Genomic DNA, 576,716 nt, shown 5'->3' on the forward strand with positions numbered 1-576,716 from the left:
GACAATGGCAGATATCTAAATGCTGGCTCTCCTTTGTCCTCATGTTAAGGGATGATGTAAGAAGTATAGAGCTCTTAAGCCACCCAATGCTTAGCAACATGTTCTGCCATAGAGTCAGAGCCTATGGCGTAACTACACAGCAGAACAACATCTGATGGTGTCATCGTCTAGGCCTTGTTCTGAAGACCATGCTCACTTTACATGTAAAAGATGTGTGAAGATTAGTTATAACATTCTCTCCCACTCTTCCTCCCTCCTCTCTCTATTTCTCCATTACTACCACCAGGAAATAAAGTGTGTGAGTAGCCATTAACGAGATAAAAAGCAGGGGAAAGGTCATTTTCAGAGAGTTTATTATAATTTCATATTGTAAAATCTGTTCTGTCAGTCAGCTGTTCTCTACGTCTCTGTCAGCAGCCTGTAACATGACTTATAAACTCCTATCTTCCTGAAGCATCCTGAATTTTATAACTCCACCTCAAAATTTCCTCACACATTGTTTCAGCTGGAGCTATGAATGATTCTACTCCAGTTCCCTAACCTTCATATTTTGGGGTATCCTAAAGACAGTCCTTCAGCCTCTGTCCTTCTCTACAAGCTTTTAACTGTCCCATGTACCAGAAACCATATGCTCACAGAAGACTCCATATCCTATTTCAAGTCTCTGCTTCTCCCACTAGAGGATCCCAGGAAGATTTAGCTTCAAAGAACAACCAACCAATCCTCTACCCACAGCCCCTGGACACAGAAAGTACAACCGTGTGCTTCCAAAACCCTTTGTGACAGCCTTTACTTCTTTCATAACCTGCATCCAATCTCTTAACCAATTGTGTGCATCCTCTTTTCTTGTATACGTCACGTGACAGCTAACGCTGCATCTCAAACTTCCGTTTTCCCATCAGGTCCGTCTTCACCACAAGAGCTCCCATCTTACTGCCTGACTTTACCAATTCTGACAGTGACAAGCCAGAGTTTACAGCGTGAGTCAGGTCCTGTCTTTCTCACCTTGAATAGAGCACAACAAAAGCCCTCCGGGCAGTTTAAAAGTTCTTTCCAATAGAGCCCAAGTCCCTGTAAAATTCCTTTTGTACTACTGTCTGCCCTCTTCTGTCTCCACCAGTTCCAGCTCCTCAGCCCTGTGCTAAATGGTCAGCTACATTCTAGACTCTTTGTGTTCTCTGCACCCTTATGTTTGGCTTAATTCCTCATTTGTTCACATTGGAACTCTTAAGAAGGGAGCTGTGTTGACAAACTCCTCTCCTCTCCAATCTTTCTTCTTCTATACTCTCGGTTCTATTCTTATGCTTGTTAACTACAGTTAAAGCCCACACCTTGTCCATCTTCCAAATAGAAGAGAAGAAGTGGGTCTCGAATGTTTTGTCAGTTCTCTATTCTTGGTGTTTGGAGCAATAAGTAGACACTCAATACATGCATATGTAGAAGGAAAATATGCAGAGGTTAATATAGAAAGTATATCTACAAGCTCTTTCTGGGGGGAGCAAGTACTGTGGGAGGTATCTGTTAGAGGTACGTGTAGGAGGTGTATTGTCAAAAGGGCTGGTTGTGGTGGAAATATGGTATATGGTTGGTATGTCTGTGAACATTCAGTTTTATTTATGTTGAAGTGGTATTTTAAAATTTTGTGAGCAGTGACAACCAGGTATGGATAAAACAACTTTTTATACCTTTGATTATGTAGTCCATATTATGTATTGGTAAGCACCATGACAAAAGAAAAGCAGAACAAGTAAAAACCGATGTCATGTGATGATAAATTTAAGGGGACCATAATGTATTGGCTGCTTTATAATTCTTCCTATGCCCTAAGTAAATCCAACTTTGGGCTATCTCTATACACAGTGAAAAAAAAAAAACCTCAGGTCACAAGTGGGATCAAAGCTGGATATCAGACTACAACTTTATGCAAAACTTTGCTATCTACTCAACCTTACAGTAGATTCTCTATAGTGGTTTTAGAGCACAGGGCAGTTTCCTAAAGACTGGTAGCAATTGCTGTCAGTGTTATTTGTTAACACAACAGACTCTCCACCATGGTTGCCTTTTAATGAATCTAAGTCATAGCCCACTATGCTTACTGCATGCCCTGTGACTGTGTTAATTGTATGGAACCTACAATGCAGTAGTAGTGACTTTTTCTCCAGTGAATTACAGACATAATCAAACGACACAAAGTCCTATTTGAACTGCAAACAGCTTCTTGGATAGACAATCAACATCAGGCATAAAACTTTCTCTTTTTCCTTAGAGTTGCTCATGGTCTATTTCCCATGGGAGTAGAAATCTTTATAGATTTGAAAATCCATAAGAAAACCAAATGAGAATTCTTACATTTTTTCCTCTCTCAAGCTAAGCATTAAAATAAGCCAAGAACACGCATCTGTCAAAGTGACAGCCTAGATACAGACTTCAAATAACACTGTGTCCTCATCTTATTTTTTTCTAACATTGTCCTCCCACATCAAGTTCGGAGGGAACCACAGTCCGGGATGCAAAGTAGCTCATTCATATTTTAATTCAGGCAGAGGGATATGAACTTAATCTCAAACTTTCATACAGTTGTGTTATGAATTTATAACAACAGCTCCATAATTTATAGGTTGATGAGATGGATTTCCTGAAGAGCTTGAGGTGACTGATGACGCGCTTGAGCAGATGAATAGGTAACAGAGCTGCAGCATTTGTTTTGCAAACCACTGAGCTCCTCCTGAGGGGATCGGGGCTCTCTCATTCTTCTACAATACCAAATAAAGGTAAAGGAACACGTGCCATGGGGTTCGACAGTGTTACGGTTGAACATCAGACACCTATGTCTTCTTGCATCGGGAAGAAAAAGATCTAAGAAACCATTTTAGAATTTGCATATTTGCCAAGCATTATCCAGCTTTCTCAAGTCAAATGAAATGATGACAACTCTGGTAGTCATACGGTCTGTTAGCACGTGAGCATAGTCTGTGTGCCAGGCACCATTAAGAGCCACAGCATAAATATACTCAATTCTAGGTAGGCCTTAAGACACTCCTGGCTTTCTCTCCAACTGACTTACCAGTTCCAGTTCCTTTTTTTTACCCATATATACCCTGTTTTAAAACATGTTTTGTTTTGTTTTAGCTTACTCTTAGATCTATGCCTTTTTTCTAATCATACAAAAGTTTCTTGCACAGATATTCCCACCCTGGCCCCAGCCATCTTTTGTCTTGAGCCCTATCAGGGCAGTAAATATATTAGCTTCGAAGATCCACATTTTCTTGATCCTGCAACAGAAAATTCTCAAGCAAACTCCACCACGATGGATAGTAGTTCATCAGTTTAAAAAGAGAAGACCCTTAAAAGCTTTCTGAGTAAAGTCTGATGTCACAGTCCATAAGCTACAAGTTATGTTCTCTGTCCCCAGAGCTACTTTGGGTCCTTGAAAAGACTCATGCAGGAAAGTAGGCACACACAGGAGAGAAGTGACTCTTGGGATTGGTGTGTGACACCCTTTGAATCATATGTAGAAAAGACACTGAGTAGCCTGAATAAGACCTGTCATTTGGCAAGACAGTGCCCCATTTCTACAGAAACATTTGAATGCTTTCTACTGAGAACAGCCCTCCAGCCACATTTCAAGCTCCTTACATTTGTGTTTGGTCAGCATCAGAGGATGCAAGGGAGATAAACACACTCCAGATTTCCCAGGCTTATGCTGTAAATAGCAATACAGCCAGAAAGAGAATAGCCTTTCTCGCAAAGTGTCTCCTCCAATTTATATGCAAAATGTTCATCCCTGAGTTGATCTAAAAACCTTTGCCTAGAACATTAACCTTGATTTGTTACATAAAAGAAGCAACCACTCCGAAAACAGGTTCTTATTAATGATGATTTTGATTCAATTACTTCGTCTGGAATCTCCAAACAGGAACGGTTCAGGAAGCAGGCACAAGCTTTCCATTTTAACAAACCATTTGCTTGAAGTGCAAAAGCAAAAGCAGCAGCGTCCTGAAAACAGAACACTAAGGGAACACAATCTTACCTTTTCCTACCCATGCTACTTCCCTGCATTAGCTAACCAATGAAGCTAAAAGTGATACGGGAAGGGACAGAGAGCAAGACGTAGTTCCATTCCTCACACCCAGCACAAGCTCATACCTGAAAGTGAAACCCAGTTCCAGGGTTGAGCAGGCCTTGCCTCTGCTGCATAGGAACAGAGACTTCACAAGTGCACATCCCTGTACTTGGCAAATCTAAGTAGTTAAACATCACAGTGCATTAAAGCCATCATAAATACAGCAATGAATGTGGAAATTTACAGTGACAGTTTAAGTGTTAGATTTCACCCCCACAAAGATTGATGCTAAAGCAGGGAAAAATGGATGGGGGGTGGGGTGGGGTGAGGAGAGACTGGGAGAAGATGAGGGAGGAGAAGTTGTGATATAAAATAAATAATTAACTTAATTGATTAAAAAAAGCTTGCCAGCCTAAAATGCTACGCCAAATAAAAGTGCCTTTCAGTCTTGAAAAAAGGAAAGGAAGAGAGGGAGAGGGAGAGAGAGACCAGAGATGCAGTGTAGAAGAATAAAACCTTTTAAATCTTAATACCTCTTATGGTTTTTTTTTTAAGAAAAGGCTCACATTTTATTCTGTTCTGGACCTATTCATACATCTAGAAATGTTCACTAAATGTTTACGTAAGAAGGCATGGCTGTTCAGATAAGAGGATAAATGTCCTTCATTTATGAATGTCAAGTGTCCAGAATACTGCTGAATTCTGCTTGCTGGTATCATATTCACGGACCCGTATCTACATTTAGCACATGACTCTCTTCTCCACACAACAACAGCTTTTCTACTTTGTTTTCTGTTGCTGTGATGAGGACCATGACCAAAAACAAGCTGGGGAAGAATGGCTTTATTTGGCTTAAACCTCATAATCTCTTTCTATCATTGAAGGAAGCCAAAGGAAAGACTAGCCGGGCAGGAACTGGAGGCAGGAACAAAAGCAGAAACCACAGAGGAACTGCTTCTAGACTTGATCCCCATGCCTTGCTTAGCTTGCTCTCTACACAACCAGCACCACTTGACCAGGGGTGCCATGCTCCTCAGTGGTTTGTTCTCTCCATTGTCAATCATTAATCAAGAAAATGGTTCACACAGATATGCCTACAGGCCAACCCGATGGAAACACTTTAACTGAGGCGCAAACAACTTTCTCAGATTTCCTGTTATCTCAAGATATCCCAGATATCTTGTTAAGTTAACAAAAAACAAAACAAACAACAATGACAAAGAATGTCTAACCAGGCCAGGATCATAGTGAAAGATTATCTCCTTCATCTTATGTCTTACTTGAACATCAGTAGCCCTAGGAAGAGTGATAAAAATTCTTCAGTGTTCACCAAACAGTGTTTGCCAATTAGACTCTGCGTAAACTTGAGCAAGCTGACCAAGTTTTCTGAGTCTCCTTGTACTTCTGCAAGTTAATGAGGGAATATGGGCCCCCCTTGTTCTCACTGAGATAATTAACATAAATTTTGTCTTCCAGCTATCTGGAAAACCCCAGAAAAGAAAGAAGGAAAAGAAGGAAAGGAAGGAAGGAAGAAAGGAAGGAAAAAAGGAAGGAAAGAAAGAAAGAAAGAAAGAAAGAAAGAGAAAGAAAAGGAGGGCAAAAAAAAAGAAATAAAAAGAAAGAAAGTTGGCATCCTTAAGATGTCTCAGTTCGAAACATAACAAAAGCAGCAACACATTTTTTTCTTGTGGTTGCTTGACTTTTATTCTTGATGATCAGAATCATTTAGCTCTACAACTAAGCATTTTTTTAAATCAAAATTAAAAAAAATACTAGTTCAAGTAGTGATAAGGGAACACATTTTTCAATCTTGAGAGTACAATGACCAAACATGCATTAGTCAGTCAGTGGAGCAAACCAGTCAGCCAACCAAACAAACAAACAAAACCCACAGAGATCAGACTCTGTAAACATTAACCCTGCTGGGCAATGCCATCTGGGAGTGAAAACACCAAGAGAAGTTGAGAAATAATAATAACGACAAGATTCACAGTGGAACCCATCACAGAGACAAGAACAACTACATACTAAACACATTTTATCAAAGGTTCTTATTATGTTAAAGGAGGAAAAAACTTCCTGTTTTTCTTAGAATGGAGACACAAACGTTTAGCTTTTACTTACAATTTGAAGTTCTACATTAGATCTTTAATCACATGCAGAAAGGATTCGATTTTCATTTCTGTGCAGTGAGGTTTTCTCTATTAACCACCCTCCCCCGCCAGAAAATTCTGAGCTATTGTATTTCAAATGAACATGAAAGGCCTATGAGAGAGGGGGGAGGGAGAGGAGGGTGGAGGGGGAGCAGAGGGGGAGGGGGAAGGAAGAAGGAGAGGGAGAACATGGACGTTGCATAACTTCAGGACCTGAGGCACAACACACGACACAGAGATGAGTTCCATGGTCTTAGGAGTATTGGGGTTTCCAGACTGGGAACAGAAAGCTGGACAAACATACACACCCATGAGGTAAGAAGGAACAGCAGCAGCAACAAAGAAAGCCTCATATTTGGGCCCACAGGGAGAGAATGGGGAACCTAGAAAAAAAACCGTAATCTCTTACACAACAGCTACTGTATCCAAGACAAACATGCCCACACCCCAACTTTGGAAACAAAATGTGTCAGAAGAGACCAAGATGGGTGTACGGGTTTGTGCCTCCTCCTGGGTAATGAGAAGAATTCATGGCTTGCTTTTCCACTCTCAACTGACTAGAGAGACAGACACATCTCCTCATTCCTGAGTGACATCAGAGGACCAGAACTTATAGCATTCATGTCATACATACACATTTCTGGTGCTCTCTCTGATGTCCTTGCAAAACACAAAGGCCTCTCACACTGGCGGAACATGGTCTATGGTATTGTCTTTTTGTCTTGGCATCATTGAAGACTGGATCACCATGTTGAGAAGCTGGCTCTGTCTGACGCTGTTGAACTCCTCCTTTTCTCTGCAAGCTCTGGCAGAAATTAATGTCAGAATGGAATGACAAGCACGAACCCCATTTCATATAGCCTTGGTGTTTTTCTCCTTGTAGGGGCCTCACACCAGGATGATGCACAGGGCTGTTCATCCCAGATCTGTAGACAAACAGAGCTGGGTCATCCTGCTTTGGCAGGTCCTTGAAGGTGCAGATGCAGATTAGACCTAAACATGATTGATGGTGTTGCTCCTGTGATTATGGCAGTGACCTCTTGGCCAAGTCACAACTTTTAAATAAGACCCAGAATCCTATGGCATTAAATGATATGTTAAACAAACAAACAAACAAACAAACAAACAAATGACTTTGAATAACTTAGGACACCAGAGATTTCTCATCAGAAACCAAAGGGATCAAGTACACTGGAACAATATTTTTAAAACTATCTTTAGCCAGAGTATTCTTCAGGACTAAAGGGAAAAAGCAAGGTGTACTGAGGAAAATATGACATGATCATCACCAGACTTTAAAAGAATAGTCCAATTGAGCTGTTTTCATTGTTTTAGAATCTCGTTTATGTATATACTGTGTTTTACGCATTCTATCCTCCAGTCTCCCCTCTGCCCCCTAGTTCATGTCTTAACCCCTTCACTACTTTTCCCTCTCAACTTTCTGTGCTTTGTTTTTAAACCACAGAGTCTACCTAGTAATTCCCCATCCCTGAAGAAAATGGACTCTCCCTTCCAAAGCAATCAACTGACAGCTAGAGGGAGTATTTCATGAGCCCATCCATGCTGGGATTTCGGCTGGCATGATCTTCATACATCCCTAGTCACTGGGTTCATATGTGCAATGGTCTAGTCATGTCCGACAAATATTTATTTTTGTAGATATCCATTATCCCTGGCTCTTAAATCTTCCCTCCTCATAATCTATGACTGATCACTTAGGCTTGCTTGGAGGAACTATGATACAGGCTTCCTATTTAAACCCAATTATTCTGTAGTTCCTTATTCTCTGCACATTGACCAGCTGTGTTAATCACTGCAAAAAGAAACTTCTCTGATGAGGCTTAAGGGGTTCACTAAACTATGGGTGAGCAATGAGGAAATTTTAACACTGAGTCTCTTTAGCAGAATAACACTATTAGATTCTCCATTAGAGGCCTATAACCTGGCCACCCATATTTCTTGGGTTTTTTTGACAATTGATGGTACCAGTGAGTTACACCTTGTAGAGTGGACCTGAAGTGAAATTAGAAATTAGTTGCTAACTCTCATGCCACCAAGGCCCTGTTGGGGACATTTTAACAGGAAAATTACTATTATATCTTATCGTATGTCTATAAAATGTAATATCAAGGATTCTTATGTTACTGCATTGACTTATATCTTGAGTACATCAATGTCAAAATCTTGGTTGTGATTTTTGACATATTTTCTAAAAGGTGACACCTTCTGTCTGGGTATGCTGATCTACAGATCTGAAACTAGCACTTGAGAGATTTAGGAGGCTGAAGCATGAAAATCATGAGTGATGCTTACCTGGACTCTTCATGAGGAGGATCTATCTATCTATCTATCTATCTATCTATCTATCTATCTATCTATCTATCATCTATCTATTTATCATCTATCTATCTATCTATCATCTATGTATTATCTATATATCATCTATCTATCTATTATCTATCTATATATCATCTATCTATCTATTATCTATCTATATATCATCTATCTATCTATCATCTATCTATCATCTATGTATCTGTCATCTATCAATCAATCTACCTACCCATCTATCTATCATCTATCTATCTATCTATCTATCATCTGTATATCTATGCATCTAAATGTCTTTCCATCATCTATGTATATCCATCATCTATCTACTATCATCTATCTATCTATCTATCTATCTATCTATCTATCTATCTATCTACTTATCTATCATCTATCTATGTACTTATCTAATATCTATCTAGCAATCATCTATCTATCATCTATTATCTAACTGTTGTCTATTTATCTATCTACCTATCTATCATCTGTATATATATACATCATTGATGTATCTATACCACAAACACACAAAGAGAGAAAGAGAGAGATAGAGAAAGAGAGAGAGAGCAAATGTTGTCATCTAATAACAAATTAAATAGACCAAAGGGACACAGGATCTATCTATACTATTTCTTACCACATGTGGGATTATATAATTTTCTGAACATTAAAAAATGTAATTTGAAAAAAAATAAATTGGAGTATCCTCTTCTCCAATCAAACCTTAGACCTACATGGGGATAAAAATATTTGGAAACTTTCCCAAAATACTTAGTAATATCTGAAGAGAGTGATAGTTTATTCAGATATAATTCTCCAAAGAAGCTGTATTGCTGATGTCAGTTGATCCTCAATTTACAGCTCACCATCAAATTCCCAACAGACCAAAAATATCCCCTTTCACTTCTGATGTTGGTGTTGTACTCCTTGACTCCTGATTTTCCAAGTGATCAACCCTTGTATCACACATAAAGGTTTTGAGTTGGAAGAGGTTCAAATGTCACCAAGATAAATTTTCTCATATAAAAGATAAGAAAAAAGAAGCCCAGAGAGTAAAAATGGGGCAGCCAAGGTCTCATAACTAATTTGTAGCAGGGACAGTTCTGGACCTTCAGTCTTTGGCTCCAAGACCATTGCTCTCACCCTTAACATTTTAAAATGTCTGTCTTCGTAGATGTCCCATCTTAAAGCAATTGTGTGTGTGAAACAGGCTTGCTTATTAGCTTGTATGGTTATAAAAATACATATGAGATTGTATTAATAATGTGTGGAAAAAATGGTAAGATTCTAAGCTTGCCTGAGTTGCTAAGAAAGGATGGACTTATTAGGATGAGAGTGCTGGTATGATCTGGTTGATGGAGACATTAACATCTAAGCTGAGCCCTCTGATATATGTAAATAAACAGTTGAAATAAATGTTGGTTTAAATAGTTGAAAAGTATTGATAGACCTGAGCATGTTGGAAAGCAACATTAAAGACAATGTATTTTTAATACCTTTCAAAAACTGGTTCTCAATTTCCTGTACACCATTAAATTAAGGGTATATATTTGTAGCCCAAATATAACAAGACTCTTTCTATGATCTTTGGAGTCTACACACTGACACAGTTCAAAAATCCAATGCCAAATATGTTTTGGGTGATACCATAGTGAAATCCAGGCATTGGAAAATACAGAGAAAAACATATATTTCGCAGCATGTACAATCTGTAGACGGCTGTCATCATTCTGGAGTTTCTTAATCCTTCCAAGCTGTCAAACAGGTTTCTGTCTCTGGGATTTGGAATCTACTTTCTGCCTTTGATTAGTACCTGAAATTTTTAGTCCTTTTTATCCCTCTCCTCCACCTCTCTCTCTCTCTCTCTCTCTCTCTCTCTCTCTCTCTCTCTCTCTCTCTCTCTCTCTCTGTTTGTGTGTCCCTCCCTCTCTCCCCCTCCCCCACCTTTCTCACGCCCTCTCTTTTCATATTTCCCTTTTTCCACTTTTCTTTCACCTTCTTTTTCTCTTATCAATCCTTCTTTTCCTTTTCACACCATTCCTTCCCTCTTATAATCCTCTCCACCCACCACCTATTCCCTTTCCCATCCAACCTTCTTTAGATGATGACAGTTATTATCATATAACAACCTGTCATCCATTCTGGATTACCCAGATTAAAGTATGTCTTCCCACCTCAAGGTCCACATCAAAAGCCAATGTTTTACTTCCTTAAGATTCAGATTACAGGGGTGTCTTCCTACCTCAAAGGTCTGGACTAGAAGGAGATTCATCCTCATCAAACCAAACAGAAAAATCTTTCAAAGGTGTGCCATCTACTCCCTGATTGTAGTTCATTCCTGGTATAATTAAGTTGACAACCAAGAATAGCCATCGCAGAAACAAAGTATAAAATCTGAAACATTTGAGCAACTTCCCATGAATGGAGCATACAGGTCTGGAAGTTACTTCCTGTGAATCAATGAGGAAGAGATATGCTTGTGAAGAACTCTGAGAATTCACTGGACTGTGAATTACTGAGACTAATAGAGATATATAGACATAGATAGGTAGAGTATTTATTATTTATTTGTTTGTGAGTGTGTATGAGTGAGTGAGTGTGTGTGTTTGTGTGTGTGTGTGTGTGTGTGTGTGTGTGTGTGTGTGTGTAATATAAGTATACTTAACAACATTATGGGGTAGTTTATACCTATTCCACCAGACACATAGGAATGGTACAAAACTTTAACATTACAGTGGACCATGGTATCACTAAGTGGTTATGGTAGTTTGAATGGAAATGCTCCCATAGTTTAATATGCTATATGAATACTTAGTCCCCAGCTGGTGAAAATGTTGAGGAAGAATTAAGAGGTTGGCATTGTTGGGGAGGAGAGTTATGTCACTGGGACTGGGCTTTGAACTTTTAAATGTTGGTGCCACTCACAGAGTTCTCTCTCTCTCTCTCTCTCTCTCTCTCTCTCTCTCTCTCTCTCTCTCTCTCCCTCTCTCTCCTGTTTGTATATTAGTAGCATCATGCCTGCCTGCCTGCTGCGATGGTCATGGACTCTAGCCCTCTGGAACTATAAGCCACTAATTAAATGTTTTCTTTTATCAGTTACTTTGGTCATGGTGTCTCATCACAGCAATAGAAAAATAACAAAGACAGTGATGGAGTGTTTCAGCCACAGTATGGTCTGGCCAAACAGTTGAAAAGGGATCTCTCATTGATGAAATGCTGTTATATGCTACATGACTGTATTTAGTTGTTAAATAATGATCACTGTTGGGATTAGTGGCTTTTTTATAAGGCCATTTTTTCCCTTAGCCACATATTGATTTCACATCTGTGAAGTGTGGTAAACATTTTTCATCAAAGACACACAATCACCAAATGATGGCATTGCTGGTGTTTAAATAAATAGTACAATAAAAATTTAATACTATATCTGCTATATGCTTAAGTGGGCATATACAGACATAACACAATTTTAGTCAAGAAAAGGGTCAGGATTTCAGTACTTCAATTCTGTTCTCAAAGTGCCTTAAAAATGTGAAGAATAATTTACTCATGAGGTATTTCCAAATTTTGAGTTTAGAAGCAGTTACATTTTTACGTTTTTTGATAATATCATTCTTGAAATATAAATATATCCTGGATACTTTGAAAAAAATTGAATGTCCAGATTCTATGCCTTAATAAACTAATGACTAAATTCAAATTTGTTTTTCTAATCCTGCTTTCTTGACACAGATTATCATTGCTTAAATTACTCATGATTTATGTTGTCATATTGTTGTATGTTATAAATACATAAAATATATTTAATATTCTTTTCATTAACACTAATATATGCAAAATAAATAACATATATGCATATATAACAACATTCAGGAATTTAAATGTACATTTAGAGGTGTTAAATACATTTTTGTTGTTGTGTAACCACCATGAACACCCATCTCCATAACTGTCCTTATCTTTTGAAAGGGCCACTTTACCCCATTAAAGTGTAAGCCCAAAGCCTCTGACAAACAGACATTCTATGCTTTAAGTAAGTGAGTTTCTGACTATGTTGAATACGTCATAGAAGTAGATTTATTTAATTCTCGTGTTTTTTGTTATGGCTTTATTTCACTTCACATAATGTCTTCAAGGTCCATCCTTGTAGTTTACTTTGTCAGAAATTCTTTCCTTGTTTGTTCATAAGGCTAGGATCAAAAATGGGGCCCAATGTGTGCTAGAAAACACTCCCCAATGAGCTACACCCTCGGCACAAATTCTTTCCTTCTTAAAATTGAATATATTCTGTTTTATGCACAGAAGATTATGTGTGGATCCCAGATATTGGAACGAGAAGCTGTAGTGTAGAAGTTGCCATAGAGACCCCAAGATATTGGAGATGCCAAATCCTTGAGATATCTGCTGAGGAAAGTTGCTAACAGGGAGTGGAACAAGCCCAAGAGAGAGAAGTTTGTTGCAGTCAACAAAGATGAAAAAGGAGCTGGAGAATTCCAGTTTCCACTTCTGCGGGGAACAGAGCCTAGGCTCTGGATCTGTACCCACACAGCCTACATTCTAGTTGTAGCTAGTTTTCCCAGATATTCAGACACATCCAGGATCACAGGATGACAGGATCATAGGCTCACAGGAAGGAGAAGCTCCAGTCAGAGACAGGGAGACCAGATAACAGCAGAGAAAACCAGATGGTGAGAGGCAAGCATAAGAACAAAAGCAACAGAAGCCAATATGACTTGGCAACATCAGAACCCAGTTCTCTCACCAAAGCAAGTCCTGCATACCCCAACACACTGGAAAAGCAAATTTCAGATCTAACCTCTCTTTTCATGAAGATTATAGAGGACTTTAAGAAGGATGTAAAATTCCCTTAAAGAAATACAGGAGAACACAATAAAACAGGTGAAGGAATTGAGCAAAACCATCCAGGATCTAAAAATAGAAATAGAAACATTAAAGAAAACACGAAGGGAGACAGTCCTGGAAATGGAAAACCTATGAAAGAGAGCAGGAGTCACAGATGCAAGTATTACCAACAGAATACGAAAGATAGAAGAAAGATTCTCAGGGGCAGAAGATACCATAGAAAGCATCAACACAAGAGTCAAGGAAAATAAAAAAGCAAAAAGCTCTTATCTTAAAATATTCAAGAAATCCAAAACAAAATGAAAAGACCAAAAACTGAGAATAATAGGGATAGAAGAGACTGAAGATTCCCAACTCAAAGGGTCATCAAACACCTTCAACAAAATTATAGAAGAAAAGTTCCCTAACCTGAAGAAAGAAATGCCCATGACATACAAGAAGCCTACAGAACACTGAACACATAGAACCAGAAAAGAAATTCCTCTCATTGCATAATAATTAAAGCACCAAGTGCACAGAACAAAGAAACATTACTGAAAGCAGTAAGAGAAAAAGGTCAAGTAGCATACAAAGGCAGACCTATCAGAATTACACCTGACTTCTTAACAGAGACTCTAAAAGGCAGAAGATCCTGGACAAATGCCATACAGACTCTAAGAAAACAAAAAATTCTACCCCAGGCATCTATACCCAGCAAAATGTGCAATTACCATATATAAAGAAACCAAGGCATTCTAAGACAAAACCAAATTTAAACAATATCATTCCACTAGTGCAGCTCTACAAAGGAATATAGAAGGAAAAGTCCAATACAAGGTAGGAAGCTACACAAAAGAAAAAGCAAAAAATTAATCTTTTTATAACAAACCCAAAAGAAGAGAAACACACAAATATAATTCCACCTCTAATAACAAAAATAACAAGAACCAATAATCATCCCTCACTAATATCTCTCAAAATCAATGGACTCAATTCCCCAATAAAAAGGCATAGACTAACAGACTGGATACATAGACAGGATCCAACATTGTGCTGCATACAGGAAATGCACATCAGTGACAAAGAGTAAAAAGCTAGGAAAAATCCAGGCAAATGTTTCCAAGAAACAAGCTGGAGTAGCCATTCTAACATCCAAAAAGAATAGACTTTCAACCACAAATTATAAAAAAAAAAAAAAAGATGGGGAAGGACACTACGTACTCATGAAAGGAAAAATCCACCAAGATCAACTTTCAATTCTGAACATCTATTCTCCAAATGCAAGGGTACCCACATTTGTAAATGAAATGTAACTGAAGCTCAAAGCATACATTGAACCTCATACAATAATAGTAGGATATTTCCACACCCCATTTTCACCAATGGACAGATCATGAAAACAGAAACTAAACAGGGACACAGTGAAGCTAACAGAAGTTATGAACCAAATGGATTTAACAGATATCTGCAAAGCATTTCACCCTAAAACAAAAGAATATAACTTCTTCTCAGCACCTAATGATTCCTTTTTGAAAATCGACCATATACTTGAACATAAAACAAGCCTCAATAGATACAAGAACATTGAATTAATCTCATGTATTCTATCAGAGCACCACAGACTAAGGCCGTGGTCTTCAATAGCAACAAAAACAACAGAAAACTCACATACACACAGAAGCTGAACAACTATCTACTAAATGATAACTTGGTCAGGGAAGAAATAAAAAAAGAAATAAAAGACTTAATTCAATGAAAATGAAGACACGACATACCCAAACTTATGCAGCACAATGAAAACAGTACCAAGAGGAAAACTCATAGCCCTGAGTGCTTCCATAAAGAAATTGGAGAGATCATACACTAGTAGCTTAACAGCTCATCTGAAAGCTCTAGAACATAAAGAAGCAAATACCCAAGAAGAGTGGATGGCAGGAAATAATCAATCTCAGGGCTGAAATCAATCAAATAAAAACAAAGAGAACTATAGAAAGAATCAACAAAACAAGGAACTTGTTCTTTGAGAGGATCAACAAAATAGATAAACCCTTAGCCACACTAACCTTAGGGCAGAGAGACAGTATACATATTAAGATCAGGAACAAAACAAAGACATAACTACAAAACTGAGGAAATTAAAAAAAAATCAGATCCTACTACAAAACTCTATTATTCAAAAAACCTGGATGAAATGGATTATTTTCTAGACAGATACTAGGTACCAAAGTTAAATCAGGATCAAATAAACCATCTAAGCAGACCCAAAACTCCCAAGGAAGTAGAAGCACTCATTAGAAATCTCCCAACCAAAAAAAAGCGCAGAGCCAGATGGTTTTAGAGCAGAATTCTATCAGACATTCAAAAATATCTACTTCAAGTAAGTAGAAACAAAAGGAACACTACCCAATTTTTTCTATATAGCCACAGTTACACTAATACCTAAACCATTAAAAAAGAGAGAACCACAGACCACTTTCCCTTATGAATATCAATGCAAAATACTCAATAAAATTATTGCAAACCAAATCCAAGAACACATCAAATAGGCTTTATCCCAGAAATTTAGGGATGGTACAATGTAGAGAAATCCATGAGTGCAATCTACTATATAAACAAACTCAAAGAAAAAAACCATATGATCATCTCACCAGATACTGAAAAAGCCTTTGACAAAATATAACAATCATTCATGCTAAAAGAATTGGAGAGATCAGGAATTCAAGGTTCATACCTAAACATAGGAAAACCAATATACATCAAACCAGTAGCCAACATCAAACTAAATGGAAAAAAAAAAACTCAAAGCAATCCCAATGAAATAAGGGACAAAACAGAGGTGCCCACTCTCTCCTTACCTATTGAAGATAGTACTGGAAGTTCTAGCCAGAGCAATTAGACAAGAAAAGGAGATCATAGAGATATAAATTGGGAAGGACTAGGTCAAGATATCACTATTTGCAGATGATATGGTAGTATTCATAAGCAACCCCAAAAATTCTACCAGAGAGCTCCTACAGTTGATAAACAACTTCATCAAAATGGCTGGATTTAAAATTAACTCTACCAAATCAGTAACCTCCCTCTACTCAAAGGATAAAAGGGCTGAGAACGAAATTAGGGAAACAATACCCTTTACAATAGTCACAGATAAAATAGATATCTTGGTGTTACTCTAACCAAGCAAGTATAAGATCTGTATGAAAAAAACTTCAAATCCCTGAAGAAAGAAGTAGAAGACCTCAAAGATGGAAAGATCTCCCATGCTCATGGATTGTCAAGATTAATAAAGTAAAAATGGTCATTTTACCAAAAGCAATTTACAAACTCAATGCAATCCCCACCAAAATTCCAACTCAATTCTTCACGGAGTTAGAAAAAGCAACTCTCAAATTCACTTTGAATAACAAAATACCCAGGATATTGAAAATTATTCTCAACAATAAAAGATCTTCTAGGGGAATCGCCATCCCAGTCAGAAAGGAACACACATGGTATATACTCACTGATAAGTGCATACTAGGAAAAAAGCTCAGATACCCATGATACAACTTATATCATGTACCCATGATACAACTTATAGACCATATGAAGGTCAAGAAAAAGGAAGACCAAAGTGTGGTACCTTAGTCCTACTTAGAGTGGAGAGCAAAATAATCATTGGAGGTTGAGGGCAGGAGGGGCTCAGGAGGAAGAAAAGAAGCATAGAGGAAAGGGTGGGCAGGATTAGGTGTGGGAAGAAACAGGCAAGATGTACAGTCAGGAAATTGAACAAAGGTTTGTAGCAGTGGGGGGTGGGAAAATGTTGTGGTAGCCACCAGAAAGTCTCAAAGGCCAGAAAAGCTAGAGGCTCCCAGGACCCAACAGGGATGATATTAGCCTAAGTACCCAACAGAGTGGAGAGGGAATCTGTAGAGACCGTATCCAGCGGTTAGGCACTGCCCTGGTTGAGGGGTGGGGCCACCGAACCTTCACAGACATTTAACCTAGATTTGCTCTTATATAAAAGAAATGCAGGGACAAGGAGTAGAACAGAGACTAAGGGAGGACCTGTCCAAGAACTGCCCCACCTGGGGCTCCATCACATGTGCAGCCACCATCCCAGACTCTTGCTGATGCAGATACTGGGAAGTGCTTGTTGATAGGAACCTGATGTAGATGTCTCCTCAAAGGCTCTGGCAGAGCCTTACCTATACAGATGTAGATGCTTGCAGCCAAACATGAGACTGAACATGAGGACCCCAATGGAGGATTTGGGAGAAGGACTGAAGGAACTGAAGGAGTTTGCAACCCCATGGGAAGGACAACAATTTCAACCAACCAATCCCCAAGCTCCCAGGGTCTAAATACCAACCAAAGAATACACACGGAGGGACCCATGGCTCCAGCTGTATATGTGGTGAAAGATGGCCTTGTCTGCCATCAATGGAAGAGGAAGCCCTGGGTCCTGTGAAGGCTTGATGCCCCAGGGTAGGGAAATGATAGGGTGGTGTGAGGCTGGAATGGTTGGGTAGGTGGGGGAGCACACTCGTGGAGGCAAGGGGAAGGGTTTGGATTGGGGAGTTCAGGGAAGGGAGACTGTTGGGGGAATAACATTTGAAATGTAAATAAACAAAATAACCAATTAAAAAAGGGAGTTGGAGATCTGAAGACTCCTTTAACATCAGACATGAAGATGCAGAGTTTGGAGTTTGCCCAGCTGGTTTCCTGTCTTGCTTTGGAGATTACAGTTAAGCGATTTAATTAATCTCAGAAAAGACTTTGAACTTTTAACATTGTTGAGATTGCTATAGACTATGGGGACTTTTGAAGTTGGACTAAATATATTTTGCATTATACTAGGTTTAGGTAAGACCCCCATAGACTCATGTTTGAAGAATCCAATGGGGGCCAGAGAATGGAATATGGTGGTTTGAATATGCTTGGCCCAGGGAGTGGCACTATTAGGAGGTGTGCCCTTTTTAGAGTCAGTGTGGTCTTGTTTGAGGAAGTTTGTCACTGTGGGCATGGGCTTTAAGACCCTCATCCTAGCTGCCTGGAAGTCAGTCTTCTGATTGCCTTTGAAACAAGATATAGAACTCTCATCTCCTCCTGCATCATGCCTGTCTGGATACTGTCATGCCCCCACCTTGATAATGAATTGGACCTATAAGCCAGCCCCAATTAAATATTGTCCTTATAAGAATTGGCTTACTCATGGTGTCTCTTCACAGCAGTTAAATTCTAAGACACTGTACTCTTACCCAATTTCTCTGGATAAGAACAAGTTAAGACATGTTGTCCCTAACATAGTCCCAAAATAAAAATGTTCAGCCATTGACCACTAAATACAAAAACAACTGAATTTTGGAATATATAGGAATTGTACTTCCTTCCAATCCTAGTTTGCTGAGGGTTTTTAGAATGAAGAAGTGCAAGTTTCCTTTGATATTTTTCTTCATCAATTAAAGTGTTTGTTCCTTCATTTTATTCATGTAAAATATAATACTAAATTTTATATGTGAGAAAATTGTGGTATACCAGTGATAAATTTTACTTGATTATAAAGTTTAACCTTGAGGCTGAAGAGGTTAAGAGCATTGGTTAAGAGCATTTGTTGCCCTCCAAATAACCAGAGTTCAGTTCTTTCCTACAATCTATGCCGAGTGGCTCTCAGTAATATAATGCCTCTGGTGTCCACAGGCTTTAACACTCATTTACACACCACACACACACACACACACACACACACACACACACACACCTCACAACTATAACTAAATCTTTCAAAATGTATACTCTCAAATGTATAATCTCAGCATGCTGTTTAATCATGTAGACTGGATCTTACCTAGAATTTACTTCAGTATTCATCAGGGATATTGATCTTATAAATGTGTAAAACAATGGATAAACTCCTGAAGGAGTTTATATTGTTCATTTGGACATGGCCATGTTAAGGACTAATGTCTCAGATCCATGAGAGTCCAGCCAAACTCCCCTCACCTCAACCCCCACCTCCAGACTAAAAGCAGCGAAGCTGTCCTCTGATGGACGTTTGAGTACTTAGGAATGTTTGACCAATGTGTACCTGTAATGGCTATTCCTGGTTGTCAACCTGACTCTATCTGAATGAACTACAATCCAGAATTGGAGGGCTCACCTGTGATCAAGATCTTGAGGTTGGAAGACACAGGTTTCTGACCTGGATCTTGGCATGGAAATCTTAAAGCATAGTGGCCATGAAAAGCTCTTATACTGTGAGACTGAGGCAAGGATATCCTTGAGTTCAAGGTCAGCCTGGGACAAAACAAGTTCCAGATCCAGGCATGGTGGTACACACTTTTAATCTGGGCCACACCTTCTGCTGGAGAATGACATAAGGACATTGGAAGAAGGAAGATTCTCTCTTCTTCTCCTGCTTGCAGTTACTTGTCAGTACATCTGTTGGAACCTACTTCTGCAGAAGAGCAGCTGAGACAACTAACCTTGTGGGACTGAGCAACTACTAGGTTCTGGGACTTCCCGCTCACAGCTGATTATTGTTGGGTTAGTTGGACTACAGACTGTAAGTCACCACAATAAATTCCCTCAGTATAGAGATAAATTCTATAGTTCTGTGACTCTAGAGAACCCTAAGACAGTACCTAACAGCAACTTTATCTTCTAGGAGTTTCACAGCCTGAGGCTGCATGTAAGTAGACACTTCCTACTGAGTCAAGTCCATTTCTCCCACTTGCTGTACACAATAAATACACCAAGTCTCTGGATAGCTGTGGAGGTCAGTGTCACCCGATGTGACCCAGGCCCCAGCTTTTCTGTAGGTCTGTTGGTATATTTCCTTTCTCCATTCCTCCTCTACCCAAGTAAAATTTCCAGAATCAAGCCCTCCAGGTTTCCGGTGCAGCCTTTCTTTCTTTAAGTCTTTCTCTAGCTTTAGGGTCAGCCCTTTGGGAGGAGGTTGGGTGTGTTGTTTTCTCTTCAACTGGGAGACTTGAAGATTGGTATTTCCTTCTTAAATGTTAAGAGTAGAATTCAACAGGAAAGTCAACAGTTTGGGGGCTTTTGTTCTTGTGATATTTTTTATGACAGACTGACTCTATTTTCCTGTTTAGTCATTATTTTTAATTCATGATTTACTCCTGACCAATGAGGCATTGCTAGGAATTTATCTGCTTGAACCTGTTTGCTGATATACACCTTTATATACTCTTCTGTCATACTTCATTTTATTTGTGTGAAAGTAGCAGCTAGGTGTTCTCTTTCCTAGTGTTTCACGGGTCTTTTAATCCAAAACAGATCTCTTGGTCTCGTTCACCCTTTCTATTGTTTGCTGGTAGTTCATATTTTATCTCTGGCTTGCTTCCCATTTTCTTCTTTGTGCTTTAAGCTTAATTTGGCTCTCATTTTGTATTTCCATTACAAATAAAGTATAATTATTAATCAGAGATGTTTCTCCATTTTATAGAGCAGATTTACCAGGGATTTTTTGGAGTAAGCACTGTATTTTTGAAACTCCCATCTCATAGTGTGTTTCAACTTGTGTTTGCCTGCATGGTTCTGTTTTGAATTTTTTTCTTTGGCTGCTAATGTTAATTGTTAATATGTTGTTAATTTCCACACATTCGCATGCATTTTCTGGCTTTCCTTCTCTACTGGATTTCTAATGTTACTCTATTGTGATCCAAAATAACATCATTTCAATATTTTAAAGCTTACTAGGATTTTCCGTGACCCAAAATACTGTTGACAATGCTCTGTGTGCACTCCATAAAAATGCACATTGTACTTTTATCACCAGGTACCTGCTAAGTCTGATTAGCATTGTCCCAGTCAGCTTCATCATGATTAGTATCTGCTGCACCACCTATTATTTTTTTTTTTGAGCTGGGGACCGAACCCAGGGCCTTGTGCTTGCTAGGCAAGCGCTCTACCACTGAGCTAAATCCCCAGCCCCTGCACCAGCTATTATTAAATATGGGTTCTGGAAGTATCTCACTACTACGGCAGCTATATGTCTCATCCTTCAGTTATGTAAATATTTACACTACACTATCGCCTTATTAAGGGGTGAATATGTATGGGTGAGTTATAATTGTGTTTTAAAATACGTAAAGCAAGGTCAGAAAATGTATTCACATCTCGCTCAAACGTTTCTTCATGGGAAAGACTGACAGACAGCACTACTTGCTACACCTTTGAATCTGCCATTGATTTACAACAGAGAACCTACTAGGCTGTTTCTAACTAAAACTTGGCAAGAGTGCTGGAGACAGGCTATTTCCGTCCAACGATGGGCTTTTGTGGACAGCTTTTATCTAAAGACTCATAGTGGCTCGGCCAATGTTTTTACAGAAATGTGCCACATTCTCTCAGATTTCTACAATTCCTTCCTTCAGTTCTTTTTTTTTTTTATTTCATAGGTTTAAGGCCTACACTGTAGTCTGAAGGATTTCCCTGACTATTTCAGTCATGCCTTTGAAGACTCCTGTCACAGGACTGGAGTGGATGCATTTTACTCACGACTGGGTGAAAGTGACTTTAAAAATAATATATTATCAAGAAACTTTTATCCTTACTTCCCAACATATTATGAGCAAAAAAATTCAAATATTCATTGTGGGCAAAGTTTAAGTCTTACACTGAGTGTCTTAAAACAATATCATCAAAAGAATCCATTTTTCAGGAAGAGAGAATTCCATAGCATCTACCTTTCTCAATATGTTGCTCAGATGTGTGTAAGCTCTTTAACTTGTTCTTGGGCACACTGTTAATGGGCAGAACAAGAAACTGGAATGGCCTGTTACTAGCTCATCTTCCTTCAGCCTGTGACTAAACCAGGAGTGACTGCAGATGACTTAACCCATGCTGCAGCAAGTACCTTCTGCATGAATCCTTTTGTAAATTACAAAACAATATTCCTTCCTTACACACTGTCATTTCTACATTTCAGAAAATTGTTATCTTACACTGATTTCCACAGAAGGAGACATCTTACTGCCACCTGCTGGAAATTTTTGTGGAACTATGTATATGTAAACTACAAAGCCAATTATGTAAGTGGAACCTTACTAGATATGCCAGTATAGCTATATGTGGCAGCCTGGAGAGAAAGGCCACCGCCTTCTAAGGAATGTGCTTTCCACATTCATTACAGTAGCAGTGGGCAAGGATCCTGAGGAATATCATTTATAAGGAGAAAGAATGAAAACTATATTAAAGAGACTTCAAAAGTGGGTCAATGTTGCATGCCTACTTGAGTTATTAGTTATGAGTAATAAAATGGCTTCTTAGCTATTGTGTACATTAAAAAAGTCTTAGTCTAAATAAAAGAAAGACTTACAAACACCTTCCAAGTTACTTAAGTTCCCAAGCTGAAAACATGATACATTTTATTATACAGAATTAGTAAAGGATTACATAGATGGCTAACTTATTGTACTATGTACCCCATTCTCTCTAAAGTTTAAAAGGCAATTTAACACAAGAAGTATAGTGAATGTAATTTAACTCATTGCTTACGCTTTCGAAGCCAACTCAATAATTTATATAGCCTGAAGTTGGTGTGTACCGCATGTAGTATGATGGACTAGAACTATGATAAAATACTATAATTTATATGACCACAATAGACAATTGTTTCCCTCTAAGATGAAGGAAATAAATGATGAAGACTTGGATTTCTTAAAACCAACTTTATTTATGGTTCTCAAATGCTTTGACTTCCCTTCTAACCAGCTAACCAGAGGTAGAGGGAAAAGAAGGTTAATAGGAAAAGGGTGTTGTGGAGTTCTTTAGAAGTAGTTTCTTGGAGCGAGTCCACTATTCCTTGTCAGGATAGCAGCAGTCCAGTTCAATAGCAAACACCAAATACAAATCAGTAGCAAAGGCACAATTCAGCAGAATCAAAAAGGCTTCCCCGAGGAAGCTGCCATTATCTGCTGGAATACCATGAGAAGTTTGTTTCTCTCTACAAATGAAGAAGCAAAACTAACGAAGACCAGCCATCCCCAGTGAGGAAGTGGAGGATTGAAGTGCAGAACAGCTTCTCACTGTTTGTGGGGTCCTATTTAAATTCTTTCAAAATATCGTGCACCATTTCAAGTGTCTGTTTTCAGCAATATATCACATGACCTTTCAAACTGTCTGTTTTCAGCAAAACATCACATGCCCTCTCATAAGACAGCTTCCAGAAAAACATCGTATCACATGACACAACTGAGTTTTTAAAGAAACCAGAAATTTCCATTTCAAAATTGGGAACCTGCTACCCAATGGGCTTGACAATAGTAAAATTGTAGGGTGTGGCCCTAGTCTGATAAAATTGTGGCCACATACATAAAAAAGGCATAGGAGGTTTTCTGCAGAACAACATTGAGAAGGTAGCTGTTCACAGCCAGTTCAGACCTCCAGAATTGTGCATAAATATATTTCTTTGCTTGAGCTCCCACCCTATTTTCTTTTTATGGCCCCCTGAGCAGGCAAGTAAACTTGGTAATTCAATTCTGCATCCATGACATCATATTGCTCAGTACCCATAGCACGACTACCAAAGTTCCAAATTTTATGTGAGACATTTTATGTAAATAAGACTCAGATGTAGATTTTCAGTTTTAAAGTATGATCTAAATTTCCTTAATTGCACTTATCATTAGTGTGTATGTGTGTATACAGTGTGTGTGTAAATGGTGTGTGTGTGTGTATATATGTATGTGGATGTGTGTGAATGTGTGTGTATGTGTGTGTTTTATGTGTGTGTGAATTTGTGCATGTGTGTATGTGAATGTGTGTGTTTGTGTGTGTGAATTGTGTGAATACCTGTGTGTGTCAGAGGACAATTTTCAGGAGACAGTTCTTGGCTCTCTTCTTCTACCTTGTTTTATAAACAATGTTTCTCTCATTTCTGCTATGCTGCCTATTCTGGGCTAGTTAACCTGTCAGCTTCAAGATGGCTGTCCTATCTCTACCTGCCACATGGTAGGAATGTTAGGATTTTAGGTATGTGCTATCATACCCATCCTTTACATAGGATCTGTGTCTCAAACTCAGGTTGTCAGATTTTTCCTGCTAAGCAGCATTTCCCTCTAAGCCATTTCACTGGCTTCCAGAGAATGTCTTAAAATTACATTTGAAACAGTGTAGGCTACATAGGAACATAATGCTCCCTTTTCTTCATTCGTTATCCAGAATGATGTTTGGTCAACCAAAAGAAAAACTGTGATGTGATATCCATGTTGTTATGAGGTTGACTAGATGGCCTCTAGTTTTGTATGGTTTCTCAGGGTGTGCAGGCTGCACTGCCATCAGTGAAGAAGTATCGAGTCATGGCTGGTCTCTGGATGCCCTGTTAGCCTCTAATCCTGATGCCTTCAGCTGAGGACGCACAGATCTTCTTCCAGCTGAGGGAAGACTCCACATGACACTTTCTAACAGACCATCAATTTATTCTAAGGGGATATGGATTTTTCCTCTGCCAACTTTCCAAGACAGACCCCTGGGTATTTCTGGTTCTGCTCTATGGCACTTAGGAACCAAGATGTCTTGTTTCCTTCATGCTGCTGTGAAAAGTCAAAGTCATCATAATAAGAGCATCCTAAGGTGGAAAGATTTGGTTCGTTCAACCCAGAGTTCTAGTCCACTGTGCTAGATAAGAGATATCTAGCCACAGAAGCGGGACATGGAACCATATTGTCCCATCATAAGTGCAGTCAAGAAACAGCAGTAATTTCTAATGTCATGGTTGATTAATACACTAATATAGTCCAGGATTTCCTGCCAAGGGAGGAATCTTACTTAAAGTCAAGATGAGTCTTCTCGTGTCAATTAATGTAATCAAGATAATATACCATAGGTGTGACCAAACACGGATCTCACAGGTAGTTCTGAACTCTGTCGAACAGACAGTGCTAATATCAGAGAACACTTAACACTTACACTATGGCCTCTATCTTTCCAGTCTCTCCAGGATGTCAACTATGATATGACAATGGTCCCAAATCGCATAAAACTATTGACAGAATCATTAACAGAAAGCAAGGAGCACAGAAATCTTCTTTCTACGGGCAGCCAAGCCTGGAAATACTAATGAGGCAGTGCAGTCAGAAGTGGTCCATTCACTCCATCTCCACTTACATTTCTTCTTCTGTTAGTACTTGCCCAGCGTAGAGATGTAAGATGTACATGCTAACTTCTAAGGTGTTGCCCTCCTCTTAACAGTTGGATGGTATTAAAGAAATTTAGCAATCGTCTTCAAAACAAGTTTCATATCTAATCTATTGTTTTATTCTTATTGTTAAGTTTTATAAATGCCAGAAAGTGAATGTTAATTTCAATTGTTGAATTATTACTCTAATTTATCCTAATCTTTCCTCAGACATGAGATACTTAAGGAACCTAGAAAAAAAATTCCTGAGCAACCCTCTCCCCCTGAAATGAGCAACATATTTCTCTCAGCATGCTAACCAAGAAACAATTCAGCCATGAGTGTATGAATAGGTGAAAGAGTGTATGGTTGGCATTAAAACTAGCATTAAAATTATCCTGTAGAGCCCCTTAGTCACATTTTCTTACAGTCATTTTGGCTATATGTATAGATAAAGAACTGGGATAATAATGCCTAAAATGTAATATATCATCTCTGGTTGTTTCTGAGGGACTTCTAAGCTTATACTTAAAATAATTTAACATATATTATCAGAACCCAACTTTATCTACTTGAATAAATTCTTAAAGTAAATGATGCTTTTATTCAAGCAGTCTGTATATTTATCATAGATAGTGCTTTATGCCATGTGGATAAAATTCAAATGGCTTAAAATTTCCACAGTTCAAACCATGGAAAATTTAAAGAACCATGATTCACAATACAATCTAAATATGTAGTGAAAATACTCATTTTAAAATATTATCCATCTGGTCAGTTGTGTTTGATTCTTCCTTTAATCCCAGCACCTGGGAGGCTGACACAGGATACTCTCTGTGGATTAGAGACCAGTCTGTTCTATGTAATGACTTCCAGGACAACTAGGACTATGTAATAAAAGGAACCTCTCTCAATCAAACAATTTAGAAATAAAAGTAAAATATTACCAGTATGAATTGAAAAGGAGAAACTTTTCCATTTCTTTTGCATCCAATAACAATAGCCTCTCAAGCGAGACCAGATGCATTTCTGCTTTATACAGGGTATATTAATATTCAAGTGTATGAAATTAGTTTGGGGGATGTAAGCATTCCTTCATGAAGATAACAGCAAACACTGGAAAATGAAAATCTCATAGCAGTATAAAAGTGATCAATGCAGGGTTGGGGATTTAGCTCAGTGGTAGAGCACTTGCCTAGCAAGCACAAGGCCCTGGGTTCAGTCCTCAGCTCCAAAAAAAAAAAAAAAAGTGATCAATGCTGGATCAATGCCTGGCCAATCCGCTAGGTATGAGTGGAGGGTATACACAATGCAACAGTGTCAACACCATCAGACCATGATGACCTTCTTCTTATCCACCACAGAGACAAGTGCATGGTACATGAAAACCTGCAGCACTTGGGAACTAAGTGGATTCCCCAAGTCTGAGTTTGGTCCCTTTATGCCACCAGCACTCAATGAACTTCTCAAATGACAGTTCTGATTCCATGCCCCTTTCTTCTCAGCATCACAAATGAAATCTCCAGCTTGGAAGCCAGGAGGTTAAGAAGCATGGAATTCTGTTCACTATGGATTGTTACAGGTCTCCCAGGAGTTAATTGCTGAAACCTTGCACACGTAAATAATTTTATACGATTCAGCAGCATCCGTACACACAGTATTTTCATTCAAGTCTAGTGTGACTTGATATAAAATTGAAATTGTTAAGAATCTTAAGAAAGGTCCCAGACCCGGTGAGAGAGAGACCCAACCTCCTGGTCAGGTGGGCACTCCTGAGGCTGCAGAGCGGAAGAGACCACCAACACTGCTCACCCCTGCCCACATCCCTGGCCCAAGAGGAAACTGTATAAGGCCTCTGGGCTCCCGTGGGGTAGGGCCCAGGAGCGGCAGGACCCCTGCCAGAGACAACGCCGGACCCTGAAGGAAACAGACCGGATAAACAGTTCTCTGCACCCAAATCCCGTGGGAGGGAGAGCTAAACCTTCAGAGAGGCAGACAAGCCTGGGAAACCAGAAGAGACTGCTCCCTGCACACACATCTCGGACGCCAGAGGAAAAAGCCAAAGACCATCTGGAACCCTGGTGCACTGAAGCTCCCAGAAGGGGCGGCACAGGTCTTCCTGGTTGCTGCCGCTGCAGAGAGCCCCTGGGCAGCACCCCACGAGCGAACCTGAGCCTCGGGACCACAGGTAAGACCAAATTTTCTGCTGCAAGAAAGCTGCCTGGTGAACTCAAGACACAGGCCCACAGGAACAGCTGAAGACCTGTAGAGAGGAAAAACTATACGCCCGAAAGCAGAACACTCTGTCCCCATAACTGACTGAAAGAGAGGAAAACAGGTCTACAGCACTCCTGACACACAGGCTTATAGGACAGTCTAGCCACTGTCAGAAATAGCAGAACAAAGTAACACTAGAGATAATCTGATGGCGAGAGGCAAGCGCAGGAACCCAAGCAACAGAAACCAAGACTACATGCCATCATCGGAGCCCAATTCTCCCACCAAAACAAACATGGAATATCCAAACACACCAGAAAAGCAAGATCTAGTCTCAAAATCGCATTTGATCATGATGCTGGAGGACTTCAAGAAAGACATGAACACACTTAGGGAAACACAGGAAAACATTAATAAACAAGTAGAAGCCTACAGAGAGGAATCGCAAAAATCCCTGAAAGAATTCCAGGAAAACACAATCAAACAGTTGAAGGAATTAAAAATGGAAATAGAAGCAATCAAGAAAGAACACATGGAAACAACCCTGGATATAGAAAACCAAAAGAAGAGACAAGGAGCTGTAGATACAAGCTTCACCAACAGAATACAAGAGATGGAAGAGAGAATCTCAGGAGCAGAAGATTCCATAGAAATCATTGACTCAACTGTCAAAGATAATGTAAAGCAGAAAAAGCTACTGGTCCAAAACATACAGGAAATCCAGGACTCAATGAGAAGATCAAACCTAAGGATAATAGGTATAGAAGAGAGTGAAGACTCCCAGCTCAAAGGACCAGTAAATATCTTCAACAAAATCATAGAAGAAAACTACCCTAACCTAAAAAAAGAGATACCCATAGACATACAAGAAGCCTACAGAACTCCAAATAGATTGGACCAGAAAAGAAACACCTCCCGTCACATAATTGTCAAAACACCAAACGCACAAAATAAAGAAAGAATATTAAAAGCAGTAAGGGAAAAAGGTCAAGTAACATATAAAGGGAGACCTATCAGAATCACACCAAACTTCTCGCCAGAAACTATGAAGGCCAGAAGATCCTGGACTGATGTTATACAGACCCTAAGAGAACACAAATGCCAGCCCAGGTTACTGTATCCAGAAAAACTCTCAATTAACATTGATGGAGAAACCAAGATATTCCATGACAAAACCAAATTTACACAATATCTCTCTACAAATCCAGCACTACAAAGGATAATAAATGGTAAAGCCCAACATAAGGAGGCAAGCTATACCCTAGAAGAAGCAAGAAACTAATCGTCTTGGCAACAAAACAAAGAGAATGAAAGCACACAAACATAACCTCACATCCAAATATGAATATAACGGGAAGCAATAATCACTATTCCTTAATATCTCTCAATATCAATGGCCTCAACTCCCCAATAAAAAGACATAGATTAACAAACTGGATACGCAACGAGGACCCTGCATTCTGCTGCCTACAGGAAACACACCTCAGAGACAAAGACAGACACTACCTCAGAGTGAAAGGCTGGAAAACAACTTTCCAAAGCAAATGGTCAGAAGAAGCAAGCTGGAGTAGCCATTCTAATATCAAATAAAATCAATTTTCAATTAAAAGTCATCAAAAAAGATAAGGAAGGACACTTCATATTCATCAAAGGAAAAATCCACCAAGATGAACTCTCAATCCTAAATATCTATGCCCCAAATACAAGGGCACCTACATACGTAAAAGAAACCTTACTAAAGCTCAAAACACACATTGCACCTCACACAATAATAGTGGGAGATTTCAACACCCCACTCTCATCAATGGACAGATCATGGAAACAGAAATTAAACAGTGATGTCGACAGACTAAGAGAAGTCATGAGCCAAATGGACTTAACGGATATTTATAGAACATTCTATCCTAAAGCAAAAGGATATACCTTCTTCTCAGCTCCTCATGGTACTTTCTCCAAAATTGACCATATAATTGGTCAAAAAACGGGCCTCAACAGGTACAGAAAGATAGAAATAATCCCATGCGTGCTATCGGACCACCACGGCCTAAAACTGGTCTTCAATAACAATAAGGGAAGAATGCCCACATATACGTGGAAATTGAACAATGCTCTACTCAATGATAACCTGGTCAAGGAAGAAATAAAGAAAGAAATTAAAAACTTTTTAGAATTTAATGAAAATGAAGATACAACATACTCAAACTTATGGGACACAATGAAAGCTGTGCTAAGAGGAAAACTCATAGCGCTGAGTGCCTGCAGAAAGAAACAGGAAAGAGCATATGTCAGCAGCTTGACAGCACACCTAAAAGCTCTAGAACAAAAAGAAGCAAATACACCCAGGAGGAGTAGAAGGCAGGAAATAATCAAACTCAGAGCTGAAATCAACCAAGTAGAAACAAAAAGGACCATAGAAAGAATCAACAGAACCAAAAGTTGGTTCTTTGAGAAAATCAACAAGATAGATAAACCCTTAGCCAGACTAACGAGAGGACACAGAGAGTGTGTCCAAATTAACAAAATCAGAAATGAAAAGGGAGACATAACTACAGATTCGGAGGAAATTCAAAAAATCATCAGATCTTACTATAAAAACCTATATTCAACAAAATTTGAAAATCTTCAGGAAATGGACAATTTCCTAGACAGATACCAGGTATCGAAGTTAAATCAGGAACAGATAAACCAGTTAAACAACCCCATAACTCCTAAGGAAATAGAAGCAGTCATTAAAGGTCTCCCAACCAAAAAGAGCCCAGGTCCAGACGGGTTTAGTGCAGAATTCTATCAAACCTTCATAGAAGACCTCATACCAATATTATCCAAACTATTCCACAAAATTGAAACAGATGGAGCCCTACCGAATTCCTTCTACGAAGCCACAATTACTCTTATACCTAAACCACACAAAGACACAACAAAGAAAGAGAACTTCAGACCAATTTCCCTTATCGACGCAAAAATACTCAATAAAATTCTGGCAAACCGAATCCAAGAGCATATCAAAACAATCATCCACCATGATCAAGTAGGCTTCATCCCAGGCATGCAGGGATGGTTTAATATACGGAAAACCATCAACGTGATCCATTATATGAACAAACTGAAAGAACAGAACCACATGATCATTTCATTAGATGCTGAGAAAGCATTTGACAAAATTCAACACCCCTTCATGATAAAAGTCCTGGAAAGAATAGGAATTCAAGGCCCATACCTAAACATAGTAAAAGCCATATACAGCAAACCAGTTGCTAACATTAAACTAAATGGAGAGAAACTTGAAGCAATCCCACTAAAATCAGGGACTAGACAAGGCTGCCCACTCTCTCCCTACTTATTCAATATAGTTCTTGAAGTTCTAGCCAGAGCAATCAGACAACAAAAGGAGATCAAAGGGATACAGATCGGAAAAGAAGAGGTCAAAATATCACTATTTGCAGATGACATGATAGTATATTTAAGTGATCCCAAAAGTTCCACCAGAGAACTACTAAAGCTGATAAACAACTTCAGCAAAGTGGCTGGGTATAAAATTAACTCAAATAAATCAGTAGCCTTCCTCTATACAAAAGAGAATCAAGCCGAGAAAGAAATTAGGGAAACGACACCCTTCATAATAGACCCAAATAATATAAAGTACCTCGGTGTGACTTTAACCAAGCAAGTAAAAGATCTGTACAATAAGAACTTCAAGACACTGAGGAAAGAAATTGAAGAAGACCTCAGAAGATGGAAAGATCTCCCATGCTCATGGATTGGCAGGATTAATATAGTAAAAATGGCCATTTTACCAAAAGCAATCTACAGATTCAATGCAATCCCCATCAAAATACCAATCCAATTCTTCAAAGAGTTAGACAGAACAATTTGCAAATTCATCTGGAATAACAAAAAACCCAGGATAGCTAAAGCTATCCTCAACAATAAAAGGACTTCAGGGGGAATCACTATCCCTGAACTCAAGCAGTATTACAGAGCAATAGTGATAAAAACTGCATGGTACTGGTACAGAGACAGACAGATAGACCAATGGAATAGAATTGAAGACCCAGAAATGAACCCACACACCTATGGTCACTTGATTTTTGACAAAGGAGCCAAAACCATCCAATGGAAAAAAGATAGCATTTTCAGCAAATGGTGCTGGTTCAACTGGAGGGCAACATGTAGAAGAATGCAGATCGATCCATGCTTATCACCCTGTACAAAGCTTAAGTCCAAGTGGATCAAGGACCTCCACATCAAACCAGACACACTCAAACTAATAGAAGAAAAACTAGGGAAGCATCTGGAACACATGGGCACTGGAAAAAATTTCTTGAACAAAACACCAATGGCTTATGCTCTAAGATCAAGAATCGACAAATGGGATCTCATAAAACTGCAAAGCTTCTGTAAGGCAAAGGACACTGTGGTTAGGACAAAACGGCAACCAACAGATTGGGAAAAGATCTTTACCAATCCTACAACAGATAGAGGCCTTATATCCAAAATATACAAAGAACTCAAGAAGTTAGACCGCAGGGAAACAAATAACCCTATTAAAAAATGGGGTTCAGAGCTAAACAAAGAATTCACAGCTGAGGAATGCCAAATGGCTGAGAAACACCTAAAGAAATGTTCAACATCTTTAGTCATAAGGGAAATGCAAATCAAAACAACCCTGAGATTTCACCTCACACCAGTGCGATTGGCTAAGATCAAAAACTCAGGTGACAGCAGATGCTGGCGAGGATGTGGAGAAAGAGGAACACTCCTCCATTGTTGGTGGGATTGCAGACTGGTAAAACCATTCTGGAAATCAGTCTGGAGGTTCCTCAGAAAATTGGACATTGAACTGCCTGAGGATCCAGCTATACCTCTCTTGGGCATATACCCAAAAGATGCCTCAACATATAAAAGAGACACGTGCTCCACTATGTTCATCGCAGCCTTATTTATAATAGCCAGAAAATGGAAAGAACCCAGATGCCCTTCAACAGAGCAATGGATACAGAAAATGTGGTACATCTACACAATGGAATATTACTCAGCTATCAAAAACAACGAGTTTATGAAATTCGTAGGCAAATGGTTGGAACTGGAAAATATCATCCTGAGTGAGCTAACCCAATCACAGAAAGACATACATGGTATGCACTCATTGATAAGTGGCTATTAGCCCAAATGCTTGAAGTACCCTAGATCCCTAGAACAAACGAAACTCAAGACGGATGATCAAAATGTGAATGCTTCACTCCTTCTTTAAATGAGGAAAAAGAATACCCTTGGCAGGGAAGGGAGAGGCAAAGATTAAAACAGAGACTGAAGGAACACCCATTCAGAGCCTGCCCCACATGTGGCCCATACATATACAGCCATCCAATTAGACAAGATGGATGAAGCAAAGAAGTGCAGGCCGACAGGAGCCGGATGTAGATCGCTCCTGAGAGACACAGCCAGAATACAGCAAATACAGAGGCGAATGCCAGCAGCAAACCACTGATCTGCGAATAGGACCCCCGTTGAAGGAATCAGAGAAAGAACTGGAAGAGCTTGAAGGGGCTCGAGACCCCATATGTACAACAATGCGAAGCAACCAGAGCTTCCAGGGACTAAGCCACTACCTAAAGACTATACATGGACTGACCCTGGACTCTGACCCCATAGGTAGCAATGAATATCCTAGTAAGAGCACCAGTGGAAGGGGAAGCCCTGGGTCCTGCTAAGACTGAACCCCCAGTGAACTAGACTATGGGGGGAGGGCGGCAATGGGGGGAGGGTTGGGAGGGGAACACCCATAAGGAAGGGGAGGGGGGAGGGGGATGTTTGCCCGGAAACCGGGAAAGGGAATAACACTTGAAATGTATATAAGAAATACTCAAGTTAATAAAAAAAAATAGATGGAAAAAAAAAGAATCTTAAGAAAGCTGAGATTTATGGGTCTTTGTTTACACTAACCAATAAAACAACAAATCAACTACCTTGCGGCATTCCAAAAATTTAGCCTGAGGCCCTTTAAGATAAATGATGATGATGATGCCCAGAAATTTTAAAAAAAGAAAGATATTTAATTGGGAGGCTAGTCTCAGATGGCAAGATTATAATAATATATTCCATTTCCAATAATACTATCATTTACAGTATTCCATAGACCCACCACATCTTTATGCTGCTTGCAGAGTTTGTATTATTCATATCCACATTTAACCATACCCAGCTCCTGCCTCCATAACACCGATCCACAGAGTACCAGTTCTCTCCTGATGTACATATGAAGCAGAGCTTGCTCCCCAGAGGCCAATAAAAAACTAATCAAAAGAGACTGTGAAGGGGAGTGGAGTGTATTGCCCTTTCCTGTGAGCTGCCTGCCTGCTCCTCATTAGTTTTCTTGTCTAACGCCCTTGTGGGCCTGTCCTGATTGATTTGAGGTCCGAGGCATGTGTATCTGTACTCTGCCTTTGGATGACAGACTTACACCTGCAGGTGAGGCTCGCCAGAGAGCTCTCCTTTACGTTAAGATGAGAATTTAGCCATCAGATTCTCTGATTTGCAAGTCCCGAGAGCCCAGAAACTCACTTATGATCAAAGACACTGCATGGAGTCCTGGTCTTCAAACTTTAAGAAGGTTGTCTTTTTCGATGGATTGTGAATCACCAGTGAAAGATCCACAAATATTTTACCATTGTCCATGGAACCCACAGCACCAAGGTCAGGCCCCGGCAAAGGACTTATTATAGAGTCCATGCAGGCACACGGCTTCCGTTCCTATGGTAATGATGCTTGTGCCTGGTCATCTGAAGACTGGACTATAGCTGCTCCTTGAGCCAATTGGAGACAGAGTACCCCTTCACTTTTAATTTGGCTGTATTTCCTTCTGTGACAGAAATCTGAAGCATTCACAGACAAATGAAAATGTTTAAGCACACAAAAGGCACAAAAATTTATTTGTTTATTTATTCATTTTAAATTTTATTTAATCTTTTTTTTGCATTCCAGATTTTATCCCCCTCCAGGTCTACCCTCTGACTATTCCCCCATCCCATATCTTCTCCCCAACCCCCTATCTCCATGAGGATGTCTCCACTTCTTCACAACCCACCCCACCAGATCTCTAAACTCTCTGGGGCCTCCTTGTGATAGCCAGAAGCAGGGAAACAAGCCAGAAGTCCCAGGACAGAAGAATGGATTCACAAAATATGGTTCATTTACATAATAAAATACTACTCAGCTATTGAGAACAAGGACATCCTGCGTTTTGTAGGCAAATGGATGGAACTAGAAAATATCATCCTGGGTGAAGAATTTATTTTTTAAAGTAAAATCGCGTAATTTAGGTTTAAAAATTTTATCTACTTTCCGTGTGTGTGTGTGTGTGTGTGCGCGCGCGCGCGCGCGCGCGCGCACGTGTGTATCCATCTATTATGATACACTTACATTCACAAGCTATTAAATAACTTGTCTGAAAAAATAAATAGCACTTACATACATTTTTTTAAAAAAATAAACATTGCTTTAAAACCAATCACACAAAATTTTACAAGCCATTCTTCTTACCCATGGAGGAAAAACTATGGCAATAAAACGATGTAAAATGAAAGGTTCTTGAAATAACTGTTGTGATCCCTCTTCACTTACATGGCAGATGCCTTCACAAGCCGGCTTCCGTCATTATAAGTAAATAAAACTCACTGCTAGGAATAAAACCGTGACTCGGGGACAAATTTTAGACTGTGTTTAGTCCCACCTGCAAAATAAGTCATCACCTCTAATGTCACTCTCAGTAAAAAGAAAATTGTGGTGCTTCCGATATTTGTTTAACGGACATTGACAGGGAGGGGATTTCTCCTAGAAACCTTAAGAATGGGAAAACATAGTAAGTCATCCATTCCTCTTTCTTGCACCGGTAATTTGATGTTTATCTCCTACCTTCACACTCCAGTTCTGCAGAGATGTCTTCATACTAAGCTGATAAGGTAAAGAGACAAAATCGGAGGCTCAGAAAACCAACTTTCAGTGAGGACCAGATACAATCAATCACCTGTGACTACAAGCTGTCACTGAAGTAAGCTGGCATGGTTTAGTGCTGATGGTTTTTCATACAGAGAGACCAAATTTTATGAACTATTTCACCTTTTAAGAAAGAATCCACAGTCTTTGCAGACTTGGCGTGCTTCTTTTAGAAAGCATACTTGAGGGATCCACACATTTTGAAATGTAAATTACGGCTGTGGTTGTGGGTTCCGGTGTCCTTTAGTATGCCGTATGCCGTGCCATTTTGAACATGCAAGAAGAAAACTACCGGCCGTATTTAAAACAAAATTGTTTATATCCACGTTGTTTAAAATACTGCTATTTTAAAGAGAAAAGCTTAAAGCGCAATATCGAAGAGATCCATATTTGAGATTACTGAACACCTTCCCTGTGCGTTACGATATTAGACTGGAGTCTTATAACTATAAAACAGAGCCCACTGAACAGAGCAAACTTATCCCTCTTTATCAAATGCAGAGCCTTCTGCAAATGAGAGTAAAGAACTAAAACAGCTATAACCCTCACCACGGGTGGAAAGAGAAGTCACCTTGAACTGCCAGGAAAATATTGGGAGACGATAATTTAAGGGATAACTGCAGTCGAGAAATGAAAGGAGAGAAAATTCAAGTGTCTAAAGAAAAGGCTACCCCAGGGGCCATCGGTGATGTCTAATCTTAATTGTCAACTTGATGGGAGTTGGAATCACCATGGAAACCAACCTCTGGGAATTTCAGTGAGGGGCTATATTGATAGGTTAATTGTGGTGGGACAACACACTCTAAATGTAGTTTTGTTTTACCATTGCATGGGCTGGAGGGTTGATCTAAATACAATGGAGAAAGCATGGTCATGCTTCCTGACTGCATTCAGTGCTACCAGCAGCCACCATCTGTCTTCTGCCAAGCCTGTTCTGCCCTCATGAACTACATCCCCCGGAGCCATAAGCCAAAATATCAACCCTTCCTTCCTTATGTTGTTTTGGTCAGGAATTTTGTTGCAGCCAGGAGACAAATAACTACCACTCCACCTGAAATGCATAAGGGCAATGGTGCCAGTGCCAGGGACCATAGACGATGAGCAGAGAGGGTCTGTGACAGGTGGATCACCCAGAGGATCACCATTCTTGATGGATAAGTAGGATTTTTGATGGTATCACAAATTAAGACAGTTGACGTGATTGTGGGGTTCAGGATGACAAATATGGAATTTAACAGATAACTACATACCTGATGATAAGATGCCCACAATCTTTCTACTTTCCTAAATACAGCCCCTAAGAGAACAGATTACAGAAATGATTTCTGGATGAATTGAAAAATCATGGAGAAAGAAACACACATACAGGTTGTATGGTGGTCTTGATGTGATTTGTCCCCCCAAGGCTTCTGTGTTAAAGGTCTTTCCGTGTTATTAGACAATATTTAAAAGATGGGGTCTAGTACCAGAAGAACAGACATTGGAGGATTCATGAGGGCCTGTCACCAACAGTATAACAAGAAGTTGCTGAAGGTGGAGACTTTAACCAGCTCAACTCCAGGAAGCCAATATTCTGACTACAGAGCTGTTTCTAAGTTTTATGGAGTTTTTTCAGGGCTACAGATTTCAGGAGTCTTCACCCATGTTGAGGCAGCTTTCCCCCATGCAGCTACATTAGTATTACCACTCCGCAATAAAAGTAAACCAAAACCCATATTCCTGTTAGTAACCCCAATAAGAATACCCTGATTCACCAAGTGGGACACTGAGGAAGTCACTGCGTTGGTCTGCTTTGAGTTTCTTCTCTGGTGTGAATACAGGTATGTGTTGTCTCTGCAGGAAAACCTTGTCATGCACACCACAGTCAATCCATGGTCCATCTCCTTAAAGCAAGGTACTGTTTTGGGATCGTAGAGACCTTGAATGTGATGCAATCTAAATAGTAATATACTGTTCTTTATGTTCATTAAAATGTAAATGCTTATACTCTATACATTTGTAACCATTCTCTCGGCCTGGATACTGGTATTACTGAAAAGGAATTCTCTTAAAGTCCTACAACAACCAGAGAAGCAAAACAGTATTTTAACCTATGTCTTCTGATTTTGATATAATACTCTGCCCACCATTTTCTTTGGTAGCTTGAATTTTCCACCTGTCCTTATTTGTCATAAATTTGCTATTAATTAATTGATAATCTTTTCCATCCTCTGACATTCTTTATCCAGTTCTGTTAAAATATTTACACAATGTGAAATTACAGCTCTCTACCTTTCGGGGCTCTGTGCCAGTTAAAGGGTAAATATGAAAATATCAAGCTGAGATAATCTTTCTTTCACTGTTCTGCAATTAGTGCCAACATGCCTCACACTGACTGTGTACTGTGCAGGAAATCAAATACCAGATGAGCTTCTTCTGACTTGTTGATGATTTGTTTGTGGCTTCGGTGAGCTAGCATCAAGAGGAGCAAACCCAAGAATCTGACAAGGTGTTAAATGGACTGACTAGTTCACAGGGTGGTTTCACTAGTAGAAATGCCTTTTAAACTGTAATTTCAAAAATGGGATAGCTATAAAGTTCACTTCAACCATCCATTCACAAATGTGTATTGCTGTAGCATGCATTCCTGGATCTTTGGTGACTTACTGGTTCATTTCATTCAAACATTCTGCTGAGCTTCAGTTAATACTTTTAATTTCCTTATAGTCCAGTTAACTCCATTTCATCCACACTTGCACACTACAATCATCACAAAATCTGCCTAGCAGCCACCCCTAGAATCAGGGACCATTGCTTTCAAGGAAGTGGTATAATACTATAAATCCGACTTTTCTCCTCTGAAGAAAAATAAATAGCATGTACTGTAGTGGTTGTGTGATTTTTCATCATATTCAAGGGAAAAGATGTTTTAGCCAAATAAGAAATACAATGCCATCATTAAACCACTGAACTGAGAACGGGACCCCCGTTGAAGGAATCAGAGAAAGGACTGAAGGAGCTTGAAGGGGCTTGAGACCCCATATGAACAACAATGCCAAACAACCAGAGCTTCCAGGGACTAAGCCACTACCCAAAGACTATACATGGACTGACCCTGGGCTCCAACCTCATAGGTAGCAATGAATAACCTAGTAAGAGTACTAGTGAAAGGGGAAGCCCTTGGTCCTGCCAAGACTGAACCACCAGTGAACATGACTGTTGGGGGGAGGGTGGTAATGGGGGGAGGATGGGGAGGGGATTACCCATAGAGAAGGGGGGAGGAGTTAGAGTGATGTTGGCCTGGAAACCTGGAAAGGGAATGACAATCAAAATGTAAATAAGAAATACCCAAGTTAATAAAGATTAAAAAAAAAAAGAAATACAATGATACAATGTTTAACCAGCTAGGACTCAAACAGAAAATAAAAAGAACCACTGCTTAATATTTAAGACAAAAAGATTTTGTTCCAGGGATTGGTTAGGAGAGAGAGAGAGAGAGAGAGAGAGAGAGAGAGAGAGAGAGAGAGAGAGAGAGAGAGAATGGTAAAGAAAAAAAGAAGATAACAAGGTTAATTTGCTGAGAAACCAACTAAAGATATTGAGCATCTCAGAGACCAGTGGTCACAAGAAGACAGAGTCATGTGTAAACTGCAAACACAGAGGGACCAGCACCATCAGTGCCTTAGGGTCAATATTATTTGGGAGATGTAGCCATAAAAGATGCATGGAGGAGCACCAGAGTCAAGATATGGTTTTCACAGAACATCCCTCTTACAAAAATGGAGACTGTCACCATTAAAGGGAAACCTTTGCGTTTCTGTGACAATTGATGCTAGTTAAGAAGAGACCAGTATCATTTTGTTTTCTGAGAGTCAACACATAGAAGTTATTTTCCAGAGGTGCCCAAGGTTGTATCTAGCACTTGCAGCTAAGCTTAGTCGTGTAAGAGTTAAGGTGGTGCTCAATGTGCAGTCATGAAGGAGTCATGGAGAACAGCTGAAGTTTGGCGCAGTAAGAGTCAAGAGAGATTGGTAAAGGTGATAGTTTAGTAGTTGAAGCCTCAGGATTGAGGAAGTCATGCAAAGAAGTTGAGGCGTGGCATCATGAAGGGATCTCAGAAGTGGCTATAGGGGAAAGTGAAGTCTAGCTGCAGAAGAAGACCCTAACAATTTGGAGATGCCAGTATCATAGGATGTCCAGGAAAACTAGAATCAGTGATGGAGCAGAGCCTGCCAGATCCTGAAAGCTAAATTATATATGCTGCAGAAGGTGGAGTCAGAAAAGTGACCTCAGACCTCTGGAGGGACCCAGTAGATTGTGAGTGAGTCCCAGAGACTGGACATCCATCTATTTACACTGGTGAAATTTGGTTTCGCTGTATTCAGAATGTGACTGCTCTGGTTCTTCCTACTTGAAGTAAGAACACATTTGACTTAATTTTGACTTTCACAGGAGCCCACAGTTGAGAGTTTAAGCTTTTAAAAGAGATTCTAGATTATTTAAAAAATATTGAATATTTGAATATTTGAAAGAAACTAAACTGTAATGTGTATGAGTTTACAAAAATGTGGGACTCTAAAATTAATTTTTAATATTGTGACATACTAACGTGCTTATTGTGGATAAATGAGAAAGAAAAGATTCTAGTTGAAAAGTTATTTGTGTCTTAAGTTGGCAAAAGGTCACTTGTGCTGGCTAGTTTTATGTCAAATTGGCACAAGCTAGAGACAAGGGGGAGCCTCAATTGAGAAAATGTCTCCTTTAGGTCAAGCTATAAGGAATCTGTATGGCAGATTCTTACTTTTTGATTGATGTGGGAAGGCCCAACCCAGTGTGACTGGGACCATTTCTGGGCTGGTGACGTTGGGTTCTATAAGAAAGCAAGCTGAGAAAGCCATGGTGAACAATCCAGTAAGAAGTACTCCTATGTGGTAGCCTCTGCATCAGTTTCTTCCTCCAGTTTCTTGTCTTTCTTGACTTCCCACCCTTACTGCTTTTGATGACTGTTATATGCAACTAAGACACTCAATAAACATCTGTGAGAGGTTCCTACTAAGACTCAATACCACTTAATAACAATTTAGAATGTAACAACAATAATTCCTTCACTTAGTCAGTTAAACGCTTATTTTTCAGGTTCGTTTTGAAAAGATCCCTTATAGGAAGTTGACTCAGTCTACTGCTCATTAAACAGTTCATTAGCAGATGAATCAACAATGCAAATGTGTTATATATATATATATATATATATATATATATATATATATATACACAATGAAATTGTGCTGAATTGCAAAGAAAAGTGAAATTATGGTATTTTCAGGAAAACGTGTAGAATTGGAAATTGTCATATTAAATAAGATAATCTGGGCTCAGAAAGACAAACACCACATGTTTGCTCTTGTATGCTAGCTTCTAATTTTTGTATGTGTGTATTATGTGGTAGCAGGTGTGTTCAGAAGATAGTCAAATAGAAAGGGGCTCTGTGAGAGAGAAAATAGAAGCTTCAAGGGGGAAGTAAGCAGAACACACATGATATACAAGTGGAATCCTGGGGGGCAGAAGGGTTTAAGCACAGACTAGGGGGGCAGGGACATGAGATAGGGGAGAGAACTGGGAGAAATTTAGACAAGAACTATGTTTGCCAGTACCATAAGGAAACCTGATACTCTGTAAGCTGGTGTGTGTGGAGGGGTATGTGGGTGTGTGTGTGTGTGGGTGTGAGTGTGTGTGTGTGTGTGTGTGGTGTGTATGTGTGTATTATATATTAAATTTCAAGTCTCTTTAGAATTTAAGTTCATATGAGCAATGTTTAATGTTTCTATACTGTCTCTAATTACTATTCAATTTCCAAATGCACAACAGAACATCAGATATTAAAAAGGAATTTATATGGTAATGCAAAAAAAAAAAACTTCAGAGACTAGAGTGATGAGCATGGTTCCTAGCACCTACCCAGAAGTTCACAACTATCTGTAACTTCAGTCTAGAGGATTTGACTTCTGCAGGGAAGAGGAACACAGGTAGTACACACACATACATGCATGGATGCAAAACTCACACACATAAAGCCAAAATAAATTTTAAAAATTAAAAATATTTTAATAAGCATCTAAATCACAAAACGTTTATATACAAGCAGCATTAAATGGTGACTATTTTAACTAACACTTCCAAAGTTTACATGTAGGTATTTTATACAGACCTTTCATCCCATCTGATTAAAGGCTAATTAATATTTATACTGAGCTCTCAATAAAGGATTAGAAAGTTGCTGAGAAAGAGGATCCAGACTCATTGGACATTTTATACAGGTGGCTGTTGAAGACTGTTGGGAGAAGAGTGAGCTGGCTCTTTGGGTATGCCAGTTGCTGCACAGGGACAAAGCTTAACACCGAAACACTGTGGTCACAAAACTCTCAGGTACTGATAGAACAAGGTCAAGGTGAAGAACAGAGACTACAAGGAAAGATTCTGGCCACAGTATTTAATAGCACACGGAAGCAGTGGCATTTTAGCTCTGGAAGAGATCTAGATCACCCAGCCAGTGACATCATCTGAATGGTTGTACAATGAAATACATTAACATAAAGTATGTTACCAGAATATTAAAGGCACAATGTGTAAAGCAAAAATAAGCATGGACTGTGAAAATTAGGTATTTAAAAATAAATCTATTAGAGATACTTTTAATAAAAGATAGATGTTAAGGCTTGGAGTCATTAAATATGTTCAGCAATTTTATTGTTGAGGATTTGAGACATGAGCTCACTGTGTAGGCTGCCATGACACTTGTGAGGCGATGATGTTCTTCCCTAGACCCCTAGAGGGCTAAAATTATATGTACACATAGCCATGCCTGGCTACAACCAACTGAAAATACACATATGATATGCTCATATAAAGTCTACAAATCAATGTGTAGTGAGGAAAATACTCTCAGTAAATGTAAGACTAGTAAATACCCTCAAGGCATAACAATCTCTAGGTCACAAAAGGGGAAACAACAAACTGTAGCTCATAAGACATTAAGTGCTCCAGTCAACTAATTTCTGACTTCTCAGCATGAACACATCAATCAACTCTCAAGGAAAGTTTACAGGGTTAGCTTGAAAAAGTCTCAAATTCCAAGGAATGTGTGTGTTCATGTCTGTGTTCATGTCTGTGCACATGCGAGTGCCAATGTATGTGCAAGGGTGTAAGAAAACAAGAAAATGACAGCAAGTGTCTTTCTTCATCACTATCGACATTGTTTATTTAGACAGAATTTTTCACTAAATCTAAAGCTAACTGATTCAGCTAGACTAGCTGGCCAATGTGGCCTAGGTCTCCATCTACCACATGCTAGGATTATAGAATGTAGCACTATACCCACCTGCTGGAGGTCTGAATGCAGACCCTCCTTACATGGCAGTGCTTAACCAACTGAGCTGGTCTTTTTCTTTCACTGGAAATAGATTCTTTTCTCATATAATATATTCTGTTCATATTTTCTCCTTCTTCTACTCCCCTCAGTTCCTCACCATCTTCCTTCTCCTCCAGATCACTCCTTTTCTGTCCTTTGTTACAGGACAACAGGCTTCTAAGAGATAACATGCAAACATGACAAAGTAAAATATACGATTGAAGCAAAAACTATCACATCCAAGTTGGGTAAGGCAAACCAAGGGGAGGAAAAAAAATACCCAAGAGGAGCCAAGAGAAACAAGGAACCAGTCCTTCTCAAAGTCAAGAGCCCCATAAAAACACTAATCAAAGCATTGTAAAATATACACAAAAGACTTAGGCCCTGGGCTTGCTGCTTTAGGTTCTGTGGGCTCACATGTGCCTTGCTTAGTTGAATACAATATTTGTCTTTCTTAGGGTTTCTATTGCTCTAGAGGCACTATGACCACAGCAGCTCTTATCAAGAAAAGCATGTAATTGGGGCTGGCTTACAATCTAGAAATTTAGTCCATTATCAACACAGTAGGAAGCATGGCAGCAGACAGGCAGATTTAGTGCTAGAGAAATAGCTAAGAGTTCTGTACCCAGATCATCAGAGAGCAGGACAAGAGAGTGACTGACCCTGGCCTGGTTTGAACATCTGAAACCTTAAGACCTTCCTACCCCCGGTGACATAATTCCTCCAACAGGCCACACTCCTAATAGTGCATTCCCTCTGGACCCATGGGGTCCATTTTTATTCAAACCACTGTACTGGGTCTGGGTTACATCGCTCAGGATGATTTTTTTTTTAGTTTCATCCAATCATTTAGTGATTTTATCTTTTAATAGCTGAATAATATTCCATTGTGTAAATATACCATATTTCCCTTATCCATCCTTCTATTGAGGGACGTCTATATTGTTACCAGATTCTTGCTATTAAATATAAGCTGTTATAAACATAGTTGATCAAGTGTCCTTGTGATGTGATAGAACATCTTTAAGGTATATGCTTAAGAGTGGAGTAGTGGGGTTGGGGATTTAGCTCAGTGGTAGAGCACTTGCCTAGCAAGCGCAAGGCCCTGGGTTTGGTCCCCAGCTCCGAAAAAAAAGAAAAAGAAAAAGAAAAAGAGTGGAGTAGCTGGGTCTTCAGGAAGACCAGTTCTCTATGATACCATCATAATGTTTTCTAAAGTGGCTGTACAAGTTTGTACTCCCAAAAGCAATGGAGGAGTGTTCTTGTTCCACATCCTTACCAGCATATATTGTCACTTAAGTTTTTTAACTTACCCATTCTGAAAGGTATAAGATAAAATTTCAAAGCTGTTCTGATTTGTGCTTTCCTGATGGCTAAGGATGTAGAACATGTAAGTTTTTCTCAGCCATTTTCCTCTATTGAAAATTCTCTGTGCAGGTTTATTATACCCCATTTTTAATTGAACTATTAGGTTTTACAATATCTATTTTCTTGAATTCTTTATATACTCTATAAAGAATTATATAATATAGATGTCCCTCAGTTGAAGGATGGATAAGGAAAATATATGTACATTTATACAATGGAATATTACTCAGCTATTAAAAAATAAAATCATTAAATGATTGGATGAAACCAGAAAAAAATTATCCTGAGCGATGTAACCCAGACCCAGTACAGTGGTTTGAATAAAAATGGACTCCATGGGTTCAGAGGGAATGGCACTATTAGGAGTGTGACCTTGTTGGAGGAATTATGTCACTGGTGGTAGGAAGGTCTTAAGGTTTCAGATAATAATTAGATAATATTCTTTGGATATTAGCTCTACGTTAGATGTGTAGTTGATAAAGATGTTTTCCCATTCTGTGAGCTGTCATTTTGTCCTATTGGTGGTGAACTTTGTCTTACATAATCTTTTCAGTTTCATGAGGTTCCATTTATTAGTTGTTGATATTTGGGACTGTGCTAACAGTGTTCCATTCAGAAACTCATCTTGTGTGCCAGTGTGTTCAAGACTATTCCTTACTTGCAGTGTATCTGCTTAATTTCTTTGTTTTCTTGCTTGTTTATATGTTGAGGTATTTGATCCACTTGAACTTGATTTTTATACAGGATAATAAATATGAATCTATTTGCATTCTTCTATAAACAGACATCCAGTTTGACCAGCATCCCTTGATGAAGATACTTTTTCTTTTCCAGTGTTTATTTCTGGATTCTTTATCAAAAATCGTATGTCCATATGTGTTTAGATGTCTAGGTCTTTGATTCTATCCCATTGATCAACATGTCAGTTTTTGTGCCAGTACTGTGATGGTTTAATTATTATAGCTTTATAGTATGGCTTGAAATCAAGAATAGTGATAACTCCATCAATTATTTTATTGTCTAGAATCACTCTAGCTACCCTGAGTATTTGTTTTTCCATATGAAGTAGAGAATTGTCTTTCAAGGTCTGTAAAAAAAATTGTGTTGGAATTTTAATGGAGATTGCACTGAATCTGTAGATCACTTTTGGTAGGATCACTACTTTTGCCTTTAATCCTATAGACCCATGAGCACTGGGGATCACTCCATCTTCTGGTATCTACTTCAATTTCTTCTCAAAGACTTGATGATTTCAGCATACAAGTATTTCACTTGGTTGGTTAGAGATACCCCAAGATATTTCGTATTAGTTAAGGCTATTGTGAAAGGTTCTGTTTCCATGGCTGACTGATTCCTCAATCCATTTGTCATTTGCTATTACAAAAAGGCTACTGATTTTTTTAAGTTAATCTTGTATGATAAACACTTTGTGAAAAGTGTTCCCTCATGGGATATTAAGGTCCATGTATGTATTATTTCTTACAATTGCATTATTACTCTAACTAAATCAAATACTGTATTGAATAGGTATGGAAAAAGTGGACAGCCTTGTCTTGTTCCTGATCTTACTGGAATTTCTTTAACTTCCTCTCCATTTCATTTGATGTTGGCTCTAGGCTTGCTGTAAATTACCCTTATTATCTTGAGGTATTTCCCTTGATTTCCTGTACTCTCCAGTAATTTAATCATGAAGTGGTATTGGATTTAGTCACAGGCATTTTCTACATTTAATGAGTTGATCATGTGACTTTTTTCTTTCAGGTGGTTTATATGATGAATTACATTCACTGATTTTTATATACTAAAATCTCCCCCCATCTCCCAGATGATGCTTACTTGATCATCATGGATGATCTTTTTGATGTGGTCTAAAATTCAGTTTTCAATTATTTGTGCACCTATGTCCATAAGGGGAATTGTTCCAGAAATCTCTCTCTCTCTCTCTCTCTCTCTCTCTCTCTCTCTCTCTCTCTCTCTCTCTCTCTCTCTCTCAATAGGAAACTAGTGCTATGGACTTTCCTCTTTACAGTATTGTCACTATGTCCCCAGTGTTTGGGTATACTGTGTATTCATTTTCATTGAATTCCAGGAAGTCTTTAATTTCTTTATTTCTTCTTGACTCATTTTTCATTCAGGAGTTCCCTCAGTTGCCATGGGTTTGTAAGCCTTCTGTTATCTCTGTTGCTGATACTCAACTTTAATCTCTGGTGGCCTGACAGGATGCAGGGTACTTCAGTTTTCTTGTATCTGTTAAGAGTTTATTTCTGTCCCAAAGTGTAGTCAGTTTTAGAGAAAATTTCATGAGGTGCTGAGAAAAAGGTATATTCTTTGATGTTTGGGTAAAACGTTCTGTAGATATCTGTAAGGTCCATTTGGTTTATAATGGCTCTTAGCTCCAGTATTTCTCTGATTAACTTTTCTCTCGATGACCCATCTGATGGTGAGAGTGGGGTATTGAAGTCTCCAACTATTAGTGTGTGAGGGTCAATATGTGATTTAATCTGTAGTAGTGTTTCTTTTAACAAACATGAGTACCCTTGCATTTGAGGCATAGATGTTAAGAAATGAAAGGTAACCTTGCTGAAATTTTCCTTTGATGAGTACATAGTGTTTTTACCCACCTCATTTTAATAATTTTGGTTGGAAGTCTATTTTGTGAGATATTAAAGTGGCTACACCAGTTTGTTCTTAGGTCCATTGCTAGGAATATTATTTCTCTATCCCATTACCTTTTATTTATCTTTGATGCTGAAGTGTCTTTCCTAAGTGAAGAAGAAGAATAAATTTGGTTTTCACATCCAGTCTCTTAGTCTCTGTCATTTTATTGGGGAATTGAGACCATTGATATTGACCAATGATTGTTGATTCCTCTTATTTTGGTGGTGGTGGTGGTGGTAATGGTGGTGCATGGGGCTAGTTAGAATCTGAGAGATTCACAAGAGATAGGAGTAGGCAGGCATGGAACACTGCCTCTGTAAAGCTGTCAAGGAGGCTTGGAAATGGATCTGGAGGAACAAAAAGAAGGGAGAAGGTTTGTAGGCAGTCAACCTGACTTTCTAGCAGCCATGACCTGGTGTGTGTCTGGTGTCTAGCAGAGTGTGCCTGGTGAATTTGAGATACAGCCCTCAAATTTGGTGGGTGGGGAGATGGAGGTCAGAGGGGGGTGGCCTGTGGGATCCATAGGAGAGATAGACAGTGGGGAAGACGGCTACAGCTGCTCTTCTCTTGCAGTATCAGGGATGAGACTGAAGAATTGGGCCTGGGGAAAGGGAGAGAGAGAGAGTTGTTATTGTTGGAATTAAAATGTGGAGAATAAAACATAAAAATAACACCTTTTCAAGAATACACACACACAGGGTTGGGGATTTAGCTCAGCGGTAGAGCGCTTGCCTAGAGAGGGCAAGCCCCTGGGTTCGGTCCCCAGCTCCGAAAAAAAAAAAAAAAAAAGAAAGAATACACACACACAAGAGTAATGCAACACTTACATACTTCACAGGTTAAGAATGTAAGTCCCTATACTACTTTTATATTAATGTAATAAAAGGATTATGTAATGATAGCAAAAACAAATGAGCCAACACAGGAATGGAGAGACAGCTTAGTGGGCAAAGCACTTGCCATGCAAGCATGAGGATCTGGGTTCAAATCCCCAGAGTCTATACAAAGCCATGTATGATACCTGGAGTCTGTAACCCCAGTACCATAGGGCAAGACATAAGGCAGAGTCAGGAGAACCCCAGGACGTGCATGAGCCAGCTGGCTTGGGAGATACAGCATACAAGGAAGATCCAGTCTTGAACAAGGTGGAAGGCAAGGCCCTATACCCATGGTTGACCAACTGACCCCTACTTCCCCACTCTGCCTTCCTACCCTCACATACACATATGTATTACATACAAAGATACCTTCAATCTCCCCCACATGCAGAAAGAATGAGAGAGAAAGAGATGAAATTGAACTTAAAAGTAAGTCACTAAAGAGGTCTATAATTTGCATTTTCAGTAATTTATCTTTTATTTCCATTGTTGGGTCATTGGTGTGTTTTGTTTGTTCCCTATACAGCCCAAGCTATTTTTGAACTTGCTGCCCTCCTGCCCAGACCTTCAGGTGCAGAGCATCATGTGTGGCTCACCCCGTGTTCCACACATGTCTCTACAAGTTGTTGTTATGTAGTGGAACCGAGATCATTGCTAAAGGAATCGGTAAGGCCTTTATAATAGTTCCAATTTGCTGCACTGCAGGTTCTGAATCAGAATCAGCTGCAAATCTCCTAGAATTACAAGGGAAGAGACCACAGGTCTGTAGGCCACAGTTTTATGTTTCCCACAATTCCTCAGGCTCTGTGGGTGTGTGAGTGCTTCTCCCCTAAGGATAAGGATGAGGATTATGTAAGCTTTGAGAATTACCTTCTGATACTGCCCCAGAAAGTGAAAACTGCTCTAGGCAGGTTTCCCTTACAGCAGGGATCGAGGTTTGAATTCAGTTTCCATCAGGAACAAGTGCTTGCTCGTGGTTCACACAACTGCAGACCAACCCCTGTATCTTGGCGGAAGCCAGCTCCTGGCTCCTGTTGTCAAGAGGAATGGATTGATGCTCTGTAGGGGCAAAACTGGGGCAATGGCAGTTGAGGTACCTGTGCATCTTCCTGTTCCCTGGAGCCTTCTTGACCATGGGAGTAAACCAAAGGGCTAAGTCACATGTGAATGCAGGGTTAGGACTGGTGCCGAAACATCAAACATGAACACCCAGCACAGTCCTCAAATCTTCAGAAAATCAGACAATGTCATTAGCACATAGTTACCTTTATGTTGAGTGGTTTCTGTTCCCTCTATTGAATCCTGATCTGATAGAAAACACAAGGATGTCAAGAAAGTGTTTTCAAGGGCACTGATTTCATTTCTGAGGTACCCTTGTGTAACCATGGCTAATTGCACACTTAGCTTCAACAAATATACTTGTCTAAAATATTCAACTAAAAATAGTTTGCCATGGTGTCTGGCAAAATGTCAAGATATTTAAAACAAGATGGATAATTTTTCTGAAACCTACCTGCTGTCTACTTTGGGAGCTCACTTCTTATTATAGAAAGGGTCCTAAGTCTCACATGATAAAATATTAAAGCTGAAATGGCCTTAGAGATTAGATAGACTCAGCTCTTCCTGTCACCTCTGCCCTTGAGTGGCAGCAAAAGTAATTGAAAATTCAGAAAACTCAAATGACAGCTGGCATGCCAGTCTAGGTTTTTCAAATTTGATTGATACATTTTGATAGCAGAAAATGATTCTGTCATGTATGACTTAATGTCTACCTAAAATTTTTGGTTATTATGTTTCTCATACCTCAGAGCATTCTGGTAGACCACAAAAGCAAAATATGCTGTAGCAAGTTGTAAGAATTAAGAATGTAAATGTGTCATTCTATGTGTTTTGGACTGTGTTATGTATGTATCATCTCACACCTTCTACCCTTCCCACAATCCTACGGAGAGCAGCAAGTGTTCAGTCAGAGCAGGTTTATGTCAACCGACGGAGTATGACCACTTTGTGTTCAAGGCCCCGACTGAATCTCACACCAAAATACTTGTTGAGCTCCATTATATCAACAAAGAATTGCTTTTATACTCGTGTGTGTGTGTGTGTGTGTGTGTGTGTGTGTGTGTGTGTAAATCCCCAAACAAAACAGTTATCTTAGGAGCATCTTCTCAGGAAAAAAATTCAGGAAGTTTAATATTGTCTAAGCCCATTGAATCAGGGTAGTTAGTGTCTATGAGATACCCTTGGGCTCAGACATTATGTCCTCAGGAGACACGAAGGCTCCTAGCCATTGGGGGCTCTGTTCTCCAGGAAACAGTAAAGCTAGTCATCAAAATGAAATAAAGGCGTCCAGTGCAGGTTCCCACACATGAGCTGCTTCCAAGTGGGTGTTTGATGGCTCTGGGCTCATCTTTCTCCCCCAGAAGCCGAGTGTCTGTGACGATTCATGAGGCTGCCGCTGATTTACTGTTGGTACAAGCAGGCATCTAAAGACTACACACAAACAGCACCATTTTTAAAAATAGATTTCAATTTTTTTTTTGTTCCATTAACTTTAAGGATGCATTTTCTCTGGCCACCCTAAATCTCCACGGTTACCCCCACAGCTGAGTGTGATAAATGTATGGATTACTGTGAGAAAACTGAGAGCAGGATTTTACCCTGATCCTTTCTTATCTTACTTTCATCCCTTCCTTAGCCCTGACCTGCCTCAGGTCACTGCCAGACACTGGTGGCACTGACCTCTGCTGCGAATTAAGCCTCCTTCTCTGGCTCTATTATACTCTGAATTATTCATTGGGGATGATTTTTACATATGTTAGGCACAAGGTCATCTAACAAGCAGTTCACCATAAGGTAAAAATGATTAATAGCCCTCGTATATTTCTACAGGAAGTCAGTTATTATCCAATAAGTTTCTGAATTATGAAATTAACTACAGTGGGAGAGGCTAAAGTACACAATTCCTTCCTGATCCAATCAGAAGATCATCGTAACTGGTCTAATTTCTCCTTTACAGAGGTCATCGTGTTGAAAAGATACCAAAAGCAAATATATAAACTGTTTACCAGCTTAAGTAATAGTATCATGAGGTTGTTTGCCATCCACTTGGAGACTAGGTTTAAACCTTGTAAAAGTGATCAGTGACACTTCCAAATCGCTTAAGAAATAGCAACACGTTAGACCACTTCTTTAATCACAAAATCAAAGCAGAGCCCCCACTACCCTTCCTCCAGTTCCCGGAAGCCGAGACAGCACCTCTATGGTTTCTCCTCCGTAGTTTCTGCTGAGCAGACGTGAGAAGCAAGCCCTGGCTTCTGGCATTGCTACGGAAGAGACAGCTTGAGTGTTTACTACATAGACACTTAACATGTTTTCTCTCTCTCAAAAGCAGACATCCTTTCTGGTTTGGTGATGAAGGTGTTCGTGGATCTTTATGTTACACTCTTTGGAAAAGCCACAGGGTAATAATCTTGCAGATGATGTGTGCATGTGCGAAGCATTGTGAAACCTGGACATTGCGAAGCTGCTGGAAATGACAATACTAGATTTTAACATGAGGACATCTAACTCCCTGGCGTTTGAAAGTTTCTGAGTCCTTGCTCGGGCCACAGTGAACCAGGCTGAGGAATTTTGTCTGAGTGAAGCTGTTGATGCTCTTCTCTGGGTCTTGTGAGTCAGAAAGGTCTTATATCCCCCTGCTTCTCAAAGGGATATCCCTGTGCCGCAACTGTCACCATGGAGTTGTGGGTAGACAGGGGAAACTCAAATCACATCACTTTGGGGTCTGAGGGTGTGGTCCTAGCATCGCTCTGGCATTCATCATCCGCTACCGCAACCACATGTACTGTTGTGTTGGCTTCCGGTGCTTTCTTTTGCAGTAAGCCCCTCGTTTCCATCTCAACCTGTGGTTAGAAAATGTAAACGTTCTTATTTGTTATGAACTGCAGCTCAGGGTTTGTTTCCCATCCCTTCTAGCTATGTTCAAGTCCCAATTTTCACAACCTAATGTTTCCTCAGAGCATTTTACAAAAGAAAAAGGGGCCCCCTGAGAAGCATCTGTCTATCCTCTAAGCTGTGTGTGCACTGTTAGAGATTTTTTTTTTAGTCAAACTCTGCATTTTCTGTAATCATGTATGTCTAAGTCCAGATGTAGAGAGAAGCTTGTATTTGTAATGTGACAATTCAGTTTGGTTTAAGTATAAGAAGTTAGCGTAGTAGAGTCAAATAATGCTTAGTGAAACATATTAATCATTCATATACCTAGAGATTTGCTACCTAATTGCTATGGAAGAATGAACTATATATTAAAGATTTCTGTTCTGTTAGGAATATTTATATGGTTAATAGAAATGTTCTCTTATTAATAAAAATGCATTTATTATACCCTAAAATAAATTCAAACTAAAAAATAACTCAAATTATAATTTTGGACCATTCATGACTAAATGTCATAGTTAAACCAACAGAGTCCTCTTTGAGGTGATAGACAAGGACAGATTTAGAAAGAATTCCAAAGCATGTTCTTTCACGTATAATTGATAGGTATTTTTTTCATAGTAACACCCATTATTTCTGCCCCTGTAACAACAACAACAAGAAAAATCTAAAAACCAAAAGCAAAAACAAAAACCAACAACAAAAATAGCAGAAAACCATGCAAGGAAACTCTAAAAGTCCCTATCATGCAAGAAAAATGTTATGTTACAAAAGGGAGAGCATAAGATTTCACAGGAGACATGGGGTCATAGCATTGCTCCCATCCTTCATGGTAACTTACCAATGCAAATAACAAAGAAAAATTATTTTAATTAATGTGCCTAATAAAGGTAGGAAGACCTTGTGCCTTTATGACTGATGTTCTCTGTAAGAATGATTGCTTCATTAGCCTTACAATATCAACTCCACCTCATTGCGAAGGTCAAATAAATGGACATATTATATGTTTCCGAAGAGCAGAAAAATTGTATTCAAAGTATTAAAAGGTCTAGTAACTCACTTGTTAAAGGTAAAACATTAACTAAACAAGCACAGAGATATGATACATGATATAATCTTTTCCTGCCCTTTACATTATTTGTTCATAAAAATGAGCCAACGTGACATGAATGATATAAACTCTTAAATAAGAAATAATCAAAATGGGAAATGTGTCTTCCACTTACGGCTTAAAGTGAATGATGTAATTTCTTAGAGGGAGTTTAGAATAGAAGGTGGAATGTGACCGTTACTATCTATAAAGTCAAGTATAATTTGTGGGATGTGAGCTTGAGGATGCTACTTGAAGTGTGGAGATTCTTATCTGATGGTAAACAACCTTGTTGATATTGTTTTGTTTTGTTTTGTTTTCAAAATTTGACAAGCAGTTGTTCTTTCTCGTAATGCTAACTTTAAAGCAACTCGAGCATGAACAAGAACTGTTTCATGGGACACCCACTCTCTAAGAGTTGCTTGAGAATAAAGAATGCTTGTCTGGTTGATAAAGTTTGTGGTGGGGCAGGGAGACGTGGGTAAGGTGCTGGCTTCATAAACACGAGGACCTGAGCTCAGATGCCAAGAACCCACAGAAAAGGCAACCTTAGCAGTGTACAACCATAATCCCAGTGCTGAAGCTCAAACAAGAGGAGCCTTGGGGCTCAATGAATATCCAGTCTATCTAATCTCTGAGCTCCAGGTTTAAAAGGACAACCTATCTCAATAAAATAAAATTAAATTAAATAAAAAATAAGACAGCAACTGAGACAGTCTCACACACACACATACACACACACACCTCTGTCTCTGTCTCTCTCTCTCTCTTTCTCTCTCTCTCTCACACACACACACCTCTGTCTCTGTCTCTGTCTCTCTGTCTCTATCTCTCTGTCTCTCTGTCTCTCTCTCTCTCTCTCACACACACACACACACACACACACACACACACACACACGGCTTTGGTAGTATCTAGACTTTTCAAAGGTCTTCGCTTTTTGGCTGCTAACATTCTCCAGTCTAACACCCTGTCCTGGCTTAGGACCTTGTAGTAATCAGGGTGACTGGGAAACTGCTCTCCTCAAGGTATCTTATAGTCTGAATAAAAGTAGCCTTCCTGTGGTTGGATGTTATTATATAGATGAAACTTTCCTGTTGGAATTGTTTGTACTACAAGTTGCAAATGTAGTGTGCAGTACACTGTTCTTAGATCTCCCACATGGTTTTCCCGCTGGGCCAACTGGACCTCATGCTAGTAGGTTCCATTTGTTGTGGCCAATGAAGCAACACAGAGACAATTAGTAACCAAAAGCTATACTTCATTCAGATTTTGTTACATTCTTGTTAATATCCACTTCCTGTTATAGTACTCATTTAGACATCACATCTCTAGGATTCTCTGGACCCTGAGAGTTTCTCAACCTTTGTTTTGGATGACTTTGACAGACTTAGGAGGCAGCAGTCCTAACATCTCAGTTATTTTTAGAATGCCCTTCAATTCAGGTAAGCCTGACTTCTAACACCTCGGAATACTGAGGATTTGCATTTGCAAGAAGTTCCCAAACCTAAGTACCACAGTCATCAGGAGCTGCTATGGAGGGCAGTTGCTTATGGGAGTTATTTGTTAGCTCTCTCCAAGGTCCAGGGTCTACAGTTGATCACTTGACAAACACTAGCATATATTGCAAGGAGTTGGTTTCTCTCTAGAGATAAAAATAAGCCCAGCTGTGCATAACAAGACAGGGCTCCCTAATGGGAGCTAAGGGAGTCCTCAGCTTCTTTAACTTTAAAGCTCTTACTAAGCAATCACTCTTATTAACCAAACCTGAGAAAGTGCCCTCTTTGTCCTATGAAGAGAATGATGGATAAACTCTATACAAAATCCTCATACAATAAGCTTGAGGACTCCAGATCATCAGATTTTGGATCAGCCCAAACTGATTTCACTTCTTAATATTAATTTTAAAGATAATTTCTGGAATTCAGTAATATTTTTAGGTTGAAAGACTGAAAGTGTCTAACTTACAAAAGTAGAATTCAAAAACTCCAAAACCATCAATAAGAGAAAATGCAAGTGAGAATTTCACAGGAAAGAACTGTAGCAGAAACTATGAAAAGGTGTTTAGAATTGTTGAATGAAAAGGAGTAAGCCAGCTTCCAGACATGGTGGGAAAATAGGGACTAAATATAACTTCACACATGAAAACTCTGAAAACAAAGAGTGGTGGGGAAATAGCAATAGTTTATAGGCAACAAAGACATCCCTGAGATGAAGAGGACAGATCAGATGGCCAGCTCTAAAACTTGGCAGATGGCTCAGGTGATAGGCCAAGGAGGAGAAGCAGAGTTCAGGCTGATGGGATCCCTGAACCAAGGAGTGAAATGGAAAGTCCCCAAAATGGCTTCACACCAGAGTTCCAGAGTTTCTGAACCTTCCTTAAGGACTCAGTTGAGTATTGCCACAGGCTTGTAAGAAAAACAAACAAACAAACAAAACAACAGAGACCAGGAAAGGAACCCTACTGAGAGACACAAGTGCCTAATAGTCACATGTGGCCTGAGACTGTATACATCTCTAATTCATTAAGTTGAACTTCATGATCAAGAACTTTTGTGTGGAATACACAGAAAGAACTAGACAAATCACTGATCAACAACTAGTCCTGGACTGAGTCATAAGCCTACCTCCTAATGAATCACAAACACAAGCCATTAAACGATCAAATCTGCTTCAGCTAATTTCATTCTAAATCAAAGCTCAGGAATATTCACTACGGGAAGCTGGGAAGATAACTCAGTGGTTAAGAGCACTTGGTGCTATTGCAGAGAGCCAGAAATAGATTCTTAGTACCCATGTGATAGGCAGCTCACAGCCACCTGTACCTTTACCTTGGAACTAACTCTAACTCCCTCTTTGGATCACAAAGGCACTTATACATACAAGTGCATATTCACATACTCATACACAAGAATGAAAATAAAATAAACCTGGAGGGAAAATAACAGGTTTTAGAAAAATCTTTTTTTAACTACCTGTTTTCTTCTCTTATCTATCATACCCCAACTGCGGTTCCCCCCCTACCTCTTCTCCCAGCCCCTTCCTTGCACCCCTCTTTTCCCCCCAGACCCACTACTTCTTTGTTTCACTATAGAAAAGAGGAGGCCTCCCAGGAATATCCTAAACACTTTATAACAAGATACAATAAGACTAGGCAAAAAACCCTTTAATCAAGACTAGATGAGGCAACCCCGTAGAAGGAAAAGACTCCCAAAGTCAGGCAAAAGAGTCAGACAGCCCCTGCTTTTGTTGTTAGGGATCCTACAAGAACACCAAACTATGTAACTATAGCATATCTGCAGAGGACCTCAATCGTACTGTACAGGGTACCTGATCATCATTTTAGTCTCTGTGAGCTCCTATGAGCCCTGCTTAGCTGACTCCTTGGGCTGTTTTCCTGTGGTATTCTTGACCCACCTCTGGCACCTACAATCCTTCCTTCCCTTCTTCCACAGGATTCCTCAAGTTCCATCTCGAGTTTGGCTGTAGGTTTCTGCATCTGCTCCTATCAGTTGCTGGATAAAGCCTCTCTGATGACAATAATGTGAAGGCTCCGGGTCTCTGAGCTATCCAGTCTCTGGTTCCTGGACCTCCAAGCAGTGTCAAGTACCGGCTCCCTCTCATGGCATGGCTCTCAAGTTGGAACCATCATTGCTTGGCCATGCCCACAAGTTCTGTGCCACTTTTTTCCCCAGAAGATATTTCAGGCAGGACAAATTGTAGGTTAAACGTTTTACGCCTGGGTTAGTCTCGCAGTTCCTCCACTGGAAGCTTTGCCAGCTTACAGAAGATGGCTGATTCAGGCTCTATATCTTTCATTACTAAGAAATTTTGCTAGAGTCACCCTTAGATTCCAAGAAGATTCTACTACACTCTTCCTGCATCATGCCCAAGTCCTTCCCAAGTTCAACCTTCTTTCCAAGTTCTCTCCCTTCCGTCCTTGCCTGCTACCTGACCCCTCCTGTTCCCATCCACACCCATAACCAATTCACCCTTGAAATCTGTTCATTCCCCTTCCCTAGCAAGATCCTTGTGTCCTCCCTTGAGTACTGCTTGTTACTTAGCCTCTCTGGGCCCGTGGATAGCATGATTATCCTTTACCTAAAAGCTAATATCCATGCACAAGTGAGCCGTACCATTCTTGTATGTCTTTCTGGTTCTGGGTTCCCCCCTAAGGATATTTTTCTAGTTCCATTCATTTGTCAGCAAACTTCATGATGTTATCTTCTTTAACATCTGAGTGATACTCTGTTATCTAATTAAACCACTTTTTATTTATTTATTCTTTGGTTGAGGAATATTTAGGTTGTCCCCAGTTTCTGGCTAGTGTGAATAAAGCTGTTATGAACATAGTTGCGTAGGTGTCCTTGTGGAAGGATGGAACATCCCTTGGGTATATGCCTGCATGAACGCATATTGTTTTTCAAGGTCTGGAAAGAATTGTATTCGAATTTCAATTGGAATTACACTGAATCTGTAGATTGCTTTAGGTAGGATGGCCATTTTTACTACATTAATACTACTGATCCATGAGCATAGGAGATATTTCCATATTCTGATAACTTTTTCAATGTATTTATTCTAAGACTTGAAGTTATTTTAGTATATGTCTTTCATCTGCTTGGTTAGTACATTATTTATGGTTTCATTATTCTGAAGAGATACCATGACCAAGGCAACTCTTATAAAAGACATTTAATTGGATCTGCCTTTCAGATTCAGAGGTTCAGTCCATTATCATCATGGCGGGAAGCATGGTAGCATACAGGCAGACATGGTGCTAGAGTAGGAGCTGAGAGTTCTACATATTGATCTGAAGGCAGCCAGGAGGGGAATTACTTCCACAGTCAGCCAGGAGGAGGCTCTCTCTAGCATACTGGGCACCACCCCCACAGTGATGCACTTTCTCTAACAAGGCCACATCTCCTAATAATGTCACTTGCCATGGGCCAAGCATATTCAAATCACCACAGTTGGTTACTCTAGGATGTTTTAAAATTATTTGTGGCTATTGTGAATGGCATTGTTTCCCTGATTTCTTTCTCAGCCTGTAACTTTAATTTTTTCAAACACCTATTTGAAATGATGGTTCTTAAATGCTTTAACCTCCCTTTTAGCCCACCACCCTCAAGAGGTAATGGAAAAGAAAGCGAGAGACCAAATCTTTTAAGTTCAGACTCCATTTTAGAGAAACTAACCTAAATTTAAATTCATTATAAACTAACAGGTATCTAGCATCAGTTTCTACGTTACCTCCCCAAAACACTAGAACCTAGCTCCAGTTTCTAGGCTGACCCCAATAAAACCTGCATTACAGGTTAATATCCCCCCAACAAATCCAGCATTTCTAGGTCAATCCCCAACAAACACGTCCCCTGCCTAACAACCAACAATGCAGAGGGAATCAGAAGTTAAGTTTATGGTTTGACTCCCAGCACCAACCAGTTATGTTAAAAGCCATAGTAGCACTCCATTTAAATGTTTGCCAGTCCAGAAACACTCAGTCCCCCAGCCCCCACTTACTGCTTTCTATAAAATTTTACCCTGATAGATGTGTGTTGGTAGTGGTGTGGGGCGTGACGAAGCTAGCTCCTACAAAGGTCCTGGTGTAATTAATCTGATCTCAGCTCTTGTCTAGTCTTTTGGGGTTCACTAAAACTTCTTGGCACTGCAAGAGGATATGGGGGGGGAGTAGACCTCTTTAGCAAGGTTCTTTGGAGCAACTCCCATCCATATTGTCTGGAAATCAGCAGGCAAGTTCACAGGTTAGTAGCAGCAGCTCAATCCATTCACACACACCAATGGTCCAGCTTGCTAGAGTTGGGATAGCCACCACAAATCAGCAGAATCAGCTGTGGTGGCAGACTCCACAGAGACAGCCAGGCCTCAGCCTCAGTATAAGTCAGCAGGAGGAACCAGCAGGGATGGCAGGAGCGGTTCTCTCAGGTGTGCCTCTCTCAGGGAACTGAAGATCAGCGAAGACTCGAGATCTAGAATCAGTGCGAGCCTAGCTCATCCTCCATCATTGTCCTTCAAGTCCTATCCATTCCCTTCAAACATCACGAGTCCATCATGAGTCCCCCATGGGTCTTGCCTCAGCACATACATTTGTCTCAATTGTCATCGCTATGCCAATCTGCCAATTCCGCCAATCAGTTCTTCCGAAAGAGTCCTCAGAAGCGGCAAGAAACCACAGCACATCACCAGAAGACTTTTTGGTGCTTTTCTCTCTACGGAGTCCTGACAAGGGCAGCTCTACTATACAGTGTAAGATGTCGAGCCCACCTCGTCCGGCAAGAAAGACGCAACACCGTTGGATCCTTGTCAACAGCCTTTATTGCAGGACACCTTCATTGCTGATTCGGGGACCTCGAGCAGCAAAAGCGCTCGCCTTATATACACAACAGTATGCTAATAATCCTTCAGGAATTGGCGGGGCATGGGTCACCCCACTATCACCCCACTACTTGTCCTCCAGGGATTGGTGGAGAATGAATCACCTCACTAGCATGGTACCGCCCCTCATTAGCATATTACTGGCCAACTGACACCGGGTGCAAAACCTGCGCATGCGCACTACCATTGTTCACCACTGGAGGGCGCCCTACAGTAAGGTGGCCCGACACATGCATGTTGTTAGCAATGAGTCCTTCATCACCTGTCCTTTCACATGCTTGCTTTAGCAGAGCATCCTTTCACTTGTGTTTGCTTCCGCTAAATAATCCTTTATATGTTTGCTCCAGAAAAACACCATCTAACTGGCTTTCCAAAGAACCCTTAAGTTTCCACTTCATCAGCCCATTTGTATTTTGGATATATGAGGGCTACTGGTTGGGGGCAGGTGTTAATCTTGTATCTAGCCACTTCACTGAAGGACTTAGTTTTTCAAGACAGATTTTCTCTGTATAGCTCTAGCCATATTAGAACTCACTCCATAGACCAGGCTGGCTTTAAACTCAGAAATCTACCTACCTCTGCCTCCTGAGTTCTGATATTAAAGGCATATGTCATCACCACCCAGTTGGTTTAAGAAAATCATGATGAAAAAGGAAATTCATTTTTCACATTAATTTACTTTTCCCATCAAAAGCTCAATTTAAATGCTAGTTGGACTTCATAGGTCCAAATAAATGACAAGTTGTTATTTCCAAAAATAATTCACAGAAACTTCATTCTTTTATCATCTGTACTGGCTGGTTTTATGTGTAAACTTGACACAAGATGGAGTTATTGCAGAGAAAGGAGCCTCCCTTAAGGAAATGCTTCCATGAGATCCAGCTGTAAGATACTTTCTCAATTAGTGCTCAAGTGGGGAAGGCCTGGTCCATTGTGGCTGGGGTCACCCCAGGGCTAGTGGTCTTGGGTTCTATAAGAGAGCAAGTGAGCAAGCCAAGGGAAGCAAGCCAGTAAGCAGCATCCCTCCATGGCCTCTGCATCAGCTCCTGCTTCCTGACCTGTGTGAGTCCCTGACTTCCTTTGGTGATGAAGAGCAACGTGGATGTATAAGCTGAATAAACTCTTTTCTCTCCATCTTGCTTCTTGGTCATCATCTTACATGCTCCTGTGACAGGGTCCGTTTCAGCTCTCTGTATCATTCCCAAATCATATGGTTCTTAAGATTGAACGGTAACTTTGTAGATATGGTGCTAAATGTATTATCATGTATTACTTTACATTTATATATAAATATACACATATAAATATATATGCACACACACACACACACACACACACACACACACACACACACACACCACGGAATAGACTGGTATCTGCAGACGTCAAAAGATGACATCAGGTACCAGAGAACTGGAGTTACAAGCGGTCATAAACCTCCACATGGTTCTGGAAACTGAAACCTTGGCCACTGTTAGAGCAGCAGGTGTTCTTACCACTGGACCACCTCTCTGGTCCTGTACTTTACATTTTTTAGAACATTTCTGTATTACATTGTGTATTACTTTTAAATGGAGAAGAATATGATCTCCCTTCCTCTGTAGCTGCTCCTATACCAATCAAAACAGATAATGTTATTTTTATGTGGCCAGAAAAATGCAACATGGATTAACATGTGAATAAATAAATATGAGGGAATGAATCATGAACAGAAGAAACGGCTGCCTTCTCCCCATGGTAGTAATCATGAAGGCCATGCATGCTTCTTCTGCTCCTCCTCTGTGCATAATTTTATTTTATTGGGGTTGACCCAACATGAGATGATAATATGCAAATATGAAACTAAAACACAGCAATTTTGCTTGTTGCATAACAAATAATAATTAGCACCTTGTCATTTTATTCATTTACAAACGTGTAAAGATCAATAATGAATTATAATAGGAATTACTGCTCTCATTAATTCTAGAAACATTTTTACTCATATCGTCCTAATAAAGATGCTTTGTAAATGCTGAGGGTAATAATAAAGCTTAGGTATTCTGATTTAAAGAAAAAAGGTACCTTTCTTTATAGCTTTCTACCTATGAAAATGATGAGGTGAGACAGATATGGTTATGCACACATTTAATCTCTGCAGTCAGAAGGCGGAGGCAGGTGGGTATCTGGTGAAAGTCAGGATAGTGTATACAGTGAAGTAGCAAGTTCCAGGTCAGCTAGGGCTATACAATGAGATCCTGTCTCAAAAACAAACAAACACACAAACAAACAAATAAATAAATAAATAAATAACTTAGTTGAAATTATAGGTCCTACAATGTGAAATGACCAATAAAGATACTATTTTCCTTTCCCAACCAGCTTGATAAGTAGCCTTCTCTTTTCCACAAACTCCCTGCCATGATCCCATTTCAGACTTTCCTCCAACAAGGGCTTGTTTTTCCACCTCATTGCCAATCCATCCAGGTAACACATCAAGCCTTTGAAACCAGTTCTGCCACTTACAACACACTGCAGCAGCTACAGTCTTCATCCTTAATGTGATCCTCAGGACAATTTCTTGATGTCCCATCTATCCTGTCTTTCTAGCAAATTCCAGAAGGAGTAATCATCTCCCTACATACTTCAGTCATCCAATCATATGAATACTACATCGCGCAACCTGATAGTCACTATCACACACAGCAGCATTAGCAAATCTTAGTGAGGGCAATACTTAACGCATAGTCACATTTATTTCTTATGAAGAATTATATGTTTTTTAGTTTTCAATTATGTGTGTATGTTGGGAGTTGTTGTTCACCGGAGTGTGGTGCATTTACAAGTAAGAAGAGGGTGCTGAATCCCCTGGAACTGGAGTTGCATGTGTTTCTGAGCCACCGGTGGATGCTGGGAACTTAACTTGGATCCTGTGTAAGAGCAGTAATAACAAAAATGCCATCTCTCTAGGTCCTCATATTCAAATTTCCACAACTGACTAAAAACGTCATCATTTTCCACTGACTTTTAATCCATTCAAGGTCTCCCTTACATTGCCCTTTAGATCCCTTGCCAGTGAGTTCCCAAGAAAGAAATAGGATAGCAGTCAGAGTGTAAGGCATTTTGTAAGTCTATGAAAAAAGAGACAGAGAGAGAGAGGGAGAGACAGACAGCAGACAGACACAGACAGATAGAGAGACAGAAAGACAGAGACAGAGACAGATATACAGAGAGAGAGAGAGAGAGAGAGAGAGAGAGAGAGAGAGAGAGAGAGAGAGAGAGAGAGAGAGAAAGAGATTGAGTAGAGGGAGTCACAGCATAATTCTGCTTTTGCAACAAAAATACAACCTTGCTCAGAACTTAGCTAGAATTTAGAGGGCAAGCTAAGGTATGTGGAAGCTGTAAGCAACCTTACTTGCTTCACAGAAGGCTGGATTCAGAGAAATCACCTGTAAGTCAATTTATCTCTACAAAGAAATTTCACAGAAGAAATGAAGCAAATTGTTAACTGTCCCCTCTCCTTGCCATTTCTCTAGGCTGAGTTTTTGCAAAATTGTTTTCTGCAAAGGAGTTGTTGTATTTTCTTTGCTTTTGTTTGCATGGCTCTTAATTTTTCAGTTTTTATGTAGTATTTTGAACTCATGGGATTTGTTTCAATTCATACTGTAAAGTTTATTCACTAAGCAGAGGGTACTTAATATGAATTTCAAACCCTGCCTTATACTACTGCTTTGTCCTTAAGGAAGATAATGTCTCTTGCTCTGAAAACAAATATCCACTAATAAAACTTCCTTACATGATAAAATTTAAATTGATGCTTCTAAGTAATTCCTATTATTTTGTCAACATGAACATTCTTCCTTACTTCATATGTCTGCATGAATATACCTGTAGCATATGTTTAAGTAGTTTTGTACGTACTCATGTGCATGTATATGTGCATGTAGTAGCCAGAAGTTGTCTTACAGTATTTTATCCAGTAGTTCTTGGACACGGGGTTTCTCACTGAACCCCGCTCACCAATAGGCTCTACTAACCAGTGATCTTGAAGGCCCACAACATTTCCTACACTCACACGCACTCACGCATGCGCACACACACATGCAAGCACTCCTCTAGCACCAGAGTTATATATGGGTGTCTCCACACTCAGCTCTTTATATGAGTACCTAGGACAGAACTAAAGTCTTCACGTTTGTCGTGCACTTTACTAACAGAGCCATCTCTTCAGCCCTCCAAACAGACATCCTCTGATCACTAATCAGTCAAACTGCAGTGGTCCCATCTGGTAAGAGATTTCCCCCCTTTTCAAAATCTTAAATTTGACATTCAAACAAACTCTGACTTATAAAACATTGCAAAAAAAAAAAAAAACCAGCACGGGGACTTTCTGAACATCTTTCAACCAGCTTCCTTGGAACAAAGACTCGTGGTTATTTTGTACCACAAGACCCTTTAGAAATGATGTTTCTATCTAAAAGCAGTGAAGCCTGGGTCTGCAATAGGCTGCCATTCTAGCTGGGTGCCACCAGACTAATGTAGGGTGGTATTGATGGAGCTTCCTATGGCATGCGAACTAGTTCCTTCCTCTTTTATGTATTTCCCAATTTAAATTTTATGCGTTCTTGAAAGCCATGTTTGGCTTTTCTAACAATTCTTTGTCGTTTTTCCCTCTTATTCTGTCATTTTTTGTAATATAAAGAAATTGTTTTATTGTATTTTAAAAATATGATAACCAGGGCTTTTCATAGCCCGTCCCCATGACGACTGTTCTCACCACATACTGTAGTCTTCATTTCACTCTCTGCCCCCCCTTTCTGTCTTACACACGTTCCTTCTATTCATGTTTTAAATGTTATAATATAATTACAATATTTATCCTTTCCCTTTCCTTTCCTCTTTCCAAACCCTCCCAGATGATGCCCCACTTGCTCTCTTTTAAACCCCTGGCTTCACCTTTCATTGAATGTTACTGTGTACACATACATGCATGTATATACACATATAGTCCTAAATCTCACCTACTATGTCTGTGTAATGTAGTTTACATGCATGTTTTCAGGGCTGACCTTTCAGTGTTAGCATGCTCTTGGAAAGGAATGACTATGTTCAGAAACAGGTTGTCTGGATTTCCATGCTAGGCATGACGATGACATAGACACGGTTACCTAGAATTACTGACGATAATGACCTTCCTTGTGTGCAGTCCATATTCAAGGTCATCTCTCAGAATGTCTGTCATTTTCCTTGAAACAAGTTATGCCTTATATGGTCTGGGGACTTGGCTCAGTGGTTAAGAACACTGACTGCCCTGTTAGAGGTCCTGAGTTCAAGTCCCATCAAACACATGGTGGCTCAAAACTATCTGTAAGGGGATCCGATGCCCTCTTCTGGTGGGTCTGAAGACAGCAACAGTGTACTCATATATTAACTACATTAAATATTATATAATATTTAATATATAATATATATATATATATTTTATTCAGCACATCCCTATTCAATCAGAATACACTATGCATTCTCTAGATCCTAGTAATATCATTTGACCATTGCCTCACAGTTACAAGGTAAACAGGTTGGGAGTTATAGCAATTTAATGAATGACTAAACACCAGTGAGCTATCAGTCTTGTTTTCTCCTGGCCTCACGTTGGTGAACTACAAGATTAGAATGAGATGATATGGTTTCTAGGCTTAGCTCTATAGTTCTGCCATTTGTCCTATGGTATAGTTACATCTCTATATAACATATACCCATTGCAAGATGGTAAAATATTACATTTTAGTCACCAATAACTTTCAAATCATTTGTCACATCATGTTATACTTGAATGCACTATTCAATGACCTTTCCTGTATCATGGGTTTTATCTATACAATGTGAAGTATCTAATAGAACAGAATCTCTACTAGAACAGAAATCGCCTGATAAATGAACATCCATTCTGAATGGTTGCGAAAGATGAAGGCATGGTATTTTGAGGCTTTCAGCCAAGTTGGTTCTTCTGATCTCCCCCATTTCCTGCAAGATAATTGACACCAACATTATACTACTTACTCTACAGTGTGTTTTTACGCTGATGCTACAACATAATTTTAATGGCGTGAATTATTGGCAGTGGTGCTTGCTTTCTTTTTGCTGTTTCAATTCATAATTCATACACAGCATTTAAAATAAATTACATTTGGTTAATTTGCAAAAGCTGTTTAGCCAACTGTCCAAGGTAAGCCGTAATAATCATTATCCCGTGACAGCGTTCTGACTAATAAAAACATCAGTGGGCTGCTTTCCCTTTAACGAAACATACATATACAATCAGAATATTCTATAACTAAACCTGGATTTACATGTTTACTGGGAGATGAGATAATTACAGTAGAATTGCCATGGTAACTGGAACACTCTAAGGCAATCATTGTTGAATCGTTATGGCTGTTTATGTCACTACCGCCCTATGCTTCAAATTTTCTCTTATAGAAATGTTGGTAGAACGCAAAAATAACTTGAAAAATTATTATAAAGTTACTGCCTTCCATTTGGTTCCCAGATACGCTAAGATTCATGCCTTCAAAGAATAATTCTGAGCACTTGTCTCATTTCCTGTGCAAACTGGTGTAAAGCATCTCTAGTGTTTATAGACAGACGTGTAGAGGACAATAATGGTCCTTACTTGTTGGCTTTACATTTTCTTGTCACCGGGAGCTACATATAGACCAAGATAACCTGACCGAGAAATTAGCTCATTCTCCTTGTCACCATAAGCGCACCATGGAAAAATGGTGAGAAGTTTCCTACCCTCATTCTGTCAAAATAAAAGACCAGGGCTCTGACTCTCAAGAGAGTGAATTTCTGAGTATTCTGAAAGTGACCGAGCCTCCAAAAACAATGGGTGTGTACACTGAATATGGGTTCCCGAACCATTGACACACGCTTTGCTACAATAGCCTTATATCAAAATTAGAGACGCAATGGGTGAATGCTGCTAACAGAGGGAAGTTGCCCTCAAGTTTCGCAGTCTGAGTAGGGAAGGAGTCTATGCCCACTAGCACTGTGGTAGCCATATATATGTGATAAAATTAAATTTTCAGTTCTTCAACCAGGCATTTCCATTTCATGTGAAAAGTTCTTTCAGGGATAAAAAAAAAAGGATGTAAATGGGCTATTACTGTTTTTGCTATTTTTATTGGACATTTTATGTATTTACATTTCAGATGTTAAATAGGCTATTATTAAAAGCCAGATATTTCTTCAAAAGTGTCACACTGTGCTTTCAATTGATGTAACTATTTCTTTTCTAGCAAATATAGATTGAGAGGCTAAGACGACCCTTTGTCTTTAAGAAAAAAAAATCCCACAGAAAAAATGAACAGAAATACAAGTTAGAAGGCCCCAAACACTTATTCATGCAGAAAGGAAAAGTGATGTAAACCAATACACAGGCATTTGGGACTGTTCTGCTTGGGAGGTATTTGCTGATCACTGTAGTGTATCCTGTCAATGCACAAGCAGTTAAATCTACCAGATTCACTAGTACTGGAAAGGTGAGAACTGGAATTTACATAACCCTAGAGCAGATGTTTCTAGCAGACACTAAAAGGTTTCAAGAGACACCTTTGATAAGATGTAATATATCAATAAAAGGGTGTTGTGGTAAAAATTAATGAGGATCATTTGCTATCAGTTCCCTCAAGCCAAATCTGCTTGCTCTGGCTGCTACTCTGCCACGAGGTCCCCAAGCCGCCTTCTTCCGGCTGTCTCCCTTTTAGCCACCCTCTCCATGATGTCCCCTAAGCGGTAGTTACCACGCTTGGCACACACATATACATCTCATTCTGTGGACCCTGCGGGTTCTCACTCTGCCCAGGCAACAGAACCAGATCCGCACGTGCCAACTGCCTCTCAGCCATTTCTTTCACACACTGTCCTCTTTAGCCCGATAGAATTCAAGTCCCAGAAACTTGTAATTTAGCAATTAGATTTACATGTTAAATTCTCAACTCACAATTCATCCACACAATAAATTCATTGCCAGATGAAAAAGATATAAACCGCCCACCTAGACAAGATAAAATCGATCTAGTTCACCTAAATCTGAACCATCCTTCTCTGTAGACTCCATCTGGATCCCCCTTCTTCCTCCTCACAAAAACTTTGTCCCGCCCCGCCCTCTACTGTCCAATCATGTCCTGCCTTGGCATCACCCTACAAAACGGTGCATCATAAAATGGAATTTCTCTGTTGCTACTAGAACAGGAAGCATGAGTCCAAGCTCCAAGGCCCTTCCAAAACATCTAGTCTTACCTTCTGGAAGCCCATGGAGGACCTGTGTTCTCAGTATTTCTGTAAATCTGACCTTAAGTAGGGCTGTGAAAACCATCTAATCGCCAAGCCATCCATTTGACAAACTCAACAACAGTTGAACAGCGTATTAACTGAGAGAGCTTTATGCCTCAGAAGTTCACAAAGAGTTACTTTAAAAATCTAAGAAAAATCACCAGGGCATGGTTGTCCACAGTTTTAATCCCAGCACTCCCTGGCAGAAGCAGGCTAATCTCTAAGAGACCCGTCAGCCTGGTCTACATAGCCAGGCTTTCTCAAAAATAAATTAATAATAATAATAATAATAATAATAATAATAATAATAGAAATGGCATTCCATTGAGAGTCTTGCTAAATTCCAAAGTTTATCTAGGGTCATGGATGGTCACACACATGCATAGGGCTTGTATATTAGCTGATGTAGGAAAAGCCCAAGGAAAAGTACAAAATAATCTTATGACTAAAAACAACAACAACAACAAGAAAAAAAACAAACCAAACAAAACAACAACAAAAAACCATGGAGAAACAGAAGGGACTTTTTGCAACCTATTAAAGGATTATCTATAAAAAGGCCACAACAAAACACTTAATGCCAAAGACTACCTATTGCTCAGTTTCCAGTCAAAACCATACTGAACAATTAGTCAAGAAAATCAAATAAAATATAAATATATTCCGACCGGGAAAGAAGTAACATCTTCAGATGGCCTGATTTTACAGAGAATTTTTTTTATTTTCATATTTTTGGATATTTTATGTACTTACATTTCAAATATTATCCCCTTCTCCCCTTCCCATATCCCGTTCTCCTACCACCTGCTTCTATGAGGACGCTCTCGCTCCCACCCACCCACTCCAACCTCAACACCCTGGCATTCTCCTACATTGGGGAAACAAGCCTTTACAGGACCAAGGGCCTCTCTTCCTACTGATGCCAGGCAATGCCATCCTCTGTTACATATGTGACTGGAGCCATGGGTCACTCCATGTGTATTCTTTGGTTGATGGTTTAGTCCCTGGGAGCTCTGGTGGGATCTGGTTGGTTGATGTTATTGTTCTGCCTATGGGGTTACAAACCCCTTCAGCTCCTTCAGTCTTTTCTCTAACTCCTCCATTGGGTCCCCATGCTCAGTCCGATGGTGGGCTGCAACCATCCTCATCTGTATCAGTAGGGCTCTGGCAGAGCCTCCCAGGAGACACCCATATCTGGTTCCTGGCAGCAAGCACTTCTTGTCATCTTAAGAACACCATGAATAGTAATGTTAGCATCAAAAGGCAATTTTCGTTGAGGTCGTAAAAAAGATCAGCATTCAAGAAGATTCGTTAATCTTTTGAAGTTAAGTGAAGGGAAACATTACGTTGATAGTAACACCAGGAAGAGAAAAGCACTCATAAGTTCGATGATCCACATGCAGAGGTTAGACATCCAATCACTAAGGCACCATCTGAAAAGCTGCAAAAGAACAGAACGAGAACCCATGCTCAGAGACTAGAGGGCAGGCCTCTGCAAATGCGTCGATAGGTCCATACAATCCCTAGCAAATACAAGAGGGCCATGTTTGCAAAACTTTAAAAATGCTCCTAAAGTGTATGTGGAAATACGAGGACTCAGAACTATCAAAAGCAATCTCGAAAGTAAGAATGGTGCTAGAGAATTCTCACTGCCAGGCTCTAAGAAGTAGGAAATCATGGCATATACGCATGCATAAGACTGGGAGCACAGCTCTGCAGGATAGGATTCAGAAACTAGAAAGCAGCTCACATGCTTATAGTGAGTTCATTTCTGACAGAGCTGCCAAAATAATGCAACAGGGGGAAAGGACAGACTTTCAATAAACTAGGCTGTATTAACTGGATATCCATATGCAAAAGGGCAAAGCGCACTTCTACTTAAATCATATACAAAAATAAAGATGAGAAAAAAGAACCACAGCCCACGCGTAAGAGAGAAAAACGGGAAGCCCAGAAGAAAATGAGCGAGTCTTTGTGACCTAGGATTGTGCAGTGACTCGTAAAGACGGCATCAAAACTACGAGACCCAAAACGATAGTTAGGCTTTACCAAAACTATACCTTTCTGTTTTTAACCTCAAAAGATGCTCTCAAAAACGTAAAGGTGGTGCGTCAACTTGGAAAAGGTCTACGATTCACAAGTCTCACTGAACAACCCCATTAAGAATACGCAAAAAAAAAAAAAACTTTCACACCTCAAAAACACCAACACACAAATAATCCAATATAAAAATATAAATTAAATGGGTAAAGACACGAATAGATGTTTCTCCAAGGAAGGTTTGAAACAGCCAATGAACACAGGGAAAATTGTCAGTCGCAAGTCTAACCCAGGAAATGTAAATCAAGTCTGGGGCGGAGGAGGTGTTGAGCGGGAGGGGGACACATATCGCACCTCCAGGAGAGGCAGTAGACTCAATTCAAACACCTGTTAAGTAAGCATTATAAACATACTGTACAATATTATTTGGCCATGAAACGAAATAAAGAACTGGGGCAGGAGAGATGGCTCTGTGGTTAGGAGCACTGGCTGCTCTTCCAGAGGACCCAAATTTGATTATCAAGTACCTACATGGTAACTCACAGCATCTGTAACTCCAATTCCTTCTACCCCTTCTTCTTGCTTCTGCATGCATGTGATATATATATATATATATATATACACATACATACACATATATATATGTATATATATGTAGGCAATACACTTAAGATGATAAAATCTTTTAAAAAGAGCAAAAAACTAGCATGCTAGAAAATTGACAAAAACAGTTTTGCCAAGTAGAAAAGTTTGTCTTTAAAAACTGTATACAGTATTTTATTTATATGAAGTGTTTAAAATATGTGACTGAGTAGTGACATATAGTATGTTAACGATTATTAAGGACTAGAGGAGAGAGGAATGCATATTGACCACTTATGGATGTAAAATGTCTTTGTGCTCTGATGAAAGCATTCTGAGTTAGACAATACTAATGAACTAAAACACACTACAAAGTCCTATGTTTTAAAGGGTTGTATTTTATGGCCTATGGATTATATCTCAATAAAACTTACATTTGAAAGCTCTTGCATGAAGCTGTACCACCCAACTGAGAAAAAGCCGGAGATGTTGATAGATGTTCACAGATTTCAAAGTACACACTGATTACAAGACATTCTGCAGTGTTCTTATGCCCAACATAATTCCAATCCACTGCGAACTCATTCTAGCTTTGTTTATCATGAAATCCCATCCTAGACAAAGTAGGACAAACAAGACAGCCATATTTTACTAGACATGAAAGCCACAGAGCTTTATTAAGGAAGGCCTTTGGGGATTGACACCAAGTTAGAAGGTCTGTGGAAACTACTGCAGCTAGGAGAAGCCAGTCCTCAGTACTGACAAAAAACAAATTAACTTCACAAGTCTAGTTATTCCTCAGAAACACCTAGGACTGCAAGACAACTGAGAGCCAAGAGGCTGGCCATGAAGCAGCATAAACACAAAAAAGGGCTCTGTCTTGACTTGGCCTTAGTCTTTGTATTTGCTGTCCACTGGCTCAGTGATTCTTATATATTCTAGACTCCCATGGCTGCTTCATAGCAGCTATATGTCTCATCTTTCAAGTCCTGCAATCTGATGCAGTTTAGCTCTGTTTTGTGCAGGGGAAGAGGAAGATAGTCTGCTATCCCATAGGGTTATTCGGTAACATAGGCTACATTTGAAAGTGGTGTCCAGAGTCTCCCTTGAGGCTAGCTTCACTGATAAATTATAAAGTAAAACCTGTCCCACGTTTCCTTGCCTAGGAATGGTAGTGGCGAACATTATTCTTGCCGAGTTCCACCAACAAGGACATAGTCGCATGACCACACTTAACTAAAGGAGAGTCTGCGTCCCATTGACCTATGCTTTACCCTACTGTTTTCTTCTGCTTCTAAGGCTTCATGTATCCCAGGCTAGTCTTGATATGTGGCTCATAACGACCTGAATTTCTGATCTTCCTGCCTCCACCTACCGGATGGAATGGTAGGATCACAGGCTTGTACCACTATGTTCAGTTTTTTATTTTATGCAAGGAATCAAATGCAGGCCTTGCGCATGCTGCATGGGAAGAATAAACTCTACCAACTAAGCTACATCTGTAATGGCTGAAGTGATGTTTTAAGTTTTAATTACTGTGCTTAAGAGATCTATTAAGCAAAAATGCCTCTAACTCGTAAGCCTCACTTGCCCAAGGACAGATAGCTTCCTGGAATGTTGGGGTTTGTTCATGTGAGATAACAAGCCACGTGTTTTCATTGCTGTAAGCAAGCTTGGTTGCACCCAACTGCACAGGATGTGTGCTTGATTGTACTTGGACAGGAGGTACATAGTCAAGAAGTACAACAGAATGTATGTTTGCCCCTGATTGGACAAAGGTGGGAAGTACATAGCCTTGTGGGTTCTGCCTTTATAAGATTCAGATTCATGAAAACCAATGCTGTACTCTGGAAATCCCAGGTATGGACCTGACTAGTACTTAATAAAGCTCGTTTCAAATTTAGTTCAAAAATTGTGGTAGTGGACTTATTCTCAACTGGTGGAATTGATACATCCTCAGACCCTTACTTTACACACACACACACACACACACACACACACACACACACACACGGACACACACACACACACGGACACACGGACCCACATGCACACATTAAAATTATATTACAGGGAATTGGATGAATGAACACAAATAAATTATCTGAAAACAAGAGGTAATTGCCTACTATCTTCTGAGATGTGGCTCAGACAGAAAGAAAAAGCATCCTGTTCCAACATGAGTTGGAAGACAGACATTTCCTGTTAGCTGGTAGTAATCAGTTGGGACTTAGGATAGGGGGAAAGGGATAAATTGCTCTGGAAAGCTTGTGGCTTGACCTGGAAGATTCTAGGAGCAATTGAAACCAGTTTTTGGAACAGAAAAACATGCTGGGTTTTCTATTTATTTTCAGAGCGGCTGCGATGCTGACTGACTCATAGTTTTGAAGCTTTGAAGCTCACCGCTGATAAACTATCAGAGAGCCTAAGTCATGTTGAATACTTTAAACGACGTCCTGCTCCTGCTAACCTATGGCTGACTTGGTGGACAATGTCAGATGCTTTTCTTCGCGTTTCCACCCTTAACAGCTTTGAGATCCATGTGAGGTCATTTTAAGGCCAAAGGCAGCCTGAGAGTGTAGGGATAGGATGACACCAGGGCAATCCTTGGTCACCAAATCATGGGATGGGATGTTCATGTTCCTACCTAGCTAGGACTAGTTTGGATCTCTCCCTGTTATTGCTTCTTCTTTCTCTGATTCCGTACCTTCTAGTCCTGTGCTCTGGAATCATGTCACAAATATAATCCATTATCTTTCTTCCTGACAGATTGAAAGTTCTCATTGTACTTATGGAAGCCATCACATACCTGTAAAAGACCCAGCCCCTACAGTGAGTTCTCATCTACTGTCGTTCTCAGGATTTTGTTTCAGTTCTCAGAATGAGTCTTCAGTATTGCTGATCATTCACTGAGTGATTAGTGCCAACACACATACGTGGTAAAATATGTTACTAATATACTCATTGTTGTAACATGGGTTGTAATATCTGAATATCCAATAGTGATCTTAATGGCACATTTCAAACAATGATTTTAGTCTGTTAGGTCAGTGTCATCATTTCTAGATCCACCCATCTCAAAAATTTTAACCCAACGTTGTTCCTGTCTAAAGAAAATACAGGGACTGAGTGGAGCAGAGACTGAAGGAAAGACCAGAGACTGCCCCAGCTAGGGATCCATCCCACACAGAGACACCCAATCAGTCACTATTGCTGATGCCAAAAAATGCTTGCTTATAGGAGCCCTGATGTAGCGTTCCCCTGAGAGGCTCTTTCAGACCCTGACCAATACACAGGCAGATACTCACAGCCAACCATCAGACTGAGCATGGGGACCACAAGGGAAGAGTTACAGGAAGGACTGAAGGAGCTGAAGGGGATTGCATCCCCATAGGAAAAACAGTAATATCAACTAACTAGATTCCTCAGAGCTCCCAGGGACTAAACCACCAACCAAAGAGTACACATGGAGGGACCCATGGCTCCAGCTGCATATGTAGCAGAGGATGGCCTTGTCGAACATCAATGGGAGGAGAGGCCTTTGGTCCTGCGGAGGCTCGATGCCCTAGCATAGGGGGATGCTAGGGCAGTGGGATGGGAGAGGGTGGGTATGTGGGTTGGGGAAGCCTCCTCATAGAGGCAGAGGGGAGGAATGGGATAAGGGGGGTCATGGAAGGGAAACCCTGGAAGGGAGATAACATTTGAAATGTAAACAAATAAATTCACCAATAATAATAATAATAATAATAATAATAATAATAATAATAATACCGATCAAAAGATCCCTAAAAGCTGGAGTGGATTATCTTAGAATTTAATGTGAACAGCTAAAACTGATATTATACGTAGGATCCTTTCTTGCTGCAAATGCTGTGTGCTGTGCTGTCCTGAAATTGCTCAGGCTGAAAGGTACAAGGACATCTGAGTTGGCCACGGATCGCAACTTATTTTAGGTGGCCCACACTACAGTTGGGTCTCTGTCCAACTTTTGTTCTTTCTTCACTTTGCTGTCAATGTATAATTTCTAATTCTTGAACAGGAAACAAGAATTTGGGACAGACCATACAAAGGCCATTGCTAATGTTAAGAGGAGGCCAGCTCCAGAGACAATTCTTCCTGGTAACTCTTTTTTTTTTTTTTTTTTTTTTTGGTTCTTTTTTTTCGGAGCTGGGGACCGAACCCAGGGCCTTTTCCTGGTAACTCTTAAAGCAGGCTTCACACTGCTCATACCAATGGATGTTCTGTAGCTTAGAATGAGTGTATACTTTCTTGTTGATTTTGTGACAAACGATACTATGCAAATTTATATCAAAAGTTAAACTCTGAAAGGAGTATTTCTGACTAAAATATCATGAGTTTTTTTTTAATATTTTGCTCAATACCAACAAATTACCCCAAACATTGTTAGATCAGTTTATATTTTTAACACTGTTCATGGTGATAACTGTTTATAGTTCACTTACCAACATTAGAAAGCAGTAAGTGTTTTTTGGTTTATATTCCATCTTAAGAAAAATAAAATGTTAGCTCCATGATTCAAGAACCATACTGCAACTCTCTTGGTAGAGATGAAGACATTCTAAAGACACTGTCCTCTTCCCTTGGCTACCAGACTATTAAAGACTCTGAGAAACTGGCATTTCCCCCAGGAATTTTAAGCTAAGAGGAAGAGGCTGAAGTCTGGTGGCAGCCAGAAGTGAAATTTCTCTCAAGGAAAAAGGTTTTACATATCTCTGACAACTTGACAGAGCATCCTGCAGGAGGGAGTAGAGCCTAAACGGGATGCACCAGGGATGAGGTCAACCAGTAAGCTAAAATAGGGCCTGATTCCAAGGAAGGGGGAGGGTAGGAAAACAGGACAGCCCGGTCCTCAACCCTACACAAAGAACTCCAGGTAACTAAGGAATGCTGGGTGTTGGGAGTGATGCCCTTGAAGCCCTCCATTGTTGATGTTAGTATTATGGTATGACTGGGTTCATGGAAAATCTCCAGCCAGCTGCAGAAGACTAATACAAATCTGGTGGTCAAAAATGAATAATAATATGGTACGTCAAGATACCCAATGTGATGACCTGTAACCTTTCTGAAAAAACAACATCCTGCTGACTAATAATATGACAAACCTGTGACTTTTCTGACATCCTGTCAACATCAGCCGATTCCCTGACCACACGAATATTGTGTCCTCGGCCTGTGTAAATGTTTCTTACTTCCCCCCTCCCTCTGTTACCCTTGTTATGGTATAAATTCAGCCTTGGGGAAAAATAAAATTGTCTCCTTGATCAGACTCTTGTCTTGGCGTCCTTCTTCGCGTCTCTTGGTCCCCCATTCTCTTCCAGGTACCCCCGGACCCCTTGTTTACAGCTGGGAGCAGGAGAAATAGTCTTCCCCAGGGAAGAGCATACCAATTGCTTATCCAATACCAAATGGGTAGCCCTGAAACATACATACAAGTAACATTATACTGACTTAGGAAGTTGCATTTATGTGTGTGTACACACACACACACACACACACACACACACACACACACACACACACTTACATAATAACAATTAATCAAAAAAGAGAGGCCACAGATTTGAAAGAGAACAAGTTGGAGCATATGAGTGACTTGGAGGGAGGAAGGCAGGGAAGGGGGAAATGGTTTAATTATTTTACAATCAAAAATTAAAAGACATATTTTTAATTGGGTGCTAAGTAAGGTAAGTGTAGGGGGTGAGCAAAATGGGCCAGAGCGTGAAAACACTTGCAGTGAAAACCTCCAGACCTGAGCTCCAAGTCTCATGGAAATAGAAAATGACCCCAGGAGTTGTCCTTTGACCTCTATGTATGTGCGATGGCATTTGTGTATCTGTGCCCACATTCACATGTCTTACGATCACAGTAATAAAATCAAATAAATAACGGAAATGTAAAGTGGATGAAAGAGACGGCGCTGCAGTCTGTCGGGCCAGCACTCGCACAGGGCAGAGCCATCTTTACCACTTCTTGCTTCCCTTTCTGTCCACTTAGGTTGCTGTCTTCTGGAAAGAGTAGACCCTTGGTGCCACTTTGCCTCTTGCCTTGGTCTCTATGTTGTTTATCCCACAAGCAGAGGGTTTTAGAGCCTCTAATCACCCCAATTTTGCCTCTCTTCTCTTTTCCGGACTATCAGACTCTCTCTCTCTCTCTCTCTCTCTCTCTCTCTCTCTCTCTCTCTCTCTCTCTCTGTGTATGCATGTGTGTGTGCATGTGTGTGTGTACATGTGTGTGTGTATGAGTGTGTGGTGTATGTGTGTATATGAGTATGTGTGCATGTGTGTGTGTATATCTGTATGAGTACATAAATATGTGTGTATATATGTATATGAGTATGCGATGTATGTATGTGTATATATGAGTGTGTGTGTGCAGGTGCGTGTGTGTGTGTGTGTGTGTGTGTGTGTGTGTGTGTGTCCCTCTTCCTCCCCTCTCTCTTCTGTCTTCCTCCAGTCTTCCACTTTCTGTCTTTTTCTCACTCCTGCCCATGACATGCACCGGTACTGAGAGTAACCAGCTTGCACAGACTCCATGGTTCTCCCTTAGGCCTAAGTTCTCCTCCCCACTCTTTGCAGAGTTATTCACACTTGAAACTGTACTCTCTTGAAAGGACCTTCGATCCTCTCTTTTATGGTTTGCTTTCTAAAGATTCCTTTATTTTGGAAGCCCCATCTTCCCATCTAATCCACCTCATAAAACGTCTGCTCAGCAACTACCTTTGTTTTATTCTTTGAGTCTGTGCTTGGGTATTGTCTGCTATCTTCCCATCTTAATAAAGAATTTGCCACCTTTCTTGCCTGGGAATATAAGAAGTATGTTACTGCTCTACTTTCATCCATGTAAAATATATTGACTCCTTCTCTATGAAGCTTTAACTATTCTAGAAAGTAGTTATTTTATATTTTGATAATTTTCCCTTGAGTTCTTCCACAAACATAACTCTTAGAATGTCAAGGCAATTCATCCTTTTGTTTTAAACATTCCTATCAATATTTGAGTAAGAAATTGGTGAAAAGCTGCCCGGTCCTTTAGGACTACCACAGAACATGCAGTGAGAGTATTTGGTAGGTGTTTTGGAATCAGAGCGTGTGAATGCCAAAGAACAGTTACAACCCAGGACTGCACTTTAAATCCACAGTACGAATGCCACCGAGCACTGTGAGTACAGATCTGCATAGGGGGAAAGGTGACAGGAGGAAGCAGAGGCAGCGTTCCTGAGCTCTGAGGAGCAGCAGCTCGCTGGCTGTGGAATGCACCCGACAGTAGCCATGTTAGACCAATGCCACCTTGGGAAACACAGAAAAGACAGAGCTACTGAGCTCCGTAGACACCATTAGATGTTCTACTCATCTAGTATTTGAATTCATTTGATTGTTTGCTTATATTAACTAAGTAAAGAGGGAGCAGAAGTGGACTGTAAATATCATTGACAGAAGAAAAAACCTCACATTTCTATACAAGATAGAAAGAGCAAAACTCCTAGTTGGAAACTTGCTTCCACAAAACACATTAAGGCTCAACCCATTCTACAGCCATTGGGGGTGTCCAATTGTTTCTGTTAATTCTTTTCAAAGCTTTTAGTTGACTCTGTGATTGAAGTTGCTTCCTCTCAAAGCTGTCACACTGAATATGATTTCCAGGAATGACATGGTAGAAGGAATGAGCCAACCCCTGAAGCTCACATTGTTCTCTGACCGCTATATGCACTCATATGCACACATGCACACACACACACACACTCAGACACACACACACACACTTACATTTACACAAATAAAAATGCAACAAAAAGTTTCACAATGAAAAGCTGTATATGCTTTACTCATCCATTGATCATATTGACTTCTTTGATAACATTGATTTTAGGGAAAACAGTCGTAGCTGTGGGGATATAAGGTGAACAAGCTACAACACACCAGTTGCTGGTGCAAATTGTAAATTTCTGTAGAGTGATCTGATGCAGGGTGTACATTTGTAGAATTCGGAGGAAATACCATCTTCAGGAGCCCTATGGTTTTAGCTCATAAAGTCAAGCTCATTTTTCTAGAAAAGGGAAAATGCTAACCGCAGAAAGAAAGACAAACACATTATACCGAAGTCTGTTCATCGTGTGTGCCCTGTGCATGTCCTGATGTGGTGGGTGCCAGCTGAGTTGATTTGCATCAGAACCCCCTTTAAAAATTGACTCATATAAAGGCAAAGGTGATACAGTTGAGATTTAAATGATGAAAGACCCTTAACAATGGGAGCTGATTGAATTATTTCATCGGATCCAGTACAAATATGAAATATCTACTAAAACGATCACTATGGAGAAACACAGGACACCACACGGGAGCATGTACTGTGGTAATGGAGTAGTATGGTTCATCTTGACAGAAAGGCTACATAAAGTTTAGTTTTGTATCAGAAGGGTCAGTGGAGGTGTCTTGGTCCCCTTCATATTGTGGGAAATCTCCTAAACAAAATAAAGGGAAAAGTCCATGGGTATGGGCCACCTATTCCTGCCACATTTCTCTCACCCCTTCATCTGTCACAGCTTCCTCAGTCCAGAACGGCCATGCTCTAATCTCCACTTTTTCCTTTGTCACCCAGACACAACGTGTTGCCCACTGTTGGTGGGAGTTGATTTCTGTGCCTTTATCAATGGTCTGTGTTTTCCCTGAGGGCAGAGCCTTGTGGACTACATATTGAATGTCACCTGAAAGATAAAATAAGCATCCAAAAGATAAAGTAACACTGATCACAAAAAAATACAAGCACTTCTGTTACTCTGAAATAGAAAAAAAAAGTCGATAACACCTTTACAACTATCTAACAAGGTAACTTTCAAATTCTGGAAAGTATATCTGGGTAAACATGCTTTAAGGAAGGAATGGAGTGAATGGATTATGTTCCTGTCCCAGCTCAGAACTCATATTTAAGGATCTCTCCATCAAATGATTTATGTAGCATGATAATTCTTCCAGCTCGAGACTGTGATGTGACAGGAGAGACGTATTTCTTGGCTCTGTGAGAGTGAAATAAATCGGGAGTGGATGGGAGGCCAATTCAAAGGTTTCAGGCTTCCTCTTCGCATTTAATTAAGCTGTAGTTAAGGGGTCTCTGGTGGAGAGATATTGAGGAGCGAGAAGTGGTAGAGACCAGCTCGAAGGATGTCGGTTGATCATAACTGAGCAATCACCGCTCATAATGATCTTTCACTTCTGCTCGGGAGTCGTGAACCAGACAGACTTTGCATACAACACTGTCCACCAATGTAATACAAACAGCACATATCCATTTGGTTGGTCTGTTATCTCAAATAGAGGCAGAATGTGTAGCAAACTCACTCGATGATAATGTTTGTGAAAAAAATAAAACTCGTGTTCATCAGTACACGTGCTGGCTAGTCTTATGTTGTCTTGACACACAGACTAGAGATATCTAAAAAAAGAAAAGAAAAAAAAAGAAAAAGAAAGAAAGAACCGTAATTGAGAAAATGCCTCCATAACACCCAACTATAAGGCCTTTTCTCAGTTAGTGATTTATATGGAAAGGCCCAACCCATTGTGAGTGATGTCATCCCTAGGCCGGTGGTCCTGGTTCTATAAGAAAGCAAGCTGAGCAAGCCAGGGGAAGCAAGTCAGTAAGTGGCACCCCTTCATGGCCTCTGCATCAGCTCCTGCCTCTAGATTCCAAGTTTCTTTAAGTTCCTGTCCCTGCCTTCCTTAATGATGAACTATGGTGTGAAAATGTAAGCCAAAGAAACCCTTTTCTTTCCAACTTGTTTTTGGTTATGGTGTTTCATTACAGTAAAAACAAACAAACAAAATCCTAAGAGAATGTACATTTTTATTTTACCTAGTTTTGTATGACGAAGTTATTTATAACAATTTATATTCAATTGTCTTCCTTCTGTTCTAGAAACAAGCAAATAAAAAAAACAAAAAACAAAAAACAAAAACAAAAACAAAAACAAAAAAAAACAAAAAAAAACCCAAAAAAACAAGGTCTCACTGTGCAGCCATGGCTGCCTTGGGACTTGCTATGTAGACCAGGGTGGCCTCAAACTCAGAGATTTTTGTGTCTGAGAATAAAGGTGTGTGCTACCCCCGTTGGCTTTCCATGAGTACATGCAGCTCCCTCTCCCTCTCTCTGTCTCTGGGTCTACATAATTAACAATGATATGTAATTGATTATATCTAATATGTAATCAGAAGACTATAGTTAGGTGAACCTAATTCAAGGGGTGTTAACCTCACAAATGTCCAGGGCTTGACCTCTGAGTTCCTACACCTTGAGTGTGTAATTTAAGAAGTCCGGTAAATGTTTTGTTTGAGGGGTCGTTTATCATTAGGAAATTTAAAGAGAAAAAAAACCTTTGCAGAAAAACAATATGGTGTGGGGTATTGTGGGAAGTTGATGACAGATAATGGTGATCAAAATCCATATTATATAATGAAAGAATTTTTCTTCTTCTTTTTTTTTTTTTTTTTGGAGCTGGGGACCGAACCCAGGTACTTGCGCTTGCTAGGCAAGCACTCTACCACTGAGCTAAATCCCCAACCCTGGAAGAATTTTTCAAAGAATAAATTTTCAAAAATTATAAAAATTTTCATGGAGTTTCCTGACAGTTTCAATAAGACCTATCATTCTATAAATGATATGATCAATGAAACTTGCTTTTCTATTAGTTTGTTTTGGCCTAAGAGCCACTTAATATGTGGCCAATACTGCAAATGACCTGTGATCCAGCCAGAAGATAGCTTACATTCTTCCCAGCTCTGTGGCCTCTCCAAATTTCCTGAACCCCTGATGCCATCGGCTAAAGAATCTCTCTCTATATGTCCACAGTGTGCACTCAGTTTCCAAAGTAGGACTGATGGGTATGAAACCCTACTTCGAAGATTAAATATTTGCAGAGATGGGTAAATAGTAGGAATGATGTCTTGTAATTGCCTTTCTTCCTCTCGTGGGATAGTCTTTTTAAAGGGGGCAAAGGACAGAATTAGAAAGAAGGGAAGACAAATACTCATTTGGCAGGGCGGGTGGGAGCTCTGAGTGAACTCTCGCCCATGCTAAGCCTGTGTGCTCACACTGAGATCTGTGCTCAGTGACTGCACACTGTTCTTAGCAAAGCATGTCATAGGCTTCCAGCTTTTAATAAGTTGAAACTAGTTTACCAGGTTCAAGCTCCTGTGCTGGATTTCAACTCCGATCTGACCAGCTCTGCAGCTGGGGATACTGTCTGTTGTAACCCTGCCTCCCTAGAGATCGGCTCAGCGGCATTTATATTGTGTTGTCTTTTTCTAATTGTCATAGTTTTGGTTTTACTGCTGTGAACAGACACCATGGTCAAGGCAACTCTTGTAAGGACAACATTTAATTGGGGCTGGCTTGCAGGTTCAGAGGTTCAGTCCACTGTCATCAAGGCAGGAACATGGCAGCATCCAGGCAGGCATGGTGCAGGAGGAGGTGAGAGTTCTACATCTTCTTCTGAAGGAAGCTAGGAACTGACTGGGCATCCTCAGGCAGCTAGGAGGAAGATCCCCAAGCCCACCCTGACAGTAACACACTTCCTCCAACAAGCCCACACCTTCTAATAGTGCCACTCCCTGGGACAAGCATCTACAAACCATCACACTAATAATCCTTCAATATGAGCCAAGAGGGGACTAGGTATTATTTTATGAATTTAAACAATGGAATATAATCTAGTCTGCAGCCTACTGGATAAAGCACTGACCTTCAAAACATGCAATATATTGTGTGTCCCAATTACCATACATATTATTGAAATATTTCTGAAAAGGTTTCCTCTCTCTGTTGGTGCTAGTAACTCTGGAGATCCTAATCAAATTCCAAAGGACCTTAGACACTCCCTTCTCTGAGTGAAGGGGACACAGAACCTCTAACTGAAGGCGTTTCTACTTTTAATCATTTCCATTGTGAATTTCAGATCTCACCTGAATCAGCGACACATGTCTGAGATCTCAGCTTGTATGGTTACTGCTCTTCTCCTTGGGATCTTGTGGTAGGAGCCAGGTTAAGTGTTCTAAATGTATAGAGTACAAACAGGGCAGGTGAGAACTTTTTCTTTCAAACTAGATGTCCCTGGTTCTTTGTATTCTGTCCTTGTTAGAAAATGGGTGTGTGCTGGAAAGGAGCATCTTAGGGTCTAACTCGAACCTTTGATAGGAAGACAGAACTTCCCATGTGCCCCGTGAGTCTAGTGTTTCTACATTCCCAGCCTAGACATGGCTCTAAGACTTCAGGCATAAGCCACCTTGCAAAGCAAACCTCTGACATCTGGACTCTTCCCTACCTACATGGTTGTAATTTATCATCCCTGTCTTAAACTTAAAGGTCTCCATTTTCTGCAAACTGAATTTAGACTGACCCAAACTGCACGGGACAGAAAAGTATTTCGTACATCATACCCTAGACATCCATTAACCTGTGTTCTCCTCTTTGTGATGAACTCATTAAAAGAAATAAATAAACCTTAATCTGTGTCTCTAGATTTGAGGACAATAATTGGCATGCTGCATGTGTTTTATAAACAGTGCCATTTTCTGCCCTGGCTTCCTGAACACTCACCAGGTCTATTCTCGTTATCTCAGTGTAAACATTTCTTAACTTTTTTAACTTAAAAGTTTGAACCATCGAGAGGGTTCCACGAAGACAATGTTCAGTGCCATATGTATTTTATTGAACTCTCCTCTCCACACCCCTCCCCTTTCCTCTCTCACTTCCACTCTGTCTCTTACCAATCCTAATTTTCTCTCTTTCCTCCCCTTCTCCTCTCTAAATGCAGGAATAGATGCAAAAACATCTATCCCTCTGAGTTACTTATAGATGATACATATAGACACTATATAAAATTTAACTTTGAACATTAATGTACATCCCCTCTGACAAGAACATTTTCTATGTCATCAGTGAAATTATCAAATGTAAGAAATTTGACACATCCACATTACATATCAGCTGTAGGTAACACAATTATAATTTCCCCAACTGTCTCTAAGGATATTTTATTACAGTGTTTTAGTACTTAGCTTTCAGATTCATTTTTCCAATCCATCCCACACAATGAATTCAGATCAAAAGAATTCTCTCTACTTCTGTTACATGAAAAAAATGATTTCTCAGTCTTTCTTTGTCCTTGATCGTGGTACTCTGGCAAATATTTCATGGCACCCTTTTTGATCTCAAGCAGCCTACATTCGATAATAAATTCTATGTCATCTTCTTTACATAGTTGCAAAACAATATTCACGGACATTTCCATGCTTCTGCTTGCCAGAGTTTTCTGAGCAAATCACGCCAAAATACAGTTTAGTAGATGGACATTTGAGCAGTAATGCAAGAGACTAAGAGACTCTAGACCTACACAAGTATTTGTTTGCTTACGACATTGCCCAAATAAATGGGAACTTCCTCCTCTCTCAAAAAAGAACTTGGAAATTATCCTTTGTTCTTCTCCTAGGAGAAGATGTTATATAAACCAGTATCAAATGCAGCCTTTGCATTTTCTATTCGAAGAGTGATTCCTGGTGCAAACATAGATGGCTTGCTTATAAAGACTAGTGGCCTAGCAATTGATGCAAAATGATCTGAAAAGAAAGTTTCACACCCTGACCTAGAGACCTCATGTTTCTATGCTTCGTGAGAAGAGTAACATGGAAATATCTCAGGGTTCCTGGCTTAATAAACTATCATAAGTATCTAATCTAAAATGCCACGAGGGACTTAACAGCAGAAAAGTCTGCTCCTGACCTCTATAGAAATACATATATATGTGCAATAACAAGTAATGAAAGAAAGAGTTAAAAGAGGGCCTGAAGATGTATTTGGGAGAATTTGGAGAGAGAGAAGGGAAGGGAGGAACATTATAGTTATTTTAAAAATTCAAGAATAATTTTTGAAAAAGCACATGGTGGCATATGACTGCAGTCTAATCTACTCAGCGGTTTGAAGCAGGTTTGTTTTTTTTTTTTTTTTCCGGAGCTGGGGACCGAACCCAGGGCCTTGCTAGGGCCTTGCTCCTGCTAGGCAAGCGCTCTACCACTGAGCTAAATCCCCAACCCCTTGAAGCAGGTTTTATCTGTGTGCCAAAACCCTGTCAAGAAGAAGAATGAGAGCATGGAGGAGGAGAAGGAGGAGGAGGAGGGGAGGAGGAAGATGAGGAGGAGGAGGGGGAGGAGGCTGGTCTCTGGCTTTCTGTCTCATCCTGGGCCTCTCCCTATTCCCACCTCCAGTCACCATGTAATGTTATCCTGGCCAAAGGCCACACAGATGGGCCCACCAGTCCTGGACTTTTAGCCCTCAAAACTGTTAGTTAAATAACTGTTTCCATGAAGTTTAAATATTTTTAAGAGCATAAAATGGACTACCACAAAGCATCAATGTAATGAACTAAAGGAAAGTAGAAGTAAAAGGGGGGGTGTCTGTGGATTGTGTGGGAGAAGAGAAGGGCAGGAGGGAAGGAGCAAGAGATGGGGGCCTCCTTAATCTTCCATTATGTCTCAGAAGGCTCTGTTTTGACATCTAAAATCTCATCAGGACAGAAACACTCAGTTCCAGGTTGGTGTTTGTAGTGTTGTGTACTCCCTCTGGTGTAGTAATGGAGTGATGGAGTGATAGAGTGATAGAGTGAGGCAGTGATGATATAGTGCTATAGTAGTGATGATGTAGTGATAATGGAGTGATGTGGTGATGTTGTAGTGATTATGTAAAAGTGTAGCAATGAAGTGATGATGTGGTGATGATAGAGTGATGATGCAATGATGTAGTGATGATGTAGTGATGTAGTAATAATATAGTGATGTAGTGATGATATAGTGATAACGTAGTGATGTAGTGATGTGGTGATGATGTAATGATATAGTAATATAGTGCTGATATAGAGATGTAGTGATGATGTGGTGATGAGGTGAAGAAGCAATGATGATGTAATGATGATGTAATAACAATGTAGTGACATATTGTTGTAGCAGTATAATGATGATGTGTACTCTTTCTGATATTTTTTTCCAGGAGGCAGTTTTGGTCACATTTTCCACCTATGTATCCAGGGAATCTAATACAGTAGGCTAGTCTTGTCTATTACTGAACTTTTTAACAGGAAATGAACAATTTTATACATTGTAAAGGGTTTATACTCATGAATAGTTGAGTTAATAAGAAAAACTTATGATTTGGGGGGAAACTTTTTTGAATATCATTTATCTCTGGGAACCACTTAATGATTGTTCTAAATGATATACAATAAAATCATTTACAATAATTTATTGTCTCATTTTCTTTTTTGAGAATCTAGTATCCTCAACATATTTGCATATTTGAATCTTTCATTAATATATCTTGTAATTGATCATCTATTGACTTAGCTACTTTTATTTTCTCTGAAGAGTCAACATGACAAGGCAACTTACAGAATGAAAAGGTTACTGAGGCTTTCAGTTCCAGAGGGTGAGTCCATAACCATCATGTTGGGAATTCTGACAGGCATGGCTCTGGAGTGGTAGCCAAGAACTTACATCCTGATCCCAAGCACAAGGCAGAAAAGGATAGGTAACTAGAAAGGTATGGACTTTTCAAGCCTCCAAGCCACACCCCTTTCAACAAGGTTAATTGTTCCCAAACAGTTCCATTAACTGAAGACCCATCATTCAAATACAAGAACCTATAGAACCATTGTCATTCAGACCACATGTGCTAATTACCTCACACACTAATCCTAGCACCACAGAGGCTAAAACATACACACAAAATTAAATGAGAGTATGTGAAAATATGTTTAATCTATAGAAAAGTTATTAAAATAAAATATACCTAATTAGGCAAATCAAGTATCTATTCTAAAGAGTAACATTTCTCATGAGTCTTTTCTTATTTATACTAACTGATCTTTTAGGTTCAGTAACAATTAAACCTCCAATTAATAACATAAATATGTTCTGCTGAAGAGACAGCTCAGTAGATAAGAGTTCACATTACTCTCCCAGGGAAACCAAGTTCAATCCCTATGTCATATAGCCCACAACTACCTGCTAGTGATCTAATGACTATGGCCTCTGCAAGCAGTAATGCACATGCATGCATGCATGCATGTGTGCATGTGCGTGCACACACACACACACACACACACAGGCACACACACATATGCACATGCACACACACAGCATACATGCACACAGATATATAAATATACACATGATTAAGACTAAAATAAATCCAAAAAACAAGCAAAAACAATATTGTTTCAGAGATGTCACTCCACCATGGTAGAGAGGACCTTAGTGACGTAATGAGCATCATAGCACAGTGGTCTGGAAGCAGACGCTGGTACCAAACTTTGTCCAGTTTCCACTCTTATTCCATGCTGCCCCACAACCTACAGGATGCTACTGCCCACATTCAGGGTGGGTCTCCCACTTAATTGTCTCTTGACTCCTTTACAGACCTACTCTTTGCTAATGTGGGTATTTTTTTCAGTCTAAGTTGTCAAGGTTAGGCATCACACAAAACACTTGTAGGCAATTGCCTGTGATTACTACTATTTTAAGTGGGCAAAATGAGACAGGTCTAGTGAATGGATTTATTTTACATAGAATATTAGTGGCAGAAAGAGAATGAGTCCACCTGATGACTTGAGTACTTGTCAATTTATTTCCTAGTACTCCATAGGGCTTATGTTTTTGTGCTACATATCATCTACAACTTGATTACATTAGAAATATATATATAGCAGACTAACCTAATAAAGTCTATGCCTTCTCATATGACTTCAGTCCTTCTAAAAGAAGTATTAGGCATTCCAGCATCCAACTGATCTATGTATAATGAGCTAAATTTTTTTTTCTGTTCTTCAGTGAAATGCTAAGGAGCCACATACAAATAACCAATACGTATAATTAATTACAAGCACTTAAAAATAGTATTGCTGTTGACTATAGAATGATAGACATATTAAACAATTGTCTGGTGATGCCGGATGGTTTGATGAAGTCAAAACACAGTGAAAATGGAACATATGAAGAGTGTAAGATATCAACTAAAAGTAAATTAGCAATCCTTGACTTATTGTCAAATTTCTAAAAGTTCAAAGTTGAAATAATAAGAGACTGATAAATTATTATTTCTATTGATTTTATTACAACTCATCCACAGAAAGAAAATTAATCACTGAATAAAATAAATAATGAGAAACCTCAACATTTTCTTCAACTCATTGTTGAGGTAAGGAAATATTCGTATTTTCTGATTCAAACAGGATGTAGGTAGAATTTTAAGATATGCTATAGAGAACCTCTTTTTTTTTTGTAAAACAGGCACAAATGGAAAATGAATAGAGAGGTGGTCCCTCAGTGAACAGGATACATAAAAAAGAACACACAAAAAAATTCCCACCTTCTTTTACCTCTAAGTCTATTGTTGGCTTCAAAAGTCCCCCACATTATGGACTCGCCATTAAGATCCACTGAGGTGAAAGAGAGCAGGATCCCAGGGCTCTGTCTATCAGATTTTGAGCTGATGCCAGCATCAGCTGCAGGTTCCTCCCTGGAGCATTTGCACAACAATGGTTTGACTTTCAGATTTTCAATGGAAGCAAATGTCAACCTTATCACCAAGGAAGACATATGGTACCCAAGTTCTGGAAGCAGAATTCTACTTCATAATGAGTTCAAATCTCCCACTGTGATCAGGACTTGGAGCTTGGAAAGGCAGAGGTCAGCTCTCAGGTAAGGTTGCCTGAGTACCCCACAGAGTGCCTAGACCTGCCTGAAGATGTCAGTTTTCAGAGTAGTTTCTGCAAGTTACTTTTTTTTAAAAAAAAAGTAAATAGCTAAAATAAAGGTAGAGAGGGGAAGACATTTTAGAAGAAGGTCATGCCATGAAGGGTCATTCAGTTATTATAAAAGTGTCTTTTGTGTGCACGCACACACACACACACACACACACACACACACACTCACACTTTTCTTTTAGATAGATGAGAATTGCCAATAGATGAATCAAATAAACATGATCTCCACTGGATTATATTGATTGGTGCTGGTCGGAGGTGGCACAGTGGAGAGAGAAGCTCACCAAGAGGCTAAACCTTCATTTTCTGAAGGAGCAGAGGGGTTTCAGCCTTCTTGCAAAAGACTGACATCCAGCAAGCTCGCTCCAGTTACTTTCTTCAAACATTATACAAGGTTAATTGGAGCTGGAAAAGATTCCAACTACCGAGGTTATCTTGCCCTTGCTGCTGGAGAGAGCACATGACTACCCACACAAATCCCAGTCCCCTTTGACCTCAGGTAGCCATAATCAAACATAGGAACTCGAGGTTGGCCAGGATTGTCTTAGGACCAAGTCTAGTGCAGCTGCAAGCTCTCACATAGCAACAAGTGGAGATTCTCTTGAGAGACAGTCCTTCAAGATTCAAATCGTCTCAAAGCAATTTCTCAGCCTCTACTGGTCAATCCAAACATAGCAAAGGCTTTGCTGAAATATTTCACTCAGCAATAAACACAAAGGCCTTACTATATATACACAAAGGTTTTCCTCTGCATCTCATTGCAGGGTTTCAACTCTGCTGTGTTGGTTGAGCTTGAGTTCTCTCGTTCTACAGAGGTAGTAATTTAGCCTAAAACTCTCTTTGCTCATAGTTTGCTGATGAACAAATTGTGGAGATTCGCACTTCTGCCCGAGGTCTGCCTAAACTGCATTGTTCCAAAACTGCAAGTTCTACTGCATTGGTTAGCTTGATCTGTCTTCATAAATATCACCAACTGAGTGGTTGAAGCAGCAGAAATGTACTTTTCTCACAGTCTGGAGGAACTAGAAGTAAAGTCAAGCTTCCATCGAGTTTACTCCTGAGAGCTTTCAGGGCAGGCTTGCAGGTGGACATATTCTTATCGTGTCCTCACAGGGCCTCTCCTCTGGAGACCTGTGTGTCCAAAGGTTCTCTTATAAAATTCTAGTAATGTTGGTTTCTACCCCATTCTAACAGCCTGTTTGAAGCGTGATGTAAAGAGGCAAGTGAAACTGATGAAACCCAACAACAAGGGCAAATACAACACAAAGTCCCCCTGATGCTGCATGATGTACATCTGGAGGCAGGAACAAGGCAAATGAAAAAGAAAAACAAAAACGCAAAAGAACAGAATGGTAGCTCAGAGAACATGGTTAGAAGAGACATGTGCAAGAAAAGGTGGGCTGTGTCTTTAATTGGGGATATCACTGTAACTGAGAAAAGATGTGGAAGGCAGCAGTTGGTCCCTGACAAGAGATACCCCATCCTCTTAAGTGAAGTCAGGCCATTTTGACCCCTAGGTCACAGACCTAGACCTTCCATGAATACTGATAGCTACAGATGAGTGGGTATTTGGCGGGCTCATGTTCATTTAGGAAAGAGATTGAGGCATCGAGAGTTAAAGTCACATCGAATGTAACCAGTTTTCCTATCAAACTCCAGATTGCTTAGTGATGCGTTTGCAGCACCTGTGCACCAGGAGCCATGCCCTGAATTTGATTTCCATTTCTGTAAACAAACAAAAATAAAAACCCTTTCAGGTCTCAGCCCTTCTGTAAAATCAACTGTCCTTGAACATCACAATTTACAATAACTACTATTTACTGCTGATTACTATGTCAACCCAACAATATAGCCATCTCTGTTTATAGTTGGGAGAACTAAAGGAAGTTACTTGTCCAAGATTTAGACATAGGGTTTTAAGGGCAAAACAGGCTCATCCTATAATCAACCCATTCTAATTGCTAAGAAACAGGGTTGCTCAAGAAAACTGAGCTATAAAGTATTGGACCCCGAAGCCCACAGGAATGGAGATCATTGCTGATGGTTCATTATCCCTAGAGTTGGGAATGACACCTACATCAATAACATATGTGCTCCAAAAATGCCTGTGAGATAGTAAAACAAAAAGGATAGACCTAAGTGAAAGGCAAGCAGACTCAGAGTACTGCCATCAGAAAAAAGCCAGCTGTTGAGAAGTTTGCACATCATAGCCTTAGACTAGTGATTGTTGTCCTACTTACACCAGTTCTAGAATATGAATGGAAGGACAGAGAGAACTAGAGTTAAGTTAGCACAAAGGTTGCTGTGTTTGCCACACCATTAATTACAGATTCCTACCTAGGATGTGCTTTGCAGTATTGTGGATAAACATCTTTAACTGTGGGGGTGAGCATTGAGGTCATACATGCTCAAGCTATGCCCAGTGTGACACACAGTCTCCTTTTGCTTCCTTCAGATCAAGATGTAGAATTCTCAGCTCCTTCTCTAGCACCATGTCTGCCTGTACACTGCCATGCTTCCTGCCATGATGATAATGGACTGAACCTCTGAAACTGTAAGCCAGCTGCAATTAAAGAGTTTCCCTGGTCATGATGTCTCTTCACATCCAAAAAACCCCAAGACAGAAGTTGGTACCTGAAGTAGGAAGAAAGAAAGAGAGAAAGAGAGAGAGAGAGAGAGAGAGAGAGAGAGAGAGAGAGGAAGGAAAGAAGGAAGGAAGGAAGAAAGGAAGGAAGGAAGGAAGGAAGGAAGGAAGGAAGGAAGGAAGGAAGGAAGGAAGTCAGGCAAGCAGACAGAAAGACAGACAGACAGACAGACAGACAGACAGACAGACATTACATTTGTGCCTGTAATCCTAGAACAGATGAAGTAGAGAAAAGAGGATTCCTGAAACTCTCTGGCCAAAACAAGTATGCTTACCCACTCACTCACATGCCACATGTGTGTATGCACATGCATGTGAACACACACACACACACACACACACACACACACACACACATGCACACTGTGTTCCTTTTCCAATTAATACAGCATATTATCCAATGCTTTTAATCAATTTCAAGGAAATTCAAAATCAATTCCAAAACAAACACATTGTCTTCAGTTTTTGGCATATTTCTGAGCACTTCCAGGGATCCGTTTGATCATACCTGCTTTTAATGTTAAGATGTTTGGGATTTATAGTAGATGCTTCTCCTGGATCTTCAATCCCTAGTATGGAGAAGGTTCCTTAATGAGTTCTATAACTTTTGGTACTGATGACACTGGCCTCATAACCAAACAGCAAGAACAGCAAGAACACATACAAAGTACCCACTATGTGCTGGACCCACTATGTGCTGAATATAGTTGGCTGCATAGATACATTCTGAGAAACCTATGTTGACTCCTCTCTGTAGCATGTTTATCTCTCCTATATAGACAGAAAGGCTTAGAGATTAGTGTCTTATATAATACAATTACCAAAGTTTTACAAGCTATATTAAAATATAGGTTTGTAGGTTTTTCAAAATTATGTATATGGAGCCAGCATGCAACAATTTTTCTGATAATAAAATGACCAGGTATGCATAAGCTATTTGCATAAGCCATAGAGAGACAGACCTCCATTTGAATTTCTTGTCCCTTTCAATTTTCTCTGGATAGCCACTCACTCTCCAATGCTTTCATTCTTTTCAATTCTTTTTAAATTGCATTTTTATTTACGTTGTAAATGTTATTCCATTTCCCAGTTTCCCCTCCAGAAACCCGCTATCCCCCCCCCTTCACTTCTATGAGGATACTCCTTCACCCACCCATCCACTCCCTCCCACCTCCCCGCCCTGACATTCCCGTATACTGGGGTATTGAGGCTTGACAGGAACAAGGTTCTCTCCTCCCATTGATGCTGGACAAGGCCATCCTCTGCTATATATGCTGATGGAGTAATATATCCATCCCTGTATTCTCTTGGGATGGTGATTCAGTCCCTGGGAGCTCTGAGGGGAATCTGTTTGGTTGGTATTGTTGTTCTTATGGGATTGCAAACCCCTTCAGCTCCTTCAATCCTTTCTCTAACTCCTCCAAAGAGGACCCCATTCTCAGTTCAATAGTTGGCTGCGAGCATTCGCTTCTGTATTTGTCATGCTCTAGCAGAGCCTCTCAGCAGAGAGCTATATCAGGCTTCTGTCGGCATGCATTTCTTGGCATCCACAATGTTGTCTGGGTTTGGTGTCTCTGGATGGCCTTTCAGTCTCTGCTCCACACTTTGTCTTCATATTTCCTCCTGTGAGTATTTTTGTTCCCTTCTAAGAAAGTCTGAAACATCCACACTTTGGTCTTCCTTCTTCTTGAGCTTCATGTGGTTAGTTAATTGTATCTTGGGTATTCCAAGCTTTAGGGCTAATATCTGCTTATGAGTGAGGGCATACCATGTGTGCTCTTATGTGATTGGGTTATCTCACTCAGGATGATATTTTCAAGTTCTATCCAGTTGCCTAAGTATTTCATGAAGTCACTGCTTTTAATAGCTGAGTAGTATTCCATTGTGTAGATGTACCACATTTTCTGTATCCATTCAAGGCTGCATTTATGTGCGTGGGTGCTCGGAAACAAGAGTCCTTAGGCAAACTTATTTTGCAGCCTGATTTTTTTTCTGCCCCACCCCCATGCTGCACAGTATTATCGTTCTTCTGCTTGAAGAACATGCTCTATGTAAACCATGTTACAAGGCCTATCATATAGCGAATTTTAGCTTTGACATGTCCTTTACGCAAATGTTATCATATTCATCTCGATACTTTAAGTATCACACCTTGTGGGAACACAATAAAGACCACCAGGAAACTGAAGAGTAAAGATACATATTATTTAGATTCCCTTGCTGTGCCCCTTTCTCTTGCAGTCAGCTAGTAGCAGAATATTTTGAACACCTTAATTTGAGACTTATACCCTGTGGATTAAATTTTAAAGTGGGATGTAATCAATCCATATAAAACATTTTTTAACAACCAGAACGACTTTTATTTTAGATTAGGTGAGCTAGCAAATCCCACAGGATGCAACTAAGATGTCTCTCATTTAGCTTGTGCTTCTAGCTTTGGTTTTCACAATGATGTGGGAGAGAAGCTCTTCTTTTCTTTTGGTCTGTGGGGAAAGTAGGGCTTAGAGATGTGGAAGAGCTTGCCAGGGCTGATCACCAGCTCAGTACCGTGATACTAAGTCTAGGCTTCTCACTCATCAGTGATAGCTTTCTTCACATATCACGCCTATGAAAAATTGGCTAAAATTGGTCATAGGAAAAAATGTCATTTAAGAGTAAAACCTAGATGATACATTAAGAGAAGAAGAAAATTAATCAGTTTCAAACTCACAGGAAGGCTGTGTTATCAGAGAATTCATGGTTCCCTTTCATGTGCTCTTAATCTTGTAAATGAAGAAATTTCAAAATGTACTCAGGAGAAAGCGTAAGAACCATTTATTAGAGTTTGAGGAAAAACAAACAAATGGACAGTAAGTCCTGGCAACTGTCAGGAGAAGGAAGATAGAGAAGAGGAAAGAGAAATCTTCTCTTTTAAGTTGGTCATGTATATTGGCCAACATGTCTGGAAAGCAAGGAAGGAGTCTTCAAAGAAGCCCAGAGTTTCAGAGAAAGCATACTTTAATTTTTGGCTAATACTGAAAATGCAATAAGAAGGAAAAGCAAACTTATAGCAGGGTGCGAATCTGAATGCAGAGGGCACCCCAGATCACACCAGGGACCTGCGGCTAGAAATAGAAATAGAGAAAGTCTATTAGGAAAAGAAAAAGAACTCCCAAGAGTCAGAGCTGGTGAGCCCAGAAATAAGCCCATGACCACAAAGCCAGGCGAGGGAAGAGGGGAGGCGGTGTCTACACCCTGCTCTCTGCCTTAAACCAGGTCTTTAGTGCTCTGTCTTAAGAATTCTGGTCTTTTTCTGCCCTCAGACTGAATACCTCTGGTTTCTGGTAGGAAGCGAGGGTGAAGAAGGGTTCAGCCCTTTCCCTGACAACTGGCATTTTTCTTATGCTAACCTATTTCCCCCTGTTCCTTCTCTCCAGTCACAATAGATTTACAACTAAAATCACTCCTTCTTTTCATTCCTGGGTTTAGGGGATAGTTCCTCTTTTCCCAGATAAGTCTACAGAGGAGAGAGCCATCCTCAGGCACACAGGCTGGGACTACCAGAAGTTACTGGAACTGGGGCCAGGTCAGGAGCCATACATAACTACTTTTCCTATATACAGAGAAAGACAATAACTCTAGCCTCAATTTGTTTAAGAACAAACAAACTCTAAAAAATACACAAAATACTAACCTAATTGTGTATGTTTTTATTTAGTTAAACTTACACTGTGGGACAATAAACAATTTCCCAAAGGAATATCTACTGAGTTACTCTACCTCACAAGTTAATTTAGAGGGAAAACGTTCTGGAGTAAGGTACCTGAGGGCAAATTATTTCTTAATTTATTGAAGAAATAGCTAATGCTGCTGTTCTGACAATGTCATTTGAATATTTGAAACTTTATTATGGAAGGCAATAACTCAGGCAGGCCTCCATAAATTGTTTCTGAACAAATTAACCTCAAAGCCATAATTGGAACAGCTGCAGCACTCAGCCATTTCTTCTGCGCTTCTGATTCGTCAACCCTGAGTGAAGGAATCACAGAAGGAAGCTGAGACTGTTGATGATCAGCTTCATGTGAAGACTAAGCTCGATGTCAACATCCCGGGTAGTGTAGCTAAAAGACGGACAAACGAGCAAACACACAATAAAGCACCGTATACCAGTGTAAGCAAACCCAGGGCCTCCAGAACACCGGGTGCATCCTTGGAGTTCGGAATCGCTGAGCCCTGAGGGGGCCTGCAGGTTCTGCAGTGCTCAGCTCACATCAAGCACTACAAACTAAATAAAATAAAATAAATAAAAAAGACTGCAAACTGCAACGATTCATTCTTTAATAATTCAGATCATAAATTTTTTACAGCAAAATAGCATTCCATTGTGCCAATGTATCTTGTTTTCTATTATCCATTCATCACTTGAAGAACTTTTAGGTTGCTCCCATTTCTTAGCTGTTGTGAATAAACCTGTGGTGTGCTCCACATCGACTGAGGCATCCGCCACACAACTCCTTCACCGAGGGCCCAAGGAGCATCATGGAAGTAGGGGTGGAAACATTAGAAGAGCCTCGTGAGAAAGAACATCTGCTCTGAGATTGTCTTATCTCTATGTGACAGGGAAACTACACCCATGATGTCTCACCAGAATGGTTACTGAAACAAGAACTGAAGAGTAACATATGAGCGAACAACATCCAGTGTGGACCAGAAGATATATCACAAGCCACCCCCAACCCCAACCTAGATAAAGAGCCACAGGCAAGTAATGACTGCTGAGAGAGAGAAAATCAATTTTCACAAGGGTAATTCCCCCTTAACTTGTTATTGTTAGCATTTCCTCTAGACTCTGCCTGTAGTGCCAAGGAAGTGTTAGTGAACCCCCCAAAACAGACAAGAGCTGGTCTGATGCAAATCACAACAGAGCCTTCATTCATAAGCTAGAGCATGGGCTCCTCACCTGCTAGCCCTGACACAGCACCTTTGATGGAGAGGAGCCCAGAACATCTATGGGGTAAGGCTTTATAGTAAGCAGGGGGATGGGGTGAGGGTTGGGAGAATGGGGGGAAGGTGTGTGTGTGTCTCAATGTGTGTGTGAGTGTGTGTGTGTGTGTCAATGTGTTTGTGTCAATGTGTGTATGTGTGTGTGAATGTGTGTGTGAATGTGTGTGTGTGAGTGTGTGTGTTTGTGTAGATGGATGACAATTACAATTAAAAACAAAAGAGCCATAGACAAGAAGGTTATGGGGGGCATGCCAGGGACGGGAGGGAGACAGGTAAGAAATGTTTTTAGCAGAATACACACATGAGTAAAATTTTAAAAATTAAAATAAAAATCTATTTAGCATTTCTTGCTTGCTAAGACCTTCTACCCCTCCTTAAGATTTTGTTGTTGCTGTTGTTGTTACATTTGTCTCCTTTGAACTCCTGCTCTGCTAAGAACCACAGCTAAGCCTACATGGTTAAAGATTAAAGGCCAGTCTACTGTGGCTTTCCAACATCAAAAGTTGTAGATGACTCACATAAATCGCACGGTGCCGGGCTCTTTTTCCTCTCTTCATACTTGAAAGCTATTCATTATCGTTCTGTTGTGAATGTTCTTCTCTACTCTCCTCCTGATGTTAGATACCCATCAAAGGGATAAGCATCCTTTCCCCAGAGAGGATATGTTAGGTTCTAATCTACAGCTCAAGATTAGGTAGGAGGCAAGGATGCAAGGGGAGCTTAGAAGCCAAACTGAGGAGATCAGGGAAGGAAACCTCACCTTGATCCACCGATGCTTTTTAAAACAACAACACATATTTCCTGATAATAATGTGCCCTGTGCAGAACAATTTTGCTCTGAATTCCAGTATCTGATGATAATCATGATCTGAATTTATTGGACGGTCTCCATATTAAAGAAAACCCCTACACAGCTAGAGGCTTTGTTGGAGAGAAGAAGCCAGTGCTAAAAATGAGACTGCTTCAGTCAGATGTAATTTATCAGTTAACTCCAAGAAATGGAATCCAAGTAACAAAAAAACATGTAAAGAAGCCGACACAACCCAGGGAACCCCTAGCTTAACCAGACATTCAGCTTCTCTGCTTCCTAATGAGATCCCGGTTGCTACCAACCTTGAACTTGTATCTCTTCTTAGAAAGAAATGTTAGAATCACTCAGTTTTTGCAGACACAATGTAGCGAGGGGCTATATTGTTCTGCCTGTAATGAATGGTGCATATTGTAGATTTCTTGGTTGAATAAGAAGTTGTTTTTTATGAGTGAAAAACAGATCTAAAGGCAAAATATACTTTTTTCTTGTACAGTTCTGAGTTCTGAGCTTATTATGTAATTAGCACCTACTTGTCAGGATGCCAGTGTGACATTATTGAATTAAACTGTCTACAGAAGCCAATTGGTTGGTTAGTTAGTTCAGTGGTCTGTCCCATGTGTGTGCTAATGCTGGCATCATCATTACCTTTCATCAACTGAGAGTTTAAAAAAAGCCTAATTTCATGTACTTATCCATCCATGCTCCTCCCCACCTACTCTGGATCCATTTCTAAACAGGGGAGGACTAGAAGGGAGGACTGGGATTCGCTCATTGACATTTCCCCTTGCTTTTGCTTTTGCATAGCTTACTTCAGAACACATAGAAGCAACAAAACTCATTTTCCTTTATCCAAACACACATGTCTCATAGACTTAGGCTCTGAACAGTTTTATCACTCTGCTTAGACCCTCAAAGCTGCAACAGGGCACTAATGTTGTCTTAGAGTACAGCTGCTGCCTCAGTTTCCCTCACAAAGAACTCTGAGAGCTAGATGAAGATTTTGCACACAAAATATTTTTGGTTTTTCCATCTGTTCTTTCTGTCTTTCCTTCCTATCCTCCTTCCTTTCTTAATTTAGCCTCTTCCATATACACATACCTAATCAAAGTTGATTTCAAAGAAAAATGGCCTCTTTGTACAGGTGGTACAGCGCCACACTCTTGTGAATTCTTCATGGCCTTGATTCAAGCTTCCCCCAAAGCAATTAAAGTCACCTCATTAGGTATATTCCCAGTCAGCTATCTCTTCTGAGATCTCTACCTCATCCTGCTTTGCCAACCATAACAAGCACCAAGCCCACGGTCTGTCTTTACTGCTGGTGTTCAGAACTGTTATCTCAGCTACATATGCTATAGAAATAATTTTTGTACCAGATTTTTTAAAATTTTATGCTGATTAAACATAAAGGCTAAGTGATGAAGCCTAGAGGTCAGAATGTGTCTTAAACTGTGTTCTATAACTACTGAGGCCCATTAAGAGGGTCAGCTGGTGGAGCTATTATGGGGGAAAGTACTCTATTAAAGTCTGCCTGTTTCCTCCATTCGTCTTTTAAAAAAATTGTTCAATGTATTAGTTCCTACAAGAATTCATTTTTAAGCCTAACGGAGGTTGTTAAGATATCACTTTCAGTACCATTTAAGCGCTGGCTGCTGTATCTGTAGCCTTTGAACATGCCCTGAATTATGGATCTGTCAAAAGCTGCATATGGCTGCCAAAGGGTAGCGGGGGAGGCGTGAGGTTGGCTGCGACACAGCAGGCGTCTGCATTCATCTGTTTGTCTCTCCTTAAGTTGATTTTAATGTCCAGGTTTGCTTACACTTTGGAAACCATGGAGCATATTTCAAGGAGACAGGATCAATTTTCAAGTCAAACAGCAGATAATGGCACGGGGGGGGGGTGCCTGCAACCACCAAGGAAATTACATCAGAGGACAGAGTTTGAGTTAAGCGTTTACACAGGCAGCGAGACAGAAATGAGATTTCAAACGGTCCCCATTCCCTGTAACACCCAGCACTGTATGGTGTCAGGATAGTGTCTGGTCATTAAAATCACACAGTGTCACTATGGTGTCTACGACACATGCTTATGAGTTAAAAGGAAGCAAGTCTCTGGAAACTACTTAGTAAGATACGGACAAAAGATGTAAACAGCCCCTTGCAGCATAGAACCAAAGCTATTCTGCTTATAGACCAGGTAAGTTATTTGTTAAAAACCCAGACTAAGACTGTTTCCATGAAAAGAAAGGAAGCGGTTATGAATTAAGGATGCACGGGCCAAAATTATATCTGTCCAATTTACTGCTAGGTTCTTAGCACCTGGCGTGATGTCAGGACAGTGAATGAGATACAGAAGGAGTAAGTGAATGAATCAAGGACTTAATAAGCAGATTCATTCGGAATGGTAGGTAAAAATCTAAGAAGCTAGGAGACGGTGCTTCCTCACATCTGGCTTTTCCACTCAGCATACTTTGGAGGTTTGCTTCAGTCTTACAAGGGAAGAGAAAAACCTTCCCCTAAGGTAGTGTAGCCAGGAGAAAGAGTACAGTGCTATAGACTGAAAGTCAGACCTGGGAGTTGCTACATAGTATCAAGGGGTTGGCCCTTGGCCGAGCTTCAGGGTTCAGGAGACCGGGTCCCTCAGCTATGCCACACCAAGCAGACCCGGCAGAGTGAGGCCAATGACTTCAGAAAAGGGATGTGCAAAGAACAGAGTGCTTTAAAAACCACCTTGTGATCCAAATGAGGGCCCTTTTGTAAGCCAGGAAAACAGAAAGTTCATCTTAAAGAGGAGTGGATTTGTTGCTACAGTCAGTTCTCGTGGCTGAGCAGAGACAGAGCCTCCTTCTGTATGGTGATGTGCTCAGGACTAGAAACTGGGAATGGAGAAGAAAGATGAAAATGGATGCTGTTTAAAGAGATAACTATAGAACTTGGGGAAAGGAAGACAAGTAGTGTTACCCAAACACCAGCTGGAGTCCATATGTTTGTGGGTGATAGAATTCTTTGAGAAGAAGGGAACAATTTACCTACAAAGCATGCTATTTTAGGAATCTCAATAACTGTCTGAAAGCCATGCTTCAGAGAATGAGGGCAACACACCAGATGAAGCCAAGACATCTCATCTCTAACAGCTACGAACTGGTCAAACGTATTCTTAACCTCATGGCATCTCTGAGGCATTTTGAAAGCATGCATAGTACCAGGCGTCACTTGAAGTGCCAGCCCCAAATGATTTTTTTCTGAGTTTAGTATGTTTGTCAAAACAAAGTCTGGTAACTTCCTAAATATATCTAGGGTACACTATATAAACATATTTAGGTAATAGGAACCTGTGATGGTTTGCATATGCTTGGCCCAGGGAGTGGCACGATTAGAAGGTGTGGCCTTGTTGGAGGAAGTGTGTCACTGTGGGGGTTGGCTTGGAGACCCTCCTCCTAGCTGCCTGAGTATCTCAGTCTGTTCCTGGCTTACTTTGGGTGAAGATGTAGAACTCAGCTCCTCCTGCACCATGACTGCCTGGATGCTCCATGCTCCCACCTTGATGATAACGGACTGAACCTCTGAACCCATAAGCCAGCCCTGATTAAATCTTGTCCTTTGTAAAACTTACATCGGTCATGGTGTCTGTTCACAGCAATAAGACCCTAACTAAAACAGGACCAAATACCTCACAAACAGACTGTGTGATTCTGAATCATTCTGCCCCACGTCTTAGTTGTAAAATCAAAACATCACAACTGCTTGCCATACCTAAATTCACAGTCCACATCAGGCTTCGAAGCACAGTGGCTCTATTTTTGGAATATGTGGTATATGGGTAACTGCCTAACACCCTCCAGGGGAAGATGCTGACTGAAGAGTCCTGGTTACTTCTCAGCCAGTATCTTCTGATGATGCATTTAGCATGGTGACAACCTGGATGTTATTCCAAATATTCAAGTTTGAACCCTGACTATACAACCTTACCAGCCCTTCCCAAAGATGAGAATTTGAGAGGCATACCCATCACCCTAGTCTTTAAGCTATCATAAAAATCTGCCTTGAAATAAGGTAGGGTTTCAGGAAGACCATCCTTGACTGTGCTGTCCTGCGGTATCAGCAATGGCTTGAGTTAGTGTCAATTTAGCCGCCTTATGTATCACTTAAAAAAAAAAACACCGAGTAAATGAGCTCAGAGCGTTTTTAAGTGTGTACAGTAATTACTGCTCTGCTCCCTACCTTACATTAGAGCAGTTTTAGTTACTTACTGGGATTTGACGACAGCCCAAAATTCATTTCACAGTTGGAGGGACAACATTATGTCGAAGACTCAGAAGGTGTAAGACACTGTGAATATTGTCTTCAGTCTAATAACTCCAAACCCTGGAACTGCAGCACACACCCAAAGCATTAAGTCATTTTCTGAAATCCAGCTGCTCCTTGCTGACTCCACAAACATGCACCCAGCCATATTCCCCTGCGCTAGGCACTGTGTGGTTGTAAATGGACACTGATCGAAGCTGCATTAACTCTTTCAACAACACTCCCATGTCTGCCACTGAACAGAAAGCTTAAAAGCCATCATTTACTAAATGACTTGGAATTATTCTCAACACTCTGCTTAGAAAATGGGGGGGTAAACCTTAAAAGGTTCAAAGTTTGTAGGATCAGAGAGGTTTAAGATAACTTATAACATTTAGAATTTCTGCAACCTGTAAGAAAAGATATTGATTCTATGAACATTATGTAGCAAGATGTGCACGGGTAGTATTATAAAAAGAAAGAGTAAAGTTCCTAGTAGAATTTGATGGCTTTAGTTGGATAATTGATTTTTCTCAATGATGTTTTCTTCAAAACCCAAACTCTAAAGTCCTTTAGAAGTTGTAATATAGATGAATTATTAACCATGATGGTCGATCCCAAGTACCCTTGTGGATGAAATCACTGGCAACTGTGTTGAACTTTCAGGATACAAACAAAATCTATAGAAGCTACAGATGGTTAGCAAGTCAGGCTCAGATAACAGTGGACTCAAACATAAAAAGGCAGAAACTGTCCTCACAACTGCCAATCCCTCCCTTCAAATGTTACCACCTGAAACCTCAGAAATAATTATCCCTCATGTTCCTAATTCCCTGCTTCATAAGTTAGCCAATTCTGTGGTGTTTGAAAGACCTTCATTTAGCCTCTCTAAAATTTCCTATCAGTGCTTTTACAATCTCTCTCAAATCATTAAGTATTCCGGGAGACCAGTCATCTGGTCTCACAGTAACTGTTCCTCTACACTCAACATGTCTCAGAACTCTCTATGGACTTTCGACCCTTTATGCATTTGCAATCTTTAGTAATCTTTGAACACAAAGAAACCTAGAAAAGTTCCGTGTGCAGAATCAATTTATCTCCATTTAAAAGAGACTCTCCTAAATTGCCAAATTTTGTGGTTTAATTGATCTTTTCTAACTTCCTACAAACCACATTTATAAGAAATGAGTATTCCATTATGATTAAGCTATATGTTACAGACAGTCTGTTCCCAAAATCAACTCATTAAAATGGCTCACAAATGTGGTGCTTTGTTTTTAGATTTTATTTATCCTAATGTATTATCACATTCTAATTATCTCTATAGTAAGCATGTATTACCATGAAGAACTACTCTGACTTCAAAATCAATATTTCTTGCAAGAAGAGCTAATGAATCATCCCCTTCTCCTAATAGTCAGCAGATAACATTTTTTAGATAATAGACACAAGTTTGAGGGGCACCAGAATCACCCTCACTTCAGATCACCTGTCTATACATTTAGGTATCTTTACAACCGGCCTCCAGTTTTCTAATTCTCTAGAACCACTCAAAGACCATAGGGTGTGCTGTGCTTTCTCCTAGAATTTTAGCTTAATAAAAGAATACAAATTAGACCCAGCTAAGGAGAGATGCACAGAACAGAACTGGAAGGTCCAAAGATGGCATTTTAGGTCATCACTGTGACCTCTTGAGAGTGTCACCATCTCTGGGATAAAGTATTGGATGTGACAACACCTCATACTGCTAATCAGAAAAGTTGACACAAATCCTTGAAGTTCATAACTTTCCACTGGGGTTGACCTCACATTGAGCACATAGCTGACTTTTAGTCACCTCAAATTATTCCCATAAAAATGATATGTGTTTGAGCAACATCAGCTTCTTAGAAGAGGACTGTAGATTACAAGACAGTCTGAACAGGTGTTGAATTTCACTAGTGCCCTAAGGCAGAGCTATTCAAATTGCTTACAAATATCAGCCTTTCTTTTGTAATACCTTTGGATATTACAAAAAAAAACCTTCCTTAATATTTTAAGTAAGTCAATAATTTTCTGTTGGGATGCATTCATAGTTAATCTTGACCATGTATAAACTGCAAGATGTGGGTTGATCACACCTACCTGGAGGGTTCACTGGGAGTTGAAAACTGGCACAGCTTGTTGGTTTGTTCCAACAACTCTATCTTATATCACATTGTTAGATCGTCCAAAGGCAAGGTCCCCATAGTCAACAAAGAAGCTACTTGTGAGAAGCACTTGATGTGAGCTGAAAATCTCATCCAAGCATTTTGTAAAGACATCTTAAATAGGACAGTGAATGTGAGGCAGGGAAAAAATGCTAGAATAAAGGCTTATAAACAAGTCTTCTCCCTTATTCAAGAATGAACTGCATGCTTCTTTACCAGTGGTCCTAAATATGTTTTCTATTCACTGGTCCTGAATTCATGTGAGTGGAAGGATGCAGGACAACTCCTAGGATTCAGGATAAACATTGGCTTAGCGGTCAGAATGATAAGCTTCATTTGAGTAAAAATATTAAACATTGCTATGAATAAGATTGAAAATATGAGGTAGAACTTCCTTACACAACACACACACACACACAACACACACACAACACACACACAACACACACACAACACACACACAACACACACACAACACACACACAACACACACACACAACACACACACACACACACCCTGAGTCTTCCTTCAATAGTATTTGGATAAAAAAGGGGGAAAAAGGACTACCTCTTTTATGAAACTATTTTTATTTTACATTTATGAGTGTTTTGCCTACATGTGTGTTTGTGCATCACCTGTGTGCCTGGCGACCACGGGGGTCAGAAAATAATATCTGATCACCTGGAACTAGAATTTTTTGAAATAGAATGGTGTTTGTAAGCCTTCATATTGGAACTTGGAACTAATCTTGAGTCCTTTGTAAGAGCAGCAAGTATTCTTAACAGATCAACAATACACCAGCTTGGATAGCCTCTTTTCAGACCTCCAACTGCCTCCAGGTTTTTCCAGTCACAACCTCCAGGAGTACCTCCTTGCTGTCTCCACCTCCCAGGAGCAGCCAACACTGTCAGTTTGCAGTTAGTTCTCTACTGCCTATCAACCATGACTGCTCAGATTCACTCGAGTTATCCCATAGAGAAAATTGCCAAGCAGGACCTTGGTAACTATACATAGAGGGTTCTCCTATAACCACTATCCTAAGGCCAGTGTCTCCACAGGGAAGATGTGACTCTAGAGGGAGTGGGCCACTTCTTCCCAGAGTTGGCCCAAGAGAAGTGCAAGAGTGCCTAGCATCTTCTTAAGTTGCAAACTAAGTAGGGTGTACTGACTGTCAAAATGAGTGGTGTAAAGCCTAGGAGGCCATAGGAATGGTCTTGGCTTGGAGAAGAACCCAAGTCAGGCTCTCTTGGGCTTTCATGTTCTGGGTTCTGTCAGCACAAATGCCCATCTCTGTAATTTCCTGAAGAACTACTTCCAAGATGAGGAGTAAAACTTATCATGAAGATGTTTGCCTGTTCAACCACCTAACCTGTGAAAGTTGACAGGCTGCCTCATAGCCTAGTGTGCCCTAGCCATCAAAAGGATGATACAGTTTCCAGTGCCTCAGTGTTAAGTACAGCTGTTAGGCAAGTTGCCTTGCAAGAGGATCATCTGCTTCTATCAGCCAGCCCTGACCACTGCCTCGGGCTCTCTGGCTCCTTGTCAGTTTTCAACATGCCCTGGAGCCTTTCTTATATCTTGGTCGAAATGTAAATAAATCTTTCTCTCTCTCTCTCTCTCTCACACACACACACACACACACACACACACACACACACATCATTTGAAAGCACAAGTATTCCTTGAATCAAGTTCAATTATAGCAAAGATCAAAGTGCAAATGATGAAAAGTAGAAGCAGTATTTCGATGAGTTTTAAAATATGAGTAAAACAAGAATTCCTTGAAATAGCATGAAAAAATAAAACAAAACAATACCGTCAAAATTTTTTCTCTTAACTAAAATATATATTAGTAAGCGATTGTCCAGTCCTGCCCAGAAAGTGCACTCCAGAAGTTTGGTTTTGTTTTCTTTCTTTCACTTTTGTCCTACTTGTGTTGGGTTTGAATCCAGATTATCAAACATGCTGAGCGTGAACTCTACCAATAAACTATACACCATGATGCACGGAGCCATATTGGATTTGGGCCTAGCCGCTTTTTGACTGCATGGTTCAAAGTGACTCTGGGCTGTTTGGCCACAGAGACTCACCCCGAAGATGACTGCCATAAATCTTAAGATTGTTGGATAAAGCCTCTCCCATGAATTTACGGCACAGGAGTATAACATTCAAGGGATGCCTCAGCTCGAGCAGATACCAGTTATCTCCTCAGTCAACACCCAGTGTCTCCACCACCTGACCTCATCGCCTGACTTCTTTGCCTCCAGCTATCACTGCCTATACCCTCATCTCCCCCTCCTTCATATTTCACAAAGGTCACTCCCCCTACCTGAAAGCCTTAAAAGCTGCAATGTTCATCCCAATAAACGAGACCTTGACAACAGAACTTTTGCTTGGCCTCCTTCTTCTCTTCACCCCCATTTTGGCCCACAGGTAGAAAGCCTCTTCGGGACCCTGAATAACTGGGTCCCCGCTGGCGGGGACACCATGGCCCTGCAGCGCATGTGTAATACTCACCAGGCCGAGGGAGAGCATTTCAGGACACCAAGCCAGGAGAGAGCAAATTATCTGACCATTTCAACCAATTGAGTTCTTTTTTTTTTTTTGAATAAAATGACCTTGAGCAGAAAATTCATCTAGAAATTAATATACAGTGGTCCTTATGTGAAAGACCATTTTGATAAAAGATTTAGCACTCTCAAATCAAGGAGAACTTTTTTCAGTAGAGTAGATAAAGCAATGGGTTTTATTTGGTTGGGTTTGAATGTTCTTCAAGTATGAATTTGAGCCCTGTAGCTCTTTGAAGACCTTGAAGCATACAATCTACAAACTTTTAAATTAAAAAACTTTCATATTAGATTCAAAAAAACATCAATTTTTATACAGTATAGCAAATCCTTTTTTAAACAAATTTCCCAATTAAAAATATTAATCAGGTTTTAACTTAAATGATACCTTTTAATTAAATGTTATAAAAGAACATGTATGTTACTCTTGGCTAAGCACAACTATAAAATTAACTAATATATCTCTTGGCTTGATATTTAAACATTATTTTTAAGGAAGTTAAACAACATATAACTTTTGTTAAATATACATGTAATAAAATAATTTCACTCTGGATTTCTTGACATTTTCTCAAACTTATCCAAGACTGTTTTAGTAGCTGGAAAATATGTCATTATCTAGGTAAGGTTGGTCTAAAAATGCCAGCAACTAAATTTATCAAGTGTATTTCCTGGCTTGAAGATGTTTCAGGTGATATCTGTTCCATCTAACCTTATCCTCATGAGAAACGGCATAGCATTTGGGACCTTATCTCTATGTAGCATGAACTCAAAGCTTGAAAGAGAATCTGATTGTCCTTCTGCCTGAGGTGAACTTTCTATCAGTCCTCAATCCAACCTCCTCCCAAAAAGGCATGAATGGGTTTTAGAGGCTCAGGAATGATTGGATGAATGGAAAGATGTACCTCATTCCTAGAAAGGACAGAATTTTCAATCTATAAAGTCTCTGTAAGTTAACAAGTAAATCCCACTAAAATCTATAGCAACTTAACTAATTGTGAGGCTCTTCTAAAGCAACAACAACGTTCTCTACTAAGTTTTACTTAACTCCTAGTGTTTGGATTAGAAGAAAAACACTATGTCAGTATCAGTATATGCATACATCCATATAAACACATATAAGCATAGAGATATGCATATAAAAGCTTGGGAGATAAAAAATGCTAAGGAAAAAGCAGGAGAGTTTAGACTGTACAGATGAGAAGAGAAAATCACAAAATATTTATCAACAGAATTCTATAGTGCCTTTGATTTTAATGCCCATTTTTGTTTACTATTTTAGATGCTTTGCTTTTTGCCAGAGATGGGCATCCCTAAAAATCATTTCATTTTGATGGCTGAACTGCTGGATTGTGTTTCCAGTTTCCACTGCAGTTCTCTTGGCTTAGGTCCCTCACTCAGTATACCAATTGCCCCCATCACTTGCCTACCCAGCATGGCCAGAGTTCAGATTTTTCACTTCTAATCTGATCCCCAGTTATATTTTGCATTTGCCAACTCTAGGTAGACATCCTTCTAAATATGTTAGTGCTTTAGCTCTTCATGTGCATAAAAAGACAAAGCACTTACTCGTGCTTGCCTTTCCTTCAGTAATGTGCATACTCCTTTTTACAGAGTAGAGCACAGTGCAAAAGGAAATGAAGGAACAACCTTGGAAGCATCTTCAGGGTGTGGGAACAGTGCAAGTCAAGTCTTAATTCACTTTATCCCCATCTATTCTTCTCAAAGTGACACAAAATACACGAGATAGATGACTAGATGGTACAGAAATGATAAATGAAAGGAAAGATAAATTATATATAAGTAGAGATATATAGATAGATTGATCAATAGATAGATGATAGATGATGGATGGATAGATAGAGCTGATAGATGATAGATAGATAGATAGATAGATAGATGATAGGTTGATAGATAATAGATAGATAGATAGATAGATAGATAGATAGATAGATAGATAGATAGATAGATAGATACATGATGGATAGATAAATATGTAGATACACAAATATGAAATGGAATTTCTGGTTTCTTTGTTGACTCAGTTATATCAAATGATGTTTTGCTGAGGCAGACAGGTGAAAGGATGTTTCACTGGAGCAGGCACAAGGGAGAGGATGTTTTGGTGAAGCAGACACATTATGTTTAGAAAAAATATAAATATGACCCCACAGACAGTGAGGGAGGGAGGCTCTAACTTTGGTTCACCTTGGTCCACCTCATAGTCTTCACTGACGATGTGCATGTATTGGTTCACCTTATATCATGATGATCTTTGCTTGTCATGACTTCATAAAGAATAACCGGTCGAAGAACTTCTCATGATATTCCAGCAGCTTCTGGCTGCTGATTCGTCTGGGTTTTCTGCTAGAGGACTACACTATTGGCAACGAAGATAGGAATAGACCCAAAGAACTGTTTCTAACAGGTCTAAACCCCCGTTTCCTATTAAACTTCCTTTTCCACTGCCTCTGGTAGATGGTAGGCTAGAAGGGAGGTTGAAGTGCTTAAAACCCTTATTAAAGTAGGCTGTAAAAATAATCATATATACACAGATAGGTAGGTAGGTAGGTAGGTAGATAGATAGATAGATAGATAGATAGATAGATAGATAGATAGATAAATAGATAGATAGACAGATTGATAGGTAGATAGATAAGGACAGATTGATAGGTAGACAGATGATAGGTAGGCAGATAGATATAGATAATAGACATGATAGACATGATTTATAGATGATAGATATATGCAAATATATAGAGATCATTACATGGATAGGTAAACTGGTAACTATTCTAACATGGAAGAAATGTATCAAATATTTTAAACAACCTGCAGAAACCCATTCATCTGTCAGAGGGATTCTCTTAATTTTGAAGACTTTAGTCCTGACCGAGTTGTTGTCACAGTGCTTGTAACATCTGTGGAAAGTTCAGAAGTGACCAGCAAATGTCAGAGAGATAAAATGCTAGGAAAGGAGCTAAGAGGCTGGGTTACACAGCCTGGTTAAAGAATTAATAAAAGCCTTTGCTGGAGAAGGGTTGGAGTGTTGGGAAAGGAAGGGAGAAAAGAGAGGAAAGGAGGATTCAGATCTGTTACCACAACTGAAGCAGCAAGATTTCTGTGGCCACAGCTGCCCTGCTCATGTCCTGCACCTACCCTTTTAGAGAGTAGCAAATCAGAAATCACCCAAGGAACCAGACGGCCTTGGTAGGTACAGAGTGGGAGAGGACTCCGTCTCCAGACACACTGTCTTTCTGAAATTGCAACATTCATAGGGATTAAGCTCTTACCTTGTTCAGCAGTTCTTCAGGAAGTCTAAGTTTAGAAGATTGCATTGGCTTTCCCTGACCAAACAAACATAACTATCAGTAAAATATTTTAACTTTTGGAAAATAGATTCAATGTTTTAACCATTTAAATAGTAATAGTTTTAAATTGAAATAGTTTTAAACAAGTTTTGAGTGTGTGAAAATATTTTAAATCAAAGCTGAATAGGGTATTAGCCCCTCGCAACACATTGCCCTTCAAAAACAAAACAATAAAACAAAACAAACCCTGGAAATGCTAGGTAGGAAAATGAATGGGCGCCTTATAAATTCACAAAAATAGATTTACATGTATAAACATGAAATGTATTATCTTGTTAATTTGATGCTAAAAGCCAATTAGCATTATTTTTTATTTATAGCCTACATGATAGAGCAAATCAAATGCTTATGACAAACACTCATTGCTCTGAACTCCCTGATCTAAAATCAATATTAGATTATGTATTTGCTTGAGATACTTTAAATCACAACAGATGGTTTCAATTTCCAAAACAGAATTATAATAAGCCAAAACAACTGTATTCGTTATCTTTCTTTTGAGACCAAGATTGGTTTCCACCATGTTGCCTGGCCTTCTAAGGATCCCTTGAGTTAAGTGATCCCCTGCCTCAGCTTTTTAAGTAGCAGGAGACAGGTTGGCACCTCTGCAGGCAGCTATACAACAAAAGTTTGATGAGAAGAAATAGATTTCTCCATGATTATTTTCTCTTCCTATGCTATTGCTATGCAAGTTGACCTTGGATACAAAGGGTTTAAAACTTGTTCCAAGCAATTAAAAACATATATCTTAGTCCTCCTCTCAGAAAATAGTAACAAGGGACTATAAATAATGCATATTTTCCTATCTACCACTTTTTAATTGTGCTATAGATTTCACTACCTCCTTTTGTGTCACTTAGATTTTGCTCTTTGATTATAACCTCTAGGTGACACTGTACTGGAAAGAGCTAGGCCAAATGGCATATCGGTGTACGTGTCCGCCACTGCAATATCTGATAAAACACCTTTGTATTCTCTTACCTCATAAGTTTATATTTAAAATTTTCCCCTTTTAACCTTTAAACTAAAGATCACTTTAATGAATCTTTATAAAGACTTATGGACACTTTCTTTTCTATGCTGGTGTGGTGGTCTTTATATCACTTAGAGTTTGATGATCTCCTTAATAACATGTATTACTTTGGGAAAGGTTCTTACTCAGAAAACACTTGGTGTGATTTAAAAATATCAAGTGTTCAAACCTTAAAAGCAGCTCATTCTTCTAAAATAAATATATACATCAACATTTGACTGAAATGATACATCCTAGAAAGTTTGGGTGTACCTCAAGACTATAAGATGAAATTAACCAGTATTTATTACTTTTGAGCTCCAGATTTTTCTGATAAGAGAGTCAAGACCCATAAGACATAAACTTGTTTTACGCAACATCCCTCAATGGTTTTTAAAGTCTTTAAGAAAAGTTGGGAGCCAAGGCAAACCAATTTTGCCATTCCTGGCTAGCAGAGACGTGATGTCCAGAGGGTAGCCATTAATCATCAACAAATTACAAAGAAATCGCCATGCCAAGTCCAAGGCAAAATCAATTACAGTGGCAATTAAAGTTCCAAAGCATCAAGCCTCAAGCCCTTAAGACAACCTGAGACAACTTTAAGGGGATTCAAACATAGGTTTCTCCATAGTGCAAAAATACAAAGCTAGTTTTAATAAAAGGATACCAAGCAATAAATTGTAATGTGAGTTGGGTAAAAAGGCAGCACTGGCAGTAACATCGACAATAATTTGTCTCTTTTCTCCATCGATTACTTACACTGTGGAAGGTACGCACTGATTTTAGTGCTTCTGCTGTACTCATGCAAGACTTTGTAAGGAGAATTCTTTGTGCCCTGACTTGATGTTGGAATCCAGCTCTAAGACCCAACAGATTTACTGTTGTGTGCTATGGGACTAAAGGATGGTCTTATGGCTTCAAGCTGCCAATGGCATTTTTAAGATCTTTGCAGAGTTTTGGATTAAATCACGTGAAAGGGAAAGGCCAGTAAAATGCAAAGCTCTACAGAACGGATCTTGCTCCCTAGAATTCCATTCTCATTCACATGTCCACTAGAGTCAACCAACGTGACTATATTTAAGATCCCCAAATACAGTTACACAGAGCGCTTGCTTCCTCCGTCCCTGGTTGTTCAGGGGCATGCTAGAAAGATTCATCTTCAGTTTACCGTGCCCCATAAACACTGCTGCATCTCCTCCACTTGTTCAGCCTTGCATATCCATTCTGAGAGAAAATATTTGTTCTGTGGCATTTGGAGACAGCATCACATGAGATACACATGTGGTAAGAAAATAAAGAAGGCTGATGAAAGTCCCAGTCTTTTGATTGGTTGACTAATTGAGCTGGGTAAATCATTTAATACACTTCTTGCAATTTTTTCTTATTCTAGAGTGGAGGAGGCTGGGGAGATGGCTTTGCAGTCATTGTGCTTCCTGCTCTCCCAGAGGGCTGAAGTTCATTTCCCAGCACCCATATTGGGTGATTTACAATCTTGTTAACTCTAACTTCAGGAAATCAGATGGTCTTTTCTGAACTCCAGAGGAACCTGCACACACATGGCACATACATACATACATACATACATAGATACATACATACATACGCACACAAATCTAAAATAGAATGGAAAGAATTATTCAAGGAACTAGAAGAAATGCCTTATTGTAGAAACTGATCTTCAGATGACTGGGAACTACTACACAGACCCGGTATGCAGAATAGAAATTTTCCTAAGCATCTCAATGCTGTATTAATATTAAATTCCAAAACTACTGATCTCCATTAGTTACATGTGAGTTCAAAGTTCCTGCTGTCTTTACTTGAAAGAGGTTTTGTTTGCTTGTCACTGATGTTATATATTTCATATTTTAAAAAATCCTTGTGCAGATAAAATTCCCTTTCAGGACAATCCCATTCTTGGACTTGGTTCCCTGTGAACTAACTGAAAACTTTACAGAGACTATGAGATTCTTGGTTCAACACGAACTCACTGGTTCATCCTGTACCCACAAATCCTCATAGTCTCCCGATCTCTTCAGCCTGTTAAGAGAAGCTTCCAGTTTGCTTTTATCAGGGTCTCCTGCATCTCAGGCTAGCCTTGAACTAACTTTGAAACCAAGGCTAGCCTTGAACTCCTTATCTTTCTGTTTCCAACTCCCCAGGGCTGATATTATAGGTCTAGACAACTGCACCCAGTTTATGTGTTAGTGGGTTTTGAATTCAGGGCTTTGTGCATGCCAGGTAAATACTCTAACAACTGGGCTACATCCAAGCTCAATAATTTCCTTATCTATTGATGAGCACACCTCATGCCCAATAGTTTCTATTTCTTTTTCAAGTACGGATCGGTAAGTGTTTGGCAATATCTCAAAGAGCAACAAAAATAAAAACCCATTTTTACCTTTGTCCTTGGAGAAAAGAAGTTCAGGGTAGTGGAGCATGTTCTGATTCAAGTGAACTTGGGATTCCGTTGTTATACAAGACAGGTGAGCCATTTTCATATATATATATATATATATATATATATATATATGTGTGTGTGTGTGTGTGTGTGTGTGTGTGTGTGTTTGTGTGTGTGTTTCCCTCTCTCCCCCTCCCCCTCTCCCCCTTCTCCTCCCCTTCTCCCAACCCCCCCTTTCTCTCTCTCCCTCTCCCCCTCCCCCTTACCCTTCCCCTCCCCTCTCCCTCTCTCCCTCTCGTGGTTGTCTTAAAGATATAAACTCTCGCTCTGCTCCCAGACCCGGTGAGAGAGAGACCCAACCGCCTGGTCAGGTGGGCACTCCTGAGGCTGCAGAGCGGAAGAGACCACCAACACTGCTCACCCCTGCCCACATCCCTGGCCCAAGAGGAAACTGTATAAGGCCTCTGGGCTCCCGTGGGGGAGGGCCCAGGAGCGGCAGGACCCCTGCCAGAGACACCGCCGGACCCTGAAGGAAACAGACCGGATAAACAGTTCTCTGCACCCAAATCCCGTGGGAGGGAGAGCTAAACCTTCAGAGAGGCAGACAAGCCTGGGAAACCAGAAGAGACTGATCTCTGTACATACATCTCGGACGCCAGAGGAAAACACCAAAGGCCATCTGGAACCCTGGTGCACTGAAGCTCCCAGAAGAGGCGGCACAGGTCTTCCTGGTTGCTGCCGCTGCAGAGAGCCCCTGGGCAGCACCCCACAAGTGAACCTGAGCCTCGGGACCACAGGTAAGACCAAATTTTCTGCTGCAAGAAAGCTGCCTGGTGAACTCAAGACACAGGCCCACAGGAACAGCTGAAGACCTGTAGAGAGGAAAAACTACACGCCCGAAAGCAGAACACTCTGTCCCCATAACTGACTGAAAGAGAGGAAAACAGGTCTACAGCACTCCTGACACACAGGCTTATAGGACAGTCTAGCCACTGTCAGAAATAGCAGAACAAAGTAACACTAGAGATAATCTGATGGCGAGAGGCAAGCGCAGGAACCCAAGCAACAGAAACCAAGACTACATGCCATCATCGGAGCCCAATTCTCCCATCAAAACAAACATGGAATATCCAAACACACCAGAAAAGCAAGATCTAGTTTCAAAATCATATTTGATCATGATGCTGGAGGACTTCAAGAAAGACATGAACACACTTAGGGAAACACAGGAAAACATTAATAAACAAGTAGAAGCCTACAGAGAGGAATCGCAAAAATCCCTGAAAGAATTCCAGGAAAACACAATCAAACAGTTGAAGGAATTAAAAATGGAAATAGAAACAATCAAGAAAGAACACATGGAAACAACCCTGGATATAGAAAACCAAAAGAAGAGACAAGGAGCTGTAGATACAAGCTTCACCAACAGAATACAAGAGATGGAAGAGAGAATCTCAGGAGCAGAAGATTCCATAGAAATCATTGACTCAACTGTCAAAGATAATGTAAAGCGGAAAAAGCTACTGGTCCAAAACATACAGGAAATCCAGGACTCAATGAGAAGATCAAACCTAAGGATAATAGGTATAGAAGAGAGTGAAGACTCCCAGCTCAAAGGACCAGTAAATATCTTCAACAAAATCATAGAAGAAAACTTCCCTAACCTAAAAAAAGAGATACCCATAGACATAGAAGAAGCCTACAGAACTCCAAATAGATTGGACCAGAAAAGAAACACCTCCCGTCACATAATTGTCAAAACACGAAACGCACAAAATAAAGAAAGAATATTAAAAGCAGTAAGGGAAAAAGGTCAAGTAACATATAAAGGGAGACATATCAGAATCACACCAGACTTCTCGCCAGAAACTATGAAGGCCAGAAGATCCTGGACTGATGTTATACAGACCCTAAGAGAACACAAATGCCAGCCCAGGTTACTGTATCCAGCAAAACTCTCAATTAACATTGATGGAGAAACCAAGATATTCCATGACAAAACCAAATTTACACAATATCTTTCTACAAATCCAGCACTACAAAGGATAATAAATGGTAAAGCCCAACATAAGGAGGCAAGCTATACCCTAGAAGAAGCAAGAAACTAATCGTCTTGGCAACAAAACAAAGAGAATGAAAGCACACAAACATAACCTCACATCCAAATATGAATATAACGGGAAGCAATAATCACTATTCCTTAATATCTCTCAATATCAATGGCCTCAACTCCCCAATAAAAAGACATAGATTAACAAACTGGATACGCAACGAGGACCCTACATTCTGCTGCCTACAGGAAACACACCTCAGAGACAAAGACAGACACTACCTCAGAGTGAAAGGCTGGAAAACAACTTTCCAAGCAAATGGTCAGAAGAAGCAAGCTGGAGTAGCCATTCTAATATCAAATAAATTCAATTTTCAATTAAAAGTCATCAAAAAAGATAAGGAAGGACACTTCATATTCATCAAAGGAAAAATCAACCAAGATGAACTCTCAATCCTAAATATCTATGCCCCAAATACAAGGGCACCTACATACGTAAAAGAAACCTTACTAAAGCTCAAAACACACATTGCACCTCACACAATAATAGTGGGAGATTTCAACACCCCACTCTCATCAATGGACAGATCATGGAAACAGAAATTAAACAGTGATGTCGACAGACTAAGAGAAGTCATGAGCCAAATGGACTTAACGGATATTTATAGAACATTCTATCCTAAAGCAAAAGGATACACCTTCTTCTCAGCTCCTCATGGTACTTTCTCCAAAACTGACCATATAATTGGTCAAAAAATGGGCCTCAACAGGTACAGAAAGATAGAAATAATCCCATGCGTGCTATCGGACCACCACGGCCTAAAACTGGTCTTCAATAACAATAAGGGAAGAATGCCCACATATACGTGGAAATTGAACAATGCTCTACTCAATGATAACCTGGTCAAGGAAGAAATAAAGAAAGAAATTAAAAACTTTTTAGAATTTAATGAAAATGAAGATACAACATACTCAAACTTATGGGACACAATGAAAGCTGTGCTAAGAGGAAAACTCATAGCGCTGAGTGCCTGCAGAAAGAAACAGGAAAGAGCATATGTCAGCAGCTTGACAGCACACCTAAAAGCTCTAGAACAAAAAGAAGCAAATACACCCAGGAGGAGTAGAAGGCAGGAAATAATCAAACTCAGAGCTGAAATCAACCAAGTAGAAACAAAAAGGACCATAGAAAGAATCAACAGAACCAAAAGTTGGTTCTTTGAGAAAATCAACAAGATAAATAAACCCTTAGCCAGACTAACGAGAGGACACAGAGAGTGTGTCCAAATTAACAAAATCAGAAATGAAAAGGGAGACATAACTACAGATTCGGAGGAAATTCAAAAAATCATCAGATCTTACTATAAAAACCTATATTCAACAAAATTTGAAAATCTTCAGGAAATGGACACTTTCCTAGACAGATACCAGGTACCGAAGTTAAATCAGGAACAGATAAACCAGTTAAACAACCCCATAACTCCTAAGGAAATAGAAGCAGTCATTAAAGGTCTCCCAACCAAAAAGAGCACAGGTCCAGACGGGTTTAGTGCAGAATTCTATCAAACCTTCATAGAAGACCTCATACCAATATTATCCAAACTATTCCCCAAAATTGAAACAGATGGAGCCCTACCAAATTCCTTCTACGAAGCCACAATTACTCTTATACCTAAACCACACAAAGACACAACAAAGAAAGAGAACTTCAGACCAATTTCCCTTATGAATATCGACACAAAAATACTCAATAAAATTCTAGCAAACCGAATTCAAGAGCACATCAAAACAATCATCCACCATGATCAAGTAGGCTTCATCCCAGGCATGCAGGGATGGTTTAATATACGGAAAACCATCAACGTGATCCATTATATAAACAAACTGAAAGAACAGAACCACATGATCATTTCATTAGATGCTGAGAAAGCATTTGACAAAATTCAACACCCCTTCATGATAAAAGTCCTGGAAAGAATAGGAATTCAAGGCCCATACCTAAACATAGTAAAAGCCATATACAGCAAACCAGTTGCTAACATTAAACTAAATGGAGAGAAACTTTAAGCAATCCCACTAAAATCAGGGACTAGACAAGGCTGCCCACTCTCTCCCTACTTATTCAATATAGTTCTTGAAGTTCTAGCCAGAGCAATCAGACAACAAAAGGAGATCAAAGGGATACAGATCGGAAAAGAAGAGGTCAAAATATCACTATTTGCAGATGACATGATAGTATATTTAAGTGATCCCAAAAGTTCTACCAGAGAACTACTAAAGCTGATAAACAACTTCAGCAAAGTGGCTGGGTATAAAATTAACTCAAATAAATCAGTAGCCTTCCTCTATACAAAAGAGAAACAAGCCGAGAAAGAAATTAGGGAAACGACACCCTTCATAATAGACCCAAATAATATAAAGTACCTCGGTGTGACTTTAACCAAGCAAGTAAAAGATCTGTACAATAAGAACTTCAAGACACTGAGGAAAGAAATTGAAGAAGACCTCAGAAGATGGAAAGATCTCCCATGCTCATGGATTGTCAGGATTAATATAGTAAAAATGGCCATTTTACCAAAAGCAATCTACAGATTCAATGCAATCCCCATCAAAATACCAATCCAATTCTTCAAAGAGTTAGACAGAACAATTTGCAAATTCATCTGGAATAACAAAAAACCCAGGATAGCTAAAGCTATCCTCAACAATAAAAGGACTTCAGGGGGAATCACTATCCCTGAACTCAAGCAGTATTACAGAGCAATAGTGATAAAAACTGCATGGTATTGGTACAGAGACAGACAGATAGACCAATGGAATAGAATTGAAGACCCAGAAATGAACCCACACACCTATGGTCACTTGATTTTTGACCAAGGAGCCAAAACCATCTAATGGAAAAAAGATAGCATTTTCAGCAAATGGTGCTGGTTCAACTGGAGGGCAACATGTAGAAGAATGCAGATCGATCCATGCTTATCACCCTGTACAAAGCTTAAGTCCAAGTGGATCAAGGACCTCCACATCAAACCAGACACACTCAAACTAATAGAAGAAAAACTAGGGAAGCATCTGGAACACATGGGCACTGGAAAAAATTTCCTGAACAAAACACCAATGGCTTATGCTCTAAGATCAAGAATCGACAAATGGGATCTCATAAAACTGCAAAGCTTCTGTAAGGCAAAGGACACTGTGGTTAGGACAAAACGGCAACCAACAGATTGGGAAAAGATCTTTACCAATCCTACAACAGATAGAGGCCTTATTTCCAAAATATACAAAGAACTCAAGAAGTTAGACCGCAGGGAAACAAATAACCCTATTAAAAAATGGGGTTCAGAGCTAAACAAAGAATTCACAGCTGAGGAATGCCGAATGGCTGAGAAACACCTAAAGAAATGTTCAACATCTTTAGTCATAAGGGAAATGCAAATCAAAACAACCCTGAGATTTCACCTCACACCAGTGCGATTGGCTAAGATCAAAAACTCAGGTGACAGCAGATGCTGGCGAGGATGTGGAGAAAGAGGAACACTCCTCCATTGTTGGTGGGATTGCAGACTGGTAAAACCATTCTGGAAATCAGTCTGGAGGTTCCTCAGAAAATTGGACATTGAACTGCCTGAGGATCCAGCTATACCTCTCTTGGGCATATACCCAAAAGATGCCTCAACATATAAAAGAGACACGTGCTCCACTATGTTCATCGCAGCCTTATTTATAATAGCCAGAAACTGGAAAGAACCCAGATGCCCTTCAACAGAGGAATGGATACAGAAAATGTGGTACATCTACACAATGGAATATTACTCAGCTATCAAAAACAACGAGTTTATGAAATTCGTAGGCAAATGGTTGGAACTGGAAAATATCATCCTGAGTGAGCTAACCCAATCACAGAAAGACATACATGGTATGCACTCATTGATAAGTGGCTATTAGCCCAAATGCTTGAATTACCCTAGATCCCTAGAACAAACGAAACTCAAGACGGATGATCAAAATGTGAATGCTTCACTCCTTCTTTAAATGAGGAAAAAGAATACCCTTGGCAGGGAAGGTAGAGGCAAAGATTAAAACAGAGACTGAAGGAACACCCATTCAGAGCCTGCCCCACAGGTGGCCCATACATATACAGCCACCCAATTAGACAAGATGGATGAAGCAAAGAAGTGCAGACCGACAGGAGCCGGATGTAGATCGCTCCTGAGAGACACAGCCAGAATACAGCAAATACAGAGGCGAATGCCAGCAGCAAACCACTGAACTGAGAATAGGTCCCCTATTGAAGGAATCAGAGAAAGAACTGGAAGAGCTTGAAGGGGCTCGAGACCCCAAAAGTACAACAATGCCAAGCAACCAGAGCTTCCAGGGACTAAGCCACTACCTAAAGACTATACATGGACTGACCCTGGACTCTGACCCCATAGGTAGCAATGAATATCCTAGTAAGAGCACCAGTGGAAGGGGAAGCCCTGGGTCCTGCTAAGACTGAACCCCCAGTGAACTAGTCTATGGGGGGAGGGCGGCAATGGGGGGAGGGTTGGGAGGGGAACACCCATAAGGAAGGGGAGGGGGGAGGGGGATGTTTGCCCGGAAACCGGGAAAGGGAATAACACTCGAAATGTATATAAGAAATACTCAAGTTAATAAAAAAATAAATAAATAAAAAATAAAAAAAATGAAAAAAAAAGATATAAACTCTCAACTACAGTTTCAGCACCATGCCTGCCTGCCTGCCTACTACTATGTTCTCCTCCACAGAGGTCACAGACTCACACTGTGAAACAATAAGCCCAATAAATTCTCTCTTCTATAAATTGCCTTGGTCATGGTATCTTAGCACAGCAACAGAAAACTATTAAGCCATGGACTGTATCCTCAGACTATGAGCCAAAATAAACCTTTTGTCCTGGAAAGTACTAGGATGGCTTCTTCCAGGGATGTCAATTCTGATTATTCATGACAATGTTCAGACATCATTCTGTGTTTAGGAAAGTATTAAGTATTGCTACACTTCTCCCCTTAAATCTAACTATAAAGGCACTGGGGACAAAATGGCTTCCCTGCATACCCCTGCAAACACCTTTACAATTTAGAACACTGAGCCATTTGTCAAACACAAACTGGCTTCTGGAGCCTAGATACCAGTTTAGGCAGAAGTGTAGGGGCTGGGCTGGTGCTGTTATGTATTCAAATGCTAAATTCTTTGCCACAAGATCTGGTTGCCCCAAGAGGAGTGAATTCCCAGGTACACCAGCCTTTGATGTGCAAACCAAACTTAAAAACCATTTCGTTAAATAAAATTAACTACAACAAATTTCAGGGGAGACTAGAGAGAGGTGGAGCTTGAGTTACTGTGCTGAGGGGTAAAAAGAAGAGAAAAAGAAGAAAGGAGGGAGGGAGGGAATGAGAGAGGGAGAGAGAGAGTGAGAGAGAGAGAGAGAGAGAGAGAGAGAGAGAGAGAGAGAGAGCACAGAGGAAGAGATGGAAGGAGGAGGAAGACGCCATGAGAGACGATGGACCATGAGCTTGTGGCCAGGAGAAAGAGCAAGGAACCTATGGCTGGGATATAAGTTAGATAGCTCAAAACTGGACCAATATAGGCTTGTAGCTGTACATAAAATACCAGGATGTTGTGTCTTTATGCAGGACACCTAGAATATATATTTCACTTATATGAATGGGAAAGATTTGTAAACAAAACCTGGAAAGCTTAAGATGATTGTAATAGTTAAAGTGTTACCATGAAACAAACGTGTTAAGTAAAGCACCCTGAGTGTTAAAAGATGGTAGGGGAACTTCCTCTATTGGAGTCCCTCCCACTCCCAGTTCTTTCTTTCTTTATTCTGTTTGTTATTCAGAAAATAATAATAATAATAATAATAATAATAATAATAATAATAATAATAATAATAATAATAATGGCAGCTGACTGAGACAGGTGCAGATACTCACAGCCAACCACCAGACTGAGATTGGGACCCCTATGAGACCATTTGGGGAAGGATTGAAGGAAGTGCAGGAGATGGCAATCCCATAGGAAAGACCAACAGTATCAACTAACCCTGACCCCTGGGAGCACACAAAGACTAAGCCACCGACCAAAGAGCATATACGGGCTGGCCTCTGGCCCCTAGTACATATGTAGCACATGGCTACCTTGTCTGGTTTCAGTTGGAGAGGATGCACCTAATCTTATAGAGACTTGATTCCCCACAGGGAAGGGTGATATGGACGAGCAGAGTGGGGGGCATGAGGGGGCAGGTATGTGGGTGCATGGGTAAGTACCCTCTCAGAGGCAAGCGGGAGGAGGGTTGGGGTGAAGAACTCTTGGAGGGGGGACTGGAGAGGGGGAAACACTTGGAATGTAGAGAAATAAAACAAGTTTTAAAACTGTAGTGGGTATTCTAGTGTAAAGAAAACTTTGTTGGTAAAGAGGGGCTAGAGGGCTGGAGCACAGTGGTAGTGGCAGCAGGGGGTTAGTTTGGATTATCTGATAGGTCAGCGTGAAGCAGAATATCGAGAACTGAGCTCAGAGAAATTCAGATAACGCTTGTGTCAGAGAATGTGGCTTTTTCTGTGAGCAGAAAGGTGGCACAGTCTGCCCCACTTTTCTGACGATTGCTTTCATTCCTGTAGTAGGCAGACTACAGTCCCCTTCAGTGGAAGGGGAGCAATGGCAGCCTGGAGAGGACAGGTGTCAAAAGAGGCAAGATGCTACTGTCACTTTGGGAGACGAGTGAAGCAATAGAGCCTGGAAAAGGCTTTTGAAGCAACCTCAATAAGATGTCCAACGAATTGTAAACAGAATGTGTGAGGAAGACTGAGGATGGAGCTGGCTTGCTGGGTAGAGAGAACAGTCACCAAAACTGGGATGCCAAGGGGTACGTTCATTCTGGTTCTGGAACGTGGACCGGGAGCCCGGCTCTAGGCTAAGTTTAATACATGAAGGGCAGTGTGTATGTAGGTAAAGAGCTCTACACAACAGCCTGAGCTGGAGTTCGAAAGGCATCATCAAAGTGGTTATCATCAACCTAGGTATCATTTAAGACCACAAGCCTCAGTAAAACATTCATAGGAGCAGGAAAGAGAGCTACGATTCCCTTGCCCTTATATTCATGAGTATACTATTTCCTTCTGTAGAGATTTAAAACCGGGCAGCACTTTATTTTTTCAGGGAATACAATAAAAGATTAGTAATCCAGGCTCTACATGGGATTATTTCCAATTTTCCTTTGGGATAAAAGCCTTCATGGTTCTTGTGTTCAATAATACATCACTGCTCAACCAAAAATATTCACATACACTACAGGATCAATTCCTTACTATCATCCTGAAAGCGCTAGCACAAATGTCTAGCTGCAAAACTCGATTCCTTATAATTGTTATTAGTACCCAATGGAAGTATTTCCAGGAGGCTAGCTTCCCTGCCTGTAAAGTAATATCCCATAATAGGAAATTTAAACATAATAAAATTGGACTTTAAGGAATATCCTTTTATTTCTCTGTAATGGAAAAAGTACAGTGGTGATTTAGACATTTTACCACAAGAGCCTTATTATATGCAAGCTGAGGGGGAAATGAACAGGGAATGCTAATACCTTATTCCTTTCCCTTAATAAATTCTTTTTCTATATTCATGTCTAGTGTCTGGGAGTTTCTAGAACTAGGGATCTTCATTCTAAGCTTCTAGTGCTTGTCTGAAAACTAATTATGCAAGTGTGACATTGAACTGATAGTCAAGGGACTTTAAGACCATCTACAGAGTATAGCAACAAGAACTCCACCTATAAGCCACTTCCCCAGACAGGGCTCACTACAAACCAGTGCGGGGACACTTTTTTTTTCCTTTTGGGATCAGAGATCAGAAGAAGCTAATTATAAAGCCCAGGAACAATAAAAAGTCAAGAAAATTCTGTGGCTTTTGTGGCTGATAATTCACAGGCAGGTTTAAGCTGTAGAGAAAGGAAAATCTGCAGCAAGGTCCTGGAAGTACTACTAGGTCTCCCTTCCTGTGCAACTGCAGTACCTCCTGTGTTTCCTTACTCTATCCCCACCTCAGTGCCCTCAGGTGACTCCTACCTTATTATCCATGGGAGATACTGGAGTGTAGTTCCCCTTCCCTTCAAGCCAGGATTTTGCTAGCACCAACCTGTTTATCTTTTCTAATTGTTATGCATATTTTCTTCTTTAAGTAGCTGTGAGTGTCAGACAGGCTCTCTGAGGAAAACAGATGGCTTGTGCAGACTGGGACATTTGAGCAACGTTTAATTAAGGAGCTGTTGAGAAAGTCAAATGGACGAGACTGAAGAACACGGTTCCTGCTGGGAAGCGGGTATTTACAAAATTCCTGAGGAAGGAAGGAAGGAAGTGAAGAAGGGAGGGTCCACACCAAACCAAGAAAAGTCAGCAGCATAACTGTAAAGAACTCGGGACACAGACTGGCATTTCTGTGAAGTAATTACCGTTTTCACTTTCTTCTCAGTATTTTACCTCTCACTAGGGTCTGTACCGGTTTGGTTAAACCACCCTGAAACCAAGAAGTCTATTGGTACCAAGCAAATGGTTATGTGATGGTTTGATGGAGAATGGCCCCCTCAGGCTCATGTATTTGAATACTCAGTCTGCATTTGGTGGAACTGTTTGGGAAGATTAGGAGATGTGGCCTTGTTAGAGGGGGTACGTCACTGGGGTGGGCTTCAGGTTTCAAAGACTAGTGGGTTTCCGAGTGCTCTCTTTTTGCCTTGTGATTCTAGATCGGCAAATATGACAGTTAACCCCAACCATCACGTCACTACTCAGGGAGATGTGCATCCATACGGTAGCACTTTCATAAAACATGTGAATTCCATTACCTCGGTAAAATTCCAAACTCACTGTTTTTTTTTTGTTTGTTTGTTTTGTTTTGTTTTGTTTTTTCTGAAAAGTTTTTATAGTCATACTTTGGAAGAATCTCCAAAAATGTGGTAGATATACACTCTACAAAAATAAATGAATGTTTTTTCTGATATATTTATTCTCTTTGATTTTAGACTATTGGTTATTCATTATAGGATCATGATAATTTTATGGTAATTTGTTGCTGAAATCTGAATATACTGTCATCCTGTCATCTCTTATTAAGTCTCTCTCTCTCTTTCTCTCTCTCTCTCTCTCTCTCTCTCTCTCTCTCTCTCTCTCTCTCTCTCTCGTGTGTGAAATGCACAAAGATGTCTCCTTAACAGATTCTACTTCTCCCAGCTCAGCTAGTCTCTCTTTGGCTCTTCATAAGGTCTTGCTCTGTAGACGATATATCCCTCTATCCCATGCCCATACATATTCCTAGATGCCATGGAGTCAAGAGAAAAGATCAAGAAGGGGTTCTGAAGCTAGAGAAACTTCAGTTAGAATCTGGCTTGGCAAAATATGGAATTATAACTTTAAAATCCTTGCAATTCACTTTTTCAATTCAGAATTTTAAATTTTGTGTCGAGCCCAAAGCCAACCACACACAAGGTGGTCAATGAACTAGCTCTGTCTTTCATTCCTTCTTTTCTTGGTTCAGTTTTGTATCATAACTATATTTTAAACTCTTAGGGAGAACATTAATTTGTCTTATAGAAGTATTCTTAGTATATTCAGCCAAAATTTTTTGGCATTTGTCTTTAGAATAGTTGTATAGTAAAAATAAAAAATAGAACCTTCTTCATTAGACATGGGGAATGGAATTAGAGATGACAGAATTACATTGAACTAAGCAACTAAGGTCAGAATTTTCTTTTCATCGCCAGATAATATGTGGTACTTGGCACATGCAGAAATACGGCTATAAATTGTGTGATAATGGCATACAATCAATGTTTGAATTAGTCCTTGCTGACAAGCCAGGAGGTCCCACTTAGCTATTTCTCCAGTAGAAATATATGGTGCTGAATGAAGAAGCATAACGCTTTTAGTTTAGTATCGCTGCCATATGGCAGAATGAGTGATGCCATGCTAGGTCAGGTTGACCAGTTAGCTGAAATCAATATAAGGTCATAATTGCTCAGAATTGGTAAGAAGTCAGTTTACATAAGAGAATTAATCTAAAGATCAAAGGGGTTAGCCATTTGAGGCAATACTTAAAACATATTCATATGCTTTTTGAAGCGTGTTGAGTGCTGAACACTAACACGTTTTGGATGATTTGCTTGTGACGATGCTCTCCATGTTTGAACCACGCTACCAGGCTACCACGCTATCAAATATTTGTACGTCTGGGAAATCCTGAATTTAGTGTTTGAATTGTTAATGTGTTATACTCGTAAAAATTAAATTGATTCCATTTATCTTGGTCATAGAGCCCAAAGATGATATTTTATCTCAAAATATAAATAAAGCAAAGGAAAATTTCAAGTTGATATTTTTATATTTTAAATCTATCTTATCCATCTTTGCTAAAATAAAAACATCTTTTCTGGAATTGTTGGGAAGAAAAAACTCTTCAAAGAGAGAATAACATTCTCTCATGTAGTATTCAATTTTTAAAATTGTGAATTACAAGAATTTTATAAAGGTTCTTTTTCCTCTGGCTTCTTCATGGAAGCCTTGCAATAGGCTAAATGTATTACAACAGATTATTTTCACTGTTGGGATACAAGGTCACTGCAAAAAGAATTTGCATTGCCAGCATACGAGAGTTGAAGGTGCTTGCTGTCACCTTGAATAATGTTGCACATTTCTCTTTTTGGGGGGAAAAAAAGGAGACAAAGCAATGACTTTATATTTGTATTGGTCTACAAAAGATTAATACAGCACTATGAATTTCTTGAGAAAGCCTATTTTCTAAAATGGTTTTGCCTTGTTACAGCAAAGGAAAAATAGAAGTCTTTACACTACACAGTGGGTGCAGATGGATACTTGTGGAAAAGCACTTGGCTCGGGCGGCAGATCTGGAGCACTTGCAATGGGAGGTCAAGAAGACAGATGGTTGCTTCAGTTTTCTGTCTGAGAAACACACTGCATTGAGAACCAGGGGTGTCTGGGAGAGGCTTCTCGCCTTTTAAGAACTCCAATTCTCCCCTACTTTCTTATTAAGCTACCCAACTGTTTTCATTTGACTCACTTCTGATCAGAATTTAATGGGGAGGTAATAAATTTGGTTGTTTCCTATTCGACTTCAAATCTTTGTGAATGTTGGGGATGTTGGTCTCCCTTCTGAGTCTAAAAGGTGAAAGTAAGACCTTATTGCTGAAAATACCATGCAGTTCAGACATAAAACTCAAGATGAGTCTAATCCAAGAGCCTCCTTCCTTTCATAGTACTGGAAGGCGATAAGAAAGATGCCAAAGGGGTTGGGGGAGGATTCAATAATTTAATAATTTTTCCCAGCATGATACCTATGAACTACAACAACGAGCAGCATAGCAAGCTGCTCCTTCAGGTACACTAGTGACACTCATATCTTGACAGTCAACAATAAATATTTAATCATGTTTCAGGCTTGCTTAACAGGATGGAAATCATGCTTGGTACTATATACCTATATACTGTAAACCTATATACTGGGGCGGGGGGAAGGGAGGAAGGTAGGGAGCTTTGGATCATTAAGGCGACTCTAGAATCACCACTTTCCTAAACCATATCATTCTAAGGGCATTTTAAGACCTTATCCTTATACCCACAGATAAATATCACCCCTTATCAAAACAAGCTTCCTTTGCAATATGCAGACAGCATCATAGAAAACCATGACTGACCGAAATGCAGAGAACAAGTGAATATGTCTACAATGCAGCTTCCATACCTGAGGCTCAGGGAATGTCTCAAAAGAAGGATGGAGAGACTGTGAGAACCAGAGGAACATGAAGTCTGCTGCAAGACTGGGTCTTCTGGATATCACAGAGAAAGCTACACCTGTGAAATCTCAAAATATGGTTGTGGCCTAAACAATACCTGAACAAATCAAACACCAGTTGGCATTCTCCTACGGATGGGGAAATCTCATAGGACCTACCCCTGCATGAAGCTTTGCAAGCAGTCAAAAAGTTCTCAGGAAGAGAAAATAAGTCTTCCTGAGGAATGAGCCCCCTAAATACCATATAAATATTATCAATGCTAAAGGGTCTCAGCAGATCAGTGTGTGTGTGTGTGTGTGTGTGTGTGTGTGTGTGTGTGTGTGTGTGTGTTGATGTGTGAGTGGAGGAATAGTTGACAGGAGGAAAGAAAGGGAAGAAATAATGCAGTATTTTTAAATAAAATATTGTTTCAAAGTCAAAAATGAAAATGATCCAATTTTTAAAATGAGCTATAAATTTGAACAGAGTTCTCAAGAAAAAGAAAAGAGAAGAAAGAGAGAAAGAAAGAAAGGAGGCTAAGAAAGATCTTCTAAAGTGTTCAACATCCTTAGCAATTAGGGGAATGATAAACGAAACTATTTTCAGATTCCATTGTATACCACTTAGGATGGCTGAAGTTCAAGAAAATAACTAACACTAAGTGCTGGTAAGGATGCAGGCAAGGGAAAACCCCTTCTCCTGGTCTCCTGTCAGGATATTCTCAGATCAGTTTTAAGCTGTTCAAAGTTCTCCATATCCTTCCTGAGGCTTCACACCCTCACACCTGGTTTTTTCACAGTCTCTTCCCTCTGCTTTTAACAATCTCTCCAGATGTTCATCCTTCATCCCTTCTCAAGTCAACCTTTTATTCAAGGCTCTGTTGAGATGGAACCTACCTGGTATCTAAAGCAGGATAAAATGGCATCCACTCTGCAAAAACCTCTTCTAAAGTGCATATTACAATGCATGGGTATCCTCCTTAATTTAAATTGGCATGCAATGCATATTGGTATATACTAGTCAAATCACACACACACACACACACACACACACTTTTTTTATATATTTGCAGTCAAAAAAAGTTGCTTACAAACATTAGTGCACCCCACAAAAACATCAAAAACAAAGAACTGTTATGAACGACCTTAATGAAAGTGTCAAAACTGTCATGCACTGACAACCACAAACTTTGCTGGAAAAAAACAATAAAGACACATAAACATAAAGGCTGCTAAGATAGCAATATCATTCCATGTGATCTATAACTCAGGGCAATTCTTGTTAAAATCACAGAAACATTTTTTTTGAAGAAACATGTCTGCTTCCAAGGTCATAAAAATCTCAAGGAACCAAAAACAATACAGTTTTGAAAAAGAAGAAAGCTCATGTGCCTGTGAATTGCAAAATAAAATTTTCATTCAGAAAACATCAGTTCAATATTTTGAAACCCATACTAATTCAAATCACCAATGACCTCTTCAGAGAAAAAAAGTTATTAAACATTTAGGAGGTTTACATAAATTTTGTAAAATTCTCATTTCCACTTGAAAGCTCATTTATAATTTTGTGAAATTTACTGTCAGGATTGTTCCCCAAACTGGCAGGCTCACTTTGTTCAAAATTGAAAGAATGTCTGCTGAATACCCAAGTTTGAATAGCCACAGCTTGTCATTTTTCAATGTAATAATGCAGTGTTCCTACAATAATGCTGCTGTATTCAAAGCCCAGCCACACACTCCTTTCTTCCAGACAGCCACCTTAGGGAAATTTGCAACACAAACATTCTGTACCCGCTTCCCATGTCATCAGACAGAATACTAGAAAGGTATGGACTCAAAGGTCAGGGCTTCATAAATGAAATGACTTCTCGCGTCTTCCATCATCTTTCCCAAGAGAGATGGGTATTTCATGTGAATAAGCATCTGTTCCAAAAAAAAAAAAAAAAAGCGTCTGTTCATGTGAAGGGCACTGCCTCAGCTGTGTAAATGATCCACGAGTGTTGGACAACAGTGTGGGTCTCAATAAAGGAGAGAGAGAGAGAGAGAGAGAGAGAGAGAGAGAGAGAGAGAGAGATTTTAAAATTAATAAATTAATGTATTTTAACCTCACACACAGACCCTCCAACTGAAAACTCCAGAGATCTGTAGCCTACACTTTGAAAATCGCTGGCTTACAAAGGGTAGAGTTTTAATATGTTTTATGGAGTAATTCCAATCACCACGTTGTGTTTGGTCATGCCATTAAAGAATGAGTAGGTAATGAAGATTGCAAATGTAGTAAGAAAAATGTTATAATTACATGTGCTCGCACACACACACACACACACACACACACACACACACGCACACGTACAAAGGATTTTGACTCTCGATGATTACTAAAACACAAGTGCTGGCAAATTTCACTTCCCATTGTCAGTTCATGTGACAGTAAGTATTCTTTGGACCCCATAAGATCAGAGACCAGAAGGATGAACTGGACTTGAAATGATGCATGGCTCCTCTGGACATTTGCATATTCAGAAAATTTAGAGTTTGAGTTCTAATGTTCCCAACAAGAACAGCAGGCAGCATTTCGCAACCACACATCTTGGAAGGCAGGGCTTTCAGATTCCTCCGCAAAGACAGGATCCTCACAGGCTGCATCCTCACGCCCTCAGTAGGGTCAGCTAGAACCGACATTTCCAGCAGATTTCTGTCATGCAATGATGAAGGGAAAGGGCAAATAAATGAGTTTCAACATGAATTTGGAAAATAATACCTAGCAAGAATTCATAGCTTCCCCCTCTCAAATTAGAATGGAGTCCCCAAATAGGAATTTTTATTTAAACTGAAACAAGAAATAGACACTCAGAGAATCCAGTGGCTCCAAGGCTAATGCACAATAGGAGTCTCGGTGCTGTTCAAGAGTAAGATCTACCCCCAAAGCTACAGAATTTCAATACACAGTGGAGAACACAATGGCAGTGCAAAGCAAAAGAACTAAGTCTTTCCAAGTCCAGATTTCAGCTGTTCAGCTGCTCCTACTGGTGAAGAGAAGTGTGACCACCACGTGGGAAATTTCTCCCAGGTTCATTACATGTTTGAGTGCTGGATTCGCCAGGTAGTGGCACCATTTTGAGGGGTTGTGGAACTTCTCCAGCACGGGACTAGGGCTGGAGGTTTATATATAGAACCCTGGTCTTGTTCAACCCTCTATTTGCAGACCTCCTGATACATTCCTGGTCATCCTACCACCACATGGCCCTCTGGATCAAGCCAGTCCCAGCAGCCATGCAACTGTGAGATTCGATAAACAGGATTTGTTCCAAAGTGCTTCTGTCTGATATCTCATTCCCATGACAAGGTCAGTAACACACACACACACCACACCACACACACACACACACACACACACACACACACACACACACACACATACTTTACTTCATCAACATCTCCACAATGCTTTCTTTGTGTCTGGCCCCATCCCATATCCATCTCTATGGACTTGATTACTGAATCCTACCCAACAATAAAGCAGGTGCTAATAGCTTCTGAATAAGGAAATCAAGGCTTTGAACTTATACAGAATGAACCATGGTGCTGGAGTCTAATTCTACGGAGCACAACCTTGCTTTGTGTAACTCTATCAGCAATCAGCTTATCTGTTTAAAAGGTGGGAAAATGGTGACTGAAACCCCACCTCTGTGGCTGATCCCTTGCCTTACATGCATGAAACCCTGGTTTAAATTCCAAGCACTGAAAATAACAATAACGAAGAGGAGGTAGAAGAGGGGAGAAGGACGCAGGAAGGGAGGGAGAAAAATGGAACGACTAGATTAGACCTGTACCTAAAAATAGAAACTCAGTATCAGACACAACTGAGGAGAGAAGACCAGACTGGAAATGACAGGAAATGGGCCCGCAGCTGAAGAGATAATTGTCCAGGAGCTATCTCATAAAAGGAGAATAGGGAAAGTCAAAGAAAATCTCTACTTGAAGAGATAACAACTGAGATGCTTTCTCCACAGAGAGAAGAAAGAGCACAGTTTCAGAAGGTTCCCCAAATCTCACACTGTATAAATCACACAGAAAGAAACAATGGAAACAAAAGGCTGGTGATTGTTAGGTGAGAGGACTAAGGACCATAGATGTCCTCATGATAATCGCCTTGTATTCTGTATAGGCATGACAAATATTCATAGCTCTATACTGCCTTTGACCCAGATATCACACTCATACACACACGTGCATGCACATCTACACATTCGCACACATTCATGATGCTTACACACATGCACACCCACACACATTCTCACATTCACACACACGCTCATGCACATGCACATACATATGCACACACACATTCACTCATTCTCTCTCTCTCTCACGCGCACACACACACACACACACACACACACACACTCACACTTGAGAACAAGAAATAAAGTGTGTGGGCGGCAGGACAAAAGTCACCAGAGCAAAGAACTCAAAGTGAGTAACAACCAGGCTGAGGGCTGATCTCTCCACAGGAAAATCAAGCTTAAGATGTGTGGTATTATGTCTACAGTTAAAGAACAACGCTATTTTAAACTGACATTTTAAAGCAATTTGTTTATTTGGGGGACAGTGAGATGGGTCTGTGGGTAAAGGCCATTGTCACCAAACACCACAACCTAAGTTTGATCCCTGGAACTCACAGGGTAGAAAGAGAGAACTGACCCCTTCTGAGGCTGTCATCACTTCCACATAAGTACTATGGCTCCTGTGCACCTTAACACACATAGTAACACACACACACACACACACACACACACACACAAATAGACATACACACATAAATACATACACAAACACATGGATACACACATAAACACACGCATACATATACACGTATACACATACAGATGACATATTCATGAACAAACATGCAGACACACACACATATACATGCAAACGCACAAACTCACACATAGACACACACACAGAGAGACACATATATGTACATTTATACACATGCATAAACACATACAGACACAAACACACATACACATAGACACACAGAGACACAACTACACACACACACACAGACACTTATGCACACACAATCACATTTCACACACATAAACTAAACAAAAACAAAAGACAAACCAAACCCTGAGGAAGGACCACTCCTGTTTCTGCCCCCTGCTCCGTGCAGGAGTTTGCCAGTTTCTGCCTCTGCCTCCACCCCTCTACAGAGTGTTGGGACCACAGATGTCTGCTGCTGTATCCAGCTTTCTTTCTTGCCTGAGTTCCAGATGTCCCACTTCCAGGCTGCACGACAAACACTTTGACTGGCTGAACCTTCTTGCCAGCCCCTAAAATGACATTTTTATGCACGTTAATAGAGAAAATAATAATAAACTTTTACTAAGTGTATTTTTAAAAGGTCACGCACTATATTGCAATAGGAAATTAAATGGCACCATTTTTTAAACATACATATAAATGGCTACCTGGTACATGAAATGATTAGAGCAATGTAAACCAAATGAGCATCGTAAAGGCCCCAAGGACAAACACAGGCAAAGGTGCAGAGAGACAGAGACCCTTAGACCCTGTTGTGAACACAGTGGCTGAGTTCAGCACGATGAGGTCTTTACAATGAACAGCGTGGAAATCTGCAAAAAAGAAAAGAGTCTCACCATTTAGTACTGCTTCTCTGTAGAACTGAAGGAATTGCAAATACAAGTTTTGAAGAAATAAAACATAGTACCATACCCAGAATCGATCATAGCAATCACCATAAGGAAATAACTTACGTGTCTATCAAAAGATGAATAAAGAAAATGTGAGTTGAGTTAATGCAGTGGGACTTTCAACCTGTAAGAGAACGAACAGGACATTGTATCCTTTGCAACAGACATGAACACAAGGACCATGTTAAGTGAAATAAGTCAGATCCAGAGTGCTAAACCTAAGTAATGCAGGAGAGGGCAGCTCATAGGTAATCCATTCACTCAAGCAAACAAAAAAGGGAGTGGGGGGGGACTTTGTTGTGAAACATTAAATTCACAGTCTGCTTATTTTTGAAGTGCTCGATGATATTATATATATACACCAAGAGAGTAAAACCTCAGTTGGAAAAATCCAAAACTCTTAGACCTGTTATCCATAATTATCCAAGTATGACTTTAATAGCTGCATTTATATACCCAATGCCCCATGAATGTTGTTTTGTGAAACAGAAAACCAAAGAGCACACAGGGTGCATGTCTCCACGTTTATGTCATTTACCGCCAAGGCGTGTCTAGGGAAAGGCATAGAGGAAACAGAACTGTGTACTTCCAACATTAGCCCCTCTAGACTGTTTACTGCTATTATTTCTGTAAGTGAAATTAACTAAGTGGAGTGAATATAATAATAAATGTCTAGTGCCGAAGAATTGTTAGCTACAGTGTTGCAGGATGCCATCTAACTTCCTCCACGCCATCTCTCAGGGGAAACATTTAACATGCTTTGTTTATTTCTCGCCAGCTTCTCATCAGGCATATTTTAATAGTTTTCATTTTCTCTGCTTTATATATCTGAATTCTATATGTAATCTTCAGGTTGTGCTTTTTCTTAATCTCCTGGTGAGGATTCCCCCTGGGTTTTCTAACTGGGATCTCGAGCTTGACAATTTTATCTTTGCTTGAGTTTGTCTTCTCCTCAACCTCTCTATCCCTTTACTGAATTTCGATTTCAGATCCTGAATTTTCTTTGTCATCTCATTGGGGCATGTAATTGTATTTTCTTGGACATTATTGTTAGAGTTTTAAAGAATGAATCATAATGCGTTGTATCATCGAGGGCTTAAAAAAGCCCAATGTAGACCACCACAGATTATCTCCTTTACTTAAAGGCAACCACATGTGCAGATCATTATTATGGTTAGAGTTAAGGCTCCTGTTTGTTGCTTCTTTAAGTTGTTTGCATTCCTGAGTGAATTGAACTAGAAAATATCATCCTGAGTGAGGTAACCCAATCACAGAAAAACACACATGGTACGCACTCACTGATAAGTAGATATTAGGACAAAAGCTCGAATTACCCAAGATACAATCCACAGCCCACATGAAGCTCAAGAAGAAGGATTGACCAATGTGGATGCTTCAGTCCTTCTTAAAAGGGGGAACAAAAATATTCATAGGAGGGTATATGGAGGCAAAGTTTGGAGCAGAAATTGAAGGAACGGCCATTCAGAGCCTGCCCCACATGTGGCCCATATATATACAGCCACCAAGTCTAGATAAGATGGATGAAGCTAAGAAGTGCATGCTGACAAGAACCAGATATAGATGTCTCCTGAGAGACACAGCCACAGCATGTCAAATACAGAGGCGAATGCTAGCAGCAAACCACTGAACTGAGAACAGGGTCACCGTTGGAAGAATTAGAGAAAGATTGAAAGAGCCAAAGGGGCTTGTGACCCTATAAGAACAACAATGCCAACCAACCAGAGCTCCCAGGGACTAAACCACTACCCAAAAACTACACATGGACTGACCTATGGCTCCAGCTGCATATGTAGCAGAGGATGGCCTTGTTGGGCACCAATGGAAGAAGAAGCCATTGGTCCTGCCAAGGTTGAACCCCCAGTGTAGGGAAATGTCAGGGGGTGGGAAGGGGCCATGGATGTGGAGGGGAACACCTTTATAGAAGAAGGGGAGTGGGAGGGGATAGGGAGCTTATGTCCAGGAAACCGGAAAAGGGAATAACACTTAAAATGTAAATAAAAATCCAATGAAAATTCTATAATTTATAATATTTTAAATTCTGTGCACTGGGATTCATCTAGGTAATTCTTATTAGAGAACATTCTATGGGACTAGTTTGGGTTTGACAGTAGACATGTTGCTTTGACCTTTCTGCTTCTGTTTCTGCTAATTGAACTGGGCATGTGGACTTCTTTCTTTGTGTTTCTAATCTGGAAAACTAGCCTTCTTTAGATTGGGCCAATGCTGGCAATGTATGTCCTGAGCTAAGCCAGGGCAGGCTAGTCTATGATTAATATTGGACCAGGGAAAGATAGGATCAGACTACAAATACAGAGTTAAGTCAGGTGACAGGGCTCACAAACGATATGGTTCACAAGCTGCAGGGCTCCGGCTCGGCTGTCTTTTCAGGGGTTGAGGAAGGGGAAAGAGGCAAAAAGGAAAAAGTGATGCACCCAGAAAAGGTGACCAGCAAACAAGTGAGCACATGGTCCACAGGTCGGGAAGGCAGAATACTAAAACGACTCTATACCTTCAAATGCTCTGTGGAGTCCTTTTAATTCCTTTGTTGGATTTGTATAAGATCTGTGAATATGATTGGAGAGTTAGCTCTCCAATGATTGGGTTATTTCCTCTAAGATTCCATCTTCCTTTATTGGATATTCTCCTGCTATCTACAGATAGCAGATTCCATGTTTGAGAAAGTTACACGGCTATGTCTGAAATTAGTCTCAATGAGTTGAAAGCAGTTCACACTGGCCAACAGGCGGCAGCTGCCAAAAGGGAGCTCACGCCCACTGCCAACAGCCAGCAAAGTTGGATGGAATCCTGGCACCTCCGATGGCACTGCATCCCCATCTAACACTGTGATTTGAGTCCGGCAAGATTATGAAAAAAAAAAGTCATCTGTGCTGGGACTACAGATTTGTGCATTTATTCACAGAGCTAAACATGTGGCACTCTGTTGTGTACGAACAGAAAATACACGCATGTATTCTGTGAATTGCATGAATTTAAAGAGAAAAATAGAACCTTTTGTTTCCATCGTTTTCAACTCTGTGAACTTACAAGCAAAAGCAAGAGCAAAGCAGACAATTATGGCAGGCAGAGGTCATGTGCCACACGGGGAGGTGCAGGTCACAGGGTGCATAGCTAAAGTTATAGAAAACAAGTCTTGGAAGGCACTGCATATCACAGAGCCTTTGACTAAAGATGCTGTATCATATACTTAAAATTTCACTAAAAGACCAGATCGAATCATGTATCAGAAACCTCAATGACCACAAAAGGACAATCGCTAATTTTTGAAGGGCATGGAGAACCCAGGGCATGGACAGTGATGGTGGCTTCCGCCATCTTCAAGAGCCTCCAAGTATATCAAAGGGTGTACATTTCATACCAGTGTGTTCTCGTACCATAACAAAAACAAGCCCTCAAGAGAGATAGGTCAGAACTCATTGAGCTCCACCGAAACTAAAGGCAGCAAAGGGTTTAAGAGTTGTGGTGTGGAGATTGTAGGTCAGCTCTGGGCTGTAAAACTATCAGGAAGTTTCTTTCTTTTTTTCCTTTGGTTTTATTTTATTTTTTTATTGGATATATTTCTTTACCTATGTGTCAAATGTTATTCCCTTTCCCGGTTTCCTGTCCATAGGCCCCCTCCCCCCTTACCACCCCACCCCCCACATTCCCCTGCACTGGGGGTCCAACCTTGGCAGGACCAAGGGCTTCTCCTTGCACTGGTGCCCACCAATGGCTGGAGAGATGGCTCAGCCATTAAAGGTTAGGTTCACAGCTAAAACTACCAGGAAGTTTCTTAAAAGACATCTCAAAGGCACACAAAATGAATGCAAAGTTTTCCACAGTGCTCCCGTTTCTGCTGATGAGATGCAACACTCAGACGAAAGAACTTAGGGAGAAATGGTTTACTTTGGTGCATTGTTCCTGAGAGGATGGAGTCCAGGGTGGGGAGTGGCAACTGGTTTGTAAGGCCTGGCCATCAGGAAGTAGAAGGACCACAATTCATGGGGCACATAGAGAGCAAAAACGGAGTGAGAGAAAAAGGAGGGAGAAAAGGAGACAGAGAAGGGAAAGTGGGTGGGCTGGACTATAAAACCTAAAAGCCCATGCCTAGTGACACTTTTTCCAGCAAGGCCCCTCCAACCCCCTAAAGGGTCCATAACCTCCTCACTAGTTCCATTAACTGGGGACCAAGTGTTCAAATACATGAGTTTATGGAAGACACTTCTCATTCAAAATGCAACGGGTAAGTACTCTCAGCAAATGAGTCAAGCTGGAAAATTCAAAAGAATCCTAATTCAGGACTGTCAAATGGAGAGAAACAGTACGTCCAAATTAGTCAAAGACTGAATAAGCAGCCAAAGACAGGAAAGTTTTGCTCGGAGTGGTAACTGTGGGAATGGCCAGCAGGGGGTGCTGTCTAGAACACTTGGAGGGCGGATCCAGAGGCTCTGCTGAGGCAAGATGGTGGACGGAGCAAACACCAACAATACCAAGTTCATTCTATATTTTCTAAGCATCCTATACACACTATGGCACTGTGTTTCAGTGAGGCAATAAGCATAGACTCAAACAACACTTGCAAGCTTGCAAGGTGCTGGTCAGTGGTTGTCTGTTATGACGACACAACGATCCAGCTCAGAGATATTCCGGGGGTTGCTCCACTGTCTTTCCTGACTAGCCCGGGGGAGATGGTCCAGCTTCTCGTTTATGCCGTTTGAAATAACTGGCTGAATGTAGCAACTTTTGGCACCCTAAAAGTCGCCAAGACCTTGCAGTGCGGCTACCCTTTTTATGATTTCTAATGAAGCCGCAAACTTTCTTCTATGTATTCAGTGGTTCGTCGAAGAGGGAAATCTGTAATTATGTAAATATATACACACCTTTATATTATTGACTACTTTGGTAGCAAAAAACGTATCATCAACAGTGTGGTCTCCTTATTTAACTTACTGTGTCTCTCATTAATTTGTTTGTCTCCCCTCCCCCCCCGGGAGATTCTCTCAAGTCCATCCTACAAGGGAATGATGAACGTAATGTACGTGAGTCTAATTTTCACATTTCTACCTTTTACTATTCCACTGCTGTTGCATTTTATATTCCTTAGACTTTCTTGTCTCATCAATCCACATTATAGGTTATTCCCATTGTTTTCCCAACATGTTTCAAATTTCATAACATCGTCCTTCGCCATTCCGCATAGCTGCTTGCGTTAAGGTTGCTTTCTATTCTGGTTTAAACCTGATCCCGAGATGGACTCTTTGTTTGCATCTTCAAGCTATTACTTCTCTTCTCAGTGCTTTCCGTCACCTTTTCTAGAATCTCTCTTTTGGTTATTTTCTGTTCAGTTCTTACTGAACACTTTGGGTTGTCCAAACCTGTCATCATGGCATAATTTGTCTCCACAATGTACTGTTCAAATATAAATCATGACAAGATACTAATCTCAAGTATTCAGTTCCAAGTATCCATGGGCTTCTTTCCAGTGTGACATGGTTGCCCTGTGACCAGTTTCCTTGTAATCCTGCTATCCTAAATTCTGACATGCTAGGAAGACATGTTCTGGGTTTCCTAATGCACCTGCCTCCCACAATCCCGTAGCACCCATACTTCACAAACTGGAGCTCCTAATGCACCTGTCCCCCATACTGTGCCATACCCCTACTTCATGAAGTGAAGCTTAGTGTTCCATGTCCTTGTCTCTCCTTTTCTATATCCACAGTGGTTTTGAGGTTAACGGTCCCAGAAGATATATGAATATGAATATACTCATTCATATATATAATCAGTGCTAAGGAAGATGCCATCCTCCAGTGTATGCTCTTCAATATACTAACTGGGTTCTGGGAAGGACAGCAGGAGGGATAGGGTGGCTGTTGTGAAGCAATATTCTTAAACCTGGTGCTTACATTGAGAAGCAGTCTAGAAGTGACATAGAGACGATTCATTTTCTGTTGCTTCCCCTTGAGCGCTTCTTGAATACTTCTCATCTACCAGGGCATACCCCAGGCCATGTCTAATTCCTATAGGAAGAGCTTGCTTTTCACCATAGTTGGCTTCTGTCACAGACGTCAGTCAGAAATGAGTATGGAGATACTTTTTAATCTCTTTTTCAAAAAGTACATTTATTTGTGGGCATGTGTGCGTGTGCATGCGTGTGTGTGTGTGTGTGTGTGTGTGTGTGTGTGTGTGTGTGTGTGTGTACAGGGATCAAAGCATAGTTCAACCATTCCAATTTTCTCCTTCTACCCTGGGGCACCCAGGATTCAAAATTAGTTGTGTTTATTTTTATTTTATTTTTCTCCTCTCTAAGCATCACCTTTACCAACTGAGCCATCTTGCAGGTCTTTCTAGTAACCATTTACCATTCACAATCTTAAGCTTCTCAGGAAGAATGCGAAGCAATAAGTTGTTTTTTAAAGGCAGTTTCGGGCTGGAAAGTCGACTCAGTGGATAAAAGTTCCTGATGCCAAACCTGGCAACCTGAGTTTGAGTCTATGGGTAGAAGAACAGACCTGAAGCCTGCCGTTTGTCTGCTGACCTGCATGCATGTGCTGTGGTACATGCAAGCCCACTGATATATACACATCATAAATAAAGATGTAAAACAACATACAAACAAAGCCAGTTTGATGGTACACAGGATGGACAGGAATAGGTAAAGCTATTTAATGCAATTTGTAGAAGTTAGAAACTAGTGCTGATAGAAGGAGAAAGGCATAAATATGAAATGTATTTTAGAATTTCAAATGTTCATTTAATTTTGTGGATGTGAATGTTTTGAATGTCTGTCTGTCTGTATATATGTATGTGTACCTCATGCATGTCTGGTGCCCACAGAGGTGAGTAAAAAGCATACGAACCCTTTGACTAGGGTTATGGGCAATCATGAGCCACTGAGTGAAGTGGGAATTGAACCCAAGCCCTCTGCAAGAACAGGTGCTTTTAATTGGCGACCTCTCTTCATCTCCTGGAATTCATTATAAATGAGAAATAAAATGTCATAATAAGAATAACTACAGACAAAATGGGCCATTGGACAATTATTTAACCAGGTACATAAAAATTAAAATAGAAAGACTTTAAGGACAGATTTATATAAAACGAGAATTCCCTACAGGAAAAAAAATAGATTCAGTGGCAAAAAAAAGTACCTAAGATGTATTGAAGTAGAGACAGTTCTCCACATAAGAATAAATGGCATTCTTGTCACTGAAAACTGATTGATGGCAAAATCCTGCTAGAGAATATGAAGAAGAAAGGCAGGATTAAATCAGATTCATGGAGATGGTGCAGTCACACAGAATGAAGCCTGTGAGATATGATCAAAAGAATTGGTTTGTATGTCACATTTGGGATGACCTATTTTTTAACCTTAGCCAAGTCATTTAATCATTCTGGCTTTTAGCTTTCCCTTTCAGTAAAGTGAGTTTAAGCATACTATGTTATAATATAGGGGCAGGTACTCTGGCAGCCAGGGCTGAAAACTGAGAAAGTGTCAGTTACCCACCTACAACGAGAAAGACACAGTAGAATTCTGAAGGGAGATGGACTTCCTTAAGCAATGAAACTCCAGTCTTTCAAAGTTGACCCAAGTCACAGAATACACCTCAAAAGCATAACTGGTCCATAACCTCATCAGGTACTCACTTGGGGGCAAAATGGTAGAGAGTTTAGAAAAAGACAAATCTTCATGATAAGGGTCAAGGGTATTGGTTAATTTGCCCTTTCTCAATCTGGATAGTTCATCACAAGAATCTCAAAAATATTAAGGCAGTCTTTAGTTTTCTTTGCAGTTCCATAGTCACCATCTGTCAGAGATCAATCATTTGTGTGCCAACGGGAACTATTAGAAGGTGTCACTGTGGAGGTGGGCTTTGAGGTCTCAGATGCTCAAGTTAGGCCTAGTGTGGCATTCACTTCTGCTGTCTGTGAATCAAGATGTAGACCTCTCTGCTTCTCCATGTCTACCCGTGTGCCCCCATGCTTTTTGCTGTGACCTCTGAAATTGTAAGCCATCCCCAATGAAATGTTTCTTTTATAAGAGTTGAATGGTGTCTTTTTACAGCAATAGACACCATAAATAAGACAACCTGTCACTTGACCTTCCTAGGAACCACCCAAGTAAGGGATGAGAACAGCATTTGGAAGTCAACCTTTGAAGAGCCTCTCAATGTATGACCATCGTCTGTGATCCACCAGCATTACAATATGATCTTTGAAGGTATGATCAATATTTTCAATCCAATCTCACAAAAGGCTGTCCACGGGCATCTGGGAGGCTTGGATGAAATGTCTAGACGAGGGGCTGAAGCTATCAAGGCGTGAAACTGCATGTAGATCCTAGACCTCTCTCTGGCTAACTTTGCTCCCCTCTTTCTTCGCCCATGCTCAACCCACAGTGGCAGCTCAACGGACAAGCTCTGGTCACTCCTTCTGCTTCCGTATCTCCTTTCTCTTTATCTCTTCTCATTCTGTTTCCTTTTTTGAGAGAGAGAAAAAGAGGGGGGGGTATTTTTAACAGTTCTTCGTGAATTTCATATTATGTACCCCAATTTCACTCATACCCACCCTCATCCCTTGCAACCTCCCCTCCAACAGAGAAAAAAAAATCTAGCTGTGGCAGTTGTAGTTTGTCACAGTGTGTCCCACAGTACACCCTTTGTAAACACTCCTTTGCTTGTAAATATAAATTATTCATTGCAATGATTTGTTGGTCTGGCATGAGGCCTCTGGCTTCTGCTACTCTATCAATGCTGGAAACTCACTGGGACTCCTCTTAGAGATCTTCTTGCTACCCTGTGTCATGGAGAGTCTGTAGTCTTGGATCTGTAGGATGGGCCCCTTCATGCCCTCCTGGTTTATCTGTGGGGTATATGTTGGCGTGACCCAACTCACAGCCCTCAATCTGGATCTGAGAGATATCTGAGCTGATCAGCCCACCAGGTCTCTTGCTCTCATGCCGTTGGAGACCAGCTAACTGGCAACTCCACACACCTAGGGCCTGCCCTCAAAAGTTCTGCAGTAGGTAAGAGATAGTGGTAATGTTCCACTCTGAGGACTTTGGGACCAGCTCTCCTGCCTGCTGTAGGTGGCAAGGGGTTAGAGGGGGTGCATTTTCCTCTTGACCATGTCACTGCACAGCAGACAAGTGGCAGGGCCAGCTCTCTCTGGGCTGACTGGACCATTGCTCTGACACTAGGGTCAGCTTTACTGTGCAGCCCAGGCAATGTGCAGGAAAAGCTCTCCTGAGTGCTGAAAAAAGCAAGCCAGTTGTCCTATGTTGATGATCCTGGGACCAGACCTCCCACCTGCCACAAGTATGATAGATGAGAAGCAAGAAGGAAATCTCCCTCATCCATGACACCACGTGACAGATGAGAGATGCTCTCCCATGCTGGCTCAACCACAACTGCCAAAACGTGCATGCCAACTCTCCTGAGTAATGAAGCTGGCTAAGGGCAGGGTCAGCTCTCCTGCTGTCCTCAGATTATCCTCAGATATCAACATGTTCCCATGACAGATGCCCAGACCAGGGACATCTACCTAGCCTTTGATAGAAACAGACCCCTGCAGCTGCAGGGTCACAGACCCAGACTTGGCCCACTGTGGCAGCACAGGACAGGAGCCCACCATAGTCGCAAATGGCATCACTGGGTACTCACATCAGGTTATTCCTCACTACCCTTGAGTCTCCAGTTCTGTTTCTCTTCATTGTACCCACATCCTTCTGTTTCTCTTCTCTTCCATTTCTCTACCACTTACTTGCTCCTCATACTGGCTCCTGGGATCTCTGAATATCTGGGGTTATCTCATGAATGGTCTCAATGGTACTAGGACCTGCTCATGCATTATGGCTCCAGGACAGGAGTCATCATAGGCATGGTCTGCCCCACTCCACCCCAAGCCTGTGAAATGCTGGACTTGTGGTTATCTCAGGCTAGCTCCCTGCCCAGGCCTCATGGCACTAGTCTGGTGGTTGCTGTCTCAGGCTTGTTTCTCTCCAGGGCAAGTCCTAGTAGCCCTAAGAGAGGGTCATTTGTTTCAGGTTCACTCTCAACAGAGGCCTGCCTATAGCTGGCTTGTTCCCTATCCTGGAATCACACCTAGGCCTTCAGGTCTCTGGCTTGCTTTTTTCAGGAAACATTAGGCTACTAATGAGATGAAATATATAGTTATACAAATTAATACTGCTCACCCTCCCTACCCATCAGAATTGCAAAGTAAAACAACATTCAAATTCCTTCTTATCCCAGTCAGAAAGGCAGTGATTGAGGGAACAAATTACAAGATGGAAACAAAAGGAAGCCTTGTCAGAATACAGCACACACACACACACACACACACACACACACACACACACACACACACACACAAACCATTATAGAAACCTGTATGGAGTTTCTTCCAAAAACATATGATGTAACATATGATGTCACTATGCCACTCTTGGATACTTACTCTGATCACCCCAACTCAGAGTATCACAGTAACACAGGCTTCTCATCCATCAAAATTGTGACAAGTGGGAGGCCTGGTCCCAGTCTCTTCAACACAGGACAACTGGCTTGCTTTTCTCTAGCTGCAGCACTCAGGAAAGCTTTCCCTGCACCTTGCCTGGGCTGCACAGTAAAGCTGACCCTAGTGTCAGAGCAATGGTCCAGCCAGCCCAGAGTGTATGAGCAAGAGAGAGCTGGCCCTGCCACTTGTCTGCTGTGCAGTGACATGGTCAAGAGGAAAATGCACCCCCTCTAACCCCTTGCCACCAACAGGGCACAGTAACTATCAATGATTATTACAGCACTATTTACACTAAGTAGTCTAGGTGTCCAAGACAGAGGAATGAATAGAGAAATTTTGGTCACAATTGAAACTGCTTTCAGCCATAAAGATGAACTAAGTTACATCATTTGCAGGAAATTGGAGCAACTGGAGATAATCATAGAAACAAATTAGGCCAGTTTCAGAAGAGCAAATATCATGTTTTTGTTTCTCATCTGTGGTTCCTAAATTCAATATATTTACAAATTAAATAAAGAAAGCATATATGATACAAAAGTTAAAGTGAAACTGTTTCAGGCATGAAGAAGAGAAACAAGAGGGAGAGTTGCAAGATTAGTAGGGTAAAGGTTATAGGAGGGATGTATCAAATATACATTATATACTGGCATAAAATATATTCAATGAGAAGTTTAAAGTAGATATTCAACAACTTATATATTTTTGGAGGGGATGGAAAATAATCTAATTGATTGTAGATTTATAGATATTTATAGCTATCAGTATAAAGATTCCTCCAAAAAATTAAAATTGAAGGCCAAGTTATTATAGTCCTGGTTAAATATGGAGAAGTCAAAATCAGCATAATAGAAATATTTTATAATATTTATGGAAAAATTACTCAAAATAGTCAAATTATAGGATTAGCTTAGATCCCTACCAGTAAATGACAAAGAAAGTGAAATACAACACAGGTGTGTGTGTGTGTGTGTGTGTGTGTGTGTGTGTGTGTGTGTGTGTGTGTGTGTACGTGTGGTGTGTCTGTGTGTGTGTATGTGTGTATGTGTTGTGTGTATGTGTCTCTGTGTGTGCACGTACACAGTTTGAGTATTATCCCACAAAGAAATATTCAAATCATTTTCATGAAAGTGAATAAAAATAGAGATAATTGTATTAAGAATATGAGCTGGACTCAGATATCAATGTCATGTTTTCTTTCATATACAGAATCTAGACATTTTCAATGAGCGAGAAATGGGAGGAGACTATTTGCAAAAACAGGATCCTGGAGAAGTGAGGTGGTTGGAAGGGAGGACAACGACAGGGTTATTGTTATCAAAATGCATTTTTATATGTCTGAAAATATCACAAGGAAACCCATTGGTCAATATTACTAATATGTATTCACTTAATTTAAAAAAAAAAGAAGAAAAGTTCTTGCTTACTCTGAGAAAGCTTCACTGCATTACTCAAGCTATATGGGAAAAAGTTAAGTAACCCTCAGGAGGGAGACTGTTAAGGAAAATATGAGCTAGCTCATAGGAATAAGAAAGTCCCTGATATTCTAATAAAGCAGTCAGCATGGCAGGTCCTGATGGTATAGCAGAAGATATCACATTTGGTAAATTATTCTACAAACGCTGAAGAGAAAGCTAGTCAAAATTTATTGATGCAGGCTCACAATTTTTCAAATAATTTACCGGGAAAATTACAAACATCAATATTGTCCAGACCCTTTGGAGAAATAGAGCGTGCTTATATTCTGGAATCCAGAAAGGAAATCATAAAAGGTGCAAAATGGACAACTACAGTGAGGCCATCTAACAAAATAAGAATCACTGAAATAGAAATTCACATATAATATTGCAGACTATGTGTACATAAAAACATAATGGGCAGCATTAATAATCATGAACCTTCATTTGCATGAGCCCTTCCTTAGAGATGGCCAGAAGCTATGAACTTTCAACTTGCAATGCAAAACACATATACTTACATACAGAAACACCGTGGCATCTTATCATCGAGAATGTGCAGCTGCTCACAGGCAATGGGTTGCATTTGCAAGAACTTAGTACATAGTCACACATGTTGTTGAAACCCGAAGATCTCCAACATCAGGTACTGTGAATAGATCATGTGAAAGTTAACTAGGTAACAGGTATGGGAACAACGACTTCTTACAATAAACCATGCAAATGTGAAGGGTGAAGATTAAAGAATCTTTAACCATGACAATCACACACATGGAAAACAGAAAAACTTAAAGAATCTACAAAGCAGCGTCAGAGTACATTAAATATTTTAAAAATCTGAGTATATTAATGCAAATCTATTTATCATAAATAAAATAATAGATAAAAGAAGAAAGGCACACTAAAGCCTCTATGTAAACAGTTTCTCAGAAAAAGAAATGGTATTCGTAACAGAAGGTGTAAACATTTTAAAGATCTGACAAGTTTTAAAATATTGAGTTTAAGGATTAACTGACTATAAAATATTTTCAAATCATTAATAATGGCATGAAAAAACTCGTGTGGTAATGAAGAATCTAGAAAACAGAGCTATAAACACCAATAAAGAGAATTATGATGGAGCTATATAACAATAATATCCAAATCTTGATAATTGCAGGAAATGTTTAAGTCTTAGAATAATAAATTTTCCAATATCTTGGAAGTATTTATATACAAAAAATCTTTATACAAATTACTGTGGGAATGTCATGAGGAAAATTCATCTGCAGCTAAAATTACACTGCCTTCATGTTATGAAGAAGTCAAACAGCCCTCCGTCACTAAGTCACCAGGTCTTATACATAACTATCACGAAAAGTGACAATTAACCAGTTGAAGACTTTTCAGTGATAGAAGTCTCAGCAACACACAGGAAAACAATTTGTCACTAAATTGTTCCTTTAGGCCTGTAATACCCTCAAACCTCTCTTGTTTCTACAACAACAGAGTAGTTCATGCAACTTCAAGACATCACCTTTAATGGCTTGTCTCTTTTAAGATTCTCCAGACTAAATAACCAAGGTCAACTCAACTCCTTCATGCAGACTATAACTGAAACCATGCCCAGAGGAATGTTGTCAAAAGAAAAGCATTCTTGAAATAGACAACATAAAACAATGTATAATCAGGTGTGATTCAGTCAATACCAAAGTTTTCTATATCTGGGTTAATACACGGTGACTCCTGTAAGTCAGTTGTTAAATGACAATCATAATTGACACAATAGTTCACTTTGGAAATCACAGAGAGTAGTAGGAGCTGGGCTCAGGATTTATTTAACAACTGGTAGCAATTTCTCCAGAAGTCAGAGAAGAAACCAAACTAAGGACATGTCTGACACATCCTTGATTGGTTTTTAAGGAGAATTAACTTAAAATTCTTGAGCTGGTTCTCTTCTTATTTCATCTGTTCATGAGATAAGCATCCCTTCCTCAGCTCCCCTCGGTGTCACTCTCCGGGAAGCTTTAGGGTCAAACTCCATGCCCAGGGCAGTGTGGCTCCCATCCTAGCCCCCCTCCACAATGCTGAGATCACATATCCAGATTTTTAAAGACCTGAACCTTCACTCTATGAAACAAGACCAATGCTGTGGTATAAAGAAACGTTTTGTTTTCCTCTCTCTTCCAAACTTCATTCAGGGAGGAAATCTGTGATTTTCCTGCTATTGGCCAATAGTCCAGAGTCTGCTGAAAATGCGAACCCTAATCTCGACTCTAAAATTCAAAGTTCCAAATCCTGTGAGACCTAGTTAGTCTTAATGAAAAGGCAACCCTTGCTCCCCACAAAGAGCCTGGAACAGACTGATGCCTTTTTTTTTTTATTTTGTAGAGAAGAGAATGCTATTTGTTCTACCTTCCTGTCCCTTCTGAAGTTTACATTCTCTTTGGCTTACAGGCTACCCAACAAAAATGGAAAAGGTTGCCAAGATGGCTTAGCCATACAAATACTTAGTGCACAAGCCTGAGGAATTGAGTTCAATACCTGGAACCCACAGTGGAAGGAGAGAATCGACTAACCTCTCAACCCAAGGACCCATGGCATTCATGAACCTGCGCATGCACTAGATACAAACACAAATACACACACACACACACACACACACACACACACACACAGAGAGAGAGAGAGAGAGAGAGAGAGAGAGAGAGAGAGACGCATGCACACACGTATTCACGCAGTTAGCACATACACATACGTGGTATTATTATGTGGGTAGAAGTTGTTCATTCTTTCCCCTGCATTTTCAGTTTCCTCAGACTTCTTTCCAGGAAGCAGAGCTAACCTGCCACTGGCCTCTCTCCATTTCCAGTCATTCTATGCACACACAGCATCTAACCTCTGCTATCCCCCTGCTCCTCCACGCAGAAATTAACAGCAGTTCTCTTTTTGTACTCAATTTAGATTTCGTGTCAGGTGATAGTCTCCCATCCCGTGGCAGAGCAAACAAAGACAGTATAATTAATTTTTTTTCTCAAACCTGAAACACATTTTGTCTTGACTTTTGTTTCCCATTTTGTAAATTAGGCACTTTGATCTATTAACATACAGATCCTATAGTGTTTTGGTGCCCTTAGACACTGCCAGAGGTTTACCTATTATACATGCTCCAGGTTGGTTTTGTTATTCTGTGTGTTCTTTATTGAGGAGTAATTCTTGGACACAGAAGAATGTGTGTGCTTTCTATGAGTGAAGCCCCGCATCCTTTCACCCATGGTCAGATACCCTTACCTGACTACCATATACTCACAGTGTGAACTCGGCCACTCAAGAACAACCCCGTGTGCTCCATTCCTTTCTATACTTCCCCAAACACTAAGGCACTATTTTAATTTATATTCCCAGAGGCTAGTTTTGTCTGTTCTGAACGTCAGAGAAATATACATTCTGATATTTTTTTCTCAGCAACGTGGTTCAAAAGATGTGTACGTGGTTTTACAGGTGTCAGAATTTTCTTCTTCTTTTCCATTGGCTAGTATTCCAGAGTATGAATGTACTAGTTTGTTTCCCACTGGTTTCAGTTTGGGATCTTGCCCTGTAAATCGTACGGCAGATTCACTGAAATCAAGTGGTTAACGGGTCTTCCCAGGCCTTTGCTTCTGTGGCAGCGAATCATTTATCTCTGTTTATGCCCGAACCATCTTGCTTGATTACAGCTTCATAGCCTTGAAATCTGCTGGTGGATGGTCTATAATACTGTTTCTTTTTCTTTAAGGTCATCTGATTATCTAAGCCCTTTGGATTTCCATATTCATTTAGGAGTCATTTTGTCAGTTTCTGCATGACAGATCACTGGTTAGAGACTGCGCTGTGATGTCAGCAGCTGTGCAAACCATGGTGGAATATGAATGACACTGGAGCTGAAATCTTTGAATATGCCCTTCCATTCACATAGCACTTCTGTGGCAATGTGTACAAACTCTCGATATTTCCATATTCTGTTTTTGGTGTCTTATGTTTCTCCCTTGTGACATGATCTCTAAAATACCTTTACAAACTCTATGAAACATTTCAACCAAAGAGATAGAGATTAAGAGGCAGATTGCCTTCTTCTTGAGTCTGGGAGTTGTGGTTTCTGAGAGAAATGATGGTATATGTTTGTCATTAAATGTTAAAAGGCACTTCAGCTTTCTTGGACTTTGAGGATGACTCAGGTAAGAAAGCTCAGCCAGGCCTCATGGGACATCTGAACAGCCTCTGAAGAGGACTTGTAATGGGAACAAATTCCAGCAAGTTATCAGAGGAATATATATGCCTCTGGTCAGCAATTGTAAAACCCCTCTCAGCAGCAGGTGGTCCTACATAAGTGAGGAAGTCTTCTGCAGAATGCTAACTCTGGCCTACAGCTGTAACTCCTGAGAGTCCTCCACCCCAAGGGAACCACAGTGCAAAGGGCCACCTGCACTTCTCACTCAGAGCAACTGTAGGTTAACACTAGCTTGTTCCTTTCGGGAGACAAACGCTGGGAGCAACTTTCATAAGTAACATAAAATAAGTACATCATGTACAAAGGGAAAATATTGATTTAGGACACCCCCAAAATGAAGTTCCCAGCAAAATAGAAGCTTATTTGCCCCAGGGGGACAAAGGGCAGGAATTAAAAGACAAAGACAGGAGGTAGGTGAGAGGGAAGGGGAAGGGCACAAGGGGGGGTGTATTTGTCTTAGAATAGGACAAAGGACAGCCTCTGGATGGAGAGGAGACAGACATGACCCATAGGAAAACGATGGTTAATAAAGGGAAAAGAGAAGCCCTGGGTTACGATGAAGTGTTTGATTTTAATTGGGCATGTTCATTAGGTGAACCAGCGTGCTTTTCATTGCTTCTACTCATTTGATTTCGGTAGTCACTCTCAGGAGTGAGTCCTGCGTAGGAAAATGTCCAAATAAGGGAAGAGGCTTTGATGCCACTATTAGGGATATCAGCTAACTGTTTACAAAGGAATGGGGAAGTGGGAAGGAAGGACAAGGCCTACCAGGACCCTTCAATGTATGTGTGTGGTATGTGGTGGAAATGTTGTGTCTATTTAAATGTTAGCAGGGATTGATTACATCCCTGGGAAAATGGAAACAACATAAATACTATGGATTCCATTCTTTGTATTTCAAACATGTGAGATGGGAAATTTTTAAAGGATACAACGTGCTAAAAGCTCTACAACCATAAATCAAGGAAAGAACCTTTCAGTAAGCATAAGAAACACCCAGCTTTGACACCATGCCCATCACCAAAGCTGGAACGCTAGTCCCAGGTCCATTTAAAGGGGAAACAAACCAGGGGTTAAAGTAGAAATGCCCTTGTCTTTAACAAAGAACCATAATTTTCTTACACCTGGAGGTTTTCTTAATTTAGGGCAAAGGAAGTTTATTATTGGTACAGTTGACCCTAAAGCCATGGATGTGGAATAGTCTTAGGCAGGGTATACTGGAGGCTTTTTAATGTGTGGCAGTGAGAAAATGTATTAAAATCACACACATTCAACAGCTTTGCTACTGGCCTTAGATGTCTTAATTATGTACACATTTATGAAAGACCTGGTTAAGTGTTTCTATCTCACATACAAAGTCAATGAGTAATATGAGTCCACCCAAGTCCCGTATTAGTGGGTACTAGGAAAGACAAGCAAAAGAATGAGATGACTTGATCATGCAAGTCATGGGATCATAAAGCAGAATCTATAAATAGGACAATTGTATAATTTATTATCCGTACCAAGACACGCTTAAGATAGCAAAAGGGTAGGCCATTAGCAAATCAAAGGAGCATATGAACAATGAGACTAAGAAAATCAAAATATAATTTTACAGTACCTGTGAACCTAGGAAAATAGTTACCTAGAAGATGGGAGATTGTTATACCTACCATCTCTCTTAGAACTTTAAATATCTGCGACCTTAGACCATTTCTAAGTGGAGTCTGTTGCATTTAGACTCGTTGGTCGTGATACGCCTTCAGTGAGCTTCATCTTCTTGCTGTAGTTATGCATGAGATAACTGTCATCAAAATTGAGTGCAGCCATCTTTACAAATAAAACTCGTAAGAGCTTTCAGGAGTTTTGAAAGCTAAAACGCTTGCCAGAGAAAGTGCTATTGAAGATCGGTGAGGCACTTGAAAAGCATAATTATAGTTGTTAAATGGCATGAAATCAGAGCAAGGGATGTAAGTTATCCTGTGAATGGAGCTGTGACACGTGACAAAATTCAAGGGAAAAGATAGAGACATAGATGGCACATTTGAAAAACATGAAATACAAAGGGACATGTAATTCTCGCCAATAACCCCACTTGCTTGCTGCTTGGGCAAGAATTATTTAAAATGCCACCCGGTTTGGATAAAGTGCATTTTCACTTCTACTGTCTGAAACACGTTTTCTAGTAGAAAAGATTTGAACTGCTAAATCTAATCTACGATCTGCTTCTTAGAGCAAATTTTATCCAGTTCAATTATATTTAGAAAGTTAAAAAAAAGACCTGAGAAGGACAGCAAGGTGGCTGAATGAAGCTGCCACTGAGCTTGGTGGCCTGCTTAATTAGAACCCATGGGGTGGAAGGAGAAGTCTGACTCCTGCAGGTTGTCCTCAGACCTCTGTAGATGCTGGCGCCATAGTACTTTAGATCTGTCACACACACACACACACACACACACACACACACACAAACACACACACACACTCTTTCTCACACACACATATGCATACACTAGCACACACACACACACTCTCACATACACACTCACACACACTCTCTCACACACACACACACTCACACACACTTTCTCTCTCTCACACACACACTCTCTCACACATATACACTCACACACACACTCCTCTTTAATGATTTATAAACCATGGCCCTTTTATGTATATTAATCAACTATAAACATTTAAATTTATTAGTGCTTCCACTCAGCATTTGCCTTAATGCAGCTCCTGGGCATAGTGCAGTTAGTTAACTCAAGTCTCCCCACGTGCCAGTGAAACTTAAAAATATTATGATGGCTCTCTCATCGATAAAACAACTTGAATCTTCTTCGTGGATAATGAGACTGAAGCGGGTGACACAGCAATTGCTATAGGCTGATTAGGTTGGAGGTTGGATTCAAGAGCGTCACATTGTGTCTCCTTTGATATACAGATTCTTACTAAGACCCAGATGTCTGATCAGTCTCAGGATCTATTTCATATTTCCAGAGATAACCCTCTGTCCTTCAACAAGCTCTCAAAGCAGATAGGGGCTGGGAGGGAGTTTCTCGCTGCTCTCGGTGGAAATTGTGTAGGAAGCAGGAAGATAGCATAGCAGCTTTTGCTGGAGATCGCCTGCCCCATCTATGCTGGATATCGCTCTACCTGATTTTGTCCATGTCCTGTGCAAGTACTCACGACTGTGACAGTCATGACCTGTCCAAGATAGCATTTCACAGATTCTCTCCCTACGCTTAGGCTTTTCCATTCTTCCCTCCACTTCTTCATCTTCCCTGAGCTTTGGTCAGGGTTTGCAGTGATGTGGGTGTCTCATTTATGAATGAGCACACAGGATCAGATCGTCAGAAGTTTGACTAGTTATATATTCCTCTAATGACTGTTGACTATACAAAAAGAAGCTTTTCTGGCCAAAGTTGAAGGCAGCCCAGGTATAAATGTGTAGATGACAATTTGAGAGCATGACCATTTAAGCAAAATCGCAGGAGGGGTTTACCGTAGAGCTTATGGCTTCTGCAGCCATGAAGGTCTATTTGTTTGTGTTTTGTTTTGTTTTGTTTTGTTTACCAGAATTACAGTAGCTGGCTGAAATTCCCTTCTGTGGAGCAAGACCCAAATCCAATCAGGAAAAAAAATTGAGTTACCCTAGAACAGTAAGTAATACCCCCATTGAAACAGCGCCTGACAGGTCAATATTGCAGCATGCAGGATGCAGGACTGAATAATAGCAATGGCATCTCTTTTCCACCAGCAGCCTGTATAGTATGCTTTGACACTGTGAAAGCCAGTAGGTGAGACGTTTCTTCATTAGACTGAGGTTGACTTTTCTACATTCTTAAGATAAAGAGTGTGCTGTCTTCAGCAGTAACATGTTGCCATGCAGTCTTGGTGGGTAGCCAAGGGCAATGGTAATACCCTGTGTCATTTGGGAAACTTCTGGGGTCCTCCCCAGAGAGCACCTCCACAATTTAAAATTGCATTTTGAAGTTAATCTTAACAGTTTCCATAATGTGTTTTCATGTATCCTTAGTCTTTTTTAATTTCTCCTATTTCTGCTCCTACCCTTTAACTCCAAGTAATTCCTTGTCTTCTTTCCTATGTTCCACTATCCCTCCTATTATTATTATTATTATTATTATTATTATTATTATTATTCAATTGGATTCCGAGGTTGTAGACTTCCACACACCCTTTCTTTAGGCTAGCTTTCTTTTCTACCTGTTAGTTTCCCTCATAATCCCACACACATTCCTGCCGAAGCCATTCTTCCTCTAATATTTTACCTCTCTGCCTTCATTTTCTCTATCATCTACACCCCTCTGTGTCTTATTGCCACGTATCTTGAGAATAAATCTATATAAGCTAATGCTCATTCTTGAAAATAAAGCCTTTGATAAATGACATTTAACAGCAGCAGCAGCAGAAACACACACACACACACACACACACACACACACACACACACACACACACATACTGCCTGAAATCAGAAGGTAAGTACTTGGAGGCAGGAAGGAGAGCAGTAGGACCACAACAGGGACAATGGAGGGTAATGGGAGAAATATGGAAATAGACATAAAACACATGCATGAAAATGTCATAAAGAAACCCATTATTTTGTAAACCTACCAGACACTTAATTTAAAAGAAATAAAGAAAATTTCCAGAAAGACGATATATTGAATAAACCAATTTGTTTTTTTTTATATTTCTAGGCAACAACTCCAAATCATGAATTACTCAACTACAATATTGAAAATAGAGAGGCACCACACAGTGATGTTATTCAAAGCACAGAGGGAAGGGAAATGATATAAACATAGTAGACACACGTGAAATTCTACTACTGTTCTGCTAGGTGAACATGGGAATGTAGTCATTTCTAGTGAAATATATATATGTTGTATTATTATCCCCATAGATCCAGGCATGACTCAAACCTCAGCAGAGATTTGTGCAGTAGATGGTAATTAACACAGAGACTCACAAGTAGACAAGGTGCGGAGACAGAGATGTTTGAATGCTCAGTCACGGAGGGGATGTCTTTATCACATGCCTCCCCTCAGCCCACAGGGATCTATGTAGACAAGGAGCAGAAAGAGCCCAAGAGCCCACATTATCTGGACACAACAAAGCAGATACACAAACACAAAGATTGTAATAGGTTGCTCACGAACACAAGTTGTTGCCAACACAAATTGGACTTTGTGTTTTTTAGTGGCCTTTGTATTTTAGGGGTGTTTGTTTGTTGTTGAGATTTTACTTTAATTAAAACATTTTCCCTCCCTTTTTATCCTTTCAAATACTCCCATATAGCCTTCCCTGCACTCCTTCAAATTCATGGTCTCCTATATTACCAGTTGTTAATGCATGCATATGTGTATTCATAGAAGAATATATATTCCAAAATATAACTTGTTGAATCCATATAATGTTATCTGTATGTAAGTTTTCAGGGCTGACGATTGGGCACTGGGCAACTAATTGTTGTGTTCTTTCCCAGGGAAGGCTACCTCTCCTGCTCCCAGCTGTACTCAGTTGCCTGTAGACCTTTGTGTAGAGTTAAGGTCTTTGACATGTTCATTAGTATCCTCCTTGTTCAGCTCATGTTTAGGCATTCATGTTGGTGAGTTCTATGGAAATAGCTTCCGATGTTACTAGGAGACACAGTCTCACCACAAACCCCTTGATGTTAGCATCAGAACCATCCACAAACAGCCAGAAACTATTTACAGCCAGCTTCTAAATCCAGAGATGATATCATCCCTAGGAGACAACACTCTCTTCCACCTGTTACCATGGCAGCCATCGCACACCCCTGTGCATGAGTTACCTGCATTATGTGCATCACCTGAGCATCACCACCTGTGTTTCCTACACCATGGATGAGATAAAAGACACGGCCCCAACCCATAACCCTCTCTCTCTCTCCCTTACTTCTTCTCCTCACCATCCCCCCTTCAGGGGCACCTCTGTCAATAAAGACCACGCATGTGAGAACTGTACTGGCTTGGCTTGGTCTGTGTAGGAATACACCACTTTCATCTAACACTTGATGCTCTGGCATTTAAAATATATCCACCTCCTCCTCCACAATGTTTCCTGAGTCTTAGAGGTGGGAATAGTTTACAGATGTATCCTATGGGACTGGGCTCCACAACTCTATATCTTGGTTGGTTATGTCTTTCCGTAGTGGTCTCTGTTAGGAAAAGTTTCCTTAATGAGGGGTGAAGACTAAACTCGTCACTGGGTATAAACAGGTCTTTATAGATTGTTGTTAGTGATGATGGTGGTTTAGAAAAATTAGCGTCTGTAGGTTCACATCCAATAACCATGTCTTCATTAACACTGAGTCGTTATCTAGGTTTCCAACATGGTAGCCCTCTTGTTGAGAGACGCTTAAATCTAAGCTCAAAGATAATGCTTTCAATTAGCTCTGAAACATTTGGAATACCCAATTCGTTGCTGACACACACTTTATTCAAATGGATTCACCCCAGTATACATTATGCAGCAATTTCAAGATTACTTCTTCATAAATTTCTGGTGTGGAACTTGAAGGTACGGAAAGTTGACTGTAAACATTTTATAATAGTATAGTAAGGAAGCATTTACAGTTAGTTCACACGTCCCCTCTCACAAAAAGTTACATATAAAACACCATGCATGGGGACAGTGAAGCAATCTGTGGTTATACTAATGGTCTTTGACAACATCTAGGGGGGAATAAGCATAATGAAATAATGTCCATTTAATGTAATAGGGAGTTTCTTTATGCAGCTAAAACTTAAGACATCAACATCCTGGGGGAAAGAGTACATTGCAGAACATTATGCCCTGCCTTCCCCCTGGCTATGTGCTACATTTTGTGATGTAAAAGCTGGAGAATAGTCTAAGAAGCATAAAAGCCAGAAACATCTGGGCTTCTGGAGATGAAAACTATAACATTTTGGCTGAAAATGAATGAAGTTCGGGCTTTAAAATCCTAAGGAGGAAAGTAGCATAGTGCAATGAGCCTGATATGCAGTCATTTTCTTGTCAGTTCTTTCTCCAGTCTCTGAATCTGCCTGGGGTGAAAGGCAGAGCTGAGCAGAATGGTCACCAACACACAGCAAGTACTTTGGCTTCCTTGGAGAACTGGAGGACTAATTCTGGAGTTCAGGCCCAAACAGATAAAATAGATAACAGATACTTAAGTTATTTACATATATTGGACAACAAACACTATTTACAAAACTGTGATTAGTAGGTTGAAGAATTTAGGATATAATCTAAATTGAGAATTTAGCTAATTTGGAGAATTCTGCCCATAATTTGAACTGATTAGAAACCTACTTAAAATGATAAAACTGAATATGCAACACATTGAATTTAGAAATCAATAAATTATCTTAATTGCAGGCTAGGCATGGCAGAAAAGAGAGCTGGTGAACCTGAAGTCTTCAGATGAATTTAGTACATTAATTTTAATATATTTGTCTAACCAAGCTCCAAAGAGAAAATGGAAAAGAAGAAATATTTTGAAAATAACTTTAGATGAATCTTTTAACTTTGTCAAAAGTGCTTGAGCGTACATGTCCTACAATTCAGAAAATGCAGATCAAAATGTGCAAAATGCAAGTCATACGCAGAGGCATTATTCTAAAACTAAAAAGAAGAAATATAAAGAAAACATAAGTTTCGGTAGGAAAAAAATATCACTGTTGTTAATGAAATAATAACACAGCTGACTTATCTGCAAAAAAAGGGATTTAAGATATGTATAAAATGAACATAAGGTGAATATTGGGATGGAAAGATTAAAACAGAGAGGAGGAGAGGATGAACCGGAATGAAATGTGTAGGCAAAGGCCATATTGAAAACTGCTAACTTAAAACCAAACTAAAATTATAATGAAAAGTACATACAAAAGAGATAGATACCTTACATGACTGGATGATGATGCTTCTAAAAGCTGTGTTTTAGTAAACGAGCGACAGCAACAACAGAATCCCAGTAGCAGATGTAGGCTGTCTCTGTGTGAACTGTTATTCATGGAAGCCATAGAAACACCCAAACAATTCACACTCAGGCCATTTTCTCCTGGTTGTTTACTGGAACTAGATGATAAAACCATTGCTGAAGACACTGCATACCCTGTCTATAAAACTGAAGGAAATTAAATGAAGTGAGAGCTACCTCCTGCTAAGTAGGCTGCTGTGGAACAAAAGGCATCCACAATACCTCCAGGTTTGAACCCTATGAATACCATGTTTCAATACCATGTTGTGTCCATGTGTGTAAGAGTGGTTATGGTGATTGAGCAACCATAATATGTACATGCAAGACCTAGGTCAGACCCATGCAGGCCCTGAGCCCTGAGTCCCCATAAGCCCTGTTTCTGTGTGCAGTTTTTTTGTCTGTTTTTTGCTTTTCTGTTTTTTTGTTGTTTGTTTGTTTGTTTGTTTAGATGGTTTTTCATTTGTTCAGTTTTGATTTGGTTTGGTTTGGTTTTTTGGTGTATTTAGTTTTATTGTAAGTCTCTGGACTATTCAGCCTCTGATTCCTGGCTCTCCAGGCAGTGTCTGTTGCAGTAAATATTAAAACAAAAAACTTCTTACAGTAGTTTTCTTCCGTGCTAGTGCTGGCATCTGTGGGGCCACATGGCACTGTAGGGCACCTCTATCGCAGTGGCTCCACTCTGCACCCAAGTACTATCTGACCCCGGCAGTCCTTGAGCCATTCCATCGCTGCTTTTGCTCACAGTTCCCTTGGCAGGTTGTTACCACACCAAGCATAAACATCCCAATTCCGTGGCGGGCTTGGTGACACCACACCTCGTCTTGAACTCAATTAAGTCGCCATGCCACGTGAACGAACACACCACACAATAACCTCTGATCCAATTGATAAGATATAATTTGCTCATCTAGACAGCACAAAATCCTGTACACACCCATCTCTTAAAAATATTCATAACAACCTGTATCTATTCGCAGACAAGAATCTGAACATCTGCCGCCACGTTCTCCCAGCTCCTTCTCCACACTCCGGCTCCTTCTCTTTCTACAGCTTTGTTCCTGCCCATCCTTCCTTCTCATCCAATGACAGCCCTCATTCTATCCTGTACCTGCCTTCCTGCATAAAAACATCAACCTACAAGTGTCAGTCATGGGCTCCCTATCATGGCATAGGTCTCAAGTTGGACCAGTCATTGGTTGGCAACTCTCAAAACTCCTGAGCCCCCTTTATCCCAGCACATCATGCAGGCAGTACAGATTGTAGGCCAACCTGTGACCTGCAGTCTGTAGCTTGGTTGGTGTCCTAATACATCCACTGGAAACTTTGCTTAGTCACAGAACATGGTTAGTTCAGGTTCCATATCCCCACTCACTAGGAGTCTTCACTAGGGTCAACTTCATGGTTCCCAGAGAGCTACCATTGCACTATGTTCCTACAAAACCTCCAAAATGCCCCCCCAATTCCAGTAGTCCCTCACAGTACTCTCTCCCTCCACCTTATCTTTCCTGACCCATCCCTACTCACCGACAGTCCACCCACAAAAATCTATTCTATTTCCTATTCCCTGGGAGATACATGTGCCCTCCCTTGAGCCTTCCTTCTTTCTTAGCCTCTCATGTCTTGATTTGCCCCATGACTGTCTTTTACTTTACAACTAATATCCACTTATACATAAGTACATACCATGTTTGATTTTTCTGGATCTGGGTGACCTTACTCAGAATGATTCTGGTTCCACTCATTTGCCTGCAATTTCATGAGGACAATTTTTTTAGCAGCTGAGTAGTATTTCATTGTGTAAATGTACCACATTTTCTTTATCTATTCTTTGATTGGGGGACATTTAGGTTGCTTCCGGTTTCTGACAATTATGAATAAAACTACTATGAACCTAGTTGAGCAAGGGTCCTTGTAGTAGATAGAGACTCTTCTGGGTATATACCAAGGACTGATAGAGCTGGGTCTTGGGGTAGATTGATTCCCAATTTTCTGAGAAACCTGTCATATACCATTATAGATTTCCAAAAGAACTGTACACATTTAAATTCCCAACAGCAATGGAGGAGTGTTCCCCTTGTTCCACATCCTTGCCATCATGAGCTGTCACATGTGTTTTTGATCTTTGCCATTCTGACAGGTGTATAATGAAACCTGAACGTAGTTTTGATTTGTATTTCCTTGATGGATAAGGATGTCAAACATTTCTCTAAGTGCTTCTCAGCCTTTTGAGATTCCTCTGTTGAGAATTCTGTTTGTTCTGTATGCCATTTTTAAATTGGATTACTTAGTTTGTTGATGTCTAGTTTCTTGAATTCTTTATATATTTTGGAAATTAGCCCTATATCATAAGTGGAGTTGGTAAAAAAAAAAAAAGAAGAAGAAGAAGGTCCTTATTATGTAGGTTTCCATTATATCTAGAAGCTTTTGAGTTCATGAGGTGCCGTTTATTAATTGTCAATCTTATTGTGTGCAGTACGATTGATATGTTCAAGAAGTTGTCTCATATGACAATGCACTCAAGGCTATTATCTATTTTCTCTTCTATCAGGTTCATTGTATCTTGTTGTATGTTGAGGTCTTTGATCCACTTGGGCTTGAGTTGAGTTGAGAGTGATGAATATGAATCTGTTCTCATTCTTCTACATGCAGACATCCAGTTAGACCAGCATCATTTATTGAAATGCTTTCTTTTTTCCACTGTATATTTCTGGCTTCTTCATCAGAAAATCAGGTATCTATATGTGTTTGAACTTACACCAAGGGTCTTCAATTCAATTTCACTGATCAGTGTGTCTGTTTTTAATGTCAATACCATGCTACTTTTATTATTATACCTCTGTAGTACAGCTTGAAACCAGGGATGGTGATCCCCCCAGAGTTTTTTTGTTGTACAGAATTGTTTTTAGTTACCCTGGGTTATTTGTTTTTCTATATTAGGTTTGGTATTGTTCTTTCAAGTCTATAAAGAATTGTGCTAAAATTTTGTTGGGGATTGCATTGAGTCTGTAGATTATTTTTGGTAAGGTGGCCATTTTTTTCTTATATGAATCCAACCTATCCATGATCATGGTAGATTTTTCCATCTTGGAGTTATTGTAGTACAAGTCTTTCACTTGGTTTCTTAGAGCTTTCCCAAGATACTTTCTATTATCTGTGGCTATTGTGAAGGACAGCTTTTTTTTTTATTTCCTTACTTTTATTTTTGCATAATAATGAGTGTGCCAATATTTATGTTCCACTTTGTAACCAAATCTTTCTTTTTACATTTTGTAATTACTGAAAAGCAATAGTACTTTGTGACTATAGGTTCCTCAGCAAGAACCAACCCTATATAATACAACTATAAGCATATATACCTTTGCCTAGAGTTATCTTTTTCTCCTTATAGCCTTATTTTCCTATTTTCTGTGGAAATAGTCTTTTTACCAACTTTTAAAGAGATGATCTCCTTTCCTATCCCATACATGCTCCCTATGTGAATCTTCTATGAGTATCTTCTATCTCTGGGATGCTTTCTAGTCTGACAGTCATGCTTTTATGGGACTATATGTCCCCTCTTTTCTGGATTACATTGTCACTTCCCAGATATCTATGATTACTTTTTTTGGAGTATGTCTCCTAAGAAAAAATACTTTGAAAGAATTTAATGAGTACCAATAATGTAAAATACTGTATCAAACCCACAGATTTTCTTGGTTTAGGGAAACACCACTCTAGAAAAAGAATCAATTATCTACTATAAATAAGCAGCAGCCCAGGATACTGCCCACAGGCAGACCTGTAGAAACGGCCTGGCATCCCAGCAAGGAGTCCAAGAAGATCAAATAGTTTTTTTTTCTGTAAGAAAGGTAGCCCTAAAAGCCAACATTTGATTACCAGCTTGTTGCTTCCCTAATGCTCTCCAAGTTCTAGCTCAGTATCAGACAAAGACACATTTATATCACTAACAAATAACAAGTTTGATAAAATCCTTCATACTCCTTCCCTCCACTGTTTACTTGTATGGCAATTTTGATTTCTTTTGTTGAAATCAGGAGTTCTGAAATATGTTAGTAGAAACCAGTATGTGCTTAACCTATCATACCTAAGCCTGTACTACAGTCTTCAACACTAATAAAGGTTAGCAGCTATACATAAGTGCATACTTAACAGCTTTGTATTTGAAATCAGTGCCGAAATTCTAAAATGTATTTTAAACAGTAAACATCAGATAAAAATTGAGAATCAGCACATAAGATATTGCATTGCACATCTTCATAAATATATTGAAACTTTAACTTTCTGTACACATAGTTCTTTATAGAACATACATAAGTTACTTTACCTTGTAATTAGTATGTTTGGGTATTTTGCTTAAATTCTTATTAGTGTGTCATCTATTCTTCCTGATGCACTACTAATAAGTATTATTTTCACTCCATTATTCAGGTGAAAGACGATGGAGTACTGATAAAATCGCTCAAACTCCATGCAACCAAGACTGAAAACTACAAGGTCAACATGGTCTTCTAGAATTCTCCAACTATGTTAGATTCTCAAACCTACATGACCACCCTCTCAAGCTATATAATAACAATAACCAAATTTAAACTATAGTTTTACAAAAATTTTCATGACACTTGACCAAGTGCCTACTTACTCTAAGGCACTGTCTTATCATCTGTCAATTGTAAACCTGAACTCCAGGCATCTTCGTAGATGCTCAAAAGCAATCACGTGTATCATCTAAATTCAGATTCTTTGTGAGTCAGAATTCCAGTCCCTGACCTCTCTATATTACTTGGTCTTTCTATACCTTATTCTCTGGTCTCTAAAATCGATTTAATAGAGAAGATTAAATTAAAGGGTAATTGTAAAGATTAAGTATATGGGTATGTATGATAAGTATATGATATGATGCGTATATGCTACTCATTGCCTGCCACTCTGCTCTGTGGCATTGTGAAGCCTCATCTTGTGCTAATTGCTGCTTCACTATTTTCCACTTTATTCCAATCTCTTCCTTTGCTCAACTGAACTCCTCCTGGCTTCAGAGTATTTAAAGCCACATCTATTTTAATATTTTAACCCACTGCATCATGCAGAATATTTCACACGCAAGTCACTACCCTGATGATACATACTGCCACCTTCAAAAACAATTTAAATGTACAGAAAGGTATCTTTCTTTTAACTTCTACATTATACTGAATCTCAAGCTTGCCTTTTCTAAATGTCTACCACATTTTCCCTCTTCAGTAAGAAGGAAGGAAAAGTGCTAAACATCACAGCAATTGCTTTTAAGAGCTTCCTAACATTTTATCTTAACAACTCGATCTTTAAAAAGAAAATCTTTATTCCCACTATAGGGCTGCTTTTACAAGTGAAACCCTTAATAGAAATTGAGCTATCTAGGGGAAGTTGCATTGGCTTCCAGCCAAAATGGACAAATTTTACCTTCTCGGGATTTCGTCTCAAGTTCTTTACCTGTTAAACCCATCTTAATACTAGTGTATATATTAGCTATCAAATAAGAATATCCTGATCAATACAGATGCAGATACTTAAAGTCACCATTGGACTGATCACAGGAACCCCAGTGGAGGAGTTAGTGGAAGGACTGAAGGGGCCTTATCTGGCATTAATGGGAGGGAAGGCCTTTGGTCCTGTGAAGGCTTGATGCCCCAGGCTAGAGGAATGCTAAGTCAGTGAGGTGGGAGTGAGTAGGTGGGTGGGGGAGCACCCTCATAGAAGCAGGGGAAGGGGGGTTGGATAGGAGGGTTGAGGAGGGGAATCTTGGAAAGGAGATAACATATGAAATGTAAATAAATAAAATAGCCAATTATTTAAAGAAGAATATTCACACTTACTTCTTAGCTAGGTTCTATCTCATCTCCCTTGTATTTAAGGGCCGGTTTACTCGTCACTAGCCACTTCTTGTACATTTAAGCTTCTAATTCCCACTTATCTACATTCTCTTCTCAGTGACTCTATAATTTATTTCTACCTCTATCACAGCCTCTACCACTTCTTACATTGATTTTTTTTAAAAGAATCAAAGGAACAAACAGACAACAACAATAATAAAAACAACAGTCCTATCACTAGACTGAGCCCAGGAGGAAGTGAATATAGAGTGTTTGTCTAGGTCACAGTGTTTTGTAGTCAATAAATAACTATCAAAAGAAAGGCTTTTAAGCAGTTGCATTGGAAGGCCTGGTATGTATGCTCAACCAAATTCCTACTGACCCCTCTGTAATGAAACAACGTTGACTGTGAAGATGGAACTATGATTCAGAATGAACATTGAGATAAGTCAGAATACTCCATGCCATTATCAAACGACATGCCATGCACAGGTACGTTTATCCAGGGGTATCTTTTTGGAGCAATAAAAAAAGACCCTCTCTTTTCTCTTTAGCCACCACATGAAAACATGGAAGTCTACAACTGGCAATAGCCTTTTTTTCTCTGATATCACATAGGGAGTACATATAGAATAATATTAATCCAGAAAAAAATTGAGAGCTAAGTGATGTTCTAAAACTGACTTCTGATGGCATCCCTGAGCCGCAGATAAAGATATCTGAACTCCACTCTTTCTTCGCCTAAGATAGTTTGAATGATATTACTATTACTATCATTTTAGTGTTCCCCTTACAAATCACAGTTTCTCTATAAAATGTCATATATATGTTAAAACTGTGGAGTTACTGACCTCACAGAATCTTGGCATAGCCTTAAATTCAGTAGCATCCTTTTGTAAATGATAACCTAATGTGTCACCAATTGTTTTTATCAGAAAAATAAAAGATTCAAAAATAAAACATTTTTCTACTTCCTTTTGAAATCTTCTGACATGATTTTTCTACTTGTAAGTGTATTTTTATATAAAAATATAAATATATTGTGGTTTTATCTCATTTTAAATTTAATCAATGAAAACAAGATCTGGAAAAAAGCCTGTGGGGATTCTATTGATTTTTATAAAGCATTGAATGCCAGATATCATATAAGAACAGAGCTTATATATTTGATAGCATGAAAATAAAATGTTTACATACAGAACCCTATAATCACGCAAACCTATGACAAGCATTCTTCAACTTAATGTGAATATGGAACATCAGGGGTTTGCTTGGTATTAGGATTCAGGCCAACCCCAAAGTTCTGATTTCTTATGTCTGAGTGAGACCAGGACTAGAAACGTTTGAGCTACAGCATAGGTTAGTTGGAATTAGGCAGTACCTAGACTGTATGTTGAGAAACCCTCCTCTCCAAGGTAAAGAGGTCAAAGTGGGTCAGCATTCTCTAAGTTCTTCTTACAAGATGAGAAATGAAGCTGGCTTCCACAAAAGAAAGAAAAGTAAAAAGAAGTCACTCAGAATTTAGTGCATCATGTATTTTCCTAGATTCTATGAGACCAAGGATTTTGAGGTCTCAATGAATAGAAAATTGCAAAGGCCAGTTCTGTTCCTCTCCTACTTGAGACATAGTCCATTTCCTTATTTTGTTAAATGGGACATGAGAAACTCCTTTAAAATAACATGGCGTAACCGATCTTATATCTAAGGAATAAATTTTGGCATATTCTTAGAAACACACAATGTTAGATTTTAGAAAAATACTTACAGATCATTTAACTCAGCTATTACTAGACTTTGCAATCTTTCCTGCCCTACTCCTTAAAAGTGGCCATTTGGTCTCTACAATGACTCTAAACTCATTAACTTAGAAGTAAGCAATTATTTTGTCTTATGGTAAAATTTTGTATTGGTTAGGTAGTTGGTTTCTATTTGTTGAACGTTCCCTTCCTACAGGGTACAGTCTACCTGTCTATGGAGGCTATTCGGTAACTTTAGGTCTACTTCTTGGTCATACCAGAAACACATAGTTGTCTTATTAAAAGTTATAACGGTCACTAAGTTCTCTCATTTCCGGATTAAATAGTAAATTGTTCACCTATTCTCCTTCTGGTTTATTTCCAGTCTCTTTCTCTACCTAGAAATCTTCTTCCTTTTCTCCAGCTTTACAAGTAGTTTAATTAAAGGGTTTACTGAAAGGAACAGCGTTTGCTCCAGTCCTCTACAAATACTCCACATGGGTTGAAGTTAATCTTTGTGACGACTCAGTATATCATGCTCTCAGCAGACAATACTTCCTTTAACTCAAAACAACAAGGAAAAGGGAAGGCAGAAGTTCTCACCACTCTTCCCCAACCTTCAGGCTTCATCCCGAGTGAAGACTGCAACATTTGGTGGGTACCTCTAGAGTTGATGATGTGTGGGATCTTGGTGACTCTTCTAGACCCATTTCTTTCCTCTTGGGCTCCAAATTCCAGGATCTTAAAAGCAAGACCTTTTTAAAAAAGCTCAAGCTGGTAGAATTGAAAGTTGACATATTTGTTATCCAAGAGTCAATAGTCAAGACCATGTTTCTCTGCACTGTGGCCCTTAACCTTACTGCTGCCTTAAACTCAAGCAGCCAGTTTCTTCTTGCCAAAGCCTGTAGAGAGGGCTCTGGAATTAGAGACTAACTTGACACTGGATTATTAAAGATTTAGAATTTAATATGCCACTAATTTTTACTACAAGTTGTACTATTATTGAGCAAGATATATATATATATATATGTATATATATATATATATAGAGAGAGAGAGATGTGTGCGTACATAGATATTTTTGTCATTATAAAGAATATTTTAATGAAATGTAGTTACAATCTTAAGCCATGTTGGGGGCATTTTTGCTTTCCTAGTCCTTGTATGGAAATAAAATTGATGTTTTTAGACCTCCAGTCATTCTTCTCCTGACATCGCAAGAGTCATAACAAAACCACTGACTCCTTTCTGTTAATATTCACTGGTTAAAGTTGATAATTAATCTCAAATCGGAGTTTTCTAACCTGCCTTTGATCATTCAGTTTCCAGATAAAAGACACCCACCCTTTACAAGTAAAATAAGTCTTTACAGCACTAGAGCTGGGCAGATATCTGCCCCCTGAGCTCTTAGAAATTACTTTCTCATCAATAACCGTGTCTTATAACTTGCCAAGTTCCATCTGGTCTAATGTTAGCTCCAATTGGGCAGACGTCATGGTCAGGGTTTCATAATTCACCTACATCATGGAATCCCTCATCTCTCCACCTTCTTCTTTCTCTTCCTCATGGTCTCCTTCTCTGTCCCCAAGCCGAAGAACCAAGACCTCCTCCTATATCTTTTCTTCCCAGCTATAGGTGGTAGGCATCTTTATTCACCAACCAGGGATAACATGGGGGTTGGGGAGTAGGAGGGTTGAGAGGGGGATTGGGGATATGTGGCTGGTGGGGTTGTTACAGAACCAATCTATGACTCTCTTCCTCAACTGTGATTCTACAGTCATGGATACCACTGCAGAAATAGCTTCCTTGCCCTTTACAGTCAGTGGGAGCACAAATTACGGACATCAGCATGGCTTCAGGAGATGTCATAGATCACCGACATTCACATGGCTTTCTCATGGCCTCCTTTGGCAGCATGGACCTCAGACTTCAATGTGATCTCGGACTGAATCTCAGACAATGAACAGCAAAAGAGCCCTAGGCCACAGCACAAGCCACAGACACCAACATGGTCTCTCTCCCATGGCAGCACAGTCTGTGGATATCAACATGCTTCAGGCAGTCTACAACTATACGTCATACCACCCTGACCATGCCAAATCTCATCTCCTGTTTCTTTTATTCTATTTTAACCTGTTTTTTTTTTGCTTTTTCTTATTTTATTATTGTTCCTTAGATATCTTTTTACTATGGAGAGACTTTGAAAGAGTACACAGCCAATGGGAGAGGAGGAATGACTTGAGAGTTCAGGGGGAAGCTATAAACAGAATATATTATTTGAAAATGATTCATTTTCAATAAAATATAAAAGAAGGAAATGTCTAAGAGTTAAAATTTAAATAAATAAACAGTAAAAGAAATGACTACAAATTCTGAATATTGTTTTTTTAATTTATTGATGCTACAACTAAAACTATTATTAACTATAATAATATTGTAATAAATATCAATTAAGTAAATTCACAATACAAAAAGGATAATTCTTTTTCAATGAAAGATGCAGAAAAGGACCTCTAAGAAATGGATAATGCTGCCACTAATTTGTTTCTACTGAAATAATATGATTTGGGGCTAGATAGGTAAAATAAGGTATGGCATAGATGAAATGCAGAATCACCAAAGGCATACCTACACTGAGAAATCTTAAAAGCACAATTTTATGAGTATGAGTTATGCTAATATTTCTTTTTAAATTAAAAATGAATTTACTGTAAAGAACTTGCATATAAACTTGCTAATATTTTCAATTTTTGTAAAAAAATTTGTAGACTTGGGGAGATAAAATTTATGACTGTTATGACTGTTTACTGAGTTAATATCCAATCTCTGTGTTTGTATAAGCTTGTGTGTGCTAAAGTACATAAAAACATAATAACAATATTGCTTGACTAACTAATAATACCCAATGAAAGGATCCTTAAGTAAACAACCTATGTCTTAAGATTTACTGGCCTAATAACAACAAATTGGCTTGGGTCTAAAGCTCAAAGGTAAAGCACTTGCCTAGCATGCATGAGACTCCAGGACCAATATCCAGTAATACACACATACATACATACGTAAACACACCCACAAACACACACACAGAGAGAGAGAGAGAGAGAGAGAGAGAGAGACAGACAGACAGACAGACAGACAGACACACACACACACACATATACACACATATACACACACCAATGAAAGTATCTTTTACTATAGTATCCTTTGAAAATATGTTACATTAAAATAATAAAATTACCCTACTTACTTCTCTCTCTCTCTCTCTCTCTCTCTCTCTCTCTCTCTCTCTCTCTCTCTCCTTCCTTCCTCCTGGTAACTTCCCTTTGTGCTCTCTCAGGCACAAGTATTCTAGGAATCCGCTACACTGACAGTCCATCAAGAGAAGACAGATATTGACCCAATACCAAACAGCATAAACAAAGTCAAGAAAGCATGAACCTCCAGAGACATAGACTTATCTGAACACGACACATTAATTCATCCTGAATTTTTATTCAAATTGTGAATTCCCAGGACAGAAATAATCACATTTCAAAATAAATTGGAATTATGCAAAATGGCTTATAGCGTTTGTCATAGTCAATAATTTTTTGACAGGGTCTTCCTAAGTAGTCCATGCTGGATTCATAGCCCTTAGCATCTCTAGGACTGTGAGTAGAGAGATCTACCACTGCATGCATATTTTTCTAGGACCAGTTTCTAAATCATGTAAATAATGTGATTGAGAAGTTTTGCCTCCATATAGCAGTTTAAAATTGGTTTTAGACATATCTTGAATTATGTGTTATGTGTTTTGCTGAGGAAGGCACTGTGCATATGAGTGTGGATGTGCAGGGAAACAGAAGCATCAGGGCCTCTAAAGTTAGAATTACAACTGGTTGCAAGCTGGAATTGTAGGTGACTATGAGCTCCCTGACATCCATGCAGGGAACCAAACTCATGGATGCTAGTAGGAACATACTCTGAGATGCCATGAGTACAGTACTCGTGTCACAACGAGAAGACAGGCTTCCATAACAGTCCTCCCCAACTTCCTTGCCTCCTTTTAGTGATTGTCCCTGAGCCTAGTGGTGGTTGGCAGATGGGAAATTGATGTCGATGTCCTATTCAGGGCTTAGTAGTCAAAGGCACTTATTCTCAATACTTTGATCAGTTGAGTCCCCACATTGATCAGGGCAGGTGAATAGGCATAAACATAAACATTTAGACCGTAGTTTGTCAACACGACCAGTCATATGGTGAAAATAACTATACAAGTACAGTCAGAATCATTTAAGTTTTTGACTTATTATTTCCCTCATCACATGGAACTATCTCATTCTCTGAGGTAATGGAGCCATCTCTGGACTCTACAGCTGTGCACTTGCTTCCTATTCTTTCTATTCTATTCCATTTTTTGGTGTTGTTGGCAAATTTGAAAAGTCTATTTCAGCATCTGATGAGCAACATATCAAAATGTAGGCAAATAAATATGGCCGTTGCTAGTGATTGTAACTTCTGCATATTATCGTAGTGTTCGATAGGTTTTAGCATCTGTAATATATGCATATATGTATACATAAAATGTAATATATATGTATATATTATAAAAGCTAAAATCTATTAACACCATGATAGTATGCAGAAGTTATGAGCATATATACATACATATTTGTGTGAACATACATACATAAATATGTGAATATATACACATTTAGAAGAATATTAGTCATTGCATGGTGTAAGAGTATTAATTTTTAGAGAAATTCACAAAGCAATAACAATGTAAAGGAATTGATAATTGTGATAAAAAGAAAAGCAGAGTAGCAAATTAAAGCAAATTTTAAGCAAAATGAACCAAAGCTCGTATTTTTTCTCTATAAATTACTATGCTAGTATTTTATAAGTATCATTTTCCTATGTCTGTATTTCCTTTGTCAATATAATTTAGAATTCAAAATTTTCACCTAAGCAATTTTTCATTTTATATCCAGTTATAAAACAATATCCACGTCATTTCTGAGGTTATTTGTTCTTCTAATTGGTTAATATAGACATCTCTACCTTAAACTATATGCCACTGGCAAGGATACTTTCAAGCTAAGTCAATTAAGCAAAATATATATTCTGTAGCTACTATAAACAGAACTTGATCATGCACAAAACTGGGTCATGCGTAGAACTATATGCATGAAGCAAATAACACAAGAAACTTTAATGATTACTTTTGCATGCTACTGGGTGTTCAACAGTTAAATATTTCAAAAGAACACTTATTGATATATATCCTAAAATATTAATACTCCAATTCAGAAATTTTACAAGTTAAGGTCATATGCATAAACAAGATATCAAGTTTAAATTTACATGTTCCTTTAAGCCATGGTTTGCTACAATCTTCTCTCAGGAGATGTATATGTAAACTGGACATAAATATTTTCTGGAGGTGTGGATCAGTTTAGAGGGTTATTAAAAACAACCTGTAATGAATTGCTGTAGCAAAAGCTTCCATACAGATAAGGGGTGGGTGTCATAAAAGAAAGGAAGAAAATATTTTTCTCATAAGAGAATAAGAAAAAACCCAAACGGTCTCTCAATTTTCTAACAGTAGGTCTGCTACACATTCATAGGACATTGTATCACAGCCATCTGGAGTGTTTGCATCTACACTACAGCTTATGGCTTGCCAAATCACTGAGATACAACAGCTCTGTAGATAACACTACAATCACCAAAGAACAAACAGTAGCTTCCATAAAACTTAGAGAAATTGACTCTTTTGCAAATTCTGATATTTTCATTGTGAGGAACAAATTGGCCTATACCTCTCCTGGGCATATACCAAAAGATGCTTCAACATATAACAAAGACACGTGCTCCACTATGTTCATAGCAGCCTTATTTATAATAGCCAGAAGCTGGAAAGAATCCAGATGCCCTTCAACAGAGGAATGGATACAGAAAATGTGATACATCTACACAATGGAATATTACTCAGCCATCAAAAACAATGAATTCATGAAATTCGTAGGCAAATGGATGGAACTAGAAAATATCATCCTGAGTGAGGTTACTCAATCACAGAAAAACACACATGGTATGAATATTAGCCCAAAAGCTCAAATTACCCAGGATACAATCCATAGACCACATGAAGCTCAAGAAGGATGACCAAAATGAGAATACTTCACTCCTTCTTAAAAGGGTGAACAAAAGTATCCAAAGGAGGGGATATGGAGGCAAAGTTTAGAGCAGAGACTGAAGGAACGGTCATTCAGAGCCTGCCCCACATGTGGCCTACATATATATACAGCCACCAAAACTAGATAAGATTGATGAAGCTAAGAAGTGCAGGCTGACAGGAACCGGATATAGAGTCCTGAGAGATATAGCCAGAACATGTCAAATACAGAGGCGAATGCTAGCAGCAAACCACTGAACTGAGAATGGGACCACCGTTGGAGGAATTAGAGAAAGGACTGAAAGAACTGAAGGGACTTGCAACCCCATAAAAACAACAATGCCAACCAACCAGAGCTTCCAGGAACTAAACCACTACCCAAAGACTATAAATGGACTGACCCAGGGCTCCAACTGCATATGTAGCAGATGGTCTTGTTGGGCACCAATGGAAGGAGAAACCCTTTGTCCTGCAAAGGGTTTAGGAGATTGTCAGGGGGAGGCTGTAAGGACGGGGATGGATGGGGAGCGAAAACATCCTTATAGATGAAGGGGAGGGGATAGGGGGATTATGGGCAGGAAACCGGGAAAGGGAATAACATTTGAAATGTAAATAAAGAAATATCCATAAAAAAAAACAAATTGGTATGTGTGTCTTCCGAGAACCTTTCCTACTAAATATAACATACCTATTCTTTTTTATTGAATATTTTATTTATTTACATTTCAAACGTTATCCCTTTTCCCAGTTTCCCCTCTTCAAATGCCCTATATCTCATCCCTCCTCCCCCTTCTTCTATAAGGGTGCTCTCCCCCACCCTCCCACCCACCCACTCACCCTCTCCCGCCATCCCGCCCTAGCATTCCCCATGCACTGGGGCATCTAGCCTTCACAGGACCAAACGCTACTTATGAGGCTGAAGCCATGGGTCCCTCCATATGTACTCTTTGTCCACGGGGGGTCGGCTGGGGGGGGAGTGGCTGGTTGGTATTGTTGTTCTTATGGGATTGCAAACCCCTTCAGTTCCTACAGTCCTTCCCCTAGTTCCTCCATTAGGGTCCTTGGGCTCAGTCCGATGGTTGGCTGCTAGCATCTGCATCGGTATTTGTGAGGCTCTGGCAGAGCCTCTCAGGAGACAGTTATACCAAGCTCCTGTCAGCATGCACTTCGTGACATCAGCAATAGTGTCTGAGTTTGGTGGCTGCATATGAGATGGATCCCTAGGTGGGGCAATCTCTGGATGGCCTTTTCTTCAGTTTATGCTCCACTCTTTATCCCTATATTTCCTTTAGACCGGAGCAATTCTGGGTTAAAACTTCGGAGATGAGTGGGTGGTCCGATCCCTCAGCTGGGGGCTGTCTGGGCCTAACCTCTGGATATATATGGTCTCAACAAGTACTCCCTCACCTGTGTTGGGTATTTCAGTTAATCTTACCCTGTTGTGTCCTGAGAACCTCTTGCTTTCCTGGCATCTGGGACTTTCTGGTGTCATTTAGGAGAAATTTGCTGAAGAGTCTATCAATGTCCTGGAAGTTCCAGTTGAAACACTTAACATTAAAGGTGACCCACAAAAAGTATGATGAAATAATTTTGAATATTATTTTGAAGTTCAAACTCTTTTTAAAAAACAAGTGTTATTTAGGTGTTATTTAGGTATGGAGGTGGTATCCTTGTCCAACTAGAGCTTAACCAGGGTACAAATGTCAGCTGCTAAGATAAGCCTATTGCCTATTAGTTAACTAATTAAGCATTGCATGCAATTAATTTAAACAAGCTTCTAAAAGACAAAATTAGGAAGCTCTTTCTTTTTTTTCTTTTTCAAAGAAAGAGTAGAGTAAACAAATTGTGTCACAGTCAAGGAAAATGCTGACCTTGCTGGTGCTTCTGGTTTTATTGGTTTTGTACTTTTTTGCTGGAGCAATTTTCTCCCATCTCCTTTATTTTCTCATTGTATCCTATATGGTTAAACAATATTGAAGGAAAAAAGAAACAATATCTGTATAAGAATTATAAATACTCATATCTCCTGGAATGATCTCAATTTAATCTCAATTAAAAAAAACAAAAAGAAAACCCTGCTGCAGTTGAACAAGTTGAGAGCTAAAAGGTTCACCTACTTTGATGTAGGCCTGAGGATTTACAAGGGGAAGCTCCATTCAAACAACTGAAAATACACGCAGGCAAGTGGAGAAGTGGTGGAGACAGAGGAACCCTCGTTTGCTTTTGCTGAGGATGAAGAGGTAGCACTCTGGAAATCAGTGTGATGAAACCCCAGAAGTCTAAACTGTAATCTCCTATATCATGCAGCCATACTGCTCTTTGGCATTTGCCCAAAGGACTCAGCATCCTACTCAACAGATACTGGATTAGCCATGTTCCTACCTACCCTATCCATAGTAGTCAAGAAACAGAAAGAGCACAGATGACTTTCAACATATGAATGGCGAAAAGAATGAGAGAGAGAGAGAGAGAGAGAGAGAGAGAGAGAGAGAGAGATACCAAAACACTAGATTTTAGGTAACAGTCCAGGCTGGCAGGAACTAGAGGGTCTTAGGTAAACTTAGCAGATTGTGTAGAATTACTAACTCTAGAAACCTAATGAGCCTATAGAGCTGATGAAATTGCACTGGATTATGGACTTTGGCTAAGAAGAATTTAACTTGTCAGAGAATAAGGATATAAGATGACAGCTATGTTAATCTCCTCCAGTATAGTAGCAACTTTATTATCTGTGAGAGTCTCATAATACCATGTCATAAACCTCAAGTTGACACAATAAGTCTTATTTCATAACATAAGAAAAACAATATGACAACTTCACCAAGTGATTCATGTTATATATTGAACATATTGCCTCAAATAATTTCCATTAAAAGCTGAGGAGGACCTTTCTCATGAAAAAGCTTAACATCCAACATATCTTTGTACTGTGTGGCCCATAAGACGCAACTTAAGAACAATTGGGAAATTATTATCTTTGCTGGATATTGACTTCCATTAGATGACTCCAGTAGGTGTCATAACAACATTGAAGTGATCTAAAAAAATGTTCACTGTTAGAGATCTGTGAGGGTATGAAATGTCACATGAATACAACTTGAAATTATTCAGTAAGTGAATAGGTGATTTAAAACAACACCACCATTCATGGCGGTGCTGTTTAGCCCTTTCTTCAACTTTGAAATTATCCATAATTCTCCACTTCTCAGTATGTACTGTCAAAGATATTGCTCAAAGAGCAAGGGTGTTGCCACAGTAGAAGAGAAGGGGTAAATGCATATTAGGGAAGATAACAGATTACTCTGAAAGAGCTGCAAAGCCCCCACACCCTAAAACTAGAGGTGCTTGAATTTGTAAACCAGCTTTATAGTACCATAGTTGCTTGACCCATGGTTACCACTTAAAATCGTCAACATTAAGCTTCTGTATATATAAGATGAGAAAAAACATCAGCATCGTATGGTAATGTTATTGCACAATACTCTTGGCCTATAAGCTTATAGTTGATAACCTTCGCACTGTTCTGTAAAATAGTTATGTTGCCTATTTCTTCTTGTATAATAGTTTAGGGGTTGAGTGTATATAGTTAGTTTTTCTGTGTATTTAAACACATAATTCACAGTGTTATCATATATTATATTCCTCAAAAGCATATTAATTATATTTTAATATAACATTTGCTTAATTTGTTTTAAAGGCAATATTTTCCCATTCTTACATTTTACATGGAACTTCAGTTATTCTGAGTTTTTCTCTAGCTATCTTTTATCTTTTTAAAAATACTTCCTTGTTTTTTTTTTACTTTTACTTATTCACTTTACATCCTACATTCTTCCCCAATCCCTCCTCCCCTTCTCCTCTGAGCAGGTGGGAGTCTCTCTAACTATTTCCCCACTCTGTTACATCAAGATTCTGTGGGACTAGGCACATCCTCTCCCACTGAGGTCAACCAAGGCAGCCCAGCCAAAAGAATATATCCATGTACAGGCAATAGTTTTTGGGATACCACTGCTCCACAGTTGTTTGTAACTCACATGAAGACCAAGCTGGACATCTGCTACATATGTGCAGAGAAGCCAAGGGAACTCCACATGAAGACCAACAGATTCAACTAACCTGGATCCTTGGGGCTCTCCGAGACTGAACCACACCCAACGAACATACAGGAGCTGGACCTATCTTTTCTTTGTAGTTATTGAGAAAGAAGAAATGTGAAGAATGTAGGAAATAATGGGAGCTGAGTAAGTTCTGCACACAAATATTTAAACTGAAAATCTCTGAAGCAATAACGACAGCAATTCTCATACTTTGACGTGCCCACATAACATTTTAGAAACCAAGATAAAGATAAAAATCATGAAACTACTACGAAGAAATAGAACTCTCATTTAAATATACTATATCCCATCGGCAAATTGGATCTCAGAAACCAATGGAATAAATGTTTTCAAGTTTCTAAGAAAAAAGAAATCAGGCTTAAATGTCTACATTCTAAGTATATCATGAAATGAAGGATAAAAAAAAAATCAAGTAAGGAAGAATTCTGTCCTTCCATGCAGAACCCATGCTACTGACTCTTAGGAGATTATTTGAAATAGTTTATGTTAGAGGCAGCCTAGTAGGAGACACAGAGACCAGCCTTCACACCAACAAACTGAGGAGCTCCATTCTCCACAGAGACATGTACTCAGGTGAATGTGGGCCCTTGACTTCACTGCAGAAAAGAACTCAGGATGAACCAGAATGAAGCAGAGTGCTTTTATTATATTTATTAAAACAAAATTTACTAAAATTAATATCGTTTACCACAGGTTAACTATTGAGCTTAAACTATAGAGTGATACTCAGAGAAAGGATAAGCTATTAGCATGAGATTCTCTAAGGAGAGTCACATTTAGTTTTCCTTACAGAGCTATAGTTCAATGGGTAAATTCAGCTGATGCTGAGCCTGATGACTTGACTTTGATTCCTGAAACTTCATAATGGGAGAAGAGATTCGATTCCTAATAGTTGCCTTCTGACATCCACAGGTATCCCATTGAACAAGTGCCCACATATTCCCAGTTGTCCTGGCATATGACTTTGGTTGGCTGTGGAGTTACGTTCCAAGTGTTGCTGGGGAAATTTTTCCTGAGGTGTATTGGAGAGTATTACAAACGATAAGGTCCCTAGACCACAGTGATTACATGGGAAGGTAGGATGTTTTTTACTATGAACAACATTCATACCATATGTGTGAGATTCTCAGAAGAGTGAAAGCATATTGTTGGTAAAAGAGAAAGGCCACATTGGAAGCTCATAGGGCTCATTGTTATTTTAGCTTCTTATCTGAAAATATAAGAGGAATGTCATCTCCGTGTAAACAGTCTTCATGGAAAATGTTGATCATATTGAAATTGCAAGCTTCTGGCCCAAAAAAAGGAATCATTTGGACTCCTGAGTGAGAAACCCCATTCCTTTCATATGCTACAGTACTCTCCCTGCTTCTTTGTAGAAATAAATAGAAGAAGTAGGAAGAGGAGGCAGGACCAGGTTTCCTATTCGAATCTTCTCTGTAGTCAGAGAGATAAATTGTTGCAGAGTTTGTAAGGGTAAATGTTTGGTCTCTGACACCTCTGTCTTCAATACACCAATTAGACACAAGCAACAGTGAAAGTCTAAGTCTAACTTATGTACTGACATGAGACTTAGACTGAAATGCAGGACAAAGAAAAGAATACTATGATGGCTGATTTTTTTAAACTTTGAATTAAAAAAAGAGTTATATCATTTCTCTTCCTCTTCACTTCCTCCAACTCCCCCAAAGTGGCTGATCTTGACTGTCAGCTTGACACACACCGATAGATGGAGCCTCACACCAATGAGGAAATGCCTCCGTTTGATTGGTCATGTCTGTGAAGCATCATTCTTGAATAATGATAGATATGGGAGGGTCTAGGCCACTGTGGGTGGTGCTACCCCTGTGTTGGGTTGCATCAGAAAACTCATTAGGCAAGTCATGGAAAGAAAGCTAGCAATCAGTGTCACTTCATGGTCTGTAATTCCTGCTTCCAGATTAGTGCCTTGAGTTCCAGCAACAGAAAGGCAAACTAGAAATAACAGAAATAATACCTGAGAAATTCTGGGCAATGTACGGTCTTAAACATTACTAACAAATCATAGTCTTAGTTCCAGTCTTTCCCGCAAATCAAAACTGCAAGTTGTCACAAAATGTGAAATCTCTTCCTGGGAGATAAACTTATCCTCCAGCTGGCGTCACCTTCAACCCTTTCTTTTAAGAGTCCTGGGGACATTTCTATTCCATGGTGCCCATTGTTTTAGTAGTCTGATAGCCAAAGAGGGGCACAAGTGTCTTAATTAAAAAACATTCACTTCCTTGGTTGCAATATTGGCTACATAAATTGGAATCGAAAGTAAATACAAAAGCAAAGGATTTTAAATTAGGAATTTAAAGATCAACATTTTTCATGGTGGATAATCAATAATCAACATTCTGTAGCTGGTTAGACAAAGCTAGAGATAAAAGCACACACCACCTAGCTAGCCAATACTCTCCCAAGAATATAAAAGCAGTTTTCCATGGTGCCTTCCAGGCAGAGATCTACAAGGTAGGAGACAGGCGAGAGGACACCTCATTAAAGTTCCGTGATATAAATATGGAGATGTCTCATAGAGATAGAAGAGTAGGAACTGAAAAGGCTACAGCAACATTGACGTTAAACAAGCCTGCTTTGCAGAGCAAGACTGGAAGCTCTTTAGAGCATCCATAGAAAGCCAGCAGAATGTGAATAGGAGGAAGACTGTTATGATATGTAGTGAAGATGGATGCTCTGGAGACTAATTGCTCAGCTTACTGGCCCATTTCTATTCTTACAGTCTGCCTTTCTCCTTCTCTTATTCCTTCTCCTCCCACCTTTCCTGCCCTTTCACTCCTCCTCTTCCACCTTCTCCTCCCCTTCTTCCTGCTCCATCTCTTCTCTTCTCTTCTCTTCTCTTCTCTTCTCTTCTCTTCTCTTCTCTTCTCTTCTCTTCTCTTCTCTTCTCCTTCCTACTCCTTTTCTCCTCCTCCCTAAGGTGGTTTGATTATGCTTGGCACACAGAGTGGCACTATTAGGTGGTGTGGTCTTGTTGGAGTGGGTGTGGCCTTGTTGGAGGAAGTGTGTCACTGTGGGGGTGGATTTTGAGACCCTCTTCCTATCTGCCTGAGGATGCTAAGTCTTCTCCTGACTGCCTTTGGATCAAGGAGTAGAACTCTTGGCTCATTCTCTAGTACCATGTACACTGCCATGCTTCCCGAAATGATGAAAATGGACTGAACTTCTGGAACTATAAGCCACCCACCTTTAAATGCTGTCCTTTAAAGAGTTGCCTCAGGCTGCCCACTCTCTCCCTATTTACTCATATAGTACTTGAAGTTCTAGCCAGAGTAATTAGACAACAAAAGAGATCAAAGGGATACAAATTGGAAACAAAGAAGTCAAAATATCACTATTTGCAGATGATATGATAGTATACTTAAGTGACCCCAAAAATTCAAGCAGTGAACTCCTTCAGCTGATAAAAACTTCAGCAAAGTGGCTAGACATAAAATTAGCTCAAACAAATCAGTAACCTTCCTCTACTCAAAGGATAAACAGTCTGGCAAAGAAATTAGGGGAACAACACCCTTCACAATAGTCACAATTAATATAAAATATCTTGGTGTGACTCTAACCAAGCAAGTGAAAGATCTGTATGACAAGAACTTCAAGTCTCTGAAGAAAGAAATTGAAAAAGGCCTCAGGAGATGGAAAGATCTCTCATGCTTATGGATCATAAAGATAGTAAAAATGGCCATGGTGCCAAAAGCAATTTACAGATTCAATGCAATCCCATCAAAATTCCAACACAATTCTTCAGAGACAGAAAGCAATACTCAATTCATTTGGAATAAAACAAAATAAAACCCAGGATAGTGAAAACTATTCTCAAAAATAAAAGAATTTCTGGGGGAAATCACCATCCCTGACCTCAAGCTCTACTACAGAGCAATAGTAATAAAAACCACACGGTATTGGTACAGAGACAAGTAGGTAGATCAATGGAATAGAATTGAAGACCCAGAAATAATCCCACACACCTACCATCACTTGATCTTTGACAAAGAAGTTAAAACCACCCAGTGGAAAAAAGACAACATATTCAACAAATGTTGCTGGCTTAAGTGTTTCCTCTGCATGTAGAAGCATGCAAATTGATTCATATTTATCATTTTGTACAAAGCTCAAGCCCAAGTGAATCAAAGACCTCCACATAAAACTAGATACAACAAATATATTAGAAGAGAAAGTGGAAAAGAGCCTCGAATACATCGAACACACTGGCACAGGGAAAAACTTCCTGAACAGAACACCAATGGCTCAGGCTCTAAGACCAACTATTGAAAAATGGGATATCATAAAATTGAACCTTCTGTAAGGCAAAGAACACTTTCACCAGGACAAAATAGCAATCTACATATTGGAAAAAGATTTTTACCAACCCTACATCCAATAGATGACTAATATCCAATACATACAAAGAACTTAAAAAGTTAGACACCAGAGAACCAAATAAACCTATTAAATGGGATACAGAGCTAAATAAAGATATCAATGGAGGAACCTCAATTGTCTGAGAAGCACCTAAAAAAATGTTCAACATCCTTAGTCATCAGAAAAATGCAAATCAAAGCAACCCTGAGATTCTACCTCACACCAATCAGAATGGCTAATGTCAAAAACTCAGGTGACCAGTGGAAGGGGAAGCCCTGGGTCCTGCTAAGACTGAACCCCCAGTGAACTAGTCTATGGGGGGAGGGCGGCAATGGGGGGAGGGTTGGGAGGGGAACACCCATAAGGAAGGGGAGGGGGGAGAGGGATGTTTGCCCGGAAACCGGGAAAGGGAATAACACTTGAAATGTATATAAGAAATACTCAAGTTAATAAAAAAAAAAAAAAGAAAAGAAAAAACTCAGGTGACAATAGATGCTGGCGAGGATGTACACAAAGAGGAACACTCATCCATTGTTGGTGGGATCGCAAGCTCTTACAACTATTCTGGAAATCAGTCTGGTGGTTCCTCAGAAAATTAGACATAGTACTACCCAAGGACCCAGCTATACCACTCTTGGGTATATACCCAAAAGATGCTCCAACATATTACACAGACTCATGCTCCATTACGTTCATAGTAGAATTATTTATAATAGCCAGAACCTAGAATGAACCTAGATTCCCTTCAACAGAGGAATGGACACAGAAAATGTGGTACATCTACACAATGGAGTACTACTCAGCCATTAAAAAATGATTTCATGAAATTCTTAGCCAATTGGATGGAACTAGAAAATATCATCCAGAGTGAGGTAACATAGTCACAAAAGAAAGCACATGGTATGTGTTCACTGATAAGTGGATATTAGGCAAAAAGCTCAAAATACCCATGATACAACTTACAGACCATATGAAACTCAAGAAGAAAGACCAAAGTTTGGATGCTTCAGTCCTACTTAGAAGGGGGAGCAAAATAATTATAGGAGGCAAAGAGTAGGAGGGACTTGTGAGGAAGAGAGGAGGGGGAGAGAAAAAAGGGGGCAGGATCAGGTGTAGGAGGAAAGGGGATGATATACAGAGGGTCAGGAATTTGAACAGAGGTGTGTAGCAATGAGGGATGAGCAAATATGGGTAGCCACCAGCAAGGTCCAGATGCCTGGAGAACAAGAGGCTCCCAGAACTCAAAGGGATGAGAATGCCCATCAAAGGCATATTCAGAGTTAGGCAAGACCCCCCCTTAAGGGATGGGGGACTACCCATCCTTCTCAAAATTTTAACTCAGAATTGCTTGGGTCTAAAGGAAATACAGGGACAAAGAGTGGATCAGAAACTGAAGGAAAGGCCATCTAGAGACTGCCTCACCTGGGGATCCATCCATATGCAGCCACCAAATGCAATCACTATTACTGATGGCAAGAAGTGTTTGCTAACGGGAGCCTGATATGGATGTCTCTTGAGAGGCTCTGCCAGAGCCTTACCAATACAGATGAGGATGCTTGCAGCCAACCATCGGACTGAGCACAGGGACTCCAATGGAGGAATTAGAGAAAGGACTGAAGGAGCTAAAGGGGTTTGCAACCTCATAGAAAGAACAACAATGCCAACCAACCGGGTCCCCCAGAGCTAAACCACCAACCAAAGAATACACATGGAAGGACCCATGGCTCCAGATGCAAATGTAGCAGAGGATGGTCTTATTTGGCATCAATGGGAGGGGAGGCCCTTGGTCCTGTGAATGAATGATTGTTGCCCCAAAGTAAGGGAATGTTATAGTGGTGATGCAGGAGTGGGTGTGTGGGTGGGGGAAGGGGTGGAAGAGGAGGTGGGATAGGGGACTTTAGGGGGTGAAACCAGGAAAGGGGATAACATTTGAAATGTAAATAAAATAACCAATATAAGATTTAAAAAAATAAAGAGTTGCCTTGGTCATGGTGTCTCATCATAGCAATGGAAACCCTAAGGCATTCCTCCTTCTCTCTTCTCTTCTTCCTCTTCTTTCTCCCCCTCCTTCTCCTCCTCCTCTTCTATTGCTGCTACTATAGCTACTGTTTAGCATTTTTGAGTTTTTGAGGATTTCATACATGAGGACTGTGTTTTCATTATTCTTAAACCCCTCCCCACCAAATCCAATGCCTGCTATGGTCCTACTCCCTCCTTAATTCATGACCTCTTCCATGATTTTTATCAATATGAACTATTTCTTTTTCTTCCCAACTTAAAAGGCTGATTTTCCCTGCACTGCTGGCTACTGAATTTTCCCCAACCTGCATGGTTTTCTCTTAAATTTGAATAAAATTATCTTTGAGTTTCTTTTTGAGTTCATTTATAAATTATTTTATTAAGGCTAAAAGTCCTCAAAGGGAACCTCTGTTTTTTCTATTATTATTATTATTATTATTATTATTATTATTATTATTATTAAATGTTTATTATTTTTTTAAAAATTTATGTGTATGGCCTCTATGTATACATGTGTGGCCCATGCCACTGGAGTCCAGAAGAGAACATCAAAGCCCCTGGAACTGGAATTACAGATGGCTATGAACCACCATGTGGGTGCTGGAGATTAAACATGGGTCCTCTGGAAGAGCAGTCAGTGCTCTTAACTTCTGAACATCTCTAGAGCCCCTCCTTTAATGTAAAAAATAAAAATGGAAAATTGAAAACATGGCTTCATAGATTTATAAAGATTATGACCAACAGCTTTTCTTGATAATTATCAGCTGAGGGTTTTTCCCAGCTTCTATAGGTCACTCTTGTGTATTTACTTGCAGGCCCTTCTAATTTCAAAGCCAACCCTGATAAATTGAACCCCTTCAGGCTTGGAATTCTTTCTTGTATCTCATCTCTTTGACCCATCAAAAATAACTTCTGTCTCTATGGACTAGTGTGAGTAAATTGGGCATACCTAAATAATACAGGATAAACACCTGATCTCCAATTTAATCATCTTATCCCCATATGCCAATCCCCTTTTGTAATAGCCACAAATTCCATGAAGTAGAATTCAGACATCTTGTGGAAAATTAGGGTATTGTCTGCCAAGCACATAAATTAAACCATAATTTTAGGCTAGACTTGCAATGAAATTAACCTATCTAGGACTTCACAAAAGGTCTTACATGTTGCAAATAAACTAAGAGTCCTATTGCACATTACATATTTATAGACTCCACACTATTTTATACTATATGCCCTTTGAGATACATACAATTTAAAAACAGAGTTGTACACATTCTTATGGTCAGCAAATAATTGTGGATTATTTTAAAATGCTATTCTGAAAAGAATGCACAATCTCTTTTTATTTCGAGTATTCTCTGTTTTCTTTTCATTATATCCAGTAAAAGGATTATAGTCCAAACACCCCTGATGTCTAAAACATCCAAAATCTAAAACTTTTAGAGCATTCTGTTCTGCTGCAAAAGAAAAATTCCACATCAGACCTTATGACAGGTTGAAATCAAAATGCATTGAACTAAAGATACTATACAGAGTGACCTTTGGCAATTTATGAGGTGTATGTAAAAGACCATGAACTTCATGTTATATGTGAGTCCTGTGACAAAATATCTCAACCTTCCACGCAGATCTGAACGCTGAAACACTCCAAGTGAAGCATTTGGAGAAGGGATACTCAACCGTGTCCTCTTTCTAAGACGCTTACTCATAACGTTTACGTCACCTGATGCTGTCAAATGTCCTTGACTCCTCTGTAGATTATTTTACAATTAAATTACATTTTCCACCACTTTACATGTTTACATTCTCTGAGCAATATTTTCAATCTCTACTTTCTCTCCCTAATAAAAGGATTTCCTGTCCACTCATTCCTCTGAATTACCCTTCAAAACATAGACTTTATATAATAATGACCAGTTACTCTTAGTAGGTGGAAATGGAGATCAAAGAGTTCAAAATATCACTGCTACACAATTAGATCTGAAATGCAAGTATCATGTTCTCAGCTGTCGCACCTGGCGACATGGCAATTTCACCAGGCAGTGCTAGCCATTATCGTAGCATTTGGGGATTGTCACAGGGATTAGCTGGTGTACAGCTGTTTCTGCCATCTTGGTTCAGTATACTAAAAGCTGGTTTTCAGTCATTTTCCTCTGAGAAATTCCTGCTTTTCTATCTTTTCATATTTCTTAAGTACACACATGAGGGTTGGTTGTAGAGTCTTCAGTCTAACCTATCTAAAGAGACTGACCTATGCATCGTGCTCATTTTCAATGCAGTTTCCATATAATATTGGTATAATTTTCTTCCAAATAGAGAGAAAATGAGTTTTAATGCTTTTGGATAAAAACATTTCTGTTCACTTGCAAGCAGAGCTTTTAAAAAGTAGGTAAGCAAAATCCCAAGTGAATATTTTCCCCTGTTAAAGAATTTATATATGAAATGCATCGCTTGTCTGAGTGACCTTTCTGCTCTGTTGTTACTGTGTGATGTTGAAAAAGTATCATTTTTATTTGATGGTGGGGGTTTTCACTAGGCAAGCAGGATGGTTTGGAAGCCATTATCTAGACTAAGCTAGCCTTGAGCTCACAGAGATCTGCCTGCCTCTGTTTCTGCCTCCCAAGTGCTGGGATTGATGGTGTGCACCACCAATCTGGCAAGTTAGAATTTTTAATAGAGTATATTTTCCTCTCTCTCCATAATTTATTTGGTAGCTATAGATGTTAAGTTACCAATTACCATCAGTGTTTTTTTTTTACAAGTTAAGTCTAAAGTTCTCTAAACAAGCTTGTTCTTTCATCTACAAGTAACTTTGGATAAGAATCAGATTTTATGATCACAGAACTATATTTTAAGATGTTGGCACTGTTTAGATTTCTCTTTTTGCATTTCTACTGATTTCCCAGAAAACAAAACACAAAGCTAATAAAGTGTAAATAAGAAGCTGGATGTAGCACAGATTGTTGGAGAACCAGCTCAGAAGCTAAGCCTTGTAAACACCAGACAAATGCACTTTATCCCATGCTCCCCTCCCTAGTTCAAGAGCACAATCAGGGATGCTCAGTTCTACTTGGAAGCCAACCTTACACCAAAGCCCATTCTCCTACCTATCTACGGTTTGTTAGGTTATAAGGTTTGGAAGCTGGTACCTTTGTCCACTGAGCTATCTCCACTACCCTTTTAGTATTTGATCTTTTTATTAGCTTAAAAGACAATAGGTTTCCTATGACTTTTGTTTTTCCATACATCCCTAGCTTGAGTTAACTCATCTCTCCCTCTTACTGAGGTTGCCATGCATTATGCTACTTAAACTCAATACCCAAAAGTCTAGACCTACAAGTGACACATTATGTTTACAAGCTTTTGTTGCGCAAACCTTGTTCCTTGGTTTAAAACTACTGGTTAAATGAAATTGGCTATAGCCAATTACTGGAGGGATTAGAGGTAGGTAGGCTTGGAGTGACCTGATTGGAGAAAGAGGAAGAATGAAGAGAGGAGGAAACTGCCACGAGGGGAGACAGATGGTGAGCACATGGCCAGGAGAAACAGAAACAGCAAGTATCTGAGCTAAACCTATTGGGAGGTAGCGAGACCATCAGTTAGAAGAGTGTGTTAGGGGTTACCCACCAGTAATTGTCAAAACCAAATAAAATAACCGTAGTCTGAGTCTCATTTATTTTTACGCTAGTCAGGGATAAGCTTAAATTTCTTGTACTACACCCTCACCTCACTTCAAGAGAGAGGCCAAAGATATCTGTAATTTCTCATGCTATTCTGCATTGCACTCTAGAATATATATATATATATATATATATATATATACATATATATATGTGTGTGTGTATATATGTATATATAATAATTATATATTAGCAATATTACATATATTGTATTATATGTTATATTAATATATAGTAAATCATTATATTGATATATAGTACAGTATATGTAACATTAATAATATATATAATAAAATACATAATTCACTACCATGTTTCCTTTTATAATTATAGAAAAGCTGTGTATGAAGAATTTCTCAACATAATCTGTGCTCTAAACTAATGACTTCCATCTAGTCTTTAATACAAATGACAGCTCAATTCTTCTTGAAACAGACGATTATCAGTATTATTACCCAATACTTATTCACTGGGTTGGACTAGCTCTATGTCTCATGCATATTCACATTCAAGATGTAGGACCTGAACTTTCCATTTCTTCAGTTTTATTAATTGAGAATTTGGTTTGATTTAGAAGGTGATTAATTGATTCATTAAGTAGCTGTTCTCAGGGAATAAGACAAAAATATTTCTCTGCAAGTTAGGTGTTACTAAATAAATTAGGTCAAAATTCATCAAACTGTGGTTCAACCACACAAGCAAGAGGTATGACACAGGACGCTAAAGAGCTATGTCAGCCACATTGTTACTTCCCTCAGGCATCCAGTTCTCAAGTATGATCTCTGCACTCTGAACAAGGGAAGAGTAATATTTTTGAGATGTTTGGAAACAGCGGTTAGTAATAAAAGCACCTTGAAGGCAGATCATGATGAAAATAGCACATGAAGGAGGATTCAGATAGCCTGATAAGCAGACAGAGAAAGAGAGGACATGACTAGATAATAGGGATGGCAAACATCCAAGATGGCTTCTTCCTCACCTCCCAAGTTGAGGCAAGGAAATATGGAGACAAAGTGTGGAGCAGAGATTGAATAAAAGGCCATCCAGAGACTGCCCCCCCTGGGGACCCATCCCACACGCAGCCACCAAACCCAGACAGTATTGGGGATGCCAAGAGGTGCATGCTGATAGGAGCCTGATATAGCTGTCTCCTGGGAGGCTCTGCCAGACATATACAGATTCAGATGCTCACAGCCAATCATTGAACTGAGAATGGGGTCCCCAATGGAGGAGTTAGAGAAAAGACTGAAGGAGCTGAAGGGGTTTGTGACCCATAGGAAGAACAACAGTATCAACCAACCAGACCCCCCCAGACCTCCCAGGGATTAAACCACCATCCAAAGAGTACACAGAGATAGACCTATGGCTCCAGTTGCATATGAAGCAGAAGATTGCCTAATAGAGCATCAATGAGAGGAGAGGTCCTTGGTCCTGTGAAGGCTTGATGCCCCTGTGTAGGGGAACGCCTGGGAGGTGAATTGGGAGTGAATGAGTTGGTAGAGGGAGGGGGAAAGAGAAGCAGGGGGAGGAGAGATGGGATAGAAGGTTTTATCCAAGCTTCCATAATCCTTGCTTCCCAAGGGTTTATATTCTAAAACAGTAGTAAAAGACTACAAATGTAAAAGACATCAACCTGATAAATGCAGGTAGGACTGACTTTGTGATAGTGTTTTACTACTCGAGAGTATTTTCAACTCATAACTCGGGGCACTGGTAATGGAGCTCCATTGGTGAGGTGCTTGCTTACCCCCCAGGGAGCCATGAGTTTGATCCCGGAGCACAGTACATGCAGGGTGTGATGGAGCACACTTGTAATCCTGGCACTTGGGGGAAGCAGAGGCAGGGCAGTCAGAAGTTCACAATCACCTTCATCAATCAACAAAGTAAATTTGTGCCTACCCTAGGATCTGTGTGATCCCATCTCAAGCAAACAAAATAACAAAAACCAAACTGTCACACTACTAAGTTACCTCATTGGACAAAGGAATAGAAGATATTAGAACCACTGAGACCAGTAAGTGAAAAGGGGAGAGAACAGAAAAGCAGCTCAGCATGTAGGTTTTTTTCTTAGAGTCAGCCCCTAATGAAATAAATCAGACACATCCATGATAAAAGCCTCAGAGCCAGTTCAAACATCTACCTGGCCCTAATCTGAATGATCGCCTCCCATCAAGATGAATCTACACCCAATACAGAAGATAAGCATGAATCCTTCTAGACATAAGCCAGGAGATACGTCATAGCCCAAGCTAGCCCACAGACCACTTCAGAATCCTGTGGGCCTTCCCGATTTGGACTCCTTCTGAGCCACTTCTGTTCTCTGTAATTTAATCTAGAGTCAGTCAGAGAAAGAAGTAATTTTACTTCGCAGCAGGGATATTCTTATATAGAGCAATTTGAAAAGGAACTAACTACAGTCCTTTATTGATGTCAACAAAGACTGCATGGTAATAAAACGGCCGTAGCCTGAATGTAAATGAGCATATACTAAGAGCTTAACTACTTGCTGTTAAATAGAGCGCCTGTAGGGGGTTAAAGTTTTTAAGTGAACACCTCATCCTAATCGATGCATTCCCATGTAATCAGGCGACAGGAATCAGCTGTGTCCTTAGAGGACAGTGTGGAGGCCATTCCATAAAATTCTCTCATGTACATGAAAAACAGAAAGACATGATATGGAGAAGATCAGCCTGCAAATTTTAAAACACATTAAAAAAACACACACATACAACTGAAAATAAAGTGAAAAGAAAAAGCAGAGACTTTAGCATCAAAGGAAAGCCAAGTTAAGTTTTTGTGACATTTTCCCTCCTATTAAAAAGACTAAGTAAAATAGCAGTGTGCCTCTATGCTTATTGCTGAAGATTAAGTATTACTACAGCAATCTTTTAAAAGCCATGTACAATCATCTGTAGGTGTCTTTCCCCTCCTTCTCCCACACCCAATTTTCCTTATATTCAATAAGCTATATATCCTCCATAGTAAACAGTCTCCAAACAGAAAACACGTATCAGATCTGAGTAACGAAGAGTCTAAACTAATATTTAATAACATATGCTCTGAGTAATAAAAAAATACTCATTAAATCAAAGTAGAAGTTTACCAGAAGCCCCAGTGCACCTTCCAGAGTCCCACACATTTTCTTCTTACAGCTTTCACTTAGTACAAGGTAATAAGCACGCTTCCCTGAAGTGTGTCCTGTAGAACTCCAATTGTTTTAGGTTGAGAGTCAAAGCCATTTGCTCAAGCCGAACAAAACTATTTCATGCAACAAGACTGCAGTTTGTCCAGCCATTTTCAGAAACACATTTAAATGCTCTAATGTCCCTATAGATTTTTTTTTCTCCTCCAGTGAATTAGATCCGAGTTAATGGGACCCATTAAGTCTACTTTAGTTGACTCTCTTAACTGAGTTCCTCCAAGTTGTTTCTTTCTCTGACGCCTTTCGAGATTTTTTTTTATCTGCTCCATCAGAGTCACGTTGAGTTAAAGCTTTTGTTGCTCTACGAAATGCACACAGGACAGAGCAGCAATGCCTGACAATATCTAGAGGTTAAGTGGATATGATCTGCTGCTGACCACGTACAGCACTGGAGGAGAACGCCATCTGATGTGCTGCCTAATCTGCTGTGACATTCAAGTTTTTAAGTGATGCTCAAGGAGACGGAAGGCTTAACTCCGCACGTATCCCAGTGTGCACTGGTCCTCTGTCTGTTAACTTGCTAATGAACCATGATTGAGTAAAGTAATGAAGAGTTTACAGAAAGCCCCAGGAAACCAATTTCCAATTTTGCAACCAGCAGGCTTTAGCTTCACTTCAGCCCTTGCTAATTTTGTCTGAGAGCAGACTTGGATACTAAATGCCATCCATGCTTTGTGCTCAGACAGACTTTTCTAATTCCCATAACTTGTCTATTAATGAGTGTCTCTCTGTCGGGGCCATTCTACTTCTCTTAGTTGTAATAAATAGGCAGAGTAGGCAAAATTGTTATAAGAAAATTTAACCATTTTGAAGATAGGAAACATTGCAAAGAATTATTATGTCTGGCCTATTAAAAACAAGAAACTAAATGCAATTAAGGCATAAAAACGATTTATAATTAACTTTAGAAAACATGTATAAACAGTTTCATGCACACATATTTAGTCACACGTATGCACATACATATGCATATGCATATACACCAGATTAAAATGATATTTTAACATTATTCAGAGAGTGGAAATGTATTCATTATAATTTTGACCTAACAAACCACAATCTAATATTTTAAAATACACATTACATTTTCAAAATAATGTCTGAAAATCATCCCAGAACTTGTGCAAATTGGAGCTAACTTGCGTGTCAGATACTAATTAATGCTCCCAATAAAGTTTCTTATACATTTTGAGTGATGTGACATTTCTCTCTAACTGCACTTGTCCAGGGTCTTCTGCTTATTAGAAAAAGACAAAAAAGTAAATTTCCTTGTGTGTAGAATCTTTAAAAATCGACTGCGCTCTGCCTTAAAGAAGGGCAGGGAATCCTTCTGTCTGTGATGACTTATGTTCCTGAAAATTTAAAACAGGGCAATTCAATACCAACGTGGTGACTCTGGTGCATAATCACCAGGCAGGGGGATCAAACCAGGTTTCTTCCAGACCAGGCTGAGATCTTGTAACTGAAAGTCATTGCAAGGAACTGGAATAATCTTCTTATTCTTATTCTCAAACTTCCACCGTTGGAAATGTGATCCCTCTTTGTCAAGAGACCCTACTGGTTAAATAAATCAAAGAAACAGGAAGCCGTCAATAGCTTTCCGGAATGGGAGCTGTGCAATTCAATTAGATTAACGGCGCGGGGAGGGGCTCTCTCCTTTCTCGGTTGTAAAGGTGAGGAATATAAAAGGTACCATGGCCTGCGAGACTGGCTCTAGCATTCTGACTATAACATTGTTATCTCTGAAATCCTTTCCCACTTGTTCCGGCTCACTGAAGACTGCGGTCTCATGGGGGTAAAAATCTAAAGGCTTCAGTGACACTGAAAGACCCACATGCCCATCAGCATTAGCAAGGCTGGATATTTCTTTTGGCTTTTTCCTCTTTGGGAAAGATGCCAATTTTACCTGACATTCCATGGGAAGGAAAGGTTTGCAAACCTCCAAGCCTACGTGTTGTAAATCAGCTCTTGCAAATTTTAAATCCTTTTCAAGATCTCACCATTCCAGGTTTGTCCAGGGTCCGGTCGAATAAGCGCTGACACTCTGTTCGGCTTAATTAACAATGAACAGGCAGGGTGAAGCACTGAAGCGGGGCTGTGTAGTGCTTTAAACATGATGCTGTCAATCGGGGACCGGCGTCCAGCTGGAATCCAGATTTCAAAGGAGTCCAGGGTAAGATATTCTGGCAAGGTCTCAGCTGGCACGGTATCTTCATTGCAAGTCCTCTCATTTCCTCCACAATAACAGCCTTCATGTTTGATAATAAGTCTAATATCTTAAATTGGGAGGCCTCCCTGGCATTTACAAATACTTTTCATACATCGCTGCGCACAAAGCTAAGCAAAGAGATCCATGTTCTTTGATGTAAGAGAATATAGATGCTCAAGAAAAGAAGTGATTAAACTAAAAGCGTTACTCTGAGTTGTCAGAGGCTAGATTTCACACCAAGCTCATCATTCTTTGCCTTTTATGCGCGCGCACGCGCACACACACACACACACACACACACACACACACACACACCCTGGTTGGCATACTTCAGTTATCGAGAACGGTGAGCAAGAAGTGTAACAACAGAAACCAAAAACCAAGGTTAGTATACTTTGAAGTTTTCCTGGATCCTGGAACTGTGGACTAGGCCTTTGATGGATGACATCTTTGTTCATGTTTTGGGCAGATGTTGGGACCTACATGCTGGGTTCTTAGGTCAGAATGAAGCCTCTAACATGGTATCAATTGTACTAAGGTCTCAGGGCCTACATTCTCCCTTGGTTCTATGGGCACAAGTTACATGTACGCATCCTGGGACAGGGGTCTTATCGTTCCCTCAGGCACTAAACAGGATGTGCATTCGTGCATGCATGTGTGTGTGTGTGTGTGTGTGTGTGTGTGTGTGTGTGTGTATGGGTGTGTGTGTATGTGTCTTTCATTTTATACAGTTAAGTAGGTAGTAGAGATAGCAGGGTCCTATTGTCAGGACTAGGATCAAAGGATTAATGGTCCAGTCTCGGCCATAAGGAGACTAGTTAACGAAAGGGACTAGGAAAAAAAGATCAGTACATGTTATTAAGTTTTTTGATGTCTCTTTCCTCTCTTCTGAAGGTTATTTCTGACCAGGGTTAAACTTTCTCTACTTATCTGACTAGTTGTCATAGAAGCAACAAGTTTCTCCCAGTGCCAAACAGAGACCTGCTTATCTCATAAAGAGGAGATCCAGTCTGCTTCAGTTCTGAAGAACTACTTCAAGTAAGGAGTCTAACTAGGCTTCCAGATGCAGAATTTTCCAAATGGCCCAGGTCGATGTCTACTCAAGGATTGTCTACCCAATTTTTTTTCTTTTTTATCGCACACAACTAGGGCTGAGGTTCTAACTGAAGTGAAACCCACAATACCTACCCCCACCAACACAGAGATGAGAATGGGGAAGGCTCATCAAAAACAGAGAAGTCAAGAATCTAGATTTAGGTGGGCCCTGCCTGTTTGCCGTTATACATGAGCACCTTATGTGAGGATGGAAAGGAGTGAGCTCTTCACCGGTGTAAACAATTTAGAAGATGCAGACATGCTTAAGCTGTTACTGCAAGCAGGCTAGGTGGTCTCTTACTTCGCAGTAACATTCAATCACCATTCCTGGAGTTAAGCTGCTGTGTATGGCGACAGGAATCTGCATAGGGAAAACTAAGGGGTATCTTGGTGACATGAAGCACCTTTCCTTGGAGATCCCTCAGCGTGGCCTTAGGTTGGTCTCATTTACAGTCTTCAGGACTGGAAGTGCATGTTACTGTTTGTATATTGGGGATGTGGGGTCCAGGCATAGCCAGGAGTCTTGCTTTACCTGATTGAGGCATGTGTGATTGAGAATGGTTAAGAAACTGACACATCCCTCCTAGCATTCTGAAAAACAAGGGGTTGGCTTCTAGTGTCTCCTTGACTGTTATCCTCTAGGATACTGATGGAGTTCCTAGGAAAATGGGAGGCTTAGGCTTGCAACTTTAAGGGGTTTGTATCCTGGGGGGTGTCAAGATGGCCCTAGTAGGGTAATAGGCAAGATGACCATATCGGCAGGTCATTTTGGATTTTGTTTGCTAGTAAATTAACTGAGTCAGGACCATGAAAACCCAGGTTCTATCAGTTTTCAAATAATGACCATTCAAACCAACAAGGGACATTCAGACCTCAGATTCTACCAGTTTCCCAATAATGAAACTTGGCTTCCTACAGGCCCTAACCTTTGTGGATATGGAATTATCTTGCCAGTGACCAACAGGTAGGTGAGGACGGTTTTCATCCTAGCACTATGAAGGGTCAATGTTCACCCAGGACTCAGTCTTGCAACCACACTAAGCACAGACATATTCACTCTGCTTCTGGTAACTCAGGGTCCATCAGACAGGCAGGTATAGTGCTGCATAGATTAGAGCCTCTTCACCAGTGTACCCACATCCCCAGAAGTGTGCTCCACTCCAGGAACAAGGGAACAATTACCCAGTAATCTCTAGATGCAATGCTTTATGGAAATCTACCTGGAATGTATGTTAGGTGTCAGTGGGTAGACTGGTTATGAGTTCCTGAAAGCAGAAAGGTAGCAAAGAAGTTCCTAGTCTGTGTGTGGAAACAGGGAGAGGCTTGGCCTCTCCTCTAGCCTCCAGCCCTTCATACTTCTGTTCTTCTCTGCACCCCCAAGGAATTTCCTGCTACCATGCTTTACTCCTGACATCTTTGATCCAACAGCTGTGTAGGGATTGGTCAACATTGTGTTTTGTCACACAAAATACACGTTGATTTGGACTGTAACAATGCACACAGCATGGGAAAAATGAGCCCAGGGGAGATGGTCACTTCCACTTGGGACAACTAAGGCACACAAAGTACAAGGTTTTTAAGTTACATGATGATTCAGTCATGGAAATCAAATAGAATAAGTATTCTTCCTTATTTTGAATAAATGTTTACTCCAGAATGGTAGTTATGCAAATGTAAATGAAAGAAATCATTTCAGTAAGTGTCCTTAAGTATTCAGACATAAAATATGTTTAACACATTGCTAAAATATATACAACATAGAATGAAAATGTACCCAGTGGCAAGAGAAAGTCCAAGGAACTGAGACAGGGGCATTTCTGGGTAAATTCCAAATTTCATAAGAGAATGCAGACGGCAAAGCCAAGATATACAATCATTGGACCAAATGGAATTGAACAAAGGGGCAAATACACACAAGTTTACATCTTTGTGTGTTTATACCCCAGCCTTTTTATGTGACTTTATAAAAAGCACGTTTTGTACACGATACTTTCCTGCTAATGGAGAACGCATTCCAGAGGGGACGCTTCACTGACGCGCTTTATTCGTTTATAGTAACAAACTCAATGACATTTGCAGAAATAGCTCTCCATTATCTACATTGTATTACTTGGTAAATTTAGCAGAAAGAAGGGGATGGGGAAAATATGAAAACAGAAAATGTGAAAATAATGAAACTCTAATGTAGCACAAAAACCATGACAGATGCAAAGCCACAGAGTCATTAAATTCTTCCCAGTCCATCTCTTTTGATCCCTCTCATCCCTTATCCATCAATTATTCCTAATGTCCTCCTTTTTTCCCTGCCTCCCTGGAAGCAATCGCTTCTGCAACTTGCTTACAGTTTCCGAATCTGAACAGAGCTCTGGAGCCAGAAGCACGACTCCAGGTGGTATAGGACTGGATTTTCTAACTGAACATAAAGTAGTGATGCTATTGGATGTGCTTTTAGTAATATAGAAGCTATGGTATTTATTCTTGCATTCATAAAAAAGCCCTCTAATGTATTTTTGCTGTGGTTCGAGTAACTGACTCATCATAAATTCTGTCATTGTTTTTTTAGACTCATAACATATTGCCATAAGGACTATATTGGTCTTTTTAGCGTGGATCAATAAATATGAAAATAACCCTAAGCTGTGCTCATTTGTCACTGCCAACTACAGAGAGCTGCGTAAATACACCTTCAAGAGCACACATGGTGAGATCTCCTGATACAAGCAGCTTTATTTAAAGTTATATGGAGTACTGGGTCTTTGGAGCCTAATTCTAAGCAGTGAAGGCTGGCAGAGGTATTCATTTACTCATACTGTACATAAAGAGGCCAATGCCAGGGGTTAGAAAGTAGGTTTGACTACATTCTATGCTTGCAGAAGGCCCAAGTTTGGTTTCCACTACCTAAGCCAGATACAAGTGCCTTCCTCCTTACAATTCTTACTCCAGGGGAATCTGACATTAGACACACACACACACACACACACACACACACACACACACACACACACTGCATATTAGGTGTTTATTCTCCAGTGAGCCCTAGCCTGGGAAAGAGCAGAGATGGATAAAGGAAGAATGCCTAAAAAACAAAGAAACAATGTACTTCCTTCATTCACATCAACTTGTGTCTCTAGGATACACAGCAATTTCAAACTAAACTCTGTATGATAGAGACTCAAGTCACCTCCTGCTACAAAAACATCCAAACTCTCCTCTCCCTTTCCAACTAGTTGATACAGGGGGCTGCTGGGGGGAAGCCATGAGGTTTGTAAAGAGCAGAAAATATGCCCCCTTATATCATGAGAACAGTTATAGAGGTTGACTTGTCATCCTCATTCTGTGTCCCCAAAAGGTTTTAGGGACCATAGCACTCAAGGGCGTAATTAAGGCACTAGAGTATACATCAGACAAAGGGACATGAAGATTAACTTGCAAGAAAGCTGATTGCCAAAGAAGGACTGGACACAATTCCAATCCAGGGTACAGACAACCAATAGAGCACACTCAGGAAAAACCCAGGATATGCAAATGTGGGAGATGTAGGTGCTGTGTAAATCAACAAGTGGCCATAAGCCTCTGAGCCCACTTACCTCCTTGGGGAAAGACTCTTTCCCTTAATAAACCGTCTCTTTTTCTGTCTCTAACAAAATATTCCTGTTTCAACTCTTTTCCCTGAAACAGACAGACTCAGAAGCCTAAGCAGATGCCCTGAGACTCGGATCCACACCTATAACAGTAGAAGGGTGAGCCTTTGCCAGATAGACTCTAAGCCTTCTTCTTGAATTTCCTAGCCTCCAGATTTGTGAGAAATGCCTTTCTGGTGTTTACAACTCATCCTTAAGATACAACTGCAGTACCCTGAACAGATCCAGACACGACAGCAACAAAACTCTTGTATCATTATGAGCCATTTCAGAATATCGGGAACCAAAGTGATTTTAAATTATCTACATGAGTTCTTGAGAATCTTTCTATGAGGGTTCTCCTCAGATGTATCCCGCTTTTGTGTTTGCTCACATATTTGTTTTCCTAATGACAACATTGGTTGTAAAACCCAAAGTAGTCGATCAGAAATAATAGCTTGCTTCTGAAACAAAAATAGAATAAATCTTTAAACACCACAAATGTATAATAATAAGTTGTCTAATGTGCCTGCAGAAAAATATTTTATTTTTGGTAGTCACAAGAATATAAGGTTGCATTTGTTTGGAATTATGGGAACAGCTTTTTAACCATGCGAATGAGCTGCTGAATGTCTAGAAATTACATTTTCATATAAATTGCACTATTCAAAAAAAAAAGCACTTGATTTATCCCATTTAAATAAATCAAGAAAACACTACGATACTCAATACATGCAAGCATTGGGTTTATTCCCTCCCATCACCAGCTTTTGAGAATTTGCTTAAACAGTTAATATTGTCCCCAGGAAAAACGGTTTCTGAATATTAGAAAGACACCTGCAGCTCACCATTAACCCTTGTCTATCCATTGCCGTGTAAAGTTGGAGACTGCTGTAAATGTTTAACCAAACCAAACAATTGTTTTGAATTGCAGCTTGGAATATCACCTTATTGGTGAATTTCAACGTAGTGTTTTCTCCTAAAACTCTATATCTATTTCAGAGAATTTTTGTTTATTTCATCGAATACTCATTATGCTTATATAACTATCATAACCTATGGTAACTTTTCACTTTATTGTGTTTTTACTTAAGATTCCCAAGACCCCCTAAGAGTAGATTCGGCAACACTCGAGGCTTACCCTGTGTCATATGCAATGCTACAGTCTTCCTTTTTTTTTCTTTTATTAACTTGAGTATTTCTTATATACATTTCGAGTGTTATTCCCTTTCCCGGTATCTGGGCAAACATTCCCCTCCCCCCTCCCCTTCCTTATGGGTGTTCCCCTCCCCACCCTCCCCCCATTGCCGCCCTCCCCCCAACAGTCTAGTTCACTGGGGGTTCAGTCTTAGCAGGACCCAGGGCTTCCCCTTCCACTGGTGCTCTTACTAGGATATTCATTGCTACCTATGAGGTCAGAGTCCAAGGTCAGTCCATGTACAGTCTTTAGATAGTGGCTTAGTCCCTGGAAGCTCTGGTTGCTTGGCATTGTTGTACATATGGGGTCTCGAGCCCCTTCAAGCTCTTCCAGTTCTTTCTCTGATTCCTTCAACGGGGGTCCCGTTCTCAGTTCAGTGGTTTGCTGCTGGCATTCGCCTCTGTATTTGCTGTATTCTGGCTGTGTCTCTCAGGAGCGATCTACAGTCTTCCTTTTTATCCAATCATTTCTTTCTCCCACTGATTATACAAAGTAAATCACAATATTACTCCATTTAAAAGTGAGAAGTATATGAAAACAGAGATTCTGACCAAGGTCATTGCTAACAACTGGTAAAGCCAAGATTTCTTTTTATAATGTAGGACTGGGGGTGGGGGAGGCAGGGAGATTTCTCAGTGGGTAAGGGAACATGCTGCCAAACTTGACCTTTTGAGTTCCATCCCTGGGACCCACATGGTAAAAGGAAAGAAGAGAGAATGAACTCCTGCAATGTGCTCTCCTCTGACCTAGACGTGCACACACACACACACACACACACACACACACACACACACACACACACACACAATGAATAAAAGAAGTAAGTGCTCTAAAATAGAAAATGCTTTGAAGAATAAAGGACTAAAGGCCAGATGCTTATTTTCAACACCTTTATTTAATAGATCCTAGACGTAAGTTTTATTCAGTAAGATGACATTGTTGGGTTAACAGGACCCTAGAGATTCCCCCCTCAGAAGACTTTCCCAGGCTCCCTTCTTTCTCAATAAGGTTAGGATTTTGCTCTGAGACCTACTATTTGCTCCCTCACACTGTTCTTCCTATTTATGAGTATTAAAGCAGATTTTTTTTATAAATAAGACTCCAAATGTCATCATATTTTCCTTTCCCTTCAGATTGTGCTTTGAATCTTTTATTCTAGAACCTTCATTCTACCTCTGCAAGTAAATAAAGTTGTGAGGCTCCAAATCTGATCTTGAAAAATATTAGTTTGGGAGAAACCAGGAGGTCTGACGATACCTCTGATGCCGACTCAAAGAAAAACAAGGACATCCAAGGCCTTCTGACCACAGGCCTGTTTTAATATGGAACACCGTTCACATTAATGGTAAATAATAACTTTTACAATAGAAATAGCCATTTGTATTTTGTGGCTATCAAAGTAATTCTTAGGTAAACACCAAACATTTGCAATTCAAACTATCTTTTGGGGTTATTTTCTAACACCTGGCATACTTAGAATATTTGTTGGTGTATTAGAATGTTTGGAGTCTTAACAAATCAGTTAGGATAACCTGTTCTTAGGCTCAGATGAAGTATTCAGACTTTACTGTCACTGACCTGGTTAGCATTTTCTTATCCTTGAAAGACTAATTTGCTGCCAATTTGGATTAAATTACTATCGAATAATTACCAAGAACCCTGGGAATCTCTGTAACTCTACAGTCTTAATCAGGTCTTGAATTTTGTTTAATCATTTCATGGCCCACAGGATTAAGATGTGGGAAGTCTGCCCTACATCCACACAAACTCTGTAACTTCTTGTATTTCAACATCTCACTCTCTATATTTTAAAGATACAGAGGAACTTTTGAGTGTTTAATTGAATGTAGGTGTAAATGACAAGCCAGACACTGAAGACTTATAAGAGCATCTTATCAGAATTGCCTTCTTATAGGAAGCCACAGTTCCCATAGTCATCCACAAACCTTTTATTGTCCCTTTAACCATAAATTGCTGAAAGCCAGCAAAGTTTGCTGAAGATTATAGAAGAGTAGAGTAAGTCATTTTTCACTTTCAGTTTTACGATGCTCTCCAATCTAGATTTCCTAGATGCACTCTGTCTCCTCTTTACCAAGTAGTGCCTTTGATAAAGATTAATCTGCTGAAGATTAATCCAACCATTCTTTTTCCTCTCCCAAGTAAATGGAGAGTTACTCAACAGGCAAATGGTAGTATCAATAGGTAATCAACAGTTAAGTGAGATGTATAGGCTCTCTACGGAGGTGGGTAGCACCATAGCTCTGGTACACATCCATTACATACTCACAAAAGTCTTAAGATGACAGATCTCATGCTCAGAGAGCCACCATAATAAAATGAGCATTTCAAACTACATAAGTCAGTCGATGAATAAAATTCTGAGCCATGCGAGACCCTGGCTGTGGCAGGAACTGTTGTTAAGACCCCATAGTAGCCTTACCTCAGGAGCACAACCCACAGGACACAGATTGACAAAATGACCACTGCAATAGCGTGAGGGTATAAGATTTTTAATCCACGTACGTGGGGTTGCTCATCCACACAGGGAGAGGCAACCCTGAACCCAAAAAGCACACAACTTTTATTTGTTACAGAGGGCAGACTTCAGCAACAGGGTTAGCTGGCCTATTCTCATTGGTGGTGCACAGGACAAAGGATCTGGTCAGGTATTGGCTGGCCTGCCCAAGGGGCTGTTCTTGGTTCAGTTGGTCACTTTCCTCATCCAGCCCTGCACCTGGCCTTGGAGAATCACTGGGAAAGGGCTAGGTTGGCACGTCCCTTAGAGGGGCTGTGAACTGGGTGGTCGGGCAGGGTCAGGATGACATCTTGAGGTTGTTCTCAGAATTTACCACAGGGAGGGGTAGTGGGTCTTTCCAAGAACAGTTGTTATTGCTTAATTAGCTTAGTCAGAATCTTGATCACTAAAACTTTATCATATCACTGGGTATCCTGATGTCAGATGTATCTCTCAGAAAGGTCACAAGTTTGTCATAGGCATCCTGACCCCCAGATGTATTTCTCAAAACCTTGTTCTTATAACTTCGTTTCTCATATCTATGAAACTTTGAAACTTTATTTCTTCAGAACAGTCAGAGAGAGACATTCTATGTATTAGAACGAGACGCAGAGGTAACTGGGGCTACTCATCTATTAGAAACCTCCACCAAATTCAGGATGTCCTTTAAGCAAAATAATTAACATGCAAATGAAGTGATTAAAATTAAAATAAGACACAGGTCTGACCCCAGTTTTCAACAGTTTGCTCTTGGCACCCTAGCAAGACCAAATCCTTAGAAGGCCTGGATATTCTGGTTTACGCCTATCCCTTGCCATTTTTCCACGCTCCGTAGTACTTTTATAGATTCATGTTTGTCTTACTGCAGTTCGTTCAGCTTGTCGTGATCCATCTCACTATTCTCTTTTCTCCTGTACCCATTATACCCAACACTCTGCCTCCCGCCCCGCTAAATCCCACTCATCCCTCCAATTCCCATTCGGACATTCCCTCTTCAGAGAAAGCTTGCAGAATACGACTCTCCAACCAGTCAGTCTAAATTAGCAATGGCCTGTTCGGTGTACTTTTCAAATAGATATCCCAGTACTCCTAATAGCAATGTGCAGTGCTTATAATTGTTTAAAATATAATTCTTATTAATGAATGTAAGTTCTCAAAAGACACAAAACAAGTCTGGTTTTATTTAAAGTCCACTCCCTTGTAAGCAAGGAGATAGAAGCTTGAGGCACAGCTCCATTTGGTCATCCAGAGTGGTCTGATGGTTTCCATAAGTCCTTTAGGGACCTCAACTCTAGCCAAGTGTGATACAACAAAGAATTCCAGGACTAGCCAGTGTGAAGCAAAGTGGGGATTAGCAAGGATGATTTCACAAAGACTTAAGCCAAAGTAACAAAGAGCAAGAGCGGAGCCTAGGAGAAAGTATGGCGACTCAAAGCTACGGGCATGGGCTCTGCCAAGACAGAGTTGCAGTTCCTTTTCCTTCACAGTAGGATTTTTTTTTGTGGGTTTTGAATTTACTGTCTTCAAAAGGCTGCCAAGGAAGCACCATGCGATGACAAGGAGGAGCCTGACACCATTACAAGTGATCAAATAAGAATCTGGACCAGGGGGCGTTGAGGGATAGCTTTACTGTAAAGAAAGTAAACAGTGTGTGTGTGTGTGTGTGTGTGTGTGTGTCTGTCTGTCTGTCTGTCTGTCTGTCTCAGTCTCTCTGTCTCTGCCTCTGTCTCTCTCTGTGTCTCTGTGTGTCTGTCTGTCTCATTGTCTCTCTTTTTCTCTCTCTGTCTCTGTCTATCTCTCTGTCTCTGCCTCTGCCTCTGAGTTTCTCTCTCTCTCTCTCTCTCTCTCTCTCTCTCTCTCTCTCTCTCTCTCTCTGTGTGTGTGTGTGTGTGTCTGTGTGTGTGTCTGTGTGTGTGTCTGTGTGTGTGTGTGTGCGCGCGCGTGCACATCTGTGAATTTTAGGAGATAACTAAGAAAAGGAATGAAACCCCATCCAAGATCACAAATATTAGGTCTGAAGCCAGATCCACCGTAATTTAAAAACAAAAATATAAAGCTATGAGATAAATATTATCTGTAAGGTGAGATCGTCACAGTGGATGCTAATTGTGCTGGCTTCTTCACTGGTGGGAGACTTCAACCAGACTCTTAGACAAGGGGCTCTTTTTTACTTATGTATTCCAACATTATTCCTGCCTCACCCTCACTGAGGCAAAGTGCTTATAGATAGAAATTTTCTTATTTGTTGAATAAATCAATGAATTTCTGTTAGGCAGTATTATCTAACAAAAAAAGTTAGTGAGATCATTGTCTCTCATACCCAGCTTTTATCGTTGTCAATCACCTAGAAGCATGAGCAATTCGTTTTATGTTTAGCCTTGGAAAAAATAGAATTTTTCAATCTATTATCAGCTGTGTTGTGGTTTCCACACAGTCATTACTAGATCTGTGTTTTAGTTGAGGTAGAGAAGGAAGCATAATCTTATCACAGGATACCTGGGACAGGAAGAGAGGTTGAAGAATCCACATCAGGCACTGCGCAGCATCACCTGCAGGGGGGCATCGAGAAGCACAAAGCCAGGCTTTGGCCTGAGGCATTCTAACAATGATGAGAACAACCTAGAACTACAGAACAAAGCACAACGTGGGCCTCACAGTCAGAGACCATGATGGAAAAATGGTGGAACCAAGAACAGCTAAAACCAGGAAGGAAGTTACGATTCCCTTGGGAACCCAGGGATCACTGCTGTATGTCAGACCTTCATTTGAATTGCCTGATAAAAAGACACTTTGTTTTTCAAAGCTTCTGGAACATCCACCGGTTATTTAATTATTGCATCAGTGGGAAAGAAAATGAGTTTTAAATTCAGCGTTTCATCAATATCTGCAGAACAAGAATACCATGGCATAGGAAAGAGACTTCCTCTCCACTCGTATACATATACAGGGAACACATTCCCCATCCTTCTACCTCCTCTTTCCCTCCCCCTCCTATTAACCCCTTCACTACATTAGACAGTTGCTTCCACTTGGCATATGCACGATTTTATGTATCTATATAAATTTCTAGAGACATAACTAAGAGAAAAAAATTATATTCGCCCTTCTGGATCTAGCTGAACTCAATTCATACAACTATTTCTAGTTGTGTTAATTATTCTGCAAATCAAATAACATAATTCATCTTTTTCTATGGACAAAGAAAGCAATTACGGGGGTTAGAGAGATGGCTCATCAGGTAAGATCTTGGTGCTCTTCCAGAGGACTTAAGTTTGGTTCCCATCACTATGTTGTTCCGGGGGGGATCCGCAGCCCTTGGCCTCCATGTGTACTTCCATTCACATATTATATATATATATATATATACATATATATATATATATGTATATATATATATATATATATATATATATCTGACTGGGGTAAGGTAAACTCAATAAACTCTCCATGAGTTTATCTGCTTTTGAGAAAATATTCAAAGATAAAGGCACACAATGCTGGCAAACATGAATGTAACCCTCACACAATTTTAAATGCACAACTCCATATAAACTTAAGTCTATACAAACTCTGGATGTTTCCTCTCTATTTTGTTTTGCGGTGTTTCTAAACTTGATGTTAAGAGGCTCTATATTCCCAATGAAGAGAGCTGCTGATACTTATAAAGCACTGTTACTAGTAAGGTGTTAAACATCCTGGTAATGCTTGTGTGTAGGCTTAATAGTAAGCTCACAATAGACAATAAACTACAAGCCCTAGAGCATGGGCCATTACCTTATGTAGCAAAACCAAAACAAGACAACTTTAAAACTGTAATTAAAGATTCTGAGATAGGACAATTATCATGGAATTTCTAGTTGAGACCTAAATATAGTCACCTATGCCTTTATAAGGTCATGCAAAGAGGGATTTTACTACACAAAAGAGAAAAAGGTCATTGATTGAAAGCAGAGATTGGACTAATGTCATGATAAGCCAAGGAATGATAGTGGACATGGGGACCCGGAAGAGATAGCCTCTAGACCATGGCTTGCAGGCTCACAGAGTAGAGCCTATATCTTTTCCCTGGAGAACTGATTTCAGACTTCTGGTCTCTAGAGCTGTGAGCACAGAAGCTACAGGTTTGTGGTAATTTATCATGGTTTGTGATCATTTGTTATAACAGGTGCAAGGAGTCACTATAACATACTACACTGTATTGCAGATTCCCATGAGATGGAGAACATCTCAGGTGCAGTTCGGTCACCATATTTTCAACAACAATACAACAAAGAAAGAGAGAGGAGAGAGAGAGAGAGAGAGAGAGAGAGAGAGAGAGAGAGAGAGAGAGGAAGAAGAAGAGGAAGAAGAAGAAGGAGAGGAGGAGGAGGAGGGAAGGAGGGAAGGAAAGAAGGAAGGAAGGAAGGAAGGAAGGAAGGAAGGAAGGAAGGAAGGAAGGAAGGAAGGAATCTTTTCTTGTAGCCAATGAGCTAGCTTCCGGAAAAACCTAAGTCAAGACACCAAAGAAGTATCTTCAGATTTGTTTCCATTTTCTTACTAGTTATGAATTATTGCATGAATTAAACAGAAGGAACATCCCTTCATAGAAGAGTCTGTACCCTGTTATTTAAAGCAAACCATTCTGTTTGCCTAACACCTGACGTAATATAGAACTCTCACAGAACAACTGCAAATACGAGATTTTATGTTTTCCTCGACTATTTCATAAACCAATTCACTTCAGTGTGACAGAATTGAGAGTTACAGAAATACAAGGCACTCCCCAACCCTTGGTAAATGACAGACAAGACCCAAGTGCTGTGCACAGATGGTTGGAACTGGCACTAAGTTACATCAATCATCTGGTGATGACTAAGTCATCCCTATTATCACAGCAGAATGTATGGGCCAGAGAAGTCTCAAGTACTACATTTCCCAGAAGCCAGACCTATTAGAGGAAATGAAATCTGAACTGGAAGGCCTTTCTTGAGCTTAAGTTAACAAGGCATGGGCAAGTGGGTGCAGCCTCTCTCCTGATGATCTTATGTAAATCGCCTAACAAATCTTGGTCAGGTTGATGGGAGTATAATGATGATTAAAGAGTATAGTCATCTAATCCAAACACAAACATGCCGTGTCGCCTGGCTGTCTGAAGCACTGAATCACTTCCTTTTTATTAACTGTACTTTGACATGCTCAAAGTGATGCTTACCATACATTATCTTCTCAAACCACAGCGGATACACTCAGACAAGAAGAGCTGTGATTTATAAGTGTAATACTTACTTTAATTGATAGCAGAACTGGAAAGAAAGTGTCCTTCAGAGTACAGAGACTATAACATCCAGCATGTTTCTTCCTAATACATGATGGTTTCAGAAAAACTACAGTATAATTAAAACAATACATAATAAAAATAAATAGTAAAATATTATATAAATAGTAAAAGAAACAAAAAATAGTAAAAAATAAAACAAAAACAATTCTTGGTCCCTTCCCATTCCTCTTCAAACTCTTGCATCTAGTTATTAGGGTGGGTGACTCCTAGCAACAGTTTCATATTTCCATCCTTCCTGTTTAAGTGTTGTGACTGAGCTCACAGAATAGGAATTACAATGTGAATTATTTGAAAGCTATCAATAGAGAACAACATTATCCAACACAGCTGAAGCCCTTTCCTCACAGCTTATTAGCACCAGACCACAGTTATATCACTAACTGTCTAGTCATCCAAATATTGCATTTAACTAAAAGGCAATAAAAAGAATTCTCGAACTCAAGAATTATTGCCAATAAGAACTATCACAAATAATTTATCTTTTTCTTGTCAAGCCATAAAACTCAAGAAAATGTACCAGCAGGCTTATTTCTAGCATGTATGTGAGTAGTGTCTACGTTCATATTGAATGGCCAAATAGGTTGCTTTAACTTTGACCCCTGTAATCTCTATAACTATAGATCTAAAACAAATAAATCCTTCTTTGAAAACCCCAGTAGGAGAGACTATTCACTAATATGCTTTTGTGCAAATAAGGGTACAATAATGCCAAGTGATCACTTCCAGAGAACACTGAACTGGTATAGAGAGGAAGGTAATACTCAATCCATCAACTATGTTAGTTAAAACAAGCCAAGCAAGCAAACAAACAAAAGACCAGAATCTGATGGTCAGTGGCATTAGAGATGTCAGTTCATTGGTGTCTTAGTATTTGTAAATGTAATGAGCATCATGACTGTGATGGTGGTGGTAACTACAGTCACTATTTAGTCAATGTTTCAAATATGTCAGGGCCTAGTGTAATCAAAGCATAAAAGAGAAGGAAAGCCAGCTACTCACATCAGTCTGTAGGGACTGTGACCAGAGAATAGAGAATGGTGAACATTTTATGATCTGGAAGACTCTCACCACGGAGGATGGAAGGAACTCTGAACTTGGTCAGAGGCTAGGGTAACAAAGAGTTAAAGCACATAGAAGAGGTTCATGTGAGGGAAAAACCCATTTTCAACATCTGTATTTCTGCCAAAGATTACCAGCAGAAGCAGCAGCTGTCAGGTGGTCTGGAAAGCAAGTATCAGGGAGTGCGACACAGTAGAAGTGACAGACAACTGTTTCAGTGCGGATACCTAGAGTGAACAGCAGTGAAAAGTCCTCAGTAAGCAGAAGGGCTAGGTGAATAGAGGCTCTTACCGTTCTGCTGCTGAGATTAACTTCATCCCATCCCCTGCCCACATGAAGATTTGCAGCAAAATAAAAGGCTGGAACAGAGGTTTGAATGCCCCAAAAGGGCAGAAAGATGAAGATAACTTTATCCTTAGAGGAAAATGTCTGTTAAGCTCTACTTTATTCAATATGTCATTTACTTCTCAGGCTCACCCCCATGGGCCATTATGACTCCCATTTTATAAAAGGGAAAATGTAAAAGCTAAGCTCCAAGATGGCTTGTGGGGTGAGTTCAGAACCTAGAGCTTACCCGATTTGTTTGAATGCTCAAAACCAGTGTGCGGCATGTGAGCTCACTCAACTTCACAGCCCTGCTCTATTCAGCATACATCGGTAATAGTGAGGGGCATTCACAAATAAGAAATAGAAATTCTCTCTGGGATAGACTAGCTGAATTCTAATGGAGGCATTCTATCTTAAACTGCTATTTGGGGCTAAATTAACATATTGAGACCCAGGGTTCAGTAGAGACGATGACCCTGGTTCAATACCCAGCACATACGTCAGGTAGCTCACGACTGCCTACATCCCTGGCTCACTGGAATCCTCTGTGGGCATTTGCATTGATGTATGTGTACTCAACCCCACACATGCACATAGACTCACAGAAAATAAATAAATAAATATTTAAAAGTAAATACAAATTAACAGCTAAAATTCTCCTATCGACTTTGGCACGGAAGGTGAAAGGTCTTTTATTACTGAATTTGTTTGCTCTGATTTTCGAGAAATAAACAGCTCGCCCAAGCTAATTCTACACAAAAGATTGCCAGGGTGAGAGGGGACCTGGGTCGGACTGTGACTGACAGATGCTGGGACTCAACGTTAACCAAAGAGTCTCTTTATAAATTTCCTCCCTGCCGTTCTCAGTCCAGCTGAACCTAAGAAAGCGCTAAGCCAACTTTCTCCTTGGTACTGACAGAAGACATAAAAGTACAATTCCTTCCTCAAATCTGTAAAACTCCCAGACGGATGTAACCTGGTTTGGATATTTTTACTATCTTTCGGGTATCACTATGGCTTCTCAGTCGGGTCTATCAAAAGTCAGACGGTTGGACGCTCTTTCATTCTGCCTATGTATTAATCATAGATATGGGAGAGGTTGCTCAAGTTCTGGCCTCTTGTAGAAGCCTTCATCTCCCTCGCTGTGTGTTGAGAGTAGAAGACAGAAGAAAAGAACAGGAGGTCACAGTGAGATACAGCCTCAGAGATGGGATCCCTAGCCATCCATGTGTTCCAAGACCTGCGTTAGCACTGACTGGTCCTTGGTAGCATCTAGGGTTATAGCTGTCAGCCTGGAGTCTAAGATTCTTCATCTTGAAGGTTTGGCTGCTCCCCGGAACTGTCCTGTAAATGAGTGCCTGCAAGCTATCTGACTTCAGAGCCAGATCTCTCAGGCGATCTTTCTTCTACAGGTGTCTTCCCTCTCTCAGAGCCCTCAAACTGTTCAAGCTGTTCCCTTAGTGATCACTGACTTGCGCCACCTAAGGATCTGTTGCGGTAAAGAATAAAGAACTGGTGGAACAGCTCCCGCACATACCCTGGCGGTGGCTCTCTGGCTAGTTCCAGCTCCTGTGGGCCATTGGAACTAGCACTAATTTATCTCTCATCTACTCTCTGACCCATGTGGTCTGCAAACCATTCCAATGCACACCCTGTCCTCACTCACAGCTCCATCCCATCTCACACTGCTGATGGCTACTCTCTGAGCCCAGCAGCAATCTCTCTACCCATCTAGCTCCCAGGGGAGGTTGTTACCACACCAGGCATACACATCCCAATTCCATGGTGGCCCTGTGCATTCCGCCACCATACACTCCCTTGAACTCAATTAAGTCACCACATGAAAGAACACACTGCACAATATCCTCTGATCCAATTGATAAGATATAATTGCCCATCTAGACGACACAAAATCCTGTACACATCCGTCCCTTAAGAATAGTCGTACCAACCTGTAACTATACACAGAGAAGAATCTTAACATCTGCTGCCAAGTTCTCTCAGCTCCTTCCTTTTCACTCTGGCCCCTTTCTCCTCCTCTCCCTCCCTTCTAAAACCTCTGTTTCCACCTCCCTTCCTTCTTGTCCAATGACAGGCCTTGTTTTATTTTGTCTGCCCTCACCTGCATAATGACATCAACCTACAAGGATCCATTCAAGTCTGGGCTACATGGAACAGCTGCAGTCATTCAAGCTCAGACCTGTACTCCCACCCAGGTTGACATCCCGGCCAGCAACCAGAAATAAGCCACATCACCTGACACCTGGTGGACTTAGATCTGTGTGCAATGCTACTGTTGCATAGGCCCAGAGTCTCTGCAGGTGGCCCCTTCTTCAGAAAAAATAAAATGTTGACTGCAGGCACCTTGCTCTGGAGCCAGGTGGTGTTGAACCATATAGGTCACAGGCAGTGTAGGACTTCTTCAGCTAGCTGTCAAGGAGGGCAAGGCTGTGAGCACTACTATGATTAGAGCTGGGTTGAGCCTGGGGATTAAAACCCGCCCACTTGTCAGTGGGCTGGCCCAATGCTGGTATTTCTTCAGAGATCCCACTGTATTTGACGCTATCCTTGGTGCTACTGTTAGCCTTGCTGCCGCTGCCACCAGCCTCTGCTACTTCTCTCTCTCTTTTTTTTCTTACTATTACCACCTTGACTGCATTATTGCAAGCAGGAGAGAAAAACCACCCCAAAATGGTCTTTATTGAACCTTATATTTCAAACCAAGAGAGGAAATGCAAGAGTGTGTTTTCCAGGCAACTCACGGAGTGAGCCTAAACAGGTGCTCGGATAATTTCAACAAAGATGTCTGTACAATTGCAGTCATTTGTTTGGCCAATCACAAATATTCATTTGAACTAATTGCAACAATTAGTGCTGTATTGGGATTTAATTTCAGCCTTTCCACCAATCATAGCAATCCCACACCAGAGCAAGTCTTCCTATCTGATTAAGGTAAAAATGGTCACTGGGGCAGGTAAGTACAAAGAGGTCCTAAAGAAAGGTTTCAAACAGTCCCAGCTGGGGCTCTGCATTCAGAAGTCAGATCATCATTTCCAGTCTTTGCATAGTTGTCTCCAGATATCTAAGGAGTGTTCAAGATAACTGGACCTAGATAAAGATAGTCAGGCTGATGCAATAGGCAGTCCTATCTTTCAAGGTATCTCAGCAGCAAGAGAGGGTTCAATAAGAAACTGAGCATCAGAAAAAGGAATGACACAAACTGAAAGAACTTATCATCAACCAATAATGATTTTAATAACGATTTTTATACTTCTTCTCCTAAGAAGATGGGGTCCCAGCATCCCAGAAAGAAGGGTTATCTAGCTGACATAAAGAAAAGGGTTTTAAAGAGACATGTGTTTTCTTCTTCTTTATTATCAACCTATTTTAACAACAATCTCCAAGGATTGGAGTTTCCCCAGGAATCTCATGCTGAGAACAGGAAAGGGCTGAAGTCTGGTGCCAGTCACTGAGAGCTTCTCCAGGGGAAAGACAGCTTATCTCTATTTTCACAGACAATTTAAGCACCGTGCGAGGACATGTTACATAGTCAGGAAGTGACAGTCAGGATTCTGTCTGATTGTCTCTAGTTACACTACATCTAATGATGGCATGCATAATAATTTTACACACACACACACACACACACACACATATGTATCAATTTTTGATATAGAATGTGATCTCAAATATAGTACTTTTATGCTTCTGTGCCCCAATCACCCCAGATAATGAAAACACTGTTGAATCTGATTTGTTAAGGAACTTTCTCTAGACTGACTGAGTGCACACTGAGAGTATGAGTAGACAACATAACAAAGCCATTAGACTACATATTTCTCTCACCCTGAGATAATTCCCTATTCAAGGAAACAGCATGTGTGCTGACAACTTTGTAGTGCCAGTCTGTAAGGCTTAGCCTTCTGTCTGCTCCTTACACCTGTACTTTATTCTCCTTGGAGTAACCAGAATTCTACATCTTCTTGTCATAATCACTATCTCAAAATCAGATATGGGAGGCTGGAAGGATAGCTCAAAAGAGTATTTCTTGCTCTTGCAGAGGACATGGGGTTGGTAAGCAGCATCAACATGGTAACCCATAACCATCCACAACTCCACTTCTAGGGTACTTTGTGACGTTTTCCCCATGCATGGTGTCCACATACATACACACAGGCAAAACATTCATACAGATGTAAACAAACAAACGAACGAACACATATATACATTCATACATACATACATACATACATACATACAACTTTAAAGAATAGAATGCTGACTCAAAGGATATTAGCCCTTACTGCTCTTTCAGAGGGCAAGAGTTCATCTCCCAATTCAGTTCTCAGCCCCCATGACAGATGGCTCACAACCACCTGCAACTCCTGTTCTTCCTCCTCTTTCCTCTAACAGTACCCACATTCACAGGCATAAATACACAAATAAAAATAAACGTTTCTTTTAAAAATTAGAGCTAGTGAACAGGAACATGCTACTAAATAAAAATCTGTTTTAAAACAAAACAAAATAGAAAAAACAGAGTCAAGTTCTTAACTGAAAAAGGAAGCATCCATGTTACTGGAAGAAAAAGAAAAATGAAGGGACAAGAAAGGACTTAGAGGCCTCTATGATATCCCTGGAATGTAGCTTCATATTTTATGTAGTTGTGCTTAGTTCATTCCAATGGTAAATATATACAAAAAAGACTCAAGAAAATCAGAGACTGAGATGTTTGCACAGACATAGCAGAGGGACATGTAAAAGCCAAGCTGGAGCACTAGCTATACACCTGTGAGGTTATGAGACCAAATCCCTGGAGCCCACACAGAAGCCAGATGTATAGAACAAGCATCTGCAGTCACATCACTGATACTGGAGGGTGAGTGAGGAGGTGGGAGTCTCTCGGAAGCTCATGGTCCAGGCTATTATATACCATGAGAGAAAACAAGGGAGTCCTGCCTCGAACAAGGTGAATGCCAAGGAGAGACCAACATGAAGGATGTTCTCAGACCTTCACTTCAGCATGGCAACTGTGCACCTGCATTCATAATCGTGAATTACACATACACACACACACACACACACACACACACACACACACACAAAGAGAGAGAGAGAGAGAGAGAGAGAGAGAGAGAGAGAGAGAGAATCAACAATTGAAATTCAAATCCAGTAAAGGTCAGGCATATGCCAATTATAGAAACTTTGCATTTAAACAAAAGATCAAATGTATGTGTTGCTTGGGAGAATGAAAAAGAAAAGCTTCCTGGACACATTACTAGTGAGAACATTATTCCATTACTAAATGGCAACGGGACAAAGAGTGGCAAATGGTGTTCACCACTTCTCAAGCAACCCCAGTATACTCAGGTTTGCACCACACAAAGGCTCTAGGCTAATCCATCTGTCAGGGTGAAGCACGTCCCTAACAAGTCTTATTTAAGTTATATTCACAGAGGTTTTGATAGATGGGGGATAGTTTACTATAGGCACATATAAACAGAATTTGCCAGACATTCTAGTCCCTTCCTGAATTCCCAGCATTCAGAAGGCTGCAGCAGAAGAATCACAAAATTCAAACCTACTTAGGCTACATTGCAAGACCCTGCCCCTAAAAATTAATCAAGCAAACAAACTGAAGATGTGATTACTCTGTAATTACTTTCAGAAGGTATGTTTGGGTGTTCATTTGTAGACTTTTACAAAACCGGGGTATATGCTAATATGTAAATATAGATATATGTACTCATATAATTATATAGAAAACGAGTAAGTCCTGAGAGCCTATTAGTATGAGGAATAGCAATAGGGGATATCATGCATTTCAGTCTAGTCAGGTTGATTAATAAGACTATACTAATTTTCAGCACTCCCAATAAATAATCATAAACGCTTAAAACACAATAGCTACACTGATGTGTTTTGCAAAAGAAGTGATAACAATGCAAATCCGAAATTATGAGAAATCCAATCTATCAGACAAGCCCTATTTTTCAAAGTTGTGAGAAGCAGAAGGCAATTGGATAAATGTCCCAGAAACCTGTTACACTTCGGAGAGGCTTCCATGTTAATGACAGGTAGAGGCTGTGGTGTCAGGTGATTGTGAAGAACTGTGGAGCTGTGAGGGGACTTACAAAATGCTACCATAGCTGAAATCAGAAGCCCGTGTGAATTCCAGAGGAAACATACATCTTGACATTAAGTTCCTACACAATCCCCCATGATGCATCTATGATGGCTTTGAACTGCATCATGGGTCCTGCTTTCTGAGGTCTTTCAGATTCGAGGCCTTTAAAATATTTCTTAAATGTCCCCTAAGCTGAAACCAAAGATGTTTTGAGACTGTTAAATTTTGGGTTCCAAGTGTCAACCTCCTTCAAAATTTGGAAAGAAGTTTGCATTGCCATAGCACAAAAGTATTTTTAATTATCAGGGCTTTGGGGCTACACTATATTAGATATATAAATGAGCGTAATAAAAATGGACTTATTTATTATTGTTTCACCAAAAAATCCAGGCTATATCACTCAAAATTTAGGAAACTAGGCAGAAGAGACAGCTCATAGAAAAGATATGCCTTGTGAGTTATAAGATTATTTTTGCCATTCTTTTCTGCAAATAACTGTCTGATTTGTTCAGATTTGTGAAGCTTTCACAGAACTCTGGTTTTATTTTCCCCAACCCACAATCCCCAAAAATAGGTTGGAATTTTCAACGTTTAGGAGACTGAGGGAGAAAAAGGCAAGTTAGAAGCCAGACTGAGCTATATAGTAAATTCCAGGCCAGTCTACCTTACAGAACAAGATCATATCCCAATAACAAAAAAAGGAGAGGTAGAGTACAGTAGGCAGGTGACCAATAATTCTCAATAAAGATAATACTCCTCAAAGGATATTGACATTGGGATAAAATGGGACAACAGGCACCTTGCAACCTTCAGAAAAGCTCTATACTCTAAAGGATATTCCAGTCTACCACAAGTTATAAATGTCACAACAAATATTCTTACAAAGGTGTAAAATATATTCAAGCTTATTTAATGTTCACAGTATATTTATGTTTATCGCAACCTAGAATCTAATTTTGTCTTACTTAATATTACTAGTACTGTATACACTGGTCTATTCCAGTTCCTATAAAACACTTTAGGTAATTTGTAAACAATACATATTCATCTCCAGCAGCTCTAGGGGCTGTGACTTCCAAGATCAACATGCATGTGAATATGGTGCTATGTGAGGGTTTGTTTCTCATGAATGGTAAACTCTATTTTTGTCCCTACAGGGAAGAATGCCTCAGGTTTCCCAGAACAAGACTCTAATTCTAATTTAGGAGTGGGTGTCTCTTGTGATATAATTACCTTACAAAGGTGCCATATCTTAATACTGCCATGTTGGTTGTTAAGTTTTAAAATATGAATGGGGAGTTACAAATATTAGGATCTTAGGAGCGTATGTGACTGTAGGGCTCAGATGTTATCTTCTGTTTCCGTGGTCACATTGTATCACATAGTCGTAGTCTATGTCAATATGATGTGAATCTGTTTCCTTCATCCCTCTTTTTTCCTCAGTTTCATTTGTCATTCAGTCTGATGATTGTTTATTAAATGAAACACAGGTGTAAACACTTGTATGAATTCTAAATGCTGTTATTTGCCTCCAAGGGTTTATTTGAGTGTTTGTCTAGGATTTAAATTAAATACAGAGTTAATTCGAAACTGGACTTCAATCTTTATGAGAGCTTGTCTACCTAGGGCATTTCAATACAAATAAATCTTTCTGGTTCCAACTGAGAATGTGGGCCCCTTCTTTGTGGATAACACTAACCTCCAGCTTCTATCATTCAAGCAACACAAAGTTTGCAAAAATTTAGATTATCTTCTTCCCACATTTTCCAACTGTTTTTGCTCATTTTTTGAGCCTCTCACTCTCTACTTCTTATGAGTTAGCTAATGCTTCAAGGAAGGTAAAACAGTGTGTGTTCCCTTCTCTCCAATGTTCTGCTCTGCAGCTCTACTTCCTCAAGGACATGGAGATATCCCAGACATCCCATTGCTCCAAGATATACACCTGACTGAAGAAAGGAGGTTCAACTGATATAATTGATTTATTCATAGCAGCATCTGAAAGTCTGACCTAACTTAAAAGTACATTTCATAATAATTCAACTAAGAAAATGAAGATCCATGTAAGTTGAAGGTTTTTGAGAACTCTTTTCTTCAGAAGCTTACTAAAATGCCAAGAAATTACATAACTAATGACTACAGTTGACCTAGGGTCCCAATGCCACACATTTACAGTAGAATTTGCTACCATTGCATTCATGACACTGCTGTATGTGCATGTGCTAAGTGCTCTTCCCAAAATGCTAACTAGAACATCTTCCCTATCATAAATCTAAAGTCACTAGTAAAAATTGTTCAAATAGCTAAATGAAGTTTTCCCCTTTGAAGAGTTGCTGTGCCTGAAAAACTACATGTTGAAAAGTAATAAGGTCAAGAATTTGTGTCCCCTTCTTCACCTCCAGCCCCAGATATGAGGCATACTCACTCCAAGAAACCCATGGGTAATCTTGCAGTTTTAGGGTCTGTTAAATATCCCCAGTCCAAAAGCATATTCTGAAATACTCAAAAATCTAGCTTTTTTTTCAGGAATAACTGATTTCCCAAGTGGAAAATTTAGCATCTCACATCATGTGACACTAAACCCAGTGCATTAAAATGTGTAAAATCTACCTTTCAGGTGAAGAAAAGATATGTATAAAACAAAAATGAAACATGGTGAAATTTGTATACTCTCCTCAATATATCTCTCTATGTGTAAAAATCTCAAATTCAAAACATTATGGTTATGAGCATTTCAGACAATGGATATTCAGAACACACTGAGCCTGATTATGGAAGATATACAACCTAACTGGTTAGTGACAGGACTCTCACCTGGAGGAGGTTATGATCTCAAATACTAGAGAAGAATCCGAAATGACACAAGCTACATTTTCAAGTTTCAGACACAAGGACCCAAATTCTGATCTTTCTTCTGGAATAGATAGTATCTGGACTTGAAAAGTTCCCAGCTCAAGAAACTTGCCTTCTAATATATTCATACGAGCAAGACCTGAAGGGATGGATGTCCACTGTGGCTGACAGGAGGATGTGGGATGTGCCTTCCACCTGACAGGGAGCAATGGGGACATAAGTCCTGTGCCACAGAGGAGTATGCAGTACAGAAGGTTCTACAGATTCCAAACCACATCCTTTGAGAGGAAGGACGAGTGTTTGAATATCTGCCAACACCATGTCCTTGATGCTTCTAACTCTACCAACAAACAACAAGACTTGGCTCTTTTGATCCGGTTCTTCCTCCTTGTCTAAGCCTGATGGATCCAGAAGAAACAAAGATGGAGGAAGCAGCAGGCAAATCCAGTTAAGAAACCAGCCATGTAGTCCTCGGCCCTCCAGTCCTGGCTCTGCTAGGGTGAAAGGAAGAGAAGCTGTGGGCCAGATGTTTTTAATCTACATTACATTGGCCTTCTTGATACCTAAAAATAAGAGTACTATATTTCAAAGGGACTTCAAAAGCCAGGAGGTTTGCCAGAGATCTCATTTAGGGTCCCCCAAAGGGAACAGTACATCTAAAAATAATGTGTTGTGGGGTGGCATTTTTCAAATGTGTGCCACTAAGTATATCTCCTTTTATACCAGGTAGAAGAACCTGCCGGACTATTTTGAAAATTGTCAGATATTATCCGGATCATCGTTCCCCTTGATATTGAATGTCAAGGTAGTGCCAATGAGTTGGGAGTTGAAGGGACCATGACTATGTGCTAATTTTAAAAATAACCAATACAGGATAAACACAGTGCTCTCAGAAAGAAGGATTATGCAATTCGTTAAATACTTATTCTATCTCCTGTACACTAAAATATATCCCATGCATTAAAACTCTAAATAGAAACAAACCATCTTTGCAATTCAAAGCAAAGAAGCAATTATTTAGTTGAATACGGAACTTTCCCAACCTCCAGAGGAATCAGAATTATTAATGACAACCTTTTCATGATGAGACACAAAAACTTCCTAAAGAATGTCCTCAGAGACATATGGAAATCATGTTATATCATAAAATAACCTTCTAAATATCAGCCTTTCCACAAATACGTTACAAAAATTCTGATTGTCTGTGGTGATTAATCATCAACTTGACAAAATCTATATTCACTGAAAAAGGGAGACACAGGAGGATTTTTCTAGAACAGGTTGGTCTACAAGCATTTGGGTTGGTTGGGTGGAAACCTCACCCAACTGTAGATGAAACCATTCCCAAGGCAAAAGATCCTAAACTGTGTACTTTGAGAAACTGACCTGAGTGCAAGCATGAATGCATGCATTTCATTGCTCTCTCTCTCTGGATTATGGGTATGGTAGAACCAAATCCCTCAAGCTCCTGATGCTTTGACTTCCCCGCTATGGTAGACTTTAACCTGTAACTGTGAATTAAAATAAAACTTACTCTTCTAAGTTGCTTTAGTAAGAATATTTTATAAAAGTAATGGGAGATGAATCTAAAACCGACATTCTCACTGGAGTTACTTTACTGGGATATTAGTTAATAAAATATATACATTAAAACATTCAATGAGGCTGGAGAGATGGCTCAGCAGTTAAGAGCATTGAGTGCTCTTCCAGAGGTCCTGAGTTCAATTCCCAGCAACCACATGGTGGCTCGCAAACATCTGTAATAGGATCTGATGCCCTCTTCTGGTGTGTCTGAAGACAGCTACAGTGTACTCATATAAAATAAATAAATAAATAAATAAATAAATAAATAAATAAATAATAACTCTTAAAAGTATTCAATGAAATAAAAAGTGAAATACCCATTATAGCACATGAATTTATTATTTAATGGAAGGATGACTCAAAGTAGCATTTGCATCAGAATTCTCATTTGCAACATATCAGGCTACCATCAGGAAGTTTCTTGCCATCCGTCTCAGTTAGAGATTTTATTGCTATGAAGAAACATAACCACAGGAACTCTTACAAAGAAAAGCATTTAACTAGGGCTGACTTATTGTTCAGAGGTTCCGTCCATTACTGTCATGGCTGGAAGCATGGTGGCATGCAGGCAGACTTGGTACTAGAGAAGAAACTGGGAGTTCTACATCTGGATTTGCAGGAAGCCAAAAGAGAGAAAGAGAAAATGGGCTTGGCTTGAAAACCCACCTTGAATGACCTACCTCTTCTAACGAGGCCACAACTTATAATAAGCCATACCTTATAATAGTGCTATTCCCTGGTAATCAGGCATACAAACACATGAATCCATGGGGGCCATTCTTACTCAAACCACCACATCATGTCACAGGTTACTCTACATATTGGAGCACACTTTCCATAGCTTGACGATATAGAGAACTTCACATACACATGCAAGGTTCTATTGGAGAGCCTTCTTAGTCCTGGGCATCTATCTCCACAGGAGAAGAGTAGAGCTCTCACAGCATAGCTAAAGTATGTATTTATAAAGGTAAAGATGCAAAAAAGGGGGAGCACTAGCCTTAAGAATCTTACTTAATTTTCAAGTAAAAGCAAACATACAGGTCCCACCCTTCTTGCCAAATGGCAACTTTAAGTTTTTTCAAAATCTGTCAGGCCATGAAAACCTTGATTTAAGATTCTATTAGCCCTTTACTCAATAAAAAAACATTATATTTCTCTAGTTGAGAAAAAATGTTTTAATTAATACTTTAAAAAATAATAATGTCATGTGTACTTAATATGCTAAGAGCAGTAGGGAGTTAAAAGTAATAGGACTGTGGAGTTGAAGGAATCAAAATAATGATTGTAATAAAAGTCTCACAATGTTAAAGGCACTGCTTTTTTTTTATTCATTTAAAGTAGGCATATGATGACATGGAATGGTTTAACATCATAGTCTTTATAAATCAGAAAGAAACAAAAACCAAGACTTTATAAATATAAACATTTAAAACCAAAATGAGATTTTTTTTCTGGTTTATACAATTAATTGATGACATTAACTTAACTTATTTAATGATCACATATTTTGAGGAACTATCCTAGACAGTGGAGAATCTCCAGACAATAGAGACAGAGGCCAGCCTTACATCTACTTAAGTACAAGGAGTGGAGATGTCGTCTAATGCTTTTGCACCAACTGTCCTCATACATGACAATGCGTGAGTATGCAAAATCCCGAAGACGATTAGAACTATGGAAAGGCAAGAGTCATATTAGGCGGTGTCCATTGGAGAAGTTAGGAACACCAGCAATGGGTAGAGAAAGAGGTTAATTTGGCTAGCTTTGTGGGATTATCAAGTTACATACTGGACAGGGATGTTAGACTGAGTTCGTATTGTGAAGTCTGTGGTTCCATACAAAGAATGAGTGAGAAACTGTGAGTGTTTGCCAGACAGAAAAAAATATAGTCATACAGAATATTGCTTCAAAGAAATAGTGTAGCCACAGACTGTAAGACAGCTAAGCAGTCAAAATGTAGAATGAGAGTAACTGCAAAGGGCCAAGTTAAGAAATTGAGCCCATAGGAACTGAATTCAGGGAAAGTGAGGAAAAGATCAAGCTGACTCCAGCTCCTTGGTGTGGTTGGTTGAAAAGATTATGGGGAGGGGGGAAGTGGGTCCAAAGAGAATTTTAACTAGAATGTACTAAGAGTAGAGTCCAAAGTTCACCTTTCCCAAAAGTTATTTAACTTAACTCCCTAAAAGTTAGCCAACAAGTAATTGGGTTTGGGGGGTTGTTGTTGTTGTTGTTGTTTTGGTTGTCCCAGCTTTCTTTTTTTTTTCTTTTTTATTGTATATTTTATGTATTTACATTTCAAATGTTATCCCGTTTCCTGATTACCTCCTTCCCATCCCTCTCCCCCTGTTTCTATGAAGATGCTCCCACTCCTACCCACCCACTCACACCTCAACACCCTGGCATTCCCTTACATTGGGGAAATGAGCCTTTACAGTACCAAGGGCTTTTCCTCCTATTGATGGTGGACAAGGCCATCCTCTGCTACATATGTGTGTACTCTGGTTGGTGGTTTAGTCCCTGGGAGCTCTGGGGGGTCTGGTTGAATGATATTGTTATTTTTCCTGTGGGGTTGCAAATTGCTTCAGGTCCTTCAGTCCTTTCTCTAACTTCTTCATTGGGGTCCCCATGCTCAGTATGATGGTTATCTCCAAACATCCTCATTTGAATTTTTAAGGTTCTAACAGAGCCTCTCAGGAGACATCCATATCAGGCTCCTGTCAGCAAGCACTTCTTGGCATCAGCAATAGTGACTGGGTTTGGTGACTGCATATGGGATGAATCCCCAGGTGGGGCAGTCCCTGGATGGCCTTTCCTTCAGTCTCTGCACCACTCTGTCACTGTATTTCGTTCAGACAGGAGCAATTCTTATTAATAGATAGCAATTAAAGGTGTGAAACAGCATATCCTTCATGTTTTAAATCTATTTTTATATTTTAAAATTATTATGCAATTACATCATTTCTCATTTTTTATTCCCTCCTAATCATCTCATATAGTCTTCTCTCTCTCTCTCTCTCTCTCTCTCTCTCTCTCTCTCTCTCTCTCTCTCTCTCTCTCAACATACCCCTACTCACCACACCATATCTCCACCCCCATGTTTCTACAGGAAGACAACTGTTCAGATGCTACGCACAGAGCTTTCTCCAGGTGAGCTTTCAGCATTGACCCAGGCTTTTCCTACTGGCTCACTATTAGTAGCTTATGTAGTTTTGGATCATATGTAGACAAGAGGTGGAATAATGACTGAAGGTGTAAGGAAAGATGGTCTTTAGAAAATCTTTTTTCTCAATGTGTTTAGTGGTCACTTTAAAAGAGAATTCCCTACAAATAGTTTTGCTGTAGCATTTGATTTTTGCTCGTTTATTTCTTTTAACCTTCTTGCGCATGTGTCAACAACAGTATCTGATTTTACCATACCAGGCACCACATTGTCTACTTTCACATTCCTTTCTTCTGCCAACATTCCAAAAGAAGTCTCCTTAAAGGTGGTGGCCTCCTGAGTATTTAATTGATTCCATACCAACATTAGACCAAGGGTTGTATATTTGACTTTTATTAGGTTTTGTCATGGCTTACAGAGGAAAGGGGTGGCTACCAAAGAGAAAATAAATTCATTAATAAAGATACATTATTTAACACCTATTGTAAACCATCCTGCCGTGATGACTATGGGTTATTTAATTTTGCATATTGTATGTGTCAGATAGCTCTTTAAATCATCTCTAGAGCTGACTATAATTCCTTAATAGACAAGAGCCTGACATTCAAGGGACAGAATTAATTGCTTCTGTATCTCTCAGATCTTCGTGGTATCACAGGAGATTAAATAGCACATTTGAGGCAAGCCCTCCATAGCAGACCCAACAGTAGCAGCAGTGCTTTGCTTCTGGGTTGTTGTTGTTGCACATTATAAGGTCCCAGCCCTTTGTTAGCTAGTGGTGCATGATTAATGGCGTGAACTACTTGTTAATCTCATGCTTCTAATCTTCCTGGTCTCCTGGAACAGCTTCCTAGATATCTTGCTCTCTTTTCCTTCTGAGACAGTTGTGAGAAATCAAAATGGTAGATTGCATTTGCAAATATTGTAAGATGCTGAAACGCACCCAAGATAGAAGTGTAGGCACTCATAGTGCATAGAGATAAGTGGAATATAATATTGTTCTGGTCCCCATGTCTCACAGCAGATTCACCAAGCACATATCATCTCCAACCCAGGCCCACAAAGCATCATCATTAATAGTCTAAAGCAATTTATCTCCAGTCAATCACCTAGTTACTTCATCCAATCACCTCCCTCTGAGAAGGTGGCTTTAGGATAGATCTGCTGAGCCGCACTTCTTCCCTTGATACAAGCCAGGAGTTGTGCTGCTAGGAGCAAGAAGGAAAGTGATCCTTTTTTTCACATCCAAGCCGTATGAGACTACCAACAAAAACATCACTGGTCAGGCAAAACAGGGACAACGATGCAGGCCTTGGTTAGAGATAAAGCTAGGAAAATGGGCTACCTGGGGAAGAGGGACTATGTTTTCAGCTTGTTAGCTCCAAGCATTCATCAGCTTAGGTTCAGTCATAGAAACAGAAGGTAAGTGTAGATGATTCTCAAGAACCAGTATCACACTTATGAATATCGTATTGAGTCCCCTGCCTTCTATTCTTATTTTCTTAAACTTAGAGTGGTGACTGAGTGTGAGAAATTATAACTGGCATCAATGGGTATGTAAGAAACCAATCCCTTGGTATCAGCCTTCTTAAAGACTGACTTGTGAGGTAGGGCACATTCAGGATGAGAGAGAAAACAGAAATAAAGTCACAAACACAAAAGGAAAAGAGGGGTAGGATCAGCAAACTCAAGAGGGAGAGAAAAAGTGAGATATATGGTAATAGTGTGTTTTAATTACCAACATAAGGATTAAGAAGTGCCCAACACTTCCCACAGACCCTCTTGGTCTTCTCTTCTAACCTATGTTCATTGCTTTGTGATAGACATTGAACCTAACAAACTCTACCATAGACCCCCAGTGGGCACAGTAGGCTGGGACTCAGGTAAACAATTTTCACTATCTTTCCTGCCCTCCACTACAATCTCTTTAGACTTACTTAGCACTGTAGCAGCCTTCTTAGAGAAGCCCCTCCTCCCACCCCACCTCCATTGCCTAGGACCCTATCTCTAGGTGTAGAACCTGGAGTTCTCTCACCCCTGTCTCTCCAGACTTTTCTCCTTCTGTTGCCCATCTTCAGGAGACCCTCTTCCCACTCTACTTCCATTCCCCAGGAACTCTGAATCCTAGAGCAGACTGTGGTTCAACTAGATCTTTTCTGCAGTATGCTCAGCCTTTCAACCTAGCCCTTCTACACCACTCTTGTCATCCACCTATGTATAGAAGCACTCTACAAGAAATCCCACAGCCACTATACTTCATGGGGTCTAAAGAAGGCAACAAAAACTAGAGAATTGAATGCCTACCCCACAGAGACAAGACCAGACTGTAGAGGAATTTTAATCCAGCAACATGGCTGCTAAGGCAAGCAAATCACATCCAAAGACCTTCTAGGTCTGTATGATATGGCTGGAATACAGATATACGTTTAATCCCAGGAGACAGAGGCAAGCTGATCCCTCAGTTTAAGGCCAGTCTAGAATAGAACATGCCTCAGGTAAAGAAAAACTTAGTTAGGTCCAGACCTGGTGGTGCATGCCTTTAATCCTAGCACACAGGAGAAAGAAGCATACAGATTTCTGAATTCTCTGAATTCAGTCAGTCGAAAGTCAGTGAGTTGCGAATCAGTTCAGTGGAGTGGAACTGATGGCAATTCAGTTCATGGAGGTCAGAGGCAGTTTTTACCAGGACAGTTGTACAGAGACAGGTTGCAAAAAGAACAAGCTAGACACCGATGAAGACAGAACAAACAAGAGAATGAGAAGGAACCAGAAGATTAGAACAGATTGCTAGAGTTAGTTGAGGCCAAGCTGAGCATATCAGTCAGAATCCGAGAGAAGCTAGTTTGAATCAGTCAGCTTGAAGAGGAATTTTAGTCAGAACAGCTAAGTTGAACCAGCCAGTTAGAGTTCAGAAAGAACTAGAAAGGGTGAGCTAATTCAGAAGTACTTCATGTTTGTATTGAGATGACAATTACACCATGTAATAATAATAATAGTGATAATAATAGTAATAATAATAATAATAATGGATACTTTTATAGCAGATAGATATTGGTAAGAAACACCTCAAGCAAAATGACTGAACCCCAGCACAAGAGTACAAACATGAACAGCCAAGACAACATGCCTCCTTTAAAAGTTTGTAACACTGTTGCAATAGACTCTGAGAAGTGCAATGTAGTTGAAGCACAAAACAAAATTACATCTATGTTCAAAGAGGATGTAAGTAAATCCCTTAATGAAGTTCCTGAAAACACAAACGAACAGCTAAGTGAGACAATGAAATTTAGGAAGTCAACCAAGAACTTCAGAAGCAAGCCTCACCAACAGATGAATGTGGCATGGAAGAGAGAATCACAGGTGTTGAAAACAAGATAGAAAAAAATGGATATAGCAAGTGCTATAAAGGAAATGTTAGATCTAAAAATATCTAGGCACAAAACATTCAGGAAATCCTGGACAATAGAAAAAGATCAACTCTACAAATAATAGATATATAAGAAGGTAAAGAAAGCCAGATCAAAGGCACAGAAAATACTGGTGCATGTCCATTTTCACTTTTACTTGGATTTCAAGGATCAACACAAGTGGACAGGCTTGGGCAGCAAGCGCCTTTCTCTTCTGATCCATCGTGTTGGCACTTATTTGAAGGAAATGGAGAGCCTACTAACAATTAGCTCCACCACACATTTCTGAGTTTATTATTCTGGTCAATCAGTATGAGTTTTTCTCTAACATATAGCTATGCTGGGAAGTCCTGTGCATGCTGCCAGGGAAGGAACATCAACAGTCTTATCCACCTATGAACCTCTGTGAGACTCAGTAATGACTGGTCTGGCAAGATATGCCTACTGCTGTAAGAATGTTCAGAAATATCCAACACCTTTATGGCTGGATTTAAATATGACTTCATTAGATGGAACTTGTGTCTAGTATAATTAACTGAGCCAAAAACCCATGGCTTGTTAACAATCACCTTATACTATTATTTTACTAAAGGTAATAAACTGTAATAAGTAGCGAACATTAAGTTCTTATCTCTATACCCATAGAGTGTTTACTGTATACTTTTCAACTATCATCAGGGAAGCTGGACCTTTTTACACATCTATCTGAGTTCCATCACTATGTGGAGCCCTATGCTCTATCTTGGAAGCTATTTGGTAACAAATGGAGGCTGGAAACGAAAGAGTTAGTTTTCTTCAAGAATATAGCCCCAGAGAGACCAGTCATGACCCAGTGGATGGTCCCACATTGGTGTACATATAGGTAGAACTAAATGAATCCAAAAGGTATAAAAAGTGTGTGTGTGTGTGTGTGTGTGTGTGTGTGTATAGATAGATAGATAGATAGATAGATAGATAGATAGATAGATAGATAGATAGATAGATAGATAGATAGATAAGGCAGGCACATGATATGGGAAAACACGGTAGGAAATATGGGAGAGACTGGAGGGGATGAACTAGGAATGGGTTTGATAAAAGCACAGTGTGTGTGTGTGTGTGTGTGTGTGTGTGTGTGTGTGTGTCTGTGTGTGTGTGTGTGTGTGTCTGTGTGTGTGTGTGTGTGTGTGTGTGAATTTATGTAGAGAAAAGGAGGTTTTAAATCACTCACACAGGCATTACAATCAGCCGTTGTTAGGCAAACCAGTTTGGAGTTTTTAATTTCATCCAGACACACATACAGTGAGTTGGGTATACTGTGGATTTTAGTACAACACCACTGTTGTTGATGTGTTGGATATCCACATTTCTTAAGAGCTGTCTCAGAAAACCTCACTACTCTTTTGTTCAAAAATAATAGTTTTAAGCATGGGAAATTTAAAGAAATGGTTGAACACAAATGAAGACATTATCCACTGTGGTGATTTGAATGAGAGGAGGAAGACCACGTAGAATATAAACCTATGTCAATGTGGGGATAGGCATTCTGCAAAAAAATAAAAATATTAGTAAACGAAGCTTAGTACCACAAATAAAATCACAGCTGAAATCCTCACCAATAGAATAGATGAAGATAGAATATCAGGGTTTGAAGAAACATTGATAAATTGCTGTATTTGTGTAATAAGGAAGAAAAATAGTACTAAGAACATACCAGACATGGAAAATCAAGAACACAGTTAAGGAGACAGTGAAAGAATAATGCATTTAGAAGGAGCTGGTGTGTGAACTAGACTGTTGTGGGGAGGGCGGCAATGGGGGGAGGGTGGGGAGGGGAACACCCATAAAGAAGGGGAGGGGGGAGGGGGATGTTTGCCCGGAAACCGGGAAAGGGAATAACACTCGAAATGTATATAAGAAATACTCAAGTTAATAAAAAAAAAAAAAGAAGGAGCTGGTGTACAAAATAAGAATACCTTCAGGATATGAATATGTAAACAATAAGACTTGTATTTTGGTTACCACTAAAAATTCCCCAAGGATCAGAAAATATATACATATCCAGCTACAGACGCATTTGGAACCCAAACAGGTGTTCTCTTTTGTAGATTTGCAAGCAAGCAAATATCAAACACTGGGGCATCAACTTTATAAAACATCACAGGAGGAGAGGAAGGGAGGGCATCAATAGTGATTGGCTCCAATACCCCACTCTGGCAATAAAACAATTTTATAGAGCAAAATTAAAAGTGTCAAACACGGGAAATCAGATAAAATAACTGACATATTCAAAACATCTCATTCAAAAGCAACAGAGCACACACACTTTTCAACAGTTTCTAGAACTTTTTTTTCCAAAATAAATTGAATGTATGGTATAAACCTAGTATAAAAACCCAAAGAACAACTTCTTTCCTATCAGATGTTAATGGAATAAAACTAAAAACCAAAGTAAAGAGGAACTATAAAAATTCTGCAAACATATGGATATTGAGCAGTACAGTTCTAAAGGATCAGTGGCTCACTGAAGAAACCTGAAGAAAGACAACGAAGTGTTTCTGAAATCAAATCGTGTGCTGGGTAGTTTTATGTCAACTTGACACAATTAGAGTCCTTTGAGAGGAGGACTCACTGATTGTGAAAATGCCTCTGGAAGGGTGCGCTGTAGTAGACAAGCCCATATCGAATTTTCTTGCTAGTGATTGATGGGAAGGGCCCAGCCCACTGTGGATGTGGGTACCCCTCAGCTAGTGGTCTTGGGTTCTATAAGGAAGCAGGATGAACAAGCCACAGGAAGCAAGTCAGTAGGCAGCACTGCTCCATGGCCTCTGCATCCGCTCCTGCCTCCAGGTTCCTGGCCCATTTGAGTTTCTCCCTGGACTTCACTCAATGGGGTGTGATTCAGGAAATGTGAGCCAACTTCTCTTGGTCATGTTGTTTCATCACACCAATGGAAAACTAAGACAGATAAAAGCTAAAATACAGCACACCAGAATTTGTTCAAGGGAGGGAAGTTGGAAGTATGGCTATGTTCACCAGATCATATTAATCTGTATGAAATGTTACAACGGTGCCCATTAAAACTTACAATGAGGGGTTGGGGATTTAGCTCAGTGGTAGAGCGCTTGCCCAGCAAGCGCAAGGCCCTGGGTTCGGTCCCCAGCTCCGAAAAAAAGAAACAAAAACTTACAATGAATTACAATTATAATAAAGATAATGATTACTTCTATTTAGAGGTAAATTATTAGTTCCCCACCCAACACACACACATGCACATACTCACAAACACACACACACACACACACACACACACACACACACACACACACACACACACACCACGTATAAATAACAGCATGGAATCCATCATTCCAAGTTACTAATGAATGTATAACTCAGATTTACCATACTTTGAAACACAATACTAAGTTTCTAATTGAATTTTAACGTTACCATTCTAGTGTTTATAACCATTAAACTTCCCTTCTGCTATGATAAAGCTGTTGCCACCATACAGGACTTCACATAATATTTTGGAGATACAGAAAGAGAACAGGGCTGGTCTTATAGAAGACTTTTTCACACTCCTTACTGTGAACACATAGACGAAAAAAAATCCATGTGCTCTGGAAACGTGCTTGATTTCTTCTTTTATTTTTGAGACTATAATAAAATTATATCACGCCTACATCACTTTCCTACCTCCATGCCCAACCATATATTTTTAGTTCCTTTAGGTTTATGGCCTCTTTTCATTAAATATTCTTACATGCATATACATATATGCACATAAATACATAGTCCTAAATATACCATGATTAGCCTACGTACTGCTACTCATGTGCATGTTTTTAGTGTTGATTTTTGGTGTTGATTAAGCAATTGATGTGCTCTTCCCTAAGGAAAACTATTTCTCCTGCTCTCTGCATTCCTTAGTTACCTGTAATTCTATATATAGGGTTGAGGCCCGGGATTTCTCTCACCCATGTCTGTTTCTGTGACATTGTTCAGCTCATGTTTAAGAAGTCTGTTGGTGAGATTGTATGTGTATAGCTTTTGACATTACTAGCAGACACAGTCTCACAGAAAACCACTTGATTCTCTGAATCTTACAATTTTTCAGCTTCCCCTCTCAATCTTTATTGTGCCTTAGGTACAGGAGTGATTATAGATGAGTCCATTGACGATGAGCCCTATAACTGACCTTGATTGATTGTGGGTTTTTTTTGTAATAGTGTCCATTTTACAAATTATGCATCTTTCATGAAGAGAGAGGGGCTACATTTATATATGGGTATAAGGAGTAATCTTTAGAGTGTAGTCAGAGATTATGTTGACTTAAATAAGATGTGTTCCTCCATGATCTATGACATTAGTAGCAAAGGGTAGTTGGCAAGATTTCCAGCACCAGGCATGATTTCTCTCTTACTGAATGTGTCTTAAATCCAATTAGTGAGCTGCTGGTTACCACCAAGGTACCTGAACTACTACTGCACCCTTAAGGTTATCGTGGAATGCTGGCCATCATGTTGGCTCCTCGGTGTTTTAGCAATGCAGGACTATTGGTTGGTTTCCCTCCTTGGGAAGTTTATGAGGTATCCTCTGTTTCCCTGAACCAGAGTCTTCAGAGAAGAAGCATTCAGATCAATTCCAGTTGATGGGCCTCTGATACCTGGCTCTGAAGTACACGGTGTCTTTAGCAATAAGCACTTACTTTTCCATGTCTGTGGGACAACCAAAGGCAATAGCAATAGTCTGCAATGTTTGGGGAGAATCTTGAACAATCCTGACCAACAACTCAAAAGAGGGCTTCTCATTCATAGTGTTGGTGTTTTGTTAGGTGGACTTTGACAAATTTGGTCAAGGTAGATAATCTTTTTGATATATGTCTGTAAAGTATTTTATTGAACATACTTGAGTCTGTTTTCACCAGGAATATTGGCCCACCATGTTCTTTTTTGTTGTGTCTTTACCTGATTTTGGTATTAGAATAATACTAGCTTTCTCAAAGGATTTTGGGAGTGTCTATTTCTTTTCTTTTCTTTCTCTATTTCTTTCTTTCTTAAAAAAATTAATTTATACAATGGGAGGGGAAGCCCTAGGTCCTGTGAAGGCTTGATGCCCCAGGGTAGGGTAATGATAGAGAGTGGTGGGGCAGGAGTGGGTGAGTGGGTGGGAGAGTACCCTTGTGGAGGCAGGGGAGGGGGAGTAGAATGGGGGTTTTCAGAGGGGATAACATTTGAGATGTAAATAAACAAAATAACCAATAAAAATTTAAAAGTGAAGTAATTAATAAAGAACTGTCTGTAATACTCTGAAACTCTAATAGAATTCTGTTGTGTATCCATCTGAGTCTAACCAATTTTTAGCTGTAAGGATTGATTGATTGATTGATTTAATTTATTTTTACACTCCAGATTTGATTCCTCTCCCAGTCTACCCTCCAACTATTCCACATCCCGTACCCTACTCCCCACTCCCCGTGTCTCCACGAGGATGTCCCCACCCCACAAGGCTTCTAAACTTCCTGGGACCTCCAGCTCTTGAGGATTAGGTGCATCTTCTCTGACTAAACCCAGACCCGGTAGTCCTCTGCTGTATATTTGTTGAAAGCTTCATATCAGCTGGTGGATGCTGCCTGGTTGATAATCCAGTGTCTGAGAGATCTTGGGGTCCAGGTTAATTGAGACTGCTGGTCCTCCTACAGGGTCACCCTTCTCCTCTGTTTCCTCCTGCTTTTACCTAATTCAGCCAGAGTCTCCTCTTTTGCTATGTATCTGTTTAGTTTGTTCACTTCTTGGTTCAATTTTAGTAGTCTGAGTAAATCTAGAATTTCGTTCTTTTCTTTAAGATTTTCCAGCTTAATGGGTTACAGGTTTCTAAAGTATTTCCTTTTAATAATCTGCTCTTTCTTTTTGGTGATTGATACAATGTTATCCTGTTCATTCTGATTCTGTTCATTTTGGTCTTTCCTTTCTTTCTTTCTTTTGGTTAGTTGGGCTAAGGGTCTGCCAATGTAGTTTATCTTTCAACAAGCCAGCTCTTAAATTCACAGATTATTTGCATTGTTTTCCCGGTTTCTATTTTACTGATTTCTGCTCTGATTTCTATTGTTTCTTCCTATTGACTATTTTGGGATCTGGTTTGCTCTTGTTTGGTAAGTTTCTGAGTTGCATTATTAAGTAATTTAATTGCATTTGTTCTTTTTATTTTTAATGACCTCAGAACTATTAATTTTCTTCATAGTATTAAATTTTTGATGAACCTTTTATGCTTACATTTGAACTTGAAGTGTAGAAACAGAATGAGACAATCAGTTACAGTCAGGATTGAGAAATGTTACAATTGAATGCCCTTGCTGTGCTACATAAATAAAATGATCAGTGCGACCGGGACTTTAATAAAATATTTTTCAAACATTGCTGCTGTGAATATTTTTAGTTGCAAAACTCTGTTCTTACTTGGCCTACATTCCCTTCAATTCAGTTGTTATATAACTCTGTTAATGTTAATTATATAATAATATATACATATATACACATATACATATATATACATAAATTCATAACTCTAGAATAGCACACTTCTCTTTAACAGGTGCTGGAATTTTTTTTAAAGAAATGAAAGAAAACATGCTTTTCCCTATAAAACAAATAATAATAAAAAGAATTGCAAATAAAAAGTTATTAAAAAGGCATAAATAAAAACTGTCATAAATAATTCTAACCAAATCATTCTAACAAATAGTATTGCTTAGACCCAGCTCTACATGTAGCTATATTCTTCATGCAACATTGACTCATATTTGAGTGGATAGATGTCTTTGTAAACTGAGTCAGATGGACTAAAGGCAGTGTTTCTAAGAAAGGCAAAGATAACCCTAATAGTAAACTTCTGTGCTCTTTCCTCTGTGTTCAGTCTCTATTTTCAGTCCCCCACTGAGATAAGCCATCCATTTGACACACTCAGCAATCATATCGATGACATTGAGCCATTCAAGACTGGAATTATGGATTGCTTCAGAATATCTTCCTTCCCGGGGAACATTTTAATATTGATTATCGTTATTGTATTTTATCATGTGCCAGCAAAGAGGACAACCTTTAAAATCAACTTGCTCTCTGTAGTTCTGAGTAATGATTTGTACTTACAGTAATACCCTTCAGATTTCTGGCATGCTCATCCCTTTATTGAAAGGCCAATCTAAAGCTATTATTTTATGACCATAAGTGGTTTCAGTTCCCTGAAGTAGAGTGCCACTTGCTTTAAATGTAGAGCTGAACATGCAAGATACTTAGAAAATTTAATTTAAAAGCCTTAGGTAAGTGGCCTCTAGAATGAGGTATTTGCATTCCAAGCTGTCATTAAAGACAACTTGTCCTAAGTTCATCCAATATTTCATTTTATATCACAAATTCCATTAAATTTTCATAAGCAACTGATAAGCACGGCTAATGCCTTCTCCCTTTCAGCAATACTCCACTCAGGAGTCAAGTTATACTCTTAAATGGTCTTAATCAAAGGAATCAAAGGTAGGTTTTCTGCTAGTGCCTATCATGGAAATGACACGATTTATGAACTGAAATACAAAATTAACTGAAAAACACAATAATCCTTGTACAGTACTATTTATCATTCAGTCAGTGATGGCCTAGTAGGAAGAATGGATATAATGGAATGACAGTGTATATAACTCATATTTGAATGTATGCTTTTAACACAGAAGTTTCATGATTATGTTAAATGAACAGCAGAATATACACAAATATAGTCAACATAATTTATATTGCATTAATTTTATTTAAATGATTTTCAGAATGGAAAGTCAAAATATGTAGTTGAATTTCAAGTCATATTATGATATATGCTTGCTGCTTATAAGTCTTTAAATTATTTCTCACTTTTATATTCAGAAAAATTTAAATAGTTCTTAAGTGTTTGAAAGAAATTAGCAAATTTAAATGATTAGGAAGGACATTGCCTCAATAGGTAAAACAAATTTTAATTCTATTTTCTTTGGAAAAAAATTGAATTTTTAAATATTTCACAAATAATACTCCATGTCATTTATTCCTTCTAGTTTTAAGCAGCACAGTAGCTGTGGTGGTTAGTGTGATTACCAACTGGACAAGAATCTAGACTCACCTGGGAAATGGTCCTCTGCTTACAGGGCTAGATCAGATTATCTGGTGTTGGAAGCTTAACTGGGGGTCAGACTATTCCCTGATAGGAATCGTGGACTATAAAAATTGAATCTAGGAATTGAGTGGCAGTGTGTGTTTATCATTCTCAGTTTTCTAACTGTGGGTACACATGTGACCATCCTCCCCCAAGTCTCTGTTTCCATGACTTCTATGTTACAGACTATACCTTGGAAATGTAAGCCAGAGTAAATGCTCTGCTTTAAAATTGCTTGTGTTAATAGTATTCCATCACAGCTGCAGAAACAAGAACCTGTGCTGCTGTTTATTGCTCCAGTGCCTCTATAAGACAAGACCCCTGATACCAGCAGAGCAAAACTTAAGCAAATAACATATGTAAGTCCTACCAAAATGTTTTTCTCTTTAGTTTCCAAACATTTGTAAGTCTTGGTCAAATGGTGTGTGTGTGTGTGTGTGTGTGTGTGTCTGTGTGTGTGTGTGTGTCTGTGTGTGTGTCTGTGTGTGTGTCTGTGTGTGTGTGTGTCTGTGTGTGTGTCTGTCTGTCTGTGTGTGTGTGTGTCTGTGTGTGTGTGTCTGTCTGTGTGTCTGTAATTGTGTGTCTGTGTGTGTGTGTGTGTGTGTAGTGTATCTATCTGTGTATCTCTGTATGTGTCTATGTGTGTGTTGCTACTTGTAGCACATATATGCAAGAAATACTTCTTGAATGGCTTAAAATTAAGATATTTTCAAAATTACTGGATCACTTTACACATAATATATATATATATTAGTTAAGAAATACAATTTATGTGACGTAGTAGATTCTTAAAGATTAAAATATGAATTAAGATTTTAAATGAAATATCCTGGTATAATAACTGTAACAGTGGAGTGCTGGTTCCTGGGAATGAAAGGTAGAACAAAATAAGAATCCTGGAAACAAATTTTCCAAAAGAAACTATCCCACATATAAATTTTGGAAATCTTTGTTTCTACATATTTTCAAAGACAAGAGATAGATTATATAAACAGACAGACAGACAGACAGACACACACACACACACACACACACAGAGAGAGAGAGAGAGAGAGAGAGAGAGAGAGAGAGAGAGAGAGAGAGAGATGCTAGGTATACAATGTTGTATAGCAGGTCCTCTGATATCAAAACCATTCATATTAGAAGGAGTGAACTACAAAACATTATATTTAAGGTGAGATAAAATGGTAGGATAATTTAAGATGGGATATTAAAAGAGTGATTTTTAAAAAGCATAATTTCTTACAGGGCAGTTCATTAAAACTTTGTTTACAGTGATGATACAAGTGGGTATTATAAGGGGAGGTAAAACATTCCATCCAGTAGGAAGTGAACAACTCAATAGGTTCAGGATGTTCCTGAAACCTAGTTCACTAGCCCCCTCACACTCCCCACCACACACACACACACACTGAGGACTGCTAGGACTCTCAGTCATGCTTAGCTGCCTGGTAAGGACGGACTCAGAACTAGTACTGGACAAGCTGTCTGGAAGAAGTATGGATCAGCTGGACCACTCTAGGAGGCAGAGTTCAGTTAAGCCCTGTAAAGGAAGCAGATACCAACTGACCCATATGGAGGAAAAGATGCTCTGAGCTAACTGGAAGAAGTTCAGATCAGCTGAGCCACCTGGAAAGGGCACTCTTCAACCTCCTTTAGACTTTGGTAATTTGGTACTTTGGGCTATTGTTTGTTTCTTATTTGAATAAGCAGACATGCGGACATTTGTTCAAGTCTCCCCAGGAATAGTATCAAACAACAGATATAGATAGATAGATAGATAGATAGATAGATAGATAGATAGATAGATAGATAGATAGATATAGATATAGATATAGATATGCATACATACATGGGATGATGTCAAGGAGTGAATATTGTTGTGAAATAGTAAAAGCTATTCACAATAATTTACTATTGCCTTTTCTATGTAGGGATGCAATTTATAGAATCTACTTTTGCTTCCTGAATCTGACAGGAGTCTTGTGATTCATTGATCAAAGGATCTTAACATATAAAAAACAGGGAGTACATAAAAAGAAACTAGTATCACCAATGGGTCCATAACAAAAACAAAAAAACAAACAAACAAACAAACAAAAAAACAGAAAGGTTAGCATTGCATCCAATTTAAGAGTAGCAGCTAAAAGATTGAATATATTTTAATATATCTCTCTCTCTCCCCCTCTCTCCCTCTCTTCCTCCCTCCCTCCCTCCCTTCAAAAAGGTGTAGTAACTCATTAAAATTCTGTGCTGAATATATTCCCTATCACAGGAAAACAAGCAAAGATTGTTAATCCCAGAGAAGGCCTATGGGAAGTCCTCTGGCCGTGTTTGTTATTCTTAACCTGACTGCTCCTTTATTCTCTCTACCACAGTTTAATTTTTCAATTTGAGGTACCATTGCTATAAAGCATGCCTCATTACCTTATGGGAGGTAGCTGGTATCCATTAATTCAGTTCTCACTTCATTTGCTTTGCACACAGTCATAATTAGCTTCCAAATAACATAGGTACCTTCAATAGATTTATGACTGCAATTTTACTCTATATTTTCTTTTTATCCTCTTTTTCCCTCTTCTGATATTCTATAGAAGTTAAAATTAAAAGGGCACAGTTGCTTTGGGGAGTGATTTCATATTGAAATTTTCAGCGTTCAGTTGCAGGATTTGGGCATTACAATAATTCTCTTACCTTAGGAACTTTGTTTAAAAGGCAAACTACTGAATTTTTAAACCTGCTGAAAATATTTTAAACTTTACACCATAAACTCAAAGAGGATCTTGCGAGCCTCTTAGTATGTCCAGCATCCTGTACTTAATGCTTCAATCTGCACATAAGGTATGAACATCATCCTGGAAATACTGTTTTCACATGAGAATTATACTACATCTGCAAACACCAAGTCTGTGAATGAATATGGCTAGTGTGGTGGATTTAAAACAAAGTAATTTTTTTCACTTTGTAGTTCTCCCATGCAGAAATAGAACCTATTTCTTTTTCCCTTGAGTTGGGCCATAGCCATGAAATTTCATTGGTCAAGGAACTTTAGTACATATGACCTTGTCTTCACTTGTTACTTTTGGGGCCCTATAGAAAGCAGACTGGATTGACAGAGGTGGAGGTATGGGTATGATCCTATCACTCCATGGGGCCAACTCCTGCCCAGGTGAATAGAGCCATCGATGGCAATCGGATTCCAACCAACCTCTCAGCTGCCTAGAGCCCCTGGAGAGAGCCAAGTGTGATCATCAGGATGGCCAAGGAGAGGGATATTCTAAACTATTGAACAACAGAATCATGGGGGAAAGAAAGTAATCTTTGATAACACAGAAATCCCATGCTTAATAACGGTCATAATTTTAGAGTCAACAATAGAAAACGCTAAAATAGCCATTGCTAGATCATAACCCTACCACTTTAAGACACTGGTCATTCTAAGACATCAGAGAAGCAGCCTGGACAAATCAGACCATGACCTGTGCAGTTTGTCCCCTGAGACAAAGCACTGAAAGGCCCTGCACTTACTACGCAATCTCTGAGGATGGGAAGAAATACATCTAGCCTCCAAATTTTAAAGATTTTCACTTTGAGCCATCTTTCCTAATAAAGCTAATTATGAAGGGTAATTGGTTACAGCTTCCTTCCCTGAGCTTGCAGCTCTGATGCTAATAACCACGGCAAAATATAAAAACAATTCTATGATATAGCTTGAACAGGCCTACACAAAAGGCACTTAACCGATTAAATATCCACTAAATATCCAACACACTACACACAGGGGAAGTGCAGCTGATGTCAATTGTTAATGCATTGGCTTCACAGGTGCTGGTAAGACACAACTCTGGACAGCTGTGGAGGCTTTTCCAGAGGCTGTTAGATTGTGGGAACTCAAGTACAACCAATGATTTAATCCAAGGAAGGTTCAAAAATGTGACTAGAATATTGAGAATGGTAGAAGAGTGAAAGTCGGTGCTCTCTGAAGAAAGTATGCTGTGGGAGCACACCTTTGAGTAGAGTCTCTTGGTCCTGGTCCTTCTTGATATTCTTCTCTCTGTCCCTTGACACCATTATGTAAAAAGCCCCCCCCCCAACCATGATACTCTCTGTCTCTTGGAATGAAGATAAAGATGGTGTAGGTATTGCGGAAATGGCCAACCATTGGTTGTCCCAACTTAAGTCCATCCCATCAGAGAGAGCCCATCCCTGACACTACTAATAATACTCTGCTATATTTGCAGACAGTAACTTAGCATAACTGTCTCTTGAGAGGCTTCATCCACCAGCAAATGGAAACAGATGTTGAGACCCACAGTCAAACATCAGGCAGCTCCGGGACTTTTTCGGAAAAGTTGGGGAAGGATTGAGGGAGACGGAAGGGTCAAGGACACCATAAGAAGGCCTACAGAGTCAACTAACCTGGGTCCATGGGGGCTCACAGGGAATGAACCAACAACCAGAGAGCATGAAGGGGCCCTCCCCTACACATACACACACACACACACACACACACACACACACACACATACACACACACACACACACACACACACACACACATTTGTAGCAGATGCACAGCTTAGTCTTCATGTGGGTCCCCTAACAATTGGAACGCAGCTATCTCTGACTCTGTTGCCTGCCATCGAATCCCCTTCCCCTACCTGGACTACCAGGATAGGCTACAGTAGCAGAAGAGGTGCTTAGTCCTGCTGGGATTAGCTGTCCCAGGGCAGGGCTGTACCCAAGGTGGACCTGACTTCTCTGAGGGATTTTTAAAGGTCGCTGGGAGGAGAGGACAGAGAGAGGGACTGTGATTGGGATATAATGTGAATAAAAAAATTAGAGGAAAAAAAAAAACAGAATGAAGCCACAAGCCAAAACAAATCTTTCTTTTCTTTGTATTAGCGCAGAGGTGCAAAACCTGACTAATTCAGTGAGTAAGTAACCAAAGGTGGACATTCCTTTGAGAAGGTGACAAAAAAAATCTCACTTCTCTTCAGTCTTTCTTAACTTTATCAGTAGACAGATTAAGAATCTCTTTATATTACAAGCTCCACACAATGAACTATTTACTCTCCTCAACAGCTGAGCCACTCAAACACTCATCAGAGTTATTTAGCCTAATTTTATGATTAATTCTAAGAGACTGGGATCTAGATTAAAAGGACAGGGACCTTGATACTAAAACAAAAACAAAACAAAAATCAAAAACAACAGCAAAAAAAATTCTGCAAACAAAATTATTGATACAAACCATCCAGTCAGTCAGCACAGGCAATACTCAAACAAATAATAATAAAAAAAAAAGTCATGTGCTGTGACCTTTGAAGGTTCCCAGTGAATCACAGTTTATTCAGTGTATGATCCCACCCCCTTCTATTATTCAGCTTTCCCCATGTCTGTTGAATCAGGCATGAATACAAGCCACTTCAAAATTCATAGATCATTCAAAATAAAGAAACAAATAAAAAAAAAAACATGATTGCGTATCATGATTCTCAACTTGACAATGCCTAGAGCAACTGAGATATCTGGGCGCACCTGTGATGAATTTTAAGTTATGTATATTTTCTTTCAGCAAAAGTGTCAGAATTCATGAGTTGTTGCCTGTATATGTTTGGGAAAGCTTTGATAGACACGATTACTTCGTGAGTCTTCCAAAAATACTGTTGGAAACACAAGGCGGATGCTCCCTAACTTCATGAGGTCAAAGGACAAGCTTACCAGGGGACAAGAATAATGGACATAAGACATGGAATCTAGAGAAAAGAACCACAGAGGAAACACTCCTCCCAGAAACATGGGCTCTACAGAGAGGAGGAAATGGATGAGATTAATAGCCATCAAACCTCAGAGGGAAATGAGGGCATGATAAAAATCTATAGTTTTCCCATCCTACCATGATCAGGGGAGAGATAATTTTCAAAGAAAATAATCTCAGTAATGTGCAAATTCAAAATAGGAGAGAGGTCTGGCCTGGTGCCTCCTGGTATTGCTCAGTGACCTTTGTGTGAAATGATAAGGACCCAACTACAATCACAGTGGTGAGAAGAAAGGAGATAGAGAGCACAAAAGACACTCCACATGCAAATCATGGAGCCAGAGACTCTGGAACTAGAAATAAATATATTTATCCTCTTGTAGGGAGCCGTATTAGATTTGGGCCTGGCCGCTTTGTGACTGTGTAGCTCAAAGTGGCTACGTGACTCTGGGCTGTATGGCCACAGATACTCAGCCCTAAGATGACTGCCATAAAATCTTGAGATTGTTGGACAGAGCCTCTCCCACGAATTTATGGCACAGGAAGATAACAATCACGGAATGCTTCAGCCCGAGCAGATACCAGATGGCTCCTGAGCAAACACTAGATGTCTCCACCGCCTGACCTCTCTGCTTCCTGCTATCACTGCCTGAATACCCTCGCCCCTCCCTCCTTTGTGTTTCACAAAGGGCACTCCCCCTATCTGAATGCCTTATAAGCTGTAACGCTCACCCCAATAAACAAGACCTTGACAACAGAACCTTGCTTGGTCTCCTTCTTTTCTCCCTCCCCCCACCCCACCCTCAGGTAGCGCCTCTTCGGAACCCTGAATAACTGGACCCGCTGGACGGGTCATCCTCTGTCTTTGACAGGTCGTCTAAATTCGGAGTTAAGACTTGGCGACGGCCTAATGATAAGCCTCAGATATTTGGTGGGGAAAGACCATGCATCCGAATTCATGGCAAAGTCTTTGCTTGTTCAAGGACTGCATCTCAGAAGGGAGTTAGAGAGTACTCAGCCACACCATGCATGGGAACACATGCCAAGTCCCTGCTCAGCACTGGCGTTTCTGTTATTCCTGCTTTAAAGATGACCGCAACCATAAAGAACGTGAGGATCCACTTCAGGATATCTTAGCAAGTGGGAAGCAAGCTGCTGCTTTAGTATTGACTGTATATGTGTGCACATAGACCCCGCACGTTTGTGCCTGGATGGAAATTTTTCTCAGCATATCACATCCCAAATAACTGCAAAATAGAACAGAAGCCTGAACTTCAAACAAGTGACACGCACGATGGTGACATCCCCCAGAGCCTCTTACAGAGGTTCTCCATCCTCAAACATCATTCAAGATTTAAAGCAGAATAGCAAAGCTTATGCTTGGAAATGGGCAATTATTTCACTGGTCTACTACTGATTTCGTGACGGTGTACCAAATAATATATTTAACTCAGTATATATTACAGCACCAATCAAATTAGAATGAAATTGCAATCCCAATTTTATTGACAAAGGGGCTTCTTATAATTCAATAATATAATGATGTCCTGAAACTGAAAATGTTTTTCTTGAGTAAAGATAGATATAATACAGATAGGCTATGTTCTAAGAATACTGACTAATGGCCTTTTAATTATATTGTCTCAGTTGTTCTATAGCTGTTGAGTAAGTTAATATCTAAAGAGACAATATGCATATTTTAAAATGACTTAGATTATGGAAAGGAAATAGTATTCCTGGGTATCAAGTGTTGTTTGTACTTCTTAAGTGTTTGTAAATTAAACTTATCTTAAAAAGGTTTATCAGAGTTATTCTGAACCTCCATAGAAAAAAATAATGAGGATGTGTTCAGATGACAACAGTCTGGAAAAAAGAAGCCCTAAAAGTCCATGTCCAAAATCCATTCTTCAACTCTGCTCATTGGGGAGACTTAAATATCAGGGAGAGACACTTGGCCAGGTGTTTCTGGAAGTCCTAGAAGGGAGAAGCAATCTCCTATGTTATCTGTTTCTATCCATTTCTTCCAGGATTGCCTTTCTGATGGGAAACTGCCAGTCACATTAATAGCGTCCCTAGGCCTCTGTGAAATGCCCAAGCCTAAACCAATGTTCCATTTCTGAATTCGAAATGTAGCCTATCCTAGAGGTGGGGCTATGCCACTCACACTCTGGGGTAGGAAATAAGTCTCCTCACATACTCTTTGCATTAATGTAGTGCTATCCTTGGAGCAGCCTAGCATTTCACCCAAGTAAAACATTCCTCCTGAAAACAGCCCCTGCATTCTTTCCCCTAGTGTTCAAAAGCCCTAATGGGCTACAGCCATATTTTCTTCCTGGCCTTTATATTCCCCAGCTCCTTTCTAGCTGTTTCTGAAATTCAAAACTTCTTTTGCTTCGAGGCTGGTGAGATGGCTTGGTTAGTAAAATGCCTGCTGTCCAAGCATGAGAACCCAACTTTAGATCCCTAAGCCCCTCATCAAAATCTGCTTGTGGCAGTGTGTACCTTTGAATCTACAGAGGAGGAGGCAGGTAGAATACTAGGGCTTAAGGGCCAGTTAATAGTCTGGCCAAATCCATGAGCTTTGGGTTCAGTGAAAGGACCCATCCCAAAAAGGAGAGGGGTGGTTAAGGAAGACACTGACTCTGTTCTGTGTGTATGCATGTATATGTGCATGACCAGACCAACTTCACACAACTGAACACACACACACACACACACACACACACACACACACACACACTTCTTATGCTGATAGTCACATTCATGAGTTACCACCACTCATAGCTCAACAACCAGGCACTTGCTCCCACTTCGACCTCAGCTAGGGTCTAACTAAGCGATCATGGATGGAAGTATAATTTTTATAATTTGAATGTGACAAAATAAATGCACACATAGAAACTTGTTTATAGAGCATGCAGGGAGAAACTAGCAAGAAGGGATTAAGTACTTGCAGGAAATGGTTCTTTCTATCTATTCGCCCATCTCAGGACCTAAGAGAAAAAGAGTACTGTCCAAAATCACTTGCAGGAGGAACACTGGCTATTTCAAAGCCATAAGCTGGAAATTAATTGGGCTGACATGTTTTAATATATCTTTTATTCTCTAAATTGAGAATCCATTCCCTACTTGGTTAGTTGGTCTCATATAAATTTGCTTTTCCTTGATTTATTCTCCGAGTAAATGCTTACAGCATTATGTGGGCCTTCTAAAACTTTCAGATGTGCTTTGGGTATAAAATGAAAAAATAAAGTCATTATATTCTTTATGTCCTTTAAAAGAATTGAAGGTAATTTGTCTAAATATAAACAAGTATTTTACTGTGAAAGAACTTGTGAAATTACTGAAATGAGTTACGACAGTGTTAAATATGCATACTTGCACGTACAGAATGTAAGCAAGCAAAAGCTAATGTCAAATTACCAAAACAGCATGGCGGCATCCTACATGTGGGCACATGCATGCATGTGTGGAGACAGAAAGGACACAATATGGATGCATCTGTATGTATTGATTATACATATGTTAATGTGTGCGCTGATGCAAAGTAAATTTTTTTCCTAACACATTGCCCTTGCTAGGTTTACTTGGACACATTTCCAATACAGGTTTTAGTTCAGGATTTATTTTCCTCCATTTATTTATTTATTCATTCACTTTACATCCTGATTGCTGACCTCTCCTTCTTGTCCCCCCACCCCACTCACCTAGTTCCTCCCTCTTGCCTGCCTTCTCCTTTGAGAGGGTGGCCCCCATCCCGACTCTGCCAACACTAGTATGTCAAGTCTCTGCCGGGCTAAATGCATCTTCACCCACGGAGGCCAGATAAGGAAGCCCAGTTAGAGGAACGGGATCAACAGGCAAGCAACAGATTTAGAGACAGTCCCCTGATTCAGTTTTTAGGAAAACCCCATAAAGACTAAGTTGCACATCTGCTACATAGGCACAGGGGGCATAGATCTAGCTTGTGTATGCTCTTTGGTTTGTGGTTCAGTCTCTGAGAGGCCCAAAGGGGTTAACTCTGTTGGTCTTCCAGTGGAGTTCCTATCTCCTTCGAGGTGTGCAATCCTTCCCCCTATTCTTCCATAAGAGTCCCCAAGCTCCACCCACTCTTTAGCTGTGGGTGTCTGTATCTGGCTGAGTCAGCTGCTGGGTGGAGCCTCTCAGAGGACAGTTATGCTAGGCTCCTGTCTGCAAGCATAGCAGAGTAGCATTAATAGTGTCAGGGATTGGTGTTTGCCCATGGAATGGGTCTCAACTTGGGCCAGTTATTGGTTGACCGTTCCCTCAGTTGGGTGAAAGCTTTGTGGGTGGATTGGTATCCTTATCCCTCTACTGGGGGTCCTGCCTGGCTCTAGGACGTAGCCACCTGAGGTTCCATATCCCCATTGCTAAGAGTCTCAGAGAAAGTCACCCGATAGACTCGTGGGAGCCTCCCCTAGCCCAGGTCTCTGGTGTATCCTAGAAATGTCCCCAGGCCCCGCACCCTTACCAGATTCAGATTAATTTATTTTAAACTTGACAGATTCAGAGAAAATATTTCTGAATGTGTTTCTTAATATAAGATTTACATACAGTTCTGAAAATAAAGATGGTCACTTTTAACATTTGGATTAGTAAACCAATTTCAGTAAGTTTAAATAAGCAATTTTTTATTAAACAGGCTTATTAAAGCATTTGCTACAAAACCTCTACTTTAACTCAAAACAGGAAGACGTCTATGAAAAAATAAACATTCTTCTATGGAAAGTCGTGAAGATCATTCTTTAAAAGTGAGATTCGTGATGAATTTTCTCGCAAGTTATATAAGCAGATAGCCCATACCTATTTCATTTGACCTCCATCTCAAGGAAGTAAATGCAATTATGAGACCCATCAAATCCAAAATTCTAGAGACAAAATTCAGCAGAGCTGGTGACATTGTCTAATCAAAATTGATCAAGATAGTGAAGCATGGCTTCTGCATGCCTGCTGTACCATAGCTGGAGAGTCTGAGGCAAGAGGATCCCATGCCCCAGTCTAGTCTGAAATCTGGATTACAGTAAACTAAAAAGGTCCACTGGGTCATAAACAAAACAAAGCACTACCCTCACAAGCTCAGAGTCACTGCGGTCGCTGACATAAGATCAACCCCATCAATATTCTTGCGTGAAGTACGAAGGGATTCGTGAACCCCATCCCTAGTTGAGGAGCTGTGGACAGTTGATGGCTCCTGCAGAGAAGAGGGAGTCAGTTTTCTGTAAGTGTGTGGCCCCTAGTAGGTTAGCCATTCTCCAGTAGATGTCCCCACATAGAGAAGTACATAGTCAGTGCAAACTGGAGTCAATTGGCTACTGCTTTTATAAAAATAAAGAGGACAGAAGTTACAGGTGTAGTGAGTTAGTGTTGGACCTGGGAGGACTCAAGGGAAGGAAAATGGGGTGGATATGGTCAAAATACATTGTATGATGTCCTCATGGATAAAGTACATAGTTTTAAAAGACATGAACGTGGGAAAGGGATTTGTAGGAAGTAGGGTATTTGATGGGATAAGAAGTGAAATTAATGACAGTGCATTCTATACATGTGTCAAAATGTCAAAAAAAATTAAATAATAAAATATGTGGAGACACTATGTATGAAATCAGGAAGACAGTTGCTGAATGATTATTGGAGAGTTTGTTATTCAAGGTTTGAAGCAGATACTGTTTTGAGGCATAAGAATAGATGCAGTATAGACAATAGACTCTGAGGTGCTCTGGATCTCTCTCTCTTCATCTAATGGAGAAGAAAGGGACTCCCTCTTTTCCAGCCTCCCTGCACCTCCATTTGCAACTTGATGGTCCCCTCAGCCCTTTGCATTTGCCGTCTCTAAGATTAGTCTCTCAAGCTCTTGCTCTCGCTCTCGCTCGTCTCCTACTTGTTATCCAGTAACCATGACCTGGCAGATTCGACAAAATGATGGCGGCCATTGCAGACTGGTTATCTGACTCTGCGGTCCTCCTAGGCCATGCTTTCCTTTGGACTCTGGACTCCTAGTCCTACCTCTGTGTTCTGTAAGGCAAGAGCCACCTCCTCTCCTGGTTGGTCGGCATGAGCTGGGAGTTATTGTTCGCTTGGTAAAGCACCAGCCCAGCATACTTGAAGCCTTGGATTAAATCCCAACTACTGCCCGAGAGTAAGTGTGGCGGTTCAGACCCCTGCCAGCACTCAGGAGGCAGAAGGAGAAGAATCAGGAGCTCCGGGTCATCTACAGAGAGTGCAAAGCAAGACACGAGACCGTCTTAAAACTAAACTAAGGGCATAGTTAGTGCTCTGTCACAGGACCTGAAAAGATACTTTCTAATGCAATGTTTCTTAAACATTTTCCACTAGTGAAGCCTTTTGCCTAAACATATTTTTACAAGTCTCGGATACATAATTGTATAGAGTAGGCATACAAATTAAACACTTACTGATTAAAAGAAATCACTGAAAATTATTTTTAAAACAACTTTTTAGCATACATGCGATTTTACCACTTATTAAAGATGAAAGTAAATTTGCATACTAATGAGGATGTGCTTATTTATTTTTCCATAAAGAATTACGTCTTGGCTGAATGTTAAATATTACAGAATATAGAACCTCTTCAACATTTCTCAGAATTGATCAATATCGTCAATGCCAATGTCAATGTCAAATACCTATTTGTTGCATACATGTTATAAAACCACAGAAATACATTTAGGACTGTTTCAAAAACTGTTTGAAATCCTGTCCAAATCCGAAACCAAAATACATTTAAGAATATGTTTATATAGAATAGAAATCAGTGTCTCTACCACAATTGCTCAAATCAAGCTTCCGAACACCATGCCATCCAAACATTCTAAGTACTTAAATCCTGAGGAATGATAGTAGATAAAAATACTTAAGGTATTTGTTTATTATGGGCATGATGGTTTCTATCACATCAGAAAAGTGTTCACATAGTAAAGAAAAGGAAAAGAACCCACTGCAGTTAGTAGCAAGGGCAGACTTAAATCGATGCCTCGGTTTCTGGGCAGCGTTCACTGCTGTGACACTGATATGAAAGCACACGGAGTGCAAAGTGTGCGTGCTGTGTGTTCAAACCCAAGCCTGCGGTGAAGGCTCCTGATACAAACGAGAAAGCACAGCCAGAAATGCCTCCCACTCACCGAATTTGACTTTGAATTGTCTTTCAGTAGTTGTTCCTTCTGTGATTTTTCACTAATGCTAAAACACTCCGAACACCCTCATTCAGACAGAGAAAGACAAAAACATGGGGTCACGGCCTCAGCCTAGGTGTTCCAGACGAATGTAGTGAAACTCTGGATGCCTGATAACCACCAAGAGCCTGAGAATTTCAACCAAGCCCTTCCAAGTCTCAGTGTTCGGGATCTACTGACACGAATGCTATCTCAGACAGCCTGGGAAAACCATTTCTACTCTAGACAAGAAAGCCACCATAAAGATACATCCCCGCCCTGCTAACCCACAGCTTAGAGGCACCAGGATGGCCCCACTGGCCACATCCTTTGAAGATTCACCATCAAACGCAATGAGAATAAAGGGGGCAGAGGTGCCTTTGCATCTCCTGCTACCCAAGATTCTGTTCTCTGGAGGCCTCTTGTAAGCCTTGAACCACCCGGAAATATGTTTTTATTTCTAAAGAAGAAAATAGTCATAATATCTGCTTAGATAAAATTTAAAAATGTTTAAATTTAAAAACAAATAAACAGGGATTTTAATGAAAATCCTAAGCAAACATAAATTGTTATGGCAAGCCATACACGCCCCACTTGTCTTTTTCCAGGAAAGTGGGGTGATAGTTTATAGAACCAACCAGGACAGAGGTAATACAAGCCCTTGGTGTTTTAGGCTAACGTCTAAAATGGGACACACATAACTATTCCTATCCTAAAAAGCTAATCAAGTTATTTGCAACAAACAAATGTTCTTTGAAAGAATACTGCTGTTTCAAGCTGTTCATTAACTGTAAGCAAGCCTGTCACTGCCCTAGCAACCAATTCAATTGCTCTGGCTTCCTGGCATAGGACTCCCCACTTATACTCTGAACATCTAGGCATCGTGTTCTGAGACATCCACCCTGCCCCACCCCTGTCTACTTCACATCCTCCACTCTAACATCACAACTGTGCTGGTTAGGATTTGTCAATGTCACCAACTCTAATCATCTCAAAAGGGGGAATCTCAGTTGACAAAATACCTCTATCAAACTGGCCTGTGGCCAGGCCTGTGAGGGCATTTTCTTAATGTGAGAGAGCCTAGGCCATTGTGGATGGTAGCATCCCTAGGCAGGTGGTCCTGGGGAGTAAGCCCATAGACAACACCACGCCTCTAAGTCCTCTGCTTCAGTTCCTGCTTCCAAGTTCCTGCTCTGAGTACCTTCAACAATGCTCTGTGTTATGAACTGTAAGCTGAAATAAATCCTTTCCTCCCAAGTCATTTTTGGTCATGGTGTTCTGCGACAGCAGTAGAAAACTAACTCAAACGATAGCCATGACATGCTATTATCCTTCTCAGTCACAGGGATTTCCAATGTTGTACACTCAGAAAAATCTCCCAGGCAAGGCCGGAGGTCTCCTGCCTGTGGCGTTTCCATGCCTATCGGAGATGCAAGGGGGCACAGAAAGGACCCCAGGTTGCAGCTCTTGCTTTAATCACAGTTCTGCACTGGCTTCAATGCCGTGCTCCAAATGGTCCACGATTTCTGTTGCGGGAAACTGTTTAGTGTTCTCTTGCTCTGTTTCCACCGGACTAATGGAATGGTGGTACTCTAGCCTTCTCTTTCCTCTCCTTCACTTCTCTCTACCTCCTTGGAGTGAATGTCCTACTCAGAAGAAATCTAGGCCTTGTAGTTCGGTAACCAAAAATGTCAAGTTGCATGCGAAGTTCAGAATATTTACCCAATTTAGTTGAAGAAAAGGGAAAAGTGAGCAATGACAAATTTTGTAATTTTTTTTTAATTTAAAGGAAGGAGATTTGGGGTGCTAGCCTATGGAATGCTAGTCCCCAGAGCCTTGCAAATTTGTTTTATAACCAGAAATGGATTCTGAGGTTTATCACCACGGCATTGTGCAAACCATTGCAAAAGCCAGTATGTCTCTCCAGTGTAGAGCAGCAGAATCATCCAGAGGATTTACAAACCTAGCCTTGTCCTTGTCAAACGAAAAGGCATGAGATACACTTTAACAAAAGCGCATTCCCTTCAGGATACCATAAGGGGAAGGACTCCTGCAGAATTCAGCGGAGCTACAGGGAGACAAAAGCACGGAAGGTCTTTTAACATTGTTCAAGTTCGTAGATGCAAATAGAGGTCCTTTGCCAGGAGAGTTCAGTATAGAAATGCCCCCGATGCTTTCTAACATCGACAGAAGTTAGGCTGCCACTTGATGTTAGAGCTATTATTTTAAAAATGTCCTCAGCCAAGTGAAGCTGAAAGGGACACGGGTCTGATCATACATTAGCGCGTTTGATTAAGTTGTGAGCTTGACAGGTAACCAAGTTTAGAAACAACACTTTAAAATATTTAGAAATGGTATATATCAAAAAGCCCCCTACCCAAATTAAATACAGTACTAATAAATTAATAAAATTATATCTCATTCGTGACCTAGCTTGCCAGATAGGACAGTAAAACCAGGGTAGTTTTTATGTGGATAAAAACAGACAGAGCTCAAACAATGGACTTCACGAGGAAGCACAGAGTAAGCAAAACTTACCAATTTTCTGAAATTCACATTTTTTGGGCAGTTGCGTTTCTTTGTGAGCTCTGGATAGTCTCAGATGAGCACTATGCTCCTGACAATGTCAGAATTTATAGGGTAGCAATCAATTCATAAGCCGATCTGGTTTTTTGGCTGTGAGTAAAGCCAATTTCCCTTCATGTCTGGAGGATAGCGATCTTAGTTACTGATATTAGCCCTCAAGTCACAAACTAAGCATCTTACAGTTGTGTGTATACATGCATGTGCATGTACGTGTGTTACAGAATGGCTACAAAAGCACAAAAGAGAACAATGAATTCCAAGGGGTTTTCTATGTGCAAAGTGTCACTACATGTGGCTAGATAAGATATTACACTTGTCAGTCAAAGGGTCAAACCAAGCCTCAGAGGACCAGGACCACAGAGGAGACTCACAGGACTTGGACCAGTCAGGTAAGCATACAGATAGACCCCATGATTTTAGTGGGCTTTGGGAATTCTCCTGTGAGTCCCTTGAAACACCCCTAGTGGCAAAATGCCACGTCAGTAGGGTCATCAGCACAATAGTTTTAGGCATTCTTTCACATGGTCCAAGTGAAAGTGTTGTCTCCAGGATTGGTTGGTATGTTTGATATGTGTGTGTGTGTGTGTGTGCACGCGCGCGCGCATGCGCGCGCGCGCGCGGTTATGCCCATATGCTCCTAGCATATTTCAATACCTTCAGAAGTGACTTCTTACTTGTAGGAATAAGCTATCCTTTGCTCTGTCCCTTGTGCTGGGCACTAGCCAGGTAGTAGTGTCCACACCCACAACAGGATGCAGCCATCCTCTCTCTATTATTTGCCCTTACCAAGTTTAGCTCTGAACCCCATTTTTAATGGAGCTATTTGTCTCCCTGCGGTCTAACTTCTTGAGTTCTTTGTATATTTTGGATATAAGCCCTCTATCAGTTGTAGCATTGGTAAAGATCTTTTCCCAATCTGTTGGTTGCCATTTTGGAACAGGAATACCCTTGGGAGGGAATAGGGAGGCAAAGTTTAGAACAGAGGCTGAAGGAACAACCATTCAGAGCCTGCCCCACATGTGGCACATTCATATACAGCCACCAAACTAGAGAAGATGGATGAAGCAAAGAAGTGCAGACTGACAGGAACCGGATGTAGATCTCTCCTGAGAGACACAGCCAGAATACAGCAAATACATAGGCGAATGCCAGCAGCAAACCACTGAACTGAGAACGGGACCCCCATTGAAGGAATCAGAGAAAGGACTGAAAGAGCTTGAAGGGGCTTGAGACCCCATATGAACAACAATGCCAACCAACCAGAGCTTCCAGGGACTAAGCCACTACCCAAAGACTATACATGGACTGACCCTGGGCTCCAACCTCATAGGTAGCAATGAATAGCCTTGTAAGAGCACCAGTGGAAGGGGAAGCCCTTGGTCCTGCCAAGACTGAACACCTAGTGAACGAGATTGTTGGGGGGAGGGCGGTAATGGGGGGAGGATGGGGAGGGGAACACCCAGTATAGAAGGAGAGGGGGAAGGGTTAAGCGGATGTTGGCCTGGAAACCGGGAAAGGGAATAACATTTGAAATGTAAATAAGAAATACCTAAGTTAATGAAGATGGGGGAAAAATGCTGCCAAGTTCTGCTTTCTACAAGACAGTCTCCCAGATCAAGCCTATGGCACTGTTTCACAAAACAGGAAGTAACTCAGAGCAGGGTGAAACCTGACCTCCACACACTCCTGCTGTGATCTGCACAGTTCTGAGGATTAACCTCAAACAAGCTGCAGGGAATTGAGGAAAGAAGATAAGACACAGAAAAGCTGGGATCTGGTGCCTAATGAGCTTTAATGGGGCACACCAGCAGCCTGGAAACTTAGCACCTCTATGGTATACAGAGAAACTGAACAAGGAGGTGGACTTATAAACAGCTGAGCCAGGAAGTATAATCTTGCTGGGGGAGGGGCGGGGGGCATGGTTCTTAGTAGGGGAGCAGTCTCAAGCTGCAGTCATCCTAAAGGAGAAAGCTGTGGTTGGTGATTTCTGTATATACTGTCAATACCGAAACTCAGATGAGAAGGAATCCTTGCCATTTCCAAGGGTCTGAGGAATTATGGTCTTTGACAAGACCATGACATCCTCGTGTCAACAGTACATACTCGGTACTTCATCTGTTCCCTAACAGGTTCCTTAACAGGACACAGGAGATAGCTAAGTAAAAGTCCCAGTGCAAGGCTAGGGTATCATAATGAAGAATTGTTCAGAGGCATCGAGATGGATGGAACTGTCCATCCTGTAAGAGCTGCCTTTCTTAAACATCCCCTGTCACAGTGCAGAAGGCCAACGGTGCAGCCTCATGATGACTCCTGAGGTCAGGTCTTCCCCTCAGCTTTCCTTTGAGGGGAAAGCCCTTTCTTCCTAGGCGGCTATGATTTATGGAAGCCACTTATTCTCCTTTAAATGTTACAAGCTCAGCAGGTCAAAAAATAAACTTTTGTTTAAAGCAAGATCCAAAAAGAAATTATGAACATTCTTCAAAGGACGTTACAAACTGGTGCACACTACACAGCCAGGAGTTCCGGATCCCACCAGGTTTCAGTTTTGTGAATATTTTATCAGCCATTTCAACAATAGGGTTCAAGTGACCTGCTTGGCTTATTTATCAAAGGCATCTGTTGTTATTCTGTAATAACAAAAGTGGGCCTTCCTCACAACTTAACAGCAAAAGCCTTTTCCTCGAGTCTCATGCTTTAAATGTCTGCCAGGTAATTAACTTCCCAGCAGTTCCGTTGGCAAAGTAATAAGACAGGCAGAAGGAAGCTTTCATTAATGACTGACCATGGAAACTGTAGTTAACGACTGTTGAGCTAATGTAATCAGTGGTAGAAGGCTGAGTAGAATGGGCTGAGATGTGACAAAGCAGAAGCCATCCACGAGACCTACTCTGAACAAAAAGCAGAAGACAGAAAGCAAAAGCCACCGGCTATAGGGAGCAGGACTGTAACCCCAGCGCCCAGGGAGTAGAGGCAGCAGATTTCCAGTTCAAGTTCAACTTGGACTACATAACACTATCTTTAAAAAGGGAGAGAGACAAAAACATTGTTCACACTTCAATTTCACATAATGAGAAGATCCTGTTAGGTGTACTGTCAACAAGAGACTATTCTCACCTCAAAGAAACAGAAGAGTGGACTTGACTGGAGCCAAATGCAAATCATCATGGCCTAGGAACATAGATTCAGGTTTCCTAACAACCCGCGTTCCAACGTGCTAACTGTTCCATAAAGTTTTATAGCAGCAGAACAAAGAGAACTTTTTAGATACAAAACAAAGACACTTTTTAGATACTTCAGTGGAAACTTCCCATAGATGGGGTCGAGCAAAGCAGGGAAATCTCTTGCTATCGAGTTCTGACTGCATTCCTAACCTTCGGTTGGTGGCAGCTAGGGGTCCTTTTATATGTTCCAATGAATTCACGTAATGGTCGCAAAGATGTGCAGTCATACACAGAGGAGGACAGCAAACTGCTATCCTTGGCTCATGACTTTCAACCTCAGTCAATCAACCTTTGTAGTCACGACTTTCAGGGAATTCCCACTTACATTTTCAAGTCTCGACTATGTAAAAGAGCACACAATCATAAAAAGTAACCAGATTCCACTTGACAAATGACCTCAGCTTCGGTATCCAGGTTACCCACACAGTATGAGGAGAAAAAAAATACATGAAGAGACAGAGAGAGGAGTCAGATCCTCCTTTCAGAATGAATGCTCAGTTTTTGCACATATGTACTGCGAAGGCAAGAGTGTTTCAAATGCCCCATCTAAGAGTCACTAAATAGCAATGGCTTGCCCCTATGTATAATCATGTTTGAGAGTAGCTACCAATCAAAACTTCTATTTCTCTCTAATGGGAAGACAAATTAAGACCTTACTGTGGAATAACTACATGCCAACTAAGAAACTGAACCTGGGTCATTCCATTTTTGTTACCCTCTTGTAAGGGCCAGACAATGCTATACCCTTAGGAATTATTTTTAGTAACTATTTTGACAAGCATAGAGATGGATGCTCGCAGCCATTCATTGAACTGAGAATGGGGTCCCCAAAGGAGGAGTTAGAGAAAGGATTGAAGGAGCTGAAGAGGCTTGCAACCGGGTAGGAAGAACAACAATATCAACCAACCAGACACCACAGAGCTCCCAGGGACTAAACCACTAACCAGAGAGTACACATGGAGGGACCCATGGCTCCAGGCACATATGTAGCAGAGGATGGCATTGTCAGGCATCAATGAGAGGAGAGGCCCTTTGTCCTGTGAAGGCTTAATGTCCCAGTGTAAGGGAATGCCAGGGCAGGCAGGCAGGCAGGAGTGGGTGGGTGGAGGGGGCACCTTTATAGAAGCAGGAGGAGGGGAGATGGGATAGGGGGTTTCCAGAGGGAAAACTGGGAAAGGGAATAAAATTTGAAGTGTAAATAAAGAAAATATCCAATAAAAAAATGAGAATACTATTATATTGTAGAAATGAGATAAGAAGCAAAAATAGTCACAAAGGAAAATATAAATCAGATTTAGTTGTACCTATGGTAACTTTAGAACACCAGCTGCTTTAATCAGCCCCATAGTTTCTAGTGTAATCCATTAATATTTGCTAATGTACCTTTTAATTTCTATTTATCCACTCTGAGGAATGAGTAGATGACTCGGTGGCAAAGGGCCCTTGTTCTGCAAATGTGAGGAGGACCTGAGCTTGAATCCCCGGCACCCATGTAAAAAACTACACATGGCTAACCAGGCCTGAAACCTCAGCTGTGGGAGGTGGAGATGGGAGGATACTGGGAGCTAACTGGCCAGCTAGCTTAGCCCAAATGGTGAATAACAGGATGGCTCATTAAGAGGCAATAAGGCAGAGGAAGCAACTGAGGAAGACAACTGCTGGCCTCAACTTTCATCCTATAGACCGAGCACTTCCATATATTCAGAAGCATACAACACACACAGTACACATATACATATCACACACACAAATACACACCACAAACCACATGCATACACACAAACATAACACCACACACACACACACACACACACACACACACATACGCACGCATGCACGCGCGCACACACACACACACACACACACACACACACACACACACACACACCACGTACCAGAGAGAGAGAGAGAGACAGAGACAGAGACAGAGACAGAGAGACAGAGAGAGAGGTGCCAATTTGGAAATCTAGGGATATTATTTTTTAAATTGAGTAAGAAATGCCTGATATCTTTCTCTGTGTATTTTCCTTTACAGCAAATAACTCTCTGAATAAGGAACAAGATTTGATTCATTACACAAAGAAACTGGGGGAAAAAATTAAAAAGGAAGAGATGATACTCAGTTTCAGCACTGATCAATTAACACAGAGATATTGTATCTGTCTTTCTGAACCTAGTATTTTAGTTGTCCTTGTTTCTGGAACCTCACAAATAATGTCTAGGTGACCATGGAGGAATGGTTTCTACAGAGTAAAACCCTTTGTGCAGTTAAAAATAATACAATTCTGTTACTTTAAGTTAAGGCATCATCACATTTCTTACTCAAAACATAATTTATTCATGATGGAAGATACCAGCTGAATAGCTTATGCCTAATTCTAGAAATTTATTTCTTACCATGAACCACTGGTAAGTTTTCTTTTAAGAACCCTAAAATATATACTATTTTACATTCTTATTTTCTTAACAAACTTGGAATACATTTCTAAGCAAGTTTAGCTCCTATTACTCTCCTTAATTTAGACAAATTTTAATCCAGAAACATGAGTACACTGGCAAGGGATCACATAAAAGACTTTGTAGGTTTGTGATCTGACTGTAATGCAGACACATGCCTTTAACCCCAGGAGACAAAGGCAAGCAGATCTCTGAGTTCAAGGTCAGCCTGGTATAGAGAAAGTTTCAGGTAAAGAAAATCTTAGGTGCAGGAGTGGTGGCACACACCTTTAATCCAAGCACTCAGAGACAGAGGCGTACAGGTCTCTGAGCTCTAGTCAGTCAGTTGGATTAAGTCTGATGAGTTAAGAGGCAGTGTAGGGGTTTGTGATAATTCAGTTCAATGAATAGAGAGACAGGTTTTTGTTTGCTTGGTTGGTCAGTTTTGTTTTGTTTTGTTTTAAGGGACAGTTTTACAGACAGTTTTCAGAAAGAACAAGCTAGACACAGGTGGAGACAGAACAACCCAGAGAATGAGAATGAGCCAAAAAATTAGAACAGATTGTTAGAGTTAGTTTGAGGCCAAGCAGAACAATTCAGTCAGAAGCTGAGAGAAGCCAGTTTGAATCAGTCAGTTCTGAGAGGAATTTGACCCAGAACAGCTGAGTTGAAGCACTCAGTTAGAATTCAGAAAGAGCTAGAAAGAGCAAGCTTATTCAACAGTAAGCCTCCAAGGCAACAATTACATAAGGTGAATAAAAGTTTCTTTTACACTCATATGGTAAAAGGAATTAAACCAGATCAACTTTTAGACCAAAGTAAGATAAAATATATTATGGAGAAACATACTGAGTAGAGAAAAACCATTTCATTTTCAGCTTTAACCAGACACAAGCCATTTGCTTTTCGAGGCTCAGGGCTGAGACTTCATTAGGTTGACTTGTGGCTAAAAGCCCTAGGAAATGAACTTTTCTTTATCCTGTTTTCAAAACACAGTTACATTTTCAGGAACATAGAAGGCACAATGTAGAAGTGAGCTCTTTTGTAACTGTCAATCTGAGAAGCTTTCTGCCAAAACCATGCACAAGGACGTATAGATACACAAAGCCATGTGGTGCTGATCCTGTTTTTATTACTTGAGTATCTCGGCAACTGTGAGATTTAAATTAAAATGAAGATCCATCAGTTTTCAGAAACAAGTAATTAATATCAGTTAAATGTGACTGCTCACTCAAATTCATAGTTTTTCTGAGGCTGGACTGCCTGACCATTCACAATCATTCAGCATAGATCTACAAAGTCTTAGGTTTGTTTTCAGCTGGGTATTTGCATTTGGTCATAGATATTCTGTGAAGATGGTTATATCACACTATTGCAACACCTAAGAACTCACTTTAGCTTTGAAGTCATTCTCAAGGAGAATGTTTTATTTCTGAATATTTCTTTACATTAGGCCACATAGGTCAGTATTTAACAAAACTAATTTTTAATTATCATATATTTTTATTGGATATTTTTTTAAATTTACATTTGAAATGCTATCTCCTTTCACAGTTTCCTGCCCATAAACACTTATCCAATGCCCCTCCCCACCCATCCAACTACCCCTCCTGCCTCCCTGCCCTGACATTCCCCTCCACTGGGGGCGGGGGCATCCAGCCTTCAAAGGATCAAGGACTTCTCTCATTGGTGTCCAAAAAGGCCAACCTCTGCTACATATGCAGCTGGAACCTCGGATGTGTCCATGTGTACTCTCTGTGTGGTGGTTTAGTCCCTGGGAGCTCTGGTTGGTTGGTATTGTTTTTCCTATGGGGTTGCTAACCCGTCCACCTCCTTCAATCCTTTCTCTAACTCCTCCAGTGCAGACCCCATTCTCAGTTCAATGGTTGGCTGTGAGAGTCTGCCTCTGTGTTTGCCATGCTCTGGCAGATCCTCTCAGGAGACAACTATATCAGGCTCCTGTCAGCATGCACTTCTTGGCACCAGCAATATTGTCTAGGTTTGGTGGCTGTATGTATATGGACTGGAATCCCAGGTGGGGTAGGTTCTGAATGGCAATTCCTTCAGTCTCTGCTCCAAACTTTGCCTCCTTATCCCATCCTATGAGTATTTCTGTTCCCTTTTCTAAGAAGGACTGAAGCATCCGCACTTTGGTCGTCCTTCTTGAGCTTCATGTGGTCTGTGGGTTGTGTCTTGGGAAGTCAGAGCTTTTGGGTTAATATCCACTTATCAATGAGTGCATACCATGTGTGTATGTTTGTGACTGGGTTACCTCACTCAGGATGATATTTTCTACTTCCATCCATTTGCCTCTGAATTTCATGAAGTCATTGTTTTTAATAGCTGAGTAGTACTCCATTGTGTAGATGTACCACATTCCTCTATTGAATGACATCTGGGTTCTTTCCAGCTTCTGACTATTATAAATATGGCTACTATAAACATAGTGGAGCATGTGTCTTTGGTGTATGCTGGAGCATCTTTTGGGTATATGCCCAGGAGAGGAATAGCTGGGTCCTCAGGTAGCGCAATGTCCAAATTTCCGAGGAACTTTCAGACTTATTTCCAGCTTGCAATCACACCAACAATGGAGAAGTGTTCCTCTTTCTCCACCTCCTCGCCAGCATCTATTGTGACCTGAGTTTTGATCTTAGCCATTATGACTGGTGTGAGGTATAATCTCAGGGTTGTTTTGCTTTGCATTTCCCTAATGACTAAGGATGTTGGGCATTTCTTTAGGTACTTCTCAGCCATTTGATATCCCTCAGCTGAGAATTCTTTGTCTAGTTCTGTATTGCATTTTTGAATAGGGTTATTTGATTCTCTGGAGTCTAATTTCTTGAGTTCTTTGTATATATTGGATATTATCTCTCTATCAGATATAGGATTGGTAAAGTTCTTTTCCCAATCTGTTGGTTGCCATTTTTTTTCTAATGACAGTGTCCTTTTCTTTATAGAAGTGTTGCAATTTTATGAAGTCCTATTTGTTGTTTCTTGATCTTACAGCATAAGCCATTAGTACTCTGTTCAGGAAATTTTCCCCAGTGCCCATGTGTTCAAGGCTCTTCCCCACTTTTTCTTGTATTAGTTTCAGTGTATCTGGTTTTATGTGAAGGTCCTTGATACACTCGGACTTGAGTTTTGTTCAAGGCAATAAGAATGGATCAATTTGCATTCTTCTACATGCTGACCTCCAGTTGAACCAGCACCATGTCGAAATGCTTTCTTTTTTCCACTGGATGGTTTCAGCTCCTTTGTCAAAGACCAAATGGTAATAGGTATGTGGGTTCATTTCTGGGTCTTCAATTCTATTTCACTGATCTACCTGTCTGTCTCTGTACCAATACCACACAGTTTTTATCACTATTGCTCTGTAATACTGCTTAAGGTCAGAGATGGTGATTCCCCCAGAAGTTCTTTTATTGTTGAGGATAGCTTTTGCTGTCCTGGGTTTTTTGTTATTCCAAATGAATTTACAAATTGCTCTTTATAAATCTATGAAGAATTGAGTTGGAATTTTGATGGGGATTGCATTGAATCTGTAGATTGCTTTTGGCAAAATGGCCATTTTTAACTATATTAATTTTGCAATCTATGAGCATGGGAAATGTTTCCATCTTCTGACATCTTCAATTTCTTCGGAGACTTGAAGTTCTTGTCATACAGATATATTTCATTTGCTTGGTTATATTATTTGTGACTATTGTAAAAGGTGTTGTTTCCCTAATTTGTTCCTCAGCCTGTTTATCCTTTGAGTTGAGGAAGGCTACTGATTTGTTTGAGTTAAGTTTATATCCAGCCACTTAGCTGAAGTTGTTTATCAGGCTTAATGGAACTTTTGGGTTCACTTAAGTATACTATCACATCATCTGCAAATAGTGATATTTTGACTTTTTCCTTTCCAATTTGTATCCCTTTGACCTCCTTTTGTTGTCTGATTGCTCTAGCTATGATTTTGAGTACTCTATTGAATAAGTAGGGAGAGAGTGAACAGCTTTGTCTAGTCCCTGATTTTAGTGGCATTGCTTCAAATTTTTCAGCCACTGATTTTTAGAGTACAGGCAAATCATTCAAGTCGGTGTCTGCTTAGGAATTTATGACCCCTGTTATGATTCTAAAATTTAGCTTCACTCATAGATGTTAGAACAAACATATCAAATCCAAACACAGTCCCTTTTTTTTCAAGTGGTTGTAACTGAGTTATAAGCTGACTCCAAGTTTCAACAAGTCTGCTTTATAAAGATGATACATTTCCCAAACCTTTGCATGGGATGAAAAACAATGGTCCATTCCATCCAATCAGCATGTAACAGGACCTTCAATTTTCAATAATCCATGATCCCAAATTCAAGTACATGTTCCACAGCACGGTATCCTGTGAAGTAGCTTTCAAGCCTCTTCTGGGTAGAATTTGTTTCAAGAAACAAAAGAGGGGATGAATGTCCACTTTTCGAGGAAGCAAAACTTTTGGGGCTGGGTCAGAACAAACAGATGAAAATAAAAGGCCTCACTCCCGATTCCTCACCCCTCACACAATTTACCTTTATTTGTCTCAGTTGTCAACCCACATTTCCTCTGTAAAGCTGAAACTAAACTTGGACTTGTAAATACCTTGTAAAAGTATTGTGGTCCGATGAGCACAAAGAGTATTTTCTACAGTATTGCACAGTTATTGTTCACATGTCCACTGAGAGGGCATTTCGGGGCCATGCTGTACTCAAGGCTGTTTCTGGACACATCCACCATGTTTGTGATGTGGGAGGTAACTCAAAGGATGTGTGCCAGTTGAAATTAAGCATGTATGAGGAAGTGGGAGAAAAGAAAGGACATGAGAGGGAAGGCCGCCTGTGTTTGTACGTTATAAGAACACATGAATCTTTGAATCATGTGCACAAGAGCTTGTTTGAGAAACACACAAGAAATAAAGCATGTTTCCAAAAAGAGAAAGAAAGAAAGAAAGAAAGAAAGAAAGAAAGAAAGGAAGGAAGGAAGGAAGGAAGGAAGAAAGAAAGAAAGAAAGAAAGAAAGAAAGAAAGAAAGGAGGGAAGGAGGGATGGAAGAAAGAAGGGAGGGAGGGAAGTAGGGAGGAGGAAAAGTAGAAAGAGAAAGAAAGAAAGAAAGAAAGAAAGAAAGAAAGAAAGAAAGAAAGAAAGAAAGAAAGAAAGGAAGGAAGGAAGGAAGGAAGGAAGACAGAAAGAGACAGACAGGCAGAGAGACAGACAGACAGAAAGATTACATGGAAGGCCAAGTTCAGGAAGTGAATGAAGCTTAGCTCACCACACAAGTGCAGGTGGTGGCGCCCTACTCCAGAGAGCTTGTTAATTTACAGCTTCATCATAAAATAGCTTTGGAAGGACTCTGACGTTCAGCCATGAAGCAGAGAAAGCACAATAAAAACACACAAATAAAGTGATATGTATTTTTCTCTTTACATCTCATTAGCTTTTATAAATCATTAATATTTTGGCAACGGCAACATGAATAAAATACTGTAAACCTTCACTGCCAACAGCACTATCCATCAAGATCCACAGCATCACTGGCTTCCCCCAGGAATGTTCACTTTGACAAAATATGTACAACTGCTTGACCCATGAAAGGGTGTATCCAGGTTTTGTTCTTGTAAAGAAATATTTTTTTCCTAATTAAACCATGATTTCTCACATAAAATCTATGCAACCTGGATTTCTAGTAACAGATATGAATACCCAATTCTGTCATCGTGTAAAATTTTATAAGGCTAGGAGGCCCTTCTTTCTATCCCTCCTGATGTCAGAGGTGATGCGGCCCCTCCTACCACACCTCTGCCCATCTTGCCACCCAGAGAATGAGCATATGTTCCACCTTAAAAACAGCATTGCCCGGAGAAAAGATGACTATTGAACAGAAAACAATAAGCAGTTATAAAAAGACTTAAATTCAGGATGGCCAAAGGTTTTCTAAATATATCCATGATTTTTTTAATTTAAAGATGGCTCATTGAGACAAAAGTGAATTTTTCTCCTATCTTTTGAGCCACTTCAGGTCTGAAAAATGACAGTTTTCAAAGTTTTGTTTATTTATTTTATACTTACAGACAGAGATTCATATAGACCAGGCTAGCCTCTAGTTCCACTATGCAGCCTGAGGATGATGTTTAACTTCTGATACTCCTGCGTCAGCCTAACGCCTGGGATAATGGGCATGTACCATGCCTATCTTGAACAAATATTTTAAGGAAATATTCAGGGCATTTATTACTGAATAGATGGCTTGTTGCAGGTAAAATAATATGTCATCGTGATGCTGGTACCAGATTATTTTTCTCTAACTGAAGAAAAGCTCGAGTCACCTTATCAGAATGGCTTCATAAATCTAGAATAGTTCATGCACATATATATCCTGTTAATTTACTAAAGAAAAGGTTCTTTCAGACAACACTGCTACCTTATAAAAGGTAAACAACACCCAAATGAGATCATATATACCACAATGTGGGATGGTGAAAGGGAAGCCTTTGTAATCGACACACACCAATTCATATAGTGTAATTAAAGGGAAAAATGAATCCATAGCTGTCCATAGCCATCTGTACAGAATCTCACAGGTTCTAAGAGCTGCATATGCTCACAAAGGCTATATTATCTTCACAGAGCCTACACACATACTCCTAAATACTTTAAATCAAGTTCAGGTGACTTTTAATGCCAAATACAACTTGGATGCTAGGAAGTCATTACTGCATTGCCTTGGCCAGGGGATAATAACAGCAAAAGTTTAAATCTGTTCGCTCTATTATTTCCTATCCATGGCATTTGGACTCCAAGGATGTACAACCTATCGATATAGAGGACCAAGTGTGCTAAGAAATCTCCTCAGAACATACAAAGTAGATCATACATACAGAAGCATATTCCATGATCATTATATGGCGTGCTGTTGTGGAGTTGACACCAGACACACGAACTTGCAGCAGCAACAGTGATAGTACCTGCATCCCTCACACAGCAGTGGGGTCTATGTTTTCTGAAGCAACAGCCCTTGTGCAACCTGAAAATATTGACTCAACACCAGGATGTACTAAGGTCACTGAAATGCAGACAAACCCCAGATGCCTTATATTCTCTGAGGGTTAGTGCATTTCTCACCATTGGCATGACCTTGACCAACACTGTCCTTTGTCTTGTCCTGAGCAAACATAAATAGTCTACTCACCCAAGATAGGGAACGGGCTACAGACTCCATACATCATTGCACCTAAGTCTGGCTTAGTGAATGTGGTGGTTTGAATAAAGATGGCCTCCATAGGCTCATATAGTTGAATGCTTTGTCATTGTGGAGTAGCACTATTTGAGAATGATTAGGAAGTGTGGCCTTGTGGAGTGTTTTTCCTGCATATTTGTATGTGCACTGTGTGCATTCCTAGTGTCTTCAAAGACCAGGAGATGAAGGTGAATCCCCTGAGCCTAGATTCACAGAGGATTATGAATCACCATGTGAGTGCTGGGAATCAAACCAGAATCCTCTGCAAGACCAACAAGTGCTCTCAACCACTGCGACATATCCAATTGTAATGTAAATAGGAAATACCCAATTTAATAAAGATGGAAAAAATCCAAAGGTTTTACGTTAACCACTCAGCACAGAGTAAAACATCAATAAACTGTAAATATTTTAAACATAAAAAATATAAAAATGAAGTGATTGTTTCCTTCTTGACTGATTTCCTGTAAAAAATCAATACTGCAATAAATATTTACTGAGTACACATTTATTACATAAGGCCTTATATGTTATGTTATAGCCTTTCGATCTTACATAGGATTAGTACAATATTTATGAGTGGTGCTAGGGCCGAACACAATAAACCACTGTTCTCATGTTTCTTACGGCTGTCAGCCAGCTCGCATGCACGCTGGATACTTCCAGATTCACAATAGCTTTCTTGTTCCTGATACCTGGGCATTATCTCTCCCTGATCTTTTAACAGGACCAATCTGTCAAACTTAATGTATCAAAGTCAGTCATGGCACAGGATTTGACCTTTACATATACCAAAGAAGTGAAGTTTTTGCAATAATAATTTTTACAGATACTGGGCAGGCACTAGGAGAGGATGGGGGGGGGGGAGGTGGACTTTCATGTCTTTCATGAACAGAAAGAATCTGGATGCTGCGGTCATTTTTTTCCAGCATATAGGAATTGTTTTCTACAGGTACAAAAGCAATCTATTATCCATGTGTGTTCTCTGGGTTACAACGTCCAAGGCAGAACTCATATAAAAATAATTATGGTGTTACAGAGCCAGGAAGATCTAACATTAAAATTATATGAGAGCAATAATAACAATCATAGCAGTGACCCAAGCAACCACACCAGAGGCAAAGCACAACATAGAACCAGCCACCACCCCCACAGCTTTATCTACAGTTCACGCACGAGACGAATGAAAAGGGAGGAGGAAGGAAAATTATAAGTGGAAACTTAATATCGATCAAAGAACAATCTGGAAATGGATATGTGTGGTTGAAAATAAACAGATAATGTTTTTTTTCAGACCCTAAACATCCCTTATCTTCCCATTCCTGAACTCAAACCGGGACATCAAAACTGATGTAATCTGTACTCCCTTCCAAAGTTGAAGGCTTTTACAGACTATGCTGTCAGCCTGCAGACACAGAAGGGACTGAGGAAATGACAGGCAGGATGAATATGCCTGTCAGTAGAGGAAGAAAAACGCCAGGTTCCCACCCTCTCTTCCGGTTTCTTCATGCCTCTCTGCTTGTGATGTCTTCATTGTACACTTGTCCTCACCTTATAACACGGATGCTGACAGATGCTTCGGCCAGCGTCCAACCTCTGAACTCAGCTGCCTGGCAGAGGCGCACACAGCTTTTATAAATGACAGTCAAAAGGGCAATCTGCCTGTGCTCATCATACCAAACACGGAGAACAATTATATTTATTTAATTGCTATGAATTATGAATGTGTTCATCTCGTGAAAGTGGGGGTTATCAGATTTTTAAAAAGGATGTTTTGAGGTAAATGTAAGTGGTGTAAATTGCCTGGAGACAGTTTCACTTCACTCATGAACAACGTTGTCTTACTAACTACACCTCAGGAGAAATCGTCCTTACCCATGGGTCACCACTATTGTTAGTTGAAATTTTAATATTGCCACGATATAAATTACATTATCCTCTTTAAACTACTGTAAATGGACTATACCTGTGGGGAGGAGAGGTGTTTGGAAGACACTTTGGCAATTACAACCTTAAGATCCTTGAGATTTCAACAATGTATCATTTAAAAGAAAAATACATGCACATTCAATTAAAAACAAAACAGGCATCTCCACTCCCGAATGGTTACTAATGATGGACCTGGAGCTTTTTGTTCTTTCCTCTCACGTTTAAAATGTGGTTTGCTGTCGTCACACTATTTTGTGTCTAGGAACAGCAATAAAGACGACTCAGTTGGACATTGGATAATGCAGGAATTAGGGACTCCGATACCCCATCCAATTATAAATCTCTCCCCCTTTAAAATTACGGTTTTTTTAATTGTAATATGGTTGCATCATTTCCTCCTTCTATTTCCTTCCATACGCCCCTCCTTGAGCTCTTTTAAAGGCTTGGCCTCTATTTTCATTGACTGTTAGTACATACATATGTATGTACATATAAATTCCTAAAACCAACATGCTTTGCTTATTCTGCATAATGTCATGTGTATGTGTGCTTTCACAGCTGACCATTTGGTATTGGATGACCAATTGATGTGCTCTTCCCTGGGAAAGACTATTTCTTCTGCTCTCAGCATTCCATAGTTGCCCATAATTCCTTGTACAGGATTGAAATCTCCTGGCCTTTCCCCAGTCTACTTTAGTATGCCCATTGTTACTGTCCTTGTTCGCCTCATGTCTACATTACCATTTCTTACTTCCACAAAAATAACAACCCAATCTTGATCAACAGGTGAGCAATAGTCCATGTTTATTTTGTTGTGACATTATTTATTTGAAATATATGGGAATAGTCAGGGATTTTTTTCTTTTATTGAATATTTTTAATTTACATTTTAAATGTTATCCCCTTTCCCAGTTTCCCCTCCAGAAACCCACTATCCCTTCCCCTTTACCCCTGCTTCTATGAGGGTACTCCCCTACACATCCACCCACTCCCTCCCACCTCCCTGTCCTAACATTCCCCTACCCTGGGGCATCCAGCTTTGACAGGACCAAGGGCCTCTCTTACCATTGGTGCCTGACAAGGCCATACTCTGCTACATATGGGGATGGAGCCATAGGCCCATCCCTGAGTACTCTTAGGATGGTAGTATAGTCCCTGGGAGCTCTGGGGTGTAGGTGGAGGATGGGTCTGGTTGGTTGCTATTATTCTTCTTATGGCGTTGCAAAACCATTCAGCTACTTCAGTCCACTCTCTAACTCCACCATTGGGGTCCCCAAGCTCAGTCTGATGGCTGAATTCATGCATTCACCTCTATATGTCAGGCTCTGGCAAAGCCTCTCAAGAGACAACTATATGAGGCTCCTGTCAGCAAGTACTTCTTGTCATCGGCAATGACTGAGTTTGATAACTGTATATAGGATGGATCCCCAAGGTAGGGCAGTCTCTAGATGGCCTTTCCTTCAGTCTCTGCTCCATACTTTGTCCCCTTATTTCCTCCTGTGAGTATTTTTGTTCCCCCTGCTAAGAAGGTCTGAAGCATCTACACTTTGGTCTTCCTTCTTCTTGAGCTTCATGAGGTTTGTGAATTGTATCTTCAGTATTCCAAGGAAATATCTGGGCTAATATCTGCTTATCAGTGAATGCATATAATGTGTGTTCTTTTGTGATTTGGTTACCTCAAAGGTATGATATTTTCTAGTTCCATCCATTTGCCTAAGAATTTCATGAAGTCATTTTTCTCTCTTAAAAATGAATTTTTAAGAAGAGGTTTATTCGCTACTCCAATCAAAATGGATAAAGGAGTTTAAAATGTGTTTTGTGTCACAAAATAGCTTAGATATATACAGATATTATTGCAAAATCCATGCAATAAATGATGATATATTAGAATAGGCTACCCGCTTACCTAGTGTATTTTGTTGTTAACCCATTTCCCCACCATAACAAACATTGCAGTAGGGGACATTCTTAGGACATTTTGTATTTAATACAGATTTCTTTAGTTTTTGCTGAAAGTCTTTTATTTGTCGGTATTTCTTCCTCATACAGCATTTAATTTTGTTCATGTTCTTTTGGAACCCTCTGATTTGCCAGTTTCTCTGATTTTCCTCAATTTTTGATGTTTCAGGAAATTCTTATGAGTAGCAGTCATATATTTTATCGAATATCTCTCAGTTCAGGTTTTCATCATGTTTCCCTACAAGGTTAGGGATTTTATGATTGGGGAAGAGAGACTCCTAGAAATGTCTTCTCATCCTCATTATTATATTATATTATATTATATATTACATCACTTATTATAATACATATTTATTTTATTAATAAAATAAGTATTTTAATAACTAGTTTTCAATATAAAAGTTGAAGACTATCCATATCTCTCGGTATAAGGACACATTTTAGTATGTTGTAATTAGGGATTCTGCTGTTTTAATAACGTGTTGGCTGTTGATGCTCTAAGTTTCAGTAGGAACCTTGTAAGTTTCCAAAAGAGAGGAGCAACCATCTCTGCTACTCAGCTATGATACTGTGGCACAGTGACTTTAAGGGTGCAGTAATGGCATATATATGTTGGTGGTAAACATCAGTACTCTAAAAGGGCTTAGAATCTGCTCAACAAAAAGTAAACTAATCATGGAAACCTAGCCAATAGCCCAAGACTAGTAAAACCATGGATCTGGGAGGAGAATCAACAACTACTACTTCACTAAAGCAACAGAATCCCTAACTATAACATTTTGTTGTTGTTGTTCTTAAGCTTTTAGTGAGTTTGTTTTTCCCCATCTTTATTAACTTGGGTATTTCTTATTTACATTTTAATTGTTATTTACATTTCGAATGTTATTCCCTTTCCTGGTTTCCAGGCCAACATCCCCCTAACCCCTCCCTCTCCGCGTCTACATGGGTGTTCCCCTCCCCATCCTCCCCCCATTACAACCTTCACCCCAACAATCCCGTTCACTGGGAGGGTTCAGTCTTGGCAGGACCAAGCGCTTCCCCTTCCACTGGTGCCCTTACTAGGCTATTCATTGTTACCTATGAGGTTGGAGCACAGGGTCAGTCCATGTATAGTCTTTGAGTAGTGGCTTAGTCCCTGGAAGCTCTGGTTGCTTGGCATTGTTGTTCATATGGGGTCTCAAGCCCCTTCAAGCTCTTTCAGTCCTTTCTCTGATTCCTTCAACGGGGGTCCTGTTCTCAGTTCAGTGGTTTGCTGCTGGCATTCGCCTATGTATTTGCATATTCTCTCTCTCTGTCCCTCAGGAGAGATCTACATCTGGTTCCTGTCAGTCTGCACTTCTTTTCTTCATCCATCTTCTCTAGTTTGGTGGCTGTATATGTATGGACCACATGTGGGGCAGGCTCTGAATGGGTGTTCCTTCTGCCTCTGTTCTAAACTTTGCCTCCCTATTCCCTCCCAAGGGTATTCTTCTTCACCTTTTAAAGAAGGAGTGAAGCATTCACAATTTGGTCATCCTTCTTGAGCTTCATGTGTTCTGTGCATCTAGTGTAATTCGAGCATTTGGGTTAATATCAACTTATCAATGAGTACATACCGTGTGTGTTTTTCTTTGATTGTGTTATCTCACTCAGGATGATATTTTCCAGTTCCATCCATTCGCGTATGAATTTCATAAGGTTATTGTTTTTGATAGCTGAGTAATATTCCATTGTGTAGATGTACCACATTTTCTGTATCCATTCCTCTGTTGAAGGGCATCTGGGTTCTTTCCAGCTTCTGGCTATTATAAATAAGACTGCGATGAACATAGTGGAACATGTGTCTTTGTTATATTTTGGGGCATCTTTTGGGTATATGCCCAAGAGAAGTATAGCTAGGTCCTCAGGTAGTGCAATGTTCAATTTTCTAAGGAACCTCCAGGCTGATTTCCAGAATGGTTGTACCAGTCTGCAATCCCACCAACAATGGAGGAGTGTTCCTCTTTCTCCACATCCTCGCCAGCATCTGCTGTCACCTGAGTTTTTGATCTTAGCCATTCTGACTGGTATGAGGTGGAACCTTAGGGTTGTTTTGATTTGCATTTCCCTTATGACTAAAGATGTTGAACATTTCTTTAGGTTCTTCTCAGTCATTTGGCATTCCTCAGCTGTGATTTCTTTGTTTAGCTCTGAACCCCATTTTTAATAGGGTTATTTGTCTCCCTGCGGTCTAACTTCTTGAGTTCTTTGTATATTTTGGATATAAGGCCTCTATCTGTTGTAGGATTGGTAAAGATCTTTTCCCAATCTGTTGGTTGCTGTTTTGTCCTAACCACAGTGTCCTCTGCCTTACAGAAGCTTTGCAGTTTTATGAGATCCCATTTGTTGATTCTTGATCTTAGAGCATAAGCCATTGATGTTTTGTTCAGGAAATTTTCTCCAGTGCCCATGTGTTCCAGATGCTTCCCTAGTTTTTCTTCTATTAGTTTGAGTGTATCAGGTTTGATGTGGAGGTCCTTGATCCACTTGGACTTAAGCTTTGTACAGGGTGATAAGAATGGATCGATCTGCATTCTTCTACATGTTGACCTCCAGTTGAACCAGCACCATTTGCTGAAAATGCTATCTTTTTTTTGCCACTGGATGGTTTTAACACCTTTGTCAAAGATCAAGTGACTATAGGCATGTGGGTTCATTTCCAGTCTATTCCACTGATCCACCTGCCTGTTTCTGTACCAATACCATACAGTTTTTTTATCACTATTGCTCTGTAATACAACTGGAGGTCAAGGATGGTGATTCCCCCAGAAGTTCTTTTATTGTTGAGTATAGTTTTTGCTATCCTGGATATTTTGTTATTCCAAATGAATTTGTAAATTGCTCTTTCTATCTCTATGAAGAATTGGGTTGGAATTTTGATGCGGATTACATTGAATCTGTAGATTGCTTGCAGCAAGATGGCCATTTTTACAATAATAATCCTGCCAATCCATGAGCATAGGAGATCTTTCAATTTTCTGAGATCTACTTCAATTTCTTTCTTGAGAGATTTGTTGTTCTTGCCATACAGCTATTGCTTGGTTAGAGTCACACTGAGGTATTTTATATTATTGTGACTATTGTAAAGGGTCATTTCCCCAATTTCCTTCTTAGCCTGTTTATCCTTTGAGTAGAGGAAGGTTACTGATTTGTTTGAGTTAGTTTTATACCCAGCCACTTAACTGAAGTCGTTTATCAGGTTTAGTAGTTCTCCAGTGGAATTTTTGGGGTCACTTAAATACACTATCATATCATCTGCAAATAGTGATATTTTGGCTTCTTCCTTTCCAATCTGTATCCCTTTGACCTCCTTTTGTTGTCTGATTGCTTTGGGTAGGACATTGATATTGAATAAGTAGGATGAGAGTGGGCATCTTTGTCTAGTCCCTTATTTTAGTGGGATTGCTTCAAGTTTCTCTCCACTTAGTTTGATGTTAGCTACTGATTTCCTGTATATTGTTTTTACTATGTTTAAGTATGGGCCTTGAATTCCTGATCTTTCCAAGACCTTTAACATGAAGGAGTGTTGAATTTTGTCAAATGTTTTCTCAACATCTAATGAGATGATCATGTTTTTTTTTTCCTTTAAGTTTTTTATATAGTGGATTACATTGATGGACTTCCATATATAGAGCCATCCCTACTTCCCTGGGATGAAGCCTACTTGTTCATGATGGATAACTGTTTTGATGCGTGCTTGACTTTGGTTTCTGATAATTTTATTGCGTATTTTTGCATCAATATTCATAAGAGAAATTGGTCTGAAGTTCTCTTTCTTTGTTGGGTCTTTTTTGGTTTAGGTATAAGCATAATTGTGGCCTCATAGAAGGAATTGGATAGTGTTGCTTTTGTTTCCATTTTGTGGAATAGTTTGGACAGTATTATAATGGTCTTCTGAAGGTCTGATAGAATTCTCATTAAGCCGGTCTGGTCCTGAGTTTCTTTTTGGTTGGGAGACTTTTAATGACTGCTTTTACTTCTTTAGGAGTTATGGGACTGTTTAGATTGTTTATTTGTTCCCGGTTTAACTTTGGTACCTGGTTCTGTCTAGAAATTGTCCATTTCGTCCTGATTTTTCTGGTTTTGTTGAGCATAGGCTTTTGTAGTATGATCTGATGTTTTTTTTTTAATTTCCTCAGTTTCTGTTTTTGTGTCTCCCTAAATGAAGAAACTAAAATATTCCATGACAAAACCAAATTTACACAATATTTTCCCATAAATCCAGCCCTACAAAGAATAATACCTGGAAAACTCCAACACAAGGAGGGAAACTACAAGAAAATAATCTAATTTCAACTAACCCAAAAGAATAGAGCCACATAAACAACAAAAATAACAGGAAACACTAATCATTGGTCCCTAATATTTCTCAACATTGATCATCTCAATTCCCCAATAAAAAGACACAGACTAACAGACTAGATACATGAAGAGGACCCAGCATTTTGCTGCATACAGGAAACACACCTCAATGAAAAAGACAGACACTATCTCAGAGTAAAAGGCTGGATACAATTTTCCAAGCAAATGATTCCAAGAAACAAGCTGGGGCATCCATTCTAATGTCAAATAAATCTACTTTCAACCAAAAGTTATCGAAAAAGATAAGGAAAGATACTTCATATTCATCAAAGGAAAAATCCACCAAGATGAACCCTCAATCCTGAATATCTATGCTCCAAATGTAAGGATGAAACCTTACTAAAGCTCCAAGCACACATTGCCCCTCACACAATATTAGTGGGAGACTTCAACACCCCACTTTCATCAATGGAAACAGAAACTAAACGGGGTCACAGATAAACTAACAGAAGTTAGGAAACAATTGGATTTAACAGATATCTATAGAACATTTTATCCTAAAACAAAAGAAGATACCTTTTTCTCAGCACCTCATGATACCTTCTCAAAAACTGACCATATAATTGGTCACAAAACAGGCCTCAATATATAAAAGGAGATTGAAGTAATTCTATGCATCCTATCAGATTGCCACGGACTAACGCTGGTCTTCAATAATAACAAAAACAACAGAAAGCACACATATACATGGAACCTAAACAACACTGTACTCAATCATATCCTGGTCAAGGAAGAAATAAAGTAAGAAATTAAAGACTTTTTATAATTTCATGAAAAAAAAGCACAACATACCCAAACTTATGGGACACAATTTAAGCAGTGCTAAGAGGAAAATTCATAGCTCTGAGTGCCTCCAAAAAGAAACTGGAGAGAGCCTAAACTAGCAGCTTGACAGCACACATAAAAGCATTAGAACAAAAAGAAGCAAATAGACCCAAGAGGAGTACACAGTAGGAAATAATCAAACTCAGGGCTGAAATCAACCAAGAAGAAACAAAAAGAATTATACAAAGAATCAACAAAACCAGGAGCTGGTTCTTTGATAAAATCAACAAGATAGATAAACCCTTAGCCAGACTAACCAGAGGACACAGAGAGTGTATCCAAATTAATAAAATCAGAAATGAAGAGGGTTTTATTTTTAACTGTGTGAAGCAATTTGTCAAAGTTCCTCCAGAGGTGATTAGCATCATATGGCTGTCCTGTGGATCCTAACTAATGCTTAAGGACATCACAGGAACCACAGTAGTGACCATGAAATCATCAATGTAGTACAAGCCTTAAGAATTTGCCTGAGCCTTGTCTCTAAGCCCTAAGACGGCAAGTGAACTCCATCATAACTAAATCTTCACATGATACTGAAGACTCACATGAGGCCAAGACTCAGGTACTCAAGCTTCCACGGCAAGCAATTTGTCAACTGAGCTGTCTCCACAGTTTAAAATTTTAACACTAATTTTATATATTAGTGATAATTAAGTTATGCCAGGATAATACATATATATATATATATTACACATTCATAAAATTCAGTTTTCTTGATTTTTAAATATTTGCATCCAATGTAACTTGCTTCCAAAGTTTTTCAAATTCATCTCAAAAATAAAACCCAGGTATACAAGCATCCACATAGTTCAGACTTCTGCTATACAAGGGTCAGTTTAATTCCTATAAATGCATACAGGTAAAACATTCCTATACATAATAAAATTAAAATAAATATAACTAAAAAAGATACTTGCTGATCTAGTCTGCCTATAATTTTAAATGAGTAAGAAATATAAAACTGGCAGAGACCGCATAACATGGGCTTTTTAAAGCCCTTAATTAATTTACCTCAAAGTGAAGAAGATTAAAAATTGTTTCTGTGGACGACATAGAAACAAAGAGGATAATCACTGGGGAAAATTAGACCTTATTTCAATTGTTTCAAAGTTTCTAGGAGTGCAAACCAAAGAAACGTCACTTTTGATTAAAAGAAAATGATCGGCATTTTAAAATATTTTGGTGTTCTACCCTTTAACAAATATAATTGGCTGTTCTCTCAGAGAACCTCGATTTGATTCCTGGCACCCACCTGGTGGCTCACAACCATCTATAACACTAGTACCAAGGTATCTGGCACCTTCTGATCTCTGCAGTCATTAGCTCACACACTGTGAACATACATGCACACACATGCACACACACATATACATGCACACACATGCACATAGGCAAAAATCTATACATGAAAATTAAAATAAATAAATCTAACTAAAAAACATACTTACTGAGCTAGTCTGCCTATGCTAGGTCACACATACCACATAGCACAACCAGTAGCACACAAAGTCCATGGCACCTCTGCTGGCACAAAGAAGAATGATCAGGAGCCCAGCCTACCTTCCATGGGATCCATTAACCTCTTGGGAACAGCCCACATATGCTTTACTTCTCATAAATAAGTTGGAGAAGTGTTTGGAGTTGGGCCTTTAAAGGTAAATCTGTTTACCACTCTAGAGGCAGTAGAACCTGAGGAAATGAAGCCTGAGGCAATCTAAAGTCTCATGAAATAGGCAACTTTATTCAGAATATCAGACAGTTTATACCCTGAGGGTTAAGACAGGTCACTTGAGTAAAACTCTAATGAGTTAAAGCTGTATACAATCACTTGAACAAGCTGTACATGACAGAAACATGTTTTCCATAAAGGCATGTAAACAAACAACAAAGCCAGCGGCAATGAATAGGCCCAAATACACTTATTCTTAACTGATACACAGCTCAAGAACAATTCAGTGTTTAAAAAAAAACTGTCACAAGACTCTAGCTTGTTTTCTTGGAGTTTTCTCACAAGAACTCAAAATTCCTCTCCTGGGATCCCTTTATTGGACCATGTTCCATCAATACATATAGTCTGTCTCTACAGAAATGGGATACTACTAAAGAGCCTAGTGGGTTGTATCTTAAAATTTTATGGAAAATGTTCTGAGTTTTCTGGGCAGGTCAAAGTGTTGAGATTGTAGGTCTTCTTGAAGTGGAAATCTTTGAGGGTGCTTTCCAAAACCTCTTCTGTTATATAGTGCATTCAATTCTGTCTTCTAACAAGAGAAGGTGGCAGTTATAGTGACTGACTCCATGTAGGTGAACTTCTTGAAGGCTAGGACCTGTGCACAAAAACAGTGGCTGCTCTGAGACCATGGATGGAACCTATTCTGCCTTAGCCTTTAATCATTTTACCCTTTTCTCTTTTTCAGTTTCATCAGCCCAAAGCAACATTGCACCACCAGAGTCACACTTTGCATTTATGTGCTTCAGCTTGAAAACCTCATACAGTTAAAAAGTAGAGATAAACTACAAACCCAAACTGCAGAATAATGGCAATAGTGGCAAAGGAAGTGAGAAAAGAGACCAGCAAATGGGTTTCCAAAAGAAGAAGGAGGGGAAGGTGGAAGAGAGGGAAGGGGTAGGGGAAGGAAAGGGGAAGGAGAAGAAGAAGAAGGGAAGAAAAAACAGAAGAAAGGAGCAGGAAGAAGAAGGAAGGAGGAGGAGAAAGAAGGAAGGAGAGGAGGAAGAGGATGAAGAAATGAAGAGGAAGGAAGAGAAAGAAGGAAGGAGGAGGGAATAAAAAGAAGGAAGGAGGAGAAAGAAGGAAGAATAAGAAGGAAGAAGACAAGGAAGAAGAGAAGGAGGAAGAGGAGGAGGAAGAAGAGGAGGAGGAAGAGGAGAAGGAGGAAGGAGAGGAAGAAGAGGAGGAAGAAGAGAAGGAGGAAGAAGAGGAGAAGGAAGAGGAGGAAGAGGAGGAGGAAGAGGAGAAGGAGGAAGGAGAGGAAGAAGAGGAGGAAGAAGAGAAGGAGGAAGAAGAGGAGAAGGAAGAGGAGGAAGAGGAGGAGGAGGAAGAGGAGAAGGAGGAAGGAGAGGAAGAAGAGGAGGAAGAAGAGAAGGAGGAAGAAGAGGAGAAGGAAGAGGAGGAAGAGGAGGAGGAGGAAGAGGAGAAGGAGGAAGAGGAGGAGGAAGAGGAGGAAGAAGAGGAGGAGGAGGAAGAGGAGGAGGAGGAAGAAGAGGAGGAGGAGCAGCAGCAACAACAACAACAACAAGAACTAGCAGGAAAAAAGACAAAGAAAATTGAGCCACAAATTCATAAACTTCAGGACATAGACAAGACAGCACCCAGAAGCTCTGAGTATACCTTGTTCCCACCCCCATGTTATCTCTCTTCATTAAATGGCCAGTTCAGTAGGTTGTGGCAGGCATTATTTTATTTCTTTTATTTCCACAGTGCACAAAGCAACCACAGTCAGTGATACTCCAGTTAGTATTCATTATCTGTTGAGAGTGCTAAACCCCAAACAAGGAAATGGTCCAAAAGTTCTAAAAGCATAGACTACTTTAAATAACTGTATGGATATGATGTTGAAGAAAAATAGGAAAGTGTCAGATAAGGCCTGTAGGACAAGGTTAGATTAGCCTAAATTATAGCATATTGGATTGGATTTGTTTATATTAGCATAGAGGAGATTAGTGTCTTTAAAAAGACTTGCTAGATCAAGAGGATCAGGTAAAGAGTGTGAGTAGAGGTGCTAAGAGTGCTAGAGCAGAGAGAGAGGAGCAGTTTGTGAAACAGTTGCAGAGGTAAAAGTTGAAGGATGGAGACTTTAGAAAAAATGAACAAAGGTAGAGATGAACCACAATAATACTGAATATAGGCACTCAGATCAAAATCTAGCAAGGATTTCAAAGCTGTGTGAAATGTTTGAACTTCATAAAAGTGCCCAATACCAGGTAAACTATTGCTTTTATTTTACTTAAAATATAAATTTTCAGGCATAGTAGTTTATGTTCATAATTCATGTACTTTGGAGGCTCTGGCAGGACAACTAAACACTATATCCAGGCTGGGTTTTGTGAGCTTCAGACCAACCAGGGCAATAGAGTGAGGTCCTGTCTCATAAAAACAAGAACTGCAGTTGTGAACACTTACTGGTAGAGTGCCTGCACACACTCACAAAACCCTGGGTCCAATCTTATAGCACCCAAGCAAGTACATAGATAAGGAAAAAAGCATTAATTATACATGTTATCTGGAGTCAAGGTGAAGTTTCTCTTTGGACACACAGCAATTACCTTATGGTAAACAGATACAGGAGGTCATGGGAGGAAATAAGCAAATGTTCTCAAGGATAATGGTGGTTTGTATGAGGGACAGACTGTGTCAAAAGCTGGGTGCCATGAAGATAATAACTGTGAAAATAATGAGAAGAGAGTAGTTTTTCCCCTTTGGTTATTTTATTTACTTACATTTCAAATGTTATTCCCTTTCCTGGTTTCCCCTTTACAAACCCCCAACCCTTCCTCCCTCTCCTTTCTTCTATGAGGGTGCTCCTCCACTCACCCACTCTTGCCTCAGTGCCCTAGCATTTCCCTATGGTGGGTCATCAAGCCTCCAAGGACCAAGGTACTCCCCTCCCAACGACCAAGGGCTTTTCCTTCTATTGATGCTGGAAAAGGCCATCCTCTGCTACCTATGCAGCTGGAGCCATAGATCCCTCCATGTGTACTCTTTGGTTGGTGGTTTACTCCCTCGGAGCTCTGGAGTGGAGGGGGTCTGGTTGGTTGATATTGTTGTTCTTCCTATGGGGTTGCAAACCCCTTCAGCTCCTTCAGTCTTTTCTCTAACTCCTCCATTGGGGTCCTCATGCTCACTTAGATGACTGGCTGCCTACAATCACATCTGTAGTGGTCATGCTCTGGCAGAGCCTCTCAGGGAACTTCACTTCTTGGCATCATCAATAGTGTCTAGGTTTGGTGTTTGCAGATGGGATGAACTACTAGGTGGGGCAGTCTCTGGATGGCTTTTCCTTCAGTCTCTGCTCCACTCTTTGCCCCTGCATTTCCTTTAGACAGCAAGAATTCTGAATTAATATTTTTGAGATGGGTGGGGGCCCTGTCCATCCCTCAATGAGGGCCATGCCTATCCACTGGATATGGTCTCTATGGGTTCTATCTCCTCTTTATCGGATATTTCAGCTAATGTCATCCGTGTTGGGTCTTGAGAACCTCTTGGGTCCCTGGCATATGGCACTTTCTAGTGGCTACACACACCTCCATTCAAATTCCTGACCCTCTGTATTTCTCCCCTGTCTTTTCCCCAATCTGATCCTGCCTCCTCTTTCCTTTCCCCCTTCTCTCTCCTTCCAAAATCCATCCCTCTCTCTACTTCTGGAGATTATTTTCTTCCCCCTTCTCACTATGACTGCGGCATCCACACTTTGGTCTCCTTCCTCTTGGATTTCATATGGTCTATGAGTTGTCTCATGGGCATTCTGAGCTTTTTTGGCTAATATCCACTTATCAGTGAGTACATACCATATGTTTTCTTTTGTGACTGGGTTACCTCACCCAGGATGATATTTTCTAGTTCCATCCATTTGCCCATGAATTTCATGAAGTCATTGTTTTTAATAGTTGAGTAATATCCCATTGTGTAAATGTACCACATTTTCGGTATCCATTCCTCTGTTGAAGGACATCTGGGTTCTTTCCAGCTTCTGGCTATTATAAATAAGACTGCTGTGAACATAGTGGAGCATGTGTTCTTGTTCTATATTGGAGCATTTCTTAGGTACATGCCCAGGAGTGGTATAGTTGGGTCTCAGGTATAACTATTTCCAATTTTCTGAGATACTGCCAGACTGATTTCCAGAATGGTTGTACCAGCTTGTAACCCCACCAACAATGGAGGAGTGTTCCTCTTTCTCCACAACCTCACCAGCATCTGCTGTCACATGAGTTTTTGGATCTTAGCCATTCTGACTGGTGTGAGGGGGAATCTCAGGGTCATTTTGATTTGTATTTCCCTAATGAGTAAGGATGTTGAACATTTCTTAAAATATTTCTCAGCCATTCGAGATTCCTCAGCCAGTTGAGAATTCTCTATCTCTGTACCCCATCTTTAATATGGTTGTTTGGAAGAAAGAAAAGAGACGTTTGAAAGGACTGAACTGGAGACTTCAGTCTTGCATATGTCCTATTTTAAGCGCTTGAGAAACATGTGGAAAATCTAAGTGATGTGGAACCGTGAATTAAGCTGGACATATAAATTGGAGTTGAATGCCTAAGAAGGCTATGGCAATCTATGAGAGGCATAATGCTTCCAAAGGAGAATCTGCATCTAAAAAACAGAAAGCTAAAATGTGTAATTCTAACGGCGGGCATGGGGAAAGAGCCAACTCTGACTATCTAACAATCCCCATGGAATCTGTGTCAGCAAGCCAAGGCCAATAGCACCAATAACTAGATAAGAAGATTTGGAACCCTAGTACTAGATGCACTATAAGCCTTTGGGTGTCTCACACTGTCAGCAGGTGACCTTTCCACTCTATAGACATAATAGGCTAATATGTATCGTTCAGGGACCCAGCAATTTCTGATTATTGTAAGTATTGTAAATGTTGTAAATATCAGCATCCTGGTTATTGTAACTCATACAATTTACAGTAATATGGGTACAGATAAGACGTATGCAGAAGAAGTAACTAGTGGAGAGGGATGTAGAGATGGTTCAGCTATTACAACACTTGATGCTATTCCAGAGAACCCAAGTCCAGTTCCTAGCACCCACATCAGGTGTTTCAAAAGTACCTGTTACCATACCAAGTCCAGAGAATCTGACTTCTTCTGGCTTCTGAGAGAAGCCACATGCATATGACATACAGTCATTCAAATATACACACTTGCACAGAGATAAAAATTAGCAAATATTTAAAATAAGTTACTAGGCTTTAGAGAATAGTAAGCAGCAGAAGAAAGGGTTGTTTTGTTTGTTTGTTTGTTTTTTAATATCTAGCGCTTTGGTGCCAAGCAGCCACACCTCAGTAGCAATCAGCAAAGGTTACAGGGGATGTTGTACACCAAATCTTTTTACATCTCCCACTTTACCTAATAACAACATCTCAAGATTCTTCTTCATTACTGAAGTAGAGAAGCCCCAAGAATAGGGTAGCTTTGGCTAAGATGACAGAAGGGTTTTCAGTGAGGGATGATAGGACTGCACCCAAAGCCCATTCAATGTTCAGACAAATTGAATAATATGTAAGTTTATGTGAGTAGTAATGTACGTATGTGTGGCATGTGTGCTTATTAGTGTGGATGCCTACATAGAGATGTGCAGGTGCACATGCAAATGGGTGAGTGTGGATATAGAAGCCAGAGGTTGAAGTTGTCACTGCGTGTCTTTCCTTAGTTGCTTTTTTAAGAAAGATTCTCACCAAGCTTGATGCACACTGTCACCTCCAGCTTTTGACATAACGTTCTGAAGATGCCAACTTATGTCCCCATGCACACAGGAGTCATTGTACTGAGCCATCTCCCCAGCCCTATGTCACTCATATTAAATAATGAACTTAGGCTGCAACCTAAATATATTTGACTTTGTCATCTTCCCCATTCTCATCTTCCACTGTATTTCCCATCCCTGTGGCAAGATGCCATGTAAACACCTGTTACAGTGCCACAAAATGATTTCCCAACAACATAACAAACAGATAAGAGCATTTCCATAACTGTTCTTCAAGGACTGACATGCTGGAGGCCATCAGCATACAGACAAGCTATATGTGATATCCTGAAACAGAACATTGAGGTCGTGCCTTCTGTGGTAACAAATCCCCTTTCTGACCTTCTGATCAGGCCGACCTGAAGATCACTTCATGCCTCAAGACTGCTTTGCTGACTTCATAGTTTGAACCAACAGGAATGTCTCAGAGCTTGTCACCTATTTTCTTCAGCTGCCACCTTGAATCCCTAGAAGATAAAATGACAATAGACAAACAGCAAACAAGCAAACAAAACTCCCATAGACCATTCATATCATTAAACAGAAGAGAAAACTGAAGCTCAATGAAAAAAAGGAGACATACTCCAGGCTCGGGTCTAATGGTCAAGAAAGTAAACTTTATACCACCAGCTCTGTTGGATGGTTATTTGAAAAGTTAGCAAACATAAAGACAGAGACTACCATCAATGTAAGTCTCCTTTGTGGGTTGCAGGATCTCAGTTGCCCAGGCTGCTGTGATCCATCGGTCGCCATGTGCTTTGCATTCTGTAAATCTTAAGAAAACGGATGGACTGGGGGAGGGGAGTCTTATGACACATTTCCTCTATGACTCTTCTCCCTGGCCCAAATAATGGTTCGGTTAATTGTGACAATACAGGATACAGAGGCACCACCACCATACCTCATCCCAGAAGACAGGAGAAGACAGAAAATGGCTACTGTTCTCCTGCAAGACCAGGGGACACAGACAAAAGTAGCATGTAAAAGCATTTGCTTGAGAGTAGCCTTTAACCAGGAAGGTGGCTCGGGGACAACTATTGCACAGCAAAGTTGGTGGGGACCAACTAAAAGCAAGTGGAGCCAGTAGGTTTACTAGTCACTTAGCTCAAGATAAGACTGTAGAACTTCACACAAGGCTAGATGATCATGGACTACAGGACTCCTGACCTCAGTGGCCTCATTGCCTGTCTGAACCAACAGATTGTTCACACTTGTGTAGCAGAAGAGACCAAAGGTTAGGGAAACATTAAGAAATGGGGATATTTACCAAACATACTGTTTGGCTGTTTTCATCCTTCATTTTCCAAGTCAACTCTGAAATAGGGCCTCTTATTTTTCTCTTCAAAGAAATAGTAACTCCTGTATGGATCAATGACCGTCACCATATTTGTCCTCTGTAATCTCATCTCCTGAAACCCCAAACAAAGATGCACCCCAAAATAATTAGTGGTGTTTTTCTTCTCTCCAGGGACAACTGGACAATTGTGAAAAATGTTATTCCCCTTTAACATTTCTACGTGCCAAACGACAAGGGAGAAGGTGGGAGCTCTCTGCTTCTAGCTATAAGGAGGAAGAAAAACGAAATTGGCCTCTATGGACTTGAAGGGCTGGGAGGACTCTCCACATAAGTCACAGTTCTTTGGTTTCTCCCCTCTTCAGTAGGAATGAATATTAGGTTTGATAATAAGTGTGTCAAGGTCATGTTTACCTAATTGTAATGAAGCAATGCATAAATTTCAAATAGTTAACCATCTGCAGGGAATGACTAGATCTTTTTTTTCTCCTCCAGAAGCCTAGTAATTAAAGTGGAAAAATGTGTTCAGTGTTCAAAAAAACTGGAGTGTTACTATATTAGATAAGGGAGCCGTCCATGACCACATAATGTCATTAAAGTGATCGGAAATTATGTGGTCTTTTAAATTGCTTTATTTCCCTCAGCAGAATATTAATTTCAGGTGAGTAATTTAAATTGCATTAACAGCAGACTCCTTAAGATGACACTTCATTTACTTGTGGAAGTTGCTGCTGCTTAAGCGATACCCCCAGTCTGCCGTCTCACACTGTGTCTAGCCTGTGCCAGATTGTAGATTGTTTTCTTTTTTTTTTTTTTCAAAATTCCATGGGGGGTGTCAAATGCCTTATTGAAAACCTGCTGTTTTATGGGGAAATGCGATGTAAATAAAGCAGAAGTACTTCTGCAAGACGCCACGTTCTAGGTAGAGAATTCTTCAATTGGATGCATGAAATCGACTGACAGGTTTATGAACCAAATCATTTTGAGAATATCCTTCACACACACAAGACACCACCACATCTGCAGAGGCCATATGGTGTAAAGTAGATCCACAAGACCTTCAAGGACGGGCAAACTTAGACTCTCCAGTGCCTCTGTCTCGGTCATTAATAAAGTTGCTAATCTGAGGTCAAAGACGTATCAAAGCGGAGTGTTTTAAGGAAACATTATCGTGCACCCTTTCTCACAAAAACTGAATCCAGACCACAAATACTCTACTTTCCTATGGTCCTTCAGTCCCATTGAAGCACCTTCCTCCCATAAGCCTTTCCTATTATTCTCAGACAAACACTGATCATCTTGTTTCTGTAACTGTAGATTTATTGGTACTTTATAGAATTTTATAGGGACAGAGTCACAGAATATATAATATTCTTCTGTCTCCCTGTAATCTCCTAACTGTGGAAGTCTATCTATCCCTAAAGATCTGTCAGCAGTGAATTTGCCTTTTGTACTTCTGAGTACTATGGTAGTATGCACACATAGCGTTGTGTACACATTTCCCTGTTAATGTTCTAGCTTGGGGAAACTGTTAATAAGCTGCTCTCAATAACATGACTGAGACTGTCAGTGGACATATGCTTTTACGACTTCAGTAAAATTACCAAGAAGTGAAATAGCTGAACCACGTAATAGATGTTTAACAAAGAAATTATTTTGCAATTCTATGCCTACAAATTAAGTATTTAAAAATAAATCCCAGTCAAAGATCTTAACAAATAGTTTCCTTTTGAAAAAAACATATGGCATGTGAATACATGAAAAGTGATGTAGTATGTTAATAAAACTGACAGAGCATTGGAGTTAGTAGAGGTATGACATGCTGGAATTAACTGATGATTATCATAACCAATGGTCAGTCTTACCATCAGCTGTCAGTAGATTAGAGAACCAGGCAAGCCAGTGATGGATTCAGTCCAAGTACAATGGGTGAAGCCAGGGAAGTCATGATATTGTATATCTTACATTCTGAGACCATAAGTCAGAAAGCCAGTGTGTATGTGAGTGTGCAAAGTTAGGGAACAGCACCTCATTCTAGCTGAGGAGGCTGGAGAGAAGAAGGGAAAGAGGAAAGGAGAGAGACAAGAGAGGAAGGAAGAAAGAGGAGGAGAGAGGGGGAAATGAAAGACAGAGAGAAGAAACAGAGAGAGAGAGAGAGAGAGAGAGAGAGAGAGAGAGAGAGAGAGTGAGAGAGAGAGAGAGAGAGAGAGTCAGATACCTAGCCATATTGGATTGGTAAGGGCAGAAATTTTAGCTCAGTCTGAAACAACCTCACAGATATTCCAATGAGTGACCTTTTCCAGTAGCCCAAATAAGTGAATGCAAAATTAGCCACCACATCATCCACACTTTACTGTATACAGTTTACCTTATATTTACAAGAATACATGAAACTTCAGTTCTTTATTCTTGGTAATATTTGGTGTGATCTGTCTTTTTAGTGTAGGTGTTATGCTATCTTTTTATTTTAATTTGCATTTCCTTTATATCCAGTCAAGCTAAACCTCTTTTCATGCATTTACTTTCTGTATATATAAATACATATGCATATATTACATATACAGACACATATTCAAATGGAAACTGTTAAGATCTTTCAAGTGGGATTTTTAACACTAAAGTTTTAAGGGTAGAATTGCAATTATATACATGCCTCACATTTTGACTATCCAATCCTACCTTGAAGGAGACACACAATTTGTGAATATCCTCCAGCTGTCTGTCTGGTAGTCCTACAGGCCTGAACTATAGAGAAGCTAACTATCAAAATTCCTAAGAACTGATGAACAGAAACCAGTAGAAAGCTCTCAGTGTCCTCTGTAAAACACCTCTGTAGCAATGACTGGGCCATCCATCCAACTTTCATACGATTCTTTTATCCTTTTCCAAGGATAAAAGACTGTAACCATACTGTATATCTGACTATTTAAAAAATAGTCCCCTTTCTCTTGGGATAGTTGGGCCAGAAAGTCCAAAGAGTTAAACAACAAAGGTATTCATCTTGGTGGAACTGATAATTCATGACAGTCAGAAGTAAAATATGGGCAATCTATCAGTTGAAAAAATCATATCAAAGCTTTACAAACAGGAAGTAGGCCTCAAGCATTGAGCTGATGAAATCAAATCAATTTTCTATTTCTTAATCTTATAACCTTAAGTAGAAGCTTTGTGGAGTAATATAGAATGCTGTTATATCATTCGTCAACGAAACCAGTGACTTAATAATTAGTATAAACTTCAACTATGACTATATACTTAGAAAATTCTAAATGTTAATGTTTGAATATGCAGCCTTCTCTTTTCTATAAAAGCCTATCCTGACTCTCACCAACAATGCACCTCTAATAATTTCCAGCTGTAAGACAGATGATGACAAACAGCATAGGCAGCAGAGGGAATTTTACTGTAAGAAAAACAAAACAATTATCACTCCAAGCTAAAGATAGCCATGGAATCCTACCGAAACCCTCCCCACTCCTGTGTATCATTTAAGGTTCTGTGGTGTTTGTGTATCTGTTTCTCTCTCAGGGCCTGCTTCCTAGCTGAGCAGCCATCTCTGATTCAACATGAAGAAAGCAGATGAGGGCTACCAGACAGCTTTCAGATTTACTTAAGACAAGTGACTGACATGCAAAGTCAAAGTGTCCCTCGATCAAAGTTCTAAATCTATTTTCAAAATGCAATTGCCTCCACTTTGTGCATTCAAAGCAACTATCCCCTAGAGGAGAATCATGGTTTACACACCTTGCTTTTAGAGCCTCTGCATGTGTGAGAGGAGGAGTGATAGGAGAATCATCAGAAAAGTAATCATTGTCCAAGGAAAAGTGATTGCTGAAGCTAAAATTGGATTCGATTAGTACTAATAATTTTTATCTTTTATTTTACTTCTGGCTGCTCAAATGATTGTATATAACAAGTATATGTTGGGTTTTGGTTTTGGTTCCCTTTTTGGACACAGTTGTTAAATATTTGGATATATAAAATGTTATTCTTGTAGCAGAATAGATTGTAAAATATTCACTTTTGAAGTTTTGGAGATTAAGACTATTTTGATAATGTTATCTGTAGAGTTAAAAGATATGATTATCACAAGTATGTTGCTGGGAGAAATTACTACATTAGATAATTTGCTTGGCAGTATTTTTGAATCAGCTAAAAATAAATTCTCACACAGTTGGAGAGAGGCTGAAAAGCCTAAGACATCACATAATGTTCTCTCTCTCTCTCTCTCTCTCTCTCTCTCTCTCTCTCTCTCTCTATCTCTCTCTCTATCTCTATCTCTATCTCTATCTATCTAGCCCTCCCTTCTCTCTCTCTCTCCCTTCCTTCCCCTTCCCTCCTGTGTGTGTGTGTGTGTGTGTGTGTGTGTGTGTGTGTGTGTGTGTGTATAATTGACATACAATTGTGGAATTTGAAGATTTCAGAGATCTGTAACTAACCTAAAATTGAAGACTTTTAGATATTTACATTTGTCAAATATTGGGAAAAATTAAAGCATCTTTCACATCATTCTGTAGTGTTCAAGTTCTAGTTCATACAGAATGGAAACAACACTGACCACAAGGTTAGATTAAATCAGTTGCCTGGCAAAAGCAATGGGAACATTTAAAATACCCTAAATGCATTGGCAAGATGACTTCTGAAAGACTCCAACAGAAACACTTCTAATTGCCATTTTGACATGAAAGCTATTGGAAGCTTTTATTCCTATCCTTACAGTAAGAAAAATAAAGCCAAACTAAGAAATCAATAACCTTAGACCTACCAGAGAACTGGGGCCACAGATCAATTCCTTCCAAGAAAATAAAGTGACAGATGCCTCCAGGGAGAATCAATAACTGAGATCTGGTTACCTGGAACAGATGCCACTAGAATCATGTACTGGTAACAATGCTTAAGTGGTAATTTGGAGAAAGTACTGGCATCTGAGTGGGGACTAGTAGGTAACTGAAGAAACCTAAGGCTTCTACCTTAGAGAAAGCCCTCAAAATTTCATGGGCTTTCCATCCAGAAATATCAACAGCCTCCCAAAGAAGGATCCTCCCATGGTTACTTACCTGATGGCTGAAATTCTTTTCATCTATCCACATGGAAATCAAGAATAAGCAAGAATGGGCTTTTTAGGCATACACAGTTCCACACAGTAGAGTGTCAATGGACTACTGGGTAGACCAGCAGTCTCAAATATTGGTGTCTCTGAGCCCTGAAAACTAAAAGTTATATCTCAGAGCTCCAGACTCTTCCAGCCCTAGAGGTGCTGCAGACAGAGTCTGGTCTGGGATTTGATTGTCATGGGCCTCTTAGTGGTAGCTAGCAGCAGCAGCAGCAGCAGCAGCTTGTTCTAGCCAATGTTATCATTCTCCAGTGCCTTATGTCAAGATGCTAGCCCCTTCTAGTTTTATAGTTCTCAGAATTCAGGTATCAGACCCTCAACTCTTAGGCTTATAAGCTCCCTGGAGTATTTCTAGCAACCAGGACCTACATCTCTAACCTTTGATGTTTTATCAAGAAAATCTATCAGTGCCATTTTTCCAACATCTTTTCTAATGATATTGCTTACAATTATGTGTTTCCATCAAGATACGATGTTTGTGTACATTTTAGAGGCTACATTAGAGTGTCAACATAACTTTAAAGGTACTGGGAAACCAAAATGCCCTTGTGACTCTCCCATGTGCTGTGATAAGCACTTTATTTACTGCAGTAGTCTGAAATGGAGCCTACAATATCTCTTAGACCCATTCACCCTGTTACACTATATCCATAGAGGGAACAATGTTAAACAAGTCTATCTATCTACAATCTAGATACAGTTTTGTCCTATAAAGTTTTGCTCCACAGTTGGTCAAACCATTATTAAGCCCTCACGTGTGCTGTAGGTAGCAGACCTGGAAGTAAAGAGATGTTCACCACCTTTGGAGCCTAGGTGATGCTATTATAAGTCCCAGAGATCAGACTCTGAGCTCCAGGGTTTGTTATCTGCCCTGCTGTGATTCCATCTCGCTTTGGTCTGACCTTTGCTGGCTCTGATCCTGTTCCTCCTTTATGGAATGGAAATATTTATATCCATCTTGTGTCAATTTATACTGAAAGCATAGCATTTGTTCTTTTTGCCCATCTGGGCTGAGAGAGTTTCATAGTAAAGAGACTGATTCAAATAAAAAAATGAAATGCCTAAGAGTGAACCAAATGAGAAAGTGAAAGCACAAAGAAAGTTGATATGGAGAGTTGTCCTCCGAACCCGTCAGCCTTAGTAACTAGGGGAAGGACCCGGTCCACTAACATCCTATTATGGAGATAAGGGTGAGCTCATGAAACCATACCCTCCAAGATTTTAGAGACAGTTGACAGTTGCTAACCAGGAAGACTCAAAAGGTCCTATCCTTCACCAAGACTTAGAAACAGTTAACAGTTGCTAGTAAGAAGGGCTCAAAGGCACCTTCCTCCTGGAGGACTTATGGGCAGATAATGTTTGCTAAGGAAGGGAGACTTATTTCTTAACTTCTTTGGTGGTGGAGTCATAATGCTGTAGGTGACCATGCACCAATACTCCTGTAGATAACCATAATTATACTTATTGTTTCACCAAGGTAGACTTGAGAAGAATCATTTCTTTGATCTATCATTGGCACCTTTTCTGGGGTACCAATTATTGGTGTAATAAGATATTTGCCTTTCTCCTGAAGAAGTTACATAGTACCAGCTCATGTAGAGCATACGATCCAATCTTTCTAGCCTTGGTTGATAGACCATCCACCCATGCTGGGTCTTCAGGAAGGAAGGTAGTCTGCAGTTCACCCACCGCCTTTCTGGATAATTTGCCATCAACAGTCTCAGCTTTATCTACTAGTGTGGTTGCTAGGAAGTTTGACTCCGGGTGTGCATTCTCTCTACCCCCAGATAAGAGTCCTTCAAAGGAGAGAATGAAAAACATGTCAACTAAAGTTCCAGATGTGCTTTGGGTTTGATGGGCAAAACACATCTGGAGATCTGGGAAATCCACAGTGGAGCAGAATGTACTTTCCATGGCCACTACCAGCATTGCTCCTAGAAGCACAGAAGACTTTGTTTTCTATGAGGCAGCATGGGGTCCAGACCCTACCAAGCTTTGTGACTTTAAAAAACAATAAGTAGACTGCCATGCATTCCCTTAGTGAGACATTTTATAATAAGTGGGGCATCCAACAACAGAAGCAGATTCCTGGACATAAAAAGGTTGCTTTGAACTAAAGGTTGACTGAGTATAAAAGGTACAGCCTCTTGTTACAGCCTTCCCAGGGAGCTGGGTTTGGAGTTGTTGTTTGAGGTTCACTCCTGTGCATTCAACCTTCAGTCTGTCTCTCACTATTTTTATGATTTTATAAACCAATATATTAGGACTATTTTCCTATTAAAGTTTGCTCATTTTTCCAATGCTGAATTTTCTTCAAATCAGCTCAGACCAACACATGGAAAAGTTGTGAAGCAATAGTATCCCTCATCCCACTTGGCCCCCTCCTCTCTTATCAGCTCTTCAGAACTTGTTGCAGAGTAGAGCTGTCAGAAGGCTTTCTTGACCAGCTAAAGTTAGTTAACTAAAACTGGCATCAAAATATCTCAGCCAAAATTTGATACAACATGGTGGTGATCATTGGAATCAAGTAAGGATTGACTACAAAAATAATGGCAACCATGATTATAAAAATATCATAAGTAGCAACGGAGGGTCATTTAGGTCAGTAAGATGTAGGCTGTTGTACTTTAACTGGTGGTTGTTGGTTACCTAGAAAAAGCAAAGTGACTTCTCCTTTTAAGAAACAAAATAAACTTTTAAGAAACAAAGTAAATATATTTGTTCATAAAAATGGTAGAAAAATCTTCTTTAAGGGACGCTTTGTTACTTTATGTGTAGGTATGTGAATGTCTGTTCATGTGCGTGGATGCCTGTGGAGGTCATAAGAGTGTGCTCGGTCCAATCCCACTAAAATCAGGGACTAGACAAGGCTGCCCACTCTCTCCCTACTTATTCAATATAGTTCTTGAAGTTCTAGCCAGAGCAATCAGACAACAAAAGGAGATCAAAGGGATACAGATCGGAAAAGAAGAGGTCAAAATATCACTATTTGCAGATGACATGATAGTATATTTAAGTGATCCCAAAAGTTCCACCAGAGAACTACTAAAGCTGATAAACAACTTCAGCAAAGTGGCTGGGTATGAAATTAACTCAAATAAATCAGTTGCCTTCCTCTATACAAAAGAGAAACAAGCCGAGAAAGAAATTAGGGAAACGACACCCTTCATAATAGACCCAAATAATATAAAGTACCTCGGTGTGACTTTAACCAAGCAAGTAAAAGATCTGTACAATAAGAACTTCAAGACACTGAGGAAAGAAATTGAAGAAGACCTCAGAAGATGGAAAGATCTCCCATGCTCATGGATTGGCAGGATTAATATCGTAAAAATGGCCATTTTACCAAAAGCAATCTACAGATTCAATGCAATCCCCATCAAAATACCAATCCAATTCTTCAAAGAGTTAGACAGAACAATTTGCAAATTCATCTGGAATAACAAAAAACCCAGGATAGCTAAAGCTATCCTCAACAATAAAAGGACTTCAGGGGGAATCACTATCCCTGAACTCAAGCAGTATTACAGAGCAATAGTGATAAAAACTGCATGGTACTGGTACACAGACAGACAGATAGACCAATGGAATAGAATTGAAGACCCAGAAATGAACCCACACACCTATGGTCACTTGATTTTTGACAAAGGAGCCAAAACCATCCAATGGAAAAAAGATAGCATTTTCAGCAAATGGTGCTGGTTCAACTGGAGGGCAACATGTAGAAGAATGCAGATCGATCCATCCTTATCACCCTGTACAAAGCTTAAGTCCAAGTGGATCAAGGACCTCCACATCAAACCAGACACACTCAAACTAATAGAAGAAAAACTAGGGAAGCATCTGGAACACATGGGCACTGGAAAAAATTTCCTGAACAAAACACCAATGGCTTATGCTCTAAGATCAAGAATCGACAAATGGGATCTCATAAAACTGCAAAGCTTCTGTAAGGCAAAGGACACTGTGGTTAGGACAAAATGGCAACCAACAGATTGGGAAAAGATCTTTACCAATCCTACAACAGATAGAGGCCTTATTTCCAAAATATACAAAGAACTCAAGAAGTTAGACCGCAGGGAAACAAATAACCCTATTAAAAAATGGGGTTCAGAGCTAAACAAACAATTCACAGCTGAGGAATGCCGAATGGCTGAGAAACACCTAAAGAAATGTTCAACATCTTTAGTCATAAGGGAAATGCAAATCAAAACAACCCTGAGATTTCACCTCACACCAGTGCGATTGGCTAAGATCAAAAACTCAGGTGACAGCAGATGCTGGCGAGGATGTGGAGAAAGAGGAACACTCCTCCATTGTTGGTGGGATTGCAGACTGGTAAAACCATTCTGGAAATCAGTCTGGAGGTTCCTCAGAAAATTGGACATTGAACTGCCTGAGGATCCAGCTATACCTCTCTTGGGCATATACCCAAAAGATGCCTCAACATATAAAAGAGACACGTGCTCCACTATGTTCATCGCAGCCTTATTTATAATAGCCAGAAGCTGGAAGGAACCCAGATGCCCTTCAACAGAGGAATGGATACAGAAAATGTGGTACATCTACACAATGGAATATTACTCAGCTATCAAAAACAACGAGTTTATGAAATTCGTAGGCAAATGGTTGGAACTGGAAAATATCATCCTGAGTGAGCTAACCCAATCACAGAAAGACATACATGGTATGCACTCATTGATAAGTGGCTATTAGCCCAAATGCTTGAATTACCCTAGATCCCTAGAACAAACGAAACTCAAGACGGATGATCAAAATGTGAATGCTTCACTCCTTCTTTAAATGAGGAAAAAGAATACCCTTGGCAGGGAAGGGAGAGGCAAAGATTAAAACAGAGACTGAAGGAACACCCATTCAGAGCCTGCCCCACATGTGGCCCATACATATACAGCCACCCAATTAGACAAGATGGATGAAGCAAAGAAGTGCAGACCGACAGGAGCCGGATGTAGATCGCTCCTGAGAGACACAGCCAGAATACAGCAAATATAGAGGCGAATGCCAGCAGCAAACCACTGAACTGAGAATAGGTCCCCTATTGAAGGAATCAGAGAAAGAACTGGAAGAGCTTGAAGGGGCTCGAGACCCCAAAAGTACAACAATGCCAAGCAACCAGAGCTTCCAGGGACTAAGCCACTACCTAAAGACTATACATGGACTGACCCTGGACTCTGACCCCATAGGTAGCAATGAATATCCTAGTAAGAGCACCAGTGGAAGGGAAGCCCTGGGTCCTGCTAAGACTGAACCCACAGTGAACTAGTCTATGGGGGGAGGGCGGCAATGGGGGGAGGGTTGGGAGGGGAACACCCATAAGGAAGGGGAGGGGGGAGGGTGATGTTTGCCCGGAAACCGGGAAAGGGAATAACACTCGAAATGTATATAAGAAATACTCAAGTTAATAAAAAAAAAAAAAAAAAAAAAAAAGAGTGTGCTCGGTCCCTTGAAGGGAGAGTTACATGTGGTTGCAAGATGTCAGAAGTGAGCACTGGGAATTGGGCACAGGTCTTCTCTAAGATTATGTGATCTTAACAACTAAACCATTTCTCCAGCCCCAGTAAGGGGAGAAAATTCTAATGTCCATCACTCTATGGAACCAGTTCTACAGAAAACAGAAACGAAAACTTTGCAAACATTTTGGAGAAGGACAAATTAGTTTTCTGCTTTATTAGCTATGTCTCATGAGAATGTAGTGTGTTGGGATGTTATATTTTGTGTACAGATGTGTGGACCAGACTCTTTACTGAGTTTGGGAAAGATGCTTTATTGAAACTTGATTTTGTTATTGTCAATAAAGACCCACTGGGACTTAAACAATGTAATGTATCAAATATTTAACCATTGGTATGGGAGCTGGCCTAGAACTCAAAATAAAATAAATAAAAATGAAAGACTTAGGGCTATTTTGGACCAACACTAAAAATAGCATAGAGATCAAGAAGGTGTTGTGTATCTCAATAAAATAATGACTATAAATGTACACAAAAAGCATCTTCAAAAATGAAACAAACTTACAGTATATCTCTGAATCACTGGAGAGCCCTACAGATACACAGAGTAATTAGATTTTTGTTAATTGGGAATCAGTAATAATAAGTATAAGAAAAAGCAAATCACAAATGACAACAGATCCATGAGGAGTGTGAACGGCTCAAATTCCCCATTTAGCAAAATGAAAAAAGGATGTTTACAGTCAGTTAACCACAAAAGCTTAGGGCGCTGTTGGGCTCCAGCTCAGTGGCTTGACCCTTGTCCCTCATGCACGAGACCCTGGGTTCAATCCCCAGAATCTACAGCAAATGCATGGAGCTGGAAGCCACCAAGAACAGCAATGATGTTAAATTTAGGCAAAATCGCATTTAAAATACAAGTTACCAAGTTAAAATGACTACCACTGAACATCTAATATTCAAGCAGAGATGTGTGCTCTATCTTGATGAAAAATATGAAATTAAAATTAAGACGTGCCAGAATAAATTGATAGGCCCATGATTAGTTGGGAAACACATATCTCTCAGTTTAGGCATCCATCTTACTGCTAGCACAGACACAGATATCCTCCTGATGTATGAAAGGACAAAGAGCATTTGCTCCTTAGGATAAAAAAGAACAGGCTTTCCAAAAGTACTTGCCTTTTCTTTTTTCTTTGTTAAAAGAAAGATGGGAATTTGTTAAATTAAAATGTCTATAATCTAAATCTGGAGAGATGGCTCAGTGATTATGGGCATTGACTGTTCTTCCAGAGGACCAGGTTTCAATTCTCAGCACCCACAGGGCAGCTCACAACTGTCTCTAACTTCAGTTCCAGGGGATCCAACACCCTCACACAGACATACATTCAGGCAAAATGTCAATATGCATAAAAAATAAATATAATTTTGAATGTCTACAATTCTATACATTTTAACAATAGTCAGATTGATGTATAAATATTTATATACATAGACAGTAGCAAGAGTTACCACATAAGTACTCACTATGTCCTAGGTACTATGACAAGAGATTGACCTATGCAATAATCACATAGCTAATAAAACTCATTTAAATGGAACAATCATATGATGTAATACGGAGTGGGATCCCACACTGAATGCTATAAAACTATCGGTGTGCCTGTGTATTAGCACATCTGTTACCTGATCAATTTTTATATGAAAAGAGAAAAATGGGTCTGATAAAAACTCAAAGTATTAACAGCAGTTTTCTTTGCACAGGGAGATTACAGATAATTTTTATTTTTTCTTCAGATTTTCCTATTAATTCTTCACTATTATTCATTATCAAGAAAATGTGTTTGAAAATAAGAAACACAAGAAAAATCTTAAACATAAAACCTCGTTTAAAAGCATCAAATTGATTTCATAAATTAAACTTCAACTTGTTGTAGTATGAGACATTTTTTATTTCATTTTAATAAATCGAATAACAACAAACTGTATATCATGTGGATGACATAGATAGTAAATCTGATAGAGCTGCTTTCAGAAAACTTATCACTGAAAATAAAGGAAAAAACAGCAGAAAAATCTAATGAGGCTCAATAGCAAACATTACAAGGATATCCTTGTATGAGCCCTTATATTTTTAGTGGCTAAAATCATTGGAACTCATGTAATATGTCAATTGCTACAACAGAGGTAAAAGGTACTTACATGTATGGAGAAAGTAAAAAAGATTGACAATGTCATACTGGTTGATTAAATATTAAGCTACATATTTTGAAGAATAATAAATCAATAGATTAGGGGATAGGAAGAATTCTGGTCTATGTGGACAATGCAGAATCCACAAAGCTTATGATAAAGTAAGCACATACATTTTGTAAAATCCAAAGTCAAAAATAATAACCATCAAAAAATTAAGACAGCAGGAAGCAGACTTGTGATGAGGTAGAATATTCATCCAGGCTGGTTCTTATCTCCATGATCTCCTCTGCCGGATTTGATGGTTCTTGGCTCAGGCAATAAAAGATATAGGAATATATATATATATATATATATATATATATATATGTATGTATGTATATATATATATATATACGTATATATATATGCACAGTAACATATTCTGGCACACAAATGTATGCACAGTAACAACTCAGACATGCAAATGTATCTACAGTAACAATTCAGACACCCACAAATGTATGCAAGATAACAATTCAGACACTCAAATGTATACACAGTAACAATTCATTCAGGCATACAAATGTGTATAGAGTAACAATTCAGGCCCACAAATGTATGTATAGTTACAATTCAGGTGTGGTTCTGATTTGTTACTTAAGGTGTAAATTCTATATGTCTTTTACAATTTTTAAATAAAATATAGGTCTTTTAAATTTTTAAATTGCATTTATTTAGCATGTGTTAGTCTGAATTTGTGTGTATAACTTGCTGCGCCTTTTATGTGGAGACCAGAGGCCAATTTGCAGGAGACGGTTTTCTCCTTCTATCATTTAGGTCTTGGGAATTAAACTCATGTCTTCAGGCCAATGGCAAACTCTATTATCCGCTGAGCCATTTTGCCAGCAAAGATGGCATTGTTCATCAACTCCACGTTATAGATAGTATCAGTATCTTCCTGTCATAGATGACTCATTGTGCTTAACTATCAAACTCTCTTACACAGTTAGTAATGTTGGAATATGTTCATATTAGAACAACAAATTGGTTATTAACATCAATACTTTCTCAATGTGACTGGCTTTTGCCCAAAACTACAATAATTTCAACTCTGAATTCATCATGTTAAAGGCAAATTTGGAACTAAAAATAGAATACACTTCTAAAACACTCTTCCCTTTATTTTTCTAGGATAGAATTGGCACAAAGAAGTGGAGGTTAAAAAAGAAGAAGAAAAAGAGCCACGAGTCTCTCTGAAGGTCACTGCGGTTGCTCTAGGGACAGACTGACAGAGTGAGGAATGGATTCCTGTGAGTCCTGGCTGGACTCCACTTCATCTCCATATGTCTCAACAGTAGCCTAAGTCACCCAGGATGGGAGTGGATGCATAGAGGCGTATGCCCCAGAGCCCTGGCTCACCATATAACCCTCAAGAACCCAGCATCTGATTTCGGCAGCTGAGTGTCCTTCAAGAGTCACAGTCACTGATAGATGTTTGGTGGTCTTTGCTTCTCTTGACCCTCCAGTCACCCCTTTGAGCCATGACTTACAACTATGGAAGTTGTAATCCTTGCTTTAAGTGTCTTGCCTTATAACTGATGGGGATTCTGCTGCTCTGCCAGAAGCCAGACTCATGCAGCAAATGTGCTTTTCGAAATAGAATACAAGCATACCAAAACATTTTCAACTAAGTATGTTTTCAAAGGCAAAACAAGGACCACAGGGTATAAATCCCAAAATATAATATTTTGGCTAAGACAATGAATGAAAATATAAAGAAAGATAAAAAGGGGTCCTTTGGTCAGATCAATACACAAATAAGAAAAAACTTATTTTCTGGTAGACTCATTTAATTTTTGGAAATCTGGCCCAAATTCATTTAGATATGTATATAGAAGATTCATTTCTTGACTATATGTACCCCTCAAAGCCCTTAGCTATAACAAGTTACAAAACTCATTAGCATACCAGTGACTCCAAGATACTACTACTAGACTGTAAGTGAGCACTGCTGTCGATGTGTGTCTTGACTCTGCAGAAAGCCATGTTTTCAGTCTGTATTAAGCCACTGCCTCTCCCTATACCTCATCCCTCGAAAATGGCCATTACCATCAGCAGGGCCCATTACCATAATTTCTCAAAATAACACATCAAAAGGCTTGGGTTGGGTTTAAGCAATCTCTCCGTTCTGTAATTCTATTGTGGAGCAAAACTTTGTGGTGTCGGGAGACAGAGCAAGTTAAAACAAACCCTTTACCGGCTGCTCCACGTGGGGTGGATCAATAACACTAGCTGACAACTTTCGTCTGGAATTCAAGCAGCTGAAGTTTTTCTTTTCTATTCCCCGAGTATCTGCTCTCCGCTCTTCAAAGGACTGTATGCTTCAGAACAGGGAGAGACAGCTCATACACAGTTCCACAGTTCTTCTGCTTAAATTGTAGCATTCGCCAGTTCTGGGGCTGCCAGGCAGTGATGAAAGGGCACAGGGCTTTGATTATTGATTCCTCAGTAGCAGAGAGGAGCAGTCCCAAGAACGAGGACACAGGCTTAGGAGGCAGCAAGCTGGGTATACTCTCTTACACATGGCTAAGCTCTGCCACTTGTTTGTCTTGTTTGTGTGAGCTTGAACAAGTTTCTCCTCTCCTTGTTTAAAATGATGTAAATCTGATAGCTACCTTTCTCAGTCATCCAGAAGAGTGAGTCGGTTATTCACTTTGAAATAGTCTAGAGCTTGATTTCAGGTAACAGCTAGGATTTCCTATGTCCTATGTGTAAAAAGCTCATGTCTCATTTCTTCATTTACTCAATAGTTACCAAGCACGTGATTGCGTTCTAGACATTGTCCTGGAAATGTCACTAAAGAAGGCTGATTCCTTCCCATATCTTGTATATTTACTGGATAAATCTTAAGGATATAATATGCTAAGCATCATACATAATTATATATAATTATATAATTATACTATATGTGTATTATATGTATTTTATATGCATATATAAATATATGTAAATAATTATTTTATATGTATATTTGCATACATCTTACATATATTTGAATTATATATTATATATTACATGTGTATATATGTATACATACTATATTCATGCATATGCATAAATATGTATACATAATATATAATAGTTGAATATGTGTATAATTATATAAATATGCATATATAATATACACTTACTACATGTATATAAGTATATACATATATAGTATATTATATAATTGTGTATGGGGATATGTATGTGTAATAAAAATTAGACTCATAAAGGCACCAAAAGTTCACCTAATGTCCTTAAGGGCTTATGGTCTCTGCAAACAGGCATGAACCAAACAAGCTTCAGGAAATAACATTGCACTGGAGGGAGGGGGTATTTTCCACCATAATTTCATACTTGAATCTCTTTTATCTGTGTAAATGAAAATTAAATCAAAATGAATTTCTTAATTTTCTTTTTAAAGATTTTTTGGAGAATTTCATAGATGACTACTGGACTACTGCATTTGCATTTTTCTGTCCTGCCATCTTCCCCCTCAAATTCCCCTTGTGACAAGAGAGTGCAATACTATTGAGCAAGCTATGGGGCTAGCCATCAGGGGAATGGAGACCAGGGCTGAGCTGAAAATGTAACTCAGCAGCAGCAGAGCACACGTCCAGCATGTTCAAAGCCCTGAGTGCTTCAAGAAAGCAAGAAAGACAGCAAGACAGCAGTGGGTGAACGTGCCAACACCAAGGCTGCCACCTAAGTTACTTCCCCAGGGCCCACATGGTAGGAGAGAACTGACTCCCACAAGCTGTCCTCTGAACGCCTCACAAGTGCCCCCCCCCCTCTCTCTCTCTCTCTCTCTCTCTCTCTCTCACACACACACACACACACACACACACACACACGTGTTTGTGCACGTGTGCACACACATGCACACACACATGCTCACACACACAAATAAAAGTTTTGAAATGGAAAAAAATAAAATGGGGGCAGGAAAGAAAAAGGAAGGAGGACGAACTAGAAATGTGTCACTTGTTAGGATGGGCATATTCAAAAAGTCAGAAAAAGGGGAGCTTTGGTGAAATTGTGGAGAAATTAGAACACTACCATGCAGATGTTAAGCATGTAATGTAATTGTACAGCCATGTTAAAAAAAATGTGGCCATGGCTTAGGAGGTTAAACAGCTGTCAGAGGATTAGGCTTTCCTTTGAAATATATAACCAAAGAAATGGAAACCCATGTCCACATCAAAACATGCAAAAAAATACAATTACATCAGGATCTCCATAACATCAACCATAGAAATTATCCACATGTCTGGTAACAAAAGAATGAATGAGCAAAATGAGTTCTGTGTATCTTGATGATGAAGAATTACTTGTCAACAGAAGAATGAAGTGTCATGCGTATGACAACATGGGTAAACTTTGAAAACAGTGTGCCAAATGAAAGGGCACAGTCACAAAAGGCCACACATTGTATGAGTTTGCTTACATGAAGGGGTCAGAATGGGCAAACCATAGAGACACAGAGGCAGAACACATTAGCTACCGGAGATGAGAAGGGGCAAAAAGTGATTGTTAATAGATACAGAGTTGAAAAGAACTGATGAAAATGTATTAAAATTAGTGACCATGAGAAAGCAATGGACTTATAGGCTATCACAATAACAGCATCTTAGAAAAAGCATTGGGCACTCTGGGGAAATTTTCTCCACTGAGTATTCCCCTATTGTCAACAGGAATTGTTGACCTCTGTTGTATTTACTTTCTGATACAGGATCATGGACCTGAGGAAGGTCTCTCTACCCCTGAAGCATTCCATGCCCCTGCCCTTGCTCCAGTCTCACCAGCTTGTAGTTACACCCTAATTTCACACCTTCACTATGAATATACAAAAGAAACTATTCAAAGTAACTTTGTAATTTTTCCCAGTGAGCCTTATCAATCTTGTGCTGTCTAGAGTGATCACGTCTGTGGGTCTTTTGCTGACAGTAGGACTCTGATGACAGCAAAGAGAATGAAGATTAAAGTACCAAGAGGGGAAGGCAGGGAGCACCCTTAGGGAAGGAGGACACCAAGAGAAAGGTGTCACTGTCACATTGACCCTGTTGCCATCTGTCTCTACTCCACCTCTAAGATTATCTTTATCCTTTCTTCTATATGGTCTTTGTATCATGCTGGAACCATACATACCAAGAGCTGTGACTTCATGAAACTATCACTTGTTTCTGTTTCCTCTGCTTTTGATCAGTCTTCTTCTATTTTGTTTAAATTTACACTGAAAGTTTCCCCCCAACTGTGCCGAAGCAGGCACTCTCCTTACAGCATAGTGAAGATACTTCATTTGGAGACTCACTCCAACCGATGATCAAGAGCTGTCTGAAAAGGATTCCACCCTACATTCATCATTTCTCAAAGCAATGCGTGGTTTACTAGCTACATCTGGAAGCATAGGAAGGCACAGAGAATCCACACATCGTCCTTAAGTATTGCCACTGATCAGGGAGCCCTTTGATATCTGATATTTCCCCTTGCATTATTATCAGATATTAATTTTACCCATACAGAAAAGGAACCTTCTTAATTGTTATATACCAACAACTGCTGGTTTAGTACAAGACAATTTATTAATAAATTTAATGACTGCTTAATCTATAATAATAAGTAAATCTGAAATTCTTCATCCTCACACATAAATTATGTGGCCTAGATACTCTAACCTCCATAAATAAGAAATATATATGTGTCACAAACATTGTCACAAAATGTGTCACAACATTGTTCCAATGTTCACATTTCTTCATGTGTCCATCTGATTCAAGTTAGGTTAGAGCCACTAGAAAAGGGGCTGAAATTTGTTTGGCTACAGTCAATTCTGACAGCTCCATTCTCTTGTTTGGGAGGAATATGATATACCTCTGCCCAGAGAGGAAGGCCTTGGGGCATGGAGTGTTCCAGGAAGCATCCCTTCTCCACTGTCTTTTAGTTTAGTTGGGGACTGATCTCATGGCTTTGCACTTTCTAAGATAACATGCTTTACTCCAAGCCTTTCCTTGATACTTTCGCAGGCTTGCAGAAAGAGACGTTTTCCTTCGCACTTTGAACGCCGTTGTGTTTCGATACTATACCAGAACTTCTATAGTCTTCATTCCTTCTACATTCAGAGACTAAGATATACCCCACAGATGCTGGGGAAAATAGTGAACAGCAATAGATCCAGAGCCCTAACAACCTACACCTGAAATTTTCCAGCAGCATCCTCACTGGATGTTTTGAGAAGATAGGAATCCCAGGAGTATTCACACACAGTAGAGTAACATTAAATGTCACATGTATTCCTCCAAACTGCAATTATTCCTATATATTTGGCAGCTCAGACACAAATTTGTTGTTAAGGGCATTTCTAGCACAAATGTTGATAAATACCTTCGGCAAAGTGGCAGGATACAAAATTAACACACAAAAGTTAGTAGCCTTGTCATAAACCAATGACATACTGAGAAAGTAAAAAATCAGAGAAAAGAACCCCATTCACAACACACACACACACACACACACACACACACACACACACACACACACCCCACAATCACCTTGAAATAAGTCCAACCAAGGAAATGTAAACTTTCTTAAAACATTGAAGGAAGAAAATGATGAATACACTAAGAGATTCAATGTGGTTCCAGGCTCATGGACTGAAGAATTAACCTTGTGAAGTTGGCCATCTAACTAAAACCCATCTACAAATTCAATTCAATGGTAATAAAAAATCCAAAATGATTCCTAACAGACATAGAAGACACAATTCAAAATTCACATAAAAGCATCAAAAAATTGACGGCCAAAGAAATCCTGAATAAAAGCAATACTGGAGGAGTTATCATCATACCTGGTTTCATTATGCTTAATAATAATATAATAATAATAATAATAATAATAATAATAATAATAATAATAAAGAGTCAGTGTAGTACCTGCCTAATAGTGGACACCTAGGTCAATGAAATAGAATGCAGCATCCAGATATAAGTCTATACAACTACAGTTTCATTAATTCTGTCAATGACATGAAAATATACATTGGAAGAAAAGGAAACTTTAACTTGAAGGCACAGGTAAGGCTTTCTAAACAGGACTCTGGTAGCACAGGAAATAAGTCAGGCAACTGACAAATGGGCTCTCATGAAACTGAAATCTTCTGCACAACGAAGCAAACAGTCAGGTAGGTGAAAATCCAACCCACATAATAGAAAAAGGTCTTTGCCAGATTTTCTTCTAACAGAGAGGGAATATCAGGTAAAATGAGTGCAGAGAGATAAAATACTAGGAGCAGAAATGCTTTAAAATGGAGGAGCCTGGGTGTAGAGGGAGACTTTGTGCAAAGGGCTCCAATAGCACAGTAAGTAACCTCCAGGACTGACAAACGGGATTAAATGAAATTAAAAAGCTTCTGCTCAGCAAATGAAACAATCACCAAAGGGAGAGGCAGACTGCGGAGTGGGAGAGAATCTTCGCCAGCCCATCAGAGAAGGCATTAAATCTAAGATGTATAAAGAACTGGAAAAACCGAACGCCAGAAAGCCTACAAATCACCTGAGTAGACCACCCTTAAAAGAAGAAATGCAAAACGTTCCATAAATGCCTGAGAAGGTGTTCAAGACCCTTAGCAATCGGGCGAATGCAGATTAAAACTGCGTTGAGGTTACATCTCGTCCCTATCAAACTGTCTATCATGAAAATAAAAGAGATAACAAATGCTGGTCAAGAATATGTTGAAAGGGGAAAATTGGTTTGTGGTTGGTGAATCCCTGAGGAGATTACGGGAACGAGTATGGAGGTTCCTCAAAAACCTAAAATTAGTACACAGCCCAGCCACGTCACGCTAGGGTACATACCCAAGGACTCTAGGTCAGTATCCACAGCAATACCTGGACACCCACATCTGATACTGTGCCCTGTTAGCTAAGACATTGAACATGCCTAGATGTCCACCCACAAGGATGGATAAGAAACCAGGGTACATATGCATGGTGTCATTTTATGTGGCATAAAGAAGAGCTGATGATATTTAAAGGAAACAATTTGCAAGTGGAAATTCTTTCGTTAAACAAAATGAGCTAGATTCCAGAAAAACAAATGCCCTGTTTCCTTTCATATGCAGAAACTGTAACAGGAGAGTAGTGTATTGAGCTAGGAAATGGATCCTGGATCACTGGAAACAAAGGAGCATCCTGAAGGGGATAAAAGACAAGGTGTTTGGATGCAAGTGGTAAGAAGGCAGAAAGGCTAACTTGGGGACAGGAACGAGCTGGAAAGAGGAGTGAACCAAACAGAAGGAGGGTAGTGAAGAAGACCAATGACTAAACAAAGTATTACGCATGCATATAAAGATGCCATGAAGAATCCTTATGCTAGCCTAAAATGTAAAAATCCTCCATAACACCCAAAAACTACATGAGACGATGCATTAATGAAACAGCATGCTGAGTGAGGGCTGGTCTAGGTTCAGAGAATCTCACCGCCAGAATCCAACATAAAAACGAGAAAGGATTTGGGGTGGGAGACGGGGAGGGGGCTGTAAACATCTTAAGAATCAGATACAGTAGAATCAAACATTAAGAGCTTAAACTATGAGATTGGGTTTGGGTTGAGAAATTACTATGAAGGCAGAATTTTTTAATTAATAAAATCAAGGACTGGAGATTGGAAATGTATACCATTGGTAAAGCACCTGCCTATTATACGTGAAGTCCTCTATTTAATTCTTAGCACTTCAGGAGAGACACACATACATAGGCAGACAGACAGACAGACAGACAGACAGTCAGAGACAGAAACAAAAAGACACAGAGATCAATATCTAGAACTTTTTCTATTGTGAAAAAAATGGAAGTTTATTCACAAAGCCTAGAAACTGGATGGATACTGTGTGTGGTTATGGATCATGTACACATAACCACACAGAGATGCACACAAATATACATAACTAAAACGAAATAATTCTTTTTTAAAAAAATAATTAGAAAAGACAGGAAAATGCTTATGAGCTCATTCTGAGGCTTATCTTTTCCAGGGGAAATAAGAAAGTGAAATATAAAAATTAAAGGCAAAAAAATTTTTTTTCAAATTCTAATAGGATTTCCTGGTGGTTTTCTGTGCATGAACTGAAGTTCAGTTGAATTTCCTTGTAATTCTCACTTTTCGAATGTTACTCCTGAGAACACTATTACTTTGCTACCTTGATGGACTTCTCATTTATAACATGAGGTTCCTAGTGGCTCTTTCCGTGTGTAGCTGATGTAAAGCTTTTGAGATATCCAGACAATGAGGAATGGATTCCACTTCTTGGTAAAGGGGTAGTAAAACGCCTTTGTAAAAGAATGCCTGGTAGAAGATAAACCTCTCTTTGGAAACACCATCTGCTACAAGAATGAATAAGAAGTGGCTAGAGAGGCTACTGGGGGTCGGGGAGTCGGTCAAGAATGTTTGCTCTTCTCTTACCTCCCACATCAAACTCAAAACTGTTTCTCAATTCCAGCTGCAGGGAATCTAGAGCCCTCTGGTGCCCTCCATGAGTACTGCATGCACAGCAGCACATACAGATAAGTAGACACACATATGTACACAGAAAGCAAAATACGCATACACACACACACACACACACACACACACACACACATACCAAATACTGAGTAAATAAAGATTTCCCTTTGTTCATCAGCTTCATCATCTAAGCTCCACACCACCTTGCCTATAGTCAGGCTTACACATCCCAACACTACAATTGAAATCCAGCACATTCTTGTGTGTTAGTTCATACTCTTGGGAACCATGTCATAGTTCAAACACCAAAACCACAGGCTGTGTTTATCCCAGTGCACTGGGGATACTCACATCATATATCTTAAAATGAAAAGTTAGAAGTCTTTATACTCTTTACAAAATAATATAATATCATGTGATATTTTTAAGGCCACAATGCATCTGCATACTTGAATATACTCCTCTGCAAGCTTATTGCTTCCATACATTTTTTTATTTTTATACAGATAGATGCTTTGCCTGCAAGTATGTCTGTGTACTGTGTGTGTACCTGGTGCCCATGGAGGAAAGAAGAAAACATCAGAATCTCCTGGAGTTAGGTTTACAGACAGTTTAGAGGTGCCGTGGTATGGGTCCTGGAGATCAAAGCTGAATCCTCAAAAGATCAGCCAGTGTTCTGAACTGAGCCATCTCTCCAGCCCCTGCTGCCATGTTATGTGTGCCTGGCATGTTGGTGCCCATCTGGTTTTTGCTTAGACAAATCTTTGAGAAGACACTCTTCTTAGCTTAAAGAGGTCGTAATATGTGGGTTTTGCTTCTGACTCTATAAAGACTGTGACTGTCCTCATCTTTTGCCTCCCAAACCTATAAAAGGAGAAAAAAAAAGGTGTATTAACTCTCAGATTCCTTTCAGAATAATAAAGTGAACCCACTTTCACTTCCTAGATGGTACTAGCTTCTGAAGCTCCTAGAGGAATGGGCAGAGCTTAAGAACCATTTCTGGGGTTTCTTGTTGTCTTACCAGCCCCCAACCCTGCCAACACCCCCTGCAGAACCCACTGTGTGGTTACAGGGTGTGTTTAGAAAGCTGGATCTCTGAGACACTTTTTCTTTTCTTTTGGTGGCATTGGATATTTTCTTTCATTGGTTACTTGATGTGTGAGGGTTTGGGGGAGGGGCTTCTTCTCAATGGGCTTCCCAAGTAAGCCCATGAAGAGATGAGACTGAAGGAGGTGCTGAGACATAAAATCACATTATACAGACTCAAAGGCATACACAAAATGGTTGCTGCTTCCCACCCTTCATCCAAGCCATGATAGCCAGCACTCTTGTAGCAAGAGACAGTTAACAAAAAAGAATAGTAAGGTCCTTTATTTGCTCGTTGAATTTTCATGACACGGGAGCCTTCATAGTGAAGACCCAAAGATCTGGGCTTTGTGTTTAAATTTGCTGAAGCACCCATAGCTTATAGCAATACAACCAGACGGAAAGGACATGTCCTCTAGTGAAAGATCGGGCGAGGAAGCCAGCGAAACTGGTTTTCGCTCATCTTTCCTCCCTCCCACATATAGAACAGGACTCCATCTGGAAGGAGAGTGTTTGATCTATTATCGCTGAACAAAGATTCCCTTTATGGCCAGCTCTTACATGGGGAGGAGAAGATGCTGGGGTAATATTGCTAGATTTTATTTTTATGGCTGGTTTTAAAGAAAAGTTCTAGTTGTTATGACTTCCCTCGGAGAAAAGAGATTCTGGATTCTATGACAAGTGCTGGAGAAAAAGAGGGTGGAGGCGGGGGAGAACAGGTCAGGTGCGGCAGCACATGCCTGAGCCCCACTGAGGGATCGATGCAAGGGGCTCATGCAATTGAAGCCAACCTGGGTTAACAGTAAAACTCTACTGTAATAAATAGTTAAATAATTGATTAATTGATTGATTGATGATAGACAAAATAGTAATGATATAGATGATAGATATAGATAGATGATAGACAATAATGATAGATTAATAAATGATAGATGATAAATATGATAGATGATAGATATGTAGATGGATGCATAGATAGATAGATACGTAGACAAACAGAAAAGAAAAGGTGAAAGTGAGAGAAAACTCTAATGACCATAGGCTTCTCCCATACCAGCCATTCTATGACTCCTATACTCCACATCAAAGCAGCTTTCCTCCTTCAAATATTTCTTGATCCAAAAGCACAGTGGTGTAAAATCCCCAACACCATCCTAAGAATTAGTGAATGATGTAACCCACAGAAATTGTCTGATTGTTCTTCCTCTTCACAAAGCTCTACTGGTTTCCCTCAGAATATACTGCACATGTTTCCCCATTGTGACGTTTTCAGTAACTACACACCTCACTGACGTTCATTCCACTGCCATACCAGTAATTGCCATGCAAATACGATAACTAAGCACATCTCAAACCCTTACACTGACCTAATTGAAGCTGTCCTTTCATATGACTCAGCCTTTGCTTATACGACAATAATGAGTTGTAAATGCCTGCTAGCCTTACCTGGCCGTCAAGGATAGTATCAGTTAAATAGAGTCATGCCAGAAGAGATGGCCTTGTCTAGGGAAAAGTTCAGCATCACTCCTGCACGACCCAGGTCCATATTGCGGTATCACACTGGCTTTCAAAATGGGAGCCTCTGATCTTGCCCACCAGCCTCTGGTTTTCTAGGTCCAGAACATTACTACCTTGTGACTCTAGCTCTCATCAGCCTTCAGCTTCTTCACTTCTCAACCAGGGCACATAAATATTTCCAGATCTTCTTCCCTATTTAAAGTTGCTACGTGAACAAATAAAACAGGATTAAAACACAACCTTAATTCTTAAGTCCTACTTTGATTTTTGTTTGCTTGTTTGTTTCTTAACATACCCTTGCATAGTAGAAATCTCTTTATAAGTAACCCCAATGGGGTACATTTTACTGGTTAACTTAATAATCAAAACGTGGTGTTGCTTCTCTGCTCCCCTTCTGTAAGCCTAGGCTGACCATTTCCAGTGGAAGAGGTGGGTAGCATGACCCTTCTCACACTCTGGGTTCAATTCTATTCCTTTTTCCTCTGCAAGATTTAAAACTCCCAGGACCTACAGAGGAGAAGATCAAGGAAAAGTATATAAACAGTGGCAGGTACCATTGTTTGGTAAATGGTTTTTCAGGAAATGGTCCTTAGTGATGGCTGGCTCTTTCTCACAGAGATTTTGTGGGCTCTTGGACAACTCTTTCACTAGACAGTTGTTTTTGTCCCATTGACAATTCAGACAGCTGTCCTTCTTGGGCCTCTGTCTTTTATAGGCTTCCACATTATGAACCCTTGTGGTTTAAAGATCTCCCATCTGTGCAAGACCTCACATAGCCCAACACAAGAAACCCTTACAATTATCTTGTCAGGGCAGAAAGAATGCTGTCCTTCTAGTTCCCTTCTTGACTACCTTCTCACAGCGCCTACTCACTAAATCTGCCAGGCTTTGTCACCTAGGAATGAAGTTTCATTACTTCAGCTAAAAATATTTCAGTAGGGACAGTGAAGGAAATATTCTCTAGTATATGTTTCAATAATATGATTGCCTGAAATTCTGCCTATAAGTCAGTTTCTTTCTTTCCTTTCTAATAGCTATAGTAACGTAGAGACTTGACCATGTCAACAGTTACATCCAACTCTAATTTATAGAGTTGTGGAATGAATATCAGTGAAGTGTGTAGTTACTGAAAAAGTCACAATGGGGAAACTTGCAGTATATTTTGAGGGAAACCAGTAGAGCTTTGTGAAGAGGAAGAACAATCAGACAATTTCTGTGGGTTATTTCATTCACTAATTCTTAGGACAGTATTGGGGATTTTATACCACTGTGCTTTTGGATCAGAAAAGATCTGAAGGAGGAAAGCTGCTTTGGTTTGGAGTGTAGGAGTCATAGAATAGCTGGTATGGGCTTACAGCTACAGTCATACAGAGAGATTTAAAAAGCAGATTTCTCTCCTGGTCCATCATGACTTTGGCAGGCAGTAATGTTTAGAAGCCACTGGTTTAAGCATGAATAACAAAAAGACCCTGTGAAAACTGTAACCTAAAGTACAGAGGAACATTGGCTAAAGACAAGGAGGCTCTGTATCACTTTTGATTTTAATTTCCTATCTATTTCCTACAGCATCTACAGTGAGGATTCATAGACACCCCTAAGTCTCACTGCCGATCAATATCCACATCGGCCCACTCATTACACCTCATCTCACGAAAGCCAAGCACCTACTCTCATCGCAGGGTGGTTCATTCAGTGCTGTCCTAAGAATAATTTGAATTGATTTTTGGGGATAAAAAAAAGTTTATTTCCTTACCTTCGTCTGGGAAAGGTCATAGAAAGCATTAATAGATTTTGATACATTTTTTTAATGCCAGAGAAACAAAAGCTGAACAGCACTTTGACAAATAAAAATAAAAAAGATGTGATTCTCGCACTGCAAGGGAATTCAAAATCTGCTCGATGTCTGGGGGATATGTAATCCGTGCATAGAATACATCTAACAAACAGCGTCTGAAATGCATAAGCCAAAAAGAAGAAAGTGATTTATCATCAGAATCTGTGGAGGACGACAGTTTTATTGTATCCATTCCCAAACACTCATGCCAACTTCACACAATAACATAAAAAGAGACAGGACAAAAATCTTAACAAACTTCAGTCTTAAGAATGGACACCTCCCAACATTAGCCCCTTCTATAACAACCAAGTTGAAAAGTTGTGACATATCCTAGAAATTTGTAAGTCACAATTGGAAGATGTTTCTTCTGGCAGTTGTTCCTGCAAATACCACTGAGTTCTTCAATTGAGTAACAGCTGAGGAAACCTTGATATCTCTGTGAGAAAAAATCCGTGGTCTTCATCAAGTATTATGCTTTAGGAGAAAAGGAAGAAATACAAAATACCTAGAGAAAAAAAGCTAAACATTTCATATTTGTTGCTGCATTAGAAAAAAAAATCATTGTTACCTTTCCCAGTGTAAAATATATAGAGAAAATGTATTATATGAATTTTTTGATTAAAAAAAAACAGAAAAAAAGGAAAAAACTCTTAAGATGATAATGAAATTCATTATAGGCTCGTAAATATTTAGTCTTTAACTTACAGATGGGAATTTATGTAAGTTTAAAGAAAACAGCGCTAGTCGAGGCACTGTGCTACTCTTGGAAGTACACAAAACAGTTTCCCATGAGGTGAGACAAAGAATGATAATATTCCCGCTCTACCTTACATTCGTAATAAGAATTAAGCTTTGCCCCTATTTTCTAGCCTTTAACATTCAAGCAAACATTCCCAGTTTCACTCACTCTTGATACAGTCACCAGCACATCTAAGAGATCATGTTATCATAAACAGAAAGAGTGGATTCATAATATAATGAGTTAAACTATTTATTTGCCAAAGTTAAGTTGACATTGGACTTGAAGTGTGACTAGCTAACCAGACTGATGAGTTGCTGTTTAATTTCAACTACAAAATGTTTGTAAACAAGTAATCTAAAATGCTCTTGTAACAACTAAATCTGACCCTAACGATGTAAACATGAATGAATCAAAACTGGCAAAAAGAACACTCATTGCTTTAAGACTAAAATGAAGAAAAGAAGGGGGAGATAGTCTTGAAACTATTGGACAGGAAAAGGCTCTCTAAACAGGGCACTGATAGCACTAACTGCACAATTAATAAGTGTAAATTATGAATTAAACAGCTTTTATATGGCAAAAGCTCTTGGACATCCTGCCCATCATTTAGGCAAAACAGCAGGCCACGCACTGGAAAAAGAACTATGCCAATTGCCCATCTGATAGAAAGTCTCTTAAATACATAAAGAACTAAAATTAAAAAACCTGGACATCAAGAAAACAACCTACTTAAAATGTTAATATTTATCCTCTAGGTTATATTTGAATCAAGAATTAAGCTTGGTCCCTATTTCCTAGCCTTTAACATTTCAAGCAGATCTTTCCAGTTCTATCCATGGGTAAAGAACAACTAAGCAAAGAATTCTCAAAAGGATGAAAACACAAATGGCTGAGAAGCACTTTGAAAAATATGCAACATCCTTAGTCATCAGGGAAATGCCAATCAAACCTACTTTGAGATTTCACCCTCACCAGTCAGAATGGCCAAAACACATGACAGCTCCTTCTGGACATGATGTGGGGAAAGGGGAACACTTACTCATTGGTGACAAGAGTGTGACCTTGTATATCCACTGTGGAAATCAGTGTGGCAGTTCCCTAGGGAACTGGGGTAGATCTCTACCCCAGTTTTGCTTTCCACTGCTGTGAAGAGACATCATGATCAAGGCAATTCTTATAAAGGCAAACATTTCATTGGGGCTGCCTTACAGGTTCTGAGGCTCAGTCCATTGTCATCATGGAAGGAAGCATGGCAGCATCTAGGCAGGATCTAGTGCTGGAGAAGGAGCTAAGAGTTCTACATCTTGATCCAAAGGCAATCAGAAGAAGAGTGTCTTCCAGGCAGCTAGTCTGAGGGTCTCAAAGACCACCCCCACAGCGACATGCTTTCTCCAACGAGGCCACACCTACTGCAATGAAGCCATACCTCATAATAGTGCCAGGTGCCAGTCCCTGCGCCAAGCATATTCAAACCACCACAATCTGCCTCAAGATCCAGCCATCTTATTCTAGGTTATATGCCCAAAGTACTTGACAGTCTACTATAGAAATATTTGCTTACTCATATTTATTGCTGCCCTTTTCATAAAAGATAGAAATTATAAATAACACAAATAACCATTAAATGATGAATTAATGATAAAAATTTGGTGCATTCACACAATGAAATATTTATTCAGCTGTTAATAAAATGAAATGAGATTTATAAGTAAATGGATGGAGCTAGAAAAAAATCAACCTAATTGTGTGTTTTCTCTTATGTTTGTATGTTCGCTTCTTAAGTGACAAGGATGCTACAATCCATACAATCATAGAGGTTGGGTATTGAATAAGGGGATGGGGAAGAGGAATATCATTCAAGAAAGAGGAAATAGAATAAATAGTTTCAAAGAGACATGGAAGATTGTAGTGGAAGGGTTAATTGGGAAGGGAAATAGAAAGGAATAGTAAGGAAGGGACTATTCTGAGGGACAACCAACACTAAAGGGCATTTGAGGGACCATATGCAAACCTATGACTATAGAAGCTTCCTAAAATATATACATTTATGAAATAAATCTTACTAGAGTAAATAAATATTAGGGGATACAATGCCACAACTGAACATCTTTTGCCACAAAGTGAAACCCCCTGTCCCAGATATCTAGTTGTGTTCTTGGCTCAAGAGAGTCCATGAAAAGCCTCCAAATATCTCAGGCTGTTGGCTCTTTCCCAAAAAATGATATGCTATTATTTATGAACATAGATTTACATATCTCACTGAACATGAAGACATTGTGTTGGTACCTAAGTAGAAGGCTCACTTCTACTAATTAGTGTTCATGGATATATAGTCTTCACGCTACCAGAGGAGAAAGGTAAATACCAACTCAGGCACAAATCCTATACTCTACAATGGTGACCTCCCTGAAAGCTATCCTGGTGAAATAGAAACACAAACGTTGTGTCAGTAACCAGCCACTGTCTGATTGAATCCAAGGCCCACTCAAAAACATGAAGCCCATGAATCTGCTCAAGTAGTCAGAAGCACAAAACTAGGTAGACCATGGACCTAGGGGTAAGCCAAATACTACTGTTCTGCTAAAGGAACATAGCAATAAAATGACTCCTAACAATATTGTGCTATGCCCGTAGATCAGTGCCTCACCCTGCTGTCATCAGAGGTACATCCTCTTGCAGTAGGTGGGAACTAACACAAATATCCACAACTAGACAATATAAAGGGAATGATAAATTCTGGAACAAATGAGATGTCTTCATCAAACCCCTCCCATCAGGGATTGGGGAGCTGAGTAAATGAGAATGCAGAAAGATTGTAAGGGTCAAAGGTATGAGTGCTTCTAGAAAAACAGTGTCTTCCAGACATAACAGGATCAACCCACAGAGACTAGAGCAGTATGCATAGGACATGATTAAGTTCAAGACAGATGGAATCCCAGCATGGAGATGGGGAAATGGACCAGAGCTCCCATCCCTAACCAAGAGCCAATCACAGTTGCCATGAGGAAACTTGCAGAGGAACAATTAGTTTTCTCCAACAGAGTCTCTCTGGGAGTGGTAGCACATGTAAGGATCAGCCCACACCATTGCTAACACAGAGCAAACTCAATAGTATTTTTATAGACTGTCTCGTACTGTTTTCCCCCTTAGTGGTCTTTTGGTTGCATATTATGGTTTCCTATTTTGAGTTATGAGATTTTTTTCCTCTCTCTCTCTCTCTCTCTCTCTCTCTCTCTCTCTCTCTCTCTCTCTCCCTCCCTCCCTCCCTACCTCCCCTCCCTCCCTCTCTCTTTCTCTCTCTATCTCTTTCTCTGTGTGTGTGTGCGTGTGTCTGTGTGTCTGTGTGTCTCTGTGTGTATTTTTCTTGTATTTCTTGTGCTTCTTTTAACCTGATTTGTTTGGGAAAGAAAGGGTGCAAAGGTTTGGAGTTAGGTGGGTAGGATCTGGGTAGAAGCAGGGAAGAGATGAGAAGGATCTGGAAGAAATTGGGAAAGAAAAAAGGATAATCAGAATATATTGTATGGAATTGTTTTCAAAGATAAGGATTATGATGATAATAACCTGGCTGCCAAAACATAGTTCATCGATGCAATAATTAGGACTAAAAACTTACATTTTCCTTTTTATTTAATTTTGATTTACACATATGTGTATGTGCAAATTGTGAATCCAGGAGCCTATAGAGGCCAGAAGAAGGAAGTGGAACTGGGGTTATAAGTTGCTATGAGCATGCCAGGAGTCAAACCTAGGTTCTCCACAAGAGCAGCAAACCACTGAGACACGACTCTAGCCCCTGAATTTACATTCTCTATGACTAGTAATTACCTTTTTCAAAGCCTTTGAAGTTTTCATTGATGTAAAACATTTAAATTTTAATTATTCACTTTAGGTTACTTTATATGTTTTATATATAACTAATTAGTATATTAAGAAGTGTACTTAACACATAAATAAACAGACGTAAAGGTATTGGGGAATACATGCTAAAAATATTTTGCCAAGAGATGCATGAAAAAAGTAACTTATAGACCACTGACCTAAAAATATTGGCAAAGAGACATTATATTTAAAAAAAATCAAGAAACCCACATAAACCACAAATACATTTTCTTCCTTTTATTTATTCTTCTGAATATGAGTGTGCTGCTTACTCTTAAGACCTGAGTTCAAGGAATGTTAAAAATTTTTAAATGTCTTTATTATCTTTAAAGTCATCATAATTTCTCCATTGTTTCATTCAAACTAATAGGACATACTCTTGAGAGCTATGAGAAATAGTTCTGTAAGTTTCAATACACTGAGGTTCTCCTGCCCATACCTGGTTTAAGGACAGCCAGGACTCTTCAAAGGTGTAAAACTCCATGATAGAATCCTCACCTGATATGTCATGGGTATCCCAACATGGTTTTAAAACTTTAAATTTAAATTTAAAATCCCTTTGGAATTATTGGAAGAAAAACGTTTCTGTGGCAGTTTTGCTAGCTCTATTTGAAATTATGTCCCTGTCCATGGTACAAGTGGTGAGTAAAGCAGATCCCTCCACCACTTCTGTGGGGAAGACTCAGCTGGTGTCTTTGATCAAAAGAAAGAGAGAAAACTCTGCCATGTTTACATTAAGCATGGTGGCACTAAAAGACAGAATGCTATAATTCTAGAAGTAGCAAATTAAATCCAGAAACACAACACTTGCCAACTGATTGACTGTCTCAATCTAGCAGCGTTTAAGAATTCTTACTGAGTTGACCTTAACACTTTATTATGAGTTTTCCTAAGGGTAGACCTTTAGTCAAAATAATTTGATTAAGGGTTCCTATTAAAAGGATAGATAGCAAAAGCCTGCAGGAACTGCCCGCTGCAGGAAAGCAATCCTTTCTTGTCTTCTGTAATTTGAGATGGTAGACTAAAGACGTTCCTGGGAACAGACTTTACGAGCAATGTGTCATCAGACAGTGAATATTTATGCTCAGAGCACTCTTCCAAAATGTGTCATAAAATCAGGTTTATGGTAAATGCTCTTCAGACCATTAGCTACCATAATTCTCAGCTCCTTTCCTAAGCTGTTTTATTAATAGTGTACAACCCTCATTAATACTGTTATTTGTTAAAAAACAGACTGGGCCACCAGAAGCCAGATCCTCCTACTGCCTATTTTACAAGACACCTATAAATAGCGTGGAAACCCATCTGTCTCTGATGCCCAAGGGTCCTCCCTCAAACTCAGTGGCTTTTCTAGCCTCTCCATTACTAGAATTTACTATACTTCAAGAATCAGTCTGAGCAGCAAGAGAGATTGCTCAGCGATTAAAAGCACGTCCTTTTCTTCCAGAGGACTCAAGTTCAATTTCCAGCATCCAAGATAGACAGCTCACAGCTGCCTATAAACCCAGCCCCAGGGTATCTGACATCTTCTGGCCTCCGTGGGTATTCACAGATACACAAGTTAAAACCTGAGAGGCTCCGTCATATCCTGACAAATGCAGAGGCAGATGCTCACAGCCAACCATTGGACAGATCATGGGGTACCCAGTTGAGGAGTTAGAGAAAGGACTGAAGGAGCAGAAGGGGTGGGTGTGCAACCCCATAAGAAGAACAACAATACCAACCAACCTGACCTCCAGACTAAACTCCCAAGGACTAAACCACCAACTAAAGAGTACACAAGGATGGGCCCATGGCTCCAGATGCATATGTAGGAGAGGACAGCCTTGTAGGGCATCAGTGGGAGGAGAGGACCTTGATCCTGGGAAGGCTCGAAGCCCCAGAGGAGGGAAATGCCAGAGCGGGAGGTGGGAGAATGTGGGTGGGATAGCACCCTCATAGAAGTGGGGGGAGGGAGAATGGGACAGGGGGGTTTCCAGAGGGGAAACCGGGAAAGGAGATAACATTTGAAATGTAAATAAATAAAATATCCAATTTAAAAAAGAAGAAGAAAAAGAAGTTCATCTAGAATTATAGTTCATGTGGCTGAAGTTAAAAAAATTCTCTCTCAGTAACATGCTGGAACAGGAGGAATGAACAGGAAATTCACATTCAAAACTTTGGAGAATAGGAAGTGAGAAGAAAGTCAAGTCACAGAAGAGGTTTTTGTTAGAGTCAATGCCACCAGAGTCCACTGAAAAAGGCCAACAGCGGTGGGTATATTTTGTCTTGAAGCTTTGTCCTATGTTACCAGGAGTAAATACTGAGCCTTCCAGAGAGCTCAGGAAACCCCAGAGGAAACTCTTCAGCCTGCTCCCAGAAGCCCAGCCAGGAAGGCCTTCTTCAGCTGAGCTGGATTGCTCGCCTGATGGGGACAGACAGCAGGAGGAGCCTGAAGCCATTCTGCACAGTGGATGGCAGATAATCAAAGGAAAGACAGATAGCAGGGACTCCAAGGACTCGAGGGACACAGCATCTGAGGCAAAGTGACATTGATATCAACATCCAGGAAATGATAGCGGCAGATAAATTGCTGAGGCAAGAAAAAAAAAAAAACAGCAATGGGATGACCCAGTTTTAGCAAAAAGTAATTTGCTAATCACAAAGCAAAGAAATAACACAATAGGCATCTCTCTCCGCTCGCACACAGCAGGTTAGCCATTACCCAGACAGAGCAGGAGATGGGAAGGGAGATCAACTCTAATGTGACTAGTGTTCAAACCACAGAGGGCCGCTTCGGAACAAGAGCTCACGCCAAAGAAAAATTGGCAGCCAGTGCCACCTGCAGAGGAAAGATAGATCTTCTGCAGGCATCAGCTCTCTGGAGCTGACAGGCTGATATATTCCGCTGAATAAATTGAAAAACTTTCAAGTGGTCTAAAAAAAGGTAGGCTGAAGTAGACGGCGCTGCGGGAATCCCATCAAGTTAGGAATGCCGGGAGCTTGTAGCAGCAACCACGCCAAGATGAAGGGGCACAGGCTCTGAGTCAAGTGCAAATGAGAAGATATCATGGTGGAGATTTGGTCTTTTTGTACTGGGCTCTGGGTGTGTGTGTGTGTGTGTGTGTGTGTGTGTGTGTGTGTGTGATCTTTTTTTTTTTTTTTAAGATAACAAAAATCTTTTTTTTTTCCTACATGGAGAAAAACAGAGGAAGAGACTGTTCTCTTTTTTTTTCTGGAGACAGAAAGCAAGAACATTACTTTCTCCTAGGATTTTTCCTTAGGGTTTCTTCTTTACCTTCCCATTCTCCAAGCTGTGCTCAAGCCCCGCCTTGCCCACACATCTCTGCCAGTAAATCTGAGTCCCTCAGCTGTGCCTCCCTCAACTAGCAATTTCTTCTACTAGCCGCTTGAACCACTCGGTGTGGGATTTAATTGCTATGGTACCTAATTGCTTCCTATGGGCAAATCTCACCTCCCAAACCAGGTCCTTGAGAGCAGGATTGTATCTACTGCCCAGATCCTATTCCCGCCACCAGGCTGGATACACACAGAGCATTCTCTCCTGTGCTCATGTGTGCAGAGGGTAAGGAAGTCTTCCTTACTCCAAAACATCTCCTGTCTCCAAATGAACAAGAAAATGTGTTTATTTTCACTAGAAATTGCACCCAGTTATTGTATTATAGTTTCTGGGAAGAGCCTTACATTGAACTAGTGCAGCAGGGTGCAAGGTAACACTTCAGGTTTGTGTTTGACCACCAACCAACTCCACCACTTCCTGATGATGTAACCTTAGCAATTTAAAGCTGGTTCCTGGCATCTATAACTTGAGGAATAACATTCTACTCAAGATTATGCAACTACTAAGATTTAGACCACCTGGCCCAAAGATGGCTCAACAATGGCTCAGCGGCTGCGCAAGCCTGGTGACTTGAGTTCAGTTTGAAGAACACTCACTGGAAGAAGGGAACCAAGACCTGAAAAGTTGTTCTCTGACCTCCACAGGTACATGCTGTGGCACACACACAGACTCACTCACACATACATGTATACGCACACATAGACACTCTCATACATACACTCACACACACGTGCACATACTCACACTCATACACACTCACACACATACACACACTCACATTCTCACACACACACTCACACACACTCACACACACTCACACACACTCTCACACACATACACACACTCACACACACTCTCACACACATACACACACTCACACACACTCTCACACATACACTCACACACACACGCACATTCACATACAGTCTCTCACACAATCTCTCTCACACAGTCTCTCACAGACAGTCTCTCGCACACACATACACACACTCTCTCACACACATACGCACACTCACACTCTCACACATACACACACACACTCACACACACATACACACACTCATACACACACACTCACACACACGTTCACATACAGTCTCTCTCACACAGTCTCTCACACACACACTCACACACACTCTCACACACATACACACATACTCTCACACACATACATAAACACACACACTCACACACACTCATACACACACACGTTCACATACAGTCTCTCTCACACACACACACACACTCACACACACTCTCACACACATACACACATACTCTCACACACATACATACACACACTCACACACACTCATACACACACACATGTTCACATACAGTCTCTCTCACACAGTCTCTCACACACTCTCTCTCTCTCACACACACACTCATACACACACACACACGTTCACATACAGTCTCTCTCACACAGTCTCTCACACACTCTCTCTCTCTCTCACACACACACACACATACACACATTCTCACATTCACACACACACACACACACACATTCACACTCAGTCTCTCTGACATACAAACATGTACTCACGTATATCATATACACCATAATAGTAAGTAAAATAGTCTTAAGTATTCTCCCCAAACTTCAGCCAATAACCCTTAGTAAATATTACCTTTTAAAAGCAACACCAAAAATAGCAATAAATTTTTAAGAGCTAAGTGGTAGTGGGGCAGAGAGTTTTAGACATGAGCTGACTTGGAAGCTAAGAAGTGAGCCTGCCGCTATTTCAAGGATGCTTGGCAGAAAGCTACACTTCCCAAGTTTGTAACAGCGGGCTTTGTTACAGTGTGGCAAATAGCATATGCTTCATGTTTACAAGGTTCAACACATTCTCCACGAGGTTTGTGTCACAGGCAAGGCTCCCTCAGTCTGGAAAGGCTTAGCACGTCTTAAGAAGGACCTGAGCCAACATTGCTGAACACCTGCTCTGGAAGAGGACAGTTTCTTCATCCTACAGCAAAGTAACCAGGCCAGCCCTCTGCCGTACAGAAAGACTGCTGACCTGGTTATGATTTTACAGCTCTGAATACATGCCATGACCACAGCAAGTCTTATAAAGGAAAACCTTACATGGAGGCCGGTGTCAGAGATTTAGTTCATTACCTCCATGGCAGCACACGGGCAGGTATGCTGTTGGAGAGGTAGTTACATCTAGACTCAAAAGCAGCTGGAAGAGAAAGAGACACTTGGCCTGTCTTGAGTATTTGAAACCTCAAAGTCTACAACTGGTGACACACTTCCTCCAATAGAGCCACACCTACTCCAACAAGGTCACGCCTACTCCAACAAGGCCACGCCTACTCCAACAAGGCCACGCCTACTCCAACAAGGCCACTCCCTATGAGCCTACTGGAATATTTTCATTCAAATTACCACCACAACCTTCCAGGGCTATTTGTGTAAACGTGTTTTTTTCCCAAGACAGTTAGGCAAAGACTATCAGCATCTCTGTACTCTTTGCTCTGGAAACAAGCAGTTCACGGAGAATTGCCTCTCAAACATCTCTTGCTAGCAAGGAGAAGACGGAGAAGTAAATTTAGAAATTAAGAGAGCAAATCCTGCTGATGGTACATGCTTGTAGTCTCAGCTACTCCGGAGTCTAAAGCTGGGAGTTTCCTTAAGCCTACCAGGGTGAAGCAAGCCTAAGTAATGCCCATGGCATGATCCTGTTTAGGGAAAAAAAATAAAAACAGAAATAGAAAAATAAAGTATGATTCAAAAAAAATCCTTGAATGTAATGAATAAACAATGCAATGCACATGTGAAATGGGATATTTTTCCTCAGCTGAGCAGTGTCTGGCATAGCTGGCATAAATAGAAAACGTAGTACCTCACTGAATGAGGTCGATGTGTTAGGCCAATGCAGCAGCCATCAAGCATATATCTTTAGGGTCAGAAGGTACAGTAAGTTGCCACAGGCAGAGGTGTCTGGTCTCAGATTTCCATGCAGAGCCTACTCCATTCGGAGCAGGGTTCAGGGCTGTGCCCACATGGCTGCTTGCTGAGAGTGATGGCCTGAAAGCCTCCAGCAACCTCTGCAATGGCTAATGTCCATGGTCACCTTGATGGAATCTGGAACCACCTGGGAGACAATTGCCTAGGCAGGCCTATGAGGGATACCCTAGATTAGGTTTGCCTCCACTCAGCCCTGTGAGGAATTTTCTTGATTTGATTATGTTAGTTGTGGTGGGAATACACACTGTAAGAGAGGATGGGTCTGCTTCCTTGATCTGAATCCTGGTCTATAGAAAGAGATGAAAGCTGAATGATCACTACCACTCACTTCCCTCTGCATGCTGACTGTGAAAGGAAATGCCACCAGATGCTTCGAGCACCTGCTGCCATGACTTGCTGGTCATGAATAGATTTGGCACCCACAGACTCGCGTGTTTAAATGCTTTGTCCATAGGGAGTGGCCTATTATGAAGTGTGCCTTGTTGGAGTAGGTGTGGCCTTTTTGGAAGAAGTCTATCACTGTGAAGGCAGCCTTTGAGGTCTCCTAATGCTCAAACTACATCCTGTGTGGAACTATGGTCTCCTTCTGTCACCTCTGGACCAAGATGTAGAACCCTCAGCTTCTTCTCCAGTGTCACATCTGCCTACATGCTGCCATGCTCCCACCATGACGATAATGGACTAAACCTCTGAACTGTAAGCCAGCCCCAGTTAAGTGTTGTCCTTAATAAGAGTTGCCTTGGTCATGGTGTCTCTTCACAGCAATGAAACCCTAAGACACCTGTCCACTATAATGGACTATACCCTGGAACTCTGAGCCAAAAAAACCCTTCCTTCCCTCCTTCCTTCCTTCCTTCCTTCCTTCCTTTCTTCCTTCCTTCCTTCAGAGGCACTCCTTCTTTTCCCACTGCTGACATCCCCATGCCTATGTCTTTCAAGTGCTTGCCATGAGCTACACACTCAGTCTGTCCTCCAGAACTGTCTCTGTTCAGCCCCTTCCTCACCTCTCTGGATGAGAGCTGTGTCTTTCACCAGTTCTCCCGTCCCTTCTCATTCTCTGTCTAGATTCTAGGTGCTTGAGTGTAAATGCTAATATGACCTCTGTTTTAAAAATCTTCTAATGGTTCACTGATATCCTCAGTGAAAATCCACATTTATCTACAGAACAGGACTATCCTTAAGATCCATCCAGCTTGCTTTTCCAGCCTTGCCCTGGTTGCTGCCCACCATCAGTGCCCTGCCCTGCCAGCCTACCTGAGGAGATTCCTCAGAATGGATTAAGTTCTTCCATCCTCTTTCCATCTTCTGCCTCTACCCAGAGTGTCCTACCACTCCATAATACCCCCCAGGTCTTTCCTCAGTCACCCAAGAAAATCACTCACTTCTTAAGAAGCAGAATAAGTGTCAACCCTTTCATAGCCTCTGAAGGGATCTCACACTTCTTCCCCAGCAGATCATACCTGCCACAAACAACTGATAATAGATACATCACAAATATGGTGACTGTCACTTGGACTTGGCTATTTGTCCATGCCTCTCTTCATTCAAAGGGTAAAAACCTTAAAGGTAAAAAGTTAGCACACCTTGGTCTTTGCATTTTAAATGTTCAACATATAATGGATGCTTTAAATGTTGGTTAAATAATTGACTGGCTGGGTAAACAGATGAGAAATGGTTTCTAGTTACTTTCCTATATTAACACAACTCAAGCTATTAAAAGGAATTCCAGCTTCCTGGTTGCTGCCTCTGCAGAGAGCCTGTGGGCAGCACCCCACGAGCGAACTTGAGCCTCGGGACCACAGGTAAGACCAACTTTTCTGCTGCAAGAAAGCTGCCTGGTGAGCTTGGGACACACGGAAGCAGAATTCCTCTAGGACCGGACACGTTCTGTGTTTACCGGAAGTCCCACACCCGCGGATCCCGGCCCGGAGCAGATCTCTGCTCCCAGACCCCGTGAGAGAGAGACCCAACCGCCTGGTCAGGTGGGCACTCCTGAGGCTGCAGAGCGGAAGAGACCACCAACACTGCTCACCCCTGCCCACATCCCTGGCCCAAGAGAAAACTGTATAAGGCCTCTGGGCTCCCGTGGGGGAGGGCCCAGGAGCGGCAGGACCCCTGCCTGAGACACCACCGGAACCTGAAGGAAACAGACCGGATAAACAGTTCTCTGCACCCAAATCCCGTGGGAGGGAGAGCTAAACCTTCAGAGAGGCAGACAAGCCTGGGAAACCAGAAGAGACTGCTCTCTGCACACACATCTCGGATGCCAGAGGAAAAAGCCAAAGACCATCTGGAACCCTGGTGCACTGAAGCTCCCGGAAGGGGTGGCACAGGTCTTCCTAGTTGCTGCCACTGCAGAGAGCCCGTGGGCAGCACCCTGTGAGCAAACTTGAGCCTCGGGACCACAGGTAAGACCAACTTGTCTACTGCAAGAAAGCTGCCTGGTGAACTCAAGACACAGGCCCACAGGAAGAGCTGAAGACCTGTAGAGAGGAAAAACTACACGCCCGAAAGCAGAACACTCTGTCCCCATAACTGACTGAAAGAGAGGAAAACAGGTCTACAGCACTCCTGACACACAGACTTATAGGACAGTCTAGCCACTGTCAGAAATAGCAGAACAAAGTAACACTAGAGATAATCTGATGGCGAGAGGCAAGCGCAGGAACCCAAGCAACAGAAACCAAGACTACATGGCACCATCGGAGCCCAATTCTCCCATCAAAACAAACATGGAATATCCAAACACACCAGAAAAGCAAGATCTAGTTTCAAAATCATTTTGATCATGATGCTGGAGGACTTCAAGAAAGACGTGAAGAACTCCCTTAGAGAAGAAGTAGAAGCCTACAGAGAGGAATCGCAAAAATCCCTGAAAGAATTCCAGGAAAACATAAATAAACAAGTAGAAGCCCATAGGGAGGAGACACAAAAATCCCTGAAAGAATTCCAGGAAAACATAAATAAACAAGTAGAAGCCCATAGAGAGGAGACACAAAAATCCCTGAAGGAATTCCAGGAAAACACAATCAAACAGTTGAAGGAATTAAAAATGGAAATAGAAAAAATCAAGAAAGAAAACATGGAAACAACCCTGGATATAGAAAACCAAAAGAAGAGACAAGGAGCTGTAGATACAAGCTTCACCAACAGAATACAAGAGATGGAAGAGAGAATCTCAGGAGCAGAAGATTCCATAGAAATCATTGACTCAACTGTCAAAGATAATGTAAAGCGGAAAAAGCTACTGGTCCAAAACATACAGGAAATCCAGGACTCAATGAGAAGATCAAACCAAAGGATAATAGGTATAGAAGAGAGTGAAGACTCCCAGCTCAAAGGACCAGTAAATATCTTCAACCAAATCATAGAAGAAAACTTCCCTAACCTAAAAAAAGAGATACCCATAGACATACAAGAAGCCTACAGAACTCCAAATAGATTGGACCAGAAAAGAAACACCTCCCGTCACATAATTGTCAAAACACCAAACGCACAAAATAAAGAAAGAATATTAAAAGCAGTAAGGGAAAAAGGTCAAGTAACATATAAAGGCAGACCTATCAGAATCACACCAGACTTCTCGCCAGAAACTATGAAGGCCAGAAGATCCTGGACTGATGTCATACAGACCCTAAGAGAACACAAATGCCAGCCCAGGTTACTGTATCCAGCAAAACTCTCAATTAACATTGATGGAGAAACCAAGATATTCCATGACAAAACCAAATTTACACAATATCTTTCTACAAATCCAGCACTACAAAGGATAATAAATGGTAAAGCCCAACATAAGGAGGCAAGCTATACCCTAGAAGAAGCAAGAAACTAATCGTCTTGGCAACAAAACAAAGAGAATGAAAGCACACAAACATAACGTCACATCCAAATATGAATATAACGGGAAGCAATAATCACTATTCTTAATATCCCTCAATATCAATGGCCTCAACTCCCCAATAAAAAGACATAGATTAACAAACTGGATACGCAACGAGGATCCTGCATTCTGCTGCCTACAGGAAACACACCTCAGAGAAAAATACAGACACTACCTCAGAGTGAAAGGCTGGAAAACAACTTTCCAAGCAAATGGTCAGAAGAAGCAAGCTGGAGTAGCCATTCTAATATCAAATAAAATCAATTTCCAACTAAAAGTCATCAAAAAAGATAAGGAAGGACACTTCATATTCATCAAAGGAAAAATCCACCAAGATGAACTCTCAATCCTAAATATCTATGCCCCAAATACAAGGGCACCTACATACATAAAAGAAACCTTACTAAAGCTCAAAACACACATTGCACCTCACACAATAATAGTGGGAGATTTCAACACCCCACTCTCATCAATGGACAGATCATGGAAACAGAAATTAAACAGAGATGTAGACAGACTAAGAGAAGTCATGAGCCAAATGGACTTAACGGATATTTATAGAACATTCTATCCTAAAGCAAAAGGATATACCTTCTTCTCAGCTCCTCATGGTACTTTCTCCAAAATTGACCATATAATTGGTCAAAAAACGGGCCTCAACAGGTACAGAAAGATAGAAATAATCCCATGCGTGCTATCGGACCACCACGGCCTAAAACTGGTCTTCAATAACAATAAGGGAAGAATGCCCACATATACGTGGAAATTGAACAATGCTCTACTCAATGATAACCTGGTCAAGGAAGAAATAAAGAAAGAAATTAAAAACTTTTTAGAATTTAATGAAAATGAAGGTACAACATACCCAAACTTATGGGACACAATGAAAGCTGTGCTAAGAAGAAAACACATAGCGCTGAGTGCCTGCAGAAAGAAACAGGAAAGAGCATATGTCAGCAGCTTGACAGCACACCTAAAAGCTCTAGAACAAAAAGAAGCCAATACACCCAGGAGGAGTAGAAGGCAGGAAATAATCAAACTCAGAGCTAAAATCAACCAAGTAGAAACAAAAAGGACCATAGAAAGAATCAACAGAACCAAAAGTTGGTTCTTTGAGAAAATCAACAAGATAGATAAACCCTTAGCCAGACTAATGAGAGGACACAGAGAGTGTGTCCAAAATAACAAAATCAGAAATGAAAAGGGAGACATAACTACAGATTCAGAGGAAATTCAAAAAATCATCAGATCTTACTATAAAAACCTATATTCAACAAAACTTGAAAATCTGCAGGAAATGGACAATTTCCTAGACAGATACCAGGTACCGAAGTTAAATCAGGAACAGATAAACCAGTTAAACAACCCCATAACTCCTAAGGAAATAGAAGCAGTCATTAAAGGTCTCCCAACCAAAAAGAGCCCAGGCCCAGACGGGTTTAGTGCAGAATTCTATCAAACCTTCATAGAAGACCTCATACCAATATTATCCAAACTATTCCACAAAATTGAAACAGATGGAGCACTACCGAATTCCTTCTATGAAGCCACAATTACTCTTATACCTAAACCACACAAAGACACAACAAAGAAAGAGAACTTCAGACCAATTTCCCTTATGAATATCGATGCAAAAATACTCAATAAAATTCTGCCAAACCGAATTCAAGAGCACATCAAAACAATCATCCACCATGATCAAGTAGGCTTCATCCCAGGCATGCAGGGATGGTTTACTATACGGAAAACCATCAACGTGATCCATTATATAAACAAACTGAAAGAACAGAACCACATGATCATTTCATTAGATGCTGAGAAAGCATTTGACAAAATTCAACACCCCTTCATGATAAAAGTCCTGGAAAGAATAGGAATTCAAGGCCCATACCTAAACATAGTAAAAGCCATATACAGCAAACCAGTTGCTAACATTAAACTAAATGGAGAGAAACTTGAAGCAATCCCACTAAAATCAGGGACTAGACAAGGCTGCCCACTCTCTCCCTACTTATTCAATATAGTTTTGAAGTTTCTAGCCAGAGCAATCAGACAACAAAAGGAGATCAAGGGGATACAGATTGGAAAAGAAGAGGTCAAAATATCACTATTTGCAGATGACATGATAGTATATTTAAGTGATCCCAAAAGTTCCACCAGAGAACTACTAAAGCTGATAAACAACTTCAGCAAAGTGGCTGGGTATAAAATTAACTCAAATAAATCAGTTGCCTTCCTCTATACAAAAGAGAAACAAGCCGAGAAAGAAATTAGGGAAATGACACCCTTCATAATAGACCCAAATAATATAAAGTACCTCGGTGTGACTTTAACCAAGCAAGTAAAAGATCTGTACAATAAGAACTTCAAGACACTGAGGAAAGAAATTGAAGAAGACCTCAGAAGATGGAAAGATCTTCCATGCTCATGGATTGGCAGGATTAATATAGTAAAAATGGCCATTTTACCAAAAGCAATCTACAGATTCAATGCAATCCCCATCAAAATACCAATCCAATTCTTCAAAGAGTTAGACAGAACAATTTGCAAATTCATCTGGAATAACAAAAAACCCAGGATAGCTAAAGCTATCCTCAACAATAAAAGGACTTCAGGGGGAATCACTATCCCTGAACTCAAGCAGTATTACAGAGCAATAGTGATAAAAACTGCATGGTATTGGTACAGAGACAGACAGATAGACCAATGGAATAGAATTGAAGACCCAGAAATGAACCCACACACCTATGGTCACTTGATTTTTGACAAAGGAGCCAAAACCATCCAATGGAAAAAAGATAGCATTTTCAGCAAATGGTGCTGGTTCAACTGGAGGGCAACATGTAGAAGAATGCAGATCGATCCATCCTTATCACCCTGTACAAAGCTTAAGTCCAAGTGGATCAAGGACCTCCACATCAAACCGGACACACTCAAACTAATAGAAGAAAAACTAGGGAAGCATCTGGAACACATGGGCACTGGAAAAAATTTCCTGAACAAAACACCAATGGCTTATGCTCTAAGATCAAGAATCAACAAATGGGATCTCATAAAACTGCAAAGCTTCTGTAAGGCAAAGGACACTGTGGTTAGGACAAAACGGCAACCAACAGATTGGGAAAAGATCTTTACCAATCCTACAACAGATAGAGGCCTTATATCCAAAATATACAAAGAACTCAAGAAGTTAGACCACAGGGAAACAAATAACCCTATTAAAAAATGGGGTTCAGAGCTAAACAAAGAATTCACAGCTGAGGAATGCCGAATGGCTGAGAAACACCTAAAGAAATGTTCAACATCTTTAGTCATAAGGGAAATGCAAATCAAAACAACCCTGAGATTTCACCTCACACCAGTGAGAATGGCTAAGATCAAAAACTCAGGTGACAGCAGATGCTGGCGAGGATGTGGAGAAAGAGGAACACTCCTCCATTGTTGGTGGGATTGCCTACTGGTACAACCATTCTGGAAATCAGTCTGGAGGATCCTCAGAAAATTGGACATTGAACTGCCTGAGGATCCAGCTATACCTCTCTTGGGCATATATCCAAAAGATGCCTCAACATATAAAAGAGACACGTGCTCCACTATTTTCATTGCAGCCTTATTTATAATAGCCAGAAACTGGAAAGAACCAGATGCCCTTCATCAGAGGAATGGATACAGAAAATGTGGTACATCTACACAATGGAATATTACTCAGCTATCAAAAACAACGAGTTTATGAAATTCGTAGGCAAATGGTTGGAACTGGAAAATATCATCCTGAGTGAGCTAACCCAATCACAGAAAGACATACATGGTATGCACTCATTGATAAGTGGCTATTAGCCCAAATGCTTGAATTACCCTAGATCCCTAGAACAAACGAAACTCAAGACGGATGATCAAAATGTGAATGCTTCACTCCTTCTTTAAATGAGGAAAAAGAATACCCTTGGCAGGGAAGGGAGAGGCAAAGATTAAAACAGAGAATGAAGGAACACCCATTCAGAGCCTGCCCCACAGGTGGCCCATACATATACAGCCACCCAATTAGACAAGATGGATGAAGCAAAGAAGTGCAGACCAACAGGAGCCGGATGTAGATCGCTCCTGAGAGACACAGCCAGAATACAGCAAATACAGAGGCGAATGCCAGTAGCAAACCACTGAACTGAGAATAGGTCCCCCGTTGAAGGAATCAGAGAAAGAACTGGAAGAGCTTGAAGGGGCTCGAGACCCCAAAAGTACAACAATGTCAAGCAACCAGAGCTTCCAGGGACTAAGCCACTACCTAAAGACTATACATGGACTGACCCTGGACTCTGACCCCATAGGTAGCAATGAATATCCTAGTAAGAGCACCAGTGGAAGGGGAAGCCCTGGGTCCTGCTAAGACTGAACCCCCAGCAAACTAGACTATGGGGGGAGGGCGGCAATGGGGGGAGGGTTGGGAGGGGGACACCCATAAGGAAGGGGAGGGGGGAGGGGGATGTTTGCCCGGAAACTGGGAAAGGGAATAACACTTGAAATGTATATAAGAAATACTCAAGTTAATAAAAAAATAAATAAATAAATAAATAAAAAGGAATTCCAGTATAGGAGACACTCAAGGGTTAGAGGGATGGCTCAGTGGTTAAGACCATTGACTGCTCTTCCAGAGGACCTAAGTTCAATTCCCAGTTCCCACGTAGTCTATAACTCCATTTCCATGGAAATCCGACACCCTCACACAAACATACATGCAGGCAAAACACCAGTGAACATAAAAATAAATATAAATATAAATAAATAAACCATTGGAAAAAAGAGGCATTCAAAGGGGAAATGTGTGTTCTTAGTTTTAACACTTCTAGTACCCTAAACCTTCAATGCACATGTACATGTACAAGCACACATATTTTACAGGATATTTGATCACACCATGAACCCCCCCAAAATGTGTTATTTGCTGAAAAAAACTTTCTAGTTGTGTGACTCCACCTTTAATCCCAAATAAAGAGGATAGAGTTAGTTTATAGAAGGAAGCACCCATATTGGAAAGTGATGTCTAGTTGAGTGGCAGACAAAGTGATAAGTCAGAAAAAGATTTGATAGAATAGGGTATGTCCAACTCTCATGAGAAGAGAGAGGAAAAAGAAGCTACTTAAGAGAGTAGTGCAGAAACAGAGAGGAGAGAGGGAAGTTTTACCCAGAGAATTGTACAGATAGACAGGTTGAAGACAGAACAAGGTAGATACAGGTAAAGACGGAATGAACCAGAGAATGAGAAGGAGCCAGAAGATTACAACATATTACAGAAGTTAATATGAGGCCAAGCAGAACAATTCAGAGAGAAGCCAGATTAAATCAGTCATCTTGGAAAGGAGTTTGACCCAGAACAGCTGGGTTGAACCAGCCAGCCGAAGATCTCAAAGAACTAGAAAGGGTGAGCTTATTCAGTAGTAAGTCTCCAAAGCTGAAAATATTCTAGGCCTAGATAAGATTGTACAGAGGCTAGAGGCTTCCATAACTAGGCCTGGATTAGCAGACAGATGACAGCCACCTCAAGTGAATAAACGTTACATTTACACACACTCAGAGCGAGAGAGAGAGAGAGAGAGAGAGAGAGAGAGAGAGAGAGAGAGAGAGAGAGAGAATGAATATGAATTGTCTCAAATAGGTCTGGTCGGGAAATATTCTAGCCATCCACCCAAGCTATTAAAACTTACAACAAGGGGTTGGGGATTTAGCTCAGTGGTAGAGCGCTTGCCTAGGAAGCGCAAGGCCCTGGGTTTGGTCCCCAGCTCCGAAAAAAAGAAAGAAAAAAAAAAAGAAAAAAAAACTTACAACAAAATCTAAAGAATCTTACTATTAATGATTGTATTCACCAAACTTACTATGGTTCAAGGTTTTGCCTCTTATACACAATAACATCCTGTACATTAAACATTGAATTAACTTTACAGCTGAAGAACTGTCTTTTACAGAACAGACACATGGCAACAAGAAGGGCACACTGGCATTTGAGCTCATCTCTGACTGATGGCCAATGTAGTTTGTATACAGATTAAATGTTCACATTCTACAATGGTCCAAACATTTGCATGGGATGTGACTTTCTCTTTTGTAATTGCACACACATTGTGTTCTGCGTATTGAAGAAAGGCTATACAGTTACAACAGGAAAACAACAGCACAGTTGGTCAGCAGGGGAAGGCACGCCTATACAGCATACAGCTTGTACACTCCCATTTACAGTCTGCTTATAAAAGAAAGAGCATAGTAAATGATGCTCCGTAATTATTTCTTCAGTGAATATGAATAGGGCAGCACCGCTTCTGTTTCAGACCATGTTCTGAGAGTGTTTTCAGACAATCCAACAAGCCTCCTAGCAGGTTAGAGGACAAAATTCTCAGTAAATATTGTCATGACTGGTTCTACCCTCAACAAACAACTTTCTCCCTCTTCCTAATGAGAATAAAGAATAAACACACTAATGATTTTAGTTACACAGCAGAAACCCTTTTAGCCAGGGTTTGATTTGGAAGTCTTGTCAGATGTAACTGCTTAGAATATTAAAGAATATTTGATGCTCAAAGTAAGAAGAAACTGGCTTTTTATTAGAATCGCTGTGCTAAGCAGCTCTAAGATGGTACCCATGGGTCATTCCTTCTATCACTAATCTCTTCTATCGTTCCTCTGCAACCCTATTGTCACTCTGTGTGACCAAAACGTCCAGAGAAGATGTAACTTCAAAGGTCTGATCACAAAAGACATTTTGCTTTCTCTTCCACCTCTGTCCCCGTGCCACCTATACATCCACCTTTACTCTCTCAGCCTGTGGAAGCTAGCTGGACTAGTGTGAGCCTCACTGCCTCTGGAGAGGTCCTAGGAAAAGCTCTAAATGGTAAATAAATAAGGTTTCCTCCCCACACATGGAACTTCCGTCCAAGTGCCATGGGAGTGAACATGCAAACAATATAGTCCATATCATTAGTGCTTCTTACTACCTAAATGAAGTCTCATGAAAACGAAAGACTGTGAACCAAAATTCTCCAATGTAGCTGCTTCTAAGTCCTAACTCCTGTGTAAGGGAGGAAGTTTGATGGTAAATATTTAGATATTAATAGTTAAATCACACATAACCCAAAAGTCACATGCTTTCATTGAATCCTTCCTTGCCTTTTTCCTCTAATCAACCATGTCATCCAATAATAATGACTTTTATTACTATGGAAAAGGGCAGAGGTGTAGGAAACACATCAGAAGCCCCTTTAAACTATACATCCCCAATATTCACACCCATGAAAGTTCCTGCCACACTCACAACTATCCGATGTGCAGGGATATTCCCAAGGTTGACCCTAATGGAAATATCACTTTCCTGACTGCCTATTCTAAAATATTATCAGCTAAACTGCCAAAGGAACTGTGTGAAGAACCCTGGCCTCAGGGGAAGCTCTCAGCTGTATAATCCCAACCAACACCACATATGAGCAAATCCTCAGAGAGAATCTGCATTTCTTGAAAACCTCCCATTTGAAGTAGTTTGTGTTAACAGCTAAGACACACCCCTGAAACATGCCGCCTACTGTACCCTACAAACTACAAAATATTTCCAAAATGTTAAGGAAGTGTGATAAACAATTTCTAAAATAAACTGTGCCAAGAGGAGCACTCTGAAGCCTACCAAGCGTTCCTAAGACAGAAGCTGTGCTTGCTCTTAAGAACAGTGGGGTATCCTCTGCCTTGACTTCAAACAGATGAATGCAGTTGGCTCACACTAAATCACAGAATTAACACTTACAACAAAAAGTGTAAATATCACAAATCAGCCACTGATTATTCTTATGCCATATCTAAACAGTGCTTGAGCTTCCTCTAAAATGTCATCTGCTGATCCATAGTATGAGATATATAAAGGAACACCAGGAACCACATGAGCAGATGCTAGTTTTTATATCTTTCAGGTTTTGTGCACAGTTTAACCTGTGATGAATATTCCGTTAATAATTAACTTATTTCAGTATTATTGACTCAAATAATACTGAAATTATATACTCCTTATATATACATAAATACATATATGCATGCATAGCATATATGTGCATAACATATGTATACATAGTATATATGCGTACACATAGCATATATATGTATATGTGCATATATATAGTAATTGCTTTCATGCTAAGACATATAGAATAATGTCCCTTTAAAATAACTTATAATAATGCAATTGTCATATGGACAATGGGTTTTACCAATTTGTTTTATATGACATAGCCTAAATGTAAAACATTTCAAGTTTCTATAAGCTAGGGTTTTATTTCCATTACTGAATGTAAATGCTAAGCAAAAGTCTGAGTTCTTGCAGTAATAAGAGGTTTATTCTAATAAAAAAACACACAGCCAACAAAATGCACAGGAGAGTCTTATTATGTATCTAAAGTGCCTTAGAAAATGTGAGTCTGTCTGAAAAGAAAAGTGGAATTTAAAAGGCTGAGATTTGGGCAGATCTGGGGTTTCTCCTACCAGATATCTGGTCCCGAAGTATTTTAGAAGTCGCACATGACACAAAGGAGCTCACTGAAATAACGTGTTCTGTTTTGTGACTTGAAGCCAGGGAAAAAATGTTAATGAAGTAGTGTCCTCGTCAAACACTGTCTCTGACTTCCTGAAGCAGGTCAGGAATTATAGGCAGTTCTGCCATTTGCTAGACCTGGATGGAACTGTAGGGAAAACCTTGGTTTTCTAAATTAGTGTGCAGTGATACAGTAAGGTCCTTCGGGATATCGTAAAGGCAGTATTCAAAGTCGCAAAAGTATTTCTTTACCAAGAAAATATCTAACTGGAAAGAAATTGTGATAGTCAGATAGGCCTAGCCATGAATCTAATTTTCCTCCTTTGTTAAAGAAAGTAGCTTCACACAGCCCTGGGATTTGTTGCTTCTGATAACATTATACTCCGGCATCAAAGGCTCTATCAAGACATATGAACATTTCCACATGTAGCTCTGGGACAATCTTTAATATAAGCAAATCCAAAATATCTGGTAGACAGCAGCTCATTGACACTGAACAGGATCTAGGATAAGGAGGCCAAATGAATTGAAATTTCAGTCCCACATTGGTCCCTTACTAAGAGATCTTGAACAACTCTGATTCCTGAGTCCAATATGACAATGATATTGATGCCAGCTGCTAGAGTTTGAATCTTTAGTACCCAAGGGTCCCTGGGTTGCAGCCAGGTATTCAGGAGACACTACAGGTGTGGTGAAACCTGTAAGGCTTATGATGGGACTTGTCACTAGGGACATTTCCAAAAGGATAGTGGGGCTTGCAGACAGAAGCCTAGCATGGCTGTCCTCTGAGAGGCTCCACCAGCACTTGATTGAGACAGATGCAGAGACACACAGCCAAGCATTGGACTGAGGACCCCTATGGATAAAGGAGCTGAAGGGGCTGAAGGGGTTGGCAATCCCATAGGAATAACAACAGTGTCAACTAACCTGAACCCCTGGAAGCTCCTAGAGACTCCTAGAGACTCCCACCAACCAAAGAGCATACACAGACTGGTCTGAACCCCCCCATACATATGTAGCAGAGGATTGCCTTCTCTGGGCTCAGTGGGAGAGGATTGCCCCTAACCCTGTAGACTTGATGCCCCAGGGTAGAGGGATACTGGGTGGGTGAGCACCCTCTCAGAAGGGAAATGGAGGAGGATGGGGGAAAGAAGTCTTCAAGGGAAGACAGGGAGGAGGGATAATATTCATAATAAAAAGGATTGTGGGGCCTCGAAGCCTCCTCCTCTATGGTGCACTGTTACCTTGCCATAGGACCCAAAAGCAACAGGGTAACTAAGCATTGACTGGAACACCCAAAACTGTGAGCCAAAAATAGCATCTCCCCTTTATAAACTAAACGTCTTGGGTATTTGTTATGAAGTATGACTAAAATGCCACCTAAAACTATGTGCTGAGAATCCAACACAATAATTTACAAGTGAACCTAGCAGTGTGCCTGGCACTCAGTGAGCCTTCATCTCTACTCACTGTGGTGCTTCCAGGACTAGAAGCACAAGAGCCTAGTTTCTCCTGAGGAAAATATTTCTTGTCTTTCTCTAGGTCAGTTCTTGTGAACTTGTGGATCACAATTCCCAAAAAAAAAAAAAAATGATCAGAAGACACAGATATTTAGATGACAATTCACAACAGTAGCAGAATTACAGTTATGAAGCAGCAACGAAAATAATCTTATGGTTGGGGGTCAGCACAACATGAGGGTTATTAAAGGGTTGCAGCATTGTAGTGCAATATGAGCTGTATTAAAGGGATACAGAAGGTTGAGAACCACTGATCTAGGTCATCCTGCAGCTTTCTCAAAAGTACTGCTAGGTACAATTCTTCTCCTAAGTCAGGCTGGGCAGTTACTATCCATGCTCCAACCTGTTGTCCCAACTGCCCCAGTATGTGAGAAAGCCTGTCCACTTAAACAGGTGGTTTTGCTCTAAGTAATATACAGTTGTCACCAGAGATAAGCAGGGCTGCTCCAACTCCACACCCCTCCTTTTAATTTATATTTGGTTAGCAGCTGATATCCACTAATCTAGCCATCGTCTTCTCTCCATATAGGAATTTATTTATTATAGCACATGGAAAAGGCAAAAATACTCAGTTAAGCACATACACTACCCCAGTAAGTACTTCAAGGTTACTTATCATTTTGTCTACAGGTTTGTCTGTTGTGTGATTCTGTTACTTTTAACTGTTATTCATTGAGTGCTTTACCCTTCACAAACATAGTCAAATGTGTATTTGATCCTCATGAAAATTCTACATAGAAGGTAAGCCAGATATTATTCACTGTTTTCAGGAGTGGGCAGAAAGTTTAAGTCAACAGGCCGAAGCTACTAGCTAATTCCTTGTCAAGTAAACTCGATCTTACATCTCCTGGTAAAACGTGACCTTTCCTGCTCTATTATAATATCTTCCAGTGTCACTGAGTGCTGGCTGCTAATGATCTTTCAATACAGATAGTCAAGCAGCATCAGGGTTTGTGCATCAAATCAGATGATTAAAGGAAGCAACGCTTTACCAAGCAACACTCTCTTCAATTTGTATTTAAAATACTGGATTTCACCTGAAAGCAAAAACAGTAAAATCCAGTTGTTTTTAGGTTATAAAAATTACACATGTTAATTGCATAAAGTGTAATTAAAGATGATATAAAAGATAATGGATGGTTCATGCATTAACCTATGTCTATGACTTCTCCATAGTGAAGATCAGAAGGCCTGAAAGGCAATGAACAGCCAGTTAAGGGCTTCTGTAGCTCTGGGAGATGGAGAAGCCTTTCGAGCAAGTAAGAATATGATAGACTTTTAAGTTATGATGTTCAAACTGGATTCAAGGATTGGGTTTTTGGCAATAATGACACTATTTATTGAACATTTATCATTTGTATATTTAATATTCTCTTCCCCTCCCCTCTCACCCTATGCTAAAAAAGTCATTTCAACCACACCTTATAGCTATTAACCTAAGTAAAGCTGTGAAGTCACTTTCAAGCAGACACCAAAACTCATGTGTGCTGCCCTGCACTTGATATTCAAGCCACCTTGAGTGAGCTGTGATTTGCGGATTCAAGGAGAAGAGACATCAGCTCTGTCTCTTGTCCCCCCAAAGTGGTAATAACATAACAATTCATAGCCTCTCCCAATCACTTCCCTTAATCACCTTGCATTTCATTGTGCAGTGGTTAGTTTCAAGTGTCAACTGGACACAATCACAGGAGATGAAGTGTCACCGTGAGATTGTCTAGCTAACGTTAGACTGAGGGCCTGTCTATGGGGTACTATCTTGATGTCTCAGTCACTGTTCTATTGCTGTGAAGACATTCCATGACCAAAGCAACTCTTATAACAGAAAGAAATTGGTTGGTTTGCTTACAATTTCAGAGGTTTGGTCCATTAGCCTCACGGCAGAAAGCAAATCATATGGTGGCACAGGAACAGTAGCTGAAAGGCTTACATAGGCTAGGCAGAGAGAGAGAGAGAGAGAGAGAGAGAGAGAGAGAGAGAGAGAGAGAGAGAGAGAGAGCCTGAGAGCCTAGTGTGGACTTTTGGAACCTCAAAGTACATCTGAGGTGACACATGTCCTACTCCAACAAGGCCACACCTCCCAATCCTTCTCAAACAGTTCACCAACTAAGCATGCAAATATAGGAATCTATGGGGCCATTCTCATTCAAACCACTACACTGGACTAGGTTAATTTATGTGGGAAAATCCAGTCTAAAGGTGAATGGTACCATTCTTTAGGTTTGGGTCTTGGATTGTATAAGAAAGGGGGAAAATTAGCTAAGCACAAACACACAGTCAGTTACTCATGCTCTGTCCTGGACAGCTCATACGACTAGCTCCTTCAAGTTTCAGCTACCTTGAGTGCCCTGCAGCAGTAGACTGTAAGTAGCAATACTTATCCAGATAAACCCTTTCTCCCCTAAATTGTGTTTGTCAGGGTATTTTATCACGGCAACAGGCAATGAAACCAAGAAGCGACAGAACGGAAGTACACTGTGAGCAAAAAGAGGATTTATGTCAAGAACAACTCAAGATTTGGCTCTGAGAAATTGTTGGACAATGAAAGCAGACAATGAGAGAAGGGGACAAGAAGGCTCGTCAAGAATCTCGAAGTTCTACTTCAGTTACGTTGACATCAGCCATTCTCGAAGGTGGACAGAGGTACCATGCACAGGAGGGAAAGACATCTGAGTGTGCGGCTGCACTAACACGGCTTGAAATTTGTCTCAGGTGGTGACTGTGTGATCTGCATAGCTGGAGAATCACCATGGTTACCCCGGTCTTCAAAGAAGATGAGCCTGTGTCTCTTTGACCAGCAGGATAGATGGCTGAAAGTATCAAGCTGATTTTTGCAACAGCTGAGTACACTGGGTAGAGCTTACCTACATGACACTATCTACCCCCAAGGTAATAATTTGTTTCTGATTATTATCGAAAACGTTTTTTCAAATACTCCTTACCTCCTTTTGCTTTGGTTTTCTTTGGATTTGGGAGAATCGATTACATCTGCATTCTTTTCATTCGATATGCTGAGATGGTGGCTCAGACATATAAAATAATTTCAAAGTACTCATTGTAAATAATAGCAACTACATAGAAAGTACATAGTTGTTAGCTTGACACCTTGATATTAACTCAAGAATAACTTTTGATCTGTCACTTATGTCTTTTAAGTCTGTAACAGTGATGGCTGGGTCATGCCTCTGGGATAGAAATTTTACCCAGGCAATCCCCTTAGGCCGATTCCCGGATCAACAGATAACCTTCATGTTATAACTTACACATCACAATCACCATAGGTGTGTTAACACACATTTTCTTGATTACTACGTGTGCTGCTGGTCAGTTTTTGTTACGTTGATACACCTAGAGTCACCTGGGAAGAGGAAACTTCAGTCTAGGAATGGCCTCCATCAGATTGGCCTGTGGACCTGTCTATGGAGTATTTTCTTGACTGATGATTGATGGAGAAGGGTTCAGCCCACAGTAGACACTGCCACCTCTCAACAGGTGGTCTTGGGTTGTATGAGAAATCTGGCTATGCAAACTGTGGAGAGTAGTGTTCATCCGTGGTCTCTCCTTCACTTCCTGTTCCTGTCTTGGCTTCCCTTGATGATGGGCCATGACTTATAAACCAGATAAAGCCTCCTCTGGGCCTAGCTACCGATAATTCTTTACATTAAATTCTTTCCAGAAAAATAAATGACTACTATGGTTCCTGTCCCCTAAATGACTAGTCATGGCCAGAAATGAGGACAAATGTTGCATATAAAAATTTTAGTGACAGAAACTGCCTACAACCACTTATAGAATCCCTGAACCCAAGGTTAAGAGTCTTGAGATCTGGTGGAGGACATGTATTTCAATTATTCTTGGAAAATAACATGCACACTCACTTTGTCAGCATATATACTTAAATAAAATAAAAAGGAACAATACAAAGGGAAGCTGCATGGCCCCTGCACAAGTATGACATACAAATCTGAGAAAATAGTTTAAAAGTACCTTGGGTTCCAGGCCATTACTCTCTATGCCTCAGCTGTAAGCTGTTTCCCGAAGGGTGGCCTTGGCATTTCAAGTAAGATATCAAATTAAAAGACTCTATTTCACCAGCAAAAGATGGTTAATAAATCATGATCCTGAAGGAAAATGTTATGGTCAAGGGGAATTTGGTTTTGATCACGGCCTATCTCTTATGTAGTTTTAGAAAACGGATCATATTTTTCAAGTCTATTCTTGTAATGTTTTGACCTGTATTTTGGCAGAATGGGACGAATTAAGCTCCCTGGGGTTTAAATTGACTTGGAGTAAAACGGATTAAGATTTATAAAATTGTGGCTGTCTTTCATGTAAGGAAGTGTCCTCTTTTTCTCCTAAAAGGATCCCTGAGTTCAGGGCAATGATATCCTGGGACACAGAAAGTTCATTCTGAGCAGTTGCTTGCCTCACTGCCTCTCGTGCTTCAATCATGTCTACTATGCATACATCTCACAGTGTAAATTATTAACCTAGTGAAAAGTATGCTAATAGGTTATAAATGCATACCTACTCAGGAGTGTATTATTAAAACATTTCAAGTAGTATGGGTCTACTGTCAATGAACATCGGCGACTCCTGCTCTGGTGATACAGAGTGACAGTAGTGAAGCTTTAGCTTGTGGGTTACAATCTGGGTTGGTCCTCTAAGCTAAGAGTGGGAAGAAAGAAAAGAAGGGAGATGTGACAGACTGTGAGTAGTCACACACGCACACACACACACACACACACACACACACACACACACACAAAGATGTTTGCCTTCTGCTTTATACAGAAGGCAGTGACTTCATAAGTTCTCACTCCTGACATCTCTAATATCTTTGAAAAGCCAGCATTCTCTTTCTAATTAAATTAATTCACACAAGAGGCAATGGGTACAAATTCATAGGCTGGTGCTTGTGGTCAAAGCCGCTGTTTGAGGGAGGATGGAATGGCTCTAAGAAGCAGCAGTGAAGGATCGGCAATTCCTTTAATCATGCTGAAGGCTCACAGTGACATGACTTCACTCTCCGAAATGTTTTATAGCAATATTTATGACTATACGAAGCTTTGACTTACATTTGATGTGTGACTGTAAATCTCTAAAATCAGGACAATGCACTTTCGTCTTTTCTTATTACAGAGTTTTAAAGAAAAAGAAAAAGAAAACATCCTATTTTGCAGCACTTGTACCAGAGAAAATGGCTGAAACAAATCTCTTTGAACTTAAAGCTTAACTCACAACCACCAATCTGCACGGAGTAGCTCAATGCCCAACTGACCAACCCCTGAGAATATAACAATGGAGGTTGATGCTGAAGTTGAATTACAGAGAGACAGCTGGAGAAGTCCACAGTCCACGCGGCACCTACATATTAGTGCAGAAGAGGAAACCCCAGTGTGAGGCAATCAGGTTGCTAGTTTTTGGGATAACAAACCTTCCAGTAGGCTTATTAACCACCAGATGTTAATTCTCTTACATTTTAAAGTTCACCAAATGAGCTATCCAGTGTCTGGGGATGTATCTGTCCTTTGACCACTCGATCAAGAAGAATTAACCTTTTCAAATTGGAGTACGAATGCCTATTAAAAAGCACACAGTGAATAAAGTCTGTGGCTGCCAGAAAAGTCATGTTTTATTGCTCACTGAAGGCCTAGATTAAAGCCCAAACAGCTTGAGAACTAAGGCAGCACCAGTGGCAAACACTACCAGTCAATTGGCTGGTATCATCTTTGTCCTTCTTAACAGAAGTGTGACGTTCTCATCTGAATGTGTAACTAAAGAGAACAGTCTCCCAGGTCAGGGTAGCCATGTCCCCCAGACCAGAGGTTCTTTTTTTTTTTTTTTCATTCCTACGAACACTTTATTTTTGAAAAAACTATTCAAAATTATACAGTGGAAAAAATGAAAACACCTTCTATGTATGGTACCAATCTAACCATTGATATCAATGTAAAAGAATGAAAATAAATCCACATTAATCACCTTGTAAACAGGACCTCAAGGTGAAACAATTTAACAGAATCTAATGGAAGATAAAATGGGAGATAACCTTGAATGAATTGGCATAGGGGACATTTCCTGAAAAGAACACCAATGGCTCAAGCTTTATGATAAAAAGTTGACAAGTAGGACAAAATGAAAATCTTTTTTTTTTTTTTATTAACTTGAGTATTTCTTATATACATTTCGAGTGTTATTCCCTTTCCCGGTTTCCGGGCAAACATCCCCCTCCCCCCTCCCCTTCCTTATGGGTGTTCCCCTCCCAACCCTCCCCCCATTGCCGCCCTCCCCCCATAGACTAGTTCACTGTGGGTTCAGTCTTAGCAGGACCCAGGGCTTCCCCTTCCACTGGTGCTCTTACTAGGATATTCATTGCTACCTATGGGGTCAGAGTCCAGGGTCAGTCCATGTATAGTCTTTAGGTAGTGGCTTAGTCCCTGGAAGCTCTGGTTGCTTGGCATTGTTGTACTTTTGGGGTCTCGAGCCCCTTCAAGCTCTTCCAGTTCTTTCTCTGATTCCTTCAATAGGGGACCTATTCTCAGTTCAGTGGTTTGCTGCTGGCATTCGCCTCTATATTTGCTGTATTCTGGCTGTGTCTCTCAGGAGCGATCTACATCCGGCTCCTGTCGGTCTGCACTTCTTTGCTTCATCCATCTTGTCTAATTGGGTGGCTGTATATGTATGGGCCACATGTGGGGCAGGCTCTGAATGGGTGTTCCTTCAGTCTCTGTTTTAATCTTTGCCTCTCCCTTCCCTGCCAAGGGTATTCTTTTTCCTCATTTAAAGAAGGAGTGAAGCATTCACATTTTGATCATCCGTCTTGAGTTTCGTTTGTTCTAGGGATCTAGGGTAATTCAAGCATTTGGGCTAATAGCCACTTATCAATGAGTGCATACCATGTATGTCTTTCTGTGATTGGGTTAGCTCACTCAGGATGATATTTTCCAGTTCCAACCATTTGCCTACGAATTTCATAAACTCGTTGTTTTTGATAGCTGAGTAATATTCCATTGTGTAGATGTACCACATTTTCTGTATCCATTCCTCTGTTGAAGGGCATCTGGGTTCTTTCCAGCTTCTGGCTATTATAAATAAGGCTGCGATGAACATAGTGGAGCACGTGTCTCTTTTATATGTTGAGGCATCTTTTGGATATATGCCCAAGAGAGGTATAGCTGGATCATCAGGCAGTTCAATGTCCAATTTTCTGAGGAACCTCCAGACTGATTTCCAGAATGGTTTTACCAGTCTGCAATCCCACCAACAATGGAGGAGTGTTCCTCTTTCTCCACATCCTCGCCAGCATCTGCTGTCACCTGAGTTTTTGATCTTAGCCAATCGCACTGGTGTGAGGTGAAATCTCAGGGTTGTTTTGATTTGCATTTCCCTTATGACTAAAGATGTTGAACATTTCTTTAGGTGTTTCTCAGCCATTCGGCATTCCTCAGCTGTGAATTCTTTGTTTAGCTCTGAACCCCATTTTTTAATAGGGTTATTTGTTTCCCTGCGGTCTAACTTCTTGAGTTCTTTGTATATTTTGGAAATAAGGCCTCTATCTGTTGTAGGATTGGTAAAGATCTTTTCCCAATCTGTTGGTTGCCGTTTTGTCCTAACCACAGTGTCCTTTGCCTTACAGAAGCTTTGCAGTTTTATGAGATCCCATTTGTCGATTCTTGATCTTAGAGCATAAGCCATTGGTGTTTTGTTCAGGAAATTTTTTCCAGTGCCCATGTGTTCCAGATGCTTCCCTAGTTTTTCTTCTATTAGTTTGAGTGTGTCTGGTTTGATGTGGAGGTCCTTGATCCACTTGGACTTAAGCTTTGTACAGGGTGATAAGGATGGATCGATCTGCATTCTTCTACATGTTGCCCTCCAGTTGAACCAGCACCATTTGCTGAAAATACTATCTTTTTTCCATTGGATGGTTTTGGCTCCTTTGTCAAAAATCAAGTGACCATAGGTGTGTGGGTTCATTTCTGGGTCTTCAATTCTATTCCATTGGTCTATCTGTCTGTCTCTGTACCAATACCATGCAGTTTTTATCACTATTGCTCTGCAATACTGCTTGAGTTCAGGGATAGTGATTCCCCCTGAAGTCCTTTTATTGTTGAGGATAGCTTTAGCTATCCTGGGTTTTTTGTTATTCCAGATGAATTTGCAAATTGTTCTGTCTAACTCTTTGAAGAATTGGATTGGTATTTTGATGGGGATTGCATTGAATCTGTAGATTGCTTTTGGTAAAATGGCCACTTTTACCATATTAATCCTGCCAATCCATGAGCATGGGAGATCTTTCCATCTTCTGAGGTCTTCTTCAATTTCTTTCCTCAGTGTCTTGAAGTTCTTATTGTACAGATCTTTTACTTGCTTGGTTAAAGTCACACCGAGGTACTGGGACCAGAGGTTCTATGTGTAGATCAAATCCCTAAGAAGCAGGTTCCTTCTGGAATAATAGATTAGAGCTGTGAGTAGCAGGCTTGGGTTTGCTGCCTTCCTCCTTCCTAGGATGGAAATTTGGGCCTAGAGAAACCCTGCCCATTTGTTACCATAACAACAAGAGCCAATGTGAAGGAAGCAGCAGCAGCCTGTTCCTGGCAGAGTTTGCAAGGAACTAAGTTCTTGGCATTTTCTTGCCTTTTTGTTGTATGAGAAGAGAAAGCCCTCAATTCTTATTATATAATTTTTCCATACTGTGTATTTGAATCGTACTCTTTCTCCTCCTCCGTCTCCTCCCAGTTCCTCCCCAACCTGCTACCCATTCAACTTCATATTTCTTCTCTTCAAAAACAAAAACAAAACATAAAAATATAAAAAAGAAAGGAAGGAAGGAAGGAAGAAAAGAAGGAAGGAAGGACAGAAGGAAGGAAGGAAGGACAGAAGGAAGGAAGAAAAGAAGGGAGGGAGGGAGGGAGGGAGGGGGAAAGGAAGGAAGGAAGAGTAAGACAAGTACCACAAATAAAGGAAAGAAGCATGGTGTCCATTTATGGTTGGAGAACTCCTTCTTGCTATGCACCTGTCCTGGAGTGTGGCCCATATACCCAGTGACATATCTTCCACTGGGGAAAACTGACTTTCACTTTCCCAGAAGGCATCAAGTGCAAGTTAAGAAAACAGATTTATTTTCTCTCCCCAGGATAACTAGGTCTCCCTGTCTCACCATGGATACGTGAGCTTTCTAGACACCATCAGGTATGTTGCCTCTCTGTTGAGAAGTCTGTAGAAATGTTTCAAGTGAAACCTGCAGCTTGCAGTAGTCACCGTGAGGTAAAGGCAGCTGACCTGAATGAGTACCCTCACCACTTGATGATAGACAGGAAGTATGTATGTGGTTCCATTGAAATGCCTCTTTTCCACTGACAAGATGACATTGATAGAATCAATTACCGAACATCCAAGTGCCTCACACCAGTCTTTTAAAAATTATAACTACTCCCAAAACAGTCATTTTCAACCTTTCAGAAGTTGTCAAACCTTTGAGTTATAGAAATTGGGCAGCAAACTTGAAAGAATTAAATATCAAACCCATATCAAAGTCATGGACAATGACATTGAAATATTTATTAATTACAACAGCTTGTCAGTAGTTTGTGATCCCTTGTAGGATTTCAACACGTGCAGCTGTTAGAATACAGCTGCCCACTGGCCTGACTGTAACCTGATTTTATATCTTCATGGTGCAAAGGTTTTCATACATTCCAATAAGCATATGCCCTTTCGTTCGTGCCAGTTATAAAATAAAGAAACTGTATCACCTTGTCCAAATATGCTGTTTATACCACATCTCCCAGAGCTCTGAGTGACAGTATTCACTACAGCAATGACAAAGTTGTCACATTTAATAAAATGTTAGTTACAGGATTCGCTCACACATCTGTGCCAACACACTGGACGTAAGGCAGACCTGTAGAGCAATGGGTAGCACATCAACGTTCACTCAATGTGGCATAAGGAGAGTTGAGGGTTGTGGGATAAAGTCTTTACAGCCTTTCGCCATGCATGAAGCCTCCCCCTGACTTAGCACACTCTGCTCTGTGAAAATTCCCTACCTACTCAACAGTGCATTGCAAGGAAGGGTGCCAAGAAACTCCCACCACAGACTGCTCGCTCACCTCGCTCCTTCACTGTTAGCAGGAAGGTCTCGCGACTTCTACCCTTCTCTTTTGCTGATTTGGTTCTTTAGTAAAGATTACAGGAGCCTCTGGCCACACAGGCTTGTATCCTCAACGCCACTATTAGCAAATCCTGAGAAAGAGTAAAGTGATAGACGCTGGGGACAAACGGCTGTGTGTGCTGCCTATTAGCATGCTGAAGGGCACGCAGAGCCTACAGGCTTCCTCAGTACTAGAAGTGCCTGTGGCTCTTTTCTGCACTCCTTAGCCTTCCCACACCTTAAACCTCTCCATCACATGGGCTTCCCCTCCCCCAGCTTTTCATTCCCACATAACCCTGTCACATGTTTCAGCCCTGCTTCCCTTTGTCTTCCTCCCTTGGTCCCCACTACTCTCCTTTGGTCTCCTTTGCTTGTGCTCTCTTTGTCTTCTTCTCTCACCCCACCCTCCTCTCTTGGCCCAGTCCTGTCTGCTGGACAAGGTTAACCTACTTTCTCTCCCTGCTCTGGACTTTTCCAGATGCCTCTGGATATACTCTCCCTCACATCTACAGTAAAACCCTTCCAGCCAGCCATGCCTTGGAGTGGTCATGTCCTCAGTTTATACAGAAAGCACCAAGGTAGGGATTGCTTCCTTGTATTTTAGAGTTGCTTGCTTTGTTTGGTTTTTAGTATATATCCATATAATATCTATATAGAAAGAGATAATCTAGTTATATATAATATATTCAAGTAATCCAGAATGTATGTATAATATATACTAAAAATGTATTATATATTTTATTATGATATTATATATAATAAATAATTGTTACATTATACATATAATTTTATATAATTTCAGTCTTTTTAAAACCCTTTATATGGGTTTTATATGAGGGTTTGTGCCTAGTCTTGTTGTAACCTGTTATGCCACATTCAGTTGATATCCCTGAGTGGCCTGCCCTTTTCTGAAAGGAAACAGAGGAAGAGGGATCTGGAGGAGATAGGAGGTGGGGAGGGGGACTGGGAGGAGTAGAGAAAGGGAGTGTTCAGTTGGGGTGTATTTTATGAGAGAAGAACAAATTAAATAATAATAACAAACATAATCTTTAAGCCTTTATAAAATCAAAGTTTTTTATGATCACTTTTAATTTGGTGCTGATATTTTGTACAATGGTACGTATAAAAGGCTAAACAATTCAGAAACAAGGGATATTCAACTTCCTGAATTTCTTACTCAGTCTTCTGAGGATATCAAAATACTTATGAGATAGTCGCTATCCTGTGGTCCGCTCTACCAATTCTCATTTGTCATTTTGAGAGATGCAGAGTCAAATCTTTAGATGACAAACCCTCAACCCTGAACCTAAGATTGCAGAGCCACAGAGCACAGATTTCAGATAATGCTCAAGTGAAAACCAACCTAGAGATTCCCCCAAAGAACACCACAAATTACAGTGAATTCCTCCCTGGACCTGGAACAGAGGAGAGCTAGAAATCTCTGTCTGTCTCTGTCTTTGTCTCTCTGTCTCTCTCTGTCTCTGTCTCTCTGTCTCTCTCTGTCTCTGTCTCTCTGTCTCTGTCTCTCTCTGTCTCTCTGTCTCCCTCTGTCTCTCTGTCACTCTCTGTGTCTTTCTATGGAATTTAAAAACCAAGGTCTATTTAATATATTTTTAAATCCATATTCATTTATTTATTTACTTGCATCCCAAATACTGCCACCTCCCTGTCCACCCCCACAGAGCCCCTCCTCCATCTTCCCTCTCCTTCTCCCTTGAGAGGGTAGGTCCCTGCCCTGGGTAACCCCAAGCCCTGGAAAATCAAGTCTCTGCCAAATTAGGTGCATCCTCTTCTACTGAGTCCAGATAAGGCAGCCCTGTTTGGGAACACATAACACAGTCAGGCTATGCTTTAGGGAGAACCTCCATTCTAATTGTTGGGATACCCAGATGGAGACTGAACTACACATCTGCTATGTATGTGCCTGTGGCCTTGTTCCAACCCTTGTACACTCTTTAGTTGGCGGTTCAGTCTCTGAGAGCTAGCGGGGTCCTGGTTAGTTGACACTGTTGGTCCTCCTGTGGGGTTCCCATCCCCTTCAGGGCCTCCAATATTTCCCCCAGCTCTTCCATTAAGAGTCCCCAACCTCCAGCCAATGTTTGGTTATAGATATCTACATCAATTTCAGACAGCTGCTTGGTAGAGCCTCTCAGAGGACAGTTATGCTAGACTTCTGTCTGCAAGCAGAGCAGAGTATCAATAATAATGTCAAGAATTGGTGCTTACCCATCAGATAGGTTTCAAGTTGGGCCAGTTATTGGTTGTCCGTTCCTTCAGTTTCTGTTTCATCTTTGTCCCTGCATTTCTTTTAGACAGGACAAACTTGGGGTCAAAAGTGTTGTGTGTGAGTTCGTGTCTTTATCCCTCCACTGGGGTCCTGCCTGTCTACAGGTTCCATGTCCTTCCTGTTAGGCATCTTGGTCACCTGAATTGACTCCTGGGAGCCTCACCAATCACAGGTCTCTGGAACTTCCTAGATATTCCACCTACCCGCCCCCCAGATTTCCATTCATGCTTCTGATCCTCTGGGCCTCTTTCCTGTCTCACCCCACACCTGATCCTGCACCCCCCTTCCCCTCCCTTCTCCCATTCGCTACCCTCCCTCTGCCTCCCATGACTATTTTATTCTCTCTTCTAAGTGCAATTCAAGCTTCCTCACTTGGGCCTTCCTTCTTGTTTAACTTCTTTGGGTCAGTAGAATGTATCATGGTAGTCTTAAGGTTAATATCCACTTATAAGGGAGTCCTTTAGGGTCTGGCTTACCTCACTCAGGATTGTATTTTCTAGTTTCATTGGTTTGCCTGTGAAATTTGTGAAGTCATCATTTTTAGCCGCTGAGTCATATTCCACAGTGTAAAGGAACCACATTTTCTGTATTCATTCTTCAGTTGAATATCTGGTTTGTTTCCAGTTTCTGGCTATTACAAATAAGGCTGCTATAAATATAGTTGAGCAAGTGTCCCTGAGGCATAGTGGGGTATCTTTCTGGCATATGCCCAAGACTGGTATAGCTGGGTTGTCAGGTAGAACTACTTCCAATTTTCTGAGGAACCATCAGATTGATCCCCAGAGTGGATCCCACCAGCAATGAAGGAGTGTTTCCCTTTCTCCACATCCTCACCAGCATCTGTTGTCACCTGAGTTTTTGATCTTAGCCATTCTGATTGGTGTAAGGGGGAATCTCAGTGTAGTTTTGATTTGCACTTCCCTGATGACTAAGGATGTTGAACATTTATTTAACTGCTTCTCAACCATTCAAGGTTCCTCTATTGAGAATTTTCTGTTTAGCTCTATATCCTATTTTTTTTTAATTTTGTTTGTTGGAATCTAATTTCTTTATATATTTTGGATATTAGCTCTTTGTCAGATGTAGGGTTAGTGAAGATCGTTTCCCACTCTGTAGGCTGCTGCTTTGTCCTGTTGACTGTATCTTTTGCCTTACAGAAGCTTTTCAGTTTCACAAGGTCCCATTTATCAATTGTTCTTGTTAGAGCCTGGGTCATTGGTGTTCTGTTCAGGATACTGTCTCCTATACTAATGTTCAAGGTTATTTCCCACTTTCTCTTGTATTAATTTAGTGTATCTGGTTTTATGTTGAGGGCCTTGATCCGTGTGGACTTGTGTTTTGTGCAGGGTGAAAAATATGGATCTATTTGCATTCTTCTACGTGGAAACATCCAATTAGACAAATATTATATATTCAGAAAATGAGATTTCTGAGAAATCTAGAATATGCTCTCAACTAAATGAATATTGTAAGAAGACAGTGAACTTTTTCTTCTGACATTTCATACAAAAATCAACAAAATAGCATTCATTTCCTGCACTGTTTTTCTTATTCCTGATTGGAACCATTACAAAGCAGCCATCCCTTTTCCCTTTGAAGAGAGAGCGCCACAGAGTCTGATGGGTATTTCATGAAGGAAAAACAACAACAATTGGTTCACTCGATCAAAGCCTGTCATGTAACAGCTGAGCCCTGGCACCATCAACAACAAACAACAAATGTGCCAAAGACAGCAAGATGCATTAGGGGGATAAAGCTCAGCTTCCTTCTTGCCGGAGTAGCCACTCAAACAGATGAAGAGAGGGCAGGGATGCCATCTAAATACGGTGGACGCTGAGAAGGCAGAAGTGGCACAGGGCAGTAATTGAGAAAGTAGATTTCACCCCAGACCCTGTGAGACAGGGCAGCTGCGATGAATCTTTTGACTCTGACACTTGGGGATGATTCATTTTCCTCATCAGGCTCTTTAATTGCCACTTGGCTGTGCTGAGAAATCTCCCGCAACAAAGAAGTATTTCCGTGTTCTCCACAGGGAGGGGGAAGCTAAACAGAGAAAACATTAGCAGTTGCACATCGCAAAGCTCTGACTTGCCACTGGCAAGTTAGTCTTCAGTGTTGTCACAGAATTACAGTAGCTCTATCAAAAAGCCAGACTGCAACTTATAGAATAGTCTGGTGGTTTCAGCCTTACGTCATTGCAGAGAGAGTCATTCACGTGCTGAGGCTAACTCCGCCTACAACTAAGCTGAGAATGTCATGTTTTAAACACAAATCAGGTACTTGGTGGCCAGCCTCTCAGTTCCAAACTGTAGGGCAGCCAGAAGATTCAGTCCTTCAATCTATAGCCAAGAATCATCTGGAAGGCTTTATAGAAACCATATTCAAAGTAGGCATTTACAAACTTCACAGAGCAGAAGCTTACTTATCACACAAGGTACACTTCCAGTTTCCCCTCAGTGGTTGCTTTCTGTGGTTGGTACCAAGCCAGTTAAGAGGGAAGAGCAATAGAATAATAAGACCTGAGAAAGCCTGAGGTGAGAACAACTGCTGTTACTCTGTCAGTGACAAGGACAAAGATGCTCATTAAGAGACAAAACTACTCTGTACCATATTATGGAAAAACTAGACCAAATAATTTCCTTCTGACTGGCATGGAATCAGCCCTGAAAGAAACACTTGGACACACTCTAATGCCAGACAGAACTGCAAACAGTTTTATGTCACCTAGGACAGCAGTTCTCAAACTATTATCTACAGATATGATTGATCAAGTCTAATATGAGATAATAAGGAATTGGCCTTTATGTCTTAGTTAGGGTTTCATTACTCTGAACAGACACCATGACCAAGACAACTCTTATAAAGGACAACATTTAACTGGGGCTGGCTTATGGTTTGAGTTCCAGTCCTTTATCATCACGGTAGGAATCAGTGAATCATGAAGGCTGACATGATGCCACAGGAGCACAGAGTTCTACGTCTTGATCCACAAGCAGAAGAAGCAGACTGTCTTCCCCAGACAGACAGGAGTGGACTGTGATACACACCGGGCAGCAACTGAGCATAGAAGACTTCAAAGTCTACCCTACAGTGACAAACTCCCTCCAACAAGGCCACACCTCCTCCAACAAGGCCACACCTCCTAATAGAGTCACTCCTTATAAGCCAAGCATTCAAATACATGAGTCTATAGGCCAAACCTATTCAAACCACCAAACCTTCCTTATTGGGTTAATATTGGACATGTGATGAAAAATAATAGTAAAATATCTTACCTCTTAGCCTGTTGGTGGAGGTGCTTTGGGGAAAGGCAAAGCAGGAGAGGAGTTTTCATCCTTAATGAATCACTAACATGAATTTTGAAAAATTGAACTTAAATTTACTTCTTTTTAAAATATTTGTATGACAAAATATATCAAAAATATTTCTGTCCCATAACAAAGTGAAATGGTCATCCAAAGAAAAGCACATGTGATTGTTTGTGCTGTAAAGTGAACAAACTGAGCAGATGTGTCAGTCAATGCCGAAGTTGGTAGATGAGGCCACTAATGGGCCATCCATTAACTAATACTTCTTGATGTCAGTATTCCTTTCTTGCTAAACATTAGTGCTGTTTCCAAGTTAGATCTGGCTGATTTCCAGTCACTGTTCTTTTATAATAAGAGCTTTATTACTATAGTAATTCACAATCCCCAAACTGTGTAACTCAATAGTTTTTACTGTCTGGATGGCAGTGTGCAGTCATCACCAGAGTCAGCATTACAACATTCCTGTCATATGGGACCGTCTATGGTCATCTCCTGTCACTGTCCACTGCCTTCCAAAGTCCTTGGCTCTGAGCAACCGTTAGGCTGAACATTTGTCACTACAAAAAATGTGTCTGCTCAGACATTTCAGATCCGTGGAATGCTGGGATACATTAGATTTGTCCCTTTTTCCACTCAACATTTTGATGTTCATTTATATTATATCAATATCACTTTCCTGTTTCCCATATATGAATATAGTACATTTTGTTTATTCATACTTCTTTATACTTGTCCACAAGTAATAGACAGTTGGTTGCTTCTGATTAGCGGCTATTATTAATAACACTGCAAGCAACTGTTCCTGTAACATGCTTTTATTTTCTCATGGGTGTGTACACCACAACAAACTAGATGTTTGATCTTTTTATTAAGCAACTGCCTGAATGATTTCCAAAGCAGCTATTCACTCACTCTGAAATTTTCAGAATTCATTCATTCCCTCATGTAATAAATATTTACTGAAAAATCTAGCATGCCCATTTCTTGATTAGTGACATATCAGTGGACAGATAAGGTATAGTCTCTACCATAACTTATGGAAAACCTATCATATAAGAAAGACAGACTCATTGCTGAGATGATGAGAACAATCATGGAGAAATACAGGTCATAGAACTGGGTATCAGAAAGACTTAGCCTACTCAGAGGCCTGCTTAACTTCTGGAAGAGGCAGGAAATGTGTATAGTGAGCAGAAAGTGAAGGGGTCATGGGAACTAACTAGACAAAGAGAGCTCAGTACAAAGGAAGCAAATTCTTATGAAACCCCGACAATAACAAGAAACATGTTCTGTTTGAGAAACTGAGAGTAATTGAACTCAACAGGAAAGTATATTTAGGACAAGATAACATGGAGGTAGACAAGGCTCATGGGGCAGGGGGAGGGGAAGGTTAAATAGGGCAACAGCACAATTTGTGTTCTGATGTTATTTGTCTTCTTATTTCTATGTGGACAGTGAATGGGAAGAAAGCAAACCTAGACTCTTAAAATCAACCTGATGTATATAGATAGAGATAACCAAGAAGTTATGGTGGCCCGGACTATACTAGTGGTCTGTAAGCTCTCGAGACAATAAATGGTTTCAAAAAAGAGAAGAAAATCATCAAGACTTGTTGATTGAACAGAGGTGAGGAGTAAAAAAAAAGGGAGATGTATTGTTTGCTTTGTGTTGCTGTGTTAAAATGCTATGACCAGGTTGGGGATTTAGCTCAGTGGTAGAGCACTTGCCTAGCAAGCGCAAGGCCCTGGGTTCGGTCCCCAGCTCCGGGAAAAAAAAAAATGCTTTGACCAAAAGCAATTTATGGAAGAAAGTGTTTATTTTGGCTGACAATTTCAGAGGGCTACGAGTCCATCATGGTGGGAAAGGTGCGGGTGGCAGGCATGGAAACAGGAACAAGAAGTTAAGAGGGCACATCTTTAACAGCAAACACAAAGCAAAGAATGAACGGGAAATAGGGTGAGGGTATAAATTCTCAAAGCTCACCCCTAGTGACAAACTTCACACCCTCCCAAACAGTACCACCAACTGAAGACCAAGTATTCAAACAGGTGACCCTATGGGGGTTATTTCTCATCCAAACCACCATATTCTACTCCCTGGCCACCACAGGCTTCTGGCCATATCAGGATGAAAAATGTATGCAGCCCAACTTTAAAAGGCTCCATAGTCATTTTGTCTCAACACAGTCTAAAAGTTCAAAGCCTCTTCTGAGGCTCAAAGTAGTCTATTAAACTATAAACATCCATAAAATAATAAAATCACATTATCTACATCTAAAATACAGTATTGCAAAATATGTGTTATCATATTTACAGAGGGGAAGAACGGGGACATTATGAGGAAATGCTGAACCAAAATAATATTAAAGCCCTGCAAGAAAAACTTCAAACCCAGAGGGTCCATATCCAATGTCTAGACTGCTCCAGCTTTGCTACCTACAACATCCATCTCCTTCGTAGGCTGTTTCCATTCTCTGTCCTCAGCTCTCCTTGGCAGATGTCTCTAAGCTCTGGCTTCTCCAATTGGTTGCTGCTCCAATGCTGACTTCACCTTCACAGCTTCTCACAGTGGTCTGTCATGGCACCCTGCCCTTTTAGGAGCTCCACTTGGGGATTCCTTTACAACACACCATCTGCTTTGGTGGCTCTGTCAATCCATGGTGGAAAAAGTCCACAACCCTCTTACTTGTCCATTGTCTGTCCCTCCAAAGTCAGTATGGTGTAAATGAGACCGCCAAACTGGAAAAGACCCTTGCCCTCCTGAGTCACATTACCAGAAATGTTTCATACAGTTTCTTTCTAGGAGCAGAACTTCCCTTGGGCTTTCTCCTTGCAAAGCTAGAAGCTTGACTGGGTGGGGGTCTTGTCCTCAGGGTGCCTTTCTTACTGTTCCTTTACAGAGCAGAAAACCTCTCTCTACGCTTAACAGTTACAGCATCTCTTTTAGCACAAGCCTTAGCTTTAATATTAAGAATCTTGATGCCTTTTTCCAGTACCTTTTGTATTTCTTTCTGTCCCACTTGTTTTTCTTTTTTAGGTATTTTATTTTGTTTTCTTTGTTTTTTTTTTTTTCCATCATGGACCTACAGAAACATTATCTCTCAGTGATAACCATGTCACGAAGTTAATGTTATGCCATCTTGAAATTTCCTCCACCCAAATCCTAGTCTGTTAGTTTTTTATTCAGCATCCCATAAATTCTCAGGATATAAGGCAGAACACAGGCAACTTTCTTGTCAAAGTATCGTACAAAAGAAATATCATTTCCAAAAGAAAAAAACCACATGGCACAACTGAGTCTCCAAAGAAACCAGAAATTTCCACTTCATCCACAATATAAGCAAACTGAAAGAAGAAAATCACATGATCATCTCAATATATATATGCATGTATGTATCTCATAATCAGTATTCCTCCTTTATACAAATGATAAATGGTCCAAGAAAGAAATTAAGGAAACCGCGTGCTTTACAATAGCCAGAAATAATATAAAATATATAGTTGTAACTCTAACCAAGCAACTGAAAGACCTGTATCACATTTCAAGTCCCTGAAGAAAGAAACTGAAGAAGATATAAGAAGATGGAAAGATCTCCCATGCTCAAGGATCAGGAGGATTAATAGTGAAAATGGACATCTTACCAAAAGCAATCTGCAGAGTCAATACAATCCCCAGCAAAATTCCAACTCAATTTATATAGACCTTGAAAGGGAAACTCTCAGCTTCATGTGGAGAAACCAAAAACCAAATCTTCATATGGAGATAGCTAAAATAATCCTGAACAATAAAAGAACTTCTGGAGGTATCACCATCCCTGACTTCAAGCTATAAGAGCAATAGTAATTTTTTTAAAAATTCATGGTATTGGTATAGGAACAGAAGATTGGTCAATGCAATCGAATGGAAGACCTTGAAATAAACTCACACTCCTGTGAATACTTGATTTTTGCCAAAGAAGTCAAAACCATGCAATGGGAAAAAAAGAAAGCATCTTCAAGCAATGGTGTGGGTCTAACCGGATGTTAGCATGGTGAAGAATGCAAATAAAACCATATCTATCAGCCTGCATAAAACACAAGTCCAAGTGAATCAAAGATCTCAACAAAAAGCCAGATACATTAAATCTAATAGAGGAGAAAGTGAGAAATAGTCTTGAACACATTAGTACAGGAGACAGTTTCCTGAACAGAGCCAATGGCTCAGGCTCTAACATCAACAATTGATAAATGGGACTTCACGAAACTGAAAAGCTTCTCTAAAGCAAAGGATACTGTCAATAGGACAAAGCAGCAGCCTACAGAATGGGAAAAGATCTTCACTAACCCTACATCTGACAAAGAGCTAATATCCAAAATATATAAAGAACTCAAGAAGTTAGATTCCAAAAAAACCAAAGAACTCAATTAAAAATGGGGAACAGAACTAAACAGAATTCTCAACAGAGAAAACTTGAATAGCCAAAAACCACTTCAAGGAATGTTCAGCATCCTTAGTCATCCAGGAAATGCAAATCAAACAGACCATGAGACTCCAACTTACACCCATCAGAATGGCTAAGATCAAAAACTCCAGCAACAACACGTGTTGGCAAGGATGTGGGAATGGGGGAACACTCATCCACTGCTGGTAGAAGTACAAACTTGTATGACTACTCTGGGAATCAGTCTGGTGGTTTTTCAGAAAACTGGGTATAGTTCTACCTGAACACCCAGTTATACCATTCCTGTTCATATCCCCAAAAATGCTTTACCATACCACAAGGACAAGTGTTTCACTATGTTCATAGCAGTTTTATTTGTAATAGCCAGAAACTGGAAACAACCCAGATGCCTGAAAGATATGGATACAGAAATGTGATTGATTTGTACAATGGAATACTCAGGTATTACAAACAAGGACATCCTGAATTTTGCAAGCAAATAGATGGAACTAGAAAATATAATTCTGAGTTAAGAAACCCAGACCCAAAAGACCATACATTGTATGTATTCACATATAAATAGATATTAGCCATAATAACTATGGCTAATATCATAGGTACAGGATACCTATGATACATTCCACAGACCCAAAGTAACTAAACGAGAAGGAAAGCCCAAACAACGATACTCAAATCCAACTTAGAAGAGTGAATAGGAGGCAGATAGAGGAAGAGAACTGGATAGGAGATAGGATAGGGATGGGTATGGGGTGGAGGGCTGAGGAATTTGGGATGAAGTATGAGGAGAGACAGAAGAGAGGGTCCAAAGGCCAGGAGAATGAATGGAAATCTGCAGCTGCCTTGGATGGAGGTGGGTGAATCCTGGGAATGGGAAGACTCCCAGGAGTCAATGGGGTGACCTTAGCCAAGATGCCTAACATCGAGGACATGGAGCATGAAGAGACTATCTCCTGTAACCAAGCGGGACCTTCAGTAAAGGGATAAGGACACCAACCCAACCACAAAACATTCCACCCAATATTTTTTCTATCTATGAGAAATGAAGGGAGAAAGGTGGAGCAGAGACTGAAAGAATGGTCAGCCAATACCCAGACCAACTTGAAACCCATCCCATGGAAAGCACCAGTCTGCTCTGCTATGCTTTCAGACAGGAGCCTAGCATAACTGTCCCCTGAGAGGCCCCACCTAGTAGATGATGGAAACAGATTTCGAGAATCACAGTCAAACACTGGATGGAGCTCAGGGAGATTTATGGAAGACTTAGGGGAAAGATTTAGGACCTCAAAGGTGATAAGAACTCCACGGGAAGACCAACAAATTCAACTAACCTGGACCCTTGGGGGCTCTCAGAGATTCAACCACCAACCACAAAGCATACACTACCCACCCCAACTAATGTAGAAGAGGTACAGCTCAGTCTTCATGCAGGTCATACAATAACCAGCACAGGGGTTGTCCGTAAAACTATTGCCTGTCCTTAGACTCTATTCCCCAAACTTGGCTGCTTTGTCTAGCCTCAGTGAGAGAGGATGTGCCTATCCCTGCAGAGACTTGATGCTGCCAGGGTAGGGAGATACTGGTGGGGGGTGGGGGTGGCTCCACCCTCTCAGAGGATAAGGGAAGGAAGGGATGTGGGGAGGGACTTTTGAGGGGAGAACTCACAGAGGGGGCACTGGTCAAGATGTAACGTGAATTAATTAATTAATTAATTAATTAATTAATTAAAAACAGCGATATTCCTTTCCTGGTATCAATTTATATATTGGTTATTTTGTTGTTGTTGTTGTGATAAAATATCAGAACCAAAATCAATGTATGGAAGAAAATGCTTCTTTTGACTTATTGTTCCAGAGGAATAAAGGTCCATTATGGTATGGGAGGAATGGCAGCAAGAAACAGACATGGTGCAAAAGACAGAAACTTAGATCACACATCACACCCCTTGAATCAGAAACACAAATCAGAGAGAGAGAGAGAGAGAGAGAGAGAGAGAGAGAGAGAGAGAGAGAGAACTGAGAACTATAGGACTACAGAACTACAGAACTAGAAGTGATCAAGTCTATAAACTCGTAAACCCAAACCCAGTACTGTACTTTTTCCAGCAAGGCTGCACCACAGTGCCACCAACAGGTGACCCAATGTTCAAGCGTAAGAACCTATGGAGAACATTTCTCATTTGAAGCAACACAGAAGGGATCAACCGATTACAGTTAACCAATCTCAGTAAAAACTCTGGGCACTGAGTCTCTAATAAGTCTCTCCCGTTAGCAGTATACATTGCAGCTCACTGCTAAGGTTACTGAGCACACTCCGAATGATGCTACCCAGATCCAGCCTCTGATAGCTCCAGACCACATCGATCTCCTTTTCCACATACCTTTTTATTTATGTCACAATATATGACTGAATACTGTGTCCTTCAAGTCTTTCACAAAGAGTAAAGGACCCAGGACTGATTGTGAGGACACCCTCTACACAAAAGAGATTTTGTATCTGTGCTTAAACTAGGAAATTTGAAATGAGGTTATCTTAGGTCTTCTGTGTGAGTCTAGTGGGATCAAAACAGATAGCAGTGATATTATTATTAATAGAGAAACTGGCTATGGTCCAAGGAATGCAGATACCTATGGAAGCTATTAAAGGTAAGGAACTGGATCCTTCCCTAATGCCTCAAGGAAAAACCTTACTACCGTCTTGACCTTAGCCTGTGGACCCTACTGCAACTTCTGGTCTCCAGACATAAATTAAGAAATCTGTGTAATTCAAACTCATTAAATTTGGGATTTGGGCAGGAGGGAAGACTACTGAGCATTTAACCAAAGGCCTTTGTAAATACAAAGATAGTATTCTTCCATTCAATCTATTATGGTCATTTTCATACCAACAATAGGAAAATCATAGATACACTCAATAACCAGCAAATTTGATGGATGAAATAAATATATAAACACATGGTACTTCCCAGATATTTTAGTTACAAGCATTAACTATTGGGCATTATCCAGTTAATGACAGTTCTCCTGTTTATCAAAAATCATGACAATATTTATGAATAAGCAGGAAATAAAATTTGAAAGAACAGCCTTTTCTAGATTGAAAATTATGAAGCAAAACTGGCTGACTTGATATTTTGCATGTTGAATCACACATGACAATGTTATGCAATACACTTGTTATTTAGGAAGCAAATCCTAAACCAAAAGTCATAATCTCCCACTATAATGATGGCATTAAAATTGGGTGAAGGCCTAGAAGAACAGTCTAGCTGGCATTTTAACATATTTCCTAATAGGCTGGTAGGTCTTCTTGATATAAACTAGATGGTAGCATGACATTTAATTACTGTCAGACATGGGTAATTAACGAACTAGTCAGTAACAGATATAAACCACAGCTTCTGCTATCAGAAATACAGTTGTCTGTCTGTCCAATGGAAAAGCTGAGTCAGACAACTCAACTGCCTTTAATTTCAGTCTGTAGTTTTTCATAAAACTTTTAAAGATCGATCAAGTCCTATCAATGTTAGATCAAAGCAAACTAGGCAATTTTACATACAAATACCCTCCCACACAGAACAATTGTTGATTGAGCAACTTAGCTTTATTTACTATTAACTCAGGGGATTATAGTGGGAAGTGACAAACTTCTCTGTGCTTACTAATTCACTTCCATGTTTTGAAAGTCACCAGCAGACAGGAGACATGACTTTTATTTCTGAGTAAATTAAACATAGTAGTTTAAGGCATTGACTCAAATATTTCTAGAAGTTTTAAATAATACCATGCATAATCCAGACTCCCAAAATAGAATCTTCCCAGATAGATGACTACATATGGTCACTCTACAGCTGTGAAAACTCAGTGCTAGGCACAGAGAGCAGCATTTGAGCCGGTCATGGTGGCAAAGTCTTGGAAGCACAGGTCCTTGTGAGGGCTGAGGAACGAAGAGATCAAGTTCAAGACCTGTCTAGGATATAAAGCAAGTTTAAGGTCATCTGATAAATTTAGCAAGACCTTTAAAGTATTAAAAGGTCCAGTACATAGATCATTGGGCTACTGCGTGTGTAGGCTTAAGTGTGATATCTAGTGCTAAAAAAAACAGAAGTTGTTTAAAGAGCTCCTGTTCTAATTGTAGAAGCTAAAAGAAGATCAGCTTATTCTTAAACAGATAGAAATGGGATAAGAAGACAGAGAATACTGTGGGTATTTAAGAAAAAAAAAGTTTATTACCCAGGAATCAGGATGAAGTCTCCAGCCAATATTCTAGTAAAATTAACAACTGCTTATGGCCTTTCTTCCTTTCCAACTATAAACTGCAATTGTCTACGAATCTCACCATAAACCAACCCCATTTGCAAGGAAAAGCTGTACTAAATACCACGTGCAACTCCAGTGGCTCTTGGTCTCAACTTATCAGATTATAATTACATCCAAAGCACCTTGGGAGCCATGCTATAATTCTCACTTTTCAAGAACAGTGGGGAAAAAATTTAGAAACTTTTTGAGATATAACTTGAGCACCGGCTTCAACAGCACAGATACTAAAATTGGAACGAACAATTACAGAGAAGATTAGCATAGCCTCTGTGGTGCAGGGAGATGTAACTTAGAGCCACTCAAATGGTATGGATGGCTAATGCAAAGACATTCAAGGAGCTGGTACCCACAGCTAAGTGTATCTTATATCTGTTGCTCTTATTTGAGAAGCTCACATTCATGCTCTTGTTCATTTCTTGAGCACCTGTCTTTCTATCCATTAAAAGATATTCAATAAAATCTCCAGGTCAGTTATATGATGGCTAGTCCATAAATGCTTTTCTGCATCAAAGCCTCAAAAAATCAGTGTGGCCAAAAACAAAGTCTCTATAATATTAAGAAGATGCCTCAGGTTGCTGGGGGTGACACTGTGAAGCTGTCTCCCTGTGCCCTTACCACTGACATGAATTACCCATGCTACTACAATTAGTTTTGATGTTTGGAATCACTTTACCATTTTCTCCAAATGTTACTGTCATCTTTCTCCGTTCTGAGTAGTTTTCGATTTAAATACTAAGTCTGAGAAAATCCCAAGTCTTCCTTTGTTGTTGCTTTTCACAATCTTAAATTAAGCTCATTGCAAAGAACAATCTCTTGAATGGATTATTAAATCCAGGAAGGTTCTGGAAGGATGCATCCTGATCTCTGATGTCATTGCTAAATGACTGTCCTCCTGCACTCTTGTCACCCAAACTATAATGAGTTGAAGTACCTTCAAATACACCCTGTGGAGATGATCAGATTATTTGGAATTACCCATCACTGCTAAGCACTTTGCAACAATAATAAACTTACTGCATAACACCCTGCAATACCTTGAACTTAAAGCAATTCCCAAAGCTTCACATAATAACTAAAATCAATGACTCTACCATGAAATTGTGGTAATGGACCTATAACCAGCTTATAAATGAATTCATAAATACAATTAAATATAAACCGTCCTATATTTGTATTCTTGAAAACCTGGGTGAGGGAAAAGGGGCGAAAACAAAATTATCATGCAATCTCTTCTTCATTAAAGTCCAAAGTGCAGTATTAGAAATGGTGTTGGCACAGGATCCGAAGCAATATGCTTTGCAAACTCTCGGCATGCTTTCAATTCCTTCAGCCCATCTGCTGAGAGAGAGGTGAGGCTAACAATGGTTAATCTTCCCCAATAGCCTGACTGGATTTGGAATTATTTAAGAAACACACCTTTGGGGGTTGGGGATTTAGCTCAGTGGTAGAGCGCTTGCCTAGGAAGCGCAAGGCCCTGGGTTCGGTCCCCAGCTCCAAAAAAAAAAAAAAAAGAAACACACCTTTGTGCTTGTCTGTGAGGGTGTTCCCAGAGACTTTAACTGTGGAGGAATGAGTTACCCTAAGTGTGGACAGCAACACTTCTCACACTACTGACCCAAAGCTAGCCAAATGCCAGCACTTCCTGTTCCTGGTTCATGATCTACCCAAATCTGGGGATTTCCTGCCCTATGCTTCTGCCATTTTGAGCTCTATTAGGACCTCTCCACTCACCATGATGGGCACTACCTTAAGCTTTGAGAGAAAATAAATCTTTCTATTGCTATTTTCCAGGTATTTGGTCAAGGCAATGGAACGTAACTGCCATACTGCACAATCATTTTTCCAGGTGTTAAGTTGTCCTTTAGAGTGCCATATAAGAAGAAAAACTCCAGAAATTTGGGAAAAAATGGATTTTCTTTTTGCACCAAAACTCTCAGCTAATAAAACACCAACCAAGTTAAAATTTACACTTTACAATTGTATTTCCATCAATTAAATATAATCAATAGTCACCAACTCAGGCTTTTACTGGGGTTAAAGTAAGTTGGACTCTCTGTGAGAACCTTAGATATAAATGTTGCTGTACTAAAAAAGGGGGAAAGGGAAAAGAAAAGAATTCACCAACCATCTGGTCATGTTCCTGAACCATAAGCCGCTGTGCAGAGGAGAGTGTACATTAAGGAAATGTCCCATGTCCCACTGAACATTTAGCTGGGAAAGAGGCAGTCCCAGTGGAAAAACCCACCTTATGATGCGGTGGTTGGGGTTGATCTAAACAAAGCATGGAGAAAGCGAACCCCAGGCCCAGAGATCAACAGGACTGGGAATGCATGAGCGTATCAGGGAATTTTTTTGTCTAGTTCGGGGAATGGGCACACAGTGAACATGGCTAGATGAAGACTTCTTAGGACCACACTGGAAAAGATCGTGGACTACGACAACAGGAAACAAGGAAAGAGACCACAAAAGATGAGTAGAAAGAAACATGTAATGACTTAGGACCAGGAACACAAGTGACTACTGTACTTACGTTGGTGGAAGTCATTTGGGTCCTACTAAGACAGGAGAAAAGGAAATGGACATCATAGGCCTAGCAGAGGCATTATAAACATGGCTTAGTAGGGGCTGCTTTGAAAGGTTGCAACAGTGCTACTTAATAGATGAAGGGAACTCGGGAAAAAAGACACTATGTTTTCAGGGAAAGGAAGGATTGGGGAATTTTCTTCACTGACCAGTCAGTACTGACTGGTTAGCAAAGGATTAAGGTTAAGCAAAGGATTGTAGTATATGATTTGAGACCGTGTCTGTAGAGGAAAGAAAGTACAATATTCAATTTCACAAGAGGCTAAAGTCTCTGTGTCTTTGCAGCAAGGATCTTGGTTTGCCTACTACCTCCATGTTACCCAGGGTTTCCCTGTCTTATTATAGAAACGCAATAAACATCTGTTATTTATTTTCCCATAAGAATAACATAAAGAGAAAAATAAGGCACAAAGAATAAGTCCCATTAGATTTAATTTGGGCACAACTATATGTAAGAGACAGGCAAGAGAAGTCACAGAAAAAGAGGAGGAGCAGGAGGAGGAAGAAAAGGGGGAAGAGGAGAAGGGAAGAAGGAGAAGAAGAAGAAAAAGGAGGAGGAGGAAGAGGAGGAGGAGGAGGAGGAGAAGGAGAAGAAGAAGAAGAAGGAGAAGGAGAAGGAGAAGGAGAAGGAGAAGGAGAAGGAGAAGGAGAAGGAGAAGGAGAAGGAGAAGGAGAAGGAGAAGGAGAAGGAGAAGGAGAAGGAGAAGAAGAGAAGAAGAAGAAGAAGAAGAAGAAGAAGAAGAAGAAGAAGAAGAAGAAGAAGAAGAAGAAGAAGAAGAAGAAGAAGAAGAAGAAGAAGAAGAATTTCAACTAGTAGCAAGCTGCAAAGAAAGCTTCCAACAAAGTGCAAATCAACTCACAACATCTAGACCCTGTTTAACCAGTGTGGGCAGGTCACCTGTCACAACTAACTATGAGGCTACCGGATTTTGATGTGGTAATTATTTAACTTTGGTATTTGTACTATCTCAAAAAAATCCTTAATATTTAGCACTGATGTTGTGCAGAGAGAACTGCGATTAATCACAGTCAGTTGATAAAATCAATAGGCTCTAGAAAAACCTAGATTATGCTGAATATCCCACAAGCAAATCACAAAGAGCTGCAAACACCTTTGTTCAACAATTTGTTGCACCTTCCTTCCTAACACTATTTTCAGTGGCAAGCCCTGAGGAGTTTATGTAGCCCTCCTGGTTTATGTAGTCCCCTGAGGAACTATGGATATTCTAGGTATTTTCCTAACCCTCAACTTCACACACTGAGGGACTCCCAAAGAGACCACATGATTAAGGTACCTAACATAGACATCTGGCTGCTAGTGGGCTGAAGGAAGCCATACCTCAGACCATACCTGAAGCTCCAGGCAGCCCAAGGGTTAATTCAGTGGGTCAGGATGCCCAAACATTGTGCTGTCCTAAAATAAAGACTAGCTTTGACCAGCTTCTTTTTTTTTAAATTGGATATTTTTATTTACATTTGAAATGTAAATAAATGTAAATAAATGTAAATGTAAATAAAAATCCCCTTTCCCCCACCCAACAACCCACCCCTTCCCACCTCCCTGCCCTGACATTCCCCTATACTGGTGGGTCCAGCCTTGGCAGAACCAAGGGCTTCTCCTCCCATTGGTGCCCATCAAGACCATCCTCTACTATATATGCAGCTGGAGCCATGAGTCAATCCATGTGTACTCTTTGGATGATGGTTTAGTCCCTGGGAGCTCTGGTTGGTTGATATCGTTGTTCTTATGTGGTTGCTAGCCCCTTCAGCTCCTTTAATCCTTTCTCTAACTCCTCCAATGGGGACCCCCTTCTCAGTTCAATAGTTGGCTGCTAGCATTCGCCTCTGTATTTGTCATGCTCTGGTAGACCCTCTCAGGAGATCCTATATCAGGCTCCTGTCAACATGCACTTCTTGGCATCAGCAATATTGTTTGAGTTTGGTGGCTGTAGGTATGTAGGCTGGATCCCTTCAGTCTCTGCTCCAAATTGTCTCCATATTTCCTCCTATGAATATTTTTGTTCCCCCTTCTAAGAAGGAGTGAAGCATCCGCACTTTGGTTGTCCTTCTTCTTGAGCTTCATGGGGTCTGTGGATTGTGTCTTGGGTCATGCGAGCTTTTGAACTAATATCCACTTATCATTGAGTACATACCACGCATGTTTTTTTGTGATTGGGTTACCTCACTCAGGATGATATTTTCGAGTTCCATCCATTTGCCTAGGAATTTCATGAAGTCATTGTTTTTAATAGCTGAGTAGTACTCCATTGTGTAAATGTACCACATTTTCTGTATCCATTCCTCTGTTGAAGGGCATCTGGGTTCTTTCCAGCTTCTGGCTATTATAAATAAGGCTGCTATGAACATAGTGGAGGATGTGTCTTTGTTATAGGTTGGGGCATCTTTTGGGTGTATGCCCAGGAGAGGTATAGCTGGTTCTCAGGCAATGGAGCCTTTGTGATACCCTGCTAGCCAAAGCTGGCTGTAGCTGAAACTGAGGGCCTACTTGGCCTCCATTTGACTTCAGGGAGTGAGGAGTAGAGAAGCCTAAGAATCATTAAGGTAAATCACTCTCATGCTCTCTAGTTAGGTTTCTATTACTATGACCAAACATCATGACCAAAAACAACTTGGACAGTAAGAGGTTTATTTGGCTTATACTTCCACATCACCATTCATCATGGAAGGAAGTCAGAACAGAAACTCAAACAGGACAGGATCCTGGAGGCAGAAGCTAAGGCTGGAGCAGATGCAGAGGCTGTAGAGGGGTGCTGCTTACTGGCTTACCCACCCCCGAGCTGCTTAGCTTGCTTTCTTATAGCACTCCAGGACCTCCAGGCCAGGAAGGGCACCACCCACAATGGACTGAGCCCTCCCCCATCAATCACTAATTAAGATAGTGTTCTATAAGCTCACCTACAGCCCTCTCTTACAGAGATGTCTTCTCAATCAGGTTTCTCTCCTCTCAGATGACTACAGCTTATATCAGAAGGATGTAAACATAGCCAGCACAGGTGTCAAATGCTTAAACAACTGACTTTGCTGACAGGAGCCCAGACATGGGTGTCTCCTGAGCGGCTCTGCCAGAGCCCTACTGATACAGATGAGGATGGTTGCAGCTAACCATTGGACTGAACAAGGGAACCCCAATGGAGGAGTTAGAGAAAAGACTGAAGGAGCTAAAGGGGTTTGCAACACCATAGGCAGAACAACAATATCAACTAACCAGACCCCACCAGAGCTCCCAGAATCTAAACCACCAACTAATGAGTACACATGGAGGGAACCATGACTTCAGCCACATATGTAGCAGAGGATGGCATTTTCCAGCATCAATAGGAGGTGAGGCCCTTGGATCTGTGGAGACTTGATGCCCCACTGTAGGGGAATGCCAGGGTGCTGAGGTGGGAGTGGGTGGGTGGGAGCGGGAGCACCATCATAGAAGCAGAAGGAGGGGGATAACATTTGAAATGTAAATACATAAAATATCCAAGAAAAATAGAATTAAAAAAAAAAAGTCCCTGACCAGTCATGGCTGGGGAGAACATAGCCAGCTCCCAGGACCTGACACATTGCTTCTCACCTTGTGACTGGGAGATTAAATCCACAGAGAACTAGTACCTAGACACTTACTTGCACCCAGTGTCTTCACTCCCTTTTTGTTGCTGATGTAATATGTATCGTTTTATAATCTAAAAGCATAATATTTTTCCTGTGAGCCCTTCTAGTGAATTCTAAAGCCTAGGGAAGTCTTGGCATAGGGACGCCTACAAAAGACAAAAGCAAGTGCCTTGGTCTCACCCATCATCAAGTGTAGAAAAGTGACATCTGTAATAAAAAGACAGGTGCAAAGGAAAAAGGGCACACAGGTTTATTTATCTCAATTTTACATGACAGCGCGACCTTCGGATACAAAAACCCAAAGGGACAGAAACTCTTCACTTCTACACATAAACTTTATGAACAGCAGAGGTTTGTGTAGAGCCTGACGGGACAAAGAGGGCATGATCTAAAGGTGACACACTGCAGGGCACATAGGCGGGCTCACATTCCACACTCTCAGAGCCTACGTTTCTGTTCCTCTTCTCCGACACACCCATCATCCTGTGAGCAGGAGGACAGTCACTGACGCACTGAGGCTTTATAACCTGTATCAGGGAAGGACAGTATGAGCTGTCTACTATTTCCTCAGATGTCATATTTGGAGGTAGCCTGGCACATAATCTCAACAGAAGCCCATTCTTGGCACAGTCTTATTACACCCACCAAGAAGCTTGAGATATATATATATATATATATATATATATATATATATATATATATGTATATGTATATGTATATGTATATGTATATCACAGTGTTCATAAATCAATTTTTTATATCTAGTAATCTTTTGATTTGCATACTCTCTGGGGTTAGTCTAATGTGCCAGTATGGCCACTAGTTTTAGACAGGCTTTTAGGAGTTTCTGGAGTAACTAACCAATCATCAAATGCTTAAAATAATCTTTAGAAAGAACTCTATAATTTCTAGAGATAGGATATTCACAATCTTTCTAAACAATCTTCTTAATACCAATGTGTTACACATTGCTGGAATTTTCTCCTTTCTGAGGCTATAAAGCATCTCCGTGTGACTTCAGTTCTTATTTCTCTTAGTAACACATAATGAGGCCATGTGGGCTAAATCTCATCTGCCTTCCACAGGAGAGTTCAAACAGCTTTCTCATTTCCTCTCAGCCTCCAATCATATTTTCATGCAGGCATCTTTAATAGATCTCAATCAGGTTGATAGAATAGGCACTTTCCAGCAAGCATCTCTCTTAACCCCTCAAGAGTAACCATAAGGAAGAATCAGAATGCAATAAATTTATTAGTCAGGAGGAAAGCATGCAATTTCTAAGCTATGCAATCTTTGTTCTGAATTTATATAGTTTTAAAACCATAACAAGTGATAAGTACTTTAACGGAAAGAACATGCCTCACTAACAGAGAAAGAGAGAGAGAGAGAGAGAGAGAGAGAGAGAGAGAGAGAGAGAGAGAGAGAGAGAGAATGTATATACTTTGACACCAAATAAAACCACAAATAAAAAGAAAAATATTTGATAGCAGTAGTGGTATTTATTTGGTTTCTTGCATAAATACCAACTTACACAGAAGATTAAAACTAAACTGGAGAAAGTGAGGAAACAAGAGACATCTATCTTCAAGGAAGATGATGACTTCTAACTGGTAGACTTTGAGGAGCTAAGCTCTCACACTGCAGTGCCTCCTGGTCCTTCCTTCCGAGATGTGTGCCTATAGGCAGAGTGTATTTTGTTCTGTTCACCATGGTACAGGCAGATCCAGTCTCTGTGGAGTGTCTCAGAGTTGTAGCAATGAGACCACAAACTGCGCAGGTTAACAGAGTGTCACTTGCATGCTGCTGCGCATAGCTAATGACGACTGGATGGAACACAAGCAACTCCCTGTCTGTTACAGTTTTAGATCCTTCAACCTTCCCCTGTTAAAAACCCTTTCCTCTCAGGGGCATAGGTCCATACTGTCAGTTCTTAGGAATGAAGAACCAGGGTTTCACCTATAGATTTATACTGCCCACATGGCACCATATGAAAAGGATGCAACCAGTGCCTGTGAAAGGCCAAGTGGTTGAGTTGTTGATTTTTTCTTCCAAGCAGTTGAGGTATCCATTACTGAAAAAGTCTGTGATCACAGTCATCTCACAGTTTCCAAACAGCTAACCTCTCCCCTTTGCCAGTTTGATCCTGGGCATAAGACCTATTCTCTGTGAATTCCAGTCTCCGACAGGTTGCCCTGCTACTTTAAGGGTGGCCTTGAAGCCTTTATTCTGTCCGTTTCAAGTACAATGGCATCCTCGTACTTCACAGCATTCTAGGCCTACCCAGTGTAGCTGCCTTGCTAGCCAAGCATCATGGGATTGTGATGAGCTTGATGTGAAAGCTTATGGAAGGTCTCTGCTTCTATGCCACATTACTAAAGACTATTAGATGTGAAATAAAGCAAGCCGGTGCGGTGATGAGCTCTTCCCTAAATCCAAAAGAATGTTGACTGCTAAGAGGTCTTAATGTCACACTCACACAATAAATACAGAAATTCTGCTTTGTCAACCTTTGTATCCCTTGAAGGCTGAGTTCTCTTCTCTGTTGTAAAATTTCTGTTAGAAAATCGCTTCTTGGATACACCCATAGAAATCCAACGTTTAGGTGCAACATAGAGCCTTAGTGGGCAATATGAAATAATTTTTTCATTTCTCTTAATGTGTTCCTTCTACTCTTGTTTTGTTCAGGAAGAACAATTGAGCATGGGACCGTCCAGATGAACTGCAAATGTAACCAAAGGAAAGGGCGTGTGTCTTGATAGGTACAAAGCCAAAAACAAACTCACCAAGAAGTAAGAATGGAGATTTCCTGTCTACAGCAGAGAGAAGAACATGGGAGTTATCTCCCAAAGCATTCTTCAATGTGCGCTGCCTATTGTCCCAGAAGGAAAGATGGGCAGGCACACTTGGGAGCATGCTTAGCTCAAGGTTATGGAACATATGCTCAAAAGGTGAAGTACAAAAGACAGGAACGTCTTTGAGCATGCTCAGTTTTCTGCAAAAGGTTTAAGGTGAAACAAAAGGAAAGGACACATGAAGGTGTGTTAATAAGGGCTTCTGCCTAAAGGATCCTGTTTCACTGGCAGCCAACAAAGAAGCATCAGGATGAGGCGTGGAAGCCAAAGCATTGAGTCAAACTGACACTGAAATACTTGGGGCTGATTAGATGGCTCTAGCCAGAAACATCAGACTCAAAAGGCAAAGAAACCACTGAAGATCAGTATGAAGGTCGAGTATGATGTAGAAAACGGGTTTGCAAAGCCATTGTCCACCAAAACTCACAGTAATCAGAGCCCAGTGTCAGAGAAACCAAAGTCTCTTCCACGGGCTTAGAGCCTGAACAGAAGAGGAAACAGGGTGCCTGGCTGTTATTGGTACAGCTTACAGGCAAGCCCTCCAGAATTCTCAGGACCAGCATCTATGTCGCAATCGTATCTCTCAGTTTAACGTCAGTAGGCATTCTGCTGAAATTGATTCTGCTACACTCTCATAAACAGAACTGACGGATCTGCATTTCCAGCGCCCCTTCCACCTACCCCTCCCAGGCCATGCTGCTGCTGCTGCAGGTTTGCAGACTATGAGTAGCGTCTTCCTATTGTCTAGCCATCTAGTTTGCATTAGAGATGGTAGCATCACAGTTTTTTTCTTTCTCCAGAGTGTGGAAACTCTTTAAATGGGATCACATCCTCATATGTAATAAATGATGGAGCAGGGTCAGCATCCGGGCATCCTAAGCAACAACAAACCAATCAGACTCCTCTTCCTCAGCTATGTGGCCCACACTACTCCTCGGCTTTAGGTGGTAACCAGAGCTAAGCTGTATCTGGATGACCTGGTAAAGCCATGTCCCTGTTGCCACCAATGTCTCAATGTTCAACCTCACCCAACAGCAAGAGAAAATGACTGCTAATATTTACTCTGTTGAGTAAAAATCACATGGTCTACCTGTGCGCTGGCTACAGATTTGCTACACAGAGTTGGTGTGTGCCTGAACCCACTGTCACCCTCATTCAGTCCTTCCTAAATCCATCCCCAAGCAGTGACAATGGCAGATTAGCACAATGAATAGTCCATGTGGATTCGCTCATACTTTTTTTTCCATGAGAGAATAGGGTCTCAACTTCCTTTGCCAGACTGTCCTACCAGACTCTTTGTACAGTTTTCCCTGCCTTTGTGAGGCAGAGAGATGCTGGCATCTCCCGTGGATTAAAATAAGTGTAGAAAACCCTCATTTGAAAGGGCCTCTGGGCCTGCTGCCTGGCTGCTCCAAAGCACCCAAGGATTTGAATTCTATTACATTACAGCCTACTGCAGTTGGAGGCAGGAAGGGATTGAGGTGCCAAGCTGGTTGTCTGATGCAAAGGCTGCCCACCGCCTTTGCGATGGTCACAGCAACTTCCCAACCTTGAATAGCAGTCTAGCAATGAGGCTCTCTGAAATGGCAACCATCAATAGGGAGGTTTGGCTTGCTTTGTGCGTTCCCAAATGAACAGAAGTACTCATCCAAGTCAAGCACACGCATAAAGACAGGGACAGAGGAAACAAAGAAATGACTGCTTGCACTCTACCCTGGAGAGGAAGAACAAGAAATGAATAAAATATTCCTTTATAAACATAGAGAAAAGCACAATGCCCTACCCCATGACACTGCTTCCCCTCTTTAATATTTATTGGATTTATTGCTGATAAAACTCTGTCTTGGGCCCAAAGTATTAATATGCAGAATAGGTAGGAAGCTTAAGGGTGGACAATGGTCTGTGACTTTAGACAGTGGCAATCACATGCAAATGTTCAGGGATTTGCCTTGCCCTAAGATGCTATAAATTGCATGAGAACGAAAGCTATTTCCCTACGATAACACATATTTAAAGATGCATGTGCCTTTTGAAGCAAATGAACTACTATGCATGTATTAACTCACCCATGAAGCATTCTAACTGCAAAGCTTACAGTTTTAATTGTTTCCAAGTGTTAAGAGGGCATGATTTTTAACTTATGATAATTGATTGTTTTAACATAAGCAAATGCAAATAGATGTTTGGATTATCCAAACATATTCCAATTAACTGAGTGTGAAATGCAGTCAGACCTTTACATGGTTTTTGTGATGGCTAATCTTGGGCGTCAACGTGACTGAATCTAGAATCAACTAAAAGGCAAAATCTTTTCCTGGAAGATTATTTGAAGTAGTCAGACAAGCCACACGCCTTCCAGTGGCAGTCCAGATGAAAGGACACAGGAGAAGGGAGGTTCGTTGCTGCTAATTTCTGTTCAGACTTGAGAACCAGCCTCTAGCTTGGACGAAAGGCTAACAGCTCTCCAGGAATCTTCCAGGCCTTCAGCACCGGTCTGGAGCTCTGTTGAGGCACGCAGCCTTGTGAACTGACAAGCTACCCCTGTTCTCTCAGCCACTCCAGTCTGCGACAATCACTGTAGGACTACTCAGACGGTATCATATTAAGTCAATCTAATAAACCCTCTTTAATATATACTAATTATTCCTCCGGAGAACCCTAGTACAGGCTTCATTTCAAATTTTCCTTTTAGTTTACAAGTCAATTCAGATACACGGAGAAAACACAATGCCTTGATTCGTTTATAACCAATCAGCCTGCTTCTGAGATGGTTAACATGCTTAGGCTTCTGGTCTGTTTATTTAAGGTCCAACTACACTCATGCATATTCAGAGATTACTCAGCTTTTAAAATGTCTTCATGAAACCCTCCCTTTCCTTGGATCTCCCTGGGTTTGCCCCTGGGTATCTGAGTTAAATGGAAATATAGAGCCTTATGACTTTGGAGATACATAGCACTGGAATGCACATGGGTTTGTCTGTCAGCTCACAGTCTGATGGCTCTGTCTTCAAGGAGCCTAGACTTCACCTGTGTTCTCTTAAGAAATACAGTGTGCAGGTGTTTATCACAGTTATTGTAGTACCAATGCACAGATGTTGACATTTTTATGACATCTATTTCTAGACATTCAGAGACTCTATGCTAGTTTAAAAACTACTCTTTCATCTATTCTGTTTTTAAGTTCCATTTCTAAGTGATTATGTTTTCGGACTCTATTAATTTGTGGGCATGGACTCAGTAACTAGTGTCACCGCGTCTGTAGCTAAGAACATATTTAAGGAGACTAGGGAATACAAGATCAGTTCACCAGCATATTTGGTATCTGGTGAGCACCTACTTCCTTGATCATTCTCATGACAGGGGAGCTCTCTGGAATCTCTTCTATAAGATCCTTCAAGACTAAGGGCAGAGTCTGCAAGACCTGTTCACATCCCAGAGGTCCCAACACCAAGTATTATGATACTGGGATTAGGACTTTAACTCTAATCGAGTTCATCAGGGCATAAATATTCATTTAATAGCAACAAACCATCTCTCTTCATTCTTTAATAAAACTTAATCATTTGAAGTTGAAATTTTTGATAGAAAACCATATCTAAAATTATTTATGATTTTCCCACTAATTCTCATCCATTTTTCCTTTTTGTCTTTGACATATTTATTGATAACATCTTAAGATTTACACATATAGATGGTTGCAAGCCACCATGTGGTTGCTGGGATTTGAACTCTTTTTCCCAGTGAGATTGTTGTAGCCAAGGGCATCTTAAAGACCACTTGGGCAAAATTTGACTTAGACTCAGTCAATTCCATGTTTTCAGACACACCCTTTGTGGCATCCACTTAACTGTGTGCCTGTGTTCATCTGGTATCATGATCTAATCTCTCCCTCCTTAACTTTGGTCCACAAAATTAATAGCAGGAGAGAAACTGTTTTGTCTTTTGATAGAAAACCAAATGGTGTCTTTATGATGGTTGCTAGGACATAAGGCAAATCACCCTGGTTGCTTCTCATGCTGGGTAAAGAGGTTGATTTTTAGAGACTAAGTTCCCAATAACAGCATTTTAGCCTCCAGCATTGTTGAGGATTTCAAGCTGACTTGTAGGCAAAAGGATCGGCCATTATCTCTTTATTTGGTAAAGCGATGTGTTAGCATTCTTTAAAACTAGAACCTTCTAACTTACTAGTTAACCAAAGTTGAGCTGAGCTTTTTTACTTTTTAAAGAAAAACATGAGTGGCTTCTTTCCCTTTTAAAAGATATAAGAGAAAGAGTTGGATATTTATAGAGCATAAAGTTAGCATAGAGGGTTTTCGGCCCAAACCATCATTTCAGACCAGAATAGACAAACTAATAACATCTCCAGGATAATGCCACGACCCATGGAGTGCAAAGGGGCGCAGCTTTCAGCTGTCTTCTCTGTCAGTTCTATGCTATCTCCTGGTACAAAAGATCTCCCTGAAAAATTAAAGGTGTCTTTATTTGTTGCAAAGACTATGTGTCAATAACCAAGCAAGGAACTCCCTACACCTTCTTGTAGCAGACTCAACATTTGTCCATCCCCTTGTGTATGTGTAAAACCTTAAGTTCTAGGAATGACTGAATAGACCCCCAATGTGTTTCAGACATTTAAATCAGCGTGAATACATGTGCTCTGTGACTTGATTTAAAAAAAAAAGATTTCCACTTATTATGGTAATTTTGCTGACTGTTCTCATTAATGTGAAATGGTAAACTTCCTTTATTAGTAAACTCTTAAGATATTTGGACTCATGCTGAGACATAAAATGGACATATAATCACCTTTTGTGTTTTATTATTAATATACAGATAATTTAGAATTTAAAAGCTTCACATGTTTTATGCTCTAAAACGGTGCTGTTCTTGCAGAGGATGTAGGCGAAAAGTTCCAGCACCTGTAAGATGGCTGGCAACTGTCTATAACTCTAGCTGTAGAGGATCTAACAACCTCTTCTTCCTCTGCAGGCATGATGAATGTGTACATGTCACAAACATGCACACACACACACACACACACACACACACGCACACACCACACAGGCACTCATACACATACAGTGTGCTTACATATATAATACTCATACATGTAAAATAAAACAGTAAAAGATATGGGTGGGATTGGTGGCTTGGCAGGTAAGAGCACTGATTGTTCTCACAAACGACCTGGGTTCTATTCCCAGCACCCATAGTGGCCAACAACTATCCATAACTTCCGGTTCAGGAGATGCAACGCCCTCTTCTGGTCTCCACAGGCACTGCATGCATGTGGTGCAGAGCCATACATGCACTCATACATTAAAAAAATCAAAACATTAAAAGTTAAGAAAGTTTAAAATGGTTTATATAAATTACATGCTTGTGCTCTTAATAGAAATTGAATTTAAAATTTCATGATCCGATGATTTTTAAAAAGATTAATTTTTGACTACCTTGCCAAAATAAATCTTAATGCAATAGTCATCAGCTGTTCTAATGCCTGTATTGACATTACGTTTCCTTAAAAAAATATTTCATGTCATCATATTCATTCTACATTCCTTAATACAGCGTGTGTGTCATATGTCACTGTCATAGGTAATCTTCAGAAAAATCCCCAGATTTATGTTTATTCTAACTTTAAATATGTCAGTACAGTTCAACATAAAAAATATTCCCTCTGGTATCATGATCATTAAAGACAGCATAATTTGCATTTCAGCCTGTCTTAACTTATAAAATTTGATATACTGAATGTGTAGTAAAGGTATTTGGAGATGAAATTTAACAGCTAAAAAGCAGATGAAATAAAGTAACAATTTTTCAAAATCACTTTTCTTATAAGAATATTTTTTTCAAACCTTTCAATAGATTTTTCTCTTGGTATTTTATACTTGGGCACTGGAAGCATGAGATCCATGCTGAGATAAATGGCCACGTGTCCTATGTGACACCTACCTTTTGAGGTCATACTTGCTAAAATAGAGGGTCTAAGTGCTGAAGAATAGATCTACTACCTAGAAAGATGTCAAGAGCCCAGATTCTTCAACTGTAACTTGTAGCTCTTTGCCAGGCCTAGACCTGAATGCAGGGATCATGAAAAAATTGGCTACAATAAAAGATTTCTGAATTAATTCAAAATCAGATGTATGATGAATCTGGGGTGTTTCAGGCAGAACTCTCCTGTATTCTGGTTCCACCACTTATAAAGTTTAAACATTTATAAGTTACAAATTATGAGCTGCAGGGTTTGTGATGATCATGCAAGGTTCTGTAACCCTTACAGAAATACGATGACTTAATTACAGAAAACAGAAACAGTATTTTCTTACCATCACTTCTTGTATGCAAGTTTCAAGTTATTATACCTTTGGACTTTATTGTAAGAATGTTAGCCTTTTAAACAACTATTGTTCCAGTTGATGACAAGTTTAATTCTAAAAAAACTGTTAAGTAAAGTTTGGTTTAGGATTAGAAAATAATTTCCAGAAAATTCTGAAATGGCCATAAACATATATCTACCATTTTGCACTAATATTTAGGTAAACCAGTGTTCTCAGCACTAGCACAATCAGACTACCAAATAACTCTGAAAATTGAAGATGCTTTATATCTTGGCATGTCAAATAATCAAACAAAATTAAATTCTTTAAATAAAAAATAGACAAGAATAACCAAGGCATTAGTATGCAAATTTGCCTGCATATTTAATAAATGGTAAAGTACATGCATACCAAAGAATTGTTTTAAAATATGTTTCTTTATATAATTAGAAAGTGTTTGGCTTGTATAACTATTTTGCATGCCTCTATAGCTGGGGTCATGTAAAAATTTCATAAATGCACAGGAGTTCAAGAGTGGGAAAATTTAAGGAAGTTATGATCTACAGAGTAAGCACATAGAATCTCAGGCCTCAAAGATGATGAGTGAAGGAGCATTTGGTGACCAGAAGAGCACATCAGACTTATTCAGCTTCTCACCATTTGCCACTCAATGCAAAGAGCTTTGTTAAGGCTATTGTAAGCATTTTTAAAGAATATATTTAAGAGTCTAATCTTTGACAGTATTTTGAATACAAAAGCCATATCTAAAGAAAAATTTCAACTTTGGTCAGTTTGAAATTCATTTATAATTAAGAGAACTTTCTTTCTTGGCTAAGTACTAAAAATAGAATGTAATTTTTGCCAAGTTAACAGTCTGATATTCGACACACTTTTACTCCAATATCTTTTGTTATTATATTAAGTGTCTATTCTAGCTTCAAAGTAATAAGTGACCACAAAGAAATCATGATAGGTGTGCCCTATGACACCTATGAAACCCTTGAAAATAAAAGTCATCCTCATTCACACTTTTATGGCCAGCCTTTCAATCAAATGTAACAAAATGTGAATGGTATTGGAACTGAGGCAAATACATTCAATCAAATGTTACAAAGTATGAATGAGATTGGAACTAAGGCAAATACATTCAATAAAATGTAACAAAACGTGAATGAGATTGAAACTGGGGCAAATACATTCAATCAAAAGTAACAAAGTATGAATGAGATTGGAACTGAATCTCAAATACAACAAATACAGAAAAGGAAGCTGAAGGGCAATAAGGAGAGAGAGAACATAACCTCTAAGTCCACCATGGCACATGGTACTAATATTTCATAAACGAAGTCAAGATGAAACCTGGAAGGAAGAAGGAGGACTAGAAGTCTAGGCTCCTGAGTTCTTTACTGTGAGGACTTTATTAACCAATTAAATGCATAGCTTTTTAAAATACTTCCACGATGTTAAAAACTATTTTGTTTGTAACACTGTTTTATTTGAAGACGTGTAGCTGAAACCAATTGGCAAAGAATAGAATTTTATCCCAGAAGGGAATGACGCCTGAGCCTTAAACTACCAGCAAAGTAAAACTGGATGTTGTTTTAATTAAGTCTGAGGGAAAAGAATGTTATAAAGCCTATTTTTGTATCTTAGAGAGAAACTATGGGCTTCAAAAAGTTCATTTTAAAAACAGAATCCTGAGTTCTCAGGGAAAAAAGGATTTTTTTTTAATTTAGAATTTGGAAAGCATTCATACACAGGATTCTTTGAAAGGAGTCTTCACTTCTTCTAAATGTGTGTATCTAAGTTATAACAGAACTTGTGCATAGAATAAGCTCTAATGGATTTTGGAAAGATGGCTCAGATTAAGAAAGCTGGCTGCTCTTCTAGAAAACTTGGGTTCACATTCCAGCATTTACATGGCAGCTCAGTGGATATTAGCCCAAAAGCTCAGATTACCCAAGATACAATCCACAGACCGCATGAAACTCAAGAAGAAGGACAACCAAAGTGTGGATGTTTCTGTCCTTCTTAGAACGGGGAACAAAAATATTCACAGGAGGAGATATGGAGACAAAGTTTGGAGCAGAGACTGAAGGAACGGCCATTCAGAGCCTGCCCCACCTGGGGATCCAGCCCATATACATACAGCCACCAAACCCAGTCACTACTGAGGATGCAAAGAGGTGTATGCTGACAGGAGCCTGATATATCTGCTTCCTGAGAGGCTCTGCCAGAGCCTGACAAATACAGAGGTGAATGCTAGCAGCCAACCATTGAACTAAGAATGGGGTCCCCAGTGGAGGACTTAGAGAAAAGATTGAAGGAGCTTGCAACCTCATAAGAACAATACCAACCAACCAGAGCTCCCAGGGACTAAACCACCATCCAAAAAGTACACATGGACAGACCCATGGCTCCAGGTCATATGTAGCAGATGATGGCCTTGTTGGGCAACAATAGGAGGAGAAGCCCTTGGTCCTGCCAAGGCTGGAAACTCCCACCACCACCACCTTTCCAGTGTAGCGAAATGTCAGGACTGGGAGTCAGGAAGGGATGGGTGGTTGGGAGGAACACGCTCATAGAAGAAGGGGGAGAGGGGTTGGGGATTTAGCTCAGTGGTAGAGCGCTTGCCTAGGAAGCGCAAGGCCCTGGGTTCGGTCCCCAGCTCCGGAAAAAAAAAAAGAACCAAAAAAAAAAAAAAAAAAAGAAGGGGGAGGGGAGATGAGATAGGGTTTTATAAACAGGAAACCTGGAAAGGGGATAACATTTGAAATATAAATAAATTTTAAAAATCCCATTATATATGTATATACACATACATACATATGTGTGTATATATATAAACAAAAACAGAATCATCTATTCACTCCTCTTCCAAACGTCTGTCACTCTCTGCTCGTCTCCCCAGGCACTTCACTCCGTGTATGCAGTACATAAGCAGGTAAAATACCCTTTCAGGTTGAATAATAAAATAATTACGAACTGGAGATTTGTGAGATGGAAATTTTTTTGGTTAACTCAAACGTGTGGGTTTTGTTGGTAGTGCTGCTCTTGTTTCAACTGCTGCAACCAAAGATCTTGACTTGGTAAATTCCAAATAGCTATGTGCTTCTCACAGTCATGGAGGTCAGGGAGTTCTTAATCACAGAGCCTGAGATTTTGATGTCTGGTTAAGACTGGTTTCCTGGTACTTAGACAGCACCATCTTCTCACAGTAGAAAAAGCAAACCAGTTCCTTTGGTATGGTCAAAGGGCATGAACCCCAAAGCCAACAAGTTCCATTTCCTGGTAGTTAAGATCCTGCCTTATGAAGTTTTGCAGACACAAATCTTTAGGAAATACTAATTACAGATCAGTAGAACACATCTAATGCCTTGCCTGAGCTCTGGGAAGCACACAAGCTACCACTGGTTACAAGTCTTCCTCAGCATGTCCAGACTGAGTGGCAGACTGAATCTTGAGCAGGAATGAGAGAATCTGCAGAGGGAGGGAGGCATGGAGCTGACTTTGCTGCTTCGGGACAGGCTGTCTTCTGGGGACTGGAGCTAAGACTAGGAGCATCACGTGACCTATCCGGCATTCAGATGGAAACAAAATCAAGATTAAAAGCAAACAATATCCCTGATGCTCTGGTGTTACCTTCAGACAGGAGCCTAGCATGGCTGCCCTCCCAGAGGCTGACCCAACAGGCAGCTGACTGAGACAGATGTAAATACTTACACCCAACCAATGGTCTGAAGTCAGGGACCCTGTGGTTGAATTAGGGAAAGGCTGGAAGATGAAGAGAAGGAGACACCATAGGAGGGCCAGCAGTCACAATTAATCTGGACCCCTGAGATCTCAGGCACAGAGCCACCAACCAGGCAGCAAACACCAGCTGAGATGAGGCACCCCACACATATACAGCAGAGGACTGCCTGGTTTGGTCTCAATAAGAGAACACATACCTGACCCTTGAGAGACTTGAGGCCCCAGGGAATGGGGAGGCATGGCAGGGCATGGGAGGTGTGGGGGTATGAGGGTGTGGGGATATCCTCTTGGAGATGGGGAAGGAGGAATGGGATGAGGAACTGTCAGGGGGCAGAATGGGAGGGGGATAATGACTGGACTATTAAAAAAAGATAATTTTAAAAGGACAACCAGTACAGCAATAAAATAAAGGGATGCTGAAAGCAGAAGTTGGACCAGATGGGACATTCTCAGGGAAGAACCCACCATGCCAAGCTGCTAGCCCGAGATGGGTCCCATGAGTGGAGTGGAGCAAAAGACTGAGTACCAGGCTCTGTGAGAGCCAAAAGGAAACAGTTCAGAGCACTAGAAACATCATCCGAGCTAAACTCAGCACATCTAGAGGGGAATGGGAAAGCATCTCATAAACAGCGGCTTAAAAAATAAAATACAAGGGGTTGGGGATTTAGCTCAGTGGTAGAGTGCTTGCCTAGCAAGTGCAAGACCCTGGGTTCAATCCCCAGCTCCGAAAAAAAAGAAAGAAAGAAAAAAAAAAGAAAATACAAAACAAAACCAACCCTAACCAAGGAGGCAGAGAAACTTCTACAATGAAAACATAAAAAACCCAAGAAAAAGAAATCGGAGAAGATTCTAGATGAGGAAAAGATCCTGAACTACAGAATTAATACCACTAGGGTATTACTTGTCCAGGTTTGTGTTCTGATCATTGATCAATACCACAACGAAAGCAATGTAGAGAGGAAGGGTTCGTTGTTTTACCCTACAGGTTACAACGACAGTGTACTATCCAGGCAAGCCATGACAGGATCTCGGATGTAAGAATTTAGTCAGAAGGGTTGGGGAGTTATCTCGGTGGTAGAGCACTTGCTAGCAAGCACAGGGCCCTGGGTTCAGTCCTCAGCTCAGAAACAAACAAACAAACAAACAAACAAACAAAGACAAAAGAATTTAGTCAGAGACCAAAGAGGAATGTTACTCATTGGCATGCTTTTTTACGGTTTGCCCAGCTTCCTTTCTCAATCAGCCCAGGTCTGCCTGCCCAACGTGGCACAATGCCAAGCCAATGGAGACAAACTGTCAATCATTAGCCAAGAAAATGACTGCAGATATGCCTTTAATTGACGTTCCTTTGTCCCAGATGACTCTAGTCTGTGTCGAGTTGGCAAAAATCTAACTTGTACCTGACCAAAACCAATCTACCGATTCAGTGCAATCCCCATTAAAATTCTAACGATACTTTCATAGAACCAGAAAAACAATCCTAAAAGTCATGTGGAAACACAATTTTCAAAAGGAATCCTGAGCAAAAATAACCAGCATACTTGGCCTTAAACCACACCATAAGGCCACAGAGACAATTGTAGCACACTCTTGACACGGAATGTGGATCAATGGAACATGAAAGAGGGTCCGGAAATAGACTCACACAAATATGGCAAAATGGTTTTTTACAAAGGCATCAAAATATGTACCAGAAAAAAAGATTACACTCAAATCTCTCGCTTTCCATAAAAGTCAATTCAAAGTGGATCAAAGGCCTTTATTTTAAATGGAAAAGTTCTAAACTGCTAAAGCAGAGCAGAGGGAAATAATTCAGAGCATAGGTGCAAAAAACTTTAATAAAGCACAAAACGCCCTCTAGATTGATAAATCGGGTTACATGAATTAAAAATATGAATTTCTGCACACCACTCAACAAACTGAAGAGGCAACGTAAACAATGGAGGTGCACCAGCTATACTTCAGATTTGATGTCTGTAACGTATACGGAACTATAAAAATTGAACAATGAAATATCAACACAGTTCATCAATAAATGTCATCCTAAAAGTCATGTGGAAACGCAATTTTCAAAAGGAATCCTAACCAGCACACTTGGCCTTAAACCACACCATAGGGCCACGTAGACAAATGTAGCACACTCTTGACACAGAACGTGGACCAATGCAACATAAAAGAGGGAAACTGAACACAGAGCTCCCAAGAAGAAATGGAAACAGTCAGTAAAGTATTCAACATCCTTAGCCACTGGGGAAATGCAACTTAAAACTACTCTGAGATTCCAACTCACTTTAGTCTTAATGGCTAAGATCAAGAAAGTAAATGACAACAGATGCTGGTGCAGACATGGGGAAGTATTACTTTTTATTTTATTTTACTTTTGGTGTCAGTGGCAACTGGTATAGCCATCATGGAGATTATTTTTAAAATATTTATTGAAAATTAAATATAGAACTATCTTATAATGCAGGTATATCACTCCTGGGCATAGGGAAAGGGCTCTAGATCCTACCACAGAAGTAGCTAAACATCTGTATCTACCACTGCTCTACTCATAATAGCAAAGAAACGGAACCAGCCTAGATGTACATTAACAGATGAGTTGATAATGAAAATGTGGCACATAGATGCAATGGAGTTTTATTCAGCCATGAAGAAAGCTAGAATTGTGGAATTTGCAAATACAGAGATTGGAAAAGTGCCCCGAGCAAGGAGGGGTCAGGAAGACAGAGAGGAGAAAGGGAGAAAGCAAAGAAAAGCACATTTCAAGATGCCACGGGTACACAGCCTACACTGCTGGGCTCTAATTAAAAATTGATGATGTTTTAAAATTTTTAAAGTTTACCTGGTGCTTTCTCCCACAGTCTCCCTGACACCCTGTCACGTGGCCACTAGTACAGAGGCAACCTTTAAATTCGACACCACCTCTTCTGCTTCTGAGAGACCAGTGGGGTCAGTCTCTGAAGCACTTCGTTCACAACTATCAACACGTTGGTTAAGCTGATTCAAGCATCTCGGTGGCTATCTCTAACCATAAGAAGAAGCCAAAGGTTAACAAAGACTGCACCAAGGTCCATAAACATCCGCCGAGGAAAAATCTAGCCTCTTGTTGAGTGTTATACAAACACACAGTAAGTACACTTAGCCATGGCAACACAAGCTGTCAAAGTATTTTTACTGGAAGCAAAATTGATTGGTACAGATGTTTTATGAGTATCACCTTTTTCAAAAAAAAAAAGCATGCATACTTTTGTGGATGTTTTAAATTTCTCAAAGCAGAAAGATAAGTTCTATATGTCTTATTTCAAAAAGGGAGGAACATAGTTCCTATAACCACCTTAGAAAAGACAAGCTAGAAAGGAAATTAGCGCAAACAGGGATGGACAGATGGACAGACACTGCAGACACAGCATAAAAAGGAAAACCTATCATTTACAACAGAGGCCGTGTGAGGACGTTGCTCTGCTCTCAAATCTTGGAAAGGGAGCTGAGAATAGCACCAGTGACTCCACCAATGAACGATCTCTGTGCGTTATAAACGGTATGTTTTTAATACATTCTCCCATTGATGGATCTCTTTGTTAGAAAAATCCCATTTCTCCCCAGGTCATTTTTCATGTCTGTCTCCCTGAATGTAGCTCTTTGTCTGACAGAAGAGCAAAGCCCACATGAATGGCACAAAACGGATCCGAGCAGTGCACAAATTGTACAACACGGGTGTAATAGCTTCGTCCCTGTCGACTGAACTGCAGTTGACCTTGGAGGGAAGGTCAGGGGTTCCAGTCCTAAGGATGCTCATTCGAGCTGGAAAACTCTGCTTGCAGAGGTGACAGCATACTGAGGGAGATAAAATGAATGCCGTGTGCTTATTATACCAACACAGACCCTGGGCGGCTCTTTTGCCAACAGGATTGGCAGCCTCCAAAGACAGTACAAGACATGGAAATGTTTCTTTTCGGTGACAAACCCTCACTTTTAAACCATCTCTGCTTCCAAAAGCTTTGCAATTAGATCACATCACATCTAATACTTGGACCAGCCGTGTAATATCCAAATGTGTGTGATTTCCCAGGGAAGTCTACTGGGAGTTTCATATATGTCCTACTGAGGACCCCATAATGAGGGTCACTTTGGGATGGAAAAGGGCAAAGTATCCAAAGCAAGTGATTGGCAAGCAATAAAACACAAGCAGAGCTTAACAACTCAGGCCACCGAAGAATTTGTTTTCACTTAAAAAGGACACCATGCAAAAGAATTTTAACCAGAGAGTAACACAACACACTTTTCAACCACCAGGTATACTCTGTCAAGAACAGGAGGTCAAAGTTGGAAGCAGAGAGGCCACTTGCCAGTAGGCAGCTGAGGTCATGGTGCTTCTGGTGTGGGACAATGACGGTGGTAGAGAGAAGGCTGGTGATGTGGATGTGTGGATGAGGAAAAGACAGTACCCATGGAAGACAGGAAAGTGTGCAACCCAATGAATCCTTCATTGTTCCTCACTCATCGAAAGCATTAGATCAGCAGACTGGTTCCAGCCTTGCTTTGCAAATCTCTTGCTTTGTAAATAAATATGAATTCACAAGAAAGGTGTTGTTGTTTTTTAATTTAAAGTCAGTGGTATATCTTAGCTGTAATTCTTCTACAATTCCTGAATTTTTCCACAGTTATTGACTCATCCCTTACCATATGCATAAAACTCTGCTGAGCAACTCAGAACTCAAGGGCCCCAGCATGGTTCTACGATACTGTCAAAACTACCAAATTGTTAATAGGATTCGAAATACAGAAACAGAAACTCCTAAGACACCCCCACAGAGGCATCTGACACGTCCGTGTCAAATTGAACACCTCCAAGTCTATCTTTCCCTGGGTGACAAATCTGCACATACTCCAGCAAGCAAGCTAGAGGACCATGTCAACTCGCCACTCAGGCCTAGTATGTTCTCATAACTGTGTAAGACAAATTCCATTAGCTTTGGTTCTCCAGGTATGTGAGCTCATTTGAAAAACACACAGAGGTCAGGAAATACATAAAGGAGATGGGAGGCCTTACAACAGAGGAGACAGAATACACTGCTATAAATGGGGATAATGGAACAGGAATTGTCAAACTGGGGTAAAGAAGGGGATCATAGAGTAGACACGTGAAGGTAGGAAGGAATATGTAACACTAAAGCTTTCGCAAAAGTCATATGGAAACCCGTTGCTATAGAGGACTCCACATACACATATGCAAGAGAGGAAGAGGATAAGATGAAGCTACCCTATAAGGAAGCAACAAATAAAAATGCCTAGTGCCAGGACCAGGTCACTTCTTTTGAAGTTGGCCCTTAAGAGTGCACAGGCCTCAGCTCCCCAATAAAAAGACATAGATTAACAAACTGGATACGCAACGAGGACCCTGCTTTCTACTGCCTACAGGAAACACACCTCAGAGACAAAGACAGACACTACCTCAGAGTGAAAGGCTGGAAAACAACTTTCCAAGCAAATGGTCAGAAGAAGCAAGCTGGAGTAGCCATTCTAATATCAAATAAAATCAATTTCCAACTAAAAGTCATCAAAAAAGATAAGGAAGGAAACTTCATATTCATCAAAGGAAAAATCAACCAAGATGAACTCTCAATCCTAAATATCTATGCCCCAAATACAAGGGCACCTACATACGTAAAAGAAACCTTACTAAAGCTCAAAACACACATTGCACCTCACACAATAATAGTGGGAGATTTCAACACCCCACTCTCATCAATGGACAGATCATGGAAACAGAAATTAAACAGTGATGTAGACAGACTAAGAGAAGTCATGAGCCAAATGGACTTAACGGATATTTATAGAACATTCTATCCTAAAGCAAAAGGATATACCTTCTTCTCAGCTCCTCATGGTACTTTCTCCAAAATTGACCATATAATTGGTCAAAAAACGGGCCTCAACAGGTACAGAAAGATAGAAATAATCCCATGCGTGCTATCGGACCACCACGGCCTAAAACTGGTCTTCAATAACAATAAGGGAAGAATACCCACATATACGTGGAAATTGAACAATGCTCTACTCAATGATAACCTGGTCAAGGAAGAAATAAAGAAAGAAATTAAAAACTTTTTAGAATTTAATGAAAATGAAGATACAACATACTCAAACTTATGGGACACAATGAAAGCTGTGCTAAGAGGAAAACTCATAGCGCTGAGTGCCTGCAGAAAGAAACAGGAAAGAGCATATGTCAGCAGCTTGACAGCACACCTAAAAGCTCTAGAACAAAAAGAAACAAATACACCCAGGAGGAGTAGAAGGCAGGAAATAATCAAACTCAGAGCTGAAATCAACCAAGTAGAAACAAAAAGGGCCATAGAAAGAATCAACAGAACCAAAAGTTGGTTCTTTGAGAAAATCAACAAGATAGATAAACCCTTAGCCAGACTAACGAGAGGACACAGAGAGTGTGTCCAAATTAACAAAATCAGAAATGAAAAGGGAGACATAACTACAGATTCGGAGGAAATTCAAAAAATCATCAGATCTTACTATAAAAACCTATATTCAACAAAATTTGAAAATCTTCAGGAAATGGACAATTTCCTAGACAGATACCAGGTACCGAAGTTAAATCAGGAACAGATAAACCAGTTAAACAACCCCATAACTCCTAAGGAAATAGAAGCAGTCATTAAAGGTCTCCCAACCAAAAAGAGCCCAGGCCCAGACGGGTTTAGTGCAGAATTCTATCAAACCTTCATAGAAGACCTCATACCAATATTATCCAAACTATTCCACAAAATTGAAACAGATGGAGCACTACCGAATTCCTTCTACGAAGCCACAATTACTCTTATACCTAAACCACACAAAGACACAACAAAGAAAGAGAACTTCAGACCAATTTCCCTTATGAATATCGACGCAAAAATACTCAATAAAATTCTGGCAAACCGAATTCAAGAGCACATCAAAACAATCATCCACCATGATCAAGTAGGCTTCATCCCAGGCATGCAGGGATGGTTTAATATACGGAAAACCATCAACGTGATCCATTATGTAAACAAACTGAAAGAACAGAACCACATGATCATTTCATTAGATGCTGAGAAAGCATTTGACAAAATTCAACACCCCTTCATGATAAAAGTCCTGGAAGGAATAGGAATTCAAGGCCCATACCTAAACATAGTAAAAGCCATATACAGCAAACCAGTTGCTAACATTAAACTAAATGGAGAGAAACTTGAAGCAATCCCACTAAAATCAGGGACTAGACAAGGCTGCCCACTCTCTCCCTACTTATTCAATATAGTTCTTGAAGTTCTAGCCAGAGCAATCAGACAACAAAAGGAGATCAAAGGGATACAGATTGGAAAAGAAGAGGTCAAAATATCACTATTTGCAGATGACATGATAGTATATTTAAGTGATCCTAAAAGTTCCACCAGAGAACTACTAAAGCTGATAAACAACTTCAGCAAAGTGGCTGGGTATAAAATTAACTCAAATAAATCAGTTGCCTTCCTCTATACAAAAGAGAAACAAGCCGAGAAAGAAATTAGGGAAACGACACCCTTCATAATAGACCCAAATAATATAAAGTACCTCGGTGTGACTTTAACCAAGCAAGTAAAAGATCTGTACAATAAGAACTTCAAGACACTGAGGAAAGAAATTGAAGAAGACCTCAGAAGATGGAAAGATCTCCCATGCTCATGGATTGGCAGGATTAATATAGTAAAAATGGCCATTTTACCAAAAGCAATCTACAGATTCAATGCAATCCCCATCAAAATACCAATCCAATTCTTCAAAGAGTTAGACAGAACAATTTGCAAATTCATCTGGAATAACAAAAAACCCAGGATAGCTAAAGCTATCCTCAACAATAAAAGGACTTCAGGGGGAATCACTATCCCTGAACTCAAGCAGTATTACAGAGCAATAGTGATAAAAACTGCATGGTATTGGTACAGAGACAGACAGATAGACCAATGGAATAGAATTGAAGACCCAGAAATGAACCCACACACCTATGGTCACTTGATTTTTGACAAAGGAGCCAAAACCATCCAATGGAAAAAAGATAGCATTTTCAGCAAATGGTGCTGGTTCAACTGGAGGGCAACATGTAGAAGAATGCAGATCGATCCATCCTTATCACCCTGTACAAAGCTTAAGTCCAAGTGGATCAAGGACCTCCACATCAAACCAGACACACTCAAACTAATAGAAGAAAAAATAGGGAAGCATCTGGAACACATGGGCACTGGAAAAAATTTCCTGAACAAAACACCAATGGCTTATGCTCTAAGATCAAGAATTGACAAATGGGATCTCATAAAACTTCAAAGCTTCTGTAAGGCAAAGGACACTGTGGTTAGGACAAAACGGCAACCAACAGATTGGGAAAAGATCTTTACCAATCCTACAACAGATAGAGGCCTTATATCCAAAATATACAAAGAACTCAAGAAGTTAGACCGCAGGGAAACAAATAACCCTATTAAAAAATGGGGTTCAGAGCTAAACAAAGAATTCACAGCTGAGGAATGCCGAATGGCTGAGAAACACCTAAAGAAATGTTCAACATCTTTAGTCATAAGGGAAATGCAAATCAAAACAACCCTGAGATTTCACCTCACACCAGTGCGATTGGCTAAGATCAAAAACTCAGGTGACAGCAGATGCTGGCGAGGATGCGGAGAAAGAGGAACACTCCTCCATTGTTGGTGGGATTGCAGACTGGTAAAACCATTCTGGAAATCAGTCTGGAGGTTCCTCAGAAAATTGGACATTGAACTGCCTGAGGATCCAGCTATACCTCTCTTGGGCATATACCCAAAAGATGCCTCAACATATAAAAGAGACACGTGCTCCACTATGTTCATCGCAGCCTTATTTATAATAGCCAGAAACTGGAAAGAACCCAGATGCCCTTCAACAGAGGAATGGATACAGAAAATGTGGTACATCTACACAATGGAATATTACTCAGCTATCAAAAACAACGAGTTTATGAAATTCGTAGGCAAATGGTTGGAACTGGAAAATATCATCCTGAGTGAGCTAACCCAATCACAGAAAGACATACATGGTATGCACTCATTGATAAGTGGCTATTAGCCCAAATGCTTGAATTACCCTAGATCCCTAGAACAAACGAAACTCAAGACGGATGATCAAAATGTGAATGCTTCACTCCTTCTTTAAATGAGGAAAAAGAATACCCTTGGCATGGAAGGGAGAGGCAAAGATTAAAACAGAGACTGAAGGAACACCCATTCAGAGCCTGCCCCACATGTGGCCCATACATATACAGCCACCCAATTAGACAAGATGGATGAAGCAAAGAAGTGCCGACCGACAGGAGCCGGATGTAGATCGCTCCTGAGAGACACAGCCAGAATACAGCAAATATAGAGGCGAATGCCAGCAGCAAACCACTGAACTGAGAATAGGTCCCCTATTGAAGGAATCAGAGAAAGAACTGGAAGAGCTTGAAGGGGCTCGAGACCCCAAAAGTACAACAATGCCAAGCAACCAGAGCTTCCAGGGACTAAGCCACTACCTAAAGACTATACATGGACTGACCCTGGACTCTGACCCCATAGGTATCAATGAATATCCTAGTAAGAGCACCAGTGGAAGGGGAAGCCCTGGGTCCTGCTAAGACTGAACCCCCAGTGAACTAGTCTATGGGGGGAGGGCGGCAATGGGGGGAGGGTTGGGAAGGGAACACCCATAAGGAAGGGGAGGGGGGAGGGGGATGTTTGCCCGGAAACCGGGAAAGGGAATAACACTCGAAATGTATATAAGAAATACTCAAGTTAATAAAAAAAAAAAAAGAATATTATCATGAAACAAAAAAAAAAAACAAAACAAAAAAAAAAAAAAAAAAAAAAAAGAGTGCACAGGCCTTCATACATTACCGCATCTTGCCAATACTATTAATTACTGTCCAGAACTGACAGAAAGGAAGAAGCCTAGTGCTGAAGACACCACACACATAAGCCATAAAACATGATGAAATCAAGATGGTACTCCCCTGGAAGCTTCCTCTATCCACTGCTTCCATAGTGCTAACAGGTGGATACTAACAGAAAAGTAGCCATCAATTACACCCAGCTCTGAACTCTGTAAGTTACGGTAATGATGTGCCTGCCAAGATATGTCCACGGACACAACATGGCAGGAACATCATAGGAGTAAGAAATCACTTAGTTATTGGATTTAAGTTCTGCTCCACAAGATGAAACTCATAGCTGGCAACATTATCCGGCCAAGAACCTATAGTGAGACATAGCGTGGGCCCAAGGGGAGAATCTGCTATTACTCTTTTGCTAAATGAATATGATGCCTGCTGTGTGAAATAATAAAAAGGGCACCATCACACGCTAGCACTGGCTACTCTCTGGCCCCGGCAGTCTCAACACCTCCAAGGCCTCCAAGAACCCATACCATCACCTGAGGACAGCAGCAGGGCAGACTCTTTTACCCCAAGCTCTGAAATCTCTCCACCCAACTAGCTAAGTTCCCACAGCAGGTCACTGCCGTGTTAGCCCCACCCATCCAAATCCACGTGGCTAGCTGGTTCATACTTCTCGAAAACCCTTGTTTGGCCACCAAACCTTTTTCTCTGGAACCCAGCAGGGTCACCCTGTGAAGGAAAACACCACACAATCTTAGTTTAGAGTCAACACCTAACACAATCACAGGGCGCAGGAAATAGCATCCTAACTTTGCAAGCCATTCTAAGTTAAATTCTCCGGTGGCGAATCCTAGTGGATCCACCATCTGATCCAGCAGTCTTTTGTTTGCTACACCTTGTCCTCCCAGCTTACCCATCTGAAAGTAAGTCCCCTTTTCCGGCCTCCTCTCTTACCCTCTCTGTCCTGGAAGTCCCACCTACTCCTCACCCAGTGATTGGTCCCCTGAAATCCTTTTTCATTAGGGGAAGATCCTGCCACATTTCACCCTTTCTGTCCAATTAAAAAAGAACTTTTCTCTCAACTATAAGCTGAGCACAACTACTACCATTCTGTAATTTACAAAGAACAAAATACAACTAACACCCAACCCAGCATTTTTGTCAATTAAATAAAACACTCTTGTTATATATCCTAACTTAAGAAAGGCCTAAAATCCATATGTTATGTCCTGGCTAGCTTGTATACGATCTGAAAGCTATCCAATTAAATATTTTCTCTCAATGCTAAGTAGCCTGGGTTGGCTACAAACTATAACTAGTCTTTCAGCCCTGTCAGAAATCCATCCAAGAATGACCAATATTATCTAGAGATATAGGAAGCCTAACACAGCTTCCAGAACTGAGTCAAGTTGTAGAGACAGCTGCCTACCTATACAGCCCCTGTATTGTCAGAAAGTTGGAGCATCAGTCTTCAGCCTTCTGGCCCAGGAATCTGACAGACCTTAGTGAAACAGGAACTATTAAGGACTAGCTTATTCTGTCTTGGCAGAACTAAGCTGTCCTAACCTGTAATCTGTGTCCTCTCAAGAACTACACAGGTCTATAGGAGAAATAGGCAATTTCTGCCCAGTGGCCACCTAGCACAATGTATAACCTCACCTGGAGGTAGGGATGCTCAGCTGCTTCTTTGAATCCACAAATGAGGAGACATTAGGAGAAGATGTCTCGACAACTGAATAAATAACATTAAATGTCATATTCTGTGGATTTCTGATGTTTTTGAAAACTATCTATGTAAAGTAACTGTATTGGTGTCCGTTAACTACTTTCAGCTATTTCTAATAGAATTATCTTGTAAACACCCTAGTAATTAACTGGGAGCCAAGAATTTGCTATCTGGCCCTTAACTCATAAGCTTCATCATCTCAGATCAGTTTGTAATGGCATTTATAGAAGGACTGGGTGCAAGACTTGCACATCTACCAAATGAGATTATCGCTGCACAATCAATTCTAGCTAGTTCCTCCCACTAAATTATGACCATTTCTAAATTTCCCAGAAAGGTAACCTTAGAATAATCACCTCCAGTCCCCCAAGTCCAGGGAACCAGGGAAATGACTCTTCATAACTTCTAGCTGTATATGGACATTGAGATAGTTTTGGGGGGAGGAGAGGGAAAATGGGGGAGTTGTTTGGCCTTAAGAAGACCACACCAACAATTGCTGTTTTCTCTGATGTCTGTCCTGATTGGCTCTGAGATCAGGAATTCAAGCAGGTCGGTTCAGCATGTCTGACAATGGATCTCACCAAAGCTGTACATTCTGTAATATACAAATCTTAAAACAAAATTTAAGTATCATCAAAATACTGTTTTGTTTAATTCTCTGGAATCTAGTCTTCAGGGGGTCTCCCTTCATCATATCTGATCCATATAACTCTGAAAGGTGTATAGACTCTAATCACCTTTTCTAAAAAGACAAAGACAAAACCTTTCTCCCAAAATACCATGTTCTTAAGCCAATAACAAAAAAAGTCTTTGCTTGACCTCTCTCTCAGAGGAATAATATAACAACAAAACACAAAACAACACCCATTTTGAAAATTAAAACAATCCAAAACAAAGCAAACTGAAATGCTGTATGAGCCTACTCTTACTTTTTTTTTTTTTCTATTCTGTCATGTCTGGAAATTAATCCAAAATTCCCATGAAGCCCATAACGGAGAATAAGAGTTTCTTTCTTTTTTTGGGGTTATTTTTATTTACATTTCAAGTGTTATTCCCTTTCCTGGGACATTAGCCCCCTATCCCATCTCCCTCCCCTTCTTCTCTAAGGGTGTTCCCCTCCCTAACCATCCCCCTTTCCTGCCTCCCCTGACTTTCCCCTACACTGGGGGGTCCAGCCTTGGCAGGACCAAGGGCTTCTCCTTCCATTGGTGCCCAACAAGGCCTTCCTCTGCTACATATGCAGCTGGAGCCCTGAGTCAGTCCATGCATATAGTCTTTGGGTAGTGGTTTATCCCCTGGGAGCTCTGGTTGGTTGGCATTGCTGTTCTTATGGGGTTGCAAACCCCTTCAGCTCTTTCAATCCTTTCTCTAATTCCTCCAACAGGGATCCTGTTCTCAATTCAGTGGTTTGCTGATAGAATTTGCCTCTGGATTTGACATGCTCTGGCTATGCCTCCCAGGAGACAGCTATATCCAGCTCCTGTCAGTATGCACTTCTTAGCGTCAACAATCTTATCTAGTTTTGGTGGAATAAGAGTTTTTGTAGACTTTAATATACCATCTATCTGTTGTGTTCTCTACCTGGAGTCACAGACTTCTATTTATCAATACCTTTTCACAGCAGGCAAATTATCACTGCTCTCTGCTTGAAGTCAGTGACTAATTTTCCTATCCTAGTTCTAAAATTTCCCACATGATTCAGACAAAATCTGTATATAAATCTATCCTAAGAGCAAATAATCCCAATTTTATAAATTCACCATTCAATCAGTATCTGCCACCAAGAAGTAGGCAGCTTCCATTCTCCAGCTTTCTGACTCAGAGCAGCCATCTTGTCTCTTTTCACAGCAGAAGACCTCAGAGACCTCTTTCTTTGTCTCAGGGTTCCTGCCTTGAGTCAACACATGACTCAACTCTACCCGACTCTCTCCCAATTTTTTACTAGATTACTAACAAAAGGCTAAGAATCTTATATTTCTAGTGGATTCTTGCCTGTCCCGTTGGACATCATCTGTTGCGTTAAATATTTTTTTAAAAAAAATCAATTCCTAATGACTTATTATTACTTCCATAGATGAATACATCTTTCAACCTTCATCAGACAATCTTCTATTTGCAACAGATGGTAATGAGCACAGAGGCACACAACTGGCCAAGGTACAGAGAATAAGAGACTGCAAAATTCTCCACCTAGAACAGAACGTATATACCTCACCTCCTTCCAAGACTAAAGAGCCATTGAGGAAAGGGGGGCAAAAAAGAATATACAATCGAGAAACCATGGATAACAAAAGGAAACAGAGCCTCCCAGGCACAGCAGGGTGGTCGCACACGTAAACTAATAGCTGTTGTGGCATGATGCCCAAGTTGAGGCCAGACCAAAGTCCAGCATGCAGAGAAGAGTTAGACACAACATCCCACCTCCTGCTGAGGAGCCATTAGAAACTGATAGCTACTGGGAGGAATGTCATTTTGCTCTGAGAGTAGACACTCATAAGAAAATGTCCAAGTGGAAGGCCAGACACCCAAGGATGCTTGGGCATCATGAATTGGCCTTAATGGAGGTAAAAGGTACAAAGTAGTATGGATGGGCAAGAGGGTAGAACTGGGAAGAAGTGGGGGTATAGACACAGTGTGAAGTTCTCAAGCACTAATAAAAGATATGTTAAAGAAATGAATAGTTAGGTGAGTCACCTTCGATTAATGTGTCAGAGCAGGTCTTTAACAAAGTCATTATTTATGCCCCACCCCAAACTCTGACATTCTTGTCATCAAAATTGAGGGAATATGGGAATACTTGTGCCCCTACTTCTGGATGTGGTTATACAGAGCCCCTCTTTGTCCCATCTCTGTGTGATCATCTAATAGTACTTATAATAGTAATTATAAAATGCTACATAATTTATCTCCTCTATGACAAATCCTTTCATTAAGCCTCTGTTTATAGACATTGAAAGCACTTTTTTAAGGGAAAGATTAAAATTTTAGCCTAGTGCATGTCCACACTCACCTGCACTGTCCACTTTTACTTCGGTTCTATTTTTGAGTTCCAACACCATGTATCTATCTTCCATGCCATTAGATCTCAAGCTCCCCAGGCAAGAATGTGATTAATTACAGTAGAGTTATGGCATACATATCTGGGAGGCTTAACATATATTAAATAATAATCATTTTAATATACGAACAAACTAAAGGAGAGTTCAAGCTATTATTGTTGTGCCACAGGATAAAATTATGGTATAAATGTAAATATTGCATTCAGCTCTCTTTTTGTTCACATATTTACAATAGTACTTATTCTTCTCTCAAAGAATATTAAGTATTCTTTAAGAGAATACTTAAATGTAGTGTTTAGAAGCTAATATTTGGAATCCTCCACTTTGGGCAAAAATGAAGTGATCCATTGTCTGAAACAACTTAAAAAATGGTTAACACTCCCTCAGTGAAACAAAGTTTCAGGACACTGATCATAAAGAAATGAAGGACAGAGATTCCTGAGAGACAGGAAACAAATTTAGCAAGACTCTCTATTGTTCTAAATTACTGTTTGGGAATTCATATACACCTACAAGCTATTGACAAGGACCCTGGGGCTTTGGGGTCCTTGGAGTCTTGATTCTGTCTGCTTCTTTTATGCATTTCCCAGACCAACCACCACCTATACAAATGAAATAAAAGGCTTATTCAATGCCACCATCAGCAAAGTGTTATGGATATCTTCCACCATGTTGGCTGCTATATCCAGTGACGAAATGCCATAGTCATCAGCCACTATTGCTAGTGACTATTCAGTAGAGATTTGGTTACAGCTTCTTTGTTTGAGGGCAGCTTTACTTTTTTGTTAGAGTTATTGATGGTCTCTAGTTCACCTTCAACTGGAATCTGGCTCAGACCATGAGGACTGGCCAAGATAGGCAGCCCTCATGTTACTACCACTCCCTCCCCTGACTCCTACACTGGACTTCTTTTGATATCTTTAGCTGAAAAGAAAAGGTCTTTATTCTGGAGGACTACCTACTAAATCCATGCACTGTTAGAGTCTTGATGTCACCTAGAAGATCTCATATCAACCAAGACAGGGAAAGTTAAGTTTATAAATGTTCCTCATGAACCTAGACAACCAGAAACAAGAAAAGATGAGTGTGCACAAATATAGATATTCTGAAGATCTGAAGACCCAGGGAGAAGGCTGGGTCTTCTAAAGAGCCGACAATCACCATTTGACCCTGCTTCTAACTGGCTTAGTGTTGTAGCTCTCTGAAGGCTAATCTTGAATTTTGGTTTTGTATGCCTTTGGTCTTTATTAGTAGTATGCCATTATTCTAATGAATATGGCATTCCTTCCATTTTGGCTTTGTTGACGTGATACGTAGATCTTTGGCAGGATTGGAGGATAATACAAGGTGGGTGAGACCTTGATTCCACCATTTATTTACTGCTTCAGTTGTTTTAAATAAAGCAAGCATGTTGAATGACAACGACTTCTGTGATATAGGAGTAGTCAGTGGCAGGAACCTCCTGGGTCTGACCTGTGCCCAGAACTGAACTGAACCAGACAACACAGATCTCTATACCCAAATCCCATGGGAGGGAGAGCTGGAACCTCAGAAGTGTGGACACTCCTGAGAACTCAGAGGAGACTATTCTCTGCCCACATTCCCTACTCAAGAGGAAATCTCCTAGTGCCACCTGTGCCCCCAGGGCACAGGGACCTAGGAGCAGTCAGTGGCAAGACCCATCAGGTTTTTGCTGTGCCAAGACCAGAAAACCAGTCACCAGAAGCACCTACACACCTGAGAGCAGAGCTCTCTCTTCCCAGATCTGGCTGAAAGAAAACAGGTATACAGGAGTGCTGATACACAGGCCAACAGGAGGGTCAAGCCACCAACAGAGACAGCAAGACAAGCTAACACCAGAGACAACCTGAGGGAAAGAGGCAAGCACAGGAACCTAAGCAACAGAAACCAAGACTACTTGGCATCATCAGAGCCCAGTTCTTCAACAAAAGCAAATAGTAGATATTCAAACACATTAGAAAAGCAAGATTTAGATATAAAATCACATTTTATGATGAGGATGGAGGACTTTAAGAAGGACATAAATAGCCTGTAGAGGAGGGCCCAGGAGCAGCGGGACCGCTGCGCCTTGAGACACTGCCATAATCTGAAGGGACCTACCGGATAAACAGTTCTCTGCACCCAAATCCCGCGGGAGGGAAAGCTAAACTTTCAGAGAAGCAGACACGCCTGGGAAACCAGAAAAGACTGCACTCTGCACACATCTCTGACGCCAGAGGAAAACACCAAACGCCATCTGGAACCCTGGTGCACGGAAGCTCCCGGAAAGGGCGGCACAGATCTTCCTGGTTGCTGCCACCGCGGGCAAACTTGAGCCTCGGGACCACAGGTAAGACCAACTTTTCTGCTGCAAGAGACCTGCCTGGTGAACTCAGGACACACAGACGCAAAATTCCTCTAGGACCGGGCACTTCCGCTGTTTACCGGGAGTCCCAAAAAGGCGGATCCCTGCCCTCAGCAGCTCTCTGCTCCCAAACCCCATGGGAGAGAGACCTCAACGCCTGGTCAGGTGGACACTCCTGAGGCTGCAGAGTGGAAGAGTCCACCAACACTGCCCACCCCTGCCCGCATCCCTGGCCCAAGAGGAAACTGTATACGGCCTCTGGGTCCCCGTAGAGGAGGGCCCAGGAGCAGCAGGACCGCTGCACCTGAGACACCACCATAACCAGAAGGGACTTACTGGATAAAGAGTTCTCTGCACCCAAATCCCATGGGAGGGAGAGCTAAAACTTCAGAGAGGCAGACACGCCTGGGAAACCAGAAGAGACTGCACTCTGCACACATCTCTGATGCCAGAGGAAAACACCCCATGAGCAAACTTGAGCCTCAGAACCACAGGTAAGACCAACTTTTCTGCTGCAAGTGACCTGCCTGGTGAACTCCAGACACAGGCCCACAGGAACAGCTGAAGACCTGTAGATAGGAAAAACTACATGCCCAAAAGCAGAACACTCTGTCCCCATAACTGGCTGAAAGAAAACAAGAAAACAGGTCTACAGCACTCATGACACACAGGCTTATAGGACAGTTTAGCCACTGTCAGAAATAGCAGAACAAAGTAACACTAGAGATAATCTGATGGCGAGAGGCAAGCACGGGAACCCAAACAACAGAAACCAAGACTACATGGCATCATCGGAGCCCAATTCTCCCACCAAAGCAAACACGGAATATCCAAACACACCAGAAAAGCAAGATCTAGTTTCAAAATCATATTTGATCATGATGCTGGAGGACTTCAAGAAAGACATGAAGAACTCCCTTAGAGAAGAAGTAGAAGCCTACAGAGAGGAATCGCAAAAATCCCTGAAAGAATTCCAGGAAAACATGAATAAAAAAAGTAGAAGCCCATAGAGAGGAGTCACAAAAATCCCTGAAAGAATTCCACGAAAACACAATCAAACAGTTGAAGGAATTAAAAATGGAAATAGAAGCAATCAAGAAAGAACACATGGAAACAACCCTGGATATAGAAAACCAAAAGAAGAGACAAGGAGCTGTAGATGTGAGCTTCACCAACAGAATACAAGAGATGGAAGAGAGAATCTCAGGAGCAGAAGATTCCATAGAAATCATTGACACAACTGTCAAAGATAATGTAAAGCAGAAAAAGCTACTGGTCCAAAACATACAGGAAATCCAGGACTCAATGAGAAGATCAAACCTAAGGATAATAGGTATAGAAGAGAGTGAAGACTCCCAGCTCAATGGCCCAGTAAATATCTTCAACAAAATCATAGAAGAAAACTTCCCTAACCTAAAAAAAGAGATACCCATAGACATACAAGAAGCCTACAGAACTCCAAATAGATTGGACCAGAAAAGAAACACCACCTGTCACATAATAGTCAAAACACCAAACGCACAAAATAAAGAAGGATATTAAAAGCAGTAAGGGAAAAAGGTCAAGTAACATATAAAGGCAGACCTATCAGAATCACACCAGACTTTTCGCCAGAGACTATGAAAGCCAGAAGATCCTGGACAGATGTCATACAGACCCTAAGGGAACACAAATGCCAGCCCAGGTTACTGTATCCTGCAAAACTCTCAATTAACATAGATGGAGAAACCAAGATATTCCATGACAAAACCAAATTTACACAATATCTTTCTACAAATCCAGCACTACAAATGATAATGAATGGTAAAGCCCAACAAAAGGAGGCAAGCTATACCCTAGAAGAAGCAAGAAACTAATCGTCTTGGCAACAAAAGAAAGAGAAGAAAAGCACACAAACATAACCTCATATCCAAATATGAATATAACAGGAAGCAATAATCACTATTCATTAATATCTCTCAACATCAATGGCCTCAACTCCCCAATAAAAAGACATAGATTAACAAACTGGATACACAACGAGGACCCTGCATTCTGCTGCCTACAGGAAACACACCTCAGAGAAAAAGACAGACACTACCTCAAAAACAACTTTCCAAGCAAATGGTCAGGAGAAACAAGCTGGAGAGGCATTTTAATATCAAATAAAATCAATTTTCAACTAAAATTCATCAAAAAAGATAAGGAAGGACACTTCATATTCATCAAAGGAAAAATCCACCAAGATGAACTCTCAATCCTAAATATCTATGCCCCAAATACAAGGGCACATACATACATAAAAGAAACCTTACTAAAGCTCAAAACACACATTGCACCTCACACAATAATAGTGGGAGATTTCAACACACCACTCTCATCAATGGACAGATCATGGAAACAGAATTAAACAGAGACGTAGACAGACTAAGAGAAGTCATGAGCCAAATGGACTTAACAGATATTTATAGAACATTCTATCCTAAAGCAAAAGGATATACCTTCTTCTCAGCTCCTCATGGTACTCTCTCCAAAATTGACCATATCATTGGTGAAAAAACGGGCCTCAACAGGTACAGAAAGATAGAAATAATCCCATGCGAGCTATCAGACCACCACGGCCTAAAACTGGTCTTCAATAACAATAAGGGAAGAATGCCCACATATACGTGGAAATTGAACAATGCTCTACTCAATGATAACCTGGTCAAGGAAGAAATAAAGAAAGAAATTAAAAACTTTTTAGAATTTAATGAAAATGAAGGTCCAACATACCCAAACTTATGGGACACAATGAAAGCTGTGCTAAGAGGAAAACTCATAGCGCTGAGTGCCTGCAGAAAGAAACAGGAGAGAGCATATGTCAGCAGCTTGACAGCACACCTAAAAGCTCTAGAACAAAAAGAAGCAAATACACCCAGGAGGAGTAGAAGGCAGGAAATAATCAAACTCAGAGCTGAAATCAACCAAGTAGAAACAAAAAGGACCATAGAAAGAATCAACAGAAACAAAAGTTGGTTCTTTGAGAAAATCAACAAGATAGATAAACCCTTAGCCAGACTAACGAGGAGACACAGAGAGTGTGTCCAAATTAACAAAATCAGAAATGAAAAGGGAGACATAACTAAAGATTCATAGGAAATTAAAAAAAATCATCATATCTTACTATAAAAGCCTATATTCAACAAAACGTGAAAATCTGCAGGAAATGAACAATTTCCTACACAGATACCAGGTACCGAAGTTAAATCAGGAACACATAAACCACTTAAACAACCCCATAACTCCTAAGGAAATAGAAGCAGTCATTAAAGGTCTCCCAACCAAAAAGAGCCCAGGTCCAGACGGGTTTAGTGCAGAATTCTATCAGACCTTCATAGAAGACCTCATACCAATACTATCCAAACTATTCCACAAAATTGAAGCAGATGAAGCACTATCAAATTCCTTCTATGAAGCCACAATTACTCTTATACCTAAACCACACAAAGACCCAACAAAGAAAGATAACTTCAGACCAATTTCCCTTATGAATATCGACACAAAAATACTCAATAAAATTCTGGCAAACCGAATCCAAGAGCACATCAAAACAATCATCCACCATGATCAAGTAGGCTTCATCCCAGGCATGCAGGGATGGTTTAATATACTGAAAACCATCAACGTGATCCATTATATAAACAAACTGAAAGAACAAAACCACATGATCATTTCATTAGATGCTGAGAAAGCATTTGACAAAATTCAACACCCCTTCATGATAAAAGTCCTGGAAAGAATAGGAATTCAAGGCCCATACCTAAACACAGTAAGAGCCATATACAGCAAACCAGTTGCTAACATTAAACTAAATGGAGAGAAATTTGAAGTAATCCCACTAAAATCAGGGACTAGACAAGGCTGCCCACTCTCTATCCCTACTTATTCAATATAGTTCTTGAAGTTCTAGCCAGAGCAATCAGACAACAAAAGGAGGTCAAGGGGATACAGATCAGAAAAGAAGAAGTCAAAATATCACTATTTGCAGATGATATGATAGTATATTTAAGTGATCCCAAAAGTTCCACCAGAGAACTACTAAACCTGATAAACAACTTCAGCAAAGTGGCTGGGTATAAAATTAACTCAAATAAATCAGTAGCCTTCCTCTACACAAAAGAGAAACAAGCCGAGAAAGAAATTAGGGAAACGACACCCTTCATAATAGACCCAAATAATATAAAGTACCTCGGTGTGACTTTAACCAAGCAAGTAAAAGATGTGTACAATAAGAACTTCAAGACTCTGAAGAAAGAAATTGAAGAAGACCTCAGAAGATGGAAAGATCTCCCATGCTCATGGATTGGCAGGATTAATATAGTAAAAATGGCCATTTTACCAAAAGCGATCTACAGATTCAATGCAATCCCCATCAAAATACCAATCCAATTCTTCAAAGAGTTAGACAGAAAAATTTGCAAATTCATCTGGAATAACAAAAAACCCAGGATAGCTAAAACTATCCTCAACAATAAAAGGACTTCAGGGGGAATCACTATCCCTGAACTCAAGCAGTATTACAGAGCAATAGTGATAAAAACTGCATGGTATTGGTACAGAGACAGACAGACAGACCAATGGAACAGAATTGAAGACCCAGAAATCGAACCCACACACCTATGGGCACTTGATTTTTGACAAAGGGTCCAAAACCATCAAATGGAAAAAAGATAGCATTTTCAGCAAATGGTGCTGGTTCAAATGGAGGTTAACATGTAGAAGAATGCAGATTATCCATATTTATCTCCCTGTACAAAGCTTAAGTCCAAGTGGATGAAGGACCTCCACATCAAACCAGATACACTCAAACTAATAGAAGAAAAACTAGGGCAGCATCTGGAACACATGGGCACTGGAAAAAATTTCCTGAACAAAACACCAATGGCTTATGCTCTAAGATCAAGAATGGACAAATGGGATCTCATAAAACTGCAAAGCTTCTGTAAGGCAAAGGACACTGTGGTTAGGACAAAACGGCAACCAACAGATTGGGAAAAGATCTTTACCAATCCTACAACAGATAGAGGCCTTATATCCAAAATATACAAAGAACTCAAGAAGTTAGACTGCAGGGAGACAAATAACCCTATTAAAAATGGGGTTCAGAGCTAAACAAAGAATTCACAGCTGAGGAATGCCGAATGGCTGAGAAACACCTAAAGAAATGTTCAACATCTTTAGTCATAAGGGAAATGCAAATCAAAACAACCCTGAGATTTCACCTCACACCAGTGAGAATGGCTAAGATCAAAAACTCAGATGACAGCAGATGCTGGCGAGAATGCGGAGAAAGAGGAACACTCCTCCATTGTTGGTGGGATTGCAGACTGGTACAACCATTCTGGAAATCAGTCTGGAGGTTCCTCAGAAAATTGGACATTGAACCTCCTGAGGATCCAGCTATACCTCTCTTGGGCATATACCCACAAGATGCCCCAACAAATAAAAAAGACACGTGCTCCACTATGTTCATAGCAGCCTTATTTATAATAGCCAGAAGCTGGAAAGAACCCAGATGCCCTTCAACAGAGGAATGGATACAGAAAATGTGGTACATCTACACAATGGAATATTACTCAGCTATCAAAAACAATGACTTTATGAAATTCGTAGGCAAATGGTTGGAACTAGAAACTATCATCCTGAATGAGGTAACCCAATCCCAGAAAAACACACATGGTATGCACTCATTGATAAGTGGCTTTTAGCCCAAATGCTTGAATTACCCTAGATGCCTAGAACAAATGAAACTCAAGACGGATGATCAAAATGTGAATGCTTCACTCCTTCTTTAAAAGGGGAACAAGAATACCCTTGGCAGGGAAGAGAGAGGCAAAGATTAAAACAGATACAGAAGGAACACCCATTCAGAACCTGCCCCACATGTGGCCCATACATATACAGCCACCCAATTAGACAAGATGGATGAAGCAAAGAAGTGCAGGCCGACAGGATCCAGATGTAGATCTCTCCTGAGACACAGCCAGAATACAGCAAACACAGAGGCAAATTCCAGCAGCAAACCACTGAACTGAGAATAGGACCCCCGTTAAAGGAATCAGAGAAAGATCTGGAAGAGCTTGAAGGGGCTCGAGACCCCATATGTACAACAATGCCAAGCAACCAGAGCTTCCAGGGACTAAGCCACTACCTAAAGACTATACATGGACTGACCCTGGACTCTGACCTCATAGGTAGCAATGAATATCCTAGTAAGAGCACCAGTGGAAGGGGAAGCCCTGGGTCCTGCTAAGACTGAACCCCCAGTGAACTAGATTGTTGGGGGGAGGGCGGCAATGGGGGGAGGATGGGGAGGGGAACACCCATAGATAAGGGGAGGGGGGAGGAGGATGTTTGCCCAGACACCAGGAAGGGGAATAACACTCGAAATGTATATAAGAAATACTCAAGTTAATAAAAAAAAAAGGACATAAATAACTCCCTTAAAGAAATACAGGACAATACAAGCAAACAAATAGAAGCCCTTAAAGAGGAAACACAAAATCCCTTAAAGAATTACAAGAAAACACAACTGAAAAGGTGAAGGGACTGAACAAAACTATCCAGGATTTAAAAATGGAAATAGAAACAATAAAGAAAGCACAAAGGGTGACAACCCTGGAGATATTAAACCTAGGAAAGAGATCAGGAGTCATAGATCCAAGAATCACCAACAGAATACAAGAGATAGAAGAGAGACTCTCAGGGGCAGAAGATACCATAGAAAACATTGAGACAACCATTAAAGATAATGTAAAGCACAAAAATCTCCTAGTGCAAAACATCCAGGAAATCCAGGACGCAATGAGAAGATCAAACATAAGGATAAAAGGTATAGGAGAGAGTGAATATTCCCAACTTAAAGGGCCAGTAAATATCTTCAACAAAATCATAGAAGAAAACTTCCTTAACCTAAAAAAAGAGATGCCCATAAACACACATGAAGCCTACAGAACACCAAATAGATTGGACCAGAAAATAAATTCCTCCTGTCACATAATAGTCAAAACACCAAATGCACAAAACAAAAAATACTAAAAGCAGGAAGGGAAAAAAATGTCAAGTAACATATAAAGGCAGACCTATAGGAATTACACCAGAATTCTCACCAAAGACTATGAAAGCAAGAAGATCCTGGACAGATGTCATACAGACCCTAAGAGAACACAAGTGCCAGCCCACACTGCTCTATCCAGCAAAACTCTCAATTAACATAGATGGAGAAACCAAGAGATTCTATGATAAAACCAAATTTACACAATATCTTTCCACAAATCCAGCAATACAAAGGATATTAGATGGAAAACTCCAAAACAAGAAAGGAAACGACATGCAAGAAAAAGCAAGAAAGTAATCTCCTTGCAAGGAAACCAAAAGAAGAGGGGCACACAAACATAATTCCACCTCTAATAATGAAAATAACAGGAAGCAACAATCATTATTCCTTAGTATCTCTTAACATCAATGGACTCAATTCCCCAATAAAAACACACAGACTGGACATATAAAGAGGACCCAGCATTTTGCTGCATACAGGAAACATACCTCAGAGACAAAAACAAACACTACCTAAGAGTAAAAGGCTGGGAAACAACTTTCCAAGCAAATGGTCCCAAGAAACAACTTGGAGTAGCCATTCTAATATCACATGAAATCGACCTTCAACCAAAAGTCATCAAAAAAGAAAAGAAATGACACTTCATATTCATCAAAGGAAAAATCCACCAAGATGAACTTTCAATCCTAAATATCTATGTTCAAATGCAAGGGTATCTACATTCATAAAAGAAACCTTATTAAAGCTCACACAACAATAGTAGGAGATTTTAACACCCCATTCTCATCAACAGGCAGACCATGGAAACAGACATTAAACAGAGACATAGAGAAACTAACAGAAGTTATGAACCAAATGGACTTAACATATACTTATTGAACATTTCATCTTAAAACAATAGGATACACCTTCTTATCAGAACCTCATAGCATTTTCTCCAAAATTAACCACATAATCAATCAGAAAAAAGGCATCAACATATACAAGAAGCTAGAAATAATCCCATGCACCCTATCAGATCACAACAGGCTGAAGCTGGTCTTCAATAACAACAAAAACAAGAGAAAGGCCACATATACGTGGAAGTTAAACAACGCTCTACTCAATGATATTTCAAGGAAGAAATAAAGAAAGAAATTAAAGACTTCTTAAAATGTAATGAAAATGAAAGGACAACATACCCAAATTAATGGGACACAATGAAAGCTGTGCTAAGAGGAAAACTCATAGCTCTGAGTGCCTGCAAAAAGAAACAGGAGAGAGCATATACCAGCAGTTTCACAGCACACCTAAAAGCTCTAGAACAAAATGAAGCAAATACACTCAAGAAGAGTAGAAGACAGGAAATAATCAAACTCATGGTTGAAATCAACCAAGTAGAAATAAAAGGGACTATACAAAGAATTAACAAAACCAAGAGCTGGTTCTTTGAGAAAATCAACAAGAAAGATAAACCCTTAATGAAACTAACCAGAGGGCACAGAGAGTGCATCCAAATTAACAAAATCAGAAATGAAAAGGGAGATATAACAATACAATCTGAGGAAATTTTAAAAAATCATCAGATCCTACTACAAAAGCCTATGTTCAACAAAACTGGAAAATCTGGAGGAAATGGAAAATTTTCTAGATAAATACCAGGTACCAAAGTTAAATCAGGAACAGATAAACCATCTAAACAACCCTAAAACTCATAAAGAAATAGAAGCATTTATTAAAAGTCTCCCAACCAAAAGGAACCCAGCACCAGATGGGTTTAATGCAGAATTCTATCAGACCTTCATAGAAGACCTCATGCCAATAGTATCCAAACTATTCTTCAAAATAGAAACAGACGGAGCACTACCAAATTCCTTCTATGAAGCCACAATTGTGTTTATATCTAAACCACACAAAGACCCAACAAAGAAAGAGAACTTCAGACCAATGTCCCTTATGGATATCGACACAAAAATACTCATTAAAATTCTCACAAACCAGATCCAAGAACACATCAAAACGATCATCCATCATGATCAAGAAGGCTTCATCCCAGGGATGCAGTGATAGTTTAATATACAGAAATTCATCAACATAATCCACTATATAAACAAACTCAAAGAAAAGATCACATGATCATTTCATTAGATGCTGAGAATGCATTTGACAAAATTCAACACACCTTCATGATAAAAGTCCTGGAAAGATCAGGAATTCAAGACTCATACCTAAACATAGTAAAAGCAATATACAACAAACCAGTAGCTAACCTTAAAGAAATGGAAAGAAACTTGAAGCAATCCCACTAAAATCAGGGACTAGACAAGGCTGCCCACTCTCTCCCTACTCATTCAATATAGTACTAGAACTCCTAGCCAGAGCAATCAGACAACAAAAGGAGGTCAAAGGGATACAAATTGAAAGGGAAGAAGTCAAAAATATCACTATTTGCAGATAGTATACTTAAGTGACCCTAAAAGTTTCACCAGAGAAGTACTAAATCTGATAAACAACTTCAGCAAAGTGGCTGGGTATAAAATTAACCAAATAAATCAGTAGCCTTCCTCTACACAAAGGATAAATAGTCTGAGAAAGAAATTAGCAAATTAGCATTGTTCACAGTAGTCCCAAATAATATAAAATACCTCGGTGTGACTTTAACCAAGCAAGTAAAAGATCTGTACAATAAGAACTTCAAGACTCTGAAGAAAGAAATTGAAGAAGACCTCAGAAGATGGAAAGATCTCCCATGCTCATGGATTGGCAGGATTAATATAGTAAAAATGGCCATTTTACCAAAAGCGATCTACAGATTCAACGCAATCCCCATCAAAATTCCAACTCAATTCTTCATAGAGATAGAAAGAGCAATTGTTATTCACTTGGAATAACAAAAAATCCAGGATATAGAAAACATTATTCAACAATAAACGGACTTCTGGGAGAATCACCATCCCTGACCTCAAGCAGTATTACAGAGCAATAGTGATAAAAACTGTATGGTATTGGTACAGGGAGAGGCAGATAGACCAATGGAATAGAATTGAAGACCCAGAAATGAACCCACACACCTATGGTCACTTGATCTTTGTCAAAAGAGCTAAAATTATCCAATGGAAAAAATATAGCATTTCCAACAAATGGTGTTGGTTCAACTGGAGGTCAGCATGTAGAAGAACGCAAATTGATCCATTTTTATCACCATGTACAAAGCTTAAGTCGAAGTGAATCAAGGACCTCCACATCAAACCAGATACATTCAAACTAACAGAAAAAAAGTGGTGAAGAGTCTTGAACACATGGGCACTAGGGAAAATTTCCTGAACAAAACACCAATGGTTTATGCTTGGATCAAAAATCGACAAACGGCACTTCATAAAACTGCAAAGCTGTAAAACAAAGAACACTGTCATTAGGACAAAACGGCAACCAACAGTATGGGAAAAGATCTTTACCAATTCTATATCTGATAGAAGGCTAATATCCAAAATATACAAAGAACTCAAGAAGTTAAACTCCAGAGAGCCAAATAATCCTATTTAAAAATGGGATACAGAGCTAAACAAAACATTCTCAGCTGAGATATATTGAATGGCCAAAAAGCACCTAAAGGATGTTCATCATCCTTAGTCATCAGGGAAATGCAAATCAAAACAACTCTGAGATTCCACCTCACACCAGCCAGAATGGCTAAGATAAAAAAACACAGGTGATGGCAGATCTTGGCGAGGATGTGGAGAAAGAGGAACACTGCTCCATTGTTGGTGGGATTGTACACTGGTACAACCACTCTGGAAATCAGTCTGGAGGTTCCTTAGAAAATTGGACATTCCCCTACCTGAGGACCCAGCTATACCTCTCCTGGGCATATACCCAAAAGATGCTCCAACATACAACAAAGACACATGCTCCACTATGTTCATTGCAGCCTTATTTATAATAGCCAGAAGCTGGAAAGAACCCAGTTGCACTTCAATAGAGGAATGGATACAGAAAATGTGGTATAGCTACACAATGGAGTACTACTCAGCTATCAAAAACAATGACTTCATGAAATTCATAGGCAAATGGATTGAACTAGAAAATACCATCCTGAGTGAGGTAACCCCATCACAGAAAAACACACACAGTATGCACTCATTAATAAGTGGATATTAGCCTAAAAGCTCAAATTACCCAAGAAACAATACAAAAACCACATGAAGCTCAAGAAGAAAGATGACCAAAGTACAGATGCTTCACTCCTTCTTAAAAGGGGGAACAAAAATATTCATAGGAGGGGATATGGAGGCAGAGTCTGCAGCAGAGACTGAAGGAACAGCCATTCAGAGCCTGCCCCACATGTGGTATATATATAGTCACCAAGACTAAATAAGATTGATGAAACTAAGAAGGGCATGCTGACAGGAACTGGATATAGCTGTCTCCTGAGAGGCACAGCCAGAGCATGTCAAATACGGAGGCAAATGCTAGCAGCAAACCACTGAATTAAGAACAGGACCCTTGTTGGAGGAATTAGAGAAAGGACTGAAAAAGCTGAAGGGCCTTACAACCCCATAAGAACAGCAATGCCAACCAACCAGAATTCCCAGGGGCTAAACCACTACCCAAAGACTATATACATGGACTGACCCATGGCTCCAGCCGAATATGTAGCAGAGGATGGCTTTGCTGGGCACCAATGGAAGGAGAAGCCCTTGGTCCTGCCAAGGTTGGAACCCCAGTTTAAGGGAATGTCAGAGGTGTAGGAAGGGGAGTTGTATGGGGAGGGTTACACCTTTATAGAAGAAGGGGAGTGGGATGGGATAGGGGGCTTATGTCCGGGAAACCGGGAAAGGTAATAACATTTGAAATGTAAATTTTTTAAAAGTCTAATAAAAATTTTAAAAAGAAAAAAAAACACATTCTGTAACTGTGGGCCTTTCTAACCTCACCCCAGCTCCTGAATAATGACTCTTATTTCTTTAATAGATCTGTCTTATGCTGGGTTTGCTTCCCATTGGCTCATAACCCAATTATCTCATTTATACTAACCTAAGCCCCGCCACATGGCTAGTTACTTCTCTTCAGTTTCATATGCCTGACTTCCTCCCTATCTCAGTGACAAATCTTCTCAGCCTCTCTCCTACCCTCTCTGTCGGGAAGTCCCACCTTACTATTCTGCCTTTTGCTATAGGCCATAGGCTTGTTATTTTAACCAATCAGAATGTCCCTTAGGCACAGGCAAGGAAGGGGAGAGAGACACATCTTCACACAGTATACAAAAACATCACTCCAGCACATTTCTTCAGCTACCGTAGCAGGCCATGTGCCAATGCAGGGTTCGTTTCATTTGCCTTTGGGTGGCCCAGCTTTGTCGTATTAGTTGGAAACACTGATAGACTCCCCTGGGACCCAGAAATTCTCCAGTGTAATGAGTTTGGTGGCCATCATGAAATACTATCCCGTTCTAAAGTCACCACTTTTAGGTCATCTTGATGACCTATATGGAGATTACAAGTACACACACTGGGCATGAGCCATAACCAGACTCGTCACTGGATTTATCTCCCTGTTGATGTGAACATCAGTTATTGGCTTACAACAGAAGAACAAAACACAGGAGTGAAGACAGGAAGGCAAAAGGAGAGTATGGATGCTCAGAAGGAGCCAAAGTAATGCAGTCTCCAAGCAGAAATGGACAGGAGATTCACCAACGGGACCGTTCTCATCAGAGAGCCAAGCCAAAGGCATGGAGTTCATAGCCTAAGACAATCGGATCTGCCTGTCATCTAGGATAGGTCCTTAATACAGACACATCCCACTTGTGTGAAACATGCCAGTGTTAACTAATGGGATCTTCGTTTTGCTCCTCGTGACACCAGAATTTAAACTGTTGGAAGCTTTAGAGAGGAAGCAGTTGGCAAGGAATGTGAGAGAAACTTAGACAAGTTGGTTGTTTCATTTTAAGCTTTTGACAGTGTCATGAAAATCATTACAGACACAGTAAATTTAGCCTGTAATATTGTTGAGGGTCAATGGGATGTTATAGTGAGAAGTGATACTTGTCCTTAGGCCTGATGACCTATGTTCAACCCCCATATCTCACAAGGTGACAAGAGAGAAGCTAACCTCAAGAGTTGTCCTCTAACTGCCACACAAGCTAGCATACAGAGAAACATACATACATGTGCAAACAAATAACAGAATGTATATATATATTAGAGATGAATTGAGAACGCATGTAGTTCAGTTGGGAGTGTTGGCCTAGCATGCATGAAGCCACAGGCTCAATCTCCACCACCATATGAGGCCGGGCACGGCAACACATATCTATATGTCCAGTCAGATGACCTTCAATGCAAGCTGAATCAAAGTCTAGATTCATCCAGAAACCTGGTCTCAGTAAAATGAAGTGGATCGTCATCAAGGAAAACACAGATATCAATTTCCTTTTGATGCTACACTTAAAACAGATTAATTTAACAGAAGGGCTTAAGAAGTTAAGGCTCTTGAACAAATTTTGGATTAATTAAACATGGTCTTTGGAGCCCAAGGTGGCTTCAAAGTTACTATGTAGCTAAGGATGACCTTGCACTATATTTTGTGTAAGTACATGTGTGAGAGTGTTTGCATATATGTGTTAAATTTATCTATCTTGTTACATTAAAAGGAAAAAGAGTGACTGATTCATCTGAGGTGACTCATGCTTGTTACTTGTAATGTGTTGCCAGCCATTGTTATTGCAACATTTATGAATAAAACATTGGCTAAAAAGTTGAAGGCTTTATAAAACGCTGACTAGTATTTTTAGCATAAGAGTCATCAAGTGCACATGCCTACTACTTCCATACCAAGTCTAAAATGGCAAGCCTTCAGAAATACATTTGCAGTTCCCGCCACTTTACACTTGTTTATGCCTCCTGGATACTTTTCCCAAGATGCTTATTAGAAACCAAGTGCTAGAATTTTGTTCTCACTAAATTACTGCTCTTGTTCCTGTGTTGAGACCTTGTGCATGGCTGCAGATCACTGGCCCTTTTGAAATCAACTGCAACGTTATTCTCACTGTAAATGTTTGGAGTGCAATCTGCAAAATATATGCATAATAATACATTAGTTTACATACATGGTACAAAAACTATTTAAACTATATTTGCTCTTGGGTACTTTAGTAAATGGAGTTGGGAATTCATTCAGACAGGCAATCTAAGCATCAGTTGAACTCGGGTTTGAACATCAGCTTCAGGTTTACAAAACCCTAGTTATTCTACTAGACCCTTGGCTCTCTTGCTCTGTCTTTCTGTGTGTCTGTCTCTCTTTGTGTGTGACTCTCTGTCTCTGTCTCTCTCCCCTCCCCATCTCTCTGTCTCCTCTCTTACTCTGTCTCTGTCTCTGTCTCTCTCTGTCTCTCTCTGTCTCTCTCTCTGTCTCTCTCTCTGTCTCTGTCTCTCTCTCTCTCTCTCTCTCTCTGTGTGTGTGTGTGTGTGTGTGTGTGTGTGTGTGTGTGTGTGTGTGTGTGTGTGTGTGTTTGCAAATGCAAAAAGGCCGGAAAAGTGAAGCTGCAAGTTAACCAATAAAGACATCCTAAGGACAGGCACTGCCCCACATGCTTAGCTTCAGTGAGGAAACTCCCTGAAGTTTGTTTCTGAGGTGTCTTAAGAAAGAAACCCTGCCTTTTAATCGATTTACTACAGGGGGCAGTGGGATATGAGTGCCGTGTGCATACACGTGAAGGTTGGAGGACAACTCACAGGGGTTTCTCCTCCTACCACGTCAGTCCAGATAACTGAACTCAAGTCATCAGGCTCGGTGGCAAATTCCTTCACCCTATGGTACCCCATCTCTACTGCACACACTTGTAACTCTCATAACACAAGCCTTAAGATTCGGGATGCTGTTGGCTCACCTGAAATATAGAAAACTGCTCTCAGCACCAGGATAGGACAGAAGGGAGGTGAGAAGAAAGCAGCAAATAATTTTAAACCTTGTGTCCACTGAATGGAGGCAGAGGTAAGAATAAGGCATGGGGTGAACTACATTCAGTGGATCACACTCACCGCACATAAAATACACCATAATCGACAGGGAGAAAGGACAGGTTGGAATTTTTATGAAAAGAGACTAACTTGACGCATAAGATATTTCTTTTTTTCATGGAATGAAAACTTTATTTAATAATTCATGTTTTGAGCAAAGTACGTGTGAGATTTCTTAGGTTCCAAAGCTCACATTTCTCTCTAAGAACTTTGATGCTGCCTGCTTGGTCTTTGACATTCAGGCTTGTTGTAGGAAGTATTTAATCTCAATCAGGGATTTCTACCCCGCCTTTGACTCTTCGGTTTCCAGATGAAAGACACAAAACCTTTATATTTATAATAAGCCTTAATTGTTCTAGAGCTGGGCAGATATCTATCCTCTATGCTATTAGACTCTATTTCCCCATCAATAACCCCATTTTATAATTTACCATGTTCCACCTGGGCAGCTCTTAACTCCAATTGGCTAGCCTTCATGATTCAGCTTCCCTGGGCAACTTCCTCCTCTCTCCATCTCCCTCTCTCTCCTGTGGTTCTTCTCAGAATCCCAAGCCCAGGTACCCCAAGCCAGGCCCATATCTCTTCTGCCTAGCTATTGGCTCCGAGAGCATCTATTTATTTAACCAATAGGGGATAACTTGGGGTGGGAGGAAGGTTACAAGGCATTATTTATCATCTGTGTACGTGCAGATTCTCTAGCCCCTGAGGCCAACCAGTATTTAGCATTACAATACAAGCAGAAGCCCAAAGCTCAACAAGGCTTTCCTGAACTGCACTGAAATTATCCTTGATGTGAAAAGCTTTCAGACCGAGACTCCCTGCAGATGTAATAATGAAAGTTGCTTAGTTGATATGTTTATTTTACAAACTTTACCAAGGCATCGACCACCCCAGGTATGAAGTCTCAGCATGGAGAGGTTTCTACATTACATGCCTACGACACAGCCATCCAGAGCCCATCAGGGATTCTATGTTTCTATCATCAGCCACTAGAGCTTTGGGTAATCATCAGACCCTGTGGCTGCTGCTTATTAAAAAAATCTCATGCAGTTCTACCCTACAAGAATGTTAGAGCAAACTCAGTCCAATGTCGTTTAGCATAAGGGAAAAAAATCTTCCTTATTTCCTTTGCCCTTGCTCATAGAACCTACTATCTGGTTCTAGCTTGTGAATTTTAGGAAAACCAAGTCCCTGTGATCTTTAATTGTATTTTGATCAACATATTGCTAATTTGGTTTAATATTTAAATATATGCTACGTATTATCTCCAAGTGCTTAATAGTGACTCATCATTTCCCACGGAAGGAAAGAAGAGTAAAGACAATATCTACAAAGCATGTGCCATAACCAAATTTAGGGGTCCACAGTTAGACGTTCACACACCATGTATTGGATTTGCTAGAAATAAGACCACTGCAAGATGACTCAGTGGATAAAGGTATCTGCCAGCAACTCTGACAACCTGAGTTCGACTCCCAGACCCAACGTAGTGGAAGGAGAAAAACCAACTCCTGAAAGTGGGTCTCTAGTCACCATACATGTGTGGGATCAGACAGATAAGTCAATGTAAGAAAGCAATTTTAGGAAGTTAAATGGTATACATCTGAAGGAGACATGGCAATTACCTTGAAGTCTCTGTCCAAAATTCTTACAGTGATATTTGTTGTATGTCTGAAACCACTGTACAAAGTAAATAAGCACTGTGCCTAAGGTCCACTGCTTTGCACAGGAGGAGGCGGGAAGACTGTTAGAGCCAGAGGATCATGGAGCTTGCTCTGAGACTGCATCTCTTAAGACTATCAGAAACTACACTTACGAAGTCTCACCGACATGACTGCCTAACCATGAGCTGAATAAGCACAGCAGCAATAAACACACAAAAAATGGTGGAAAGGTCCTCCAGGAGGCCTCATCCCTACACACAACAAAGAACCAATAGCAATGGTCAGCCTGAAAAGCATATATATAAAGAACGTTCTAGAGTCTTAATAGGTTGTAGTTATGTACTTGAGAGTATATATTGTCTTAGTTACAGTTTTTGCTGATGCAACAAGGACACTGTAACCGTAGTGCAAGCTGGGGGGAAAAGGTGTATTCAGCTTACACTTCCACACTGCAGTTCGTCAGTGAAGGAAGTCAGAACTGGAACTCGGACAGAGCAGGAACCCGGAGGCAGGAGTTAATGCAGAGGCCACAGAGGAGTGCTGCTTTCTGGCTTGCTCCCCATGGCTTGCTCAGCCTGCTTTCTTATAGAACCCAGGACCGAATGACCAAGAGTAGCCCCACCCACAATGGGCTGGGCTCTCCCCATTGATCACTAATTGAGAAAATGCCTTACAGATGAATCTCATGGATGAATCCTCAGCTGAGGTTCCTTCCTCTCTGATGACTCGAGCTTGTGTTAAGTTGATGCACAATTCATATATATGATTTAAATAATGTAATATATTACATAATATGTACACAGATATAGACATATGTGTATGTAATAATTAATGAAAAAGGGACATGAATATGAAAAGGAGCATAAAAGGGCTTATTGGAGGATTGGGAGGGAGAAAATGGAAGTGGTGGGAGATGATATAATTAAATTATAATCTCAAAAACTAAAGAAGTAATTTTTTTAAAAAGTAAATATCCCACACCTTCCATAAGCTCCTGCCTGTGCTTACTTACCAGGCCAAGCTCACTGATATGGCCACAAAGAATGAAAGCAGGCCACTGGAAGAATCTGTCCCAAAACTTAAGCTGTGGCAATTTTGTTGAGAAAATCGGACTTTTTATAACCCTATCAGAGACAGAATAGAATGCCAATTGCCAGGATCAATACAGTTATAGTTCCAGGATACAGTGCAGGCCATGCAGAGTTCACAAAATTATCATCTGAGACCAATTGTCCTGACAAGTCTCCTTACTTCCTTGACTACTGAGGGAACAGTCTGAGAAACATGAAGCAGCCTGAATGCCTCACTGCCTGAGGGAGTGCATTGGTCTGTCCGAAATGGGAAGGCACATTGCACCGCAGGAGCCATGGACTTTAATCTGAAAAACCTATGACACATGCCTCTCAAGGCAACCAGGCCAAGCCAGCTCCATGGTTTCCCTGAAGCCTTCTATTCTTTCTGTCAGGAAGCTCTACAGAAGCGTCAGCATGCTAAGATTTACAGTGGCAGGAGAACCCAGCCCTGCAGGTCATCTCAGGGAAATCATGTCCTCCTGCTGTGAGGACTCCATGTCTTACACAGTTACAGTTCATCTGACAAGCTACTCCAAAAAATTCAACAGGAAACTCCCATTACATTTTTAGGGGAAGCATGGCCATCTAAACAAATGAGTCTGAAATGCATAAATATTCACAAGAGGAAATCAAAGGCACTATTGGGCTATAGGTAGGTCAACAGGACAAAGCAGATTCTACCCTTTTAAATCAGACCCGATTACATATGAAATTCCTACTACCTTTTACTTGGTGGTGGTAAAATACACTCTTTGTGGAGTTCAGCGAAGTATACTCTTCTTGTAGAACATTAAATGAACTGGAATGCGGACAAGTGGACCATGCCACCAGACAGAAGACCTGGTGTGATTGAAGTAGGTTCAAAAACCCCAGGAATTCTCATAATTGAGAGTGGCACGTGTTGGAACCACGTCTACCCAGAGTCTACCTGTCCTGGAACATAGAACCGCGACACTTCATTGAAAAGGCCATGAGAACCAGTTACATAGGGACAACACTTGAAGACCTTCTGCATGCAAATAGAGCATCCCTAACACCTCAGACTGAGCCTATAGGAAGCATCTAACCCTGGATCCCACCTTACTCCCAAAACTGCATGGATTAAAGTGCACGAGTTACTTCATCAAGAATCGTCTGAGGGCGGCTTTTTTATTGAGCTGTAACACTCCAGAGAAGAGTTTTCTCTCCAGAAGGAAACAAGACTGGACCTTGACTCCACCCAGCATGCCTAGCTCAAGCTCCTGCCACAGTTGCTATAGCTACCCTGCTGCTGGTTGCAGCCACATTCTACCTCTTGCTTAGTGGCTCAGGCTATGGCTCTCCTAGCTGGCCACCTGCTATGGCTGTCACTACTGCTACCACGGGGCTGCAAGGGAAACTGAAGACATCTGGCTGCCTGCCCCACCCTAGCTTCCCCTGGGAGAGTTGTAACACTTTAGACTTTCCGGCCAGGGCAGAGCCTCTCAGAATCTTTCAGAACCTTTAAAGTTCTATCAGATTGCATGCTATCGCACCTAAGCGACCTGTCTGCAGCTCCGGCATCCTAAAAGCTATAACAGGCCCACGGCCCGACAGGGGAAGTTATGTGTTACTGCATAAGAGATTTAAAGGCAAATGCCATCTGGAACCCTGGTGCACGGAAGCTCCCGGAAAGGACGGCGCAGATCTTCCTGGTTGCTGCCCCGGCGGAGAGCTCGTAGGCAGCACCCCATGAGCAAACTTGAGCCTCGAGACCACAGGTAAGACCAACTTTTCTGCTGCAAGTGACCTGCCTGGTGAACTCAAGAGTCAGGCCCACAGGAACACCTGAAGACCTGTAGATAGGAAAAACTACACGCCCGAAAGCAGAACACTCTGTCCCCATAACTGGCTGAAAGAAAACAGGAAAACAGGTCTACAGCACTCCTGACACACAGGCTTATAAGACAGTCTAGCCACTGTCAGAAATAGCAGAACAAAGTAACACTAGAGATAACTGATGGCGAGAGCCAAGTGCAGGAACCCAAGCAACAGAAACCAAGACTACATGGCATCATCGGAGCCCAATTCTCCCACCAAAGCAAACACGGAATCTCCAAACACACCAGAAAAGCAAGATCTACTTTCAAAATCATATTTGATCATGATGCTGGAGGACTTCAAGAAAGACATGAAGAACTCCCTTAGAGAACAAGTAGAAGCCTACAGAGAGGAATCGCAAAAATCCCTGAAAGAATTCCAGGAAAACATAAATAAACAAGTAGAAGCCCATAGAGAGGAGTCACAAAAGTCCCTGAAAGAATTTCAGGAAAACATAAATAAACAAGCAGAAGCCCATAAAGAGGAGTCACAAAAATCCCTGAAAGAATTCGACGAAAACACAATCAAACAGTTGAAGGAATTAAAAATGGAAATAGAAGCAATCAAGAAAGAACACATGGAAACAACCCTGGATATAGAAAACCAAAAGAAGAGACAAGGAGCTGTAGATACAAGCTTCACCAACAGAATACAAGAGATGGAAGAGAGAATATCAGGAGCAGAAGATTCCACAGAAATCATTGACTCAACTGTCAAAGATAATGTAAAGCGGAAAAAGCTACTGGTCCAAAACATACAGGAAATCCAGGACTCAATGAGAAGATCAAACCTAAGGATAATAGGTATAGAAGAGAGTGAAGACTCCCAGCTCAAAGGACCAGTAAATATCTTCAACAAAATCATAGAAGAAAACTTCCCTTACCTAAAAAAAGAGATACCCATAGGCATAGAAGGAGCCAACAGAACTCCAAATAGATTAGACCAGAAAAGAAACACCACCCGTCACATAATAGTCAAAACACCAAACGCACAAAATAAAGAAAGAATATTAAAAGCAGTAAGGGAAAAAGGTCAAGTAACATATAAAGGCAGACCTATCAGAATCACACCAGACTTTTTGCCAGAAACAATGAAAGCCAGAAAATCCTGGACAGATGTCATACAGACCCTAAGGGAACACAAATGCCAGCCCAGGTTACTGTATCCTGCAAAACTCTCAATTAACATAGATGGAGAAACCAAGATATTCCATGACAAAACCAAATTTACACAATATCTTTCTACAAATCCAGCACTACAAAGGATAATAAATGGTAAAGCCCAACATAAGGAGGCAAGCTATACCCAAGAGGAAGCAAGAAACTAATCATCTTGGCAACAAAACAAAGAGAAGAAAAGCACACAAACATAACCTCGTATCCAAATATGAATATAACCGGAAGTAATAATCACTATTCCTTAATACCTCCCAACATCATTGGCCTCAACTCCCCAATAAAAAGACATAGATTAACAAACTGGATACACAACGAGGACCCTACATTCTGCTGCCTACAGGAAACACACCTCAGAGACAAAGACAGACACTACCTCAGAGTGAAAGGCTGGAAAACAACTTTCCAAGCAAATGGTCAGAAGAAGCAAGCTGGAGTAGCCATTCTAATATCAAATAAAATCAATTTCCAACTAAAAGTCATCAAAAAAGTAAGGAAGGACACTTCATATTCATCAAAGGAAAAATCCACCAAGATGAACTCTCAATCCTAAATATCTATGCCCCAAATACAAGGGCACCTACATACATAAAAGAAACCTTACTAAAGCTCAAAACACACATTGCACCTCACACAACAATACTAGGAGATTTCAACACCCCACTCTCATCAATGGACAGATCATGGAAACAGAAATTAAACAGAGACGTAGACAGACTAAGAGAAGTCATGAGCCAAATGGACTTAACAGATATTTATAGAACATTCTATCCTAAAGCAAAAGGATATACCTTCTTCTCAGCTCCTCATGGTACTCTCTCCAAAATTGACCATATCATTGGTGAAAAAACGGGCCTCAACAGGTACAGAAAGATAGAAATAATCCCATGCGAGCTATCGGACCACCACGGCCTAAAACTGGTCTTCAATAACAATAAGGGAAGAATGCCCACGTATAGGTGGAAATTGAACAATACTCTACTCAATGATAACCTGGTCAAAGAAGAAATAAAGAAAGAAATTAAAGACTTCTTAGAATTTAATGAAAATGAAGGTACAACATACCCAAAGTTATGGGACACAATGAAAGCTGTGCTAAGAGGAAAACTCACAGCGCTGAGTGCCTGCAGAAAGGCACAGGAGAGAGCATATGTCAGCAGCTTGACAGCACACCTAAAAGCTCTAGAACAAAAAGAAGCAAATACACCCAGGAGGAGTAGAAGGCAGGAAATAATCAAACTCAGAGCTGAAATCAACCAAGTAGAAACAAAAAGGACCATAGAAAGAATCAACAGAACCAAAAGTTGGTTCTTTGAGAAATTCAACAAGATAGAGAAACCCTTAGCCAGACTAACGAGAGGACACAGAGAGTGTGTCCAAATTAACAAAATCAGAAATGAAAAGGGAAACATAACTACAGATTCAGAGGAAATTCAAAAAATCATCAGATCTTACTATAAAAGCCTATATTCAACAAAACTTGAAAATCTGCAGGAAATGGACAATTTCCTAGACAGATACCAGGTACCGAAGTTAAATCAGGAACAGATAAACCAGTTAAACAACCCCATAACTCCTAAGGAAATAGAAGCAGTCATTAAAGGTCTCCCAACCAAAAAGAGCCCATGCCCAGACGGGTTTAGTGCAGAATTCTATCAGACCTTCATAGAAGACCTCATACCAATATTATCCAAACTATTCCACAAAATTGAAACAGACAGAGCACTACCGAATTCCTTCTATGAAGCCACAATTACTCCTATACCTAAACCACACAAAGACCCAACAAAGTAAGAGAACTTCAGACCAATTTCCCTTATGAATATCGACACAAAAATACTCAATAAAATTCTGGCAAACCGAATCCAAGAGCACATCAAAACAATCATCCACCATGATCAAGTAGGCTTCATCCCAGGCATGCAGGGATGGTTTACTATACGGAAAACCATCAACGTGATCCATTATATAAACAAACTGAAAGAACAAAACCACATGATCATTTCATTAGATGCTGAGAAAGCATTTGACAAAATTCAACACCCCTTCATGATAAAAGTCCTGGAAAGAATAGGAATTCAAGGCCCATACCTAAACATAATAAAAGCCATATACAGCAAACCAGTTGCTAACATTAAACTAAATGGAGAGAAACTTGAAGCAATCCCACTAAAATCAGGGACTAGACAAGGCTGCCCACTCTCTCCCTACTTATTCAATATAGTTTTTGAAGTTCTAGCCAGAGCAATCAGACAACAAAAGGAGGTCAAGGCGATACAGATCGGAAAAGAAGAAGTCAAAATATCACTATTTGCAGATGATATGATAGTATATTTAAGTGATCCCAAAAGTTCCACCAGAGAACTACTAAACCTGATAAACAACTTCAGCAAAGTGGCTGGGTATAAAATTAACTCAAATAAATCAGTAGTCTTCCTCTACACAAAAGAGAAACAAGCCAAGAAAGAAATTAGGGAAACGACACCCTTCATAACAGACCCAAATAATATAAAGTACCTCTGTGTGACTTTAACCAAGCAAGTAAAAGATTTGTACAATAAGAACTTCAAGACTCTGAAGAAAGAAATTGAAGAAGACCTCAGAAGATGGAAAGATCTCCCATGCTCATGGATTGGCAGGATTAATATAGTAAAAATGGCCATTTTACCAAAAGTGATCTACAGATTCAATGCAATCCTCATCAAAATACCAATCCAATTCTTCAAAGAGTTAGACAGAACAATTTGCAAATTCATCTGGAATAACAAAAAGCCCAGGATAGCTAAAACTTTCCTAAACAATAAAAGGATTTCAGGGGGAATCACTATCCCTGAACTCAAGCAGTATTACAGAGCAATAGTGATAAAAACTGCATGGTATTGGTACAGAGAAAGACAGATAGACCAGTGGAACAGAATTGAAGACCCAGAAATGAACCCACACACCTATGGTCACTTGATTTTTGACAAAGGAGCCAAAACCATCCAATGGAAAAAGGATAGCATTTTCAGCAAATGGTGCTGGTTCAACTGGAGGTCAACATGTAGAAGAATGCAGATCGATCCATGCTTATCACCCTGTACAAAGCTTAAGTCCAAGTGGATCAAGGACCTCCACATCAAACCAGATACACTCAAACTAATAGAAGAAAAACTAGGGAAGCATCTTGAACACATGGGCACTGGAAAAAATTTCCTGAACAAAACACCAATGGCTTATGCTCTAAGATCAAGAATCGACAAATGGGATCTCATAAAACTGCAAAGCTTCTGTAAGGCAAAGGACACTGTGGTTAGGACAAAACGGCAACCAACAGATTGGGAAAAGATCTTTACCAACCCTACAACAGATAGAGGCCTTGTATCCAAAATATACAAAGAACTCAAGAAGTTAGACCGCAGGGAAACAAATAACCCTATTAAAAAATGGGGTTCAGAGCTAAACAAAGAATTCACAGCTGAGGAATGCCGAATGGCTGAGAAACACCTAAAGAAATGTTCAACATCTTTAGTCATAAGGGAAATGCAAATCAAAACAACCCTGAGATTTCACCTCACACCAGTGAGAATGGCTAAGATCAAAAACTCAGATGACAGCAGATGCTGGCGAGGATGCGGAGAAAGAGGAACACTCCTCCATTGTTGGTGGGATTGCAGACTGGTACAACCATTCTGGAAATCAGTCTGGAGGTTCCTCAGAAAATTGGACATTGAACTGCCTGAGGACTCAGCTATACCTCTCTTGGGCATATACCCACAAGATGCCCCAACATATAAAAAAGACACGTGCTCCACTATGTTCATCTTAGCCTTATTTATAATAGCCAGAAGCTGGAAAGAACCCAGATACCCTTCAACAGAGAAATGGATACAGAAAATGTGGTACATCTACACAATGGAATATTACTCAGCTATCAAAAACAATGACTTTATGAAATTCGTAGGCAAATGGTTGGAACTGGAAACTATCATCCTGAGTGTGGTAACCCAATCACAGAAAAACACACATGGTATGCACTCATTGATAAGTGGCTATTAGCCCAAATGCTTGATTTACCCTAGATGCCTAGAACAAATGAAACTCAAGACGGATGATCAAAATGTGAATGCTTCACTCCTTCTTTAAAAGGGGAACAAGAATACCCTTGGCAGGGAAGAGAGAGGCAAAGATTAAAACAGAGAATGAAGGAACACCCATTCAGAGCCTGCCCCACATGTGTCCCATACATATACAGCCATCCAATTAGACAAGATGGATGAAGCAAAGAAGTGCAGGCCGACAGGAGCCAGATGTAGATCTCTCCTGAGAGACACAGCCAGAATACAGCAAATACAGAGGCGAATGCCAGCAGCAAACCACTGAACTGAGAATAAGACCCCCGTTGAAGGAATCAGAGAAAGAACTGGAAGAGCTTGAAGGGGCTCGAGACCCCATATGTACAACAATGCCAAGCAACCAGAGCTTCCAGGGACTAAGCCACTACCTAAAGACTATACATGGACAGACCCTGGACTCTGACCTCATAGGTAGCAATGATTATCCTAGTAAGAGCACCAGTGGAAAGGGAAGCCCTGGGTCCTGCTAAGACTGAACCCCCAGTGAACTAGATTGTTGGGGGGAGGGCGGCAATGGGGGGAGGATGGGGAGGGGAACACCCATAAAGAAGGGGAGGGGGGGATTAGGGGATGTTTGCCCGGAAACCGGGAAAGGGAATAACACTCAAAATGTATATAAGAAATACTCAAGTTAATAAAAAAAAGAGAGAGAGATTTAAAGGCAAGAATATCTACTAAAATGTAGCTCTACACTTGTGTCTCAGACTGCTCTATAACAGTAGTGTGGGACAAATTTTATAAGAAAAATTTACACGGGCTACCTGAAGGGAAGAGGGTACCTTTGGATGCTAGAAACTTCTGTACAGATTAGTGATGGAAGGTAGACTTGGGAAGTATCTTGGAAATGGTTGTTAAGACAAGATGATAACTTGGGGACTATCATTAGGGAACGAAAGGATGAAATTGTCACTCAGCACAGGTCAGTGATAGGTATCACCATGAATAAGCAAAAACAGCTCATGCTGTCAGAAAGCTCTAAGTGCCTACAGAGCCCTGTGCACAACCTGCACGCGGTTTCTAGTACCAGAACTGGAGTACTGAGAACATCTGTGCATATTCGAGAAGGTTTAAATGAAAATATTAATCGCCAGTTACTGTAATCAGTTAAAGATTTTAAACTGGGTGCATCATCCATGGGGAAATTAGACTAAAGTAAAATGACAACTAAGATTTATCACCTTGGAAAAAAATCTTTTAAATTAAAGGGGGAAGTGGGTATAAGTTTCTACAACTTCTGGGGAAATCAATTCGGTAATATATGTTTAAATCACAAATATTCCTTAACATGACAACCTCACTTCTAGGATTTCGCCTACACAATCTGCTCTCAAATGTACAGGAGGACATATTCATTTAATGCCTGTTTAGTGGTCACCATCTGCAGACCTGTTGCTGTCCTAACTAGGACGTAAGCAGTGAGCATAGAGTCTCCTAAGCGTGTATTTGCTAGGGCTATGTCTACAAGTAAACGTGTGTCATCTGGAGGGAAGTGCGGTGAAGAGAAGTCATGTAGGGAAGGGAATGCCAAGAGAAGATGGACATATCATCTAAGCTATGTAAGGATGTGACAACTCAAAGATCTAAGGAAATTAAGGCCACTGCTTATACCCGCATAAAGAGTACTCACATATACCCCAACCGGGTGGCACACACCTCTGCTCCCACATACTCATGAGGCTGAGGCAGGAGGATTGTGAGTTTGAGGCCAGCCTGAGCCTTGTCTCCAAACTCAAACTTCAAGAGGGCTGGCTGATACCTGGCGATACACCCCTATGCGGTATATTCAAGATCCTGGCTTCAACCTGTTAGTAAGTGGAATCGATGAGTGTGTGGGTGAACGGGTGTATATCACATATCAGGCTGTATTTTTATTGTAAAAGGATTTCATTGACGTAAAAGGTTATATCAGTAGAGGTAAATGGATATAGGATGTAATTTGTGCAGAAAAGAAAGTGTGTGAGTCGTTCTGGAGGCAAGTTCGGAACTGCTTCTGAGTAGAGACTCACTGTCCCTGGGCCCTCTTGCTTGTCACAGCGTGGACACACTCTCACGTTCGCCTCCAGCATACCACTGATGTGGTCAACATTAAATGAATACAGCTGATGGTAAAATACTGATTCTATAATAGCTATTTCTGAGACTTGTAGAAATCTTCAATGATAATGTTCCATAATCCAAACCAGCTCAGGGAATCCATATATAAATGCACGTCCCATATATGTGTACAGTAAGAATACTTTCTGACGAGACACATCAAGAAATTCATAGGTAAATACATGACACATACTTACAGTAAAAAAAAAAAGAAGTGTTTTTTGCACTTACTTATTAAGGTCTTTAGCAGAAAAGAATATGTACCCTTGAAAAGATCAATTCAAACAACATATAATTATCTGTGTCACTGAAACAGACTGGCTCTCACAGGTCTAAAGCATTTTGTCAAATATTTGAGAATTCATATCACCACTCTCTTTGAAGAAAAGCCAATCCCATGTGTTCCTCCCTTTCAGATTTTAATACACAATGTCATAAAGCAAAGGCTTGAAGCTAAAAACAAATTTGAGCAAGAATAAATAGCCAACAAATCAAAACAGACACGGCAGCCAAACCAAGCGCCTCCACGAAATGCAGCGCAGAATAAAACACACCCAGAGCATTCAACTTTTATGCCTTTCCCCTGAGTTTTGCAGAAATGTTTATTTGTAGGAAATCACAGATTTTTCTAGAGGCAGAGAACGAACAGAGTAGGAGGCGGATTGAGACACAGGTAGGACTCACTACACGGATGACTGGAGGAAGCTTGTTTCCTGCTAACTCGCTCCTACTGACCCAGCACACCTCACCCTGATGCCTGTAACCCTGTTTCCAGCTGCTGTTGCCAACTGCTCAGGCGTGAGCAGCAGACAGCAAGACCACCAGAGGCCTGTTCTGAGGGAAGGGCCTACAGCACAGGAGTGGACATCAATTGTGGATGCACACCAATAGACTTGGATGTCAACTCACTCCCAGTTCTCTTTCAACAATATCTGGCTCATCCTTCACTGCCAGGAAATCCAGCGTGAAGAGGATGTATTTAACCTCCGTAAATAGGTACTCTGGGATTTCGATCATTTTCACATCTCATGTAAAGAATTGTAAAATATACAGACTTTCAGCCATGACTGAGGGTTTGGAAATGATTTTCCAATGTATTTTATTGCCCTGGGCTGATGCTATTAGTTGGGGCTCCAGAGACAATTATTTGATTGGAAGCTCAGCATCTCCCAGCTTGACCATTTTTATACTCTGGCTATGTGTCTGCCCACCTGTTTAGGGTTTCAGTAAACAAAAGATTTCTACTGAGTCTTCAGAGTGTAACAGGACACGGTAGCTGCTTCACATCTGCTTCCACACGACCAGAAAAAAAAAATGTTCCATCAAGAGACCTTGGAGTCCTAAAACACTTTTTTCCCCTCAGTTTCCTTGGGCCTCACAAAACAACAAGAACTAGACACTTGGATCCGTCCTGGGTTGTTTTATAAAGATACCCTTTTCATCTGTGTTTGAAAGGCCAAAGTAGCCTTGTATGATAGTTTTCTGCAGCCTGGTAACCAGGGAGTATGGGCAAGGAAGTGAGAATTTAGTTGAGTGCTAGTTAATATATCTCAAGTCCTTTTGTGCATCAGAAAAGATCAGTAAATCAGTGTATGTCTTTTTTTTATGATCTTGACTTTATTAGATCAGAACAAATGAAGTAGCAGCAAAAGAACCATTCGGCAATCTGGCTTCACTGGTCCTCAGACAAGGAGGGAATGCAGCCAGAGATACATCTCTCAGCCTCAGCCTCTCAGAATCTCACTTGGGCCCTAAAGTGCATCTGCTTGGTGGCATTGTTCTTCATCCCGGTCTTCAGCATCCATTTCGACTTCACCTCTGTACATACTGCATATCCCGTTCACGCATGAGAGCTGCTCCTGTGCTGCCCGTCCACCCCAGGGCTCGGTACTGCTGGAGGACCCTGCCCACAGCCTTTTGATTTCTAGCAACTGTCACAGCTCTTGGCAAGCCAAATCGTTGTTTGTAGTATCTCATCAAGGAGCGATGACCCACCCTGGCACCAGAGGGAATTATCAGCTCCATGGTTTCATCATCACATTCCAAGGACAAGTCTTCAATCTCAGCAGGATCCTGCCCCTCCTTGTAATCTGGGTAGCTACTCCTAAAATCATAGAAGTCTGCAAACTCCAGCACAGCATCACCATCTGTAAAGAGCTTACAGTGGCTTTTGTCATTCATGTGTGCCTGCACAGCTTCTGTGGAATAGAAGGACTTCCCTTTCTCATTGCACCACAAGCAGATTTTGCCAGCACCAACTTTCTCTCCCAAATATTTAATTAATCCTTTCAAATCTGAAAGATACTCTATATCAGGAATAAAAAAGCTGTGGACTTTAGTCATATGAGCCACATTCTTCACAAGGGAGCTTGAATGATGGGAACAAAATAAGCAGTCTGTTATTGGGATGGCACCTAGGGGTGGGCTCTCCTCAGCCTCTGCATCTTCTGCATCCTCTTCCTCCACTCCAGGGTTCTCACATTCCAATCCATCATCGGAATCAATATCTTCCCAATCTTCGTCGTCTTCCTCTCCCTCTTCCTCACTCTCCTCCCACTGCTGCTTCGCCAGCTTCTTCTCCTGCTGTTCGAACCACTGGAGCCAGGGCGGCTTCTCCGTCGGGTCTTGCTCCCGGGTGCCCCGTCGGACCGCGCCCGCCACCCTCCTGGATTCGTCCGTGGGCATGAAGGGCGCTTTCTTGGGAGACGTGGAAGGCTGGGCCTTGATGGCCTGCTGGATGGCGGCGTTCATGGCATCCTTGTTCACACTGTCCACGCCCAGTCCCTTCTCCAAGTTCTTCTCGTTCATCATCTCCACTTGGCGGCTCACGGCCTGCACCGTCTTCTTCTCCAGCTCCACGTGCAGCCGGGACTTAAGGTAGTTCTCGTAGGCGTTGAACGTGGCGAACTTCTTGCTGCACACGGTGGCCGTGCCCTTGCTCTCCTCCTCCGCCACCGCCCGCTGCGCTCGCACCCGCTCCTGGAAGCCTTCGGCGGTCACCGGGGCCATATTAGCCACCTTGTGCCGCAGGTTGTAGCGGTGCCAGTCGGTCTTGTAGTGAGCCCGCTGCATCTCCGCATCGCGGAACGCCACCCGGCAGGTGATGCAGGTGTACGTCGCCATTGTCGGGCCGGAAGGAAGAGACGACCTAGCCGAGGACCTTCTACTCTTGATCAGTCTTCTAGTCCAGTGTATGTCTTATTATCCACGTGAATAGGTAGTGAATATTATTTCACAATAACATTAGTTGGCTCTGCTACCATATTTTTATTTTGGTGTGGTACTGCGTAAAAACATTGGCTAGTGTAGTGTAGTGTAGAGGAAACTGACAGGCCATGATAGGAGTGGACTGCTTGGAAGCCAGTTGTCTGATAGAAAGCACTCTATAAAAGTTTCTCTTTGCAATCCTGATTTCACTTATGAAGAAGTCTGCCTTGTGTTCAATATTTTCATCCTCAAAAATTTTCCACAGCCTATGCTGCAGTGTCTGCATATCTGAAAACAAGGGACAAAGACAGAGGGAAACCTGGTCTTTCTTGTTTTCTCTGAATACACACACACACACACACACACACACACACACACACACACACACACACACCCCTAGCAGGATGAAAAATCATGGCTTCTACAGAATACATGTGGTACTCTGTAGGTATGGAAACTGACTGGTGCGGAAGCTGGTGTGGCCCTAGGTCTTTCTGTCTCCTATACAGATATAGGTACAGATAGATGGTGGATAACAATAATCTCCACGCTGCAAAACTGAGGTTGTAGGTTTTCATACTGTGCTCTGCACAGCTTTGTTCCCAAGGCAATTGGAGGTTTATATCTTAGAAACCAAGAACATGTAGCAGAATCTTATCAGCATACACTTTATCTTGGCATAAACTTTGAGGCCCTTAAATCCAATGGGGGATACTCATCAATTAAAGATTATGGCGGGCAGGTTTGTTGGGGAGCCTTGGAATATATTTGTGGTAAGAGTTAAGCATGCTAGTATCTCTATTTTAGATCAAAAACAGCATGTTGGGAATGGTTAGGCCTAGGTAGAAGCTGATAAATAAGATAAATATAATCCCAGTTTTATGTACACATTTATTAATTGATCAGTTGAATGGTTGTGCAAATATGGGGCAGGGGGGTTATGTACATGTGGGTGCGGGTATCCATGGAGGCTAGCAGATAGCATCAAACCCCCTAAGGCTGAAGTCAGGCAGCTGTGAATCACTTGATGTGGGGACCTGAACTCAACATTCCCTGAAATATCAATATGTGCTTAACCACTGAGCCACAATTGCAGCCCCCAGATTCCATCTCCTGCTATCTTTGTTATAAATTGTAACAAAGCATTAACTAAATGTAATATAACTCATGTCTATTATAAAAATTACCATGTGTTAGGTATTAGTATGCTTAATATTGTACCAATATTCACTACTGCTTGGTTAATATTGAAGCATTGTACCAATATCCATTCAGATGCTTGATAAGTTATCCTGGTCTTCCCCCAGAGTCTACTTAAAGCATCAAGTTCAAATTACTTTGACTCATAAATAGCTTTCAGATTCATCTTTATTTCCAGCTCACTGAAATCATTAGTTCAAATAGTATTAGTCCTCATCTAAATTATTTCATCACCCTTAATCTCTTCATTCAATGCTATGATAAAGATCTTCCATCTTTTGTAGCAGTTATAGCCTTTTTTAATTTTTGGCAATTTCATATATGCACACAATATATTGTGCTTACATTTGCCTCGCATTAATCTCTGTTGCCCCCACTCTTTTCCCTCTGAACCCCTTCTTCTCAACTCATCCTGGGGTGGCCACACTATCAAAGAAAATGTCACCCACACTCACAGAAACAATTAACAGTCAATAGAGGCCCCAGGAAGAGATAGAGCTTCGTGGGTACTTCCTGCATCCATGATGGAAAGTTTGATGGCTTAATCTTGAGCAGATCAGCATTGTGGCTATGTGTTTAAGATTGCATTCCTCCCCAATCTCCAGATCATATACTCTTTCTGTCCCTTTTTATATGATGTTCCTTGGGCCTTAGGTACTAGATGGTATCCCACTTATGGCTGAGCATTCAACAGCCACTTCTTCTCAGAACTTTGACCAGATAGGAGTCTCTGTATTAACCATCTCCTCTGCAAAATGGAGCTTTTGTGGTCCAGACATACTGTTATATCTGTAGTGGCCCTTGCAGGCAGGAGCCCCCTCCTTCTACCTTCTTTACTGAAGATTCCACCTTTTTGGTGCAGACTCAGTGTCCCCTAAGCCCTAACATCCCCATCTCTCCAGACTTGCTCTTTGTCCTACAGCAACCTGCTTGCAGGAACCTTTCCTCCCACAACATCTCCATGACCTAGAGACTCCACCTCTTGGTGTAGATATGATCCCTCTAGCTCTTTCCCAAGACCCGTTTTCTCCTGGCACATTTCAATCTCTTTTGCCATCCACTGACTTGATATAAGTTAATATTGTAAAAAAAAAAAAAAATAGCCATTCTACCAAAAGCAATCTTAAGGTTCAGTGCAATCACCATCAAAATCCCAACACAATTCTTCACAAAAATTGAAAAATAAACATTCAACTTCATATAGAAATAGAAAATCCTGGATTGCTAACATCAATCCTAAATGATAAAAGAACTACTCTAGGTATCATCATCCCAGATTTCAATCACAAATATCTCCCAGCTACAATCCCTGCAAGACATAGCAGTGACCCTCCTGAAAGTATACTGATACAGTGGTGCCACCAGTGTTATGGGAAATCACAACCATTTTCTGATTGGATTCAGAGATCACTCCATGAGATGTAGTCCATACCTGACACTGATAAAGTGGCAAAGAACTGATAGGTTATGGGCCTAGGGGAAACCAAATACTATTATTCTGCTGAAGAACTAGAGCAATAGAATGACTCTAAGACACCATGTGAATTGAAGATTAGTTTTTCCATTTCTGTGAAGAATATAGTTACCATTTTGATTGGAATTCTATTAAATCTGTAGATTACTTTTGATCATTTTTACAATCAATTCTTTTCATCCAAAAGCATTGGATAAGTCATAGTTCTGCTGTCTTCCTCAATTTCTTCCTTTGGTTGTAAACAATTCATTGTGGAGCTCTCTTGTTATCTTGGCTATGTTTATTCCAAGGGCTGTGTATGGGGGTGGGTTCAAGGCTATTGTCAATGGGATTATTTCCTTGATATTAAGAAAGACCTTTCTGGGTTGGGGATTTAGCTCAGTGGTAGAGCGCTTGCCTAGGAAGCGCAAGGCCCTGAGTTCGGTCCCCAGCTCCGAAAAAAAAAACCAAAAAAAAAAAAAAAAAAAAAGACCTTTCTAAGAGACAGTTTAGACATGTACTTTCCTACGATTCTACAATCAAAAATAGCTATCTAGTCTATCTAGTGATTCTCTTTGTGGACATATACCCAACAGAATGGCATATCATCCAAAGCATTTATAAAGCTAAGTGTAACAGTTCTATATGTAAGAGCTTAAGAATTAAGTCCCGGAACTTCCGGTATTTAGAGGGGGGAGTCCCAAACCAGCGGATCCCTGCCTGCAGCAGCTCTCTGCTCCCAAACCCCGTGGGAGAGAGACCTCACCGCCTGGTCAGGTGGGCACTCCTGAGGCTGCAGAGCAGAAGAGACCACCAACACTGCCCACCCCTACTCACATCCCTGGCCCAAGAGGAAACTGTATACGGCCTCTGGGTCCCCATAGAGGAAGGCCCAGGAGGACCAGATCCACTGCATCTGAGACACCGCCAGAACCTGAAGGGACTGACCAGATAAACAGTTCTCTGCACCCAAATCCCGTGGGAGGGAGAGCTAAACCTTCAGAGAGGCAGACATGCCTGGGAAACCAGAAGAGACTGCACTCTGCACACATCTCTGACACCAGAGAAAAACACCAAACGCCATCTGGAACCCTGGTGCACAGAAGCTCCCAGAAAGGGGGGCAAAGATCTTCCTGGTTGCTGCCGCCGTGGAGAGCTCATAAACAACACCCCACGAGCAAAACTGATCCTCAGGACCACAGGTAAGACCAACTTTTCTGCTGCAAGAGACCTGCCTGGTGAACTCAAGACACAGACCCACAGGAACAGATGAGGACCTGTAGATAGGAAAAACTACATGCCTGAAAGCAGAACACTCTGTCCCCATAACTGGCTGAAAGAAAACAGGAAAACAGGTCTACAGCACTCCTGACACACAAGCTTATAGGACAGTCTAGCCACTGTCAGAAATAGCAGAACAAAGTAACACTAGAGATAATCTGATGGCGAGAGGCAAGCACAGGAACGCAAGCAACAGAAACCAAGACTACATGGCATCATCGGAGCCCAATTCTCCCACCAAAGCAAACATGGAATATCCAAACACACCAGAAAAGCGAGATCTAATTTCAAAATCATATTTGATCATGATGCTGGAGGACTTCAAGAAAGACGGGAAGAACTCCCTTAGAGAACAAGTAGAAGCCTACAGAGAGGAATCGCAAAAATCCCTGAAAGAATTCCAGGAAAACATAAATAAACAAGCAGAAGCCCATAGAGAGGAGTCACAAAAATCCCTGAAAGAATTCAACGAAAACACAATCAAACAGTTGAAGGAATTAAAAATGGAAATAGAAGCAATCAAGAAAGAACACATGGAAACAACCCTGGATATAGAAAACCAAAAGAAAAGACAAGGAGCTGTAGATACAAGCTTCACCAACAGAATACAAGAGATGGAAGAGGAGCAGAAGATTCCACAGAAATCATTGACTCAACTGTCAAAGATAATGTAAAGCAGGAAAAGCTACTGGTCCAAAACATACAGGAAATCCAGGACTCAATGAGAAGATCAAACCTAAGGATAATAGGTATAGAAGAGAGTGAAGACTCCCAGCTCAAAGGACCAGTAAATAGCTTCAACAAAATCATAGAAGAAAACTTCCCTTACCTAAAAAAAGCGATACCCATAGGCATAGAAGGAGCCTACAGAACTCCAAATAGATTGGACCAGAAAAGAAACTCCTCCCATCGCATAATAGTCAAAACACCAAACGCACAAAATAAAGAAAGAATATTAAAAGCAGTAAGGGAAAAGGGTCAAGTAACATATAAAGGCAGACCTATCAGAATCACACCAGACTTTTTGCCAGAAACTATGAAAGCCAGAAGATCCTGGACAGATGTCATACAGACCCTAAGGGAACACAAATGCCAGCACAGGTTACTGTATCCTGCAAAACTCTCAATTAACATAGATGGAGAAACCAAGATATTCCATGACAAAACCAAATTTCACAATATCTTTCTACAAGTCCAGCACTACAAAGGATAATAAATGGTAAAGCCCAACATAAGGAGGCAAGCTATACCCTAGAAGAAGCAAGAAACTAATCGTCTTGGCAACAAAACAAAGAGAAGAAAAGCACACAAACATAACCTCATATCCAAATTTGAATATAACAGGAAGCAATAATCACTATTCCTTAATACCTCTCAACATCAATGGCCTCAACTCCCCAATAAAAAGACATAGATTAACAAACTGGATACACAACGAGGACCCTACATTCTGCTGCCTACAGGAAACACACCTCAGAGACAAAGACAGACACTACCTCAGAGTGAAAGGCTGGAAAACAACTTTCCAAGCAAATGGTCAGGAGAAACAAGCTGGAGTAGCCATTCTAATATCAAATAAAATCAATTTTCAACTAAAAGTCATCAAAAAAGATAAGGAAGGACACTTCATATTCATCAAAGGAAAAATCCACCAAGATGAACTCTCAATCCTAAATATCTATGCCCCAAATACAAGGGCACCTACATACGTAAAAGAAACCTTACTAAAGCTCAAAACACACATTGCACCTCACACAATAATACTAGAAGATTTCAACACCCCACTCTCATCAATGGACAGATCATGGAAACAGAAATTAAACAGAGTCGTAGACAGACTAAGAAAAGTCATGAGCCAAATGGACTTAACAGATATTTATAGAACATTCTATCCTAAAGCAAAAGGATATACCTTCTTCTCAGCTCCTCATGGTACTTTCTCCAAAATTGATCATATAATTGGTCAAAAAACGGGCCTCAACAGGTACAGAAAGATAGAAATAATCCCATGCGTGCTATCAGACCACCACGGGATAAAGCTGGTCTTCAATAAAAATAAGGGAAGAATGCCCACATATACGTGGAAGTTGAGCAATGTTCTCCTCAATGATAACCTGGTCAAGGAAGAAATAAAGAAAGAAATTAAAGACTTTTTAGAATTTAATGAAAATGAAGGTACAACATACCCAAACTTATGGGACACAATGAAAGCTGTGCTAAGAGGAAAACTCATAGCGCTGAGTGCCTGCAGAAAGAACAGGAAAGAGCATATGTCAGCAACTCCACAGCACACCTAAAAGCTCTAGAAAAAAAGAAGCAAATACATCCAGGAGGAGTAGAAGGCAGGAAATAATCAAACTCAGAGCTGAAATCAACCAAGTAGAAACAAAAAGGACCATAGAAAGAATCAACAGAACCAAAAGTTGGTTCTTTGAGAAAATCAACAAGATAGATAAACCCTTAGCCAGACTAACGAGAGGACACAGAGAGTGTGTCCAAATTAACAAAATCAGAAATGAAAAGGGAGACATAACTACAGATTCAGAGGACATTCAAAAAATCATCAGATCTTACTATAAAAACCTATATTCAACAAAACTTGAAAATCTTCAGGAAATGGACAATTTCCTAGACAGATACCAGGTACCGAAGTTAAATAAGGAACAGATAAACCAGTTAAACAACGCCAAAACTCCTAAGGAAATGGAAGCAGTCATTAAAGGTCTCCCAACCAAAAAGAGCCCAGGTCCAGATGGGTTTAGTGCAGAATTCTATCAGACCTTCATAGAAGACCTCCTACCAATATTATCCAAACTATTCCACAAAATTGAAACAGATGGAGCACTACCGAATTCCTTCTACGAAGCCACAATTACTCTTATACCTAAACCACACAAAGACACAACAAAGAAAGAGAACTTCAGACCAATTTCCCTTATGAATATCGACACAAAAATACTCAATAAAATTCTGGCAAACTGAATCCAAGAGCACATCAAAACAATCATCCACCATGATCAAGTAGGCTTCATCCCAGGCATGCAGGGATGGATTAATATACGGAAAACCATCAACGTGATCCATTATATAAACAAACTGAAAGAACAGAACCACATGATCATTTCATTAGATGCTGAGAAAGCATTTGACAAAATTCAACACCCCTTCATGATAAAAGTCCTGGAAAGAATAGGAATTCAAGGCCCATACCTAAACATAATAAAAGCCATATACAGCAAACCAGTTGCTAACATTAAACTAAATGGAGAGAAACTTGAAGCAATCCCACTAAAATCAGGGACTAGACAAGGCTGCCCACTCTCTCCCTACTTATTCAATATAGTTCTTGAAGTTCTAGCCAGAGCAATCAGACAACAAAAGGAGGTCAAGGGTATACAGATCAGAAAAGAAGAAGTCAAAATATCACTATTTGCAGATGATATGATAGTATATTTAAGTGATCCCAAAAGTTCCACCAGAGAACTACTAAAGCTGATAAACAACTTCAGCAAAGTGGCTGGGTATAAAATTAACTCAAATAAATCAGTAGCCTTCCTCTACACAAAAGAGAAACAAGCCGAGAAAGAAATTAGGGAAACGACACCCTTCATAATAGACCCAAATAATATAAAGTACCTCGGTGTGACTTTAACCAAGCAAGTAAAAGATTTGTACAATAAGAACTTCAAGACTCTGAAGAAAGAAATTGAAGAAGTCCTCAGAAGATGGAAAGATCTCCCATGCTTATGGATTGGCAGGATTAATATAGTAAAAATGGCCATTTTAACAAAAGCGATCTACAGATTCAATGCAATTCCCATCAAAATACCAATTCAATTCTTCAAAGAGCTAGACAGAACAATTTGTAAATTCATCTGGAATAACAAAAAACCCAGGATAGCTAAAACTATCCTCAACAATAAAAGGACTTCAGGGGGAATCACTATCCCTGAACTCAAGCAGTATTTCAGAGCAATAGTGATAAAAACTGCATGGTATTGGTACAGAGACAGACAGATAGACCAATGGAACAGAATTGAAGACCCAGAAATGAACTCACACACCTATGGTCACTTGATTTTTGACAAAGGAGCCAAAACCATCCAATGGAAAAAAGACAGCATTTTCAGCAAATGGTGCTGGTTCAACTGGAGGGCAACATGTAGAAGAATGCAGATCGATCCATGCTTATCACCCTGTACAAAGCTTAAGTCCAAGTGGATCAAGGACCTCCACATCAAACCAGATACACTCAAACTAATAGAAGAAAAACTAGGGAAGCATCTGGAACACATGGGCACTGGAAAAAATTTCCTGAACAGAACACCAATGGCTTATGCTCTAAGATCAAGAATCGACAAATGGGATCTAATAAAACTGCAAAGCTTCTGTAAGGCAAAGGACACTGTGGTTAGGACAAAACAGCAACCAACAGATTGGGAAAAATCTTTACCAATCCTACAACAGATAGAGGCCTTATATCCAAAATATACAAAGAACTCAAGAAGTTAGACCGCAGGGAAACAAATAACCCTATTAAAAAATGGGGTTCAGAGCTAAACAAAGAATTCACAGCTGAGGAATGCCGAATGGCTGAGAAACACCTAAAGAAATGTTCAACATCTTTAGTCATAAGGGAAATGCAAATCAAAACAACCCCTTAGATTTCACCTCACACCAGTGAGAATGGTTAAGATCAAAAACTCAGATGACAGCAGATGCTGGCGAGGATGCGGAGAAAGAGGAACACTCCTCCATTGTTGGTGGGATTGCAGACTGGTACAACCATTCTGGAAATCAGTCTGGAGGTTCCTCAGAAAATTGGACATTGAACTGCCTGAGGATCCAGCTATACCCAAAAGATGCCCCAACATATAAAAAAAGACACATGCTCCACTATGTTCATCGCAGCCTTATTTATAATAGCCAGAAGCTGGAAAGAACCCAGATGCCCTTCAATAGAGGAATGGATACAGAAAATGTGGTACATCTACACAATGGAATATTATTCAGCTATCAAAAACAATGACTTTATGAAATTCGTAGGCAAATGGTTGGAACTGGAAACTATCATCCTGAGTGAGGTAACCCAATCACAGAAAAACACACATGGTATGCACTCATTGATAAGTGGCTATTAGCCCAAATGCTTGAATTACCCTAGATGCCTAGAACAAATGAAACTCAAGACGGATGATCAAAATATGAATGCTTCACTCCTTCTTTAAAAGGGGAACAAGAATACCCTTGGCAGGGAATAGAGAGGCAAAGATTAAATCAGAGACTGAAGGAACACCCATTCAGAGCCTGCCCCACATGTGGCCCATGCATATACAGCCACCCAATTAGACAAGATGGATGAAGCAAAGAAGGGCAGGCCGACAGGAACCGGATGTAGATCTCTCCTGAGAGACACAGCCAGAATACAGCAAACACAGAGGCGAATGCCAGCAGCAAACCACTGAACTGAGAATAGGACCCCGTTGAAGGAATCAGAGAAAGAACTGGAAGAGCTTGAAGGGGCTTGAGACCCCATATGTACAACAATGCCAAGCAACCAGAGCTTCCAGGGACTAAGCCACTACCTAAATACTATACATGGACTGACCCTGGACTCTGACCTCATAGGTAGCAATGAATATCCTAGTAAGAGCACCAGTGGAAGGGGAAGCCCTGGGTCCTGCTAAGACTGAACCCCCAGTGAACTAGACTGGTGGGGGGAGGGCGGCAATGGGGGGAGGATGGGGAGGGGAACACCCATAAGGAAGGGGAGGGGGGAGGGATTAGGGGGATGTTTGCCCGGAAACCAGGAAAGGGAATAACACTCAAAATGTATATAAGAAATACTCAAGTTCATAAAAAAAAAAAAAGAATTAAGTCCCATCCTTAGGGTAGAAGAAGCAGTTCTATGGAATGCTCTGTAGCATAGAAATTTAAAAAAAAACTAGAGAGAAATATTCAAAAGTAGATAAAATTGAGAGAATCTTTTGAAAATTAGGACTGTGATTATTAACAGAAGGTGTGAGTAAAACGCAAAGGGATCAGAGTAGTATGCCATTTTCTGTCTGTATTCCATTTTCTGGGTATATTTATATGACATTCTTCAGAATATTCAAGCTTATAATGTGTTTGTTTAGCTTTCTTATGTGTTCTATACATTCATAAAAATTTAAAGATCAAAACATATGTGTGTAGCAAAGACTTTACTAGGAAATCGAAACTGAATATAAACGTCGGGAAGATCTTAACAGCACAGGATTGGGACCAGCAGAAAGATCGTCAGCTGGGAGACTGAAGGACCACCATAAGTTTGGCTTTGTGTTTATAAAAGGCAAGTGCAACAGGGATAGTTGGGTTGCTGTCAAAAACAACAAATCATCACATGTCTGCAAAGAATGCAGTGAGAAATAATTGTGCTGTTTTCGAGCATACCTCGGCAAATTCCAGCCAGAACCAAATAACCAGGAAGAAATAGCAAGAGGCCATTACGTGAGAGAAGAAAAGTCTTAGGGCCTGGCACAGCACAGCTGATGCTACACCCATCACTCAGTAAATGTACTTTTTTAGAAGTCTTAAGAATCTTTTAGCACACTAGGTGACTTTGGGGGGATGTGGGTTACAAAATGAAGCAAGTCTCTCTCGATTACTATACTATTATAGAAAGAGTATCAGTCTTCTCTTCTAAGTTGTGATATATTGCATAAACCAAACCAAAGTACTTTAGGAGGAATCAAAACAGCAAGTGCAGTATCTTTCATCTTCTCTGAATGCAACTTTGACTTTCAAAATGCAGGATGCCTGCAGTTAGGATATCAATAAGGCTATTGGCATTCTCGACTTTTCTGAACAGCATCTGCAGGGCAAGCTGCCTCTCATTGTTTGCTGCACATTCTCTGGCCTTATTTTCCCATCTAATAGGTTTTCATTGATTGGTTATCCAGTGCTCCCTGGAGTCCCATGAAACTATGAAAATGTGACCATATGTCTCAAATGTGCCCTTGGTCGGGAGCTGCCGACACCTTCATTGTCCGGCCTTCAGGATTCTTTAGGACATTTTCTATCTTCAAGGCAGAAGTTATTTCCAAGTGTTTGATTGAAGCACGGCTTCTGGAGGGTGAGCAGGTGTGATTCGCATGCACATCTGTTTGGTCATAAAAATGTTGGCAAGTGAAGTGGGATATGAAGGCTCACAGCTGCTTCCTCATAGCCACCCATTGTATTTAGTCCTCTGCTAAGATAGCAAGACCAGGGAATGAAATATCATCCCACTGTAGACAACAAAAATTAAATTATCTATGTTCTACCTACAATTTCTTCTATGTTTTTCATAAATTTAGTCACCTGAATTTGTTGATATTACTTTGTTTTCCTTTTTTTTTTAGAGTCCTGCAATATGTTTCCCATGACACTCATCTACAGAAAAGCAAATAATGAAAATAAACAAACTGAACCACACATAAATGCTCCTATTGGTTTCATTGACCCCTGTAAGAGATAAGTACAATCTTTTCTCTTAAGAGGAAAGAGTCTAAAGAATACAAGCACATTAACATACTGAAGACAATTAGGAAACTCCATTGATTCTTGCTTCTCTTTTTAAGTGGCTACACTTTGATAAGTATATACCGATTACAGCTGGACATTCCTGGTATATTCAGACAGACACCTTTGCCTTTCATTGGCATTACATTAATACATACTCAGAGAAAATAAGTTTAAAATTCACTTCTGTAATTTTTCTTTACACGTTTATATGGAAATACCTTTTCAGGCCAGAAAAAAAACAGCATTGTTATTACAACCAGGAAATTTAGTACAGATGTGATATTGCCTTATTGAGAATCTGAGCTCAGATTTCCTTGTCTACAAAGACATCCTTGCTAACTATGTTTTTAAAATTCATGATCTAAGCATGGGCCATACATTCAATTATCTGTAACTAAGGATACCTCCTTTTTTAATTGTATTTCATGACTTTGGCAATCTGAGGATTCCAATGAGTCACCACGGGAAACTCCTGAGACTAGCCACTTAAGCAGTTGTTCTGTGATCTTGTCCCATGTGCCCATCCCTTCTCGTATTTCCTTACTTTCTAGCACAAGACATCCCAAACTAGTCTAAGACCTCAAATCGTTGATAATTCTCAGTGCCTTATCTTGGCTCCTTTCCATGGAAGTGGTACTAGAAACTAGCACAACCTTGCTTGTGAGGTCCCCTTTGGCTCCTTCAGAGAAGAATTAGCAAAGAGAACCTATTAAAATCTTTTAAAGAAGATGGCCGGCTCAGGCTCCATGTACCCTATAGGATGATGTCATTATGCAGGTGAAGGCAGGCACAAGATACAACAAGGCCTGTCATTGGACGAGAAGGAAGGATGGGTGGGAGAAAAGTTTTAGAGAGGAGGAGGAGACTGGAGTGGGAGAGAGAGAAGCAGCCAAGAGAAGATGGAGGCAGATGTTAAGATTCCTCTCTGCACATTACAGGTTGTTATGAATATTCTTAAGGGATAGATGTGTACAGGGCTTTGGATGTCTAGGTGGGCAATTATATCTTATCAATTGGATCAGAGGTTATTGTGTTGTGTGTTCTTTCATGTGGTGATTGAATTGAATTCAAGAGAGTAGGCAACTGGAGACACAGAATTGGGATGTATATGTCTGGTATGGTGGCAACTTGCCTTGGGAACTGGACAGGTAGAGAGACTGTTGCCAGGCTCAGACAGTAGCCATCAGCAATGTGATATGAGATGGAGCAAAGCGGGTGAGATACTTTCCTGACTGAGATGGAGACATCCAACAGATATCCTGGGGCACCATGGTGCTGGATCTAGTGCGCCATAAAAGACAGCTTTTTTTTATAATTTTACAGTTACTAATTTTACAGCTACAGTACCCCATTACTAGGAGTCTGTACTAGGATTACTCTCGTAGATTCCAAGGAGTTTCCTTTATACTAGATTTCCACCTAGCCCCAAAATGCACTCCAAATCCAGTCTTCTCTCCCAGTATTTCCTCCCTCCCTCTGCCCCACATGTTCTTTCCTGTTACTAACCCCACTCACTCCCATCCATTCCCTTGAAATCTATTCTATTCCCTCTTCCTAGGGAGATCCTTGCATACCCCTTAAGCCCTCCTTTTCACTTAGCCTCTCTGGGTCTGTGGATTATAGTGTGATGGTCCTTTACACCTAACATCCACTTATAAGTGGTTACACACTGTTTGTCCTTTTGGGTCTAGCAAAATCATCATCAAAGAGACAAGAGAGACGTCATGCAGCAACCAATAAGAGAAGATGCAGAATACCACAGCCAAACATGAGGTAGAGATTGAGGAGTTCTGTGGAGAAGGAAGAAAAGGGATTGGAGGAACCAGAGGGGTCAAGGACACACCACAAAACATGGCCAAAAAATTAACTGACTGGAACTCATGGAAGATATCAAGGAACCCACAGGAGTCTGGCTGTCCTCTGCATATATGTTAAAGCTGAGTAGCTTAGTGTTCTTATGTGAGTACTAACAGTGGGGATGGGTGCTTTCCCTGACTCTTGCCTATTTGTGCAACCTTTTCTCCTACTTGGTTGCCTTGACCAGCCTTGATGGGATGGTATGTGCCCGGTCTTATTGGGACTTGTTATGCTATGTTTGGTTGGTGTGTATGTGTGTGTGTGTGTGTGTGTGTGTGTGTGTGTGTGTGTGTGTGTGTGTGTGTGTGTGTGTTTGGTTTGGTATTTCTTGTCTGATTGGAGTTTTTTGTTTGTTTGTTTGCTTGCTTGCTTCTTGTTTTAATTTGCTTTTGTTTTATTTTAATTTTTGAGAGAGAGTGGGGGAGAGATGAAGTTGGGTAGGCAGAGAAGTATAAGTGGTCTGGGGAAAGTAGAGGAAGGAAAATAGTATGATCAAAGTATATTGTATAAAAATTTTAATAAAAAGACATTATTGGCTGAAGTCAATCTGTGCTTAAACAAATCCTCTAGCTGGATTTGATATACATTCAAATCTGAGGATCACTAATTGAGTTGTTTTAGTTTCTCTTATCATTAATTTCTAGTCCTCCTGGTATATGTCCCATTATCCTTTTTGGATATTGTTTGTGGAAATAGTGGTTTCTGAGACCAGAAATCAAAAATCTGTATTCTTTGGTTAATCAGTAATTTTTAAATGTCTCACTGTCTTAATAGTTTTATGCATTGTGCATTCCAACGACCCAAAGCAGATTTCTATATATTACCCATAATTTTGGAGCTCAATATAAGTGATTGACCATTGTATGGAATTGCAGGTTCAGATTTCCCAAAATACCAATGAAGTACAAATTTCATAAACTCTTTACAGAAATAGAACTAAAAGACATAAAATAACACACTTTTAAAATACATTGATGGGTATATCAAGTAGATGATTCAAAGCAAAGGATGAGAAACTCTGCTATAAGTATTAGGTATTATCTGACACCATTCTTGGCTCTTTGATTGCTAGAAACTAAGGGTCTGTTCATATATTCCAAAGAATTTTTGTAGAGGTTATGAAATATGTTAAAACATACGTAGGGGGGCAGCAATATATGCTAGTAAGAGGGCTAAAAATGTCCCAAGAACAACTTGGCTCTGGGATTACAATAACACATCACTCAGGTTCTAGTCAGTCAAACAGCCCCAGTAGGCAGAGCATCTTTCTGGAAATTCCTCTACACAACATTTAAGTGCCACAATATAATTAACCAGTTCTTCTGGATACACACACACTGATTGCTTTGAATTTTGTTCGCATTCAGAGAACTGCCTCAGTCATAGGAAATACACTTTTGGTGCAGACCCAGCTCAAATCATTCCCACTAACCCTCTCTAATCTTTCTATGCTAAACCATATCCATTACCTTGTGTCAACCCCCAATCTGCAGAAACCCTTTCTAACAGAGATCCACAGTAGCTACACTGGACTAGGACTCAGGTAGATGGTTTTCACTATCCTTCCTGTCCTTCATTGGAATTTATCCAGACTTACTCTTAGCCCTTTAACAGTCTGCTTACAGGAGCCTCTTGCCCCATACATACCTCAATTTTCTGTATACCCTGCCTCTTGGTGCAGGCTTATCCCCTAGGTCTTACCCATGGCCCCTTTCACCCTTTCCTCCCAGCCCATCTCCATTTCTGTCTTCATACCTCTACCCACAGAAGTACTCACTACCACACATCCTAAAACTCTAACTAAGCAAGTGAAATATATACATAATAAAAACTTTAAGATATTGAAGAAAAAAGTTGAAGAAGGCACCAGAGTTTATGAAGACCCCCTCCAAGGCTAGAAGTCATGTGTGTTCCTGTGGTTTGTACTCCTGCTAGAGCACAGCTAATGCTAGGCCCATCACTCAGTAAATCAGTGTCCATGGCCTGTGCTGCCATTGAGGACCACAATGATGTCTATGGTCCATGCTGTAGCCAAGGGCCCTTTCGATATCTGTGGTCTGTACAGCTACCAGAAACCATGACCTGTGCTGCTGCTGACCCTAAAGGGCAAAAAAGCTTCTTTTTCATGGTATGATGGATGACTGCAAACTTACAGCTGAGAATGAGAGACATAGGGAGCTTCTATAAAAATCTCTCTCCCATATCCCAGACCCCACACAGCATACCCTTCCAAAGGAAACAATCTATTCAGGAAGGCATTGGAAAGAACTCCTAAAAATTATGATAGGGATCCTGAAGTGTAGCTTTTCCCAGCTGATGACTTCTGGAGGGGTAGGGGGTGGGAAAACACTCAAATTTCTTTAAACGCTGGCCACTAGGAATTTGACCACACTCCAGTGAATACATGGATAATACAAATTGAACTTGGTATTTGTTTTCTTTTTCCTTTTCTTATTTTCTTTGGGGCAAGTCAAAAGGGAGGGAAGTGGAGCTATGTGAATTCCCAAATAATTAATGAAGATATCATGTTAAAAATTTGTGAAAATGGTTATCCTAGTAAAAACAATCTCCAAGTTCAATACAATCTCCATCAAATCCCCAGCACAAGTCTTCCTTGAAATTGGAAAGTTAATTTTCAGCTTTATATGGTAACACACACAAAAGAAATTCAAGATAGTTAAAAAGAACCTGAGTAAGAAAAAGAGCTCCTAGAAGTATCACCATGTCCAATTTCAAGTTGTTCTAAAGAGCTGTACAATTAAAACTTTATGGTAAACCACACACAAAAAGACAACTCTGTTCTCCCAAATGTTGGTGTTAGCCTCTAACAATATGAATAACCACTGAGTTTATGTACCTAGTAAGAAACTAGGAGGAGGAGAGGATCTCCCAAGGATGGATCAATAAATTTTTATCGGAAGACAATGGGGAATTCAGAATAGAAGACTAAATAGGAATGGGGATGCAAGAGAAGAGTAAAGGAGAGACAACCGAAAGTAAAGGCCATATGAAAACCATATGACAACCTACTAGCTTCCATTGATAGATAGATAGATAGATAGATAGATAGATAGATAGATAGATAGATAGACGATAGATGGATGGATGGATGGATGGATGGATGGATGGATGGATGGATGGACAGACAGCTAGATAGATAGATGAAAGGAATCTAAGTGGAGTCATCAAATAATAGAAAGACAATTCCCCAATTGTTTAATCTCACCAAGTAAAGCCTATAGTTATAGTACACAAAATTGGTTACATCTTCTTAAGTATTTTGTCAAAGGGGCCTCAGAACCGAAAACATCAGAGGTTCCTCTTCATAACAACAAAGCTCTACTGCTGAAGACAACACTTAACTACGGCAACAAACACAGAGAAGTTGAACTATAAGTCTCATCCCTATTGACTAACATTCATGATACTTGAAGGTACTCTGAGTGATACTAAAGAAGAAAGGCAATCATCAATATCTCCCTGCTACCATTGGTACAACCTGTAGCAGTGATTTCCTGCAAGGTATACTGATGCAATTGTGGCACAAATGTTCTAAGAGTAACCAACCACTTTCCAATTGGATTTAAGTCTCACTCCATAACATGGAACTCAGGCTGACACTACTAAAGTTGACAAGAACCTGAAACTAGATAAAATATGAATAAATTCTAGAAGACATGTTACTATTATTCTTCTATTAAATCAACCTATGGGTCACGACCCCTTTGGAGACTGAAAGACCCTTTCATATAGGTTGCATATCAGATTTTCTGCACATCATATATTTATATCACATTTCATAGCAGTAGCAAAACGTCAGTTATGATGTAGCAAAGAAAATAATTTTATTGGGGGGTGGGGGGAGTCACCACAACATGAGGAACTGTATTAAAGGGCCACAACATTAGGAATGTTGAAAACCACTATACTAAAGGAACATAGCAATAAAATGATTCACAAGGACAGATTACTACACCCATAAACCAGTGCATCATCCAGCCCTCATTAGAGAAGCTTAGTCTTGCAATAGATGATAATTAACAGAAACCTACAACTGGACAATGTGCAGAGAGTGAGAGACTCTGAAACAATCAACCCTACACGGGATTTTTTTTCATCTAAATCTTCCCTTCAAGGTTCAAGGATCTAAGCAGAAAAGAAGGAAGACTGTAAAATCCAGAAGTGATGAATAACCCTGAGGAAATAGGATCTCTCAAACAAGAGCAGGATTGATGCACATATGAACTCACACTGCACAGGTTCAAGCCAGATGGAATCTCAGCATCAATAGAAGAAACTGGACATGAGATTTCAGCCTTAATAAAGAAGCTATCTGCAATTGATACCCACTGGCAAAGAAAAATCAGTTTTCCCAGTAGTGCCTTCCTGATTGTATTAAGCACACTTCAGGGCAGGCATCATACCCAGGAATAGCTGGTCAACATAAAACAAACACAGTGGTACTTTTTGCCTCATTTTTCTTGGGGGTAGGCATTTCTTTGTATATTTCAATTTCTATTTTTGTGTTTTGTGGGGTATTTTTTGTGAGTGTAAAGGTTGTTGTTTGTTTCCCTTTGCATTTGTTTATTTAAAGAGAAAGAGAGACAAAAGAACACAAAATTGGGTTAGTAAGAAGGTTTGGAAAGTATGTGGGAGTAATTGGGGCAAAGACAAAGATTATCAAAATATATTAGATGAAAATCTGTTTTAAAACATCTTAAAATATTATAATGCTTCAACAAACATCCTTATGAATGTTATTGTTCCTACATGAAAATATTTCTAATGCAGAAATTGCTAGAAGTAGCTTTTCATTTTAAAGAGTGTGCACTTTTTGTTTTCCACCAATAACTTTGGTGGAAAGTTATTTTTATTTTTATTTTTAACTTTGACAGGGCTTCCACAGTCTTGCAATTGTTGTGCCCAAATCGTGAGGTCCCCACAGACTACCACAGACTACCAGAAGTCCAAGTCATATGCAAAAGCAAGAGTCTTTATTAAAGCTCGAGCTCAGACCCTCCAACTTCTCTAGCACAGTAGATGGTGTGTAAAGTCCTGAGCCAGTACAAGCCTTGCCTTTTTACCATGGTTGTTGTATCATGGTGACGGACTTTCTAGCTTGGCAGTTACATGATTGGTTGACATTTGCTTGGCACACTTTTATTGGCTAGTCATGATTTCAGGTTGATATGAACAATTGTTGCTAGTTTAATCAATCTACTTTGGACATTAGGTACTTTCCCCTTAGAACTGGTTGATTGTTGCTAGGGGCAGAGTGGCCATTTGCTCAGGGGAATTGTGATTGTTACCAGGGTGACATGGCTCCTGGAAAAAGTTGGGAGTTTTCCAGGAGCTGAGTTCATTTGGAGGGCAAGTTCATAATAAAATGGAATGTAAAAACAATATGGAGTCGGCCATACTGGGCCCTTCGGTGATGTCATGTCCTATCTACCTCAGTCATTTCTAGCCCGTCTTCTTCTCCACTGGCTACTGTTAGGCTTTACTTAAATTTTTTAATCATACTCTGTGTTTTGTTCTTCTGGTGCTTTGAAAAGCTACTTTTATTATCTAATCCTTTCCTTATAATTGGATTCAAATATTTTCTACTTTGGCTTTCAAAATAGTTTTAGCCAAACTATTTAAAATGAGTAGATGTTTTTTACATGTAAGTTAGTAATGTAAATTTCTGGTTTTCCATTCAGCACTTACTTTTGCTTTTTATTCTCTAACATTACAGAAATATAGCAGGATTTTTCTATCCTGTTTTCATTTTATTTTCTGTTTCTTTTATTTCAGATTGTAAAAACTCACCTAGAAATTACTTTTGTGTCATAGTTACTTTAAATCAGTAGCTAATGTTCCCAATACAGTTTAATTGTCTATATTTTTTCACAAACTTGAAATTCTCTGTGTATCCATTTGTATGTATTTCTTTTCAAATGGATAAATTCATATCTGCCTATATGCCTATGTCTGATAATTTTTTTTTTCTTTTCTTTTTTTCGGAGCTAGGGACTGAACCCAGGGCCTTGTGCTTGCTAGGCAAGTGCTCTATCACTGAGCTAAATCTCCAACCCTGATAAAATTTTTAATCTATTCCTTTAAGTCATTTGCTTTTTTCTAAGCTAGTAGTATGTTGTTTTGATTATTGAAACCTTCTATTTTCATATATGAAGAGTAAACATGTTAAAAAATTGTAACCTTTTAAAAAAGAGTGTGCTTTCAAAATTCTTTTGGTTTCTGTTATATACACCTTTTAGACCATTTATGATTCAATTAGAAACACTAAAGATTGAGTTCTAGAGAAGAAATATGAGTAATAAGAGCAAAACTTCCCAGCACAATCGACCCTTAAATACACTTCTTCTCTGTTCTTCTTCTTACGTGAAGGATGCCTGTTAAACTAACAGTGTCGAATCTAAAGTTGAGAGAGCATTAGCAGTTGAAAGGCTACAGCTGCAAAGGTAAGAAGGCAAGGCTCATAACCATAACCAACACAATAGGAAATAGGTTTCTCTAACAAAGTGACATTGGATTTATCGACCACTTCAGGGCAGGTCCCATGGTCACGAGTAGTTGACCAATATATAATGGATTCCACAGGTTTTTGTCTGTGCTTTTAATTGCTTACAGATTTGTGTTTTGTTTTGTTTGTTCTTTTTTGGTCGTGTTTTTTTGGGGGGGTTGGGATTTTTCTCTTTTCTTGGTTTAAGGGTTTTGTAGTTGGACTGAATTTTTGATTTTTTGAGAAGGAACTTAAAGTTAGATGAGTAGGGAGTAGGGAAGGATCTGGAAGAACATGGGGAAGGGAAAACAATTATCAAAAAAATAAAAGTTAAAATTTGTGTTAAATAATAAAAATTTAATAATAACAACTCTCAAGGAATTATTGAACCTCAAGCCAAAATATTAATCCCTCTCCCTCTTATCTCTAAAGCAACAGGTCCCTTGAAGCAGTAGCTGCTGTGCAGCCTGGAAACTTGGAACTACGAACTTCATGATCTATCCAGGCCTCCCAAAAGTCCCTGGAAAAACTAAATGTTTCATTTTGTTTTTAAATGAAATTTGAGTCCTACTGATTTAGTCAGGTGACTTGAAGAACACACATGCATGCAAACACACAAACACACACACACACACACACACACACACACACGACTCCTATGGAAGAAATGTTATAGAAGGTCAGATCCTTTATTAAATGGCTATTACAAAGGCAACAACATTGACCTTACCCAAAAGTATAAAAATATTGCATAAATGCACTTAGCTAAAACAGGACTTCTTGCATTTTTCAGATGGGGAAGAATCGAGCCACCACTAAACCAAAGTCTGTGAAACCTAAGCTGGCTAATGGGTCACCCATGGAAGAGACAGATCAGTTCATCTAAGTGCCCGGACACCAACAGATCTGAGGATTTGAATGAGGAACAAACACAGCAATGGGAAAAACAGACAAAAGTTCATTAGGTGGTTAAGAGTAAAAGGGAGACTTTGTCAGGCAAGGCCAGAAGAAAGTGGCAGAGTAGCTGTGGAGAGGCAGACAAGGGGGCTGAGCTGTCTGTCTGTAGGAACATTGGAGCCCTTACCATTGGGCCGGAGAGCCTTCTAAAACCCCCTTTGTGAATAAAGATAAAACAAGAGGTGTTTTCTCATTATTGCTTGTGACTGAGATACATTTAATATTATTTGTAGCAACATACATTTTGCCCAAGTTCTCACTGAGTGAAGTTAGTGTGTAGACTGGGCCAATCTGCCTGGGAAAAGAAGACTCGATGGGTTCAGGTGTTTAGCCTCTTTGTAAGAATTGCCTATTAATTAAGTGATCAAGATAATTAGCTTGTCTATTGAGTATTCTCTCAGGATCAAGGATAAATTTCTGGAGATGACTAACTTGAATTGGATGCATTTAAAATGGTTCCTGGTCCTTCTGAACTCAGGGGAAGATGCCTGCTTGCCTCCAATGGCTCTCACCCTTCCTAATGCTGCAACCATCTATTATAGCTCCTCATATTGTGGTGACCCCCAACCATAACATTATTTTGCTTGCTACTCCGTAACTGTAATTTTGCTTCTGTTATGGGCTGTAATGTAAATATCTGTGTTTTCTGACAGTCTTAGGCAACCCCTGCAAAAGGGTCATTCGACATGCCCCAAAAGGAGTCTCCATCCACAAGTTGAGGACAGCTGCCTTAGATAAATTCAGACCACAAGATTAGGAAAAATCATCCCATGATCAGGAAGACCATTACTGAAGCGAATCTTCCCCACTCCCTTAGATATGAAAGCAGTTTTTGCAAGGTTTATTGTTTGCACTGTCCTCGCTGTGATTCTTTTGTGGATCTTTTTAATGAGGACTATTCAACTATGGCTTCCTGAAGACCCCTGCCATGAGGTCAGACTCCATGCTGTGTGTCCTCGTTCAGCAGAAGTGTGTGTGATCAGAATGGAGAATGAAGGCGTATTAAATAGCTATTCCTTCCCTTTCCCGTATTACGTTCTCCACCTGCCAGTGTTGATGGATGGCAGATACATGTAGGCTTTTCATCTTCCCGGTTTGAGACGCTCACTAAATTTTAGCAGGAAGTGGATTTAAAAAGTGAAATCTATATGACGTGACACCAAAGAGGGACATTCCCATATGAAAACTTTTCTTTAACAAATCCAAGAGGATTGAGCAGAAGTCTTCTAAACCTGTGGGATGATTAATTATAGAGGATGCCCCCAGGCAAAGCTCAAGTATCAAAAACACAAATACACTGCTTAACATGTAAAGTTCAGTTTGGCCTCTCAGGATGGATCTGATGCCTGGAGCACGTGCAGTAAGGTGTGGCCGGAATACTGTCAAAGGATCTTACTGGAGTTACTGAAGGAAGAAATTCTTAATTCACTTCTAATCAGCAATCACGAGATCCTCTACAGTAAACTGATAAAAGGGACCAGCATTCAAATTGAGATAAAAGTGTGTCTTTCCTTTTGTGCATAGCAGATTAGAATCATAGAAGCTGCCCTGAGCCCTTCCTCGCATGTAAGTGACACCGTTTCATTTTCAGGATGGTAACTTTAGCTATGTTCCAAAATATTTAGGACATTCTAGGACAAGGAGAAGCTTGACGTATTGGTTGGGACAATGAGAATACCTTATCCTGATCAAGACTGTGGCCCTCAGTCCTGATTACCAACATATAATCAAACTAGGAGCTTTTATATAGATGGTAGCACCCTTCCCCTTTGCTTTGTGACTGTGATTGAGATGACGTCAAATAGGATGAGACCCTTATTCATAACTTCCAGAACAGTCTTCCTTTGACATCTTCTTTTACATAATTTCATCTAGTAAGAGAATTTCATAAAGCAGAAGTTTAAGCAAAAATTTTTCCTTCAACAGAGACTACACGTGGATGGTGTACTAAAAGACACTCCCTTCCACAGACACTGTACGGGGATGAGGTACTCAAATATAAAGCAATAGGCATCACCCTCAAGACGTAGCTTGAGAGGCAGAAAAGCAGCTTGACACAGTGATCCTCACCGTCACCTTCGGGTCTGCTCACTTGTCTATCCCAACGCTGCTATCCTAGCATCTTCTCAACTGGAGGTAGACCAGCACTCCACACAACTTCAAGACAAGCCTTTGAGCCTCAGCTCCTTCCAGTTTGCATGCAGAAGTCCTACAGCAGCTCTGACATAATGAAAAAGTGCTGTTGGAGTTTTGCTCTTATTCTTGCTATTGTGGTTATTAGCATAATTGCTCCCAGGGAGGTTGCAGGTCTCTTTGGCTCCTAATGCTGTTCTCTGTTCTTTCCCTCCTACTGAGCTGGAGATTACCTTCTCATTATCCCAACATTCACTCATCACCGAAGGGGTGCTTCGGGGTGGGAATATTTTTATTAAAACATTTTTCATAATAGCCAGATGATTTGGGGTTAATATTATCTCACTTAACTGAAGGGGGATAAAAATCAGAAGTGAGACTGTATAGATCCCAAAAGCTAAGCAATGTAGAATATCTATGTCCTCAGTTTCTTATCAGTAGTTAAGTCAGCTATTTAAGAAGAAAAAAGAAATGAAAAAAGAAAAAGAAAAAAAAATCCTCCTACCTAAAAAGTGTTTATTCATTTATTCTGGAGTAAGCAAACTGATATAAATAAACTTACCTTATTAGTTCACCAGTATGCTGCACCATAGCACTCCTTCATCAGCTAATAGGCAGTTCTATTGGTGTTAAAGCCTTAGCAGCAAAAGAAAGAAATGCTCTGTCATCAAGAATGTGGCCCAGTTTGACCAACCTTTCTTAAGTGTATACCAGTAAAAAATGTGGTAAGGCAAGAAGTTGTGAGATTTTTCAGAGAACAAAGCTTATTCCTTCCCTTAAACTTTCCACTACAGTCCTGGGCCTTTGCTTTTCCTACCAATGAAGCAATTCCCTCAAATTCTCCACTGCTCTGTCCATGCCTGACCCAAGTAGCCTTGAGGTTGTAGGCTACAGTGTTGTGATAATCCACCCTTCCTCCTCTGCAACTCTAGTATCTGTTGAATTTGCATTCCAAACTCATCCATCCCAATTCCTGCTTTGCCCAGGGATTACTGAAGAAAAGCCTGCTTTAGCTTTCTCTCCTGTTACTGCAATGAAATACACTGACAGAAGCAATCCAGGAAAGAAGTTTTTGGTTTAAGCCCACAGTTCTAGCAGAATCCGTGATACTGAGGAAGTTAAAGCAGCATGGGGAGCCTGAGAAAGTCGGTCACATGACATGGACAATCCGGACACAGAGGAGTGTAAATATCTGCTGGCCCACTTTCTCTTTTCTATAGTTCAAAATCCCCTGCCTAGGGAATGGTCCCACCCACAGTTGATGGGTCTTCTCATAGAATTTAACATAATCAAGGTGATTCCCACCAGTATATGAAATAGAAGTTTCTGGTTTCCTTGGCGACCCCATTGTGTCATGTGATATTTTTCTGGAAGGTGTCTTATTAGAGGATGCTTTGCTGAAGCAGGCCTGTGAGAGAATGTTTTGCTGAGAACAGACAGGTGGTGTTTTACTAGAGGCTGCCTGATGAACAGACATGTAATGTTTGGAAAGAGTGTAAGTATAACCCCACAGACAGCTGACAACGCTCAGCATTGGTTGGCATCGCTGGTCTTTGTTGAGCTTCACTGACACTCGTCTTTGCTAACAGCTGTATTGCACTGGTTTGACTTGCTTCCTTTGCTGATCTTCTCTTGTCATACTTTGCAGAGAGAAGTCCACCGAAGAATTTCTGGTGGTGTTCCAAGATGCTTGCTCCCATGTCAGTGGGTTCCTGCAATCAGCAGTCTCACAGCTTCTTCTGGATCTCGCCACAGCTGCTATTCATGTTTGGTGTTTTGCTAGTGGTCGGAGGGCTATAAGGGAGCTTGGAGCATTTAAGAACTCTTATTAAAGTAGGTTTTGAAAAATATAAGCCTACAGGCATAGTCAGAAGCCCATCTTCCATGTGATTCTAGATTCTGTCAAACTGACACTATTACCCATCACACCAGCAAATTGTGTTATATAAAATGACCAAAAAAAAATAGATGTTAAAGTGTCATATGTGTTTATCTTCTTATGGGAATACACAAATAGTGATATACTGTATATTTCTTTCTTTTTTTTTTTTTTTTTTTTTTTTGGTTCTTTTTTTCGGAGCTGGGGACCAAACCCAGGGCCTTGCGCTTCCTAGGCAAGTGCTCTACCACTGAGCTAAATCCCCAACCCCTGTATATTTCTACTGCTAGGTCACACCTATTGAGCTATTAAAACTTTATTTGATATTGAAAATTACTAACCATTAGCACTGTTAAACATAAGGAGATCATAGAATCATTTCCAAAAACCACAAGGGCGATTTAGAAAACAGGTGTTTATGATTCAGTTCCTTTAGAACCACCTTTAGTACCAAAACTATGGTTTTTCATATATATATATGTTGACAAGCTATAAAACAATAATAAATAGAGGAAAATACTTCTAGCCTAAGGTTTTCTATCATCTCTATTCAGAATATTCAGAATTTATCCATTCAACTATCCAAATGACATCAAGACATGCCTTTTCCAAGGGATTTGTGCTGACAAGTTTAATCTAGCTGAAACTTCCCTTTATTTATCATTTTCTCATGGTTAATTCTTCTCCTCATCTTTCCATAAGGTCCTTAAGCTCTCATTCAATTTTAATAACTTTTACATTTTCAATACCCTAAACTGAAGCAGGCAAATAAATCAATTGTGTCTTGCAGTTTCTAGGTAATGTTGCTTAGTATGGTCCTAGGGACCATTTAGAAATAGAAGTCCATTTCTACTAGCTATTAAAAACAAAGCCAAGAAGTTATAAAGATTAAAGAGATCTTGGAAAAAGAACCCATGGATCTTTGAGTGTCCCCTGGCTACCGCATCCCTGAATGGCCCATCCTTGTTCATCTCTCAATCCATTTCCTTAGCACCTCTTCCAATTTATTACAATGCTCAATTCCAGCTGTTCCCAGGGATGCAGCCCAGTCCCTGAGAAATAAATTGTTCATCAGCATGGCTAAAGGCCACTGTTGACATTTAGTGTGGAGACAATACAATAAAGAAGCCTTCTACCATCTGATTTTAGGATATCTCACCAGACATGTTTTGAGGTTTATTAGTACTTGAGAGTCATCCTGTTCTATATACAAAACCAAATTAATTTGTACACTTTTTGTCATTTGGTATTTTGAGCTTTTTTTTTTTTTTGAGAGGCTTGCTACAGTAGCCCAGGTTAAACCCTAGTCAGGTCGGTTCTCCTCCCTCAGCTTTCTAGATTTCTAGGATGACAGGTGTGTGCCACCATTTACAGTGTGTATCACTTCTGGATCAATCTAGAAAGTGGCATTTCATTTTGTCCTGGAATTTATACAAGTCATTCACCATGCGAGCACAGCATATCAGTAGGAGTTCAGGAATGAATCATGAGTCACCAACCTACAAAGTTGAATCTATCTGAATTGTTCATGCTATCTGATGTTCATCTGTAATAGCGGTTCTCAAACTTCCCAATGTTGCCACTCTTTAATATAGCTTATCATTCTGTGGTAACCCCGACCATACTACTATTTTCATTGCTACTTCATAATTATCATTTTGCTACTGTTATAATTCATAATGTAAATATCTACATTTTCCTATATTCTTGGGAGACCCCTGTAAAAGGATCATTTGACCCCCAAAGGGTCATGACAGACAGGATGTGAATCACTGATCTATAAATATCTGAAACCTTCACTAAATCTTCCAGAACACGTTTGACCAATAGCTTACATACTTAAATTCTTATTAATTGGCAATATATTCCTCTCATCTTGCTTCCCCTTTGTATTCTAGCTAGGGCATGCATCATACTGTTTTTTAAATGATGCATAAGTTTGATTCTCTGTTGCTATGGTAAAATACTTTCACAAAGAGCAATATGGGGGGAAGGAGGTTTATCTGGCTTACAAGTTATCATAGTTGTGCACTTTTGAAGGAATCAGCTGCTGGTCACATAAGCCAAAGAATTTGCTGAGCTGTCAACATCTGTTTTGCAACTGGATAAATAGCTCAGCACATCTTGTATTGGGCTTCAAATTATCAGAAACTCTTTAGTCCAAAGAGGACACTTAATAAGCAAACAAAATATTAGGTCAATATGGGTTAAATTGTGAGACCTGCCATTGTTGTCCCTGAAAATCAGGACCTTTGGAGGAAACCAATCTACCAGTAACCAAGGCAAGTCTCTGCTGACTTCTGCCACACTTCCTTCCTCTCTGTCTACCTACACAGTCTTATCTTTTAACCTCTTGAAATAGTTGTTTCATTTTTCTCTTTCTCTAAAAACTGTCACTTCAAACGACCAGCCCACTGCAGCTACCTCTGTTCCAGAACTCATGTTATCTCACTTAAGGTGACTAGAATAACTTGTATTTCTGCATCCTGGCTGCAACCTGCCAATAAAGACTAGATGAACTCAAAAGTTTGGCCCTTCTCCAGTCTTCTGTGACCACAGAAGAAGTCATATCCAAATGCCACAGTCAAAGGAGTGGGCTGGAGTAGGTATTCAAATACTATAGCCACAGAAGTAGGCTGTGATGATGCATCTCTCAGAGGAGGAAGGTGACAGGTCCTGGGGAAAAAAAACAAAAAAACTACATCTGTGAGAAGGGAATTTGCATTCTATGACTATGAAGTTAGAGAACAGGTCAAACTTACATTCATATTTTCAAATAAAATCAGTAAGACTTGGAATAATAACAAAATATTCTTACAGCTTCCCTTAAAGGGGGTCCCATTATAAACTGCAACACCAGGGGCTAAAAAACAACAGAGCAAAGTGTGTGTGAATGTTGATATATCTTACCTCTGCATGACTTCTCCTTCATTTGAGGAAAGCTGTATGTAATTAAAGAAAAAGCCCCAAGACCACCCCAGCAAGTTCAGAACATTGCTTAAAGGAATAAAAATAACTCTGTGTCTCTTTTTCTACTTCCTGGCTTTTGGGGGCGGAGGGCGGGGGTAAGTAAGTAGCAGAGTTCAGCCAGAAAAAAATCTTCTCCAATAGTCAGTGAATGGAAATGGTATCAGTGAAGAAGAGCTTTACATAGCATCTTGAAAGGAAAATTATACAGATTTAAGGTTTAAAAATATAAAATTAAAAGAGTAAGTTTCAAAATTCACAGACTCAGGGCTAAACACTGTAAAAAGCAAGTCCAGGCAGCCCCGCCCGGACTAACAGACCATAAAGATAAAGAAAAGGAATGCAGGAACCAGCCCAAGCTATCAAGACTCTCATAAACCATTTGGCAGGAGGGCACCTCCCCCAGCTTACTCAGAGCCATACTTTAACCAGATGTCCTTCAAACCCTGATAAGCCCCTGGCTTCTAAAATCATGTATGCTCCAGTCAACATGTACTCTTCTGCTGTGGTGTAATCTCACTGCCATGTTTGAATGAGCCAATCACTTATAGCTGCGCCAGAAATTAGCCAATTGTGTGTAACCGCGCCAAACCCCCTGGCTTTCCCTATATAAACCCCTGACTTATGAGTTTCGGGGTCGACACCTCTGTCTCCTGCACAGGATACATGTCGGCCCGGAGATCTATTACGGGCCGTTATAGATCTCCGTAATAAACCTCGCCTTTGCTTATTACATCCAAAATGGTCTCTCTGTGTCTGGGGTCCGCGATTTCCCAAGACTTGAGTAAGGGTCTCTCTTCGGAAATCTTTCATTTGGGGGCTCGTCCGGGATCGGTGTTTCCTGTGGCATGCCATCCCGAGACTCGAGCTAGGTTCTTTCAATCTTAGTGAGGGTTTTACTGCTGTGAACAGACACCATGACCAAGACAACTCTTATAAAGGACAACACATAACTGGGGCTGGCTTACAGGTTCAAAGGTTCAGTCCATTATCATCAAGGTAGGACCATGGCAGCATCCAGACAGGCATGGTGTAGGAGGAGCTGAGAGTTCTACATCTTCATTCAAAGGAAGCCAGGAGCAGACTAACTCTTCCACACTGAGCAGAACTTCAAAGCCTATCCCCCACAGTAACACACTTCCTCCAACAAAGTCCACGCCTCCTAACAGCACCACTCCCTATGGGCCAAGCATATTCAAATCACCACACTCAGTGCAAGACTTCTCAGTCTCTGAATGGCTTCAGGATGAACCTGCTATCAGTTTCCACTCTTTGTGTATGGCTGCTGCCCTGACATGGGCTCTAGGTAAATGGGACAGAGAAGTTTGTGACCACTCCTCTTCCCATAATTTGGGGGGGGGGGAGGTAGGGAGAGACCAGGTGCACACAGAAGCCAGTGGAGGATGTCACATCTGGAGCTGGAGTTTCAGGTGGTTATGAGCCACCTGATATGTGCTGGGAACTGAAATCAGATCGCCTAAAGAGCAACAGATGCCATCCTCCCAACCATTCTTCCCATACTTTAGTTAAAATTTAATCAGACACTGCCTCTAGAAGTTAATGTGAGGTCTACAGAAAAAAAATATTCTACCTTCCTTATCTGCAGATCCTCCCCCTCACCCCCACTCTCTAAAGTAATGTATTTAAAAACAGAGGAACACTGTGTAGCTAAACTGAAATATTATATCTGAAGGTGGGGCCAGAAAAAAAGTCACTCCTCAAAATATCTTGCAAAATAAAAATGGAAAGTAAAATGGAAAAAGGAAAACAGTGGCAGCCCATTTATTTCGCATCAATTTTACAGCTATGATTGCTTTTGTAATTAAGTCAAGAAATGACCTTCTACTCCAGAAACATTTTTGGTTGGGGTTACATATATTTCCTTTATAATAAGCCCTGCAACATCCACCTTTAGGTTCCAACTCTGCAGTCATTGCATCAAACAAGAAAGACGCCTTGGCTGAAATATTTCCTTTTCCACCTCTGTTCTAATGGGTTATTTCACTTTAAAAACCCTGTGACCATTCTCTTTATTTTCATAAACATATATAGATTTTCCCAAGTAACAGTAATAAAAATTAACACATCTTCATTAAAATATTTAAATTTTAGGGCCTGGAGAATGGCTCGATGATTAAGAGCATGTCCTGCTCTTGCAAAAGACCTAAGTTCGGTTTCCAGCACCCATGTCGGGCAGCACCCATGTGGGGCAGCTCGAGACTACCTGTAACTCCAATCCTAGGTGATCTGATGCCCCTTCTGGTCTCTGAAAGCAGTAGCTAAATGCATGTTCATGCATACATATGCACATACACGCGAGCGTGCGCACACACACACACACACACACACACACGCACACGGAGGCACATAAACATAGCATACATGTCATTTAAAATTGAAATTTCTTTCCTCTGCACATTTCTCCACAAACATGTCTGTTCTGCTCTGGGTGAGCAGCTCTGGGGATAAGTGGTGCTCTCCCACCACCTGGCCACTCTCTAGGTTCCCTCCACCGCCTCCTGGTGATGGGGAGCTGAAGAAGGCAAGGTTGAGGAAAAGCACTCGGTTCTGTATTTCCATGCTAATATACTTTTTGTGCTGCCGGGATGTGAATCATAGTCAAAGCTGGACTTTTCTCTCTTAAAGTACTTGTAGGTTCTTGGAAGCTCTTTAATAAAAATCTCATCTTTGAGTTGATAATAAACAGTTCATGTGATGGCCCATTTGCTTCGCTTGTAAAACTCCTTCCTGTGAGTCATGTGGGACCTGATAGCTGACTGCCACCAGCGCAGAGGAAGTGCTCATGCAGGTTTAGCTGGGGAAAGGGATAAACAAGTTGCAATACCTCATCAAATGGCATCAAAACAGAGCAGTTTCTGCTGTTCTCTTCTCTCAACAGTGGCAGCCAGAAGCCACTGTCTTCTGCTATGTAGTTTTCAGGAATGAGGAACACAAAGGCTATAAAAGAAGTATAGCTCCCCATGGGGGTCATTTCCCTAACCCCCCCCCCAAAAAGAAGGAGGAGGAGGAGGAGGAGGAAGAAAGAAAATCATCCTTATTACTCTTGCTCCACAAGATAGGGAGGCTTGGAAGGTTGCAGGATCTTACAAACAGTGACCTTCAAAACTACAGCTCAGTTCTTCCCTATCTTTGATTAGGAAAAGGAGATAACGATTTCCAGCTGAATTGAATACCTCCTTTGTTAGCATTCAGTCTAAGCTCCACCCACACAGTTACCTGGCAACAGCAGGGTTTGCCTGACAGTATAAAAGGGGCTGCTCACCCCTTCCTTTCTCTCTTGCTCTAACCCTCTTCCCCCTTTGAACCGTCTCTCCCCATTCCCTTCTCCCCTTCTCTCCATGTGCTCATGGCCGGCCTCTACTCTACTCTTCTACTCTTCCTCTTTTCTACTTCTTTTTCTCTGCCCTACTACCCTGAATAAACTCTATTCTATACTATACCATCCTGTGACTGGTCCCTCAGTGGGGAGGGATGACTCAGCATGGGCCAGTTGAGTCACCCCCTTTCCTCAGACCTCCATACAGCATATCCCCCCTTCTCTTTATCTTTTTATCAACTAACGTTGGTGCTGAAACCTGGAACATATCCTCTCTTTATGTTTTTATAAATCCATCATCCTTAGCTGTCTTTCACACTGGAATAAGCCTTCATTAAATGCAAAATCGCTAGCTGGCCACAACTTGGGGTGTAGCTTATAGTAAAATGTATAGTTTTATTTCAAATTTTGCTGCATTCAGGCACACAGACAATACATGATGTTTCTTCCATAGGAATGCCTTTTTTTAATTTTATTTTTCTTGGATATTTTATGTATTTACATTTCAAATGTTATCCCCTTTTCCCCCTCACCCATATCCCCTCCCCTTTCTCCTTGCTTCTATGAGGATGCTCTCACTCCCACCCACCCACTCTCACCTCAACACCCTGGCATTACCTTACATTAAGGAAACGAGATTTCACAGGATCAAGGGCTTTTCCTCCTATTGATGCTGGACAATGACATCCTCTGCTACGTATGTGGCTGGAGCCATGGCCTTTTTAAGAGCACAGAAATTACTCTCAAGGCTCTGTAGAGATTCTTTAAAAATGGTGCCAAGGAGGTAGAAGCAACTTGCTCAAAGCTCTGTGATAGAAAACTTTTGTGATTACAAATCCACTGGGCAGTCATAAACTGCAAAGAATTTAAAGCAACTGGAATTGCTTGGTCAACTAGAACAAAAAGCCAAATTACTTCCAGGCCTCAAAGGACCACAACAGTAACCATGGCTTCCCTGGGAAGCTTAAGAACCAGTATTCCGAAAGAAAACAGCAGTAATATAAGCACTTGAGAGGCAGAAGCAAAAAAGGTTGATTAAAAAAAAAAAAAAAAAAAACATGGTGAGTTTGAAGCTAACCCAGGCTACGTAGCAAGGCCTTGTCTCAGTCAGTGGCTGGGGATGTAACTCAGACATAAACTGGATGCCTATCTTAATCAAATCCTTGGGTTCGATCTCTAATGCTGTAAACAGTCAAAACATTTTCCTGATGATTTTTTAAAGGTTTGTTTGTTTGCTTGTTTGTTTGTTTTTATATGTATGGGCATTTTGCCTGCATATATGCCCATGACCAAGTGCATGGAGTGCCCTGAAAGTCAAAAGAGGATATTGGATCTCCTGGAACTATACTTATAGACTGTTGTAACCCAATGAGTCCTGGAAATTGAACCCAGGTCCTCCAGAAGAGTAGCTAGTGCCCTTAACCACTAAGCCCTATTTCTTGTCCCCCCCGTTAATATATGTCTCCCTTCTTTTCCACTCTCTCCTGTTCTTCCCTAATCCCCACAGTACCACCCCCTTAAGAATAACTACTTTAATGGTAAAGGCTTCAGAAAGTTAACCAAGACTTACTGAAATAAAACAATATTTGCGACCCAGAATGTTATTTGGAACATAGCTCACATTCACTTGCTAATCTCTCCTTTCCCACCCTGTCTATTAGTTGTCACAGGTGTGGAGGGGAGTGTTCTTATCAATTCCTAAAGCCCATAATCCACGCTAAGACTAGGCATCATGATACAAACATTGAGCAAACGGGCCAAGTTCTATCAAACTCGACCAAGAAGTAAAATAATATTTGTCTCTGACCTTTTCCTTAAATTTCCTTTTTGTTTTACTTTCAGTTATTTTTGTGTCATGCTGCAGCATTAAGGAGACTGAAGAGAGAGGAATCTCTGGGATTAATTTAGGTCTAAAGGAGTTTATTTGACTTCAGGATTCTTTAGCATGCAAAGTCTCCCTCTCTCAGTCTATTTAGAACCTGTTCCACTGACAGAAGGCTCAGAAGCAAGAACAAGGAGAGGAAATTCGAGATCTTGTGTGGACATCACAGAGAATGTATCAAGGAGTGGGAGAGAGAAGACAGGAAGGATGGTGGTAATTACGCATTAAATTTGTGACATGTACAAGAAGTCAGCCTCCAGACATGGAATTCTACCCCAGGGGAAACAAATCAAAACTGGGAGCCCTTAGCTCCCAGGCCTGCACAATGAGCCTGTGGAGAATGTTGGTGAGGGTCTGAAAGAGGGAAGAGAGTTATTGGTCTGCATAGTAGAGAAGTTAGCTACACTGACCAGATGCCATGTAGGAAGGACAATGAAAGAACTCATAGATCCAGCTGTGAAATTTACCAGGCAGAATGTAGGCCATGCCGGGTTGCTTCTAAAAGCCTGTGGCAGCATATTATAGAAAAAGAAAAGAAAAGAAAAGATCAACCTAAAATATTGCTCAGTTTTCCAGTAGAATTTAAAGAAAATCTGTAGTCAAAAAGTTTGTATAACCTGCCCTCAAACAGTATCACCAACCCAGGACCAGCTGTTCTAATGCAGGAGCTGATGAGGAACATTTCCTAGTCAGATCACAGCAAGGTGTTTCTCTGTCTCCACTCTCTCCAACATGCTGGTCTAAAAGAAATGGCTTGGAGGCTAAATAAGTAAATAAATAAATGCATACACACATTCACAATAATATAAGCACAAACTAAAGGGCATGATCTAAAGACATAGTCACTGCAGGGCTATCCCGGAGCACTTCAAGGTGTGCTGGAGGACTTCTAAGTATAAGCATTCCTTCTCATGTGCTCATACGAGGCAAGAGAGGTTTTTGAAATCCAAAAGGTATCAGCCAATAGCACCTTCATATTCATCAAAGCCAGAAGGACTAAGCAAGAAATATTGTGGCGACTTCTGTGGGGAGGAGACTATTATAAATTGATATCTAAGAACCCCTCTACACACACACACACACACACACACACACACACACACACACACACACAAAACTTATAAAGGAATTTTATTAGCTTGGACTAATGGAGATATTCCAGAGGTAAAGCCACCATTGTATCTCAATCCTTCATGGTCAGAAGAAGGCTGAGAAGACTGCTCAACTCCAGACAGGCTACACTGGAAGACACAGAGAACAGGGGCAAGAGCCATAGAATAGTCTCTCCAAGGAGCAGAAACTGACCAGAGTGTTTAGAGTGGCTGCGTGCTATATGCCTGCCCACGGCCTGCAGGAGAGACGAGATGCAGACAGCCTTACACTACTGGTGAAGGGAAGGCTCAATAGAAGCAGTACAGCCCACACAGCAGGCAGAACGACAAAAAAAGAGCCAGGTTTGGATTCCCCTAAACAAGGCTGGTCATGTGCTAGAGACGACCAAGTAACCTCAGTGATTACCACATGCAGCAAAGGGAGTTTCTAATCGCGGTCGGCATGAAGTATGGACACACAGTGTAATACCATCATACAAAGTAGTTGTTCACTTAAAGCTACTAAGTTTGGAAGGATTACACCATAAATAACTGTCCATGCACACACACACACACACACACACACACACACGCGCACACACAAACATACTCACATACAGCATACACACTCATACACACAGACATACTCATATACATCCTCACATACATAACACAGGACACACAGACACACTCACACAACACACTAACACACACATTCATGCACATTAACAAACGCACACACTCATACATAACACACACTCACACCCACACATATTCAGGAACATACACTCACAGTAAAACACACATTCATGCACATTAACAAACACACACACACTCTTACAACACACACTAGCAAATTCATTCATGCACATTAACATACACATACACTGATATATAACACACACTCATAGTAACACACACACTAGAAAGACTTTAGAGGTTGTAGATTATTTAAATTGGGAGTTCTTACTTAACTTGCTTTTCATAATTGTTTGTTTCACAAGTTTTTAAAAATAAATGAATTTTATGTGAATGCACTTAAATTTATTTTTAAAAAAAATAAAAGAATGGAGGTTTTTATCCTAATTGAAAAAAGAAGCAACTGAGAGGCAACTTCAAGTTGAAATGATAAGGAATGGTGTGCTCAAGACAGCCTTAAAATTAGCCGTGGCTCTTGGTCTTCTGAAATAAAAGGCAAGCAAGGAGCTCACAGGAAAGCTTTCCCCCGCCCAGTGGAGAACTGCTGGGCCTCTGGCTGTGAAAATGGAGAGAGAATAGGATGATTATCTTTATTTTCACTTTTGTGTTGTTTCTATTTGATTTGCTTTTTGAGACAGAGACTCACTATGGAGCCCTGGCTAACCTGGGAAGACAGATTTTTTTTTTTTTTTTTGTTTTACTAGGTGTTACCAAGACTGGATAGAACTAGCTCTTTCCACCTTCTGTATTTCCTTCAGAGAAGTGAAAATGTTACAAGAGTAACATCCCGGAGCAACACAGTTGCACAGCATCTCCATCTGTCTTTTCTCTGGAATTAACAGAGTAACAGAGCATGTAAGGGTATAGGAACACTAACAGTTTTGTGTTCTATCAGACTCCTGCCTCTACCTCCTACAGATATTATTTGTGGTTTTGTTGTATTAGTTAACCTTGTTGCTGGGATACCATGACCAAAAGCAACTTACAGGCAAAAGCATTTAAATTAGCTTAGAGTTCCAAAGGAGGAGTTCTGAAATGGCAGGAGAGGCAAACATAACATCAGAGGGTGAGAGTGGGAAGCTGAGAGAGAGAGAGAGAGAGAGAGAGAGAGAGAGAGAGAGAGAGAGAGAGAGAGAGAGAGAGAGGGAGGATAGGGAGAGGGAGAGAATCTCCATTCACACATTGGATGCAGAGAGAGCAAATTAGAAGTTGGAAATTGAAATGAGGCTATGAACTCTCAATCCTCCTCCATCACCACCCCACATAAGGTGACATACTTCATCAGGCAAGTCTTTTCATCCTAAAAGTTCCATGTTCTCCCTCAATAGCACCACAGCTGGGACCAAGTAGCGCAAGTTGTCACAAAGCTCAATGACTTGCTTGAGGGACCACCTCTCAGAAAGGAAGGACCATCCCTCAGGAAGGCAAGACCACCCCTCAGGAAGGTGGGTGTACCTTAAGCGATGGTAAAGAGGTAAAAAGAATAAGTATCCGTGGAGATAACACATTTTTCCTTCTTATATAACACAGACCCTACAAGACTCCATTAGATTCTGTCGGATAACTTTTTCTTTGCTGTACCTTTTCTCTGATGCTATCCAGTGCCTAAGTATTCTTTCCTTGGTACTTGGGGCCTCTTTACTCTTTCTCTGAAGCAAACCTCCCCACCTTGTGGCTGACTTCACTTCTGACTAAGATCAAAAGGCTTTCTTCTTTTCCACCCTCCCTCACTGGCGGCCACTGAGATTGACAGCCTGCCTAAATTAGGTGTTTTCCTTTTTGACTCTGTTGAAATTGTCCTCCAGCTTTCCTTTCAGTTCATTCTTGAATTCTTTTACTATTGAGACCAAAAAATCTTGAGAGGAAACACCCGAATTTCTGTTAACTTGTGATTACTCTGCCAGGACCTCCTAATATGTTGAAGCCACGCCTCTTCAACAAAACATCCAGATGATGAATCGTGACCCTTTGACTATACTAATAAAGCATTTAAACCATGGATGCTTTTCAAAGTCTTAAGTGTAAGTACCGGGCCCCACTTGGAACACCACAAAGTTTTTTTGTTTTTTTTTGTTTTGTTTTGTTTTGTTTTGTTTTTTGTTTTTTTTGTTTTTTTTTTTTTTGTTTTTTTTTTTTTTTGGTTCTTTTTTTTCGGAGCTGGGGACCGACAAAGTTTTAACTGTTACAGGTTTTCCTCTAATTGTCTCCACTCTCATCCCCCAACCCCGCAGCCTAAAGTCATTGTAGCAAAATGAAGACATTCTACAGCAAGTAGATTATTGAGGCCCCAAAAGTTTACATTTCTGCCGTGATTCCACTAAGAGAGATGAGCTATCTTAATGAAGGATGGCCAAACACACAAGAAACTAAAGAAAACACGACGAGCGCCCAAAGGAGCCCCACGTGCACAGTGAGATCCATTCTAAGCGAAAACTGATCTGATCGTGTTTAGTTTCTTATTGGATTCACGCTGTAAGTATGCCTCTCACTCCTGCTGGAGGACATTCCTTACTGACGCTGAATTGTAGAAATGGTTACTTTCCAACGGAAAGACGGCTTTTAATATGCAAAATAACATGCAAATTAGATGCCTCCAGAATCACCCTAATGCAAGATCAGAGCTTCATGGGTCTTTTTTTTACAATTTCAAACTGACTTTGCTGCCCAGAGAAAAACATAAAACACACCAAAGCTAGGAGAAGACGGGAGCATCTTTAAATAGCTTAGAAACTTCTCCCTGTCTGATGAACAGTTTTTATTAAAGAGTTTACTGTTTGTCCCCAAATCCAAATAGATGTTTCTAAAGATGGAATCTCAGGTGCAAAGGCAAAAGGAAAGAGGTTGATGAGCTTGTAACCGCGAGAGTATCTATATTCAAACAACAGACGTAGAATAACAAGTCGAGAGTGTCGTTTTAGAATGGCAGCTCGTCTGGACCGATCGCACCAGGCCAGTACAGTTCCACGGAGAGGTTTATTGTGGGGGAAAGGACAAAGGGGGTAACAAAGAAGAAGGAAAGAGAGAGAAGGTAAGGGGGGGGTCTGCCTTTTATTTGGGCTGTGAGGTAACCTCACACACCGCTGGCAGAGGTAAAAGTGGGCAGGTGGACCAGATGGACACTGGGAATGTATGGCGATTGCCACGAATGCGAGAGTCCCTGTGTATGGGTGACGTCACCGTCATCGCTGGATTCGACGGTGACCTGTGACCATAAAGCCAGTTCCTGATGCCAACAAAGAGAAATGTTATTGGCGTGATTGTTACAGTTGTAGATCGGAGTCCAAGGGGCCAGCCAGTGAGATTTTCTGTGTCCCAGGGCAATAAATTGAACCAAGAGCATATGGATAGCAATCAAAATAGAGACAGTTAACTAAGAACAAAGAGTGACCTATGGGATGGAAATGGGCCAGTGATATGGGAAGAGAGATGCTCAAACCCGACGTGCCACTGATCCTTTACATGTATTTACATAGCACCAGCCTTCTTCTCGATTTGCATAAGACAGGCCTTTTGGTGAACGCTCTGTAACTGAGGACCAGGTCAGGAAGAGTTCCCAGTCTCTCTGCCAACTGACTTCTTGCATATGTTAAACTTGATGCCTCTCTTTCTCCACACCCCTACACTTCTGCATAGACAATGATACTACCTGCCAGGTATCTCTGTAAAGTTCTGATATAAGTCAATCTTTATAACACTTTTAATCCTAACTTGAGCAAGGTACAGCTTAAGCAAATGGCCCAAAGGTAGTGCTGAGGTTTTGACAAAAGCATCTCTTTCTCCAAACTCTTGGGACCAACCACCATACAACTGTCAAAATCCGACTTATAATAACTTAAATGTCCTATAGGGCTAGAGAAAAATCATTGAATTATGTTTTTCATGTTTTTCAGTATGGGAGTGGGAAGGCCATGAAGGACAGAGAAAGAGACAGAGACAGATTCTAGCCTTTCTTATCTCTCTAAGAGCCTTTTTAGTTTCTTAAGGAGGTTGAAAACCCATAGTAAGTTGACACTTAAGGAGCAATAGAGACAGTGGCACTGCTTAATACTCCTGTTTGTCTAGTAGGGAGTCCTAAAGAAAGTGCCACGTTTGTATGGTTTCCTCTGTCCTGCCACCAGGATGGTTTTTTGCATTTCTTTTAAGTTAAGCAAAACTAGACTTCCATACCATTTATCTGTGGTTAAAAAGGAACAAAAGAAAATATCTATATTTGGGCAGTAATTATATTTCTGTCGATGGAAGGATTTATTTTCTTCATCCAGAATAAATAAACTGGGATGGAGAGATGGCTCGGCCATTAAACGCCAGGCTCACAACCGAGCATGAGGATAAATAAGGGGCCCATCAAAGTGATTGACAAACAGCAGATCCACTGAGGGGTCATGGGAAGCTGTAACTCACCAGGAGAGTCTAAAACCTGCAAGTTCTAAGATACTCGGGGGTTTTGTCCATGGGAAGAATCGAAGCGATGGCTGTCTGGATAGTCTTTTCCTTCTCAAATAGGAATTACAGGTTACATAAAGAGCAACACACGAGCATTTATCTTTTTGCTCAGCAAATGTTTTCCCTGGGATTTCATTTACTTCGAATTCATATTTTTCTTGGAAGGAGGAATATGAAATCTGATAGTGCGCCATTAGAATTAATGTTTAATTCATTTTACTTTAAAAGAAATGTTAGTCACTCCGTTCCCTTCCTCGAGTCAGCTTTATTATAGGAATTTTAGAGACATGAAATTTTAAATATGGATTATTCGTTTGGCCAAAAAAATTTCATTAAGAATTTACTATAATGTCAGGTACAGTTCCAGGGAGTGGAAGAAAGACCCAGAGGAGAACTTATTGGCTTACAAAAGCATGTTCAAGGCTAGCACAGAGAATAAAGACCTCTTCATTTCAGAAGCAGATGCCTTACTGCCATTTTGTCTGACCAACATTCCTTCCTATTCATGCCATTGCCTCTGTAGACCAAGACTGCCTGATGCCAAGTAAGATACAGGCATGCAGGACCTGCTCTCCAAAACTCATCCATGAAATTATAGACACAGAGGCATGTTGAACATAATGTCTAGACTAGGTACCCTCTGAGGGGCTTCGTGGCATTTGTTCTAAAGCATGTAAGCCCTGGGAAGCTTGCTTGCTGTTTACACTCACAAGTGGTCCCACAGTTGTCAACTGTCACCTGGAATTCAGCCCATACTTCTCCAATGGCTTTGCCAAAGCTCTTTCCCCCAAGACTATGTATCCTTTTCTTCCCCAGGAACTTTGGGTGTGGGGGGGGCTGCAAAGAATTCTGGGATGTGACAGCTATTCTCTTTCATGCTTGGCTCCCTCTAGCAACCATTGTACTATAAGAAAAGGATCACACACCACATCATGTTGCTGCTGTTGCTCTTCTCTTGTGCTGTTATGTAATTTGGGTTATATTTCAGAAATAGTTTTCTCCCCATCGTTTCCATAGTTCCGTTCATCTTTATGTCGTTTATATTGGGCTTGGTCATGTGACTCACTTTAGTCCATAACTGAGTCCTCATTGCAGATTTGACACAATTAAAGATTTGGAGTGTGTTCTCAGATTGGACTGGTCTTATTGGCCTCCACCATGACTATTTAAAGCTGGGAGAAGAGAGATCCATGTGTATAACAACCCCCCCCACACACACACACACACACACCTTACTGCCTTCACTCAGTCAAATGTTATTATGAGCTCCTGACTCTTCAGGTGTTTGGAATGTTGCAAAGCTGATGACGTCACTATCTTAGAGTAGCAATCATCTATTGAACTCTTCCTCCCGGTAGCATATCTAGCCCAGCCATTTTATGAAACTTTGAATTTTCCATTGCAGCTGATACAGGTCACTTGTTAGGGCATGGAGGATCATGCTACCACACAGGTGTAAGAACTGGTAAAGTTGAATGAACTCAAACCCTGGGAATCTCAGAAATTTGAGAACGGCAGGAGTGGAGCCTTTCCCTACCTTTCTCTGCACCTGCTCTGAAACTTATAACCACAACACCCCTGAGAAGACCATGGGCACTCAATCCTCCATGTTAATGAGGTATCAAGATAGCCTTAGCCTTTAGTCAATGACCTTCCCATCCTTGGTATCCATTCCCCAAAAGATATATAAGCAGTATGAACAAGCAAGGATCATCTCAGAGAATCGCTTCATTTATAACTGCCATGGGAAAGGACTTTGCCTTAAAGAGGAGCGTCTAAAACTCCTGGGGAAGATTTTCTCTCCTCCAATCCCTCTGGTACTCTGGACCCTCACTCCTTAGCTATCAGGATCCTGTTCATCCCAAGGTCTGCTTTCCTCTTCCCCTTTCTGTTCCCCTTCCTGCTGGTATGTAGATGCCCTGAGAGGAAACGTAGACCATGGAATCCTATTCTGACTTCCCCTCCTAGCAGTATACCAATGTTGCCTGGGTACCCGGAGAGGTGACCAGGAACCACTGTGGATTTCCCATTTTTGACTTTGCCATGTCCTCTCCCAGCAGCATGACAGAGGCACCCTAACATCCCTCAGCAGAGAGGCAAGACACAGTATGACAATCACGTAGGTTATAGGCTAACATTCTCAGATGCATACTGACTTTGTACACAAGTTATTCAAAATAAATAGGGTGGATGGATGGGTAGCTACAATAACCACAATAATAAACTAAAGATAAAGTAGTAGTGGGATTTTTACATATGTCTTTACAGACTGTAATGGAAACTATAGCATCTATGGATGCCATGTCTCTGTTTTTGTGTGAATAATGCACTCCAGTCATCTTAGAAGCACATTTGCTGTGGGTTACTGTGTTATGGTGATCCTGAGAAGACATGTTCAATTGGCATACAGGTTTCTTTATTTAAGAAACTTTGATAATACCTTCTTTGGTCCTCAGAAAGTCATTAAGAAGAGAAATTCACAAATAAGTCACTACACGTGAGGATAGGGAACATCTATGATAATTATTTTCCTGTTTTGCTTCATTTTATCATCCTATTCTAATCTATTGTCTGCACAAAAGCTCAAAGAAATTCTTTTTCCTTCACATAACTATACATAGTCTGAACCTCGATATGTGCTTTTCCCTAAAATTCTATTAGATTTGTCTGTCTTCAGATTACAATTTTTAAGTTCAAATATGAGACCAAGGATACAGTTCAGTTCAGTAAGTATTTCCTAGCCTGCCTGAGACCTTCAGTATGATTCCCAGTATCACATACAATGGGCGTGGTGGTGAATGGCTATAATCCCAGCAACTGGGATGTCATTAAAACATTTTTAAAGACTAAACGCTATGGGGGAAATGTTCTTAAGATTCTTTAGAAGATTTTAAAATACTTTTCATGCTACAGCCTCTTTCAAAGACATAAGTCTTCCAATGGAAAGAATGCAAGGTCAAAAGACCTCAGCTAATACCATGGCTCCACTCAAAGTTTGAGTCTTAGACAAGGCACTTTCCTATTCTAAATATCACTTTTTGTCATTTGTAGTATAAAGATAATGTCAGCCACATCAACATCAAAGATGTGTTGGAAATAGCATATGGTGGAATGCCAGAATTAATAAAATTGGTATTTAAATGATACCAGAAAAAAACTGAAGATCAGTTTAAAAATAAAGATGAAATTGAAAGGAATGACAAACTTACTGTTACTAATACGAGATTTTGATACATACCATTGTTTAGAAAGCTTGATACCCATTTGAGGGTGGCTTTAAAAATTATATAGAGTCTCACTTTTAAATCTTAGAATTTGTTCTATGAAATATCCTTGAGGAAAAGATCTGTAGAGTAAGATGAGGGACCCAGTAGTGACTTCACATACCTACTACCACTTAGTCTTTGACAAACATGTCAAAAACTACATTAGAGAAAAGATAGCCTTGTCAATAGCGCTGGGAAACATGGATAGATCCCCATGCAGAAGAATGAAACCAGATCTGCATCTCTCATTCTACAGAAGACCAATTCAAAATAGATCAAACACCTTAAGAAAACTGACACTCTGAAAATGCTGAAGAAAAACATAGGCAATTCAAGACACAACCATAGGTAAAGACTTTCTGAAAGGGAGTCACCAACAAAACAATGGCAAAAGGTATTGCATGAAAATAAAAGGGTTTTTTACAAAAAGGGAAATAATCACTAGAGTTGAGAGAAAGCTTATAGAATACATGATCTTTGCCAACTATATATTGGAGATTAATTTCCAGAACCTGCAGAAAACTCCAAAACAAAATATCCAAGCAATATAAGGACTAATGAACTGAAGAATTTCTTCCTTCTCGAGAAAGAAGCACAAATGGTCAAAAATACTTGAAAAGGTATTCATCTTTAGCCATCATCTTCCATCATCTTCTCTTTATAATGTTTAGGAGCAAGCTAAGTGTCCATCAAAAAATGAATGGTTAGGCACAGGTCTTCCTGGTTGCTGCCGCTGCAGAGAGCCCGTGGGCAGCACCCCACGAGCGAACTTGAGCCTCGGGACCACAGGTAAGACCAACTTTTCTGCTGCAAGAAAGCTGCCTGGTGAGCTTGGGACACACGGAAGCAGAATTCCTCTAGGACCGGGCACGTTCTGTGTTTACCGGAAGTCCCACACCCGCGGATCCCGGCCCAAAGCAGCTCTCTGCTCCCAGACCCCGTGAGAGAGAGACCCAACCGCCTGGTCAGGTGGGCACTCCTGAGGCTGCAGAGCGGAAGAGACCACCAACACTGCTCACCCCTGCCCACATTCCTGGCCCAAGAGGAAACTGTATAAGGCCTCTGGGCTCCCGTGGGGGAGGGCCCAGGAGCGGCAGGACCCCTGCCTGAGACACCGCCGGAACCTGAAGGAAACAGACCGGATAAACAGTTCTCTGCACCCAAATCCCGTGGGAGGGAGAGCTAAACCTTCAGAGAGGCAGACAAGCCTGGGAAACCAGAAGAGACTGCTCTCTGCACACACATCTCGGACGCCAGAGGAAAAAGCCAAAGACCATCTGGAACCCTGGTGCACTGAAGCTCCCAGAAGGGGCGGCACAGGTCTTCCTGGTTGCTGCCGCTGCAGAGAGATCGTGGGCAGCACCCCACGAGTGAACTTGAGCCTCGGGACCACAGGTAAGACCAACTTGTCTGCTGCAAGAAAGCTGCCTGGTGAACTCAAGACACAGACCCACAGGAACAGCTGAAGACCTGTAGAGAGGAAAAACTACACGCCCGAAAGCAGAACACTCTGTCCCCATAACTGACTGAAAGAGAGGAAAACAGGTCTACAGCACTCCTGACACACAGGCTTATAGGACAGTCTAGCCACTGTGAGAAATAGCAGAACAAAGTAACACTAGAGATAATCTGATGGCGAGAGGCAAGCGCAGGAACCCAAGCAACAGAAACCAAGACTACATGGCACCATCGGAGCCCAATTCTCCCATCAAAACAAACATGGAATATCCAAACACACCAGAAAAGCAAGATCTAGTTTCAAAATCATTTTTGGTCATGATGCTGGAGGACTTCAAGAAAGACGTGAAGAACTCCCTTAGAGAACAAGTAGAAGCCTACAGAGAGGAATCGCAAAAATGCCTGAAAGAATTCCAGGAAAACATAAATAAACAAGTAGAAGCCCATAGAGAGGAGACACAAAAATCCCTGAAAGAATTCCAGGAAAACACAATCAAACAGGTGAAGGAATTAAAAATGGAAATAGAAGCAATCAAGAAAGAACACATGGAAACAACCCTGGATATAGAAAACCAAAAGAAGAGACAAGGAGCTGTAGATACAAGCTTCACCAACAGAATACAAGAGATGGAAGAGAGAATCTCAGGAGCAGAAGATTCCATAGAAATCATTGACTCAACTGTCAAAGATAATGTAAAGCGGAAAAAGCTACTGGTCCAAAACATACAGGAAATCCAGGACTCAATGAGAAGATCAAACCTAAGGATAATACGTAGAGAAGAGAGTGAAGACTCCCAGCTCAAAGGACCAGTAAATATCTTCAACAAAATCATAGAAGAAAACTTCCCTAACCTAAAAAAAGAGATACCCATAGACATACAAGAAGCCTACAGAACTCCAAATAGATTGGACCAGAAAAGAAACACCTCCCGTCACATAATTGTCAAAACACCAAACGCACAAAATAAAGAAAGAATATTAAAAGCAGTAAGGGAAAAAGGTCAAGTAACATATAAAGGCAGACCTATCAGAATCACACCAGACTTCTCGCCAGAAACTATGAAGGCCAGAAGATCCTGGACTGATGTCATACAGACCCTAAGAGAACACAAATGCCAGCCCACGTTACTGTATCCAGCAAAACTCTCAATTAACATTGATGGAGAAACCAAGATATTCCATGACAAAACCAAATTTACACAATATCTTTCTACAAATCCAGCACTACAAAGGATAATAAATGGTAAAGCCCAACATAAGGAGGCAAGCTATACACTAGAAGAAGCAAGAAACTAATCGTCTTGGCAACAAAACAAAGAGAATGAAAGCACACAAACATAACCTCACATCCAAATATGAATATAACGGGAAGCAATAATCACTATTCCTTAATATCCCTCAATATCAATGGCCTCAACTCCCCAATAAAAAGACATAGATTAACAAACTGGATACGCAACGAGGACCCTGCATTCTGCTGCCTACAGGAAACACACCTCAGAGACAAAGACAGACACTACCTCAGAGTGAAAGGCTGGAAAACAACTTTCCAAGCAAATGGTCAGAAGAAGCAAGCTGGAGTAGCCATTCTAATATCAAATAAAATCAATTTTCAACTAAAATCATCAAAAAAGATAAGGAAGGACACTTCATATTCATCAAAGGAAAAATCCACCAAGATGAACTCTCAATCCTAAATATCTATGCCCCAAATACAAGGGCACCTACATACATAAAAGAAACCTTACTAAAGCTCAAAACACACATTGCACCTCACACAATAATAGTGGGAGATTTCAACACCCCACTCTCATCAATGGACAGATCATGGAAACAGAAATTAAACAGAGACGTAGACAGACTAAGAGAAGTCATGACCCAAATGGACTTAAAAGATATTTATAGAACATTCTATCCTAAAGCAAAAGGATATACCTTCTTCTCAGCTCCTCATGGTACTTTCTCCAAAATTGACCATATAATTGGTCAAAAAACGGGCCTCAACAGGTACAGAAAGGTAGAAATAATCCCATGCGTGCTATCGGACCACCACGGCCTAAAACTGGTCTTCAATAACAATAAGGGAAGAATGCCCACATATACGTGGAAATTGAACAATGCTCTACTCAATGATAACCTGGTCAAGGAAGAAATAAAGAAAGAAATTAAAAACTTTTTAGAATTTAATGAAAATGAAGGTACAACATACCCAAACTTATGGGACACAATGAAAGCTGTGCTAAGAAGAAAACTCATAGCGCTGAGTGCCTGCAGAAAGAAACCGGAAAGAGCATATGTCAGCAGCTTGACAGCACACCTAAAAGCTCTAGAACAAAAAGAAGCAAATACACCCAGGAGGAGTAGAAGGCAGGAAATAATCAAACTCAGAGCTGAAATCAACCAAGTAGAAACAAAAAGAACCATAGAAAGAATCAACAGAAACAAAAGTTGGTTCTTTGAGAAAATCAACAAGATAGATAAACCCTTAGCCAGACTAATGAGAGGACACAGAGAGTGTGTCCAAATTAACAAAATCAGAAATGAAAAGGGAGACATAACTACAGATTCAGAGGAAATTCAAAAAATCATCAGATCTTACTATAAAAACCTATATTCAACAAAACTTGAAAATCTTCAGGAAATGGACAATTTCCTAGACAGATACCAGGTACCGAAGTTAAATCAGGAACAGATAAACCAGTTAAACAACCCCATAACTCCTAAGGAAATAGAAGCAGTCATTAAAGGTCTCCCAAGGCCCAGGCCCAGACAGGTTTAGTGCAGAATTCTATCAAACCTGCATAGAAGACCTCATACCAATATTATCCAAACTATTCCACAAAATTGAAACAGATGGAGCACTACCGAATTCCTTCTACGAAGCCACAATTACTCTTATACCTAAACCACACAAAGACACAACAAAGAAAGAGAACTTCAGACCAATTTCCCTTATGAATATCGACGCAAAAATACTCAATAAAATTCTGGCAAACCGAATTCAAGAGCACATCAAAACAATCATCCACCATGATCAAGTAGGCTTCATCCCAGGCATGCAGGGATGGTTTAATATACGGAAAACCATCAACGTGATCCATTATATAAACAAACTGAAAGAACAGAACCACATGATCATTTCATTAGATGCTGAGAAAGCATTTGACAAAATTCAACACCCCTTCATGATAAAAGTCCTGGAAAGAATAGGAATTCAAGGCCCATACCTAAACATAGTAAAAGCCATATACAGCAAACCAGTTGCTAACATTAAACTAAATGGAGAGAAACTTGAAGCAATCCCACTAAAATCAGGGACTAGACAAGGCTGCCCACTCTCTCCCTACTTATTCAATATAGTTCTTGAAGTTCTAGCCAGAGCAATCAGACAACAAAAGGAGATCAAGGGGATACAGATCGGAAAAGAAGAGGTCAAAATATCACTATTTGCAGATGACATGATAGTATATTTAAGTGATCCCAAAAGTTCCACCAGAGAACTACTAAAGCTGATAAACAACTTCAGCAAAGTGGCTGGGTATAAAATTAACTCAAATAAATCAGTTGCCTTCCTCTATACAAAAGAGAAACAAGCCGAGAAAGAAATTAGGGAAACGACACCCTTCATAATAGACCCAAATAATATAAAGTACCTCGGTGTGACTTTAACCAAGCAAGTTAAAGATCTGTACAATAAGAACTTCAAGACACTGAGGAAAGAAATTGAAGAAGGCCTCAGAAGATGGAAAGATCTCCCATGCTCATGGATTGGCAGGATTAATATAGTAAAAATGGCCATTTTACCAAAAGCAATCTACAGATTCAATGCAATCCCCATCAAAATACCAATCCAATTCTTCAAAGAGTTAGACAGAACAATTTGCAAATTCATCTGGAATAACAAAAAACCCAGGATAGCTAAAACTATCCTCAACAATAAAAGGACTTCAGGGGGAATCACTATCCCTGAAGTCAAGCAGTATTACAGAGCAATAGTGAAAAAAACTGCATGGTATTGGTACAGAGACAGACAGATAGACCAATGGAATAGAATTGAAGACCCAGACATGAACCCACACACCTATAGTCACTTGATTTTTGACAAAGGAGCCAAAACCATCCAATAGAAAAAAGATAGCATTTTCAGCAAATGGTGCTGGTTCAACTGGAGGGCAACATGTAGAAGAATGCAGATCGATCCATCCTTATCACCCTGTACAAAGCTTAAGTCCAAGTGGATCAAGGACCTCCACATCAAACCAGACACACTCAAACTAATAGAAGAAAAACTAGGGAAGCATCTGGAACACATGGGCACTGGAAAAAATTTCCTGAACAAAACACCAATGGCTTATGCTCTAAGATCAAGAATCGACAAATGGGATCTCATAAAACTGCAAAGCTTCTGTAAGGCAAAGGACACTGTGGTTAGGACAAATCGGCATCCAACAGATTGGGAAAAGATCTTTACCAATCTTACAACAGATAGAGGCCTTATATCCAAAATATACAAAGAACTCAAGAAGTTAGACCGCAGGGAAACAAATAACCCTATTAAAAAATGGGGTTCAGAGCTAAACAAAGAATTCACAGCTGAGGATTGCCGAATGGCTGAGAAACACCTAAAGAAATGTTCAACATCTTTAGTCACAAGGGAAATGCAAATCAAAACAACCCTGAGATTTCACCTCACACCAGTGAGAATGGCTAAGATCAAAAACTCAGGTGACAGCAGATGCTGGCGAGGATGTGGAGAAAGAGGAACACTCCTCCATTGTTGGTGGGATTGCAGACTGGTAAAACCATTCTGGAAATCAGTCTGGAGGTTCCTCAGAAAATTGGACATTGAACTGCCTGAGGATCCAGCTATACCTCTCTTGGGCATATACCCAAAAGATGCCTCAACATATAAAAGAGACACGTGCTCCACTATGTTCATCGCAGCCTTATTTATAATAGCCAGAAAATGGAAAGAACCCAGATGCCCTTCAACAGAGGAATGGATACAGAAAATGTGGTACATCTACACAATGGAATATTACTCAGCTATCAAAAACAACGAGTTTATGAAATTCGTAGGCAAATGTTTGGAACTGGAAAATATCATCCTGAGTGAGCTAACCCAATCACAGAAAGACATACATGGTATGCACTCATTGATAAGTGGCTATTAGCCCAAATGCTTGAATTACCCTAGATCCCTAGAACAAATGAAACTCAAGACGGTTGATCAAAATGTGAATGCTTCACTCCTTCTTTAAATGAGGAAAAAGAATACCCTTGGCAGGGAAGGGAGAGGCAAAGATTAAAACAGAGACTGAAGGAACACCCATTCAGAGCCTGCCCCACATGTGGCCCATACCTATACAGCCACCCAATTAGACAAGATGGATGAAGCAAAGAAGTGCAGACCGACAGGAGCCGGATGTAGATCGCTCCTGAGAGACACAGCCAGAATACAGCAAATACAGAGGCGAATGCCAGCAGCAAACCACTGAACTGAGAATAGGTCCCCCGTTGAAGGAATCAAAGAAAGAACTGGAAGAGTTTGAAGGGGCTCGAGACCCCAAAAGTACAACAATGTCAAGCAACCAGAGCTTCCAGGGACTAAGCCACTACCTAAAGACTATACATGGACTGACCCTGGACTCTGACCCCATAGGTAGCAATGAATATCCTAGTAAGAGCACCAGTGGAAGGGGAAGCCCTGGGTCCTGCTAAGACTGAACCCCCAGTGAACTAGACTATGGGGGGAGGGCGGCAATGGGGGGAGGGTTGGGAGGGGAACACCCATAAGGAAGGGGAGGGGGGAGGGGGATGTTTGCCCGGAAACTGGGTAAGGGAATAACACTTGAAATGTATATAAGAAATACTCAAGTTAATAAAAAAAAAATACAGAGAACTCCAGTGAAAGAGCTAAGAGACTATGGCTATGTAAATACAAGCAAAAAATGTTTTAATGTGTTAAACATAGAACAAATCAAAAAAAAAGAAATGAATGGTTAAGTAAAGGATGGCACATATACACAATAGACTTTATTCAGTCATAAAGAAAACGATATTGACAGCTTCAGGATATTTGGAGCAGTCAGAAATCATTGTGTTAAATCTCTCTCTCTCTCTCTCTCTCTCTCTCTCTCTCTCTCTCTTTCTCTCTCTCCTCTCGTGTGCGTGTGTGTGTGTGTGTGTGTGTGTGTGTGTGTGTGTTTATGCATATGACATGAAGCTTTTCAGAGCTGGGAAAGAACACTAAAGTGAAGAGAGGGGGACAAAGGAGATTAAAAAATACATACATACCATATGTGAGAGAGAAAGAAAGAGAATAGATAGATGTTTAGATAGATAGATAGATGATAGATCCATAGATGTTTAGATAGATAGATGATAGATAGATAGATAGATAGATAGATAGATAGATAGATAGATAGATAGATAGATAGATAGATAGATAGATAGAGTCTTAATCAGGGTTTCTATTCCTGCACAGAGATCATGACTAGGAAGCAAGTTGGGGAGGAAAGGGTTTATTCAGCTTACACTTCCACATTGCTGCTCATCACCAAGAAGTCAGGACTGGAACTCAAGCAGGTCAGGAAGCAGGAGCTGATGCAGAGGCCATGGAGGGATGTTACTTACTGGCTTGTTTCTCATGGCTTGCTCGGCTTGCTTTCTTATAGAACCCAAGACTACCAGCCCAGGGATGGCACCACCCACAGTAGGTCCTCCCCTCTTGATCATTAGTTGAGAAAATGCCTTACAGCTGGATCTCATGAAGGCATTTCCACAACTAAGGCTCCTTTTTCTGTGATAACTCCAGTTTGTGTCAAGTTGACACACAAAACCAGACAGGATAAATAGTAGATAGATAGATAGATAGATAGATAGATAGATAGATAGATAGATAGATAGATAGATAGATAGATAGATAGATAGATGAGAAACAGACAGACAAGAGGGGCTATGGAGGACAGTATATGGTAATGTGCATAAGGGAGTGAATAAGGATAAAGTAATACATATGTATATAAAAATGTCACAGTGAAGCCATTTCTTTTCATGATAACCATGGTACCTGCCTGAATGTCTCCATGCCTCACACAAGGACAATAATGAACTAAACCTCTGAACCTGTAAGCAATCCCCAACAAAATATTTTCCTTTAGAAGAGTTCCTATAGTTGTAGTGTCTTCGTAGCAATAGGAAGCCTAACTAAGACACATAGCACACTCAGTTTCTGAATAAAAACATGTAAGCGTCTTCCTTTTAGGAACTGAATTCAGTCCAGAGTGATATATTTCTTAGTCACAATTAGCTCTGCCCTCTCGGGAAATAAAAGGTTGAGCAAGTTTTGATCTGTCCTGAACTCCCAGTGACATATGGCACGGCCCTAATTAATGTGGCCTGAGTCTGCCCTTTGTCAGTGTGACCAACAGGGCCGCATTCATCCTCTCGGGCAGCAGTTTATCATTGGGAAATGCACAGAGGACATCTCGAGATTGCTACAGAAATTGCAGAGGTCAAAGATATGCATGTCCCTGCCCTAAAGGACTCCATCGTGTGTTTTTCGGAGCTCTTGGTGACCCAGTATTACTTCATTTGGGTCTCACTGCTCTCCTCAAACCATAGTGAAAACAGTTTCATTTGGCACTATTGGAGCGCCACTATTTTTAAGCCTTGCTAAGCTTTATTTCCATCCTAAAGAATTTTCCTGAGAGGATTTATGAATATATATTTCAGTTCTGAATTTTATGTGGATGGGTGTTTTGCTTGCGTTGCAGTCAAGTATGCTGCTTGCGTGCATGATACCCACAAAAGCCAGAGGCGGACATCAGACCCACCGAAATTGGAGTTTCAAATGGGTATGAGCCAACTTGTAGGTGTTGGGGATTAACGTGAATCCTCTGGAAGAGAAGCCAATCTTTCTAATCACTTAGCTGCCTCTCCATCCCTTAGAATTATGTTTTAAGGACAGCATTTCTAGGGTATTCTGGTCATATTTTGTATTCACTCTCATAGGCACTGAGCTAGAAAAGTGACCCTGTGCAAATCGACATTCAAATCATCCTATTCGAACATAGTTAAGATTTGCACTCGGAATTCTTTTCCTCCTGAAAAAGTGGGGACTTTGGGAATACCTAAACCAAAGCAGCCTTCTCCTACATTACACCACAGACACACACACACACACACACACACACACACACACACACACACACACACACTTTTTCAGGGAGAATCTTTTGTGGCAATGAGCCATTAACAAACTCTAGAAGCTGTAGCATTATTTGATAAAGCACTGTGACTTCCCTGTATTTAAAAGCGAGCATATACAGCTGTCTATTGATGAGATCAGTGGATATATATAGCCAGAAAAAAGATGACAAATAATTTTGAATGTAACCACAAAAAGTAATGTTTTACTTTTGTGGAGCAGTAATGTAACCAGGACACAGCCTGGGGCCTGTAGATAACATCTCATTATAAGATGAGAGCATAAATAGTCTATGGCTTTTCTTTTTAAAGCCTCAGTGTCAAACAGATGGCTTTAAGTACGTTTTACATGCAGTCTCCAATTCCCAGTACTACAGAGCTGGAGGCATCATAGGTCTGGCTCTGTTCACAGAGGAGGCTCGGGAGGGTCATGCTGCTGGTGTGTTGCAGGAGTAGAAGTCTATCCTACAGCTACAAAACATGTCCTCTCTTTGAACATGACAGCATGAGGTCACATATGACTAGCAGCAAATGGGTCATAGCATAACAGTGTATAAGCTTTTTCTAATGTCATTAAAGCTCTACAAAACCCCAGCGGACTTCACAGACTAAAAGCCAAGCAGTGGACATTACCAACCCTGATGCTAACATAAGATAAACAAAGTAGGCCAATTGTATACTTGAGACAGGCTAAAAGATACTGGGTTTGCTGGTAAGACTTCTCCAAACATAAATTTAACTAAATGTTAATATACATATTCACATATGTTCGTACATATATCTGTCTGCTTTCATGCACATAGTATAGAAATATACCAAAGTGAGTGAGTAGAACTTGAAGGAACATAGCTCAGCATACTAAAGGCTACATATGACAAACCCACAGCCAACATCATCCTAAATGGAGAAGAACTAGAAGCAGGTCAATTAAAAACAGGAATGAAAAAAAAAAAAAGAAGAAAACAATTATACAGGTCAATAGTATTTTCCTGTTACATATTTTAATCAAAACATCTATGTTATATTTTGCCATGAGTGAATAAAAATTAACTAGAGAACATAAAAAGTGGAAAAGTAGGTTAAAATACTCCTAACATTTATTAACTTCGTGTATTTTAAAATTTTATTTCATTCTTGTGTGGCCTTGAACATGCTATTCAACTCTCTGAAATGGGTTTTCATAACGTTAAAATAGAGATTGTTGATAAGTAATGATTTAAGCCATCTAAAAGACAGCATTAACATGATACATTTTAACTGATTGTAAATCACGTGACTATGGGAGTAAATATGAAGTGATTTTTGATCTTATAAAAGGATATTATTTCTTACATAAAAAGATTAATGCCTGATCTTTACAAAGAAGTTGTCTACTTTAAACTCCAAAACATAATCTTAATTATCCTGCTTTGTAATTTTTTTACAAATCAGTTGCTATTTCTCAGTATTTATCTCTATTTGCTAAAAAGATAACTTGAAAGTGACCATTTGAACAAATATTCTGTATACCACATATTATAGTTAAGTATAAACAAGGTGCTTATAACATTTTACACTTTGCAAGATTATAATTTTGTGTCTACTACAAATACCCAGTCTTTTTTTTCCAAGCTACTAGCAAACACGGTCTGTTTCCACATTGTCCTTTGAGCCTAAATAGCATTTAATTTCCCTCAGTTTTTTTAAGATGTGACTACATTCCGCTATGATAAGATTTTAATTCTATTTTGTCTGATTTCATTGTTAGCCACAATTTTCAAGTAAACATATAGCATTTCAAACACGAAATATTAAAAAATTACTTGTATTACTAAATGTAAAGAGAAAAGTTTCATATGCTGTAGTGACAATTTTAGAGATTTTTAAAATAAACACACAAGTATTATAAAAAAAAAAAAAAAAAAAAAAAAAAAAAAAAACAGGAATGAACAGGGTTTTCAACTTCCCTACCCCTGCCACCTTTATTCCAAAGCAGAACAATAAGGCAAAAAAAAAAATAAAGTTTAAAGGAATACAAATAGAAAAAGGGAAAGTATATATTAGAAATCCCAGAAATTCTACCAGAAAACTTCTAGAAATCATCAGCAATTTCAACAAAATGTCAGGATACAAAATCTACTTACAAAATTCAGTAGCTTTCTATAAACCGAAAACAAGCATGCCGAGAAAGAGATCGCTGCCACACCCCTATTCACAATAGCCCCAAAGAAAAAGCATCTAGGAATAAAATTAACCAAGGAGATGAAAGACCTCTAATATAAAAAAATTTAAATTTCCAAAGAAAGAAATTGATGACGATACTGGGAAATGGGAAGATCTCCTATGCTAATGGATGGCAGAATTGGCAGTGTGAACATAACCATTCTACCAAAATCAATTCATAGATGCAAAACAATTCCAACAAAATACCTAAAAATAATAAATAGATTTCAAATTCCTTTTCTTTTTTAAAATTTCCCTGAGACTTTTAAGAAACATTTTGATGATATTCACATTGCATCATCCAAGAACTCTTCTTAGATTCACTCCCTTTTTCCTACACACCTAATTATGTCCTTTTTAAAAAAAAAAATCATTAAAGACAAATTTGTGCTGCTCAAATACTCTTAGATCTTTGGCCTCCTACTAAAGAAGCCTTCAACTTCGCAGGGGCTAAAGTCTTTTTAAAAACCTATTTCCCTCCCCTGGTAGTTAATAATTAATAAATCTCTGAAGCTCGAGAGGGAAATTGTGTCTAACTCTTCTCCCCATGGTCTTGACCTGTCTTAAATTTGCACAAGTTTTATAAGTGTTGTCACACCTGCTGTGAGTTAACGTGTGAAATGTCCCTGCTGTGTCCAAAAGATAATGTTTCTATGTTGTCGTCTACCACTCTGACTCTTACACTCTCCAATTCCTCTTCTACAATAATCCCTGAATGTTGGGAGGAGTACACGCAGTATATATCCTTTTAGGATCGAGCCTTCTACAGTCTTTTCTTCTCTGTACCTGGGACAGTTGAGGGTCACTGTGTAGTCACTAATACCAAAAATAGAACCTTATCAATTGAGGATTGAAGGATACAATGATCTATGTGCAATTATAGTAGGTCATTAGATGTCAGTTTAAACTTTATACACTTTTCAAAAATGTAGTAGCTTCTCCTCTAGGGCCTATGCCCTGTCTAGCCTTACATTCTTGGCCCAATAGTGATTCTGTGTATCGATTTTATCTTGTAGAGCAGGACTTAAATCCAATCAGAAAGTTGTTGGTTACTCCCATGACATCCATGCCACTATTACACCCAATCAGTATGTCTTGTCAGACCAGTCATCGTAACTCAGAGGGTTCAAAACTGGGTATTACTGATGCTTATTTTCCTCTCTAGTAGCTTGCATAGAACAGTCCAGTGCCATGAAATCTAGGCATCAGGTATGAAGCTTCCATGGGGTACCAGCTTGATTTTATCATGTACTACTACTAAAGTATATGCTATCTTTCTCAATAGGGTTTTATATTCAAGTTCTAGATGGTGAACAAGAGCAATGGCAATGATTTATAGTGATTGGAGGACTATGAGAATTCACTCGCCAACAATTATAAAAGAAGGAACCCATCCCAGGGAGTAGGCTCTTTGTGTGTGTGGTATTTATCCCCTGCCATATCCCCTCTTCTACCTTACTTTCTCTACTCTTCAAACTCAAACTCCTTAACCCTTTCCATTCCATTTTTCCCTTTGACCTTTATAACAGTGCATAAAGTCTTCCCTTTTTTTTGAAAGACTCTCCCTATAGCCTCTTATTAATTTCCTTACTTTTGTCTTTATTTCAAAATTAGTATACATATCTGAAGATTCAAAGCTAATATATGCAGATCAGAGAAAACATGTGACTTTTATCTTTCTGGGTCTAGGACCCTTTCAAAGTTCAGCACATACTCATCTAGTAATATATTTAGGCTACTAGTTATTACTGTCTTAGTACACTCAACAGTGTCATGTTTGTCTAGAGAAAGTCAATTCCCTAAGGAATTCCATAATTCAATCTGAAGGAATTGATTGAACCCTGGTAGACTCTCAGCAGGACCTGCCTCTTCCTGGCCCTTTGAGATCTAATATTAGTCAAAATATTCTACATATGCTTGTCCAATAAGACACATATTCCAATGCTTTAAAACTTGCAAATTATATAGTAGTGTTTGACATTTTCCCCACAGACTCTCAAATGCCACCAAAAGCTCTAATAGTAAAATATTGTGGTGACCATACTACAGGCACTAAATTAAGATTAGAAAAGTATATCCAGTTCTCAAAATCCCTAAACAGCAATGCTTGAATTCAATCATGAACCCAAGGTTACCCAACAAACTACAGTGCATCTCCACAAGAGGAGCTCCCATTGTTCTCATTATTCAATACTACTGCTCAGAGTCAAGGCCCTAGATTTGCCAACAAAACAAAGAAGTTGATCTTTAGAGAGCAGATACACTGAATGAACATCATTAAAGGCTGCATGTATCATTGCTTAAGAAGTAATGTAAACTCACTAAAGTTCAGAATACAGTTACTAAAGGTTTTGATCACTAAAGATTGCGGTGATTAGAGGACAACAGACCAATCTTATTAACACCTATTAAAATGGCATTATAGAACCATGTCCTACCCTTGACACCACTGACATTTTGAATTGATTGACTGATATAAGACCATTCTTTAGCCAATAGAGTGCTTGGTGTCCTGCCTGGTCTCTGCCTACTAGACATCTGTACCATTTTCTACCAATAGCAATTAAATTGTTCTCAGATGTTGCCCAGTGCAAGAATGTAAAGAAAGAAGATTAAAAAATCAAGTTCTCTCTCTCCCTCTCCCTCTCCCTCTCCCTCTCCCTCTCCCTCTCCCTTCCTTTCTCCCTCTCCCCAACCCTCCCTCTTTCAAAACAAAAATACAAAAACTTCCTCACTTAAAAAAAAGAGAAAGAAGAAAAAACCCAAAAGACAGAAAGAAAGAAGACATTATATAGAAAACTATTTAAATATGTTTGAATATATGCATAGGTGTGTGTGCATGTGCATGAGTGTGTGTGCATGTGCATGTGTGTTTTGCAAGTCAGAGTTCACTCTCAGGAGTTATTCCTCAGGAACTGTCTGCCTTGGTCTTTGTGGTTTTGTTTTGAGGCCAGATCTCTAACTAAACATCTGGCTCACTGTCAGATTAGGATAGGTTGACTAAACACTGAGTACCAGCAATCTGCCTGTCTGGACCTGTTAGCCTTGGAATTAGAGACACACGCCATTGTACTAGGCTTTCTCTGTGGGTGGTGAGACTCACAGTCAAGACTTAATGCTTATGCGGTAAGCACTTTACCAACTTAACTCTCTCCCTAACCCCAGGCATTTAAACTGTGTGTGGGGTGCCTCTGTGTGTGCATGTGTGTGCACATGTGCATATGTGTGTGTGAAAGTGCATAGGTATGTTGTGTGTACAACATGAAGTGTATGTGTGTGTGTGTGTGTGTGTGTGTGTGTGTGTGTGTGTGTGTTTCAAAGACCTTGCACAAAACATGGCATGCTAGTACTCTGCCACTGAATATACCCTAAGCCATGGTTTTAATATTAAATATATTAAAGTGAAATAAATGTTAACTCTCTCCAATAAATAAGTTAATATTTTAATTAAAATTCTATTTTATTGGAAGTATTAAATGCTATCTTAAGTAAAAAACAGTTATAAACAAAAATGCAGTATATGACCTAATTTTTTTTTCTGTGCATGTAGATACAAATCAATACAACTTTTAAAATATCTGGTTTCTGCCTGCACTCAGAGCTGAAAGCCAGTAGCCAGGAGCGCCGACACACCTAAGAGCAGACCAACTCTTCTGCTCCAAGCAACCCGCATGGTGGTCTCACGACACACAAATGCAGGAGCAGGCCGGGACAAGACACTTTCCATTGCTAGCTGCATCTGGAACTGAACTGGTCCTAAAGCTCTCTATATCCGAATCCTGAGGGGGAGAGAGGTTGATTCTCAGGAGTGCTGAAAATCCTGAGAGCTCAGGGGAGACCACCACTTCTGTTCACATTCCTGACCAAAGAGGAACCTGCCTAGTGCCCTCTGGAACCTTCTGGTTTCTGCCTGAGTCCAGAGCTGAAGCCAGTCACCATCAGTGCCAACACACCTAAGAGCAGAGGCAAGACCAACTCTTCTGCTCCAAGTAACCTGCCTAGAGCCCTCAAGACACACAAACCCAGGAGCTGTATTGCATAAGACCCTACCTGTTTCTGCCTGCACCCAGAGCTGACCAGGTCCCACGGCTGTCTGTACCCAGATCTGACTGAGAGAAAACAGGTCTACAGGAGTGCTGACACACAGGCTTACAGGAGGGACAAACTACTGTCAGAGATAGCAAGACAAGCTAACACTAGAGACAACTTGATGGCAAGAGGCAAGCACAGGAACTTAAGTAACAGAAACCAAGGCTACCTGGCATCATCAGAGCCCAACTCTCCCACCAAAGCAAACATGGGATATGCAAACACACCGGAAAAACAAGACTTGGATTTAAAATCACATCTCATGATGTTGATAGAGGACATCATGAAGGTCCTAAATAACTCTCTTAAAGAAATACAGGATAACACAGGTAAACAAGTAGAAGCCTTTAAAGAGGAAATGCAAAAATCCATTAAAGAATTAGAGGAAAACAAAAGCAAACAGGTAAAGGAAATGAACAAAACCATCCAAGATTTAAAAATGGAAATAGAAACAATAAAGACATCACAAAGAGAGACAGCCCTGGAGATAGAAAACTTAGGAAAGAGATCAGGATTCATAGATGCAAGAATCACCAACAGAATACAAGAGATAGAAGAGAGACTCTCAGGGGCAGAAGATACCACAGAAAACATTGAAACAAAAGTCAAAGAAAATATAAAAGGCAAAACTCTCCTAACCCAAAACATCCAGGAAATCCAGGACACAATAAGAAGATCAAACTGAAGTTTAATAGTTATAGAAGGGAGCAAAGATTTCCAAATAAAAAGGCCAGTAAATATCAACAAAATTATACAAGAAAACTTTCCTAATCTAAAGAAAGAGATGCCCAGGACATACAAGAAGCCTACAAAACTCCAAATAGATTGGACCAGAAAAGAAATTCCTCCAATCACATAACAGTCAAAACACCAAATACACAAAACAAAGAAAGAATTTTAAAAGCAGTAAGGGAAAAAGGTCAAGCAATATATAAAGGCAGACCTCTCAGAATTACACCAGACTTCTCAACAGAGACTATGAAAGACAGAAGATCCTGGGCAAATTTCATATAGACCCTAGGAGAACACAAATGCCAGCCCAGGATATGATATCCAGCAAAACTCTCAAGGAAAATAGATGGAGAAACCAAGATATTAGATGACAAAACCAAAATTACACAATATCTTTCCACAAATCCAGCCCTACAAAGGATAATAGATGGAAAACTCCAACACAAGGAGGGAAACTACACCTTAGAAAAGCCAAAAAAGGGGCTGGAGAGATGGCTCAGCTGTTAAAGGCTAGGCTCACAACCAAAAATATAAGAAAAACCAAAAAAGGAATCTCCTTGCAATGAACCCAAAAGAAGAGAGCTACACAAACAACAAAAATAACAGGAAACAACAATCACTATTCCTTAATATCTCTTAACATCAATGGCCTCAATTCCCCAATAAAAAGACATAGACTAACAAACTGGATATATATAGAGGACCCAGCATTTTGCTGCATACAGGAAACATACACCCTAGTGGCAAAGATAGACACTACCTCAGAGTAAAGGGCTAGAAAACAATTTTCCAAGCAAATGGTCCCAAGAAACAACATTGAGTAGCCATTCTAATATCACATAAAATCTACTTCCAACCAAAAGTTATCAAAAAAGATAAGGAAGGACACTTCATATTCATCAAAGGAAAAATCCACCGAGATAAACTCTCAATCCTGAATAGATAGTCTCCAAATGCATGAACACCTACATTCATAAAAGAAATCTTACTAAAAGTTCAAAACGCTCATTGCATCTCACACAGTAATAGTAGGAGATTTCAACACCCCACTCTTATCAATGGACAGATCATGAAAACAGAAACTAAAAAGAGACATATAGAAACTAACAGAAGTTATGAACCAAATGGATTTAGCAGGTATTTATAGAACATTTCATCCTAAAACAAAAGGATATACTTTCTTCTCAGCACCTCATGATACCTTCTCCAAAACTGACCATATAATAGGTCACAAGACAGACCCCAACGGATACAAGAAGAATGAAATAATTCCACGCATTCTATCAGATCACCATGGACTAGGGGTGATATTCAATAACAACAATAACAACAGAAAGCCCACATATCCAAGGATGTTGAACAATGCTTTCCTCAATGATAACTTGGTCAAGGAAGAAATAAAAAAAGAAATTAAAGACTTTTTAGAATTTAATGAAAATCAAGTCACAACATACCCAAACTTATGAGACAAAATGAAAGTTGTGCTAAGAGGAAAACTCATAGCTCTGAGTGCCTCCCAAAAGAAACTGGAGAGAGCATAAACTAGCAGCTTGACAACATACCTCAAAGCTCTAGAACAAAAAGAAGACAATACACACAAGAGGAGTAGATGGCAGGAAATAATCAAATTCAGGGATGAAAAGAAATAAAAAAAAAACTATACAAAGAATCAACAAAACAAGGATCTGGTTCTCTGAGAAAATCAACAAGATAGACAAACCTTTAGCCAGACTAACCAGAGGGCAGAGACAGTGTATCCAAATTAACAAAATCAGAAATGAAAAGGGAGAAATAACAACAGACTCTGAGGAAATTTAAAAAATATTCAGATCCTACTACAAAAGCCTATATTAAACAAAACTTGAAAATCTGGAGGAAAATGCAATATTCTAGACAGATACCAGGTACCAGAATTAAATCAGGATCAGATAAACCAGCTAAACAATCCCATAGCTCCTAAAGAAATAGAAGCAGTTATTACAAGTCTCCCAACCAAAGCAATCCCAGGACCAGATGGGTTCAGTGCAGAATTCTATCAGACCTTCATAGAAGACCTCACACCAATACTGTTCAAAATATTCCACGAAATAGAAACAGAAGGAACACTGCCAATTCTGTCTATGATGCCACAATTATGCTTATATCTAAACCCGCAAAGACCCAACAAAGAAAGAGAACTTCAGGCCAATTTCCCTTATGAATATTGATGCAAAAATACTCAATAAAATTCTTGCAAACCGGATCCAAGAACACATCAAAATGATTAACTATCATGATCAAGTGGCTTCACCCCAGGTATGCAGGAATTGTTCAGTATATGGAAATCCATCAACGGAATCCACTATGTAAACAAACTCAAAGGAAAAAAAATCCACATGATCATCTCATTAGAAGTTGAGAAAGCATTTGACAAAATTCAACACCCCTTCATGATAAAAGTCTTGGGAAGATTAGAAATTCAAGGCCCATACCTAAACATAGTAAAAGCCAATACAGCAAACCAGTAGCCAACATCAAACTAAATGGAGAGAAACTTGAAGCAATCCCACTAAAATCAGGGATTAGACAAGACTGCCCACACTCTTCCTACTTATTCAATATAGTGCTCCTTGGAGTCCTAGCCAGAGCAATCAGACAACAAAAGGAGGTCAAAGGGATACAAATTGGAAAGGAAGAAGTCAAAATATCACTATTGCAGATGATATGATAGTATACTTAAGTGACCCCAAAGTTCCACTAGAGAACTACTAAACCTGATAAACAACTTCAGCAAAGTGGCTGGGTATAAAATTAACTCAAACAAATCAGTAGACTTTGTCTACTCAAAGGATATGCAGTCTGGGAAAGAAATTAGAGAATCGACACCCTTCACAATTGTCACAAATAGCATAAAATACTTCGTTGTGACTTTAACAAAGCAAGTGATAGATCTGTATGACAATAATTTCAAGTCTCTGAAGAAAGGAATTGAATATCTCAGAATATGGAAAGATCTCCCACGCTCATGGATTGGCAGGATTAATATAGCAAAAATGGCCATTTTGCCAAAACCAACCTACAGTTTCAATGCAATCACCATCAATATTCCAACTCAATTCTTAATATACTTAGAAAGAAAAATTTGTAAATTCATTTAAAATAACAAAAACTCCAGGATAGAGAAAACTATTCTCAACAATAAAAGAAATTCTGGGGGAATCACCATCCCTGACCTCAAGCTGTTTTACAAAGCAATAGTGATAAAAACTGTCTGGTATTGGTACAGAGACAGACAGTAGATCAATTGAATAGAATTGAACATTCAGAAATGAACCCACACACCTATGGTCACTTGATCTTTGACAAAGAAGCCAAAACCATCCAGTGAAAAAAAGATTACATTTTCAACAAATGGTGTTGGTTCGACTGGAGGTCAGCATGTAGAAGAATGTAAATCAGTCCATTCTTATCTCCCTGTACAAAGCTTAAATCCAAGTGGATTAAAAACCTCCACATAAAACCAGATACACACAAATAGAAGAAAATGTGAAAAAGAACCTTAAACACATGGGCACTGGGGAAAATGTCCTGAACAAAGCACCAATGGCTTATGTTCTAAGATTAAGAATCGACAGGGACCTAATAAAACTGTGAAGCTTCTGTAAGGCAAAGGACACTGTCATTAGGACAAAACAGCAACCAACAGATTGGGAAAAGATCTTTACCAATCCTACATCTGATGGAGGACTAATATTCAATATATACAAAGAACTCGGGAAGTTAGACTTCAGAGAGCCAAATAACCCTATTAAAAATGAGGTACAGAGCCAAATAGAATTCATGACAGAAGAATCTCGAATGGCTGAGACATACCTAAAGAAATGTTCAACATCCTTAGTCATCAGGGAAATGCAAATCAAAACAACCCTGAGATTCCACCTCACACCAGTCAGAATAGTTAAGATCAAAAACTCAGGTGACAACAGATCGTGGCGAGGATGTGAAGAAAGAGATACATTCCTCCATTGTTGGTGGAACTGCAAGCTAGTACAACCTTTCTGGAAATGAGTCTGCAGATTCCTCAGAAAAATTGGACAATGCACTACCTCAGGACCCAGCTATACCACCCCTGGTCATATTCCCAAAAGATGCCCCAACCTATAACAAAGACACATGCTCCACTATGTTCATAGCAGCCTTATTTATAATAGTCAGAAACTGGAAAGAACCCAGATGCCCTTCAACAGACCAATGGATACAGAAAATGTGGTACATCTACACAATGGAGTACTACTCAGCTATCAAAAACAATGACTTCATGAAATTCATAGGCAAATGGAATGAACTAGAAAATATCATCCTGAGTGAGGTAACCAATCATAAAAAACACACATGGTATGCACTGAGATGTGGATATTAGCCCGAAAGCTCAAATTACCTAAGCTACAATCCACAGACCACATGAATCTCAAGGAAAAGGGCAACCAAAGTATGGATGCCTCAGTCCTTCTTAAAAAGGGGGAAAATATTCATAGGAGGAGTTATGGAGACAAAGCTTGGAGCAGAAATTGAAGGATTGGCCATTCAGAGCCTGCCCTACCTGGGGATCTAGCCCATCTATATAAAGCCACCAAACCTAGACAATATTGATGAAGCTAAAAAGTGCATGCTGACAGGAGTCTAATATAGCTATCTCCTGAGAGGCTCAGCCAGAGTGTGACAAGTACAGAGGTGAATGCTATTAGCAAAGGGAGTCCCCATTGGAGGAGTTAAAGAAAGGATTGGAGGAGCTGAAGGGGCTTGCAACCCCATAAGAACAACAATACCAACCAACCAGAGCTCCCAGGGACTAAACCACTACCCAAAGAATATGCATGGACAGACCCATGGCTCCAAATGCATATGTAGCAGAAGATGGCCTTCTTGGGCACCAATGGGAGGAGAAGCCCTTGGTCCTGCCAAGGCTGAACCCCACAGTGTAGGGGAATTTCAAGGTAGGGAGGTGGGAAAGGGAGATAGTTGGGGAGGGGGAATACCCTTATAGAAGAAAGAGGAAGGGTGGGCTTATAGAGGGGAAACCAGGAAAGGGAATAACCTTTGAAATATGAATAAAAAATATCCAATATCAAGGTATCAAAGTGGTTGTCAGCCTGGGGTAGGATACAGGTCATATTTGCCTTTATTATAAAGTATTTCTAGTCTTTCTATATATACTAATATATGCTTCTTTTGTGGCATATGATGTCAGTTTCAAAATTCTAGAAATCTGTCTACACTAAGAAAAGGAGAGTATTGCTTCTGACTCTGGGAAAGTTCAAAGGGAAGAATCTAAATGACTAGCAATGTTTTCTCAAGTCCATAGTTTAGATTCCTATACAAAGGGATGTGTTTCGTTGTGGCGTTTTTATAATTGTGTTCCCATTAGTCCTCCTTCTGTATTCTCCCTTCTGCCAGTCCCCATTCTCTCCTGACTGATTGATCCTCTTCTGATTTCAGGGCACATGGATCCCATTACCAGCCAAGCTGTTCATCACCAAATGATACTGTGTGGTGCATACACATGGTGTAATTTTATTTAGCAGACCACTAATCTTAATTGCATGTACCTCTGTGGTCTGAAGACCTCTGAGCTGAAAAGGTAGCAAAAAACTCTCTCCCAGAGCAGCAGTACATATGCATAACATGGTATAAGGAAATAAATAATTCATCTAGAGAATTCTTCTATACCCTAGGCTTCAAGGAGCAAGTTTCCTCCTGACAAATCAACAAAAACAGGTTATAAATCTACTCCAAAATTGTGTCAATCTCATGGGGAACAGGCCAACCATGGAGAAGCAACAGGCCTGCAGAAAAACCAGAGTTGCAGGATGGCGGCCACTGTGAGATAATCTAAAGAAAAAGCAAGAGTAGCCTGTTTATAATGCTGAGGAGTTAAGACACTATACAAGGTAGGCGATTGGTAACCTGGAGTCCTAAGATGCTTGGAGAAATGAAATCAACAGTTAAAAAAAAATGAGGAAACTAACAAATCATTTTTTAAAAAAGTTAAAATCTTGGAAAACCAACTAAGAAGTTCAACATTCTTTAAATGAGAGCTTATGGAAGAGAAAGAAAAGGATAGGGAGAGGCAATTTTAAAAAAAAATAATAGTGTGGGGGTGCAGGAATAAAAAAAACTGAGGTTTTTTTTTTCAAAATAGAGTATATCCTTGAAATCGAAGCTTCAAGAAGCTTGTTGAATAAACTGAAAATTATACTTAATGCATAAAAGTGGATTAAATGAATATTACGAAGACAACTGGATTGATAACTGAGTTCACAAAACCAGCAGTAGAGATTGGAAGGCAACAGAGAAGTAACACTAAGTGTCAGGAACAATGATTGTCAATCACGTATTTCATTCCAAAACAAATATTCAGTGAGAAGCACAAATTTAAAAACTAAAGGGAAAAAATCATAATCAGGTCTTTCTATTTAAAAACATAGATTAGGAGCAGGAGAGATGACTCAACTATTAAGAGCACTTGCTGCTTTTACAAAGGACCTAAATTCAGTTCCTTGAACATGTGTTAGGTGGCTCACAACAACCTGTAACTCTAGCTCCAAGGAATTCAATGCCTCTAGCCTCTAACCTCTTTGGACAACTGCATTCACATGTACATACCCACAAATGAACACTCACACCTCCACATGATTAAAAGTAATGAAAATAAACAGAACCCAATGAAATTTGGCACCATCAGAACCCAGTTCTCCCACCACAGCAAGCTCTTGATACCCTAACATGCCTGAAAAGCAAGATAATGACCTAAAACCCAATCTTGTGAAGATGATAGAGGCCTCTAAGCAGAATATAAATAACTCAAAGAAATACAGGAAAACACAGTCAAACAGGCAGAAGCACTTAAAGAAAAAATATATCCCTTAAAGGAATACAGGAAAATGTAATCAAGCGGGTGAAGGAATTAAACAAGGTCCAAGAACTAAAAATGGGAATAGAAACAATAAAGAAAACACAAATGGAGACAACCCTGGAAATGGACAAGTTAGGAAACAGATAAAGAGCTGCAGTCACAAGCATCACCAACAGAATACTAGAGATAGAAGAGAGAATCTCAGGTGTAGAAGATACCATAAGCAATACTGACACATTGGTCAAAGAAAATACAAAGTGTAAAAACTTCCTAACCCAAAATACCCAGGAAATTCAGGACACAATGCAAAGGTCAAACCTAAGAATAATAGGAATAGAAGAGGGTGAAGAATCCCAGCTCAAGGAACCAGAAAACATCTTCAACAAAATCACAGAGGAAAACTTCCCTAACCAAAAGAAAGAGATGACTATAAATGTACAAGAAGCCTACAGAACACCAAATAGATTGGATCAGAAAATAAATTCCTTTCATCACAAAATAATCAAAACACTAAATGCACTGAACAAAGAAAGAATATTAAAAGCTGTAAGGGAAAAAAAGCCAAGCAACATACAAACACAAACCTATGAGAATTACACATAGATTCCTCAGCAAAGACTCTAAAAGTCTGAAGATCCTGGATGTCTTCCAGAACCTAAGAGAAAACAAATGCCAGCCCTGAATACTATACTCCCTCCCCCCAAAAAACCTTAATCACCATAGATTAAAAAACAAAATAAGATATTCCATGACAAAACCAAATTTAAATAATATCTTTCTACTAATCCAGTCCTACAGAGGATACTGGAAGGAAATCTCCAACACAAGGAGGTAACTACACTCAAGAAAACACAAGAAATTAAACATTTCACAACTAACCCAAAAGAAAAGCTTCACACATAAATAATACCACCTCCAGCAATAAAAATAACAGGAACTAACAATCATGTCTTTAATATCTCTCAACATCAATGGACTCAATTCCCCAATAAAAAGACATAGACTAACAGACTGGATACATAAACAGGACCCAGCATTTTGCTGCATACAGGAAACACACCTCAGTGACAAAGACAGCTACTACTTCAGAGTAAAAGACTGGAAAACAATTTCAAAGCAAATGGTTTCAACAAACAAGCTTGAGTTGCCTTTCTAATATCTGATTAAATAGACTTTCAAACAAAAGTTATCAAATGAGATGGGGAAGGACACTTCATATTCATCAAAGAAAAAATTCAGAAAGAGAAAGTTGCAATTCTGAGCATCTATGCCCCAAATGCAAGGGCACCTACATTCTTAAAAGAAACTTTACTAAATCTCAAAACACACATTGAATCTCACACATTAAAAGTGGGAGGCTTCAGGGGCTGGGGATTTAGCTCAGTGGTAGAGCGCTTACCTAGGAAGCGCAAGGCCCTGGGTTCGGTCCCCAGCTCCGAAAAAAAGAGCCAAAAAAAAAAAAAAAGTGGGAGGCTTCAACAACCTACTCTCACCAATGGACAGGATATTGAAATAGAAACTAAACAGAGTCTCAATGAAACTAACAGAAGTTATCAACCAAATAGATTTAACAGATTACTACAGAACATTTTACCCCCCAAAAAAGAATATACTTTCTTCTCCACACCTCATAGAACCTTCTCCAAAATTGACCATACACAAAACAAGATTCAACAGATACAAAAATATTGAAATAATCCCATTCATTCTATCAGACCACCACAAACTAAGGCTGGACTTCAATAACAACAAAAACAACAGAAACCCCATGTGCCCATGGAAACTGAACAATTATCAGCTCAGTGATCAAGGAAGAAATAAAGAAAGAAATCAAAGACTATATAAAATTCAATGAGAGTGAAGACACAACATACCCAATCTGATGGGACACAATGAAAGCAGTGTGAAAAGGAAAATTCATAGCACTAAGGGTCTTCATAAAGAAAATGGAGAGACTTCCTACAAGCAACTTAATAGCACACCTGAAAGCTATAGAACAGAAAGAAGTAAACATACCCAAGAAAAGTAGATGGCAGGAAACAATCAAACTCAGGGCTGAAATCAACCAAGTAGAAACAGAGAAAGATGCAAAAAATCAACAAAACCAAAAGCTGGTTCTTTGAGAAAATCAAGAAGAGAGACAAACCCTTAGCCAAAGGGGCACAGAGACAGTATCCAAATTAACAAAATCAGGAATGAAAAGGGAGACATAACAACAGAAACTGAAGAAATTCAAAACGTCATCAGAACCTACTACAGAAACCTATACAAAACTGGAAAATTGAGGTGAAATGCATGATTTCCTAGACAGATAACACATACCAAAGTTAAATCAAGAGCAGGCAAACCATTTCTCTTATCTCCTAAGGTAATAGAAATAGTCATTAAAGACCTCCCAACCTAAAAAAATCTCAGACGGTTTTAGTGCAGAATTCTTCCAGAGTTTCAAAGAAGAGCTAATACCAATACTCCTCAAACCATTTCCACAAAATAGATACAGTAGGAAAACTAACTCATTCTGTAAAGTCACAGTTACTCTGATCCCTAAATCACAGAAAGACCCAACAAAGAAAAGAAACTTCAGGCTGATCTCGCTTATTAATATCGGTGCAAAAATACTCCATAAAATTCTTGCACACTGAATCCAAGAACACATCAAAACCATCATTTACCATGATGAAGTAGGTTTCATCCCAGGAATTCAGGGAAGGTTCAATATATAAAAACCCATCAATGTAATACACTATATAAACAAACTCAAGAAAATAAGTCACATGATCATCTCATTAGATGCTGAAAAAGCCTTCTACAAAATATAACACTCTTTCATGTTAAAAAGTCTTGGAGATCAGTCCTCGTGGTGTCCCTTCACAGTCGTCTGGAATCCTGTTGCTTGTGCACGTGCGTGGACATGGCTTCAAACGACTATATCCAACAAGCAACTCAAAGCTATGGGACCTATCCTACCCAGCCTGGGCAGGGCTATTCCCAACAGAGCAATCAGCCCTATGACCAGCAGAGTTAAGTGGTTATGGCCAAACCGCTGATACTTCAAGATACGGCCAGAGCAGCTATGGTTCTTCTTATGGACAGACCCAAAACAGCTATGGAACTCAGTCAGCTCTCCAGGGATAGGGTTCCCCTGGTGGCTATGGCAGCAGCCAAAGTTCCCAGCCTTCTTATGGGCAGCAGTCCTCCTACCCCGGCTATGGCCAACAGCCAGCTCCTAGCAGCACCTCAGGAAGTTATGATGGAGTTCTCAGAGCAGCAGCTATGGGCAGCCCCAAAATGGAAGCTATGGTCAACAGTCTGCCTATGGTGGATAGCAACAAAGCTCCTATAACCCACCTCAGGGTTATGGAGAACAGAACCAGTACAACAGCAGCAGTGGAGGTGGTGGAGGCAACTATGGCCAACATCAGTCCTCTATGAGTGGCGGTGGCAGTGGCGGGGGTGGTTATGGCAATCAGGACCAGAGTGGTGGCGGCGGTGGGTGGTGGCTACGGGGGAGGCCTATAGGATCGTGGGGGTCGTGGCAAGGGCGGTGGAGGTGGTTACAACTGAAGCAGTGGTGGCTATGAACCCAGAGGCTGTGGAGGTGGCTGAGGAGGCAGAGGCAACACGGGCGAAAGTGACCATGGTGGCTTCAATAAATTTGGTCATCCTCGGGATCAAGGATCTCGTCATGATTATAAACAGGATAATTCAGACAACAATACCATCTTCGTGCAAGGCCTAGGCGAAATGTTACAATTGAGTCTGTGGCAGATTACTTCAAGCAGATTGGAATTATTAAGACAAACAAGAAAACTGGACAGCCTATGATTAATTTGTATACAGACAGGGAAACTGGCAAGTTGAAGGGTGAGGCAACATCTCATTTGATGACCCACCTTCTACTAAAGCTGCAATCGACTGGTTTGATGGTAAAGAATTCTCTGGGAATCCTATTAAAGTTTCATTTGCTACCCAAAGTGCTGATTTCAACCGGGGTGGTAGAAGTGGTTGTGGAGGCCGAGGGCGAGGAGGACCCATGGGCTGTGGAGGCTATGGAGGAGGTGGCAGCAGTGGTGGTGGCCGGGGAGGATTCCCCAGTGGAGGTGGTGGAGGTGGAGGACAGCAACGAGCTGGGGACTGGAAGTGTCCTAATCCTACATGTGAGAACATGAACTTCTCTTGGAGAAATGAATGCAACCAGTGTAAGGCACCTAAGCCAGATGGCCCAGGATGGGGACCAGGAGGCTCTCATGTTGGGAGAAACTACAAAGATGACCGACAGGGCAGAGGAGGATATGATCGGGCCGGCTACCAGGGCTGAGGAGGGGACCGTGGGGGCTTCAGAGGGGGCCGGGGTGGTGGGGACAGAGGTGGTTTTGGCCTTGGCAAGATGGACTCCAGGGGTGAGCACAGATAGGGAGAAGCCATATTAGCCTGGCTCCTGAAGTTCTGGAACAGCTCTTCCTGTACCCAGTGTTACCCTTGTTATTTTGCAAACTTACAATTCAGGATTGCTCATGGATATTTGTGGGGGGGGGGGCGGCAGCGGGGTGTGTGTGTGTGTGTGTGTGTGTGTGTGTGTGTGTGTATCAGTCAGACTACCATAATCGTAACCATATCTCTGATTCCCATTAAAAACCATTTTAGTTAAAAAAAAAAGTCTTGGAGAGATCAAGAATTCACAGCCCATATGTAAACATAATAAAAGCAATATACAGCAAACCAACAGCCAAAATGAAAGTAAATGGAGAGAAACTAGAAGCAATCAAGGACAAGACAAGGTTGTTGCTCTCTCCCTATTTATTTAGTACTTAAAGTTCTAGCTAGAACAATTAGATAACAAAAGTAGATCATGAGGCTATAAACTGGAAAGTATCACTATTTGCAGACAATATGATAGTATACATAAGTAACCCCAAAATTCTACCAGAGAACTCCTACAGCTGATAAACAACTTCAGCAAAGGGGCCAGATGTAAAATTAGCTCTAACAAATCTGTAGCCTGAGAAAGAAATTAGGGAAACAACACCCTTCACAATAGCCACAAATAGTATAAAATATCTTATATGACTCTTACCAAGCAAGTGAAAGATTTGTATGACAAGAACTTCAAACCCTGAAGAAAGAAATTGAAGAAGATATCCGAAGATGGAGAGATCTCCCATGTTCATGGATTGGTAAGATTGACATAGTAATAATGGCCATCATACCAAAAGCAATCTACAGATTCAGTGAAATCTCTATCAAGAGTCCAACACAATTCTTCACAGTTCTGGAAAGAGAAATTCTCAATTTCATATGAATAAAAAAAAACAGGATAGTCAAAACAATTCCCAACAATAAAAGATATTCTAGGAGAATCACCGTGCTTGACCTCAAGCTGTACTACAAAGCAATAGTGATGAAGACAGAATGATATTGGTACAGAGACAGACAGGGCAATCAATGGAATAGAATTGAAGATCCATAAATAAACCCATACACCTATGGACACTTGATCTTTGACAAAGAAGCCAAAAACATACAGTGGGAAAAAGAGGGTATCTTCAATAAATGTTGCTCGTCCAACTGGTGGTCTGTATGTAGATGAATGAAAATAGATCCATATTGATGACCTTGCACAAAGCTCCAGTCCAATTGGATCTCAGACTTCAATATAAAACCAGATATACAGAATCTAATAGAAGAGAAAGTGGGAAAGAGCCTCAAACACATTGGCACAGGGGGAAATTTCCTGAATAGAATACCAAAGGCCCAGGCTTTAAGATCAACAATTGATAAATGGAACCTTATGAGTCTGAAAACTGTCTGTAAGGCAAAAGACACTGTCAATAAGGCAAACCAGTGACTTACAGATTGGGAAAAAATCTTTACTAACCCTACATCTGATAGAGGGCTAATATCCAAAATATATAAGTAACTCAAGAAATTAACCTCCAAAAACCAAATAACTCAATTAAAAAAAAATGAGGTATAGAACTAGCAACAGAAGAATATCAAATGACTGAGAAACACTTAAAGAAATGTTCGGGAGCCCCAACTCGCTGGTCCCAGCCCGCAGCTCACTGCTCCCAAACACGTTGGGAGAGAGAGCTCACCGCCCAGACAGGTGGGCACTCCTGAGACTGCAGAGAGGGAGAGACCACCAATACTGCCCACCCCTGCCCACATCCCTGGCCCAAGAGGAAACTGTATACGGCCTCTGGGAACTGGAAGATAGGGACACTAGAGCTGCAGGTCCCCTGCTCTCCAGACACCGCCCTGACCTGAAGGGACCGGATCAACAGTTCTCTGCACCCAAATCCTGTGGGAGGGAGAGCTAAAACTTCACAGGGGCAGACACACCTGGGAAGCCAGAAGAGACTACACTCTGCCCACATTTCTGACTCCAGAGGAAAACACCTAATGCCATCTGGGACTCTGGTGCACGGGGGCTCCCACAAAGGGCGGCGCAGGCCCACCTCGTTGCCACCCTCACAGAGAGCTCAAAAGCAGTCCCCCATGAGCAACTTGAGCCTCAGGACCACAGGTAAGACCAACTTTTCTGCTCCAAGCGACCTACCTGGTGGACTCAGGACACAGGTCCACAGAAACAGCTGAAGACCAGTAGACAGGAAAGACTACACACCTGAAAGCAGAACACTCTGTTCCCATAACTGGCTGAAAGAAAACAGGAAAACAAGACTACAGCACTCCTGACACACAGGCCTATAGGACGGTCTAGCCACTGTCAGAAATAGCAGAACAAAGTAACACCAGAGACAATCTGATGGCAAGAGGCAAGTGCAGGAACCCAAGAAACAGAAACCAAGAACACATGGCATCATCGGAGCCCAATTCTCCCACCAAAGCAAACACGGAATATCCAAACACACCAGAAAAGCAAGATCTAGATTTAAAATCATATTTGATCATGATGCTGGAGGACTTCAAGAAAGACGTGAAGAACTCCCTTAGAGAAACACAGGAAAACATAATAAACAAGTAGAAGCCTATAGAGAGGAATCACAAAATCCCTAAAAGAATTCCAGGAAAACACAATCAAACAGTTGAAGGAATTAAAAATGGAAATAAAAGCAATGAAATAAGAACACAGGGAAACAAGCCTGGATATAGAAAACCAAAGGAAGAGACAAGGAGCCGTAGATACAAGAATCACCAACAGAATACAAGAGATAGAAGAGAGAATCTCAGGAGCAGAAGATTCCATAGAAAGCATCGACAAGACTGTCAAAGATAAATGTAAAAGGGAAAAAGCTACTGGTCCAAAACATACAGGAAATCCAGGACTCAATGAGAAGATCAAACCTAAGGATAATAGGTAGGGAAGAGAGTGAAGCTTCCCAGCTCAAAGGACCAGTAAATACCTTTAACAAAATCATAGAAAATTTCCCTAACCTAAAGAAAGAGATGCCCATAAACATACAAGAAGCCTACAGAACTCCAAATAGATTGGACCAGAAAAAAAAACTCCTCCCATCACATAATAGTCAAAACACCAAATGCACAAAATAAAGAAAGAATACTAAAAGCAGTAAGGGAAAAAGTCAAGTAACATGTAAAGGCAGACCTATCAGAATCACACCAGACTTCTCGCCAGAGACTATGAAAGCCAGAAGACCCTGGACAGATGTCATACAGACCCTAAGAGAATACAAATGCCAAACTCAAAAAATCATCAGATCTTACTATAAAAGCCTATATTCAACAAAACTTGAAAATCTGCAGGAAATGGACAATTTCCTAGACAGATACCAGGTACCGAAGTTAAATCAGGAACAGATAAACCAGTTAAACAACCCCATAACTCCTAAGGAAGTAGAAGCAGTCATTAAAGGTCTCCCAACCAAAAAGAGCCCAGGTCCAGACAGGTTTAGTGCAGAATTCTATCAGACCTTCATAGAAGGCCTCGTACCAATATTATCCAAACTATTCCACAAAATTGAAACAGATGGAGCACTACCGAATTCCTTCTATGAAGCCACAATTACTCTTATACCTAAACCACACAAAGACCCAACAAAGAAAGAGAACTTCAGACCAATTTCCCTTATGAATATCGATGCAAAAATACTCAATAAAATTCTGGCAAACCGAATTCAAGAGCACATCAAAACAGTCATCCACCATGATCAAGTAGGCTTCATCCCAGGCATGCAGGGATGGTTTAATATATGGAAAACCATCAACGTGATCCATTATATAAACAAACTGAAAGAACAAAACCACATGATCATTTCATTAGATGCTGAGAAAGCATTTGACAAAATTCAACACCCCTTCATGATAAAAGTCCTGGAAAGAATAGGAATTCAAGGCCCATACCTAAACATAGTAAAAGCCATATACAGCAAACCAGTTGCTAACATTAAACTAAATGGAGAGAAACTTGAAGCAATCCCACTAAAATCAGGGACTAGGCAAGGCTGCCCACTCTCTCCCTACTTATTCAATATAGTTCTTGAAGTTCTAGCCAGAGCAATCAGACAACAAAAGGAGGTCAAGGGGATACAGATCGGAAAAGAAATCAAAATATCACTATTTGCAGATGATATGATAGTATATTTAAGTGATCCCAAAAGTTCCACCAGAGAACTACTAAACCTAATAAACAACTTCAGCAAAGTGGCTGAAGTATAAAATTACCTCAAATAAATCAGTAGCCTTCCTCTACACAAAAGAGAAACAAGCTGAGAAAGAAATTAGGGAAACGACACCCTTCATAATAGACCCAAATAATATAAAGTACCTTGGTGTGACTTTAACCAAGCAAGTAAAAGATCTGTACAATAAGAACTTCAAGACTCTGAAGAAAGAAATTGAAGAAGACCTCAGAAGATGGAAAGATCTCCCATGCTCATGGATTGGCAGGATTAATATAGTAAAAGTGGCCATTTTACCAAAAGCGATCTACAGATTCCATGCAATCTGCATCAAAATACCAATCCAATTCTTCAAAGAGTTAGACAGAAAAATTTGCAAATTCATCTGGAATAACAAAAAACCCAGGATAGCTAAAACTATCCTCAACAATAAAAGGACTTCAGGGGGAATCACTATCCCTGAACTCAAGCAGTATTACAGAGCAATAGTGATAAAAACTGCATGGTATTGGTACAGAGACAGACAGATAGACCAATGGAACAGAATTGAAGACCCAGAAATGAACCCACACACCTATGGTCACTTGATTTTTGACAAAGGAGCCAAAACCATCAAATGGAAAAAAGACAGCATTTTCAGCAAATGGTGCTGGTTCAACTGGAGGTCAACATGTAGAAGAATGCAGATCGATCCATGCTTATCACCCTGTACAAAGCTTAAGTCCAAGTGGATCAAGGACCTCCACATCAAACCAGATACACTCAAACTAATAGAAGAAAAACTAAGGAAGCATCTCGAACACATGGGCACTGGAAAAAATTTCCTGAACAAAACACCAATGGCTTATGCTCTAAGATCAAGAATCGACAAATGGGATCTCATAAAACTGCAAAGCTTCTGTAAGGCAAAGGACACTGTGGTTAGGACAAAACGGCAACCAACAGATTGGGAAAAGATCTTTACCAACCCTACAACAGATAGAGGCCTTATATCCAAAATATACAAAGAACTCAAGAAGTTAGACCGCAGGGAGACAAATAACCCTATTAAAAAATGGGGTTCAGAGTTAAACAAAGAATTCACAGCTGAGGAATGCCGAATGGCTGAGAAACACCTAAAGAAATGTTCAACATCTTTAGTCATAAGGGAAATGCAAATCAAAACAACCCTGAGATTTCACCTCACACCAGTGAGAATGGCTAAGATCAAAAACTCAGGTGACCGCAAATGCTGGCGAGGATGTGGAGAAAGAAGAACACTCCTCCAATTGTTGGTGGGATTGCAGACTGGTACAACCATTCTGGAAATCAGTCTGTAGGTATCTCAGAAAATTGGACACTGAACTACCTGAGGACCCAGCTATACCTCTCTTGGGCATATACCCAAAAGATGCCCCAACATATAACAAAGACACATGCTCCACTGTGTTCATAGCAGCCTTATTTATAATAGCCAGAAGTTGGAAAGAACCCAGATGCCCTTCAATAGAGGAATGGACACAAAAAATGTGGTACATCTACACAATGGAATATTATTCAGCTATCAAAAACAATGACTTTATGAAATTCGTAGGCAAATGGATGGAACTGGAAAATATCATCCTGAGTGAGGTAATCCAATCACAGAAAAGCACACATGGTATGCACTCATTGATAAGTGGCTATTAGCCCAAATGCTTGAATTGCCCTAGATGCACAGAACACATGAAACTCAAGACAGATGATCAAAATGTGAATGCTTCACTCCTTCTTTAAAAGGAGAACATGAATACCCTTGGCAGGGAATAGGGAGGCAAAGTTTAAAACAGAGGCAGAAGGAACACCCATTCAGAGCCTGCCTCACATGTGGCCCATACTTATACAGCCACAAAACTAGATAAGATGGATGAAGCAAAGAAGTGCAGGCCGACAGGAACCGGATGTAGATCTCTCCTGAGAGGCACAGTCAGAATACAGCAAATACATAGGCGAATGCCAGCAGCAAACCACTGAACTGAGAACGGGAACCCCGTTGAAGGAATCAGAGAAAGGACTGGAAGAGTTTGAAGGGGCTCGAGACCCCATATGATCAACAATGCCAAGCAACCAGAGCTTCCAGGGACTAAGCCACTACCCAAAGACTATACATGGACTGACCCTGGGTTCCAACCTCATAGGTAGCAATGAATAGCCTAGTAAGAAACCAGTGGAAGGGGAAGCCCTTGGTCCTGCCAAGACTGAACCCCCAGTGAACGTGAATGTTGGGAGGAGGGTGGTAATGGGGGGAGGATGGGGAGGGGAACACCAATATTGAAAGGGAGGGGGAGGGGTTAAAGGGATGTTGGCCCGGAAACTGGGAAAGGGAATAACAATGGAGATGTAAATAAGAAATACTCAAGTTAATAAAGATAAAAAAAAGAAATGTTCAAACTCCTTAGTGATCAGAGGAATGCAAATCAAAATAACCCTGAGATTCCACCTCACATCAATCAGAATGGCTAAGATCAAAACCTGAAGTGACAGCACATGCTGTTAAAGATATGGAGAAAAAGGAACACTCCTCCATTGGTAGTAGGATTGTAAACTGGTACAAACACTCTGGAAATCAATCTGGAGGTTCCTCAGAAAATTGGAAATAGTATTACCCGAAGAGCAAGCTATACCACTCTTGAGCACATACCCAAAAGATGACCCACCATACCGTAAGGACATACGCTCCGCTATGTTCATAACAGCCTAATTGTCATAGCTAGAAGCTGGAAACCACCCAAATGTCCCTCACCCAAAGAATGGATACAGAAAATGTGGTTCATTTACAGAGTGAAATACTATTCAGCTATGAAAAATGAAGACATCATGAATTTTTCAGGCAAATGGATGGAACTAGAAAATATCATCCTGTGTGAGGTAACCCGGACCTAAAAGGATATGCATGGTATATCCTCACTGATAAGTGGATATTAGCCAAAAAGTACAGAAATCTTAGGATACAACCCACACACCGTAAGAGGTTTAACAAGCAGAAAGGCCCAACTGAAGATGCCCCAATTCTACTTAGAAGGGGGAAGAAAATAATCAATGGAGGCAGAGGCGGGGAGGGACTTGGGTGCAAGAGTAGAGTGAGAGGGGAAAAGGGGAATAGGTTAGGTATCGGGTGGGAAGGGAGGCCCAGAGGGCAAGGAGAATGAATGGAAATATGCAGCCTCTGGGAGGAGCGAGGTGAGCCCCCCTAAAAAGTACCAGAGGCCCTCAGATACTCTTATGACTCTTTTGGGGTGACTTTAGCCAAAATGCCCAACATTTGGGAAAGGGAACTCAAAGAGTTCACCTCTAGTAGATAGATAGGACTCAAGTGGAAGGAGGGGGTTACTAACCCACAAACAAAATTTCTGAGCCAGAATTTTTCCTGTCTAAAAGAAATACAGGGTCCAAAGTGAAGAAGAGACTGAACGAAAGGAAGTCTAATGACCAGCCCAACTTGAGACCCATGTAATACGGGGGCACCACGGCCTGACACTATTAGTGATGCTATAATGTGCTTACAGACAGGAACCTGGCACTGAGAGGCCCTCCTAGCTGCTGACTGAGACGGATGCAGATACCTACATCCAACTATTGGACTTCTATGGTTGAATTAGGGGAAGGGTTGAAGAAGCTGAAAGGGAGGCAACCCCATAGGAAGATCAGCAGTCTCCACTAACCAGAACCCCAGAGAGCTTACAGAGACTGAGCCACCAACCAGGCAGCATACACAGTCTGGTCTGAAGCCCCTGGAACATATTCAGTGGAGGACTGCCTGGACTGGCCTCAGTGGGAGAAGATGCGCCTAACCCTTGAGAGATTTAAGGCCCCAGGGAAGGAGGAGGATTGGTGGGAGTAGAGCAGTCCCTTGGATGCAAGGGCAAGGAGGAATGGGATAAGGAACTGTGGGAGGGGGACCACGAATGGGGAAGAACAGCTAGAACAGAAATAAAATAATTTTTTAAAATGTTATTCTTTTTGTACACTGTGCATAGAAAAATGGCCAATAATTCAGTTTTCTTGGAGTTTTAATTTGAGTACATTTATAAATCAGTAATCACTACTGAATATGTTTAAGCATTGTGTGGAGGCTTTGTCCCTTCATAATGGCCAAACAACTTGTACCTGGCAGCTGGTGGTCATTATTTTCTTATATGGGGAAGAAAAAGTTCAATACATTCTCTCTAAAAGCCTTTCTCTTTCCTTTAAATTCTCTAATAAATACAGACACAGTTGTTTTCATTAGGTAAAGAGATATTAAGGATTTCCCCCCTAAGATTTGAAACTCATTGAAATCACAACTCCTTCCACTGTTTAAAAATGTTCGCTGCTATAATTTCTGTAATGGAAAGCAACTAGTACATCTTGAAAATGTAACAGCACTTGGCCAGAATTGTTTCAGAGCTACCGATAGGACCGGAATGACTATACTGCCAAAGAAATTGGAAGAAGTCTTTTGGCTGATACTTACAGAAGCCTAATATAACGTCTATGTTTCTTCTTTCGTCCCTCTCTTCCCTTTTTCTCTGATATAAAATCAGATTAATTCCTAAAGACACTGCAACCACGTGACCAAGAAATTATTCTGCAGGTCGACATAAACTTTCTAAAGTCTATAACATGTTCTCTACAGGTGTTAGACTAATGCACACAGCAAGAGAACTGGGAAAAGAAGATAGTACCTATGACAGGAATCTGTGTCTAGAGGCTTGGTGTCTAATGAAGAATAGTTAGTGTTAAGAATTCTTACCTGCCATGTTCTTGTAAGTGTGTGAGATAGTAAAGGGAGGTGTGTCTTCTTCTGAGAATCAGGATGAGAAGTGAGAAGCTTTGGGAATGAGAATTTCAGATGAAAGTCCCCAAAGTTTGACCATGTGGATGAAGTGCAATTGAGAATCCAACTTGACAGCAAATATAGGATAAAATATTAGAAGAAAAACCAGGGGCTGGGGATTTAGCTCAGTGGTAGAGCGCTTACCTAGGAAGCGCAAGGCCCTGGGTTCGGTCCCCAGCTCCGAAAAAAAAAAAGAAAAAAAAAAAAAAGAAGAAAAACCAATCAGAGTGAAGACACTTTATCCAAAGCCTGATTCCAGAGTGTGTATGACTTTACTAAGCAGGCACACAAAACTGAAGATTCATAGGCCAAGTTAGTCACGTCCCCACTGAACCAGGAAGTGGGAGATGGCTAGGTTTGTGTTTCGAGCCCTTGATTCAAACACAGCTCACTGACAGTCTTGACTTCTGGTTAGATTAGCAAGAGTTCTTTCCTTTCCGGTAGTTGAACAATGAACTTCACAGAGAGGCAACCCTGCTGTGTGTGTAGAGAAGAGTGGAAGGCAGGTGGATTACTGTCCTGTTTGGAACTCCTGGCCCAACTCTCCTGGAAACCTTGAGTCTTAGCCACCTTAGCAGCCCAGTCAGAGTCCATCTGCCATGTGCATTAGAGGCCAGCAACAAGAACAGCTCACCACTGAAATTCCTAACCCCAAAGTCTTCTTACCTACACGATCCCTACCCTTACCTTCTTAGCCCCCACTCAATTTCTATCTCTCTTTCTATCTTCCCTTCCTTTCCTCTCACTCCAAACATCTATTCATTAGCTCCATCTAGTCATCCAGTCTTTAGCCACCGCATTGAAATCCAACCCCATTGTTGTCTTACCTCGTTTCCCTCCCTGATTTCTACATCATCTATGACAGGACACTTAGTGCAGTTTTCTGAACCATGGCACCATTGACAGTTTATACCGGATTGCTTTTCTTGTGGGGACTGCACTGTGCACGACAGAATGTTTAGCAACATCCCTGGCCTCTGCCTGCCAGATGCCAGTAACACTCCTTAGCCCTCCAGCTGTGACACAAAAACTGCCTCTAGCAATTGCCCAGTCCCAGAGGACTGAAATTGTAAGTTTCTGTTCTAGGAATGTTGTGGTGATTATTGTGGTCATTTTGAATATGAAGAAATAGCTCCAGAGAGATTCGGTATGGTGGGACAAGGCATAAAATTCATCTGGGGGCAAATTTTAACATGGAAAGTCTTTGAATGTAGGTCTGTTTGACATAGGAGCCCTGAGCTCTCCCACCACGCTCTAACTCTTTAGCGCTCACCCTTTATCACTGTCACAGCCTTGGTTCAGAATTGCGTTGTCTGAGTAGCATCAGGAGAGCATTAACCTAGTTCTCTACTTCACAGAATGACAGCAATCTTTCTGATTTGCAAGTTGTATCATGTCATTCCATGTCATAAAAGAATTGATGCCACCCAGGATGAATTCCAAGCCTGTGAGCATCACATCGAGCCCTTCAATGTGTGACTTGTGTCCCCTACTGCATCTCCTACCCCTTGTTTGCATATTTACATATTTAGATTTTTCTTTTTCTTTCTTTTTTTTACATTTTGATAAATTCTACCTTGTTAGAAGCATTAAAAAATAATGCTAATATTTAATCTCTAATCTGCTGTAAACCTTCCCTCTCCCCCTCCCTCCCTTCCTCCTTTTCCTCCTCCCTGAGTGTGTCTGCATCTTTGTTAGTATGGTGTATATGTCATGGCACATGTGTAGAGGTCAGAGAACAACCTCATGGTTTGGTTCTTGCCTTCAAGTTTGTTTGAGATAAGATCCCTTGCTCTCTTCTGCATATCCAAGGGTAACTGGTCTGTGAGTATCTAAGGATTCTCCTGTTTCCACCTCCCATCCTGCTACCGGAGTCCTGGGGTATCAGATGACTAGTGATACTGGACAGTTTTACATGGAATCTGGTCTTCAGTCAGCTTCTCATAATTGTGTGGCAAGCATTTATTCACTGAATCATCTTCCCAGGTGCTTGTGCATCAGAATTTATAAGACCAAACAGCTTTCCCAATGGGTGACATTCTTTTATATTAATTTTTCCTTTTCAATATACAATGTATTTTCATCATATTCTTTCCCCTTTCCAGCTCCTGCAGATCCCCTCACCTCCTTATCTACCCAACCTGATGTTCTTTAGAATGAGATGAAGAGGACATGATAAACTGGACAGAGAAAGACTCATGAGGTCTCAACCATACACAAAAACAATGGGTAACCAAGGAAAGCCAGTGGCTTGCCTTCCTCCACTGCCTGCCCAGTAACAGTGTCCCTGAAAACATACACACTATGTAAGATTATATGAACTCTACAGGTTATATTTAGGAATATATGTATATATAAATATGTGCATGTTAATAACAATTGGTAACAAAACAGGACTTGAATTTAAAGGAAAGAAGGGGGGTATATGGAAAAGTCTAGGCTCTAAACTTTAGAGGGAAGAAAGAGAGAAATGTTATTAAAAAAGAATTAATACTTAAGACAAAATTAAAAGAACCAGATGGTCAAAGTGATGCATACCTTTAATTTCAGAACCCAGAAGTCAGAGGCAGACAGATCTCTGATTTACAAGTCAACCTAGTCTACAGAGAGAGAGACAAATCAGGACATCCAGAGCTACACAGAGAAACCCTGTCTTGACCTCCCTGCATACACACACACACACACACACACACACACACACACACACACACACACACACAATGAAGCCTGACCTGTTTTGTGTTGACCAGCTACTCCTGGGCATGGGCCCTGCTCTGGAGTGTGGTTGCTACACACAGTGACCCTCAATTGGAGAAAACTGATTTCCCCTTTTCCAGCAGGTATAAATTGCAGTTGGCTCCTTGATTAGGGGTAGGACTTCAGGTCCAGTTTTCCTTCTCAGTGCTGCGATTTTTCTTTTCCCAAGAAGTTGGGCTTCTTCCCTCCACAACTTCCTCCTCACATAATTCCCTGGAGTGGTATGTCTTACCTCAACCTGTCTCTGTACCTACTTAATCCATACAGTCTCATGAATCCTTAGTTCCTAACACTGCCTTGGAAAGCTTTGTCTTCCTCTCCCTTCTTGGCACTCACAGCAAGTCCTCCTTGGCTGGCATCTTCTCCGTGGATGCGGAACTTGCTCTCACTATCTAGTTTCCCTCTATTCTGCCCATCTTCTGGATTCAGTGGTCATATAAATAAGCCACCAAGGCTTGTCCACATGAGTGGTTTGGGTCTGACATCAGAATCTCAGCTGGAGACTTCATTGGCCTTGTGACTCAGGTGATTCTGTAACTGACAAGAGTTGGCAAGCAGCTGAACAATATTGTTCTACATACCCTACATTGTTCTCCACTGACTTCAGATATGTGAGTAGGCTTTCCAGCATGATCTGAAGCTCCAAGAACAGAAAAGAATTTGTTCTTTAGTATCCGTCCTCCTATCTCAGCCTATTCCTCTATCATCAATACCATTTGTTCTTTGGACATTTTACCCTGTGTCAATTGCAATGCTAAAAAAATACATGTACCTAAATATTTTACATGTCTTGGTATTTTACATCTAAAGTGATATTTTATTTAATGGTGTGGAGTAAAGTTTTAAAGGCGAATCTTGTCAAATAAAATCACAAAGAAAAATAATCTCAGAGCCAAATAAATAATCAATCAGTCAATAAAAGAAAACTGGAAATATGCTGTTGCATCAAAATTCATACAACAGTATAAAAGAATACTGCTTACCAGGCAGGTGTGTGAGAACTCGTAGAACTATCAGACCACACAGTGGTTTATAATCTGATCACAGAAGGACAGAGTAACAAACCTCCACAGGTCATCCTATCAGCCCAGCCTCCAGAGGAAACTGCATTTGAAAGTACCTGTCAGACCATAACAGACCATTACAGATCTGATGTGTGTGCTCTCTAGGGAAAACCAACAGTTTTCCGCTAACCTGTCCCAGCTTCTGTCAGCACTTCCATTTACACATTTCTTCCATCAGACTCTAGGCTCTGGCTACTCAGATGTGGTCCTTGACTTGGGAACCTGTCACTAAGACAGAGCCAAGCCTGCCAGGTAGTCTGTGTGCACTTTAGATGTTTGACATGCCCTGAATCTAAACAGAAAGCAAATGCTTGTAAGTCATACACTAGGCTACGCTAGCTTTGAGTCCAAATGCACAATGCAATTGAACTGTTCTCCTGCTACATAAGAGGCTCTATAATCGATCAATCTACCAGAATCTGTTTGTATTTGTCCTACATTAGCCAGATCCAGGCATCAGATTCTGCTTAAAATTCCCTAAAGCAACTTCCCCATGGGCAGTAAAGTCAGGAGGGATGGTTCCTGGCTTGGTGTGCACTAAAAGGATTTTGATTCTCACAGCAAACATGAAGGGGCTGCTATGGCTACCCCATTTCATGGATGAAACAATGGCTACTGTTACCGACTGTAGTATCCAAGTCTCTCAGCCAATGGACAGAAAAGCCAGTTCCAGCCTAAGCCTTAACCACTATTTTCCACTTCACTGGGGTATACATGCACTTTTCTATCATTTATTGCTGTTTCACATAAAGCTGAAGCCCAACTGTAGATGAACTAGTTACTGCTCCTTCCCGCATACATACATTCTGTAGCATTGTGTCAACTCTGTCACCAACATCAATGAGGCTTCTCTTGCCACTGTCCATCCCTTCAACGACGGTCATATCTAAACCACCCTTCATTTACCCATGTGATACTATCATTGTCCTCCTGCTTCTTTAGTGCCATACAAAAGTATGGAAGGTTCAGCCACGGATTCCAGAGTGCCCTGGGAAAACATCATATCTGATACTCCAGGGAGCATGCTCTTCAATGAATTGGGGAGACCTGGGTCCTGCCTGATGTAGGGCAGGAAGAAACTGTACAGCCTTCTTTTGTTTTAAAAATTCTGGCCAATTCTATAGGTTTGTGCTTTTCAAAAATGATACAAGAATTATCTAAGCTCATCTTTCCTAGGTATGGTTTAAAGATCATTACTATCTGCCTGAATTAAGAAAGGAAACAGTTTTTAAAAACCAAATGTTTTACAAAAGCCTTTGAATCACAGAGAGGATAAATCAGAAGTGAAGTCAGTACAAAGAGTGGTATTCTCTATTGAGATCCCAGGTTGGCTAAACTACACCCATGCGCCAAGGTGATGAGATAAGCTTGGCTTACCTGGATTGCTTGTCAAGTGACAGTGACTGAGCAGGAAAAAGAAGTGGACCTCTTTTGTGACATTCTGGTGATATCATTAAGAGAAGATCAGCATTTGGACCTGAAGGATGGGAGGCCATGTGACTTCTGGGTCTCCTTTGGTGGTGGCCAGCACATTGACCTCTGACTTCACAGCCTCTTGAAGGCTTCACTTCAGAAAAGGTGACCTATTCCTAGCAAGGATGGAGAAGTGCAGTGCCTTCTGTATGCTTTAGTAAAAGTATCTGGGACCTGCCATGACCACATTTCTGACCACAACATGTCATCAAAGCCAACCATACTCCTGATGATAAAGAGGCTTGGAGTCTGAAACCATCCCTAGTCTACATTACAACACAGGCAAAAGGTCTGAGGTGGTAGACCAGATGGACCTTATAAAGGACATAAACCAAAAAATGACATGCTTAGAAATGAAGGACAAAATGAAATGAAACTATAGGGATAAATTTTGAAAAGCACCGAAAACTTTTAAACCGGAGAACATCAATCATCTACCAGTGTTTTAACATAAAGTGAAAGAGAATTAGAGGAGACTGACAACAATGTTTCCCATTTTCATATCTGTCTGCTGCATGCCTTCCACATCCATCACAGGCACTAGACATATTTGTGAGATTAATTCACATGTGAACAGGTAACTCTTGAGAATATCACTCTGGCTACACTATGGAGAGTATTGATTAGACGAGGCGGTAAGATGATACAAGCAAGGCCACGTGAGTGACTACTTCAGAGCTAAATGGGATTAGGTGATGGACTGCATATAGCCAGAGAGAAGGGGAGGTATTGAAATAGCTTCAAGGCTTCTGGCATAAGCCACCAAGCAGATGACAGCCCCATCCATTGACACTGGGAAAAGAGCCAGGCTTGAGAAGGAAGGTCACGTCATGTCAATGAAAGTGGTTTCTATTTATATCACTACAATCTGTCAACAAAGGTAGTGGGAAATAATACACAATACACCCAAATCAGCCCAAACTGCAAATCTGGAAGGAAAAGTAGCCCTGACTGCATCCACTCCCAGCGGCTTTGAGAGTTATCCTTAACAGATACAAGAAAGTAGCCCTATGGAAGCTTCCCTTTGGTATGTGGGCAAAAGTAATATTTGGACTTAAGGAGATCTGAAAAGACTCTCACGTCTGGGAACTCCTCTAAAGTAAGTCACAATGTAAAGTAGTTTTACCAGCTGCATCTTATTTAATCCTTCTAAAGGACAATGATTTTTCCAAAGCTAAAATCTGTTTTCCCTAGGTAAGAATGATGGACAGACTTTTGCACTCTATCTGTCGCTTGCATGCGTAAGGCAGTAAAAAGCTACTCAGCCTGTGTGTCTTGGTAACAGAAAAGCTAATAGGAGTTAAAGGTGTGCATAGTTTTTGGAACTGGTAAAAAGAGTTAATAACTGCATAATAGACTCACTACCTCATTGATTCGATTGCTTTCTAAGAAGCTGCAGAATTACCATCAAGATTGTGCTTCATTGGGCCTCTTTTGACCATCACCAATTCTCATCACAAACTTAAGTACCTAGCATAGAAAAATCACAGTTACCGAATTGTGGACTTAAACATTCTACACTTGACATGTGAGTTCATTTTCTCTGAGACACCTTCACAATCAACATTAATAATATAATTTGTAACGGGAGAAAGCAGTCATGGCCATGCAGTCCCGTAGTCATAGCATGAACTACTTGGAAGATTATTCATGTAATTTAAAACCCTAAATCTATAATCCACATACCCAGGAATTCATCTACAGTAAGACATGATATTAAAGCACTTTTTTTCAGTTGCATGTTATTTAATCCTTCTATAGGACAGTAATTTTCCAAGGCTAAAAATCTCAGTTTCCCTGAGGTAAGAATGATTGACGGGATTCCTCACTGCAGATGGCTGGCAGATGCACCACATAGGTATGAAAGCTCACTTCAGACAACCTGACCAATCAGGGAAGAGCTAAGGATTACATGCTGGAGCAATTATGGGTTATCTCCAGGGAGATCAAAAATCAAACATGGATAGAAACTTTATATTTTAAACTATTTTGGAATGCAGATTTCAGCCACCCTTGAGATAAATCAGGTGTTGTCTGCACCTGCAACCAATACCCCAAACCCTGTGCATTATGTAAGGAACCCCAATTAAAGAATTAGTCTGCATAAATAATGTTAGGGATTAAACATCAGTGGTTAGAGATAGACAGATCTGTTGGTGATCCCTGCTTTGCCTGTGACAATGTGGGCAATTATTTAATCCCCCTAAGGTGCAGATGACCCATGAAGAATGCAGTGTTATCTTGACCTCTTTGCAAGAGTCATATAAATTTGAAGAGTAAGCCAGGGTACTACCAAGCACTGTGTTTGGTGTATACCAAAAGCTAAAAGAGCTTTATTTATTCTCAATATTACATACATCAGTGACTTGCAAATTATAACACAGAACATGTCACTGTTTCTCTGGATCATAATAAGATACAGGACAATGAATTTTGAACATCGCTACCAAAACACACTGTGCATCTTAATTACTTTGAGCTAAGACAACCAACTACAAGAACTGTGTTTCTTTGAACTTCCCTGACTTGTACTTTTAAATGATAAATTATTTGTTATTACTTATAGGTTATTATACACATTTTAAGATTTAATTTAGTCATCTTGTATCCTAGGAAGATATGGCATCTTAATCCTATATTCCTTGGTGAAGTGCTCTGCCTGATCAAAGGCAGACAATAGGTGCCTGCTACAGACAAGATATTTACGTCATACCTACACCCTCCCCACAAATCTCGGGGATTATCTCGGAAGACAAGCCAGAGGTCAGAAAGGAGTAAAGCAATCTCTCTAGACATGACAGGACCTCTGCAGTCATGGACTCCTACCAGCTGGAGTTGCCTGCACAAGACCAGTCACAAGGTTAAAGCAGTCAATGTTCTAGCATGAAGGGGAGAGGGACTCATGGATGCCCACTTTTAGCCAAGGAGCTATGGCCAGTTCATGGCTTCTGGTAGGGAGCATCAGCTTTCTTTATGGATGCAGGAAGCAAAGAAGTCCTGAATGGATGGGTATTGTTTGACCCAAGCATAGTCATGTCAAGGATCCCAATGCTTTACACCCATGGGAATAGCAAAGACTTTTCCAGGTGAGGTTCAGAAAGACAGCAAAGTCTTCCTCCATTGTGATTGGAAATGCTGACAGTGAAAACATAAAATGTAGATCATAGCTTTGTCCCCACCATAAGATATTTATAGCTTGACTTTCTATAACAACTGCTGCCTACAGAGATTAGCTAAACCTGCCTCCTTGTTCAGCTGCATACTATAAACCCAGCCACCTTGTTCAGCAGTATATTATAAGCCCAGCCACCTTGTTGAGCAGTATACTATAAACCCAGCCTCCATGGTCAGCAGTATATACTAAACACTCAATGCTTTTCGGATGCTGTGGCTTCTCCATCTAGGAATCTAATCCCATTCTTTTTGCACCCATGTCTATTTGTCTGCCCTCTCTTTGTTCTCTCACAACCGCTAGTCCAGGATTCCAAGACCCAAGCCACGCAAGGATGTGGAAGCCCATACTCCAGAGGCTGACCCACACCTGTGTGCTGTGTGGCAGCACAAATTAGATTTAAAAAATGGGGGATATGAAATTGGGAGGAGATGGAATAAGGAGTGAGTATAATATGTATGTAGGAGAATGTATGAAATTCTCAAAGAATTAATAAACAACACATTTTAAGAGAAGCATGATCTAAAAGGAATGCAGATTAAAACTACTTTCCAAATGGCTACCATCAATATATCTGACAATAAACTCTGGACAGGGTGTGGATAAAAAGAAACCCTTATTCACTGATAGTGTGAGTGCAAATTAATATAGCCATTGTGGAAATCAGTTTAGACTGTCCTAAAAAATTAGAAATTGGGCTACCAGATGACCTACTTTTTCACTCTTGACCCAAAGAACTACTTATCCTACCAGGAAGATACTTGTAAGTCTGTGTATTAAGCATAGCTCTAGTTTTGAAAGCAAGAAAATAAAGAAAACCTGGATGCCCCTCAACAGATGAATAGACAATGGCAGTGTGGCACATATACAAAATGGAATATTATTTAGCTATTAAGGGAAGAAGAATTCATGAAAAATTTTGACAAACACATATATGAAAAGCACTATATGAAGTGAGGAAACCCAGACTCAAAAAGAAAAACTCCTGCCCTACATATGTAGTTCATACCATCAAATTTAGAAAGGGTCACCAAGAGAAGGCGGTATTGGGTGATGAGGAAAGATGGATTGTAGTAATGAAAGAGATCACAAAGCTAATTCTGGTTCATCTTCATCTATAACAGATTTTTTCTTTTTATTTCTATTCATTTTCATCTTTATGCAATTCATTTCGATCATATTCTTTCCTTCAGATCTTCCCAGATCCTAAGCACCTCCCTAACTTCCCAACTTCATGTTCTTAACTGTCCTCTGGGAGGCTCTACTCAGCACATGACTGAAACAGATGCAGATACATACAGCTAAACATTAGACAGATGTCGAGAACACTTATGGAAGAGCTGGGGGAAGGATTGGAGGCCCTGATGGAGAGGAGAACCCCACAGGAAGACCAACAGAGTCAAACAACATAGACCCCTGGTATAAACCACCTCAGAGTCTGAGCATACAGAAGAACATACAGAAGCTGGAGTAAAATCGTCAGCACGTATGTAGCAGACAGGCAGCTCAGTCTTCATGGCTACCTTGTCTGGCCTCAGTGGGGAAGGAACTGCTTGATCTGGCTGAGACATGATGTGCCAGGGTTGGGGGAATACCAAGGGGACCCCACCTCTCAGAGGAGGGGAAGGGAGTGGGGGAAGAGGCTCTGTGAGGGAGGGACAGGGGAGCAGTGTTTGGGATATTAATTGATTAATTAATTAAAAGAGATCGAAACAAAAACACAAAAACAAAACAAAAAATCACACCAAAGGACATGGTGTCTGATTTGTGTTCACCTTCTCTTCTCCAGGCTGGGAAATTATGCGGTTTGAACTTGTGCAGATCTTCTGCATGCTGTCGCAGTCTCTGGGGGAGTTCATATGGATATCAGCCCTGTCGCATCGAGAGGATGTTCTTTCCTTGGAACTATCCACCACTTCTTAGAATACGTCTGCATCCTCTTCCCCATAGCTCTCTGAGCCATGAACAGAGAAGTTTAATAAAGACATTCCATTTACGACTGAATGCTCCAACGTCTCTCACTGTCCATTGTCCAGTTGTAGGTCTCTGCGTTAATTATCATCTACTGCAAGAAACTTCTATGATGAGGAGTGGAGGGTGCTCAGACCTGTGGTTTTAGCCCAATCCTTCCTTAAGAGTCATCTTATTACTATGTTCCTTCAGCAAAACAATAGAAGGTTTCTCCCTAAGACCCATGCTAGTCTAGGTTCTTGGCTATTTTAACATTGTCAAGCATAGGCTCCATATCGTGGAGTAGACTTAAATCAGATCAGTCATTGGTTGCTCCCATAACTTGTATATTTTGGGGACAAGTTGCTATTGTAGGTCACAGGGTTTATAGCAAGATAAGATGGCTGATTACTTTTCTCCCCCAGTATGTAAAGAAAGTTCCAGGGCCATGAACACTAACAAGAAGGGCTGAAACTTCGAGTTGGACAAAAGCTAAATTTCTCCATATGTGGTCACATAAGTAAGTAGTGTCTTCAGCAATGCGGCCTTCCTGCCGGGTTATGGAGCATAATTAACATCTTTAACAATAGTCTATAATGTTTAGGACATGTAGGAGTTTAGGACCCCTTTGGCTAACAATTCAACAATAGGCAACATATTCTTCATAATGAGGGTTTTATGTGATCACAAATGATGTCTAGTTGGGGAATTGTCTCCAGAAATACTTTTATTTACATATATTCATTTATATTCTACAGTAATAGGATTCCATGTTGTTTTTCTTTTTTCTTTTATTTATTGAATATTTTATTTCCCGGTTCCTTCTCCCATCCCACCTCTCACTGCTTTTATGAGGATGTCCTCCCATCCACCCACCCACCCCCACCTCAACATCCTGGCATTATCCTATACTGGGGAAATGAGCCATCACAGGACCAAGGGTTTCTCCTCCTCTTGATGTCAGACAATGCCATCCTCTGCTACATATGCAGCTGGAGTCATGGGTTCCTCCATGTGTACTCTTTGGTTCTTTCCTTGGAACTATCCACCACTTCTTAGAATACTTCTGCATCCTCTTCCCCATAGCTCTCTGAGCCATGAACAGAGAAGTTTAATAAAGACATTCCATTTACGACTGAATGCTCCAACGTCCCCGGGAGCTCTAGGGGGTCTGGTTGATTGATATTGTTGTTCTTCCAGTTGCAAACCCCTTCAGTTCCTTCAGTCCTTTCTCTAACTCTTCCACTGGGGTCCCTGTGATCAGCCTGATGGTTAGTTGCAAGTATTCTAATCTGTATCAGTAAGGCTCTGGCTGAGACCCTCAGGAGACATCCATATCAGGCTCCTGTCAGCACTTCTTGGCATTAGCAATAGTGTCTGTGTTTGGTAGCAGCATATGGGATAGATGCCCAGGTAGGACAGTCTCAGGATGATCTCTCCTTCTGTCTCTGCTCCACTCTTTGTCCCTGTATTTCCTCCCGTGAGTATTTTGTTTCCCCTTCTAAGAAGGACTGAAGCATTCATATTTCGATCTTCCTTCTTGAACTTTCACATAGTCAGTTGATCGTTTCTGGGGTATTCCAAGTTTTGAGCTAATATCCACTTATCAGGGAGTACATATCATGTGTGTTCTTTTATGACTGGGTTACCACACTCAGGATATTTTTCTAGTTCCATCTATTTGCCTAAGAATTTCATGTAGTCATTCTTTTTATTAGCTGAGTAGTACTCCATTGTGGAAATGTGCCACATTTTCTGTATCTATTCCTCTGTTGAAGGACATCTGGGTTCTTTCCAGCTTCTGGTTATTATAAATAAGGCTGTTGTGAACATAGTGGGACATGTGTCCTTGTTATATGTTGGAGCATCCTTTGGGTATATGCCCAGGAGGGGTATAGCTGGGTCCTCATGTAGTACTATGTCCAATTTTCTTAGGAACCACCAGACTGATTTCCAGAGTGGTTGTACCAGCTTGCAATCCCACCAACAATGGAGGAGTGTTCCTCTTTCTCCACATCCTCGCCAGCATCTGCTGTCACCTGAAATTTTTGTCTTAGCCATTCTGACTGGTGTGAGGTGGAATCTCAAGGTTGTTTTGATTTGTATTTACCTGCTGACTAAAGATGTTGAACATTTCTTTAGGTGTTTCTCAGCCATTCGATATTCCTCAGCTGAGAATCCTTTGTTTAGCTCTGTACCCCATTTTTTAATAGGATTATTTGTTTCTCTGGAGTCTAACTTCTGGAGTTCTTTGTATATATTAGATATCAGCTCTCTATCAGATAAAGGTAAAGACCTTTTCCCAATCTGTTGGTTGTCATTTTGTCCTATTGACAATGTCCTTTGCCTTACAGAAGCTTTGCAATTTTATGAGGTCCCATTTGTTGATTCTTGATTTTAGAGCATAAGTCATTGGCGTTCTCTTTAGGAAATTTTCCCCTGTGCCTTTGTCTTCAAGGCTCTTCCCTACTTCCTCTTCTATTAGTTTGGGTGTACCTGGTAGTATGTGGAGGTCCTTGATTCATTTCTACTTGAGCTTTGTACAAGGAGATAAGAAAGAATTGATTTGCATTCTTCTGCATGCTGACCTCCAGTTGAACGAGCAACATTTGTTGAAAATGCTGGATGGTTTTAGTTCCTTTGTCAAAGATCAAATAGCGATAGGTGTGTGGGTTCATTTCTGGGTCTTCAATTCTATTACATTGATCTCCCTACCTGTCGCTGTACCAATACCAGTCATTTTCTATCACAATTGCTCTGTAATACAGCTTGAGGTCAGGGATGTTGATTCCCCCACAAGTTCTTTTATTGTTGAGAATAGTTTTCACTATCCTGGGTTTTTTGCCTTTCCAAATGAATTTTCAAATTGCTCTTTCTAACTCTATGAAGAATTGAGTTGGAATTTTGATGGGGATTACATCAAATCTGTAGATTGTTTTTGGCATATGGCCAATTTTACAATATTAATCCTGCCAATCATTGAGCAATGGCGATCTTTCCATCTTCTGAGATCTTCCGTTTCTTTCTTGAAACACTTGAAGTTTTTGTCATACAAATCTTTCACTTGCTTGGTTAGAGTCACGCTGTGTATTTTATGTTATTTGTGATTATTGTGAAGGGTGTCATTTCCCTAATTTCTTTTACTGCCTGTTTATCCTTTGAGTAGAGTACTGATTTCTTTGAGTTAATTTTATATTCTGCCACTTTGCTGAAGTTGTTTATAAACTGTAGGAGTTTTCTAGTGGAACTTTTGGGATCACTTAAGTATACTACTATATCATCTGCAAATAGTGATATTTTGACTTCTTCCTTTCCAATTTGTATCCATTTGATCTCCTTTTGTTGTCTCATTGCTCTGGTGAGGACTTTGAGAACTATATTGAATAAGTAGGGAGAGAGTGGGCAACCTTGTCTAGTCTCTGATTTTACTGGGATTGCTTCAAGTTTCTCTCCATTTAGTTTGATGTTAGCTACTGGTTTGCTTTTACTGTTTAGGTATGGGCCTTGAATTCCTGATCTTTCCAAGACTTTTATCATGAAGGGGTGTTGAATTTTATCAAATTCTTTCTCAGCATCTAATGAGACGATCATGTGTTTTTTTTTTTTCTTTGAGTTTGTTTATATAGTGGATTACATTGATGAAATTCTGTATATTGAACCATCCCTGCATCCCTGGGATGAAGCCTCCTTGATCATGGTGAATGATCGCTTTGATGTGTTCTTGGATTCAGTTTGCAAGAATTTTATTGAGTATTTTCGCGTCGATATTCATGAGGGATATTGGTCTGAAGTTCTCTTTCTTTGTAGGGTCTTTGTGTAGTTTAAGTATAAGTGTAATTATGGCTTTGAAGAACAAATTGGATAGGGTCCATTCTGTTTCTATTTTGTGAAACAGTTTGAAGACTATTGATTGGTATTAGGTCTTCTTTGAAGGTCTGATAGAATTCTGCACTAAACCCATTGGGAACTGGGCTTTTGTTGGTTGGGAGAATTTTAATGACTGCTTGTATTTCTTTAGGGGTTATGGGACTGTTTGGATGGTTTATCTGATCCTCACTTAACTTTGGTACCTGATATCTGTCTAAAAAAAATTGTTCATTTCCTCCAAATTTTCCCGGTTTTTGGGGGGTTTGGAGGGATTTTTTTTTTTTGGTTTTTTTTGGGGGGGTTGGGTTTTTTATTTTTGGGGGTTTTTTTGGGTTTTTTTTTTTGTTTTTTTTTTTAGTATAGGCTTTTGTAGTAGAATCTGATGATTTTTTTTTAATTTCCTCAGTTTCTGTTTTTATGTCTCTCTTTTCATTTCTGATTTTGTTAATTTGGATACTCTCTCTGTGCCCTCTGGTTAGTCTGGCTAAGGGTTTATGTATCCTGTTGATTTTCTCAAAGAACCAGCTCCTGGTTTTGTTGATTCTTTGTATAGTCCTTTTTGTTTCTACTTGGTAGATTTCAGCCCTGAGTTTGATTATTTCCTGGCATCTACTCCTCTTGGTGTATTTGATTCTTTTTGTTCTAGAGCTTTCAGGTGTGCTGTCAAGCTGCTAGTGTATGCTCTCTCCAGTCTCTTTGGAGGCACTCAGAGCTATGAGTTTTCCTCTTAGCACTGCTTTCAATTTGTCCCATAAGTTTGGGTATGTTGTGCCTTCATTTTCATTAAATTCTAAAAAGTCTTTAATTTCTTTCTTTTTTTTTCTTCCTTGACCACATTATCATTGAGTAGAGCCTTGTTCAGCTTCCACGTACATGTGGGCTTTTTGTTGTTTTTGTTGTTATTGAAGACCAGCCTTAGTCCATGGTTATCTGATAGGATGCAAAGGATTATTTCAAACTTCTTGTACCTTTTGAGGCCTGTTTTGTGACTAATTATGGTTAATTCTGGAGAACGTACCATGAGTTGCTGAGAAGAAGGTATATTCTTTTGTTTTAGGATTTAATGTTCTATAAATAAATATCTGTTAAATCTATTTGGTTCATAATTTCTGTTAGTTTCACTGTGTCTCTTTTTAGTTTCTGTTTCCATGATCTGTCCATTGATGAGAGTGGGGTGTTGAAGGATTCCACTATTATTGTGTGTGGTGCAATGTATACTTTGAGCTTTAGTAAAGCTTCTTTTATGAATTTGGATTCCCTTGCATTTAGAGCATAAATGCTCAGAAGTGAGACCTCATCTTGGTAGATTTTTTCCTTTCATCATGAAATGCCCTTCCTTATCTTTTTGATAACTTCAAGTTGAAAGTTGATTTTATTTGATATTAGAATGGCTACTCCAGTTTGTATCTTGGGACCATTTACTTGGAAAATTGTTTTCCAGCCCTTTACTCTGAGGGAGTGTCTTTCTTTTTCACTGAGGTGTATTTCCTGTATACAGCAAAATGCTGGGTCCTCTCTCTGTAACCAGTCTGTTAGTCTATGTCTTTTATTGGGGATTTGAGTCCATTGATGTTAAGAGATATAAGGAATAGTGATTGTCGTTTCCTGTTATTTTTGTTGTTAGAGGTGGAATTATGTTTCTGTGTCTCTCTTCTTTTGGATTTGTTGCAAAGATATTGCTTTCTTGCTTTTTCTAGGGTATAGTTTCCTTCCTTGTATTGGCATTTTCCATCTATTATCCTTTGTAGGGTTAGATTTGTGGAAAGATATTGTGTAAATTTGGTTTTGTCATAGAACATCTTGGTTTCTCTATCTATGTTAATTGAGAGTTTTGCTGGATATAGTAGCCTGGGCTGGCATTTGTGTTCTCTTAGGGTCTGTATGACATCTGCCCAGGATCTTCTGAGTTTCATAGTCTCTGGTGAGAAGTCTGGTGTAATTCTGATAGGTTTGCCTTTATATGTTACTTGACCTTTTCCCTCACTGCTTTTAAAATTCTTTCTTTGTTTTGTGCATTTGGTGTTTTGACTATTATGTGACAAGAGGAATTCATTTTCTGGTCCAATCTATTTGGAGTTGTGTAGTCTTCTTGTATGTTTATAGGCATCTCTTTCTTTAGGTTAGGGAAGTTTTCTTCTATAATTTTGTTGAAGATATTTACTGGTCCTTTAAGTTGGGAGTCTTCACTCCTTTCTATACATATTATCCTTAGGTTTGGTCTTCTCATTGGGTCCTAGATTTCCTGGATGTTTCGGTTAGGATCTTTTTGCATTTTACATTATCTTTGATGGTTGTGTCAATGTTTTCTATGGTATCCTCTGCCCCTGAAATTCTCTCTTCTATCTCTTTTATTCTGCAAGGTGTTGTTTGCATCTGTGACTCCTGATCTCTTTCCTAGGTTTTTTTTATCTCCAGGATTGTCTCTCTTTGTGATTTCCATTTTTAGATCCTGGATGGTTTTGTTCAATTCCTTCACCTGTTTGGTTTTGTTTTCCTGTAATTCTTTAAGGAATGTTTGTGTTTTCTCTTTCAGGCTTCTACCTGTTTACTTGCTTTGTCCTTTATTTCTGTAAGGAAGTTATTTATGTCCTTCTTAAAGTCCTCTATTATCATCATGAGATGTGATTTTAAATCTAAATCTTGCTTTTCCGGTTTGTTGGGATATCCAGGACTTGCTGTGGTGGAAGAACTGGGTTCTGATGATGCCAAGTAGCCTTAGTTTCTGTAGCTTAGGTTCTTGTGCTTTCCTCGGGCCATCTGGTTATATCTGATGTGAGTTGGTCTTGCTGTTTCTGACTGGAGCTTGTCCCTCCTGTGGGCCTTTGAGCCTGTGATAGGAGTGAGAGCACTCCTGGGAGACTAGCTCTCTGCAGGTGGGATTTGGGTTGGAAGAGCTGAGGTACAGCTTTAGTTCTGGGTGTAGATGGAAACTGGAAGGATCCTGTCCCAGGCTGCTCCAAGGTTCCTGTGCCCTGTGCACTGCTGGTGGATCCCTCTTTGGACAGTTATTGGAGTGAAATTGGGGTATCACTTGTGGGCTTAGGAGAGCACTCCTGTGAAACCAGATCTCTCCAGGCAGGATTTGAGTTTGGAGGGCTGTAGGTCCTATTGTTTTTCAAAAGCCTTTAGAATTAGTTGTCCCTCCCCTTAGTCTGCCTTTTCTTTGCTCTCCCATCCCCCACTTCATTTATCCACCCCCATTTTAGTATCCTCCTTATCCGTTTCTACCATTGTATTTTATTTCTCCTTCCTTACATGATTCCCTCGTCCACACTACCCCTTCCTTGCTACCGAAACTAATTGAAATAAACATATCTAAAACTTAAAAGCTAACTTCCACATATAAAAGAAAACATACAGTGTTTGTCTTTTGAGTCTGAGTTACCTCACTCGGGATGGTCATCTCTATCTCCTTCCATTTTCCTAAAAATTTTATAATTTCTGGGTTTTTTTTAACAGCTAAATAATAGTCTGTTATTTAGGACCATGTTTGCACCATCTATATCCATTGATGGACGTTAAGGATGATTCCAGTTTCTGGTTATCATAAGTAGAGCAACAATGAAGACAAATGAACAAGTAGCTCTGTGGTATAAGACATATGGTCCTTCGGGCATACACACACAAATGACGTTACTGGAGTTGTAGTAGATCAATGTTCAGTTTGTTACAGAAACTTTACATTGATTTCCATAGGGGCTGTATACGTTTTCACTCTCACAGTCAATAAACTTGCTCATTTCCCTACACACTCATCATCCTGTGTTGTCATTTGTTTTATAAATCACCTTTAATCCATGTAGGTCAGATACAATGCAGGGTGTGATTCAAACTTTCCTATATTCCCTATATTTTCTAAGTTCCATGAGATTCTGATAAGAAAATATATTCTTTAGTTTGGGGGAGTAATGTTCTGTAGATGTACATAGATGTTAGGTCCATTTGATATATTTATTTAACACCAGATTTCCTGCTTAGTTTTTGTCCAGATAATCTGTCTATTGTGATAGTGGGATCTATATGAACTTTATATTTGTGAGAGTAAGTTATTGAAGTCACCCACTATCATAGTGTGAGGGTTAATATGTGATCTTAGATGTTGTACCCTTTCTTCTATGAACTCCAGTACCTGTGTGTTTGGTCCATAAATCTTTAGAGTTATATTTTTCCTTTGATGAGTATGTAGTATGCTTCCTTATCTCTTCTGATTGGTTTTAGTTTGGGTTCTATTTTGTTAGATATTAAAATAGCTACACCTTCTTGAATCTTGGGTCCATCTCGGAATACCTTTTCCATTCTTTTACACTGAGGAGGTATCTATCCCTGATGGTGAGGTATGCTTCTTGGATGCCACAGAAAGATGAATCCTGTTTTATAACCCAATGTGTTAGTCTGTACCTTTTTATTGCAGAATTGAGATTATTAATACCAAAAATTATTATTGTTGTTATGGTGTGCCCCCTTCTAACAAATAGTTCTAAGATTATGTATTACTTGTGTTTTTTTTATTAATCATTCCATTCATTTATATCTCAAATGATATCCCACTTCCCAGTTACTCCTCCCCCAACCCCCTCTTCCACATCCACCCTCCCCTCTCCCCTTTGCCTATATGAGGATGCTCCCCCACCCACCTACAACCTCCTGCCCCACCACTCCAGCATCTCCCTACACTGGGGCATCAAATCTCCCCTTCCCATTGATATCAGGCAAGAACTTTGAAATAGATTGCTGGCCCCATCTTGACCAGGGGCCATGCCTATCTACTGGAGGTGGGAATAGCACGTTCTATTCCCCCACCTTCTCTGTGTATTTCAGCTAAAATTATGCCCATTGGGTCCTGGGAGCCTCATGTTTCCCTGGTGCCTGGGACCCTTCAGTGGCTATTCCCAGTTCCTCATCTCCCTGCTACATATTTTTGTTCTATTTCCTGACAATCTGTACCTCTCTCTGTTCCTCCAGTTCTTGATGCTGCTCCCCTTATTTCTTCCCTTTCCTCTCTCCCCCCTCTCCCTCCACCTCCCACAATCATCCTGTTCCCTCCTCAATGCAGGACTGAAGCATCCACACCCTGGTTTTCCTTCCTTCTAAGCTCCTCCATATGATCTGTGGGTTGTATCATGGGTATTGTGAGCTTTTGAGCTAATATCCACTTATTAGTGAGTACATACCATGTGTGTTCTTTTGTGTCTGGGTTACCTCACTCAGGATGATGTTTTCTAGTTCCATCCATTTGCCTGCAAATTTTATGAAGTCATTGTTTTTAATAGCTGTGTAGTACTCCATTGTGTATATGTACTACATGTTTTTCTTCTAGTGCTTTCTGTAGACCTCAGTTAGTAGACAGAGATTGCTTTAAAATGTTTTTATTATAATTTTTTTCTGTGTGTTGATAGTTTTGCTGGGTATAGTAGTCTGGTCTGGCATCTATCATCTAGTCCTTCTGGCTTTCAGAGTCTCCATCAGAAGCCAATTGTTATTCTATTGGGACACTCTTGGAATAGTATGTCTCCATCCAAGTCAGAGATTCTACTTTCTTAGATGATTTCCCTATAATCAGTACAGGATTAAAGATCACACTTTGTCAATACAAGGTGAAATCCTTCTATTTTATTTTTAAAAGTCTATCTTAAAATAATATTTATACAAAGTCTGAATCAAATATAGGTGTTTGTTAAAGTATCATCTGGCATGGAGTGATTAGAAATAAACCTGCATGTTCTGTATTGATAAATTGATAATTAAATAATGGACCAGTGAAAAAGTATATGGGATTTTTTTAAATGAGTCACATTTATATGTCCAGTTAAAAATATATCTTACATAAACTACAAGCCACATCTGCCAGAAAACCAAGTAGACTCCCCAGAGACTTCCTCCTCTCAATCTGTGTCCTGAGGCCCAATCTTGCAGTCTTGTCCCTAGCACTGAAATACAACACCAGCTGCAGCCTTCCTTCCCCAATGCCCACCTCTCTTGGGGATCCCATAGACCATGCTCTCCAACACCCTCCCCTCTTGTTCTTTTGTCCCAGACTCCAACTCCTGCAGGCATCCCTGCTAACCCAAGGGCTGCTCTTCCAGGACAATTAGGCTAAAGGTAAGCCCACACCTATCCTAAAATCCTGAGATCCAATCCCCCAAGTCTCATCCATAGCTCTGTAGCAGGAAACCTGCTGTGGTCTCTCTTTCCTCTCTGACCCCATCTCCAATGGATCACAGAGACCTTCTCCTCCAGCCATCTTTCCCTCAACTCATCCTAGTATTCCACTAGAGCCCACCTATCCTCCAACAGCAAGTCCTGGATATTCCAGTATAGCTGAAGCACAATAAAAATACCTTAAAGAAAGACTATGACTATGACAGAGGTCTCTAAAGAAGAAGTAAATAAACCCCTTAAAGAAATCCAGGAAAGCACAAAGGAACAGTGTAAGGAAGTAAGTAAAACTGTTCAAGACCTGAAATTGGAAATTGAATCAAGAAAGAAAACTAAAACTGAGGGAGTCCTGGAAATGAAAAATTTAGGAATTTGAACAGGAACTACAGAGGAAAGCTTCACTATCAGAATACAAGAGATGGAAGAGAATGTCAGGCATTAAAGATAAAAAAGAAAAATTAAACTGTTGCTCAAAGAGAAACATTAACCTAAAAACTCCTGGTGCAAAATATCCAGGAAATCTGGTACATAAAACACCAAATTAAAGACTTTCTAGAATCCAATGAAATGAATACACAGCATATCAAAGCTTATCTGCTAGGGCACAATAAAATCAGTTCTAAGAGTAAAGTTCATAGCACTAAGTGCTTACATTAAAAAAAATGGAGAGATCTCATATTATCAACTTAGCAGCACTGCTGAAATCTCTAAAACAAAAAAGAGTAAGCACACCCAAGAGGATTAGATGTCAAGGAATAATCAAATGAATAATGAAATTAATATAATAGAAACAAAGAGAACAATACAAAGAATCAATGAAGTAAAGAGTTAGTTCTTTGAGGAAGCCAACAAGATGAGAAACCCTTATCCAAACTAATTAAAAAGCAGAAAGAGACTATCCAAGTTGACAAAACAAGAAATAAGAATGGAGACATAACAATATACACTAAAATAAATCCAGAGATTCCTAAGGACATACTTTAAAAATTTATACTCAACAAAATTTGAAAAATGTAAAAGAAATTTATAATTTTATAAATAGTACTACTTATAAAGGTTATATCAATATTAATCAAACAATTTAAATAGATCTTTAACCCCAGTGAAATAAAATCAGTCATTAAGATCTTCCAACCAAGAAAAAAATTCCAAAGGTTTTTAATGTAGAATTCTACCAGACTTTAAAAGAAGAATTAATGCCAATACTTCTCAAATTAGTCCACAAAATAGAAACAGAAGGAGCATTGCTTAATTCATTTTATGAACCATAGTTACCTTGTTACTCAAACCACATACCAGTAGCCCCTATAAACATAGATGCAAAAGTTATCAATAAAATACTTGCAAACTGAATCCAAGAACACATCGAAAAGATCATCTACCATGATCAAGTAGGCTTCATTTTAGAGATGTAGGGATGGTTCAGTACATGAAAATCAGTAATTGTAATCCACATATAAAGAAACTGAAAGAAAAAAAAAAAACACATGATCATCTCATTAGATGCAGAAAGATCCTTTCACAAAATCTAACACCCATTTATGATAAAGGTCCCAGAGAGATTAGGGATAAAAGTGACATACCTAAACATAATAAAGACAATTTACAGCAAGCCTAGAGCCATCATCAAATTAAATGAAGAGAGACTCAAAGGAATTCCACAAATTCAGGAACAAGACAAGATTACCTACTCTCTCCATTATCTACTTAGTATACTACTTAAAGTTTTAGCTAACACAACTGAAGGAGATCAAGGGGATGCAAATTGAAAAGAAAAATTTCAAAGTATTCTTATACGCAAATGATATGATAAGATATATAAATTAGGGGGGAAGGTTGGGAGGGGAACACCCATAAGGAAAGGAAGTGGGGAGGGGGATGTTTGCCCGGAAACCGGGAAAGGGAATAACACTTGAAATGTATATAAGAAATACTCAAGTTAATAAAAAAATAAAAAATAAAAAAAAATTAAAAAAAGATATATAAATTACCCTAAGATTTTTACCAGGAAATTCCTATAGCTGGTAAACTGTTTCACCAAAATTTCTGGATACAAAATTAACTCAAAATATCAGTAGCCTTCCTATATACAAATGGACAGAGAAAGAAATAAGGGAAATAACATCCTTTACAATAGCCTAAAATAATATAAAATATCTTGGAGTAACTCCAACTGTCAAGTAAAAGACTCTGTAGGAAGAACTCCAAGTCTCTGAAGAAAGAAATTGAAGAAGGTATCAGAAGGTGGAAAGATTTCCCATGCTTATAGATCAGCAGGATTAACAGAGTATAAGTGGCCATTCTACCAAAAACAATCTACATATTCAACACAATCCCCATCAAAATTCCAACACAATCCTTTATAGGTCTTGAAAGGACAATTCTCAATTTCATATGAAAGAAAACAAACAAACAAAACAGGATAGCTAAAACAATTCTGAATAATAAAAGAATTTCTGGAGGTATCACTATTCCTGACTTCTAGTTATACTACAGAGATACAGTAATAAAATACCACATGGTATTGTTATAAAAATAGACACACTAATCAATGGAATTTAATTGAAGATCCAGACATAAATACACACATATAGACATCTGAGTTTTTATAAAGAAGCCATAACACACACTAGAAAAGGAAACAGAATCTTCAAAAAAAAAATGTCAAACTGAATAGTATCTGCGTATAGATAGATGCAAACAGCCATACTTCACTCAGCACAAAACTTAGTCCAAGTGAATCAAAGAATTCAATATAAACCTAGAGACACTGGACCTGATAAAAGGGAAACTGGGGGATAGCCTTGAATGAATTCACACAGGAGATAGCTTTCTTTACAGAACAACAAGAGTGCAGGTACTAAGATCAATAAATTATAAATGGGACTTCATGAAACTGGAAATTTTTATGTAAGGCAAAGGGCATCATTAATCAGACAAAGTAACAGCCTACTGAATAGGAAATTATTTTTACCAACTCTATATATGAAAGAGGACTAATATGCAAAATATATAAAGGACTCAAGACCTTCTGGTTGCTGTCCTCATGGAGAGCTGAAACCCAGCTACGAGGAGCGACTTCAGTTCCGAGACCAGAGGTAAGACCAACTTTTCTGCTCCAAGTGACCTGCCTGGTGGACTCAGGACACACAAAGGCAAAATTCCTCTGGGACCGGACACTTCCAGTTTCTAACTGGAGCCGGAACCTTGTTGATCCCAGCCCACAGCTCCCCGCTCCCAAACCCAGTGTGAGAGGGAGCTCATCGCCCAGACAGGTGGTCATTCCTGAGACTGCAGGGCAGGAGAGACCTCCAGTACTGCCCACCCTTGCCCACATCCCTGGCCCAAGAGGAAACTGTATAGGGTCTCTGGGAACAGGAAGATAGGGGCACTCAAGCTGCAGGAGCCCTGTGGTCCACACTGCGCCCGGATCTGAAGGGACCTGGTCAAACAGCTCCCTGCACCCAAATCCCGTGGGAGGGAGAGCTAGGTCTTCAGAGGGGCAGAAATGCCTGGGAAGCCAGAGGAGACTACTCTCTGCCCCCATTTCTGACTCTAAAGGAAAATACCTGGCGTTATCTAGGCCCCCTGTGCACAGGGACCCTGGAGAAGGTGGGACAGACCCTTCTGGTTGCTGCCCTCACAGAGAGCTGAAACCCCAGCCCGAGAAGTGATATATGGAACTAGAAAAAATTATCCCGAGCAAAGTGATACAGACCCAGCAATAAAAACATTGACTCATAAGTAGATATTAGCCAATAAGTAAATAATAACCAAACTACAGTTTGTACGCAAAAGTTAGGTAAGGAGGTGTGGAAGGCCCCTGGGAAGAAGACATAGAATAGATCTTATGGGGGGATTGAGGCAAGTGATGACATGAGTGGGCAGGACCAGGTGAGGAGAAGGTGGGGTAGAGAGAGAGTGTGCAGGGAGAGACAGTTGGTAAAAGGGAGCACTTGTGGGTAGTATGGAAACCTAGCATAGTAGAAACTTCATGGAATCTATGAAGCTGATCCTAGTAATGGGAGATATGGAGTCCCAGTTGGCCATCTCTTCTACCCAGGTCAGGCTTCCAGTGACAGGACTAGGTTACATTCAGATGAATTGGTGGCCAGGGAACACCCTATGAGAACCTCCAAACAACCCAGGCTAAGACAAAAGGTTGTTCTCTGCAAACTTACAAACCAGCCTCATTATCAAAGACAATACCCACAGAGCCCATTGAACATACAGAGGTCAAGCTGGTGCTCACATGGAGCCCTCACCCTTATGGTTTAGTATCTTTGGGATAGGAAAAGACACTATGCAGTTTACTGGAAAAGAAATAGACATTAACCCATTAACTTTTGACCTTCAATCTACCCTGTCCACAAAATATGCATGGGCAACGGCAGCAAAGAAATTGTAGGAATGGCCAACCAATGTCTGATTTGACTAAGGCCCACTCCAAGAGAAGGATCCTATTCTAGGCACTGCTTGGATAACCAAGAACCAGAGACTAGGTATCACAGAGACTTAGGGTAAGATAAAGCACTAATGGTCTCAAAAACAAAAACTAATAAAATGATTCCCAATGACATTCTCTTATACTCTTAGATCAGTGCTTTATCCAGTCATTACCAAAGAAGCTTCCTCCAACGCAGATGGGAAAAGATGCAGAGACCCACGGTCAGACATGATGCATGTGTACACACACACACACACACACACACACACACACACACACACACACAGAGAGAGAGAGAGAAAGAGAGAGACAGAGACAGAGACAGAGAGACAGAGAGACAGAGAGAGACAGAGAGAGAGACAGAGAGAGAGAGACAGAGAGAGAGAGACAGAGAGAGAGAGACAGAGAGAGAGAGACAGAGAGAGAGAGACAGAGAGAGAGAGACAGAGAGAGAGAGACAGAGAGAGAGAGACTGAATGGGAAGTCTCCATCAAATCCCTCGTCTCAGAGATCAAGGAATCCCAAGAAAGAGGAAGCAAAAAGATTGTAAGAGTCAGGAAGGATGGAGGACACCAGGAGAACAGAGCCCTCTGAATCACCTAAGCAAAGCACTTAGGAACTCACAGAGACTGAGGCCCAAGCACCGGGCCTATATGGGTCCTTTGCATATAAATAAGAGGAAATAGCTTGGTATTTTTATGGCACTCCTGACTGTGAGAAATAAATGTGTCTCTGACTCTTGTACCTGCACTTGGGACTCTTTTCGTCCCTTTAGGTTTCCATGTTTGGTTGTTATCTCTTAGAAATCTGTTGTTTTCCAGTGAGAGTCAGAAAAGGAGTGGATCTGGAGGGGAGGGGCAGGAAGGAAGGAAGAACTAGAAGTAGGAGGGGAAACTATAACCAGGATATTTTACATGACAAAAGAATCTATTTTTAACAAAAGGAAAATATGGTTTGTTTTTTAATTAAACCTTTAGAGCCTTTTTTAAAAGATTTATTTATTTATTTTATATATATGAGACACACCAGAAAGGGGCACCAGATCCCATTACGGATGGTTGTGAGTCACCATGCGGTTGCTGGAAATTGAACTCAGGACCTCTGGAAGAGCAGTTGGTGTTCTTAACCACTGAGCCATCTCTCCATGAAAAATTACTTCCTAGATACATAGTTTAAAATGTTTTAAATGCATGGTTGTACATATAGAGTAATAAATGGTACCACTTCTGAGTAGGCAGTAAGTTACCAATGACTTCATCTCCATGTATACCATAAAGTGATTTTCATAACCCAGTATGCCTGACCTGGGGTCCATGGGCTGCATAAGTTGCATTATAACTATGAATATGGTTCAATGTATTTGTAAATGACAGGTCATCTCACAATATCGAAAGGTTGGACAGTCATGCAACTCTTTTTTTCTTTTCTTTTCTTTTTTTTTTTTTCAGAGCTGGGGACTGAACCTAGGGCCTTGTGCTTGCTAGGCAAGTGCTCTACCACTGAGCTAAATCCCCAACCCCCAGTCATGCAACTCTTAAAGCTCAATATCATGCATGGACTTAAGGCTCACATGCGATGGGGCTCACACCTGATATAATTACTGGGGCTAAGAACCTGTGGCTAGATAGACCACAGGCTCTAAGGGAAGTCTAGTACTACTGTTCTGATGAGTAGACATAGTATTAAACAGACTCCTACTGACTCGTTATTATACCATATTTTAGTGCATCTCCCAACCCTTGTTGGATTAGCTTTACCTTGCAGTAGATGAAAATGAGCACGGAGACCTACAACTGCTCAGTATGAAGAGATTAAGAAACTGGCATACTCAGCCTTGAATAGGAAATTTATTTCATATCCTTCCCTCAAGGTTGAGAGGGCATTGCAGAAAAAGGGGCAGAAAGATAGCAAGAACCAGAAGTAGAGATGGCTATAAGGAAACATTGTTTTCTGTACACAATGGGGCAGCTTCATATAAAAATGCACAGTGATTATGACAACATTCATAAGACATCAGAAGCTCAAGAGGTAGTGAGGGGCTAATGTCAATTCATATCTACTGGGAAAGGGACATTGTCTTTACATATAAGGCCCTGATGAGGTCAACCACACTCCAATGGATGGTCATACATCCAAGAATACTTGGGCAACACAGTCAGAGTAGATGAGTTAAAAAGAGTGCTCGCTTAGGCAGCACATATACTAAAATGAGTTAAAAAGAGAAAAGTAAGAACTGAAAATTGGCTAGTTAGAGGGGTGGAAGTGGTTCGTGAGGAGTTAGGGCGGGTAAATATGATCAAAATGCATTGCCTAAAACACTCAAATTGTTAGTAAAAAATATTATTCTTAAAAACACTCTAAATGTGACAAGCATAATAAAATGCATTTTTTAAATTTTAAAAAGACATTCATATGCATAACTCATAGAAAACTTCAGCCACAAATAAAAGAACAGGTAGAGCATCTGATCTACTGAAGATTTCTTGTACTAGTAGAAGTCCTTACTTGTAAAAACACTTATCATTATTGCAAATAAAAGAATATATGTTCGTTTGGAACTAAGCATTAAACACAGTTAGCAGACAAGAAGACCAGGGAATTAAGACTAAGGTTGAAGTAAGATGGACATGAAAAGGTCAGGAAACCACAAATCTTGATTTGTTTACTCCTAAAGCCTATGTCTTCTTCCTGTCACATAATGTGATGAACTAAAATGAGTGCCAGGCACTGAGCCAAACCAAAAACTGATTTGGAGACCTTCCTCTTGGTTGCTCTGATAATTGCCCCTACTAATGAGTAAGAGTTCTATCTTGGTCACACAACTGGTAAATGTTACAGATACTACAGTTTTCTGGACAGACTTCAGTGACTACAAATTGTTGGCATACTTAAACAAACAGGAAGACAAGAGGAGGCAGGAACTGGAGCTGGCAGAGAGAGACAGACAGACATGGAAAGAAGAGAAAACCAGACCTCATTCTCCTGGAGGGAACTGACAGACTGAAAGCCACATTCTCCTTTCAGTCGACTGGCTGTTGAGCAGACTGCCCAAGTAGCCCTACACATCAAGGGCCCTCTCCACCCCACCGCCATCTCTCTGCCTTACTTTGTACCACTCTCTACCTTGTCTTCCCGTCCATCCACATCTCTTATCTTCTTGCTGCCTAGTCATATCACTGTATCTAGGGTCCCATTGCTCCTACCCACTCCCACACCATTTCTTTTAACTGGGCCAATCTCCAAGATGCAGATCAAAGTTCTAAGGGAAGGTTAACTTTACTTCAGGTCTTGTAGTATACATGTTCTCAATAATTAAAATATTTTATTTTAATTAAGTTTATGAGTCAGTTTGACTCTGACTGCTTGGGGTTGTAGTCTCAATCTACCCACTACTAAATCACATGGCGTAGTAATCAGGACAGGCTGTGCTAATATAACAACACTAAATTAACTGGAAAATCAATGACTTAACCCAACAAAAATAATTGCTACTTGTATTTGACTCTTACTCTTCAAGACTGTGGCTGTTCCATTCAATGTCGGCAGACAGGGAGTGACAGAAAAGAAATAGCAGTAGACTAGGCTGACAGCTGCTAACATGGCCTCTGCCAGAAGTGATGTCTATCATGTCCACTCTCGTCATGTGACTCCATGTGTCCATGAAAGAGAAAGCCACACTAGGTAAGCACTAATATATCAGGTTGAATAATGGCCCCTTGAGGCCTCCACGCATTAATCCCTGGAAACTGTCAGTGCTATCATAAGTAGAAAGGGGGGAGGGTTCTTTGAAGATGTGTAATAATTAATTAGTTAATTTCTTGAGACAGAAAAAAGTAGCCTGTATTATCTTGGTGGTCCCTAAATGTAGTCCCATACATCCACTTACAGAAAAATGGGTGACTCCAGGTAGCTACATGACTGAAAATGCCACCCTAGCCTAGCATAGGTTTTGGTTCATAAAACTACATCCTTGGAGTGCCCGGCCCAACTCTTAGGTAGCTTCACCAAAGAGTCTCCCCACTTCCAGGAATTGTTCCCTGCTACACACTGGGGAAGGCCAGGTGAGTCTTGTAAGTTTCTCAGTCTTGTGTGCATGTCATCAGCTGCTGGTTTCATTAGTTTCCTGAATCCTACCTACGAGTCCCTCTCCTCACTCTAGGAGTGAATTTTACTTCTGTGGAAGCAGCCAGGGGCTAGTTTCTGGTCCACTGGGAGGCGGGGAAAACTTAAAGCAGTAGGGTAGGATAGTGAAGGAGCACCCTGAAGGGAGACAATGAAATTCACTCTCTTTCTTGCCCCACCTTCCTCCTGTGAGCAGCTTTATCAGCCACTTATTCACACCTGGATATTCTGCCTGGCCCTGGTCTCAAAGAAAACAGAATCAACTGGCCGTGAACTAGGACTCCAAACGAGCTTGTGGCAAGCCAATCATCTCGAGTAGTTATTGTAATGAGAAGCTGACTAACAAAGGATCTTATAACACTAAGATTCACACGATGATAAAGAGAAAGTGGGAGCTACTTTCTTTCCCATAAAAGGAAATCTCCCATTCAATTAAATTTGAATTATCTGTTTATTAAGTAACCGCTCATTCTAAAGCAACCCAGAGAAATGAGGAAGTCAACAAAGCTAGATGAACATTCTGAGATAAAGGGAAATGAGATTTCAAAAGGAGGCCATTGGAGACTGATGCGAAAGCACAGCTAATGACTCCCTTTCAGTCACATGGTTGCAAACCATAGAAAACACAAAAGGCAATTTACTAACTTGATATTGATAGTTTTTCATGGTTTCCCTTTCCTTTTTTTAACTTATTTGTGTTTCTGTCCATGTGTGTCTGCATCTGTGTGTGTGTACGCAACACATGCTTGCTAGTGCTAGCATTAGATCTCTGGAGACTGGAAATGGTGGTTGTGAGCCACCAGAGTGGATGCTGGGAAGTAAACCCAGACCCTCCACAAGAGCTGTACCTGTTCTAACAGCTGCTCCCAGATTGATCATTTTCTTTTGGGACTCCCCATAGTTCTGAAGAATAATCCCATGAGTATATATTGCCATACATTTGACATTGGACAGAAATTTTAGTATAGCAGAGACTGTCAGTGCAAAAAAAAAAACAAAAAAAAACAAAAAACAAAAAACAAAAAACAAACAAACAAACAAAAAAACCTGTTCTTTAGCAGAGAAGCAGTAGTATACTAAAGGGCTCAATGAGTTGTGGCACTAAGCCAAGGAGGTGACATAACCCCCTGGACTGCAGTGGTAGAAATTAATTTGGTACATTTTAAAAGTATTTATTCGTTTTATGTGTATGTGTCTAGGTATAGGTGCATGTATGTGTATGTGAAGAAATATTCAAAAGTCAGATTTCCAACTCCCCCTGGAAGTTGTGAGCTGCCACAGGAATGCTGAGAACCAAACACAGGTCCTCACAAGAACAATAAGAGCTCTTGACCACAAGCTTACATCCTCAGACCTTGTTTTGGTGTTGGTTTTGTTTTAAACATACTTGTCATTGTTGTTGTTGTCATCATCGTCATCGTCGTCATCGTCATCATCAAGTTAAAAAGTCAAGATACTCCTGGGAATCTCATTGTTTTACCAAGGTCTGTGTTTTACTAAGGAGAATTAGCAATTACCAAGTCTCAGGTGCTATGCCATCAACTATAAAGTTCTTAATAGAACTCTGAGTTGCAAAACTAGGACAGAGGTGACCCCTTGAGGGTAGAGACCGGTATCACTTACTTGTGTGAACTCAGAAAAGTGCCTCACTACAGAGGACTTGAAAAATATGGCCCCATTAGGATGAAACCCAGTGCTGGGGAAAGCTCCATCACTATTACCAGCCCAACAGAGCTGCTAGAATTGCTATAAGCAGAGCTGCGTGGGTGCTGTAGATGACGGCAAGCTAGCCTCAACCACACCTCCCACAGGAGTAAAGTCTACTCCCCAAAGAGCATGAAAGGTGACCTACAACAAGACTGATAGCACATTACCCAGTCCATGAGATGCAGCACTCAGTAGAACAATGGCCATATACACAGTTCATGATGACATACCTCATCATGGTATATGTACACCTAGGGGACAGATTCAATCCTGAATCACATCTTGCATTAAAGGACTTGTGAATTAAACCCATCATTCTGAGGCTGTGTAGGACACAGATGAAACACAGCTTAGCAATACTCTTGGTGGTCAAGGAGCAGTGTCTACCACCTGTCTCTCAACTTTGGGCAATGAGGCTATATCCAAGATAGTGCTCATTAATGGTACTCACAAAGTTCCCTGACTCCGGGAGGGACCTACAGTCCACTGGGATGGACTTATGTTTTGGCTTGAATCCAGCATGGGCCTCTATGAAGGTACTCAGGGCTGTGGTACTCAGGGAATATCAGCTAAGCATCAGGGTAAGTGGTCAAGGAGCTGACATCACCCACATGATCCCAACTTCTGACAGCGAAGAGTGGTGCAAGACCCTAAGGCCAGACAATGTCATTAAGGAAGGCTTGAATCACACTGAGAAATTCTCATTAAGTAATGGTGATCTGTTTTCAAAAGAATAATTAAGAGAGGCATAAAGGGGAAAGAAATCACAATTTCATGTTTCTATACATAATAGAACCATGTTCCTCTGAAGCAGACTGCCATCACTCAGTGAAGAAAAGAACATAGAAAGAGGAGTAAGTCTGAGACTGAATACCATGTCTGGCTTCGATGTGGTGAGGAGTTGTAGTACCTTTGAGATGGCTGAATGTCTGGTGCACTGCAAGCCTGAGCATCTGCAGCTAATTTGTAGAGTTCATTGCAAATGCCCATCATTTTCTCCCTTTGCCATTTCTGGTATGGATAAAGAATATGTTTCCTTAAGCTGTGATAGCTTGTGAAGCCTATTTGTTTCTGATACTCAACTGATTCTCGAGCGTTATCGGTCTCCTGAAAACCTTTTATAGTTTCATGTTTAAAGACAAAGAGGAGAACAAAATATTTTTATAGTAGCATTTAAGGTCTATGAATTTATAAAAAGCTCTCCAACTTTTAATATATATTTAAATATATAGTATATTTATATATAAACTGTAGAAAAAACTATGTCCTTGGAGATGAACATTGTCTTTCCAACTAAGCATATTATTTTTATCTCTGTAATACTTGATTCCTCCAGTGCATTCCTGGGCAGAAAAGACTAACCCACAAAATATTGAAGAAACCTTAAGAAACTTTCACTTAAAAGCTACAGAGTTAATCCCCACTAAGTGCCAGCTTCGTCCCCAACCTCCATAACTACTGACTGCTAAAAATAAAGGATCGGATATAGGGGATGGGGGGCACCACAAATACAATTTAAAGTGTTAAACGTTTACTCAGTAAACATCTGTGATGTAATAAACCATACTGGCGTTTTTCTATGACATTGGTAGGCTCTCACCATTAGTATCTGCATCATAGTGGGATAAGTGGCAATAGAAGGTCACAGTCCAGCAAAAGGAAGTGTGAACTGAGAGAGAACACAATGTCTTGAATACAGGAGAGGTGTATATCAAGAGCAGTGCACCACAAGTTCCAGAAAGCAGCCAAAGAATGGGATGGAAGCCTGCAGCTGTACCGAGGGTATTCTCAGCACTTCAAGCATAGCGAATTCCCCTGGTAAGCCTGGCAGACCTCCTTCATTAGTAAATGATGAGGAAGCTACCACAGAGCATTTATTCTGGTTGGTTCTCTCTCACCACACGAACTGTAAAATGTAGTCAAGCCTTAAAGGGAGTATGATATCAACAAACAGCTCTCACCCCACCTAGCAATAACATAGAACTTGGCAACTTTGGTGATACTGTAAAATCCTAAATTAATACAAAACATACAATAGACCCTGCAATGAATAGGATGAAGTCAGCTTCATGTTTCCTTCCTCAGGTGATGTTTAAGTCCGTGGTAAGATTTTGGCACATTCTGATAGCATCTCTCACATCTACACAGAGACCCAAAAATAACCAGCTCCTGTTTCTACCTTCTCCCCAGTAAAGCCAAGAAAAAAAACCATCTGCAAATGTAATAGAAAGACAGGAACCAAAGGAAATGCCTCCCTTCCCAACATGTACACCAGCAAATGCCCAGAGCAATCTGATTAACCAAAATCCTTCCCTTCACTAGATGGAGCTAAGAGAAAGCTGGGCTAAGGCTGGATACCAAATGCTGCCTTTGAACCATGGCAAATGGTGGCCTTTTGAAAAAAATAACTAATACTAATTCACCTGGAATGTTACTGACATCAGACACGGAGTCAATAGCTATAGATGTTTTATTAATGTTTTCTACATGTGTACCATGCGCAATGTTAAATAATTAGCTAATTACAGCATGGCATCATGGGACACTGTATAAGATGGAGGATTAAATTGAGGAGATATGGCTTTGAATAAATAATATCATCATTTTTAAGAGTCTCACAATGTACCGCTATCAAGATGGCTCAGCGCATTAGCACACTTGCCACCAAGCATGGTGCACACACACTCCATCGATGTAAAAATGTAAATCCTTACAACCTGGAAGAAAAAAAATACATAAGGAATTCACTAACTAAGCAGTTTACACAATTCACCAACATTGGCGAAAGTATGATTACACAACAAGGAGAATTGAAGCTTGGGGTCTTTCTGGAACTTATTGTAACAGAGAAGGGTTTGTGAAGGTAGTTGGACTTATTGGACCTGAAAGAGATTTCAAAACAATACTTGTCCCTTCGCCCTATCCCCCAAGAATGAGAAGTACATGCTCACAATGCAAATGTTAGCTATGTTTGAGGGAAGGGGAGATTTTAATTAAGGTCAGTGAACGAATTACCAGTGATTTTCAGAGACAGGACTCTGGGGGTACCTCAGGAAAGAGGAAGGAGCAGAACACATCGAAGTGGAAATAGGTGAGAAGACATCAAAAGAGCCAGCTCAGATGTTCATGGCTTTCATGTAAGGGAGACTCAAACCATCTACATTCATCTCATAAGCCTGTGATAAGCACCAACATGCCTAAGTCCTCAATGAGGATCCAGTTACAAAGATACTGGACAGAAAGGTAAATGACTATTCTCCTCCTGCTGGCTCTAACTCCCTTGGTCTTTGGATGACTATAAGTAGCGCCCCCTTTCTATGTGTCCACTGGGGTCTTCTAATTTCCTACAGAGCTAAACATCCTACCTGAATCAGGGAGCCAGATACAATCAGGGTGCTATTTATAAAAGTCACAAACACAGTCATCACAGCATATGGATCTAACAAAGGCCTGATTACTGGGAAGACTGAAGGCCCCCTGCACAGAGCTTGCCATGTTAACTAAACTATTAGAGGTTTCCTATTCAAGTAGTTTCTGTAATGAAAAAGTATAATGGAGGGATTGAGGCGGGAGGGAGGGAGGGAGGGAGGGAGGGAGGGAGGGAAGGAGGGAGTCAGTCTAACTTACTATTGCCTGATCCTCTCCTCTCTGCTTTTGAAGTAACTGCCCACCTTGTTTATAGAGCCATGGTATATATAAGAGTCGTATGCAGCGTGAAATGCATAGCTACACAATTCAGAATGCACTAACAAGCCAAATGCTTCGGATCACCTCTTCAGGCACTGTCACTTCAAACCTCAGGAAAGCAACCCAAGGTTACGATGTAGAGGAGTGGTAGGGTCTGCAGTAAAGACTCTGCAGGGCACTTCAGACAGCCTTGTGCAACTTCTTAGCTACCTCTCTGTGTTTGTGTGGGGTAAAGGACTAAAAGAAAGCACTTACATGGGAAAAGAAAACATCGACCACTATCTCTATAAACAATGAATAAACAAGCTTCTGATCGAAAACAGCAGACGTTATAGCTTTGCAAAGCTACTCGAAGCAGGACGGATTTGAAATTAACTTTATCAAGCGGAGTAGTACAAGGAGAAAACAAGTCTAACTTAATAGAAATCAAATTCCATTCCCTACCATACTTGTTAAAGGCCCTCCTTCATGCCAGCGACTTCTTGCATACAATCTCTTTGAGGACACTTGGCTGTAACAGCCGGAAGTAAGGCACAGCAAGGGCAGGCTCAGAAACTCAGAACCAGTCTTTCCATCTGCAAACCTCTGTGAGAGAAGGGTGAGAAAGTGGAAATAAACAGCATGGGAAAGAAAACAAACAAGTTCTTTAATAACGGCTGTGCCTTTGCAAACAGAAGAAAGCTAAAGTTAGTATCGGAAACTACATTTGAGGTCACCCTTCTTTCAACAGAAAGGCTGCCCATCTCTGTTGCCACAGAGCTCTGCTTGAAATGTTAATTGAATGTTTTTATGCCCAGAAATCTGTGAATAATGGCAGCAAAGAGAGTAAATAATAATTCAAGGTCCTTTGTAGACCTCAACTCCAAGTAAACAACAACACTGCGTGGTGACAATTTTGGAGGTTTGGGTTTCTTTAAAAAACACAGAAATGTTATAGGAATGTGTTTTCCTTTTTAGTCCCAGGAGTGGGGATGTGGGGCCGCTTCCCTGCAGCTGGTAGATTTGTCTTCTGCTCTAGCAGAGGCTTGACTTTCCCAGCTGCAGATAGTTTGGGCAATTGTGTGACGTCTGGAATTCTGGGAACTTTTCAGTTGTGTACATGCTAAGGCCCTGAGAGACAGGGTGGGTTGTTGTTTGGTTGTTGATTGCTGTCCGTTGCTTTTGGTCTTGCTTTGTTAAGTAGTGCACAAAGAAGAAATAAGGAGAAAAAGTTAGATATCCTTTTTATTATTAATATTTCCATGCATTTACATCTTGAATGATATCCCACTTCCCTGTTACCCCTCCACCAACTCCCCACCCCATATCTGCCCTCCCCCTTCCCTTTTGCCTGTATGAGGATGCTCTCCCATCCACCCACACTCTCCCTCCCCCCACTCCAGCATCTCCCTACTCTAAGGCATCAAGCCTTCCCAGGACCAAGGGCCTCCCCTTCCCATTACTGTCAGGCAAGGCCATCCTCTGCTACATATGTATCTGGAGCCATGGATCCCTCCAAATACACTTCGTGGTTGGTGGTCTAGACTCTGGGAGAATTGGGTGGTCAGGCCTGCCTGTGTTGTTCTTCCAATGGGGTTGCAATCCCCCTCCACTCCTCCAGTCCTTCCACCAGCTTCCCTACCAGGTTCCCTGAACTCAGTCTGATGGTTGACTTCAAGCATTCACATCTGTATTGGTCAGATACTGGTCAGACCTCCCAAGGAACCTCCATACTAGGTTCCTGTCAGCAAGGATCTCTTGACCACAGCAACAGTTTTGGGTTTGGTGTCTGCAGACATGATGGATCCACAGGTGGGGCAGTCTCAGGATGGCCCTTCCTTCAGTCTCTGTTCCATTTTTTGTCCTTGTTCTTCCTTTGGACAGGAACATTTCTGGGTTAAAAATTTTGAGATGGGTGGGTGGCCCCATCTCTCAACCAGGGGCCATGCCTATCTACTGGAGGTGGTCTCAGCAAGTTCTTTCCCCACCTTCTCTGCCCATTTTGGGGAAAATTATCCCCGTTGGGTCCTGGGAGCCTCACGTTTCCCTGGTGTCTGGGACCCTCCAGTGATTATCCCCAGTTCCTTATCCACCCTGCTACATATTTTTGTTCGATTTCCTGACCCTCTGTACCTCTCTCACATCTCCTCCAGTTCCTGATACTGAACCCCTTATTCCCCCCCCTCCTCTCTCCCTCCCAGGTCCCCCCTTTCCCTTCACCTCCCATGATCATCCTGTTCCCCTCCCTCAATGCAGGACTGAAGCATTCATATTTTGGTCTTCCTTCTTTTTGAGCTTCATATGATCTATGAATTTTTTCCTTAGGTAGTCCAAGTTTTTGGGCTAATATCCACTTATCAGTGAGTACATACCATGTGTGTTCTTTTGTGACTGAGTTACCTCACTGAGAGATGATATTTTCTAGTTCCATTTTGTCTGCAAATTTCATCAAGTCATTGATTTTAATCACTGAAAAGTATCCCATTGTGCAAACATACCACATTTTTTGTATCCATTCCTCTGTTGAGGGACATCTGGGTTGTTTCCACCTTCTGGCTATTATAAATAAGGCTGATATGAACATAGTGGTGCACGTGTCCTTGTTATAAGTTAGAGCATTTTTTGGGTATGTGCCCAGGAGTGATATAACTGGGTCTTCAGGTAGAACTATTTCCAGTTTTCTCAGGAACCTCCAGACTGATTTCCAAAGTGGTTTTACCAACTTGCTGCCCCACCAGCAATGGAGGAGTGTCCTCACCAACATCTGCTGTCACCTGTGTTTTTTTTTTTTTTTTTTTAATCTTAGCCATTCTGATTGATGTGAGGTGGAATCTCGGGGTCATTTCGATTTGCATTTAAAATGAGATATCCTGGGCAAAGATCAAACTTGCCCCAAGGAACTGGACACCTGTAATCAGCAGGAAGTAGTCTAATGATAATGTTGTCCTCTTCCTTTCTTTCCCTTTTCCTCTCCTATCTAGAGTTAGGGAGTTGAAAGGGTGGAAGAAAGAAGAACCCACAAAATAGGAAAAAGTCTGGCTACAATACTGGGACTTCTAAGTAGAAAGTGACAAGTTGAAATTGTCTAGTGTTTTCACTAAGCATAACCCTGCAGCACAGTGGTACTGGAAAGGAAGGGATGGGCAAAAAGAGGAGTACTTCATCCTTTAAGAGAATCATGTCAATTTTATTTTTCTCTTTTTTTTTCTTTTTCAGAGCTGAGGCCTTGCAGTTGCTAGGCAAGCGCTCTACCACTGAGCTAAATCCCCAACCCTTTATTTTTCTCTTATTGCTATAGGTACCATCTTTGACAGAGCAAAAGACCTCAGCAAACAGGAGAGTTGCAAAGAAGCATTGACCTCCCATCTGGCCAGGTATTGACCTCCGTCCTACCCAGGATAAGCCACATCCTGTCAAATGTATTTCATGGTGGATGACACAGAGGATTTTGTCACATGGAAAAGTGAAAAGAAAATATCTGAAAACATGTAATCTCATCCACACTCCACTACTAACAGCTGTGGGACCTTGGGCACTGGCCACGTTTCACCTGTCAAATAAAATGGACTCCAAAAGAGTTGGCTAGATAATGAAGATGTTGGGCTAGAGGTCCCAGAGTCTCAGTCTTACTACTCAGATTCCATTATATCAGAGAAACAGCTCAGATATTACATACACATGGAAGGTCATGTTCCCAATAAAACCTCTCAGAAAACAGTAGCAGCCAAGTTTGCCAGAGGCTATGCTTGGTGTTTCCTGAAGTAGACAGTCTCAGATCTCTTCCAGCTCTAAAATTCTGTGAATCTATAACTTTGAAAATGTATTAGGGCACATGGACCATATTTCCCAGATAAGTGTAGCTACCACCCCTCATAGAAGAAGCCTATCTTTACAGCAAATGGAGATCATCCGAAAAAACACAACTAGACACAATATGGAGAGGCTGGAGGGAGGAAAGCAATGTGAGGAAGAGACGCAATATTATTTGGATAAAAACATATTTTTAAAATAGAGAGAGAAGAAAGGAAGCAAGAATGAACAAAGGGTCGGGTCTACACTGCAACGGAAGCCTCACCTTCAACAATAGCCCCTCCTGGCCTCTCTTCGGGGACTCTGACCTTGCCTCAGGATTTCAAACTTTAGCTTCTCTCCATGACTCCTTCAATCCTGCTATTTCCCCATCAGCAAAACCAACTACCTAAAAGACACTTACACATATCTAAATTTGTCTGCCAGCACGACATGCAACCACAGCCACCTCTGGACCACAGTTTCTATGTATTTTACCTGAGCAAATACTGGCCAAAAACAAAACAAAACAAAAAAAATTCAATTCTGTGATGCTGGTCTCTTCTAATCACAGCTGATTTCTCAGCCCCAGCTAACCAGAAACTGCAGAGTCCTCATTTAAATTAGCACACAAATGGCTCCAATGTTTTTGAGGGACACTCAAACTTCCTACTCAAACTTCCTCCTGAAACATCACAAGTCAGGCCTCTATCATTTGCCTTCAGCTGTCACTCAGCATCACACACACACTCTCCACCTGATCTTTCAAGTCCCCTGAACAGTTCGTTAACCTCAGAAGCCAACAGCCTTTCCAGCCCAGAGTTTCAAAATCCTTCAGAACCCTCCATAACAGCACAGCCTTGTCTGGAAAAGCCAGTCTTTGATAACACTTTCTCTTCTAGTTTCCCTTCTATCACTGTGATAAACACCATGACCAAAAGCAACTCGGATAGCAAAGGTTTTATTTTGTCTTATTGTAGTCCACCATGAAAAGGAGTCAAGGCAGGAACCTGGAATCAAGTACAGAGACCATGGGGGACCCTGGTTGCTCACTTGCTCATCTTGGCTTCCTCAGCTCATTTTTTTGCATAATCCAGAACCTCCTTCTCAGGGGTAGTACTGCCCAGTGAGCTGCCCTCCACCCCCATCAATTATTAGTGAAGAAAATGCCACACAGACATGCACACAGGCCAATCTGCATTATCTTTGCAGAATGTTGCTGGTTGTGGCGACATTCCCTATGGCGCCTCTTAACAGTAACAGCTAGCTGGCTTGACATCAGCCTTTTCCCTCCTCTGGACTCTTCAGGTGTGCATGGTAGTGAAGACTCTCCCCTCCTCACTGTGGGTAGCTAGGGAGTCCTCCATTATCCCTTCTTGATCCTTCCTCTTGGTCTTTAATCTTTTAAGCTTGCCCACAGCTTGTCTGTGATACCCTGTAAAATCCTCCCTTTGAACTTGCTATTGTTCCTGCCAGAAATATGATCCACACAAAGCCAGGCCCAGTGTTTACAAACTACACACACACACACATATATCACATACATGTACATATATATACATATATATATACATACACACATATGTATGTATATATAGTTTGGGGGAATGCATGCAAAAGTAAAAATATATAAAGAAAAGGAAGAAATTAATTACAAATCAGGACAGTGGTGTGGGGGTACTGGGGTACTCTCTGGCAAAAATCTCTCTGTATATCTGGATGATAGGGACCTTTATGTCTGGGCAATTTGGCTCATATTTGCTATTTTTAACGATAAAAATGTCTCCAAAAATATAATACGAAAGGATTCTGTTTGATTGCTGCATCCCATTAAATGTGCTTCTGTTTTAAGAACATAGAGATCAGGTGCATAATTTAATCAACCACACAATTTGGAGGGAAAAAAAAACCCTCAGAAATCAGGAACAACAGAATCCTCTTTCTCCTAATTGCATCAAGATGGTTCCAGGCCATTAGCTTTCCAGCCGCCAGTCGGTGTGCCTGTGAGAGTAGCAGAAGAAAAAGCCAGAGAGACAGAGCAAAAGCTCCTAAGAAAGACCAGAGACACACCTGGAAAGGATGGTCTTGAGGGAGACCAAACCCAGTCTATTAAAAACAAACAGAACAAAACCTCAGACCTACCCAATATTTGGAAGGGTGAGGCAGGAGGATCTCATGAGTTTGGGGCCAACCTGGGCAACAAGAACTTGCCTCAAAAACAGGAGACAGAGGCAGCTGGGAAGAAGAAGGCTAAGTTGATGAAGTGTTTACAAACACAAGACCTGAATTCAAATCCCAGATTCATGTTTGAAAAATAAACAAATGGACAAATAGAGAAAGAGGGGGAGAGGAAGAGGAAGTGAGAGGGAGAGAGAGGAGAGGGAGAAAGAGAAGGAGGAGAGGGAGAGAGAGAAGGAGAAGGACTGGGGAGGCAGAGACAGAGAAACCCACCAGGCTTGCCAGCCAGCCTTGCCTACCTGTCCAGTTCCAGACTGGAGAGAAATTTGACTCACAGACAGAGGACGTACAGGACCACCTGCCTCTTCAGAGCTGAGTGTTTCTGGGGTTTTTTCTGTTCTGGTTTTGTTTTTGTTTTTTGTTTTTCTTTTTGGCTGTCCTGCCCTCCATCCTGAAATGGCTGCTAAAAACATGATACATTGCGTTTATTTTATATTCTTGGTTGAAATAAAATTTAATAGACTTTGGAACAAGAAGAATGGAATGATACCTGAGTTGGCCTCTACAAACGTGCGCACACGTCCTCCTTCTGTGCGCTCCCACACAAGCACACATAGATAAAAAAAAATAAAAATAAAAAAATAAGGAATCAGAAATACATCAAAGCCAAGCCAGTTTTAGAATTGCTAAGGCAACTGTATTCAAAAAGTGCACATTATAAACACTCAAACATCTGGACTCAATCATTAGCGGTGTGGTGGTTTCATTTATATTCTTGTAGCTCCTAACATCCTGATACTGCTTATGAATCCTCAATAAAATGAAGAAGCAACAAATAACAAAAAAACTATACAAGATGCTTGTTTTAAAAAAAAAGTGGGGTGTTAATTGAACATAACCTCATTAAATATGTTTCCTGCAAGTCAGATGCATGTTCCAATTAAACATAATACACGACGGGTTGGGGATTTAGCTCAGTGGTAGAGCACTTGCCTAGCAAGCGCAAGGCCCTGAGTTCGGTCCTCAGTTCCAAAAAAAGAAAAAAGAAAAAAAAATAATTAAGACACGAGATACTGAGGAGGGAGAGCTAAACCTTCAGAGAGGCACACAAGCCTGGGAAACCAGAAGAGACTGCTCTCTGTACATACATCTCGGATGCCAGAGGAAAACACCAAAGGCCATCTGGAACCCTGGTGCACTGAAGCTCCCGGAAGGGGCAGCACAGGTCTTCCTGGTTGCTGCCGCCGCAGAGAGCCCGTGGGCAGCACCCCGAGAGCAAACTTGAGCCTCGGGACCACAGGTAAGACCAACTTGTATGCTGCAAGTGACCTGCCTGGTGAACTCAAGACACAGGCCCACAGGAACAGCTGAAGACGTGTACAGAGGAAAAACTACACGCACGAAAGCAGAACACTCTGTCCCCATAACTGACTGAAAGAAAACAGTAAAACAGGTCTACAGCACTCCTGACACACAGGCTTATAGGGACAGTCTAGCCACTGTCAGAAATAGCAGAACAAAGTAACACTAGAGATAATGTGATGGCGAGAGGCAAGCGCAGGAACCCAAGCAACAGAAACCAAGACTACATGGCATCATCGGAGCCCAATTCTCCCACCAAAACAAACATGGAATGTCCAAACACACCAGAAAAGCAAGATCTAGTTTCAAAATCATATTTGATCATGATGCTGGAGGACTTCAAGAAAGACGTGAAGAACTCCCTTAGAGAAACACAGGAAAACATTAATAAACAAGTAGAAGCCTACAGAGAGGAATCGCAAAAATGCCTGAAAGAATTCCAGGAAAACATAAATAAATAAGTAGAAGCCCATAGAGAGGAGACACAAAAATCCCTGAAAGAATTCCAGGAAAACACAATCAAACAGTTGAAGGAATTAAAAATGGAAATAGAAGCAATCAAGAAAGAACACATGGAAACAACCCTGGATATAGAAAACCAAAAGAAGAGACAAGGAGCTGTAGATACAAGCTTCACCAACAGAATACAAGAGATGGAAGAGAGAATCTCAGGAGCAGAAGATTCCATAGAAATCATTGACTCAACTGTCAAAGATAATGTAAAGCGGAAAAAGCTACTGGTCCAAAACATACAGGAAATCCAGGACTCAATGAGAAGATCAAACCTAAGGATAATAGGTATAGAAGAGAGTGAAGACTCCCAGCTCAAAGGACCAGTAAATATCTTCAACAAAATCATAGAAGAAAACTTCCCTAACCTAAAAAAAGGGATACCCATAGGCATAAAAGAAGCATACAGAACTCCAAATAGATTGGACCAGAAAAGAAACACCTCCCGTCACATAATAGTCAAAACACCAAACACACAAAATAAAGAAAGAATATTAAAAGCAGTAAGGGAAAAAGGTCAAGTAACATATAAAGGCAGACCTATCAGAATCACACCAGACTTCTCGCCAGAAACTATGAAGGCCAGAAGATCCTGGACTGATGTCATACAGACCCTAAGAGAACACAAATGCCAGCCCAGGTTACTGTATCCTGCAAAACTCTCAATTAACATAGATAGAGAAACCAAGATATTCCATGACAAAACCAAATTTACACAATATCTTTCTACAAATCCAGCACTACAAAGGATAATAAATGGTAAAGCCCAACATAAGGAGGCAAGCTATACCCTAGAAGAAGCAAGAAACTAATCGTCTTGGCAACAAAACAAAGAGAATGAAAGCACACAAACATAACCTCACATCCAAATATGAATATAACAGGAAGCAATAATCACTATTCCTTAATATCTCTCAACATCAATGGCCTCAACTCCCCAATAAAAAGACATAGATTAACAAACTGGATACGCAACGAGGACCCTGCATTCTGCTGCCTACAGGAAACACACCTCAGAGACAAAGACAGACATTACCTCAGAGTGAAAGGCTGGAAAACAATTTTCCAAGCAAATGGTTAGAAGAAGCAAGCTGGAGTAGCCATTCTAATATCAAATAAAATCAATTTTCAACTAAAAGTCATCAAAAAAGATAAGGAAGGACACTTCATATTCATCAAAGGAAAAATCCATCAAGATGAACTCTCAATCCTAAATATCTATGCCCCAAATACAAGGGCACCTACATATGTAAAAGAAACCTTACTAAAGCTCAAAACACACATTGCACCTCACACAATAATAGTGGGAGATTTCAACACCCCACTCTCATCAATGGACAGATCATGGAAACAGAAATTAAACAGAGATGTAGACAGACTAAGAGAAGTCATGAGCCAAATGGACTTAACGGATATTTATAGAACATTCTATCCTAAAGCAAAAGGATATACCTTCTTCTCAGCTCCTCGTGGTACTTTCTCCAAAATTGACCATATAATTGGTCAAAAAACGGGCCTCAACAGGTACAGAAAGATAGAAATAATCCCATGCGTGCTATCGGACTACCACGGCCTAAGACTGGTCTTCAATAACAATCAAGGAAGAATGCCCACATATACTTGGAAATTGAACAATGCTCTACTCAATGATAACCTGGTCAAGGAAGAAATAAAGAAAGAAATTAAAAACTTTTTAGAATTTAATGAAAATAAAGGTACAACATACCCAAACTTATGGGACACAATGAAAGCTGTGCTAAGAGGAAAACTCATAGCGCTGAGTGCCTGCAGAAAGAAACAGGAAAGAGCATATGTCAGCAGCTTGACAGCACACCTAAAAGCTCTAGAACAAAAAGAAGCAAATACACCCAGGAGGAGTAGAAGGCAGGAAATAATCAAACTCAGAGCAGAAATCAACCAAGTAGAAACAAAAAGGACCATAGAAAGAATCAACAGAACCAAAAGTTGGTTCTTTGAGAAAATCAACAAGATAGATAAACCCTTAGCCAGACTAATGAGAGGACACAGAGAGTGCGTCCAAATTAACAAAATCAGAAATGAAAAGAGAGACATAACAACAGATTCAGAGGAAATTCAAAAAATCATCAGATCTTACTATAAAAACCTATATTCAACAAAACTTGAAAATCTTCAGGAAATGGACAATTTCCTAGACAGATACCAGGTACCGAAGTTAAATCAGGAACAGATAAACGAGTTAAACAACCCCATAACTCCTAAGGAAATAGAAGCAGTCATTAAAGGTCTCCCAACCAAAAAGAGCCCAGGTCCAGACGGGTTTAGTGCAGAATTCTATCAAACCTTCATAGAAGACCTCATACCAATATTATCCAAACTATTCCACAAAATTGAAACAGATGGATCACTACCGAATACCTTCTACGAAGCCACAATTACTCTTATACCTAAACCACACAAAGACACAACAAAGAAAGAGAACTTCAGACCAATTTCCCTTATGAATATCGACGCAAAAATACTCAATAAAATTCTGGCAAACCGAATCCAGGAGCACATCAAAACAATCATCCACCATGACCAAGTAGGCTTCATCCCAGGCATGCAGGGATGGTTTAATATACGGAAAACCATCAACGTGATCCATTATATAAACAAACTGAAAGAACAAAACCACATGATCATTTCATTAGACGCTGAGAAAGCATTTGACAAAATTCAACACCCCTTCATGATAAAAGTCCTGGAAAGAATAGGAATTCAAGGCCCATACCTGAACATAGTAAAAGCCATATACAGCAAACCAGTTGCTAACATTAAACTAAATGGAGAGAAACTTGAAGCAATCCCACTAAAATCAGGGACTAGACAAGGCTGCCCACTCTCTCCCTACTTATTCAATATAGTTCTTGAAGTTCTAGCCAGAGCAATCAGACAACAAAAGGATGTCAAGGGGATACAGATCGGAAAAGAAGAAGTCAAAATATCACTATTTGCAGATGATATGATAGTATATTTAAGTGATGCCAAACGTTCCACCAGAGAACTACTAAAGCTGATAGACAACTTCAGCAAAGTGGCTGGGTATAAAATTAACTCAAATAAATCAGTTGCCTTCCTCTATACAAAAGAGAAACAAGCCGAGAAAGAAATTAGGGAAACGACACCCTTCATAATAGACCCAAATAATATAAAGTACCTCGGAGTGACTTTAACAAAGCAAGTAAAAGATCTGTACAATAAGAACTTCAAGACACTGAAGAAGGAAATTGAAGAAGACCTCAGAAGATGGAAAGATCTCCCATGCTCACGGATTGGCAGGATTAATATAGTAAAAATGGCCGTTTTACCAATAGCAATCTACAGATTCAATGCAATCCCCATCAAAATACCAATCCAATTCTTCAAAGAGTTAGACAGAACAATTTGCAAATTCATCTGGAATAACAAAAAACCCAGGATAGCTAAAACTATCCTCAACAATAAAAGGACTTCAGGGGGAATCACTATCCCTGAACTCAAGCAGAGCAATAGTGATAAAAACTGCATGGTATTGGTACAGAGACAGACAGATAGACCAATGGAATAGAATTGAAGACCCAGAAATGAACCCACACACCTATGGTCACTTGATTTTTGAAAAAGGAGGCAAAACCATCAAATGGAAAAAAGATAGCATTTTCAGCAAATGGTGCTGGTTCAACTGGAGGTCAACATGTAGAAGAATGCAGATCGATCCATGCTTATCACCCTGTACAAAGCTTAAGTCCAAGTGGATCAAGGACCTCCACATCAAACCAGACACACTCAAACTAATAGAAGAAAAACTAGGGAAGCATCTGGAACATATGGGCACTGGAAAAAATTTCCTGAACAAAACACCAATAGCGTATGCTCTAAGATCAAGAATCGACAAATGGGATCTCATAAAACTGCAAAGCTTCTGTAAGGCAAAGGACACTGTGGTTAGGACAAAACGGCAACCAACAGATTGGGAAAAGATCTTTACCAATCCTACAACAGATAGAGGCCTTATATCCAAAATATTCAAAGAACTCAAGAAGTTAGACCGCAGGGAAACAAATAATCCTATTAAAAAATGGGGTTCAGAGCTAAACAAAGAATTCACAGCTGAGGAATGCCGAATGGCTGAGAAACACCTAAAGAAATGTTCAACATCTTTAGTCATAAGGGAAATGCAAATCAAAACAACCCTGAGATTTCACCTCACACCAGTGAGAATGGCTAAGATCAAAAACTCAGGTGACAGCAGATGCTGGCGAGGATGTGGAGAAAGAGGAACACTCCTCCATTGTTGGTGGGATGGCAAACTGGTACAACCATTCTGGAAATCAGTCTGGAGGTTCCTCAGAAAATTGGACATTGAACTGCCTGAGGATCCAGCTATACCTCTCTTGGGCATATACCCAAAAGATGCCCCAACATATAAAAAAGACACGTGCTCCACTATGTTCATTGCAGCCTTATTTATAATAGCCAGAAGCTGGAAAGAACCCAGATGCCCTTCAACAGAGGAATGGATACAGAAAATGTGGTACATCTACACAATGGAATATTACTCAGCTATCAAAAACAACGGCTTTATGAAATTCGTAGGCAAATGGTTGGAACTGGAAAATATCATCCTGAGTGAGCTAACCCAATCACAGAAAGACATACATGGTATGCATTCATGGATAAGTGGCTATTAGCCCAAATGCTTGAATTACCCTAGATGCCTAGAACAAATGAAACTCAAGACGGATGATCAAAATGTGAATGCTTCACTCCTTCTTTAAAAGGGGAACAAGAATACCCTTGGCAGGGAAGGGAGAGGCAAAGATTAAAACAGAGACTGAAGGAACACCCATTCAGAGCCTGCCCCACATGTGGCCCATACATATACAGCCACCCAATTAGACAAGATGGATGAAGCAAAGAAGTGCAGACCGACAGGAGCCGGATGTAGATCGCTCCTGAGAGACACAGCCAGAATACAGCAAATACATAGGCGAATGCCAGCAGCAAACCACTGAACTGAGAATAAGACCCCCGTTGAAGGAATCAGAGAAAGAACTGGAAGAGCTTGAAGGGGCTCGAGACCCCATATGTACAACAATGCCAAGCAACCAGAGCTTCCAGGGACTAAGCCACTACCTAAAGACTATACATGGACTGACCCTGGACTCTGACCTCATAGGTAGCAATGAATATCCTAGTAAGAGCACCAATGGAAGGGGAAGCCCTTGGTCCTGCCAAGAGTGAACCCCCAGTGAACGTAATTGTTGGGGGGAGGGCGGCAATGGGGGGAGGGTTGTGAGGGGATCACCCATAAGGAAGGGGAGGGGGGAGGGGGATGTTTGCCCGGAAACCGGGAAAGGGAATAACACTTGAAATGTATATAAGAAATACTCAAGTTAATAAAAAAAAAAAAAAAAAAGACACGAGATACTAAGAGAAACAAGTACAAGAACCAACAGATGGGTAGGGAATGTTTCGCGGAGCCTCTGAAATGATTTGTTGGCCAGCTGTGTGATCTACCACGTGGAATTACAAGGCACAGCCAAGCTCCACTAAATGTGTGCATTCACACTGTACAAACAGATTATAGAAATTATGCCCTCGGACAAGAAGTGGCTTGCAAGTGTTATTGTGTATAACCTAATGAGCCAAGAAACAAAAGGACATAAAACTCCGACGAGAACCCAATCTCAAAAAATTGCCCATTAGCCCAGAAGCACATTATGATGTTAACAAAACAGCCCAGATTAGAAAAGCTTCATTGTTGTCAAAAAGATAACTTAGAACGCCTTAGTGTGTTCACTGAGAAAGCCTGTGGCGTGTGTGCTTACTGTGTTTAGTCTCCTCCAGATTTATTTTTTAATCTAGGGTATCCCAGGAAGAAGCATTTTCTGCTTATAAAAATAAGTCATATTTCCTTGGTGGTTTCAAGAATATAAAATGGCATACTGGATTTTGAAATTCATCCTAACCCTGAATTTCCACCTGAAATGTCTACTTTCCAAAAAAAAAAAATACTTTCCTTATATTTCTGTAGTTAAAATATAAAAATGCACTCTATTTACTTTCAGAATATGTCATCTTTGTACATGCTATGAAACTCGAATTTACAAGAAAATGTTTTATTTAATATTTCTCTTGTGCCCTGTTGTGGTTTGAATGAAAATGGCCCCCTATGGGCTCATAAGGGCCCCCACTATTAGGAAGTGTGGCTTTGTTGAAGTAGGTGTGGTCTTGTTGGAGGGAATGTGTCACTGGGGGTGGGCTTTGAGGCTTCAGAAGCTCAAGCCAGGTCTAGTGATTCACTCTCTCTTCCTGCTGCCTACTTATTCAGATATAGGACTCAGCTCCTTCTCCAGTACCATGTCTACTTCCGCATCACCATGACGATAATGGTCTAAATCTCCAAACCTGTAATCCAGCCCCCGGTAAATGCTTTCCTTTAAGAGTTGCTGTGGTCATGGTAATTCTTGTTGTCACAGCAACAGAAACCCTAACTGACATGCCTGTCATCCCCAGGCAACCTGCTTTTGTTTTTATAAGCAACTACTACTATAGACAAGAGTCAACTCAGAAGCTCTCACTCCCTTCTATCCCTCTCATGGTGAGTAGTAATAATAGATGGACTCCACTTCCGTCTCAATAAAACACATAAAAAATAGTTCAGAGAGATCTGATGGATTTGAACCTGAAAACCAGCTCAAGACTTTAAATGTCTTAGAAAAATTCAGCATCCCATGAAGACAAATGCTCATCAAAGTCATTGAGTCTGTGGTCATCACTGACTAGCATGATACAGAGATGAAGGTCTTCCTCAGACACTGAACTGAGTTTCTATCTTGGGAAGGCTTTTCTCTCTTTCCTGGCTTGACCTTTCCTCCCCTCAGCACATTGTCAACCACTGTTTCATCGTGCCTTGTTAACTAATGATCATTGAAATGGAAATTTCTGGTTTCTTTGGAGACTCAGGTATGTCATGTGATGTTTTTCTGGAAGCTATCTTATGAGAGGATGTTTTTGCTAAAGTAGACCAGTGGGAGGATGTTTTGCTAAGAACAGATATGTAATGTTTTTCTGGAAGCTGCCTGGAAAAGGGGCATATGATGTCAAGAGTGGATGCTTGAGAGAACACGTGATGTTTGGAAAAGGTATAAATATAACCCAACTAACAGTGGATGATGCTATGTGATATCATTTCACCTTGCCACTCTTTGCACATCATCGCTTTCCATGACTTCATAGAGAGAAACACACCAAAGAACTGCTGGTGGTATTCTGGTAACTTCTTGTCACTTCTAAGGTCTCAGGCTAATCAACAGGTCTCTGGATCAAGCTGCCTTTGCTGATTCATGAATGGTGCTTAAGAGTTGATCAAGCTACCACTGCTGATTTGTGTGAACTGAACTGCTGATATTCTGACAATGCTGATTGGATTATCCCCAAAGAACTATTTCTAAACAGGTCCACATCCTCCTTTGCCCTATTAACCTTTCCTTTCCCTTACCTCTGCAGGGTGGTGGGCTAGAAGGGAAGTTAAAGCATTTAAGTATACTTGTTAAAGTAGGTTTAGAAAAACATAAGCCTACAGATCACTAATGGATATTACACAAAGCTCTACAAAGTCAACATTTGTTACAATTGCTCTAAGCATACGTGTCAGTATCTGAGATTTTACTCATTTTGTATGACTCAAAAATAGCAATCTTATTATGTAACATGAAGATTATATACTCTGCCAATTGTATTGAGTTTTATTATGATTGGGCTTATTTTACCTCAAAGGAAAGATGTACAAAGAAAGGGGGGGGGGATATCAAGTAACGTATAAGCATTAAATTTTCAAGGTGCATTTTTAGGTGGACACAGAAGCATAATTATATCAAAACTTAGCTCGGGGTACATGTCATTTCTTCCAAGAAGATGGGTTATAGAGATGTGCTACCTGTATTAGCTTAAGGGAAATCATTGGTAAAGGATAGTTATCAAAAATCGAAGATACAAAGATAATCAGAGCCTCAAAGGATAAGTACCAAGTGAATTCTTTCCTCTTTGTTGCAAAGCAAGGACTGGGGGTTTATTTTACCTTTTCTCAGCCTGTCTGCATTTTTCCATGAGTGTGTATTTAATGCCTTTGTGACAGGAAGAAATTGCAAACAACCCAAGAAGCTACTGTTTCTATGGACGACATCAAAACAGAAGCAGTGATGGGCTTGTGACTTTTCCCCCACTGTTCCCCAGTGATTCTGTACAAAATGGAATTTCAAGTAGAGTCCCTATAGTTCCTCAATTTTCTTAGCCTATCAATTGCCTCTTCCTCTAAGGGTGCTACAACTTGAAAGCGTCGCCTGGAAATACTTCTGAGGTTAATGCCTCAGAGAAATTTCAAGCATAATGACTTTGATAGAGACCACGTCTACCAATCTACTGTCTTAGTTTATGCTCTCAGAAAGGTCTGACTTTCCCCACTGATTCTAATTTTTAGAACATAGGAGGAAGAGGAGGAAGAGGAAGAGAAAGAAGAGGAGGAGGGGGAAGAGAGGGAGGACAAAGAGAAGGAGGAGGAGGAAGATGAAGAGGAAGAGGAGGAGGAGGAGGAGAGAAGGGAGGAGGAGAAGAAAGAAACCTAAGTTGATCATCTATAAGGCAAAAGGAAAGTGACAGCAGAACTCCTTTTTTTAAAAAAAGGACATTTATTTTTTATTGGATATTTTGATTATTTACATTTCAAATGTTATCCTCTTTCCAAGTTTCTCATCCATCAACCCCCTTTCACATCCTCCCTCCTTCTTCCTCTATAAGGATGTTCTCCAACCCACCCACCCCTTCCCATCTCCCCACCCTGACATTCTCCTACACTGGGGCATCGAGCTTTGACAGGACAAAAGGCTCCCCCCCTTGCCTCCCATTGGTGCCCAACAAGGCCATCCTTTGCTACATATGCAGTTGGAGCCATGGGTCTGTCCATGTGTGCTCTTTGGATGGTGGTTTGGTCCCTGGGAGCTCTGGTTGGTTGGTATTGTTGTTTTTGTGGGGTTGCAAACCCCTTCAGCTCCTTCAACCCTTTCTCCAACTCCTCCATTGGGGACCCTGCTCTCAGTTCAATGGTTGGCTGCGAGTGTCCACTTCTGTATTTGTCAGAATTCATTTCTACAAAACCAAAAAAAAAAAAATTCTGTGACTCCGTCTTGTGAATCATCACTATCACATTACCTAGCGATGACTTACAGCGGCCACAGGAAGAAGTCCTGGCAGCTCCACAAGATCCTTGAAGAAACTTCCTCACCCATTCTCTGCTGCCACAAAACTCATCCCACACCATTCTTTGTAGAGATTCGTGGTACCAAAGAAAGTAGTTCCAGAGCCCTAAAACAGGAATCTATTAGGGGGACCCATGGCAGGCAAGGAAGTGGGCTGTGAAGAGGTGAGAATGAAAACTTGGTTCAGATTGAGTTCCTCAACCAGGATCAAACTTCAGGGAGTCTGACTCCAAGCAGTTCACTGTTGGTATATTTAAAGCACAGGACAGTTTAGGAAATAGTTTTCTGGTGAAATACAATCCCTGGTGTGCAGGATAGTATAATTACATCAAAATTCAACTCAGGCTACACGTCATTTCTTCCAAGAAGAAGGGTTCTAGAGATTGGCTATCCATTCTGGCTTAAGGGCCTAAGGAAGGGTCTTGCCTGGTATTGCTCACACAGATAGTGTTGAGGTCATTTAGGCTATCAGCCACCTCTGGTCCTGGTTGTAGGGGCATGATAATGCAGATCCACCAGACTACTAATCACTCCAATTCCCAGCTTGTTAGATGACAGAACAGGTTTTACATTTTCCCGATGGAAAGGCAATCCTGCATGTTTTAACAGTCCTATTCTCAGTGAGTGCAAGGATGTTCATGCTGTGCTCCCAACAAATACAATGGCAAGAAGTGATACCTTTAATCCTACCACTCCAGAAGCAGAGGCAGGCAGATCACTGTGAGTTCCAGACCAGCCAGGGCTGCATAGTGAGAGCTTGTCTCAAAAAGGTCTCTCTCTCTCTCTCTCTCTCTCTCTCTCTCTCTCTCTCTCTCTCTCTCTCTCTCTGTGTGTGTGTGTGTGTGTGTGTCTGTCTGTCTGTCTGTCTGTCTGTCTGTCTGTCTGTCTCTGTGTGTGCACATGTGTGTATTATGTCACAGTACAGATGGAGGTTAGAAGACAACTTGAAAAAGTTGGTTCTCTCAGTGTTGATCCTGGGAACTGAACTCAAGCCACCAGGGTTGGCAGCAGGCATATTTACCCACAGAACCATATTGCTGGCCCTAATTTATGAGTTTTGATTACTTTCTTCGTTTGGGTAAGTGAGGAAGGCTTGTGCTGGGTCCCAACATAAACAGAGAACAATGGAACTGAGTGCATTATGTTGATGCATCATATGAAGAAATAACGTTAAAGCCCAGGAGACAAAGGCACCTGGCTCACAGATCCACGTGGGATACATTCAGTACAGCATGGTAACCCACAGCTGAGGAGGAGGGCAAAGCTTCCTGGACTCCACAAGAGAATGCCATTGGCTTCTGTGACTAAGTCCATGACTTAGCAGGGAACTGAAGTCTACTACTACAGTAAAACCAGGAATCACTGGAGTGAGGAGCAGGATTTAAAGTTAAGCGACCTAGTACCCTTGTGACTTTTCTAACTGTCAAAAAGTACATACAAGTGACCCATAATTTTACATCACATTTTATAAAAGGCTTGTGTCCAGAATGAGTAAAACGTTCTTTACAGCCCAAAACTTACAAGAATAAGAAGCACACTTATAAAATGAGTAAAACATTTCAGAAGACATTTGCCAATGAATATCTACAACTAGCCAATAAGCACATGGAAAAATATTCCACATTATTAGCTATGAGGTAGTACCACTTTACAGTCACTGGCATTACTCAGAAATGCAAACAGTAAGATAAGATGAAGTGCTAGCAACTGGTCATGGACCGAGGACTGAAAATGGCAGAGGCCCTTAGGAACACAGTCTGACATGTTCTGAGTACGTCAATATGAGCCAGCAGGCCTATTCCCAGGTGCATAGCCAGGAGATTGAATGCAGGAGTCCAGATGAGACGAGATATGAATGCTCATAACCTCATTATTTATAATAGACAAAAGGCACAAGCACTTGCCACAGCCATCACTTACTGAGTGGAGGAATAAATAAAATTAAATTAAATAAATTAGTAGGAAGAGGGCTCAGTAAGCAAAATGTCTGCTAGGAAGCATGAGGACCTGAGTTCAGATCTATCCCCAGCACACATGTGAAAAGAATCAAGTGCAGCAGCACATGCCTGCAGTCCCCGTGCTGCTGAGGTGGGGACAGAGGGATTCTGGGAGCTCACTGGCAGCTCAGCAATGGGTGAGTTCCAGATCTAGCAAGAGGCCCTGTCTCAAAATACAGGTGGAAAGTGATCGAGGAAGACACCCAGCATTGACCTCTGGCCTCTCAGCACACACACACATACACACACACACACACACACACACACACACACACACACACACACTCCACACCACATACAGACACACAAGAATAGCATGTGTGAACCATGAACCTTTGCTAACCGGAAGGAGCAATGAACACCTGCTGTAGAGCTCAGTCCGTAAGAACTGTTCATAAAGTGTAAGCAGGCAGGCAGTGTTACCCTTTGCAGGAGGACTGAGGAGAGACTGTGAATGAGTAGGGAGTTCTCTCATGGAGTTTGACGCTTCTCTAAAATCCTCAACGCTTAGACCATATTTTAAAACATTGAACTATATGCTTTTACAAATGAATTATGTCTTGGATGGTAACTCAATAGAGTTGCGTATTTGCTCTTAACATCCATACATACCTTAAAAATATTAAGTAGGGGGTTGGGGATTTAGCTCAGTGGTAGAGCACTTGCCTAGTGAGCGCAAGGCCCTGGGTTCGGTCCCCAGCTCCGAAAAAAAAAAAGAAGAAAGAAAGAAAAAAGGGGGGGCTGGAGAGATGGCTCAGTGGTTAAGAGCACTGACTGCTCTTCCAGAGGTCCTGAGTTCAATTCCCAGCAACCACATGGTGGCTCACAACCATCTGTAATGAGGTCTGATGCCCTCTTCTGGCCTGTAGGTGCACATGCAGGCAGAAAGGTGCGTGATGTATACATAATAAATAGATATTAAAAAAAATATTAAGTAGTTCGAAAATAACTGACACCTGCCAAGTTAACTACTCCAATGTGAGCTTGAAGCTTCTTTACACGTGGTTAGGAGTCTGTTCTGTGTGGTTGATTTCCTAGTGCGTGGTGCCTGCAGAGTTCTACAATCTTAGCAAGCTATTCTTCCACCAGGAGGTTAAGAATGCTCACAAATGCTGTGCCATCCCTCTCTCCCTGCCCATGGAGACAAAGCTTAGGAAATCAGCTGACAACGCTGGCCTTTTGCTTCATTTTGCTCCCCACTTCATCCCAATAGCAAGAAATGTTCACGGAGATCTACCATGAACATGTCAAAAAGGTGACCTTTCAGAAACCCATGGGCAAGCTGGGGTTTGTGGAGCCCCGATGCACTGTGGTCTGCAACAGTCCCCTCTGATGTGGTATGTCCATCCTGGCCATGCATTTGCTGGAGCAGGTGGCAGTCCTTTCTGTCATACAACTATCACTATAAACACCTACCGAGTCCCAAACACAGGGCAGCTCATGAGATTGTAATGATATTTAGGTAGCTATTCCACATAACAAAATTCTCCAGTTACTCTACCTAAGGTGAGTCCGCATGCCTAGCTCACCTACCAAACTATATTGGGTTAGTTTCTCTGTGTCCTATTACTATTAGTTTGTTATTTGTCTGTGTGTGTGTGTGTGTGTGTGTGTGTGTGTGTGTCTGGTTTGTGTACATGACTGTGCAGGTTGGAGGCCAGAACAGACTATCAGGTATCTGTTGCTATTACTGTCATGTTTTATAAAAAGATAAAGAGGAGAGTAATATGTTTTGGTGGAGGTGTAGTCAGGTATAGGGGAAGGGGGTGCCTCTGCAGGCTCATGCTGAGGCATCCCTTCCCAGTGAGGGACCAGCCATACAACAGTATGGTATAGAAGAGAGTTTGTTAGGGGAGGCCAGTCGAGAGGGTAGTAGAGGCAGAGAAAGGCAGAGAAACAGAGACGGAAAGAAAGAAAGAAAGAAAGAAAGAAAGAAAGAAAGAAAGAAAGAAAGAAAGAAAGGAAGGAAGGAAGAAAGAAAGGAGAAGGAGGAGGAGGGAGAGGAGGAGGAGGAGGAGGAGGAGGAGGAGGAGGAGGAGGAGGAGGAGAAGAAGAAGAAGAAGAAGAAGAAGAAGAAGAAGAAGAAGAAGAAGAAGAAGAAGAAGAAGAAGAAGAAGAAGAAGAAGAAGCAACCCTTTATAGTGACTCAGTCTTACCTGGCTATTGCCAGGTGACTGTGGGGCGGAGCTTAGGCAAAAGGGTAACAATTACTTTCTGCCTAGTTGCCTTGAGGCAGATGCTCCTAGGCTGGCTGGCTAGCTTGCTCTTGGAGCGTGCCTATTTCTGCCACTCAAATGCTGGATTGACAAGTACAGGCAGCCATATTGTCCTTTTTTACTTGGGTTCTGGGAATTCAAACCTAGGTCCTTGTGGTTAGAGAGAAATCAGTCTTTTCCCAGTTCCTCTCTTATTATAAATGCTAATAATATTGAGCCAGGGCCTCACTGTGTAACCTAGACTGACTTTGAATTTACAATCCTCCTGCCCCAGCTATCCAAGGACTGAGATTATAGGTATAAGTCACTACCATGCCAGCTTTTATTATCTTTTATATCTATATAGTACATAATATATACAAAAAATCAATTTCTTACCATTTGTAATTACAAATATACTTGTCTATTGTGTCTCTGACCTTAACTAGACTGTAAACTGTAATGCATTCTCTTCTTTATCTTAGAAGCAGAGTTCGGAATGTTAATCTTTACGAATGTGTATTGAATTAATAACCAATAATATCATATGAGTGTCATTGAACTAGCGACTCCTTGAGTTACTATCTGTAAAAACAAAAGAGCTTTATAACAGACTGGCCAATCAGTGGTTAAAAGAAAGTTCCCAGGTGGTGAGAACGCTGAGCCCTTCAGAAGCTAAAGTAAATGTAGTATCACAAAATCACTCTACACGATTTCACCAGCTTTGTCCTTCCTGAAAATGCCTCTCCACTCTTCTAAATCCTGTCTCCTCTGCCCTCACACTCACATTGAGCAGGATCTTCCCCCAAAAATGTAAGTTCTCACGACTCTCTGAGAATATTCGACTCTAAAAGGTCACCCATCCGAAACCTAAAATGTCAGTATTTCCCCAGATACAGAGGCCCGTCTCGTTTCTTTAACCACTAAACTAAATGACAAATCAAAGACATTCTAAGGGGGGAAGCTATCAGAAGGCGTCCTTGTAAAGTGGAATTGAAGTTGAAAAGAAAGTAAGAGTGAGCCACAGTATACAGGCATCAGCAGCCACAGGGGAACCCTGCCAAGAAGTCAGAAATAACTTCTCAAGGGTAACCGTTTCCAATCTATTTTATTTCTTTTTACTACTCTTCCCAGGTAGCACAAAAACTTCAACGGATATGAAACCTTTAACCAAATGTAGCTTGTATCACGCTCTGTTTATATTCTCATTTCATTTGATTCCATTATTTCCCGATAATTCTCCTGGTATTAAAAGTCCTTTTGAGGGCTGTTCTGTTTTCCCCATTTCCAAAGCCATTAACCCTGATCCCCTGCCTCAGCACGGGGATGCTTCCTGAGTGACAGCCTTGTTTACAGGAGAGAGGAAGGACTTGGCAGCTCTTCCGAAGTGTCAAATGAGATAGCCTCAAGAACACTGAAGAGAGTGTCACCAGAGGGGGGGCAGCGCCACACTGGCCAGGCTACCTCTTTGTTGTACACTAATAGGATTCTCTGACAAGCACTTTTGAGGAAGAGGGATTTGCTAGGAAAGATGAGTGCCAGGTAATTTCTTTATACCTTTTATATGACTTTCAGTACTTTGACTCCCAAAATGGTAGAGACTGACTTTAATACACATAATGAGAAGAAACTTTAAAAAAAAAAGCTATTAATTTAAATGGAAACAGTGCCCTTCTGAGGATGAACAGCTTGAGTTTTAATATCTCAGATTATTCTAATGCACTAAACTTTTAGTATAAAACGGATGTTTTTTTTAAAAAAAAAAACATCCATTTCAGAAAGCATATTTAAAAGTATGTCAAACTGTCTATTTGAACTGTCATTATTCTAAAAGCTTCTGATCATACAGTAATTGGCCAAAGTCCTCTAACATATTTACTGTGTTTTTCCCTTCTCTAGTCTCCTGTTGGATGTATCACCTTGGTGGTTTCACTTTGTTCTTTGCATGGGTTCCCTTAAATAAGTAAGGCTGTAATTCCAAGCACTTAAGCCCCCGTCAGATCTCGAGCTGTGCCTGCCACATTTAGTTAGTATTGAATAGTTCGTGACCTGGTAACAAGACTGGGAAGTGGCCCTCACCATTACAGTATTCAGAGAAATGGTCAGGAGAGTGTCTTCCAGGGCTTTCTCCGGGCCTAAGCCTGGTTCTGAGTTCAGATCACTGCTTTAGTTGGGTACAGTACCCGCCACACACACAGAAGCTCGGATTTTAAGATAAATCATTCAAGAGCAGCCTGGTTGCCACCTAGACATCTGTCAAAACATCAGTGAAATTACCATGCGTGCATGCGTGCGTGCGTGCGTGTGCATGTATGTGTTTATGTGTGTGTGTGCATGTATGTGTGTGTGCATGTATATGTGTATGTGTGTGTGTCTAAAACATTGAACACATATGAAAGCATTTAAGTGTCTCATGATTTAGTAATTTAATTCAAATTCACTTGCAGTTTCTCTATGTATCTGCGCTCACTCTTAAGGTTTTGCCTCTGACTTTATGTCCTTAGTATTAAACTTGGGAATTAAAACAGAAATTTGTTCTTTTTAAATAGAGGGTCAGCACAGTGGTTCAGCAGGTCCAGGCATTTGCAACAGATCCTAATGCCTGAGTGAGCAACATGGTGGAAGGAGAAAGCCAACTCCCACAGAGTCCTATGACCTCTACGACTATGCCGTGGCATGGATGCACACACGTGTACGCCCATGTACACACAGAGAGACAGACACACACACACAAATGACAGAGAGATGGATGGACGGATGAATGGATGGACAGACAGACGAACAGAGAGACAGATAAAATTTCGAAAGCCCTTAGCAACAATAACAGTTCAGGAGATTTTGCCCAAGTTTTCCTCTTGGCACATTGTTTCATTCATTGCAGTTTTTTCTTCTACTAACCCCAAAGAAAATGGATGGATTCTGTCCATTTTTACTTCTGTATAAATCATTCTTTTGACCTAAAAATATTTTATAGAGAAACCTAATTAATTGAAAAATTATAGGCCAGGAGCATTAAAAAAAATGTGCTTTGAAAATGTTTCCAAAGCACAAAGAACGGAAACGATTGTTGATTTCAAACCTGACTGTGCAACCAAATCCCACGATGTGTAGAGCCGGGAGGCATGGACGTAGCTGACAAGTGATAATGCCAAACCTGTCTAGAAGATTTCAGTCAGAAAGTATACAATGAAACTTCTTTTTCTTGTGGGACCGGAGAAGTGGCTAAGGAGTTAAAAACTCTGGCTGCCCTTCCTGAGAATCCAGGTTCCATTCCCGGCACTCACATGGTGGCTCACAGTCAACTCTATCTCCAGTCGCACATGAGACATAGAATAGTTCCGATATGCTGTGGGAAAATAACCACTGATCCTCAATCGCACAGAGAATAGAAATCCATTCATAAACTTTTTTTTTTCATGAACAACCTGAAAAAAAGAATAGGCCATCAGAAGATTTCCATTGGAGAAACCTGTATAAGGAACAATTATTGAAATTATAAAAGTGAAGTTGAATTATTTTGTAAATGGAAATCTCGAGATGTTAGGAAGAAGAGTCAGCAAAGATACTATTTGAAATACGACTGTACAAATTAATACCTAATCTGTAGCGTTTAAGATGTGATACACCCAAAATACTGACGAAAACTTCGATACAAGATGAAATGGTTGTGGTAGCTAGAGTGTGTCAAGCAGGCCTTTCAGAGTTGAGAGGACACTGGGATGTCGACCAGCTACGACAACCACTTCCAGCAGAATGGAAATAGCATGAGCTACTCGCACAGAATGTGGGAGAAACACAAAGTTTAAGAGCAATGAATTCAAAACACATACAATCAAAAAGGTAAGAGAAACAAAACAACAAAAGCGATGCATGGAGCAGGCCATAAACAAAGTGGTGTGAAGGGAAATATTGGGAGTGGGGCCAGAAGTCAATCAACTAAACACTACTCCAAGATAGCAAACATCTTCAATGCACCAATTTCCTTTTCTGGAAAAACGCATCTTTTTTTTTTTTTTGTATAAGGAAAATCATAATGTAGAGGTCATTGCCAAGGGCATCCATTTAGTGGTAGAAGGGCTTGCCTAGTGCAAACAGGACCTGAGTTGTTTGACTTAAAGCCAGGGAAAGCAAAGGAGACTAAACATGGGAAAGCTTGGAAGAACCAACCAAATTAAAGTCCGTGGTATTCTAATAGAATTGAAAAGAGAAAGAAATTTTAGATGCTCAGCCACCTTGTGCTACATGTGTGTGTGCACATGTGCTCCTGCTACTTGACTTTTATGGTGGACTCTTCTCTCTCTGGAACCATATGCCTGAAATAAACCCTTCCCTCTTGGGAGGTAAGTCAGCTCAGGCATGGCATTTTTATCATATCAACAGAAAAGTAACTAATACAACAGAATAGCAGATTGGATCAGAGAGAGAGAGAGAGAGAGAGAGAAGGAGAGAGAGAGAGAGAGAGAGAGAGAGAGAGAGAGAGAGAGAGAGAGAGATTCACTTATTTGTTGACTCTAAGAAATACTGCAGGAGTCCCTCAGCCTAGACCCTGACCACCACTAATACTTACATCCACTTTTCCCTCTTACTTTTTTTTTTCTATCGAGCCATCAATCACTGGTTTTCTCCCTGATCTCTTCTGTTCTGTTCTTACCCATAATATCTAATACTTTTTAGTAGACATCATAATGTCACCATTCATTTATTCCTCCAAATTACTGACATCTAAGAGGTGACTATTTATTATTATACTTTCATAGTGGGAAGTTTGTGTTGGCTTCCGTGTGCTGCTCGTCTGGCTGTAACGCTTTCCTGCTGTCTAATGAAGCACAGGCCGTCTCCCTCCAGCAGTGGCAATGCCTTTGGCAATCACAACCGCTTCTTTAGCCTCAGTATGAGCAGTCAAGAATCTTAGCCAAAATACCATATGAATAGCTCCTGTTCTTAACACAGTCATTGCTCCCCTCTAAAACCCCACAAGCTGGACTCCAGCTACCCACATTTCTTTAGCATTCCGACCTTCTTTGTTCCCACTAAAATGGCCCATTATACCCTGCTTCTAATTCAATGGCTTTTCCAATCCAGTTTAGCAGATATTCCCACATCCCTTAGATAAAAACAGTCCAAGGCATTAAACCTGCATACTATGATCCATCACAGCAAGGACCCCAGCCATCTTCCTGGCTACCAATTTCTGTTCTAGTTTCATTTCTGTTGCTGAGTTAAAACACTTACTGACAAAAAGTGACTCAAATGGGGAGATGGATTATTTTAGCTCAAAATTGAGGTTACAGGGAAGTCAGGATAACAGAAAGAAAGAAAGGAAGGGAGGGGGAGAGAGAGGGGAAGGGAGAAGGAGGGAGAGGAGGAGGGGGAGGGAGAGAGAGGGGGAGAGAGAGGGGAAAGGAGGAGGAAAGGAGGGAGAAGGAGGGGGAGGGAGAGAGAGAGAGAGAGAGAGAGAGAGAGAGAGAGAGAGAGAGAGCGAGAGAGCGCAAGCATGATACTGGCACAAAAACAAATGTGTAGATGAGTGGACTAGAACCCAGGATCCAGATACAAACATGCATCCACAACTACATATTTGTCTACAAAGATACCAAAACAAATGCTAGGAGAAGCTGGCCTCTCTAACAAATGTACTAAGAACTCTGGATATCCATGTGAAGAAGAATACAGCTAGACCCCTATTTCTGACCCTGCTCAAAAACTGACTACAAATCAATGAAAGACCTTAATGTAAGGCCCGAAACTGAAATTCTCTGTGATGTCATGAATGAGAATGGCTCCCATAAGCTCCTATGTTTGAATGATGGGTCCCCAGTTAGTGGAACTGTTTGGGAGGAATAGGAGGTGTGGCCTTGTTGGGGGAGGTGTGCCACTATGGGCAGGCTTTGAGGTTTCAAAATCCCACACCATTCCAGTTGGTTCTCTCTCCTTCTGCCTCATGCTTGTGAATCAGATGTAAGCCCTCAGCTACTGCTCCAGTGCCACTCCTGCCTGCCTGCCACCATGCTCCCTGCCATGATGGTCATGACCTCACACTCTGGAACTATAGAAAAGCCTTCAATAAAATAAAATTTAAAGGTTTCTGTATCACAAAGTATACGGTTAATCTAGTTTAAAAAAAAGGCAGCTACAAAATGGGAGAAAACATTTACTCACTTCTCTGATATGGGATGGACATTTAGTACACACAAAGAACTGACAGAACTAAACAAGAAATCAACCAGCCTAATCAATGAATGCTCAGCATACACACGGAAAAAGTATTCTATTCACTAGACATCGGAAATATGTTCATCACAACTATATTGCGGGACCAGAGAGATGTCTCGATGATTAAGAGCACTTTCTAGAGAAACTATGGTTGATTCACAGTACCCACAACTGTCTTAATTACTGTGCCAGGTGATCTGATGCCCTTTTTCTGGCCTTCACAGGACCTGCATGCATGTGGTTCACACGCATGTGGGCAGAACATCCATTCACGTAAAATAAAATCAAAGAAAATGATACTGAGATTCCATATCACTCCAGCCAGATGGCAGGTGTTCAACAAATCCTTAACAAATAAGAGTGAATTGTGGAGAGAACTGAACCCTACACCATCCGGGTAGGGATGTGAGCTAGCCCACTGGCTGTGGGAATCAGTATGGGCATTTCTCAAAAAGTCTAGACCTGCCTTTACCACTCCGGTATTTACTCAAAGGACTACAAGTCAACAAATCACAGCTATACCTGCATAGGAACGTCTACTGCGGCTCTCTTCCCATGTCTCAGTTATGGAAGGCCAGCCTCAGAGCTCAACCAAGGGACGAATAAAGAAAGGATGGGGCAGATACACAAGTGATTGTTTTCTGCCATGAAGGTGAAGTTAGGTCCTTTGTGGAAATACGGATGCAGTTTGAAATGATGCTGATTTAGCGAATAAGGACAGACTCAGAAAGACAAATAGGATTTCTTTTCCATAGGTGAGTCTTAGAGTTCATGAGGCTACACAAAATTATCTGTGCCCATATGACATGGATACAGAAGCAGACTTGTGTATGGGAGTAAATGGCCACTAATGGGGAGAGGAGTGAAAAAAGAGAATATAAGGCGTAGGGGGCAAATAATCCCAACATGCAATGAATACTCATACGAAAATGTCCTTATGTAGTACATTGCCATACAGTTAACAAATACAATGAAATGTTTAAAAGTAACGGAATACCCTTATACCTGTGAATGGGGAACATCCAGACTTCAGCAAGCCTGAATCTAAACCACCATTGCTCTGAGGTCAGAGACAGCTCTTGGCAGCTGCTGGGAAGAGCACGAAGGTCAAATGCCGTCAGGTTAAAAATGTTCCGGTGGCAGGAGACTCAGCTCAGTCAGCAAAGTGTCCCGAGAAAGGCGTATCTGTGGCTGGCAGCAAACCTCATTAGTTCAGAGTAACTCTGGAGTTTGAGAGCACTCAGCCTGTGGTCGGCCGGGCCAATCGGGTTCACCTGGAGCCGTTGCTGCGCTCCTTACAACTTACTGTAGCATCTGAGGGCTCTCAAACTCTCGCAGAATGCTCTACACCCATTACTGTGTCCCTCAACCAGGGAGATCAGCTGCTTAGGGGGTGAAAAAGAATAGTCAGGTCCTCTGCCAGTACAGATCGCAGCGTTATGGCTGATTCCCTGACTCCCAGCACTCACGAGACACCTCCTAGTTAGCGCATTAGCCACTGCATGGATATGACCTCTAAAACCTCTGCTACAAACCGCAAAGCCAAGTGTGGCCCGCAGAGGATCTTGTTACATTCAAAGAAAGGGAGCTGCAGATGTGAAGATGGTAATATTGTACGCTTGTCCCACACAGGCTCGGCACCAAAATAGACCAGGGTAAAGAAAGGGAGAGTCCATGGGTTCTAAAGGTCACCCACCTTCTGTGCGTTCAGCTGGCACTCTCCAAGTATTAAAGACCCAAAAGTAAGTTGCTCCATGTCTCATGTTTAAGTCGTTGTTTCCTCCTGTTCTTTGCTGTATTTCTTACTACACTTTCATTAGAATTTTCACTTCATTACATTAAAATATTTTAGCTCTATGTTTATGAATTCCTGATTTCGTTCCTGCATTTCTCTACTGTTAAGCAATCTTTTTCTTTTCCTTTTTATTCTTCCTTTCTTTTTCCACCCCATGTTTCTGTCCTTCTTCTCCCCAGTATAAAGGAAACATTCCTAGTCATGAAAGCACAAGAAAGAACACATTTCATAAGAAAAAAAAAAGTGGATAGTGTCTTAGTTAGGGTTTTACTGCTGTGAACAGACACCATGACCAAGGCAACTCTTACAAGGACAACATTTAATTGGGGCTGTCTTACAAGTTCAGAGGTTCAGTCCATTGTCATCAAGGCAGGAGCATGGCAGCATCCCGACAGTCATGGTGCTGGAGGAACTAAGTTCTATATCTTCTGAAGGCTGCTAGCAGAATACTGACTTCCAGGCAACTAGGATGAGGGTCTTATAGCTCACATCCACAGTGACACACCCACTCCAACAGAGCCACACCTTCTAATAGTGCTACTCCCAGTGCTGAGCATATACAAACCATCACAGATGGGGAAAAAGATAAACACAGTAACCCAAAAGACCCTTTGTACTAAGTGAGAAGAAAATAAGAATGATGACCCAACCTACCAGAAAAAAAAACAGCAAGTAATATTATAGGAAATTAATCATCTCTAAATAATAACTTCAAACAGAAATGGGCGTAGTTCATCAATAGATACACCATGTTAGTTGACTGTATTTAAAAAAATCAGAATCAACTATCTGTTGTCGCTTAGAAACATACTCACAGACAAAGACGTCTGCAGAGTCAATAGTCAGAGGGGAAACAGAAACATTTCCTCTGAAATCAATAGCTTGACAACCATGGTCACTTTCACCACTCAGTGAACATGGTGCTCAGAGTATCAGAACAAGCAAGAACAAATCCATTTAAATGTCTCTAAGATCCCACCACTTTCACGAAATAAGCAGTTTCAGGAAAAGAAGAAGACACAGAATAAAGATGAGATTTGCTAGCTTTTCTATGTACCAAGAACACTGCTAAGAAGAATACCCCCACTCCCTTCACAGTAGCTTCAATTAAAATCAAATATTTAGATAGACTGTTCAGGGAATGATGAAGGGGAGAAGAGGCAGGGTAGGTGTGATGGCTATTCTTGGTCGTCAACTTGACTACATCTGGATTGAACTACAATTCAGGAGCGAAAGGCTCACCTGTGAACGATTTCCTGCTTAGTTTGAGGTGGGTGAATCTACTTCTAGTCCAGACCTTCTAGTGGGAAGACACACACCTGGGAAGACATCTGGATCTTGAAGTGGAAAGACTGAACAATTATAAGATTCTTGGACTTTCCATTCACAGCCAGCCAGCATTGGATTGCCTGGACTGCAGCCTGTAAGACATTCTAATACATCTATATTGATATTCTAGTTGATCTATGTTAATATTATAGCATAATATTGTTATAATGACATAATAAATATTCTATATATGTGGGACTTGTTAGAAATATATATCTAATATATGTGAGAGATACAGATTAGATAGATGATGATGAAGATAGATATATGATAGATGATAGATGATAGATTATAGATAGATGATAGATAGATTACAGATATAGCTAGTAGATAGCTAGTAGATAGATAGATAGATAGATAGATAGATAGATAGATAATTCCATAAATTCTATGATTCTATAGAACCATGGCTAATACAGCAGAGTTGTAGGAGATTATGAAAAAGGTTAATGGGTTGTGATTTTTAACAAATACAGCACCCTGCATCACCTCTTAGAGCCAGAGAGGTCACCTTTCAACACAGCACATCTGTGCCAGCAATTCACCTTGTAAGTATCCTTAATTAGTCTCTGCTATTTAGATTCCACTCTCGCACATGTGTATTTATATTGCTCATTTAGGTGTTAAAACTGTCCTTTGTTTCTCTGCTATACTCTTTGGCCATAGGCCATCTATACCACCTCATAGTCTTAAGTCTTTTCTTCTCTCTCATCCTGTTGCTCTCATCTTTTTAGGCCTTAATTGTATCTTCCCACAACTGTCACAATATCTAAAATCTGTGCACCCTAACAGCATCCTATTCCTCTGTCTGTCTCTTTACTCCCTTCAATTTTTGTCTTATCAAAGTCAATCTAATATTTAATCTTACCTACCTACCTTCCATTCCTAATCTTATTGACTAAAATCAAGTATACTTCATAATAACTTTAGTTGTTTGTACTCCAACAGTTATTGAAATTAACTGTTATCAATTGGCTAGTACAATATCTACATAGTGCTCTTACAGTTAATACTCTACTCGGAATAAAAAGAGCCTTACACCAAGCACTCCATAACAAGGAATTGTTTTCTGAACTACACACTCAAGACCCACTTGAACATTAAAAAATACTTCAACCGAAAGAATCTAGCTGATTAAAAAAAAAAGACAGGATCTAAGCACAAAATATCATCAGATGCAAAACTCTCAACTCAGTAGCACAAGAAATATGAAATAAAACAACAATATAACTTCTTCAAATCTTATTAACCCTACAGTGATGGCACCTGATGTGAGGAAATTAAATGAAATCCCAGATGGCAGACAGAAAATACTTCTAAGTGTGTTCAAAGACACAATCAGCTGGATGAAAACAGGAAGACAGCAGATAATATGTAAGAGATGGAGCACTGAAGAGAAACAATCTGAAATATTAGAAGTGAGAACAGAGCCACGCAAGTAAAACAACAACAACAACAACAACACCCTCTCTATAAAGTCTTAGCTATCGGATGGATCAAGAAGAGGTTGGATGTCTGGCCAAGTGAAGGAAATGGTACAATCTAACAAAGGCACAGTTGAAGTAATAAGGTGCCAGTGGGGGTTTCTGGATTATATCCAACACTCTGAGAAGACCAAAGTCTATAGATACTGAGCATAGAAGAAAGAAAATAATCTGATACTAAAAGAATACAAACATTTTCAAAAAAAATTTAAGAGATGAGTTCATCTTCCTCTCTTTCAGCTTTCAATAAATACCCTTTATGTGCTTTGGTGCTTAGATAAAACATATACCAAGACCATTGGTGGACCAAGAACCTGCAGTCAGATAAGTGATAGGCCCTAGAAGAAAACCTTCTTTTTGTTTGTTTTGTTTTGTTTTGTTTTCATTTTTGCTAAATGGTATTAAAGTATTAAACCAAGTCCGAATGACTTATTTCTTCCCAGATTAGGGCATCTTTCACACTCATTAGGAAAGTGTCTATTTGTAGTAATTACCACAAAGACCAACAACTAGTCATCATGCATAGAAGAAGAAATTGTCGAATGCTAAGCACTAACTGGGACTTCTATATCATACATTTCCACCTAAGGCTCAGGGATCCCTGCAGAAGAAGAAATGGACAGACTGGAAGAGCTGGACACAGTGGGTGAATAAATACCAGGAAACAGCATCCTCCAGATACAGCATGGAGGGTGCACATAGGGACCTTAGCAGTTGTAGCAGCATGTTCTAGCCTGATGCAAGCTTAAGTTGGGTGAAAGGTAGTCATGAAGTCCAACACTTAGATGAAGGACTGTTGGCCATTGAGAGCTTCCAGGGAGAGGAGAGAGCTGTATTCTTTAAGAATGTTGCCCCTGTTGAATTGAAGACACTCCAATGAAAAGACACACACCCAAGAATATTATTTGACCAGCACAGATAGGATATGATGGGTGTGGGAGTCGGGGCACAGAGATGGGTGGGTAGAGAAGTGGAGAGAGTTAGCAGGAGTCCAGGGAGAGGATGGATATGATTCATCCCCTGTGCCTTTATCTGTAGTAGTAATAGTAGCTTTATGAAATTGGATGTACCTATATTCTGGTATATATCATACATCGTAACATCCTCCCATTAGATTGCTCCCTTCATCAGTATGAAGTAATCTTTCTGTGCTGCCTAGTTTGATGGCCAACTTGACACAGCTGTAGTTATTCAAGAAGAGGGAACCTCAATTGAGAAAACGTCTGCACTAGATTGATCTATGGCCATGCCTGTGGAACATTTTCTTCCTTGATAATTGATATGGGAGGCTCAGCTCATTGTAGGGAGTGCCAACTCTGAGCAGGTGGTTCTGAGTTCTACAACAAAGCAAACTGAGCAAGCCAGGAGGAGCGAGCCAGTAAGCATCCCCCTTTTACAACCTCTGCATCAGTTCCTGCCTCCAGGTTCCTGCCTCCAGGTTCCTGACTTGAGGTCCTGCCCTGCCATCTGGTTGATGGCTTATAGGCTGTAAAATAAAAGAATCTTTCCCTCCCTAGTTGTGTTTGACAACAGTCTTTTATCGCAGCAACATTAACTCTTTAACTTTTCTCATCTTTATCTTTATCATTTCTCATAGTTTAGAGTCTATTTTGACAGATATTAAAATAAAGGCACCAATATGTTCCCTGGATCCCTTTTTTTTTAATACTTGTTTCTGCCTATTCATCCTAAGGTACTGTGTCTGCCTTCTCTGTCAAGGTACATTTCTTAGAGTCAACAAACAGGGGGTTCTTGATTTTTTTCTTCCAATCTAGTAGTCTGTGCCTTTTGATTGAGAAACTGAAATCATTAGTATTCAAAGTCATTATAAGAAAGCACGAATTGATTTCTGCAATTTTGTTCATGTTTTAGGTTTTTTTTCTTTTTAATCTTTTGCTTAACTATTATTTTAGTATGGCTTGTTTTATTTTTTGTGGTGTCGTGAATAGGTTTGTTTTTTTCTTTCTTCAAGTAGCTTTTGTAGAGATTGCTAAGCAATTATAAACCCTTTTAGTCTATTTTTATCATGGATATTTATTTATTTATTTATTTACTTACTTACTTACACCTTAAACACTGAGCCTCCTCCAGGTCTGCCTTCACAGAGTCCTTTTTTCCATCCCTCTCCTCTTCCCACTCTCCCATTTCTCCCACCTTGTCCAAACATGTCTGTGCAAGATTAAGGGCATCCTCTCCCACTAAGGACAGACAAGGCAGCCCTGCTGTGGAACAGATTCTAGAGTCAGGCTAGAGCTTTAGGGACCCACATGGAGACTGAGCTATACATCTGCTATTATGTGCTAGGGGCCTCCATCAAACCCCTGTATGCTCTTTGGTTGGTGGCTCAATCTCTTGAGAGCTCCCAGAGGTCCAGGTTAGTTGACTCTGTTGGTCAACTTCTTGTGGAGTTTCTTCCCACTTCAGGGACTTCAATTCTCCCCCACCCCCAACTTTTCTGTGTCTGTTTCTGCTGGGTAGAGCCTCTCCGAGAACAGGTCTGCTAGGCTCATGTCTGTAAGCATAGTAGAGATAGTAGAGTATCAAGGATGAATCTCAAGTTGGGTTGGTTATTGATTGACCATTTCTTCAGTCTCTGATCTATTTTCGTCCCTGCATCTCTTTTAGACAGAACAAATTTTGAGAAGAAAGTTCTGTTGGTTGGTGTCCTTATCCCTCCTTGGTGATCCAGCCTGGCTACAGAAGGAGGCCTCTTCTGGTTCTATGTCCTCATTGTTAGGCATCTTGGCACCTACACTGACTCATGGGAGCCTCCCTGGTCAGAGGTCTCTGGTATTTCCTAGAGATTCCCCCACCCCCAGCAGCTGCATATTTTCATTCATTCTCCTGACCCTCTGGCCCTCTCTCCTGTCTCTCCTCACACCTGCTCCTGCTCCCCCATTCTCTTCCCCCCATCTCCCGCTTACTTCCCTCTTCCTACTTTGCCTCCTATATTTTATTCCCCCTTCTAAGCGAGATCCAAGCATGCTCACTGGGGCCTTCCTTCTGCTTTAACTTCTTTAGGTTTGTGGGTGTATCAGAGGGTATCCTGTACTTTATGGCTCATTTATCAGTGAGTACCATGCATGTCCTTTTGGGTCTAGGTTACCTCACTCAGGATGGTATTATCTAGTCCCATCCATTTGGCTGCAAAACTCATGATGTCCTTGTTTTCAATAGTTGAACAGCATTCCATTGTGAGAAAATCACATTTTCCAGTCTTTGGTTGAGGGACATCTATGCTGTTCCCAGTTTCTGACTATCACAAATAAAGCTGCTATGAACATAATGAAGCATGTGTCCTTGTGGTACGGTGGGGCATCTTTGGGTATGTGCCCAGGACCAGTATAGCTTGATCTTCCTCTAGAACCATTTTCGATTTTCTGAGAAGCCACCAGATTGGTTTCCAAAATGGTTGTACAAATTTGCAATCCCACCAACAACAGAGGAGTGTTCCCATTTCTCCACATCCTTGCCAGCGTGTGCTGTCACTTGAGTTTTTTAATCTTAGCTATTCTGACTGATATAAGACGGAATCTCAGAGTCATTTTGATTTGCATTTTCCAAATGAATAAAAAGATTGAACATTTCTTTTGGTTCTTCTCAGCCATTCAAAATTCCTCTATTTAGCTCTGTACCCCATTTTTAATTGGGTTATTTGGCTTGTTGGAATCTAAGTACTTGAGTTCTTTATATATTTTTGATATTAGCCCTCTGTCAAATGTAGGACTAGTGAAGATCTTTTCCCAATCTGTAGGCTGTTGTTTGGTCCTATTGATGGGGTCCTTTGCTTTTCAGTCTCATGAGGTCCTATTTATCAATTGTTGATCTTAGAGCCTGAGTCATTGGTGTTCTGCTTAGGAAACTGACTCCTGTACCAAGGTTGTTCCCCACTTTCTCTTCTACGAGATTTAGTGAATCTGATTTTGTGTTGAGCTCCTTGATCTATTTGGAATTGAATTTTGTGCACAGTGATAAATATGGATCTATTTGCATTATTCTACATGCTAACATCCAGTTAAGACCAGCACAATATGTTAATGATGATTTCTGTTTTCCATTGTATGATTTTGGCTTCTTTGTCAAAAATCAATTGTCTACAGGTGTGTGGGTTTATTTCTGGATCTTTGATTCAATTCCATTGATCTACCTGTCTGTATCTGTATCACTATCATGCAGTTTTATCACTATTGCTCTGTAGGACAGTTTGAGATCAGAGATGGTGCTTCCTCATGTAGTTATTTCATTATTCAGGATTGTTTTAGATATCCTGTTTGCTGCTGCTGCTGTTGTTGTTGCTGCTGCTGCTGTTGTTGTTGTTTTTCTATATAAAGTTGAGAGTTCCTCTTTCAAGGCCTGTAAAAAAAATTGTGTTGGGATTTTGGTGGTAAGATGGCCATTTTTGCCATGTTAATCCTCCTGATCCATGAGCATGGGAGATCTTTCCATCTTTTTATATCTTCTTTAATTTCTTTCTTCAGAGACTTGAAGTTCTTGTTATAGAGATTTTACTTGCTTGGTTAATTACACCAAGTTTTTTTTTTATATTAATTGTGGTTATTGTGAAGAATGTTGTTTCCAGAATTTCTTTTCCATTTATCATTTGTATAAAGGAGGGCTACTGATTGCCTTGAGATAATTTTATATCAAGACACTTTGCTGAAGTTATTTATCAGCTATAGTTCTCAGGTAGAATTGTGGGGGTCGCTTTTGTATACTATCATATCATCCACAAATAGTGATAACTTGACTTCTTCCTTTCTAACTTGTATCCCCTGGATCTCCTTTTTTGTCTTACTGTTCTGGTTAGAACTTCAAGCACTATATTAAATAGAAAGGGCTAGAGTGGGCAGGCTTGTCTTGTTCCTGATTTTAGTGAGATTTCTTAAGGATTCTCTCCATTTAATTTAATGCTGGCTATTGGCTTTCTGTATATTGCATTCATTATATATGTGCCTTGAATCCCTGATCTCTCCAACACTTTTAATATGAAGAGGTGTTGGATGTTATCAAAGGCTTTTTCAGCATCTAATAAAATGATAGAGTGGATTACATTGGTGGATTTTCATATATTGAATCATCCCTGCATCCTTGGGATGAAACCTAATTCATCATGGTGAATGATGTTTTTGATGTGTTCTTGATTCAGTTTCTGAGAATTTTATTGAGTATTTTTCTGTTGATGTTCATAAGCAAAATCAGTCTGAAGTTCTCTTTGTTGAGTCTTTGTGTTGGTTTAGGTATCAGAATAACTGTGGCATCATAGAATGAATTAGGTAGTTTCTTTCTGTTTCTATTTTGTGGAATTGTTTGAAGAGTTTGGGTATTAGCTCTTCTTTGAAGGTCTGGTAGAATTCTGTTCTAAAACCATCTGGCCCTGGGCTTTTTGGTTGGGAGACCTTCAATGGCTTCTATTTCTTTAGGGGTTATGGTGCTGTTTAGATAGTTTACCTGATCCTGATTTAATTTTGGTATGTGGTATCTATCTAGAAAACCATCCATTTCATTTAGATTTTCCAATTTTGCAGAGTACAGGCTTTTGAAGTAAGACTTAATGATCTTTTTAACTTCTTCAATGACTACCTTTCATTTCTGAGCTTGTTAATTTGGATACTGTCTCTATGACTTTTAGTTAGTTTGGCTAAGGGTTTGTCTATCCTATTGATTTTCTTAAAGAACCAGCTCTTGGTTTTGAAGATTCTTTGTATTGTTTTCTTTGTTTCTAACTAGTTGACTTCAGCCCTGAGTTTGACTATTTCCTACTCTCCATTCCTCTTGAGTGCGTTTTCTTCTTTTTGTTCTAGAGCTTTCAGGTGTGCTGTCAAGTTACTAGCATAAGGACTCTCCAATTTCTTTATGAAGGCACTTAGTGCTATGAATTTTCCTCTTAGCACTGCTTTTATTGTGTCTCATAAGTTTGGGTATGTTGTGCCTTCATTTTCATTGAATTCTAGAAAGTCTTTCATTTATTCCTTTATTTCTTCCCTAAATGATCATTGAATAGAGAGTTGTTCAGTTTTCATGAGTATGTTGTTGTTGCTGCTGCTATTTCTATTGTTGTTGAAGTCCAGGCTTAATCCATAATGATCTGATAAGATGCAGGGGGTTATTTCAATCTTCTTGTATCTCTTGAGGCTTGCTTTGTGCCTAATTATATGGTCAATTTTGAAGAAGGTTCTGTGAGGTACTGAGAAAAAGGTATATTCTTTTGTTTGGGGATGAAAGGCTGTGTAGATATCTGTTAGATCTATTTGATTCATAACATCTGTTAGTTTCATTCTTTCTCTTAATTTCTGTTTCAGTCACCTGTACATTGGTAAGAGTGGGGTATTGAAGTGCCCCGTTGTGTGTGAGAGAGGCGGGGGAGAGCTAGAAGGAGAGAAGGAGAGGGAGAGGGAGATAGATTTGAACTGCAGTAATGTTTCTTTTATGAATGTGGCTGCCCTTGCATTAGGGGCCTCGCTATTTAGAATTGAGACATCTTGGTGGATTTTTCACTTGATGAATATGAGGTGTCCTTCTCCATCTATTTTTAGATGAAATAAACTTTGGGTGAAACTCCATTTTATTAGATATTAGAATGACTACTCCAGATTGATTCCTGGGTCTATTTGCTTGGAAATCCTTTTCCAGCCCTTTACTCTGAGGTAGTGTCTATCTTTGTTGCTGAGGTGTGCTTCTTGTATACAATATAATGATGAACCCTGTTTACATATCCAGCCTGCTAGCCTGTGTCTTTTTATTGGGGGGTTAAATTCATTGATGGTGAGAGATATTAATGACCAATAATTGTTATTTCCTTTTATTTTGATGTTGAAGGTGGTACTGTTTGTATGTAATTCTCTCCTTTTGATATTTGCTGTGAGATGATTAATTTCTTGTTGTTGTTGGTTTTTTTTTTTTTTTGGAGGTGGGTGTACTTACCCTTCTTGTGCTAGAGTTTTTCTTCTTGTATCCTGTGTAGAGCTGGCTTAGTAGAAACATATTGTTTAAATTTGGTTTTGGTTTTGTCATGGAATGTCTTGGTTTCTCCATCTACGATGGAGATTAAGAGTTTTTCTGGGTATAGTGGTCTGGTCTGGCATCTGTGGTCGCTCAGGGTCTGCAAGACATCTGTCCAGGATCTTCTAGCTCTTGGAGCCTCTGATGAGTCAGGTGCAACTCTGATAGGTCTGTCGTTATATAGTAATTATTATGTGGGTGGGAGGATTTTCTTTTCTGATCCAATCTATTTTGTGTTCTGTAAGATTCTTGCACGTTTATAGCTATCTCTTTAAGTTAGAGAAGCTTACTTCTATGATTTTCTATTTTTCCCAGAAGACCCTGAAATGACACAGACAACTACCATTGCTCTTGGTTGTCCATCCTAACTAGGTAGTAAGCTCTTGTTGCCAAAGACATCATGTGTTTTGTCTGCAGAACATAGAGAAAGAAATCTGAAACTGAAATGGAAATCTCATTCCCACTGACTGTCTTTGACAGTGTCAGAATGCCATGCAAGCTTCTGGAAGAAAACATCAACGTTATTAGTTAGCACTGGATCCTTCATGCTGTAGTACCAACCTGTAATGCAAGATGTGCCCATGGGGACAATAATGGAATGACTGTTAAGGAGTAACCAACTGTTTTCTGATTGTATTTGAAGCCTGCTCTACAAAAAAAGAATCCATGCCTTTCATAAACTACACAAGAGGAATAGTTGGGGAGGTCATAGCCCCAAGGAGAGAATCAACTATTGTGGCTTTACTAAATGAACATGATGTAAAACTACTTTGTCAGTATGGTCATTTGTGACCACTGTACAAGCATTACGAAAGCTAGTTGACCAGTCATTGGAACTGAGGCTAATACAATGAATTATATGAAAAAGGTTGAGTTAATGAGTTTAATTAAAACTTTATCACGGGCTGGAGAGATGGCTCAGTGGTTAAGGGCACCGACTGCTCTTCCCGAGGTCCTGAGTTCAAATCCCAGCAACCACATGGTGGCTCACAACCATCTGTAATGAGATCTGATGCCCTCTTCTGGTGTGTCTGAAGACAGCTACAGTGTACTCATATATATAATAAATAAATAAAATATTAAAAAAAAACTTTATCACACGACTGGGGCATTTGGAAGGATAGTTAGCAAAATGAAAATGAAAATAAAGTCTATATACCTGGTCCATCATTGTTATTCATATAGCAAGCCTGCACTCTGGTTGACATATCACTATTCTCAATAGAGCATCACAAGGTCTCCTACCAATGTAGTCCACATGCTTCTCACAGCCAGCTCAAATTTTCATAGCCTCCAGCCTCATTTAAATACATAGCTATCTCTTTTTAGCAATTCTTGACATGTGCTTTCCATTTTTACTGGATAGAAAAAGTTCAATCCTTTACCATTTATATTCTACCCTCTATACTGGTGGTGTCTATAACATAATATACGTTTTTGGAAGAAGGAGGAGGAGGAGGAGGAGAAGGGGAGGAGGAGGAGGAGGAGGAGGAGGAGGAGGAGGAGGAAGAAGAAGAAGAAGAAGAAGAAGAAGAAGAAGAAGAAGAAGAAGAAGAAGAAGAAGAAGAAGAAGAGGAGGAGGAGGAAGAAGAAGAAGAGGAAGAAGAGGAAGAAGAGGAAGAAGAGGAAGAAGAGGAAGAAGAAGAAACAATAGATTTACCAAGGGTTAGCCCAAATCACCAAAAGGCAAACACCTAGTAAGATGAAAAGGGTTCTTCGACAGACTTTGTGGGTGGAGGCTATGACACACTCAAGATTATCCTGAGCACAACCTTGTGAAGGGGAGCAGAGTTCCCTAGGGCCCCAGAGCAACTAGAAATCATTGTAAGATATTTTAAGTGAAAGTAGTTTCTTGCACAAAAAATGAATTTACAGTGACCGCTGTGCATCACTCAGGCTATGTGAGCCAGGACTCTAACCCAGGGCATAGCTGGAAGAAAACATTTACGTTTCTCCATAACAGTATAACTGCGTGTGCTACAGGCACTGACCTTTCACACATAAAAAAAGCAATGTTGATTGTCTAAAGTGTATGAAGCCATGGGGGATGGAGTGGGGGCGGGGACGGCAATGGAAAGAATAGCAGCGCACTCCCCAGGCACCCCAGGTACAGATCTCTGACCTTGAGATGGCAGTGAACGGACGTGGGACTTGAAGTCCCAAAAGATAACATATTCACCAGCACTTTCCCAGTTCAAATGGGCAAGCAATGAGGCAGAATTAATGCCCTGTGGAACTCGTGACTGTGCATAGAAATCCACCCTGCTCCGGAGACCCACAGTCCTTCCAGACGGCAGGTGAAGGTGGCGGCTCCCTGCTGCAAGCCTGACTCGCAGAAGAGATTGATTTTCTTCACCCTTGAGCAAAACAAAACTGTTACTCTGAGCAAAACCTCCAAAGTACAACTGTGGCTCAGCGAAGATCTTTATAAGTTGAAACCTGCTGACTAAGGCCATGAGATTTTATCTGTGTTTTCCTATAGATGGCGTTTAACAGAATAGAATTGGTCCCCTGGTACCACTCTGAATGCATTGGGCTTGCTGGATACTTAGATGGGCATACTTACTCTAACCTCGTTGTGGCCATCAGGAAATGACTTTGCTAATTAATGACGGAGAGAGTACATACAGAACATGTCTGCCCCCTCAGCATATTAGATAACAGCCCAAACAAAATACTCAGGGTCTGCGAGTCACGAAGAAGAAGAAGAAAAAAAAAAAAACCAGGAAAAAAGAAAGAAAGAAAAAGTCAGCTAAATATAGAAATAAATAACCTTCATCTCAAAAAGCCTCCAAACTGCAATGAAGGCTGTTTTAGATGTAACCGAAAAGATACTGGGAAGGAAATGATGCTGGAGCTTGGTGAAGGCACATTAAGAAAATCCAGACGCCTGAGAGGAAAACTAACGGAGCCCTCAGCTCAGACTAATGGTGCATAGACGGCACACTGCAGGGTCACCCACCTCGGCGCAGCAACAAATCAATATGATGGAACCCGGCCAGGCCCCGTGGTCGTACAAGTCAGCAAGGCCTCCTTTCACTGACACAGTTAGTACTCACGGTGTAAGGGGAACAAGAAACAGAGCTCTGCCTAGCGCCGCCACAGAAATCCTGTTTGGGGCTCGCCTGGAGATAATATCGAATCTTTGCCTGCAAAGGGCAGGAGCCACCGCTATCCCGTCAGAACTGGAAGGGAAGAGTATGTCTTTCAAGTGAACAACATTTCACACCTACCCAAGAAGCCACCTGCGGTTGATGCCGGTTGGGAAAGAAAAATTCGGTTTTTCCGCACTGGAGTTACGCCAGGCATGTTAACTCCAGGACAGGCTCCATGTCCAGGAGCAGTTAGCCCACACAAAACAGACTCCTTTTTTTAAAATATACTTTTTATTTTGTTTTGGTGCTTTTCCTCTTACTGGGTCTTTTGTTTTGTTTTTTTTTATTTGAGAGAAAGAAAACGAAGCAGGGTAGGTATAGAGATGAAGAGGATCGGGGAGGGGTTGAGGGAGAACAAAGAACACAGTCAAAATATACTTCGTGAATTTGTTTCTAAAAATAACTGATTCCGAGCTGAAGAGATGGCTCAGTGGTTATATCTACTAGTAACTCACTCACACGACCTGCGTTTGATTCACAGCACCTACATGACCGCTCACAACCTTTCTGAGCTGCAGTTTCAGGGCATATGACACACTCTTCTGTCCTCTGCAGACACCAGGCACATGTGTAGTGCATAGACATGCAAGACATCCATACACATACAATAAATTATATGCACATATATGCATATGTATTTAGCAACATTAATTATTAATTAATAACTATCTAGTTATTAACTAATAATTATTTAAGTAAGTCATCAGTAATTAAGGTGCACTGAAGATCTTAGAAAGACATAAGACTTGTCATGAAGTTACTGTTTAGTGTCTGACAAATAAGACTGTGGGGTGGGTGTGTGTGTGTGTGTGTGTGTGTGTGTGTGTGTGTGTGTGTGTTAGAAAGATTTAATCTGCCTGAGAAGCCAGAGAGAATTCACATGCAGAGAAAGATGCTTAAGTGTGTGGTTTGGAAGCAGAAGTGTAAATTTAGCATGTGGAGAATCAGGAGAATTACTCGTATCTGACACAGACTGCACATCCTGAAGCACAAATGCCAGGAACTCCAGGGGGTTGTGCAGCCGGTCACGTGTCTGCCAAGCACTTCTAATCCCGCTTAAGTTTCTTCCAAGTCCATACAAATAGTCTCTGGTCTACTTCCCTTTTCTCTAATTCCTATCTGCACACTTTCCCCTGAACCTACTGAAAACAGACCCTTGACTCACCAGTAAACACAAATAGCTTATACCAATGTCATGAAAAATCTTTCTGTTGCTAAACTCAGTTTTTGACAGTTCCAGACACACCATGCAATGTATTATGATTACATTTACCTTGTTACATCTGTTATCACCCTTTCCCCACCAACCCTTCCTTCTTTCCAACAAGTCCCTTAGTAGCTGATATTGAAGAAAGTAACATACTGAGACACGAACACAAATAGACACGCAGACACAAAAAGATACAAACAGCACATGCATATACACAAACATGCATGCACAGCTCACCCATCTACAGAAATACACACATACACCAAACATACATACACATGCACACATACATGAAGACACACAAACACAAAGATGTACACAAAGACAAATACACAAAACAAACACACACATAGACACATGTGCAGATGCATTCATAGATACACATGGACACTCACCCAGAGACACATAACAGACATGC

At 40.3% G+C, this 576,716-nt stretch overlaps 2 pseudogenes; one reads left to right on the forward strand and one right to left on the reverse strand.

Moving 5' to 3' along the window:
* Window positions 1-417,327: 417,327 nt before the first annotated feature.
* On the reverse strand, window positions 417,328-418,869 carry Zfp622l1 (zinc finger protein 622 like 1; annotated as a pseudogene).
* Window positions 418,870-487,916: 69,047 nt separating this feature from the next.
* On the forward strand, window positions 487,917-489,424 carry Fus-ps6 (FUS RNA binding protein, pseudogene 6; annotated as a pseudogene).
* The last annotated feature ends 87,292 nt before the right edge of the window (window positions 489,425-576,716 follow it).

This window comes from Rattus norvegicus, chromosome 9 (assembly GCF_021556685.1).
Source record: "Rattus norvegicus strain SHRSP/BbbUtx chromosome 9, alternate assembly SHRSP_T2T, whole genome shotgun sequence".
NCBI lineage: Eukaryota > Metazoa > Chordata > Mammalia > Rodentia > Muridae > Rattus > Rattus norvegicus.